This window comes from Lissotriton helveticus, chromosome 1_2 (assembly GCF_964261635.1).
Source record: "Lissotriton helveticus chromosome 1_2, aLisHel1.1, whole genome shotgun sequence".
NCBI lineage: Eukaryota > Metazoa > Chordata > Amphibia > Caudata > Salamandridae > Lissotriton > Lissotriton helveticus.
In genome coordinates this window covers 332,165,878-332,683,998 of record NC_136058.1, presented here as the reverse complement: position 1 = coordinate 332,683,998, position 518,121 = coordinate 332,165,878, and the positions used below count along the sequence as shown (strand labels likewise).

Sequence of the window (518,121 nt, the reverse complement as noted above, 5' to 3'; positions counted from 1 at the left end):
CGACATTTAAACGGTGGTCAAGGTGTAAGGGGGAGAGGTGTTCAACATGCCCCTAGAGGTAGAGGCCGTGGAAATTTCACTCAGAATAAAACTTCTTTTCCGCCTCAGAAGTCCATGAATAGCTTTGACCAACAGAATAATTCATCGTCTAAATCAGCTCAGTACTATGCTGACGACTATTACGCTGAACACGAAAATGAGGGTAACGATTGCTAGGACAGCCATGGACAAAGAGAGGGAGTTGTCTCAGTTCCGGTAGATCAGAATGGACCTTATGTCGAGGTAATAGCCTCAGGAGTGTCAGAGCCATTTCTGCTGGATACTGGTGCTACAAAAAGTTCTATCATGCACTCGAAACTTCCTGGCGCACCTTTGTCTGGCGAAATGAATGTTTCAGTAGGTTTCTCTGGCGCCCCTGATCTCCAGTCCTGTATCTCTTTCTATTGGCCCATGCGAATTAGAAGCACCCCTCATTTTGACAACAGGTTGTGGTGAAAATTTGCTAGGTTTGGACTTACTAAAAAGGTTATATGCGACCTTGTACTGTTCTCCCTCGGGAGTACGACTTACTTTAGGCAAGAAGGTCATTTCTTCGATGTATTTATCAAAGGAAAATATTCCAACTGAATTATTGTCACTTCCTGATATACTCTGGGCTAATGGTTCTAATGATGTAGGTCGTTTGGAGATAACACCATATGTCATAACGTTGAAAGCCGACGTTAGGTTGCCACGTATTCCCCAATACAAAATATCTAGCGAATGCGAAAAAGCGTTGTTGAAAATTGTTCATGATTTAATTGATAAAGACGTCATCGAAGAAACGACAGGAAATGTCTGTAACAGTCCGGTTTTGCCCGTCTTAAAACGTACTGATCCTTCACAACACCCTGTGTATAGGTTTGTGATCGACCTCAGAGAAGTAAACAAGATAGTTATCCCACAGTTTCCAGTCGTCCCCGACATTACTGCTTTATTGACAATGGTTCCAGCTTCAGCAAATTGGTTCTCGGTGATTGACCTGAAGAACGCTTTCTTCAGTATCCCGATTGCCGAGGAGAGTAGAGATATTTTCGGATTTAATTTAGGAGGACGAAGCTTCCGCTTCAAGTGCGCTCCTCAAGGCTACTGCGAAAGCCCATCCATATTCAGTCAGGCCCTGAAAACACAACTAGACACGATTGTTCTACAAAGTGGTTCAACTCTGATTCAGTACGTAGACGATCTGCTGATCGCTGCGGACACTGAAGAAATTTGCAAGAAAGCTACGTTATCATTATTGCATCACTTATGTGACATGAAGCACAAAGTCTCCCTTTCCAAACTACAATTTTGCCGACAAGAAGTAACCTACTTAGGTCACGTCTTGTCGAAGGAGGGAAGGAGACTGACACCAGAAAGAATACAGGCAATTGCAGAACTAAGTGCCCCAAGGACACAGAGAGAAGTTCGAGCTTTTTTGGGCATTACATCGTACTGTAGACAATGGATACCGAATTTCTCACTGCTAGCTAAACCCTTGCTGGCACTACTCCGTAAAGATACGCCCAATCCTATGCCCTGGTCTGAAGATTGTCAGACGAGTTTTCACAAGTTGCGTGATGCATTGTGTTCAGCCCCTGTGTTGGGAAACCCCAACTACAGTAAGCCTTTCACATTATATGTCCATGAGAAGGAAGGCTGTGCATTATCAGTCTTAACACAACATTTTGGGAACAGACAGCGCCCATGCGCGTATTTTTCGGCAACTCTGGATCCTGTGGCTAAGGCACTACCAAGTTGTCTGAGGGCTACCGCCGCAGCAGCTGTCTGCATTCGACAATCCGCTGGATTAGTCATGAATAATACTCTGATCGTTATGGTTCCGCACGCAGTAGACATTTTCCTAAACAGGACGAAGACACAACACCTTACTAGCGCTCGACTATCCAGTTACGAACTGACGTTGCTAGCAAGCCACATCCACATAAAGAGGTGTGATACACTGAATCCCGCAACGTTATTACCCATTCCGACAGGAACAGACAAGAGTGATAAACATGACTGCTGCTTTAGGACAGAAGAAGAGACAAAAGGGAGAGTAGACTTACAGGACACTCCCCTTCCTGAATGCAATGATACTTTATGGGTTGACGGTTCATGTTTCAAGTTACCGAATGGTGATACGACTGCCGCATATGCTGTAACAACATTACACACCATTATAGAGACCGCACGTATTTCCCACAACTCTGCACAAGCTGCGGAAATTATTGCACTTACCAGAGCATGCGTGTTAGCAAAAGGAAAGCGAGTGAATGTGTACACGGACAGCCAATACGCCTTTGGCGTGGCTCACAGTTTTGGGAGATTATGGCGTGAACGTGGTTTCCTTACCTCACATGGTGCAAAGATACAACATGGTCAGCTAGTTAATGAGCTCCTTGAGTCACTGACCATGCCACTACAAGTTGCCATTATGAAATGCAGTGCACACAAGAAAATTCAAGACGATATTGGCTGCGGGAATGCATTTGCAGACGAGGTTGCGAAAGAGACCGCAAGGGACACGATGAGTCGAATGTATGTTGCGGGTCCCGCTAGATGTACTGCTGATGTGGGAATGTGTGAGGACACCATTGAAAGCATAAAATGCATACAAGCTGAGGCAACTGAGAATGAGTTGAATGAATGGAGAGAAAGTAAGGGTAGATTGGATGCGAATGGTTGTTGGGTCGAATTATCGGAACACCAGCCATGGCTACTACCTAATGCATACGTACTTGCAGTAGTAACAATGGCTCATGGCATGGCACACATCAGTTCGAAAGGAATATGTAAGCTATTGGCCCCAGTATGGCAGAATAGCAATATCCCAAAATATGCAGAAAATGTGGTTAGAAACTGTATGATATGCCTAAAACACAATCCCGGTAAAGGAACTCCAACTCCAGCTGGTCACTTTGCGCCTCCTACGTATCCGTTTGAGGTTTTGCAGCTCGATTTCATTCACATGGAAAGGTGCAACAATCTAAAGTATGTGCTCGTTGTTGTTTGCGCTTTTTCAAGGTGGGTGGAAGCGTACCCCCTTAAAGACAATACTGCTATGACAACTGCCAAAGCCCTTGTCAAAGAGTTCTTCCCGAGATTCGGTATGCCTAGAATTGTCTGGAGTGATAATGGAAGTGAATTCATAGGACGAGTGATGAAGAGAGTGTGTGAGTATCTAGGCATACACCAGAAATTCCACGCTGCAAATCACCCCCAATCAGCTGGATTAGTAGAGTGCTACAATGGCACTTTGAAACTCAAGCTAGCCAAGATCCAAGCCAGTACAGGTCTTAAATGGCCTGACGCCTTGCCCCTAGCACTCTTGTCAACTAGGATGACTGTCCATTCCAGATTAGGTCTTAGCCCCCACGAGATCGTGTTTGGCCGCCCAGGCCAACGTCTGGGGCGTGCCAAGACCAAAGAAACTCCGTGAAATAGAACACCCCGTACTGCTTGATTATTTGTGCGAATTGACAGCTAAATTGCGTGTTTTACACCAACAGGTTCACAGTTCCTCTCCGCCAGCCTCTGACGATCCAGGTCATACCATCGAACCCGGCTCGTGGGTCCTGGTGCGGAACTTCCAGCGCACCAACAACGGACAGCGAGGTGGACCGGACCATACCTGGTACTTCTTTCCACGAGATCAGCGGTTCGGGTGGACGGCAAAAAGAACTGGGTGCATGGGACCCATTGCAAACGGGTCCCTCTGCCCCTTCCATACGACCGGTGGGTCGATAAAGGACTTGCCGACTCTAAGACTGAATCCGTACATCGTTTCATCCCTTTCAGCGATGCACGTTTAAAAGATACTGGCACCGAAAAGGAGAGTGATCGTATTCTGCAAGGACGTGTGTCACCATCTATGCAATTGGACACTACCGAACCTAAGACATTGTTTAAAGACCACACCGTACCTGAGAAGCGACGATATAACCTGAGATCCAGCCCCAGAGACTAATAAAACCTTGATCTAATGTGATTTCCCTTTTCCCCCAAGAACTATTTTTTATCTTCCAGCTCTCTCGCCCCAGGGAACTAGCTCATTTTTGATTTTCGAACCGCCATCCGGTTCCGCTGCTAGGGTCGCGGTTGAAGTGGAGGGAGTGCAACCAAGGAAGTTTTAGGTCCACGGTTCTGGTTGGTCCGAGGGAGTCACCCCGGACCGAACGGAGCGCGCTCCCTGGCAGAATCAACCTACCACCGCGGGCAGCAAGTAGAGGATGGAGTTTCCAAGGGTAGAGAGACCTGTCAAGCTTACGAACTTTGAAAAACAATTGTGTACTATACTGTCCAAGAAAAGATTTTTAATAATATGTGTTCTAATGCTGTGTAGCACTGTGATGCTTTTGATTGGTTATGCGCTATTCGTATTTCAAGTCTCCCTACTCTCAAATGACACTCTGCCGACGCCTTCTCCCACTCTCTCCCCACATTCTTTTCACCCTCTACCTGAACACGAGTCTGCCAGAAGGCTCGGATTTGTAAATAACTCTTTCATCCAACTCCTACACCAACACCAGTCTATAATGAACACATCAAACTGTTGGATATGCGGACTCATGCCGCACACGACGGATAAGGGTATCCCATACTTCATCCTGCCATTTAGTTATTATGGTTCTCTGTAGGCTTTCCAGACCATGTTCCTATTCGCCCTAGAACCATACCCGACCCGTTCCACTGAAAGCGATTCCAGTAACAAGGCACTAATAGCAGGGATAAGAAATATGAGTAGAGAGTTCGACACATATCTGACTATCCCCAAAGATGAACTGACTCCATACACTCGTTGGAACGTAACCAAACATGGCGTTTACCTGATCAAGAGCCAGGCAGCAAAGAAATCGCGCCCAGTTTGGATAGTGCCCCACCGAGGTCACCTATGTTTACAAGGTATTGGTAGAGATCCCACTGCACAGTTAGGAAAGAGCATCTGCACAGAAACATATGTGCTCGCCTCCCGAACTTCCCCTATACTCTTAGCAGCCAAAGGCACGTATTTCGTCTGCCACGACCAAGCCTATACATGGTTACCCCCTGACTTCTCAGGCACGTGCTTCATCTCATTTCTGCTGCCTCCTACCTACACGGCCCGAGCAGATTACCATCGGACAAGGACAGCTAGAGGTGTCGTGAGTAAAGACGACACCGCGGGTCAGGAATTCGCTGACTTCGCAAAAGGTTTTCTGCCATTTTGGGGGCGTATGGTGAACAGCAGGAATATTCGCCAGTTAGCAAGGATAGTTGAATCCGCCGTGACTACAACGGCCGGAGCACTTGGCAATTTGACAACCGAGCTTCAGTCGGATCGACTTATGACCCTTCAGAACCGAATTGCCCTTGATATCATACTCGCCGATCGTGGTGGTGTGTGTAGAGTCATCCAATCCAGTTGTTGCATATTCATCCCTGATAATGCACCGACAGTATACCAGGCCATCTCTAAACTACATGAAATATCTGGTTCCCTTCACATTGAGAAAGGGGATTGGTCCTTGCTAGGGTGGTTCTGGGGACTGATCGCTGCCTGGGGATGGAAAACGCTAATCTTCATTGGGATGATCTTAATACTTCTGTTTATGTTCTGCCTATGTGTCCAGTGCACTCCTGCACTCTGTGGCCTCTGTGCTACTTCATGTGTACGGAAGCCTGCGTCAAGGGACGAACTAAGCAACAGGATGATGTTACAGCAGCATCTCCACGAATTCCTTCATACAGATTTGGACTCGGATTAACATGAGTTATTGCCTTACATAAGGGCAAAAGGAGGGTCTGTGGTTCTGAAAATCTGGACCCTATTGTTATCCCAATATCGAGGTCCAATACCCGTGTCACAAAATATCAACGTACCATGACGAATTTCGTGTCCATGAACCGATAGTGATTAGGACATCATTCCTATGTATTTGCGTGACAATCGAGGGTAGCCAACACCCCTAAATCGTAGTTTCCGTCCCAATCCCTTAGACTCCATTTTGTGAACGGCATCCATCTTACGTCTTGCCCTCATGTTAAGTCAATTAAAGGTTGAGCTTGATCCAAAAGGACACGTCCACCTTCCCTGACTTCCCCCTGACCTGTCCAAACTGACTCCATTGCCTTAAGCCAAACCTGTTTGGGCGGCTCCCCGCCCAGTGGCCGAATACGATACTATCGACACATAACATTCCACAAACCATTCACCCCATACAGAACATGCTTTCTACAAACATGCACCTGTCCATACTTCTTCTTTATGGCCAGTTTTATGACTGGGTGGTACCTGCCTTTATTGGTGTTTCATCGATATCTGATGGAGTCCCGGATCTTGCTGGGTAATCTGTCACGAACTGGACATCTAAAATGTGGGTTTGCTTACGTGACGCCGCACTTTGTATTATTACAGAAATATGTTTACAGCCATATCATAAACCCAAGAATTCTTGCTTGAAGCCATTATTTCTGTATAAAAGGAGAAGACTGGTTCTGTAAAAACGAACACGTACAGTCTCCTGAGAATACATGACATGTGGTCTCTCAGGTGGGCTATTGCAACATCTTATACCTGGGCGCCTTCACGCTAGGATCAAAAAACTCCAGAGAGTTCAAAATTCGGCGGCTCGTTTGCTGCTTAAACTTCCCAAGCATGCACCTTATCTCACGGCACTCCAGAAACTGCAATGGCCCCCGGTGGAAAAGCCCTTCTCTTTTAAGGCCCTCTGCTACTTTTACAGGATCTATAGAAAGGATGGGGCTAAGTATCTCCATTCTCTTCTAACTCCTTACTTTCCGAGGAGAGGCCTTAAGTCCTCAGATGCACTTCTCATGCAAGTGCTCAGAATCAGGAAAGTTTGCGCTGGTGGAAGTTCCTTTCGCATCCTTGCTGCTAAACTTTGGAATTCCCTTCCACTGCAGCTGAGGCGATCTCCGTCAGAGCCTCATTTCTGCAAGAATCTCAAGACTTGGCTTTTTTAACCTCCTTTCTTCTACTGTTTCAGTTTGCTTCTGACCTCGTAGCGCTGAGACACTCATATTAGGAGAAGTTGTGTGCTTTATAAAATGCGTATTTATTCATTCAGAAGTCAGGTAAGGCCCGGTAGTCAAGCAGCTGTAGTTGACAGTGCATGGATGCCAAGCTCCATTAAAGAAGTACACCTGAACAGTACAAACAATGTGCCCAGTATGGTGTTTGTGAGGTCCAAACAGAGGTGGTGCACAGGTAGGGGCTTGTGAGGTACAAACAGAGGATGTGCACAGGTAGGCGTTTGTAAGGTACAGAGGGTGTGCACAGGTAGATGCTTTGGAGGTACAAACAGAGGATGTGCACAGGAAGGTGTTTGAGAGGTACAAACATAGGAGGTGCACAGTGCTCTTAATACCCATGGTATTTTTTATTAGGAGCTTACTTGTGGCCAGAGGTACAGTTTTGGGAAGGCCTCAAAGAGCTGCAGCACCTATTGGGCCACCCTTAAGGGCTCTGTATCTTAACACCCGCACCCATAGTAGGCTGCGCGTTTTGGTGCAGAGAATAGTGAAGAGTCACACACATCCCTGTGGGCCATACCTGCAATCCACGGCCTGTCGGCCAGGTAAGCCACCCCTCAAGCAGGGTGCACTCTTTATGGGTTTACTGCACTTACAATGTCAAAAAATAGACTCAGACACTGTACAGGTGAGGGTACAGTTGCATGATCACTGCACCCTACCGTGTCTAAGTCCATTTTTATACGGTGTAAGTGCAGTAAAGCCATAAAGAGTATATGGTCTGGGATTTGGTTATTACGAACTCCACAGCTCCATAACGGCTTTACTGAAAAATTTGAAATTTGGTAGCAAACATCTCAGCACATTCAAACCACAATGATGCCACTTTAATGTAAAATGCACACAGAGGGCATCTTTAAGTTGCCCCCTGAAAACGACCTGCCCTGCGGTGGATTTTGAATGGCTGCTAGCCATTTGCCACCACCAGACAGGTTTCTGGGCCCTGGGGTAGAAAGCCTCCGCTCTCTGGGTTCAGAAACAAAGCCCATCCTGGACAGAGTTGTCATGCCTCCGCCCCCAGGATTGGCGGGGTTTTTGAGAGGGGAAGCTTTAAACGCCTACCGCTTTGGGTGAGAAAATCAGTGGGAAAACCGAGCTTCCCTCAGGGTGGGGGAGGCAAGGTGAAGCACACATCTCAGTGTCCTCCATCTTGAAGATGAGGGGACCCAACTGATTAGGAAGATGCCCACTGGAGGGTGGCATAATAGGGGTGCATTCATTCACCCAAGGAAGGGACCCATTGGTCCCAACCTGCACACCCCTGCAACGTCCCTTAACTTAGCATTTAGGGGCAACCCTGAACATTGCCTCCTCGGATTCGAGGAAGAAAGGAGAAGTACCATATACCCATGCTGACCCAGGAAGAAGAGGGCACCAACTGTTTTGGCCCAGGCCCTACCAGCCTGTTCCAACTCTGACCTGACTACAGCAAGAACTCCGGCATGTCCATCAGCCCCCCAGAGGTCTTTTCCCTTCAAACATCTTAAAGACTCTGTCTCCCATGATCACCGGATTTGCTCAAGATCCAGGTGGCTCTATGGTTCTGTACCACTCTGCACCCGACGCCCATGGCCCGAGTTCAATTGGTCCAACACCATGAGGAGGTCTCCCCAGTAATCCTGACCTGGGATCTGGTGATTCCTGACCTCCCTTAAGGTTCAAGCCGACGCCTGCAGCCTCAACCAGAAGTGTCCCCCCGGACCGCGACCTGTGCTGGTAAGAAGAACCCAACGCCCAAAGACACCCCTGCACCCGATGCCCCACAGCCTTGGTTGGCCCGCTTGATGGTGCCCAGACATCCCCCAAGAACCTAACTTACATCTCCAGTCGATAGTCACCTTAAGGAAGCCTCTCTGCCCAAGCACGCAGCATCTTTGCCGAACCAGAGATCTCCATTGGAATCAACAAGGTCCCTGACATTGCATTGGCACCCTGCACGCGGCCACCCCTGTGCTGACGGTGGTGCAGCTCCTGTTTTGATTGTTGGCCCCTACAGTGCTGATCCTAACTCCAGGAGCTCTGCTTCCCCAGCCAAATGGCCGTCTCGTAAGTAGTCCTTGATCGCAGGCCCCCTCAGCCCAATTGGCTACCACTGGACCCCTGCATTCTGCACCTGGCCGCCCCAGTGATGCTGGTGGTGCAACTTGAGTGCCCAACTGGACCTTGGGGTACCTTGGTCCGAACCCCCAAAACTCCCAATCGTAAGTCATTTACTTGCCTGAGAACCGTTAATCCTTATTCTCTCCCATAGGAACCAATGTTGCTAGTTTTTTCATAAAAATGTTTTATGTCAAGCTGAACGTTTTGTAAGAAAAGAAAAGTAACTATATTGCAACACTGAAAAAGTCTTATTTACCTTGTATTGAAGGATCCACGGTGTGGTATCTTGTCATACCACCCTGACTAGTCGATGTAATCCAAAAGCAATGCAAAAATAATCAAAAGTATTTACTGTGTATTTGAAACTGTTTTCAAAGCATATAAAAACCTGTAACGATTTGAATGCATTCCCAATTGTATTAACCTGTAATATTTTACAATTGCAAGTACATTTTACCTACTTGTGCTAAGTCTTGCGTGGTTCTGGAAATAAAACATAAGTATACCTTTCTTACTTACCTAATTGGTCTGCATTCTGTCTCTGAGTATGTGAAATCTGTCCTTGATTGAGTGAATACAATAAATGCTTAGCACACCCTCTTGATAAGCCAAACTGCTTGCCCACACTACCACAAAGAGATACTTGGGGACCATGTCAAAAGAGGCACTTTACTTAAGCCGGTCATAGGGCTGTATGTTCCAGCGGGGTGGGGAGTAGTCTCTTGGGCTCTGGGACACCTATTTGGCAAAACTAGACCCGAAATCAGATAAACGTTCCCCATGAATGTAGAATTCACTGCCTGGTGGTTTGGAAATGGGGGGAAGCAAGTGAGTATTGCAGATAACCGACACTGGTGGGACATCAGAGAATGCAGTAACAGTTGTGGAATGCCTGAACAGATTGGCGAGAGTGATGATGCTACTGCAGAGAACATCCATTTAGATCTGGGATTGCACAGATCGATTGGGGTTGGGCGGGCGAAGCAGGAGATGCACGCATATCACAAACTAAAGTTTAAGTTACTAATATGGTTGTAATTGTTGCCTTTGCTCATTTTCTTTTAGACACAGCGCCATTATTTCTGACACCCACGCTAGAATAAGCTTGTATTGGGAGGGACTTGAATGTTGAATGTGAGGACCTCTTGTACCACCTTGATTCTTTTGTAGTTCATTTATGATACCAATATTGACATCTTCCCTATTGTTATGAGTTTACAGTCATGCAACACTGAAGCAAATGTTGTAAATATAAAAAAAAACTAATAAAAATACTTACAAAAAAGTCTATAAGGACTGGCCCATATCACTTGCAACTGTGCAATTTATATATGCTTCAGCTTCTCAAGTAATAATCTCTTCAGCTGTGTCTGGACCCCACAGGTCTTACCTTCTGCTTGCGGAGTAGTCTCATAGGGATGATATGAACAACCTCCACCCACCTGTCGTTGCAAGCCTCAGCTAGGCCCGCTAGTGCAAGAGGTTCGCCCTTCTCTGCACAAAAGTCCTCAGACAAGATGAAAGAAGTTGGCACGGAAACTGGAAATACAAAACATAACGTTTATTACACCTCATGAGGTGGTGCTACAATTCAAACAGCACCCTGCGGTATTGCAAGAAGTAGCACACAGGGCTACTGAACGCATGGTTTATTTATACCCACACAGGGGCTCAGAAGAAGGCGGTACAAAGCGTAAGAGCACATTTTATGTCCATATTAGGCAATATCGAGAAGCACAATCGATCAGTGGGAGGAGCTAACAGTCTTGGGGTCTCGGGTAACACATTCCAATCTAGGGCTAACCATTAACAGATGTGGACCCTAACGGTCAGCGGCAAGACAAGGGGATGCTAATAATAGCCTGTTGCTGGGCAGATTCAAGTGCCATGGGCAGGAAGATAGGACAAAGCACATGGTCGACACGAGGTAGCGTGTGGCAGACAAAATGGCTGTCATGAATCCAAAATGGATGCCGCTAAATGTCAAGACAACGGCCAAAACTAAGATGTCTTTTGCTAACGCTCAACTTAATCGCTGTTAAATTACAACAGACAACCCTTTTAGCGTTAGCTAAAGACATATGCTCTTTTAGGATAATCTGTGCATTCATCTCGTACATCTATGCACATTATACTCGTCACTTCTTTATCCAATATTTTTTGTGCTTTCATAGCATTTCGTTTAGGTGGTATACAGGCAGTTATGCACATAGAACATAGCATTGTGCCACAGTGGATGCACATACAACAGGTGAAAATCACTGCAATTGCAATACATAGAATAGTCAGCAACTTCCAACCCCAGGCGGAAACTAGAGCCCAAACCCATCCAACAAAAGTCCAGGTGCCGTTTTTTACATGAATATCAGCAGCAATTTTATGCAGTTTAAGAAACGCTTCATATACACAAGGCGAGTTGTCAGGGATAAAAACACAACAACTACTTCCGATGATTTTACATGCTCCTCCTCTATCTGCTAACATCACATCTAGAACCATCCTGTTCTGAAGAGTCACAATTCTAGCAACTTGCAGTTCTTCCGTAATGTTGCCAAGGGCTACTGCAGTTTCATTAGTGATAGCTTCCACAACTCTAGTCAATCGTCGTATTTTCCTGCTATTTAATGCAGCACCCACAAAGGAAACAGACCCAAATTAAAATCAACATATTGCTGCAGACTAGTGTCTGTTTGATCTATGTCATCAATTCGTATTGTCCTTTTATAACGGTTCATAGAAATGTTCTGAACAATTTAAAATCTTGGTGGTATGAAGCAGGTGCCAGAAAAACAGGGGGTAATAAGAAAGAAACATAACATACACCAGACCACCCTACAGGTAGTCTGTGATACCCATGACTTCCACATACTAGATATGTGTTATGTGAAGCCAGGAAAGTGCTCTCATTCATACCATCCATTTTTAATACAACAACACAATCGCTAGTTCCAACTGGAATTCATCCAGTACTTTGTACGGAAAGGTCGGCGTTTGTACCTGTTACAGTAATTACAGATTCATTACTTGTGGTAGAGTCTCTTGTATGGGTAAAAACATAAGGCGTAGAAGCATTGTCCGGTCGATATACTTCCCATTCCCATATAGTTCCATTCGCTTGAGGATACCCATGTTCATCTTGGTAACACTCTTTATTCAGACGGAAGAGAAGTCCACCTACTGCAGGTTTTCTGTTCGAAAAGAGAAGAGTGTACCAGGCTCGACAAGAACCTTTATGCGAAAAAGGAAGAGGAATAAACGGTGTTCCACCTTTCTTCTGATGAGCTGGAAGCATACCACATATCCAGCAATTTGTAGTGTTAGTTGCATTGTGAGTGTGGTGGAGCATTTGGACAAACGTATTATTCAAATAGGACTCTCGATGCTTATACTCATGATATGGAAGAGTGAAATGATGGTGCTCTTCCGGGATTGGAGTAGTAGGAACCACCAAAAACTCACGAGCAGGAATCATCATTTCAACAGACCAAGTGATCACCGCTATAATTGTCAAAACAACAAAAACACCTAACGCTCCAGATTCTTCAGATATGGTTATCATAGCAGCAGAGTCAACTCTCTCAAAGATACTACAAGAACAAAAACAAAAATAGTCAATGAGCTCTTTACCGTGGGTAGACGTTGTTTTCTTCGCCACAGATCAAGACGGGTGTCACTACACTACGCAGGGCTGATCCCCCCCCACTTGTCATATTGGCATTCCGTTTCCACTACCCAAGGCGGTTGCTCACCCAGTCTCTATAAAAAAAAAAACTGCAGATCACTTCCTCGATCTCAAGTTGTATCGCGCTACTCCAGAAGTCGTCTGGTCCGGGAAGAACTCCGCAGATCCGTCAGGTGATACAGCAGGGCCTTTCTCCGTGGTCAAGATCTCTCGATGATCGGTCAAACCAGCAGGTTCCACCAAGGTCGGCAATACCTTCCAGCAATGGGTGCTATGCACCCAATTCTTCTTGTTGGTGACCCGAACTGCCGTCCTCGTAGCAAGGAGCACTTGTTCTGGTCCACGCCACTTCGGCTCCAAACTGCTTGACCTCTCAAAGGCTTTGATCATCACGAAGTCACCAGAACGGAGTTCACCTTCGGATTTATCGGGGAGTGCTTCGCGAACCTGTTGATGAATGGAAACCAAACTGTCAGTTAATTGTGCCAAATAGTCACTCATTAAGACACAAGGTACATCATACACAGAACGTGGTTTCGGAATTCCCCAAATATTCATTGGCCGTCCGAATACCACTTCATATGGGGTGAGACCTGTCCTAGAATGCGGTACTGATCTGATGGACAACAATGCCAATGGCAACGCATCTGGCCAAGTCAAGCGCGTAGAAGCTTGAATTTTCGCAATTTTCAGCTTCAAAGTAGCATTATACCTTTCCACCAATCCAGCTGATTGTGGATGGAATACAGCATGGAACTTCTGCTTGATTCCTAATCCTTTCAAGACTTACTTGATAACTTCCCCAACAAAATGAGGTCCGTTATCATTCCATAGGAGTCTACAAACACCGAACCTCGGGAAGAATTCCTTCAGTAACACCTTAGGAGTAGTAATAGCAGTATTATCTTTTGTGGGGTATGCCTCAATCCATTTACTGAAAGCACAAACCACCACTAGAACATACTTCAGGTTATTACAACATCAAGCTGAATGTAGTCCATTTGCAGGACTTCGAAAGGTGCAACCGGTGTAGCAAAACCTCCAGATGGAACTCGCGTTCCTTTCCCAGGATTGTATTGTAAACAAATCAAGCAAGACTGTACTACTCTTTTAGCTGTGCTAGCAATTTCCGGATGCTCCCAAACTTGCATAAGCATTTTTGTTATTGCGGAAGCTCCAACATGTGCTAGCCCATGTGCCATCTGAACCATAGGTTGTACGAAAGCTATCGGCAGCTTCCATCTATCCATCTGTTTATTTCTCCAACAACCTTCGTCAAAAAAAGCACAAGGACGTTGCTTATCCCCATGTAACTGGACTAAAACTGACAATGCACATCCATCCTTCTCATGTACGTAAAGTGTAAAAAGCTTCGTATAATCTGGTGTGCATAACACTGGTGCTGAACAAAGAGCTTGTCGTAACTGTCGAAAAGCACTTTCACATTCATCTGTCCATGGAAGAGGTATGGGGGTATCTTTCATCAAAAGTGCTAATAAGGGCTTTACAATGTGTGAAAATCCCAAAATCCACTGCCTACAAAACGAAGTAAGACCCAAAAATGCACGTACTCCTTTCTGTGTAGTGGGAACTGGCGTATCTAAAATGGCTTGTATGCGATCTGATGTCAGTGCACGTCCCGCCTTAGACAAAAGGTGACCTAAGTAGGTTACCTTTGGTCTACAATATTGCAATTTCTTTCTAGACACTTTATGATGATGTAAAGCAAGAAAAGAAAGCAAAGATAGCGTACATTCTTCACATTGTTCTGGGGTGTCGGCTGCCAACAAGATGTCATCAACATATTGTATGAGAGCCACACCTTCAGGCAAAGCAAAAGAATCAAGTTCTCCCTTTAATGCTTGACTGTAAATACTCGGACTCTCAGTATAGCCTTGAGGAACTCTACAAAATCGATACGATCGATTATTCAAAGTGAAGCCGAACAGATATTGGCTGTCAGGATGAATAGGGATCGAAAAGAAAGCGTTCTTCAAGTCTATTACAGAAAATGTAGTAGCAGTTGGGGGAACCAAAGTAAGGAGTGTTGTGATGTCAGAAACCACAGGATACAGTGGTACGACAATCTTATTCACTTCCCTCAAATCTATAATGAACCTGTAAACTCTTGTATCAGTGTCTCTTTTCAGAATTGGAAAAATCGGACTGTTACAAACATTAAATGAGACTTCCTCAACAACCCCAACTTGGATGAGATCATGTACAATACGTATGAGTGCTTCCTCACCCTCCCGTGAAATCCTATATTGTGGCAAACGGGGTAACACAGCTCCCTCCTTGACACTAATCTGAACCGGTGGGATAACCATTTGACCCACATCAGTGTCTGAGGTAGGCCATAAAGTTTTGGGAAGTGAAGCCAATGCAATCTCTTCATTAACCACACAAACTCTTTCAGGTTCGGAGTAATTATCATTCAAAATGACACGCTCTCCTTCAGGGAAACATCGTATCGTGGCTCTAAAATACTTTAACATGTCAAGACCCATAATGTTATCTGGTGTATTTGGGGAAAGCAAAAATGGACATGGAGCACTAAATTTATCAACATAGAATGCAAGTGGTTGTGACAATGGGCTAAGGGAAGGTGTTCCATAGAAACCTATCAAATTAATAGTCGTGCCAGACAGGGGAGCCCTCGGAACCAATTGTTTAAATAAAGCGCTACGAGTAGCTCCTGTATCAACCAGAAACCGATCAGTAGAGCCCAAAACATGTGCTGTAACATAGGGACCCGTCTGATCTACCGGGACTTCAACTGGTTCCTTACCCCATCCTAGGCAATCCTATGCATGAGCGGGATCGTAAAGATCAGGCTGGACATAATCAGACACTTGATATTGATTTCGTCTATCAAAAGTATTTCGATTATCCTGCATTCGCACATTCGTATCAGATCGGGCACGATCATTCATAATTCTTCTAGGCCCCGAAAACCCTGAACGATTTCTCGTTTGTCCACGCCCTCGTGGATTCTGCTGGGCGCGTAACACTGGACAATCGGACATCCAATGGCCAAACTCCTTACAATACGCACATGATCAGTAGCCAAATTCGAACGGTTGTAGGAGGAATTATGAAATCGTCGTCCGCCTCTATCATAACTCCTATCATAACCTCTACCAGAGCCTCTAGAGGGCGGTCCATAAACCTGAGCCAACATAACCTTCGTTTTTAATTTTTTAGATTTCTTATCCTCACTACCCTTTGCTTCTAACTCTTGACGCTCATAATATTGAGCCATCGTTAAAACAGATGCTGGAGAGGAGGTAGTCCAAGAACTTTCACTAGCTTTTAAATGGCTGGCTATCTGTGGTAGCATATTCGTGACATATTTATCAACAAACAAATGCCTGCCAGTATCATCCGTTAAAGACTGACCGCTAAAGTCGTGATAGGTTTCCTCAAAATGTGTAAAGAAATCAGAAACCGATTCATCTACTTTTTGTTTGCATGATGCTAGAACAGTCCAATCAATCTTTTTAGGGGGAATAACAATTTTGAGTTTAGTTAAAATCGCTGCAGGAAGATCTAATGTTAACCGATGCGGCTTTTGGGCGGGCTCTCATTCCGCGTCTATTCGTTCCAACTCTTTCCATTCGGCCCCAAAAGTAACACGGTCATCAATTTTACGAACAGTCCACCACATATCTGGAGGCAAAATTAGGCCGAAAAATAAATCTATATAACATAGGGTCATAATACAAGAATATAAAGCGCCTTCAACTTCCTCATAAAAGGCGGCAGGATTTTTACGTGGATCAGGCAACGCTAATTTAAGTGCCATCACATCTGCCCATATTCCAAGGAGTGTACACCCAATTATAAATAAAATATCCATTAGAATCAACAGAAGTTTTATCGTCACTATCCCCCGTTCCTTTAGGAGGAACATACAAGGGTGCGGCTTCCCGCATAGGCCTCATTTCGGCTGGCGTTCTCTTATCTGTCACGAGGATGGGGGACTGCGTCTCTCCGGACGGGTTGGGCTGTGGAGCGGCGTCCGCATTCTTTCTCTGCTCCTTCAGATGGAACGCCTCGTTTCGTAATTTAACCAGTCGTCTAATCACGTCTTCTACCTGGGAAAAAACATAAGAGCCATCACGTAACTGTTTACGATCATTTGCTATATCATTAGGTTCTAACACTGAAGAATGTTTTCGAAACATTTCTACAACTTCGTCAGCAAATGTCACAGAAAAATATATCTGCTCCTTTTCCGACCAATCCTTTATCATAGCTAAAAGATCGGGAGCAGAATGAATATTACGTAATGCTTTATGAGCCGCTTGTCTGAGTTCAGACGAACGCTCAGCAGATAACATAGATCGAGTGTCCCGCGCTTTCCGTTGTTCTGTGTCAGAATCCTCCTCATGTTCGGCCGGAGCGGACGGAACGGCATACGGAGGTGGAGGTCGATCTAATAACAAAAAATCATCTTGCGGTTTATTAAGGACAGGATAGAGAGGCTGTCGGACAGGATATTGGCCAGATACCTGCAACCTATGTTCTTTCTCCTCTCACTCCTTTAACTCTTTCACTTCTTTCTTTCGTAATTCCAGCGCTTTCTCATACACATTCTTTCGCTCTTCTTTTTCAAGAAGCACTTGCTCACGTTTCTCTTGCTGTCGCACTTCTTTCTCCCACATACGCAAACATTCAAACATATCACGTCTAGACCTTCGCTCAAACATACATTGCTCCACATACTCAATCTTTCGTGCATCAAATGACCCATACAGTGGCCATCGCAACTCAGGATCCTTTTTGGTATATTTGTGCCACAACGTGCTGTACATTATGGCAGAAAGACCAAACTTCACATACATATCCCTATTAGGCGTCCCTTCCGGGGGATCCGGCTGTGATTCCTCAAGTCTCAAATTGGTACCCTTACAAAAGCAGCACATCCTTCGAAGTGCGCTGAAAACAGGTATGCCAAAAATATTGCAAAATATACAATATTATACGCAAAGTAGCGCTTAAGGTACTTTCTTAGTACGTTGCGCCGTTCAAGTCAAATAGTTTGAAGAAAAATCTTCTCATTGCCCGCCTATATGAGTTGCAACCCATATATCCATACAAGTACAAATACAAATTAGACTAGTCTATTCAAAGTACAAATATGCCACAGTAAGCGTTCCTAAAAACTACCTTACCATACAGGCATTCCAAAACCCTACAATAGGTGCCGCAACACGGCTCTTACCAATCATAGGCTGTCCAGATTCCAACTGCCAAGTTCTAAATTCGACCAAACGGTCACTGCACGGCAGACCAACAGAAGAGATCTCAGTCGAGGACCGGCGCCGCCTGGATGGTCGGATCGGAAAGGAGGGAAGAAACGCCTCGGGTGCTAAGACTCAGGTCTCCTTTGGCAGCGATCGCGTCCTTGGCGAGGTTCCAAACCTTCGTCACGACCAATCCTTCGGGCATCCGAGTCGCCGATGAGCCCCACGTGCCGGCGCCAATTTGTCGTTGCAAGCCTCAGCTAAGCCCGCTAGTGCAAGGGGTTCTCCTTTCTCTGCACAAAAGTCCTCAGACAAGATGAAAGAAGTTGGCACGGAAACTGGAAATACAAAACATAACGTTTATTAGACCTCATGAGGTGGTGCTACAATTCAAACAGCACCCTGCGGTATTGCAAGAAGTAGCACACAGGGCTACCGAACGCATGGTTTATTTATACCCACACAGGGGCTCAGAAGAAGGCGGTACAAAGCATAAGAGCACATTTTATGTCCATATTAGGCAATATCGAGAAGGACAATCGATCAGTGGGAGGAGCTAACAGTCTTGGGGTCTCGGCTAACACATTCCAATCTAGGGCTAACCATTAACAGATGTGGACCCTAACGGTCAGCGGCAAGACAAGGGGATGCTAATAATAGCCTGTTGCTGGGCAGATTCAAGTGCCATGGGCAGGAAGATAGGACAAAGCACATGGTCGACACGAGGTAGCGTGTGGCAGAAAAAATGGCTGTCATGAATCCAAAATGGATGCCGCTAAATGTCAAGACAACGGCCAAAACTAAGATGTCTTTTGCTAACGCTCAACTTAATCGCTGTTAAATTACAACACACCGTCTCCCACCTTTCCCTCGTGATAGAATATATACTGATCAGGGTGAAGATGGGTGCCCGGGGTAAGGAATCCTAAATGTGTAGAGTGTTGTGTGTAGACCTAGTTGGGTACGCCCACTGAAGATGAGGGAACCCCTCTAGGAACTACCGCCTGTAGCAATAAACCATATGGTTAGTTATCTCTGCACCCCTGAGTCACACTCATACAGGCTTTCATACAGACATTAAATACATTCTGGGGGAACATCTATATTCACCTGGGACGTGGAACATGGATAGGCTGGGACGTGAAATCTCCACACACAGAAAGGAAAACGGAAAGAAGCTGTAGGCGCTCCTGCGCATACGAGAAGGAAGTGGCAATACTCTGCTGCTCCCGCCTTAATCCGAATGAAAAGAAATGCACTCCTGCGCGTTTTATACATACCCAATGATACCAGTGCACCTGCGCCGATATCGGAAAGAGTGACTAGCGACAACGCGCTCCTGCGCGTGTCCCAGCTCAGACAATTTCACAAGCGCTCTTGCGTCAAAAAGCATGTCTCACGAAAACGCACTCCTGCGCGTGCTGCAACTCTGTACTTTGCACAAGCGCTCTTGCGCTTATGTCAAAAAGCATGTCTCACGAAAACGCACTACTGCTCGTGCTGCAACTCTGTACTTTGCACAAGCGCTCTTGCGCTTATGTCAAAAAGCATGTCTCACGACAACGCACTCCTGCGCATGCTGCAACTCTGTACTTTGCACAAGCGCTCTTGCGCTTATGTCAAAGAGCATGTCTCACGACAACGCACTCATGCGCGTGCTGCAACTCTGTACTTTGCACAAGCGCTCTTGCGCTTATGTCAAAAAGCATGTCTCACGAAAACGCACTACTGCGCGTGCTGCAACTCTGTACTTTGCACAAGCGCTCTTGCGCTTATGTCAAAAAGCATGTCTCACGACAACGCACTCCTGCGCATGCTGCAACTCTGTACTTTGCACAAGTGCTCTTGCGCTTATGTCAAAAAGCATGTCTCACGACAACGCACTCATGCGCGCGCTGCAACTCTGTACTTTGCACAAGCGCTCTTGCGCTTATGTCAAAAAGCATGTCTCACGACAACGGGCTCCTGCGTGTACTGCAACTCTGTACTTTGCACAAGCGCTCGTGCGCTTATGTAAAAAAGCATGTCTCACGCCAACGGGCTCCTGCGCGTGCTGCAACTCTGTACTTTGCACAAGCGCTCTTGCGCTTATGTCAAAAAGCATGTCTCACGACAACGGGCTCTTGCGCGTGCCACAACTCTGTACTTTGCCCAAGCGCTCCTGCACCTGTGCCACAGTGTAAATACCTGATTTGCTGAAGTTACAGATCCTCTACGAACACTCAAGATTGCAGAGCAGAAGCTCTCCCGAACAAATGCTGACTCCAGCTGGGGTGAGGTATCTGAATCTGAAGCAAAGCTGGGTTGAGCATCTCGGGTTCTTATGTGGTCTCATCTGGTAGTACAATCCATACTGACCTTCAAGACTACTTCCTGTTTAGAGGAAGCTAGACCGCCAACTGGTATACTCTGAAGTCTTAGATCTACGTAACTTCCGCAAGGAAGCGGACCATGCACTCTTGCAGTCATATGGCTTGCCAGACCCCCTCAGGTTTTTCCCAAGGTCCGGAACCATGACAACCTGTAGGAGAGCACCCCATGATCATAAAGTGACAAAGGGAAGAAACAACATTCGTCCCTCCTGAATGCAGACACACAGTGGGCCGATTCACAAAGGCAACCTGAGACAAAAGTCTATCTTTACGACTTTTGGTATTCACAGAGGTAATTTATGAATTGTATCTTTACGTCTGCCCTACTCTCCGGCTCGGTCCGTACTCTCTGGTTCTGGCCGGATGAAGTATTTTCAATGGGCCGGAATGCAATTTTTACAAAAACATTAGGAACATGTGGTAAATGGTAGAGGAGGTCATGAAAATCAGCTTGGGTAGGGTAAAAGGTGTGACAGGACACCACATCATGTCCAAGAAAGGTTTGCTCCTTTGCATCATAGCACTAGAGGGTTTCTACAGTCAACACTGAAGGGGGCCCAAATTTCCTTCCTGCAAGAGACGCACCTCCTACCAGGTAGTTCACACATGTTCGCTTCTAAGTTGGGGCCTCGCCGCTATTACTCATGCTATAGCATCTACTTGAGGGGTAAGGGTCTGCATATTAATCCACACAAACGTGCCATTTAGTCCCACAGCCTCCATACTTGGTGATGGTGGACTATTTGCACTGGTGATAGGGATCCTGTTGGGACATTTGACCCCACTGACCAATGTCTATGGGGAATCCCCCAAATTTTTTCAGACCCTACATTCTCAGATTGAGCGGCTCTACTTCAGCCACATTATTCTAGGGGGGACCTCAATCTACTCATGGACAACCCGGGACACAACAGCAGCCTCCGCCGCAGGCAAACTACGAGCACTCTGCGTCCTGGGCGATATTATCAATGCCTTCACACTGGTTTATGAGAGGCTCCTTTACATTGGCTTATACCCATTACTCCGCTCCCCACAACACCTGGGCTCGCATTGACTATTCTCTCATTTCCAAGACTCTGGGCCCATGGCTGGACATGGTCCTACACCAACTGCTCACACTATCAGAACATGCCTCAGTACGCATCACATTCCACTTACCGTTTGGAGGCTCAGAGGGGATAATATGGTAATAAGGAAGGCCCTGAAGACTCAAACATTAGTAGGCATGGTACTTGACAAGCAGGACATGTCGTAGCAGTGAAAAAAAAACAAAGTGTTTTTCACTGTTGCAAGGCTAGACTTCCCTATACTAACACTGGGTTACCTTATTACATTTAATATGTGATAACTTCAGTTTGGGGACAGCTACAGAAATATTACTTCCACTTGCTTGTAATTTAAAATCATCTTTAATAGTAAAGTTGTATTTTAAATTACTATTTTGAAAGTGCAACGTATCAAATGTAGAATAGAAACAATAGCCACACTAGCAATAGCTTAAACTAAACATACTCAACATACACAAGGAATTGAATCAATGTCCATACTTGCATTTCTTTCAGTACTGTTTAAGGATTAATTGATATTAAACACTGCACTTTAACCTTGAGCTTATACATGTTTGAAAAACATAACAAAGATAGTTAGGAAGCAAAAATATTCTAAAGAATATATATAAATAGCACAACTCAAAAAGCTAATATTTAAATAACTGTCAATATATATGTAATGAAGCGTGGCTCAGTGGTTAGAGGCGGCAGACCCGGATGCTGAGATCGGCCGTGGACCAGGGTTCGATTCCCCGCCTCGGCGGGTCTTGGGCTCAAAAATTCCACGGACTCGACAATTCTCGCTCCGGTGCCTACTTGACTCACGGGGTCACACTCTGCGACTCTGGGCAATAGCTTGCTTAATCTCCACTACGGCCCCTCGCGGCGGGATGCCTGGCTTTCACCTTGTGGATACCCTGCTGGGGTATCTCACAGGGGAATACCAGGACGGGTTCCCTAAGCAAGCGCCTTGATACCTTCGGGTGATACGTGCGCTATATAAGTCGCAATACATTTACATAAGGACAAACATGAAAAATCTGTGTCCTGCTTGTCAGCTGACCAGACCCAACTGGGCCTGACCTGGTTCCCTCTGCTGGCTTTGGTGGGAGTGCGTCCTGATCCCCCACAATGGCTGTCCTTTAGGACCTGACCCTTGGCTCGCGTCAGAGTGTACTCATCTATAGTCAACTGAAAGTTTCACCAAGTCTGGGGAAGGACAACACAGAGCTTTGCAGCGCAGCACCACCCAGCTCCTAGTCAAGGACTTTGCCAGATCAGATGCAGAGCAGCGCAGAGGCTCACATCGCATCACCTCGCAAGTCTCGATCTAGCGCTTCACCAGAGCAGACGCAAGTCAACACAGAGCCTCGCATAACAACACCGCGCAGATCTTCATCAGCGGCTTCACCGTACCCACAGCAAAGCAATGCATAGCAACACTACGCAGCTCCTGAGTGGTGGCTTCACTGGGTCCAACACAACATGGCACAGGATGACATAGAGCTCTGCAGAGCTGCGCAACACTGTCTTCACACTAAAGTCAGAAGGTAAATCTGTCATCTGGAAGAACCTGACCCTTCATCCAGCGAATGCTGCATTGCGGTCAGCCTGACCTTGTGACTTCGTTCCAGTCCGGCGCAACCAGATACCGACAGTTAGCGCTTTGTGCTGTTTCAGTGCTGCATTAAGTTAAGTTTGACTGCTTTTGTGCCAAGGTGCCAAAGGGTTAAGCACAGGTTTATTTAATGACTTTTGTGGTTCACCCAGACAAGGACTTTGCTTAGTATTTGAAGAGGGTTCTCACCCCTTCCACCAATAATCTACATTTTTACAGACACCATTGTAAATCTACAAATATCTCTGCTTTTCTTCATTCTGATTTGTCGGGTATCCTATCATCTGATTTTTATCATCTGGTATTTGAATGTCCAACATAGTTGTAATTTGCCCATTTACAGAAATTCCTATACCTAACAGTTACTGCATCTTTTTGCTGCTCTGTATAGCTACAGATGAATCAGTATTATTGTTGAAGTCGTGTGGAGTTTTCCGCACTTTGCAGAGCTAGCGGAGTTCCGAAAACAGAACAGAGTTTTTTCCTCGCTCACCAACGTTAAGTTAGCGAGCGCGAGTGAGGAAAACCCAACGCTAGACACCTCCCAGTGACTCCTCTCTCTAGGCACCTCCCAGTTAGATTTTTCAATGCAGGCGGTCTCGGTTGGTCGAGACCGCTAGCGTTGAGAAACCATCTGTTTGCGTTGAGAAAGCTGCTGTTCGAGTAGAAAATCTACTCGAGTAGCAGAAAGAAGCAGCATCCTCTTGCGCTGCTCATGGTGTGGTTTGTGTTGATTTTCCAATACGGAACAAACACCCAGCGCTAAAAATCAGAACGACGGCACGGCTTATCGGATTCGTCGCTTGCGGAACTTGGCATAGCGGTGAAGTTGTTTGGTCACTTTGTGGAGTTCCATGTAGCAGAAGTCAGCGAACTCCACCCAGGTCTAATTATTTCCATGTTTGTTCAGTGAGGGTGTGTGTTTGCTTATATCTTTAATGGTTTGATAATCAACGAAAGCTCTTCACGCATAAACTGAAATGGTATGTTTTCTCCCCTGTGTGTGTTCGCTGATGAATCTTTAATTTTGAAGATTTATTGAAGCTGCTTCCACATTCACAACGGTACGTTTTTTCCCCTGTGTGTATTCGCTGATGTCTTTGTAGGTTTGATAATCAATTAAAGCTCCTAGTACATTCACTGCTATGGTATGGTTTTTCCCGTGTGTGTTCGCTGAATAATTTTTAATGTTGAAGATACAATTAAGCTACTTCCACATTCACTGGAATGGTATGGGCTTTCTCCAGTGAGTTTTCCCTGATGTCTTTGCAGATTTGATAACTGGCTAAAGCTTTTCACACATTCACTGCAATGGTATGGGCTTTCTCCAGTGTGTGTTCGCTGATGCTGTTCTAGGACTGATAAAAAACTAAATCTCTTCACACATTCGCTACATTTGAATGGTTTTTCTCCTGTGTGTTCTCTGATGTTTATTTAAAGCAGAAGATTCACGAAATCTACTTCCACACTTAATGCACCTGAAATGCTTTCCTCTGTGTGTGTTTACTGATGCATTTTTAGGTATAATAAATTAATAAAGCTCTTCCCACATTCACTGCACTTAAATTGCTTTTTCCGTCTGTGTGTTCACTGATGTCTTTTTAGGTATAATACTAGACTAAAGCTCTTCCCATATTCACTGCACCTGAAAGGTTTTTCCACTGAGTTTGTTTGCTGATGCTCTTTTAGAAATGCTAAATGACTAAAGGTGTTCATACATTCAGTGCAATTGAGTGGTTTTTCATCTATGTCCCTTTGCTGATTGCCCTTTAGTAATGATGACAAATTCTTGCTGTGTGTGTCTGATACTTCTTTCTTGATTTGTGTCTCTGGGTTGGGTATATATTTGTCTACATCCCATGTAGATGTTTCCTGATGGGCCAACATGGTTGATTATGTACTTGTTAGTCTCACATTCCCTATATATGTGTGGTATTTTGGACATTTGATTGCTGATAACAATTACGTGCAATGATCACTTAATATTTGCCACACGTGTAATCCTTCTTTGTGGGTGATTGTGTCTTTAGATTGGATAATAGTTTTGCATGCTTATGGGTAAAGATTCATCCTCCATTAGGTCAGTGCAAATTGGGACAGTACTCTGTATTTTAGATGGCAGAACTCCTCTTTACTCTTTTGTCTGGCTCCACTCCGTTGTGCTTTTCTCTGGTTGCTGTAGTTTGGCCAGAAAGAGTTTACAATACACCTGGCGCATTGAATGGTGGTCTGATGTCATTTTAGGAAGCAGAGCCCTATTGTAACCACATCATACTGATACCATGATAAAAGCTGTCCAAGCTTTAATTTTCTAGAGGTCATTTCTTAGTCTTGTGATGTGAACGTGCTCAGACTCGTACATCCACTGTATTGTCCTTGACTGCTTATTCCAGGCTCTGTGTTTATATTCAGGATTCTCTGTTGACCACTGCACTGACGTTTTCCTGAATACTGGAGTTAATTATTTGTGATTGTGTTTTTTCAGATTTACTGTATTATCTTCAATATTCATAATAATTGTGTGCATTCGAGGTTTATTTTCTGTTGGATGCAAAGAAATGTACTTGTAGAAAAAGAGGTGATTTATTAGTGTTCACAGAGTAACTAAGGAAAGAAATAGTGCTCACAGAGCACCCAAATGCTTCAGTTGCAGCTTTAGGTAGATGCACACAGTCACAATTTCATTTGATTAAGAACAGATTTTGGAAAAAGAGATGGATCAGGATGTGCTGGTGTTACTTCAGTTTTAGAAAGTATGTAACACAGGTAATTTATCATAAAGTATACATCAAAGGTAACTCCATTCACACTCTTCTTCACAATGCTTTTCTGTTCACACTGGATCGGTTGAATTGCCAATTCTTGTCTTTACCTTGCTTTTCATGAAGTTATGCACTTTTCACAGCCCTTCTAGGTTAACCCTTTCCATGCGTCGGACGGCCCCCGGTCGTCCAACATCAACGTGGGCATGAGCGGAGGACGGCCAAGGGCAGTCCGAACCCCGCCCAGTCATTATTCCACCAGCACCACGGTGGAATATGCGCCGCAGTCAGGCAGTTAAAGGATTTTTTTCTTTCTTCTAACCTACTCACTTATTCACTCACACGACTGCTCACAGTGCTAGTCACTGACTCATATATGCTGTTACACCCCCATTCAGTCCTTTATACCACTATTTACATAGCCTGTGACTAATGTATACAGACACTTATCCACTCACCCACTCATTCCTACAGCCACTAACACACCCAGTCACATATACATGCACTAATACACACAGTATCTTATCTATGCAGCCACTCAAACAACCACTCACTCACACAACCATCCATTGACACATACACTACTCACATAGCTTGTCACCCACTCATACAGGCACTCAGTCACCCACATAGATACCCACACACTTAGTCACTCACTCATGCTGGCACTCACATACCCAGTCACTTATCCATACAGCCAGTCACACAGCTAGTTACTCACCTACACATCCACTCATACAACCAGTCACTCAATTACACAACCAGTGACATAAACACTCACTCTCCCATATAGACAGTCACACAAGCAGCCACTCAGTCATGCAGACACTTACGAACACAGTCACTTACCCATACAGTCTCTTACACAACCATTCACTCGCTAATGCAGCCATTCACATACCCACTATTTCACTCAGAGTGTGTCACAATGCGACTCATTGACTCAAGCAGCAGCAACTGACACAGTCACTTACTCATGCTGCCACTCACACATGGAGACCCTCAAAGAGCCACTTACACCCAGTCAGTCATCCCTAGAGCCACACACATAGATAGTCACTTATCTATGCAGACACTTACTCGCCTAATCAGTCTCATGCAACCACTCATTACCCTATACAGCTACTTACATAGCCATTCACTCACACATAGAGGCTCTCATGCATTCACTCACTCACTCACTGATCCATCCTCCCATGCACCCTCCACATCACTCATACAAACAGTAACTTACACACTCATACTGCAACTTACACAAATACAGGCAATCATCCACCCAATCACTCACCCATACAGCCGCTAACACACTCAGTCACACACGTATACAACCACTCCTCTTTAAATATACACAGACACACAATTTATCTTTTTTTTTCAACCATGAAAGGCGTTCAGATAATAGCCTTTCTTTTTCTTCTTTTTTTCTGGAACTGTGGTTTTTTAGTTTTTTTCTTTTTGTACTTTTTTGTATTTTTTCTCAAACAAAATGAAAACGAGAAAGACTACTCGGCAGCTGTCAGGGTGGCTTTGCAGTACAAGCAAAATGACCCAATGCATTTTAATTCAGGAGATATTGGTGCAGCCGCCTCTCAAATTTCGCAGGTACTCGCTCTCATAAACATACATACACAAATTCTTGAGTCACTGACATGCTGACTGATCTGACAGAGCTCATGCTGAGATCTGATTGCCAACACTTCAACCAGGAATACTGTATCCTGAACCCCTATGCCTGGTTGTGGAATCTCCCAGGAACCCAGTCTCGGCCAAAAAGCATTAAATAAGCTGCAATGCTTGTTTTTACTTCAGCCCCTAAATGGTCAGATCCCGGGGACAAACATCAATTTGTATTTTGGGGAGGGAGGTACACGTGCACTCTCCCACCCCATGGCCTATTTTGGCCCTGGGGACTGCCACCTCCCCCGGGCTAGGCCGTGGGAAATTAAAGGGAAAGGAGGGCTGCAGGGACCCCCTCTTTAGAACTTTTATGACCCTGGGGGCTTATGTTTTTAATGGGAGGGGGGCCATGTGGACCCTGCTCCCGGACTATTTTCGGCCCCAGGGCCAGACTGTGCAAATACAAAGGAGGGAGCTGCACGGCCCCCCTTCTGGAGCCATTGATGGCTGAGGGGTTCGCCACCCCCAGTGCTGGCTCACTATGTCCCGAGGTGCCCCCCCTCGGAATATAGATGTTTGCTTTCGTTTGGTGTGAGCTTTGACAGCTCCTGCCAAGTGAGATCAAACAGTAAGTCTCCTCCCAGGAGGCAGAAGCGGGAAAATTGCTCCCGCCCTCTATAAGTGAACTTGGTTTGTTGTGCTGTGCAAAACAAAAATTAGACACAGACAGCAAACGTTCATTCTTCAATGTTTTTTTTAACATTCTTCCTGTATGTGTAGAATTGAACTACTTCATGTAGACCCAGGTTTCTTAAACAAACACTACGATTGGGACAGTAAATGCCCATCATGTTAGTTTACACTATTTCTATGGCATTAGGGTCAAACTGAGCACAATGCTCAATCTCAGCAATCGCTTTCAACACTCATTCACATGTTGAAGTAAGGCCTACAATAATCAGAATTATGGATTTACCATATAAGCTTGGTTAGCTTATTCAATCACAGGCCTCAAAAGACCCAGTCTCCCTGTTTGAAAGCATCTTTAAACCAAAGTAATATAACTTTTTAGCTAAAGATTTCTCTGCTGACATCTCTTCCCATTTCATTTAATCCTTTTCAGACTTTGTAATGTATGAAATGACGTATAGAGCGACAGCAATGGAATTGTCTGCTACAAACTGAATATCCATGTTTGCATTCCAAATAGGCAAACTGTCAAGATAGTAGTCATTGATCAGTGTAGAAGCCTCAATTCTCTTAGGGGTCTATTTACAAGCCCCTTGCGCCACCCTTACATCACTTTTCCCATTTGAAAAATGAAGCAAAAGTGGCGAAAAGGTCTTGTAAATCTACCCCTTCGTTTTGTATATGTTATTAGGAGATTTGCCAGCAAGAGTATGTTTAACTGCACCCATAAAACTGCTCACTCTTTATGTAGAGATAACGGGCCTCGGAAATCCAAACTAACAGTTCAAGTATTATTTGCTTTTGGTTCTGTGTCTCTGACAACAGTATTTTCCACATTTGTCAGACTGAAATAGCAACACTTGGTCCTTGAGACTCATTTGGCAACTCACATGTGTCATTCTGCTCATTAGAAGTTAATGCTGATTCTTCAGTATCCAGACCAAACTGTGGTGCCCCTTCTACCCACAGTAACATGTGAATGTGTGGACCACCTCTAGCTTGATACTCTTTCCTCCAAAAGTCATCAATGACCTCACATATAGGATTTTTGTTTTGTTGCAGATAAGGTGAAGTATGGTTTAAATCAAAGCTTAAAGAGTCAAACAACATTTGCTAGACCCCTTGAGCAGAATTCCCCAGGGGTTTTAAAGCTAATTCCAGAAATGTTTGAATTAGCTTTCCTGAGAAATTCACACAGAGCATCCCAAACATGCTCAGCACAGCACGAAGTTATGAACCAGATGGGTGCACTCAGGTCATGCACATACACTTTAACTCATCACGATGACGGAACCAGTACTCATTTGTTCCACGTTTACACACCTTCAGATTTGTGAGATTGTACTTAAGAACTTCACCCTTACCATAAACCTTTTCGGCAAAATCTCTAGCAGTCTTATTACAAATCGTGCTCCCGTTTTGGCGTGTGCAACAGCACAAGAGAGCACAGAACCCTCACTTTAAAAAAAGAAGGTGAAAAGGAATGTTTTGTCTAAAGTGTGCATCTTCTCGGCTTGATCCACAAAGGACCTTCACCCTGTACACACATAGCCACAGATCCGCCCTTTCAAATTACACAGTGATTATATTTCCAGCTTATATATTCTCATGCAGATCACTACATCATTCAAATCACATCTGGGCCCTTCTGTCACTAATCATACAGGTAACATCTGTCTGTACTTTCCTAGCAAGTTTATTGCTTCGGATTTTTGATACATATAATATTGTTGCTTACAGTGAATGTTTTTATTGGTGTAGCTTCATGTTTTTGACTCTTGTGTTCGCATGCATAGCTTTTAATGCTTTTGAGAATTATTGCCTCAACACAATGGAATGTATTACACCTACATTTAGTATTGCTCTATGCTTTCATTTGGTGGCAAAAACTCTTTTCCTTTGGTTTTCTTCTCTCCTTTTTTGTTTTACTCTTTATTATTTTGTTAATTATCAGTTGACTCTCTACTTGAATCTCAGGCATTGACTTTGAAATGTCCTAATTATGATCCTTACATTTAATTAGGATCAACTCATCGCTGACTTTTCACACTGACCCTGTATTGTATATATCATTTGAAAGGGCTGACCTGTGCCTATATGTGTAGTGTGACGGAAATTTAATAATCTTTATATAGAACAACTATAATTGCCGGAGTATATTGTATTATTTTTAGTTTTTTTGACGGCACCCACTATTCTTGATTGTAATAAAATGCAGTTTTAAATTTCATACTGATGGAGCGAGATTTGGAAATAAATTTATTTCAGCTCGCAAAGTTAAACTTTCATAATAAATAATAATATTAACATGTGTGGAGTGAATTTTTATTAACCAACCTAGAGTAAAATTGCAAATCATTACACGCGGGAAACTAATATATGTGCTCATATTTGTGCTTTATGTTGCAAATGCATTTGTGTGTAAAATAATAAATTAATTTTGTCTATCGACTTTGTCAGAATTAAATGCGAATGTTTTATAATGGCATGTGCTTATTTCTGTGTGCTCATGTTTTGTTTTTCTGTTTTAAATATTGCATGAATCTGTTTATTGCTTCATTTGCCTCTGCTAGGTAACATAGATTAATGGGTAATAATTAGCAAAGGTGGGAGGGAAACAGAACGAACTTTATTTCTCACATTAATCGATGTTTTGTGTTTGTTTATTTATTAGTTTTGAGAGTGGGCCTAAAGAAGATGGCTGCCAGCACTGCAGCCTTCGAGACTTGACCAGAGCAAAACCTTTACCCCTGCGCAGAACATTTTGCTGAACTGACAATGTTTATGCAGAAGAAATCCTGGTTGTTTTTAATGTGCTCTTGGTGACATTTCCAAGGACAGGACGGATTCTGTTAGGCCTGCCAAGATTAGGAAGTAAATGTCCCCATCAAAAGTATCGTTTTGAGGAAGGAAAGAGGATGGTGAGACTAAGAACAATAAGGGCAAAGATGAAGCCCCGGACTTGGTCATGAGTGTGTGACCTCAGAGTGGATTGACGTGGCTTAACCAATGAGACGTTTGGATTGACAGAAAAAATATACGATACTGATACTTTAGTTAGTTAGAAAGGTATAAAAACTGTTCCCCTGGGAGGGAGGGCACGCTTGCTGCTCATCTTCTCCTGAGACCTGTTAGGTGTGACGTGCTGACGGACTTTCTTTGGAGCACGTAAGGATTAATAGGGCTAAATGACTTTTACTTTATTCTTTTAGGTGAAGTGAGTTTTAGACAGGGAAGTTAGGGTTTAGGTGATGGAAAACTGTTTATTCTTCTTTAATCATGCTAATTGATTTTGCTTGAAACTGTTTGTTCTATTTTGCCAATCCTCAAATAATGCTGCTATAATAAAAAGATTCTAATAAAATGCACTTTCCTTGAATAAATAGTTAATAAATAAGATTCTGAAAAGACAAGCTGGCCTTGTTATTTCACAGACGTTACCATCAGCAGATCCATTTGCCTAAGTGGCTTAATTAAATGCAAAGATTTACAAAAACCATGGTGAAAACATTATACTGCAGTTGTATTTAAATGTGTATATATTTTGTGAATAGGTTTTATTAATTAGGTCACATGATTCAGTTGCCCAAAAATATGTTCCGTTGGTTTATGGGCCTTGTGTGTGTTTTATGATTAATGGTGAGTATTGAAAAATTGGGTAGCGTTGCTTATGACATATTTTCTATAGCGGCGCTGGATCAATTCTCTGGTAGCAGAGTTCGGTTGCTATGGTAACCAACATGTTACATGGTAATTACATAGGATCGATGTTTAACATATGTTGAGTTTGTTCACTTGTTACATGTAGTCGAAAGGTTTTTGCCTGCAGTGTGAAAAATCCTAGTTGTGCCGGCATATGAGTGGTGTGACAAAGTGAAGTTGCACAGTGCATTTGTTCTGTTTCAAAAATAGTGGTATTATTATCACTAGTGTTGCGGACGTACAACACAAATTTAGGGATTTTAGGTGTGTTAGGTAGAATGTATAGTGAGGATTGTCTATGAAATTGTAGCTTTCGAGTACAGGGACTTAGAGCCTGTTATAAAACTCACTGCGAAAAGAGTAGTAGAATTTAATTCGAGCTTGTGTGAAGGGTAAGGTAGCATCATTTATTTTACTGGCAAATGTGGATTTCTATGGCTGGTTAAAGTCCTGCCAGGATTTCATGTATGTATGGTCAGGGAAACTTTCCGTTTGAAAGTGCGTAAATGATTTTGTAATTCCGTTCGAGTTAAAACTTTGAATTGTTACTTTATGTGCATTCAGAGGAAAACAAGTTCGTTATTACTTGTTTGAAGGGTACAGTAGTCATACTTTATCAACGATTGAATATTCTGTGAGAGTAGCGTCGTCTATTCCACGCAAAAGAATACTTGAATGATTGTAAAAGCTATCACTTTATTTTAGTGAAACAGACAAATGGTTTGTTTTTCTGTTGTTATTAATTGAAATTCATTTAAAAGGTTTTCTTAAAATGGCGCTGTGAAAAGTTTTTGTGAAGGAGGGTGAGCGCTTGGAGTGAGAGACGAGAAGCTGCAGCGGCTATGTACGTCACAGGGTCCGCACTGTGATTGGCTAGCATACGTCACAGCTTGCGCACTGATTGGCTCACGTGACTCTGACGAGCTGTTAGCTGATTGGCTCTTTGGGAAAGCAGCAATTCTGTTGGTCGAGCAAGGTGGTGACGTAGCTCAACCTGATTGGCTTGTTGGTGTGTTTCGCGCACGGATTGGCTGGTTTAGCGGAACAACTGGAAAACATTTACGATCATTTTAAATTAAGCGGATTTGATTAAAACATGAGTTATTATTACAAAAAAGAAGAGAAAAAGCTTACATGGCTTCAGAAATTGAAAAATTTACTTTCATCCGATAAGAAAATTGAAACGCGAGGTGGAAAGTTACTTCATAAGTACAAAACACCTGCAGCCTATATGGAAGGTGAATATGGTTATTATACTTGCCTTTGGTTTGACGTTTGGATGGATTATACTAAGGATGATGGTGTTTTGGCTTGGCCGGAGGATGGCTCATTTAATATGAGAATTTTTAAAAATTTAAGAGAAAAAATGATGGCTCTTGTGCCAAAGCCTAGACCAACACAATTTGAGGCTTTAGTTGAATGGGAGGATGAGATTTTTGAACTTCAACGGGAAGCAAGTGGTATAATAAGACCTCCAAAATCAAATTTTAAAAGAGAAACCCATGAGGATAGAATGCGTCGTTGGAGACAGGCAGACATGTGTGATGGTCTCTACCCAGTGAGAGTAATGATTACTGAAATACCAGGTCAAAAGAATACTCAAAAGAAAAATAATATTGGAGAAACTGATTTAGAAGACCCAGTCTTAGAAGAAATATATCTGACAAAGACAGACTCCTTTAAAACCAGCTTGTTCATGGTCTAACCCGATGGTTTCTACAGGAACCACACCAAGTGCACCTCCACTTAATGAGGAATCACCCAGATGTTACCCGAATAATACAGAAACTCCTGAAAGAATGGAAACAAGAACTAATTCTAGTGCATATGATGAAAGTAGAAATTTTCCAGAAACCCCAGTTTCAAGAAATGAGATTCCTCCCAGAAGCTTAATGGGTACTGGAAGGGATGAGGAAATTCCAAATACTTCAGAATACTTACGATCAAAGGAAGAATTAATTCGGCAATTGACTAAAGGTATGGAAGCAGTAAAAGTTCCAGTAACGATTGGTCCTGTTCAGCCTGTTTTCGATCAGGGAGAAATTAGACATCCAGGTTTGACTATTCCATTAAATGCAGAAATTCAGAAAGTGGCTGAAAAATTTTACTCAGAATTAACTGAAATACATCGAGAGAAAACAATGATGCCTGATTTAACTTTTAATCCAGGTTAATTATGCAGAACACCAATGGGTGCAGAGTCAGATACTGAATCTCCAGAAAAGAGTGTTGAAAAAACAGATTCATCCACAAAGCTTGATGTCGCAAAACTTAAAGCAGATTTGGAGGAATTAATCATTGGCACAATTGGTCCTGACAGTTTGAAGCATTATCAAGATGATGAATTAGTATTCATTTGTAAAAGTGTACAGTGGAAAACAAAAAATAAATATGATCAATTAGAAGAATTAGCTGCAGAATTAGAGATTGATTTGAGTAGACAGAAAAATTTGGGAAAACATTACAGATTGGATTTCACTGAAAAAGACATTGAAAATTTTAATACTATGGGAAGAATTGTGCATATAAAGGATTTGATTGTGTACATTAAGAAATTGGGTGACTTGAGCAAGTGGAGAGTGAAATGGACCAAGAAAAGAGAGGAAGAAAAAAGAGAAAGGTTGGCTAATCAGTATCCAATGAGAGAAATAGCAGGAGGTGGTTATGTGCATGTTCCTTGGACTAGACAAGACATTCTGTTGTTCACAAATGATTTTTCTCGGCTGAGAGAGAAGCCAGTGGAATGGTATCGTCAGATGGACAGGTTTATAAAGGACTCGAAAGTTTTGTGGATTGATTTGGATGGTTTCTTTGACATTGTTCTCCAGTCAGATCTTTGGACAGAGTGTAAAATTGCTGTAAGTTGGCCAAAAGTAGAACCAGCTCGAGATATAGCGACAGGTGCTCCATCATCAGAAGTCATGGGACTGTATGACAAAGTGATTTATTGGTTGAAAGGAAAAAGTGCCCCAAAAGAAGTAGATTGGGTTAAAATTGACAGAACGAATCAGGAGCCGAAAGAATCAGTTCATTCATTCTATGAAAGACTGTTGTTGGTTTATAAACAGTACAGTGGCTATGAAAAATTAAGTGAAAAGGACATGAGCCACTTTATATACAGATTTGTTTATGGCCTGAGACCTGAAATCGGTGATATGATCAAGAATGGTATTGTTGGATGGCAAGCACTCTCAGTTGATGACATATTAAGAAAGGCAAAATACTGCAGTGATGAGATAGATGCCAGGCAGAAAAAAATAAAAGAGAAGGCAATGTGGGCACAGGTGAAGGTAGCTGAACAGCAGATTGTAAATTTGTAGAATAAAAATGTACATTTTAATCAGAATCAGGGTCAAGGAAAATTTAAAGGCGGCTACAATAAACCAAAATTTAATGTTAATATTGAGGAATTGAAGCAAAAGTTGCCTTGTTTTAATTGCAGTGAAATTGGACACTGGAAGCGAGAATGTAAAAATCCGCCCAGAAATTTTAAAAATGCATCATTAAATCCACAGATGCAGAATGATGTAAATCTGCAGCAACAGCTACAGCGACAGTTAAACGATCTGAATCTTCAGCAACAGCTACAGCGACAGTTAGCAAATCAGCAGAGTCAGATTCCACAGCCTCCTCTTCCTAACTGTGGAAGTGGTCAGAGGTTTAATACGGAAACAGGATTCAGCGGAGGCGATCAGGTAATAAGAACACAAAGAGTGAATGTGCCAAATGTTTCTCGACAATTTTTAATGACAGAAAATGGTGGAAGTGATACTGAGGATTACTTATGACGGTGCCTGAGAGAGGGGGAAGAGTGTGTGCTTGGAGCCACTCTTGAGGTTGACCAGTCAGGTCCATTTGTAAATGGCAAAGTGAATGATGTAGAAATCACTTTTCTTGTGGACACTGGTGCTACCCGTTCTACTGTTAGATCAGTGGAAATAGAAAACCTCCCTCTCTCTGGTGAATCGATCCAAGTAGTTGGTGTAGCAAATCAGCAGATTAAAACAAGTTTGACAGAGCCTGTAAAGGTAGAAATTGGCAAATTCAAAGATAAACACAGATTTGTAGTCTGTAACAGCAGTCCTGTAAACTTGCTAGGAAGGGACATCCTTTGCAAGATGAATTGCAAAATATATTGCTCACCGGAGGGTATTGAGCTTCAGACACTAGAGGAAGATGGGCTTTCCAGATTAACAATGTTAATGGTTGAAGCAGAGGAAAGCAAATTATTTCCTGTATTTGACAAAGATAATCTTCCAGAGGAATTGAAAAAGACAGTCAAAGCTGAAATTTGGGATTTATCAGGAAATGAGATGGGCCTGATGAAAAATGTTGATCCAGTAAAAGTCACAGTGAAGCAGGGAATAGATTTTCCAAACATTCCACAGTACAAAATGAAAGCAGAGACAATTGAAGGTGTCATTCCTGTGATTGAAAAATTCATAAAACAAGGTGTTTTAAAAGAAATTGAGAGCAGTCCTTGTAATTCACCGATCATGGGGATCAAAAAGCCAAACGGATCGTACAGAATTGTTCAAGACCTGAGAAAGGTTAATCAGATAGTTGTTCCTTGTTGCCCAGTTTTTCCAAACCCAGCAGTGATCCTTTACCAGATTGCGCATGATGCAGAATGGTATACAGTCATTGACCTTTGCAATGCGTTCTTTATTGTTCCATTGCACCCAGACAGTCAGCAAATTTTTGCGTTCAGATTCCAAGGTCGGACACTAGCATGGTGTCGTATTCCTCAAGGGTATACAGAGAGTCCATCTATCTTTAATCAGTTGCTAAAGAAATCATTGGAGAATCTAAATTTACCTGGAAGATCAACATTAGTCCAGTATATTGATGACTTACTCGTAGCAGCAAAAACACGAGATAACTGTGTTACAGATACAATCACTCTTTTGAATCACCTGGCAGATGAGGGACATAAAGTGTCACCTGCAAAATTACAGTTTTGCAAACAAGAGGTAAAATATCTTGGTCACAGAATTGCAAAGGGAATCATACAAGTGACAATTGAAAGAATTAAAATGATACAGGGAATGCAACCTCCAAAAACACAGAGACAGGTCAGAATGTTTCTAGGAATGGTCGGCTATTGTCGTCAATGGATTAGTGGATTTTCAGTAATTGCGAAACCACAGCAGAGATTGACAAAATCAGATATAAAAGATCCAATTGTCCTGACAGAAATTGAGATGGAAGCTTTTAAAAAATTAAAAAGAAGCTTATGTGAAGCACCTGCTTTAGGTATGCCAGACTATGAAAAGGAGTTTGAGCTGTATTGCAGTGAGAGAGAAGGGTGTGCATTATCTGTGTTAATACAGAGGCATGGAAAACTGGGAAAACCAATTGCATATTTCTCAGCAGTACTTGATCCAGTTGCGAAAGCATTACCAGGCTGCTTAAAAGCAGTAGCTGCAACAAGTGTGAGCCTTGAGCAAAGTGAGGGAATTGTGATGGGATTTCCTGTAAAAGTCTATGTACCCCATTCAGTTGAAATTCTTCTTACCAGAAGCAAGACGCAACACCTGACAAGTAACAGACTTACAAAATACGAGAAAGTTACTCTGGGATCAGATAATGTCTCGATAGCGAGATGTGTGAATTTATATCCTTCCACATTATTGCCTGATGGTACTGTAACTGAAATAAGTAATGAAAATGACATTGATCATGAATGCTTGAATGTTTTGGAATATTGCACCAAGCCAAGGCAGGACATTAAAGATGTTCCTTTGCCTGAGTCAGATTTTGTTCACTTTGTTGATGGTTCTTGTCTAAGAACAGAGGAGGGTTTTTTGAGAGCAGCATATTCTGTCTGCACAGTTGCTGATGTTATTGAAGCATCATGTCTCGAAGGAATTTGTTCAGCTCAAGTAGCAGAATTGATTGCTTTGATTCGTGCATGTGAAAGAGCAGTAAATTTAAAAATAACCATAATAACTGACAGCCAATACGGATACGGAGTTGTGCATGATTATGGACAGCTCTGGTCTCAGAGAGGTTATTTAACCTCTGCAGGTTCCCCATCAGAAATGCAAAATTAATTAAAAGATTAATTGATGGCATCCAATTACCAGAAATGATTGCTGTCGTGAAAGGTGCAGCACACAAAAAGGGAGAGGATTTCATCACAAAGGGAAATGCCTATGCGGATGAAATTGCTAGGTATTGCGCTAAAAACAATTGTTCAATTAATCGGGTGAAAAATGATGAACAAGTTCCAAATTCACTAATACTAACATCAGTAGTTGAAACATGGCAGGGATTAAAAGATTTACAAGATGAAGCCAATGATGAAGAGAAAAACACATGGTTGAGAGCAGAATGTAGAGAGCGAGATGAGGATGGAATTTGGACTTACAAAGATGGCAGAGTAGTTTTACCAAATAGCATGATTGGTGACATGGCTAGGATGTATCATGGTCTGGGACATATAGGAAAAGATTCTATGAACAGGCTTTTTAGGCAAACTTGGTTCAATACAAAGTTTAGAACTATTGTCAAAGGTGTCTGACTTGCCAACAAATGAACCCAATCAGAAAAACAGTTGTGGGAATGGGAACCATAGGACGGGAGGGTGGTCGATTCACCAGATTGCAAATGGATTTTATTGAAATGCCACCACATAACAAATTGCGTTATGTCCTCGTAATAATCTGTTTGTTTTCAAGATGGGTTGAAGCGTTTCCTACGTGCCATAATGATGCAATTACTGTTGCAAAATTACTTTTAAGGGGAATTATACCTAGGTACGGTTTCCCGGTGACTCTGGAAAGTGATCGTGGAACACATTTTGAAAACAGATTGTTAAAATTGATTTGTGAAGCTTTACACATAGAACAGAAGTTATATTGTGCATACAGACCAGAAGCATCAGGTGTTGTTGAGCAAGTAAACGGAACCATTAAGAACAGATCTGGCAAAATGTGTCTAGCTACAGGTATGAAGTGGACTGATGCACTTCCACTTTTTCTGATGTCTTTGAGAAGTACCCCTGATAAAAAGACAGGATTAAGCCCACATTATATTCTTATGGGCAGGGTCATGAGACAAGCATTTATACCTGTGGGAAAGTTGATGACTATTAATGATAGCGTCATTTTAGAGTACTGCAGGAATCTATCTGATGTAGTGACTTCTGTGTCTAATCAGGTGTGAACGGAAGTGCAAACAAGAGAAAAAGAGCAAGCACATGATCTGTTACCAGGTGACTGGGTGAGGACAAAAATTCATCGAAGAAGAAATTGTCTGGTACCCAGGTGGCAGAAACCAAGACAAGTCATTCTTGTTACAACAAATGCAGTGAAGTGCAAGGGTCTGAAGAGGTGGATCCATGCAAGCCATACTATTCGTGTGCCTACACCTGAAAACACTGATGAAGAAAGTGACACCACAGCTGATTCAGATTCAGAAGAAGAACCTGAGAGAAATCCAGAACCTGAAGATCGACAAGTAGGTCGACATCTGGAAAAATCGACTGTAAATGGAAAATTGAGTGAAAAAGATTTAGAAATTGTGATTGTAGACTCTGAAAATGATGAAGATCTGCTAGAAAAAGAAGCAGAGGAGGAGTCTGATCAGATTGTGATTCAAGACCAGAAGAGTATTGAAAAGCAGAAAAGAAGCTCTGAAAGCAGGAACAAGAAATCTGAAACTGGGAAGTTGAAGGTAATTGAAGAAGAAGACGAATTACCAAGTACCAGCTATAAAGATAATGTTCCTAACGGAGTGAGGCTGCCAAGTAAAGAAGTACCTGAGTCAAGAATCCAAATTTCTGACAGCGAAACTGAAGTGAGTGATGAAGAATCACAGATAGGAAATTTCAGAAAAAGGGCTTGGAGAACAGAGTGTAATGTGACCGAGCCAAAGAGAAAATTACCGAGAAAAGGTGATAACTGGGCGAGTGAAAATGAAGGTCTGAAATTCAGATTGATAAAGAAATCAAAGGAGCAAGTCAATGAGATTTCAAGTCAAAAAGATCCTGAAAAGAAAAGTGAGGCAGGAAAGAAAATAGAAGTCATTAGCAGTAGGGCAAAGAGAGTTGTGAAGCCAAACCAAAAGTATAAGTCTCCTGAGTGGACTTATATCATTATTCCACCTGTAGTGGAGGTGAACAGCAGTAGTCAGGAAGATATTGAAGACAATAGTGACAAAGATTGAAATATTTTTCTGTTAAAATGTAGGGTTCTTGTTTTTGGCGTAAGGCTGAAGAAATTGTGTTAGGTGACACAAGGTCGAAGAAACTTTGTTAGTTGGAAAACAAATTGTGACGCAAGGTCGAAGAAAAGTTGTTAGAAGGTGGGTTTTGTTTTAAAAAAAAAATAATTTAAAAGGGGGTATTAGAAATTTAGACAATTTTAGACATTTTTAATTTTTAGTTTTTGTATTCTTTGCAAGGCTCTGTGAAAATGCCTTACGTTTTTGTTAATAACAGTTCAAGGTGTTCTATTCTTAAGAGATGTTGTAAGATGTCCTCAATTTGTGTGATTCTAATAATCTTCATTTGGTTAGTTGTAGCTGTCATTTTCCCTTTTGGATTTGACAAGGAAAAGTATAAGGTCAATATGACAAGCAAAGCTTCAGTTAATCAAGACAAACATAGTGCAACAAGCAAAACTAACAGAGTTATTGATCACAGACCAGAAATACATCAACATAGATCTGTTGGCGATTTTTCTAGCAATACTTTTTCCAGACTCCTGGCTGAATATGTGAAGGTCATGGAGGTCAAGGACTGTTATATTTGTGTAAAATTGCCTGCTTCTGTTTCAGAGGGAGTTACATATAGTATGCTTCCTCTTACTTATGGCATAACCTGCAGTGTAATAGCTAGCTTATTTTTATCAGACTGGCCGTTTGGAGTATTATTATTCCAATTATGATGAGATTTTTGCAAATCTGAAAATTGAAAACAGCTTAAATAAGCACAAACAAGCTAAACAGATGAGGGGATTTTTCATTGTGACTAATGAACTCACCTATGAGTATGCTTTTAGAAATAATTTGACATGCAAATTGAGAGCTGAAGAAAAGTCTTTCCTGAATCTAGTTGAGGAGAGAAGAGCGATTTACAAAAGAAATGAAATGATCAAACAGACTAAATCCAAGTTCTGGCAGTTAGAGGACGAAACGCTTAATGGCAAATCATTCGAGAATGTTGCTATACACATAGACAAACCAATTAGTGGTAAATTTTGTATTAGAAGAGATAACACTTTATTTGACAATTATTTTGTGGGAGCAAGCCATTGTGAGGACACTTATCAAATCATGGGGGGTTGGGGATTCAAGGGTGGCAAAGACCCAATTTTTCCTGGAATTTATTTTGTTTGTGGAGACAAAGCTTACTATAACCTCCCAGATCACTGGTATGGGACATGTTTTGTTGGACTTGTCTTTCCAAAGATATTTCATGTTGACAGAAATGCAGAAGGCTCATTTGAAATCAGCAGTCATGTAAATAGGTTTAAAAGAGAAAGTTTCTCAGAAATTATGGGAGACATCTTTGAGGCAGTGATACCTTTAGTGGGTATAACACTGAATGCTGGTAGAATCAGAAAATTGTCCACAATTGTTGACAGATTGTCAATTGACACAGCTAGTGGTTTCCAATTAGTGGATACTGAGCTTATTGCTATACGGTCCATGGTAATGCAGAATCGTCTTGCCCTTGACATTCTGCTAGCAAAAGAGGGAGGAGTTTGCGGCATTTTACATGTCCAACACTGCTGCACCTATATTCCAGATGAGAGTAGGAATATTGAAATGTATATCAAAAATATCACTGAGTTGCAATCAGAAACTGTTCCTCTAGAAGAGGATGATTTTTCAGAACGTTTATCCAAAAGATTTGCAGCAATCAAAACCTGGTTTCAAGAGATTGGTGGTTCAATTCATGGCAAGATACTGACACCTTTATTAGTTATAGTTTTTGTGATACTATTGTTGAAGATCAGTTGCATGTTACACAAGAGAAAGAAATACCTGAGGGAAAAGAAGAGAATTTACAAGATCAAAAAGGAACAGGAGAGAGAGATAGAACTGGAAGAGTTTCGTAGAACTCAATATGAGAGTTGCAGACAAACAGCTGAGACAAGTCTTTAGAAATACTAATACAGTGAAATTAAAACATGTTCATTTATGAGATAAAATTTGCTCCATTTTTGGGTATAGTTTGGTGATTTTGAAATCACCAGATGAGGGAGTTGATGGAGCGAGATTTGGAAATAAATTTATTTCAGCTCGCAAAGTTAAACTTCCATGATAAATAATAATATTAACATGTGTGGAGTGAATTTTTATTAACCAACCTAGAGTAAAATTGCAAATCATTACACGCGGAAAACTAATATATGTGCTCATATTTGTGCTTTATGTTGCAAATGCATGTGTGTGTAAAATAATAAATTAATTTTGTCTATCACTTTGTCAGAATTAAATGCGGCTTTTTTATAATGGCATGTGCTTATTTCTGTGTGCTCATGTTTTGTTTTTCTGTTTTAAATATTGCATGAATCTGTTTATTGCTTCATTTGCTTCTGCTAGGTAACATAGATTAATGGGTAATAATTAGCAAAGGTGGGTGGGAAACAGAACGAACTTTATTTCTCACATTAATCGATGTTTTGTGTTTGTTTATATATTAGTTTTGAGAGTGGGCCTAAAGAAGATGGCTGCCAGCACTGCAGCCTTCGAGACTTGACCAGAGCAAAACCTTTACCCATGCACAGAACATTTTGCTGAACTGACAATGTTTATGCAGAATAAATCCTGGTATTTTTAATGTGTTCTTGGTGACATTTCCAAGGACAGGACGGATTCTGTTAGGCCTGCCAAGATTAGGAAGTAAATGTCCCCGTCAAAAGTATCGTTTTGAGGAAGCAAAGGGGATGGTGAGACTAAGAACAATAAGGGCAAAGATGAAGCCCCGGACTTGGTCATGAGTGTGTGACCTCAGAGTGGACTGACGTGGCTTAACCAATGAGACGTTTGGATTGACAGAAAAAATATACGATACTGATACTTTAGTTAGTTAGAAAGGTATAAAAACTGTTCCCCTGGGAGGGAGTGCGCGCTTGCTGCTCATCTTCTCCTGAGACCTGTTAGGCGTGACGTGCTGACGGACTTTCTTTGGAGCACGTAAGGATTAATAGGGCTAAATGACTTTACTTTATTCTTTTAGGTGAAGTGAGTTTTAGACAGGGAAGTTAGGGTTTAGGTGATGGAAAACTGTTTATTCTTCTTTAATCATGCTAATTGATTTTGCTTGAAACTGTTTGTTCTGTTTTGCCAATACTCAAATAATGCTGCTATAATGAAAAGATTCTAATAAAATGCACTTTCCTTGAATAAATAGTTAATAAATAAGATTCTGAAAAGACAAGCTGGCCTTGTTATTTCACAGACGTTACCATCAGCAGATCCATTTGCCTAAGTGGCTTAATTAAATGCAAAGATTTACAAAAACCATGTTGAAAACATTATACTGCAGTTGTATATAAATGTGTATATATTTTGTGAATAGGTTTTATTAATTAGGTCACATGAATCAGTTGCCCAAAAATATGTTCCGTTGGTTTATGGGCCTTGTGTGTGTTTTATGATTAATGGTGAGTATTGTAGAGTTGGATAGCGTTGCTTATGACATATTTTCTATAGGGGCGCTGGATCAATACGAAGACATTGAGTCATACAATACAGTAAATCATGCAGGCAGTTTTTTTGGGCGTTCAGGTATGAGATATTACGTACCAAGTGGTGTCAGAGGGATTATTTTAATCGTCCCTACAAGGGTCATCTGATTTACAAATAATTTCACTGCAAAAGTGAATCTAAAAAGCAGCATGAGGAGTCATGCAGCACCACAAAACTTAAGGGGCTATATGCAAGCAAAGGAGACACCTGAAATGGGCTCTCCACCTCACATGAACCCAGTAAACGAATGCATCTTTAGAATCAGAACAACAACAGAAGGAAGAGCTAGTAGGTATTCCCACCATTAGTGTTCAGGTACACATTACTCTTACCGACTACTCTAGTTAGTAGTGTAATGGACTGGCTATGGGGGACGGGAGTCCCCTACAACAAGCACTTACTGTGCCATGGCTAAAAGAAATGGTCTCAATTTACTTCTGACTTTTTCCATTACACGTAAATATTGGTGGGGAGGTACTTAGAAATAGGATCAATCCAGCCTGCATGGAGATCATGCAAAGTGCACAAGATGGTTTGGCCGGCCGGAGACGGCCAACCAAAGCCTCATGCGCACTTGGAGTGGGCAAACCACTCCTCCCCTGCCCTGCTCTGCGAGCAGATCAGCACCGCCCCAACCAAGCTGAGCAAGGACGAAAAATAAATGATAATAACAATGAGTTAGCATCTTATTTTTTCCTTTTTCAACCTGCTCAGTGGGACGACGCTCCTCTGCCCTAGCGGATGACCCACCACTACAATCCAGCTAGCAAATGCTGTAAAACCTTGCCACAACCCCTAACGAGGTGGGCAATTCACTGGTTTGTGCAGACACCACCACTAGACATTACATCTAATCCCAGCTTTACCACTTTACCTAAATATGCTGGGAAGAAACACCAGGGGGTCGATTCCGATCCGGTAAAATCCCCGTCCGTACGAATCGTATCCGGAGCCGTTTCCGTATGACTCGTACGGACGCCGTACGACCGGACGATTCCGATCCCGATCTGCCGACCCGGACGCGATTCGTACGGTACACGTCGATTCGTACGGAAAAGCGCACGATCACCTACACACCGTACGGCGCGTACCCCCCATGATCGCAGGGGTACGCGCCGTACCCCTGTGATCATGTGGGGTACGTGCCGTACACCCAGCGTACATGGGGTATGTGCCGTACACCCACCGTACATGGGGTACGGTGCGTACCCCATGTACGCTGGGTGTACGGCACATACCCCGCATGATCACAGGGGTACGGCGCGTACCCCTGCGATCATGGGGGTACGTGCCGTACCCGGGGGGGGGGCGTTCCATACCGGTTTCGGCGCGAACTCTGCGTTTACGACTGTTTTAGGCTCCCGTAGGAAAAGGGTCGTACGGCGCGTACCCGACACGAATCGTACTTGCTGGGTCGTAAAAACCAGCCGCGAACCGTAGTGATGTCGCGTACAGCCGGTTCCGAGTGAGATTCGTACGGAGATTTGAGTCGTACAGAGTCCTGTACGACTCGTACGGAGTTTGACACCTGGTACGGATCGTACTTCGTCGTACGTACGGGACGTCTACGGGTATGATTCGTATGGGGAAAAAACTCTCCGTACGACCATTCGGAGCGCATTTTACCGGATCGGAATCGACCCCCAAATGTTACTTCTCGAAAGGGCCACTATACTGGTCATTATCCTGGTATTGTAGTCCTCGGCCTCTGTATTACATTCTCTGCCACCCAATGTGTGGTTTACTGCACTAGGAAACTGTACAACCAGAAGACTTTGTGTTTAACCCTGACGTACCAATTTGCCAAATAATGCACTTGGGGAATCACTGATTGCATTTATGCCACTCCCCTCATTTATGTCCAAGTTCGGGGAATTTACAATCATCCAAGGGTAGTAAGAAAAACTGTGCTTTAAGAAATGGCCTAGACTGCCGTGACGCGTCTTTAACTCAAGATTCTGTTCCTGGAGTGTTGATGATGGATTGCCCGGAGTGTTCCATCCAGTTATGTTCCAGGTGCAGTTGGGTGAGTGGTGACTAAATCTTACTTTTAACCTACTAATGAAGTGAGAGTTTGATTATCACAGAGACGTTGGCTCTGGGGAGGGTGGGTACACAGTGTCCACTCTCATGGGCTAATCACCAGAATGTAACATGGTCAAGTAATAACCTTTGGAACAAGTAGTTCTGCATTAATCGAATTGGTAACTAACCAAACTGTTTAGCACAGGGTGAATCCTACTTTTTTTCTGCCTCTGTCTACTGATCGGACAATGTGTGCGCCTCGATCGAGGCTGGATGGAATAAATAAACAGCAAAGGCTCATTCCCATCATATGCCCACAGCATGGATTTAATTCCAGAGGTTCACAGCTGTTTAACTGCAAGTTTCTGCACTCCATATTAGGATCTCTAAAAGCAATGGTGTCTCTGAGGATGCACTGTGTTGGATCCCTCCTGGCGCGCAGCACCAAACAAGCAGGACTTTTAAAGCTGCGATGTGTGTACTTTGCCAGGTAGTTCCAGTTGTACTGGCATCGAGAGCTGCACTAGATGAGTACAGGCAATGGGGCAGACTACCCAAAGGAGGGGCAAACCTGAAGGTTACCGGTAACAAAGAGCAACTCTTTTTAAAAAAAAAGAATGTAAGGGTGTTACAAGTACTTCTGGAAAGCATTCTTTTTTTTGTTGACATTTTTTTTATTGCATTTAGAATTATCATGCACTATGGGCCATATGTATCAAGCAAAACTGCATTTGCAAACGCAGCAATTCACAGAATTTGGGCGTTATGCGAATGCAATTTTGCCAAATGGTATGTATTAAGGCAAAATAAGGAATCGCAAAATTTGAGATTCCTTATTTTGTGAATGCATTTAAGGAATCGCAAATTTTGCGATTCCTTAAATGCAATGTAAGAAGCACCAAAAAAGTGCAATTTGGCCTTAAGGAATCGCAAATTAATTTGCGATTTTTTTGAAAAATGCACTTTTTTTTGCATTTTTCAAAGTGCAATGTGAAGCACATACATGGCCTTAGGGCATGTATGTGCGCCACATGTGTACCCATGCTTATTTCAGGGGTGCAACAGGGTGTCCTTTTGACACCCCTGCACCCTTGAAATTGCATTCTCAATTTGCGATTAGTAATTGCTAATCGCAAATTGAGAATGTCTTCCCAGTCATTCCTATGGGCCTCTAGGCCCATAGGAATAAATGGGGAGGTATTCCTTAATTGCGAATCGCAATTTGCGATTCGCAATTAAGGAATATGTAGGATTCGCAAAATGTATTGCAAATCCTACATACATAGCATTTTGCGATTCTCAAATAGCAATTCGCAAAAAATTACTATTTGAGAATCGCAAAATGACTTTTTGATACATATGGCCCATGTCACATTAAAAATTATTTGAGTATATATGACATTTGATGCCAGTCATATAACCAAACACACAAAAACATAACTTAAAATAATGTGTAGGGAGAAAAGACATATCAATCTACATTATACAGAGTAGGATCTGCTAGTTTATAAATTTAGGTCCATGGTGCACAGGTTGAGTTGCCGGCACATATTGCAATTCACAGCTACAATGGGTTGAAGTTGCATCCCTAAATATGGACAGCTACTCCTGACATTAGGTGATATTGAGTATTTAAGCTTTAACTGAGGGCACACCGGGTCTGCCCCATTTCATGGCTACTTTCCGTTTCACCAACAGCAGCAACATAGCAAGCAGCTAGCGGATTTCAATTGGGGCGTCTTTTACATAACCCAGTAACTTAAAAGGGAAGTGGGTTCCAGCTGTATCTCCAGAACTTTGCTTATTTTTAAGTGCATATTGGTTCTTGCCATTTAGACCAGTCTGGATGGACAGCATCATACCTGTCCTCCAATGCCTGTTTTGCGGAGAAGAATGCATGTTGGATATCTGTCTGACACTCCCATCATGTGTGCAACAGGACGTAGATGCTTTGTTGGATCCGAAACGGCCGAAATCGGCCCATGTTCTGCAGTTTCCCCAGTGTATCCCAATGTTGATGGTGGCATTCCTAGATTCACCACAGGTAGTATCTGCTGCTGTTGGTATGGACACCAGCTCCTCCTCTGACACCCAGGCCTTGGATGGTGCACAGGCTGCCCCAGCATCGGCTGTGGACGGTACGGAACATCATCTGTGCTCAACGGACATAATCTGCAAAGTGTTCCAGGGACCGCTGTCTGCGGAAGCAGGTCGCGAAAATGTTGCTTCTACCAGCCAAGACACAAACATTTGACTTATTTGGCTCTTCGTGTGCTGTAAGAAATTCTGCCTTTTTTGAACAAACTAAAATCGGAACTCAAATCAAAATTGACATTCTATTCCTTTTGAGCAAGCATGGCTTTTCAAATGCTTATAGTGGTTCGGACTATACCTACGGACACATCAGACCTATGACTTGAGTGACAATGTGCCATATATATATATATATATATATATATATATATATATATATATATATATATATATATATATATATATATATATATAAATATATATATATATATATATTCACTGAAAAAACCCATAGGTTATAGACCATATATAGTTAGGAATAAGCATTTACAAAACCTTATTTTACTCACACAAAACCATTGAAATTCGCATATATAGTTAGTTGCACTAACTATATATCGCGCACCCGCAATCCACTGCTGATCATGTCACATATTACATCATTCATGACATGGTCAGTGACATCACTGATGACATCACTGATGACATCTCAAATGACATCACTGGTGACATCACTGATGACATCTCAAATGACATCACTGATGACATCACTGATGACATCTCAAATTACATCACTGATGACATCACTGATGACATCTCAGATGACATCACTGATGACATCACTGATGACATCTCATTTGACATTACTGATCACATCACTGATGACATCATTCATGTGATAATACGATGAACCTCTTCAGACTCTAATATAACCTTAGATACACTCAGTGTAAACAGACACTCACAGACTGTCACTCATCCATGGAGTTACTCACACACCTAGTCAGTCATGCAAAGAATCAATCACACCTCCATTTCCTCAACTATACAGTTATACACACCTTACTTATTCAAACATATACTAACACATATTTACTCTCTTATACAATCCCTGATACAAGTTCACAATGATCCATACAGCCACTCACACATTCACTGGCTCTTATGCACAGTTATTTATATATGTCAACTCTCAGATGTACTGTGTTTTACATATGTACTTACTTTGACATGTAGCACTGAGATATCCATTCACTCACCAATACACTCATGCACACAGTCAACCGCCCATACAGCTGTTTCCACATGCACTTTTGAACCCATACATCTAGTGAATCAACTGCTCACACATCTATGCACAGAGTCATACACCTCCCAGCCACCCACACACACACTCAGTCTCCCATACAAATACTTGGGCAACCAATCAATAACCCATATACTTACTCATATAGCTACTGATCAACACATGCAGCAGTTTACAGAACAACAGACATAATGATGCACAAATTAAGACAGTTTAGTCACTAAACCATGCACTCAGTGAGACACATTTAATCACTCACTCATACAGTCAGTCATGCACCTACTAAATCCTTCATCCAGACACTTATACATCCACTCATTCTTCAATATGTAAGACATATTTTAACTTTACAGAAACATACAGTCACTGGATGTTTTCATCAGTGATGTCATTTGAGATGTCATTAGTGATGTCATCAGTGATGTCACTGACCATGTCATGAATGATGTAATATGTGACATGATCAGCAGTGGATTGCGGGTGCGCGATATATAGTTAGTGCAACTAACTATATATGCGAATTTCAATGGTTTTGTGTGAGTAAAATAAGGTTTTGTAAATGCTTATTCCTAACTATATATGGTCTATAACCTATGGTTTTTTCAGTGAATTTTCAAGGTTTTGTAAATGCTAATTCCTAACTATATATGGTCTATAACCTATGGTTTTTTCAGTGAATTTCAATGGTTTTTTAATAGCAAATATCAAAAGCTGTAAAATGTATTCTTCTATTGCCCTTTAATAGCCCCCACATCAATCCTAGGGGGTCAGGAGGGGTCTAAATTGCCCCCTTTCATTCTTTTCCCCCTTCGTTTATTTCCCCCTCTTGTCTCTCGATCCTACCGAGAGACAAGATGGCGGCCGCTCCGGACTGTTTAGAATGTTGACAGTCACCGGAGAGCCAATCCGCTTCTCCTCGTGAAGTTCCGTTACGCGTCTGGTACGCGAACCGGGGCGCTAACCGGGACGCTGTCACAGATATATATTTTTTTTTAACGTTAATTTCTCAAAATCCACTGGAGCACATATCTTGAGACCTAGCAAAGGCACATCGGGCAAACAGTCTCTACAATTTTGCCAAGTTTCATAGAAATCCATTCAGCCGTTCGAGCTAAAAGTGAGTCCAACCGCCCTATGGAAAACTCAATGTTAAAAACACGTTTTGGGACCCCCCTTTTTTCTCGGCCCCCGCTTGAAGAAACCCCCCCAAACTTTCAAGGGACGCTAAGAAACAAAATGTGCCATTTTCCTGAAAATTTCAGACAATTCCGTCCATCAACGCCAAAGTTATTCAACATAGAATTTTCAGAAATCCCTATTCAAAAAAATCCTAACTATATATACCTACTGGCGACCGCCAGTAGGTTATATATATATATATATATATATATATATATATATATATATATATATATATATATATATATATATATAACATTTCTATGGCAAAATGAAACCCCTTATTTTGTTCTTTTTCAAATTAAATGTATTAAGTGTTACCACTTTATTCCAATCAAGATGACTTCAGGTGTGCCATACTTTTGTCATAAGTAAGACTGTTAGCGTTCTAGTTGTTCTTTAGAACACTCTGGGACATTCTGGCATTGGGCTATAGTTGGGCTACATCTGGCTGATATTTGGGCTACATTTGGGCTCTTTTGTCTCTGGTGGCCATCTTGGGAGACTGCATATCAGAATTTTTTTAATGAAATATAAGAGGATTTGAGAAGTCACTCAAAATGTGCCCTAATTTTTCTTTCTTCAGCACTAATCATAATTTCTATGGCAATATGAACCCCCTCATTTTGTTCCTTTGCAAATTCAATGTTTTAAGTGTTAACACTTTATTCCAATCAAGATGACTTCAGGTGTGCCATACTTTTGTCATAAGTAAGACTGTTAGCGCTCTAGTTGTTCTTTAGAACACTCTGGGCCATTCTGTCACTGGGCTATAGTTGGGCTACATCTGGCTGATATTTGGGCTACATTTGGTTTTTTTTGTCTCTGGTGGCCATCTTTGGGCTACATTGGGCTTCATTGGGCTTCATTGGGCTACATTTGGGCTCTAACATATATATAGCCCAATGTAGCCCAATATATATTTTTCAAAGTTAATTTTCGTAAAAACCACTGGAGCATATATCTTGAGACATAGCAAAGACACATCGGGCTACCAGTCCCTACAATTTTGCCAAGTTTCGTGGAAATCCATTCAGCCGTTCGAGCTAAAAGTGAGTCCAACCGCCCTATGGAAAACTCAATGTTAAAAACACGTTTTGGGACCCCCCTTTTTTTCTCGGCCCCCGCTTGAAGAAACCCCCCCAAACTTTCAAGGGACGCTAAGAAACAAAATGTGCCATTTTCCTGAAAATTTCAGACAATTCCGTCCATCAACGCCAAAGTTATTCAACATAGAATTTTCAGAAATCCCTATTCAAAAAAATCCTAACTATATATACCTACTGGCGACCGCCAGTAGGTTATATATATATATATATATATACATATATATATATATATATATATATATATATATATATATATATATATATATATATATATATATATATATATATATATATATATATATATATATATATATATATATAACATTTCTATGGCAAAATGAAACCCCTTATTTTGTTCTTTTTCAAATTACATGTATTAAGTGTTACCACTTTATTCCAATCAAGATGACTTCAGGTGTGCCATACTTTTGTCATAAGTAAGACTGTTAGCGTTCTAGTTGTTCTTTAGAACACTCTGGGACATTCTGGCATTGGGCTATAGTTGGGCTACATCTGGCTGATATTTGGGCTACATTTGGGCTCTTTTGTCTCTGGTGGCCATCTTGGGAGACTGCATATCAGAATTTTTTTAATGAAATATAAGAGGATTTGAGAAGTCACTCAAAATGTGCCCTAATTTTTCTTTCTTCAGCACTAATCATAATTTCTATGGCAATATGAACCCCCTCATTTTGTTCCTTTGCAAATTCAATGTTTTAAGTGTTAACACTTTATTCCAATCAAGATGACTTCAGGTGTGCCATACTTTTGTCATAAGTAAGACTGTTAGCGCTCTAGTTGTTCTTTAGAACACTCTGGGCCATTCTGTCACTGGGCTATAGTTGGGCTACATCTGGCTGATATTTGGGCTACATTTGTTTTTTTTTGTCTCTGGTGGCCATCTTTGGGCTACATTGGGCTTCATTGGGCTTCATTGGGCTACATTTGGGCTCTAACATATATATAGCCCAATGTAGCCCAATATATATTTTTCAAAGTTAATTTTCGTAAAAACCACTGGAGCATATATCTTGAGACATAGCAAAGGCACATCGGGCTACCAGTCCCTACAATTTTGCCAAGTTTCGTGGAAATCCATTCAGCCGTTCGAGCTAAAAGTGAGTCCAACCGCCCTATGGAAAACTCAATGTTAAAAACACGTTTTGGGACCCCCCTTTTTTCTCGGCCCCCGCTTGACGAAACCCCCCCAAATTTTCAGGGGCTGCTCAGAAACAAAATGTTCCATTTTCCTGAAATTTTCAGCCAATTCCGTCCTCAAACGCCAAAGTTATTCGACATAGAATTTTCAAAAATCCCATAGGAAAAAAATCCTAACTATTTATACCTACTGGCGACCGCCAGTAGGTAATATATATATATACACATATATATATATATATATATATATATATATATATATATATATATATATATATATATATATATATACATATATATATATATATATATATATATCACCTCGCAACTTGCCTCGTCGCAGGGGGAGCACTCGAGAGCTGGTGCAATCGCCGGGATCAAGGCAGTATCCCGTTTCAATATCCCAACACAAGTTTTCAAAATTGACGGCACTCCACTCGGGGAAATTTTTGACAGAGTTTTATTTCACAACTGTGATCGCCTACGCGTTTCGAACGTAGCGTTCTTGATCACGGCAAATTTTCAGACGGTGAGTCCCTTTTCACTTTCTCATTATATACACATTTAACACACATTGCATTATGGGCATTGTAGTTAAATTGCTTTCATTCAAATAAACATATGTATTGGCCACATTTCTCTCATACGTTCTTATGGGCCTATTATTTAAGCACGGATGTGTCACTTTGCTTCAAGATCTATACCGATCAATGATTATCGGACTGAGTGCCATGCAAGCGGTGTCGTTGTCACAAGATTATGTGTTGGTGAGATAGGTCAGCTACTTCCAGTTTTGGTGTGGTAATGCGGTGGTGAGCGCTACCTATGCGGCTGTTTGTTCGTATGCAGTGTTTGAACTATGAATTGTAGTTCGGTGTTAGCAACATAACTATAGTAGCGTTGCCCTTGTGATAGGTATGGCTCTATGGTTCCTGGGCTGAGTGCCTTTGCCACCGCACTCAACTACCACAGATGGCTGGAAGTGTGTGTATCTGTACGTGCTTTCAGTCATATCATTAAGGCAGGCGATACATATTAATTAACAATCATTTCGCAATCATTTCTCGTTTCGATAGTCCAAAAAATTCAAAAAGTTCAATATTCATTATAGATGAACATGTAATTCAGCATCTGTATTCAATCCTATAGGTTGTATGGTTTTAAATCTCAATTGAGTTTGGACTCAAGCCGTCTCAGTTTCAATTTCCTGTCCCCGCCATGTTCATGTAGAGGTATGGCGGCTAGGCCTGAGTATGACATGTTCATCCATGTGTAATTGGAGTGGCTTGACATATGTTTTGCCATATCATAAGAGAAGTCTTTCTTTTGTATTGCACGTGTGTGTTCGAGGTCTTCACGCTACCCAACCATCCAGACACGAAGCCAGAGATGCTGGAAGAATGGGGGAGAAACAATATGGCATGCTCTAAAAACATGTTACTTATAATAATAAAATATGCCCGAATAGAAGTAAGTGAACTACATGCATCCATCACTGATATTGAAAAATCAATATTGGATTTGAAAGAAGACGCAGAGGTCGTTAAAAAATTGAGAGCAGACATGGAGAAAAACCTGGACAAACACGAAGAAGAAGTTCAAAATAGAAAACAACGGAAGTTCAGGAGGGACGAGGATGATTACGAATTTGGTACTATCCTAACATTCGCCAAAAAATATGACGTTTACAAAAAACAGTGGAACCAACCCCCAACAGGAACTAATGAAAAATTTGCCAGTGAAGAGGAATCAGACTGGAGTGAAGGTGAACAACAACAGCGACAACAAGGAGACCACAGGTTCAGTTTTTTAGACGAACTTCAGATGCTCCATATGGAGCAGCTAGCACCAAAAGCAACACCTCAAAGAGGGGGATGCCATCGGATCCGAGGAAGAGGGAGAGGCTTCCCCCAATCAAAAAAACAGGCCGCAAAACAAGGAGAAGCAGGAAACCAAAGCGGAGGATACAACCTGAGAAACAGGACAATAATGAGAAAATAACCTCCCCTAGGAAAAAGAAAAAGAAAAATAATAACAAAAGTAAGAAACCCCCGGATCTGGTAATCAATCTGTCTAGATACACCCTTACTAAAAGTGAAAATGATCTCCTAAACAAAGGTCTATCCTTTTTGCCCTGAAATACATCAAGATATTATCGATACCAAAATTGATCTGTATAAATATATACGGAAATTGAAATTAAAAAAGCATTTCAAGAGATACCCAAAACCGCAAGAAACATCAAAAGACGATAATAACAGGGAGAATCAGGCACAGTTCCATATTAAGGAAATTCCGCAACTACGTGTTGCATATGAACTAGCGAATGAGACCTCAAGTTCACAAATTGGGAACACACAAGTCCTACAAGAAATGGACATACCTACAAACAAGTCCTCAAAAACATCATTTAAGGCTCCATCCAAATTCTGCCCAACGCTATATCCGAGCAACAAAATAGACACCTTTCAAGATTTAGTACTGGGGGAATTAGACAAGATGACAAATGTCAATCGGAATGGCATGGAAAACTTAACCAAAAAAGAGCGACTGGCTATACAATCTTTGAAATCGAACAACACCATCGAGATCAAACCCGCCGACAAAGGGGGAAACATTGTCACTCTAGAAAAACAAGACTACATAGAAGAGGCATTGAGACAACTAGAGGATACTTCCAAATACACAGTGCTTGAAAGAAACCCTATAAAAGAATTAACATTGGATTTGAGAAACAAATTGGAAATCTGGAAAAAAGCGGGCCTTATTACAGAGCAGGAAAGAAGATACCTGACGGTGGACAATCCAACTGTACCAACTATATACTTTCTTCCGAAAGTACATAAGACACTAAACAAACCACCAGGGAGGCTGATAATCTCAAGTTGTGGCAGTCTGTATGAAAACTTGTCATTATATGTGGATAATATCATTGCTCCCATTGTGCCTACTCTAACATCCTTCATAAAAGATACTGGAGACTTTCTGCGAATTCTATCACACACTGAATGGCAACCCAACTATTTACTCATAACGATTGACGTTGTTTCATTGTACACCTCGATCAATCATGAAACTGGCTTGAAGGCAATCCAATACTTTCTCCAACAGAGGCCTGTCAACCAATACGAACACTCCAAGATTTTGATACAAATCATAACACTCTGTACAATAACATCTTCATCTTTAACAAAAAGATATATGCACAGCGCTGCGGCACGGCCATGGGAGTTTCCTTCTCCCCAAGCTACGCTAATCTCATGATGGGGTGGCGGGAGAGGTGCGTGGCTTGGGGAGAAGAAAACGACCAACATATGGCCAACGTAGCGCTGTGGCTTCGCTTCATAGATGACCTTTTTTTGCTTTGGAAGGGCACAGAACAGGAATTTTAAAAAAAATTGAAATTCTAAACAACAATATAGTGGGACTAAAATTCACTTATAACATTAGCCCGAGGGAAATTGAATTCTTGGACACTAAAATATATGTGAAAAATAACAAATTAGAAAAAACAGTCCATCGCAAAAAGACAGCAACGAACAGTCTGCTACACGGACAAAGTTTTCATCCAAAGAGTCTCAAGAAAAGCATACCCTATGGGGAGTTACTCAGGATGAAGAGAAATTGCTCAGAAGCAAGCGAAATGGAACGGAAGTTTGAAGACACTAAAACTCGTTTCCAACAGAGAGGATATAAAAATACAGACATAATGAGAGGGGAGAAAGCAGCCAGAGAAAGAAACAGAAATTAAATGTTAACTACAAACAAAAAATCTTTACTTGGCAAGAGAAAAAATACAAATGAACAAATGACTCCGAGCACAGGTGTGATGGAGGAAATAACAACGGAGGAACACCCCAGAATGATAATCAGATACACGAAGGAAAGCTACAAAATACAAAAAATAATGACGAGATACTGGCATATACTGAAAAAGGACATTGACATTGGAAATGACATAGGAGAACGACTATCAATCTCGTATAAGAGAGCTCCAAACTTGTCAGACCATCTGGTACATAGCCATTTTGAACTAAAACCCACTTTGGTTAGAAACAAAACAAGGAGGATTCACCAAATGCCTAGTGTGCAAGGCGTGTAAAATCGGCAAGAATCTGAAAAATATGCCTGATCCATCTGGGAAGAACTTTGAAGTAAAGCAACAAATAACGTGTGAAACCCAATTTGTCGTGTATTTACTTCAATGCCACTGTGGCAAAAGATACATTGGGAGCACAACGTGCCCGTTGAAAAAACGAACCCTCGAACACACACGTGCAATACAAAAGAAAGACTTCTCTTATGCTATGGCAAAACATATGTCAAGCCACTCATGGATGAACATGTCATACTCAGGCCTAGCCGCCATACCTCTACATGAACGTGGCGGGGACAGGAAATTGAAACTGAGACGGCTTGAGTCCAAACTAATTATGAGATTTAAAACCATACAACCTATAGGATTGAATACTGATGCTGAATTACATGTTCATCTATAATGAATATTGAACTTTTTGAATTTTTTGGACTATCGAAACTTGAGAAATGATTGCGAAATGATTGTTAATTAATATTTATCACCTGCCTTAATGATATGACTGAAAGCACGTACAGATACACACACTTCCAGCCATCTGTGGTAGTTGAGTGCGGTGGCAAGGGCACTCAGCCCAGGAACCATAGAGCCATACCTATCACAAGGGCAACGCTACTATAGTTATGTTGCTAACACCGAACTACAATTCATAGTTCAAACACTGCATACGAACAAACAGCCGCATAGGTAGCGCTCACCACCGCATTACCACACCAAAACTGGAATTAGATGACCTATCTCACCAACACATAATCTTGTGACAACGACACCGCTTGCATGGCACTCAGTCCGATAATCATTGATCGTTATAGATCTTGAAGCCAAGTGACACATCCGTGCTTAGATAATAGGCGCATAAGAACGTATGAGAGAAATGTGGCAAATACATATGTTTAGTTGAATGAAAGCAATTTAACTACAATGACCATAATGCAATGTGTGTCAAATGTGTATATAATGAGAAAGTGAAAAGGGACTCACCGTCTGAAAATTTGCCGTGATCAAGAACGCTATGTTCGAAACGCGTAGGCGATCACAGTTGTGAAATAAAACTCTCTCAAAAATTTCCCCGAGTGGAGTGCCGTCAATTTTGAAAACTTGTGTTGGGAAATATATATATATATATATATATATATATATATTTTTAAAGATTTTTAAAATGTTAAAATATTTTTGCAAAACGAATATTTCTATTATAGCTATGTGTGTACCAATATCTAGCCAGCCTAGTAGTACGTTAGTAATTTACATATGTCGTCCAGTCGGGAGAGAAGTGGGTGTTATATTTCCATATAGGTACCCTGATATGGGCCCAGGTAACATTGTAACCTTTCACTACATTACACTTATAACAGTTTACAGAGACTGACCTTTTACCTAGATACAACACTGCATTCAGAAGGCAGGTTTTCCCTAGTTGGAATCTCATTCATTATGCATGAGGTTTCTTGGAGGCACAGCAGGACTACCATCTCCTGTATAATATCGATGTATAAAGTTCATGCCCGACGTCATCTTTAGGCCGACACATTAACATCGCTAGGTAGGATCCCTGGGGAAACCTATGGTTATATATACATCACATCATGCTAAGATAGACAGAGGAGACCGAGACTTCCCGGCCAACACACTGACCAAAGACGCTGAGATTCCTGCATGCAGACACTCCAGCTCGCAGTGGTCAAAAAACATCCCTCGCGGGGTGTCCAACTCGATACAAGGACGGGGTCCCACAGTCTCTCACTTCAGGTGATAGGGTTGACTATGTCCTAGAGGGATTCTTGGCTTAACACCTACACACATGCTAGGTACACTTAGGTATATCTAGTTAGGGAGGCATCGTAGGAGTATGCATCTTTTTATTATCATGTATTTTATATACTTGTATGTATTCATGAGTAGTGCAAGATGGTAGTACTTTACTATCTGTACACTTTCATAGTGCCTATAATCATATATGTCTGCTACTGTCTAACGGTTGTTGCAGCTCATCTATTATACACCAGAATAACAACTGTTCAATAAATACTTATTGAAAACGCCAAGCGTGTTTATTCTGTGTATTTTTCTGAGACAGATTAAGTAAGCACGAGTGACTGAGAGAAAAGTAGTATATTGTTTCCACGGTCCTGAGAGATTTGGGTTGTCATGGCTGGTACAAAAGGCCAATATACCCGGTGGTGGTGTATAGAATCAGTCTGACACCAATCCTACAGTGTATGCTACTCGAACGCGCATATCCTGTATAGTTTTATAGGGACTACACAACAGCACACAAGAGTTCCTTCTGAATGCAAATGTTTGTAATGTGTTCAATACCTCTACACAGTTATGGTGCATTAGGAGCACTTGCGTTTTGTAAATAATTACACCCATTAGCTGGACCCAACCTGTACAAAATGTTGTGGAAACGTAATACGGTAGCCACCTGTCACTATCTAACCTGTAAAACAAACTAGCACACTCATTGGATGAGATCATCGGTGATGTCATCAATTATGTCATTTGAGACATCATCAGTAAAGTCATGAGTGATGCTATAGAACATGTCTTGAGTGATGTCAATTGTGAGGTCATAAGCAGAGCATGCGGGGGCGCAAGTTATAGTTAGTGTTGCTAACTAAATATAACGTTACTTTACCCTTTGTTTTTTTCAGTGAATATATACGAACATGTATTACATTCTATTGAATTTGTATGTATTTTTTAAAAAGGTTAAATGAAGTATTTTAATTTAACATTACTTCCTGTGAGGTTTTATTTTAAGTCTCTACCACCTTTTGTTTCTACGGGAAGGTGTAACAATAGGATTGGCGGAATGCCCGCATATAGCTTTTGGAGTAGCATTTTATTGTATTTTATTGTAGTAGCACTAAACATAGTATAAAATGCAATTTGTGGATCGGTCTGATTATTTATGAAAATTGAAGAAACTTTCAGGAGCAGATGGGAAGCATTTGTAGCAATAAAGAAAATAGAAAGAGGCAGCTCAAGTGAATCTTTATAATACTATGCTGTGTCCCCTCGGAATAGAAGTGTTTAGGACTATTTAGGATGGGACCAAGGTTGGTTTGCATATGGTTGGCCATGTCTTCAGTAGCACATAAACTAGATAATGATGGTATGGAATGTTGCCTAGATGAATTATCACTCCTTTCTGTAGTGCAGTTGCTATATTCCCAATAGGCTCTGCGCATTGGAATATTATATCCTGTAGATTAGACGTAGGACTGAGGTCGACTAGGTCTCTATCGAATATATTAAACTTAATAGTGAATGCCAGCTAGCTCAGAGGTCACTAGAAACTTTCTCGAATTCATAAGAAGGGATTAGTTTCTGACAACAGCATAAACATGACAACTTTGTTTCCCAAGGAACAATCTCAGAATTTTGAAGATCCCGGAAGGAGATGACATTAAAGCTTTTGTCTGTAAGCTCTTAAGGGATGGGGTCTTAAAAGATCGTCCGGATATCAATTTAGAGGCCGAGATTCAGAGGGTGCATAGGGACCCTTTTAAGCTTCACGCGGCCAGGAAGGCCCCAAGGAAGATTCTGGTGAACTTTCAGACGTATAGCATAAAAGAGCTAATTTTGGGAAGATGTTTATCTAAATCTGTCCTTCATCATCGGGCAATCCCATACCTTATCAGATCTGACCTAGGAGGAAGAACAGCCCAGAGACAGTGGGAAATGGGTTCTAGAATGCCAGAGCTGAGATCACTAGGAGCTCAAGTACAAATGAAGTTCCCCGCCCTACTAAAGATCATGTGGAGGAACAAAATGTTTAATTGTAGTCAGCCTGAGGAGGTGGCCGATCTACTTGTACAGTTGAGACAGAAATGATGCAATAAGTTTGCAGGGGGGTCGGTGTCGGGGTGAGTGATTGGAGGGAAGACAGGGGGATGAGAGAGGAGGGAGAGGGGATGGGAGGGAAAGACAGAAGAAGGGAAAGTGAGATAGCGGGAAGCGTAGGTGGAGAGAGAGGGAGGAATAAGAGGAAAAGGAGGAAAAGAGGAGGGATGAGAGAAGAAAGGAAGGAGGGGAGTGGAAGAGAGGAAGGGGAAGGAAAAAAAAAAGAAAAAGAGAAAAATATAAGTATGCATATATAAGAGTGTATCACTTGGATATGGTGAGGCATTCCACTTCAAGGTTTTTTTTTTGTAAAAACGGGTTTTGGGGGGGTGATGAGAAGTCTTAGTTATGAATGAATAAAAGGGAGGATAGAGATTGAATGTAACCTTTATTGAAACGTCATATTTATGGGAGCCATAGTACTACACCACTGCGCTACAGCATAATTCAGTCACGGGCAGCCCTCAGGGGGCTCCTAAGGGCGGTTTAACGCCAGGAAGGATGGGGGGGTTCCTCAGGGGTGGGTGTGGGCGGGGTCATGGGGTGATGGGAGAAAAGATTTTTAAAAAGTCCTCATACGTAGAAAAAAAAGATTTGTTATATTAATACTCGGGATAGGTAGAAGGGTGGAGCCGGGCCATGAGTAGGTCGATAACCATAAAATCCCTCTCTTGGAATTTGAATGGAATAGGAGAAGGGAAAAAACAATCCATGGTCTGTGATTTTTTAAAGAATTAAGATGCCTACATCATGTTACTTCAAGAAACACATTTAGAGTCTAGCGCCTGTAAGATGCTTTTTGGGAGGTTGGGGTGGGTTCAGGAGATATTGTGTTCCAGACAGAAGGGGGTCTCGAGGGGAGACGTTATGTTAGGTTATGTTATTATGGTTCTTCTATAGCGCAACAGCTACTCCAAAAGGAGTGTCCCGGCGCTTTGGCGAAGGAAACCCTCAAGGACGACAACACGACACAACAGCTAGGGAAAGCGGCAAGCCTATCTGGTGAAGAGCCACGTTTTTAAAGCCTTTCTAAAGGACAGAAGGCTAGGGGTCTGTCTAAGAGAAAGCGGAAGCTCATTCCAGGCACGAGGGGCCAAGTGATGAAAGGAACGGCCGCCCTGTCTAACGCGTTTAATGGCCGGGACTACCATTTTAGACAGAGAGGCAGACCGTAGAGCTCTGTTGGGTTTGTAAAGAGACAGACGTTTCCTGATGTAACTGGAGCCGATGGCATGAAGGGCTTTAAAAGTCAACGTCAGGCTCTTAAACTGAACTCTCTTGGCTATAGGAAGCCAATGCAGCTCTTTAAGCAGATCAGAGGCACTTGCGCGTCTAGGAAGCCCATAGATGGCACGGGCAGCTGAGTTTTGGACTACTTGAAGCCGCCTCACAAGATATTTAGGAAGTCCTAAATATAGGGCGTTCGCGTAGTCCAATCTGGACCCGACAAGTGCTTGAACAATGACCCTTCTGTGTTTGATGGAAATCAAGGGCAGAAATTTTCTAAGCATCCGGAGGATGCCGAAACATTTCCCCGAAAGGCTAGATATTTGGGGTTTGTAAGTTAGGTCATTATCAATAATGATTCCTAAATTCTTAGCTTTAACACTTGCCTTTGCAGGTGGAAACAAATCTTGCGGCCACCAGCTTTTCCAAACTGGCTCAGTAGCATAGCCAAAAAATAACAACTCCGATTTATCGGAGTTGCATTTTAGACCATGCCCCCTGAACCAGCCGAAAACCGCCTCTAGGCAACTTCTGATGCGGCTCCCGTCGAACACCTCGTTCTTGTTATGGGTAAACAAGAGTTGGGTGTCGTCAGCGTAAGACACGATCGGGCGCCAAAAGACGCATTAGTCATTAGGACAAATAGGGGGATAAGGTTGCTAAGGTGGAATACAGATCAGACAGGAAGGTGGCTTGTGGCAGCTCTTTCTATTTGTGGCATTCATTATACCTATGCCGTATATTACGGACCTAATGATGACAACCCGGGCCCCTTGTTGAAATTGGGGGCAGCTTTATTGGAGACTTCAGCTCCCGTGATTCTGGGGGGGGGGGGGATTTTAACTTGGTATTTGATCATATTCTAGATAGAACCTCAAAGGTGAAATATCAAGCTCCCACTAAATCCATCTCTGCCTTAGGATCCATCATGAAAGATCATAACTTGATGGATGTATGGAGATCAAAAAATGGCACCACTAGAGGTTATTCATTTTATAGTAAAAAGTACAAACAGTACTCGAGAATTGATTATTTTCTGATAGATCAACATCTGTTAGCGGATTTTATTTCTGTCTCCCATACCCCCGTCGGCATATCAGATCACTCTGTTGTAGAACTAGTTACTATACTGAGTTCAAGACCTGCGGATATTAGATGGACATTAGACAGGACGCTGCTTCTTGAAGACAGAGTTGTGGTAGAAGTGAAAGAAAAAGTTACTGAATTTTTTACTTTTAATATTGGTTCCTCTACCCCTCAGATTGTATTGGAGTCATTGAAAGCGTATTTACGTGGGTTGCTGAGTTCTTTAACGACGCATAAAAGGAAGTCTATAAAAAACAAAAGATCGGAGGATTTGAAAGCAATAACAGAAAAGGATTTGGAGTTACAGCGAGCGACGGTCTTAGACAGGGGTAGGATACTGGAGTTAGAGAAGGAACTCTCGGAGCTACAACTCATACGGATGAAAAGATTATTAGGGAGAGATGGGAGACTAGTAAGTTAAGAAATTCTGAGTACGGAGAAAAATGTGGGGCCTTATTGGCATGGAAGGCCAGACAAGAGAGGTCTAGGAACAATATTAAAGTTTTAATCCAGAGAGATTCAGGCATCTCAATCATGGAGGATGGGGCCATCAGGGAGGAAGCAAGGGGGTTTATGAAATGTTTACATCAAGAGGATATGAATTTTGAATTAGAGGAGGCCCAAGCTTGGTTGTCTCGGAGGAACCTACTTTAAATATCGGAGATAGACAAGAATTTTCTGGCAAGCAAGATTATGGAGGGGGAAGTTAGGGACCAACTTAAGAAAATGAGGAGGGGCAAAGTGGCTGGTCCTGACGGATTACCAATTGAGGTGTGTCCTGAAGGCTTAGAGCTATTGATACCGGTTCTTACTACTCTCTTTAACCATCTTTTGATTCAGGGCCATCGAATTCCCCCCTCATGGTCTGAAGCCACGATTACTTTGATAGGGAAGCCTAATAAAGATCTGAAGAAAATAGAGTCCTATAGGCCAATCTCTCTTCTGAATTGTGATCTGAAGATTTATTCCGGGATATTGGCTGCCCGACTCGCAAAAATTATCAAAACAATTATTCACCCTGATCAAAGAGGGTTTATCCCAGGCAGGCAGCCAAATGAATTAACATTCCAGGCAATAGGAGCAATTGATTTTGCGGCGGATAGGGAGCAGCCGCTAGCCATAATAGCGATTCATGCGGCCAAAGCCTTCGACCAGGTAAATTAGTCTTATCTATGGGCCGCAATGGCGGGGTTCAGTTTTCCTTCGGTCTTTATAGAAGGTATCAAGTCACTTTATCAGAACCCATAAGCAAAAGTCCTGGTCAATGGAGGCTTGTCTGATTGGTTTAAGTTCTCCCGTGGTACCAGACAAGGCTGTCCCCTGTCCCCTCTTTTGTTTGATATTATATTGAACCTTTTGTTTGTGCAATCCGGGAAGATCAGATAATTTTACCCTTTAAGATAGCGGACCTGGAACTTAAGACTGCTCTATACACAAACGATCTTCTTCTATATACTGCTAACCATGAGCAGGCGATTCCCAGACTATTAGATTTGGCTGAGGAATCTGGAAATTTTTCTGAATATCAAATTAAGAAGGTCAAGACAGAAATAATGGGGTGGAATAATATTTCGGTTATCCAGGGTGCTAAGCACAAAATGAGGTATTTGGGAATTCAGTTGACTCAGGAGCTGAAAGATGTCTCGAAATCTAGCTGGCAGATTGTCGCAAGAGAGATCTCCAAAACGTTAACCAAATGGGTGAATCTGCCACTAAATATATACGGACGTGTGAACCTCATTAAGATGTCAATACTTCCCAAACTAACCTTCCTATATAATACCATCCCGTTATCTTTTTCTCAGAAAGATATTATGAGTCTTCAAGGGAAGATTGGTTCTTTTATTTGGGCTTCCAAATCCCCCAGGATAGCCTGGAAGAAATTAAGGAGAGGGTTGAGAATAGGGGGTCTGGCACTACCAGACTTATTTTTGTATTGTCATGCCTTTCATTTTAAAAACTTTAGGTTATTGGCCAATAATTTGGATTCTTCATATAACGGCTGCCTTTTTCAGGCACTGTTGCATAATCAACCACTGGGCCAGGAGTTTTTCCTTTTTAAATTTGGAGACCAGAATTCATTTTTAAAAGTCCGAATAAAGGTCCTGCAGACAGCTTTGAAGAACTGGGTATATTTCGGGAGAACACTTGGGATTCCATATTATAACTATGATGCCCCAATTTGGGATTCCCCGGGTACTCCAGAGTGTTTGCAGGACCAATTATCTCTGCCTCTAAATAAGGGGTCCGTAGGTCGCACGCTACTCCACCATTCCAGCGTGTATACCCCAAGAGCATCATGGTTAATGCAGTTTTCTTGAAAGCGGGTGCGCTTTTCAAAAGAATCGAAGTGTAATTGCAAGGTTGCAGGCCAACTCTGGACACCGGTGTTTCAGGATTATTGTCCTTCATCAGCAGAGTGTAGGGCGGTTTTCAGGGGTTGCTGTGCAGGCTGCCAAAGTGTTCTCAGGTATGGTACCTCTCCAGGCGCGTAGGGCGTTACCTCAGCTCGTCAGCTGAAAGGCTCAAGGGAGCCGTGTTAAATAAGGGGTCCGTAGGTCGCACGCTACTCCACCATTCCAGCGTGTATACCCCAAGAGCATCATGGTTAATGCAGTTTTCTTGAAAGCGGGTGCGCTTTTCAAAAGAATCGAAGTGTAATTGCAAGGTTGCAGGCCAACTCTGGACACCGGTGTTTCAGGATTATTGTCCTTCATCAGCAGAGTGTAGGGCGGTTTTCAGGGGTTGCTGTGCAGGCTGCCAAAGTGTTCTCAGGTATGGTACCTCTCCAGGCGCGTAGGGCGTTACCTCAGCTCGTCAGCTGAAAGGCTCAAGGGAGCCGTGTTAAATAAGGGGTCCGTAGGTCGCACGCTACTCCACCATTCCAGCGTGTATACCCCAAGAGCATCATGGTTAATGCAGTTTTCTTGAAAGCGGGTGCGCTTTTCAAAAGAATTGAAGTGTAATTGCAAGGTTGCAGGCCAACTCTGGACACCGGTGTTTCAGGATTATTGTCCTTCATCAGCAGAGTGTAGGGCGGTTTTCAGGGGTTGCTGTGCAGGCTGCCAAAGTGTTCTCAGGTATGGTACCTCTCCAGGCGCGTAGGGCGTTACCTCAGCTCGTCAGCTGAAAGGCTCAAGGGAGCCGTGTTAAATAAGGGGTCCGTAGGTCGCACGCTACTCCACCATTCCAGCGTGTATACCCCAAGAGCATCATGGTTAATGCAGTTTTCTTGAAAGCGGGTGCGCTTTTCAAAAGAATCGAAGTGTAATTGCAAGGTTGCAGGCCAACTCTGGACACCGGTGTTTCAGGATTATTGTCCTTCATCAGCAGAGTGTAGGGCGGTTTTCAGGGGTTGCTGTGCAGGCTGCCAAAGTGTTCTCAGGTATGGTACCTCTCCAGGCGCGTAGGGCGTTACCTCAGCTCGTCAGCTGAAAGGCTCAAGGGAGCCGTGTTAAATAAGGGGTCCGTAGGTCGCACGCTACTCCACCATTCCAGCGTGTATACCCCAAGAGCATCATGGTTAATGCAGTTTTCTTGAAAGCGGGTGCGCTTTTCAAAAGAATCGAAGTGTAATTGCAAGGTTGCAGGCCAACTCTGGACACCGGTGTTTCAGGATTATTGTCTTTCATCAGCAGAGTGTAGGGCGGTTTTCAGGGGTTGCTGTGCAGGCTGCCAAAGTGTTCTCAGGTATGGTACCTCTCCAGGCGCGTAGGGCGTTACCTCAGCTCGTCAGCTGAAAGGCTCAAGGGAGCCGTGTTAAATAAGGGGTCCGTAGGTCGCACGCTACTCCACCATTCCAGCGTGTATACCCCAAGAGCATCATGGTTAATGCAGTTTTCTTGAAAGCGGGTGCGCTTTTCAAAAGAATCGAAGTGTAATTGCAAGGTTGCAGGCCAACTCTGGACACCGGTGTTTCAGGATTATTGTCCTTCATCAGCAGAGTGTAGGGCGGTTTTCAGGGGTTGCTGTGCAGGCTGCCAAAGTGTTCTCAGGTATGGTACCTCTCCAGGCGCGTAGGGCGTTACCGCAGCTCGTCAGCTGAAAGGCTCAAGGGAGCCGTGTTAAATAAGGGGTCCGTAGGTCGCACGCTACTCCACCATTCCAGCGTGTATACCCCAAGAGCATCATGGTTAATGCAGTTTTCTTGAAAGCGGGTGCGCTTTTCAAAAGAATCGAAGTGTAATTGCAAGGTTGCAGGCCAACTCTGGACACCGGTGTTTCAGGATTATTGTCCTTCATCAGCAGAGTGTAGGGCGGTTTTCAGGGGTTGCTGTGCAGGCTGCCAAAGTGTTCTCAGGTATGGTACCTCTCCAGGCGCGTAGGGCGTTACCTCAGCTCGTCAGCTGAAAGGCTCAAGGGAGCCATGTTAAATAAGGGGTCCGTAGGTCGCACGCTACTCCACCATTCCAGCGTGTATACCCCAAGAGCATCATGGTTAATGCAGTTTTCTTGAAAGCGGGTGCGCTTTTCAAAAGAATCGAAGTGTAATTGCAAGGTTGCAGGCCAACTCTGGACACCGGTGTTTCAGGATTATTGTCCTTCATCAGCAGAGTGTAGGGCGTTTTTCAGGGGTTGCTGTGCAGGCTGCCAAAGTGTTCTCAGGTATGGTACCTCTCCAGGCGCGTAGGGCGTTACCTCAGCTCGTCAGCTGAAAGGCTCAAGGGAGCCGTGTTAAATAAGGGGTCCGTAGGTCGCACGCTACTCCACCATTCCAGCGTGTATACCCCAAGAGCATCATGGTTAATGCAGTTTTCTTGAAAGCGGGTGCGCTTTTCAAAAGAATCGAAGTGTAATTGCAAGGTTGCAGGCCAACTCTGGACACCGGTGTTTCAGGATTATTGTCCTTCATCAGCAGAGTGTAGGGCGGTTTTCAGGGGTTGCTGTGCAGGCTGCCAAAGTGTTCTCAGGTATGGTACCTCTCCAGGCGCGTAGGGCATTACCTCAGCTCGTCAGCTGAAAGGCTCAAGAGATTCATCAGTCCAACAAGTACCGACTTGCACCCACCTGGGTGATCCACTATTGAACTACAAGTACCAGAGTCCCGAGGGGCGATTCGGAGGAGGGGCTAGCGGTGTGCGCTCCATTGCGGTGGTTTCTACTAATTGGCTCCCTTGAGCTTTGAGCCGACGGGCTCCTGGATGCTGCCCTGCGTGCCGGTTCAGGCATCGAGGCCATTGACGGTTGTTTGGCGGCCTTCTCCTCCACCCCTAACCATTTCTCTACTGATGAGGGAAGTTATCCCGAAACCCGAGCCATGTCTCGGGCGATACCCAAAAACCCGGGACATGTATCGGGTCTAGAGATTCATCAGTCCAACAAGTACCGACTTGCACCCACCTGGGTGATCCACTATTGAACTACAAGTACCAGAGTCCCGAGGGGCGATCCGGAGGAGGGGCTAGCGGTGTGCGCTCCATTGCGGTGGTTTCTACTAATTGGCTCCCTTGAGCTTTGAGCCGACGGGCTCCTGGATGCTGCCCTGCGTGCCGGTTCAGGCATCGAGGCCATTGACGGTTGTTTGGCGGCCTTCTCCTCCACCCCTAACCATTTCTCTACTGATGAGGGAAGTTATCCCGAAACCCGAGCCATGTCTCGGGCGATACCCAAAAACCCGGGACATGTATCGGGTCTAGAGATTCATCAGTCCAACAAGTACCGACTTGCACCCACCTGGGTGATCCACTATTGAACTACAAGTACCAGAGTCCCGAGGGGCGATCCGGAGGAGGGGCTAGCGGTATGCGCTCCATTGCGGTGGTTTCTACTAATTGGCTCCCTTGAGCTTTGAGCCGACGGACTCCTGGATGCTGCCCTGCGTGCCGGTTCAGGCATCGAGGCCATTGACGGTTGTTTGGCGGCCTTCTCCTCCACCCCTAACCATTTCTCTACTGATGAGGGAAGTTATCCCGAAACCCGAGCCATGTCTCGGGCGATACCCAAAAACCCGGGACATGTATCGGGTCTAGAGATTCATCAGTCCAACAAGTACCGACTTGCACCCACCTGGGTGATCCACTATTGAACTACAAGTACCAGAGTCCCGAGGGGCGATCCGGAGGAGGGACTAGCGGTGTGCGCTCCATTGCGGTGGTTTCTACTAATTGGCTCCCTTGAGCTTTGAGCCGACGGGCTCCTGGATGCTGCCCTGCGTGCCGGTTCAGGCATCGAGGCCATTGACGGTTGTTTGGCGGCCTTCTCCTCCACCCCTAACCATTTCTCTACTGATGAGGGAAGTTATCCCGAAACCCGAGCCATGTCTCGGGCGATACCCAAAAACCCGGGACATGTATCGGGTCTAGAGATTCATCAGTCCAACAAGTACCGACTTGCACCCACCTGGGTGATCCACTATTGAACTACAAGTACCAGAGTCCCGAGGGGCGATCCGGAGGAGGGGCTAGCGGTGTGCGCTCCATTGCGGTGGTTTCTATCTCTGCCTCTAAAAACTGCAGGATTGAAGAGGTGGGGAGATCTCTGGGGGATCTCGGGTCCTATGGATTGGGATTCTTTCTCATCTCTAACAAATGGATCTTTAACAAGATTTAAGTTCTACCAGCTCTCTGCCTGGTGGTAAAGGCAGGGGATGGAGCTGGAACTTGATACAGAGTTCCTGGATTCTGTCTGTAGAGAAGGAGTCTGTAAACGAGAGGTCTCGCTTTGGTATAGGGCACTTACAGATAGTACTGGATTGTTAAATTCTGAGTTGGCGAGCCTTTGGGGTACTGTGCTATCAGATAGCCACAAGGAAACTCAGAAGATCTGGTCAGTTTCATTCACCGTCTCTCAAAGGCTAATAAAACCGGAAAACCTGAGGAGGAATCATCTGTTCACAGCCTATAGGGTATACTGGACCCCTGCAAAATTATCCAAAATAACACCGGATCCATATCGGTGCCCTAGATGCAAACTACTGGCAGCGGATGACAGGCATATGTTCTTAGAATGCCCAGAGATTCTCGTTTATTGGAAGGAGGTGGTGGGGTTTCTGGAAAGGGTTTTATCCATCAATGTCACGTGCTCCCCCAGGCTAGTGTTTTTTGGTTTACCAACCGGATATAGTATTAATAACTTTTCAACACAATTTATATTCTATGTGATAGTCTTAGCAAGGAGAGAGATATGTAGAGAATGGAAGTCGGAGGCCCCGCCTAGGTTCGCTGACTGTTTGAGAAACATTATGTTGGTAAGCAAATTGGATATAGCATGTCAGGCGGAGAGCATAGAAAGGGTCTGGCCGGCACTGGTGGCCTGGTCGAAGAGCTACGGGCGGTCCAATGATTATGCCAGAGGTTTGCCGGTCCTGTCCTCCTAAGCCCAGGGCGTTACATCAGAGGGTATGGGAGTTAGATGAGGAGGCAGCCTACCTCTGGGAGTGGCCTTTTCGTTGCACACTGACTTCAGGGCGGCATCAAGATCAACAGTGTGAAAGGCATGAGGTGCTCCTATCTAGAGTTTTTCAACATCTGGTGCCATGTATGAGGACAACAAAACATTTTTATTTTTTTTTAACTTTGTTTTTCAAGAGTAAGAAATATATCTCTAGAGTCGCGGAAACAATAGATAAGTATTTCACTCAGTCAATTGTGCATGCTTCGTTTCAACAGAGTTGCAGAGAAATAGAGAAACGGGCGTTTTCAATCAAAAAAGTTTATTGAACAGTCTTCTTTCTCATGCAAGAGAAGTGAACTTCTACAATCGTTAAGCAGACTGCAAAGTATTATGCGTACAGCGAGAACAATATTCTAAAATAATACTGTAAGAGCATTGTATGGTTTCTATGCCATATAAAAATACATACATAAATAAAAATGACTAAAGATACTCAACTAGTGTTTTCTAAAATACGCCTACCCCAATGTACCTAACCTAAGTCTAGTACGCGGGAAGAAGTAAGTATTGTGTAGCATAGGCTTAGTATTCTTTTGCCAAGAATTTACCAAAGGTTTCTCTAGGTTCCAATCAGCTCCATACCTTAGTTAGAACGAAGGAGGTCTGGTATCTCCGTTTCAGGACTCGATTTCCCAACACCCCACAAGGGGAGCTTGGAAACACTGGAGCTGGATTCTCTGCGAGAGAAAGTGCTTCAGCTGGAGGGTTGGCTTGCTTCGGCACTTGCTGAAGTGAGCTGCGTCGGGCAAGTAGATAGTCGAACTGCTCTGAACCACCGTGTCTTGCTAGAGCAAGTGAAGGTATATTTATACCTTGAAGGTGTCTAGGAATGCCATAGTTTGACGTAAAGTCAGGCATAATAACGTCAGGAAAGAACCCCTAGGGAATAGTCATTCTTTGCAAATTACATGAGTTCTTGGACAAATCAATATTCAAGGAAGGGAAAGTTCCCTAACTGCTTAAGCCGATTTTCCAAGAAATCGTGTGACGTTTGGTACGGGTGGAAGTAGCCATGCCTGTATTTGGTCTGCATGGGCTATGTCTAAATAAGGGCTTGATTTCTATGCCTATATTTGGGCAATGTGAATTGTACCTAATAAGGGCATGAATCGGGACCATTCTCTCAGCGCTCACAACGCCACACAACACCCACTCCACTTTATTATGTACGACATTACTAAGTTCTAAACACATAAAACATATCTAAACATGATGTGTTAAAACCCGACCCAAAATACATAAAAATGGATAGGATTTAGTTGTACACGAAAAGAGCATTTGTGCTGTACGCATTTAAAAGCAATGTTTCATTCAAAGCATATAGATGACATTTGAAAACGCTATCCGAATGAATCATGAAAATACATTTATGAAATGGTTCTTAATTACAGAAGAAAAAGTCGAGACCATTCCATGGTAGAATATATAAACTGTTTGAGTGTGGGCAAGGTCAAATATTGTCTCTTGGAAGTTTTCAAATAATTCTAGTTCTCTATGAATAGTTCTACTTTAAGCAGATTTACTTTGTGCCAACAATTAGAGAAAAAAAAACATTTTTGAAAAACAAAGGCTTTACCATAGAAAAAATAGAGTTCCAATTTTAGAAACTTGTTTTGAAAAAATGAAGGTCGAATTCAGAGTCTCTCAGAACACTGTGTGCCAACTCAAAAGTCAGAGTTATTGTTGGGAGAAAACATCAAGGGCTAGATTGAGGTAGGAATTGGGGCCATCGCAGGTTGATGGGTTGTAAACGGAAGACCTATTAGTGGGTGTCGGAGCATGCAGTATAAGGGCACAGGATCACATAAATGCGCAGGTATTACCTAAAGTGATTCTGCACGATATACCAAGGTAGCTCGTTATCTACGGCATGAAGTGTTACCCGTTGGATTTAGTGTGCCAGAAGATGTACAGGACGGGGGGGGTGGAGAGGGGTGGGGGGGATCACGGGCTTAGTCTATTATACGATCAGCAATATACGGCTTGTGTATAACATGATGTGTTGCATAATGATGATTACCTAATTGATGCTTTCTCGCACATTTTATACAAAGACTATAAGACTCTTTTTTCCTGATTTCTTCAGACACTGTAATTGCCAAGCCGCGATTATTTAAGCCGGTTGGGGAATGTTAGGGGCGTAAATTAAAAAGACTGTATTTCGTAAACGATGAAAATGATAAGATGTAGAAAATATTATGCAGTCGCAAATAAAAAGTTAAATTTAAAAAAAAAAGGGCTAGATGTAGGTAAATCTTTTTACCGATTCTAAAATACCGAATTTTACAGATTCGGTATTTTAGAATCGGTAAATTAGATGTAGGTAATAATTCGGTATTTTTTTACCGAATCGGTAAGATTCGGTAATTACCGAATCGGTATTTACCGCTTCGGTAATTGCCATTCATTCCTATGTGCCTCCAGGCAAAATACGGTAAAATTGTGAAATGGTCAAGGGTGGCAGTGTGTCACTTTGACACCCTGTTGCACCCCTGATTAGTGCTTGGGTGCCATGTGGCACACATATATGCCCTAAGGGCATGTATGTCTGTCACATGGCACAGGTGTACATGCACAGATTTGCATATACACAGGCATTCGTTATTTACCACCAACTAATAGTTGGTGGTAAATAACGAATCCTTAAAGACCTGCCGACATCTCAAAATACAGATTCGGTAATTTTACCGAATCGGTAAATTTACAGATTCGGTAAAATGACCGAATCTGTATTTTGAGATGCCCTACATCTCAGTATCCAAATACCGGTCGGTAACGGCCAAAAATCGGTATTTTCGGCCGATACCGACCGGTATTTGGATACCTACATCTGGCCCTTAATCTACTAAGTCTGCAAAGAATTTGTCTACTATTGTAGGCAAAAGTTGGACTACCCCGTTAAGCAGATTAACCGCACATAGATGAGAAGCATCGCCGTCAGCGTCAGTCGCATTAGCAATGTTCGAAGTAGATGGTACCTGTGCGCATGTTGTTCCACGTATCTCACGTCTGTATTTTGCGTCTGTGAGATCTCAACGAATGCCGTCATCAGGATTGATAGCCGCTGGGGACAACACCGTGCATGAGCCGTTACTGGTTCAAGCAAAGTATCAACTTCAGTTGGCAGGACTGATGGGAGTGTCAGACAGATGTCTAGCACGCATTCTTCTCCACATAGCAGGCATCGTAGAACAGGTAGGATGCAATCTTGCCAGATTGGTCGGAATGACAGAAACCACATGGTATTCAAATCTCTTAAACAAGTCAACCCCAGTATTTGAATCATGCGCTCACGATCCTTAATTGCCAGGAGAGTGTTCTCCAAAGTGATCCGGGTGTCGATGGTGAGTTGGCTTGCCATATCGGAGCAGAAGTAGCAAAAATAGTATCCCTGCTACGAGTCCCAAAATGAGAGGCAGTCTACCAAACCAGTGCACCAAGTTTGGAAATATGCCTAGGACTGCTTCAAAGGGTGCTAACAGTCCTGAAAAAATAGTCTTAAATACATGTACAATACCACTCGTATCAGACATGTTTAAGATACGACCTAACATTTCTGAGAAATGTATAGGGCAGTTCGTTGATAAAAAGGTATGTATCTCTGCAGAAGTCCTTGCAACTTGCTGATCATACGTCTCTTTGACCGAGGTCAGTGGCAACGTTTTTTGTAAAAGAATGGCTTTCATTCTGCTTAAAGTATCAATTTGTGTAGAAGAGATGTTCAGTGAAGGCCATAATGGTGACTCCCCGTCTGTCTTGGTTTTAGGAAACAGTACTTGCATACAGCATGTGACCCTGGCTGACACAGTTACAAGATAGGCGGTTCCTGGCAACATGCCATAGCAGCTGTGATCATTCAACATAATGTAACTTCCATTAGAAAGGTGCCTAAAAATTGGATCAATAACTGCAGCTGGAGAACCTTGCAGGAGGCAGGATAAGTTGTTCGAAGAACCATCGCAGGCCCCGTGTAAATTAATACCCTGACATAGGAGTGAACCGCTTAGTGCATTTTCGCAATTTATACCACTAAGAAACACTTCTTTCCCCCACTCCAACATCTGTGTGAATGAATTGAATTGAAACAAGCTTTATTTCGATACTTTGCACATATCTTAAAAAGCATTACAGACAAGTAAAATTTAAGAAGATGGGTACATATAAAAACAATTCAAAATTCATACTTTATATCATTTGCATGGGGCTACTGAGAGCAATAAAACAGAATGTGCAATTTGCTAATTATGTACAGTTTTTAGTTTCAGGGACCTGATCCGCCAAGCCCATGCTAAGAATTTGGCTAAGCAGAAAGCAAACAAAGGGCGGGAGTCAGATCTTAGGATACGAAGAGCCTCGAAGTGGGATCTAGTTCCAAGACTCCTGCACAAGGGCTTTAGCCAGGAGCGACGCGGGGCAATATAGGCTGGGCACTCAAATAGAAGGTGGGGCACAGATTCTGGCCTGCTAGTGCAAAACGGGCAAAATAAGGATGAATGCAATGATGATCTCCAACTGGCAATCAATTTACCCACTGGCAACAAGCCCAACCTAAATTTGATGTAAAGTGCCCTGTCCCATGATTTGCTAATCTGGTCCAGATAAGATTCGTAACAAGGGACGTCCTTCAGCAAAAGAAATTCAACAGTGGTTCTGCAAAGGAGGGGATTGCAATTCCTGGCATTCGTCACCCATGACCAATACAATGACTTGAGTGTCTGTTTGGGCGGAGCTGATCTGCTATCCCATGCATCCTTAAGACCTAATGCAATGAGAAGACGCTTGATTTCTTTAAGCCAACGGATTTTGGTCCAGCCTGGTGTCAGGAGCATTTCTTTAAGCCCGTCGGCATAACTAGATAGTTCGGGTACCCTCCAGATGCGTGCCCAAAGGAGAAGGGGACGCAACCTTGCCTGATCACCTATCGAGCGAGTACCAGCATCAAGTAGGATTGGGGGGGCAGGAGTACTCTGCGGCAGTCCCATGAGGTGTCTGTGGAATTTATTTTCCACTCTAGTTAAGATGTCAGTGTTCTGGAAGCCCCATAGTTCTGATCCGTAAAGGGATGCACTCACCCCCCTTGCCCTGTAAATGTCCAAAACAGGACCAATAGGTTTGAGGATAGAGGCCCGTTGTTCTTTCATGAGTGCCCCTATCACCTTCCTATGGGCCAACTATGCCTTTTGTTGATGGGGTTGCCAGCTCATTGAGTCACTGAGACGGATGCCCAGGTAGTCGAATTCCTTTACTCTTTCGAGTGGAAGAGAATCCAGGAATGGTGGAGTAACAAATTTCTTCCGGGAATTCATTACTAGGAACTTGGTTTTGCTGACGTTAATAGAGAGACCCCTCACGTCGCAAAAGTCTTTAAAGCTGGTGAGTAGACGTTGCAGGCCTGCAGGTGTTTTTGAGATCAGGAGGGTGTCGTCTGCGAAGAGGAGAGTAGGGATTTTCCTACCAGCCAGGGTAGGTGCATCAGCCGGGTGTTTGAGAAGATGTTCCACCACTCCATTAACATATAAAGAAAATAGAGTGGGGGCAAGGACGCAACCCTGGCGGACTCCCCTATTCACAGGGATGCGCGATGTTTTTTGGCCCTGATCCCCCCACCTGATCTGAGCAAAGTTGTCCTCGTGTAGTTGGATAAGCATGTGTAGTAAGTACTGGGGAATACCCAACGTGTCCAGTACACGCCACAGTTGATCTTGTGGAACTAAGTCAAATGCGGTGCGTAGGTCTATAAACGCAAGGTACAGGCTACTTTTGCCCAGGACAACTACTTTCCAAAGTATCATGAGGAGCCGGAATGTTTGCTCAATTGTGCCAGTGCCAGTTCTGAATCCCGCCTGGAAATCCGAAAGGATTTTTTCATCCTCCAACCACTGCTGGATCCTTCCTAGGATTACTTTGCCAGCGATCTTCTGCGTAGTGTCGAGCAAGCTGATTGGGCAATAATTTGCGGGGTCGTCCCGGGACCCTTTCTTAAAGATAGGGACGACCTCCGCTCCCTTCCATGAGGCCGGGAATGCTCCACCCCTCAATACAGCATTCAGAAGTGCGGCAAGTAGGCTGCTCCATTCACGTGTATTGACCCTTAAGAGGTCACCTGGGATTCCATCGGGCCCTGCAGCTTTGTTTGGAACTAAGCATTTAATTGCCCCCTCGACTTACTTGGTGGTAAAAAGGTCAGCCTTAGTGTGAGCTATGCTGTTGGAATGGGAGCAAGGGCCAGGCAGTTGGATCGTGTGGTTCGGTGAAAACCCCCCAAATGAAGAGTAGAGCTGGGAGAAATGAGCAAACCACACCTCCCCAGTAATATTTCAGGTCAAGAGGGAGGCAATGGGTTTAGACTTTAATCTCACCAGATCCCAAAAGCCCTTTGAGTCTTTCTTGAAACTTGCCTCTTTTAGGGTAAACCAAAATTGAGTTTCGTGCTCGACCCTGGCCATAGATAGTGTCTTCCGGTATCTTTTCCTGGCTAATTTTATAGTGTTAGCATCCTTAGATTTCACTGCTCTGATGAGATCGGATTTTGCAGAGCGACAGGCAGGGGTGAACCAGGAGTCACCACTTTTATTAGTGCTTTTACCCTTCCGTCTCCCATCTGCTGGAGCGATAGTGAACAGATCACCCAAAGCTTTAGTTGTTTCAGTAAAAAGTTGCAAAGTGTCCGCATTACTAGGGCTCCTAGCGTCAAGCCCTGCTTTGGCTTTGGACATTATTAAGTTTGCTCTTGCCAATTTCACTTCATCCGTGGCAACTTTGCTCCATTTAAGCCTCCTACCACAGTTCGAAGGGCAAACTTCGTGGGTTGACTTCCATGCGTGGGGTGGAGAGTTTGTCTTCATGCCCCTCCAGGGGGAAGACAGTGATAATGCTAGGAGATTGTGGTCACTGTCAGCCGTTGTTATAACTTCCATGTCGAGCAGATAGACCCAAAGCTTAAAGTTCAAAAGAATGGAATCGATCCGAGAGGTGTGACCAGCCCTATTGTAGGTGTGGGCCCCATTGGGATCGGATTTGGATCTGCCATTAACTGCCCTTAGACCAAAATCCATGCAAAGGGCATTAAGATCTAAGGCCCCCTGTGTCCATTTTTTGATGGGATCGAGTGTTAATACAGGGATACCTCTCCTAGTGTCATCCTCCCAGGTGTCTAAAATGTCCTCGCTGGCAAGAGGCTCAAAAGAGCAATTGAAATCCCCAGCAAGAAGGACGAGAGAGTTGGCGCTGCAGGTACCGAGTTCTTCTTCTAGGCCTAATTGTGACAACATAGATGTGCCTCCCCTTCCCCCCCTAAGGTAGATGTTAAATATTTCCAAATTTCCCCCCCCCAGACCTTTAACTAATAATCTCTGCAGGTCAGGGGAGTTTGTGGGAAGGTGTCTGATGGAAAGGCCCAGAGAGATTCTGACCCAAATTAAAAGGCCGCCTGAGGGGCGACCTTTGGAACCAAAGGATTGGAGAGCTGGAACGAAATATGTGGTATAACCCACCTTATGGCGTGGTTCAACACACCAGGTTTCTTGCAGTACGCAAATACCGAAGGATTCTACAAAGAGATTCCAGTCGGGTATGGTAAGATTGCGTGCAAGGCCTGCTACGTTCCAGCTCAGGATCCGAAGCGCAGTGCCCAGAACAATTATCCCATTAGCCTTCAATCCTGGAGATGTACAAGGTGCTAATGTATTAGACACAGGCTGCCTGCCTGGAGGTAACAGGATAGCATCCCCTGTGGGGTTGTCCACTTTAGGGTGTACCCCCGCCCTAACTATAGATTTGGCTTCAGTGGGAGCTGATACAAGAGAAGCCGATACTGGAGCTACCCTGTCACTACAGATTAGGGATAGCGCAGGTAAAGGTGACCGTGGTGGTGAATCGAACAAGGTCAAGATTGTAAATCGCTGAGCTACCTCATGAATGACATTGCACGTCCGCCCAGCATGTACTGCGACATGTGAGTTGTGGTGATCAAAAGGGTGACTAATGGAGGGATGAAAAGATGTGGTGCTGGGTAGTGGCCTAACAAGTTTTCCCAGTTCATTCGGAGTAGAGCTACCCCGCGCTAGACTGCTCTCAGGAATTGCTAAATCCAAAGTTACTGGTGACGATTTATTCTTAACATCATGGGCTACACAGGAGGGCAGGGAGAGTCAATCAACCTCTTCTAAACAGCCGAATCTGTTTGAGGTTGTTACTCCCTGCCACCTCCTATTGGGATATTGCCGGCCCCCACTCTCCCCTCTATGGACCGAATAACGGGGATTGAACCACTCACCCACGTGGTTTTGGACTTGGCGGGCGGGATAAAAAAAGGTTAAAGGTCTAGCAACAATGGAAGAGTTGTCCTCAACAGAGTTCCAGGAACAAATATATTCTGCCGTCTGGGGTTCCTCGAAGGAGACTACTATGCAGTCACCTGGGGTAGATTTGCATGTAGGTCCTACCCAGGGGACTCTACGCACCATTAGGACTTTGCTTCTCAGGTGCCTTGGGGTCTGCCTATTGGTATTTAGCCAGTGGATGACCTTGTTTTTGAGGGACCAATAGTTCTCTTGCATGGATCTCCCCAGCACAGGAACACCCGTTAATACTACCACAAAGGGCCTTGCATCAGGGGGTAGGTCCATATACCCCCCGCGAAAATTTTCGGCGTTCCGTGATCCCTGTTTGGAAAGATGATTGTGATTGGTAGCATTAGCCCTTTGAACAACAGCCTCTTTAATAGGTTTGGGAGGCTGTTGTAAAGGCTGTGGAGGTGGTTTAATGGGGGGATTAATGAGTTTGGGATCAAAGCCTTTAGTACGTGGTTTAGGTAGTGGCTTAGGTATGGGCTTACAAGGGGACGGTATGACTGACATAATATGAGTTGAATCTTCCTGGACTATAGAAGGCCCGTTGTTGTTTTGAAGAGTGAGGCTTGCTAGATTTAAAATGCTCTTTTCCATCTCTAAAAGGTGGTTTTCAATTCGAGAAATTCTAAGATCTAACGGAGTAAGAAGCTTTTTTAGTGAGTTCCAGACTAATTCTAGGAACTCACCATCACTACCCCCAAGCGCGCTTGGATCCCCCCCAGTATTCGCCTGTGTGGTGGCGGTAGCAATTGAACACAGGCTTGGGCAATTCCCAGGAACATTTGGGGGGTCCGAGTCTAAGGCAAAAAAACTAGGTGTAGCTCGCTGGACAGATGAATTGACAATAGATGGGCAGTGTGTCCTAACAATTTTTGCCTTCTTCCGCGGAAAAGCAGACATTGTGGTGCGTTTCCTTTTTTGAATGGGGCCTTTCAGGTGGAGACCTTGTAGGGAAACATGCTCCTCGGTGGTAGTAGGAGTTGTCATATTGGGGGTTGTGTCTGTATCAATATCTACACTCCTGTCGCTAGCATACAGAAGGGAAGTGTCCCTGTTTTGTGGATGGCAGGAGCTGGGAAACAGGGAGAGCTTTGGAGATAAGAGAGGGATTTAGTGAACCTCGACCTGGGTTGTAATTAGTCGGGTATTAGGTAAATATTCAGGGCTCTTAGCTGTTGCTATGTGACCTAAGGAAGATTTCTTAGATGTTGCAAAGACTTCAGACAGTCTTCTAGCAGCTTCTAGGTCCAGGGATACACGTTTTTGCATTTTCGTAATTTCGTGGTCAATGGCTACATTTGTTCTGGTGATAAAGTCATCCAAGGTTCCATTGACCATCCTCCTGCCCTTAGTGGTTTTACTACGGGTAACCCGTGTGGACATGATGGTGGATTAATACTTTATGTGGCTTGCTAAACAGAAGAAAGTTATGAATGAAAAGTGCACTGACTAGGGAGGAAAAGAGCAAAGGGTTTAGGGTCCAGTCCAGTCTCTCCGGTCCTCGAACGGCCTCAAACGGCCCGCTCTTAGCCCGGTCTTCGCCCCGAGCTGCGTCCCGCGCTGCGGGAGATTTGGACTGATATATAGTTACTGTAGTGGGCGGGGGGCGGGACAACAGGGAGAGCGGACCGGAAGGTGTCGCACGGTCACGCAGGGACTCCTGGGATATGGAGTCCCTGCAACCCTCGCAGCCCCGCTGTCAGCCTCCGTCCAGTGCCCAGGCTGCTTCCTCCCAACGAAGATTCAGCCCCTCTCGGTCCTGGTGCTGCGGCACCCGCGAAGCGGGTGCGGCGAGGTTCGGGCTTGAAGGTCCGGTACTAGGGCAGCCAAGTCCTTACATCCACAGAGCCCCGCTAAGCTCCTCACGGTAAGAAACTTTAGAAAACTGGTCCCACAGGAAACAAGGGAGTAGAGGTTTAAAAAAGGTCCTCCAGAGGGCGGGGGGCGGGACAACAGGGAGAGCGGACCGGAAGGTGTTGCACGGTCACGCAGGGACTCCTGGGATATGGAGTCCCTGCAACGCTCGCAGCCCCGCTGTCAGCCTCCGTCCAGTGCCCAGGCTGCTTCCTCCCAACGAAGATTCAGCCCCTCTCGGTCCTGGCGCTGCGCGGCGAGGTTCGGGCTTGAAGGTCCGGTACTAGGGCAGCCAAGTCCTTACATCCACAGAGCCCCGCTAAGCTCCTCACGATAAGAAACTTTAGAAAACTGGTCCCACAGGAAACAAGGGAGTAGAGGTTTAAAAAAGGTCCTCCAGAGGGCGGGGGGCGGGACAACAGGGAGAGCGGACCGGAAGGTGTTGCACGGTCACGCAGGGACTCCTGGGATATGGAGTCCCTGCAACGCTCGCAGCCCCGCTGTCAGCCTCCGTCCAGTGCCCAGGCTCCTTCCTCCCAACGAAGATTCAACCCCTCTCGGTCCTGGCGCTGCGGCACCCGCGAAGCGGGTGCGGCGAGGTTCGGGCTTGAAGGTCCGGTACTAGGGCAGCCAAGTCCTTACATCCACAGAGCCCCGCTAAGCTCCTCATGGTAAGAAACTTTAGAAAACTGGTCCCACAGGAAACAAGGGAGAAGAGGTTTAAAAAAGGTCCTCCAGAGGGCGGGGGGCGCGACAACAGGGAGAGCGGACCGAAAGGTGTCGCACGGTCACGCAGGGACTCCTGGGATATGGAGTCCCTGCAACGCTCGCAGCCCCGCTGTCAGCCTCCGTCTCCGTCCAGTGCCCAGGCTGCTTCCTCCCAACGAAGATTCAGCCCCTCTCGGTCCTGGCGCTGTGGCACCCGCTTCGCGGGTGCGGCGAGGTTCGGGCTTGAAGGTCCGGTACTAGGGCAGCCAAGTCCTTACATCCACAGAGCCCCGCTAAGCTCCTCACGGTAAGAAACTTTAGAAAACTGGTCCCCACATCTGTGCGTACAAGGTAAATCTCAGGAGGTCTTTATGTATTCTTTACCCAATCTTTCATATACGCCTGCTGGTATACGTTTTAAGCAATACTGAAAGTGGAAAATTGTAACCGGCAGAGTGATTGTACCGTGTATTATCCATTCTGTTGCTGGTTTCTCAGAAACAGTTAATGGCAATCTTTCCAGTTTGTCCATGCTCAGCACCGTATAGTTTGCTACCCTCTGTGCCAGTGTGATTTGTTTATCTCTAAGGTTAAATTCAGAAAACAATGACGTGGTGCTGATTAGACGCCAAGGCACATAGCCTGAACAAAGGTTTTGTAACGTCCAGCCCAATAGCATTAAAGAACGCAATTGTGACTGACCCTGTTGTAACATGACCAAGTCCTGTTCCATTATGTCTATGGCAGAGGATACTATGCTGTCCAAAGAATATATTCTGGATGACAGAATCGTTAATCCATTGTCAACTACAGAGAGAGATTTCTCTAAATTAATACGATGAATTTCTTGTATACGTTCTGCAGTCTCTGCTTGCGTAATCTTCCACGCTTCATTATAAAGAGCATAGATACCGGCGTATATAAAACGTTTATAACGCTGCTTCTTTGGTCCTTGTAAGAAGTCCCTCAGGTCAGCGCCATCTTTAAGTAAAGATAAGTGTTGTTTCACTTCCTTCAGTGTGGACTTGTGTAGCCACTCAAGGCACAGTGTCCCTACACTGTATGATGCTACTATCCCTGGATTCTGTCTCTGAACATATCTTGGATCTGGCCTAGTGTATGTTAACCCTTGTGTCTTATTCAGGAATCGATCTTGACAGGTGATTGTGTCTGTGGGCCTGATTAACCATTTTTTCCAATCTGGATCTGTTCTGTTGTGAAGCAAACTAGTATGTACGTCGACCACCCCTTCTGTAGTGTTATTACTATCCGGTGTAGGTGTTGGTATGGATGGTTTATTTAAATCTTTTATCTTAGCTAATCCAAGACAAGATGTCTGTTGAACAGTGTCATTCAAAAACATTATTTGTTCTGGGATAATGCAGGCTCTAAATAAAGCTACTAATCCCTGCACCTGCCAGTCTTTTGTGCCCCAGATAGTTTTTGTCTCAATGTTGTCTTTCCAAAAGTCAATGCCTAAAGTAGACAGTTGAACATAAAAGGCCGCAGAATAAATTTGCTTAGTATTAGTCAGCATACTTTTCATACCTGTCTTATTACATTTTTAAAGTAAAATGTTTCTGGATTTGAAACATTAAAACCTGAAAAGTATGGAAATTTGTCATGAAAATGTATTTGAGCTACCCTTCGGTGGCGTAGGACAATGTTCCCATTGGTTAAATTTCAGTACATTCTGAGAATTTGCAGATTTATGAAAGAAATGATGACCATAGTGATTATAACAGTAAATTTGTTCATAATCTGATGAACCTTCTAAGTATTCATGATTTTAACATTTTGCAGACATTTCTAAGTCTGACATCATATTATTTATAGTCTCAAAGTCCCAATCATCAGAAAAGGTGCTGGATGAAACAAAACAAAGTCACTCAAGGAAACCTTGAATTGGTGTAGAATCTTCAACAGCTCTGCAGGACCAAAGATGTCATAATCAGTTCTGTCCCAAGCTGTACCACCAGGTATAGGAACGGCTGTGATGTTCACTGATGACAAGTCTCTTTGTTCACGATGGGATGATTTGTGTGGTTTGAGGAATAAGTCGATGTTCTTACTTGCTGTGTCCTTTTGACTATATCTCCCATTGATCAGCATTCCCAAGGTAAATACCAGAGTTAACCAAAGTAGAAGAAAATGTACACCCAACACAATCCATAGTTTAATCCATGGTGAAACCAGATATGTCTTTTCCAGTTGATGAAAAAGTTCTGTTACTTGTTCTTTAAAAGTTCTTTTAGCTGGCGTCGTTTCAGGTTCGCTGGGATCCTCGGAAAACGTATCAAAGTTAATGAAATAGCCGGAGGCAGTTCTGTCAATTGTAGGGATTGCTTCAGGATTTGATGAAATCGCTGGAACCACTTGATTACTGGTCATATTAGTATAGTCACATGCTATTTCATTGTAGACAGGCATTTCTAGACAAACTGTTATTTGGGGCTCAAGAGGCACAAGTTCTATGGCTTTGTTGCATAGTCCCTATTTTCGCTCTGCAGATTCTTCAAAGGTGATGAGTCTCTCAGTTTGAACCTCTTGGATTGTAGCCAGATTAGGGCGTCTGCTACATCTTTGGAGTCCACTTGGCCTACTACATATGATTGGCCACATGATGTGGTTAGACCAGGTCGATGGATACGAACCTGCTCTCTTTTTTACCAGCAAGGGGCGGAAGTATTACTGTTCTTGATCCTTGGAATGCTAGGACAGGTACTGGTTGTCTGTAAGAAGGCCCAAATTCCCTCTTGTCCGTGAACTTTTCTCTGACTAGATCCCAATCTTTGGAATCCAGGCAGGCCTTGCTGGGACGGGTGATTTCTCTTCAGTGGTCGTTGGCTTCAGGAACACATTGCTTTGGCTTTTTCTTATTTCATTTCAGCCCTGCAAAACAGCCAAACGGTCTTTGATATCAAAAGGTTTTTGTTCTACCACTGAAGTGTGACGATCAAGGTCCTGGACAATCATTCTATTTCCAAAAAGGATTTCATTCAGAGTGATTCCCCCTAGAGAACTTCTTGGCAGATTATTAAGACTACGTTGGATACTTATTAGATGTTTGACCTGTCCGTCACCCGAGCCTAGTACCCTTGCTGTTATAGATTTCTTTATGTCCCGTTTTTTTCTCTCCACTACCGTATTTCCCTCAGGATGGAATGGACTAGAATACCGCCATGCAACGCCCAATTTGGCCATGGCCTCCTTGTAAGCTCGAGAGCTAAACGCAGGACCCTGGTCAGAATGTAGCCTGCTGATTGAGTATGTGCCGATAAAGACTCGCAAGTCTATTAATAACAACTGTTCAATAAATACTTATCGAAAACGCCAAGCGTGTTTATTCTGTGTATTTTTCTGAGACAGACTAAGTAAGCACGAGTGACTGAGAGAAAAGTAGTATATTGTTTCCACGGTCCTGAGAGATTTGGGTTGTCATGGCTGGTACAAAAGGCCAATATACCCGGTGGGGGTGTATAGAATCAGTCTGACACCAATCCTACAGTGTATGCTACTCGAACGCTCATATCCTGTATAGTTTTATAGGAACTACACAACAGAACACAAGAGTTCCTTCTGAATGCAAATGTTTGTAATGTGTTCAATACCTCTACACAGTTATGGTGCATTAGGAGCACTTGCGTTTTGTAAATAATTACACCCATTAGCTGGACCCAACCTGTACAAAATGTTGTGGAAACGTAATACGGTAGCTACCTCTCACTATCTAACCTGTAAAACAAACTAGCACACTCATTGGATGAGATCATCAGTGATGTCATCAATTATGTCATTTGAGACATCATCAGTAAAGTCATGAGTGATGTTATAGAACATGTCTTGAGTGATGTCAATTGTGAGGTCATAAGCAGAGCATGCGGGGGCGCAAGTTATAGTTAGTGTTGCTAACTAAATATAACGTTACTTTACCCTTTGTTTTTTTCAGTTTATTTTTTACGAACATGTATTACATTCTATTGAATTTATATGTATTTTTTAAAAAGGTGAAATGAAGTATTTTAATTTAACATTACTTCCTGTGAGGTTTTATTTTAAGTCTCTACCACCTTTTGTTTCTACGGGAAGGTGTAACAATAGGATTGGCGGAATGCCCGCATATAGCTTTTGGAGTAGCATTTTATTGTATTTTATTGTAGTAGCACTAAACATAGTATAAAATGCAATTTGTGGATCGGCCTGATTATTTATGAAAACTGAAGAAACTTTCAGGAGCAGATGGGAAGCATTTGTAGCAATAAAGAAAATAGAAAGAGGCAGCTCAAGTGAATCTTTATAATACTATGCTGTATCCCCTCGGAATAGAAGTGTTTAGGACTATTTAGGATGGGACCAAGATTGGTTTGCATATGGTTGGCCATGTCTTCAGTAGCACATAAACTAGATAATGATGGTATGGAATGTTGCCGAGATGTACTATCAGTCCTTCCTGTAGTGCAGTTGCTATATTCCCAATAGGCTCTGCACATTGGAATAATATATCCTGTAGATTAGACGTAGGACTGAGGTCGACTAGGTCTCTATCGAATATATTAAACTTAATAGTGAATGCCAGCTAGCTCAGAGGTCACTAGAAACTTTCTCAAATTCATAAGAAGGGATTAGTTTCTGACAACCGCATAAACATGACAACTTTGTTTCCCAAAGAACAATCTCAGAATTTTGAAGATCCCGGAAGGAGAGGAGTCAGATGACATTAAAGCTTTTGTCTGTAAGCTCTTAAGGGATGGGGTCTTAAAAGACCGTCCCGATATCGATTTAGAGGCCGAGATTCAGAGGGTGCATAGGGACCCTTTTAAGCTTCACGTGGCCAGGAAGGCCCCAAGGAAGATTCTGGTGAACTTTCAGATGTTTAGCATAAAAGAGCTAATTTTGGGAAGATGTTTATCTAAATCTGTCCTTCATCATCGGGCAATCCCATACCTTATCAGATCTGACCTAGGAGGAAGAACAGCCCAGAGACAGTGGGAAATGGGTTCTAGAATGCCAGAGCTGAGATCACTAGGAGCTCAAGTACAAATGAAGTTCCCCGCCCTACTAAAGATCATGTGGAAGAACAAAATGTTTAATTGTAGTCAGCCTGAGGAGGTGGACGATCTACTTGTACAGTTGAGACAGAAATAATGCAATAAGTTTGCAGGGGGGTCGGTGTTGGGGTGAGTGATTGGAGGGAAGACAGGGGGATGAGGGAGGAGGGAGAGGGGATGGGAGGGAAAGAAAGAAGAAGGGAAAGTGAGATAGCGGGAAGCGAAGGGGGAGAGAGAGGGAGGAATAAGAGGATAAGGAGGAAAAGAGGAGGGATGAGAGAAGAAAGGAAGGAGGGGAAGAGAGGAAGGGGAAGGAAAAAAAAAAGAAAAAGGAAAAAAAAAAGAGAAAAATATAAGTATGCATATATAAGAGTGTATCACTTGGATATGGTGAGGCATTCCACTTCAAGGTTTTTTTTTGTTGTAAAAACGGGTTTTGGGGGGGTGATGAGAAGTCTTAGTTATGAATGAATAAAAGGGAGGATTGAGATTGAATGTAACCTTTATTGAAACGTCATATTTATGGGAGCCATAGTACTACACCACTGCGCTACAGCATAATTCAGTCACGGGCAGCCCTCCGGGGGCTCCTAAGGGCGGTTTAACGCCAGGAACGATGGGGGTGTTCCTCAGGGGTGGGTGTGGGCGGGGTCACAGGGTGGCGGGAGAAAAGATTAAAAAAAAGTCCTCATACGTAGAAAAAAAAGATTCGTTATATTAATACTCGGGATAGGTAGAAGGGTGGAGCCGGGCCATGAGTAGGTCGATAACCATAAAATCCCTCTCTTGGAATTTGAATGGAATAGGAGAAGGGAAAAAACAATCCATGGTCTGTGATTTTTTAAAGAATTAAGATGCCTACATCATGTTACTTCAAGAAACACATTTAGAATCTAGCGCCTATAAGATGCTTTTTGGGAGGTTGGGGTGGGTTCAGGAGATATTGTGTTCCAGACAGAAGGGGGTCGCGAGGGGAGTTGCATTAGTCATTAGGACAAATAGGGGGATAAGGTTGCTAAGGTGGAATACAGATCACACAGGAAAGTGGTTTGTGGCAGCTCTTTCTATTTGTGGCATTCATTATACCTATGCCGTATATTACGGACCTAATGATGACAACCCGGGCCCCTTGTTGAAATTGGGGGCAGCTTTATTGGAGACTTCAGCTCCTGTGATTCTGGGGGCGGGGGGGTTTAACTTGGTATTTGATCATATTCTAGATAGAACCTCAAAGGTGAAATATCAAGCTCCCACTAAATCCATCTCTGCCTTAGGATCCATCATGAAAGATCATAACTTGTTGGATGTATGGAGATCAAAAAATGGCACCACTAGAGGTTATTAATTTTATAGTAAAAAGTACAAACAGTACTCGAGAATTGATTATTTTCTGATAGATCAACATCTGTTAGCGGATTTTATTTCTGGCTCCCATACTCCCGTCGGCATATCAGATCACTCTGTTTTAGAACTAGTTACTATACTGAGTTCAAGACCTGCGGATATTAGATGGACATTAGACAGGACGCTGCTTCTTGAAGACAGAGTTTTGGTAGAAGTGAAAGAAAAAGTTACTGAATTTTTTACTTTTAATATTGGTTCCTCTACCCCTCAGATTGTATGGGAATCATTTAAAGCTTATTTACGTGGGTTGCTGAGTTCTTTAACGACTCATAAAAGGAAGTCTATAAAAAACAAAAAATCTGAGGATTTGAAAGCAATAACAGAAAAGGATTTGGAGTTTCAGCGAGCAACGGTCTTAGACAGGGGTAGGATATCGGAGTTAGAGAAGGAACTCTCGGAGCTACAACTCTTACTTAAAGTAGCGGATGAAAAGATTATTAGGGAGAGATGGGAGACTAGTAAGTTAAGAAATTTTGAGTACGGAGAAAAATGTGGGGCCTTATTGGCATGGAAGGCCAGAGAAGAGAGGTCTAGGAACAATATTAAAGTTTTAATCCAGAGAGATTCAGGCATCTCAACCATGGAGGATGGGGCCATCAGGGAGGAAGCAAGGGGGTTTATGAAAGGTTTATATCAAGAGGATATGAATTTTGAATTAGAGGAGGCCCAAGCTTGGTTGTCTCGGAGGAACCTACTTCAAATATCGGAGATAGACAAGAATTTTCTGACAAGCAAGATTATGGAGGGGGAAGTTAGGGACCAACTTAAGAAAATGAGGAGGGGCAAAGCGGCTGGTCCTGACGGATTACCAATTGAGGTGTATACTGAAGGCTTAGAGCTATTGATACCGGTTCTTACTACTCTCTTTAACCATCTTTTGATTCAGGGCCATCGAATTCCCCCCTCATGGTCTGAAGCCACGATTACTTTGATAGGGAAGCCTAATAAAGATCTGAAGAAAATAGAGTCCTATAGGCCTATCTCTCTTCTGAATTGTGATCTGAAGATTTATTCCGGGATATTGGCTGCCCGACTCGCAAAAATTATCAAAACAATTATTCACCCTGATCAAAGAGGGTTTATCCCAGGCAGGCAGCCAAATGAATTAACATTCCAGGCAATAGGAGCAATTGATTTTGCGGAGGATAGGGAGCAGCCGCTAGCCATAATAGCGATTGATGCGGCCAAAGCCTTCGACCAGGTAAATTAGTCTTATCTATGGGCCGCAATGGCGGGGTTTGGTTTTCCTTCGGTCTTTATAGAAGGTATCAAGTCACTTTATCAGAACCCACAAGCAAAAGTCCTGGTCAATGGAGGCTTGTCTGATTGGTTTAAGATCTCCCGTGGTACCAGACAAGGCTGTCCCCTGTCCCCTCTTTTGTTTGATATTTATATTGAACCTTTTGCTTGTGCAATCCGGGAAGATCAGATAATTTTACCCTTTAAGATAGCGGACCTGGAACTTAAGACTGCACTATACGCAGACGATCTTCTTCTATATACTGCTAACCATAAGCAGGCGATTCCCAGATTATTCCATTTGGCTGAGGAATTTGGAAAGTTTTCTGAATATCAAATTAATAAGGACAAGACAGAAATAATGGGGTGGAATAATATTTCGGTTATCCAGGGTGCTAAGCACAAAATGAGGTATTTGGGAATTCAGTTGACTCAGGAGCTGAAAGATATCTCGAAATCTAGCTGGCAGATTGTCGCAAGAGAGACCTCCAAAACGTTAACAAAATGGGTGAATCTGCCACTAAATATATACAGACGTGTGAAAATCATTAAGATGTCAATACTTCCCAAACTAACCTTCCTATATAATACCATCCCGTTATCTTTTTCTCAGAAAGATATTATGAGTCTTCAAGGGAAGATTGGTTCTTTTATTTGGGCTTCCAAATCCCCCAGGATAGCCTGGAAGAAATTAAGGAGAGGGTTGAGAATAGGTGGTCTGGCACTACCAGACTTATTTTTGTATTGTCATGCCTTTCATTTTAAAAACTTTAGGTTATTGGCCAATAATTTGGATTCTTCATCAAACGGCCGCCTTTTCCAGGCACTGTTGCATAATCAACCACTGGGCCTGGAGTTTTTCCTTTTTAAATTTGGAGACCAGAATTGTTTTTTAAAAGTCCGATTAAAGATCCTGCAGACAGCTTTGAAGAACTGGTATATTTCGGGAGAACCCTTGGGATTCCATATTATAACTATTATGCCCCAATTTGGGACTCCCCGGGCACTCCGGAGTGTTTGCAGGACCAATTATCTCTGCCTCTAAAAACTGCAGGATTGAAGAGGTGGGGAGATCTCTGGGGGATCTCGGGTCCTATGGATTGGGATTCTTTCTCATCTCTAACAAATGGATCTTTAACAAGATTTAAGTTCTACCAGCTCTCTGCCTGGTGGTAAAGGCAGAGGATGGAGCTGGAACTTGATACCGAGTTCCTGGATTCTGTCTGTAGAGAAGGAGTCTGTAAATGAGAGGTCTCGCTTTGGTATAGGGCACTTACGGATAGTACTGGATTGTTAAATTCTGAGTTGGCGAGCCTTTGGGGTACTGTGCTATCAGATAACCACAAGGAAACTCAGAAGATCTGGTCAGTTTCATTCACCGTCTCTCAAAGGCTAATAAAACCGGAAAACTTGAGGAGGAATCATCTGTTCACAGCCTATAGGGTATACTGGACCCCTGCAAAATTATCCAAAATAACACCGGATCCATATCGGTGCCCTAGATGCAAACTACTGGCAGCGGATGACAGGCATATGTTCTTAGAATGCCCAGAGATTCTCGTTTATTGGAAGGAGGTGGTGGGGTTTCTGGAAAGGCTTTTATCCACCAACGTCACGTGCTCCCCCAGGCTAGTGGTTTTTGGTTTACCAACCGGATACAATATTAATAACTTTTCAACACAATTTATATTCTATGTGATAGTCTTAGCAAGGAGAGAGATATGTAGAGAATGGAAGTCGGAGGCCCCGTCTAGGTTCGCTGACTGTTTGAGAAATATTATGTTGGTAAGCAAATTGGATATAGCTTGTCAGGCGGAGAGCACAGAAAGGGTCTGGTCGGCACTGGTGGCCTGGTCGAAGAGCTAAGGGCGGTCCAATGATTATGCCAGAGGTTTGCCGGTCCTGTCCTCCTAAGCCCAGGGCGTTACATCAGAGGGTATGGAAGTTAGATGAGGAGGCAGCCTACCTCTGGGAGTGGCCTTTTCGTCGCACACTGACTTCAGGGTGGCATCAAGATCAACAGTGTGAAAGGCATGAGGTGTTCCTATCTAGAGTTTTTCAACATCTGGTGGCATGTATGAGGACAACAAAAAAAAAAAGTTGTTTCCCAAGAATAAGAAATATATCTCTAGAGTCGCGGAAACAATAGATAAGTATTTCACTCAGTCAATTGTGCATGCTTCGTTTCAACAGAGTTGCAGAGAAATAGAGAAACGGTAGTTTTCAATAAAAAAAAGTTTATTGAACAGTCTTCTTTCTCATGCAAGAGAAGTGAACTTCTACAATCGTTAAGCAGACTGCAAAGTATTATGCGTACAGCGAGAACAATATTCTAAAATAATACTGTAAGAGCATTGTATGGTTTCTAAGCCATATAAAAATACATACATAAATAAAAATGACTAAAGATACTCAACTAGTGTTTTCTAAAATACGCCTACCCCAATGTACCTAACCTAAGTCTAGTACGCGGGAAGAAGTAAGTATTGTGTAGCATAGGATTAGTATTCTTTTGCCAAGAATCTACCAAAGGTTTCTCTAGGTTCTAATCAGCTCCATACCTTAGTTAGAACGAAGGAGGTCTGGTATCTCTGTCTCAGGACTCGATTTCCCAACACCCCGCAAGGAGAGCTTGGAAACACTGGAGCTGCATTCTCTGCGAGAGAAAGGTAGCCTCTTGATCAGTGCTTCAGCTGGAGGGTTGGCTTGCTTCGGCACTTGCTGAAGTGAGCTGCGTCGGGCAAGTAGATAGTCAAACTGCTCTGAACCACCGTGTCTTGCTAGAGCAAGTGAAGGTATATTTATACCTTGAAGGTGTCTAGGAAGGCCATAGATTGACGTAAAGTCAGGCATAATAACGTCAGGAAAGAACCCCTAGGGAATAGTCATTCTTTGCAAAGTACATGAGTTCTTGGACAAATCAATATTCAAGGAAGGGAAAGTTCCCTAACTGCTTAAGCCGATTTTCCAAGAAATCGTGTGACGTTTGGTACGGGTGGAAGTAGCCATGCCTGTATTTGGTCTGCATGGGCTATGTCTAAATAAGGGCTTGATTTGTATGCCTATATTTGGGCAATGTGAATTGTACCTAATAAGGACATGAATTGGGAACATTCTCTCAGCGCTCACAACGCCACACAACACCCACTCCACTTTATTATGTACGACATTACTAAGTTCTAAACACATAAAACATATCTAAACATGATGTGTTAAAACCCGACCCAAAATACATAAAAATGCATAGGATTTGGTTGTACACGAAAAGAGCATTTGTGCTGTACGCGTTTAAAAGCAATGTTTCATTCAAAGCATATAGATGACATTTGAAAACGCTATCCGGATGAATCATGAAAATACATTTATGAAATGGTTCTTAATTACAGAAGAAAAGGTCGAGACCATTCCATGGCAGGATATATAAACTGTTTGAGTGTGGACAAGGTCAAATATTGTCTCTTGGAAGTTTTCAAAGAATTCTAGTTCTCTATGAATAGTTCTACTTTAAGCAGATTTACTTTGTACCAAAAATTAGAGAAAAAAAAACATTTTTGAAAAACAAAGGCTTTACCATAGAAAAAATAGAGTTCCAATTTTAGAAACTTGTTTTGAAAAAATGAAGGTCGAATTCAGAGTCTCTCAGAACACTGTGTGCCAACTCAAAAGTCAGAGTTATTGTTGGGAGAAAACATCAAGGGCTAGATGGAGGTAGGAATTGGGGCCATCGCAGGTTGATGGGTTGTAAACGGAAGACCTATTAGTGGGTGTCGGAGCATGCAGTATAAGGGCACAGGATCACATAAATGCGCAGGTATTACCTAAAGTGATTCTGCACGATATACCAAGGTAGCTCGTTATCTACGGCATGAAGTGTTACCCGTTGGATTTGGTGTGCCAGAAGATGTACAGGACGGGGGGGGTGGAGAGGGGTGGGACGGATCACAGGCTCAGTCTATTATACGATCAGCAATATACGGCTTGTGTATAACATGATGTGTTGCATAATGATGATTACCTAATTGATGCTTTCTCGCACATTTTATACAAAGACTATAAGACTCTTTTTTCCTGATTTCTGAAGACGCTGTAATTGCCAAGCCGCGATCATTTAAGCCGGTTGGGGAATGTTAGGGGCGTAAATTAAAAAGACTGTATTTCGTAAACGATGAAAATGATAAGATGTAGGAAATATTATGCAGTCGCAAATAAAAAGTTAAATAAAAAAAAAAAAGGGCTAGATGTAGGTAAATCTTTTTTACCGATTCTAAAATACCGAATTTTACAGATTCGGTATTTTAGAATCTGTAAATTAGATGTAGGTAATAATTCGGTATTTTTTACCGAATCGGTAAGATTCGGTAATTACCGAATCGGTATTTACCGCTTCGATAATTGCCATTCGTTCCTATGGGCCTCCAGGCCCATAGGAACGAATGGCAATTACCGAAGCGGTAAATATAGATTTGGTAAAATTGTGAAATGGTCAAGGGTGGCAGTGTGTCACTTTGACACACTGTTGCACCCCTGATTAGTGCTTGGTTGCCATGTGACAGACATTAGGGCATGTATGTCTGCCACATGGCACAGGTGTACATGCACAGATTTGCATATACACAGGCATTCGTTATTTACCACCAACTAATAGTTGGTGGTAAATAACGAATCCTTAAAGCCCTGTGCCACTGTTTATAGTGCCACCGACATCTCAAAATACAGATTCGGTAATTTTACCAAATCGATAAATTTACAGATTCGGTAAAATTACCGAATCTGTATTTTGAGATGCCCTACATCTCAGTATCCAAATACCGGTCGGTAACGGCCGAAAATCGGTATTTTCGGCCGATACCGACCGGTATTTGGATATCTACATCTGGCCCTTAATCTTCTAAGTCTGTAAAGAATTTGTCTACTATTGTAGGCAAAAGTTGGACTACCTCGTTAAGCAGATTAACCGCACATAGATGAGAAGCATCGCCGTCAGCGTCAGTCGCATTAGCAATGTTCGAAGTAGATGGTACCTGTGCGCATGTTGTTCCACGTATCTTGCGTCTGTGAGATCTCAACGAATGCCGTCATCAGGATTGGTAGCCGCTGGGGACAACACAGTGTATGCCGTTACTGGTTCAAGCAAAGTATCAACTTCAGTTGGCAGGACTGATGGGAGTGTCAGACAGATGTCTAGCACGCATTCTTCTCCACATAGCAGGCATCGTAGAACAGGTAGGATGCAATCTTGCCAGATTGGTCGGAATGACAGAAACCACATGGTATTCAAATCTCTTAAACAAGTCAACCCCAGTATTTGAATCATGCGCTCACAATACTTAATTGCCAGGAGAGTGTTCTCCAAAGTGATCTGGGTGTCGATGGTGATTTGGCTTGCCATATCGGAGCAGAAGTAGTAAAAATAGTATCCCTGCTACGAGTCCCAAAATGAGAGGCAGTCTACCAAACCAGTGCACCAAGTTTGGAAATATGCCTAGGACTGCTTCAAAGGGTGCTAACAGTCCCGAAAAAATAGTCTTAAATACATGTACAATACCACTCGTATCAGACATGTTTAAGATACGACCTAACATTTCTGAGAAATGTATAGGGCAGTTTGTCGATAAAATAGCATGTATCTCTGCAGAAGTCCTTGCAACTTGCTGATCATACGTCTCTTTGACCGAGGTCAGTGGCAACGTTTTTTGTAAAAGAATGCCTTTCATTCTGCTTAAAGTATCAATTTGTATAGAAGAGATGTTCAGTGAAGGCCATAATGGTGAATCCCCGTCTGTCTTGGTTTTAGGAAACAGTACTTGCATACAGCATGTGACCCTGGCTGACACAGTTACAAGATAGGGGGTTCCTGGCAACATGCCATAGCAGCTGTGATCATTCAACATAATATAACTTCCATTAGAAAGGTGCCTAAAAATTGGATCAATAAATGCAGCTGGAGAACCTTGTAGGAGGCAGGATAAGTTGTTCTAAGAACCATCGCAGGCCCCGTGTAAATTAATACCCTGACATAGGAGTGAACCGCTTAGTGCATTTTCGCAATTTGTACCACTAAGAAACACTTCTTTCCCCCACTCCAACATCTGTGTGTATAAGGTAAATCTCAGAATGTCTTTATGTATTCTTTACCCAATCTTTCATATACGCCTGCTGGTATACGTTTTAAGCAATACTGAAAGTGGAAAATTGTAACCGGCAGAGTGATTGTACTGTGTATTATCCATTCTGTTGCTGGTTTCTCAGAAACAGTTAATTTCAATCTTTCCAGTTTTTCCATGCTCAGCACCGTATAGTTTGCTACCCTCTGTGCCAGTGTGATTTGTTTATCTCTAAGGTTAAATTCAGAAAACAATGACGTGGTGCTGATTAGACGCCAAGGCACATAGCCTGAACGAAGGTTTTGTAACGTCCAGCCCAATAGCATTAAAGAACACAATTGTGACTGACCCTGTTTTAACATGACCAAGTCCTGTTCCATTATGTCTATGGCAGAGGATACTATGCTGCCCAAAGAATATATTCTGGATGACAGAATCGTTAATCCATTGTCAACTACAGAGAGATATTTCTCTAAATTAATACGATGAATTTCTTGTATACGTTCTGCAGTCTCTGCTTGCGTAATCTTCCACGCTTCATTATAAAGAGCATAGATACCGGCGTATATACAACGTTTATGACGCTGCTTCTTTGGTCCTTGTAAGAAGTCCCTCAGGTCAGCGCCATCTTTAAGTAAAGATAAGTGTTGTTTCACTTCCTTCAGTGTGGACTTGTGTAGCCACTCAAGGCACAGTGTCCCTACACTGTATGATGCTACTATCCCTGGATTCTGTCTCTGAACATATCTTGGATCTGGCCTAGTGTATGTTAACCCTTGTGTTTTATTCAGGAATCTATCTTGACAGGTGTTTGTGTCTGTGGGCCTGATTAACAATTTTTTGCAATCAGGATCTGTTCTGTTGTGAAGCAAAATAGTATGTACGTCGACCACCCCTTCTGTAGTGTTATTACTATCCGGTGTAGGTGTTGGTATGGATGGTTTATTTAAATCTTTTATCTTAGCTAATCCAAGACAAGATGTCTGTTGAACAGTGTCATTCAAAAACATTATTTGTTCTGGGATAATGCAGGCTCTAAATAAAGCTTCTAATCCCTGCACCTGCCAGTCTTTTGTGCCCCAGATAGTTTTTGTCTCAATGTTGTCTTTCCAAAAGTCAATGCCTAAAGTAGACAGTTGAACATAAAAGGCCGCAGAATAAATTTGCTTAGTATTAGTCAGCATACTTTTCATACCTGTCTTATTTACATTTTTAAAGTAAAATGTTTCTGGATTTGAAACATTAAAACCTGAAAAGTATGGAAATTTGTCATGAAAATGTATTTGAGCTACCCTTCGGTGGCGTAGGACAATGTTCCCATTGGTTAAACTTCAGTACATTCCTAGGATTTGCAGATTTATGAAAGAAATGATGACCATAGTGATTATAACAGTAAATTTGTTCATAATTTGATGAACCTTCTAAGTATTCATGATTTTAAAATTTTGCAGACATTTCTAAGTCTGACATCATATTATTAATAGTCTCAAAGTCCCAATCATCAGAAAAGGTGCTGGATGAAACAAAACAAAGTCACTCAAGGACACCTTGAATTGGTGTAGAATCTTCAACAGCTCTGCAGGACCAAAGATGTCATAATCAGTTCTGTCCAAAGCTGTACCACCAGGTATAGGAACGGCTGTGATGTTCACTGATGACAAGTCTCTTTGTTCACGATGGGATGATTTGTGTGGTTTGAGGAATAAGTAGATGTTCTTACTTGCTGTGTCCTTTTGACTATATCTCCCATTGATCAGCATTCCCAAGGTAAATACCAGAGTCAACAAAAGTAGAAGAAAATGTACACCCAACACAATCCATAGTTTAATCCATGGTGAAACCAGATATGTCTTTTCCAGTTGATTAAAAAGTTCTGTTACTTGTTCTTTAAAAGTTCTTTGAGCTTGCGTCGTTTCAGGTTAACTGGGATCCTCGGAAAACGTATCAAAGTTAATGAAATAGCCGGGGGCAGTTCTGTCAATTGTAGGGATTGCTTCAGGATTTGATGAAATCGCTGGAACCACTTGATTACTTGTCATATTAGGATAGTCAGATGCTATTTCATTGTAGACAGGCGTTTCTAGACAAACTGTTATTTGGGGCTCAAGAGGCACAAGTTCTATGGCTTTGTTGCATAGTCCTTATTTTCGCTCTGCAGATTCTTCAAAGGTGATAAGTCCCTCAGTTTGAACCTCTTGGATTTTAGCCAGATTAGGGCGTCTGCTACATCTTTGGAGTCCACTTGGCCTGGTCGATGGATACGAACCTGCTCTCTTTTTTACCAGCAAGGGGCGGAAGTATTACTGTTCTTGATCCTTGGAATGCTAGGACAGGTACTGGTTGTCTGTAAGAAGGCCCAAATTCCCTCTTGTCCGTAAACTTTTCTCTGACTAGATCCCAATCTTTGGAATCCAGGCAGGCCTTGCTGGGACGGGTGATTTCTCTTCAGTGGTCGTTGGCTTCAGGAACACATTGCTTTGGCTTTTTCTTATTTCATTTCAGTCCTGCAAAACAGCCAAACGGTCTTTGATATCAAAAGGTTTTTGTTCTACCACTGAAGTGTGACGATCAAGGTCCTGGACAATCATTTCATTTCCAAAAAGGATTTCATTTAGAGTGATTCCCCCTAGAGAACTTCTCGGCAGATTATTAAGACCAGGTTGGATACTTATTAGATGTTTGACCCGTCCGTCACCCGAGCCTAGTACCCTTGCTGTTATAGATTTCTTTATGTCCCGTTTTTTTCTCTCCACTACCGTATTTCCCTCAGGATGGAATGGACTAGAATACCGCAATGCAACGCCCAATTTGGCCATGGCCTCCTTGTAAGCTCGAGAGCTAAACGCAGGACCCTGGTCAGAATGTAGCCTGCTGATTGAGTATGTGCCGATAAAGACTCGCAAGTCTATTATAACAGTTTGACAGTCAGCTGAGCGCTGAGGCCACATCCAAATAAATCTTGAGCACAAATCCACTGTGACCATGATATATTTATAGGTACCATCCCTCAGTAAGGGACCGCAGTGGTCCAGGTAAACGCAAGCCAATGGTTTGCCTGAAATCAATAGGGCCTTCTGCGCAGGACGTTTCACTGTAGAGACTTTCATCTTTTGGCAGATTTCACATTCCAAAACATAGTTTCTGGTATGTTTCCTCATGCGTGGCCACCAGTATCTCTGTTTTAATAACGATACTGTAGCGAAAACACCTGTGTGTGCAGAGGCAAGCCCTTCATGTGCTGCTAAGATCAGTCCTAATCTATGTTCCATGTTTGGAATTACTCTATCCGCCACTCCAGGAATTCGAGCAAACGGAACATTATTTGCATCTGTTATGTATGAGTATTTGAGTGGAAAGCCTTTTGGTAATGTTTTTCCACTGTCTTTGCTTGAAGCATTGTCAACTTGCATTACTTTGCTGTCTATTTTCGTTTTTGAACAAGTGATTGCAGCTACGGAACCCGTTGGCACAGCTGCCTTCGCAGCTTCATCAGCCAATAAATTCACTGTAACGTGAACGCCATCACGTTGATGACTCAGTGTATATATCACATGAGTCTTTTGTAGTTCTTGTCGTAACTGAACTACTTGTTCCCAAAGAAACTTATGCTTGATTGTGCCACCTGTTGCATCTTTGAAATCGTTTTCAATCCAGTTCTGCAAGTATTCATTGTAAGATTGAACGCAATAATAGGAATCGCACACTATGAGTGTGGGGAATTCACGATCAGTATTTTCAAGCGCCATCTTAAATGCTTGTAGTTCAGCTCGCTGAGCTGTACAATCTCCTAGAGATTGAGTTTTAGTGACCATTGCTCGGAATTTGCCATCTCACCAGTGACCGTTAACGATCGCGCACGCAGCACTATAAGCTTGTTTACCCCTAATAGCGGGTTGTGCTGATCCGTCTGTATATATTATACATTCGTACTGTTCTAGAGGCAGAATCTCAGTAGGCAGAGGCCATTCTTGTTCATATTGTAGAAATTCTTGCGTTTTCAAATAAGGGTCGAAAACGTATCAACGTCTGTTGCAGCAAGAGAATTAACCCATTGTATCCATCTCGGATGTAAAGCCTTAGCATTTGGAATGCTCGCTTTCGTCACTGCCTCTAAGGCAGGTACAGGAGTGACGACCATTATGCACTTACCCTGTGCGAGCGCTCTCTCTTTTGCTACTGCAGTTTGAACCGCTGTCAGAAATTTTTCTGTAGAAGTGAATTTCATTTCAGCTTCTGTGTACAAGTGTGATCTATAAGCTATTGGTACCTTTTCACCTTCATTAAAGGTTAGCTATGTGAATCCGCATCTCCCTTGGATGATTCGGATTACAAGGTTGTTTACGTTGTCGCTTGTCTGTAAATGTGTTGTCGCTAACAAGTCTGTTTGCAATGAACGCAAAATTTCTGTGTGTTTTTGAGTCCAACTAGTTGGTTTGAAATCAGGTTTGATTAGTTCGCAGAGAGGTTTAACCCTTTCTGCGTAATTTAGAATGTAAGTTCTTCCAAAATTCAGTAAACCTAGAATTGACTGTACATTTTTCAGTGCTTTTGGAGGTTGGAGCAGCGCACACTTTTCTAAAAAGTTGGCTGCCAGGCTCTTGCCTTCACTTGAAAGTTCGTATCCTAAGAGTAGGACGTTGGGGTGGGCAATTCGTGATTTCTTAAAATTGAATTTGTACCATTCAGAGGCGAACCCAAGTATGATGGTGTTCACCCTGTTCAAGTGCCTATCCAAGTCATCGTCTGTAAGATAAATGTCATCGACATAAGATAATGCCTCATCATCATACGTTTGTAGTAACTCTGTTACTCTGGCTGAAAATAACCCTGGACTATTCTTGAATCCCTGGGGGAGACGACAGAATTGATGCTGTGACCCCATGATTGAGAAAGAGGTCAAATACCTACTTTCCGGTGCAATGTTTTGACAGAAAAAAACGTTGGAAATATCTAATGTAGGTTTATATTTTTTGCGCACAATGTTATTCATTAGTGCTGCACTGGGTGCATTTTGTGCTTCAAAAGTTTTGCAACAAGAGTTTAGATGTCTGTTATCCAAAACTAGACGATATGTATTGTCTGGTTTGGAGACTGGAACCAAAGGATTGTTCATTGACGAGGTACATGTTTCAATCACCCCTTGGTATTCAAGTTGATCTAATATCTCCCTGACCCGTTTTTTAGCTTCTTGCTTAACTGGGTACTGCCTTTGTGCAGTTGGTTGAGTTTTTAACTGGATTTTATTTAGAGGAGAATCCTCATCCCATCCTACATGATTTTTAAATAATGCAGAAGCCTGGGCTAATGCCATTTCTTGGCATAAGTATATTTTTTATGAATTGGAATATGATTGGAGAAGGCTGGCATAATGATGTCTTCGCCATGTGTGCACTCCCTGACAAATTCAGGTGGCCAGTCTTGTTCAGCTAGAAGAATGTCATAACCCTTAGAGAGCTTCTCCCAAAAGAGTTATATCCCCCTCCATCCGGAGTGTTATTTCATATAACTTGTGTGGGACACTAACCCTGGTATCAGCAGTTTCAACTTGGATGTACTCATTCAAGTCCACTGTCTCCATATGATCCTTCAAGATCTTGCGAGCTACGGTTACTTCTGATGGGCTGTCTAACATTGTCTGAGCCCACTCCCCGTTCTTGAGGTGTGTCCTCAAGATCCTCTGCATGTCTGATTTTTAGACCTGCTACCTTCTTTTTGGTGAATTGAGTTTCTTATTTTGTGGAACGTGTTGATCGTCTTTGGACTTCACACGTTCTTCGTTTTGTTCTGACTGTCCTTTCTTTCGGATTTCTGTGATGAAGTCTGAAAGGTACGAGAGGAACGTGTATCAGTATCTTGATATCTATCAGGTTTTCTCAAATTATCCCTATTCATGAGGTTATACCTCCTTTCAGAGGGCTCCTTTTGAGGAGACCTACCCGGGATTGAGAACGCTTCTCTTTAGAAGTTTGTTTAGTGTTCTCCCACTTCTTTTTAGGAAGAGTGAGAGTGTTTTTAATAAAGGCCTTTGCAGGACTTTCAGTCAGCTGGGATTTCACTGGTTTACCACCCAAACTGTCTCTACCTAGTTCTTCATAGGATTTTTCTATTATTCTGGCCAGTTCGTATGGTTGCTCAGTTACATCAAATTATCTACGCTTTTGGCGGTTCCCCACGGATGCTCCTTCACCTTTAATATTAGCTAATATTATTGTAATTTCATACCTAGATTTAAAGCAAGCTCTGCCCGTATTCTTTTTTAATCTGTTTCAGAACGTCTGGTATTACCGCCATAGATGGAACACCATGTGTTTTGGTGTCGATTGCAGCAAAGACTGTACCCCAAGTGTTGCAGTCCTCCAGCTGTGGTGCGATCCCCATTGGTAAACAGATTGTTAAAATCCTGTGTTTCTCATGAGGAGTAGTATCAGGAAATACTGCCTTGATTTGAGTAATTTTTTGATCTACCCAGAATGGAATTTGTTCCCTTTTTGCGGGTAATTTACCAATGACTGATTGTATTGTCTGTGGTGTGATTTTATTTGTGTTCCCCTGGTAAGGGGTGTGTTGTAGAATCCTTATAGGTAATTGGACTGTTAGAGTCCGTATGACATTTTGAACCAATTGTCTATGGATTTTTATTAGTTGTTTTAGTTGGACTACTAGTTCCGCATCTAACATTTCTTCAATGGCAGGATGTTGTGTATAGCTATCCAATACCGGCAATGTTGCTCCTGGTCTACCTTGTGGACCGAGCCTGGTAACGTGATTTTGATGTTGTAGGGCGCCTTTAAACCAGAGCGCATGCTCTTGGTAAGTTAGTGGAATTTCAATATTCTCGTTTTATAGTGATGGCTTTCCTTAAATTTTCAGGGATGATTATAGCATCCGCATCGGTTTATTGGAAACTTGTAACGTCCAAGCCTGCTACTGCATTATTGCCTGTAGCTCCACCGTTCTCGGGGTCACTCATTTTGTTGACTGTAAGTTTGCAGAGCAAGTTTCAAGGAAAAAAAGATAAGGTGGACAATATTTTGGAACACTGTATACTTCAACGTTAAACAAACCAGAAACTAATACATAGGATTCTCGTCCTACTCAGTTATGGAGGATATTTTATCCTTTTACCCACTCCAGGCGTCTAGTGGATTATTTACGGGAAAAAGGGGTCTCTGAGAAAAGCACGACTGAGTTACTTTAGTATCTAGCATTAAATTAGTGCCTTACCAAACATTGGGCGCCATGTAGTGTAGTTCCTATATTCCCAATAGGCTCTGCGCATTGGAATAATATGTCATATAGATTAGACATAGGACTGAGGTCGACTAGGTCACTATCGAATGTATCAAACTTAATAGTGAATGCCAGCGGTCACTAGAAACCTTCTCGAATCCACAAGAAGGGATTCGTTTCTGACAACCGCATATACATGACAACTTTCTTTCCCAAGAATAAGACATATATCTCTAGAGTCGCGGAAACAATAGATAAGTATTTCAATCAGTCAATCGTGCATGCTTCGTTTCAACAGAGTTGCAGAGAAATAGAGACAGGATTTTTCAATAAAAAGGGTTTATTGAACAGTCTTCTTCCTCACGCAAGAGAAGTGAACTGCTGCAATTGTTAAGCAGACTGCAAAGTATAATGCGTACAGCGAGAACAATATTATAAAATAATACTGTAAGAGCATTGTATGGTTTCTAAGCCATATAAAAATACATACATAAATAAAAATGAGTAAAGATACTCAACTGCTGTTTTCTAAAATACACCTACCCCAATGTACCTAACCTAAGTCTAGTACACAGAAAGAAGTAAGTATTGGGTAGCATAGGTTTAGTATTCTTTTGCCAAGAATGTACCAAAGGTTTCCTAGGTTCTAATCAGCTCCATACCTTGGTTAGAATGAAGGAGGTCTGGTATCTCTGTCTCGGGACTCGATTTCCAAACACCCCGCAAGGGGAGCTTGGATACACTGGCGCTGGATTCTCGGCAAGAGAAAGGTAGCCTCTTGATCAGTGCGTCAGCTGGAGGGTCGGCTTCCTTCGGCACTTGCTGTAGCGAGCTGCATTGGGCAAGTAGATAGTCGAACTGCTCCGAACCACCGTGTCTCACTAGCGCAAGTGAATGTATTTTTACCTTGAAGGTGTCTAGTAAGGCCATAGTTTGATGTAATGTTGGGCATAATAACGTCAGGAAAGAACCCCTAGGGAATAGTCGTTCTTTGCAAAGTAAATGAGTTCTTGGACAAATCAATATTCAAGGAAGGGGAAGTTCCCTAACTGCTTAAGCCGATTTTCCAAGAAATCGTTGTGACGTTTGGTACGGGTGGAAGTAGCCATGCCTGTATTTGGTCTGCATGGGCTATGTCTAAATAAGGGCTTAATTTCTATGCCTATATTAGGGCAATGTAAATTGTACCTATATAAGGGCATGAATCGGGAACATTTACTCGGAGCTTAAAACGCCACACAACCTTCCTTCACCTTTAGTTTTTCTAAATGGTCTGCCCGAATTGGCACAGGCATGAACAGACATTGGTCCAATAGAGACCTACGACATACAGACTCCTGCCCCGCTCCCTGGTGAGGTACATTAAGGCTGGAAACAATTTGAGATTATTTGCCTCCCAGATCATAGGGGCATGGCCTGAAAGTTTAGGATCAACTCGAACTCGTGGGTCAGAGCCACGGCTTATTAACATACAGGGAACAAAACACACTGAATGGAATGAGGCCACAAATAGTTACAAAGGAATGAGATTAATTCAAGCATTTCCATTCCTTGCTGTGTGCTTTTCTCAGTACACAGTTAGTAGTACAGTCAATTGATGTCTTTGTGGCAAGTTCATGTGAAGGTTTTGCGATCCTGAAGCCTCCTCCCGAGGGTTGACAGTGAGCACCTTTTATTCTCCCACGTTGTCTCCCTCATGTAGAGATGTTACATTTACAACTGAAGTTTTTGTCACATTGAGAACGCAGATAATATTTTTTTCTGGTTGTGGGTTCTCTCCTGTTGAATAAAACTGAATCATTTACTGAAGCGTTCCATTTAGAACAAGGATTATGTTTTCCGCCATGTGTGAGTTCTCTCATGTTCAACAAGATCAGATTTCTGACTGAAGCTTGTCCAGAAATCAGATCACTGATGATGTTTTTGCCCAGTGTGACTTCTCTCATGGTGAGTGAGACCGGCTTTAAGACTGAAACCTTCCTGGCATTCAGAGCACTGATAACGCTTTTCACCAGTGTGGATCATCTTGTGTCGAATGACACTGGCCTTACAACTGAAGCTTTTTGGGCACTCTGAGCATTGATAAGGTTTGTACCCAGTGTGTGTTCTTATATGTTGACTGAGATTGTCTTTCTGACTGAAGCTTTTCTGGCATTCAGTGCACTGATAAGGTTTTAGTCCAGTGTGCGTTCTCTTATGTCGAGTGAGATTAACTATCTGACTGAAGCTTTTCTGGCATTCAGTGCATTGATATGGTTTTAGCCCAGTGTGTGTGTGCTCATGTTGAGTGAGACAAATTTTCCGTCTGAAGCTTTTCTGGCACTCAGAGCACTGATAAGGTTTTTCACCTGTGTGTATAAGCTCATGTTGAGTAAGACGGGTTTTCAGCCTGAACCTTTTATGGCATTCAGAGCACTGATAAGGTTTCTGGCCAGTGTGAGATCTCTCATGTACAGTGAGGCTGCGTTTATCGCTCAAACGTTTTTGGCATTCAGTGCACTGATATGGTTTTATCCCAGTGTGAGTTCTCTCATGTTGAGTGAGACCAGATTTCTGACTGAAGCTTTTCCAGCATTCAGAGCATTGATAAGGTTTCAGCCCGGTGTGAGCCCTCTGATGTTTAGTGAGACTTTGTTTCAATCTGAAATGTTTCTGGCATTCAGTGCACTTAAAAGGTTTGTGCCCAGTATGGACTGTTTCATGCTGAGTTAAACTGGCTTTTTCACGGTAGCTTTTTTGGCACTCAAAGCACTGATATGGTTTTAGCCCAGTGTGAGTTCTCTCATGACGAGCAAGAGCAGATTTCTGACTGAAGCTTTTCCAGCATTCAGAGCACCGATAAGGTTTCAGCCCAGTGTGAGTGCTCTCATGTATAGTGAGACTTCGTTTTGAACTGAAGCTTCTCTGGCACTCAGAACACTGATAGGGTTTGACCCCAGTATGAGTTCTCCCATGTTGAATTAAATGGGCTCTCTCACTAAAGCTTTTCAGGCATTCATTGCATTGATAAGGTTTTTCTCCAGTGTGACTTTTCAAATGTGAAATGAGAGAGGTTTGGTGCCCGAAGTCTTTCTGGCATTCAGAGCACTGATAAGGTTTTTGTCCAGTATGCATTCTCTTGTGTCGAGTAAGACTGGCTTTTTGACCGAAGTTTTTTTGACACTCAGAGCACTGATATGGTTTTTGCCCAGTATGGATTCTCACAGGTTGAATGAGATAGCCATTGTGACTGAAGTTCTTCTGGCATTCAGGACACTGATAAGGTGTTTGCCTTGTGTGTCTTCTCTCGTGTTTAGTGAAGTGGGCCTGACAACTACAGCAGTTCTCACATTTTTTACATTTATTCAAGTTGTGTGTATCTCCAAGTTGGGTTTGTTCCTGGATACATGCCATGTCAAGACTGAATTTAATACAAGAGTCTTTACTCATTTATGTTACACTCGACATTAACTTCTAAAATACACTGCAGATGGTCTTCTAAACATTTATATTTAACTAGTTATAGCCTTTATTTGGAGATCAATGTTCCTGTCTTTAAAGGCAGCCTATCTAACTTGTCTTTTAACTTTCAACTCAGAGCCCCTTATTTGTATTAAGATGTCCCTCATAGAGTCATTTCCTGCATGTTATGCCCACATTAGTTCCCTCAAGTAAAATTAAGCTCATTACGACTGCAGTTTCATTAAGGAGTTTTAAAAGCACTGATAAGGTCTTTGGGGTTTAGTACTTACATGTCATGTATATTTGTTCATACAAGTAATGACGGAGGAATAAAACATGCCAGTGTGATTTTATGAATTATCAAAAGCATAATACTGGCCTTTTGTAAGCTTCCTATTCCAGTGAGGCCCCAAAAGGTATACAATCAACTTTAGAGGTTTGACACACTTGGAAACAAATTAGATCAACCCAAAATACAGAGGTGGTAAGGAAAATCTTTTTATATTAGAAGCAGCGTCTTTGCTGTAATGACATCTGAGAAAGAGCATTTAGGATTACGTTCTTTAAAAAATGCTAGTTTTTTTAAATTCATGCATTTGTTAGGTTTTGTTTGAGAGGGTTTTGGGTCTCCAAAGCATTCCTCATAAACCATCAGACAGAATTTGCAACACTTATTATTCTCAAATACACCGAGTGAGTGTCAATTGTCACCAATGTTCTTAGTACCATCAATCTTGAAATGTTACCTTCCAGTGAAAATATTCTTACAATTAGTAGTTGCAGTAGCTTTTCAATTTACTTGCGTGTACAAGGAATATTTCAGAGGTTATTCAAAACCAAAAAGTGACACTTGGTAAATGTTTTTGGTCATTGTACATTAAGGATTTGAAAACAAATAATGAATGTAAGAAATTTGGGAAATCACTTTCACATTCAGAGGGTTCTTCCGCTCCAAATTCCTCACAATTCCTGACACATAGGATTTGTTTCTTCTTTAGTTATCTAGAATGTTTTGACTTTCTTCAAAATAATCCTTATGAGCATTTGTTCAATAAATTGGAACATTTCTATATCTGTTCGTGCTTCAGTAACCTGTAAAAATAGAGTTAGAAATTGTAAATGGACCCAAAAAAATAATATTTATGACCTACTTCTCTGCAGCAGAAAGAAAGCATTTACAGAAACAAGATAGGAAATCAGTTTGAGTTGCATTTCTGATAGAGGTGAAACAGCTCCTGGACACTATAGATCGGGAGCTTGAGACCACTGGAACTCCAGGTTGTGAGAGCAAAAGTTGTGAATACCGGAGAAAGAAACACAAGTTGAACATACATTAAGACACAAATTTTCAGAAGCAGCCAACACCATCAATGTACTCTTTCTGTGACAACAGCTAGCATCACAGTAAGGTAGTTGTAACATATTTAATGAATTGTCAGATGTTGTCTACTCCCCTTCCCACTTAGAGGTCTTGTAAACACTGCTTTAAATGCCACATTGACAGAGGCTGAGTCCACTTTGCTTAGTTGAATTCACCATTTCAAATTGTGGGTGAAGATAACGACTTACCTGGTGGCACAGAACTCGGCACACTCCTCCGACAGGATCCGGACACTGCAACACCAGAAAGAGAAAGAAAAAACATCACAACGGTAAAGGAAACCAAAAAAGAATAAGAAAAGACAAATACTAAAGAAAAAGAGGATTCAGAAAAGAGAGGCTATCCTCTAGTCTTCTTCAAAGAGACCCAGTGTGACACTGGAAGTGGCACATAGGAGAGGATGGGGCAGGATGGGAGGATACATAGAGGTGGAAATCAGACCCAGAGAGGAAGGACGTGAAGGAACAAACAGAGGGGAGGATAGTATCATGTGGTGTAGAGGAGGAGACAAATGCGTCAACAGTAAGGGGGCTTCTGGGGAACATGGGAGGCATGCGTGCTCATGGCCCAGTGTCTCCCGACCCAAAAAGGAACCAGACCGCACTAGGATCCCACTATATTCACATTCCTTGAGGAATAGGGCTGCATCAGGTGGGTTCCAGGGTTAGCAGGAACTAAAAGAATTCGAAGGGCGAGGTTTGCAGGAACATGGGGAGGCAGGACGCTGCTACAACACCCTGCTTGGTAACACGCTTTGCCAGATAAACCTTAGTATTCGGCAGAGCTCTAGAGTAAGAGAAAAGCATCACACATTTTATGAAAGTGAAGATAATTACCCTGACCCTGGAGTATACTTGCATTTGTAAGGAAACATGCTCAAAGCAGCAAGCATAAAAACAAAGAAGGAAGAGGACTACATAAAAGTCACCTATTTGTTATATTTTATTTCATTTTCTTTTATCATCACAAGCTATATAGTTAGAGAATAGTCTGGAAAGGCAGTTAAATTTAGTAAGCTAAAGAGATACAAAAATAACAGAGAGAGAGAGAGAGAGAGAGAGACAGAGAGAGAGAGAGAGAGAGAGACTAGATAAGAAATAGGAGAAAATGACTTAGGGTTTTAGTAAAGTTTACCTGACTTTTTTTTGTTCCTTTGAGGATGGCAGCCGCATTGCGTGGTCTGTCCCAGAGTACCTTGAAAGGAAGAAAAGAGATGCTTGAACCAAGAGCTTATTTACATAAAAAGTGAATCACAATTCATCGCAATTTATCACACCTTCCAAACAACCGTCCTTAACATACAAAACAAAAGGAACTTTTGTTCTCTGCACTACCATTGTAAAGCTCCTTTGCTTTATGAATTAAAAAAATGTTTTCTTAAAAGCTTTTTACTCTCCTGGTATCTATGTCCAAAAACACAACTTCCTGCAAATCCAAACCTTGCGCTACAAGGCCACAAAAAGAGCCATGATCCCTAGCTGAAAAAGGTCTGAGTGAACAGACAGCACACCCACATGCTAAACAAGGTCTGAGTGATCAGACAGCGTACGCACAGGCTTAAGAATGTCTGAGTGAACAGACAGCGCACCCACAGGATAAACAAGTTCTGAGTGAACAGACAGCGCACCCACAGGTTGAAAAAGATCTTAGTGAACACACAGTGCACGCACAGGATGAACAGGGTCGGAGTGAACATACAGAACACACACCGGCTGAACAAGTTCTGAGAGAACATATCGCACACCCACAGGCTGGATAAGGTCTGAGAGAACATACCACATACCCACAGGCTGAACAAGGTCTCAGAGAACATACAGCACACCCACCCTGGACAAGGTCTGAGAGAACATACAGCGCAGCCACAGACCGAACAAGGTCTGAGTCAAAATACAGAGCCCCATAGGCTGAACAATGTCTCAGTCAACAGACAGAGCACCCACAGGCTGAACAGGGTCTGAGTGAACATACAGTGCAACCACATGCTGAAAATGATCTGAGCGCACATACAGCTCACCCACAAACTGAACAACAGTGCATTCACAAGCTGAACAACATCTGAGTCAACATACAGCGCACTCACAAGCTGAACAACAGTGCATTCACAAGCTGAACAACATCTGAGTCAACATACAGCGCACTCACAAGCTGAACAACATCTAAGTTAATATACAGCTCACCCACAAGCTGAACAAGGTCTGAGTCAACATAAAGCACGCCCACAGGCTGAACAAGGTCTGAATCAACATACAGCGCACCCCCAGGCTGAACAAGGTCTATGTCAACATACAGCGCACCCACAGGATCAGAGAGCAGACCCTAACAGCCCAAGCCACTTCTTTATAAACCCCATCTTTCCAATTACAGGTAATGAAACATGCAAATTAAAACAATCTGGTTGATAAACAGCATGTTAAAGTCATTGTACATAATTCAGCTCACCCAGCATAAATCAGTCAAAAACTCTTAGATTTACAGTAATTCAAGTTCAAGCGGAAGCAGCTTGAGAATGAGGGCAGAGAAATGAAAGCAATGAGACATCAATGTAAACCTATTTTAAATTCTTAAAGGGAACCAGGAGTACAAAGGAGGCAACCCACCACAAAAGGGCACTAAACACAGGTGGAGGCAGCACAGGACACGTCACCTATAACATGTCAAACGGCTGCTTGGTGATGATGGGTTCAGCAAGACAGATGAAAGATATTCGAGATGGCAGGACCTGAAGGCACGCCATTGGGATGGGAACCAGGCGGCCCGTGAGCAAGTAAAAAGGGCGCAGTTTTAATTAGGATGTGCAATTAGTGATCATTACCCCGGAAGGGCAAGGTGCGAATTAATGACTTGTACGATGTGCGGTCACCCCTTCCATGGACGGCACCAGTGATGGAGGGCAGCAGGGCTTCCGAGCACAGGGCTACGCAGGTATATGAGCGGACAGGGAAGCTGAACAAGGGCACACCAGTCACGCCAATGTGTATGAATGCATAGATACATATGACATTATCATAGCAAAAACCCAGCCAGACGGCAATGGAGCACTGTACATGGTCAAAGACAAGCATGAAGTGAACAAGTGATAGGAGAGGTAGTTGGTTTGTGGAAGGTTAATGCACTTGTGTTGTATGGTTCTTTAAAGAGGTGCATCTTGACCTCATTCACAAATTGGAGCAGCTTTGTGGCAGTCATGATGAATATGGGGATGTTGTTTGAATGTAGTTGCCCAACTCTCATCATTTTGAGCCTCTGGTGAGGGGGCATAGATGAACCCGTTGAAACCAATGGAGATAAAACATATTTTTGAAGGAGAGAAGTTTGTTTGGAGGGTGATCTCATTGATGTGAGAGCTGCGTGTTGGGGTACTCCTCAGAAAAGGGGCCAGGGGTAAGAGGCTGACGGGGTAGATTAAAGCACTCCAGGGCAGTCATTTGGGATATGAGATCAGGGGTCCCCTGCCATTTCGACAGGTGAGATCTGGGAATGTGCCTGAGTGCATTGCTTCACTGCAGCCTCAGCACTGGGATTGCATCCCATGGAGTTACTGAAGGAAGTGTTTAGTATTCCACCAGAAGGTGTTATATTCCTGAGTCAAGTGAAGCAGCTTATTTCTTACATTCTCCTTACAAATAACATTTCCAGCTGTGATCTTTTGCACACATTTTCACGCATGACAATGCTGGATTAGTTTCTCTGAAATTAAACTTGTTTTTACATCTAGCTTCACACAACATTTTCTCAACACCTTTAAGGATTATTGTCAACAACAGGTCATGCAGACATATCCACCCTTGGGACCCAAAAAGGTGACGCTATAATATACTCTACAATACTTACCCAAGGTAGGAATAATAACACTATTTATAACTTAGCCCTTACTGAGAGGACTCACACACCATAACAATCCTCCTAGCGACAGGCACTGCGCGTGAGGCAATTAATCGGTCCTCTCCGCTACAGAATACTCACCTAGGAAGAACCACATTCACCGAACAAACACAATACCTCTCACAACAAGGCTGGGGGTGGAAGAATTAGAATTTACACTCCCTGGTTAGGAGTAGAAAAACTTCCCAATACACAATTACCTGCTAGAAGGGAAACTTACCATCCTTCTGAACATAAGTATTTGGATAGGAAGAATCCACACCTCCCGTCCCAGGAAAAACAGACAAATAATTATATTTTCTGGGGTATTTATTATATCATGATACACGGTAGGCCAAACTATACCACTTATGCAACCAACATCAAACTAACAATTATATGATCACTAAATGCAATCAGAAAAACATATATAGAACTTATATGTATATAAATGTATGGAACCTGAAAACAGAAGAAGATAGTTAGGCAAGAACAGCAGGAATATAAGAATTGGTGAAACACCTCATCAACTGTCTGTTCATCCCGCTTCCACTTTGCCAGAGGGGAGCCTGTTTCTCCGACCGAATCAGGAGACAGGGTGACACCATACGCCCCACCATCACAGCTGCACGTCTGCCCTGTATTAACAAAAACAATGGTCCCAGCCAAACACTTGAAAACCAACAAATGAATTCTTACAATCAATGCTTAATTATTTTTGAGCAATAAAATAATTCAGCTCCAAAGAGTCAATCAACTAATATTTCATGGGCAAAAAACACAACAACACCCTGACATGTCAAACCAAGTTGGACACAAGGAGTTTAATAAATCACTCCATCACACATGTTTATATACATTTCTACAAAATTTACATTAGCGGTACGAAGAAACAGAGTTGCTAGATGGTGCCAGAAAAAAGAGAAAGTGCAGTGGTAAGAAAGGGTGAAAAGACTGTTCAGAATTGGTGACACAGAAATGTTATATACAGTTATAATGGTTCAAAATATAAGCTGATAAACAAATATACAGCCCTCTTTTTCAGCAAACGGCCACTCTTAATAAATTCAATCTGGATTCATATATACAGTTTTTTATCACATGTATAATGCAGTTGAAACATAGTGGATCTGTTCGCAATATTAAAAAAGCGTCGACGTTTCGACCCGACTGTGGTCTTGTGGGTAATTGGGGGCCTCGACCTGCGGGTCTTCCTCAGGACTTAAAAAAGCACCACCTTCATACCGTAGAAGAGTCAACCCAGACAGCCTTCATGGGTGACCTGGTCCTCTGTAACTGATAACCAATCGGTATGTCTCTCCAGTAGTTAACAGTCCCTACTGCCGAGTTAGGGATATATGAGGCGTTTCCAAATGTGCACCTCATCAATGCAATGCGTACATCAAAGTTGGCCGCGCATGCAAAGGGCCAGAGAGAACCGAGTTATTTCGTCCTCAACGAAGCATTAAATGCCACTTAAATTTACGGGGTAAACTCTCAGCGTGCCTAACGGCGTTACACTCTGGAGCAGGCACGCTGAGAGTTTACCACGTAAATTTCAGTGGCATTTAATGCTCCGTTGAGGACGAAATAACTCGGTTCTCTCTGGCCCTTTGCATGCGCGGCCAACTTTGATGTATGCATTGCATTGATGAGGTGCACATTTGGAAACGCCTCATATATCCCTAACTCGGCAGTAGGGACTGTTAACTACTGGAGAGACATACCGATTGGTTATCAGTTACAGAGGACCAGGTCACCCATGAAGGCTGTCTGGGTTGACCCTTCTACGGTGTGAAGGTGGTGCTTTTTTAAGTCCTGAGGAAGACCCGCAGGTCGAGGCCCCCAATTACCCACAAGACCACAGTCGGGTCGAAACGTCGACGCTTTTTTAATATTGCAAACAGATCCACTATGTTTCAACTGCATTATACATGTGATAAAAAACTGTATATATGAATCCAGATTGAATTTATTAAGAGTGGCCGTTTGCTGAAAAAGAGTGCTGTATATTTGTTTATCAGCTTATATTTTGAACCATTATAACTGTATATAACATTTCTGTGTCACCAATTCTGAACAGTCTTTTCACCCTTTCTTATCACTGCACTTTCTCTTTTTTCTGGCACCATCAACAACTCTGTTTCTTCATACCGCTAATGTAAATTTTGTAGAAATGTATATAAACATGTGTGATGGAGTGATTTATTAAACTCCTTGTGTCCAACTTGGTTTGACATGTCAGGGTGTTGTTGTGTTTTTTGCCCATGAAATATTAGTTGATTGACTCTTTGGAGCTGAATTATTTTATTGCTCAAAAATAATTAAGCATTGATTGTAAGAATTCATTTGTTGGTTTTCAAGTGTTTGGCTGGGACCATTGTTTTTGTTAATATTAACCACCCAGGTCCTTGAACCATTCTGGGTTACCCCATTTTTTATAATGGCACGTCTGCCCTGAGCTGAACTTCCAACTAGCAGAACCCAGACACCTCCTTTAGTACCAGTGGAAACGTAGGATGAAGCTCCTGGTGAGCCTCGCCCCCTCGTTCTCATGAGAGCCAGCACAAGCCTGCTCCGAGGCCACAGCTTCAGCTGGCCAGGCGTCTGTTATGGCTTCAGAGCAGAGCGAGAACATACCTCTGGCAAGATTCAGTTCTTTATAGTTTAAGAAGGGTGTACAACAAGTGGAAAGGAAAACAAGGCCTCTCACCTAGTGAAGCTCAGAAAATGGCGACAGTTCAGAAAATGGAGTCGCTTAAGCATAGGCCACTATTCCCGCAAAAAGGCAAAATTAGTATGCAAGATGGCATAAAATTATGCCAAAGCCAATAGTAAGCCCTGTCATTAAGCAAGATAAAGTAAGAAACAGAAAGGGACATAATCAAACCCTACTTTGTAGCTTATTCTTACTAGGCAGGCCTACACATCACTATATTATGTGATAATATAAATTACAAAGCAAGATGACATGAGAGCATGTCAAAGGCAATAGTCAGCACTGCCGTTAAGCAAGACAAAGTCAGAAACAGGCCTACACATCACTATATTATGCTAAAATATGCTAAATAGGACTGAGATGGTGATTGGCGACGGTCATTACCAAGCCATTTATCATAAAAATAGAACATTCGTTGCAGTGGTGCCACCCTTGACAGGCAGTAAAGAGACGCATCAACCAAGAGCTTATTTGCAAAAGACAACAATCACACTTCATTCCATCTTCGAAATAACTGAACTGAACTTACAAAACAAAAAGAACTCTTGTTCTCTGGAAACCATTGTAAAGCACCTATGGTTTTAGAAAAAACAATGTACTCTCAGATGTGTTTTCTGCGACCAAACGCCAAACTTCCTCCAAATCCAAACCTTGAAGTACAAGAACACATCAAGGACCATGATCCTTTGCTGAACACTATTGTAAAGCGACTAAAGTTATAATTAAATAGACTTTTTTGGTATACCTAGACCGTAATCCCTTGCTAAAAAGGTCTTTGTTAATGTAGAGTGCACCCACGGTCTCAGAGAACAGACCCTAACAAGCCAGACTGCTACTTCATAAACCCCATCTTTACATTTACAGCCCATAAAACGTGCGAATCAAAACAATCTGGTTTACAAATAGCATGTTAAAGTCCTTATATATAATCCTTCCCACCCTTCATAAATCAGTCAACCACTCTTACAGTTGCAGAAACCATGCTCTCTGAGCAACAGCAATTTAAGTCACACTGGTACAGTGGGTGAATGTTGAGAAATGGAAACAACGATGCATCAATGTGTTGGCACCTTTTATTTATAAAATATCTTAAGGGATGATACGACAGATCGGAGTCTTTTTAGTCTCATAAGGTAGAGATCCAGCATCTAGGATTTTGAATAAAAACCTTCACAAGACAATGCTTAAAACACTGGAAGAACACAAAAAGAACCATGATCCCCTGCTGCAATAGGTCTGAGTGGACATGCAGTGCACTCACAGGCTGAACAAGGTCTGAGTCAGAATACAGCACACCCACAGGATAAACAAGGTCTGAGTGAACCAACAGCATGTTGAAGTCCTTGTACATAACTCAGACAAACCTCCATAAATCCATTAATCACTCTGAAAGTCTCAGAAACCATGCTCTCGGAGCAACAGCAATTCAAGTTCAAGCTGATACAGCGTGTGAATGAAGGCTGATAAATGGCAGCAACAAGGAATCAATGGAAATCCAATCTCAGTTCTTAAGGTGAATCAGGAGTGGAAGGGAGGCAACCACACCAAACGACACTGAAGACAGTTTGAGGCAGCATGGGACACGTCATCAATAACATGTCAGTCAATGGCTGGTTGGGGATGTTGGAGTCAGCAAGTCAGATGAAGGACATTCAAGGTAGCATGACCCAAAGGCACTCCACTGCGATGGGAACCAGATGGCCTGTGAGCAAGATTGAATGACGCAGATTAGATTACAATGTGCAGTTAGTGACCACTGCCCCGGAAGGGCAAGGAGTGAAGCAATGCCTTGTACGATTGGTGGTCACCCCTTCCATGGCTGGCATCAGTGAATGGAGGGCAGTAAAGCTTCCCAGCACAGGTACATAAGGGAACGGGGAAGTCTCTGGCTGATTATCGGGCCTGGAATTGAATAATATCCACGCATTTAACCTTGTTACCCCACGAAGCGGCATTTTTCGTGCTGTGGATACTTTACCTGTAAGAATTCTGTCCAGTTTTTCAATAAACACGCCGTGGGTGGAGGAGGAGCTACGCGCGCATCCAAAATGGCCGCGTGAGCCCAGGGCTCCCGAGACCCTCGCCACCTCCCGCAATTATCCTGAATGTTATCCTGCCAACATCGACGGGCTATTGAAGACGCAACCCAGCTGACATATGAGCTGTTTTCAGAAATCGATTTGGACCCCGGGAACCAAACTTATGATACTCTGAACCTTTGAGGCCTGGCCCATGGACACCTCCGGGCTTCGGGTGGTCTGAGTGCCCAGGCTGTAATTCAACAACGGCGGCGGAGTCTTGGTTGCTGCCCCTAGTTCACTTTCGGTTTCGTTTTTGGATCTTCACCCTCTCGCATCACTATCCGGACGCAGCAGCCCGTGTTGCGCCCGGACCCTGGATTTACTGTGAGCCCAAGGCGGCGTGTCTGTGGTCTACGCCGTGTGCCCACTAGCTTGCTCTCAGTAATATTGGTGGAAAACGCACGAATCATTTTCACCAGGTCACGGCGCTTCCTGGGGCTTGCCACCCGACATGGCGGGCAAACCCGACAGCGATAAACGCAAAACCAAGACCCCTCTCCGGGGTGGTCCCGTTCAAACGTACGTCATGGACCGCTACACCCAGCCTAAGGTGTCACCCAGAGGGGCGAATAGGAATCGGGGTGAAGTGACCGAAGACCCCGCCATGTTGGCTGATCTTACATTGCAAGACGTCATGGGCGCCATCACTGGTATGAAAACGTCTATGGACCAACAATATGAGGCCATCGCCCTCAAGCTAGACACAGTGGCCATCGACGTCAATATTATCAGGATGGATTTATCGAAGACCAACAAAAAGGTGAAATCTTTGGACTTAAAGACTTCCAGCCTCACTACGGATGTCGCTGACCTCCAAACGGAGGTGCGTAATCTCCAGACCTCTGATGACCTCTTCAATCGTCGACTGGAGGATTTTGAAAGCCGGGCGCGACGCAATAACGTGCGTATCATTGGTGTTCCAGAAAATTCCACAGGCTCTTCCACGGATCTCCTTGTTGAAGACCTCATCCTCACGCATCTTGCTCCTAAAGGCCTCAGCAAATTCTTTGCTGTTGAACGTGCGCATAGAGTCCCGGGTGATCAGCCTAAAACCGGTGCTCCACCACGTCCGATTATTGCTAGAATCTCCTGTTTCAGGGATAGAGACGCTATCCTGCAGGCATCGCGAACGGGTGGCGCGGTGAAGTTTGAGAATACCACTGTTAGCTTCTACCCGGACTTCACACAATCTGTTCAGAAACAGAGGATGGAGTTCCAAGGAGTGAAGCGGAGACTGAGGGACATGGGACTGAAATATGCGATGCTTTTCCCGACCCGACTACGGATTGAATATGAGGACGGGACATTTTTCTTTGATCGCCAGGACAGGAGTGAGTGACTGGCTTGAATCGTTGCCTGAGCGACGAGATCGCACGGAACATTCCGGCGGAGCCGAGGGTGGCCAACCTGACCAGGAATGAGCTGTGCTCCCGAGTTACTGACACTGCTTATGATATGTCACTGTGGTTAGAAGTCTCCCGTATCACTAAGACTTCTGTGTGTACCCTGAGGTGGCGGGGGGGGACTCTTTCCTCCTCTGGGTTTCTTCTTGTAGATTAGTTCCATGTTAGGGCGACAGGCACACTGCAAGTTGGGGTGGCTTTTGAGTCTAACGCAGGGGAGCAGGGTGGGGGGCTTTCGTTTTCTGGGACTGTGGGAGGAGGGTGGGGAGTGTTTGGGGTGTGTTTTGGTTCTTTTTCAAGGCAACGTAATGAGTTATTATTTGATTTGGGTGCTGCGCTGCGGTTTGGGAGGGCTCTGCTACCATTTCGAGTGTGGGGGGTAGGGGGTTGAGACTTCTAAGTTGGAATGTTAATGGATTGGGGGATAGGATAAAACGGGGTGTTGTATTGCAATACTTGAAACGTTACTCCCCTGATGTAGTGTTACTGCAGGAAACACATCTGATTGGGAACACTTGTCATGCTATGAATAGACGGGGATACCACCTTGCTCTCCATGCTGGTTTCACCTCTGGTTCCAGGGGGGTGGGTATTCTTGTTCGGAACTCCCTTCCCCTGGAGGTTAACAATGTAATGTGTGACGATAGAGGGCGTTACGCTGCCCTCACTGGTAGGTGGGAGGGGAAGACCATCACGCTGCTTTCTGTCTACGTCCCCCCTGGTTTGCAGTCCTCGACCTTTTCTGATCTGGGGGGGGGGGGTGGTTCTGGGACTCCCTGACTGTATGCTGATCGTGGGCGGAGACTTCAATTCTGTTGTTTCTGGTGTGGAAGACCGCCATCCCCCCGAGATCTTGCGAGGTCCCAATCATGGTTGAGTGGATTCCTGGAAACTCTGGGCTTGATTGACTGTTGGAGGGCGATGCACCCTGGTCGGACACAGTTTACCTTCCACTCAGGTGCCCATGGCAGCCTGTCCAGGTTGGACTATGTTTTGATGCCGGCAGCACAGGCCTCATTGATAAAGGAGATTAGGCACTTAGCTAGGGGGATTTCGGATCACTCTCCCGTATGGCTTCATATGGACATTAATCCGGGCACTGGGGGTCGAGTGGCTCCGATTAACCCCTGGTATCTTCAAAACCCTAAGACCCGTGCTGAACTTGTCAAGTCCCTTGATCACTACTTTCTTGAGAATGAGGGATCGGTGCCTGTTTCTGTCTCATTATGGGAAGCGTTTAAGACGGTCCTTCGTGGACATGCATTGTCATTGATTGCTGGTGCTAAAAAGAGCAGAAATGAGGCGGTGGTCCGACTGGAGGCTGATACTGGAAGGAGAGTTGGAGTTGGGGTCACTCGATGATGTATGATGTAGGGGACAAGGCTGGGAAATTGATCGCCTGGTTGGACAGAAAAGAGAGAGCGAGTCGTGTGGTTCCGGTGATTGAGAGGCCTGATGGAATGCATGTGACTGATCCGGTTGAGATAGTTGAGTGCTTCGCTGATAATTTTCGTGAGGTCTATTCTCCAGTTTCAGTTAGACCCGAAGAAGACTCTCACCAGTTGTTGAGAGATATTTCACTGCCCTGCCTGTCGGACTCAGACAGGGAGCTACTGGAAGCACCACTCTCGGTAGATGAGATAGCTACCGCTATGCGTTCTCTTCGTTCAGGGAAGGCTATGGGTCTCAATGGTCTCCCTATTGAGTTATACAAGTTGCGTCCGGACAGGATTGCACCATATCTCCGCGGTATGTTCATGGAATCGAGAGATACTGGCTCCCTTCCTTACGATCAGCGTCTTGCATCGATAGTAGTGATTCACAAGGAGGGGAAGCCAAGGGATCGTTGTACGTCCTACAGACCCATTTTGCTTCTTAACGCATAGCCAAAAATCCTTGCTAAGGTATTAGCTAACCGCCTTATCAATGTGATCAGTGACTTGATTCATCCGGACCAGTCCGGATTCATCCCGCGCCGTAACACAGCACTGAATTTGAGACGCTTACACGGAGGTCTCGCGAGAGCCCCATATCTTCTGGAGTCGGCCATCTTGGTCTCTCTTGACGCCACGATGGATTTTGACACCGTGGAGTGGTCATATTTGTGGGCCGCTTTGGTGAAATTCGGCTTTGGTCCTGGCTTTATTAGCTGGGTGAAACTTCTCTATGAGGCTCCGTTGGCACAGGTAGTGGTCAATGGTCGGGTATCCACTCCCTTCGCTCTGGGAAGGGGTACTCGGCAAGGCTGTCCGTTGTCTCCACTCCTCTTTGCACTCGCCCTGGAGCCTCTGGCTGAATGGTTGCGCTGGGAACCATCGATGAAAGGTATACAGTGGACCCCTGAGTTTGAAGATCGCATATCGCTCTATGCGGACAATATTCTGCTGTACCTCACTTCGCCCCAAAAGTTGCTAAATGTGCTGTTTGATGTGTTGATTTCAATGTCGTGATCAATTGGTCCAAGTCTTGTATATACGTACTCGCGGGTGGTGCCCCTGCATTGCCGCGTGGTTGTCCAATACAAGTTACACAAGAGGGTTTCAAATATTTGGGGATTTTTATCACTTTGGACCCCGTAGCCAGATATGAGTGTAATTTACTCCCTCCGCTACAACGGTTGCGTTCTGACGTGGTGGGCTGGCGCGGCCTTCCTCTGTCCCCCCTCGGGCGAGCAACCCTTTTCAAGATGATGTCTCTACCGCGGTTTTTATACGCGCTCCAGAATACGTTTGATGCAATTCCGGCAAAATACTTCCGGGAAGTGGAGAGTCTACAAAGACAGCTGATTTGGGATGGGCATGCCCGTATCACCCTCCCTAAACTTACTCTTCCCTGGTATGACGGCGGTATTGCTCTTCCCGATATCAGGCGTTATTATTGGGCCTCTCAATTGAGTGCAATTAATCACGGTATGTATGGTCTGGGTTTAGATCCCGCATTTGAGATGAATAGGTGGCTTTTACCGGGAGGGAACTATAATAGGGCGCTATACTCTAGATCTGCAATTCGGACGCTTACTGGTCCTACCAAGATCGCCGTGCAGGTGTGGAATTGTGCGAATGGGGCAATGGGGTGGAGCGGGAGACTGGCCCGGGCGACCCCCTTGTACGATTCTTGCAAGCTGGGAAGTTTATGGCGGACGAAAGGCTTTGGGAAATAAGATATGATTGGTATCAGTAGAGTGGGCGATCTCTGGGTTAAGGATAGGATTAAGACTTTCGAGGTCTTGAAGGCGGAATACGACTTGAGTGATCAGGAATTTTTTTTGCTATTTACAGATTCGTCACGCGTTGGGCTCTGTTTTTCCTGTGGGGAACGTTATTCCGGAATCTTCCCCGTTGGAGGATCGGATACTTGACGGATATGTGCCAGATAGCACGATTTCTTTAATTTATAAGAAATTAATTAATGATCGGTCTGACCTGTTAACGCATTTACGGGAGATCTGGACCAGAGACGGTTTACTATTAGATGACGAGGACTGGCAATCCGCGATTTCCTCACCCAAGGAGGTCGCGATACCGGCCCGTCTTCGACTAGTCCAACTCAAGATCTTCCACTGTGTGTATGTTACTGGCTCGAGACTGATTCAATTGGGGTATTCTGTTGATGGGTTATGTATTCGTGGTTGTGGTCAACTTGCTACTTTCCTTCACATCATTTGGGAATGTCCGGAGGTTGCTGTATTTTGGAATAGAGTGCATGCGGTCATGAAAGAGGTTACGGGAGTCGAGATACAACCGGAAGCTAGGCGGTGTCTGCTGAATGTATGGGAACCGAATGACTATGACGTGGCTCGGACCCGATGGACGACTCTGGCCAACATGATTGCTAAACGAGACATTGCACAGTTGTGGGGTGCTCCCCGCCCGCCGACGGTCTCGGTGTTGAAGGAAAATATGGATTGGTGTATGTTTCGGGAGAAGACGGTGTATGTGGCACGAGGGAGGCCCCAAAAATGGGGGGAAATTTGGAATCAATGGAACTCCTACAGAGGAGATATATGCACACCACCCCTTCCTGAGGTACCCGATGATTCACATTCTCCCTAATCCTGATGTTCCATGACTTGTTTTGATTCATATGTTTTAAAATCTTTAATCTTTTCACCCGACTCTGCCCCCCCCCATTGATTTTTTGTTGATTGACTTGCACTGTAATTCTATTGCCTTTTCCTTCCCGCTCAGAAAAAGCGCCCGTATTGTAATGTTCTTTTTGCCTTGATTGTTTGTTTTCTTTATATAATAAAAAGAGTTTAAAAAAAAAACGCTGTGGGTGACTTTTTGAACCTTGTGAGGCTCTCGGAGGCATACGCTCCATTACCCGAATATTTAAACAAGGATATATAATGTTTTAATGGGAATGAATATATTATTACTTTCCTGTAGAAGGTGTTGGCTGCTTACTGTATGGCCCACAGAAACACGTCGATGCTCAAGCAAGGGATAATTACTTTAAGTCCATTGAGACAATAATCCTGACGGAAAAATTGTGATATTGATCAGAATTGATCTCTTGTAGACTTCTGTATTTTCCCTTTACAATAGGAATTATTTTCCTTAGTGCTATTCCCATTTTTTAGTTTTGTGTTCATTGATATTGTTTTATTTGCACTGTATGTGTGATAGGTTTTTATAATGTATTTCCAGAAAACCCACAATGTTTTTAACTTTGTCTAAATAAATTGTATTCAAATTTGTATCTAAATATCTCTTTACATTTCCTCTTTGTTCAATATATTGTGTGAACCTAGTTTCTCTGATACTGTGGAGCGAATATATGTGTTTGTGAATTGTCCAAGGGGCATTTCATTTTCTGACATTTATTTTTAAGTGCATCTTGGTTCTTGTTATTTAGACCAGTCTGGATGGACAGCATCATACCTGTCCTCCAATGCCTGTTTTGCGGAGAAGAATGCGTGTTGGATATCTGTCTGACACTCCCATCATGTGTGCAACAGGACGTAGACGCTTTGTTGGATACGAAAACGGCTCATGTTCTGCAGTGTCCCCAGAGTATCCCAATGTTGATGGTGGCATTCCTAGATTCACCACAGGTAGTATCTGCTGCTGTTGGTATGGACACCAGCTCCTCCTCTGACACCCAGGCCTTGGATGGCGCACAGGCTGCCCAGCATCGGCTGTGGACAGTACGGAACATCATCTGTGCTCAACGGACATAATCTGCAAGGTGTTCCAGGGACCACTGTCTGCGGAAGCAGGTAGCGAACATATTGCGTCTACCAGCCAAGACACAAACATTTGACTTATTTGGCTCGTCGTGTGCTGTAAGAAATTCTGTCTTTTTTGAACAAACTAAAATTGGAACTCAACAACAAAATTTACATTCTTTTCCTTTTGAGCAAGCATGGCTTTTCAAATGCTTATAGTGGTTCGGACTATACCTACGGGCACATCAGACCTATGACTTGAGTGACAATGTGCCATATATATATATATATATATATATATATATATATATATATATATATATATATATATATATATATATATATATATATATATATATATATATATATATATATATATATATATATATATATATCCACTCGAAAATCCAGTATGCAAGTGAAAAGAACTCACTGGAGCCGTGGCCTCGTAATTCAAAAGACGCTTTATTGACAGCGGGTGCCCAACGCGTTTCGGAGTTACTTCGCTCCTTGATCACAGTTTTTATTAATTTTTTTAAAGATTTTTTAAATTTTTAAATATTTTTGCAAAACGAATATTTCTATTATAGCTATGTGTGTACCAATATCTAGCCAGCCTAGTAGTACGTTGGTAATTTACATATGTCGTCCAGTCGGGAGAGAAGTGGGTGTTATATTCCATATAGGTACCCTGATATGGGCTCAGGTAATATTGTAACCTTTCACTACATTACACTTATAACAGTTTACAGAGACTGACCTTTTACCTAGATACAACACTGCATTCAGAAGGCAGGTTTTCCCTAGTTTGAATCTCATTCATTATGCATGAGGTTTCTTGGAAGCACAGCATGACTACCATCTCCTGTATAATATCGATGTATAAAGTTCATGCCCGACGTCATCTTTAGGCCGACACAGTAACATCGCGAGGTAGGATCCCTGGGAAAACCTAAGGGTATCTATACATCACATCTTGCTAAGATAGACAGAGGAGACCGAGACTTCCCGGCCGACACACTGACCAGAGAAGCTGAGTTTCCTGCATGCAGACACTCCAGCTCGCAGTGGTCAAAAAACATCCCTCATGGGGTGTCCAACTCGATACCAAGATGGGGTCCCACAGTCTCTCACTTCAGGTGATAGGGTTGACTATGTCCTAGAGGGATTCTTGGCTTAACACCTACACACATGCTAGGTACACTTAGGTATATCTAGTTAGGGAGGCATGGTAGGAGTACGCATCTTTTTATTATCATGTATTTTAAATACTTGTATGTATTCATGATTAGTGTAAGATGGTAGAACTTTACTATCACTATACTTTCATAGTGCTTATAATCATATATGTCTGCTACTGTCTAACGGTTGTTGCAGCTCATCTATTATACCCAGAATAACAACTGTTCAATAAATACTTATTGAAAACGCCAAGCGTGTTTATTCTGTGTATTTTTCTGAGACAGACTAAGTAAGCACGAGTGACTGAGAGAAAAGTAGTATATTGTTTCCACGGTCCTGGGAGATTTGGGTTGTCATGGCTGGTACAAAAGGCCAATATACCCAGTGGGGGTGTATAGAATCAGTCTGACACCAATCCTACAGTGTATGCTGTTCAAACGCGCAGATCCTGTATAGTGAAGTGAAGTGAAGTGAAGTGAAAAAGGCTTTATTTCGATACCTAAATATCTTAAAAGCAATACATTACAAAATGCAATTTCAAGAATTAAAAAAATGACATACAGTTATAATTTCATAAAACAGTCAGATAAAAATACAATAAATAATTAAAATAAGATTAAATTGAGATGGAAAGCCTTTTTGCTCGAATCATCCAAGCCCATTGTAGGAATTTGGAGACAGCGCAGACAATAAAAGGGGAAGTATCAGTTAATAAAATGCGGAGAGCCACCAAATGATGTCCTGTATAGTTTTATAGGAACTACACAACAGCACACAAGAGTTCCTTGTGAATGCAAATGTTTGTAATGTGTTCAATACCTCTACACAGTTATGGTGCATTAGGAGCACTTGCGTTTGGTAAATAATTACACCCATTAGCTGGACCTAACCCGTACAAAATGTTGTAGAAACGTAATACAGTAGCTACCTGTCACTATCTAACCTGTAAAACACACTAGCACACTCATTTGATGAGATCATCAGTGATGTCATCAATGATGTCATTTGAGACATCATCAGTAAAGTCATGAGTGATGTCATAGAACATGTCTTGAGTGATGTCAATTATGAGGTCATAAGCAAGTGCATGCGGGGGCGCAAGTTATAGTTAGTGTTGCTAACTAAATATAACGTTACTTTAACCTTTGTTTTTTTCAGTGAATATATACGAACATGTATAACATTCTATTGAATTTATATGTATTTTTTAAAAAGGTGAAATAAAGTATTTTTATTTAACATTACTTCCTGTGAGGTTTTATTTTAAGTCTCTACCACCATTTGTTTCTATGGGAAGGTGTAACAATAGGATTGGCGGAATGCCCGCATATAGCTTTGGGAGTAGCATTTTATTGTACTTTAGTAGTACTATTGTAGTAGCACTAAACATAGTATAAAATGCAATTTGTGGATCGGCCTGATTATGAAAACTGAAGAAACTTTAATGAGCAGGTGGGAAGCATTTGTAGCAATAAAGAAAATAGAAAGAGGTTGCTCAAGTGAATCTTTATAATACTATGCTGTGTCCCCTCGGAATAGAAGTGTTTAGGACTATTTAGGATGGGACCAAGAATGGTTTGCATATGGTTGGCAATGTCTTCAGTAGCACATAAACTAGATAATGATGGTATGGAATGTTGCCGAGATGAACTATCAGTCCTTCCTGTAGTGTATTTCCTATATTCCCAATAGGCTCTGCGCATTGGAATAATATATCCTATAGATTAGACGTAGGACTGAGGCCGACTAGGTCTCTATCGAATATATTAAACGTAATAGTGCATGCCAGCTAGCTCAGAGGTCACTAGAAACTTTCTTGAATTCATAAGAAGGGATTAGTTTCTGACAACCGCATAAACATGGCAACTTTGTTTCCCAAGAATGAGAAATATATCTCTAGAGTCGTGGAAACAATAGATAAGTATTTCACTCGGTCAATCGTGCATGCTTCGTTTCAGCAGAGTTGCAGAGAAATAGAGTGTGAGAAGTTAGCCTGGTATATGGTGTCCACTATTCTAGTGGGCACCTTGCCCCAGTCTAAATGACCCTTATTGATGGGGGTTGTAAAATCAACGTTATAGACAAGCTATCCTAGTGGTAGCATGGACCAGCAGTCATAGGCTAAGACTTCAGAGAGCATGTGAAGCAAGCTGTTTTACCAATTATAATCCCTTGAATACCAAATGAAAGGACACCACACAAGGTATATATCAAATATATATGTATTTATTTCTAACACTACCCCTCTGCACTCTTTATGAGGTCAGATATCGAAGTACATCACAAGTTACTCAATTAGCATATGATAAGTTGCACAAATACAGTTATGCCCTAGGGGCCTCACAAACCATATACTAAGTAAGTGGTATAAGAACCACTTCAGAAATAGTGAATAGGCCTAGGGCCTAGGGAATCGCTGGGGCTACACTAACAACCAAAGGATAGGAAGTAGGAGACCCACGGGAGATGCGTGCAGTGTCTAAACACAGTTGCGAGTTACCATTGACTTATAATGGAGAACGAAGAAGTTACAAAGTTACTGTTTTAGGGCACTTCTGGATGGACTACGACAAAACCCCTTTAGACTAGGACACTTCGAGAGTCAAGACCCACGGGAGCACCGGAGTACTCGTGTTACCTCACCCAGGGAAGCCGGGTGCATAGGTGCCTTTTGGTGTCGGGTTTCATCGATGCTTTCAATGGAGATCTGCAAAAGAAGTGCTGCAGGCGGCCAGAGGAAGAGTGTCCGGGTGGATCCAAGGGTGGATCGCAGAACTGAAGAGCCTGAAAGCAGAGGGGACAGAGTCTGGGTCACTAGCCAGAGACCAGGAAGGAACCAGGCGATGTTGCGATGATCTCAGGTGAAGAGGTGAAGCTTGTCTCTGCAGCCACGAGGTCCAGGAGGTGTCAACGATGAACAGGAGCTGGATTCGAGCCGTCCCACGAAGGATCTAGTTGACTGCGGTGTCAGTATCTGGATTGGACCCAACAAGCCTTGGCAAACGCAATCCACACAGGAAATGAAGATTTGCTTCGGGTCAGACCAGCAAGGTCTGAGGAGCTTCTCCTTTGCAGGGAAGCTGGAGCAAGCCTGGAGCAACCAAGAAAGCAGTTTGGTTTCAAAGGTTTTGTCTTCAGGGGGCTCACTAACCAGCAGGCTAGCAACCGGGAAGACGCGTTGAGCTTTAATGCAAGAGCGGGCCCCACGCGGCACTCGTGGAGTGTGGAGGGCTGAGGTTCGGTGCAAATGGCGCTCGGGTCTGGGGCTTCTCGTACCCCAATGCAAAACTTCAAGTTACCTCAGGAGTCTATGCAGTTGGCAAAATGCAGGATGTCCAGGGTGTCCGGTCCCACGTCTCTCGTGTCCGTCACGGGTATCAGTTTTGCTGTGGATGTGGGTCGGAGTCAGAGAAGTCTGAGAGTCCAGTTCCTGTGTTGCTGAGTCTTCGGGGTCCATCGGGAGCGTCGACAAAGCAGACCGGCAAGTTAATCGTGGTGCCTGTTTGCACACGGTGGTCACTTCTTGACCACAAGGGAGATGTCTTCAGTCTTCTAGTCGGAATAGAACGTCGAAGGTCCAAGAGTTTTGTTTCAGAGTTTCGTTTCAGGATAATCTAAGGTCCTGGGGACACAGCACCTATCTTTATACTAAGAAAATGGGCTGGATTACCTGCTAGGTCCCTCCTATGGGTGGACCTGGGCAGGGGGTGGTTACACCCCTTTCCCTTTGTCCAGTTTCGCGCCAGAGCGGGGCTGGAGTGCCCTAGCAAATGGTTTGAACTGGGCTATGCATGGAGCACCTTGTGTGCCCCAGGCAGTGTCTGGAAAAGCATCTTTCCATTCAACCCACCCTGCCCCAATACAATACAGGCTGTCTGGGGAGGTGCTAGCACTTTCCTCGACAGGAAACCTATTGTCCAGGCCTCCCTTGCTGGGGTTTCCCCCAGCAGCAGGAGGTCAGACTTGTGTCTGTGGCAGCAGCATCCATTTTGTGATGCTAAGGCTCTGTTTAACTTTAACCGGGTAAAGCAGTAACATACATGTCTTTTTCCTCTAGAAGGGTGGAATGCTACACCGCCGCCAGAATTGGCAGGGGGGGGGGAGTAGTATTCCAAAGTGTTTGACACCTTACACGACATGTTTTGATAAAGCCAAACCAAAGTTAGCATTAATCGCGAGGATTATATTGCACTTAAGAGTATATGGTATGGCTATATCATAAAACAGCTATAAGGACATGGTTTCGAAAGCTGCAGAGGGGCTCCGCTCATGCTAGGGAACCCTCTCACATAAAACCAAGCACTCTGCCTCCAGGATTGTTAAGGCCTGCCATAGGAGTGACTTATAGGTTACTATGTGTCTATATAAGGTAGATATAGATATACTATATCTAAGTAAGTGGTGATTACACCACCTTACCCAAGCTGAGTGATCAGCCTGTGGTGTCAGTTTGGATGGCCAGCCAGGGGTTGGCATAATACATGCTGCAGCCCCTGGTAGGCCTTTGATGCACCTATGCCCTGGGTACCTATGGAACACTATACAGGGGCTCACAAAGGTGACCCAATACCCAATCAGGTATGTACCTAAAGTACATGGTATCAATTTAGAGAGCGAACAGCTGGGCTGTGGGTCTGATTAGCAGGCCCACAGCCACACTAAAGTCGAAAAACCAGAAAATCACAGCAAAAAGTGGGGGTGAACATAGGAAGCAGACCCTACTCTCCTACACTTCCCCCCCAAACGCAGGTAAATTAAACTAACCTTGACCCTACTCTTCTACATAGAGAGATGGGTGTTTTCAATAAAAAATGTTTATTGAACAGCCTTCTTTCTCATGCAAGAGAAGTGAACTGCTACAATCGTTAAGCAGAGTGCAAAGTATAATGCGTACAGCGAGAACAATATTATAAAATACTGTAAGAGCATTGTATGGTTTCCAAGCCATATAAATATACATACATAAATAAAAATGACTAAAGATACTCAACTAGTGATTTCTGAAATACGCCTACCCCAATGTACCTAACCTAAGTCTAGTACACGGGAAGAAGTAAGTATTGTGTAGCATAGGTTTAGTATTCTTTTGCCAAGAATCTACCAAAGGTTTCTTTAGGTTCTAATCAGCTACATACCTTAGCTAGAATGAAGGAGGTCTGGTATCCCTGTCTCGGGACTCGATTTCCCAACACCCCGCAAGGGGAGCTTGGAAACACTGGAGCTGGATTCTCTGCGAGAGAAAGGTAGCCTCTTGTGCGTCAGCAGGAGGGTCGGCTTCCTTCGGCACTTGCTGTAGTGAGCTGCGTCGGGCAAGTAGATAGTCGAACTGCTCCGAACCACCGTGTCTTGCTAGAGCAAGTGAAGGTATATTTATACCTTGAAGGCGTCTAGGAATGCCATAGTTTGACGTAAAGTTCGGCATAATAACGTCAGGAAGGAACCCATAGGGAATAGTCATTCTTTGCAAAGTACATGAGTTCTTGGACAAATCAATATTCAAGAAAGGGAAAGTTCCCTAACTGCTTAAGCCGATTTTCCAAGAAATCGTTGTGACTTTTGGTACGGGTGGAAGTAGCCATGCCTGTATTTGGTCTGCATGGGCTATGTCTAAATAAGGGCTTGATTTCTATGCCTGTATTAGGGCAATGGGCAGAAGAATGCAACATTTTATCTAAAGCACAATATGGCTTTAGGAAAGGTTTAGGAACCCTAGAACAGTGTGCCAACCTTGACCTCTTGATCAATAAATACACTGTTGTCAAGGAGGGAAACCTGTTTCTTTGCTTCGCTGACCTGAGCAGCGCGTTTGATCTCGTGGATCATGACATATTATGGCAGATTTTACTTGATCAGGGCGCGCCTTAGGAAATAGTACATTTTTTAGCGAGGCTTTATGAAAGATTATCTTGTAAAGTACGATATGGCTCATCCGGCGAGTGCACACCTTTTTTTAAGGTTACACGAGGCATACGCCAGGGTTGTGTCTTGGCACCACTTTTATTCTCATTATTTATCAACCAAATTGACTCAACCCGTGGACAGATTTCAGCAGATGCCCCGCTCATAGAAGGTGTAGCAGTCCCAATTATATTATATGCGGATGACACGTTTTAATTTCGCGCACTCAAAACGGTTTACAACGCCTTATAGATAACTTTTCAATATTCATAAAGAACAGGAAACTTAAAATCAACAAAACTAAGACTGTTGTCATGTCTTGTGGGAAAAAGGTTAAATTAGCCAGAGCTTTTTTTATAGATAATGAAAAGATGCAATCTGTTAAAACGTTTTGTTGTCTAGGGATAACTTTTGCCGGTGATGGTAAATGGACAAATGAGCATGACAATATAAACCTGAAAATGAGCAGAAATATAACTAGCATATTCAGTTTTTCAACCAAATTGGGGTCTAGAAGAATTAAAGACATGTTAACTATCTATAACACTAGATGTGTGTCATCTGCATTATACAGAGCTGGAATCTGGGGCCATCAATGTGGGAAACTATTACAACACGATGAAAATAAGTTTCTAAAGAGATTGTTGTGTGCCCCCCCCTTCAGCCTCAACTGAACTTGTACATGAGGAAGTAGGCATAAACTATATTGCGGATTTAGCAGCGTTACGCCCTCTGACACACTGGCGATCCATATGGTCAAAAACTGAAACGCTATTTACAGAAAAAATCATTAGAGACTGCCTGAGGCTTGATCATTTTTCCAAAATCCTATGGCAGAAATATATCCATTACTGGTATAACCTCCTATTTGATTGTAACATCCTTTCCGCACCTGAGCTAGTAGCTATAATTACTAAAAATGAATTAAAAGAAAGGTTCTTATCATACAAGAAGGAGGTCAGAGAAAGGCAGTCCAGGAAATTACCTACTGTCGTCTTTTATTTGGGATTAAATCTAAATAAAGGCCTCCAGGTTTACCTATCTATGGTTACACGTAAATCCCACCAATTTGTCCTAACTCATCTTAGGCTAGGAATTGAGCATCATTTAGTGGCTTTTCCACAAGTGAAAAACAGTACAAATTTGCCATGCCCATGCGACCATACCTCAAGACAAAGCTGTTGCCACTTTTTACTGTTCTGTAAATTTTTTCACTTTTTAAGGAAATTTTATTTAAAACCTATCTTTTTAAACTATAATGTCCAATCCACAAAATCAGCAATGAAACTAATGTCGTCATTAGAAAGTCAAGATATCTGTTTCTTTGTTGCAATGTATATCATGAAATGTATAGCCGCTAGAAAATCTATAACTCCTTGATGTAATTATCTACGGCAAATTGAATATATACTGTGCTATTGGAAAGATTTTTGTAATGAAGAAAGCATATTGTACTTTCCTAATATACTGTTTGTTTGCACTGAAATTACTCTGTATAAAATAATTGTACTTGTCTTTTGGCAGCACAAGGTATCATCTTAGTTGTATTTTGCACTATTGCAGATTTGCACAAATCATTTGCACTTGCCACTTTATAGGGAAGTTAGCATAATAGAAAAAATGGTATATTTTAATAAAATACTATAAAAGGTGCTTTAGCATCAGGGAAGGATGTACATCATATTCTATGCTAAGTATTTTTGGTTCTGTTCTGAGCTGTAATTGTGTAATTTGAAATTTTTATGTATTATTTTGTTTTAATGAATGTATGTTTTACTGTTTTGCTTATATGGCTTGTCTTGACAACCCGAATAAAAGCATTTTGAATTGAATTGTACCTATATAAGGGCATGAATCGGGAACATTATCTCGGAGCTCAAAATGCCACACAACACCCACTCCACTTTATTATGTACGACATTACTAAGTTCTAAACACATAAAACATATCTAAACATGATGTTTTAAAACCCGACCCAATATACATAAAAATGCATAAGATTTGGTTGTACACGAAAAGAGCATTTGTGCTGTACGCATTTAAAGCAATGTTTCATTCAAAGTATATAGATGACATTTGAAAACGCTATCCGAATGAATCATGAAAATACATTTATGAAATGGTCCTTAATTACAGAAGAAAAAGTCGAGACCATTCCATGGCAGAATAAATAAACTGTTTGAGTGTGGACAAGGTCAAATATTGTCTCTTGGAAGTTTTCAAAGAATTCTAGTTCTGTATGAATAATTTTACCTTAAGCAGATTTACTTTGTGCCAAAAATGAGAGGAAAAAAAAACATTTTTGAAAAACAAAGGCTTAACCATAGAAAAAATAGACTTCCAAAGTTAGAAACTTGTTTTGAAAAAATGAAGGTCGAATTCAGAGTCTCTCAGAACACTGAGTGCCAACTCAAAAGTCAGAGTTATTGTTGGGAGAAAACATCAAATCTTCTCTATCTGTAAAGAATTTGTCTACTATTGTAAGTGAAAGTTGGACTACCTCATTAAGCAGATTAACCGCACATAGATGAGAAGCATCGCCGTCAGCGTCAGTCGCATTAACAATGTTCAAAGTAGATGGTACCTGTGCGCCTGTTGTTCCACGTATCTCACCGTCTGCATTTTGCGTCTGTGAGATCTCAACGAATGCCGTCATCAGGATTGGTAGCCGCTGGGGACAACAGAGTGCATGAGCCGTTACTGGTTCAAGCAAAGTATCAACTTCAGTTGGCAGGACTGATGGGAGTGTCAGACAGCTGTCTAGCACGCATTCTTCTCCACATAGCAGGCATCGTAGAACAGGTAGGATGCAATCTTGCCATTTGGTCGGAATGACAGAAACCACGTGGTATTCAAATCTCTTAAACGAGAGGGGCGCTAGGTGGCGCACGAGCGGAATGGCCGCACTGCTGTGAGGCTCCCGCGGTCCGGCTGTAAATCCTTTATTTATCCTCATCGATTTATCCTTCTAATTGCTTTTTTCGAGAACTCCCCATGAGGTAACAGTGTGGGGTATCTGCTGGCGAACGTACGACAGGATTGAAGCAATCTCTGGCGACCAAACGCGGCGAGGACTGAACAGCGGTAGGTTGCAGAGTGCGTGCTGCTGCTGGAATCCTGAGGCGGTGGCTACGCAAGAACCGTGGCGCCCACGTGGCTGTTAGGCCTCTAGCGGAAGGACGGAGCGGAGAACTGGCGAGCCTCCTGTGACGGCCTGAGCACTTCAGCGGTGAGTCGCTCCGAGTGCATAGCCCCCAGCACGGCGTACCGACATATATCTTGTGGCCAAAGCGGTGGTGTCCGTTGTGGCTCTCGGCAACGGCAAAGCTGGGAAACTGATGAACTTTTGAGTGCTGGGAACGGGCCTTGGGAGTAACGGACAGGCATTGGCGGCTGCGCCTGGTAGGAGGACGGAGCAAAGGAGGGACTGGAGGCATAACCTGATCTATCCCAAAATTACACTGACGTGAAATAAGCGCCTATGTATTAAGCATTGCGGTGGGAGACGACCGTTGCTGCGCGCAGCTGGGCCCGAATTCCTGACCGCCCCCATACTGGCGGATCGGAGTACCGACGGAGTCTGTGGAACGTTTACTGTTTGAGATCGAGCTAACTTCTGATACTCTGGGTGAACAATACATGGTGTGAGTGTAGTGTTGGGTACTTCCATATCCTGCGATGTGGCATGAACTGTGCTCGGCGGACACAACCTGGTAAGAAGTGGCGGGACGGTTTGTGTGGAGTTAGTGGCGCCGCCATCCTACAACGAAGAGCCGTGCGGCACGGAGAGGGTGTTAGACTTGTGCAGAGACGGCCAGTGAATCGGTTGCTGGCATGGGGAGGCCGGATTCAAGACAACCTCGTCTCACGTTTGAGACCAAAAAGAATGCCTCGAAGAAGGCCCCGACAGACGAGGAGGTCGACGCAGCCGGAGAACTCGAAGATAGGCCGCAGACCATGGCCAACGAATTACACACCATCTTAACCAAAATGCGGCAAGGATTTGCAACGATCGCTGAGAAGGTCGACCATCTGACTACCCGCATGTATACCATTACACATAAACTGGATCAACATGATACCAGGTTGAAAGACTTCGAACAACGAATATCAAATTTGGAAGATGCCACGAACCAATTAAAGACGGCAATGGTACAAATGGATAAACTTATGCGAATAATCAATGCGAAGAACGGGGATATTGAAGCGCGTAGTAGACGGAATAACGTGCAAATTCTAGATGTGCCAGAAAGTACCAACACTGGGAGGCTCGAACTGTATGTTGAAAAAATTTTGACTGCGATAGCTGGAGAAGGTGCTCTATCAGCTCAATTTCTAGTAGAAAAGAGCGCACAGATCGCTCGGGCCCCGACCGAAGCCAGGTGCTCCTCCACGACCTATAATTGCACGCTTACTAAATTATCGTGACAGGGATGTGGTGTTAAGAGTCGCCAGGGAAAAACGGCAACTGCAGTACGATGGAGTGACGTTCACCATCTTCCCAGATTTCACGGTGAGGGTACAGGAGGAGAGAAGGAAGGTTCAGGAGGTGAAACAGAAACTGAGAAAGGAGCAGGTGGATTATGCGCTGCTGTACCCGGCGCGCCTACGTGTAACACACCAGGGACATCAGGTCATCCACCCTTCGCCGCAGTCCGTTGAAAAATGTCTCAAGACACTGAACAAAAGGAAAGCAGCCACTCAGGAGCAGGAGGAATCAGATGATGTATGAATGTCAGATGTAGAGTAACTGTGGGTCACCATGGACAGAACCATGCGACATGACAGACTGTCTTAATGGGGCCATTATGTCTATATAACATTTGTAAAATTCGGCCGTAAGTCCATCCAGCCTAGGGGCCTTCCCATTTTTTAATGACCTTATAGCATCTCGTACTTCTTCTAGCTCCAAGTGGGCACTGAGAAATTGTCTATGTGTGTCGCTTAACCAGCATATATATAGAAATAATGGCCCCAGGGTTGAAGGAGGTTTTTGAAGATGCGTTGGAGGTTGGGATACTGCCACGCTCCATGCGCGAGGTGGTGAAAACTTCCCTTTTAAAACCTGGGAAAGATCCCGCAGAGTGCGATTCCTAGCGGCCACTATCCCTCATAAATTGTGATGCAAACATATTAGCAAAAATACTAGCGACCCGAATGTCCCTCCTAATGACCATGATAGTGCTCCCAGATCAGGCTGGTTTTGTTCCTGGTAGATCCACCAATCATAATCTGCGTACCCTTTTCTGTATGATTCGCACTATAGTGCCGGAGTTTCCGGTAGCTGCCGTGTTCTTGGATGCTACGAAAGCATTCGATTCAGTGGAATGGGATTACCTATTTGCCGTACTGAATAGGATGGGGTTCCCTAAGTTATTTATTGCCTGGATCAAGTTGCTCTACACCAAACCTACGGCAAAAGTACTTATCAATGGTGGGCTCTGTGAACCAATCTATATCACCAGAGGCACCAGACAGGGGTGCCCGCTTTCCCCTTTGCTTTTTGCAATGTCCGTTGAGCCCATAGCATGTCGCATTCGACAATTACACAAACAAAGCGCATTTACATGTTTTCAAAGGCAAATTGACGTGTCTTTATATGCTGATGATTTGACACTGTATGTGACCGACCCTCAGTCTAACCTTAGTCCCCTGTTGAGAGAATTTATAGTATTCGGACGCATGTCTGGCGTACAAATTAATTGGAGAAAATCACAATTTTTCCCACTTACCCCTGCGGTATCCCACTTTCAGTTGGACTACCCGCTGGAATGGTGTAGCTCAGACCTCCGCTATTTAGGTATCCAGGTGGCCATAGAAAAGGAAGAAACGATAAGGTTGAATTATGGCACTGCAATTGCAGAACTAACTGACGACGTCACTCGCTGGGTGTTATTACCGTTATCCATGGCGGGTAGAGCTTCGCTTATTAAAATGGTTGTCCTGCCTATGTTTTTGTACCTTTTTCAAAACATTCCATACTACCCGGGCGCCTATTTTTTTAAAACACTGAGATTGGAATTGCTGAGGTTGTTCTGGGGAGGCAAGCAGCCACGGCTGGCATGGGCTATCATTACTCAGCCCTATGCAAGTGGGGGATTCGATGTCCCTGACTTTGTTGTATATTATCTGAGTGCGCAGGCACAATATGCATATCACTGGTTTGAACCTACACCTTGCATGCCGCAGCTGGCAGTAGAAGATTGGATAGCGAAACCCCTACCCCTGAAAGGAATCATACATGCTCCTGTTGAAGCTCTAGAGACGCCGTTTACTACGGTGACCTGTACGATAGACGCTTGGCGTCGGATCCTTAATATACTGCACCTCCCGGTGTTATATGCGCCAGGCATGCCACTCGTTTATCACCCACAACTGACACTGCTGCAGGGAGGTGGGTTTCAAAAAATGTGTCAGCGACTAAACATTGCTAAATGGGGGGATCTATTCCTGAACGGCCAGTTTAAAAGTAGGGACCAAATATTTCAGGGAACTCAACCCACACCTCTAGAAATATTCTACTATGTCAGATTGCGACAGGGCTTGAAGAGTGTATTGCCACTATTTCCTGCTGAGCCGGATACAGTGATGCCACTACATATTGTCCTGACATCTGCGGAAGGACGCCATATGGTTTCCCACATATACAGAAGCATCAGGACGCAACGCGAGGGCATAGTGTGTAAAGCTCGCAAACAATGGAGTGATGATTTAGGCATCGAAATTGATGATCAGCAATGGGTCTACTGTTGTGGTATTGCAGCCAATATCTCCTCTAGCTGCAGACTCAAGATTATACACTTAAAATTCCTACACAGGATATACTATACACCAGTCAAAAAAATGCGATTCCAAATAACAGACAATGACAGATGCGACAGATGTAGGGAAGAGGGTGCGGGATTTCTGCATCTGGCGTGGGAATGTCCAGGGGTATATGACTACTGGACCCAGGTTCATACAGCTTTGCAGGGGATGATAGGTGGGACATTGGCTAGAGATCCCCTCATTATGTTGTTGGGGTACACGCCGAAGGTAACTAAACCCAATAGGAAATTTGTTGACATAGCCTTATTGCTCGGGAAATGTAGGGTTGCATGTCGCTGGGGGAGGGGGAGAGCCCCAAAATTTAAGGATTGGTTGACTGATATTATTCATTGCCAAGACCAGAACACTATATATGCAGAAACGCAACCAATGTGAAATAGACCTAAGGATATATGGGACCCCCTGAGGAGCTATCTTTTAAATCACTCTACTGCATCGGATGCTTAGGATCAGGAAGGTGCGGGTAATGCTGCAGAGTTGTAGACACATGGTCCTAACGAAAGGGGTTACAGATGATACAGTCTCATGACACAGATGTTGAAACAATGCAGGATAAATGTACAAGAAGTATGGCTTTACGCTTATGTAATATTAAAACTTTATTGATGGCATGTTGCTGATATTGTAAAGATATGCATATAGAATCGGATCATAGAATGGTCCCACAGGCTGACGACGACACAACTGGCGAGATAGCCCGTTATATCGGACATTGCTGCTAAGACTTAATACCTCTTATAACTATCGTTATTGCGGTCATGATGTTAAGATATGTATGCTCTGCCAAGACTGATACCTATAAAAATGCACCTATATAACAATTTGAAAATCTCAATAAATAAAGTTTAAAAAAAAATCCCCAAAAAAATCTCTTAAACGAGTCAATCCCAGTATTTGAATCATGCGCTCACGACACTTCATTGCCAGGAGAGTGTTCTTCAAAGTGATCTGGGTGTCGATGGTGAGTTGGCTTGCCATATCGGAGCAGAAGGAGCAAAAATAGTATCCCTGTTACGAGTCCCAAAATGAGAGACAGTCTACCAAACACAGAGTGCACGAAGTTTGGAAATATGCCTAGGACTGCTTCAAAGGGTGCTAACAGTCCAGAAAAAATTGTCTTAAATGCATGTACAATACCACTCGTATGAGACATGTTTAAGATACGACCTAACATTTCTGAGAAATGTATTGGGCAGTTTGTCGATAAAATGGCATGTATCTCTGCAGAAGTCCTTGCAACTTGCAGATCATACGTCTCTTTGGCCGAGGTCAGTGGCACCGTTTTCTGTAAAAGAATGGTTTTCATTCAGCTTAAAGTATCAATTCGTATAGAAGAGATGTTCAGTGAAGGCCATAATGGCGACTCCCCGTCTGTCTTGGTTTTAGGAAACAGTACTTGCATACAGCAAGTGACCCTGGCTGACACAGTTACGAGATAGGGGGTTCCTCGCAACATGCCATAGCAGCTGTGATCATTCAACATAACGTAAATTCCGTTAGAAAGGTGCCTAAAAATTGGATCAATCACTGCAGCTGGAGAACCTTGCAGGTGGCAGGATAAGTTGTTCGAAGAACCATCGCAGGCCCCTGTAAATTAATACCCTGACATAGGAGTGAACCACTTAGAGCATTTTCGCAATTTGTACCACTAAGAAACACTTCTTTCCCCCACTCCAACATCTGTGTGTATAAGGTAAATATCAAGATGTCTTGATGTATTCTTTACCCATTCTTTCATATACGCCTGCTGGTATACGGTTTAAGCAATACTGAAAGTGGAAAATTGTAACCGGCAGAGTATTGTACCGTGTATTATCCATTCTGTTGCTGGTTTCTCAGAAACAGTTAATGGCAATCTTTCCAGTTTTTCAATGCTCATCACCGTATAGTCTGTTCCCTTCTGTGCCAGTGTGATTTGTTTATCTGTAAGGTTAAATTCAGAAAACAATGATGTGGTGCTGATTAGACGCCAAGGCACATAGCCTGAACGAAGGTTTTGTAACGTCCAGCCCAATAGCATTAAGGAACGCAATTGTGACTGACCATGTTGTAACATGACCAAGTCCTGTTCCATTATGTCTATGGCAGAGGATACTATGCTGTCCAAAGAATATATTCTGAATGACAGAGTCATTAATCCATTGTCAACTACACAGAGAGATTTCTCTAAATTAATACTATCAATTTCTTGTATACGTTCTGCAGTCTTGGCTTGCGTAATCTTTCACGCTTCATTATAAAGAGCATAGATACCGGCGTATATAAAACGTTTATGACGCGGCTTCTTTGGTCCTTGTAAGAAGTCCCTCAGGTCAGCGCCATCTTTAAGTAAAGATAAGTGTTGTTTCACTTCCTTCAGTGTGGACTTGTGTAGCCACTCAAGGCACAGTTTCCCTACACTGTATGATGCTACTACCCCTGGATGCTGTCTCTGAACATATCTTGTGTAGGAGAGTAGGGTCTGCAATCCTATGATCACCCAGATTTTTGCTTTTTGCTTCACTGGTTTACGACTTTCCCTGGCTGTGGGCCTGCTAATCAGACCCACAGCCTAGCTGTTCTCTCTATTCCAAATTGTACCCAGGTACTGAATTGGCACTGGGCCCTCTCTGAGTCCCTGTACCCAGGGCTGAGGTGCCCCCAGAAGTCTCCCAGGGGCTGCAGCATGTATTATGCCACCCCTGGGCTGACTAACTAAACAGACACAACTGGCTGCTTGACAGCTGGGAGCAAGGTGGTGTAATCACCCTTTGCTTTAGATATAGTATCCCTATATCTAAACCTAAATGGGCACACAGATCTCCTATCAGTCACTCCTATGGCAGGCCTTAACAATCCTGAAGGCAGAGTGCTTGGAATCGTGTGAGATAGTGCTGGCATGAGCTGAGCCTGTCTGCGGCTTTCGGGATCTATCCCTTAGCCGTTTCCATGATAGCGTCAGACCATATACTCTTAAGTGCCTTATAATCCTCGCGGTTATGGTAACTTTGGACTGACATTATCTAAACATGTCGTGTAAGGTGTAATACGCTTTGGAATACTACCCCCTCACCAGTTCTGGCGACGGGGGTAGCATTCCACCCTTCTAGAGGGAGAAGACATGTTGGTAACCTGTAACCCCGGTTAAAGTCAGACATAGCCTCAGCTCCACAAGATGGATGCTGCCACCGAGACACAAGTCTGCCCTCCTGTTGCTGGGAGTCCTCCCAGCGCAGGAGGCAAGGACAAAGGGTTTCCTGTCAGGGGCGGTGCCAGCACCGTCCCAGACAGGATTTTGTGTATCCTAGGTAGGCAGGGCTTTAGAGGAAGGTGACTGCAAGTGGCACCCCGGTGCTCACTATGCATAGGCCGGCTTGAACCAGTTCCAGGGGCACACCAGCCCCTGAGCTGGGGAAAAGCCCGCCAAAGGAGAGGGGTGTAACCACCCCCCTCCTAGTCCCACCCATAGGGCAGGACTTAGTCGCGTGCCAGCCCCCTTTTTCAGGATAAAGGTAGGAGCAGGCCCCCTTCCAAATTAGATCATCTTTGAATCCTGAACCGACTTTCCACGAAAGGAACTCAAGACTCTTCTCAAGATTTCTCCCTTGTGACTGAGGAGTAGTCACCCTGCAGCAGCAGGCACCATCCAAGCATCGCGGTCTGCTGTAAGTCTCTCCTCCGGATCAAGACTGCCCAGCTCGACGAGAACCGGCTTCCCTGGCACCTCTGACCTCTACCTGCATCTTCAGCCCAGCTGAGACCCGTGGGTGTGACGAGACCTCGAGGGACTGGCCATCTTCAAGACTGCACGACGCTTGCCCAGCACGACCACCGAGTGACCCTCGACCGAGTGCTTTGGGGTAAGAGAAGCCCCAACCCTGAGCAGCTCCAGCTCCGAAGTTCAGCCCCCTTGCATCCACGAGATCTGCGTGGGGCCCTTCTGCTTTTTGCTGCTCACCGCGTTGTCCAGGTCACTTGCCCGTTGGCTAGTGACCCTCTGACGACGAACTTCGACGACAAACCCCGCTGGTCTGGTTGCTCCAGACTGGCCCTTGCTCCCCTTCAACAGAGGAGCACCCCGGACCCTCCTGGTCCACTCCAGACTCCATTTTAAGTCCACCGCGTGGGCTTGCATTTGCCAAGACTTGTTGCCCCAATCCTGGGTCCAGCGACGTCGACAGCAGATATCTTCGTGGGACAGCTCGCACCTCCATCCTGGTCGCCGACAACGCCTCCTGGTCCGAGAGACTGCAGAGCCCAGCAGCGCCCACTCACCTGGTCGAGGTGACTTCACCCGGTGCCACTCTGGTGCCCACTTAATCACTGGCTAGTGATTCAGAACTTGGTCCCCTCTGCTTTCAGGTCTACCTCTTCACCGATCCAGGCTTGGATCCTCACGAACTTCTTCACTGGTCGCCTGCCAGCAACTTCTTTCTTCAGGCTCCTGGTTCATCAACGAAGAAACCCGACGACACTTGAACCCTATGCAGCCGCAGCCCCTGGGCTAGGTAAACCGAGTACTCCGGTGCTCCAGCGTAGGCCAACTTTCTAAGTGTCTAGATCCACTTTCGTTTTTGATCTACCTAGTCGGGTTCGCCCGAAAACACTAACTTTGCATTTCACTAGAATCAATAGACTTTGTTCCGCATTACGCGTGGGAGTTCCCACTCTGCACACGACGTCCCTAGGTCTCCTGCTAGTAATCTAAAGGTTCAGTAGTCCAGTCCTAGCGATCCCAAAGCCTATGAGAGTAGTACTTACCTGCTAGTAATTTCGCATTCCACTTGTACAGTATATGGTTTTTCGTGCCCCTCGGGCATTCGTGTAAATTGTGCGACTTTAAGTATTTCTTTAAGAGTTTTGTTGTGTGCTTAGCTCCCTGTCTCATAAAGAGCCAGGGTAGTCTTGTTATAAATAAATATCTGTTTATTTTCATAACAACTTGTGTGATGTCCTTTCACTTGGTGTTCAAGGGGTATATGTGATGGTAAAACAGCTGGCTTAACACGCCCTCTAGAGTCTTAGCCTTAGACTGCTCGTATCCATGCTACTAGGATAGCTGGTCTATAAGGTTGACTTACAACCAATCATCAATAAGGGCTGTTGGAATGATACATAGTGATCACTAGAATAGTGAGCACTGCATATCAGGCCAACTTCTCACATCTTGGATCTGGCCTAGTGTATGTTAACCCTTGTGTCTTATTCAGGAATCTATCTTGACAGGTGTTTGTGGCTGTGGGCCAGATTAACCATTTTTACCAATCAGGATCTGTTCTGTTGTGAAGCAAAATAGTATGTGCGTCGACCACCCCTTCTGTAGTCTTATTACTATCCGGTGTAGGTGTTGGTATTGACGGTTTATTTAAATCTTTTATCTTAGCTAATCCAAGACAAGATGTCTGTTGAACAGTGTCATTCAAAAACATTATTTGTTCTGGGATAATGCAGGCTCTAAATAAAGCTTCTAATCCATGCACCTGCCAGTCTTTTGTGCCCCAGACAGTTTTTGTCTCAATGTTGTCTTTCCAAAAGTCAATGCCTAAAGTAGACTGTTGAGCATAAAAGGCTGCAGAATACATTTGCTTAGTATTAGTCAGCATACTTTTCATACCTGTCTTATTTAAATTTTTAAAGTAAAATGTTTCTGGATTTGAAACATTAAAACCTGAAAAGTATGAAAATTTACTGCAAAGCTCCCCCCACTGGAAGGAGACTCCCGGTGCACAGCAATGAAAAGACACTCCGGTCTTATGTTTATATATTCAGTTCATCCAAAGTTCAATCAGGAATGCTGAACGAGTTCCTCAGTAATTTATTCCATAAATCATAATTTCCAAAACATAATTCGTCAATGCTTCAAAGTGCATGAAAACAACATCATCCATAAACGATATCATCCAGTCATCACAAGTCCCAATGCATTTCGGGTTGAATTAAAGCCCTTCCTCAGGGGATCGCTCTATAAACATAAAGGAAAACATAAAGGTATCAATGCCATTGCCACACAATAATTGCGCCGCAACCATGTCCTCGAAGTGGTGTTGAATACAACTTGCAATGTGTGTGAGAATTTAAAAACAAACCTCACCCTGTGTATTCACGGGTTCAAGAAAAGTGATAATCAATCCAAAACAAACGGGCGCCCACGGAAGACTGAGTGAAACACGCTGCTGTGCGTGACCATGCTCATTAGCCAAAGTGCCCTAAAATAACGCGCTGATGTCCAAACGTGCAGAGCGCATGAAATGTGCATGCAAAGTGCCCACTTAGTCAATGAATTAGAAACATTGCGGCGTCAGCCATGTGAAAAACTGGTAAAAGTGCGCGGCATACGCCACGTGGAAAATTCGTGATGGAGCGCGTCAAAGACCCGCCAGGGTCACATAGCCTACTACATCAGTAAACAACGTCCTCGGCAGAGGTACTCACATGATGCGGAGTCTACGAACTGTCTCGGTGTGTAAACAGCTCGCTACCTCGGGATACGAGAATGCATGCAAGTTAATAGACGCGGAAAGTGAGAAATAAAGGTAGGACTAAAAAAAGGATACTCGCGGCCATCTTAGAGTGGTGAAAAACGAAAATACACCAACCCAAACCAGAAAACAGTGCGCTGAGTATAAAACCCAAACCCAATGAAACATGCTTGCCCTATATTCATGCTGATATGAATAATATGGAGTGACTAAGAACTGTGAAACAGGAATAACGAGTGTCCATCTCTCAAGACACATGGTGTGCCAGGCATAAATGAAATCAAAAAGTTACATCAACAATGTACATTTCAGATATAACACAAAAATTCCATTCGATCATTCAATCCGTGTGGCTGCATCGTCGCCATGAAGCGGATCCAGAAGTTCTCTCTCTTAAGTAAAGTGTTCTTGTTGTTGTGTGTCAATTTCACTTGCTCCAATATGAGAAATTTCAACTGGGCTACAGTGTGTTTATGTTCAACAAAATGAGCTGCAACTGAAGACTTGATGTTACCAGTCCTAATGTTACTCTGGTGTTCCAGCAGCCGTGCTCTGATTTTCCTTTCTGTGTGACCCACATAACACTTCCCACAGGGGCATTTTAACATGTAGATCACGTTGGCAGAATTGCATGTGGCATTCACTCGTAATTTGATGGGGTGACCCTTCATGGGGTGGTTGGTGACACTGCCTGATATGCAATTGTTACAATTGCTACAGTTGTAGCAAGGTCTTAAGCCTTTGTATGTTGTCGCCTGGTTCTGCTTCCTGGGTTTCGACAAAATCTCCTTAATGTTGCGTCCCCTGGTGTACGCAAATAAAGGTGGCAATGTAAAGGCTCCTTGGAAGTCAGGTTCCAAACTCAGTAGAGACCAGTGGTTGGAAATGATTTTTCTGAACTGGCTGCTCATGACAGAATACTTGGAGACCACTACCATCCGGGTGTTCTCAGTTTTAGGTCGGACCTGTAAGAGGTCTTCTCTGTTCATGTTACCACACCGGGTAATCGCATTCTCCAATGTCTGTTGAGGGTACCCACGGCCCTTGAACCTGTCAAACATGTTTAGCATCTCTTGTTGGCACACATCGTCAGAGGATACTATGCGTTTGACACGCATCAATTGTGAGAGAGGCAAATTTTGTTTCAACCGGGGTTGGTGAAAGCTCTGATGATGTAAAATGGAGTTTCGATCAGTTGGTTTACGAAAGATGGTCGTGGTCACTCTACCAGCTTTTCGTTCAACTTTCACATCTAGAAAGTGAATGCATTCCCTGTCGTAGTTCCAAGTGAACTGTACTCGATCGTTCACACGATTCCAGGAATTGAGAAAATCTTAGAGCTCGCTTTCTGTTCCTGCCCAGAGCATGAAAATGTCATCTATAAATCTCAGATAGAGCTTCCCCTTGAGGAGCCAAGATGGTTGATTCAAAACGTGAGATTCTTCAAAGAATTTCATAAAAAGGTTCGCGTACGATGGAGCTGCGCAATTGCCCATGGCTGTCCCGCATAGCTGGTGAAACCATTCATCAAGTGCTGTGAAATAACTGTGGTACAAGGTAAATACCAATAGTTCTAAAAGAAAAACCTTTAAGTCAGCTTCCAGGTCGGAGTTGACCAGTTCATGTTCCACAGCCATTATTCCAAGATCATGAGGTATACAAGTGTACAGTGAACAAACATCCACTGTGCACAATATCAACTCCTGGTCTTTAAGCGGTTCAACAGCTTGTTGTAATTTGATGAGAAAGTCAGTGGTGTCCCTGACATGTGATCTTGTCTTCTGTACAAATGTCTGAAGATATCTGTCCAGGAACTTGCCTGTCGTTTCATGAATGCTCCCTTTGGTCGAGACTATGGGTCTCATCAGCGGTCTTGTGGGGTGCTTGTGCACCTTGGGCAGCATGTGCAATATAGGAGGTCTGGGATTCATGGGGGTGAGATAGCGTCTTGCTCGATCATTAATGGTCCCATTATCAAAGGCCTTACTGATCATATCAATGAGAATGGAGGCAAACTCATTGGTGGGATCCGTTGTTAAAGGAGCATAAGTGTTCAAATCCGAGGTGTGAGCACGAACCTGTTCAGTATAATATGTAGTGTCCATGATCGCAAGTGCGCCTCCCTTATCTGAAGTTAAACACACAATTGAAGTGTTGTTCGCTATTTTTTGCAGCGTGTTCTTTTCACTTTTAGTTAAATTGTCATGTTTGATCTTGGACTGAAAGGGAAGTCGTGCAATGTCCCTCTTGACTAAATTTTCGAAAATGTTGATAATCTTGTGACTCACAGGAGCCATAAAAGTACTGTGTGGCCGTAGTCCACGCAACATGTCTTCCTCATGCATGGGTGTAGTTGCCACGTTGTCAAAATAGTGTCTGAGACGGATGTTCCGAAGCAATTTGAAAGTGCTTACCTCTAAATCCAACGTGTTGGTGTTGGTTGTCGGCACAAAAGATTGTCCTTTCTGTAGAACCCGTGTTTCCTCCTCATCCAATCTGGTGGAAGAAATATTGATCACCAAGTTATCAAGCTTCGTCATTTCCGACGATTGCTCCTGGTGCCCTTTGCCTTTTCTTTTTCTGCCTCTGCGGGTCTTGCCCCGCCTGGGTCGGTGGATTGGTTCTGGCCCTGCTCTAAAAAATGAACCGCAGTGTTGGAGGTTGACGGTTGTTGCTGTTCAGCAGTTGGTTTGGTCTCTTTCTGTGTCCTTGTGTCCCTTTCGGAAGATGAAGTCTCATTCTCAGAATACGGATTGTATGGACGATTAGGGCATCGGCGGGCGTACACTTCTGCCCAAGTGTACACCTCGCCGAGCTTATAGTCTATGGTGTCCCTTTTGTATTTGCAGAACTTGCGTTCCTGAGTCTCCCGAGTGTGTTTATCAAGTTGTGCGTTGACATCCTCAAGCATCTTCGCCAGATCCGTGGGATCCATGGCATTATCCAGCTCAGTACGTACGGTTTTGATTTCCTGTGCTAAATCTTCAAGGGTTTTAGACAGTTCCTCCACTATCAGAAGGATTAAATCAAGCGAGCATTTGTTGAGGATGGCGTACCATCTCTCAACAAATCTCACATTGTTCTTGCATAATAAAGGTTTGAGGGGTACTCGAAGGCCCCTCGGGATCCGCTGGGCTCGGTGATACCGCACCAGTGTACAAGCGTGCAGTTTTTGGTTGGATTCCTTTTTGAGTAAATAGAGCAGTTGTTTAATGTTACTCTCTGCGCTGCGGGTGCTCGCAGCTGCAGCTACCTCTTCCTGGATCATACCATAAATTTTATCAGCATCCCCCGCCGTGAAGGCGAAGGTGTCGGCTTTAAGATCGGTCATGTTGGATATCGAATCGTAATTCATTGTGAAGGTCAATGGCGTGCCAAGTCTGGGGCACAGAAAATTGTGAACAAACAAAGAAGTGAGAACAGACTTGCACAGCTCGGTAAATCCAAGGTCTTTTTTTTTTGTATCTGTGGCACGCCACAGATACAAAAAAACAAACCTTGGATTTACCGAGCTGTGCAAGTCTGTTCTCACTTCTAAGTATGAAAATTTGTCATAAAAATGTTTTTGAGCTACCCTTCGGTGGCGTAGGACAATGTTCCCATTGGTTACATTTCAGTACATTTCTAGGGTTTGCAGATTTATGAAAGAAATGATGACCATAGTGATTATAACAGTAAATTTGTTCATAATCTGATGAACCTTCTAAGTATTCATGATTTGTAAATTTTGCAGACATTTCTAAGTCTGCCATCATATTATTAATAGTCTCAAAGTCCCAGGTTGGACTATGGAAATGCCCTCTACACAGGAGCCTCGGCCAAACTCCTGAGACGGCTACCACGCATCCAGAACGCCTCTGCATGCCTGATCCTCGACATCCCTCACCGCAGCCACATAACACCCCACCTGAGAGACCTGCACTGGCTCCCGGTCAACAAGAGGATAACCTTCAAGCTCCTCACCCACGCACACAAGGCACTCTGCAACATCGGACCAACGTACCTCAACAGACGACTCGGCTTCTACACCTCCACCCGCCAGCTCCGCTCCGCCGACCTCTCCCTCGCTACAGTGCCCCGCTTCCAAAGAGCGACCTCAGGCAGCAGATCGTTCTCCCACCTCGCCACCAAGACCTGGAACACCCTCCCCATCCACCTATGGCAGACCCAAGACCTGCTGACCTTCGGAAAACTCCTCAAGACCTGGCTTTTCGAGCAGTAGCAGCATTCCCCACCCCAGCGCTTTGAGACCCTCACGGGTGAGTAGTGCGCTTTACAAATGATATGATTGATTGATTGATTGAATCATCAGAAAAGGTGCTGGATGAAACAAAGTCACTAAAGGAAACCTTGAATTGGTGTGGAATCTTCAACAGCTCTGCAGGACCAAAGATGTCATAATCAGTTCTATCCCAAGCTATACCACCAGGTATAGGAACAGCTGTGATGTTCACTGATGATAAGTCTCTTTGTTCACGATGGGATGATTTGTGTGGTTTGAGGAGTAAGTAGTTGTTGTTACTTACTGTGTCCTTTTTACTATATCTCCAATTGATCAGTATTCCCAAGGTAAATACCAGAGTTAACCAAAGTAGAAGAAAAAGTACACCCAACACAATCCATAGTTCAATCCATGGTGAAACCAGATATGTCTTTTCCAGTTGATGAAAAAGTTCTGTTACTTGTTCTTTAAAAGTTCTTTTAACTGGCGTCGTTTCAGGTTCGCTGAACGAATCAAAGTTAATGAAATAGCCAGGGGCAGTTCTGTCAATTGTAGGGATTGCTTCAGGATCTGATGAAATCGCTGGAACCACTTGAGTACTTGTCATATTAGTATAGTCAGATGCTATTTCATTGTAGACAGGCGTTTCTAGGCAACCTGTTATTTGGGGCTCAAGAGGCACAAGTTCCATGGCTTTGTTGCATAGTCCTTCTTTTCGCTCTGCAGATTTTTCAAAGGTGATGAGTCTCTCAGTTTGAACCTCTTGGATTGTAGCCAGATTAGGGCGTCTGCTACATCTTTGAAGTCCACTTGGCCTACTACTTATGATTGGCCACATGATGTGGTTAGACTAGGTCGGTGGATACAAACCTGCTCTCTTTTTTACTAGCAAGGGGCAGCAGTATTACTGTTCTTGATCCTTGGAATGCTAGGACAGGTACTGGTTGTCTGTAAGAAGGCCCAAATTCCCTCTTGTCCGCGATCTTCTCTCTGACTAGATCCCAATCTTTGGAATCGAGGCAGGCCTTGCTGGGACGGGTGATTTCTCTTCAGTGGTCGTTGGCTTCAGGAGCACGTTGCTTTGGCTTTTTCTTATTTCATTTAAGTCCTGCAAAACAGCCAAACGGTCTTTGATATCAAAAGGTTTTTGTTTTACCACTTAAGTGTGACGATCAAGGTCTTGGACAATCATTCTAATTCCGAAAAGGATTTCATATGGAGTGATTCGCCATAGAGAACTTCTTGGCAGATTATTAAGACTACGTAGGACACTTACTAGATGTTTGACCCACCCGTCACCCGAGCCTAGTACCCTTGTTGTTATAGATTGCTATATGTCCTAGTTTTTTACTCTCCACTACCGAATTTCCCTCAGGATGGAATGGACTAGAATACCGCAATGCAATACCCAATTTGGCCATGGCCTCCTTATAAGCTCGAGAGCTTAACGCAGGACCCTGGTCAGAATGTAGCCTGCTGATTGCGTATGTGCCAATAAAGACTCGCAAATCTTTTATAACAGTTTGAGCGTCAGCTGAGCGCTGAGGCCACATCCAAATAAATCTTGAGCACAAATCCACTGCGACCATGATATATTTATAGTTACCATCCCTCTGTAAGGGACCGCAGTGGTCCAGGTAAACGCAAGCCAATGGGGGCTTCTGCACAGGACATTTAACTGTAGAGACTTTCATCTTTTGGCAGATTTCACATTCAAAAACATAGTTTCTGGTTTGTTTCCTCATGCGCGGCAACAGTATCTGTGTTTTAATAACGATACTGTAGCGGAAACAACTGCGTGTGCAGAGGCGAGCCCTTCATGTGCTGCTAAGATCGGTCCTAATCTATGTTCCATGTTTGGAATTACTCTATCCCCCACTCCAGAGATTCGAGCAAACGGAACATTATTTGCATCTGTTATGTATGAGTATTTGAGTGGAAAGCCTTTTGGTAATGTTTTACCACTGTCTTTGCTTGAAGCATTGACAGCTTGCATTATTTCGCTGTCTATTTTTGTTTTTGAACAAGTGATTGCAGCTACGGAACCCGTTTGCACAGCTGCCTTCGCAGCTTCATCTGCCAATAAATTCCCTGTAACGTGAACGCCATCACGTTGATGACTCAGTGTAAGTATCACATGAGTCTTTTGTAGTTCTTGTCGTAACTGAACTACTTGTTCCCAAAGAAACTTATGCTTGTTTGTGCCGCCTTTTGCATCTTTGAAACCGTTTTCAATCCAGTTCTGCAAGTATTCATTGTAAGATTGAACGCAATAATAGGAATCGCACACTATGAGTGTGGGGAAGTCACAATCAATATTTTCAAGCGCAATCTTCAATGCTTGTAGTTCAGCTCGCTGAGCTGTACAATCTCCTAGAGATTGAGTTTTAGTGACCATTGCTCGGAATTTGCCATCTCACCAGTGACTGTTAACGATCGCGCACGCACTATAAGCTTAGTTACCCCCAATAGCGGATGTAAATGTAAATGTAATGTAAATGTCATGGTACTTATGGAGCGCACTGTCACCAGACGGTCACCTTGCGGTGTCGCCTATTCGGCTTCCAGGCGCTGATACTCATACCACTGTGGAACCCCTCCTGGCTTTCCCTGTGAAGTGCCCACTCCTGGGCACCCCCAGGGTGAAGCCAGGCATCCTTAGCGCTGTTGGGGCCGGTGTGGAGGCTAAGCAAGCTATTGCCCAGAGTTGCAGCGTGGGGCCCGTGATTAGAATAGGCACCGAGGCAAGAATTAACAGGTCCAAGGAAATTGAGCCCGAGACCCCGCCGAGGCAGGAATCGAACCCTGGTCCCTGGCCAGAACTCTGCATCAGGGTCTGCCGCGCTAACCATTGAGCCACACTCCTCCACGCATGTGCTGATCCGTCTGTATATATTATACATCCATACTGTTCTAGAGGCAGAATCTCAGTAGGCAGAGGCCATTCTTGTTCATATTGTAGAAATTCTTGCGTTTTCAAATAAAGGTCGCAAACGTATTCAACGTCTGTTGCAGCAAGAGAATTAACCCATTCTATCCATCTAGGATGTAAAGCCTTAGCATTTGGAATGCTCGCTTTCATCACTGCCTCTAAGGCAGGTACAGGAGTGATGACCATTATGCGCTTACCCTGTGCGAGGGCTCACTCTTTTGCTACTACAGTTTGAACTGCTGTCAGAATTTTTTCTGTAGAAGTGAATTTCATTTCTGCTTGTGTGTACAAGTGTGATTTATACGCAATAGGTACTTTTTCTCCTTCATAAAAGGTTAAGTACGTTAATCCGCATCTTCCTGGAATAATTCGGATCACTAGGTTACGTACGTTTACTCGTGTTTGTAAATGTGTTGTTGCTAACATGCCTGTTGGCACTGAACGCAAAATTTCTGTGTGTTTTTGAGTCCAATTAATTGTTTTTAAATCAGGTTTGATTAATTCATACAGAGGTTTAACCCTTTCTGCGTAATTTAGAATGTAAGTTCTTCAGAAATTTAGGAAACCTAGAATTGACTGTAAGTTTTTCAGTGTTTTCGGAGGTTGGAGCAGCGCACATTTCTCTAGAAAGTTTGCTGCCAGGCTTCTGCCTTCATTTAATAATTCATATCCTAGAAACAGGACGTTGAGGTGGGCAATTCGTGATTTTTCTAAATTGAACTTATATCCCTCAGAGGCAAAGACCAATATTATGGTGTTCATCCTGTTCAAGTGCCTATCCAAGTCATCGTCTGTTAGACAGATATCATCGACATATGATAACGCTTCATCATCATACGTTTGTAGTAACTCTGTTACTCTGGCTGAAAATAACCCTGGACTATTCTTGTATCCCTGGGGGAGACGACAGATTTGACGCTATGACCCCATGATTGAGAAAGAGGTCAAATACCTACTTTCCGGTGCAATGTTTTGACAGAAGAAACTGTTGGAAATATCTAATGTAGGTTTATATTTTTTGCGCACAATGTTATTCATTGGTGCTGCACTGTGTGCATTTTGTACTTCAAAAGTTTTGCAACAAGAGTTTAGATGTCTGTAATCCAAAACTAGACGATATGTATTGTCTGGTTTGGAGACAGGAAACAAAGGATTGTTCTTTGACGAGGTGCATGTTTCAATCACCAGTTGGTATTCAAATTGATCTAATATCTCCCTGACCTGTTTTTTAGCTTCTTGCTTAACTGGGTACTGACTTTGTGCAGTTGGCTGAGTTTTTAACTGGATTTTATGTTGAGAATCCTCATCACATCCTACATGATTTTTAATTAATGCAGGAGCCTGGGCTAATGCCCATTTCTTGGCATAAGTATATTTTTTACGAATTGGAGTATGATTGGAGAAGGCTGGCATAATGATGTCTTCGCCATGTGTGTACTCCCTGACAAATTCAGGTGGCCAGTCTTGTTCAGCTAGAAGAATCTCATAACCGAGAGCTTCTCCCAAAAGAGTGGCCTTATTTTTCTAGATATATCCCCCTCCATCCGGAGTGCTATTTCGTATAACTTGTGTGGGACACTAACCCTGGTATCAGCAGTTTCAACTTGGATGTACTCATTCAAGTCCACTGTCTCCAGATGATCCTTCAAGATCTTGCGAGCTATGGTTACTTCTGCTGCGCTGTCCAACATTGTCTGAGCCAACTCCCCGTTCTTGAGTTGTGTCCTCAATATTCTCGGCATGTCTGATTTTTAGACCTGCTACCTTCTTTTTGGTAAATTGAGTTTTCTTATTTTTTGGAATGTGTTGATCATCTTTGGACTTCACGCGTTCTTCGTTTTGTTCTGACTGTCCTCTTCTTTCGGATTTCTGTGATGAAGTCTGAAAGGTACGAGAGGAACGTGTATCAGTATCTTGATATCTATCAGGTTTTCTCAAATTATCCCTATTCATGAGGTTATACCTCCTTTCAGAGGGCTCCTTTTGAGGAGACCTACCCCGGGATTGAGAACGCTTCTCTTTAGAAGTTTGTTTAGTGTTCTCCCACTTCTTTTTAGAAAGAGTGAGAGTGTTTTTAATAAAGGCCTTTCCAGGACTTTCAGTCAGCTGGTGTTTCACTGGTTTACCACTCAAACTGTCTCTACCTAGTTCTTCATAGGATTTTTCTATTATTCTGGCCAGTTCGTATGGTTGCTCATTTACATCAAATTCTCTTAGCTTTTGGCGGATCGCCACGGATGCTGCTTCACCTTTAATATTAGCTAATATTATTGTTGAGACCTGTTTGAAATCCTTCAATAATTTCATGCCTAGATTTAAAGCAGGCTCTGCCCCGTATTCATTTTGAATCTGTTTCAGAACGTCTGGTATTACCGCCATAGACGGAACACCTTGTTTTTTGGTGTAGACTGCAGCAAAGACTGAACCCCAAGTGTTGCAGTCCTCCAGGTGTGGTGCGATCCCCATTGGTAAACAGATTGTTAAAATCCTGTGTTTCTCATGAGGAGAAGTATCCGGAAATACTGCCTTGATTTGAGTAATTTTTAGATCTGTCCAGAATGGAATTTGTTCCCTTTTTGTGGGTAATTTACAAATGACTGATTGTATAGTCTGTGGTGTGATTTTATTTGTGTTCCCCTGGTAAGGGGTGTGTTGTGGAATCCTTAAAGGAGGTTGGACTGTTAGAGTCAGCATGACATATTGAACCAATTGTCAATGGATTTGTATTAGTTGTTTTAGTTGGACTAATAGTTCCGCATCTGATATTTCTTCAATGGCAGGATGTGGTGTATAGCTGGCCAATACCGGCCATGTTGCTCCTGGTCTACCTTGTGGACCGAGCCTGGTAATGTGATTTTGATGTTGTAGGGCGCATTTAAACCAGAGCGCATGCTCTTGGTAAGTTAGTGGAATTTTAATATCCTCGAAAGGAAGGTATTTCGTTGGATGTTCCTCTTCTTTGTAAAAGTGGAACACATGTGTTACTGGATTCGCTTCAGGGAAGATAATCCATGAATAGAATACCTCTGTCTGACGTTATTCATGTGCCTCTATTACAAAAATTACCCTATCACCTCTTGATGATAGGCCATTTGTTATAAATTTTATAGAGATGGCTTTCCTTAAATTTTCTGGGATGATTACAGCATCCGCATCAGTTTCTTAGAAACTTGTAACGTCAAAGCCTGCTACGGCATTATTGCCTGTAGCTCCACCGTTCTCGGGGTCACTCATTTTGTTGACTGTAAGTTTGCAGAGCAAGTTTCAAGGAAACAAAGATAAGGTGCACAATATTTTGGAACACTGTATACTTCAACGTTAAACAAACCAAAAACTAATACATAGGATTCTCGTCCTACTCAGTTATGGCGGATATTTTATCCGTTTACCCACTCCAGACATCTATTGGATTATTTACGGGAAAAAGGGGTCTCTGAGAAAAGCATGACTTAGTTACTTTAGTATCTAGCGTTAAATTAGTGCCTTACCAAATGTTGGGCGCCATGTGGTGTAGTTCCTATATTCCCAATAGGCTCTGCGCATTGGAATAATATATCCTATAGATTAGACATAGGACTGAGGTCGACTAGGTCTCTATTGAATATATTAAACTTAATAGTGAATGTCAGCGGTCACTAGAAACTTTCTCCAATTCACAAGAAGGGATTTGTTTCTGACAACCGCATAAACATGACAACTTTGTTTCCCAAGAATAAGACATATATCTCTAGAGTCGCGGAAACAATAGATAAGTATTTCAATCAGTCAATTGTGCATGCTTCGTTTCAACAGAGTTGCAGAGAAATAGAGAGACAGGCGTTTTCAATAAAAAAGGTTTATTGAACAGTCTTCATTCCCACGCAAGAGAAGTGAACTGCTACAATCGTTAAGCAGACTGCAAAGTATAATGCGTACAGCAAGAACAATATTATAAAATAATACTGTAAGAGCATTGTATGCTTTCTAAGCCATATAAAAATACATACATAAATTAAAGTGAGTAAAGATACTCAACTGGTGTTTTCTAAAATACGCCTACCTCAATGTACCTAACCTAAGTCTAGTACGCGGGAAGAAGTAAGTATTGTGTAGCATATGTTTAGTATTCTTTTGCCAAGAATCTACCAAAGGTTTCTAGGTTCTAATCAGCTCCATACCTTGGTTAGAATGAAGGAGGTCTGGTATCTCTGTCTCGGGACTCGATTTCCCAACACACCGCTAGGGGAGCTTGGAAACACTGGAGCTGGATTCTCGGCGAGAGAAAGGTAGCCTTTTGATCAGTGCGTCAGCTTGCGGGTCGGCTTCCTTCGGCACTTGCTGTAGCGAGCTGCGTCGGGCAAGTAGATAGTCGAACTGCTCCGAACCACCGTGCCTTGCTAGAGCAAGTAAAGGTCTATTTATACCCTGAAGGTGTCTAGTAATGCCATAGTTTGATGTAAAGTCGGGCATAATAACGTCAGGAAAGAACCCCTAGGGAATAGTCGTTCTTTGCAAAGTACAAGAGTTCTTGGACGAATCAATAATTAAGGAAGGGGAAGTTCCCTAACTGCTTAAGCCGATTTTCCAAGAAATCGTTGTGACGTTTGGTACGGGTCGAAGTAGCCATGCCTGTATTTGGTCTGCATGGACTATGTCTAAATAAGGGCTTGATTGCTATGCCTATATTAGGGCAATGTGAATTGTACCTATATAAGGGCATGAATGGGGAACATTCACTCGGAGCTTAAAACGCTACACAACCTTCCTTCACCTTTAGTTTTTCTAAATGGTCAGCCCGAATTGGCACAGGCATGAACAGACATTGGTCCAATAGAGACCTACGACATACAGACTCCTGCCCCGCTCCCTCGTGAGTTATAATAAGGCTGGAAACAATTTGAGATTACTTGCATCCCAGATAATAGGGGCGTGGCCTGAAAGTTTAGGATCAACTCGAACTCGTGGGTCAGAGCCATGGCTTATTAACATACAGGGAGCAAAACACACTGAATGGAATGAGGCCACAAATAGTTACAAAGGAATGAGATTAATTCAAGCATTTCCATTCCTTGCTGTGTGCGTTTCTCAGAACACAGTTAGTAGTACAGTCAATTGATTGATGGCTGTGTGGCAAGTTCATGTGAAGGTTTTGCGATCCTGAAACCTCCTCCTGCGGGTTGACAGTGAGCACCTTTTATTCTCCCACGTTGTCTCTCTCATGTAGAGATGTTACATTTACAACTGAAGTTTTTGTCACATTGACAACGCTGATAATATTTTTTCTGGTTGTGGGTTCTCTCCTGTTGAATTAAACTGAATCATTTACTGAAGCGTTCAGGCATTTAGAACAAGGATTATGTTTTCTACCATTTGTGAGTTCTCTCATGTTCAATAAGATCTGATTTTTTACTGAAGCTTGTCCAGAATTCAGATCACTGATGAGGTTTTTGACCAGTGTGAGTTCTCTCATGGTGAGTGAGACCGGCTTTAAGACTGAAACATTTCTGGCATTCTGAGCACAGATAACGCTATTCACCAGTGTGGATCATCTTGTGTCGGATGACACTGGCCTTACAACTGAAGCTTTTTGGTTACTCTGAGCACTGATAAAGTTTGTACCCAGTGTGTGTTCTCATATGTTGACTGAGATGGTCTTTCCGACTAAAGCTTTTCTGGCATTCTGTGCACTGATAAGGTTTTAGTCCAGTGTGTGTTCTCTGATGTCGAGTGAGATTATCTCTCTGACTGAAGCTTTTTTGGCATTCAGTGCATTGATATGGTTTTAGCCCGGTGTGTATGTGCTCATGTTGAGTGAGACAGATTTTCCGTCTGAAGCTTTTCTGGCACTCAGAGCACTGATAAGGTTTTTGCCCGGTGTGTATAAGCTCATGTTGAGTAAGACGGGCTTTCAGCTTGAACCTTTTATGGCATTCAGAGCAGTGATAAGGCTTCTGGCCAGTGTGGGATCTCTCGTGTACAGTGAGGCTGCCTTTATCGATGAAACGTTTTTGGCATTCAGTGCACTGATATGGTTTTATCCCAGTGTGAGTTCTCTCATGATGAGTGAGACCATATTTCTGACTGAAACATTTTTGGCATTCAGAGCACTGATAAGGTTTCAGCCCGGTGTGAGTCCTCTCGTGTTTAGTGAGACTATGTTTCAATCTGAAGTGTTTCTGGCATTCAGAGCACTGAAACGGTTTGTGCCCAGTATGGACTGTTTCATGCTGAGTTAAACTGGCTTTCACACAGAAGCTTTTTTGGCACTCAAATCACTGATATGGTTTTATCCCAGTGTGAGTTCTCTCATGATGAGCAAGACTAGATTTCTGACTGAAGCTTTTCAAGCATTCAGAGCACTGATAGGGTTTCTCCCCAGTATGAGTTCTCTCATGTTGAATTAATTGGGCTCTCTCACTAAAGCTTTTCTTGCATTCAATGCATTGATAAGGTTTTTCTCCAGTGTGACTTTTCAAATGTGAAATGAGAGACGTTTGGTGCCGGAAGTCTTTCTGGCATTCAGAGCACTGATAAGGTTTCTGTCCAGTGTGGATTCTCCTGTGTCGAGTAAGACTGGCTTTATGACTGAAGTTTTTTTGACACTCAGAGCACTGATAAGGTTTTTGTCCAGTATGGATTCTCACATGTTGAATGAGATAGCTATTGTGACTGAAGTATTTCTGGCATTCAGGACACTGATATGGTTTTTGTCCAGTATGGATTCTCACATGTTGAATGAGATAGCTATTGTGACTGAAGTATTTCTGGCATTCAGGACACTGATAAGGTTTTTGCTCTGTGTGTTTTCTCTCGTGTTCGGTGAAGTGGGACTGGTAACTACAACTGTTCTCACATTTATTACATTTATTCAAGTTTTGTGTATCCCCAAGTTTGGTTCGGTCCTGGATACATGTCATGTTAAGACTGAATTTAATACAAGAGACTTTACTTGTTTAAGTTACGCTCAGCATTAACTTCTAAAATACACTGCAGATGGTCTTCTTAACATTTGTATTCAACTAAATATAGCTTTTATTCGGAGATCAATGTTCTTGTCTTTCAAGGCAGCCTATCTAAATTGTCTTATAACTGTCACCTCGGTGCCCCATATTTTTATTAAGATGCCCCTCATAGAGTTATTTTCTGCACCTTATGTTCACATTAGTTCCCTCAAGTTAAATTAAGCTCATTGTGACTACAGTTTCATGTTGGAGTTTTAAAAGCACTGATAAGGTCTTTGTGGTTTAGTACTTACATGATAAGTATATTTGTTCATACAAGTAATGACGGAGGATTAAAACATGCCAGTGTGATTTTATGAATTATTGATAGCATAATGCTGGCCTTTTGTAAGCTTCATATTCCAGTGAGGCCCCAAAAGGTACACAATCAACTTTGGAGGTCTGACACACTTGGAAATACCTTAGATCAACCCAAAAGACAGAGGTGCTAAGGAAAATCTATTTATATTAGAAATGATAATGCAGTGTCTTTGTTGTAATGACTTCTGAGAAAGAGCATTTACAATTATGTTCTTTAAACAAGGCTTGTTGTTTTAAATTCTTGTATGAATTAGGTTTTGTTTGAGCGGGTTTTGGGTCTCCATAGCATTCCTCATAAACCATCAGACAGAATTTGCAACACTTATTATTGTCGAGTACACAGCGTGGGTATCAATCGTCACCAATGTTCTTCATACCATCAGTCTTGAAATGTTCCCTTCCAGTGAAAATAATCTTACAATTAGTAGTTGCGGTAGATTTCCAATTTACTTGTGTGTACAAAGAATATTTCAGAGGTTATTCAAAACCAAAAAGTGACACTTGGTAAATGCTTTTGGTCATTGCACATTAAGGATTTGACAAGAACTAATGAATGTAAGAAATTTGGGAAATCACTTTCACATTCAGAGGTTTCTTCCACATCGAATTCGTCACCATCCCTGCACATAGAATGTGTTTCTTCTTTAGTTATCTAAAATATTTTGACTTTCTTCAAAATAATCCTTTTTGGTATTTTTCCATAAATTGCAACGTTTCATTATCTGTTCGTGCTTCAGTAACCTGTAAAAATAGAGTTAGAAATTGTAAATGGACCCAAAGAAATGATACTTATGATCTCGTTCTCTGCAGCAGAAAGAAAGCATTTACAGAAACAAGATTGGAAATCAGTTTGAGTTGCAGTTCTGATAGAGGTGAAACAGCTTTTGGATACTGTGTAGATCAGGAGCTTGAGACCACTGGAACTCCAGGTTGTGAGATCAAAAGTAGTGAATACTGAAGAAAGAAACACAAGTTGAACATACATTGAGATACAGATTCTCAGAAGCGGCCAACTTCATCAATTTACTCTTTCTGTGACAAAGGCTAGCATCACAGTAAGGTATTAGTAACACATTCAATGAATTGTCAGATGTTGTCTACTCCCCTTCCCTTGTACAGGTCTTGTAAATACTGCTTTAAATGCCACAGTGACTGAGGTTATGTCCACTTAGCTTAGTTGAATTCACCATTTCAAATTGTGGGTGAAGCTAAAGACTTACCTGGTGGCAAAAAACTTGTCACACTCCTCCGACAGGATCCGGAAACTGCAACACCAGAAAGAGAACCAAAAAAAACATCACAAAGGTAAAGGAAACCAAAAAAGGATAAGAAAAGACAAATACTAAACAAATAAGAGGAATCAGAAAAGAGAGACTATCCTCCACTCTTATTCAAAGAGACCCAGTGTCGCCCTTGATGTGGCAAACATGAGAGGATAGGGCAGGATGGGAGGATACAGAGAGGTGCAAATCAGACCCAGACAGGAAGGACGTGAAAGAACAAACCAAGGGGATGATAGTATCATGTGGTGTAGAGGAGGAGACAAATGAGCCAACAGTCAAGGGGCTTCTGGGGAACATGGGAGGCACCCGGGCTCATGGTCCAGTGCCTCCCGGACCGCGAAGGGACCAGACCTGCTCTGGGACCCCACTATATTCACATTCCTTGAGGAATGTTGCTGCATCTGGTGGGTCCCAGGGTTAGCAGGAACTAAAAGAAATCGAAGGGCGAGGTTTGCCGAAACCTGGGGAGGCTGGACGCTGCTACAACACCCTGCTTGGTGACGCGCTTTGCCAGATAAACTTTAGTATTCGTCAGAGCCCTAAAGTAAGAGGCAGAAAGAAGAAAGCATCACACATTTTATGAAACTGAAGATACATAGCCTGACCCTGGAGTATACTTGCATTACTAAGGAAACATGCAAGCATAAAAACAAAGAAGGAAGAGGACTACATAAATGTCACCTATTTGTTATATGTTATTTCATTTTATTTAATCATCACAAGCTATATAGTTAGAGAATAGTCTGGAAAGGGAGTTACATTTTGTAAGCTGAAGAGATTTAAAATAACAGAGAGAGAGAGAAAGAGAGAGAGAGAGAGAGAGAGAGAGAGAGAAAAGAGAGAGAGAGAGAGACCAGAGAGGAAATAGGAGAAAAAGACTTAGGGTTTTGGTAAAGTTTACCTGACTCTTTTTTTTGTTCCTCTGAGGTTGGCAGCCGCATTGGGTGGTCTGTCCCAGAGTACCTTGAAAGGAAGTTCAGAGACGCTTCAACCAAGAGCTTATTCGCATCAAACGTGAATCACAGTTCATCACAGTTTATCACACTTTCCAAACAACCATCCTTAACATACAAAACAAAAGGAACTTTTGTTCTCTGCACAACCATTGTAAAGCTCCTTTGGTTTATGAACAAATACATTTTTTTCTAGAAAGCTTTTTACTCTCCTGGTATCTACGACCAAACTTACCACACACAACTTGTTGCAAATCCAAACCTTGCGCTACAAGATCACAAAAAGAGACATGATCCCTTGCTGAAAAAGTTGTACGTGAACAGACAGCGCACTCTTAGGCTAAATAAACAAGGGCTGATGAACAGACAGCGCACGCACAGGCTGAAAAAGGTCTGAATGAACAGACAACGCACGCACAGGCTGAAAAGGGTCTGAGTGAACATACAGAACACGCACAGCTGATAAAGTTCTGAGAGAACATACAGCGCACCCACAGACCGAACAAGGTCTGAGTCAAAATACAGAGCCCCACAGGCTGAACAAAGTCTCAGTCAACAGACAGCAAAGCCACAGGCTGAACAGGGTCTGAGTGAAAATACATTGCAACCACATGCTGAATATGATCTGAGCGCACATACAGTGTACCCACATGCTAAAAATGATCTGAGCGCATATACAGCTCACCCACAAGCTGAACCACATCTGAGTCAACATACAGCGCACCCACAAGCTGAACAAGGTCTAAGTCAACATACAGCGCAGCCACAGGATCAGAGAGCAGATCCTAACAGCCCAACCCACTTCTTTATAAATCCCAACTTTCCAATTACAGGTAATGAAACATGCAAATTAAAACAATCTGGTTGATAAACAGCATGTTACATAATTCTGCCAACCCTCCATAAATTTGTCAACAACTCTTGGATTTACAGCAATTCAAGTTCAAGCTACAGCAGCTTGCAAATTAGAGCTGAGAAATGGCAGTAACAAGGAATCAATGGAAATCTATTTTAAATTATTAAAGGGAACCAGGAGTAGAAAGGAGGCAACCCACCACAAAGGGCACTGAAGACAGGTGGAGGCAGAAGGGAACACGTCACCTTTAACATGTCAGTCGAATAGCTGGTTAGTGATGATGGGGTCAGTAAGTCAGATGAAGGACATTCGAGATGGCAGGACCTGAAGGCACTCCGTTGGGATGGGAACCAGGCGGCCCGTGAGCAAGTAAAGAGGACGCAGAATGAATGACAATGTGCATTTAGTGACCACTGCCCCGGAAGGGCAGAGAGTGAAGCAATGCCGGTCCCAGGATGCTTGTTTCCGGTCCAGGGAAGACATGGCTTGGCAGTTCGGGCTGAACTGTTCCCATGAGGCACAGGGTCAGACTGATTTGCATATGGCCATTTCTGAACTGCTATAGAATGATGATGGATTAAACCCAGATTAGTTGACTGGGGGTGAATGTTTGATTCGCTCAAACGCTCTGTCCATCATCCCCTTTGGTATCGCTTTGAACTATGGGTGGTCACCCATTCCATGGCCGGCAACAGTGAATGGAGGGCAGCACAACTTCCCAGCACAGGGCCAGGCAGGTATATGAGCGGACAGGGAAACTGAACAAGGGCACACCAGTCACTGCAATGTGTTTGAATGGATGTATGCATATGACTTTATCATAGCACGAACCTAGCCAAAAGGCAATGGAGCACTGTACATGGTCAAAGACAAGCATGAAGTGAACGAGTGATAGGAGAGGTAGCTGGTTTGTGGATGGTTAATGCACTTGTGATATAGGGTCCTTTAAAGAGATGCATCTTGACCTCATTCACAAATTGGAGCCGCTTTGTGGCAGTCCTGATGAATATGGGGATGTTGTTTGAATGTGGATTGCTCACCTATCATCATTTTAAGCCTCTGATGAGGGGGCATAGAAGAACCCATTGAAACCAATGGAGATTAAACATATTTTTGAAGGAGAGAAGTTTGTTTGGAGGGTGATCTCATTGATGTGAGAGCTGCATGTTGTGGTACTCCTCAGAAAAGGGGCAAGGGATAAGAGGCTGATGGCATTTTGACAGGTGAGATCTGGGAATGTGCCTGAGTGCATTGCTTCAGTGCAGCATCAGCACCGATGGGATTGCATCCCATGGAGTTACTGACAGGAAGTGTTTAGTATTCCACCAGCAGATGTTATATTCCATAGTTAAATTCCAGAGTTAACCCAATGTAATGAAGCAGCTTATTTCTTATACTTTTCTCACGAATAACATTTCCAGCTGTGATCTTTTGCACACATTTTCACGCATGACAATTTTGGATTAGTTTCTCTGAAACTAAACATGTTTCTTCATGTAGCTTCGCACAACATTATCACACCGCCCTGAACATCATGTACAAGGTCTCGTTTCGCGGGGGTGCTAGAGGGCGCACAAGCAGAACTAACGTGAGGCTCCTGCTGCCTGGAATAAAGATCCTTCATTTATCCTGTTAAAATATATCGCAAAGTTGCTGCAACTCTGCCAAACTGAAGAACTAAGTGAGCTTCCCCCTCGGAGTGAGGCTCGGAGGGATCGGACAATGCCTGCCCAAGTGCCGGACCGGGAAAGACCTGACCGTGTGTGTCGCAGGAGCTGAGCGGTGTCGCCGAGCCGCGAGGGGGATGAGGCAAGACCGTGGCTTCACACAAGGTGGCTAGGCCACAACTGCCGCGAGAAGGGAAAGACGAGTGCATCCTCGTGGGAGTTGCTGAGCGTCCCGGGAGGTCCTGAGACGCGACGGGAGGCTGAGAGCGGAGGTACGAGAGGAGGTGGCTGCTAGATTTGGCACCTGGATCGGAGGAGGAAAGGTCGGAGTGCTGTGGGAGTGAGACCAACGCTGAGGCGGCCGACGGCGGGACAGCGCGAACCTGCCGCCAGGGCCGGTGAGGGAATCGCAAGTGGGTAAAGGCCCGTACTATAGATAATTGTGCTCTGCACTACTGGCTGTGAGCAATAGGACTTTGATGTGGTATTTGTATGCTTCGGACCTCCCCACCCCCCGAGTCCTTAGGATGCTATATTGCACACAACGGCCCAGAATAAAGCATTGGGACAGTACCCCCACTCGATCACCAAAAGGAGGAACTAGAGGCACTTAGGAGGGGAACTCTTTAGCACCTACACACAGCGTGCAACGCTGAATCCCGCATAAAGACTCTCACACTCACTACGAGGCGCCATTTTGTGAAGGGAGCAGACGGGCCTTCATCTTGGGAACGACGTACATAACGGAGTCTTCATTAGGCACTGTTGTGGGTGCCCCGAGGAAGGCGCACCCCTCTTCTGGGAGATATTGGGCACCAAGAGCTGCCACGACTACACAGACTGTGCGGTGAAATAAAAAACCCGCCCCCATAATGCCTCCCTGGTTCCCAGAGACATCAGACTGACGCATTGGGGGGGACACCGCTGGTGACGGGGGGCTCCTGTAGTAAACAGGCCTTTGCCCTGAAACCAGCGGCAGTGAAACTTGAGAGAAGGGAGCAGGATACTGAGTCCAAGGGCTTGTGCAAACTATTTCTGTGTGGCTGAGGATCACAGTGCCGGGACGCCCCTGTCTCTCACGCCAGGAACAGCACCAGTCGCAGGAAGAGCGGGAGACTAACGGAGAAGTAACGCCTCATATACTTGGGATCCCGCGCTGGTGGCAACATGGGGAAACCTGATACTAGACAACCAAAACTACATTTTGAAACAGCGAGGAAGGTGCACAGGCCTACACAGGATGATCGGGACTCTGAAAGTAGGGACGAGACCAGCGAAGGCGCTACCTCGCAAACTGCACATATGCACAGTATCTTGCAAGAGGTACGGCAAGGATTTGCGACAGTAGTGGACAAAGTGGATCGAATGTCGTCGCGGATGGACGCTATAGCACATAAACTGGATGGACATGAGGAACGCATTAAAGAGACAGAGAGGGGCATATCCGATAACGACGATACCAACGCCAGTCATACAGCACACCTGACACGAATGGATAAACTCTTGAAAATAATTGCAGCTAAAAAGGAGGACTTAGAAGCCCGCAGTAGGCGCAATAACATCCGCGTGATTGCAATTCCAGAATCGACCAACACTGGCAGGATGGAAGAGTGTGTAGAAAAAATGCTACTAGCAGCTATTGGTACGGAATCATTTTCCACGCAGTTCAAAATTGAACGGGCCCATAGAACCCTTGGGCCACAGCCAACACCTGGTAATCCTCCGCGGCCCATGATCGCAAGGTTGCTAAATTATCGGGACCGCGACGTGGCCGTTCGTGCTGCGAGAAATAAGCGGACCCTGACCTATGACGAAAACACGTTCTCGATCTACCCGGACTTTACACTCTTAGTACAGGAGGAGAGGCGCAAGTTTATTGACGTAAAGAGAAAACTGAGAGCGGCACAAATGGATTATGCACTGTTGTACCCTGCGCGACTCAGGGTCACACATCAGGGGAAGCAGCGATTTTCTACTAGTCCGCAGCAAGTGGAGGACTTCCTCCGGACAATGAAGCGTATGAATCGGAGTGGCGGAGACCAGGGGTCTTCGCAGCGATCCAACTCCACAGGAGCTGAAGATGATTCGCAATGAGACTGCCGCGCAGACACAATCCCAATCTATAAGGTGACCACTATTGAACTGATGAGTAATAGTGAACTGTGTGGCCGAACATAGGTGAGACATTACAAGCTGAACCATTTGATCTAGTAGCAACGCATTCCAGGCTCCACTCCCCCCCTAAAGAGCCCACGTGTCACAACAACGGAGGTCTTGGGGGGTGAGGAGTGTCTGTGTTGCCGACCAGAAATGTCCCCCAATGGGTATTCCCCTATGGCTGAACACAGCCCAATTTGTGCAGGGGATATGGAGAAGTTTTTGACTCTGTTGGGGGTTGGGGAGGGGGAGGGTAACAGATTCTGGAAAGTTTGGGTTGCTTCAGTGGGTGGGGGGAGGGCTGGGCAGGGTTGAGTTGTTTGTTATGTGAGAACATTGGAGCTAAAGTTTTGCCCCCTGGGGCATAGGGTGAGGACGATGGGGAACTCTGAGCAGGATCAACAGTACGTTACATCAAATGTATATGGTTGTCTCCAGATTGGGGACATATTGCATGGGCAACATTCAGTACGCAGAGAGAGCTCCGAAGGCATGGCTGAGGCAAACTTAGGTACACTAAATATCATCACTTGGAATGTATGGGGACTGGGCGATCCCAGAAAGAGGAGACACATACTGTCATACTTAGATAGGCATAAGGTGCACATTGCTATGGTACTGGGGACTCACTTTGCATGACAAAAACCAAACACCTTCGCCAATAAATGGGCAGAACATACAATCTTTTCCTCTTATTCCACATACGCACGGGTTACTGCCATTTTGATAAGGAAACAGGTGCCATTTCAGTTGCTGGGAGCTTCATGGGACTCGGAGGGTAGATACTGTCTCGCGTGGGGACGGCTGGGATCCAAATCGGTTACGCTGGCCTGCTGCTATGGGCCGAACACAGATGAGCCGGGCTTTTTTGATTCATTGTGGGACAAGATATTCGAGGTGGATTCTACCCATGTCATTTGGGGAGGCGACTTCAATGTTACATATTGTCCCAGGTTGAACAGGTCAGAGCCGGCGCCGCACCATTACACTAAAGCGCAGGCGGTGGTAAGAAACATAATTTCTGCCTACCAGTTGACCGATGCTTGGAGGCATGCCCACCCGCATGCACAAGAGGGTTTACATTTAAGTCATGGGCTAGGTTAGATTACTATGTAGTGTCTAGAGGGATGGCCCCAGCGATAGCCGGAGTAAGGCACCTGGCTAGAACCTACTCGGATCACACACCAATGTTGCTGGTACTCTCTTCATCCGACTTCAACACACCGCACAGTCCTTGGCGGCTCCAAGCCTCTTATCTTGCTTGACACAGTGTTCCAAGAGGAGCTGTGGGAGGAGATAAGTGATTATTTTCAGCGGAATAAAGAATCTGTGAATAGTGTTGAGATTATATGGGAGGCATTTAAGGTAACAATACGAGGATACTGCATAGCGAAGGGGGCGGAAATTAGAAACTGACCTTAAAGCGCTAGAAACGGAACTTGCGGGGGACCCGAAGGGCTCGACACAAGCTACATTCAGAGATAAACTTACAGAGTATATGGAGGAGGAACAGAGGGAAGCACGGTTTAAGGGTAAATACTGGGTGGCCAGGCAATATGGAGAAGGAGATAGACCTGGGAAGATACTGGCGCAAAAGGGCAAACAACCCCGCTGCTCTAACTATGTAATGGAAGTGGAGGATCTGGAGGGAGTGGCTTGCCGAGATACAGCCACCATACTTAACGCCTTTTTGAGTCATTACAAAAAGCTTTATACCATGACTAGAATGAACGACCTAGACCTAGATGGCTTTCTTAGGGATGTGGCGTTGGGCCGGCTTAGCGATTTCCAAAGGGCCTTTTTATGTGCGCCATTCGAGCTAGACAAGGTGAGGGAGGCAATAATGAGTCTGCAATCCGGAAGGGCCACAGGAACGGATGGAATTCCTGCAGAATTCTATAAAACATACATAGACTTGATGGCCCCTATCCTTAGGGAAGTGGATGAGGACTCGCTGGAAGTAGGGCGCCTGCCTGCTACTATGAGGGAAGCTCTCATACTATCGCTGTTGAAGCCGGAAAATGTGCCCGAGCATTGCGATTGTGATGCCAAGATTTTGGCTAAATTGATTGCGACGCGGCTGAGCTTGCTGATGGAGAACTTGATCCTACCTGATCAATCAGGCTTTGTACTCGGGAGAGCAACCTCCCACAAACTGAGGACGCTTTTTGCCATTTTAAATAATGTCTTGCCAGATCTCCCTCTAGCTGCGATTATTTTAGAAGCCACCAAAGCGTTTGACCCCATAGAATGGGATTATATTTTTGAGGTGATACTACGCATGGGTTTCCCGTCACTGTTCCTATCGTGGATTAAGCTACTATATTGCTTGCCAGTAGCCAAGGTCCTCGTAAATGGTCATACCTCACAGTCGTTTAGCATCTCCTCATTACTTTTTGCTATCGCAGTGGAGCTGCTGGCAGCGAAACTGCGACAACACCACAATGACAAGGCCTTACGCTGTAACCTGCGCCAAATACTTATATCACTATATGCAGATGATATTACCCTCTACATTCGGGACCCATAGCTAAATTTGAATCCGAAATTTAGAGAATTCATAGTGTTTGGACAGCTTTCGGGGATCCAGATAAATTGGGGGAATTTGAGTATTTCTGGCTTACGGCGGCTATGACGCGCTTCTGGCTAGACTACCGCTTGGAGTGATGTGAGGAAGAACTGAAGAATCTGGGGATAAGAGTCACCAGAGATAGGGAGGAACTTATGAGGATGAATTATGGGAAGGCCATTACTCGGATAGCACACAGCGTCACACGCTGGGTGGCGTTGCCCCTCTCCATGGAAAGATGTGTGTCCTTGATAAAAATGGTGATACTCCCCCATTTGTTATACCTTTTTTTAAACATCCTGCGTTACCCGGTGTTGGACTTGGCCCTTTTCACGGAAATTTTTTGCTTTTTGCTTCCCCTAATTCAGGATGTCCCCCCATTGTAATAAAGTTGTATAGGCCCTGTGAGGTTGAAATGCCCTGTGTAATATCAAAATCAATGCTAGGTGCAGGTGCTCTCTACCTTCAACATGGCTCCCATAGACCCCTGTTACTGCAGCGTGGTCTGTTCAGGCGCATTCTAGTTGCCAGGAGCTGGCTGGGACCCCAAACATTTTTGCCATTCCAGCCTGCCTTGCCTGCCCACAGTTAGAGTAGGGAAGCTCCTGGCACATTCTAGAATAGGGGCGGAGCCTATTTTTGCCGCTTTAGAGGGTGGTCACCTGACCTGGGCCTATATAAGGAAAGGGAGGGAAACTTTCCAGTCAGTTGGGGCATCACTTACCTGGGGCACTCACGCAGGAGATTTAGGCGGTAGGGCCTAGTCAGGGGCCTATGCCACTGGGAGTGACAGGGCTTAGGTGCTGCCTTCCAAGTAGAGTGAGGAACCCTGTACTAGGCCAGTGATCTGGCCCGGCGGGAGGGGAACCCAGGGACCATCTACAGTGACCTGCTGAGGAATCCTGTCAGCAGCCCTCAACTCACCCCCCTTCAAGAAACAAGGAACTATCCACAAGGGCGCCAAAACCATCAAGCGCCAAGAAGAAGTCTAACTACGCTAACCAGGACCACTGGGGATCCACCAGGTATTGGGCTGTGCTCCTCCTGCCCCATTGTCCTGACCTGGGTCCCTGCGCAATCCTGCCACTGTCGTGTGGCCTGTCCTGCCTTATCTGATTTGCAAATCTGCCTGTCCTGCCTAATCAGCGCTCTTGTATGGTGCCCCTGAGAAGCGCTGTGGACTGCTGACCTGCATAAACTGCTGTTGCCCCCGAGGCGCTGTGTTACCAGCGGCGTTGCCTGAACTGCCTTCTTGGTTCGTAGCGTCGATGGGCCTTAGGCGCTGTATGACCCCGGAGAAGTGCTGAATTTTGCCCCTTACTGGAAAACAGAAACAATGCTGGCCCTCAAGGTAATTTTACCTCGCAATTTATGAGAATACAAACAAGGGAGAAACCTTTTGTTTGTATGGGTTATTTTATTTAAACCCTTTTTATCAATTTTTGATCATTTTGAGAAACATTTTTATGGGTGAGAAAAAACACTAGTTACAAACATTTACAATATTTACAACTATCATACATGCGAATATCATACAACAATCAATAACTAACATATATACAGATGAATCCACAATTATATACAAGCTTCTTTTACAAGAGAAAACAACAACAATTCGACCATCACAAATAATCAATCTTTGTGAAGATTCAAATCATTAGAATGCCCCACCAGGGTCAAAAAACAGAAAAAGGCAACAATAAATTGAATTAGAACTCTTCAATCAGTTAAAGTTGACAAATAACTTAAGGCTTTGCTACATCAAAAAATGCCTATTTGCCGTTTTGCCGACGCGTTTCGAATCTGGATACAATCTCAGATTCTCTTCAGGGCTCTGTCATTGTGGTATTCTACAAAAAGAAAGGAAGCTTGTTTTAACCACCATTTATAAATTTGGGTCCCCTATCAAGACAGAAAGTCGCAGGGTTTTACCTTTTCGTATGGATAACGCGGTCCCGCGGTCCAATTATTCAAATGAGATAGGGCTTTTGATTAGGCAGAAGTTCTGTTAAAAGAATATGTGAATGGGAATTGGTTACCAGACCATTCAGAGACACACCGTTCGAGTGGTTCCACAACTGAAAAGCACACAAGTCATACCTTAAGTTCTGAAACACGGGGACGCTACTGTTTCCCTTCGCAATATGAATTCTCCGCTGACAAATCAATAGCGCTGCCGCCTGGAATGCAACAGACAAGGGCTGTACTTAACACAAGTTGCTTTACTGTAAAGACTGTTTACGGAGTTACAATTAATTGCAATGGGACATACCTGGAGGTCTTAATAAGGAGCAAAAGATGATTGTTGCGCCGATCCCAAGGGTCCTTTGCTATCGGGCGGGGAACAGGCTGGAATTGCCTCCGCGGCGTGCCACAGGGCGTGCTTCAATCGCGCTAGTTTCTAAAAGAATTATCTTGAGTTATTAAGCGCAAAACCGCCGTGTTTTCTCTACTAAAGTCTAAGGACACGCTTGCACCCACCTCACTTTCCAACTGATGGGCCAGGAAATGCAAACTCATAGGTGGAAACCCACCATGTGAGGTTCCTACATCATAGCAAACCCGCCGCTCGGCATTGTGGTCCATGTAGTTTCTCAGGCATGCAAAAAGATATTACAGGCGAGAAATCTCTGATAAAGAGTTGAGCCCCGTTTGGGTACTGTTGAACTTGAGTATCAGATACGCTTCTTTCTTTAGTAACATTTGGTCACTATTTACACCCAAAGTAGGTTGATTCAGATTGAACAGCACAGTCCACTTGAACTCGTTTTCCCCATGATTGTGATCAATGAAATGTTGAACAAGGGGCGCTGTGAGCACTTTGTTCTTAATGCGTGACCTATGTTGCGTCATGCGTGTGTTGGCTTGTTGATTTGTCTTGCCTATATAGATTTTAGGACAAGGACAAATGATGGCATGAACCACATTTTTGGTTCTGCAGTTGGTGAAATTCAAGTGGGTCCACATTGTGGCAGTATGGCGGAAAATTTTCCCTTCAATGGTTGTGTCACATGCGACACAATTTCCACATCTGTGGTGACCCTCCATTGGTTTAAGACCCCATTTAGACAATAGGTCGCTTTTCGTTTTTGATGTTCTGATGTCTGCGCGGACTAATTGCTGGCCAATATTCTGGTTTTTTCTAAAAGCAAATATTGGACGGGGGAACGGCATTCCCAGATCTTCTAGCAAATGCCAGTGTTTCAGAACCATCTGTCTTATTTTATGGGTTTCTGCACAAAATGTGGTGACGCAGACTAAACTCTCAAGTTCACGTTTATTTTTTGTCTCAAAGAGGCATTCTCTAGGTGTATAACGCGCCCTCTTAAAAGAATGTTTCAATAATTTTTTGGGGTAACCCCGTTGCACCAATTCGTCACAGAAATGTTGGCCATGTTGCTCAAACTGTTCAACTTCTGAGCAATTTCTCCGGATCCGGAGGAGTTGCCCATATGGCAAGTTCGCCCTCAAATTTCTCGGATGCGAACTGCCATATCGAAGGATGGTGTTTTTATCCGTTGTCTTCTTAAATAGTGATGATTTCAAGGTACCTCCCACATTACTTATCTCTAAATCAAGAAAGGTCATTTTGACGTTACTTGAATCAAGTGAAACTTGTATGTCATGATGTCTTGAATTTAACCAGTGGTGAAAGTTACTCAAGTCGGAGTGGCTCCCCTGCCACAGGAGCCACACGTCGTCGATGTAACGATACCACTGCATTATGTTTTGTGAATAAGGGTTATTTGTCTCTATGAATCTTTTTTCGTATTCGGCCATATAGAGTAAGGCCATTTCCGGAGCATAAGGGCACCCCATCGCGGTGCCCTTAACCTGCATGAAGAAGTCGTCATTGAAGCGGAAATAATTCTTTTTCAGAGTTATTTCGGCCAGTCTCAGTATGAAGGATGTGGGGACTTTATGAGGTCTCTCTCTGGAGTCAAGGTAAAGTTCGATCACCTCTAACGCTTCCTCCTGCGGGATTTGCGTATAGAGGGACGTCACATCCATTGTCACCATTAGTTGTAATGTGTCATCAAACAAAGTGCCCTCTACTTTTGACAGAAAATCCGTGGTGTCCCGTAGGTAAGCCTTAACTTTAGTCACAAACGGCTTCAAAAAGAAATCCACAAATTTGGACAAAGGTTCAAGGCACGAATCACACCCTGAAACGATCGGTCGTCCAGGGGGATCGAACAAATTTTTATGAATCTTAGGCAAAAAGTATGCCACCGGAGTTCTGGGAAATTTTTTGATTAAGAAGTCCGTTTCCTTAGGGCCCAAGAAACCACTGTCTTTGCCATTTTGTACAACATCAGCAATCAGGGATTGAATTTGTTGTAAAGGGTCTTCCGTCAATTTACGGTACCATTCCTGATTATTTACATGTGAACATCCTTCAGCTAAATATTTGTCTCTTGGCCAAATGACAACGGCACCGCCCTTGTCGGCCTGCTTTATTACCAATGAGGGATCTTCCTTGAGATTTTTCAATGCTGTCCGTTGTCCCCTAGTGATATTAGGTTTTACAAATTTCTGCTGATGTTCTAATCTATTGATGGATGACAGAAGAATTTGTTCGAATGCAAGTACTTGCTTAGGTATGTTCTGAGTAGGTACAAAAGTGGATTTATTCCTGAGACCCGTAGTCTCCATGTTACTAGTTGGGGGCTGGTTGGCAAAAAAGACTTTGAGTCGGATCTTGCGACAGAATTCTAACGTTTCCAACTTTATTTTAGTAAAGTCTGTACGTCTGGTGGGAACAAATTTCAACCCCAAATTCAATACTGACTCTTCGTCTTTTGACAATATCCGAGCTGATAGATTAACTACGGTGGACGGGTTTTCTACGACTTGTAGAAATTCCTCCGGGTTCGCATTTCCCATTGTGGTTTGAATCTTACTTTTGGCTGCTGGCCTTTCTCTAAAAAAGGAGTTTGTTTTTTACTATTCCCACCTCTTGAGTCCGAACCAGATGACTCAGAGGACGAGGTTTCTGAAAAAGTTTTGTACCTGTTTCTAGATCTTCCTTGGAAGTTGGAAAGTGCTCCTCGAGATTCTGGTTGGGAGTAGAAATCGTCTTTAAGGAAGGGATAAGCCCTTTCTAATGTAAAGGATTTGGAGTCCCTTTCATACTGTGCTGTCTTACTATTGATTGTGTTATCTTTGAAAGATTGTATCTCTTTGTCAATTTTCTCTAAAAGAGCTTTAGAGTCTGTAACCACCTGGTTGTCTCTGATGGCCGTAGTAAGTTCCTCAATTTCTTCTAGTTCCTTAGCACATAGTCTCTGGGCAGTTTCTATAGTATGGACCATTAGGTCCCTGCTGCACTTAGTGTTTATGCAGCTAAAGCCCTTTTTGTAATCTGCATCATCAGTGAAAATGACTGGGACATTTTTCACCTGGAGGCCCCAAGGGATGGTCCCACCCCTTAGGTGTTTCAGGAGAAAATGGCCGTGAAGTTCCGTACGAATCTGTTTTTTACGGAGTCTGGTTAATTTCTCAGTTTCGTTCTGCTGCTGAGCTGAAGAGCTCAGAGTGACTTCTGCAAAGGGGGATGTGGCTAACAAATTCTTAATGTGGTTTTCAGAGAAAGACAAAGTGTCCTTCTCGCCCATTACTTTGGAGAGACAAAGATGTCTTTCCAGGCCGCGAGCCAGAAACAACTCACAACACGGAAAATTCAATGCCCTTAAAACTCTCGCGAGTGTGCACTCGCTCTAGAATTTGTAGAAAAGCGGAGTTTGGTCCTGGGACAGAGGGTCAGCTGGACCTTATAATACTGGAAAACAGAAACAATGCTGGCCCTCAAGGTAATTTTACCTCGCAATTTATGAGAATACAAACAAGGGAGAAACCTTTTGTTTGTATGGGTTATTTTATTTAAACCCTTTTTATCAATTTTTGATCATTTTGAGAAACATTTTTATGGGTGAGAAAAAACACTAGTTACAAACATTTACAATATTTACAACTATCATACATGCGAATATCATACAACAATCAATAACTAACATATATACAGATGAATCCACAATTATATACAAGCTTCTTTAACAAGAGAAAACAACAACAATTCGACCATCACAAATAATCAATCTTTGTGAAGATTCAAATCATTAGAATGCCCCACCAGGGTCAAAAAACAGAAAAAGGCAACAATAAATTGAATTAGAACTCTTCAATCAGTTAAAGTTGACAAATAACTTAAGGCTTTGCTACATCAAAAAATGCCTATTTGCCGTTTTGCCGAAGCGTTTCGAATCTGGATACAATCTCAGATTCTCTTCAGGGCTCTGTCATTGTGGTATTCTACAAAAAGAAAGGAAGCTTGTTTTAACCACCATTTATAAATTTGGGTCCCCTATCAAGACAGAAAGTCGCAGGGTTTTACCTTTTCGTATGGATAACGCGGTCCCGCGGTCCAATTATTCAAATGAGATAGGGCTTTTGATTAGGCAGAAGTTCTGTTAAAAGAATATGTGAATGGGAATTGGTTACCAGACCATTCAGAGACACACCGTTCGAGTGGTTCCACAACTGAAAAGCACACAAGTCATACCTTAAGTTCTGAAACACGGGGACGCTACTGTTTCCCTTCGCAATATGAATTCTCCGCTGACAAATCAATAGCGCTGCCGCCTGGAATGCAACAGACAAGGGCTGTACTTAACACAAGTTGCTTTACTGTAAAGACTGTTTACGGAGTTACAATTAATTGCAATGGGACATACCTGGAGGTCTTAATAAGGAGCAAAAGATGATTGTTGCGCCGATCCCAAGGGTCCTTTGCTATCGGGCGGGGAACAGGATGGAATTGCCTCCGCGGCGTGCCACAGGGCGTGCTTCAATCGCGCTAGTTTCTAAAAGAATTATCTTGAGTTATTAAGCGCAAAACCGCCGTGTTTTGCCCCTTAAGCGCTCACCTGCTGTGTCCTATAACTGCGCTGCCCTAACCGAGACACCGCTGCGCCCTGGACTGCCCGCTGTGCCCTGAGGAGCGCCATCACTGCGGACATCTCCCCCCCCCCCTCGGTGGCCCCCGGTACCAGGAGAGGGCCGCCGCCGGGTTGCTGAGGGTCGCGCCCGGCCTAGGAGAGTAACCGGGAGAGGCGCCGTCATCCGGTGCGCCTGGGGGGGGGGGCTGAGATCACCGCCGCAGCCCGGCCCAATAGCTAAGGATCCCCGCGGCGGCCTCCGGAGCATGAGGTAGGCCGTCGCGAATTCTAGTCAGGCCGCGCTGGGCCTTGAAGGTCGGACTAGGCCGAAGCCTGCCTCTACCATCACGTGACGGGGGCGCGTCTCCTGCCCCGCCCCCGCCGCAAGCCCATTGGGCTTTGAGGCCACGCCCCCGCAGGCCGCACTGCCATTGGCGGCTGCGGGCGCGCCTTTGCCTCGGCCCCCACTGATTGGTCTCCGGCCCCAGGAGCCTTCAGGAGGCCCGGGGACCGTTTCTTTCGCCAGAGCGGGGCCTCCACTGCTGCACCGGAGGCCCCGTGTCAGCCCTGCCATTACAGGCCCTACGCACGGGGCTGCCTCATCACGCGGGGTGGGCTCAGAGGAGTCCCGAGCCCCTCTCCGCCTACATCACCACCGCAAGGGGCCCGGAGAAGGCCCGAAGAGAGGTAAACCCCCGGGGAGGAGGGCGGAAGGCCGGAAGGCCGGAGAAGGCCTCAGAGTTCGCCCCTCCCCTGGGGAGAACTGGTAACTGGGCCTCATTGGCCCCCTCAAGCCCTGGAACTGGGACAGGGCTCCCAAAAGACAGAGTGGGGCCCTCAGCTAAGAAAAGTTACCCCTGGATGGGGCATAGTTCCTTCGAGGGTACTGCTAGGCCCGGTTCAATACCCAGGTTATTCTGGCCTAATGAACTGTTTGTGTTTGCCTAAGGAAAGGTTGATAGTTCCATAATGAGCGGGTTATTCTTGTCTGAGTAAATGCTCATTTTACCTGGATGCATTGTTTATTAATGCCTAAGGGAATATCTAGGGAGGAGCCATGAAATAGTTGGGAACCCGTGGAAATGGTTATTCCCAATGAAATGTCCTATTCTGGTTTAATGCCATGCTGATTTTTAATGTGATGAAATGCTCATGTTATTGTAGGCACTGTTTATTACTTGCCTCAAATGACCTAATGCCAGGATTATTCTGGCTGGATGAATTAGTTATTCTTGCCTAGTGAAAGTATTAATTTTACCTAATGAAATGCTTCTTCTCGCCGTAGGCATGGTTTATTCCAGATTAAAGAGATGCATATTTTAGCCTGAGGGATGATGATCTTGTCCTAATGGAATGGGGAATTTGCCTGTTCCTTAATAGAAAGCTCATTCCTGTTCAAGGAGATGGTTACTCCTATTTGAGGAGATGTTTATTCCTAATTAAGAAAAGGTGGTACCTATGCCTAGGAGGTGGTTCTTCCTAACTTTTGAATGGTTTATCTCTGGCTAATGAGTTTAAGGAAATGTTTTTATTCCTGCAGAAGGGATTTTATTCCTACCCAATGAGATGCTTTTCTCTTATAATGAGATGTTGGCAATTAATTAATTACCTATTCTTATTCGGGAAGGTTATTCCGGCTAAGGAGTTTTCCTACCTAATGGAAGGTTTATTTTTGTCTGATGCAAAGTTTCCTGAATGCCGTTTATTCCTCTAACGACATGGTTGCTGACCTACGGAAATGTTTATTCATGTCTAATGAAATGTTCACCCTTGCTGGGTGAGAAGTTAATTGTTTAGCCTACTGAACAGGTTACTTACCTGATGACATGTGGACTCTTGCTACATGACATGCTCATCCTCGCTTGATGAGCTGGTCGTCCATGTGTAATGAGAGGCTCACCTTCGCGGGGTGCCTTGGTATTTAAGGCCTAATGAAATGTTTTACCCTGGTTTATCGTGAAGAAATGAGATGCTAATCCTCTAATGAAATGTTCACTGCGGTGTGTTAAATTGGATATTGAACTGCTCCCTTTACTCCCCTCTGATGAAATGCTTTGATGAGTAATTGATACTGTGATTTTTGATTACCCTAACCTTGATCTTATATAAAAAGATATTGTTTTAAATCAAACTCACTGGTGAGGTCTTAGTCATTGCGTGTGCGTTTATTGTCTCAGTGGTTGTGTGTGCTGTGTAGTCACTTAACACCTAAGCTTTCGGGTGCCTACCTGCTCGTACCAGTTCCTACATTGGTGCCGAGCGGTGGGATTCAGGACCTGTGACTATACAGCACCCTCCAGTGAGACGGAGTGTGCCGCAATTAGACTGGCCACCTATCGTGCCTGCAAGCATAAATAATTGCCCCCCACTGTCTAGCCTGTGGAGTGTGTAGAGACCTGTTTAACCCAGTATTGTTACCTACGTCCTAGTTTCTTTCCTTGATTTTATCTGGGTCCCCACCTGGCAAAATGGAGTTCCAGCTAGCCGACCTGGAAGAGTACACAGGGGCACAGCCATGGGAATTTTGTCAGGGGATGGGGGTGCCGGTTGGGCGGAGAGCCGCAAAGGAGGAGCTCCGTACCGCTTTGAGGGCATGGGTAAGGGCCCACCCAGAGGGGAGAGGGGATGGGGAACAGGAGGGGCAGGTCAAACCAGGGGAGGCGGGCGCTCCAGAAGGACTAGACCTACTGAACACTGTGATGAGTGGAAATGTGTTGCCGGTAAGACGTTCCGGGGCAGGCAGTAGTGTATCTAGGAGGAGTGCGTCGTCAAAGGTGTATGAGGACAGGAGGAAGGAGAGGCGATTGAGATTGGAGCTTGCTAAGCTAGAGCACGAGAGGGAGAGAGAAAGGGAAGATAGGGAGTTCGCAATGGAAGAAGAGAGATTAGCATTGGAAGAGAAGAAGCTGGCGCACGAGATCCAACTTAAGGAGTTGGAGCTGAGAGCCTTACAATTAGGTGCGCCAAGAAGTTCTAATGGTGGCAGCGTAACCGAGGTTCGGGGGAGTGATCCTGAAGGGAGTGGTGCAGGGATCTTCCGACCCAGCGAGGCGGGAGAGGTGAGGAGTAGCCCAGCTAGGTCCCAGGATAGTGAGAGTGTTGTAGGGCCTCACATCCCATCTACAGGAGTGTCCCGAGGTGCCCCAACCGCAGTCACAGGGCCTGGAGAGTTCCATAAGGGGACCCTAGGTTGGGAGCCTAGGCTGTCCTGTTGTGCCTTCCAGTAAAAGGGATCCCCTTGTGTCAGGAGAACCCGGAGCATCAGTAATCGGAGCTCCAGTGGTTCGGGGTTCTGACCAGTCGCAGGGTTTAGAACCTGGACTGGGGGTTCAGGTTCAGGAGTTGCCTGACCTGGAGGGTGGGGTACCTGTAATTAAGGTCCCTACCAGTTTGACTTCCAGGGGTACTTCTCCCGGTGGGGGGGGTGCAGAACTCTGGGAGGGGGTGCGGAGGGAGGAAGGACTCTCCTCTGTCTCCGGCTCAGCCACAGGGCGCAGATCCCGGATTGGGTGGCCAGGTTGAGGGTTTGCCGGACCTGGCAGGTGGGACCTCTGTAACCAGAGTCCCCCCGGATTTGACTCTCAGGGGTACTACTCCGGTTAGGAGGGTGCGGAACTCTGAGAGGGGGTGTAGGGGGAGGGAGGACTCGCCCCTGTCACCGGTTCAACCTAAGGGTTTAGACTCTAGGTTGGGGAGAGAGTTGTGTTCTGAGGGTGTCCCGCTTAGGAGGAATGCGAGGAACCCCAGAAGGAGAGGTAGGGGGAGGAGAGCCTCGCCCCTGGTGGCTGGTCAGCCTGAGGGTTCGGACTCCAGGTGGAATGACCAGTGGCCGCTTGGAGCTGCAAGGAGGAGAAGGAGAGTAGTCAAATGGTACTACGGACCTGGGGCTACTGCCCCCACTCTGTGCGAGAGCTAGGGCCAGAGACTTTTGGACTGTCTAGAGGCCAGTCCTGGCCACATCCCACTAGGGAAAACCAGTGGGGTGGGTTGAATGGTGAAGAGCTGGCAGATGTCATTGAAGTTACGGGCCTGCGTCCACCTTTTTCCGCCCCAAGCAAGGAAGCCCATCAAGGTGATGATTGGTCTACCCTGGCTTTTGGCTGGGGGGAAGTTGTGTTGGACTTGGCCCTTTTCGCGGAAATTTTTTGCTTTTTGCTTCCCCTAATTCAGGATGTCCCCCCATTGTAATAAAGTTGTAGAGGCCCTGTGAGGTTGAAATTCCCTGTGTAATATCAAAATCAATGCTAGGTGCAGGTGCTCTCTACCTTCAACATGGCTGCCATAGGCCCCTGTTACTGCAGCGTGGTCTGTTCAGGCGCATTCTAGTTGCCAGGAGCTGGCTGGGACCCCAAACATTGTTTCCATTCCAGCCTGCCTTGCCTGCCCACAGTTAGAGTAGGGAAGCTCCTGGCACCTTCTAGAATAGGGGCGGAGCCTATTTTTGCCGCCTTAGAGGGTGGTCACCTGACCTGGGCTTATATAAGGAAAGGGAGAGAAACTTTTCAGTCAGTTGGGGCATCACTGATCTGGGGGACCCACGCAGGAGATTTAGGCGGTAGGGCTAGTCAGGGGCCTATGCCACTTGGAGTGACAGGGCTAAGGTGCTGCCTTCCAAGTAGAGTTCAGCCAACCACGCCCTCGCCGCCGTCCCCCGCATCCGAAGAGCGACTACAGGAGGAAGGTCCTTCTCCTACCTGGCCGCCAAGACCTGGAACTCCCTCCCGTCCGACCTGCGCCTGACCCAAGACCACCTCTCCTTCAGGAAGAAGCTGAAGACCTGGCTGTTCGAGCAGTAGCGCCCCCCCCCCCCCCCCCCCCCAGCGCCTTGAGACCCTACGGGTATGTAGCGCGCTTTATAAGTGTCACTGATTGATTGATTGATTGATTGAGGAACCCTGAACTAGCCCACTGATCTGGCCCGGCGGGAGGGGAAACCAGGGACCATCTACAGTGACCTGCTGAGGAATCCTGTCAGCAGCCCTCAACTCACCCCCCCTTCAAGAAACAAGGAACTATCCACAAGGGCCCCAAAACTATCAAGCACCAAGAAGAAGTCTAACTGCGCTAACCAGGACCACTGGGAATCCACCAGGTATTGGGCTGTGCTCCTCCTGCCCCTTTGTCCTGACCCGGGACCCTGCGCAATCCTGCCACTGTCGTGTGGCCTGTCCTGCCTAATCTGATCTGCAAATCTGCCTGTCCTGCCTAATCAGCGCTCTCCTATGGTGCCCCTGAGAAGCGCTGTGGACTGCTGACCTGCATAAACTGCTGTTGCCCCCGAGGCGCTGTGTTACCAGCGGTGTTGCCTGAACTGCCTTCTTGGTTCGTAGCGTCGATGGGCCTAAGGCGCTGTATGACCCCGGAGAAGTGCTTGCTGAATTTTGCCCCTCAAGCGCTCACCTGCTGTGTCCTGTAACTGCGCTGTCCTCACCGAGACACCGCTGTGCCCAGGACTGCCTGCTGTGCCCTGAGGAGGCCGACACTGCGGACATCTGCCGCCCCCTCCTCGGCAGCCCCCGGTATCAGGAGAGGGCCTCCGCCGGGTTGCTGAGGGTCGCGCCTAGCCTAGGAGAGTAACCGGGAGAGGCGCCGTCATCCGGTGCGCCTGGGGGGGGGGCAAGATCACCGCCGCAGCCCGGCCCAAGAGCTAAGGATCCCCGCAGCGGCCTCCGGAGCCAGAGGTAGGCCGCCGCAAATTCTAGTCAGGCCGCGCTGGGCCTAGAAGGTCGGACTAGGCCGAAGCCTGCCTCTACCCTCACGTGACGGGGGCGCGTCTCCTGCCCCGCCCCCCGCCGCATGCCCATTGGACCTTGAAGCCGCGCCCCCGCAGGCCGCACTGATTGCTGGCTGCGGGCGCGCCCTTGCCTCGGCCCCCTCTGTTTTTCCCCGGCCCCAGGAGCCTTCAGGAGGCCCGGGGACCATTTCTCGCCAGAGCGGGGCCCCCACTGCTGAAACCGGAGGCCCCGTGTCAGCCCTGCCATTACCGTCCCTACGCAGGGGGCTGCCTCATCACGCGGGGTGGGCTCAGAGGAGTCCCGAGCCCCTCCCCGCCTACATCACCACCGCAAGGGGCCCGGAGAAGGCCCGAAGAGAGGTAAACCCCCGGGGAGGAGGGCAGAAGGCAGGAGAAGGCCTCAGAGTTCGCCCCTCCCCTGGGGAAAACTGGTAACTGGGCCCCATTGGCCCTCATTGGCCCCCTCAAGCCCTGGAACTGGGCCAGTGCTCCCAAAAGACACAGTGGGGCCCTCAGCTAAGAACAGTTACTCCTGGATGGGGCATAGTTCCTTCGAGGCTACTGCTAGGCCCGGTTCAATACCCAGGTTATTCTGGCCTAATGAACTGTTTGTGTTTGCCTATGGAAAGGTTGATTAAATGCTTATAGTTCCATAATGAGCGGGTTATTCTTGTCTGAGTAAATGCTCATTTTACCTGGATGCATTGTTTATTAATGCCTAAGGGAATATCTAGGGCGGAGCCATGAAATAGTTGGGAACCTGTGGAAATGGTTATTCCCAATGAAATGTCCTATTCTGGTTTAATGCCATGCTGATTTCTAATGTGATGAAATGCTCATGTTACTGTAGGCACTGTTTATTACTTGCCTCAAATGACCTAATGCCAGGATTATTCTGGCTGGATGAATTGGTTATTCTTGCCTAGTGAAAGTATTAATTTTACCTAATGAAATGCTCCTTCTCACCGTAGGCATGGTTTATTCCAGATAAAAGAGATGCTTATTTTAGCCTGAGGGATGATGATCTTGTCCTAATGGAATGGGGAATTTGCCTGTTCCTAAATAGAAAGCTCATTCCTGTTCAAGGAGATGGTTACTCCTATTTGAGGAGATGTTTATTCCTAATTAAGAAAAGGTGGTACCTATGCCTAGGAGGTGGTTCTTCCTAACTGTTGAATGGTTTATATCTGCCAAATGAGTTTAAGGAAATGTTTTTATTCCTGCAGAAGGGATTTTATTCCTACCCAATGAGATGCTTGTCTCTTATAATGAGATGTTGCCAATGAATTAATTACCTATGCTTATTCTGGAAGGTTATTCCGGCTAAGGAGTTTTCCTACCTAATGGAAGGTTTATTTTCGTCTGATGCAAAGTTTCTTGAATGCCATTTATTCCTCTAACGACATGGTTGCTGACCTAAGGAAATGTTTATTCATGTCTAATGAAATGTTCATCCTTGCTTGGTGAGAAGTTAATTGTTTTGCCTACTGAACAGGTTACTTACCTGATGACATGTGGACTTTTGCTACATGACATGCTCATCCTCGCTTGATGAGCTGGTCGTCCATGTGTAATGAGAGGCTCACCTTCGCGGGGTGCCTTGGTATTTAAGGCCTAATGAAATGTTTTACCCTGGTTTATCGTGAAGAAATGAGATGCTAATCCTCTAATGAAATGTTCACTGCGGCGTGTTAAATTGAATATTGAACTGCTCCCTTTACTCCCCTCTGATGAAATGCTTTGATGAGTAATTGATACTGTGATTTTTGATTACCCTAACCTAGATCTTATATAAAACATATTGTTTTAAATCAAACTCACTGGTGTGGTCTCAGTCATTGCGTGTGCGTTTATTGTCTCAGTGGTTGTGTGTGCTGTGTAGTCACTTAACACCTAAGCTTTCGGGTGCCTACCTACTCGTACCAGGTTACCCCCGGGGAAATGGATGTGGAGTCCTTATACTCCAACATCCCCCACGATGGAGCTATTGAAGTTCTGCAGGAAATCCTTGCCTCGAATTCTGAGATTAGCAACTCCAGATTTATCATGGAATGTCTGGAAATTGTCCTACGAGAAAACTACTTTGAGTTTAACAATGATTTTTACCACCAAGTGGGTGGTGTCAGTATGGGTGCTGCCTGTGCCCCTAGCATTGCCTGCCTCTACATCAGTGCATTTGAGCGAACCCATATCTACAATGAGATGGCCCCCTTCCACGAAAACGGACGAGCTTGGTCTCGTTTTATTGAAGACGTTTTCTTCATCTGGGAGGGGGACCACACCACCTTGATGAAATATATAGCCTGGCTCAATGCAGCGGATCCCAATCTAAAATTCACTAGTCATTCTAGCAATGAAAAAATTTTACTTTTAGATATCTGGGTGGAACACGGCAACAATGAAATTTCGGTTTACTAAACCCACCGCCCGGAATACTCTCCTTCAATACAGCAGCTACCATCCGCGCTGCCAGAGGGATAGCATTCCCTTCAGCCAATTCCTCCGTATTAGGAGGAATTGCACTGAAATGAGAGACTTTCTGACTGAGGGAGATATCCTAAAGGACAAATTGATGCAACGGGGCTATCCCTACCGGCTGGTCAAGGATGCTTTTAAACGAGCCCGTTACTATAACCGAGACTCCATGTTTGAACCTAAGAAAAATGAGACCAAGGAAACGATTGTATGCATCACGAAGCACTCCAGCCTCAATAACAAACTCCGGCAGGCCATCAATTCCTGTTGGTTTCTACTCAACCTAAACCATGAACAAAGTCCCTTACCCAAACCCATCTTCGCATTTAGAAGAAATAGGAATTAAAAAAAACATCTGGTTAAGGGCAAACTACCTGAGAAGGGATCTCTCCATCAAAGCTTCATAACTGGACCCAATCCTGTGACGGGCAACCATAGATGTGGTAACTGCCAAGCCTGCCCAAACGCCATAATAGGTCCCACCATCACCACCCCGTCCCGTACCATCAATCTAACTAAAATGACGAATTGCCGCTCCTCCAACCTTGTATATATCATTATGTGCCCCTGTAAACTCCCATATGTTGGGGAGACAGGTAGGGAGGTCCGACTTCGCATTGGGGAACACAAATCCGATATCAGGATGGGTAGAACGGGTGCCCCCCTGATAGAGCATTGGCTGACCAAGGATCACTCTGAAGAAGACCTTAGATGGTCCATTTTAGAGAGAATACAGGCACAGCCTGGGGTGGATCCCACCCATTTAAGGAAAAAACGGGAAGTGTTTTGGATCTTTTATCTTGACAGTGTAACTATGGGCCTCAATGAGGAATGCCCCTGGGCCAACGCTCTTATGTAGATCCCTGGTTTGACCTGTCCCCTCCTCCCTCCCCTATTTCTTGACGGGGTATTTTTAGCATGATCATACACTGATGCCTATGCTCTCCCTACCCTGTTATTTACAGGATTTGATCCTTTCTTCCCTGCCAGCATAGGGAATCTGTGTGTTATTATAGTTTGATTGACCGATGCTTTCCCCCCCCCTCGCCCCCCTCGTGGAAAAAAATACGTATCCACCTTGTGGGAATCAGGCTACCTTCCCCTCCCCGCCCCCTTCCTAGGTAGTCTCGTGGAGGTCACGTAGATAACAGGGCTGATTGTCCCCCTTCCCGCCCTCTATCACCACTGATTAAATGGTTGTGAATATTATGCTCACATAATTTGCGTTTATTTATCTTTTAGGGTTCATCTCCTATTGTTATTTTTCCTTTTATAAATCCCCTTGTGCGTATCCTATGTTTATTTTTAACTATTGTTTTCTCAGTCCCGGGGCCCAAATCTTCCCCTGCTGGTACTCCAGCCCGCGCCCGGCCAACTTTCACGACGGTGACCCTTTGAAATCCCTCTCTTTAAATATGGCCGTTCCTTTCAAGCCAAGATGGTCTCTCTATTTTCATTGAGATTTGCACTGTTTTCTTCTCCGCTCGAAATCTCGCGATACTATACTCATGTTGTTCCCTTGAGGCTATCGTATAAATGGGTCCCCCGGCGCCGCCTTCTCTCTCCTGTTCTTCCGCGAATCCGGGATCCTTACGGCCGGCCGTTTTATGGTAAGAGAACCCTCACTGTGATCTTATCTCCCTTCACCCACAACTGGCCACATCTGACTGCTGCATTCTCATGGGATATAGTTACCTACGCTATATTTGTTCATCCTCTGGAGACATTGCTATCTCACCGCTATCTGTATTGGTTCCCGGTATCCTGCTTAGGTTAACCCCCCCCCCCCCCATCCCCCAATTTTTAATGAGTGCGAATGTCCTCTATTACAGCGTGAGTTCGGGACTCTACATCTTTACCCCATATCACCTTATCTTTTAGATGGTGTTTCATCCAACCGATGCCGCCCCCTCCATGATCGTATGAGGAAGCTAACAGTTACCGCACGGTACCAACTTAAACAGGTAGGTCCCTTTTGATTTCTATGTCTCCCTCGGTACCTAGCTAGCCTGTTATCTCGCTATGGAAGGCTCACTTGACAACTTTCGATGCGCAGCATTCCAATAGTGTTCCCACTTATCTTTCAGCCATCTCGTGGATACATCTGATGCAGATCAATTCCAGCTCCTAACTTCATAAAGAAGCTGAATCGTACCCCCGGAAACCTCCTACTTCTTCTTTGGTAGGTCCCCCCACTATTTATTAGATAGACACTTCATCTGTTCTATAAACCATACCCCACTCTGGGAGAATCTTTTTTATACATATTCCAAAGTCCCCTTCACTGTCCCCTTGTCTGTAGCAGTTCCCAAACCCGTGAGCATCGAATCTGGAACCAGATCCCTAATGACCTCACCCCGTTGGGCGGTTCTTCTTTTGAAGTCCATCAGGTATGTATTGATATTAGTTAGCCCCTGAGCAGCCAGATTCCAAACTTACCTTGTTGGAATTACCCCTTTAATCCCCTACCATCTATTCTCTGCCATTTAGCCAACCACTATGGAGAACTGGTATGACAACTATTCCCTGATGACTCCTTAGAGAGCAGAGAATCCCAGCCCACCTGACTCTCTATACCATTTTTTAAGGTATATATTTTTGTAAATTGGCATACTCACGCGCCAGGTTTGTGTGAGCTTAAATGTCTCAATTATGTTTATGTGTAGTCTGTGTTGTTATAATCTGTCTCTCTTGGCCTAACTAGCCCTTGGACCACCTGGATGTTTTTGCTATTTCTGCTCTTGTTAAAAGATGTAATGTGATTATCCTTGAAAAAACTCTGAACCCTGTTCTGGATGTCCTCTAAATAAAAGTTTTTGTAAATATGTCTCCCTTACAGATTATCTTCACTTCCGTGTGGCCCTCTCTCCCCTCCCACCTCACTCCCGCCCTGATGAAGGTGTAGCCCGTGTGGGCTATACACCGAAACGTGCGTCGGCGTTTGTTCCACCTTAGGAACTTACTGAACCATCTGGGACAATATGTCATCAGTCCCTACCCATCGTATGCATCTGTGACTATTGTGTGGAGTGTTGTATGATGTATGAATGATTGCTGTTGTTGTGTGTTTGTGGGAGTATGGGCGATGAATAGGATTTAATCCTCTTTATAATAATATTTTACCCACTTATATTTATAATTGTTTGTCTTAAAAGATGTTTTGCTCTTTGTGCTAAAATATAAATGAAAAAGAAATAAAATGAATTTCTAATAAAAATGTTTCTTACTATATACATGTTTATCCATTTATGAGATATCCACCAGGGTTCAGAGTGCAATACTAAGTGTTTTGGACCTCCCGTAGGCCTCCTTTTGAAGTTACAGGGCAGGTTCTCCTCCTTGTTTGATCTCTGTTTTCTTCCCCGTCAACCTGCCTATTAATGATGTGGCGTCCCCCGTTCTTTTGAAGACCCCAGTTTCTACACCCGGGAACACAATTTGTTAGATCACTCAAGTCGGAGCTGATACGCCTCGTCTGGGGAGGTAAGCAACCTAGTTTGCAATGGGAGGTAATGACGCGACCCTAATCGCAGGGGGGGGTTCGGCATACCAAACTTCGAGCTATACTTTACGTGCGCACAAGCCCATTATGCTTGGTTTTGGGTGAAACAACCGAGATATATGCCTCAAGTTGCAGCAGAACACTGGCTGGCACACCCCACTACAATAGAAGGGGCACTATATGTACCAATGTCTAACAGAGATAGAACACCCAGCGCACTCACATGAAAAATAGCAGCTTGGCAGCGCATAGGACGCATGCTGGATGTTCCCATGTTATACTCGCCACTGTTCCCTCTTACTTACCACCCTAGCATGCCATTGCTACAGGAGGCCGTTTTTCATAACTTTCAACAGCGGGCCCACATTTGCACCTGGGAGGATCTGTATCATAATTGCCAATTCCGCACTGTCGAACATATGTTTCAAAATTCCCAGAAGACACCACTTGATGTCTTTTTGTATATTAGACTGTGGCACGAGATTCGATCACTTACCCCTGAATTCCTGGCAGAACCACAAGCGTTGACCCCAGTACGCTAATGCTAGGAAGTGCTACAGCCAAACTGCTGGTTTCCCTGTTAAATAAAACAGTACACACGCAGAGGGAATTGTCAACCACATTGTCACGCACATGATGGGGTGAGGAACTTGGACTAGCCCTAACAGACGAGCAATGGAAGTATCGTTGTCTGCAAACTGAGCGAGTGTCGGCCAGCAGCAGGCTCCGGATAATACATTATAAATTCTTACACAGTTTATATTATACCCCGGCCAAGATGTGCTAATATAAGCTGAGAGAGGATGACAGGTGTGATAGGTGTTGCGCTGCAAGGGCCGATTTCCTACACCTAGCATGGGGTTGCCCCGAGGTGAAAGAATACTGGGATCAAGTGTTTCACGCTTTGCAATTAATGATTGATACATCCGTGGCACCTACTCCACTGATGGCCCTGCTGGGATATGTCAAGCCTCTACGAGCTGTACATCGTAAATTCGCTGCAACGGCACTTCTAATGGCCAAAAGGAGGGTGGCTTGCCGGTGGGGTAGGGGGTGAGCATCCAAATTCAAGGAGTGGATAGCTGACCTGGTAATTTGCCAAGAGCGCCTTGCGACTTATGCAGAACTGCTCCCCATAGCCTCCAGGCCCAGGGATATATGGGCCCGATTGCAGTGCTATTTGATTGCCCATCCGATGGATTTGAAATAATGTGTTAAAGTAACATGTGGTATGGAATGAAGTGGGAGTGAGATCTTAAGACCTAAGGGATGGCGAAGGGAGATGGAAATGATAAGATGTACGCCCTACTTTGCCACCTGTTGCAGGCTTGGACAGACAGTACCAGACATGTATGTATATAGATGGTCAGGTATATTCAGGTGGACGAGAAATAATATTGAGAAATTGTAAGAGGAAGTAGAAGTGGGGTGCCCAGGTACCCTATACTGCGTTTTGTCAATACTATTATGTTGTACCGCTGCCGAGACTTGTTTGAGAGTTCATGAGATGTATGTAATGTTGCAGAGAACCCGATCTGTATTTAACATGGTTGTAAGATGCTGACGTTGACCTTGCAAACCTGAAAATAATAAACAGAAGTGTTAAAAAAAAGGTCTTGTTTCGAAACTATGAACAAATGACATCACTATCTTCATCCACGGGTGACAGGCCTATCTATATATCCACAACATCACTAATCTATGCGCACCACGCAAGGCTGCTTTCTATTATAAAAGATGAGTATCCCGATAGATTAGCAGTGGAGGTACTTCCGCTGATACCGAGGGTCCTTGCATGCTGAGAAATCACCACGCAGCAGTTTGACATCTCGTGACCAAGACTGGGACCGTCAATCTATCCCATCAGGTAATGGGGTTGGATCCTCACTTGGGGGTATTCGGATTCTTGGCCCTACACCTACACATACTCTAGGTACACTTAAAGTAGGGTTCACGTAGGAGGAGTACGCTAGATTACTGCCTTGTTTACATGCCTGCATATATACATTGTTTAGCACCATGGTAGAACAATATCTACTATTTAGTGCTTGTAATCACGTGTATCTACTTCTGTCTACTAATCATTGCCGCACACGTATTTTATGCAAGAGTAACATTGATTCAATAAATATTATTGAAAAAAGTCCCACTGTGCATACCCTGTAAACTTCTCAGAGAATAAGTAAGCACGAGGGACTGAGCGAAAGGTTCTGTACTGTCGATCCTTGAGGGGTCAGGGCTGTCATGTTCAGTGGTTGCCAGAAAAACATTCACTCCTTGGTAGGTGAGGGGGGCTTACAGTGGCACGGTGAGCTAGCTGGTCTATAAGCCAACATATCCTGCGGGGGTGTCCAGAATCAGTCTTGACACTACGCCCTCATTTTAAGTTGTCCAAACAATGCGCAAGTCCTACGGATTTGTAGGAACTACACAACATGACGCCGTCAACGTTGGTTAGGCTCTTATTTATTGGTCAAACTTGAGTAGTTCAGTCGTGCTTTCTCAGACACCCCTACTCATAGTTTAACTGGAGACGTCCATAGCGGAAAGGGAAACAAATCTGCATCAGCTGAGTAGGCATACCCAATGTACTGGCTTTAGGTTAATCACGCTTGGAGGTTTAGAAGTTCTCACTTTGTGCATATCATCTATATATATAAAAACCAAAGTATGTCCGTTTGTCCTTTATGCATTACTACACCATTCATCCGATCTGCATGAAACTTTGGGATGTTGTTGAGTACACTCCTGCGAAGGTTTCTGGCTAAAAAAAAAATGTTTTAAAAATTATAAATGTAAAAAAAAATTGTTAAAAGTTGTTGAGTACACTCCCGCAAAGGTTTCTGGCAGAAAAAAAAATGTAAACATCGGCCCCCCAGGGCCCTCATAATCTTTCCAATACTGAACGTTTACACTTTCCGGTGCGACTCGCTTTTGCAATGACCATCAACAAAGCACAAGGACAATCACTGCAAGTGTGTGGACTAGATTTGGAGAATCCATGCTTCTCACATGGACAACTGTATGTGACCAGCTCACGCGTCTGAAAACTTTCTGATTTATTCGTCTACGCACCAGACGGAAAAACAAAAAAAATTGTGGATCCACAAGCACTCAAATAAAAAAACAGAATTAAAACAACACTTTGAAATGTTTTCCATATTAAAATGAATAAGTTTCAATAAAAATGGCACAATGTAAATTGAATGTTATCATAACAAGTTTCCTTAAATTTCCTTTCATCTGAGATCGCAGCAACGCGCGACGGGTAAGCTAGTATCTCTATAAAATGTTGGCTATAATACTACTACTCTAACACCAGCAGAGCAAGCCTGCCTTACAAAACATGTACAGACTGGGTAACAAATACCCAGGCATTCAGGGAAGGTGTTGATGTGCACCACTGCTAAGAGGCCCTTGGAAAAGCTGAACATTTTAACCTATCTTTGACTTTTACCAAAAATGCAGTGAAAGGCAGAATTTTTTATCCCATGCTCTTTATGGTAAAAAACATCACCACAATTTCCAGAATGAAAAGTAATGTTGGCTGAAAAGCTATGATTGGTGGCATGCTGAGTTACAAAGGGAATCAAGAACAAAAAGGATGGGCTAGGATGCGTCACAGAGTAATTATTAGTGCCTGAGATGAATTAAAACATTCCACCCATAATTTCCCATATTCCTCAATACGACAGGTATGCCCAGACGCAGGGCTGACAGGGAACCCAAACCGGTCCCCAGTAACAACAAGCATTTACAATGCAATGGTCTCGGCATTATTAAAGGTAGAGCTATTGGCATTGCTCATGACTTTTTTTTTTTAAATCATAAATAAATGGCATTGTCATTTACATTGCCAATAGCTTAATCGTTAAATAAATGTCATTATCATTTACAATGCCAATAGCTTAATCGCTCGCAAATGCATGACCGACTGCATTTACACCCACACAGAGCCACACACACAAAGCCACCCACACACACATACAGAGCCACCCACACAGAGCCACACACACACACACAGAGCCACACAGAGCCACACACACACAGAGCCCACACACATACACACAGAGCGCCACACACATACACACAGAGCGCCACACACACACACACAGAGCGCCACACACAGCATAGTTGGAAAAGTATTTTAGTGCTCATCTCTCGCCTACTTATAGCAGCAAAGAGAAAAGCTCAAACTACACCAAACGAAGCTTACAAGGTGGGCCTTATGGGGCAGCAGTCGCTTTCTTTGTACATTACATAGTATTGGAGTTGAAAGCCAAATGGAAATTATTTTTAAAGGACAAAACACAAGGCCAAACAAGTATGCCGTTAAACCCAAAGGAGAATGATGTTTAACACCACCGGCTGTGCAGCTCGAAGTATGAAATAAAACAAGCACTCAAACAGAAATCTGTTCAACCTCCTGGCTCACTCGGCTTATGTTCTTGAGGTCGATTAAACCAGCACAAACAAGTTAGTCAATAGCAACAGCTGCTATTTACAGCGCTTCGAATCGGAAAGTTGAAACACCAAGCACTATACAAAGGCATACCTTTCACGTGATCCACCTGCGGCCTCGGCGGTTCAACATAAAGTAGGAAACGAAATATGCTGCTAGTAAGGAAGGCCTCACTTTAAAATACCCAATTGCGAAATTGAGCTAGCTTGTAAAGTCAGAAATAAGGAAAACAAGTGTTTAAAACAGATGTCGGCCTTCAAGCTGTGCAGCCAAGCGGATTTAGAGGGGGACCCCGCAGAGGGAGTGACAGGGGACTGGTAGGGGATGCAGGGTGGAGTGGAGACCTATGTGCGGGATACAGGGGGTGAGGAACAGGAATGAGTGAAGACAGTCGTGGGAGCGGGGGCTGGAAAATGTGGTCCATCAACGGGTCTGGGGTTAGAAACAGTCGGGGGGGACAACGAAGGCGCCCTGTGCGAGGACTGTGGGGGCAGGAGCAAGATTCCCCGCACACTCCCACCTGCCCTCAGCATCGCTTACCTTGTCCCCGGCTTCCCCGCTGTGCAGCAGCAGCTCGGGGCTGGTGGCGGGGCACGGGCTGCCCTGGGTGGCTCCTCGGCCGCCACACCCCAGGAGGAGCTCCGGAAAGATGTGCGAGGACTGTGGGGGCAGGAGCAAGATTTACCGCACACTCCCACCCGCCTGCAGCATCGCTTACCTTGTCCCCGGCGCCCCCGCTAGCAATAACAATACCTTCAATGGGCAAGGCAGTGGGTAAGGGTTACCACGTGTAAAGGCAGACATTGCTTTGTGTTGCACAGAAGTGTTACTCCAATTTTATATAACGTTAAGGTGAACAAATGTGAGTTGTGTCTGTGGGTATAAACCTCAGGTATTGCTAGTATGTATTATACACATGTATGTACACATTCACAGTAAGTGTGTGTAATGCCTGCACAATAGCTCAATCGACATTTTACGTCTTCCAATGACGGAATCGAGTCCATTGCTAATGGAAAATTAGTCCATGACATTCATCTCACCTTCTGTTTATTTACAGAGAGCTACTTTCTTGGTCTGTAGTAGGAAAAGTTACACCGCACTGGAAAAAAGAAAAACAAGTAGTAGTAGAAGTAAGTGCTTACTACCACTCTTAGGTGAATATGGACTTTATCTGTTTATATATTTTATGCAATTCATGTACTCCGAAGTCCTTACGTAATGTAACTGGTTCAATTGTAAAGCGCTCCGCCTCCTTCCGGTAACGTTCGTGCTATATAAAAACTAATAAATAAGTTAACCAGGGTTTGATATTGGCTATGAGGACACTTGTGAGTTGTAGTCCTTCAAGCCTGAGGTCCACACGAGATCCTTACTCCTCAAACTATAGTTTGTAACTAATTACACAGGCCCTAACAACTCTATCGACACATTCAGTAGACATGATGCTAATAATGAGAGCGATGGAAGAAGGGCTGCTGACATTAACAGAGCAAATGCGGGAAGAAGTCAGTGTTGAACAAGCTGCATACTCTGAGACTACAGGCAGTGCACGAACTAGGGACCAGCATTGTAATTGGCTGCCAAGAATGCCCTGTAACTCGGTGAAGTCCCCAACATGCGACGGCTTGCAGAAACAGCAGAGCCTAACCACAGACCGATGTCCTAACTGGTTCCGGGGACCCCCGAGGTAAGCAGTTTCTTACCATGCCGGTCGGCCGGTTTCCATGCCCCGCTGCAAAGAGGACCCATGGAAGTGCTTCAGTGAAGAGCTGGCGTGTGCGTAGCCTTCTAGAAGCTGAGTCCCACGTGCCAAGGCATGAACAGATGTAGACTTCTACTCCCCGTAAGTGAAGGTGAATGTTTCTAAAGTACAAATAAAAAAAATATTGTGCAACTCCCCCTACAATGATTCAATGAAACTGCAATGAAACCGCCCACACACTGTACGTAAAGCGCATGGTGGGGGTATGATTATTCTGAAATGCACAGAGAGCAAGAATGCACGCGAACACAGAAGAAACAAGTTATAGTTACCTCCTCGGTAGACGCTGCTCTCCTGGTTTTACCGAGCAGCAAAATGGCGGCCGCAAAGCTCAGAAAATTTCGGATTCGGGGGCGTGTTTTTGGCGTTCTCTGAGTGACGGATGACTCACAGAGCGAAAGAACGCCAAAAATACGCCCCCGAATCCGAAAGAGACGGGGCTTGATTGGAGTGACGCCCCTCTCATCCAATGGCTGGCCTCCGTTTAGGGAGCCAGCCAATGGAAGAGAGAGGCGGGTTCAAGCCCCATACTACAAATCATTAAATCTCCCACCGGGTCCTCGACCTAAAAATGACCCACCCTTGGCAAAATCGCCCCCACCCTTCCAGCAGCCCGGGGAAATGCCCAATGCCCATGATGGCCAGTCCGACCCTGCCCAGACGTGGTTCCCGTGCTCGCTGCACCACTGGAATCAAGTTGCACCCTACAGTCAAGGTCCAGAGAGGCTGAAACCGGTTATGTGTTGCTTGTGTTCTGGTTCAGAAAGGATCAGACCCGGCACTTCAGGCTGGTCTGCTCCTATTGGAAGGAATCTAAGGCTTATTTGCATAAGTCTGCTTCCTGTCTGACGTGGCATGGTGGGCCACACAACGATGGACTGGGATGCAGCCGCAGGTAAATACCAATGGCTGAGATTGGGTCCTCAACAACCCTAAAAATAACTTCACGTCCCTTTAAGCCTAATGATGTCCATGACATCACAGGAAATGACATCACATTACAACGGACCCTGTGCTGCTACAGACGGATATGACATCAGAAAAACTACATGAGAAGACATAGATAGTAGAGTATTGAGGGTACGAAGGTAGTGAAGTGTTAGGAGCTCCAGTAGCTGCGGCGAGGCAGGCAAGGTATGACATGGCTTTTCACTCTCCATTGCAGAGCCAGGCAAGGACCAGGCTGCACAGCCTCCTCTTCCTTCAATGACATGGAAGAGATGACATTACAGCCAACTCCAGCTGCGCAGACATCTCTTCCACTCCCTTGAAAGGCCTGGTATGAACCAGGGCGCATATCTTGTTCTTTCTCTCTTGCATGGCCTGGGGAGGACCTCTGGGTTAACCCCACGAAAGATCGTGTCTAGAAGAGGGGTTATAACCAAGTGAAATGTGCAAAGTGTGTGTATCCCGGCTCTGGCTGTAGGACGTGAGGTCCCCTGAGGCGCCATCGGGCTTCTAAAAATGGCGGGCGCGAGACTTTGAAAACTGCCGTTCTTACTCCTGCGACCTGCAGCCTGAGCCCTGCGAGCAACACTCGTCCACTAAGCTGAGTGCCTTGTGTCTCGGCACCAGAGCTCACCTGACTGACGAGCTGCGCTCTGCTGGCTTTGTGGCGCCCGAAAGCCTACCGCCTCTGCTCCTGCTCCTGGGGGGGGTAGGGTCAGTCCGCACTGCACCCGTGGTTTGAACTCACCTGCGGACCGTGTGGCAATTTCGACCTTTCCTCTGCCGTGACACGAGTCCATCATCCGGACCCTAAAAATCACCTCTGTTAAGGTAAAATAACTTTTGCGGCAGTTCGAAAGATGCTTTAAGCTGCGAGGGAAGTTTTCGATGCAGCCTGACCCTAAGATGGCGGCTGTTTAACTGAATTCTGCGAACGCTTCAACCTTCGCCTAGAGAGTCTTGCCTTAGATCTAATCAACTCAACACTGACTTTTAAAGTGGCGACCGCTGGGGGACATGGAGCATTCTCATGGGCAACTACGTTTATCACCCGGTGTCTTCTCACTGCGTGTGGCCTGACCCTAATATGGCGCCCAAGTCCACTCGTAGCTGCAGCCTGCATTGTACTTTCAGTGCCCACTGCAACTTAATGCTACCCGAGTCAGTCACCAACCGTTGTGAACACAACTCAACCTTTCCACCAGATAGCCAGCATTGTCTGAGGATCTTTCTGCCATTCGTTTAGGTCACACAGCATTGTTGGTCATATGGGAGTGTACCGGGCTGTAACGGATCAGCGCTCCTAGCACTTGTGGTGGGTTGAGTGAGACGTGCATCATGATAATTAGCAAATGGACCAAGCTAGCAGATGACTGTGGAGAGTTATTATTGTGGTGCTACCCCCAAGAATAGTAGGGGAGCTGATCTCATTAATGTGGAGTCTGGTCATATTGTTTCAAATTGGCTGGGAGCATTGCGGGGCATGTAGGCAGATGGTACTGTGGTCTCCCTCAGTGACTGTTTGTGACATAGCTGCAGCTCCGGTTGCCAAGTGCTGGATTCAACGCTGGATTGATAGTGTGCATATTGAGCCCGTTAATTGTTGAGCGCCACAGGCGGGCGGAAAGGCTCACGCTCTCCTCAGCGCAGCAAGAAGTGGCAGCTGCACTGTTCAGGCCATTAACAGCTGTGTAGCAGGTAGTGCCAGCTGCATCGTTTAGGCCTTTTAGAGCGGCGCAGCAAGTAGTGCCAGCTGCACCGTTTAGGCCTGTTACAGCTGCGCAGCAAGTAGTGCCAGCTGCACCATTTAGGCCTTTTACAGCTGCGCAGCAAGTAGTGCCAGATGCACCGTTTAGGCCTTTATAGCTGCGCAGCAAGTAGTGCCAGTTGCACCGTTTAGGACACTTTATCCATGGGGACATTTCTGTTGGAGTTAGGACTCTCGCTGCAGTGGCAGCAACCTTGTCATTATGGTTTCAGTGCATTTGAGTCCCCCTTTGAGATGGCCAGTTGGCCAGGGAGACTGCGAGGTTTGTACAGAGGCAGGCCCTTTTTAAGTATATGTGGTGCTAGGAAATGCTTTTCATGTTGTATGATTTACGCACCCTGTTCTGAGCACCTCTAAAGGTGGCCTTATGCAGGCTGATGCTAAGTACAGTGATCACCAGTGGTCACGGGGTGTTCGTTTGTGATCTGTTCTACTTTGACTAACTGTGCTTCGTGATGGTTTTGACAGTGGTCCAGTTGGTCCTATCATATGTAAACATTTCCCTTGTAAATATTATCTTGTGCCAGTTGGCTTCATGTTTACCTAGTTGAAGGGCCCAACAAATACCCACCTCTCTTCCCGGACGGCGCATTAGTTCAGAATTCCTCATCCGACATCTGGAATATGTGCCCCCTTTTAGTCCTTATACTTCTGTAGGAGAGTAGGGTCTGCAATCCTATGATCACCCAGATTTTTTGCTTTTTGCTGCACTGGTTTACGACTTTCCCTGGCTGTGGGCCTGCTAATCAGACCCACAGCCTAGCTGTTCTCTCTATCCAAATTGTACTCAGGTACTGAATTGGCACTGGGCCCTCTCCAAGTCCCTGTACCCAGGGCTGAGGTGCACCCAGAAGTCTCCCAGGGGCTGAAGCATGTATTGTGCCACCCCTGGACTGACTAACTAAACTGACACAACTGGCTGCACGACAGCTGGGGCAAGGTGGTGTACTCACCCTTTGCTTTAGATATAGTATACCTATATCTAACCCTAAAATGGACACACAGATCTCCTATCAGTCACTCCTATGGCAGGCCTTAACAATCCTGAAGTCAGAGTGCTTGGAATCGTGTGAGATGGTGCTCTGGCATGAGCTGAGCCTGTCTGCGGCTTTCGGGATCTATCCCTTAGCCATTTCCATGATATCGCATACCATATACTCTTAAGTGCATTATAATCCTCGCGGTTATATGCCAACTCTGGTATCGCTTTATCAAAACATGTCGAGTAAGGTGTCATACGAATTGGAATACTAACCCCTCGCCAATTCTGGCGACGGGGTTAGCATTCCACCCTTCTAGAGGGACACGACATGTATGTAACCTCTAACCCCGGTTAAAGTCAAACAGGGCCTCAGCTCCACAAAATGGATGCTGCCACCGAGACACAAGTCTGCCCTCCTGCTGCTGGGAGTCCTCCCAGAGCAGGAGATAAGGACAAAGGGTTTCCTGCCAGGGGCGGTGCCAGCACCGTCCCAGACATGATTTTGTGTATCCTAGGTAGGCAGGGCTTCAGAGGAAGGTGACTGCAAGTGGCACCCCGGTGCTCACTGTGCATAGGCCGGCTGAAACCAGTTCCAGGGGCACTCCAGCCCCTGGCCTGGGGAAAGCCCACCAAAGGAGAGGGGTGTAACCACCCCCCTCCTGGTCCCACCCCTAGGGCAGGACTTGGTCGCGTGCTAGCCCCCTTTTCCCAGATAAAGGTAGGAGCAGGCCCCCTTCCAAATTAGATCATCTTTGGAATCAAGACACGACTTTCTACGAAAGGACATCAAGATTTCTTCTTCAAGATTCTCCCTTGTGACTAAGGAGTAGTCACCCTGCATCCGCAGGCACCATCCGAAGAACACTGCGGTCTGCTGTAAGTCCTTCCTCCGGAATCCGACTGCCCAGCTCGACAAGACCCGGCTTCCCTGGCACCTCCGACCTCTACTCACCTCTACAGCCAAGCTGAGAACCGTGAGTGCGACGAGACCTCAAGGGACCGACTATTGCCAAGACTGCACGACTTCTGCACAGCAAGCCCGCCGAGTAATCTCCTGGCGAGTGCTTTGGGGTCCGAGAAGCCCCAACCCTGAGCAGCTCCAGCACCGAAGAGCAGCCCCCCAGCATCTCCACGATCGGCGTGGGGCCCTTCTGCTTTTTGCTGCTCACCGCGTTCTTTGGCTACTAGCCCGCTGGCTTGTGGCCTTCTGAACGACGCCCGACGACATCACTGCTGCTGGTCTGGTTGCTCCAGACTGGCTCTTGCTCCCTTCCAGAAGAGGAGCACCCCGGACCCTCCTGGTCCACTCAAGACGCCATTTTGAGTCCACCGCGTGGGCTTGAATTAGCCAAGGCTTTGTTGCCCAATCCTGGGTTCTTCGACGCCGACAGCTTCATCAATCGTGGGACAGCTCGCCTCTCCATCCTGGTCGCCGACAACGCCTCCTGGTCCGTGAGATCTGCAGAGCCCAGCGTCGCCCACTCACCTAGTCGAGGTGACTACCATCCGGTGCCCTCCTGGTGCCCCCTGACTACTGGCTAGTAGTCACGAACTTGGTCCCCTCTGCTTTCAGGTATCATCCATCTTCCAGATCCAGGCTTGGATCACCTCGAACTCTCTTCACTGGTCGCCTGCCAGCATCTTTCTTCCAGGCTCCTGGTTCGTCTACGAGGATTCACGACGTCTTTTGAGACATATGCAGCTGCAGCCCCTGGGCTAGGTAACTTCGGCATTTCGGTGCCCCAGCATAGCCTCACTATCCAAGGGTCAGGATCCACTGTCGTTTTCTCCCTACCAGGTCGGGTTCGCCCGTGAACACTAACTTTAACTTTACTAGCTATCATAGACTTTGTCCCGCATCCCGCTTGAGAGTGCACACTCTGCACCCGAGTCTCCTGGGCCTCCTAGAATTAATCTAACGATTCTATAGTCAAGTCCTAGCGATTCCAAAGCCTATTAGTACTGTACTTACCTGCTAGTAATTTCGCATTCCACTTTCAGAGTATATGGTTTTTCGTGCCCCTCGGGCATTTGTGTATACTGTGCTAACTTAAGTATTTTTATAAGAGTTTTGTTGTGTGCCTAGCACCCTGTCCTCATAAAGAGTACAGGGCTGTTGTGATTCTAATAAATACACTGTTTATTTTCATAACACTTGTGTGGTGTCCTTTCACTGGGTGTTCAAGGGGTAATGTGATGGTAAAACAGCTGGCTTAACACGCCCTCTAGAGTCTTAGCCTTAGACTGCTCGTATCCATGCTACTAGGATAGCTGGTCTATAAGGTTGACTTACAACCAATCATCAATAAGGGTTGTTTGGACTGATATATAGTGATCACTAGAATAGTGAGCACTGCACATCAGGCCAACTTCTCACAACTTCTCCTCACCACCGCTTTCCTAGTAACACCCTTCTCATATCCCCCCGCACTGCTTCTCCTCATTTTCCCAACATGGCCACCACTTGAGTTAAGGCTGGAATTAACTGCTATAAAATCATTTATTCTCCCGGCCAGACTAAAGCTTCAGTAAAACGATTGAAGCATAACACTATTGAAAGTTTCCCGGATTACCTTTTTGTTGATCAATTTTACAATGGTCGTTTTGGGAAGCACAAAAACGATTTTATTTTCTTCACTCACAACACCCCCTCTTGGTCCCCCAGCTTATATAATTCCCTTAACGTCACCTCCTCCTCTATCCCTCATGGGAAACAACTAAAGATTTCCCCCTCTGCGTATTTCAACGGCTCCCTCACTATCTCACTCTATAACAACAGTACTGTCATGATCCAAGGCAAGACACCTGTCTCTCTCTCTTTGACCACCTCTTCCCCTCCCTACTCCCCTCCTCTGTGACTGTGTTTTCCCCTGACTCTCCATCTAGCTCCACCCATCCCTCCCCTGACCACCCACACTCCAATAGGCTGCACCCTCAGGAGGCACAGGTCGGCCCTCTTCCACCCCCCGCCCTTGTGTTCTCCTCTCCCTTTCCTCTCAATTCACAGTACGCCCCCCCTTTCATCACGTCAGCCCTACCACTAGCTAATATGCTCCTTGTCCAATCTGCACCGTCCCGGTACTCCAATCTCATCTCCTCCCCCCTATTCCTACCTCCTACTCCCTTTTTTAGTCCACCCCTCCTCCAACCTCCTCCCCCAGCTAACTTTACTTATGCTCCCCTTATTCCTCCCTCTCCCCCTCTTCTCTACCCGCTCCTCCCCTCGCTTCTTACCCCGATTTCTCCACATTCCCATTGCATCTCTCTCCTACCCCCCACTCTGCCAGCAATGCTGTGCTACCCCCTTTCCCCCCTTGGTAACTCTTTCCCTCTCCCCCCCACCGGGCCCAGCAGAACCATTTCCTTTCTTCAACTTCCCCCTCTCCCAACCCCCCTCACTCTGCCAGATGCCCGTTCCCTCACAGCCACCTCTCCTAGCCAACAGGACCTCTCCAACGACCTCCCCTCTTTTCCACCCAAACCTCCTACACTCCTATGACACCTCACAGTCCTCCCCTCTCCCTCTCCTCCACCGCCTTGATCTGCACCTATCTCCCCCTAAATATGTCCTTAATTCCTTTCCTTCGTGCAACGCCAACAAAGACAACTCTCCCTTCACCTCTGATACACCAACCCCCACTCTCAACCTCCACCTTTCCCCACCTATGAACCCTATACCCCAACTCTCCTCCTGTCCCCCCACCTCTCCTGCCTTCTACCACCAATTTTACCCCCTCCTTTTGCCATCGAGACACCCAACCTTCTGTGCTCTGCCCTACTCTCTCTTGAAAATAAGCTAGGCTCTCTTATCACCTCCATCTCCCAGCTTGTAGCTTCCATTTCACTTTTAAGCTCCAAGATTTCCACTTTCCCATTCACCTCAACTCCTTTGGAAAACTGTCATCTGCCCACGAGATGCACCTCGCCCCCTCACCCTATCATAGCCAAGCATAACCTGTCTGCAAACATCGTTCACTCACACAAGCCCTTGAATGCCAACCTTCCTCAACTTGCATCCCTGAGTAACCCAACTATCTACACTATTCCGACCATCTCTTCTGTCAGAACCAATTATCCACCCAAACCCTCCCATGCACCCCCATATAAGAACAATATCCCTATCACCCTTCTTAGCCCAAGCTCCCCCGTCACCAAAACAGTCTCGACAACTGCAGATCTGCAATAAAACACAAACTCGAAATCTCTGATATCATCACCCATCACAATATTGACATGTTCTTCCTAACAGAGACCTAGTTCAATGATACTTCTCACTCGATGTTTGATCTCCTATTACCCACAGGCTATTCTATTTTTAGGAATGACAGATCTATCAAAGTTGGGGGAGGTGTTGCAGTCATCTTTAGAAACTTCCTTCAACTTAAGGATTCTCCCATCAGTGCCTTCCGCATTTTTGAATGTCTATCTCTTGAGCTTCAACTACACCACAACTCACCCCTCAGATTCCATATCATTTACCACCCACCTGGCAGCGGCCCTACGGTTGGTTATGGAGGAACTCACTGACTTCATCAGCGACCAATACTCGCAAAGTGACAAACAGACCTTCGTGGGAGACTTCAATCTCCACTGGGGCTCTCTGCAAGACTCTTCTGCGAATTTTCTGGCCACCTTCCTCTCTACAAACGATCTTATCCAACACTGCACAGAATCAACACACTCTAAGGGCTCAATCCTAGATCTTGTTATTTCTAAGGCAGGCATGCTTTCTATCGCTACCCCTATTCACGTAGACTGGTCTGACCACCTCCTCATCCCATTCTCTCTTCACCTAGCACACTCTATAACTCTTGGCCAACCTAAGAGGGCTACCTCCTGGTTTCGTGACACTAAAAATATTGACACCGTCTCCCTCTGTGAATCAGCTTTGCTGTCACTTACAAGGCTAGACCCAAACCTAGATGTTGACGTTCTCACCTCCCAATGCCTCTCAGTCCTTGCAGTCGAAATGAATAACGTCGCTCCTCTCCAAAGCAAAAAGAAAAGGCCCATTCCCTCAGCACCTTGGTTCAACAAATCCCTCTATGAAGAAAGGAAGCACCTAAGACTCCTGGAGAAACAATGGAGGCAAGCGCCCTCCACCGATAATTTGGCCACGCTTCGCTCAGCAAGATCCAAGTACCACAAGCACATCTTCCTTGGGAAAGCATCACACTTCAGAACCCTCCTTGACTCAGCCAAAAATAGACCCAAAAAACTTTTTGATCTCATCAAGAATACTAACTGCTCTCCCCCAACCCACAAGTTGGAGGATTCTTCAAAGAAAGCTGCAGATTTCGCTGTATTCTTTGACGCAAAAGTGAAATCACTTGTGGATCAGGTCACTCATCCTACCCCTCCAGAGGAGCGCAAATCACTAACCATTTGGCAGAACTTCAACCCCATCTCTGAACATGTCCTCCTCAAGTGCATCCGCGAAACAAAGCCCTCCAACCATTCTCTTGACCCCATCCCCAGTGCCATTGCCATTGACTTCTATACCCATTCTCTTCCCTATTGGACCGCTATGGTCAACCTCTTCCTCTGTCAAGGCTCCCTTCCAGTTCCCTTAAAAACTGGGCAGGTCACCCCTCTGTTTAAAAAACCCACTGCTGATGCGAATGACCTCAACAACTTCTGCCCCATCACTAACCTACCCTTTCTAGCAAAGATCACAGAAAGATGTGTTGCGAAACAGCTCTCTCGTCATATCAAGGACAATGATCTTCTTGACAATTGTCAGTCCGGCTTCATCCAAAACTGCAGCACTGAAACAGCCCTGCTGCAAGTGATTGATGATGCGCTGCAGATACTCGATTCGGGGGAGGTCCTGTCTTCTAATTCTCCTTGACCTTTCTGCAGCCTTTGACACTGTCAATCACAACACCCTCCTCAACACTCTTCAAGAGAGAATGGGCATGGAGGGCACTGTGCTTAAATGGTTTGCTTCCTTCCTCTTTGATAGATCCCAAATGATCAAAATAGCGGACAGTCTTTCATCTCCTTTGGCGGTGGGTCAAGGTGTTTCTCAAGGCTCTATACTTACACCCACATTGTTCAATCTCTATTTGGAACCTCTGGGAAATCTCCTAAGTAAATCCGGGGTCCACTATCATCTCTACGCAGACGACACTCAAATCTACCTCAGGGTTGCCTCCACTCACGATCTCTCCGTCCTAAGCTCTACTCTGGACTCCATTCAAAACTGGATGTCAACACATCAACTGATTCTGAATCCCTCCAAAACGGAATTTCTCCTCCTCACTCTCTCTCCTCCCCCGGTTCAATCATGGATGGACCAGATGAATCTACTGAACAATAAACCCATCATTGTCGACAGCGCAAAATCCCTTGGTGTCATACTCGACACAAAACTCAATCTAATCTCCCACATTAATTCAAGTGCAAAGTCTGCTCGATACTAACTGCGCCTTCTTTGGGGGATTTGTCGCTTCTTTCCCGGAGCATGACCTTAAAACCCTGGTCCAATCGCTGGTCCTCTCCAGACTGGACTACTGCAATTCTCTTCTTACTGGCCTCCCCAAATCCCACTTGTCCCCCCTTAAGTCTGTTCTCCATTTAGCAGCTCGTTTTTATTTATGGGGCTAAAAGAAGCGACCACATCACACCCATGTTATCCACCCTCCGCTGGCTTCCCATCGAGGCAAGATCTATCTACAAGACTGCGTGCATCACCCACAAAGCCTTGCACTCCTCCTCTCCTCGCTATCTAGCTAATAAACTGAAACTTTCTGGAGGCTCTAGAGTCTAGACCATCACGAAATGCGGAAAATCTACTGCTTGAACCTCCCACTTTCAAGAAGGAATGATCGATGGCCCAATCCTTTTCAGGCAACGCAGTGAGAATCTGGAACTCACGTCCGCCTCAGCTCCGGACCACCACCTCCTCCCAGGCCTTCAAAACTGACCTCAAAGTTCTCCTCCTTCAAAGACACTTCCAAAGTTAATTCATGCCCTCTCTATTATCTGAAGGAAGACCTTTTAGTGTAGAAAATCTCTATTCTCCATGACTATGGAAGTGCCTTCCCAGTGTGTTCCTGTGGTTTGAGAGACTGCCATTTATTGCAGTACTACCCTTTTACCTGTGTTTGGTGCTCTTTTGCAACATGCACACGTCACTTTTCTCTTGTAACACACTGTTTGCTACCTCTTACTTTTTGTTTGCTTTCGATACTTGCACAAGTGCCACCATTGCCTAAGTAACGTTTTCTCTTGTGTTTGAGTGTCCTCCATTTATTGCAGTATTATACCTCTACTTGTACTTTGTATGCTTTTTGTAACCTGCACATGTCACTTTTTCCTCCTGTAATGGACTGTTTGCTACCTCTTGTATTAAGTTTGCTCACGATTGTCACTTTTGCCTTATGTAATGTAACTTTTGCTTTTGTAATTTGTTCACTTGTAATGTTCTCTTGTTTCAGTTCTGTTCCTATTGTGAAGCGCTCTGACATCTTCGGGTAAAGTCCGCGCTTATATAAAAACGCATAAAATAAATAAATAAATGAACAGCGGCTGAGGCAGCCCAGACACCTCACACCCAGAGGACATGTCAGGCCTCACCTCCTACCCACACAGGACAGGCTTCCCCTCCTACCCCTACAAAACAGGTATTTTCCTCAGCACAGGAGAGGCCTCACCTCCCCTGCAACCCTCATGTACTCTCATTGCCTCGGTACAGGGTGACCAGAATTTTAAAGCCAAAATACGGGACATTTCACAAAAATAGAAGAAGGACTACAATTTTACTTCCAGCTATGAGAGCACTCCTCAGCAGAGAATTACAGAACAGGCACTAAGAACATACATAAAATGCAATTTTTAAGCCCAGTAGCTTGCCTGTTAATTAAATTGCTTTCTTGAAACAACTGCTAACTACCTCTGCTTTGTAAAACATAAAAAACACCTCCCACCGTTTTCAGTCGACCCTCTCTAAAAACGGGGACATGAGCTAAATTTCTTGAAATTTGCTGGGACATCTGGTTAAAAACAGGGACCGTCCTGGCAAAACGGGGACGCCTGGTCACCCTACTCATGTAACTTAACGTTTGCTTTTGTAATTCGTTCACTTGTAATGTTCTCTTGTATCAGTTCTGGTCCTATTGTGAAGCGCTCTGACACCTTCGGGTAAAGTCCGCGCTATATTAAAACGCAATAATACCACACCCCAGATACGAGGCGCTACACAAGAGGCACGCATCAATCACCCCGAATAAGGGACATGACAGAAATGTCCTGCTCCATTTTGCATCTCTCAGCCCCGGTACCTGGTTCTGTTGATGCAGCGGCCCCTCAATTATCCGTCTCCAAAAGGGGCCTTTAAGCCAGTAAGTGCCTCTCATGGAAAGTGCAGACCGCGGGGGTATGTGTTACTTCTGTGGGTCCGATCATGTGTGGTGCCGGTGACACTGCCCCCACTGTGCCCTGGTACCCTCAGGGTCTTCTCCTGGGCATGCACAGTGAGCCAGGGCGGCACTTATCCGCTGCGCATGCGCAGTGGAGCGCCGGAGCATCGGGCGCTAAAGTGCTGCTGAGCAGGGCTCGGGTTTCACGGTCTCTGCGGCTCTTTCTTTGTGACAATCCTCGGGCCAGCGCCTTCACCCCGCCGGAGGTCTGTGAGGAGCCGCCCTCGGAGGGCCATGGAGGTGAGCTCGGCTGCTTTTAGGGGGTTCTGTGGGCGGCGCGGCTGGATGCTCCGTGCCCGGGGCTCCTCGGTGCCAGCTGCTGGCTGCCCTTCTCACCGCTCACCTCTGTTACCCCCGCCCGTGTCACTTCAGGTAGGGTTAACCCCACTTAAATGCACATAATGTGTAGGTTCCTGTTCCTCATCCGCCCCGCCTGTGATCCCACTTTCCACCCCAGTTATCCCAACACATACATTTTATTTTATGCGTTTTTATATAGCGCGGACTTTTCCCGAAGGCGTCAGAGCGCTTCACAATAGGAACAGAAATGAAACATAATGAGAAACATTACAAAAGAACAGATTGCAAAAGCAAACGTTAAGTTACATGAGACAAAAGTGACAATAATAATCAAACAGAATACAAGAGGTAGCAAAAGGTACATTACAGGAGGAAAAGGTGATATGTGTGCAGGTTACAAAAGCGTTCAAAGTACACGTAGAGGAATAATACTGCAATAAATGGCAGACACTCCAGCACAAACGTTACGTAGGGAATGGTGGCACTTGTGCAAGTATCTAAAACAAACAAAATGTGAGAGGTAGCAAACAGTGTGTTACAAGAGAAAAGTGACGTGTGCATGTTACAAACGAGTACCAAACATAGGTAGAAGGATAATACTGCAATAAATGGCAGAACACACTGGGAAGGCACTTCCATAGTCATGGAGAATAGAAGTTTCAATAATGGGAGGTCTTCCTTCAGATAATAGAGAGGGCGTGAATTAAATTTGGAGGTGTCTTTGGAGGAGGAGAACTTTGAGATCCGTTTTGAGGTCCGTTTTGAAGGCCTGGGAGGAGGTGGTGGTCCGGAGCTGCTGGGGAAGTGAGTTCCAGATTCTCACCGCACTAGGGTTTTAAGGTCTTGCTCCAGGAAAAAGCGACGAATTTCCCAAAGAAGGCGCAGTTGGTATCGAGCAGACTTTGCAATGGAATTGATGTGGGAGATTAGATTGAGTTTTTTGTCGAGTATGACACCAAGGGATTTTGCGCTGTCGGCAATGATGGGTTTATTGTTAAGTAGATTCATCTGATCCATCCATGATTGAACCGGGGGAGGAAAAAGTGAGGAGGAGAGGAGGAGGAATTCAGTTTTGGAGGGATTCAGAATCAGCGGATGCGTTGACATCCAGTTTTGAATAGAGTCGAGAGAAGAGCTTAGGATGGCGAAATCGTGAGTGGAAGCAACCTTGAGGTAAATTTGAGTGTCATCTGCATAGAGATGATAGTGGATCCCGGGTTTACTTAGGAGATTTCCAAGTAGTTCCAAGTAGAGATTGAACAAAGTGGGTTCAAGTATAGAGCCTTGAGGAACACCTTGACCTACCGCCAAAGGAGATGAAAGACTGTTCGCTATTTTGATGATTTGGGATCTATCAGAGAGGAAGGAAGCAAACCATTTAAGCACAGTGCCCTCCATGCCCATTCTCTGTTGAAGGATGTTGAGGAGGGTGTTGTGTTTGACAGTGTCAAAGGCTGCAGAAAGGTCAAGGAGCATTAGAAGACAGGACCCCCCCCCCCCCGAATCGAGTATCCGCAGCACGTCATCAATCACTTGCAGCAGGGCTGTTTTATTGCAGCAGTTTTGGATGAAGCCGGACTGACAATTGTCAAGAAGATCATTGTCCTTGATATGATGAGAGAGTTGTTTCGCTACACATCTTTCTGTGATCTTCGCAAGAAAGGGTAGGTTAGTGATGGGGCGGAAGTTGTTGAGGTCATTTGCATCAGCAGTGGGTTTGTTATGCAGAGGGGTGACCTGCCAGTTTTAAAGGAGACAGGAAGGGAGCCTTGACAGAGGGAGAGGTTGACCAGAGTTGTCCAATAGGAAAGAGAATGGGAATAAAAGTCAATGGCAATGGCACAGGGGATGGGGCAAAGAGAATGGTTGGAGGGCTTTGTTTCGAGGATGCAATTGAGGAGGGCATCTTCAGAGATGGGGTCAAAGTTCTGCCAAATGGCTAAGGATTTGCGCTCCTTTGGAGGGGTAGGATGAGCGACCTGATCCACAAGGGATTTCACTTTTTCGTCAAAGAATATAGTAAAATCCGCTGCTTTCTTTGTAGAATCCTCCAACTTGGAGGCTGGGGGAGAGCAGTTAGGAATCTTGATGAGATCGAATAGTTTTTTGGGGCTATTTTTGGCTGAGTCAAGGAGGGTCCTGAAGTGCGATGCTTTCCCAAGGAAGATGTGCTTGTGGTACTTGGATTTTGCTGAACGAAGCGTGGCCAAATTATCGGTGGAGGGCGCTTGCCTCCATTGTTTCTCCAGGAATCTTAGCTGTTTCCTTTCTTCATAGAGGGATTTTTTGAACCAAGGTGCTGAGGGAGTGGGCCTTATCTTTTTGCTTTGGAGAGGAGCGACGTTATTGATTTCGACTGCAAGGACTGTGAGGCTATGGGAGGTGAGTCCGTCAACATCTAGGTTTGGGTCTAACCTTGGAAGTGATAACAAAGCTGATTCACAGAGGGAAACGGTGTCAATATTTTTAGCATCACGGAACCAGGAGGTAGCCCTCTTAGGTTGGCCAAGAGTTATAGAGTGTGATAGGTGAAGAGAGAATGGGATGAGGAGATAGAAAGCATGCCTGCTTTAGAAATAACTCAAATTATCCTCCTCCACTCCCCTTTTTAGAACAGAGAGGGAGAGGCAGATCCAAAAGTCGAACACCACAATCCAACACACCGATACAACATTGGAATTTTCAATCAGGGGAGAGACAGACGCGCAGGAAGTTTTATCAGTGGGGACCCCCTCAATAATTGGACAGGACTGTCCTGCGACGAATGTCATTCCGATTTTCAATCTTTCTGAACATCTGTTGTCTTCCGCTGAGGCCTCACTTTTATCTAAGGGTTTAAGTTTTGTGCCCACGGAAAAATCTTGTTTGTTTGACATTCAGTTGGAACTTTTGCAATTTTTTAGGAAATTGCGCATTAAAGCCTATTTTTGGGGTAAAAATACTGATATGGTTGAGAGCTTCTCTGGATTGAGGCCTCCCTCGGTCTTTAATCCCCCCACTAATCAAGTTCCCATTGAACTGTTGGCTTTTGAAGATATGGTTTTGAAGGAAGTCCTTACTTTGAACAAAAACTTCGAATACATTCCATATAACATCTCTCTAGTTGAACACCAGGCACTAGCTAAATTAAAGCTCCATCAAGAAGTTATAATTAAGCCTGCCGACAACGGCGGGGGGATAGTGGTGCAGTCAAAGACTGACTATAAGACTGAAATAAAGCGTCAACTGAATAACATCAATCACTATCTGCCCTTAAAAACTAGTCCCTTGTCTGACATTCAACAGATAATTGCCACAGTCACTACAACAGCCAAAACCGACGGCTTTCTAACCCGGGAAGAATTTGCATTTCTCAATGCTAAAGCACCGTGCACACCAGTACTGTATACACTCCCGAAAGTACATAAGAGTGTTCTCAATCCTCCGGGCCGACCCATTGTCTCTGGATTTGGGTCGGCCCTGGAGCCATTATGTAAATACATTGACGTATTCATTAAGGAGTTTGCTTGTGCCACTAGCAGCTATGTGCGCGATAGCGGTGACATCATTTCCCAACTAGAGGGAATGCAATTCTGCCATGAGACTGAACTGTTGGTGTGTATGGACCTTGAGTCCTTATACACCAACGTCCCTCAACTGGTAGGGTTTGAGGTGATTCGTAAGGTCTTGGACACGCGGGTTGCTCCAATGCCAGTACCGACTGACTTTATTATTGATCTTTTGACGATATCATTGACCAAGAACTATTTTGAGTTTGACGGACAATATTATTTACAGATTAAGGGTACTTCAATGGGGGCTTCTTATGCCCCCAATTTTGCTATTTTGTTTGTGGACGATTTTGAAAGCCGTTTTATTTTTGACTGTAATAACAACCCTTTTTAGGTCTCGGCAACGAGAACTATTGTCACCGAGTAAGCGCGCAAGGGAGTACAGAGCGGTGCACGAGCCGACCAGGGTCTGTGGACGCGCACACACAAAGGCAGGCAGGCAGGCACACACCAGACACACACAGACAGACACACGCACGCACACACACACACACACACACCCTCCCTCTCTGCCCACTCCCTCTCTGCTGCCCCCCCCTCTACCCCCACTCACCGGGCTCATTCCCTCCACAGCGGGTCAGTCACGGCAGCAGGCAGACTCGGTGTCTTCTCCGGCGATCTTCAGCTGATGTGCACGCTCACGCTGCGTCTCCTGCGCGCCCACCACGCTGTTTTGCGCCCGTTGATGCTCAGTTTGTGATTACTACTCCTTCTAACCCGGATTCTAAATTACTATTTCTTGGTTCTCTAACTCCACTCTGTTGATTCGTAACAAACTGATATTCAGCTCATTTCACAGTCTCGCTTTTGCTTCTCATAAATACAATAAGATTATTTTAAGCAATGTCTACCCTTCTTTTGGTTCTGTGCCTATTATGCTTCGGACTATAGAGTTTTAGAAAGTGTGGTGGAAGATTCCATGATATCAGTGGTGTGCACAGTGCAGAGTGAGTGTGCAGAGTGCAGAGTAGTGAGTGCAGAGTAGTGAGTGCAGAGTAGTGAGTGCAGAGTAGTGAGTGCAGAGTAGTGAGTGCAGAGTAGTGAGTGCAGAGTAGTGAGTAGTGAGTGCAGAGTAGTGAGTAGTGACTGCAGAGTAGTGAGTGCAGAGTGCAGAGTAGTGAGTGCAGAGTGCAGAGTAGTGAGTAGTGAGTGCAGAGTAGTGAGTAGTGAGTGCAGAGTAGTGAGTAGTGAGTGCAGAGTAGTGAGTAGTGAGTGCAGATTAGTGAGTAGTGAGTGCAGAGTAGTGAATGCAGAGTAGTGAGTAGTGAGTGCAGAGTAGTGAGTGCAGAGTAGTGAGTGCAGAGTAGTGAGTGCAGAGTGCAGAGTAGTGAGTGCAGAGTGCAGAGTCGTGAGTGCAGAGTCGTGAGTGCAGAGTCGTGAGTGCAGAGTCGTGAGTGCAGAGTAGTGAGTGCAGAGTAGTGAGTGCAGAGTGCAGAGTAGTGAGTGCAGAGTGCAGAGTAGTGAGTGCAGAGTAGTGAGTGCAGAGTAGTGAGTGCAGAGTAGTGAGTAGTGAGTGCAGAGTAGTGAGTGCAGAGTAGTGAGTGCAGAGTAGTGAGTAGTGAGTGCAGAGTAGTGAGCGCAGAGTAGTGAGCGCAGAGTAGTGAGTGCAGAGTAGTGAGTAGTGAGTGCAGAGTAGTGAGTAGTGAGTGCAGAGTAGTGAGTAGTGAGTGCAGAGTAGTGAGTGCAGAGTAGTGAGTGCAGAGTAGTGAGTGCAGAGTAGTGAGTGCAGAGTAGTGAGTAGTGAGTGCAGAGTAGTGAGTAGTGAGTGCAGAGTAGTGAGTGCAGAGTAGTGAGTAGTGAGTGCAGAGTAGTGAGTAGTGAGTGCAGAGTAGTGAGTAGTGAGTGCAGAGTGCAGAGTAGTGAGTGCAGAGTGCAGAGTAGTGAGTGCAGAGTAGTGAGTAGTGAGTGCAGAGTAGTGAGTGCAGAGTGCAGAGTAGTGAGTGCAGAGTGCAGAGTGCAGAGTAGTGAGTGCAGAGTGCAGAGTAGTGAGTGCAGAGTAGTGAGTGCAGAGTAGTGAGTGTGCAGAGTAGTGAGTGCAGAGTAGTGAGTGCAGAGTGCAGAGTAGTGAGTGCAGAGTAGTGAGTGCAGAGTAGTGAGTGCAGAGTAGTGAGTGCAGAGTAGTGAGTGCAGAGTAGTGAGTAGTGAGTGCAGAGAAGTGAGTGCAGAGTAGTGAGTAGTGAGTGCAGAGTGCAGAGTAGTGAGTGCAGAGTGCAGAGTAGTGAGTGCAGAGTGCAGAGTAGTGAGTGCAGAGTGCAGAGTAGTGAGTGCAGAGTGCAGAGTAGTGAGTGCGCAGAGTAGTGAGTGCAGAGTAGTGAGTAGTGAGTGCAGAGTAGTGAGTGCAGAGTAGTGAGTAGTGAGTGCAGAGTAGTGAGTAGTGAGTGCAGAGTGCAGAGTAGTGAGTGCAGAGTGCAGAGTAGTGAGTGCAGAGTAGTGAGTAGTGAGTGCAGAGTAGTGAGTAGTGAGTGCAGAGCAGTGAGTGCAGAGTAGTGAGTGCAGAGTAGTGAGTGCGCAGAGTAGTGAGTGCAGAGTAGTGAGTAGTGAGTGCAGATTAGTGAGTAGTGAGTGCAGAGTAGTGAGTGCAGAGTAGTGAGTGCAGAGTGCAGAGTAGTGAGTGCAGAGTGCAGAGTAGTGAGTGCAGAGTGCAGAGTAGTGAGTGCAGAGTAGTGAGTGCAGAGTAGTGAGTGCAGAGTAGTGAGTCGTGAGTGCAGAGTCGTGAGTGCAGAGTCGTGAGTGCAGAGTCGTGAGTGCAGAGTAGTGAGTGCAGAGTAGTGAGTGCAGAGTGCAGAGTAGTGAGTGCAGAGTGCAGAGTAGTGAGTGCAGAGTGCAGAGTAGTGAGTGCAGAGTAGTGAGTGCAGAGTAGTGAGTAGTGAGTGCAGAGTAGTGAGTGCAGAGTAGTGAGTGCAGAGTAGTGAGTGCAGAGTAGTGAGTAGTGAGTGCAGAGTAGTGAGTGCAGAGTAGTGAGCGCAGAGTAGTGAGTGCAGAGTAGTGAGTAGTGAGTGCAGAGTAGTGAGTAGTGAGTGCAGAGTAGTGAGTAGTGAGTGCAGAGTAGTGAGTGCAGAGTAGTGAGTGCAGAGTAGTGAGTGCGCAGAGTAGTGAGTGCAGAGTAGTGAGTAGTGAGTGCAGAGTAGTGAGTAGTGAGTGCAGAGTAGTGAGTGCAGAGTAGTGAGTAGTGAGTGCAGAGTAGTGAGTAGTGAGTGCAGAGTAGTGAGTAGTGAGTGCAGAGTGCAGAGTAGTGAGTGCAGAGTGCAGAGTAGTGAGTGCAGAGTGCAGAGTGCAGAGTAGTGAGTGCAGAGTGCAGAGTAGTGAGTGCAGAGTAGTGAGTGCAGAGTAGTGAGTGCAGAGTGCAGAGTAGTGAGTGCAGAGTAGTGAGTGCAGAGTAGTGAGTGCAGAGTAGTGAGTGCAGAGTAGTGAGTGCAGAGTAGTGAGTGCAGAGTAGTGAGTAGTGAGTGCAGAGAAGTGAGTGCAGAGTAGTGAGTAGTGAGTGCAGAGTGCAGAGTAGTGAGTGCAGAGTGCAGAGTAGTGAGTGCAGAGTAGTGAGTGCAGAGTAGTGAGTGCGCAGAGTAGTGAGTGCAGAGTAGTGAGTAGTGAGTGCAGAGTAGTGAGTGCAGAGTAGTGAGTAGTGAGTGCAGAGTAGTGAGTAGTGAGTGCAGACTGCAGAGTAGTGAGTGCAGAGTGCAGAGTAGTGAGTGCAGAGTAGTGAGTAGTGAGTGCAGAGTAGTGAGTAGTGAGTGCAGAGTAGTGAGTGCAGAGTAGTGAGTGCAGAGTAGTGAGTGCGCAGAGTAGTGAGTGCAGAGTAGTGAGTAGTGAGTGCAGATTAGTGAGTAGTGAGTGCAGAGTAGTGAGTGCAGAGTAGTGAGTAGTGAGTGCAGAGTAGTGAGTGCAGAGTAGTGAGTGCAGAGTAGTGAGTGCAGAGTAGTGAGTGCAGAGTAGTGAGTAGTGAGTGCAGAGTGCAGAGTCGTGAGTGCAGAGTAGTGAGTAGTGAGTGCAGAGTAGTGAGTGCAGAGTAGTGATTAGTGAGTAGTGAGTGCAGAGTGCAGAGTAGTGAGTGCAGAGTAGTGAGTGCAGAGTGCAGAGTAGTGAGTGCAGAGTAGTGCAGAGTAGTGAGTGCAGAGTAGTGAGTGCAGAGTAGTGAGTGCAGAGTAGTGAGTGCAGAGTAGTGAGTGCAGAGTGCAGTGCAGGTATGTGCAGTGCAGTGCAGGTATGTGCAGTGCAGTGCAGGTATGTGCAGTGCAGTGCAGGTATGTGCAGTGCAGTGCAGGTGAGTGCAGTGCAGGTGAGTGCAGTGCAGTGCAGGTGAGTGCAGTGCAGGTGAGTGCAGTGCAGGTGAGTGCAGTGGAGTGCAGGTGAGTGCAGTGCAGTGCAGGTGAGTGCAGTGCAGGTGAGTGCAGTGCAGGTGAGTGCAGTGCAGGTGAGTGCAGTGCAGTGCAGGTGAGTGCAGTGAAGGTGAGTGCAGTGCAGTGCAGGTGAGTGCAGTGCAGGTGAGTGCAGTGCAGTGCAGGTGAGTGCAGTGCAGTGCAGGTGAGTGCAGTGCAGTGCAGGTGACTGCAGTGCAGGCGAGTGCAGTGCGTGCAGTGCAGTCGAGTGCAGTGCAGTGCAGGTGAGTGCAGTGCAGTGCAGGTGAGTGCAGTGCAGGTGAGTGCAGTGCAGTGCAGGTCAGTGCAGTGCAGTGCAGGTGAGTGCAGTGCAGTGCAGGTGAGTGCAGTGCAGGTGAGTGCAGTGCAGGTGAGTGCAGTGCAGGTGAGTGCAGTGCAGTGCAGGTGAGTGCAGTGCAGGTGAGTGCAGTGCAGGTGAGTGCAGTGCAGGTGAGTGCAGTGCAGTGCAGGTGAGTGCAGTGCAGTGCAGGTGAGTGCAGTGCAGGTGAGTTCAGTGCAGTGCAGGTGAGTGCAGTGCAGGTGAGTGCAGTGCAGTGCAGTGGAGTGCAGGTGAGTGCAGTGGAGTGCAGGTGAGTGCAGTGCAGTGCAGGTGAGTGCAGTGCAGTGCAGTGCAGGTCAGTGCAGTGCAGGTGAGTGCAATGCAGGTGAGTGCAGTGCAGGTGAGTGCTGTGCAGTGCAGGTGAGTGCAGTGCAGGTGAGTGCAGTGCAGTGCAGGTGAGTGCAGTGCAGGTGAGTGCAGTGCAGTGCAGTGGAGTGCAGGCGAGTGCAGTGCAGGTGAGTGCAGTGCAGTGCAGTGGAGTGCATGCGAGTACATTGGAGTACAGGTGAGTGCAGTACAGGTGAGTGCAGTGCAGGTGAGTGCAGTGTAGGTGAGTGCAGTGTAGGTGAGTGCAGTGTAGGTGAGTGCAGTGCAGGTGAGTGCAGTGCAGTGCAGGTGAGTGCAGTGCAGGTGAGTGCAGTGCAGGTGAGTGCAGTGCAGGCGAGTGCAGTGCAGGCGAGTGCAGTGGAGTGCAGGTGAGTGCAGTGCAGGTGAGTGCAGTGCAGGTGAGTGCAGTGCAGTGCAGGTGAGTGCAGTGCAGGTGAGTGCAGTGCAGGTGAGTGCAGTGCAGGTGAGTGCAGTGCAGGTGAGTGCAGTGCAGGTGTGTGCAGTGCAGGTGAGTGCAGGTGAGTGCAGTGCAGGTGAGTGTAGTGCAGTGCAGGTGAGTGTAGTGCAGTGCAGGTGAGTGTAGTGCAGGTGAGTGCAGTGCAGTGCAGGTGAGTGCAGTGCAGGTGAGTGCAGTGCAGTGCAGTGCAGGTGAGTGCAGTGCAGTGGAGTGCAGGTGAGTGCAGTGCAGGTGAGTGCAGTGCAGGTGAGTGCAGTGCAGTGCAGTGCAGGTGAGTGCAGTGCAGGTGAGTGCAGTGCAGTGCAGGTGAGTGCAGTGCAGGTGAGTGCAGTGCAGGTGAGTGCACTGCAGGTGAGTGCAGTGCAGTGCAGGCGAGTGCAGTGCAGGCGAGTGCAGTGCGTGCAGTGCAGGCGAGTGCAGTGCAGTGCAGGTGAGTGCAGTGCAGTGCAGGTGAGTGCAGTGCAGTGCAGGTGAGTGCAGTGCAGTGCAGGTGAGTGCAGTGCAGGTGAGTGCAGTGCAGGTGAGTGCAGTGCAGTGCAGGTGAGTGCAGTGCAGGTGAGTGCAGTGCAGGTGAGTGCAGTGCAGTGCAGGTGATTGCAGTGCAGGTGAGTGCAGTGCAGTGCATGTGAGTGCAGTGCAGGTGAGTGCAGTGCAGTGCAGGTGAGTGCAGTGCAGGTGAGTGCAGTGCAGTGCAGGTGAGTGCAGTGCAGGTGAATGCAGTGCAGGTAGTGCAGGGCAGGTGAGTGCAGTGCAGGTGAGTGCAGTGCAGTGCAGTGCAGGTGAGTGCAGTGCAGGTGAGTGCAGGTGAGTGCAGTGCAGGTGAGTGCAGTGCAGGTGAGTGCAGTGCAGGTAAGTGCAGGTGAGTGCAGTGCAGTGCAGGTGAGTGCAGTGCAGGTGAGTGCAGGTGAGTGCAGTGCAGGTGAGTGCAGTGCAGTGCAGGTGAGTGCAGTGCAGTGCAGGTGAGTGCAGTGCAGGTGAGTGCAGTGCAGGTGAGTGCAGTGCAGTGCAGGTGAGTGTAGTGCAGGTGAGTGCAGTGCAGTGCAGGTGAGTGCAGTGCAGTGCAGGTGAGTGCAGTTGAGTGCAGTGCAGTGCAGGTGAGTACAGTTGAGTGCAGTGCAGGTGAGTGCAGTGCTGGTGAGTGCAGTTGAGTGCAGTGCAGGTGAGTGCAGTTGAGTGCAGAGTGGTGTGTATTGACAATGTAAATGGCAATGCCATTTATTTATGATTTAAAGAAAAAAAAATGTCATGAGCAATGCCAATAGCTCTACCTTTAATGATGCCGAGACCATTGCATTGTAAATGCTTGTTTTGATAGCGTTCGCCATTGGCGACGCTATATCGATGACATTTTTTTCATTTGGACCGGGACGGTGGACTCTTTAGACAGGTTTCTGACTTGGCTGAATTAATGTTCCAATGATCTCAAATTTACGTTTAACTCAAGTAATAGTCATGTGGACTTTCTGGATCTTACCATCTTTCCTTATGAAGGGAAGATGTCCACTACACTGTTTACCAAACCTGTTGCCCGTAATACTCTCTTAGAATATTCTAGTAACCATCCGAGAGGGTTGAGGGACGGGCTCCCCTTCGGACAATTTCTACGTATTCGTAGAAATTGGTTTTTTAAAGATGACTATTTCCGTGAGGCAGAGATTCTATCTAAAAAATTACAGCAACGTGGTTATCCACGCAAATTGATCAAGCGCTCGATGAAACGAGCATGGTATAATCATCGTGACCTATTGCTGATTCCCAAAACTAGGAAACTAATGACGCGCATACCATGTGTGACGACATTTGGCACTCGCAGCAATCCAATTTCTGGAATCATTAAGAAACACTGGCCGTTAGTGATGGATACAGGGATTACACAGGAGCTACCGCTGTTTTCTTTTAAACGTTGCAAAAATCTTCGTGACCATTTGGTCCGAGCTGCTTTGCCCCGGCCCGAAAGTCCGAATCTAACATCTATATGGGCTTGAATAAAATTGTGGGACATTACAAATGTGGCGGCTGCCTCATGTGTGTGTCCAGTATGAACACTAAACAGTTTGTGCATGGCAACATTAAACATGATCTGCGCAATTTTTCGAATTGCAATACATCTAACGTCATATATGCAATTTGGTGTCCCTGTGACCTGATTTATATCGGTCAAACGACCCAAAAGATCAAGATACGACTTGGGCAACATAAAAGCAGAATACGTTGCCAAACTGAAAATGCCCCCTTGGTGGCACATTATTTACAGCTCAATCATGCCCCTGCAGATATGCGCTGGCAAGTCATCAAAGTAGTACAAACCCCTGAACGAGGTGGCAGTATTGCCAATATTTTGAATAGGACTGAATGCCGTTGGATGCTTCGCTGTAATAGCATTAACCTTGGTCTTAATTCTATGGAGGAGTGTCATTCTGTTATAACAAGCTAAGTCATAATCATGATATTTTGTTTTTGCTGGATTTCAACATTGTAATTTGGATGCTTCAAAGCATCCAATGGTTCACCTTTTGCTTATTTCAACTAGTGGTGTAACCTGTTTTGGACGATGTATACTGCATTTCGCGCATTGGGTATAATGATATCACAATATAATGATATGCTGACTTGTAAAACCATTTCCCCCTCCCCCGTTTTTGGTTGATGCATTATCCAAGCCATGTATTGGGTATAGTGATAGCATAACCTAACAATATGCTGTATCCAATTTGTTGACTATCTTGCTTGATTTCATCTATATGACACCTATAATAACTGTCTCCCTATGATGCACATTCTGCTTAATCAGATACTCATTGTACTTAGACCTGTATGATGTATATTTTGTTGTATCATATACCTACAATGCTCATTTGTAACTAGACTTGTTCAAAGGAAAACACTCCTATTGCACTTATTCTGTTCTTACAACTCATCTTAATGACTGTGGTCTGTGTGTGAATTCGAGAGTTGCACAAGTAATTGCCCCCTTTATGAGTATACATTTGCGCTGTGGTCTATAACCAAATGGAGGCCACCCAATTATCTTCTACCTCATTGAAGTTTTAATACACTTGTGGGACACCCCCGCGCCGCACGGCCACCAGCTGCTGCGTGTGCCCCCAGTGCCTGCCTCTGCCTCAGCGCCGGCCTCGCTGCCGCCCTGAGCGCTCTCCTTTGGTTTTCCCCGTTTTTTTCTTGAATTTGTGCTTGTTTCTTCCTGTGCCCCAGATCGTGTGTCACTGTCTTTTTCCCCCGTTTTTACCTGAATTTGTGCTTGTTTTCTTCCTGTGCCCCAGATCGTGTGTCACTGTCTTTTTCCCCCGTTTTTACCTGAATTTTGTGCTTGTTTTCTTCCTGTGCCCCAGATCGTGTGTCACTGTCTTTTTCCCCCGCTTTTACTTGAATTTGTGCTTGTTTTTTGTATTTGCCGTTTCTCGTCGTGTTTTGCCCACCTCGCCGCCCCCCGCTCCCGCTTCCCGCCACCGCCATTAGCCCCGCCCCTTTTTCTCTTCTGTTTCCCTCCCCGCTCCCGCCTCCCAGCTGCTCCGCCCACCCGCGCACTTGGCCTTAAATGGCGACCGTGCGAACGCGCAGCGGTCACGCGCAGCGGGCGCGCCGATTGTGCGCCGAAGGCGCGCCAAAGGTAAGCCCGTCTGCGCCCGTCCGCGCCTGGACCGCGCCCAGTGCCAGGACCCCTGGCCCCCGAAGAGCCCGACCGACCCGCCTGACGTACTCCGCCGCCACCCTCACCGCTCTCAACACCGACCGACTCCCAGATTGCCATCAAGCCACTCCACGACGTACCCACGGACCTTTCAGCTGCCACGCCTGCAAGTTCTCCTGCATCCGGACCAGCCTCGCACCAGCACCCGCCAAGTCGAACACCAGCAGTACCCACCTCAAGTGCATCCTGCTCAACACCCGCTCCGTCCACAGACACGCCATCGAACTCTGGAACCTCCTCGACACCACAGCCCCTGACGTTGCCTTCCTCACGGAGACCTGGATGAACGCCTCCTCAGCTCCCGACATCGCCATCGCTATCCCAGAGGGCTACAAGATCGTCCGGAGGGACCGAAACGCCAACCAGATGGGAGGAGGCATCGCCATCATCCACAGGAACACCATCCGTCTCACGACCAGCACCGACAACACCCTGACCAGCGCCGAACACCTGCATTTCCAGATCCACACCAACCCGAACACCACCCTCAGAGGCACCCTGATCTACCGACCCCCTGGACCACGCACACAATTCAGCGAGGACATCGCCGACTTCGTCAGCCCGCATGCCCTCCCCTCCGCTGACTACATCCTCCTGGGAGACCTCAACTTCCATCTGGAGAACAACAACGACCGCAACACCAGCACCCTGCTCGACAACCTCGCCAACCTGGGACTCAAGCAACTGGTGTCCACCCCCACCCACCTCGCCGGACACACACTCGACGCCGTCTTCTCCTCCAGCACAGACATCGACTTCAGCCACGCCACAGAGCTTCAATGGACGGACCACAGCTGCGTCCACTTCACCTTCAAGAGAACGACGACCCACCACCACCAACAACAGGCCGCCCGCAGAAGCTGGAACACGATCACAGCAGACCAGCTCGCCACCTCCCTGAGCCAGCACCCTCCTGCCAGCTCAGCGAACCCCAGCCAGGCCGCCGACTACCTAACGAAGTGGATCAGCAACTGCGCGGACGAACTCGCCCCACTGAGGACCCCGCCCAGCAGACCCGGCAGCAAGAAGGCCCCTTGGTTCACCGACGAACTCAAGAGCTCCAAGAAGAACTGCCGAGCCCTCGAGAAAGTCTGGAGAAGGGATCCGACACCGGACAACAGGACCTCCTTCAAGCTTGCCACCCGGAAACACCACCAGCTGATCCGCGCCGCCAAGAAAACAGCATTCAAGGACAGGCTGGACAACAACGCACACAACAGCAAGGAACTCTTCAACATCGTGAAAGAGCTATCCAACCCCAGCGCAGAAAACAACGACATCACCCCATCGCAAGACCTCTGCAACTCCCTCGCCTCATACTTCCACAACAAGATCGCGGACATACACAACAGCTTCAACAACCAACCAACGCACACCATGACCAAACAACCACCCCCCACCACCACCCTCCACGCCTGGACCCCGATCAGCACCGAAGACACCATCCGCACGATGAACTCCATCCACTCCGGATCTCCGACAGACCCCTGCCCTCACCACGTCTTCAACAAGGCCGACGCTGTCATCGCACCCCATCTGCGAGACATCATCAACACATCCTTCGACACCACCATCTTCCCTGAGAGCTGGAAACACGCCGAACTCAGCGCTCTACTCAAGAAACCAACAGCGGACCCCACCGACCTCAAGAACTACCGCCCCATCTCGCTCCTCCCGTTTCCAGCCAAAGTCATCGAGAAGACCGTCAACAAACAGATGGCCGCCTTCCTCGAGACAAACGGATCCCTCGACCCCTCACAGTCCGGCTTCCGAGCCAACCACAGCACCGAGACCGCCCTCATCGCCGCCACCGATGACATCCGAGCCCTGATGGACAATGGAGAAACAGCGGCCCTCATCCTCCTAGACCTCTCCGCGGCATTCGACACGGTCTGCCACCGCACCCTAGTACGGCGCCTAAGCAACATCGGAATCCAGGACAAGGCGCTGGAATGGATCATCTCCTTCCTCGACGGAAGAACACAGAGAGTCCACCTACCACCGTACAAGTCAGAGGCCTCCGAAGTCATCTGCGGCGTCCCTCAAGGATCATCTCTGAGCCCCACCCTCTTCAACGTCTACATGAGCCCCCTCGCGGCCATCGTACGCAAACACAACCTCAGCATAATCTCCTACGCCGACGACACCCAGCTGATCCTCTCCCTGACCAACGACCCCGCCGCCGCCAGAGCCAACCTGCACGAAGGGATGAAGGAGGTAGCCGAGTGGATGACGACCAGCCGCCTAAAACTGAACTCGGACAAGACGGAGGTCCTCATCCTGGGACCCTCACCCTCCGCCTGGGACGACTCCTGGTGGCCTCCCGCCCTGGGCTCCGCACCCAAACCAACAGACCATGCACGCAACCTGGGCTTCATCCTGGACTCCTCCCTCTCCATGACCAGGCAAGTCAACAACGTCTCCTCGGCGTGCTTCAACACCCTACGCATGCTACGGAAGATCTTCTGGTGGATCCCCACCGAGACCAGGAGGACCGTCACCCAGGCCCTCGTCACCAGCCGACTGGACTACGGCAACGCCCTCTACGCCGGTACCACCGCCAAGCTCCAGAAGAGACTCCAGCGGATCCAGAACGCCTCAGCCAGACTCATCCTCGACATCCCACGAACCAGTCACATCTCCGGACATCTCAGAGACCTTCACTGGCTCCCCGTCAGCAAAAGAATCACCTTCCGCCTCCTCACCCACGCACACAAAGCCCTACACGACCAAGGCCCGAGCTACCTCAACAGCCGAGTCAACTTCTACGCTCCCAAACGCCACCTTCGATCAGCCAACCACGCCCTCGCCGCCGTCCCCCGCATCCGAAGAGCGACTACAGGAGGAAGGTCCTTCTCCCACCTGGCTGCCAAGACCTGGAACTCCCTCCCGACCGACCTGCGCCTGACCCAAGACCACCTCTCCTTCAGGAGGAAGCTGAAGACCTGGCTGTTCGAGCAGTAGCGGCACCCCCCCCCCCCCCCAGCGCCTTGAGACCCTACGGGTAGGTAGCGCGCTTTACAAGTGTCATTGATTGATTGATTGATTGAGCTGCAATTGAATTATGTTCGCAGCTTATTGTAGTTAGCTTAGGTCTTGGCATCTATCGAAGGGATTGCACTAATATTTGTGTGCTCCTTTCCCTTTCCAACATGGCGTCCATGCACGCTAGGCACGTCGTTGTTGTGCCTTTTCTATTTCTAGTCCGATTTTTCAACCGGACGGTTAGCACTACGTTGAGGCAACCTCCGTGCCTGCACTCACCGCTGTATTTGGACTCTGGTAAGCTTTTTTTCTCATGGCCCTTTGAATTGTACACAACCTCTTTTATTATGAGGACATGTCCGCTGACTTTTTGACCGTAGCCCACGCACTCCATGCTTTTAAGCTGCATGTGGATGTGCGCGCTCGGTCTACCTCCCCGTGACCCTCACTTGTGTTGTTATGATTACCTCGGGGTTACTACCCGTGCTGTTACGATATTTAAACAGCCCTTGACACAGTTTCTTTTTATTGTTGTAACCCCCACTGGTTTATTTATGCTTTGGGCTGGCCGATTTTTATATCTGTGAGTAATTAGGTGGCAATTAGGGGTCATTCCTGATATGCCACTTCTGGATCAGTACTGTTCGCGGCGACTAGTGAGTCAAGGCCTTGGCGACACATGACTCCTTTTCGCCTTGTTAACGTTGTAGTCTGACCTATTCCATTGTAGGGTACGGTCGTCAACTGTTTGATATAATCATTGCCCCGATTTATGGCGGGAGATTACGTTTTCATTTTTGTATTTTTCCCCTTGTTTTGCAGCCGATTGACTGGGCGTACACGTGGGTGTAATCTACACGCCACACGTTGAATGTACCAATTTTGGATATTATGTGATGCTTTTGAAATTTTTTTGTAAGTTGATTTCATTGCCTTGTCACGGCATTTCCGCCCCATATGATTGGCGCAATATGACTGACTGTTATTTCTGTCTTTAACATAGAAGCTGGATTATTTGCGATAGCCATCAAACTTTGTGATTGGCCAGTCTTGTACAAAGGTGATTTTTTGCCTTGTCGGTTAATGTATCAACGATAGGTGTGGTGGCTATTTTTCGTTTTTCTTTTTTCAATTCTTTCTATGACTTGTCACTCGGTGCTTCATATTCCTCAGTCTTTTCCTTTGAAGAAGCCTTCTCTTGGAATGTAATTATTTATAATTTTTGCAATTTTTTATTGTACTGCAATATTACGCTCAAACGCTCCTGATGATGACCGCACAGTGACCCAGCGGTTGAAACGCCGTTGACGCTTTGTGCGGCCATAACTTTGGAAGGAGACATTATTTGTTCTCGTTGTTCTTTTGCATATGTAATGTCTGTTTGCTAGCCACATGTTTGGTCTGTTAGTTGCTTGTCTTTTGTTTACCAACATTCTTTTTTGAGCGCAATTGTTCTTTTTTGAACTTTTTAATATTTATAATAAAGTATAACTGTTTTTGGAATTGCTTTTGAATATATAGGCTTCTTCTTTTGCTTCTCTGTTTTGACTGTATGTATGCAGTTAGAATATCTATTTTGACTTTTTCACCTGAACCTTTTGTTAGGTGTCATAATTAGAAATAACAAGGTCCAGGATTGAGCCCTTAGAGTGTGTTGATTCTGTTCAGTGTTGGATAAGATCGTTTGCAGAGAGGAAGGTGGCCAGCGAGTTCGCAGAAGAGTCTTGCGGTAAGCCCCAGTGGAGATGGAAGTCACCCACATAGGTCTCATTGTCACTTTACGAGTATTGGTAGCTGATGAAGTCAGTGAGTTCTTCCATAAACGAAGGACCACTACAAGGCGGGCGGTAAATGACATGGAATCTGAGGGGTGAGCGGTGGTGCTCAAGAGAAAGGCATTCAAAAGTGTTGAAGGAGCTGGTAGGAAAAGCCTTCAGTTGAAGGGAGCTTCTAAAGAAGACTGCAACACATCCCCCAACGTTGTCAATTCTGTCATTCCTAACTATAGAATAGCATGTGGGTAATAGAAGATCAAACAGAGTGAGAGGTATCGTTGAACCAGGTCTCTGTGAGGAAGAGCATGTCAATATTGTGAAGGGTGATGGTATCGGAGATTTCAAGTTTGTGTTTTATTGCAGATCTGCAGTTGTCGAGACTGTTTTGGTGACGGGGGAGCTTGGGCTAAGAAGGGTGATAGGGATATTGTACTTATACGTGGGTGCTCGGGAGGGTTTAGGTGGATGCTTGGTTCTGACAGAGGAGATGGTCGGAATAGAGTAGATAGTAAGGTTACTAGGAGATGCAGGTTGAAGAAGGGTGGCGTTCAAGGGCTTGTGTGAGTTAACGAAGTTTGCAGACGACAGGTTGAGCTTGGCTATTGTGGGGTGAGAGGGCGAGGTGCATCTCGTGTGAAGGTGAGGGGTTTCCAAAGGAGTAGAGGTGTATGGAGCTTAAAAGTGAAATGGCAGCTACAAGCTGGGAGATGGAGGTGATAAGAGAGTCTAGCTTATTTTCCAGAGAGAGTAAGGCAGAGCACGGAAGGTTGGGTGGCTCGATGGAAACAGGAGGGGGTAAAATTGGTGGTGGAAGGCAAGGAGAGGTGGGGGGACAGGAGAACAGTTGGGGTATAGGGTTCAAAAGTGGGGAAAGGTGAAGGTTGAGAGCGGGAGTTGGTGAATCAGAGGTGAAGGGAGAGTTGTCTTTGTTTGTGTTGCAAGAAGGAAAGGAATTAAGGACATATTTAGGGGGAGATGGGTGAGGATCCAGGTGGTAGGGTAAAAGGAGAGGGGAGGACTGTGGAGTCATGGGAATGTAGGAGGTTTGGGAGGAAAAGAGGGGAGGTGGTTGAAAAGGTCCTGTCAGCTAGAAGAGGTGGCTGTGAGGGACCGGGCATCTCGCAGAGTGAGGGGGGTTGCGAGAAAGGGAAGTTGAGGAAAGGAAGTGGTTCTGCTGGGCCTGAGGGAGGGAAATGGAAAGGGTTACCCAGGAAGGAAAGGGGGTAGCACAGCATTGCTGGAGGCGTGGGGGGAAGGAGAGAGATGCAATGGGTTTGTGGAGAAATCGGGGTGAGTAACGAGGGTAGGAGGGGGTAGGGAAGGGGGAGGGAGGGAAGAATAAGGGGAGCGGAGGGAAAGTTAACTGGGGGAGAAGGTTGGAGGAGAGATGGACTAAAAAGGGGGGTGGCAGGTAGGAATAAGGGGGAGGAGAAGAGATTGGAGTACCGGGATGGTACCGGGATGGTGCAGATTGGACGAGGAGCGCATTAGCTATAGGTAAGGCTGAAGTGATGAAGGGGGGGGTGTACTGTGAGGGGAGAGGAAAAGGAGAGGAGGGCACAAGGAAAGGGGGAGGGAAGAGGGCTGACCTGTGCTTCTCGAGGGTGCAGCCTATTGGCCCATACAGCCACACAACATGTGCCTGGCGCACCGGGGCACCTGCACTGCACTCGCTTTTGTACTTAAGAAACGTGTTGTATGTAACGCGGACACAGTATCCTCCTATGACCTCTGGAGATGGCCCTGAAAGTTTGTGGATTGACTGACCTGGCACAGAGCCTCCTCTGACCCCTGAGAACTGGAGGAATGACTGACCTGGCACAGAGCTTCCTCTGACCCCTGAGAACTGCAGGAGTGACTGACCTGGCACAGAGCTTCCTCTGACCCCTGAGAGCTGGTGGAGTGACTGACCAGGCACAGAGCTTCCTCTGACCCCTGAGAGTTGGCAGAGTCCACTGACCTGGCACAGAGCTTCCTCTGACCCCTGAGAACTGGTGGAGTGACTGACCTGGCACAGAGCCTCCTCTGACCCCTGAGAGGTGGTGGAGTGACTGACCTGGCACAGAGCCTCCTCTGACCCCTGAGAGTTTGTGGAGTGACTGGCCTGGCACAGAGCCTCCTCTGACCCCTGAGAGTTGGTGGAGTGACTGGCCTGGCACAGAGCCTCCTCTGACCCCTGAGAGTTGTGGAGTGACTGACCTGGCACAGATCCTCATCTGACCCCTGAGAGTTGGTGGAGTGACTGACCTGGCACAGAGCCTACTCTGACCGGTGAGAGTTGGTGGAGTGACTTTCCTGGCACAGATCTTCCTCTCACTCCTGAGAGTTGGTGTAGTGACTGAACTGGCACCGAGCCTCGTCTGAGAGTTGGTGGAGTGACTGACCTGGCACAGATCCTCCTCTGACCCCTGAGAGTTGGTGGAGTGACTGACCTGGCACAGATCCTCCTCTGACCCCTGAGAGTTGGTGGAGTGACTGACCTGGCACAGATCCTCCTCTGACCCCTGAGAATTGGTGGAGTGACTGTCAGTGCAGTGCTGGGTCTCAGCTCCGATTGAGAGCAGGGTTTGGGGGGGGGGGAGGTAGGGGCAGGCACAGAAGGTGGTGGCGGTGGATGGCAGGAGACTGTTTTTTTACAAACATTTGAGGCAGGGAAGAGAGGCCATGTAATGGGTGGCTTCCCCATTACCTCTAGGTCCCTTGTCCATGACCCGCTCCTTAGCCTATGAGGTGGCTATCCAATTCCAGGACAGGAAACAAACCCGGAAATGCTACCCCACTCACTCTGCGCTAGAGACTACAATAAGGTACCATTCCCTCTGCACTTCCTGTTTTGTTTCCTATCCTGTGGACGCAAGGCAGGGAGTTTCTATAGTCCTTGCCGGGCATAGACTTCCACCAGTGTAGGTAGGGTGACCAAGTGGCATGGGGCGGTGAGTGTAAAAATTCAGGACAAAAATTCAAGACAGGAGGTCAAAATTCAGGACAAAAGGTACGTTTTACAGACACCTCAGAAGAGGTCGTGCAATAGTATGTAAGTAAGTAAATAGACAACCACTTAAGTAAGAAATTTATATTAGGTAGAGACAATTGTGCACTTCATGTTTTTTAGTTCTCTCGACCTGCATTGCACTGCGCAGCAGTGCACACGCAGGCGAGAGTCCTTTTGTCCGGGGTTCAGAAATGGACCCTGGAATCACACAAGCTCGTGCGTGTGTTTTTTGTCTGCTCTTCTGTGATTGGGCTTTGAGTGCGTGCATTTTGTTAACAGAGCACGCACGGCCTATTGGTGTCTGTTACGCGCACCAAAGCCCATATGTTTTCAATGTTATGTTATGTTATGTTATATTTACTTTTGTATAGCGCACGGCCACTCAAAAAGAGTGTCCCGGCGCTTTGAGTAAGGAGGACTACAGCACAATAACATAACACAGTTAAAAAAAGAAGGAGACAGCGAAAAAGAGGGCAAACCAAATATATGCAGCCTACTGGGTAAACAACCAGGTTTTAAGACCTTTTCTAAAGGCAAGTAGGCTGGTGGCTCCCCGAAGTGTGAGCGGCAGAGAGTTCCACAACTGTGGCGCCAGTAGTCCAAAGGAGCGACCTCCCAGGCGAGCTCTCTTCACTCGCGGGACCACCGCCAAGAACAGAAATTCCGATCTCAAGGAACGAACAGGGTGGTAGAATGCAAGTCTCTTTTGGAGGTACTTTGCTCCAACCGCATGGAGGGCCTTGTAGGCCAAAGTCAAAGCCTTGAAGGCGATCCGCTTGCGGATTGGAAGCCAGTGCAAAGTCTGCAGCAAGCCTGCTGCACTGGCACGTCTATTCAGGCCAAAGATAGCTCTCGCAGCAGCATTCTGCACCACTTGGAGCCGCTGTAGCAGGTACTCTGGCAGGCCCAAGTAGAGAGCGTTCGAATAATCTAGCCTAGAGCCGATCAGGGCCTGCACAGTCAGCTTTCTGTGCTCCTCAGACAAAAGAGGAAGAAACCTCCGCAGCATCCTAAGGAGGCCAAAGCACATCCCTGACACCCCGAGGATCTGGGATTTCAACGTAAGCCCCTTATCCATCTTGACCCCCAAGTTCTTCGCAATCTGGGATGAACAAGACGGAGGGAACATATTGATGGGCCACCAAGCCTGCCAGTCTGGCTCCGTGTCGCACCCAAAGAAGAGTACCTCGGACTTATCGGAATTGCACTTGAGGCTGTTCAGTTGGAACCATTGAAAAACAGCCCCAAGGCAATCCCGGATACTCTCCCCATCAAAGTCTCCTCCTCTCTTACACGAGAAGAGGAGCTGGGTGTCGTCTGCGTAGGATACGATCTGGGCCCCGAACGACTCCGCCAACGCCGCCAAAGGGGTCATGAAGATGTTAAAAAGGGTCGGGCTCAAAATAGAGCCCTGTGGGACCCCGACTCCCAAAGGCGGCATCACGGCGGAATCTGGCGAGGCCCAGACCGTTTGCCGGCGGCCAGCTAGAAAGGAGGAAAACCAGCTGAGCACCGTCCCCCGTAGTCCTATCTCATAGAGTCTTGCGAGAAGGCCATCATGGGGGACGGTGTCGAAAGCCGCCGACAAATCCAGCAACACCAGCATGGCTTTGCCTCCCGAGTCCAGAACCCCTTTAATGGTTTCTGATGCCTCAAGGAGCGCGGTCTCTGTGCTGAGGTTTGGACGGAAGCCAGGCTGAGTGGCATGCAGGATCTCATTTGTCTCCAGAAAATTGGAAAGCACCGTCTGAACGTGCTTTTCCACAATTTTCGTGAGAGCCGGCAGCAGAGAGATAGGCCTGTAGTTGACTGGGGCCTTCGGGTCCAGGCCAGGCTTCTTAAGCAGCGGGATGACCATTGCCTGCTTCCAGGCCTGCGGAACCACCCCCCGGCTCAGCGAGAGATTCAATAGCGGGTTCGCCAGGGGATTAATCACCTCTGCCATTTTCGCCAGAAACTTAGCGGGGCACGGGTCCAGCGGCGAGCCCGATTTGAGATTGCCCATGAATGCTAAAGAGGCAGGGGCAGAAATAGGTGGAAACACGCCCAACGTCAAACCTGGCGAGGCCAGAGGGGGCCGGTTAGCCTCAGGGTTAATCAGCCCCACGGGTACACCCGATGGAAAGGAATCCTGTATCAGTTGGATCTTGCTAGTAAAAAAGTTAGCAAGATCCGACGCCCAGGAATCAGCTGGCCTCTCCTCAGAGGTATTAGACCGCGGGGATGTAAATTCTCTCACAATGGAGAAAATCTCCTTACAGGAGTTGGAGGCGGCCTCTATCCTCCCTGCCAAATAGGCTTTTTCCCCAGGCGGATGTCCCGGTGATAGGCCTTAACCGCCGTCTTATAGGTCAGCTTGGCCACTGTGTCGTATTGTGCCCGCCACGCTCTTTCGGCCACCTTACACTGCTGCCGCGTAGCCGACAGTGCTGCGGTGAACCACGGAGCGGAGACCCGTTTCGGTGTCAAGCGGGGGGTCAGTTCCGGGGCGAGATCGTTAAGCCTGACTACAAGCCATGCATGCAATGACTCCAGATCCTTCTCTAGGTCGCCAGAGAGGGGGCAGGGGTGATCCAGGGCGACCTGGGCCAGCATCGCAGGGGTAACTCGATGGTAAGCCCTATGGACTCGACCCTGCTGCTGTGGCAGAGCAACAGCCGCTTTAACTGTGCCTTTGATTGAAAATTTAGCAAGCAGATGGTCTGACCATAGTACCGGGACGATCTCTATCACCTCAAGAGGGGATGACGAGAAAACCTGGTCAAGCGTATGCCCCTTGTCATGCGTAGGCCCCTGCAGATAAGGGATCAGTCCCAGCGGGGTCATAGCCTCTGAAAGTTTAGTAGCGGCAGGGTCCGCCGGATTATCCATCCGGAAGTTGAAATCCCCCGCCACAATGCAATGTTCCGCTTTCAGGGCCAGTCCCAGCAGAACGGAGTCGAGATCTTCGAAGAACGTACCCGATGGACCAGGCGGTCTATAGACCAGTAATCCCTTGACTGATTGGTGCGGTGCCAGAGTGATAGAGAAAGCAAGGGTCTCAGAGCCGCGGATGTCGTCCACTGGCAAGATAGCACAAGGCGTGCCTTTCTTCACCACCAGTGCCACTCCACCACCCCTTCCCTTAGCTCTATCCTTCCTGAAGATGTTATAATCAGGCGGGATTGCCATGGCGACATCTGGATTAGAGAATTCACCCCACCACGTCTCGGTGAGCATAAGACAAAGTGGCTTTAACGTATCAAGGAGCTCAAAAATATCCTGTGCATGTCTACACGCCGATCTCGTGTTTAATAACATGCAGAGATATCTAACGCTGGCGATGTTATTATTAGGAGACAATGACAAAGCGCGGGAGGGGCACCAGCCACAAGCAGGGCAGGTGGACTTACCTCGGTGGCGACCAGGGAAGACAGTGCAGCAGCCACTGGCTGGAGTAAAGAGAGCGCGAAGATCCCCAGAAGTATATCGCCGCACAGGTGACCCTGTATGGCACATGCCTGGTAGCAGAGCTCAGCCCGCCGCCCCGACCGCCTCCGGGACGCTGACGGGCAGGACTCTGGCTTGACTCCGGCGCGAGTCAGGCGCCACCGCTGCGCGTCTCCGCTGCGCGAAGGAAAGTGAGCTTTAAATGCAGCCTCACCTGGTCTCCCAAACGGAGCACTAGAGCGCTGGATCCGGTGGAGCGCTGGAAGAACAGCAGCCCCAATATGGCGGCCAGGCGCCACGAGTGAGCGACCAAAATCCAAATAACTCCGCTCTAAAAGCGGTGGGGGGCCCAATTAAGATGCAAGTGTGTGGGCGCGACGGCGATAATAAAAACAGGGGCTAAATAACATAAATCAACAAAGATAGAAAAAGCGGCAAGTTTAAAATGCAAAAGCGCTGCGCGCCTACTGCAGCATTAGACAAATAATGTAGCACGTTGGTAATGTCAATCCCTCCTTACTAGAGCTCAATGATCAGACACAGGCACGATAATTGAAAACATATGCCTCGCAGTGACGAGCGCGCACCACTCGCGGTGTTTTTTTTTTTTACATTTCACTGCCGCTTGTTTTCTTAGCATGTGCTGCTTCGTATTATGGTACCTGCAGATCTTTGCATTTGCAATTGGAAACTAAAATTACGTAATAAAAAGCAAAAGCACAGAGACTCTCTGAGTGAAAGTTTTGAACTGGACACAGGACTCTGGCCTGTTTTTATTTTGTAGCGGAGAAAGCCCTGCTGCCTGTCTTTACTTAAAGTTTTGCATACTGAGGGGCAGCCCTGGTCTGCAGAGAATGTTCCAGAGCTAAGTAACACGAGAGCTCTTCCCTCCACCTGTCCCCTCGGAAGTTACTATGAGCGATGTAGCGGTCATCACTCGTCTTATTACTGACAGATCTGTTTTGCAATAGGGTACTCTGCATCTGCACGGGTTATCAGCACAGTGCTTCACATACTTAACGAGACCCGAGGAGCTTCTTTGTGATTGGGTAAGGTTTGTGCATGCTTACATTACTGAGGTTGGTAGAACTGCAGATACAACAGTGCAGGAAAATGGATGGCTTTTTGTGGTGTCACATTTACAACTGGGGGCTAACACGAGCATTTTTAATATTGAGTGTGCTTTATTGCCTTCTAAACTCAAGCGGAGAACTTTTTAATGATTTAAGAGTTCGTAGCCTTTGTGATTTTTATATGATGACACATTCCTGAGCAACAGATAAAACAGTGTGTGATGGATCATTCTTGGCCCGGCCTACACAGGGATGAATTGTGGTTAGGCGATAGCTCGCAGCATCGCCAAAATACACACATACTCACACACACACACTTACAAATGCACACATGCACACACACACGTGCATGCACATACTCATACACACCTACACAGACACACTCATGCACACACACACACAAATGCACAGACACGCGCAAGTGCATGCACATGCATGCACAAACACAACTGCAGACGCGGACTGCAGAGGAGACTTGTTTATGTGGCATGAAATCTCTCCTCGTGGAGCGACTCTTAGGACCCCAGAGCAGGGGACCTGCATTACTGAGGTTGGTAGACCTGCAGATACAACAGTGCAGGAAAACGGATGGCTATTTGTTTTGTCTCATTTACAATTGGGGGCTAACACAAGCCTTTTTAATATTGAGTGTGCTTTATTGCCTTGTACACTCAAGCGGATTACTTTTTAATGATTTAAGGGTTCGTAGCCATTGTGATTTTTTTATGATTACACATTCCTGAGCAACAGATAAAACAGCGTGTGATGGATCATTCTTGGCCCGGCCTACAAAGGGATGAAGTGTGGTTAGGAGATAGCTCACGGCATCGCACACAATACACACATACACACACACACACATACAAATGCGCACACACACACATCCCCACACATACACCCATGCATGAACACACACATAGTCACGCACACACACATGTGCGCACACGTGCATGCACATACTCATACACACGCCTACACAGACACACTCACACGCACCCACACATGCACACACACTCATGCGCATGCACAGACACGCATAAGTGCATGCACATATATGCACACACACAAATGCGGACGCGGACTGCAGAGGAGACTCTTTTATGTGGCGTGAAATCTCTCCTTGTGGAGCGACTCTTGGGACCCGAGAGCAGAAGACCTGCATTACTGAGGTTGGTAGAACTGCAGATTCAACAGTGCAGGTAAACGGATGGCTATTTGTGGTGTCTCATTTTCAACTGGAGGCTAACACTAGCATTTTTAATATTGAGTGTGCTTTATTGCCTTGAAAACTCAAGCGGAATACTTTTTAATAATTTAAGGCTTCGTAGCCTTTGTGATTTGTTTAGGATGACACATTCCTGAGCAACAGATAAAACCATGTGTGATGGATCATTCTTGGCCCGGCCTACAAAGGGATGAACTGTGGTTAGGAGATAGCTCACGGCATCGCACACAATACACACATACACACACACACACATACAAATGCACACATGCGCACACACACACCCACACACATACACACAAGCATGAACACACACACACACACATGCACACACGTGCATGTACATACACACACCTACACAGACATACTCGCACACACACATTCACACACGCTCAAGCATGCACACACACAAATGCCAATGCGGACTGCAGAGGAGACTCGTTTATGTGGCGTGAAATCTCTTCTCGTGGAGCGACTCTTGGGACACCAGAGCAGGGGACCTGGATGAAACGGGGCACATTTCTGCATCTTAAATGTAGAGTCTTATTAACCCCACTCCGATTTATACAAGCTAAGTGACAGAACACGAGACATAGGGGGGCACGGGTGCTGGCAACTCTGGGGAAGAAAGGATGGGGAGGTTTAACAGGTAGCGGAAGGGGTGGGGGTAGACCAAACTAGTGTCTTGGTTGGTTTAATGCACTGGGATGCGCCCATCTATCCACAGACTGGAAGCTGCTGGCACATTCCTGATACATGGGTTATGTCAAAGGGGGAGGTGAAAGTAATTATCGCCCGTTTGTCTGCAGTCCACTCAATGACATATGAGAAACAAGCATTTGCAATGGAATAGGTCTCGCATTTATGAGAGTTTAAGCTATTGGCATTGTAAATAACAATGCATTTTATTTATGTTTTAAAAATCAACAAGTAAATAAAAGGCATTGTCATTTACAATGCCAATAGCTCAAACTCTAGTAAATGCGAGACCTATTGCATTGCAAATGCTTGTTCAGTATGCATGCAGCTTTGAGTAAATGTGCAGGTCTTTTTGTGGTACAAAACCGCCCTTCCCCCCGCCCGCCTTTCCAGCCTCCCAGGGAACAGCCCGATGCCTGGTCCAGTCAGTCCGACCTTGCTACCACCCTGCAGTGGTGACCTTCCTCTTCTCATAGACCCTCTCTTATGTGTATTTAATTTCTTTTATAGTGCTACTCATCCCAAGTAAGTAGGACAGGGTGTCGGAGTGCATTACATCACACACATATTATATAGAGACAATGACTCATATAAATGTGAAAGTCAATCTATAGGAAATGTACTTAAGATAATGGGGGTTGCAAGGTGTAATCATTCTTTCACCCATCATTCAGTCTTTCACCATTCATTCTGTCCTTCCATCTGTGTGTCCATTTGTATCAATATTCAACTATTTGCAAACCTATCCATCATCTATCCTTCCATCCATCCACCAATCCACTCATCAATCCCTCCATCCACCCTTTCACTCATCCATCCCTCCATTCATCCTTTCACCTTATCCATCCGTACACTCATCCATCCACTCTTCCTCTCATCCATCCATTCACTCATCCATCCAGCCATCTACCCTTTCACCCATCCAGCCATCCTTTCACTTACTCATTCACCCACCCAGTCACTCATCCTTCCATCCTTTCAGTTATCCATCCATCCATCCTCCCATTCTCTCTCCATCCCCCTTTCATTTAGCCATCCATCCTCCCATCCACCCATCCATCTACTCATCCCTTCATGAATCCATTCATTGACCATATCACTCATCCATCCTTTCACTCATTCATCCATCCTTTCTCTCATCCATCCACCCTTTCACTCATCCATCCACCCTTTTGCTCATCCATCCACCCTTTCGCTCACTCATCCAGCCTTACATTCACCCTTTCGCTCATCCATCCACCCATTCACTCACCTGTCATCCACCCTTTCACTCATCCATCCAGCCTTTTACCCCTCCATCTACCCTCCCACCCATCTATTTACATTTTCTCTCATCATCCTTCCACTCACCCATCCATCCATCATTTCTATCATTATTCATCCATTCCCCCTTTCATTCATCCATTCACCCTTTCACTAATCCATCCATCCACCCATCCCTTCACTTACAAACATTTTCACATTAATTATGAGCTGAGCCCTTGACTGCAGAGTTGCAGACAAAGAGGCCCATCAAGGACTTCACCCTTACTGTAGCTCCTAAAGAAAAGGGTGGGCTCAATATGCCCCTGTATATAGACAATCCAAAAAATTAGAAGTCATGAGTCATGCATGATGCCCAGATGGCATGATGATATTTCCAGGGCTTGAAGTGGGATGAAAAACGGGGAGGGGGGTCTCTCCAAAGGGGGTGTTCGCTGTAATTAAGTGCATGGCGTAAAACACCTAAGCTAAAAATCTGTGCTTAGCATAGTGTGCCGCCGTACTGCTAATTCGCTGCTTATGTCATTGCATTCAGATATATAATACAACAACTAGTGTTACACCTACAAGCCAGAACTATTGGCTCTGTCATTTGTTTCTAGTTGCATAAAACAAAAAAAGCAGCAACCATGGCTTTGTTGAATAAAACATTGAAAATGCTTCATTTTTAAGATGATGACCCTTTTTTTAAACTTGTTTAACCACCTCTTCATGAACTGGATTCTTACCTAGCAGCATGGGTGTTTTTGTTCATTTCTTTCACCTGACTGAATGTCCTTCCCTAGAGGTAGGCAGGAGGACGCCCACCACATGCAGTAAGAGCAAAGACTGGCCCAATCTCATTCTGTATGTGGCAATCAGCCGCAGACAGAATTGAATGTAAATGTATTTTTATATAGCGCAGCTATCACTCCATGGAGCATCTTGGCGCTAAGAGACAGCCAGGCAGCTGGACATGCACTGGATCAACTGCTCATCTAGGGACACCAGTCTTTTCATATTAGCCCTTTGCACATTGTGTCTGGTAAGCTAAAAATGCAAGTTTTCAGTGATTTCCTAATTCCTGATTCTGAGGTGATTTGGCGGAGGGGCGGGGGCAGTTGGTTCCAGGCCTTTGAACCCAAAACAGCCAGGGCCTTTCCTCCCTTGGTTTTTAATCTGAAGGTAGGGATGGTCAACAGATTGGCATTTGAGGATCTCAAATTACGTGAGGGGAGGTATCGTTCAAACATCCTCTGAAGATATTTGGGCCCTCGTGAGTAATAGGCCCTAAATGTGATCAGTAGGACTTTGAACAGTACTCTTTTGTGGATCGGTAGCCAGTGGAGGGCGTTCATCGCCGCTGTGGCCGAAGTTCTCCTACGCCATCTCAGCACTAGTCTGGCTGCGGCATGCTGGACCATCTGCAGTTTGTGCACCACCACTTTATTGGTTCCTGCATATAGACTGTTACAATAGTCCAGCCTGGATGTTATAAGTGCCACCACCACCATTTTTCGGGCTGAGAGTGGTAATAGATGGAAAAATGGTCTCAGGCCTTTTATGATGCTAAAACAGGTCCCCGCCACGGCCAAGGCCTGTTGTTTAAAAGATAAATTAGCATCAAACTTGATCCCTAGATTCCTAACTTCATTGATAGTGTTTGGAAGGACAGTGGCATCTTCAGGCCACCACTGCTTAGGACTGAAAGTGTTGTCTTGGCCAAGAGGAAGAATTTCGGTTTTCCCTACATTTCAGATGATTATTTCTCATCCATTCAAAGATGGCTGGGAGGCAGTTTTTTAGATTTTCTTCAGCCTCTGTTGTATCATCGTCCAGCACCAGGATGAGCTGCGTATCATCCGCATATGAAATGGTGTTTATCTTGAAGGATGATATCAGTGCAATCAGGGGGGCTATATATACATTAAAAAGCGTTGGGCTCAGGCAAGATCCCTGCGGAACCCCGGAGGTAAGCTGTTTTTCCACTGAACTGAAATGGCCTAGTGTGATCACTTGCCGCCTATGTTCCAAGAAGTTTTTAATCCAGGCCAATACATTTCCTGCTATACCAGCCGTGGCTAGACGGTCTACGAGGATGGTATGCGAGACCGTATCAAAAGCCGTGGACAGGTCTAATAGCAGCTCGCAGTGTTTCTGGGGTGAAAAGGAGGGCTGACTCTGTAGAATGTTGGGCTCTAAAACCTGCTTGATTAGGGTGCCATGCGTTGTTTTCTTCCAACAAGGAGGTTAACTGTCTATTCACGAATTTCTCTGGTAATTTGCAAAGGGCTGGCAGCAGCGAGATGGGTCGTAAGTTTGATAGCGTTGTAGGGTCCGCTAGCTGCTTTTTTTGTAGGGGCTTTACCGCCGCCAGTTTCCCTTCTACTGGAATTGAGGCCTGATCAAGTGAAGAATTTATAATATTATTTATGGTGGGGTTGACAATGCCCACCATAGACTGCAGGACCAAGGGCGGACACGGGTCAAACGGGGAACCTGATTTAATGGCCAGTATGGCTTTGCGTGTTTCCTCCAAATTAATCGGAGAGAACGCGTTCATGTTGGAGGTATCTAACCCTGCCTTGGTGTTCCCTTTTGAGTCTAGAGAAATTGGAGGGGGAAAGTCTTTAATTATGGTATGGATCTTTTCCTCGAAGAAATCAGCTATGGTGTTACAAAGCTTTTAGGAAGGGGGGATTTCTTTCAGGAGAGTTTTGGGATTCATAAAAGTGTTTACTATCTTTTTGTTTGTTCTTATTATTGTGTATGGCTTCCGTGTAGAAGTCGGTTTTTGCAGTTTTTATCAAGGCATGATACTGTCGCTATGCGGCTTTGTACGTATTAAGGTCATTCCTGTCATAGATTCGGCGCCATCTTCGCTCTAGAACCCTCACTTCCCCTTGCTTATTTTTTTAAAAGCAAAGAGAACCATGGTGCAGATATTTTCTTATTTCGTTCTTCCTCTCTGGGGGGGGGGGGGGGGCGGGGGGACCTGGCTCCTTACTGAGTTTGGTTATCCAGTCCCCGAAAGATTGGTTGTCCTTAATTGGGTGACAATGGGTGGGGTGGGGCTGCTCTTGTGCTCACAGGAGTGCGAGGAGGCCCCATCAGGAGGATGAGGCTTCTGGCAGGGCATCAGTGATGTTCCCCAATGCCCAAAATTACAGACAAAAGGCATCCGTAAAAGGGATCGTCACGGACAACGGACGTGAGATCCAAATTACGGACGGCCCGTGACATTTACGGACGGTTGGTCACCCTATGTGTAGGCATTATCATAGTATCTGGGCTCATAGTTCACTTCCTTACCTGTGTTGGAGCAATGCTGATTGGGAGAGTGAGAATTGATCCCCCAGCACCTGATGGTGTGAGTAAGCCCATAATTATAATAGGTCACTCTCCGATACAGCTTGTCTTCCCTCAGGTATGTGTTGCTGAAGGAGCACACTATACTCTTTGAGGAGCAGGTCTCTTTGTTCATCGCAACTTTCCCAGTTATGTTATGTAGATTTGTATAGCTCATCTAATTATCAATAATTGTATCAAGGTGCTGGAGCAGGCATGAGACTAAGGTGATGGGTGTCCGACCCTGCAGAAGTAGGTCGAAGAGTCAAGTCTTCAGCTTCTTGCGGAATTCAAGAAGTGAGGAGGCCCTGGTGTGTTGGGAGAGTTTGTTCCAGGTCTTGTGTGCAATGTAGGAGAATGCCCAACCTGCTCTTCTGCTCTTGTGAAAGCAAGGGGTGTGTGCTAGTGAGAGTGTGGCTGAGCGCAGGTTTCTGGCGGGTTGGTGGAAGTGCAGGCTTTTGTTCAGTATGTGGGTCTGATGTTGTGCATTGCTTTGTATTCGAGCTTGAGGATTTTAAACTGGCTACATTTGTGGATGGGGTGCCAGTGGTGCTCTCTGAGGTGTGGTAAGATGTGGGTGGGTCGTGGGAGGTCATTGATGCATCTCTCCATGGTGTACTGGATGATCTGGAGCCAGTTTAAGAGATGGTTAGAGATCCAGGAGTAGAGTGAGTTTCCGTAGTCTAATCAGCTAGTGATGGGGGCTTGAGCGATGGTACTTCTGATGTTCAGAGGTAGCCATTTGAATATCTTACGCGTATGTGGAGAATGTGGAAGCAAGAGGAGCTGACCACATTAACCTGCGCTGTCATATTGAGCTTGTCATCCAGGATAATTCCTGTTTCTGCCATCAGAGTGGGAGTTGGTCCAAGCTCCGAAGACCACCAGCTGGAGTTCTATGGAGAGTTCTTGTTCTCAAAGATCAGCAGTTCCAACTTATCAGAGTTGAGTTTCAGGCAGTTAGATCTCATCCAGTCTGCTACATTGATCGTGCAGTTGGAGAATTTGGTTCCAGTGGGGGTGGGATTGCCTGTCAGCCAGAGGATATGTTAGCTGTCATTGGGGAACAATCTGATGGTGATGCCTTTGGATCTGATGATTTTGGCAAGTGGGGTCGGGTACATGTTAAACAAGGTTGGGTTGTGTGAAAAATCCTAAGGAGCTCCACAGATCAACTCCTTGGACTCCGATGTGTACGGCGGTAGTCTGAATTGCTGTGTTCTTCTTGTGAGAAAGGAACCTATGCGGTTGAGGGCCAGTCCTTGGGTGCCTATCTTGTGGAGTGTTTTGACAATGGTGTGGTTGAAGACTGTATCGAAGACTTCAGAGAGTTCGAGTAGGATGAGGGCTGCAGCTTTTCCCCAGTCCAGTATAGCGCAGATGTCGTCTATGCCCAAGAAGAATGCTGTTTCTGTACTGTGATTGCTCCAAAATCCTGATTGGGTGTCAGCTAGTAGCTTTCAGTGTTCAACGTGGCTGGTAAGTTGTCTGTTGAGGGCCTTCTCCATCACTTTGGCTGCGTAAGGAAGCAGAGAGATAGGACGGAAGTTGCTCACCTCACAGAGGTCGGCCAATGGATTTTAGAGGAGAGCATTGACTGCTGCATGTTTCCAGACTTCTGGGAAGGTGGTAGATTTGATGGAGGTGTTGATAATGTGATTGAGGGCACTGCTGATTGGTGGTCCTCCCATGTTGTAGATGTGGTGGGGGCATGGGTCCATAGGTGCACTGGAGTGTACTGTTTTCATGATCCCTGCAGTGTCTTCTACAGTGAGAGTTTTCCATTCAGTTAGGTGTTCGTCATGGTTTGTGGTGGTCAGGTTGGTGATCCGATCTTTGGGGTCTGATTGTTGTTCGAAGTTGCTGTAGAACTTTTCTATTTCACTGTGGAGAAAGTTTGATACCTTGTTACAGAGTGGTGTTGGCTATGGCCTCGACAGTGGTGAACTTTTTGACGATTGTGAAGATCCCATTGCAGCAACTTGAGCTCGCCTCTATTTGTTAGATTAGTGGCCTTCTTTTGGTGACAGTTAGAAGTTGGTGGTAGCTTCCGATTGGGGACTTGTAGGTGTTTCTGGCGTTGGTGTTATGACTGGTTCTCCATTTTCCTTCTAGCTGCTTGCAGTAGCATTTAGATTCTCAGTGGTCCTTTGTATACCAGCTTGCTTGTTTCTTGGTTCTACTTTGTTTGTTGGTTTTGATTGACACAAGAGAGTCTGCGCTGTTTTTGATCCATTCGTTGACGTTGGTGATGCCCTTGTCGAGATTGTTGGTGTTGTTGTGTTGGTCTGTTTAGGGGGTACTGAGCCAGTCTGACTATGTTACTGTTGCTGCTTGTGGGTGCATTATCTTGCAGTGCAATGATTTCGAAGTTTATTATGGATTGGCCAGTCCATGTAGGTGGAGAGGCAAAGATGTTGGTGATTCTGTCATTGGTGGTCAAGATCCTCCACTCACTAAGCATGCTACAGAGATCTGGAACCTACTCCATGAACATTCCCTGGAGATACTTTTTTCTAAGGAAATTTGACTGAACCCCTCCCACTTTAGCACTAGATATTTCCACAGCAATTTACGATGACTATAAGATTATGCAGGACCTCCAGAACAAACCTGGAGGCAGCGTCTCCATCATTCTCAAGGACACCATCATCTGCTTCACCACCATGGACCCCACCACCAGCTACATGGAGCATCTCACTTTCAAGCTTCACGCCACAGTCAACTTCAGCCTATGAGGAACCCCTGTCTGCAGGTCTCCGGGATCCCGCTCCAACTGCAACTGAACAAACTTCATTGCGCCACTCATCATGGATGCCAGCACATTCCTACTCCTCCTCCTCGGAGATCACAACTTTCACCTAGAAGACCACGCTGACCCATACTCCACGGCTCTCCTAGAGACCTCTTAAAACCTAGGGCTTACCTAGCATGTTACCAGACTGACCCATGCCACTGATCATTTCCTGGACCCAATTTACACCGCCCTCAGCAACCTCACAGTCAACAGGACAGTACCATTGACCTGGACAGACAACGCATTCATCAGCTGCAGCATTCACGTCCCACAATACCCGAAACGTCACACCATCAAAATTGCCCACTGGAGCTTGAACAAAATCACAGAAACCGACTGGACCACAGTACTCAGCACGCCCGACCTTGCCAGCAGCCTACCTACTGCCATCAGAAACTTCAACAAATTGTTAACATCCTGGACCGACTTTCTGGGGTTCTTAAACAGAAAGGCACCACGGCAAATCTCAGACCTACACAGCTTAAAATCCGCGCTAAGACCCGACTGCTAGCTGATCTTGATAGAAAAAAGTACAACTATCACAGACCATATCGACGCCTGCACAAACAAGAGAGGAGATTTTCACCACTGTCAAGGAGTACACCGTTCTGCCAGCTGCTTCCAGCTGAAACCCCCTCACAAGACCTCGGCGACAAACTCCTTGACTTTTTATCAGCAAGAAAATTGCCCCCATCTATGGAAACTTATGGCTGGCAACCAGACTCCATCACGCAACTCCTCACTGAGACAAGGAAGTAGATACTGACCCACTGGACCACCATCACTCAGACGAAACAACTGCTACCATCAAGACAATGCAGTTGTGCTCCCGTCAACCCCTGCCCAGACCGCACCCTAACCAAATGACTCCTTCCTAACAGCGAAGCTCTAACTACCAACCTCAGTGCCTTCACCGGCTCAGCTGATATCCCCGATATCTGGAAACCATCACTCTCATGCTCAAGAAGTCACCCGCAGAACCAGCCACACTCTCCAACTATAGGCCCATCTCCCTCCTACCATAGCCAGCCAAGGTCTTACAGAAGCGAATCAATCTATTCCTCTCCGACCACCACAACAACCATCAACTCTTTGACATCACTCAATCTAGTTTTAGGCCCAACCACAAGATAGAAGCGGCACTCATCGCCGCCACAGACGACATCCGCATGATCGTAGCCAGAGGGGAATCTGCAACTCTCATCTTCCTGGATCTCTCTGCAGCTCTCAACACCACCTCACACCCTATTCTCATGAAGCACCTGCATGACATCAGCATCCAAGGACCCGTCCTGCACTAGATCAGCTCCTTTTAAACTGAGAAAACACAAGCAGTCTGCCTCACACAATATTCCTCGTAACTCTTGCCGCCAATATGGTACGTTATTCGTCTCTGGAGCTTCGGTCTCTGCAAAAGGTATCCTGCGCTTGTTACAAAGTTTTTCCCGGTCGATATAGGGGTAAGAGACGATGTCCTGGTTGTGGTTGGCTACCAGGCAATGCCCCGGCCACTATATCGAATAGGGAGGTGGACAGTGTGAAGCATCTTTGCCTGCTTTTAAACACCAGATCAGTGCGCAGACATGCTCAGGAGATCTTCGATCTCCTTGCCACTGAAAAGCCGTTATGTCTGATGTTGACAGAGACATGGTTAGGAGATTCGTCTAATCCCGACATCGCCACAGCAATTCCCCCAGAATACAATATCTTCAGGCAAGATAGATCGGAGGGGAGGGGAGGGGGTGTGGCTCAATGGTTAGAGCGGCAGACCCTGATGCAGAGGTCTAGCCTGGGACCAGGGTTCAATTCCCCTCCTCGGCGGGTCTTGGGCTCAAAATTCCACGGACCTGATAATTCTCGCCTCGGTGCCTATTCCAATCATAGAGTCCCACTCTGCAACTCTGGGCAATAGCTTGCTTAATCTCCACAACGGCCCCCACAACGCTAAGGATGCCTGGCCTCCACCCTGGGGGTGCCCAGGAGTGGACGCCTCACAGGGAAAGTCAGGATGGGTTCCACAGCGGTATTCGTACAAGCGCCTTGAGACCCTTGCGGGTGAGTAGTGCGCTATACAAGTATCAATTTACATTTACAATAAATTCGCCGCATGCTCCATTATTCCCATGGATGCCATCACAGGATCTGAATCCCTTGCTTTTTCTATAGCATTGGCGCCTCATCAAGCTCTTAAAGGGTTTTTAGTTTACAGGCCCCCTTGACCGGCCGGATCCTTTTTCGATGAGCTCCAGTCGGCAATTTCGGCGCTGGTTCTGAGAGCTGAGCACTGTGTATTGGCCGGAGATTTCAATTTCCATATGGATGAGGGATTGGACCCTGACACGATCAAATTGATTGACATCACGTCCCCCCTAGGCCTTGTCCCCTACCTCTCTGGACCAACACATGAAAAGGGCCATACCTTGGATCAGGTCTTTTCCACGTCCCCCATAGAGGTGATGGCACTTCTGCCGGTGCTCTGGTCTGATCATAGGCTGGCCAAATTCTATGTGTTGGGCACAAAGAAACCATCGAGCACTGCTCTTAGGCAGCAGGGACTAGCACCTAGGGCGTATCACCGGGTGACTCCAGAAATGCTGGCACAGGCATCTCTTGACCATCCCTGCCCTTTTACGGGAGACCTGGATAGGGATTTAGAGTCTCTGCAGGCGTGGCTGACGGACAGGCTGAATGATCTAGCCCCTGTGATGGCCCCCCGATTAACATCTAAACGGGTTTCTGCCCCTTGGTTTACTGAAGCACTGTCGGCTTCTCGACGGCAGTGCAAGGTGGCCGAAAGGGCTTGGTGTTCACAGTATGATTCCGCGGCCAGGCTTGTCTACAGAACAGCGGTTAAAGCTTACCATCGGGATATCCTCCTTGAAAAAAAAGGCTACTTCGCTAGGAGGATAGAGGCTGCCTCTAATTTTTGTAAGGAGATTTTTACCATTGTTAGGGAATTTACGGCCCCACGATCTAATTCGACCCAGGCCGTTCCTTCCGAGTCGTGGGTTTCTGCCCTTGCCAACTTTTTTACTACCAAGATAAAACTGATCCAGGACTCTTTTCCCTTGAGGATGGTGGAAGTACCTCCCAGCTTCGAGGGCGGGTCAGTTCCACCGCCCCTCTGGGTTCAGTCTTGGCAGACTTTCCGCCAATTTCAGCTTCTTCGTCATTGGCACTTATGGCCAACCTTAAATCTGGGTCGCCTCTTGACCCATTTCCGGCCAAATTCCTGGCGAAAATGGCGGTAGTTGTAAATCCGTTGGCGAACCCACTTTTGAATCTCTCCTTGAGTCGGGGGGTGGTCCCGCTGGCTTGGAAGCAGGCGATGGTCATTCCCCTTCTCAAGAAGCCTGGCCTAGACCCCGAGGCTTTGGCCAACTACAGGCCCATCTCTCTCCTCCCTGCGCTGGTTAAGATCTTGGAGAAGCATGTGCATATCGTGCTTTCCAATTTTTTGGAATCCCACGACTTGCTTCACTCCACTCAATCTGGCTTCCGCCCCAATCTAAGCACCGAGACGGCGCTTTTGGAGGTGTCTGAAGCCATTAAAGAGGCACTGGATTCGGAAGGCAAAGCTATGCTTGTAATGCTTGATCTGTCGGCGGCCTTTGGCACCGTCCCCACATCAAGGGTCATACGCTTGACCTAGTATGGACCACTGACCCAAATGTTTTTCTTAGGGATGTGGTTCCCTGTGTCTGGACTGACCATTAACTGGTGACCTGCAAGGTAAATGTTAAAGATTATTTAAAGCACCTACCCCGAGGTACCAGAAGAACCCGCAAATGGATCGAGGTTGATTTAAAAACCTTGACCTCGGTGCTCCCGGAAATGGCTTGTCTGACGAATACAGATGGAAGTCTGGATGTTGAATATGCGGATCTAATCCAGAACTTGAATAAAGCCATTGACCAGATAGCGCCGGAAAAAACTCAGTTAATCAAAGGACCTGGTAAAGAGGCTCCATGGTTCACTCCGTTGTTAAGGGAACAAAAAAGAAAACTCCGAGCCCGGGAGAGAATCTGGAGGAAAACTACGCAGGATTCAGCAAAGAACCAATATAAAGACTCACTCCACCTGTATAAAAAATGTATCTCTCAAGCTAAGGCGGAGTATTATGAGTCTCGCCTACAGAAGGCTAGGAATACCCAGAGGGAGACTTTTCAAATCCTATCGGAGTTAAGCAAAAAACAGGAGAATTCTGAGTCTCCGATAAACTGCGACACCTTCCAGGGGTACTTCTTAGATAAAGTAAAGACCATTATCCTGGAAATTAAGAATAGTATGGTGAATAGTGATACTATACACTCTGAGGTTCATAATCCTGCTCACTGTTCTATAGTACAGTTCCCTGAGATGGATGAGCTGAGCCTAGAGCAGCTAATGGGTAAAACCAAATCTGGCTCCCCAGCGGACCCATGTCCCCCGAGTGTCTTCCGTGTGGCACGGCCGCTATTGGAAGCTCGAATTATTTCTCTCCTTCATAGGTCTCTAGAAACAGGACATCTACCAAGTGATCTCAAGGAGGCGCGTGTCAGACCCCTGCTGAAGAAATCAGGCGCAGATCCGGCTGTCCTGAAGAACTACAGGCCGATCTCCCAGTTGCCCTTTCTTGCAAAGGTCCTAGAGCAACACGTGCTGAAGTCCCTGTCCCTGTACCTCGAATCCCATAGCTTACTGCATGAGCGACAGGCGGGGTTTCGAGCACACCATAGCACCGAGTTAGTGATGCTCTCGGTGCTAGACGAATTGAGAGGCATGGCTGACAGCAAAAAACCAAGCGCCCTGATTTTATTAGATCTGTCAGCGGCGTTCGATACCGTCAGCCATGACCTGCTCCTGGGAAGACTGGAGGCCTTTGGGATCAAAGGCTTGGCCTTTAAGTGGTTGCAATCTTTCCTTTCGGGAAGGACACAGAGGATACAATTGGGGGAGTTGATATCTGAGGTGGGGCTCTTAGAGTGCGGGGTACCACAGGGTTCCGCACTGTCCCCACTTCTGTTCAATCTCTATCTGCAGCCTCTGATTGCGTCCTTGGCCGAGATGGGCTGTAGAGTCTTCAATTATGCTGACGATACTCAGCTTATGCTGAGTATCGATAACACAGGGACAGCACAAATCCAAGCTCAAACATCTTGAGGTATACCGTGGGGTGGATGACGGAAAACCTACTAAAGATCAACCCGGATAAGACCGAGGTACTCGTAATCCCATCTACCACCTCACCATGGAGTGATCTGTATTGGCCTGCTGAGCTTGGATTAGCCCCAAAACCTAGTGCCAACGTAAAGAGTTTGGGGATTAAACTAGACTGTGATCTGTCAATGTGCAGCCAAATTTCCACCGTTGTTGGAATCTGCACGAACATCATTAGACAACTGAGAAAGCTAGCCCCCCTCCTCTCTCATTCTATGATGCGCTCAATTGTAGCAGCAACCGTCATTTCACGGATCGACTATGGGAATGCCCTGTATCTTGGCCTCCCAAAAACATTGACAAACAGACTCCAGGTCGTAATGAATGATCTTCGGATTACCCAGACGAACAAAGGCCTCCCCTCTACTTCAAAACCTTCATTGGCTCCCTGTTAAAGAGAGGGTTGAGTTTAAGAGCCTCTGTATAGCGCATAAGGCGATCTATGGCCATGCGCCGGCCTATATCAAAGCTCGTCTGGAAGTATATAGCCCGAAGAGAACACTTAGATCATCGGATGCTCAGCTACTGGTCTGCCCCCGCTACAAATTAGTGACTAAGGGAGGGAGAGCCTTCTCTGTTTTGGCCCCTCAGTTATGGAACAAGCTGCCTGAGGGGCTACGCAGGGAGGTGAATCTCCTACGGTTCAGGAAATCACTGAAAACACTGCTGTTCAGAAGAGCCCTGATCGCAATATAGTCCTGTAGCTGTGTCTCTTGGAGGAGTGAAGCTAAGTTATTGTAATAACATCTATTTCCAATGCGCTTAGAGACCTGTAGGTGATTGGGCGCGTTATAAATCTAAACTAACAATAACAATAACAAGCGTCTCCTCGCCAGACTCCATGAGATCGGTCTGAGGGGGACGGTGCTCAGCTGGTTTAGATCATTCTTGGCTGACCGTCGACAAACGGTCTGGGCCTCTCCTAGCTCTGCCGTGATGCCACCTTTGGGAGTCGGAGTCCCGCAGGGCTCTGTGTTGAGCCCGACTCTTTTCAACATCTTTATGACCCCTCTGGCGGCACTGGTGGAGTCTTTTGGGGCCCAGATCGTATCCTATGCCGACGATACCCAGCTCCTCTTTACGTGCGGGAAAGGAGAAGATTTTGATGGAGAGAGTATCCGTGAGTGCCTTGGGGCTGTTTTTAAATGGTTCCAGCTTAACAGCCTCAAATGCAACTCAGACAAGTCTGAGGTACTCTTCTTCGGCTGTCCATCCGACCCAGACTGGCAGGAATGGTGGCCTGCTAATATGTTTCCTCCAGCGTGCTCGTCCCAGCTAGCAAAGAATTTGGGGATCAAGATCGATAATGGTCTGACGTTAAGATCTCAGATCCTTGGTCTCACGGGAACATGCTTTGGCCTCCTTAGGATGCTCCGTAAGTTTCTTCCTTTGCTCTCAGAAGATCATAGGAAGACTACGGTGCAGGCCTTAATTGGTTCAAGACTGGACTATTCCAACGTCCTATACCTTGGCCTACCGGAGTATGTCCTGCAACGGCTGCAGGTGGTCCAGAACTCGGCCGCGCGGGCCATCTTTGGCCTTCATAGGCGAGCCAGAGTCTCCGGCCTTTTGCAGTCGCGCCACTGGCTGCCTATCCGGAAGCGGATAGTTTTTAAGGCCTTGACCTTGGCCCACAAGGCTCTCCACGCCTCGGGAGCAAAATATCTCCAAAGGAGGCTCGCCTTTTACCATCCGGCCCGATCTCTGAGATCTGAATCATTGTTCCTTGCTGTGGTCCCTCGAATAAAAAAGGCCCGCATTGGAGGTCGCTCTTTTAGGCTGATGGCACCACAGCTTTGGAATGCTCTGCCTTTGGCATTACGCAGCACCTCTAATTTGCTGACTTTTAGGAAGGGCCTTAAAACTTGGCTTTTTGCCTTTAGTGTGCTCTTCTTTCTTTTTGCGGGGTTCGTTTTTTATTTTACTGTGTTGTGTTTTATCTGCTACGAGCTGTCAATAAAAGCGGTGGGACACTCTATGGAGTAGCCGCGCGCTGTAAAAGACTAAATTAACATAACATAACATAACCTGCAAGCTAATCTGTGGAGTAGTGCAAGGCTGTGCTCTCAGCCCAAGCTTTTCCACACATACATGATCCAACTGGACAGCATCATCCGAGCACACATCAACATCCTCTCCTACGCCGGCGACATGCTACTGATAATCTCCTCTCAGACAGGAACCCCAAGAGAAGAAACAAGTTTACCATCTGCATGGCGAATGGATGAAGACCAACTATCTGAAGCTCAACACCGACAATACACATGTAGCAATCTTGAGCCGCAGCACCTCACCTTGGAATTCAAACTTGTGGCCAGCTGAACTAGACCTACATTCTCACCCAGCACCTTTGCCAGGAATCTCTGGTTCATCATAGACAACAAATTAGACATAAAGAGCCAAGTCAATTGTGTCACAGCAGTTTGCTTTCACACCCTGAAAAAGTTAATGAAGATCTTCAAGTGGCTCACATACCACACCCGCAAGACTGTCACCCACATCCTCGTCACTAGCAATCTGCACTGCAAAAACCTCCTCACTGCCGGAATCTCCAAACAATTAACCAGAAGGCTCCAATCCATCCAGAACTCAGCAGCGATACTCAAACTCCCACAAAGGACCCACACACACCACACTTCATGGAGCTCTACTGGCTCCCCACACACATATGACTCCTTACCCATACGTTCAATGCACTACTTAATTATGGGCCGCGTACTTGAAAAGTAGCATACCCTTCTGCCAGCAGCATAGAACCCTCCACTCTGCTAGACTCCTACTTAGTTATCGCACACATATACAGAAACAAATCCAGATGCCGGGACTTCTCGCACATTGCTACTATAGCCCGGAATGACTGAGCCTCTTTCTCGCTTCTTGAGTTCCATAATAGGCTGAAGACTTGTCTCTTCAAGTAACCCCCACTATAGACAGATTAGTGTCAGGCACCTGTATAAGGCTATGATACCCTCACTCTTGAGAGCACGCTCTACAAATACCTCATCAGGCTCATCTGATGGAATTACATTGGCTCCACTTGCCGGTCCACAACATCTCCAAACCGGATGCATCCTTTACAAAGCCATCATGAATAACACCCCTGCTTGTTTTGCAGACAAGCTCACCCTCTCTGGCGTTTCTTGGCACACACGCAGCCTGCACACCATCAGACTGGAGTCTAAGTTAAAGTTAAACCTAACCCGGCTCAACCAACCAAATCCAAAACCTGGAAAAGGGACATGAAGAATCTTAACACCTCTACTCTGCCTCCCCACATCGGCAATCTTCTCCTTCCCCCTTCAGGTGCCTCGGATGTTCATTCACTGACCGACCACTACCTTGTCTCTATGAATACAATAGTCAATGAAGTCGCCCCATTGCAACTGAAGAGAGTCTCCACCAAAATTTCTAATCCCTGATATGACGATAGACTCAATGACGACAGGCGTACTATGCGAATGGCAGAGCGCACCTGGAGATCTGACCCCTCATCACTGCGCCTCAAAAGGCTTAAGAACAATAGAAATGCCTACTTCAGGAAAATAAAGCGCACAAAGTCGGACTTCTTTAGCGGCCAGTTGGACCAAGCAAAAAACAGGCCAAGAAAGCTGTTCGAACTAATCAAGACTCAAACAAAGACACAACCCTTACAATCAAACAGCACAACAAGCGACACCCCACACCGTGAAGCCTTCTCTGCTTTCTTTAAGCTAAAGACTGACAACATAAGAAATGACCTCATCATAGATGTAAGCCGATTCCCCAACCACACCAGGATGTCTAACACTCAACCTAAAAACAAGGCATCTTGGCTGTACTTCGATACCTACTCGGAAGAAGCAATACACAAACTGCTCTGCACCTTGAAGCCCTCTAATCACCTCACAGACCCCCTACCTGCTAATGCTGTAAAAGACTTCATCCCCTTGCTCCTCCCTCTCTGGACCAAAATCATCAACAGCTCCCTTCAACAAGGTCTCATTCCAGACTCCCTCAAGGTGGGGCAAGTCACGCCTATACTCAAGAAACCTACAGCTGATCCGTCTGACCTAAACAATTACCGTCCCATCACCAATATCCCCACCCTGGCCAAACTGCTGGAGAAATGTGTCCAACTCCAACTAACTAAACACATTGACCAATTTGACCTCCTCAACCCTCATCAATCAGGCTTCCGAGCGAAACATAGCACGGAAACAGCTATGACACATATAATTGATGACGCCCTCCAAATCCTTGATCGCAATGAGTCTTGCCTCCTCATCCTTCTAGACCTCTCTTCAGCATTTGACACGGTCAAACATGAGAACTTGCTGGAGCTGCTAAGCACTAGAATGGGTCTATCGGGAACTGTTCTCAAATGGTTTTCGTCCTTCCTTCATAACCGGTCTCAGAAGTTCAAGATCGACAATGTGCTATCTACACCTGTGCCTGCAGATCTAGGTGTTCCACAAGGATCCTCCCTCTCCCCCACACTGTTCAACCTCGTCATGGAACCGCTCGCCACCTTGCTCCAAGCTTCCAATGTCTAATTCCATATGTACGCCGACGAAACACAACTTTACCTGAAGCTACAATCCCCGGAAGATATCAAACATCTGAATTCCACACTTATTAACACTCAATCTTGGCTGGCCGATAATCACCTCAAACTAAATGCTCTGAAAACTGAGTTCCTACTCATCTCACCCCCGGCGAAAATTTCCACCACCCAAACCTGGCTCAATAACCTAACAGCACTCAATGTCCAACCTACCATCGTGGATTCGGCGAAATCCCTAGGCATCACACTCGATGCCAAGCTCAACATGCAGCAGCACGTTAGCAAAGCCACAAAAGGAGCTAACTTCCAAATCAACACACTGAGGAAAATTAAACCCTTCCTCCCTGCCGAAGACTTCCAAACTGCTGTACAAGCTTTAGTCATCCCTCGAATAGACTACGGAATTGTGGCCCTCAGCGGACTCCCGCTATCCACAACAGCACCCCTAAGAGCCTCCCTGAACGCTGCCGCGAGACTCATTACTGGCTCAAGAAAACACTCGCATATATCCCCAGACTTAAAGTCTCTAAAATGGCTGCCTTTTGAAGCCAGAATACAGCTAAAAATTGCCGTTATGACACACGCGGCCGTGCACCACAATGCACCCAACTACCTCGCTCAAAAGTTGTCTATATCAGGAGGTTCGAGATCCAATAGAAGTACAACAAATCTACTCCTGAAACCTCGTAGATTGCGGAAAGAGAAAACATACAAGCGCTCCTTCTCAGGAATGGCACCCAGGATCTGGAATGCGCTCCCTCCTGAAACCAGGCTCATCTCCTCCACTGTACTCTTCAAGAAAGAGATGAAAACCATCCTTCTGGCCAAGATCTCCTGAACTTTATAGGTACTGGATCAGAGACTCTGCATCGCTTTGTATCACTGTTCACCTTGTCCTTTGGCACTATACTTCTACTTGATGGTGACACTACTACGCTACTCTCTTACTACCGACCAATATATGATACACTTTGGTACACTGTATCACCCTCCCGATGCCCACACTCAGTGTTTTCTCTATCCTAAGAAATTGGTATAAGCCATCCACACATCCAAGGTCTACCTGAACACTTCTGTAGTGGGATTGATGACTTGTGCCGTCTTATATTACTTGTTTACCTGATTGTATATTGATATGTTTTCTGTACGTTATTATTATCCTACTATGTTAGTGACTATTATACTGCTCCCATTATCCCTGTTCATTCCTGCTGCCCCTACCCCTGTCTCTGTGAAGCGCTCTGATATCTGTAAGGATCTTGTTCGCGCTATATAAAACTTTGAATAAATAAATAAAATAAATAAGTAGTGTAAAAACTGCAAAGCCAAGGAAGCAGGCCTTTGCCATCTCTGCATCAAGGATGTTGGACAACATTCATGTATCCATTAGGACCGGCCAAAGGCTGCCCCAATTCAGGAAAGAGTTGAAGACAAAACGTTTTAGAGAACACTACATCACAATACAGTAACAGGCCTCAAATAAGCTACAGCCCACTCGTTGGCTTTATGCTTGCCTTTGACCCTGTACAGCTCTTGGCTTCCTTTTGGTGCTGTACAAGTACCACATACATAAAAACTTACACACAACCAATAAAAAACACAGATACATAGCAGGACAGTTTCCCTATTACTTTCCTGCAGAGTTCATCTGCAAACTTTAACAGAGCAAAGCTTTATTTCCCCCTTTAATTGCAACATGCAATAAACATCTTATTGCTTATAGTTGCCATCCCTGTGCAAATAGGAGCTTGTGAAGGGGTTGTCCTTTAACAAACCACTTGTAATCAGGCACTGAGTCTTAACATTTATTATTTAATCTATTTCTTCTTGTTTAAAGGGGTCTTCAGCCCGTCTGTGTCAGTTTACTCATTGCACCTCTTTTACTTTCAGAAACTGAATCAAGTGCATCCATCACTGCTTTAATTAAATCAGAAGAGGACAGAATGTGGTGGAAAATTAACATGAAGTTCAGTGTATTTAAGATGAATTCAGGGCTGCCGTTTTCTAGAGTGTAGAAGCCAATAAAGCAACATAATGTGGTCTTTGTTGCAGGCACAGATTCCCTTCCGCGACGCTTCCGGCTGCTTCTCAGACGAGGACTGGGACCGTTTGCAAGAATGGCAGAGGGAGCTGTGTGGGAACCTGATGAACGACATTCACCGCGCGCTGATCTCTCTGGGTAAGGTTGCACCATTGATCTGTATCAGGGATCATTGCTGACTTAAGGATGCTGCATGTATGTATTGTAGGATTGTGAGAGCAGATGTTGTTTGGATGTTCTGTCTTTGTTCTATCTCTTTCCTTCTTCCAGGTGTATTGATCTGGGTAATTTTTTTTTGTGTGAAAATCTCTTCATTCAATTTTCAATGCAATACACACAACATCAAAAACAGTGAGGAAGGTGTTATCATGCATCATCTCGCGCTTTAGCGTGTAAGTCAATAAAAAATGTTGGTCTGGGGGTGAGATCCCAGGTGGAGGCCAGGGAACAAGAGACTCTGGCCAACATCAGACTGACACACTCACTCCAGTGCCTTAGAAAGATTACTGAGCAGAGGGAAACCATCTGTAACCACCTGTTGGTGGAGAGAGAGATGGAGAGCTTGGGAGGAGGGTGCCTGTTCATCAAGCTCTGTCACAGTTACGGATAACTCAGAGGAATAAGCATCGTCTGGCGTTGGTGCGTCCTGGTCTGAATAGTCACCCCGGTCCGTGCCCAGATTACCCAACCTGTCCAATATGTTTCCGCAGATCTCAAGGTCACGCTCTGCGTTGTTATCAATGTGGACCTTCCGAAACCTACAGTCTTCTGCTGCTGCTCATTCCAGGAAGTTTGCGAGCCATTTAGACACAGTCGGAGGTGTCTGGCTATCCCATTGAACAGCTATGCGCCGTCTCACCAGCACTAGTCCCAACTGGTCGAATCTGTTCTGCATTTATTTACCCTTCTTGGGTAGAGGTATCAGTCCCAACAAGCAGTGTCGAGCCATCAGTTCTACAGTTACCATTGTCACTCTATGCACCTCCTGTAGTGGGAAACATCCTTCACAATGCGGGCATTGCATCGCAATGCCTTTACATCGCGGGCATTACAACGCAAGTTGTTACAATGACTTGCGCTGGATGGCGCTCTAACCTAATTAATAGTATGATATACTATTCCAACACCTTCGCTCCTATATGTAGACTGGAGTTGGAATAGTAAATCATACTATTCCTAAGTCCAGCACCCTCCAGCGCAAGTCGTTGTAATGACTTGCGTTGTAACAAACGCATTGTAAAGTACCGCGTTGTAAATGTATGCGTAGTAACATCATACATTCCCTGTAGTACCTCACCTCAGACCTCCTGTATCTCCATGCAATCCCATGCAACTTGTCCAAAATCTGCCGGGAGTGACCCGCACCGAGTGCAGTTCGCCAAACGCATCGGATAGATCCTCTCTAGGCACCGTGGTGACAGGTAAGCTCTAGGTATGCACTAAAAATATACCAGTTTGAATCGGGCATTGCTGGTTATGTCACAGACTTGTGCCAGTGCCCTGTTCTATTCTCCGTCTGTGAGGGGGGTCTACAACTCCCTATTCCATGCAGCATGACTGGGTGCAACATTCTTCTGTCTATCGCTCTTGAGGGCAGCATTTAGCTGGGAGATAATACCTTTGGAGAAGCCAGGATCTAAGATCAGCTGCAGGACTTTGGGACTCACTGGGCTCATCCGGGAATGCGCCCAAATCTCACGGGTCCTGCAGGATATGCTCGCATACTGCAAAAATTGTCCCCAATCTATGCCGTAGTGAATTTCAACCTCCTCTGCCAGGAATGGAGATGCGTCGGTTCCTTGCTCCGGGGGAGACGATGCGTCATTCCTCAATGCTTGCGCAGAGTAGGGGATGCGTCTTGCTCCTTACCGGAGAGGAGGTGATGCGTAGATTCTCGTGATGCGTTCCGGTTGCGATGCGACAAGATGGCGCTTCGATGCCATACGACAATCCGGTGCGATTGCGATAAGATGTTCCCCTTGATGCGACGACGTGAAGACGATGCGTGCACACCCTGATGGCGTGCGGCGAACTCTGTACTTTGGAGCCGCGACAGGCCCTGAGACAGGCTTCTCCGGTGATGTGACGGTGACCCTCACGGTGGCAACAGGCTTCGGTGATACGACGGCAGACAGCTGCGACGAAGACACGCTTCTCGGGAGATGCGGCGGTGGCACGCTTCTCCGGCGGTGCGACAACAGCTGCGGCGGCGACACACTTCTTCTCGTTGCGTCGCACTTCCAGATCCCAGCGACACGCAGGCTTCTGCAGATAGAATTCCCAACAAGGAAATTCAGGGGGGAGCTGGTGGTAAAGTCTTGTAGCCCTGAGACGTCTGCAGGAGGCAAGCACAAGTTCAAGCCCTTGGAGAAATATTCTGCAAGATGATGAAGTTCTTTAAAAGTTCCTTCTCCTTTTCTTGGCAATACAGAAACCACTGCAGGCCAGCCCAGTAAACAGTACACTGGCAGAGGGGCAGTCCAAACTCCTGCAGCTTCCTTGGTTCTTCTCCTTGGCAAATGTTTGTCTTGTTTTTCCAGAAGTGATCTAAAGTCTTGAGGTTTGGGTCCCCATATTTTTACTACTTTTCTCTTTGTTCTCTGAAGGCAGAGAGGCCTCTGCCTAGTCCAAACCAGTTCTGGTCAGTACTGGGTCACTTTGTTGACAAGTCTCCTTCTTTCCTTTCACAGTGAAGGCCAGGGACATCAGACACACCACAGGAGGTGGAGCCAGCATTGTGGAGGGAAGGCACAACCCTATTCAGTTCCCAGCAACTCCTGTAGAAAAAGGGGTCAGGCAGATCAGGTCGATTACCCCTTTTCAAGGTTTGCCCGGCGTTAGCCGCCTCTCACCCAACTCACGGTTACCAAATAAAGAGGCAGGCGCTGGAGACTGGAAGGCAGGAAACAGGAGTTTATTTCCGACGGAGCAGAACACATCAGATCGGACAACGAGGTATCGTTTCGAGGTGCTCTAACCGCATCTCTGAGGCCTGGCCTCTTATACACAGGTTTATGGCTTTATTACATTTATGACATCCGTGGTATTGCTTTGAAGTTCAAAAAGGAATCTTTGGAATCCCCGGTTCAGGCCCGTTCTCACACATATCTACAGTAGAGGTCCCCACCCAAATCTCAGCATGATGGCTATCGCGCAGCTGGACATTCCGCTGGGAACAGGAATTTGGGCGATCGGTCGGATCTAGGGGTGTGAAGGCATTGATTAATCCCCGCTCCTTTGATGTGGGGCGAGGTCCTACTGTAGGGGGCAATAAACTGCATCTGTTGAGCTAGGTGATGGCCTGGGGTCACGCCGGACAATCGGGCAGGGAGGAAGAGGTTATCAAAAGGGGCTGTTCTATGAATGAGATGAAAGAGTGAGGGGGTTCAGCACGGGATGTGGCTCGGAGACAGGGTCGCGCTGGAGGTGCGTTTATGACCCAAGCAGGAGAGACCGGGGGCTGTCGGGGATGCTTGCGAGGCCGGGGAGTGAGGGGGAGAGAGAGACGCTGGCTATCGGGAGTGGGCAGAGAGGCCATGGCAATCAAAATGGTTGCTGCTTACGCACACGTATGGATCTGAAAAGGACAAGATAATGTTTACGCCACAATCCAGATTTTAACAGTCCTCCCTTTTCAACATATCTAGCCAGCTTGTCAATTTATGTCTATCCCCATTATATTACGTATTTCGATATCATACAAAGCTTTCATACGTTCAGCTTCGAAATTCGGAGTCTTAGGGCACATGCAGTTAGTAATGAGTGAACACAAAGGTGGCAAGCATTGAATACCTAGGCAACACCCACACAGTACCACGACCGGTATCAATATAAATGTAAACAACCTCCATCCCCAGTCCTTCAAAGTACCCCAAAACCAGCTCCCAAGCGACCATCCTTCTTGCTCCTGGTGAACCTCTGAGGAAAGTCTGTGGAGGTGCTCGATTGCTTTGTAGACTGAGGGCGAGTTATCTGGCACGTAGGTGCAACAGCTGGATCCGATGATGCGGCATGCTCCTCCACGGTCAGCTAGAACCACATCTAGAACAAGGCGGTTCTGAAGAGCCACCAGGCGGACTGCCTGAAGCTCGGCCGTATTGTTAGTGAGGATGCCAGCCGTGATGTTCATGGTCGTTTCTACTGCCTGGGTCAGGTGTCGGATGGCGCGGCTGTTTGCCATTGGGCCCCACAGAGGAACAAGTCCCTTCACTGCATCCAGGAACTGTGCTCCGGTGGAGTCGGCTTGTTCAATGTCTCTTGCGCGCTTCTGCCGGTGATGGTTTGCTGGGGCCACGTACGTTGGAGGGAGAATGAAGGCGATGTAGCAAGTACCCCCCCAACCTTTTGGAAGCCAAGTGTAAGCTTTGGTGCCACAAACAAAGTACATATTCGGAGAAGCAACAAAGGAGGGGGGATCAATTGAGTCCAATGTTCTGGTGATGTGGCAGGAACTGTGACCCACCAGCTGTGTTCCCAGGCCTTCGAGGCACACGAGGACCGTGACATTGATAACAGACAGAGCCACAGTCAGAGTGGCAGCAGGTCGTTTCCGTAGGTAGGAGAAGGTGGGTCTGGCTGGATTATGGAACACCTGCATTTCAACTCGTTCCTTGGCAGGGATGTCCATATGGAAGGAGGAATGAGAGGTCAAAGGACAAAAGGGAGCAGATGTCCTCCCGGTTTTGTTCAGCCAGAACCCATGGTAGAAGTGTGACACTGTTTGACCAGAAGTGGCGTTGTCCTTGTAGCTCTCTTGCAAGAGGATCAACCAGGCAAGGCAGGAGCCGTGAACTGAGAAAGGGGAAGGGATGAAAGGGATGGAGTGTCCGGTGGCATGCGGGAGCAACCCGCAGATCCAGCAGTTTGTGGCGTTGGCGGCAAGGTTGTGTTGGTGCAACAGTTGCACGAAGGAATTGTTCCAGAACTCCTTACGCCTTTCTCGGAGCTGAGGCGAAAGGGAGATCAGGTGATGCTCTTTCATAGTGGTTGGCTGTGCAGTGGTCAGCAATATCTGATGAGCGGGTGCGCTCTCTTCCACGATCCAGAAGGAAGTCATGAGGAGGAGGCAAAAGAGGAAGACAATGAAAAGGGCAATTGTCTTTTATTTGTGCATACTGTCAGTCTTTGGGTTCCTGTAGTGGGTATTTCCGGTTGCTTCCATCATCTTCTTATCTGGCGCTTCCATCATCTTCGAGGTGCTCGGTAGTGGGCAGAACCGCAGACTTCGTTTAGCTTCTCTCCGGGTAACCCTTGGTTGTGTTTAGGCTATCGTTCTGAGATTCAACTTAGTCCGTGGTCTACTTAGCCGAAGCTCCCTCCTTTCGACGCAGGAAATACCCTTCCCTGGATGGCACAGTGGGATCAGAGAATTTTGCAAGTTCGAGTGCCTCGGTATCAGGATAACAGTTCAGTGATGGCCGGTCTTTGTTCAGGAGCTCTTCTTGGGTGCTGACGTTTTCTGTCGTGGCCAGGGTCGAGGAGACCTTCTTACAGTGGTGTGCATGCAGCCAGTGCCGTTTCCCCTCCACTCGAAGAGCCGTCCGGGTGGTGATCAGTACTTGCCAGGGGCCCGTCCACCGGGGTTCCAGACTCTTTGCCCGTTGGAAATTTCGGATCAGCACATAATCCCCCGGTTGTATATCGTGACCCGGACCCCTGGAAGCATCGGGGATGGCCTGCTGCACCTGCTGATGAATGACAGACAACGTTTTTGTCAATTTGCACAAGTAATCAGACAGTAGGACATCCGTGACGTCGTGAATGGAGGTCGGTTTAGGGGCAGTCCAGAGGTTCATCGGTCGCCCAAATACAACCTCGTAGGGGGTCAAATGGTGCTTAGTGGGAGTGGAGCGCATCGATAGCAACGCCAGTGGGAGGGCATCTGGCCATTTAAGTCCTGTGGTGGCCACTATCTTCGACAGTTTTAGTTTCAGTGTGGCGTTGTGTCGCTCAACTAAGCCAGCAGATTGGGGGTGAAAGACTGCATGAAACCTCTGTTTTACACCCAACCCTTTCAAGATTAGTTGGATAACTTCAGCTATGAAGTGGGGGCCGTTGTCGCTCCATAGAATTCGACAAAGCCCGTAGCGAGGGAAAAACTCTTTCAGTAGTACCTTGGCAGTGGTCATGGCAGTGTTATCACGGGTTGGATAGGCTTCTACCCATTTGCTGAAGGCACACACAATGACTAATACATACTTCAGGCTTTGGCATCTTTCTAGTTGGATGTAGTCCATCTGGAGGACCTCAAAAGGATGGTCGGGGACCCCAAACCCTCCCCGGGGTACCACAGTTCCTTTCCCAGGGTTGTGTTGCAGGCAGATAAGGCATTGCTGGACCAGACGTCTGGCTGAGTCGGGGATTTTGTCGTTGTGCCAGACCTTGGAGATGAGTTCGATCATGGGGGCAGATCCTATGTGTGCAGGGGAGTGAGCCATAGTCAGTATGGGGATCAGGTACGAGTTGGGTAGCAACCATTTGTTAGTGTACTTTGTCCGCCAGCAGCCTTCATCGTCTTTCAATCCCACCCGTGCCCATTCAGTCAATTCGTGTGGTGAGCTGGCCATCTGGATGTCCCTAATCGTTTCCCTAGCGTCAGTCCATTTTTCTGCTTGTGACCTGGTCACATACATGCGTGTCGTCGTCCTATTCTCAGCTGCGGTTCGGCAGTGATGTCGGCCAGTGCGTTTCCCTGTCCGACTAAGTCTGTCACCTTCCTGTGTGCCTGGCATTTGATTACGGCTAATCGTTTGGGGAGGAGAACTGCTTCAATCAGGGCGGAGACTAGATCTCCGTGAAGGATGGGCGTGCCGTGGGACGTCAGGAATCCCCTTTCTCTCCACAAGAGTCCAAAATGATGAACCACTCCGAAGGCGTACTGGCTGTCCGTGTAAATGTTTGCCGTGGTCCCTGTCGCTATAATACATGCTCGTGTGAGGGCAATCAGTTCTGCCGCCTGTGCGGATCGTTGTGTGATGCGGGCTGTCTCAATTACTGTTCGGGCTGTCGTTACTGCATAGGCAGCTGAGGTGGTGCCGTCGGAGAGTTTGATGCAAGAGCCGTCTACCCATAGCTCTCCGTCAGGGTCTGTGAAGGCGGTGTCTCGGAGGTCAACTCTACTCCTAGTCTGTTCGTCTGTGAGGGTCACACAGTCATGTATAGGGGGGACATTTGGGTCGTTTTCGGGCAGAGGCAACAAGGTGGCTGGGTTCAGTGTGGTGCATCTTTTCAGCGTGATGTGGGGTGCAAGCAGAGTCAGTTCGTATCCAGTCAGTCGTGCGCTAGTCAGGTGTTGCGTCTTAGTCTGGTTCAGGAGGGTGTCAACAGCATGGGGCACTAATTCCGTGAGGGAATTCGATAGTACGATCCCCTCACTTTGTCGGATAGAGACAGCAGCGGCAGCTACGGCTCGAAGGCAGGCAGGCAAGGCTCTCGCTACGGGGTCAAGGGTGGCAGAGAAATAGGCACATGGTCGTTGCTTGGGGCCAATAGTTTGAGTCAGGACAGACAAAGCGCACCCCTCCCTTTCGTGAGTGTAGAGAGAGAAGGGCTTGGTGTAATCGGGGGTTCCTAGGACTGGTGCAGAACAAAGGGCGTCTCAAAGTTCTTTGAAGGAAGGTTGGCATTCGGGGGTCCAAGGGAGTGGGAAGGGGACATCTTTGGCTAGTAGGGAAAGTAGTGGCTTTACAATGAGGCTGAAATTTGGCAACCACTGCCGGCAGAAGGAGGTGAGGCCTACCAGGGAGCGGACTTGTTTCTGGGTCTTTGGTACAGGGGTTTCTAGAATGGCCTGAATTCGATTGGGTGTAAGCTTTCTCCCGTCTTTGGACAAGAGGTGGCCTAGGTAGGTGACCTGGGGTTGGCAGAATTGCAACTTTCTCTTGGAGACCTTGTGGCCATTTTCCGCAAGGAAGTGCAAGAGTTGGATGGTGGCTGTGACTGCAAGTGGAGTGGTGTCGGCCGCCAAAAGGATGTCATCGACGTACTGTATCAACACCACTCCCTCCAGTAGCTGAACGGCGTCCAGCTGTCTCTTGAGGGCCTGGCTATAGATGCTGGGACTTTCTGTGTAACCTTGGGGAGCTCTACAAAATCTATATGAGCGGGATTTTAACGTGGAGCCGAAAAGGTAGCGGCTGTCTGGGTGGATGGGGATGGAGAAGAAAGCGTTCTTGAGGTCTATTACAGTGAAGGTGGTGGCTGTGGAAGGAATCAGGGTCAGAATGGTGGCGATATCTGAGACTACGGGGTACTGAGGTACAACTACCTTGTTGACCTCTCGAAGGTCGATGATGAAGCGGTACGCTTTCTCATCTCCCTCGCCCTGCTTCTTCACAATGGGTAGGATAGGGCTGTTGCAAATATTGCTGACTACTTCCTCTACCACTCCTGCCTCTACCAGGGACTGGATTATCATTACCAATGCCTTCTCACCTTCGGGCGATATCCGATACTGTGGGAGTTTTGGGAGTATCGCATCTTGGCGAACAGTTATGTGCACGGGGTCGATCATCATTCGTCCTACGTCAGCGTCAGTTTTAGCCCACAGATACAGAGGTAGAGAGTCAAATAAGGATGCGTCAGCGTCAGAGATGGAGAACATGTGTCGTGCGGGATGAGGTCTGAGCAAAGTCGGGTTATCGTACAGAATGACTCGAACTCCGTCCTGTGAACACCTGATAGTAGCTCGGAAATGCTTCAGTAAGTCAAGTCCCATAATGGCATCGGGGGTGTTGGAGGAAAGCAGGAACGTCGTGTCAGTGGGGTTACTGTCCAAGTCGAAGGAAACCGGTGCGGATAAGGGGTTAGTGGAGGGCGTTCCATCAAAGCCTATTGATGTTATGTGTGAGCCAGACAAGGGTGCCCTTGGAATCAGTCGTTTAGATAACGCACTACGTGTCGCGCCAGTGTCTACCAGAAATGGAGACTTCGTACCTAGGACCTTAGCGGTGACATAAGGACCTTGCTGGTCAACATAGAGCTCGACTGGATCCCTCCCTTGCCCTAGGCAGTCCTATGCAAAGTCGCGGGCATCGTCACAGTCAGTCTGCTGGCATTGGTTCTGTCGGGGGTGGTCAAAAGTGTTTGGTCTGCCTGATCTGTCATTGCTGGCGTCGTTTGCGTGCCCTCGTCCCTGTCCTCTATTTTTTCGGCCCACCCGCTACGTCTTTTGCGTCCCTATTTTTGTACATTTCTAGCAGGACCGGGCACTGGGACTTCCAATGCACAAATCCTTTGTAAAACGCACACTGGTTCTCATCGAGGTCTGTTCGTGGAGCGCCGGTGCGGGTGTGCGGTCTCTAGGGGGTGGATTTCTAGGAGCATTCGACTGGTAGTTTCCTCTATACTGTTCCCTTCCTGTCGTCACTCCTTGCAATTGAGCAATCATCACTCGTTCTTTCAAGTCCTTTTTCTTTTTCTCAGTCGCCCTATCGTTCTCGTTCTTTTGCCGTTCGTAGTATTGAGCCATCTGAAGGATAGCCGCGGGTTTGGAGGCAGCCCAACTACTTTCACTAGTCTGCAGTTTTTGCGAGACTTCTGGTGTCAGGCCTTTTACAAAGTTCTGGACGAACAAGTGATGTCCGGTCGCAGAGGTCATGTCCTGGCCACTGTAATCGGAGAACACAGTTTCGAACCGGGAGAAATATTCTGAGGCGTCTTCCTGTGGTTTCTGGCAGCAAGCCGTTACTATCGACCAGTCCACCTTCTTTTCTGGTACTATGGTTTTCAGTTTTAGTACTATTTTGTCTGGCAGGTCTAGAATCGATTTCAAGGGTTTCTGTCCGGGCTCACGCTGTTTGTCTATGCCATCGAGTTGTGACCAGGTATGTCCGAACAGCTCAAGGTGGTCGACTTTCCGGATTTGCTTCCACACATCAGCTGGCAGACATAGCCCGAAAAACAAGTCGATGTCCGCTAGGGTCATTATCGTCGAACCCAAGGCGGTACCTAATTCTGTGTAGAAGGCAGTGGGGTTCTTTCGTAGATCGGGCAAGGACTTTCGGAAAGTCAGGATGTCTTGCCGATCCCAGGGTTGGTAGACCCAGTTGTACACTACCCTCCCTCTCGCATCTTGGTGGTTAATATCGTCGTGTGTTCCCTGTCCTCGTGAGGGGACCCAATAAGGTGCCGCTTCTCTTATTGGCATCATGGTGTCAGTTCTCTCGGTTTGAGGTTCAGTCGCTACAGGGGTCGTGGTGTCGGCTTCTAATTTTTGTTCAGTGAGGTGGCGGAAGACTTCAAGCGTGCACGAGAAGAGGTTCGTCACATCACCCTCGCCCTCGTCTCCAATGTCGACTTTTCTATACAGAGTCGTTAGGCTTTCAGGACCTTTGTTACGATACCGGTCTTCATAGGCGTTAAGGGTGTGGTAACAGAAACGTGCAACAAAGTGTCGTTTGTGGTTATCAGCATATGTATTGCATATATCTGTCACGTAATCTTCGTTTTCTTTCCGTTCTACTAGCATCTTTACGATCTTATCAATCCCTGCTCGTTCATTCTTACTCAATCGATTTAGCCTAGCAGAGTCTTTCTTCTCAGTTTCGGGCTCATCTAATGTTGCTGCTTGCGCTGCGCTGAGTACAAGGGGCTCGGCCGGCGCGGAGGCCGTGAGGACCGAGGCTCTGGCACTGCTCTCATCTGTGCTAGGGGGTTGCGTGCGTTGCACTAGAGGTTGGGAAGGGGCGTATGGAGGGGGCATGTATATGATCGGGGGACCTAGCAGTTGATCATCGTTCTCTCGCTGCTTCGAAGGTAGCTTAGGGTAAAGCGTAGAGGGTGTTCTAACGGGACATTGGCTCGATGTCTCGGATTCTTGCTTCAGTCTAGCTCCCTCTCTTTCCTTTATCTCTTCTTTCAACTTGCTCGCGGCTAAATGAGCTGCTTTTCGCAATTCTTTCTCTAGTCTGACTTCGTTTCTTTTTTTTCGTTGTTCCGTCTCCTTGCGCCACATGCCAAAACTATCAAGCATAGTGGGCGTTGTTTTATTGTTACAAAGAGCTGTTTCCAGCACGCTTATTTTTGCGTCATCAAAGGATCCTATCAGTGGCCACTGACTTTCCTGATCCTTTTTAGTATATTTATGCCATAACTTACTATAAGCTACGGCGACTAGTCCATACTTTAAAAACATATCCTTATTAGGGGTGCCCTCCAGAGGACCCGGATGATCCACCTCTAATAAGCGGTCCGGGCTGAACCAACTACTGAACAATGGGGAGAAGATAGGCATGACGGGTTACAATGGGGACAAAAGTCTGCACTACCTATCCTTCACTACTTTGCGAAGACTAGACAGAATATTTCTATTCTTCAGTATTTGCAAATAGGGAATACCCAAAGAGAGAACCAATTCCAAACAGTCAATGTTCGGACAAACAATCAATCAATCAAATGAGGAATCAAATAGGCGCGACGGGTTACAACGGGGGCAAAAGCCAGCGCTACCTACCCTTTCACTGCTTACAAAGACTAGACAGAATATCTCTATTCCACGTTATTTGTAAGCAGAGAATACCTCCAAAGAACCAATATCGAACAATTAATGTCCGCTCAATCAAACAATCAGTGGCGAGAAAGAAATAGGCACGACGGGTTACAACGGGGGCAAAGGCCTGCGTTACCTATTCTTCACTATCTGCAAAGGAGGACAGAATACTTTTATCCTTCCCCGTTTGTAGACAGAGAATTCTCGAGAAAACAATCCTCGAACAAACAATGTTCGGGCAAACAATCAATCAGTGGGGGAGAAAGATAGGCACGACGGATTACAACGGGGGCAAAGGCCTGCGTTACCTACCCTTCACTACCTGCAAAGGAAGAGAGAATACTTTCTATTCCTCTCCGTTTGCAGACAGAGAATCTCCAAGAGAACCAACAATTCGGAGAGTAATACTAGTATTTTCCAATCAATCAATCAAATATTTCACAGTTTGTCGTGTTACACGACCTTACCCGGACCGCATGGACAGTTTCCTGTCTTCCGATTCCAGCGCCCGATCGTCCTCTATCTTCTGTCGTGGCACTCCTGATGGTTCCCAGTCAGGACCGTAGATCACTCGAGAGAGGTCTGCTCGGAACCAGTGAAGTTCGGATGATCGGCTGCCAGACGAGGATCTATCGGGCAGGTGCACTTCCCGATCGTTGCAGTCGTTCACTCCGTCGTCAGGACCTCTCCCACTGGATCCACGTGTCGCTGATGGGCCCCACGTTTGGGACGCCAATTGTAGAAAAAGGGGTCAGGCAGATCAGGTCGATTACCCCTTTTCAAGGTTTGCCCGGCGTTAGCCGCCTCTCACCCAACTCACGGTTGAATGAATGAATGAATCAATGAATGAATGAAATTATTTGTAGAGCGCACGATGGCCAAACGGCTTCCTGGCGCTGAGAGGTCTGGGGGGCAGAACAAACGAGGCCAGGGAGAATTAACAGGGGTAGGCCAAGGCGAACAAGAATGTTTTGAGCGCTTTACGGAAGTGTGAAAAGATAGGAATAGAACGCATAGAAAGAGGGTGGGAATTCCAAAACCGGGGTGCAAGAACAGAAAATCTAGACCCACCAGTGCGAGTTTTGCGGAAGCGGGGGACCGTGAGAAAGGCAGAAGAAGATGAGCGGAGAGTGCTGACAGGGGTGTGGGAGGAGATAAGAGAGTTGATGAACGCCGGTGCGGAGCAATCAAGGGCCCAGTAAACAAGGCAACCTAGTTTGAACAAGCATCTCTGCAGAATGGGTAACCAGTGAAGGGATTTGAGGACAGGAGTGATATGATGAGTTTTGGGCAAGTGGAAGATGAGACGGGCCGCCTGGTTTTGGATTGCTTGGAGGCGGCGGGTTTCGTAGGCAGGAATGCCCACGAACAAGCTGTTACCAAATAAAGAGGCAGGCGCTGGAGACTGGAAGGCAGGAAACAGGAGTTTATTTCCGACGGAGCAGAACACATCAGATCGGACAACGAGGTATCGTTTCGAGGTGCTCTAACCGCATCTGTGAGGCCTGGCCTCTTATACACAGGTTTATGGCTTTATTACATTTATGACATCCGTGGTATTGCTTTGAAGTTCAAAAAGGCATCTTTGGAATCCCCGGTTCAGGCCCGTTCGCACACATATCTACAGTAGAGGTCCCCACCCAAGTCTCAGCATGATGGCTATCGCGCAGCTGGACATTCCGCTGGGAACAGGAATGTGGGCGATCGGTCGGATCTAGGGGTGTGAAGGCATTGATTAATCCCCGCTCCTTTGATGTGGGGCGAGGTCCTACTGTAGGGGGCAATAAACTGCATCTGTTGAGCTAGGTGATGGCCTGGGGTCAGGCCGGACAATCGGGCAGGGAGGAAGAGGTTATCAAAAGGGCCTGTTCTATGAATGAGATGAAAGAGTGAGGGGGTTCAGCACGGGATGTGGCTCGGAGACAGGGTCGCGCTGGAGGTGCGTTTATGACCCAAGCAGGAGAGACCAGGGGCTGTCGGGGATGCTTGCGAGGCCGGGGAGTGAGGGGGAGAGAGAGACGCTGGCTATCGGGAGTGGGCAGAGAGGCCATGGCAATCAAAATGGTTGCTGCTTACGCGCACGTATGGGTCTGAAAAGGACAAGATGGCGCCGATAATGTTTACGCCACAATCCAGATTTTAACACTCCTCCCACCCATCTAGATGCATATCTCTCTATTCAGCACTGGGCTGACTCACCCTGTCTCCTGGAATCCCCCAGCCCCTGTCACTCAAACTCCAGACAAGGAATACACAACCTAGCAGAGGCAGGCTGGGATAGCTAGGCAAGAAAATCCCTACTTTCTAAAAGTAGGTATTTTTTTAAACACAGAATGTTAAAGCCAACTTCACTAAAAGATGTATTTTATCATTCTGAGTTCAGGCATACTAAACTCGAATTTCTACCATGTTCCCTGAGTCAGTTAGGATTATAAGATGTAATAATCAAACTGCCTATTCTGGCCTATGGAGAACAAGTAACCTTGCAATAGTGAAAAAAATGGCTGTAATTCAATATTAGGACATGCTACACACGCCAGGCCATGTCCAACCTTATCCTTACAATGCACCCCGCCCTTGGGCCTACCATAGGGGTGTCTGATATGGGAAGTTTTAGGGACTGCAAAGTGGGTGCACTTGCCAAGTCGACATGGCAGTCACAGACTGCACACAGGCCCTGCAATGGCAGGCCTGAGGCACATTTACAAGCTGCTTCTGTGGGTGGCTCAACCAGTGCTGCAAGCCCACCAGCAGCATTTGATCTACAAGCCCTGGGCGCACATGGTGCATACTAGGGTCTGACAAGTAAATCAAATAACCCAATCATGGAGTCACAAATCAATACATCATTTTAACATAGGGAGCACTTGCACTGTGGCACTGAATAGCAGTGGCACAGTGCCCAAAGCATGTAACCAGCAAAAACATATAAAAAACAGAGGAGGTAATCAGACAAAATGGAAGGGAGACTCACGCCAATGATACCAGGTCTAAGAGTACCGTAGACGGAGGTCGTGCAAATAATGCATACCCAGAAAACGGAAACTCCTGGTCCCCCATGGTAGACCTACATTGGGGAGATCGGATGCGTCCACTTCAGCCAATACAGACAATGAGAATAGCACTATCTTATGGCAATTAATGCAGAGCCTACCAGTATATTTGACGTGATTCCTACACGTTGTAGTTCTTTGTCTTATAACATTTTCTATACACTGATTTAGTCACCTATGATTGATTGTCTCTGTATAGTCGTGTGTTTGATGAAAAGTGCTCTGACATCCTACACTGGTATGAGTGGTGACGGCGCTATAAAACGAATTAAAGGCATCTGAGAGAGAGCAGCTATGGAGACTTAAGGGGCACTGTTAAAGGGTGCTGGTGAGGGAATCCATGGCAGAGGTGGCCATTGCGGGGCACCAGAAAACATTGTCGTACTGGGCACCATCAGCGCTAAAGCATGTCCTGCGTGTACCCCTCTCAAAATAAAAGGAATTGGACACCTCACTACCCTTTAGCACCATCGCACTTGGCGCTGTATACAGCATTTGCGCCAATGTCAGGAATACCTCACCGAGTCCCATCCGGCGGAGGGCCTCCCAGAGATACGTCCAGGCAGGGCAGGCGCTAGGCATGGGAAGAGTGGGCAGCTGCCCAGGGCCTCGCCCTCTGGCTACCAGTGTGGGGCCCACACAATGGCAACACCCCACCAATCCTTGTGTACCCCTGCTGATCAAAGTGAAAGAAATGCGTCTATTTACAATTGGGCTCGAGGAGCCCCACTCCTAGGGCCACTAAGGGATGCTGTGGGAAGGTCTACGTGAGGGGGACACCTCTCCAGCTGCCTATTCAGAGACTCCGCAGAACGCGCATTGTCAGCACTTTAGCCCACACAGGTTTAACTCTCAGCTCCCAAGCAATTCTCACTCCTTCAGTCCGAAATGGGCTGTAAAAAATGTGCTTGAGGGTGGCTGAGAGAAGGAGCTGCGGCCCAGGTAGAGTCTGCACAAAGACGCTTCCCCAAGCCCAGAAGGTGTCACTTATGTAAATTTCAGGGGTCTCGCACATTCCCTTTTGCCCAGGGCCCCAAAAATCCTAGAACCGGCCGGCGTCCAGGATTGGGTTTTGTCTAAGGCTATTAGTGCATCTCGTATGCCTGTTGTATGAGTTTCGTGCACCCCTCTCAAAATAAAAGGAATTGGACACCTCACTACCCTTTAGCACCATCGCACTTGGCGCTGTATACAGGATTTGCACCAATGTCAGGAATACCTCACCGAGTCCCATCCGGCGGAGGGCCTCCCAGAGATACGTCCAGGCAGGGCCGGCGCTAGGCATGCGAAGAGTGGGCAGCTGCCCAGGGCCTCGCCCTCTGCCTACCAGTATGGGGCCCACACAATGGCAACACCCCACCAATCCTTGTGTACCCCTGCCGATCAAAGTGAAAGAAATGCATCTATTTACAATTGGGCTCGAGGAGCCCCACTCCTAGGGCCTCTAAGGGATGCTGTGGGAAGGTCTACGTGAGGGGGACACCTCTCCAGCTGCCCATTCAGAGACTCCGCAGAACGCGCATTGTCAGCACTTTAGCCCACACAGGTTTAACTCTCAGCTCCCAAGCAATTCTCACTCCTTCAGTCCGAAATGGGCTGTAAAAAATGTGCTTGAGGGTGGCTGAGAGAAGGAGCTGCGGCCCAGGTAGAGTCTGCACAAAGACGCTTCCCCAAGCCCAGAAGGTGTCACTTATGTAAATTTCAGGGGTCTCGCACATTCCCTTTTGCCCAGGGCCCCAAAAATCCTAGAACCGGCCGGCGTCCAGGATTGGGTTTTGTCTAAGGCTATTAGTGCATCTCGTATGCCTGTTGTACGAGTTTCGTGCATCACATAAGATAGAGTTCTCAGCTTCATGTATGTACCTTGTCCAGGCATAAAGCCACATTGATTCTTACAGACCAGATGCGTGACCACCCATCATAGACGCAGTGCTAGGATCTTGGCTAATAGTTTGCATTGATGTTAAGCATCGATAGTGGCCTATAAGACTCATGGTCAGAAGGGCCTTTGCCTGGTTTAGAGAGCATAATTATAAGGGCTTCCTGCATATGAGCCCGTAATTTACTGTCTTCCTGTTCCTCCTGTAAAGTTTTCAGGAAGTACAGAGAGACAGAGTATGCCTGGAAGTATTAAACGGGGAGACTTTCAGGTCCCGGACATTTCTCTCTGGCCATATCCCGAAGGGCCTCACCTCGTTCCTTCAGTGGGATAACTTCTCTGAGTCTGCCGCTTGGGCCTCCGTCAGCCGAGGAATGTCAATCTGAGCCAAAAAACCTCAACTGCATACACCTTCGTCAGGTGGTCATGCAGGAGCAGCTTAATTACTACTTGACCCATAGTTAGCACACCATCCGGTCTGCAAAGGGTTAGGATAATCGCCGGGGGATAATCGTGTTTGAGCAACAAGATCAACATGCAGCCTGATTTAGTGCCTTCTCTGTGAAGACGCTGCCTATAGTCCTTTCGGACATGACAGTCCAATCTGTCCCGGGGCCTCCACTCTCCTATGCGCCTCTTCCAGGGCCACATCTCCCGCCGCATGGCCCAACGTTCATCTCTATACCCCCACAAGGCACTCCTCCCCCTTGTTCTAGTTTCTTTCTGGTCCCATAGGTCTTGGCTTGACTTTCACCTCGAACTGCCACTTTAAGAGCCCCCATGTCTGGGGGGTCTTCCAGTTCGTTGAAGGGAAGCCTTGCAGGGCTTCCATCATGTTTATGCGGTATTCCGGGTCACCCAACATCTATGTCCCCGCACACCACACTCCAATAGTAGAGGGGGGTGGTAAGAGAGAAACCACTCCTGATAGCTTACCTTTACCACATTAAGGACACCCTCGTTTGTTAGGAAAAAAACGCCCAGATGACTTTGGGCCCATGAGTGGGGGAGTAACAAGAGAATTCTGTACTCATGGGGTGGAGCTCCCTCCATATGTCAACAAGCTGCTGACTAGTCTTGGTTTCCCACAATCCCGCCACCATACGAGGCTTTCTGCCCATCTGGGGCGGATGCAGCTCTCCTCGCCCATCTAAAATACAATTGAAGTCACCCACCCAAATAATAGGCAAACCAACGAATGTGAGTGACTCTGTTTCCAGAGCGCTGAAGAACCATTCCTCGTCCGCATTCGCTGCATATATATTAAGTAGGCAACGTTCTTGTCCATCTAGTACCCCATGTGGATGCATATAGTCCGGTCACATCAGCTACCCGTCTTTGCTACTGGATGGAACCCCCGGAGCCAACCACACAGACACCCCTCTGGCATATGAGGAATAAGTGGAAGAATATAATTGACGTCTCCACTTTTTGGGTAGCTTCTGGGCTTCAGGTGTGTCTCCTGAAGGAGTGAAATATGCACTTCTGTCCTCCTGAGATTGGTGTTGGTCCTATATCGCTTTACACAGGAGTTTAACTCACGCACATTCCATGTGAGTATGCGAACTGAGTCTGTCATGATAAAGTGTCATACATACTCCAACCATCATCCATGGCCTCCCCACGCCAACTACAACCCCCCCTCGATTCAGACACACAATTGTCACTGCACTAACTATAACTGTACCCCATGAACAAAGCCCGAACACCTTTCCTGGGTAAACACCCCAGAACTCAACCAGTACCTCCCGACGCATTGTGACGTACCCGCCCATCCTAACTAGCAACCCCAATAGAACTGCAGTGTGTGTTTAAGGTCAGTGTTGGGCGTGTAATTTAAGCTCTAACTAAAGGGTGAGAACGTGCAAGAAAACAGGGCCTGTGTGAGGTCCATTCGTCGCCCCACTCCTGTGTACCCTGTGATCCTCCCTTTAATAAGTTCGGAGTTATGCACACCACCTTAAAGGGGACAGGCGTAGGGGAGAAGTTTGGGTCAAGAAAAGAAACAAGTGTGTTTCAAAGTGCAGTGTACCGTACACATCTGCATGGCTCTGATGTTGCTGGGTCCATGCGTCTCGCCCCAGCCAAGGCCTTGGTGTAGCTGTGGGGCAACACAGTCAGTAGTGAAGCAGCCAGTCCACAGCGAGGCCTCCAGGACACTTCTCCGTCCCAGAAGGCATCTCCAACAGTCAGTACACCCCCACGAATACCCTCAGATCTCAGGTCGAATCAGTCAGGAACATGCTCCCTTTGCAGGCGATGATCCTACAGCCCGGGCCGGCCAGGATACACACAGCTGCCAAAGACTGGGGCAAATCAGGCAACAGGTCCACCCCGCAGATGCAGCACACCACTCCCCAGTGCCGCAAATCCACGGGCTCCCCTCCAGGCCACGCCTCAGAGGGGCCCCTGTCAGTCAATGAAGCACAGAGGGCGCTATTCTCACTTGATGCCTTACCCCCAGAGGGATTCCCAGGGCCGGTGCCACCCACTCAGCAGTAGGCGTACGTTGGGCAGTGAGGGACCTCTCTGGAGTACCAGCGGGGCAAGTTCCTAGTCGCCCCGAATTGGGAGCCCCTCAGCAGGTCACTTACAGGCCAGGGGATCATGCTGGAGATTTTCCCCTGAAGGGTCTGGGGGGTGATCCAGTCATCGGGGCTTCCCGTACGGTGAGGGTGCTAGTCCTCCCAGTTTTCTGTAGGCACATGCAGTGCACCACACAGTCCCCGAAGGCAAAGGGACCCGCCTGGTGGTGCGTACTGTGGAGGCCCCATCTGGCGACTTTACACGTCCCCTCACAGGCCGGGTAGTCTCGCAGGTGTGTCTCCCCTAGAGAGGAGCAATCAAGCCGGCAGGACACTCTGGAAGGCGTGGGGGCTAGTCTGCCCAGTACCCCATCGGTGCTGTCTGACTTTGTGTTGCACGGTCCCCGTAGGCAGCAGGATTACCCCAGCAGTAGATGTGTCCCGGGCTGTGGCAGCAGCCCTCATCAGGTAATTTTTAGGCTTTTAGGCCATGCCGGGGGCTCAGCCAGCGGCGGTTTCCCTGGTGGCCTTACCAGGATTCCTCAGCAGGCCACTTGCAGGTCTGCGGTCACACTGATGAGCTGACCGGTGGAGGAAAAGATTGGGCCGTCCGTGTGCTCGGTAGGGCGGATTTGTGGTCTCATTGGCCCAGCACCCCTCGGGCACCAGCTTCTGGTGTGCCGCGCGGTCTCCGGAGTCAGTAGGACCACGCCAGCTTTGTCTTTTTGCAGGCCGCAGCCACGACCCCTCTGCACCTTTTGACGAGGCAGGGGCAGCCACTCACACTTCCATCGCCTTCATGCTCCCCTCCGTGGCGACCAGCATTGTAGCCAGCTTTGTCAGCGGGTTGTGGCGGGGGGAGGATTAATGCAGGATTGTTCACAAGTCAGCGGTGGAGCTCCTTAGGGCATGCCGGATACAGCCTCCATCTTGGCCTGCCCCGAATATTGAAACTGTATCTGCCTAAATTTTGCCTTGTGGGGCACCAGTTTGCCTCTTCCATTCTGACACAGTCGATTTATCTGAACAGTCAGCACTCCCCCCGTCTTTAGCTCAGTCTGTCCTGCCATCTTTATCTGTCAATAAGGCTGCACGTAAATTTATTAATAAACATTGACATCCCGCCAGTCCCAGTATCTGTCGTACCACTGTGTGCTACTGGGGATGAATTCAAAATCCCTGCGGCTTTATGCGCTAATACTTTCCGATGAAGGTTTGGCTAAATAGAGTTCCTCTCATGAATGGGGGCATCTATGCCCCGAATACGAACCAGACACAGGTTTCCAGTCCCTGGCCTGCTGTTGTCACAGGACATGCAAATTGCAATGGTGCTAGGTGGCTGATGTCTGGAGACTAAGGAATATTCCATTTATTCACCAGTTTATGATCTATATGCCCAGCTGGATAGATTGAGGTTCTTCCCCAGAATTAGAGAGAACATTCTATATATAGAGTATTTAGCCTGCACATTATTGGACCACATCCCCTTAATTTCTGGAGTTGTGTGGGGATGGCAGCTCCCTGCAATCCCAACTTGGAGTCTCTTGTTCATATATTTGCACTAACAAATGTTTAAAGATCCCCTGGGTGATACAATTGGGAAAACTTTCCAAATCAATCATGCCACCACACGCCACATTAACATAGAGTGGAAAGTGTTTAAGGTTGTGGTATGGGGCTTCTGCGTTCGTCAAACAATAGAAGTTACAAAGCAGTTAGAAAATAAATTGACCAAAGTTGAAGGCAGCATCAATGCGCTGGAAGGGGGGTCCCAGTGGACCCTTTGATCCAACCAAGATTAGTGAGGGAAAATGAGATAGATGCAACTGTGGTGGAGCAGTTAAGGACCCTGAATTATCGGGAACATTTAGACTCCACACTTGCTGAGAGTGGAAGAGCAGGAAAACTGCTGTTCAGGTTGATGCAACCTGAAGGGAGACGTTTCAGTGACCTAGATTAAAAAATCACTAGGTGATGTTGTGTTCTGTGACTGCGACATGCACATGGTCTTTATTCAACATTCTCTGGAACTGTATGACAAGCAGCTCTCATTATCAGAGGAGGAAACAGAGACATTACTGGATTGGGCAACACTTGCACAGTTAGCGGCTGAGGATTGTGATACATTGGGCGGGCCAGTAATGGAGTCATAAATAAAGAGGCCGTCAAAAACTGGTGAGGGGTAAAATGATGTGAACGAATGGGCTATTGGTGGAATTCTATCACACATGTATGGCTCACTTAGCACCCCGGTTGGCCGCCATGTATGCTGGGTCACAGGAATGTGGTCCCTAACCAGACACCACTAGAGAAGCTCTGATTGTCTCTATTCCCAAACCCTAGAGTCATGCATTGGAGGTAGCCTCCGTCTGATCTCTCTCCATGATAAATCTGGACTACAAAATCCTCAGCAAATTATAGGCCATTAGCCTCCAGTCACACCTGCACGCATTGGTCCATCGGGATCAGAATGGCTTAATTCCTCAATGTAATACCTCCTTTAATCATTGTTGTTATTGTAATACTTTATTCGATATTATCATATCATAAAAGTACATACATTCAAGGTAAACAAGCATTTACAATGCAACGGTCTCGGCATTGCAAAAGTTAGAGCTATTAGCATTGTACATGAACGCGATGTGATGCAGCCATTAAGAACATGACACACGAGGCCTCAAGGACTAAAACAGGGGAGAGGATGACCACACTGAAACCACTACAGACAAACAGCCACGGCAGACCACACTGTACAAGAAAAGACACAGCAATAGACTGAAACCAGCGGAGAAAGAGACGCGGAAATGCTGAACAAACGCAGGACAGGGAGAGACACGCGGCGCGGACAGACGGAAACCGTGAAAATTCAGCAGACGAAGAGTCTGAAACTTAGCAGAACAAAAGAAACCCGCATAAAGAAAACACAGAAAGGCAAGAAACAAGAGAAATACCGAAACACCTCAGAGGAACAGGCACGAAAACAGGATGGAAGCACAACGGATGAAAAGACGAGCGAGTATAGAAAATACACATATTGAAAACGCAGAAGGGAAAGGGGCCCTTGATGAGGCTAAACACGCAATACATTTAGAGATAGGGTGAAACAAAAAACCTCAAGAGTTACATACTGAAAGAAAGCAGGGTTGGAATTCACAAAAGAACAGAATAAGGAATAACGAGAAGCCGGTCAAGACAGGCAAACGGGGGCAACTGCTATCGAGGAAATACTCTACTAAAGGAGAGGGCGAGCCTTCTTCATATCTGAGTGATGACTTTTAAAATTTTCTTGCTGAAAAGGTCGACGGTACTCTACCAACATTCATTCGAGCGAATTCCATAATTACAAAAGTGCAAATTCAGGAAGTGTGTTCTGTTAAATATATTCAGTTCAATAGTGTGACGAATATTCGAGGAAAGGGCAGTGAGTTTCAGAATTGGGGCGAGTGGGGTACTACTCATGAACTCATGGGAGAAGAAATTGCACGGCCACCGACTTCCCAAAATAAATTCATCTGCACCTGCAGAGGGCTTGTTAAACTAACCACTGTGCAATGTATTTCCTTGTCTCGTATTTAGAGACTATATTGAATTAAACAGAGACGCCTACTCGGCTGAATAACCGCAAATGTGATAGTTCTGTGCTCTTTGCAGCTCAGTAGAGGGGAGCGATGGCGACATCACGGGACGTGCTCTTCCTAGTGGCTGGCGGGGCCGGTGTCGAGTCATTCAGTGCCCTTGGAGGGAGTGGCTTGACGCGGCTCAGGGCACTGGCCAGTCACGGGAACCTCAAGCACCAATGTCCACGAATAGCCATGCGCTACTGCCTGCTCCGAAGAGCGGCCCTGATCACTGGTCAGTCTGAGAGACGCAAGCACCAAAGCCTCAGGTTTGTTTGGTGCCTGCTGCGGCTCCGACCTGTCAGCGCTGGTACAGTTCCCGGTTTTATTGACCAGGGATTGTTTTTCAAGTGAATTATTTGGCCCGCGCCTATGCGTTCAGTTTTTGTATTCTATTTTTTGTTGTTGTCAGGTGTTTCATATTTAAGGGTTTCTTATTAACTGTTTTCACAGAGTTTTATTCACGGTTTTACTAACTTTTTTTTTAGATTTCAGCTAGCAGCTGGTTGTTTTTACAATCGTGTAATTCCAATTTTACATCTACATGCATGTGTATATTTCCTCGGTGGTTTCGCCTCCCCGCATTTCCTGTACTTTCATTAGTTTACTGTCACTCTGAGCAATTAACCCACATTTATACCCAGATACATATATATTTGCATTTAACACTTTTGTACGCGTCTCGGTACTGCAGCCAGTGTTAAATTCGCAAGCCATCTCACCTGACATTGATTAGCGCGAGGGCAGCATTAAGAAAAAGGAGCGCCCACCCCGTAAGTGTCCCCCAGTGTACGCGCTCGTCTGCACCCTGGAATAGAACCTTTGATATGTGACGTGGCTGTTAACATCCCAGGTACACATACCCCGGTGGCCCTCGCTCTGGCACGAAGATAGTACTGCCAGCGTGTACCGACTGCCTCGTTGCTTCATGACGCACTCCTGCCGTCTCTAAATCCCCGATAGATCATATATCGCCAATACCCGATTTAATGGTAATTTACAGACCTGAGAAGAATTGAGCCCAGCAGCCTCACCGGAAGTCAGGCAAAGTCGCCTGTGACGGGGGCGGGGCTGCATCCGGACCGGAAGAGAAGGCGGAGTGAAAGCGTCTCGCGACGCCAGAAGGAGAGCGGAGTCCCTCAGAATTCACCTGGTAAGTTGAGGGGGGCTGGGGCTCGGTTCCCTCGTTGTGTGTGTGTGTGTGCGTGCGCGTGTGTGTGTATGCATGTGTGCGACGGTGGGGGACAGGGGGGGTGCACTCGTGCGTGTGTGCGCGCGTGTGTGTATGTGAGCTGGGGGGGGGTGTCTCTGTATGTATGTGCGTGCGTGCGTGGGCGCTTGTGTGTGTGTGTATGCGCATGCGTGTGTGCTTCTCGGGAGACAGCGCCTGGCCGCAGCACTCGTTCGCGTGCGCGTGTCACTTTGAAATCGCCTTCAGGGCGATGCGCGCGGCCAGGATTGTCTCCTGGGAAGCACACACGCCGACAAAAGAGCTTCGGCGGAGACGCGCTACCGCGCGTTCAGCCGAGCCCTAAAAAGGCATATATAATAAAATGTCCCATTCATAGGATAAAAGGCAATAAAAGTACTATTTACACTTTTAAAACAATCTAATAGCAGTACTAAAGTGCAACAGCAGTAGGATACATATGGGGTTTCAGTGCATGCAGGATCTATACTTTAATGGTGTTTAGCAACCTGGTGCGAGTAAGCCAGGCGCTTGATAGATACTTTGCAACTCCGCATACAGCAAAAAGAGATGTTGTGTCAGTTGAGAGGATGCGGAGGGCAACCCTGAAATCTCTGACCCCCAACTCCCTGCATACTGGTTTCAACCATCTCGATCTCACCCTCTTGTATGCTTTGCAACCAAACAGAAAGTGTGGTAAGGATTCCGTCTTACAAGGACAGCTTGGACAAGTACCATATGAGACCCGTGATCCCTTTTTTTTTTTTTGTGGGAGTTTTATATAGCGCGAACTAGAACCGAACCGAATCAGTTATCAGAGCGCTTTACATAGCACCAGTTACGTTACATGAGGACACACTTTCATTTTTTTAGGCACGGGGAGATTAAGTGATTTGCCCAGATTCACAGGGGGTTATTGGCGTCGTTACCGAGACTCGAACCCAGATCCCCAGGTCCGAGGTCGAGCGCCTTAGCCGTTAGGCCAACCCCTTCCATCCCTCAATACATTTATTAAGGGGTAGTGTCCCATACCTCATTTTTAGAAAAATCGATCTGTCCTTTGGTATTTGGATGAGGTCTAGGAATGGTTCAAACCTTCTGCTGGGCTTGTGTTCAAAAAATTGTGTGGTTAATTCTCCCCATTTTGTACTCTTCTGTTCCTCTGTATGTACCCACTCCCAATAGATTTTTTGGACAACTTGCTTTGGGGGAGGGGACTGTGAGGTCCAGGAGTCGACCAATCCCAGCTTCATAACCGTTTGCCTCAATTTGTTTAGCCACTGTATTTTATTTGTACTATTCAAGGTGATCAATTCATCCATCACCAGTGCATAGTTTGCTAGCTCAGGGGTCCTCCTCAGGCGCACCCAGAACAGCAAAGTGCGAAGGCGGACTATATCTAAAATAGAGCGTTTGCCCATGTCATGGAAAAGGGGCTTCAGCGGAGTTGAGATAGGGAGGGAAACAAGATCCCTTATGAACTTGTTCTCAGCTCTGACCAGATCGACTAAGTTTTCGCAGCCCCACAGTTCAGACCCATAAACTGCGAAGGACAACGCCCTCCCTTCATATACAGCGAGAGCCGGCGCTATAGGCCTACTAACTGACATACGCTGACTCCTCAGAATAGCTCCTGAGACTCTCTTGAGGTTTAGCAGCATCTTGGCTACATGGGAGTCCCACTTCATTCTATTGTTGATTCTGAGTCCCAGGTAGTCAAAAACCTCCACCACCTCGAGAGGCAACCCATTAAGGGTGATATTAATTTTCTTTGCTTTTTTTGAAGGGGGCAACACCATTAGCTTGGTTTTAGATGTATTAATGGTCAGCCCACGTTCATCGCAGAACAGACTAAATCTGTCCAGCAGTTTCTGCAGCCCAGATGGGATTTTGGACAACAGGAGGGTGTCTTCCACGAAAAGGAGAGTAGGTGTTTTCTTCCCAGCCAGGACCCGGGCATCGGCATTGTTCTCCCTCAAATGGTCTACCACCCCATTGATAAAGTGGGAGAACAATGTCGGGGCCATCATGCAGCCCTGGCGTACCCCCCTATTCACAGGCACCCTCCCTGTTAACTGCCCCTGGCTCCCCCATCTGATTCTAGCATAATGACCCTCAAGAAGTTTAACTATAAACTCCAGAAGGTATCGTGGGAACCCCATATCCAGCAGCACCTTCTAGAGCTTATGGCGGGGCACCACCAAGTCAAAGGCGCTCTTGAGGTCTATGAAGGCCAGATATAAGTTACCCTTCATAATGGTTACTACTTTACAGTAAATTGCCCAGAACCTGAAAACCTGGTCCATTGTGCCCACATTCTGGCGTAAACCCGCCTGGAAATGGGACAGTATATTCCCCTCCTCTAGCCACCTACCCATTCTATTTACAATGACCCTGCCAACTACTTTCTGCATAGCATCGATTAAACTAATCAGTTTCTAGTTGGCAGGGTCCTCCCTATCGCCTTTCTTATGGATAGTAACAACTTCAGCGCCCCTCCACGAGTCAGGAACAGGATATCCGCGGAGGATTAGATTCATTAGAGGAGCAATGAAGTCAGACCACAGCTTAGGGTCATGTATGTATAAATTGCCTGGTAACCCATCCGGGCCTGCCGCTTTAGAGGGGGTTATACTCCTAATGGCATCGAGAACTTCACGAGCTACAAAGAGTTCTGCTGGTGTAGGCTCCTCATCAATAAGATCATTTTGTGCCCTCCAGGATTGGCCTGACTCATGTTCACCACAATACAAGTTTGAGAAATGTGAATGCCACTGCTGCTCAGGTATGTGGTTAGAAAGGGGCTCAACTCCTCTCCTGTCAAGTTTATTAATCATGTTCCAGAACAGGGTAGAGTTCTTTGAGCTTGCAGCAATCTTAAGTTGTTGCCAGTATTCTTCCTCCCAATCCTTCTTGGCACTTTTAATGCAGCTATTGTAATCCCTTCTAGCCAACCGAACAGCTATAGCATCCTTTCTCCTGATGGCATTTGCTATAGCCCTTCTCCTTTCCCTACATCCTGCTGCGTACCATGAGTACCAGTTTTTGGTGAATTCTTCTTTTTTGGTCCACTAGTATCTCTTATAATAAAAAAGGAACCAATTTTCTCTATTAGACTCTTGTAGGAGTCCATAGGGTTAGAACTGTGTCCGGTACATTGGGCGCGATTATGGGATAGGAGTTCCCTCGTTTCTGCTTCTACTTGTTCTTTGATGCAGATCAAACTATCTTCTTGACACATCACCCTGTTCCACTTTAATCTGCGATTGCAGTTAGATGGGACTACTTCTTTTGTGATCATTAAAGGGTCATTTAATGCTTCCCTCTCACTCCCCCATCTTAGTTCCATGCAAAGTGGGTTATGATCGCTATCCTGCGACTGTCTGACTTCCATGTCAACTAATCTGTTCCAGGAGCCAGTATCGAGCAGAATATAATCAATCCGGGATGGATAACTAAGTCTATTGTAGGTCATCGCACCGTTTGGGTCTGAAGTTGTTCTACCATTCAGGGCACGTAGGTTGTATTCTAATGTTAGGGCATTTATTTGAATCGCTCTTGGCGTCCATTTTCTAATTGGCGCTAAAGTTAGAGGCGGGATACAATGTCTAGAATCCTCTTCGCTGAATCCCGGGATATCTTCTCCACTTAGGGGTTCATATGTACAGTTAAAATCTCCCCCTACAATAACACTGGACAGTGGGGGGATACCTTTCAGTGCCGCCTCAAGTGAGGCTATGGTAGGTGAAGTCTGTCCTCCCGGCATACACATTAAATAGCTCCATCAAGCTTCCCATAATTGGGCCCTTGACGGAAATATGTAGTATGTCCTGTGATGGTAAAGAGTGAGCAGTAATTGCCCAATTCAGAGCCACACTAATCCATACCTGCAGTCCTCTCGACGTGCGACCTCTCCCCGCACTCATTGCAGTATCCACATTTGTACAGGGGAGAAATACTCCATGTTTCCTGGAACATACAGATGTTGAACCTATCTATGAATTCGTTCCATTCTGGGTTTGCCATATTTTTCTGGAGCCCCGCTATGTTCCAGGAAAGCAGTTTGATAATTTTCCTGTTTGTATCCCTCTCTCTGATAACTGCTTCTGGAGCTATTCTTCCTACTGCTGTAGTTAGGGGATATTTGGCTTTGGGCAGTGTGAGAAGTTGGCCTGATGTGCAGTGTTCACTATTCTAGTGATCACTATATATCAGTCCAAACAACCCTTATTGATGATTGGTTGTAAGTCAACCTTATAGACCAGCTATCCTAGTAGCATGGATACGAGCAGTCTAAGGCTAAGACTCTAGAGGGCGTGTTAAGCCAGCTGTTTTACCATCACATTACCCCTTGAACACCCAGTGAAAGGACACCACACAAGTGTTATGAAAATAAACAGTGTATTTATTAGAATCACAACAACCCTGTACTCTTTATGAGGACAGGGTGCTAGGCACACAACAAAACTCTTACGAAAATACTTAAGTTAGCACAGTATTTACAAATGCCCGAGGGGCACGAAAAACCATATACTCTAAAGGTGGAATGCAAAATTACTAGCAGGTAAGTACAGTACTAATAGGCTTTGGAATCGCTAGGACTTGACTATGGAATCGTTAGATTACTTCTAGGAGGCCCAGGGGACTCGGGTGCAGAGTGTGCACTCTCACGCGGGATGCGGGACAAAGTCTATGATAGCTAGTAAAGTTAAAGTTAGTGTTCACGGGCGAACCCGACCTGGTAGGGAGAAAACGACAGTGGACCAGGAGGGCACCGGATGGTAGTCACCTCGACTAGGTGAGTGGGCGACGCTGGGCTCTGCAGATCTCACGGACCAGGAGGCGTTGTCGGCGACCAGGATGGAGAGGCGAGCTGTCCCACGATGGATGAAGCTGTCGGCGTCGAAGAACCCAGGATTGGGCAACAAAGCCTTGGCTAATTCAAGCCCACGCGGTGGACTCAAAATGGCGTCTTGAGTGGACCAGGAGGGTCCGGGGTGCTCCTCTTCTGGAAGGGAGCAAGAGCCAGTCTGGAGCAACCAGACCAGCAGCAGTGATGTCGTCGGGCGTCGTTCAGAAGGCCACAAGCCAGCGGGCTAGTAGCCAAACAACGCGGTGAGCAGCAAAAAGCAGAAGGGCCCCACGCCGATCGTGGAGATGCTGGGGGGCTGCTCTTCGGTGCTGGAGCTGCTCAGGGTTGGGGCTTCTCGGACCCCAAAGCACTCGCCAGGAGATTACTCGGCGGGCTTGCTGTGCAGAAGTCGTGCAGTCTTGGCAATAGTCGGTCCCTTGAGGTCTCGTCGCACTCACGGTTCTCAGCTTGGCTGTAGAGGTGAGTAGAGGTTGGAGGTGCCAGGGAAGCTGGGTCTTGTCGAGCTGGGCAGTCGGATTCCGGAGGAAGGACTTACAGCAGACCGCAGTGTTCTTGCGTTGGTGCCTGCGGATGCAGGGTGACTACTCCTTAGTCACAAGGGAGAATCTTGAAGAAGGAAATCTTGAAGTCCTTTCGCAGAAAGTCGTGTCTTGATTCCAAAGATGATCTAATCTGGAAGGGGGCCTGCTCCTACCTTTATCTGGGAAAAGGGGGCTGGCACGCGACTAAGTCCTGCCCTATGGGTGGGACCAGGAGGGGGGTGGTTACACCCCTCTCCTTTGGCGGGCTTTCCCCAGGCCAGGGGCTGGAGTGCCCCTGGAACTGGTTTCAGCCGGCCTATGCACAGTGAGCACCGGGGTGCCACTTGCAGTCACCTTCCTCTGTAGCCCTGCCTACCTGGAATACACAAAACCCTGTCTGGGACGGTGCTGGCACCGCCCCTGGCAGGAAACCCTTTGTCCTTGCCTCCTGCTCTGGGAGGACTCCCAGCAGCAGGAGGGCAGACTTGTGTCTTGGTGGCAGCATCCATTTTGTGGATGCTAAGGCTCTGTCTGACTTTAACCGGGGTTACAGGTTACATACATGTCGTGTCCCTCTAGAAGGGTGGAATGCTAACCCCGTCGCCAGAATTGGCGAGGGGTTAGTATTCCAATTCGTATGACACCTTACTCGACATGTTTTGATAAAGCGATACCAGAGTTGGCATATAACCGCGAGGATTATAATGCACTTAAGAGTATATGGTATGCGATATCATGGAAACGGCTAAGGGATAGATCCCGAAAGCCGCAGACAGGCTCAGCTCATGCCAGAGCACCATCTCACACGATTCCAAGCACTCTGCCTTCAGGATTGTTAAGGCCTGCCATAGGAGTGACTGATAGGAGATCTGTGTGTCCATTTTGGGGTTAGATATAGGTATACTATATCTAAAGCAAAGGGTGATTACACCACCTTGCCCCAGCTGTCAAGCAGCCAGTTGTGTCAGATTTGGATGGCCAGCCAGGGGTGGCATAATACATGCTTCAGCCCCTGGTAGGCCCTGGGTACACCTATGCCCTGGGCACCTAAGGTACTCTGTACAGGGACTGATAAGGTGACTCAGTATCCAATTAGATATGTACCTAAGGTACATGGAATCCATTTTACAGAGAGAGCAGTAGGCCTGGGGTCCTGAATAGCAGGGCCCCAGGTCAACTAAGTCAGAAAACCAGCAAAACACCAGGCAAAAAGTTGGGGGCAACCATAGTCAGGGATCTACCTTCCTACATAACCCCCCCCAAGCGAAAGGAGATAAGGCTATCCTTGCCAGGTAAGCCTATATTGCCTGAGTGGCCATATAAGGAAGTACCAGCACTGGCATGGTTACCCCCTATCTCATGGTCCACTAAGCAATCCCTCACCCTAAGGGTATCTGAGGGTCTCCACCATAGGGAATCTCTACCTGTGGTGTGTTTTGGCAAAGGAAAAGGCTGGTGCTGAAATGGAGTACTGAAGTGAGGCTCCACTAATTTTGGGCTCGGCTTCCTCCAATCATTTTCCACCTAGAGGCCTTTCTTTCCAAGACTGAGTTGTTTTGGGCTCTCAGGGTCAACCTCTGGCTACCTACAGCTGGAGGTTGGGTCCCTCTGTTTGGCTTACTGGAGGGACCGGTCAGGTTTGGGGCCCTTAGGTCCCAGGTCTGGCTGTGCCCAACAGTGTCCATCTGGGGGAGGTCCCTAATTAATTTTAAGGGGGATCCCTCAGGAGTATGTTTTATTTTCACTTGGCTAGTACTGCTAGCTTCAGTGCCCTTAATCTGCTGATTGGGGAATTCTTTTGGACAGGGGGCCCTTTGGGGTCCAACACTGGCCTCCCTGGCCTCTACAGCCCTGGGCTGACTGAGGCAGGGTAGAGAGGGGCAGGTTACCTGCTCCAGACTGGGTCCCATCTTGGAAGGGTCCACTGACATCAGGGGCTCTGCCAGGCTAGGCCTGACTACCTCTGGGGCAGTTCCTTCACAAGGGGTCAGATCAGTTCCCTGAGGAGGCTGATCCTTTCCTAAAGTCTGGTGGGAGGGAGATTTCTCTTCCTCCTCAATGCTCTCTGTCTGAGTGGAGTGATCCATAGTTTCAGGCTTCACAACACTATCATCTGTCTGAGTTTGAGCTGTGGCCATCACAACTCTCCCAACCTTTTCAGGAGGGGGCTCAGTGTGGGTGTGGGCTGTGACCATCACAGCCTTTACAACCTGTTCTGGGAAGGAAGTTGTCTGAGATTGGGCTGTGACTGGCACAGCCCTCCTGACCTGTTCAGGGAGGATATCTTGGACTGGGGCTGTGGCTATCACTGCCCCACTAACCTTACCATGGGTGTTTACCATTTTAGAATGGGTTTCTTGCTCTACTTCAGCCCAGGCTGAGAGCTCTAAATCATTCCCCAGTAGGCAATCTACAGGCAAGTTTGGTGATACTGCCACTCTCTTGTGGCCAGTGACACCTCCCCAGCTGAGATTGACCACTGCCATGGGATGATCTCTCTGTACTCCATCAATATTGGTCACCTGGTATGTGGCACCAGGTAAAAGTTGCCTTGAGGGGACTAGACTCTCAGTCACCATGGTGATGCTAGCCCCTGTGTCTCTATAGGCCTCAACTTTTATACCATTGATGAGGGGCTCCTGTCTGTACTTGCCCAAAGTGTTGGGACAAGTGGTGAAGTTGGCAAACCCCATGCCAGTCTCACAGACAAGAGTATCTAAGTTTGGGGACCTGGTTAGGCCAGAGTCCCCAGGAACTCCCAAAGTAAATGCACCCAAATTCTTGGGGGCACTCCCACCACCTGGGGGATTACTACTAGTAGTAACAGGAGGTTTGGGAATGTTACTTGGGGGTATGTTCTCCTTATTGTTATACTTTGGGCAACTGCTGTCAGTTTTCAAATGACCCACCTGTTTACAGGGATAACAATAAGGTTTCTTCTGGTTATTAGAAGGATTCTGGGACCCACCCCCCTCAGAGGATTTTTGGGGCCCTGATGTGGTTTGATCTGGAGATTTATTCCCACCCTTCTCTTGAGGCTTGGTTGATTCCTTTTTCTGGTCACCACCTTGGTTCTTGGGCCTAATCCTGGTTCTGACCCATTTGTCTGCCCTCTTACCCAATTCTTGTGGAGAGGTCAGATCAGAGTCTACCAGGTGCTGGTGCAATAACTGGTTCTGACAATTATTTAAGACTTGCTCTCTCATAATAAGATTATATAATCCTGTGAAGTCAGTAACCTTGCTACCCAGTAGCCAGCCTTCCAAAGCCTTAGTGGCACAATCAACAAAGTCAGACCAGTCCTGAGACTGAGTTTTCTGGGTGTCTCTGAACAGCAACCTGTACTGCTCAGTGGTTAAACCAAACCCATCAACCAGTGCATTTTTCAGGACCTGGTAATCATTAGCATCCTCCACTCTTGTAGTGAGGAGCTTATCTCTACCTTTACCATCAAAGGAGAGCCACAGTATAGCTGCCCACTGACTCTGGGGAATGCACTGCACAGTGCAGGCCCTCTCCAGAGCAGCCATCCATTTCTGGATGTCATCCCCTTGCTTAAAGGGGGGCACTATCTTTGTCAGGTGTTTAGTATCTAAACCCTTCTCTTTTTCTCTTGGGAGATTGCTGCCACCAGTGGGAGCTAACCCACTCATCTGCTGCTCTCTAGCAAATGCAAGCTTTTCTTTGGTCAGGGCAAGTTCTTCCCTTTCAATCCTCAGTCTAGCTTGTCTCATCCTTGCTTCATGCTCTCTTCTCTGAGGGGAAGTCAATCTCCTCTGGGGAGAGTTCCTTCTCCCTCGAGAAGAGGCATTAGAGTGCAGAGATCTAATGGAGTCCCTAGAAAGAGATCTATCTCTCCTAACTCCAAGGTTAGGCCTCATCAGGGTCAGTACTGGGGGTCCCCCAGATCCTTCCCCAAGTAGGTCTAAGTTGGCCCTAGTTAGCCTTCTGACTACCTCTAGACCTTTGTCTACCTCATCCCCAGAGAGTTCCTCAGGATCCTCCTCCTCAACTGCATTTACAGTGTTGTGGAGGTCTGGATCCCCAGTGGTACCCTCTAAGGCTGGCATATTCCCATCTAGCTGAGAAAGCTTTCTCGTATCATAGGCCTCTAAGAGTCCTATCAGAAAGGGAATGGTGGGGTTAGACCCCTGTTTCAGTTTCCTGGAGGTACACACCTGTCTCATCTCCTGGAAACTGAGAGCTGCATATCTTGAAGTGACCTGTGGAGGGTCAACATCCACAAGGGGAGTCTCAGTAGATTCTCCTTGGGTAGACATGCTTTTCTAGTGAGGTGTAAGTGGTGCACTTACCTACACTATATGTTTACCTACTGATCCCTTGCTAGAGTTGTAGTTTAGGGTGTGCTAGGCCCTAGGAGCTACAACAGCTGGTTCAGTAGAACTCAGAGTATTCTAAGCTAAGTTATATGTACCTTTAGTACTTATGTGATCTTTCACAAGATATTCTTAGGATATGTGTGGTAAAACAACAGCAAGCTCAAATCCCACCCGCTGCTCACCAATGTGAGAAGTTGACCTGATGTGCAGTGTTCACTATTCTAGTGATCACTATATATCAGTCCAAACAACCCTTATTGATGATTGGTTGTAAGTCAACCTTATAGACCAGCTATCCTAGTAGCATGGATACGAGCAGTCTAAGGCTAAGACTCTAGAGGGCGTGTTAAGCCAGCTGTTTTACCATCACATTACCCCTTGAACACCCAGTGAAAGAACACCACACAAGTGTTATGAAAATAAACAGTGTATTTATTAGAATCACAACAACCCTGTACTCTTTATGAGGACAGGGTGCTAGGCACACAACAAAACTCTTACGAAAATACTTAAGTTAGCACAGTATATACAAATGCCCGAGGGGCACGAAAAACCATATACTCTAAAGGTGGAATGCGAAATTACTAGCAGGTAAGTACAGTACTAATAGGCTTTGGAATCGCTAGGACTTGACTATGGAATCGTTAGATTACTTCTAGGAGGCCCAGGGGACTCGGGTGCAGAGTGTGCACTCTCACGCGGGATGCGGGACAAAGTCTATGATAGCTAGTAAAGTTAAAGTTAGTTTTCACGGGCGAACCCGACCAGGTAGGGAGAAAACGACAGTCGACCAGGAGGGCACCGGATGGTAGTCACCTCGACTAGGTGAGTGGGCGACGCTGGGCTCTGCAGATCTCACGGACCAGGAGGCGTTGTCGGCGACCAGGATGGAGAGGCGAGCTGTCCCACGATGGATGAAGCTGTCGGCGTCGAAGAACCCAGGATTGGGCAACAAAGCCTTGGCTAATTCAAGCCCACGCGGTGGACTCAAAATGGCGTCTTGAGTGGACCAGGAGGGTCCGGGGTGCTCCTCTTCTGGAAGGGAGCAAGAGCCAGTCTGGAGCAACCAGACCAGCAGCAGTGATGTCGTCGGGCGTCGTTCAGAAGGCCACAAGCCAGCGGGCTAGTAGCCAAACAACGCGGTGAGCAGCAAAAAGCAGAAGGGCCCCACGCCGATCGTGGAGATGCTGGGGGGCTGCTCTTCGGTGCTGGAGCTGCTCAGGGTTGGGGCTTCTCGGACCCCAAAGCACTCGCCAGGAGATTACTCGGCGGGCTTGCTGTGCAGAAGTCGTGCAGTCTTGGCAATAGTCGGTCCCTTGAGGTCTCGTCACACTCACGGTTCTCAGCTTGGCTGTAGAGGTGAGTAGAGGTCGGAGGTGCCAGGGAAGCCGGGTCTTGTCGAGCTGGGCAGTCGGATTCCGGAGGAAGGACTTACAGCAGACCGCAGTGTTCTTGCGTTGGTGCCTGCGGATTCAGGGTGACTACTCCTTAGTCACAAGGGAGAATCTTGAAGAAGGAAATCTTGAAGTCCTTTCGCAGAAAGTCGTGTCTTGATTCCAAAGATGATCTAATCTGGAAGGGGGCCTGCTCCTACCTTTATCTGGGAAAAGGGGGCTGGCACGCGACTAAGTCCTGCCCTATGGGTGGGACCAGGAGGGGGGTGGTTACACCCCTCTCCTTTGGCGGGCTTTCCCCAGGCCAGGGGCTGGAGTGCCCCTGGAACTGGTTTCAGCCGGCCTATGCACAGTGAGCACCGGGGTGCCACTTGCAGTCACCTTCCTCTGTAGCCCTGCCTACCTGGAATACACAAAACCCTGTCTGGGACGGTGCTGGCACCGCCCCTGGCAGGAAACCCTTTGTCCTTGCCTCCTGCTCTGGGAGGACTCCCAGCAGCAGGAGGGCAGACTTGTGTCTCGGTAGCCGCATTCATTTTGTGGATGCTAAGGCTCTGTCTGACTTTAACCGGGGTTACAGGTTACATACATGTCGTGTCCCTCTAGAAGGGTGGAATGCTAACCCCGTCGCCAGAATTGGCGAGGGGTTAGTATTCCAATTCGTATGACACCTTACTCGACATGTTTTGATAAAGCGATACCAGAGTTGGCATATAACCGCGAGGATCATAATGCACTTAAGAGTATATGGTATGCGATATCATGGAAACGGCTAAGGGATAGATCCCGAAAGCCGCAGACAGGCTCAGCTCATGCCAGAGCACCATCTCACACGATTCCAAGCACTCTGCCTTCAGGATTGTTAAGGCCTGCCATAGGAGTGACTGATAGGAGATCTGTGTGTCCATTTTGGGTTAGATATAGGTATACTATATCTAAAGCAAAGGGTGATTACACCACCTTGCCCCAGCTGTCAAGCAGCCAGTTGTGTCAGATTTGGATGGCCAGCCAGGGGTGGCATAATACATGCTTCAGCCCCTGGTAGGCCCTGGGTACACCTATGCCCTGGGCACCTAAGGTACTCTGTACAGGGACTGATAAGGTGACTCAGTATCCAATTAGATATGTACCTAAGGTACATGGAATCCATTTTACAGAGAGAGCAGTAGGCCTGGGGTCCTGAATAGCAGGGCCCCAGGTCAACTAAGTCAGAAAACCAGCAAAACACCAGGCAAAAAGTTGGGGGCAACCATAGTCAGGGATCTACCTTCCTACAGGCACTTCATTAGAACTTTCTTCCCTCTGAGGGGCAACCTCATCATTAATCTTCATGACCTCCATTTCTATAAAACTTGCAGAGCAGTTAGTCTGATTTTCGGGCTTACGTGTATTATGTGTTTGTATTACACTATACAGATAATCATTCTTTGATGGTCAATCTATATTGTTAAGACCCGATGCATCCTCGGGCCTCGGTTTAGACCATAGAGGTGCATGTCTGATTTGTATATTGGAGTTCTTAGGGGGGCATGTCCTATACTCTAAGGCCATTAAGTTCTCTGCAATTACTGTGTTGCCAAATTGAATCTCAATACAGTCTGTTGACGAGCTAGGCAAGGTAAGTCTTTTAACAGTAATCATATCCTCCCTAATGACTGATCTGCACCCTCTCACGTGGCGAAGCCAGTGGATGGCTTTATTGCATATGGATTCACTGCTCTCATAATTGCTAGTAGCTCCCAGCTTAGTGACCCCGGTCATGTAGACAGTACTACGAGGGGATCTCAATAGTGTGTTTCTCTGGGTGTTACTCCCATTAGTTTTTTCTGCTCTGTCACTATAATATTTGTTATACCCCTGCAGATCCCTATGTTGTGGTGTTGGGCCCCTCTGTTTTACTGCTGTGGCATATGAGTTCGGGATGTTATGCCTAGCAGGTGTTTTAGCTGAATGGTTTTGGGCTGGGATGTTAAGTCGTGGCTCTCCTACAGTTTTAGAGACACATAGTGGGGCTGATCGTGTGGAGGATTTAGATAATGCCACTCCTACAGTTTGGTTTAGTGGGACTGGTTGTAAAATAGGGGTTTTAACCGGGTTAAGAGCTAACGCTGAATGAGGAATATTCGCTATGTGTGAATCCTCCCGCTTTATAAGATCCATCATGATTTTCTTAATAAAAGCTATATCACTTTCCAAGCTTTCCATTTTCTTCATGATTGGATGATTTTAATTCGAACATCTGGTACATTCGCCTGAGCTATTCGCAGCCTCCACAATCTCCCTCGGCCTTCGAGATAAAACCTCACTTATTTCCCCTGATTCCCCTTCCAGCACTGCAAAGCGATTAGTGCAAGTGATACCCATTTCACATGCTGTCACCTGCGGGGCCGGAGGTTCGGCGTTGGCACTCATGATTACCCCTTTTGGTGCCTCTAAAATGTTGACCTCAATGTGGTTAGCAGATTTAGAATAAATTTCATCTACTGTGCCCTTGGGTTTCGATCTCTTAGAGAAAATAGCTGGGTTCACTTTACTCTTTCTCTGTAGTACACTTTCAACCAGGGGATCAGGATTGTCCACATTACTTAAAATAGGGGCAGTCAATAAGATGTCCTCACAGTCTTCGACAATGGATTCAATACTTGACATACCACAGTTAGTGGCGGCATGTAGCGACTTTTTAGACTTCTTCCTTTTTTTTGTAGTAATAACAAGAGTTCCCCCCCTCCATTGCCTTCCTCTTGCCAATTACTTTCTATAGATGTCCCTGGCAAGAGGGATGATATCCAACAACTCAAGGATGGCGCAGCACTATCTTATGTATCCGGAGGCAATCAACTTGTCAAGTGGGCACAATACCTTGACAGTATGGGGAGGTCAGGATCTCACACGTTAGGGGGGGCCCAGCCCTGTCTCGGTCTGCCTAGGAAGGTAGCAGACGGCGACGCCCGCGCGCGTCCCGCGACGCGGGGGCTGAGCAGGATTTTGAAGCGTCTCCGTGCGTGTGATTGGCGTGGCGGCTGCTGCCGCTAGGGAGTCTGGGGCAGGTAGTTCTACTCCTCCACACGGCGGCCGCTGAGGTGGTGTAGCAGCGGCGGGAGGGATGTCGGACGAGCCTAGCACTCCGTCAGCAACCAGGTGGGACGTTTATTTGGCCCAACAACTTGAAACAGCCCCCTTTAATATGAGGTGACTATACAGAATTATTAACAAAACACTGGTACAGTACAACCCTGCTCCACTGGTACTGTCCATAGACCTATCTAAAGTGTTTGCCACTCTGCCTTGGAGGGTACTTGCTCATTGTAATGCAACACATGAACCTGGCAATGGTTTAGGACATGTGAGTTGCACTCGTGTATGATGACACCCGAGCGAAGGCCCAGACTGGAAATGTATGTCTGAGACGTTTCTCAGTGTTGCTCCCTTTTGCTGAAGCTTTTTACCCTGGTTGAAGAGTGTTAGAAATGGAGGTCTCTAGTTGGCAGAGGTAGGTACCTTTGTCCAAGTAGGGACCCTTCTTCCTAGTCAGGATAAGGGAGTAACACTCCTAAAATAACCCCTACTCACCCCCTTGGTAGCTTGGCACGAGCAGTCAAGCTTATCTTAGAGGCAGTGTGTAAAGCATTTGCACATAACCAACAGTAATAACACGTGTTTAATAAAACATGTATACACACTACACGTTTAATAAAACGTGTATACACTCTACGCGTTTAGTAGCAGTTGACTAGGAAGTTCATAAAGCTTTTCACTTGCAAGTAGTTTGCCTGGTCACGTTTTTTCTGGGTTTTCCGCTGCTCGAGTTGCCGATTTTTAACATGGAAAGCAAAAGGAAAAACACAAACGGACTCGATGGGCTACTCAACATGTCTAATAATGTACAAGCGGATATCTCCGTGTCTAAAGTTAAAAAAATGGGTTTTGGCAACTTCCAACTGAGCGAACAGTGATGAGGGTTTGGGTGAATGACAGAATTAATTCTGAGAGTACTGTCACTTACCCACACATCATAAGTGTCATCTTCAGTCTGAATAGCAACCAATCTGCTGTTTGCTAAATAGCCAGAACTTTGTAGAGATGTCAGACAAAGTTAACGTAATACACACTACATAGAAGGGGGTCCAAGGGCTGGTTTAAAGACTCATAACTAGATACACGCCCCTACTTACAACAATTATACACCAAAAGTATCTAGGAGTCACAACAATGAAAGAGAAATTAGAAAGAAGAAGCTCCATTCATCGAAAACCCATAGGAAAACAGAAAAACAGAAAAAGGTTTTTACATTTTATAAATAGCACCACGTGAGATTTTATGATTGGAGTGCATGCGATGACAGGGAAAACCAAGACCAAGGGTAGGTGAAAATATTCCCAATCTATCTTGGGAATATTTTCACCTACCCTTGGTCTTGGTTTTCCCTGTCATCGCGTGCACTCCAATCATAAAATCTCACGTGGTGCTATTTATAAAATGTAAAAACCTTTTGGTGTATAATTAGACAAAGTTAACGGGCATTGGCAATTTAGGTTGAAGGATAAATCAGATGGGTGAATCACTTTGGTAAACACTGCAAAAGGTCGACATACAGATGGGACAGCTACCTACAGAGAGAGGAAGGTTGACGTCGGGGAAACCATCCTTGGGAGAGAGCATGAGTGAAGATGACGGGTAGTGGAAACCCCCCCTTGGAATTAAAATTACGTTGCACAGAAAAATAACGAAACATTACGTACCCAAACACGTTTCAACAACCATCCAATGTTGCTTTTGCCGTTTCTTCCGCCTTTGAAAGACACGTTATCCCATTGAATGTACACTATTGGAATCTGTTCTCTGATTGGTCGCTGTGCTCTAGTCCCAAGCATCCATCGATGTCAACATTATACAAACAAGCATTGGCTGCGAGCGGCCTCGAGACGCGATATGTGGTGGGGGAGGGGGAGAAGCAGGAGTTGTGTGCGCGCGCTAAAACAAAAAAAGGACGTGAGTGGTGCGCGCGCGATGGCGCCGCCGCTCGGGCATGTGCGCAAAACCGCACGCTCCATGCCAGCAAAAAGCATGTGGTAGGACGTTTCAAATCCCACTAATAAATGTCTCGCAGAACAGCGCATGCGCTGGCTCAGGCGAGACCTAAAAATCATGGCATTAATGCCATTAATCCAATGACTGTGTGTGTGGTCTTTTTTTAACCTGTTTACATCTGTGGAATGCTAAGGGCTGGTACCAACACCGATTAACAGCCTTGTCATCAAATGCCTGAAGCAACCTCGACCACAGTAGTCATTGGCAGAATGGAGCTCTCCAAAGGTCTGTATCTGTGTGTATATGTATGTGCATCTAACACAGCATCTCGCCTAAAGGGTGACCCCCAACTCTCACGTCCTCTCTCCTGAGGCAGGGAAGGACCTCTTTCACAGAGTGTCTTCTAACGGGGCCGGGCATGTCTCACGCTACCTTTCATGTGGAGGGAGAACATCTCTCACATTGTGTCTCCTGAAGAGTGAGGACATGTCTTACATTGGTTGTCCTGGAGTGGGGAGGACATAATTTAGTATCTGAAGAGCAAGTTCTTCACACAAATGTCTGGAGGTAATCTGGTACATGTAGGTTCTATAGTCCATGGTACAATCACAGGTAGGTTCTATAGTCCATGGTACAATCACAGGTAGGTTCTATAGTCCATGGTACAATCACAGGTAGGTTCTATAGTCCATGGTACAATCACAGTCTGGTACAAGTGGGTTCTATAGTTCATGGCACAATCACAATCTGGTTCCTTCTCTCAGAACTCCATCATCCCTCTAGCTGTCCAAACTCTGCCCATCCAGAATCAGCTCATAGACTCTGTCATTCCATGACATCATTCTAACCCCTCATGCATCAGCTCACCTCAAGAGGGAAAGGAAGCATGCAATGCACATCGCATGTCTCCCACAGTGTGTCTCCTGAGGGGGGCTTCTCTTACATACCCTGCTCAAGGTGTAAGCTGTACCTCTGACTGATTCTCTTGTTGGGGGAGGATGTATCTCACATTGTCTCTCTTGAAAAGGGATGACATCTCTCACCAGATCTCTCTTGAAGCACCTGCATAGCTCTCACTCTTTCTCTCCTGAAGAGAAGTACATCTCTCACACTGTGTTTTGTGAGGGGAGTGAGGACTCCCTCACATTGTCTCTCTTAAAGGGTGTACACGTCTTTCACTTTGTTTATTTTGGAGTTTCTGGACAGAGTCTGACGGGTGCTGTGCTCGATATTAGCACCACCGATGAATATGTGTTGTGTTAGACAAACAGCAGATAATTCTCAATATTGTATATTGCCTTCTTGTATTGTTATTAATTTGTGATTTCTTTATTTAACAGGCCCTCTAATTGCCAGTACTGTCTTTTCATTGAGAGCGAAAGAAGCACAACTGCTCCGCCCCACGGACAACAATGAGTCTGCGAGAAGAGACCGTCACACTAGTTTCCTAAGTAAGTTTAGCCTTGATGTGAGAGTGATGGCTTCATGCATATGGGATACATGTGCTCCCTAGACAAGGCACGCTTACCCATCACAGCAGTGACCACACGCCCATGGCGGCACACATAAGGTGCATGTCCTCACTAGGCAAGTCCCTGCTTACCCATCACAGCTGTACCACACGCTCATGGAGGCACACATAAGGTGTATGTCCTCACCAGACAAGGCACTGCTTATTGACTGCAGCAATGAACACACAGTCACAGAGGCACTAAAAAGGCATGTCTTCTCTACAGAAAACAAGTACCTACTTGCAGACTAATGCAGTGAAACCACTCACAATTGCACACACAGCATACATGGGCTTCACTGCTGCATATAAGGTACCAGTTGGAAGTGAGCAGTGAGTACACACTGGCACAGGCACACAAGGCATGTGTGCTCATCCAGAGTAGATAAGGCAGTGGTCACAGACTTCAGTAGTCAGCGCATACACACAGGGCACATGTATAAACCCGCAGCAGATAAAGCACTGTTACAGGCTGGCTGTACAAGTGAGCACAATCTCACATGCGCACACACCGGGCATATGCTTGTGGCACATGTGCTCTCCCAAGCGGATGAGACACCACATTCATGTATGGGCTTAATACATACTCACAAAAGCACACACATGTGGCACATGTGTTGAACTGCACCAAATAAGGTACTCATTGCAGGTTGTAACAAGGAGCACACTCTCTCAAAGGCACACACTGGGCATGCATGCTCATCCCCAGGAAATAAGGCGCAGCTTACAGATTGTGGCATTGAGCGAATACTCGCAGGGACAACAAAGGATATGTGTGCTCCCTCCCACCAGTAGTGCACGACTTACAGGCTCTATCACTAGACACAGACACACTCAAGCCATGTTTGCTGGGATGCAGCGATACGGCAGCACTCAATTCGATTCAATTCATCTTTATTTCGATACGCTGTATCATAAAAGTTACATAAAATGAAGTCACAACTTTAAAAAGGATATTTGGCATCTTAACACAATCATAAATTAGTACAATATGTACATTTCTATTGATGGGGGAACAGTCAATCAGGATTTAAGAACATGCATAAATTATTTTAAAAAGGCACAATAAAATCAAGTAAAAGTCATTGGGTTTTTTCAAGATATTGGTTCTCAAATTGATTTCAAAGTTTTTCACCAATTTTTTTCCTGTGGAAATACACTGCTAGCAGGAACCTACTAATACCGTAAATAAAAACCTGCCGCATATCAGTCAGCAGCACTCACATGAATTGCTATTTCATGCCCACATCAAAGATGCAGCAGAGTTTGTTGGAGATGGATGCACAGGCAGATTTAATCTTCCCTAAAAGCCCACATTTCCTCCTCGACATATAAACAGAGGCCACACAATGGGAATAAAAATTGAGGAGTGGCAGTGAAGCCAGGAAGTTAGAGACATCTTTGGTAGAACGAAATGACTAGCAACTCAAGTGAGCGATTAAGAAAGAAACAGAGGGTAAACAGAATGAATAAGACATTTGACAACAAAGTGAAAGATAGACGAAGGAATGGAGGTTAAACCGAATGAGGAAGACAGCCTCTGACAACCAACTGAGAGACTTAGTAAGGAACAGAGGGTAAACCGAATGAAGAAGACAACCTTGGACAACCAAGTGAGAGATTGACGAAGGAATGGAGGGTAGACCGAATGAAGAACACAACCTGGGACAACCAAGTGAGGGATTGATGAAGGAATGTAGGGTAGACCGAATGAAGAAGACAACTTTTGACAACCAAGTGAGAGATTGACGAAGTAATGGAGGGTAAACAGAATGAAGAAGACAACCTTGGATCAGGGAATATGGACAGACAGGAAACAAATTAAAGTATCTATGGTACAGGTTAGAAGTAGACATACACGGAAGATAGGGTGGGAGCAAGAAGAAACGGGGAAGAAGAACACAGATCGTGGGGCTGCTCATAGAAACAGGAACACGCAAGGCAGAAGGACACTTGGAATAAAGAGGAAGAAACTCGGACACCAAGGAGAGTGAGAGGACAAGTTAGACTTGAAGAGCAACAGGAGAATGAAGGATGTTGATGTAAGAGGACAAGACACAGAGGAAGAGAAACCAGAAATGCAGTGGAGAGAGCTTGTTATATATCTAGACTGGAAAAAAGGCGCTCATCAAAAGAAACAGGTACTCTCAGGTGAGAGGAGAATTCTATGGTGCGAGTGGTGTCAAGAGTTGACAATAATGATTGATTTACTAACACAAAAACCCCATTGAGAGAGGCACCCAAAGGGAGACGTACAATAAGTGAATCCCAGAGGAGCTTGAGAGTGTGAGTGAGAGAAGCTACCATATCTCAGGAGAAATAGAGCAAGAGAGAAACATGCAATAACAAAATATTGGATTAGATGAGGCAAGAGAGAGAGAGAGAGAAAGAGAGAGATAAGACTAGATTCTCAGGTGAGATAAACAAAGAGACACTGTTAGAAATCCTCTGGGGTAGACACTTACAGTACAGGAAAAATGACCAATTAGGGAGTTATAAAGGGAAAGTAGGAGAGAAAAGTTGCAACACAAGAATCTCGGGCAACTATAGAAACCTGAGTGAGAGAGAAAGATATAATAAGAAAATCTCATGTGAGCGAGATGAAAGAATAAGGCAACCATATGTGACATGACCCAGGAAAGGGGCTTCAGCACAAGCCACAGTGTCAAAGAGCACTAAGTGCACATCCATGCACTGTGTGCCATGCATCCTGTGGTGCATGGCACACAGTGCATGGATGTGAGTGGAGGCACTATGGGCCCGATTCACAGAATGAACTTAAGACTCAATCCTAAACTTACTACTATTTTGGTATTCACAGAATGCACTTACTACTTTTGGTATTCACAGAAGTTAGGATTTTGACAAACTTAAGACAAATTTAAGACAGACTTAAGTTAGGATTTTGTCTTAAGTCTGTCTTAAGACAAACTTAAGACAAACTTAAGACAAAATCCTAACTTCTGTGAATTCCAAAAGTAGTAAGTTCATTCTGTGAATGCCAAAAGTAGTAAGTGCATTCTGTGAATACCAAAATAGTAGTAAGTTTAGGATTGAGTCTTAAGTTCATTCTGTGAATCGGGCCCTATATGTGCCATGTGCCCCATGGGCCACTTTGCAATTGCCCACAAGGGAGGGAAGCCCTTGTTTGGGGCCGTTTCTAACATTGTTTTCATGGTGTTCGGCTGCCATGAAAAGGCTGTTGGAAAAGGACATCGTGATGTCAATGGTGGTGCCTGCCTCGGCATCGCTGCCATTCAAGGGATAGGATTCCGACCACCGCCCTGACGGGATCATAGATCCTGTTAGAGACGGCGGTCTTCCCCCCTGATGGTCTTGGCCCAGCCGCCTGCATCATAATGCAGCGTTCGGACTGAAGGGCTGTCTGTCGGTGGGGCTACCTTCAACGGCCTGTCGGTGGCAGTCCCACCGACATTGTAATGAGGCCCGTAGCGTAAGGGCCTCAAAGAAGAACTAACATATTTTTTTTAAATTGGACTCATGTTATATTTATACACTAGCTGACTCGAGTACCAGACAATGTGAGTTATTCATCATGAAAAGAGGAGAAAATATCTTACTGAGCATCCTCCAGGAAACAGACAAAATAAAAGATCGTCTTAGCAGAGATAAGAATATTGGAAATATTAAATACCTCCACACTTCTGAGTCCTTGTAATTGGAAATTACTCACTGTAGCCCACTCCAATTTCTAAAGCAAGATTACACAAATAATGTGGAATAGTGTTCATCACCAGTAAAATGCGTTTTATTGTCTTTATTGATTGTAAGTAGAAGTACAACAAAAGTACAACAGAATAAAATTAGAATTACTGCTTCACTTTCTCACCTCTGTGCCCCCCCACCCCCACACCCAAGCACAATAACCAAACACCAAATCAAGACATCATTTCCTATGTAGAGTTTGCTAGACCATAGTAGTTCCACCATTTCCCCCCATATCTTAGTTAATTTCTGTGGGCACACCTGTATTGTTATACTGTCACAAACCTTTGACTTTCAGGAACCTATCATATTCCCCCGAGTAGAAATTGTTGTGCCTCTGCAGGAAACTGGATTGGTAGACTATCAAGCCTTCAGTCTTAATGTGAACTGTGGCTGAACTCAAGCATGATGAAATCAATCTTGTGCCTAAACGTAAGAAACAGTTTTCTGTGAAGAATTCTAAGCTTACTTTTTGTAGCCTGAGACAAGCAATTGCATTTCTCAAAGAAAAGTGCATTTGGCATATGTAGTGTTGCTCCAAAACAACACTAAAGTTAGTCAGTCAGTCAGCCAAAATCTTTATTTCGGCACCAGGCCATAAAAGCAGGTGAAATAAAAAACATTATATCAATGCCTTATTAAACATTTGGTAACGAATTTTCAAACATTTAGTTTGCATTTATGGTCAAAAGACACATCCTTCTATGTGATATTCTTTCTGAGATCTGTATTTAATGAACAAATAAAAATGAGATAAAAACGCTAAGGGCCTTATTACGTCTTTGGCAGTAGTCAGCTGAAGGACCACCAAAGCTGTGGTGTGCCCGTCTGACGGATTACAATTGTAATCCTGGTCGGGCGGGCGGTGCCGCAGCGGTTTCACAGCATTGGGCAGTTAGGCTTATAGGAGAGGATGACATGCAGCCTGCCGCTGTGACAGTGCCTGCAGCACATTCCTGCATGCCACCCCGTGCAGGAACTGGGGTGGAATTACAGGGGGGACACAACATGTGCCGCCCCCCCACCTCCCCCATGCACTCCCAGGCCCAAATCTGGCAGGTGGCCCTGTTAGGGCTTCCTTAGTTGCCTCTCTGCCTCCCGTTTCTTGGGGGGCTCACCACCATGAAAAGGGCGGTGAAAAGGCAACTCAGAATATGCTTGGCATTGCCGGCAGTGGCACTACGAGCATATCTTGCCGGTTGCAGACCGTCGTCCAAGCAGGATCCTTGATCCTGGTGGAGTCGGCGGTCTCGTGGTGGTCCGACCGTCCACTAGTAATACTGCGGGCGGGCCCGCAATCTGGCTGTGGGCAGACCGCCACCATGAGTACGGCAGTCCTATGGACCTCTGTGCTCGTAATAAGGCCCTAAGTAAAATGTCATGAAAGATAAAATTCATTAGGCATGCTGACTGAAAATATCTAAGCTATTAAAAAAGTATTGCACATCAAGAAATAAAAGCACCTTTATCAAGGATAACAGGGTGGCACACATGTTTATTATGCCTCTAAAGCCTCCCAGGCAATTTTACCCCTTTATCTTTTTCATAATACAGTAACTAAAGCTTGGTGTTATATAAAGAGCAACTACAAGTAGTTTGTATCAAACAGAATCTGGCTCAAGGTGCTGGGCAAAATAATAATGACTTTACACATTAAATAACACACCGCTGTCAGAAGTTTCAGAGGCTATACACAGTTTTTCCTTAACCCTCCACATTCCCAACTCCCAACAGGTATCGAATGAGTGCAAATACCATCACTCTGCGATTATCATCCCTCAATATCCTAAGGACCTCTTTATGCTCCCTACTACCCTTATTCCGAAAAGGTGGAACTATTTATTGTCTCCTACTTCACAGGTAGGCCGCACAAAAAAATGACATGTTCCAAAGTTTCATTACACCACAGGCTAGGCTCCACGGGTTGCTGGCCCTCTGTACTCATTCCCACTTGGCAGTAAAAGATTGGAGAGGCAGAGTCCCATACCAAATTGCAAACACTGTGAATAAAGCGCTTGTAAGGGAACCACGGCTCATCTGAGAGTGTAAGAATGAGTCTCTATATTGCCAATAAGCAGCTTTGAGATGGGACTTGAAACTAAACCCGGCCTCATCGGGTGCTCCACATGCTGCGATCCCTCTGGAGGGTGGAGCACTGTGTCCTGCTCTCTTCTGCCCTGTCTCTAGAGGGCGTATGCTCTCTTCTGCTCCCTTCTGTCCTGTCCTGTCTCTGGAGTGCAGGGTGCCATGTCCTGGCCCTTTCTGTCCTGTCTTTAGAGGTTGGGGGTGCTGTGTCCTGCTCCTTTCTCTCTTGTCTATGGAGGGTGGGGGTGCTGTGCTAATAATTAAAAAATAATATCATCTGCATAGGCAGAGAGTTTCTAATGATTATCTTTATATTGAAAACATGAAATGAGGATATTACCTCAAATACGAGTTAAAAAGAGTTCTAAGGCAAGGCCATATAAAAAGGGAGATAAGACATAACCTTTTTTTATTTTTTTTTATTTTTCAAAAACCTTTATTGTTCTCATCAAAGTGTACATTGCTATTTAGCCAACAACCCGGAGGCAGGCAGCTTGGTTTCTCAGCATTTCTTCATTCACACGGATCCATGGTGTACACTTGCGTAGGCATATGACTTTTGTACATAACTTAGCAAACAATTTAACTAACTGTAAGCGAGTGTCGTAACAACAGTGCGCAGTACTACGCCTGAAAGTACATGTAAGGATCTACACGCGTCAGCTTTGCGGTATGGCAGGTCGAGCATCGGAATTCACACACACACATATCACAGTCTAACACCTTCCGAGCACCTCAATCACTATCATTCCCCTCCGCCCCAGCCAGCCAGGTCACCAACGGTTGCCACATGTCCGCCGGTCGCGAACGCAGCGGCATCATGTCCCAGTAGGCAGTCAATTGGTCTTTACAGTATATTGCAGATTTAACTCAATTAGACACTTTCGGCGGAGCCTTTTGTTTCCAATGAATCGCTATTTGCCGCTTGGCCAGCAACAGCAGTAGGGCCACCAGCCTCCGGGATGCCCTCGGCACCTGCATTACAAATCCCAGGAGTGCCATTGACGGGTCTGGGTCAATCGGGATTTCCACTATCTGCCCTATGCTACGGAAGACCATCTCCCAATACCTGTGTATGGGCCCGCACATCCAAGCCAGGTGATAGAACGTAGCCTCTGTATCGCCACATCTCCAACAAGACGCATCTGCCTGCAGACCCATCCTAAATAGCTGCTTGGGGATATGTTCTGTGTAAGTAGTTGAAGTGTATGAGTCGCAATCTGTAATTGGGTGAGAGGTGTTCAAGTTGTGTGCAGCAAAACGTCCATTGTTTTTCTGTGAGACTTATGCCTGCTTCTGCCTCCCATTGTAACCGTGAGTCAGTGTGTAGTGCAGGTGTTGCGTTCTGTGTAGCTCTATAGATGCGCGTTATCAACTTATGTGAGGATTTATTCGTGAGTATGTCCTCCAAAGCCGCCAGCGACGGTGGAGCCTCCGGGAACATAGGGTACCTGTGTTTGCAGGCCACCCTCAATTGATAGTAGAGTAGTAGCTCTGAGGCCGTCGGTTCTGTCGATGCTGACATATTTTGCAGGGCAATGAAAATGTCGTCCGGGTACAGGTCGCCCGCCACTTTCAGACCACATTCTTGCGCTCTACGTACGACCGCCGCGTCTGTCAGGGGCCCCAGGAGGGGATTATCCTCCAATGGCATGCTCGGGGCGTACAATTCAGGTACACCCGCTTTTTTTTGCGATACCCGCCCATGCCCATCGTACTACCTCCACAGTATCAATGTCCTCTTGTGACCGTTTGTATTTCTTGTACACCGCCGCCTTTAGGGGGCAGGGTGCTGCCACGTCAGTCTCTATTGCCACGTGCGGTTGGTAAGGGATCGGGTGTTGCCAGTAATGCAGGAATTGGGCTTGCGCACTATATGCATACAGCTCGAAGTCTGGGGCAGCCAGCCCACCCCGGTGGAATGGCAGAGTAAGAAGATTCCAGGCCACCCTGGGCTGTCTGCCTGCCCAGACCAGTTCGATTGCAGGTGACCGAAGGCGGTGGAAAAATGCCATAGTTAGGGGCAAGGGTATGTTCAAAAATAAATAAAGAAATTTTGGGACAACCACCATTTTAATGATGGCTATGCGGCACGTGAGTGACAGCGGCAGCGTCTTCCATTTCTTAACTTTGCTCTCAAGCCAGTCCATTGCCACCCCGAAATTCGACAACCAGATTTCCTGTATAGAGCGACTCATTTTAATTCCTAGGTATTTGACTTCGGTTTCAACCCATTCTATTGGGAATTCAGTGTGACACTTACTTGTACCCTCTGTTTTTTTTTTTTTTTGTTAAAAGTTTTTATTGTTGCATCATAAAACATGGGCATAAGACAGATCGTCTACTGGCGTGGCGTCAACATTCAGCCACGGTCAGTCATGTACGCAACATTTCTATATATAAACTGGTGCCAACAGGCTCCTCCTCCAGTAAACAGTACTGATCAATCCCATATGATTTCAGGCAGGAATACAGTGAACGTGTTTCTCAGGGGGGTACGAAGAATAACAGTGGGTGTGTGAATTCCCGCCTCTAGGGTAAAGGGTCGAGATCCGTACCGTTCGCTCAGCGGCGATACCGGGTAACAGGGGGGACAGAACTGTGGGGGGAAAGCATAAAGGCGTTAGCAGGAGCAGTGTGAGATTGAACAGGCTTCAGGGGTCGGAGGGCAGGGGGATCCCCAATATGCACTTACAGCGAGGTCGGGCAACCGGGAGGTGGGGGCCACCCATTCATGTGAGTTGCAGGTTGGATGATAAGGTAGCGGGGTGGCGATGAGGGAGTGTGGAGCACCGGTGTTCGATACTGGGACGGTGTACTTGTACCCTCTGTTAATGGTATCATCGTTGATTTCGACCAATTTATGTGGACTCCAGTGAGCCCACTGTATCGTACCACCTCTCTCATCAGCGGGTCAAAGTTTTCTGCAGGGTTCATCATGTATATGGTGACATCGTCGGCGTACATGGATACGAGTAGGCCGCGCAATGTAAACCCAATGCTCCGCTGCGTATGGTGTTGACGCAGGCGCGCCGCAAGTGGTTCAGTTGCTATAGCGAACAGCAATGGGAACAGTGGACACCCCTGTCTAGTCCCTCTGGTGATGGGGATAGGAGCAGATATTTGTCTATTTACCCGCACTCTAGCAGTCGGATTGTTGTATAGTATGCTTATACGTTTAGCGAACAGCGGACTGAATCCCATACGGGTGAAAAGTGTAAACAGGAACTTCCACTCTAGAGAATCAAATGCTTTTGTCGCATCCAATAGCGCAGCTACAGCCTGCACCTTGGGATCTAGGTAGTGAAGGAGTCCAAATAGAACTCTCAGATTATACGAGGTGGATCTCTCAAGTACAAATCCAGATTGGTCAGAGAGCTCTATTTGTGGCAGCATGTATTTAAGGCGGTCCGCTAGTAGCTTCGCATAAATTTTAGCATCTATGTTTATTAAAGAAAGTGGGCGATATGAATCTGGGTTGGTGGGGTCTTTATCAGGTTTCAGTAGTGTGATGATCATCGCCTCACGCATCGACTGTGGGAGAACGCCCTTTTCGACTGCTTCCTCAAATACCTTGTGCAGTCTTGGGACGAGGATGTCTGTGTATTCTTTATAGAAGTCTGCCGTTAGCCCGTCGGGGCCCGGCGCCTTGCCTGGTGGCATGCTAGCTATTATCGCTCTTGTGCAAATGGTAAGTCCATATACTGCCTGGCCCCGTTGTTAAACCACGGTAATGCTATTGTGTCCAGGTAATCTGTCAGGACCTGGTCGGCCGGCGTCACTCTGGAAGTGTATAGAGTCTTGTAGTAATCAGTCATGACCTTGAGTATAGCGTGAGGCTCCCTCACCGTGTCTCCACCCTCATCCCTGAGCTCTAAGACATAGTCCGACCCTCTCGGTGCGTGAAGCATGTTCGCAAGTGTCCGCCCTGCCCGGTCGCCCTCACCATATCGTCTAGCCTGGCCATCTTTGGCTAGAAACGACACTTCCCTGTCTGCCTCCTTTTGGTATTGTGTGAGTTTCGTTCTGAAGTCAGCCCGAGCCCTATCTGTTGGCGCCTCCGCTAGTGTAGATTCGAGTGCAGCTAGTTCCGACTCTAGTTTACCCAGTGTGTCTCTGATCGATCTGAGTACCCCTGTTTTCAGTGACATGCAGTGCCCTCTCGTCACCACCTTGCAGGCCTTCCATAGTGTGCCCGGGGAATCCACTGACCCCTCATTGAGCTCAAAGTATTCTTCCAATTTGTCTCTCAGTTCCTGCTGGAAGACCTGGTCTCGGAGCGCCCGGGAAGGGAATCTCCAACTAAATGGTTGGACAAATTGAGATGGAGTAGACAGTGTTAGACAGACAGGGGAGTGATCAGACAATGACCGTGGCAGGTGGGTCACCTCGATTGTTAGGGCGTGGATGTCCCTGGATAGAAGCCAATAGTCTAATCTGGACCATGCGGATCTATGTACTGTCAGGCATGTACCCTCCCGAGTCCCGGGTGTAATACTCTCCATGAATCTATCAACTGTGCATCGGTTATGATATCGCCCAGCGCTTCCGCTGCTCTAGGGTGGTGTTCCCTGGCTGCCCCTTGTCTATCCATGGTGTCCGACAGTACAACATTATAGTCCCCGCCCCACATAATCGCGGCAGGACCACGAGCCTGAATCTTATGCCATAAATCACAGTAGAAGTCAGGGTTGTCATCGTTAGGGCCGTAGACATTCACCAGCACAGTTCTCATACCACACAACGTTCCCACCAACAGCACGAATCTACCTTCATCATCCTTGACTTCCTCAAATGTTTTCCATTGGAGGCCCCGTTTTACCAGTACCGCCACCCCACGTGAGTAATTAGAATACGATGCATGCGCAATCTCCCCCATCTATTGTGTCTAAGCAAGTGTGCGGCATTCGCAGTTAGGTGAGTCTCCTGCAGGAAGCATATGTCAATCTCCTTTCTGAGTAAGAACGCTTGTACCAATCTAGTCTTTCTCCTATCATTCATGCCTCTCACATTCCAAGTTAGACATTTTATGTTTTTCACGGCTGCTTTGGTGAGATACATGTTCCCCGAGGCATGACAGCACTGTAAAGTTTCCTATCTTCTTGCGGCCTTGTGAATAGTGCGGCGCGTACCAACAGTCTCTCCGTCTGCGACATACCTGTCCAGCCATAACATACTGTATGATGCCGCTGCTGCCCAGTCAAAGCGGGCGCTCCTGCATCCCTCATAACGCAGTCACTCGCCACATACGACTCGTCCCTCATAAACAAACATACAACAACACAACTTCCCAAATTTAAGTCATCACAGTCCCCTCCCGCTCCAACCCCCCAATTAGGTTGTGAAAATCCCTCCCTACTTTCCTCCCCAACTTCCAAACCATCATCAAACGTCTCCTTCAATAACGAGGAAATGGGAATCATCCTCTGGGGTACGCAGTTTGGACTGCGTCTAGCCCTGTACTTTTGCCAGGGTGATCGAGCGCTGGCCTGGTTGTGAGCGCTCAAGGACCCCCCACCCCCCAACGCTTGGAAGAGCCTGTCAACTTATCTGCACTTGGCGAACATGTAGAACTCCAAACAGGCAGGCCGGTCGCCAGCCGGCGTGCACAGTGTGAGTCTCGGCGTAGGTACAGCACCTGTCCATCAGCAGCTACTCAACGTCACTTGCAGCCTGATTCATGAAAACCGGAATCTGCGATTTTCAAATTGCGATTAACTGCAATTTAGAAATCGCAGATCGGTATTCAAGAATTTTTCCGATAAAAAAAAATGCGATTCGCACGCGGCCGCAAAAAGCGTTAGCGAGTTTCGAAAATCGCAGATTAATCGCTATTTTCGGCAACATCCGTGTAGGATTTGCGATATATTGCAAATAGCGATATCGCTAATTGCGAGATCGCAAATACGCGGGATCGGGAAAACGGGAAGTCGCTTTTCGAGCACAGTGATGACATCACAACCAGGAAGCAGCCAGTTCCCACCCCCATTCACCACAGTGACGCAGACCTCGAGGCAGCAATTGAGTCAGCTCCTGCAAGGACACCTGCAAACTTGAAACACCACACCCAATCTCACTGCAGCAATGGCAGAGGAGGCTGTGCCAGGGCCCAGCAACACCGGGCGCAAGAGAAAACTGAAGTTCTCCAAACAGGAGTTGGAGCACCTCATCGAAGGGGTGGTAGAGAACCACTCTAAACTGTTTGGGAAAGAGTCAAGGAGGGTGCCTGAGCAGGAGAAGCGGAGAATCTGGGTCGGGATAGCGGCCACAGTGAACTCCGTGGGCGTGGCAGACAGGTCACTTGATGAACTAAAGAAGAGGTGGTACGACCTCCGAGGTCGTGCCAAGGAGAGGGTTGCCGAGAGGCTGGGAGAGTCCCTGGCCACTGGAGGGGGAGGACCTACAGTCCCTCCAAACACCACCATGGAGGACCGCGTCGAGGACACGTTGGAGTCCGAGGCGTGCATTGGAGTCATCAGATTGGACTCATCCCGCCCCAACCAAGAGAGCCAAGGTAAGTGGCATGCGACTGCGACCCTGTCCCCTATGAATGGCCATTACCCTATAGCCTCCCATAATGTTCCAAAGTCATGCCATCGGTGCACATTAGGTAATGCCCTAAAGCATTGTGGGACATGTAGTGTGGCCACAATGTACAAGTACCCCAATGCAGCCAGACAGGTTCCAAAGTACGCAATGCCACAGCCAGTCAGGGAATGTCATCCAGCATGCATGTAGCAACTGCACGTGTGACAGATACATGCAACAAATGGACGTCCACTTCCCCTCACAGGTGGCGCAGACAGCAGCGACAGTGACAGGCTGCTCATCGATGAGCAACCACAGGATGCGGAGGAGGTGCTGTCACAAACACATCCAGCACCAACAGGCGCTGCACCTACCCCTGCAACCAGGCCACAGCATCAGCGCCAGCACCAACAGGCGCTGCACCTACCCCTGCAGCCAGACCCACAGCATCAGTGCCAGCACCAACAGGCGCTGCACCAACCCCTGCAGCCAGGCCCACAGCATCAGCGCCAGCACCAACAGGCGCTGCACCAACCCCTGCAGCCAGGCCCACAGCATCAGCGCCAGCACCAACAGGCGCACCACCAACCCCTGCAGCCAGGCCCGCAGCAGCTGGAGCCTCCACATCTGCTCCAGCGACAGCGGTGACACAGCGCCCACCCACTGTGGGCAGCCAGCAGAGCAGGCATGGCAGGGCTCGCCTGCAGAACAATGCACGCAGCGGCAGGAGGGGGATGGAAGTGCGATTACCGAGCATGAGCATAGAGCGTAGAATGCTACGCATTCACCAGATGCAGGCACGCCGGCAAGGGGCCATACAGATGCAGCTGTATAATATTGGCCGCAATGTGGCAGGTGTGGGGGAGAGGATGGACCGCATGACGGCAGCCATGGCAGGTGTGGGGGAGAGGATGGACCGCATGACGGCAGCCATGGAGGCCAACACTGCTGCGCTAATATCACAGCGCAACACCGGGCGCCGCCACCACCGGCAGCTACTGACGCGGCTGTCGTCATACACCAGGTCAAACTACGTGATCGGCAATGCGACATCACAGCTATCGCGACGGTCCCTGGCGCAGCAGCAGCTAATCCAATGCTGCGAGGATGTCGCCAGAGTATTAGAGCACCTCACCACTGCCGTTATGGCACTCCACCCCCCTGTACCTGGCAATGTCGGGGGGGACGATGCCAGCGAGGGCACCTCAAGTGTGAGCAGCCAGTCTGCCTCACAGGTAGCGGTGTTACGACATAGCACCAGGCCCACTGCAGGGTCACATGCGGTGGCAGAGGAGGAGCCGGAGAGGCGCTTGGGTGATTCGCGCCGGAGGCGCACCTGACTAACATGTACTTTTACAGGCACAGGCTGACACTATAAGCCTGCCCTGTGTTTTGGACGCAGCAGTATGGGGCAATACTGATTGCATATGAAGGATGGCAACTTGCACTATTATTGTGAATCAAACAATAATAGTTATTCTTGCATCATACATTGGCGTCCTGTCATTATTTCCATTTGCATGCAATTGTGATTTGTTGGGTGAGGGGAGTGGGTGCACTAGAAACTGTTCATTGTGATGTGGTTGCGGTGTCTGTGGCCTTCAGCTGGGTTCTCCCCGCGTGCATGACGCCCATGTGCAGGTGGCCGGTCGTCCCCTTCCGACTCACTGCCAGAGATGTCTACAGGTATCCTGCGCTTGGTAGCAATGTTGTGTAGTATTGCACAGACAGCCACAATGCGGCAGCACACATCAGGACTGTAGTACATGGCCCCACCTGTCTTGTGCAGTATGCGGAATCTGTTCTTCAGTAGCCCAAAAGTCCTTTCAATGCAATTCCTTGTCTGTATGTGTGCAACATTGTAACGCCATTGCTGTGGTGTAGCAGGGTTGAGGTATGGGGTGAGGAGGTATTCACGAAGGGCGTAGCCACTGTCACCTGAATGAGAGGAGCAGAGGGTGAGTGCCTGTGCAGCGCAGCTACTTCATCGCAATGTGACATTGTGGACAAAGTGTACTTACCAAGTAGGTGTCCTTCCCCAAAGTCTCCCCTGGCCAGTCGTGTGTGGAGGCCGCTGTGCCGGAATATGAATGAGTCATGGGTACTCCCTCGGTACTGTGCCACTATGTCCGTGATGTATGTCTTAGCATTGCAGACCATCTGGATGTTGAGGGAGTGGTAGGACTTGCGATTGCGGTACATGTACTCCGTTGCAGCTGGTGGGCAGATGGCGATGTGGGTACAGTCAATGCATCCTATCACATGTGGGAAATGGGCAACATTGTAGAATTGTAGCTTGGTCGAATCCAAATCCTGTTGGCTGGTGGGAAATTTGATGTGTTGGTGTAGCTGGGTCAGCATTGCGTCAAGGAAACTCCTTAGGCAGCGGGACATGGTGGGCTGGGATATCCCCCCAGCAACCGCTACCATCCCCTGGAAGCTCCCAGAGGCCAGGAGGTGCAGGCTACACAATACCTGGACATGTGTAGGCACGGCATTGGTCCGCCTTGTTGGGTGCTGCATCAGGGGGTCAAGGTCCTGTATTAGCTGGATTATCATTTCCCCATGCAGGCGGTACTTTGCATATATTTGCTCTCTGGTTTGGCCCAGCAGGGTGACCCGCTGGCGGAATATCCTGTCCTGGATTCTGCGTCTCCTCCGTGCTGCTCGCTGTAGCCTTCGCCGCCTGACCACCATGTTCATTCCTGGCATTGTGAGACTCCAAATGCTGCTGCTGATTCTCCTTATGTGTGTTTGGTCAGGCCTGCACCTGTTACTGATTGGCCAACGGTTTTTCCAAAAAAAAATTCAATGGCTTTTATGGTTACCACCTGCTTTGGGTTGTCCTTAATTTGCGCCTCGCAAACAGCGATTTTGTTTTTTTTCGCTATTTGCGATTTTTCATGATTACCGATTGCGATTGTATAGCGAATTCGCAATTTTTTTCGCAGTATCCGTGGTTTGTCGCATTTTCCGATTCGCTAATGCTCTCCTGCGGGGATTCTGCGAATCTATTTGCGAATTCGCTATTATGTGTTTGCAACTTCGCTATTGTCGTGGTGAATGCCGATTGAGGAAATTGCGCCCGCAATAGCATTTTCGCAGCTATTGCGAGCGCAATTTTGCTTGATGAATCAGGCGGTTAGTCTCTCCTGTATTTCCGGTTCCTCGGAGTGTGCTTGATTTTTGTGATCTTTTGCCAGTTGTTTCGCATATTGAAAAGCCTCGTTAGCGTCCACAAAGAAAGATGGCCTGCCCGGGCCCTGCACCCTAAGTTTTGCCGGATATATTAGAGAGTATTTAGTGCCAATTTGCTGGAAAATCTTCTTCGCCGGTACAAACTCTCTTCTGGCAACCTGAACCTGCAAGGTGAAGTCCAGGTAAATTGCGAGTCTGTTGCCTTTATATTGCAGTTCTTTCATGTCTCTTGCCGTGCGCAATATCGCATCTCGATCTCTGTAGTTCAAGACTCGCGCAATGATGGGCCTGGGAGGCGCACCTGGTTTGGGCTTGGGCCCAAGAGATCTGTGAGCTCTTTCAACCAGGAACATCTGCGAAAGCCCCGACCCGAATAGTTCTTTCATCATCCCCTCGATATAAACTTTCATGCTGGTAATGTCCGTCGATTCTGCCACTCCTGTGATTCGGACGTTATTGAGCCTCGAGCACGCTTCCAAATCTTCGTTCTTCTGTTGGATTAGCGCCAGCACTTTGTCCATGCCACGTACCTTCTTGTCCAGGTCAGTTTGACTTTCTTCTGTTTCGGTCACTCGCGTTTCCAGCACCCCAACTCTTCCCTCCTGTTTGTCCATTCTGTTGGTGATACTGTCCATGCGTGCGGCTAGGTCATCCATCTTGTGATCTATGCTTTGCAGGCTGTTTTTCAGTTCCTGAAAACATTGATTTTATGTCCGCTGCCTGCGAGCCACTCCGGTCGTCCCTCAGCGGATCATCCTCCTGCTGTTCCGACCCAGTAGGTTTTTGTTTGGTCTTGTCGAATGTGAGTCTTGGCTGCCTCGTGTCCAGCTTGCCCATTGCCTCTCACCTTCGCAGCTGTGAGGCGGGTAGGGCTGTGTACCAGCGGTACAGGACCAGATGGGAGTCCCTGCAAAGTTCACATCGCAGTATGTTTCCAATCCGTTCCAACTGCAATGATCACCAAGTCTTCAGCGGGGCATCTCTCCGCTTCGCTCACCGAGCACGGCGCCGCCAGCTCCGCACCCAAAATGGCGGGGATCTCCGGGGCAGCTTCTCGGCGCAGCCGGGTCTCAAGTTAGGAGTTAGGGACTCTCTATAGTGCTGCCAAGGATGTAGACCCTTATTTTCTCAAACGGACCTCTCGAGTAGTGTCTTGCGCCTGAGCGGTTGAGAGACAAAATGGCCGTTTGCGCCCGTTGTCCGCTTCGTCCACAGGTGTCGTGATCAATTGGTCTGCTCTGTGTCCGATCACGCTCCTGGTCCCCCGAGGTTTCGGGAAACCCTGTGCGCTGTAGCCTCAGTGTGTGTGCTGTGGGCCCCAGGAGGTACACCTCTAGCAGTTCGCAGCCCTCGAGCACCCGCCGACAGCTCCACGGCCAACGCCAATATGGCCGCCCAGCCTGATTTCGCCGAGGAACCAGTACCGACGCGAAGCAGGACCTCACAGGACACCGCAGGGCTCTATACCAGCTCGGCCCTACCTGATGAGGTCCGGCCCCGTCCACACGCCAGCAGTTCCCCCAGTCCGCAGTCTGTGTTCCGCCGCTTATCTTCAATTACTCGCACTCGTTTCAGGAGCGCGATGCGGCACCGGGGTCTCACAGCTTATCCCAGGTCGTTCTTCACGGGTCAAGCGGAGCACTGCATGCGTCCCAGACCCCCGGTCTCTCCGATGCTTGGGCCGCGACGGTAGTCCAGTGTCGCAGGGTCCGCCCGACTAGCGAACCACCAGTCCGCGGCACAGCGCCGGTCCCCCTCGGGCTGTGGAAGTATGCCAGCCCCCGGCTTCCGCGCACTCGACAGGCCTCTCTGCCGCAAGCGGTCCGCTCGTTATTGCGGCTCGTCGGATCAAGTGACCGATCCCAAATTACCACCAGGCAGTCTCAGCGGTTTAGCGATCGCTTCTGGGGCTTAGGGTCCGAGACTCCACACCAGAATCGCCTATAAATGTCGGATTAATTGGCTCGATCGGCGGAGCTGCGGTTTCAGGCAGCCATTCCGCGTTGCAGCCAAGCCAAGCCCCCCAGATAAGACATAACCTTAACGAACTCCTCACTTTAGTGGAAAATAGTGGGATATATGTCCGTTAACTAGCACATGTATCGGGGATGTATAAAGTATAGAAATGAGCAATATAATCTTAGGACCAAATCGATGATTTTCTGCATCAACAGTAACAGCAGCTAATGAAGAAGAAAGGGAAGATGCTTTATTTAAAAAATAGTCTAGAATTGCCTGAAGTCAGTCGACCCCTAATGAATCTGGACTGTTCCTTTCCTATCAATTTGGGAAGGAAAGGTTTGAGGAGTAGAGCAAGTAATTTAGCAAAGATTTCTTAATCTTCTTTGACAAGGGACACAGGGCAATAATTTTTACACTGAGTTTGATCACGGCCATCTTTATGAATGAGGCAGATAGTAGCTTCCTGAAAGGTACCCCCAGTTGCACCAGTATGTTGGAAGAATTGAAAGAGTTGGAATAGTTTAGCCTGTAGCAAATTGGAGAAGTGTAAATAAAACTCTACCGTAAACCCATTCGGACCTAGAGTTTTACCTTTCTTAAGGGAATGAAGAGCTTTAAGTAATTCTGAGATCGAGAAATAATTATCCAGGGATGTAAAATTAAGGTCCTCATGAGAAGGAAGGAGAATGGCTTCGAGATAAGTGTTAATAAGAGAAGAATCTGTAGATGATCTGTAGATGACAATGTTTTTATAAATTCCTCTAGAATGTCTTGATCCTTGAGAAGATTGAACAGATTCAATGGAAGAGCGCTGCTTCTGAATATTTACATAATGAGCAAGGAGTTTCCCAGCATTGTTACGTCCCCATAATAACGGGCACTGCTTCGTAGTAAAAGAGACAGAGCATTATCCGTAGTTATTTTATTAAAATAACACACCAATTGATGCAAACTAGAATCAGAGGCCGAAGTATAGAATTGGTGTTCTAGACGCTTAATAGTCGTCAATAACGGTTTCTGTTGCTGAGCAAATGATTTCTGAGTCAATAACGTACCCACGAGATGCAGCTTTAAACATATGCCACAATAGTTTGGGAGATGTATTGGGGGCCACATTTAGTGTGAAAAATTCATCAGCAAAAGCTGTAATAGAAGTAGAAAAAATGGGGTCCAATAAAAGATAATTATTAAACCACCATCTATTCGATTTGGTATGTTTGTGGAGATTAATCGGAAATAACAATAGGTTCAATAGAAGAGGAAATAAGATTTTGTGCCAGAGGTTGACTAAGAAAAATACAATCTAAGTGGGTGAGGGAACCATCTGGAGGAGAATAGAAAGAGAACTCCCTTGCAATAGGGTTACATAAACACCATGCATCTAATAAATAATTCTGAGAGATAGTAGATTTAAACTGCTTATGTAATTTATGAAGAATGAAGCAAACTTGGCAGTGTCGATCTCTAAAGGGGTCTATAATCTGATTACAATCATCTCTTAAAAGAAAAAAGTAATCCTTGTTTTGAAGGCATTCCTTAGCTGTTGTAGGCCAGAATTGATAATCCGGTAATGTAGGACCATAAACATTAAACATCGTTAAGAATATATTATTAATCAACAATTTGTCAACCAGCCCACAACCTTCAGAATCTGTTTCTTGAGTAATAACAGAACATTTGAACTTCTTAAAACATAATATAATACCCCATTATTTTTATTAGACTTAGGAGAGACATCCACCAAACCCACCCAACGGAGCTTTAGTTTTAAAGGTTCTGACTCCGTAAGGTGAGACTCTTGTAAAAGAACCTGATCTGGAGTATAGGAAGCTAATTGAGATACAATTTTTTGCCTTTTGATGGGGTTAACAAAAACTTTTACATTCCTAAATAAAACTCAGAATGGAACAACCAACAATTAAATATAAAACTAAATGATCAACAATATAAAGAATATAGGAGGTAAAGAAAAGGGAGAAAAATGAATGGTCCAACAAAACGGAAATAGTGACCAAGAGAGGAAAAAAGGATGGACATTGAATAAGGGAGGGAAAAAGTAGAACTGACAAGTAAAACAATAAAAGACAGTACATGTGAAAAACTGACAACTAAAATGCATACCTTAAAAAGGAAGGAAAAGAAAATTGTTATGTTATGTTATGTTATGCTGTTTTGTAACGCGCTCAATTACTGCCGGAGTATCCTGGCGCGAAAAAAAGAAGGAAATTTTAACAGCCAACACTACACAGAAAAGAAAACTAAAAGGCCAATCTAAACAGGTGAGTTTTCAACGCTTTTTTAAAAGCACCAAAGTTAGAAGTAGCACGCAGAGAAAAAGGAAGCTCATTCCAAGCTAACGCGGCCTTCACCGCCACTGAGTGCCCTCCCAAGCGGACACGCCGAAAGCGGGGAACCAGCATCAGATGTTGAGCAGCAGAGCGCAGGTCTCGGTTGGGAGAGTAACGAATAAATCGTTTCTTCAAGTAGGCGGGACCCTGCCCGTTGATGGCTTTATGAGCCAGGGTCAGAATTTTAAAGGTAATCCTTTGGGGAACTGGCAACCAATGCAGGCTCTGCAGGTGATTCCTTACGCTGATCCGGCTGGAGATATTCCCCAACAATCTAGCGGTCGCGTTTTGGATTACCTGGAGCCGCCTTACCAGATATGCCGGGGAGCCACTCAGCAGAGCGTTGGCATAGTCCAGACGCGGGAGAATTAAAGCTCTCGCTACTGACTCTCTTGCCGAGGCAGGCAGATAGGGGAAAAACTTCCTGAGCGCCTTCAGGGTCCCGAAACAACCTCCGGTTAACTTCTTAATATGCCCCTCGAACCGGAGGTCTTCCCCAAACCAGACCCCCAGGTTCTTAGCAAGGACGTTCACTGCACAGGGCATGGGAAAACCAACCGGCCAAAGTAAGTCCCTAAAATCAGGGGGGAATTGACCATAGAGAAGAATTTCGGTCTTATCCTCATTACACTTCAGTTGTGATGAAGCTAACCAGTTGAAAACTGAGGACAGACAATTCTGAATCCGCTCTGTCTCTAAGACCGCACTCGGCCAGGTGAACAACAGCTGCGTATCATCAGCATAAGCTATAATTTTGGCTCCCAAATGTTCGGCTAAGTCTATCAGGGGGGTCAAATAAACATTAAAGAGCAGAGGGCTCAAGGTAGAGCCCTGGGGGACCCCTGTCATGAGAGGCCTAGCCGAGGATGGAAAAGGGGGTGGAGACACACAGATGAAGACAGCACAACTGCCAAGGGGCAATATACCACAGCGGAATACAACAAAGAACTGCCAGAAAACAAGCATGCGAAGGATCTCTGGAACCTGTAAAGAAGAAAAAAAATGTGAGCAGGAGCAAATTTACAAAATCACAGGCAACAGCAACCTATATAAGAAACAGGAAAATATAGGTAATACAATAAAGCATTTCAGAAAGTCATTTTAACAGTTCAACATGAAGAAGTGGGACCAGTGGTATCCATTGAGGTCGTTGAACGAGAAGTTATACATTTCTTAAGTTCAGCTGGATCTTCAAAGGTAGTACTGGTATTCTAGAAAGTAACTTTAAATATGCAAGGATGAAACAAACCAAAGCAAGCACTTGAGGCAAAAGTACAAGGAAGTACATTGTGCGTTTAGCAGTAGCTGTAGAAATATCTTGCAAGAGAAAAGGCTTTGCTCCAGACCACACAATTTGTTTTTTTGCTTCCGCTGCATTGAAAACTTTTAACAGGTCTGTAAATTCCAAAAATAAAATAATCACACCACGAGGTCTGGTAGGAGCAGCTGATGAAGACAAACGAGGCCCCAGTCTGTGAGCTTGTTGAATATTTAGGCTAGTTGATGGAGGTAAGTCTAGAAGTTTTGGTAGAAATCAGGTGAAGAAGGAGACAGGATCATCCCCTTTAATCCCTTCCAAAAGGCCATACAGACGTAAGTTATTGCATCTATTCCCATTTTCTAAGTCTTCTGCATGTTTCTTCAACAATAGAACATCTTTCTACAAGCCGGCAATTTTATGTTTAGGAATTTGTAAGTCACTAACCTGCTGCTCAACTAGTGTCATTCTAGTCTCTACATTCGACCACTTGTCATGAAGAGTTGGAATGCGACTATCCGTTTCCTCAATAAATGGACGTAAAACTCCTATTTCCCCCAACGCAGTGTCTAAAGAGACAGGAGAGGTTGACTTAGGCGGAGAAGGAGGTTCCTTTTTAAGCCTTCTATTTACAGAGGTGGGCGAATGTGATTTCAATGATGAAGATATGGAAGGTGTCAAACAAAAAACACCAGACTGAGCCATATCAAGAGTAACGCAGGGACCCACCATAAAGTGTGCAGGTGAAGACGGGCTAGAGACAGATATGGCACCAGATTGAAATCTAATTGAAGATAAGGGTTTCTAAATTCTGCCCAGATAAAGCTTGGTCAAAAACAGAAACGTATTAAGAAGTCTAGCAAATAATTCAGGTATATATTCAGGCTGAATGACTCCTCGGGACTATACTAGCAAGGCTTGAAAGTTTCAGAAACACTGTGAGGAAAAAGTATATAGGTTTGCGTTAAACAGCATTGATGGAACACAAGAAGTGTATAGGGCAGAACAAGCCAGCATGAGAGCACCAAATTATGAGGAGAAATATATAGAGCAGCAGACCAGGAGCTTATAATTGTTTTCAATTGTCCTGTGCACACGTCGCCGATGTATGCAGAGCAGTTTCTCTGTATTTACCCTTCTCATCAGTTGGTGTTACAGTAATTACACAGTAAATTGCACATGAAGAAGAACACTCAGAAATATAATTTGTTCTTCTTTTTAATAGTGATCGATTGCAGTGCCAACACGTGTTTCGTCTGGGGGGTAACCCAAGACTTCTTCAGGGCTGAAAGGATGTACAAAAAGACAAAATTAGACACTTAAAACCCAGTGGGTGATGGATGCACTAATGCAAGGTGACCGGTGACATGGTGAATAAGCACCCTGAGTGTCAAAAGCTATGTTTACAAGATCCTATGGATCCACTTTCAAAGTGCTGGAGCCCTAGTGACATGGCCCGTGGTACTTGTGAAAAAACGTATATATTCTTAGTTACAAGAGCAAAGTATTTGCTGATGCTAATATAGGACAACCAAGTGCAGGATCGTAGTGACAGACAAGTAAAGGAGAGAGCGAAAAGGAGGAAGAAAGTGAAAGAAAAGCAAGGAATGGTTCCAGACTCTACTACAGCAAAGTATTGAAGGAATGTTAGCGCACGAGGTGCGAGGTCCTACCTTCTAGGCAAGTGAAAGGTCGAGGTAGATCTAGGGAAATGACAATATGAAGGGATGAGAACATCAGAGGAGGTCAGTGGGGGAACAAAAGGAACAGAGCATGAGCACAGGTGAGGAAAAAGAGGTGGCTCTGCCGGTTGTACTTCCGCACTGGCTGGAATAGGAAAGTAAGATTTCTAAAATCGTGGCTGGTCCACATGTGTAGACCATGTGGTAGAGCCGGGAAAAGGCTTCACTGAAAATGGAGGAAAGAAGCATGGTAGGTGAATCGAGACAGAAGTACAATGAAGTCAGTGCACGAAATGGGAATATCAAATCAATAAGATGCAAAGCCCACGGAGGTGACTGAAATGAGCCGGCTCCAGGGCTGGAGCTAAATCTGTTGATTGCGGGGCATGTGGTAATCAGCACAACCCGCCCAACCCCATGGAACGAGGACCGCTTAGGAGAAAGAGAGTCCCTGAGTATCCTTTATAAACAAAATTAGGGCGAGAGAATTACCTCCTATGCAGAGCCCGTGGGTAACGAGGAGCTCAAGCCAAGAACCTGGATTTGTATGAGGCGGGTGGAGCCGAGGAGTGCTGAAAGGGGAATAATCGGACACCATTAGGTTCCTGAAGGGCAGTGTGTCTAGCAAATATGAGAGGGCGCTGCCGGGAAAATTAAACTTCACCTGTCAGTAGGTAGCTCTATGCAGCGAGTGCGCCGCACGTTGAAACGACCGCGGGGTGTTACCAGAAGTGCGGTCTCGACGTGACTCTGGTCTTTTAAAATACATCGACAGAAAAGGGCTGCACCGCTGACCGTGGTCAGAGTGCCACGTACCGGAAGTGAGTGAGCGAGTAGTACTCCGGGTATGTAAGCACCAGCAACGGATGGGACGGAACTGATGGGACTTAACCCCTTCCATGCATCGGACGGCCGGCGGCCATCCGACGTCACGGTGGGCGTGTGCGGAGGACGGCCGGGGGCCGTCCGAACCACGCCCACGTCGTAAATCACCCGCACAGCGGCAGAATTTTCGCCGCGGTCAAGGGGTTAATATGCATGCAGCACAATGGGTATATGACTGCACCAATATTTGCGGACCCCCCAAAGGTTCGGAGTGGGGAGAAGCAAAGTTTAGAAAGGGAAAATCATATTAGAGGAAAGACGGAAACAGTACAGTTAAGAGCAAGACTGACATAATACTGCCAATTAGGTATGTGATACATCGGCCCACCCTTCATTGCATCGGGGAGAAAACATACAGTTCACACAATAGTGGATGGAGAAACATTTTCGGAGTGGAAGGTGGAAGGAAGTGTGCTTAGCATTCTGTAAGATATGTAATGGGCATGTTTACATACATATGTATCACAATACACAAACACAATATTACTTCGAGGAGGCACAATCATTAGTCGCAACAGGGAGGCTGTTGCATACAGGTAAATTTCTATCTCATTGTGTGGTATGGGAATAACTCAGTGATACCTGCTCAGACATCTTACAAATACATGGCGTATTAATACAAAGAATATGTTGTGGTGTACGTTGTAATCACATTTCAAGTATTGGGTTTTCCACGCCGGTGATATGGTCACATGATTGTGTGTCAGATATGGAACATGTCTGTGTGGATCGACCCAGTAGGTATTCCCATTGCAAAGAGGATGTATTTGTATAACTGGGGATCAGGGCTGAGGCGTACCTGTGGTATAGGTCTAATGTGAATAGTTGCGGACCTATTGGATAGAAGCCACCAGCTGCATATCCCTGATTGCTATATCACATGATTCATTCGCCCAAAAAGTATTCCATCTCGTGGTTGGCGTTGAGACCACACTCTACTGCTTTTAATAGCATTATCCAGGTTGATTCTCTGTGATGCAGTTGGAGTTCTCTGTTTCCACCCCTCTGTTTAAGCGGGACTTGTTCAATGCCAGAGAACGAAAATTGTTTGTAGAGGCCTTGGGCCTTGCAATTCATGGCATGAACTGCCATGGGGTATTTATCATCACCTTGCTTCAGTGTGCTTACTGATGCATTCTTTTAACATTCTTATGGTTCTACCCAAGTATTGCTTCTTGCATTTACATACGATTATGTATATGACATATCTGGACATGCAGTTGATGTTCTGTCTGATCTTGTATTCACGCTCATCCGGGCCGTGGAACACTTTGATGTTGTTTGTCGCCCACCTGCATACACCACAACTCCCACATTTATGAAAACCTTGCATGTGTAGGGTTAAGCAGTTACTGTATTTGGTGACTGTGGGAACAGTGGGACTGAGAGTGGATATTAATGTTCTCCCTCTTCTGTAAGTGATCAGGGGTCTATGCGTGGTAAAACCTTCTAGAGATTTGTCAGCCCTCAGGATATTCCAGTTTTTATGCATACTCTTCGCTAGCATGTGTGTCAGTTCGTTGTGGTTAGTGATGAGTCTCACTAGTTGTGTAGTTGGTCTCTTTATCTTTGAGGGTCTCTACTCTGGGTAGTTTTAGAGCACGTCGTTCTGCCTTATCAAGGGATGGTTGATGGTAACCTCTGGCTCTGAACCTGGTTTTCATGGAATCAAGGCAGGAGAGGAACTCCATCTCCTCACTGCAGTTCCTCCTGGCTCTCGTGAATTTACCAATAGGGGGTGGCCCTGATTTGGTGGGAAGGGCGAGAACTTAATGCATGCAAGACAGCATTGCATGCTGTTGGTTTGCGGTGGAGTTTGCTGTGTAGTTTCCCGTTGCTGATGTACAGTTCCACATCTTAAAAAGACTATATTTGTCCTACTGTGATGGTGTGTGAACTTCACCCCTAATGTATTGGCGTTCAAGTATTCATGAAATTCCTGCAGTTTTGTTTCTGTCCCTGAACATAGTGAGAGGCAGTCATCGATATATCGTCCCCAGTACACTATGTGTTGGTTGAAGGAATTGCCCTTCTGATTCCATATCCATTGTGTTTCGAAGAAACTCATAAAGAGGTTGGCGAACGATGGGGAATATTTCGAGCCCATGGCCACCCCGTCATGAATGCATTGAAGCTTCATACTAACGCACACACGAGCAGGCACCATCGCATACCGCATACGCTAAACCCTTTCCTTTGTAGCATACACAATGTTTAGAGGAGAAAATACATCAGATTCATGTGCAGATGTTTAGAGGAGAAACATCCATCGTGGCGATAATTAAAAATGGCTGCCGCAACATTTCTGCTTAGAACAAACACCCCGAAATGACTGAAAAACACCAATGAGAAACATGAAAGTCAGCAATCCAGGCCAAGAGGCGTTCCGTTGGCAGGATATTAACTTTTCGTCTGCGTCACATCGTCAGATGCTCTTCAAAGATTATCGGCAACTCTGATGTAGTACGGGGCCCCTGAGTCTAGGCGGCGTCCAAGCCACTCCTGCTTCATCGTGCTTTCAGTAGCATGATTGTGCAGATTTCGCAGGTCATCTCTTGCCTTCCAGGAGCCACATGGAGGAACTCTACATCATGCGGGTGCATCTACCAAGGGTAGATACTGATAACCTGTCAGCATCTTTGGCTTCTCCATGAATGTGCTTTAAAATTAGCATGTCCTGATGTGCCTAATCTCTTAGAAAGAATATTATTGGTCTAAAATTGTATGCTTGTAATGGACAAAACTCCGTTTGTTTAAACCTGTAACTGTCAATAACTTGTTCTACTTGATTTTCTTTTTGCAATACTGCTATTTTATTAGGGAAAAAAGAAGAGCCAGCCTCAACTTTTATAGATTTTCCTCGTGAAGAAACCGAAGAAAGCAGTGTCGACCCTGACTTGGGTAAGTCCTTAATTGTTGCACAGATTGTGTTGGGCAATGTGCGGTTGTTTCAAAGTGACGCATTTTTGGGTGGTCACCCCCAGTTTTGCATTCTTTTGAGTACTCACTTGCTGGTAACCTTGAACTTTAACACTGGGACACTACTATTCAGTGCCCAGTGTACTCACTCTGAGCCCTAAAATATCTCAAAATTGCCTTAAAACCTGAATTGTACTTTTAACCCTCCTGAAAGATTATAGTATAGGGTGCAGAAATACACCTTAAATGAATGGAAACTTAAATGTCAGTTCTGAACTGCAGCACTTGCTCTGCCATCCACTACAGTAGCAGTGAAAACATGTCTTTAGGCGTACCCTGTGCAGATTGACTGCAGCATCACCCTTTCCCACAGACCTGTAAAAATCACTGTTTTGCTTAGGAAAACACCTGATTTTGAATAGAAAATACGTCACCTCTAAGCACACCTTGCTGCTCACAAGGTGGTGTGCAAGATATGTAAGAATCAAACACGTGTGACATTAGAAATGGCATGTCCACCCGGTGATTTGGCCCAAAACCAAATTATCACTGATCAGGCTATAACTGCTACATAGGAAAAGTCAAAGTATAAAATACATACATTAATTTATACCTTTTGACCTATACCAGCTACAGATGCCATAGAAGCACATATTTTGTGTTTAATACCTAATGGTAAGGTCCAATTTGTTATTAAATATATTGGAAATGTAATTTTAGGAAGTTGCCACTGGTCAGCGAGGTACTTCAAAGGAAAACACTCTTGCTGCCTGTTGTGTCCCTGTAGACACTCATGCCAGCCAACCAACCCTTGAAGTCCAACTCTTTGTCCTTGGTACAACAGAACCCCGAGCAGTCCTTCAGGGCTCCTCTCAGGTCACAGACAGCAGGTCCAGTCCTCTTCTCCAAATCTCCAAAGCCCCAGTGGGATCAACCTGCTTCAAGTACATGGCCTTTGGTTTCACATGAAGCTACAATTTCAGCTGCAGCCCATTCAAGGAGATTTTTTCTTCCCAAAAAGTGACAAAGTCCCTTTCTGCGTTAGGACCTAGAAATTTTTTTAAACTCTTTCATTTCCAGACTTTTACCAGCACCAGCCTACTTGTTATATCCGACCAGGGCTCCATCTCGGGCAGCCTAAAATTGTGTTCCCCCCTGTGTTGGACAGTGTGTCATTGAACCTCAGCCTCAGAGAGGGTTCAGGTCTACCCTTGTGTTGGACAGTGGGTGATTGCACCTTAGACTCACAGAGGGTTCAGGTCTACTCTTGTATTGGAAAGTTTGTGATTGCACCTCAGGCTCAGAGAGGGTTCAGGTCTATCCTTGTGTTGGACTGTGTGTGATTGAACCTCGGGGCCAGAGAAGGCTCAGGGTTACCCTTGTGTTGGACAGTTTGTGATTGCATCTCAGGCTCAGAGAGGGTTCAGGTCTACCCATGTGTTGGACAGTTTGTGATTGCATCTCGGGCTCAGAGAGGGTTCAGGTCTACCCTTGTGTTGGACAGTGTGTCATTGCACCTTTGGCTCAGAGAAGATTCAGGTGTACCCATGTGTTGGGCAGTGTATGATTGCATCTCATGCTCAGAGAGGGTTCAGGTCTACTCTTGTGTTGGACAGTGGGTGATTGCTTCTCAGGCTCGGAGAGGGATCAGGTCTGCCCGTATGTTAGACTGTGTCATTGCACCTTAGGCTCAGAGAGGGTTCAGGTCTACCCGTGTGTTGGACAGTGTGTGATTGCACCTTAGGCTCAGAGAGGGTTCAGGTCTCCCCCTGTGTTGGACTGTGTCATTGCACCTTAGGCTCAGAGAAGGTTCGGGTCTACCCATGTGTTGGACAGTGTGTGATTGCTTCTCAGGCTTGGAGAGGGATCAGGTCTCCCCCTGTGTTGGACTGTGTCATTGCACCTCAGGCTCGGAGAGGGATCAGGTCTCCCCCTGTGTTAGACTGTGTCATTGCACCTTAGGCTCAGAGAGGGTTCAGGTCTAGCCATGTGTTGGGCAGTTTGTGATTGCATCTCAGGCTCGGAGAGGGATCAGGTCTGCCCATGTGTTGGACTGTGTCATTTAACCTTAGGCTCAGAGAGGGTTCAGGTCTACCCTTGTGTTGGACAGTGTGTGATTGCACCTCAGGGTGAGAGAGGGTCAGGTCTACCCTTGTGTTGGACAGCGGGTGATTGCATCTCAGGGTCAGAGAGGGTTCAGGTATACCCTTGTGTTGGACAGCGTGGGATTGCACCTTAGGCTCAGAGAGGGTTCAGGTCTACCCTTGTGTTGGACAGTGTGTGATTGCATCTCAGGATCAGAGAGGGCTCAGGTATACCCTTGTGTTTGACAGCGTGTGATTGCACCTTAGGCTCATAGAGGGTTCAGGTCTACCCTTGTGTTGGACAGTGTGTGATTGAACCTTAGGCTCAGAGAGGGTTGAGGTGTACCCTTGTGTTGGACAGTGTCAAATTCAAAGTCAAAAAGGTTTATTGCATAATTAATTAAAAATTATTACAATTTCACGTGATAAATAATAATGCAAAATGTAATATATTTTACTAAAATTATATCTCCTCCTTAGTTAAAAAAATGTTTTTAATGTAGAACGATGTTTAAAAGTTTCTTCCAGAGATACTCCCCCTTTCTTGGATTATCAGAATGTTTCTACATATTCGTGCAAATTTTTTCAGTCTTTAAATTCAAGGCGGCCAAGATATCCCGCTTCTTGACCTTCCCCCTGTTCTAGTTGACGTTTTTTCACTTCTGCCAAGAATTTTGTTCCCCGGCACGCCATGATAATAGAACTCCCTCCCAACCAGCATGTTACAGCTTGTCTGCAGGAGTGGATATTTAGCTTGTTACAAATGCGTTTTAATAGTCGTTGCCGCTGTGCCGTAAGTGCCGGGCAGACACACAACAAATGTGCTAAAGATTCTGTTTTATAACCGCATAGTCTGCATTGCTCAGACTGATGGTTACCTTTCCAGGATGGTAATTGGTCCTTCGAGATGTGCATACCCATCCTGTAGTCTGTAAAAGCTCTTTTTAAGTACTCATTGAAGTGGGAGATTAAGTAAGCATGTGGTAATCCTGCTTTGAAGGAGTTGATGATGGTCCAGCCGTGTCGCCGTTTTATTAATGTCCCTTTATCTTCTTGAAAAGATTTCTTCCTTGCTGCCATGTTGGCCAATCTACTTATACTTGCTTTGTCCGTCGCGGATTCCCATGCTGCTTCCAACTCCAGCTCTTTCACACAGATTTTCAGGTACTTTCCCCAGGAGTACGGGGTTCCGGTCTCCCCTTGATTTTGTATTACTTCCCAGCTTAGCCAGTCCATGGATTCCGGATCTGCAGATCTAAGTTTGTAACACAGTTTTACGAAGCCGCTCATGCTCCTGTATTTCTGGTTTTGCAGACCAAATTCAAGCCTGACTTGCGAGGCTGAGGCACATCTTGGAAGATTAAAAACAGCTTTATAGATTTTGATTTGGAGATCATTTGGTAAATCTGATTCCTTGCCACACCAGGTGACCGGACCATAGGACAGAGAAGGTAAAATTTGGGCTGACATGACTTTCAACAGGTGCTTGTAATTTGGACAGTCCATTTTTGTTTTTACTAGACGGTAAGCGAAAATTAAGGTTTGGGCTTTTGCGCGTATTGCAATTTTATGATCCGTTTGTTTTGCGCCCTGACATATTGTGATTCCAAGGTACTTATAAGATCCTTGTTCTTCCACCTTTGTCCCATTCACCATCCATGTATACCTTAGTTTTTTTGGGTCTACTAGGCGGACCACTTTTGTTTTTTCTTTGTTTAGGTCCAGACCTTCCTGTTTTAAGTATGCTGCTATGCTAGTATATTTATTGCTCTTTGTAGACCAATTGGCGTTTTGCTCAGCAATAGTATATCGTCTGCGTATTGCAAGCAAGGAATTCGATGATTAGACAATGATGGTGGGTGAACTTCATCCGTCTCCAGCACAGTTGCAAGGTCGGAAAGGAAAAGATTAAAAAGAGTGGGTGCTAAAACACAACCTTGTTTTAGGCCTTGGTATGTTGGTATGCTCCTCGTTGTATAGGCTCCGTTTCCCAATTTCATTTTTGCCCAGGTGTTTTGATATAGAGCTTTTATTGCCTTTAACAGTTTGGTCGGCACACCCCAGGTCTGTAGTTTTCCCCATAAACGGTCTCTGTTAACTCGGTCGAATGCCGATTTAATGTCGAAAAAACAGGCGTACAACCATGCTCCCTTTGCTACCATTCTATCCATTAATAATGACAGGCAAGTCAAGTTGGTAGTTGTTCCCATTTTCCGCCTGAAGCCTGTCTGGAACCAGGGGATTCTGTTTGATTCTTCAATCCAGTCTTGCAGCTTTAAAAGAATGCAGGAGGCGTAGAGCTTTGCCTCCACATCAATCAAGGATATAAGCCTGTAGTTTGTTGGATTGCGATGATCACCGTGTTTAAATATTGGGTGAATAACATTACCCTTCCAGGATGCCGGGACCTGGTCTTCTTTATAAATATGATTGAAAAGTGTTTGAAGATGGCGTTGGGCAGCCCGTTCGGGCCTGCTGCACCTTCTGCCTTTAGTCTTGTTATGATTTTACACAGTTCCCCTCTGGTGATTAAATCCGGGAATACAGTCTCCTCTTTTAAGACCCCCTTCGTCCCTAAGCCTTCGGTACGTATGTTGTTAATTCCAATCAGTTCCTCCTCAATTATATTTGTTGCCCGTAAACCATTCGAGAGACCTGCTGTTGTTGTGCAATATAGGGTTTGTATGTGTAGGGACCAAGAGTCAGCTCCCACACCTGCTTCCTGATGAAGTTTTGATCCTTTATTTAGATCATTAATAATGCCCCAAAAGTCACGACTGTTAGGATGTTTTCCTGCACTTAGGAGTTTATTCCATAGCTTTTCCTTATAGGAAGACTTTGCGATGCATAGTGACTTTCTATAAGCGCTTCTGGCTTCAATCAGGGCTCCCTTGTTGAACTGTAACCCCAGTCTCGGACCTCTTTAGCCACCCTCCTTTTTTTTGTTCTTAATTCAATGTTAAACCAGGGCTCCTTTTTGAAGGTAAACTTGCTCTGTTTCCCTGATGTTGCTGGAAACTTATGCAGCATGTCCAAAATCAGGTGCTCCCAATTTTTTTACAAGGTCTTCCTTTTTTTGCAACCCTAACTCGAGTTTTCGAGCTATGACGGCGGACTGAATTTTTTCCAACCCTTCTCCTCGCCATTTTAATTTCTTTAGGTTGAATTTGGATGCGTGATGTAGTAGACAAGACATATTCGGTGCCAGAGTGGGTGCGGTGTTTAGACTAGTTATTTGGGGGAAATGATCGCTTTCTGGCCGTTGAGCAATTTGGAATGTCTCAATGCCTGGAACTAGCTCATCGCTTACTATTGTGTAATCTATTGTAGAGTGGGGTCTTCCACACAGAAATGTAATACCTGCCGGCCTTTCCCACTTGTGTTGCCTTTCAGAATCGTCAGACCTAGTTCTCTTAGGTCAGAAGCTAGCCTCGGACCACCACTGGGCGATGGCATGTTTCCTTTTGTCCTCTTTTTGCCAATTAGATCGCAGTTGAAATCCCCAGAGATGAATAATGAACATCCTGAATAAGTTTTTTGCATCAGTTTTATCAGTGACATTAGGCTTGTATGTTTTTCTTGGTGTGACTTCCGTTCCGGGTGGATATAGATGTTGAAAATTATGATTTGCCACTGTTCGGGCCCAACAGTCAGAGTTTCTGTGATTCTAGTCACTTGCACCCAATTAAGTCCTACGTCCAGTACTTCCGATACCCAGTTGTATTTTTGGGCTATGTAGGTTGATAGGCCTCCCCGGGGGTGCCCAAAGTTTGAGAGTCTTTCTGCTAAGATGTGGTGATCCTTGAATCCTGATATTACTGCGGGTGATAGTTTCCATGACTCCTGAATCAGGATTACATCCTGTTGGTGAAAGAAGGCTTGTGTGTCATTGTCCAGCTCCATTTCTTGGAAGCCATGTACATTCCATGAGCAAACAGAGAGAATTATTGGTTTTTTAAAGCTCTGCATTTCCTCCCTCCTACAAGATGTCATAGAAAATTTTTGCCCCGTATTAGGGACCCTTATTGCTCAAGACCGTGGGAACCCTGGACCAATCCGTTCTATCCCGGCCATGCTGACTAGTTGATTGCTTGTTTTCTTTCAGGGTTACCCCAACCATTGAACTTGGTGCAACAGGTGAGGTGGCACGTGCACCTAGTAGACAGGAGAAGGGAGAACCTTTTTTTCCATTCCCCTTTGTTTCGTTGCGAGAGCTGTTTTGTAACGGGTAGGGATATTTTGGACGTATGTGTCGTACGATCGATATACCCCATGTTTCAAAATGGTCTTTTGTAGAAAATATCTTATCTGCAATGGCCTTTGAGGCCCAAGTTGTGACGGTGTCTTCGGAGTCTGTATTATAACGTTTTTTTTTAAATTCAACAGCCAGAAGGTTCTGTGTGGTTATCTCGCTTAGTGCTGGTGTTTCGTGAAACAGTTTTAACAGGTTGCCTCGATTAAGGGTATCCTGTGGCCCCTTTGTTGGATATTCTGGAATAAAAGTTAGCTTGTGATATGGAGATTCAGGGTGATGAGGGAGTTCTTTAGACAATTGTGAAAAGCCTGTTTTGATCGATAGGGGCTTCATGGATTCGTTAAAATTGCTACTTTTGGGGGGGGGGGGGGGCTTCTCGTTCCTGATCCATTTTCACAGACTTCATTGAGTTTATTGTAATTTGATTTTGTCCAGAATTGTGTTGCTTGTTTGGCAATGAAATTGGCGCCATTTGAAATAGCGCGCCGCTGCGCTCATTTTCCGAAACTGTGACGCTCATGCGAGAAGGTACGTTGTTCGATTTTGGTCCTGATGTTCCTTCCGGTTTTTCATTTAAGGATATTCCCAATTTCACAGGGGTGTTCTGCATTCTGGTGGGAATCGGACCGTGATTGTTGACCGATTTGGACGGACATTGTGTACCAAAGTTTTCTCCCATAGCTCGTCTGGGCTTTATTTGCTCAGGGCCTCCATTATCAGTAATATAAGTAGGGTCGGTGATTCCTTGACTTGGGTTGTGGTCTTTCATTAAAACGGAACTTATTTCTCTTTGGTCGCTATGGGCTGTAGATGGTGAGGAATTTGTAGTACAGGGTTGTTTGGAGGGTATTGTTGTGACTCCCTGACTTGGTTCTCCGACCCTCAAGAGGATTTGGGTGTCCAGTTTATCTGGCAGCTGAATAGGTTCCTCCTTGCCGCCTTGCGGCATGATCAGCAAAGAGGTATTGGATTCCTGGGGGGTATTTGCTTTAAAAATCGGAAACAAGTTGCCTGGATCTGTGTTTTGTTGCTGTTTATACTTTAATCTGGCTTTCATGGCCTTTTTCTTTTGTCTCTTGGTTGATATTATTTCCTCCTTAATGGATTTTTGAGTGGGCTGTGTTATTTCCAGGTCTTGTGCTGACCTTTCTGGCCCCACTTCCCTTGGATTGTGTTCTGAATCCTTTTGCACATTGCTACTTGAGCGCTCCTTCCTGCTCGACATGTTGACTAAATGCGATTTTTCTGAAATAAGATCGGTTACTTTTTCGACCGGATTGCGGGAATGTTTTACCACCCCTAGGATGTCCGTCAGGATAGCCGGCAAACTTGCTAGTTTTTCAATTATAAGACCACATCCGCAATTACACTGTTGTTTGTTGAAGCCGGTGGAGGCATCTAGTTTCCCCTGGTTTGTTACTAGTGACGAAATTGCGTCCAATTTTGTGTTTATGCCCGCAATATGGCCCGCCACTAAGGTGATGAGGTCAATCTGCACCTCCATTTTATTCGATTAGTAGTTCAGGACTTTTATGGCTTGATCTCAGGAGCTTAATAAGGTCCTGATCTATGTGGACGACTGATCTCCTGGTGTCTTGTTTAAATCTTTGGGATCTGGGTCCATCGTGCTACCTGATGAAATAGTTATTGGTGCGGTTTGATTTGAGTGACGGTCATTTATTGACATGGTGTTACTGACATTTATTGTGAGGTTATGATGATTTCTTTTATCCGCTGGGCAGCGTCGGGTAGACATCGCCAAACCTAGACTCGAGTGATGATTTTTGGGACTCGGATCGGTTCGTAGTGCTCTGCCTTGAGTATCTAAGTACATAGATATTCTCTCCGTAAGTTCCTCCAATTCGGAGTCATTTGATAAAAACAGCGGTTTTAGCCATGGATCTCCGTCACGAGGGGATACTGAGAGTGAATTGCTGTGACTTGCCGGTCCCTCATTGGGACTTGTTGGACCTTTAGGATCCATTCCTTCAACCAGATCGGTGAGTGTTGTGCTGTTGTTTATATTCCGACTATTATCCTTTATGATGGGATCAACCGCGGTGTCCTTTGAGATTTCAGCATGGTCTTTTTCCCCTAAATAGGGGTTTGGGTGATGCACTTGTGCGATAACAAACGCTGAGTTTCCCTTGGGTAGAGGGCCCTTGGGTTGCGGTGGGGGATTTGGCCCTTGTAGATCATGATTGCTGGCCTCTGCTGTTGGTGCATAAATTGCCGCAATAGGGTCCTTTAGATAAAAGAATTTTAGAAGCCCCGTTTTTCTTGTGGGATTTGATGTAATTTCGTGGGTTGGTGCTGAGACCAGCCTCTCCCTTGGACTCGATTGGGCCCCTGTGGGTTTGTCTTCTGCGTTTGGCTTCTTCGTTTTTTTTGGGGGCTTTTTACTTTCCACCGGGTGTCGCATTTTCCCTGATCTCATTTCACCGGCTGGGACTAGGAGCCCGCTCCTTTCCCCTCCTTACCCCCTAAACCTTGATGAAGGGGTACTGGGGTCTTGGAGTCTTGGCGTGGTCCAGTGCAGACCAACACGGTAGTGTATGAAGGATGGGCGGCAGGGTTGTAAGTTTATGAGCCAGCTAATGAAAGAGCCTGGCTCCCTCTTCCTGCCGCAGATGGTCTTCGTCCTTAAGCCTGGTTCTTCAATTTCATTTCTTCGCTGACTATCTACCTGTCTTTGCTAGTTCGCTAAGCTGCGGGCTGCCTCCCGCTATTCGTTGCCCCTCTTTACACCTGTCCTCCTCGCGACACAAGGGCAGCGCAAGGGTAGCGACCACCTGCTGACTTGACCGACACCTTGCTCCCCCCTCTAAGCCCCACTTAGTCCTGGGCCATGCCGGGGGTGGCTACTATTGCCTGGGGGGTGCTAGAGGGGGCCACTGTAGCCAGTTGGCAGTGTTTTGTGGTGCTAGCAGTCCGGGGCGAATGCAGATGGGCACTGGTGAGTACAGGTGAGGCCGGACTGTTGCGCGGAGCTGCGCTCTCACCTTGCTCCTTTTGACACTTCCTGCCCGCTGCTTCGCTGCTTGCCACGGCTCACCTCTCTCCTCCCTCCGTCGGCTGGGAAGCGCTGTTGCCTGCTGAGAGCCGGTTGGCTGGATGTCTGGTTGCCTAGTTCACTAGGTGCCTGGGGGGCCAGAAGGTCCGTCACCCCCGCCGCTACTGCCACTCATCCTCCCCCAGCCTAGGAGGGCGGGGGGGGGCTCTAGGGTGTTTGTGTAGAGCCTGGTTCAGCTCAAGCCTGGTTCGGCTCAAGCGGGGTGCGGCGGTATTCGGGCTCGGAGTAGGTATGAAGCGCCGTCGTCTCCGGAATACTCCCAAATTTGCCTGGATTCCTCTCCCACGGCGCCTGCGGCTCCACGGCTCTCCCGCGACTCCCCTCTCTTCTTCTTCGCGGCCTTTTTTTGATTTTCGGTTCTGGGGCTTTTTTCAGGCTCGGCACTTGCTAGCTTGCCGCTGCCGCCGCCGCGCTCACTGCTGCTGCTGCATTCGCTCTGCTTGCTCTCTGGCGCCACCGGAAACTCAAAGTCTTTGTTGGACAGTGTGTGATTGCTTCTCAGGCTCAGAGAGGGTTCAGGTCCACCCTTGTGTTGGACAGTGTGTGATTGCACCTCAGGGTGAGAGAGGGTTCAGGTCTACCCTTGTGTTGGACAGTGTGTTATTGCATCTCGGGCTCAGAGAGGGATCAGGTCTACCCTTGGGTTGGAACGTGTGTGATTGCTTCTCAGGCTCGGAGAGGGATCAGGTCTGCCTGTATGTTGGACAGTGTGTGATTGCACCTCCTCAGGCTCAGAGAGGGTTCAGGTCAACCCATGTGTTGGACAGTGTATGATTGCATCTCAGGCTTGGAGAGGAATCAGGTCTACCCTTGTGTTGGACAGTGTGTGGTTGCATCCCAGGCTCAAATAGGGTTCAGGTCTACCCTTATGTTGGACAGTGTGTGATTGTACCACCTCAGGCTCAGAGAGGGTTCAGGTCTACCCTTGTGTCGGACAGTGTGTGATTGCACCTTAGGCTCAGAGAGGGTTCAGGTCTGTCCATCTGTTGGACAGTGTGTGATTGCACCTTAGGGGCAGAGAGGGTACAGGTCTACCCTTGTGTTGGACAGTGTCATTGCGCCTTTGGCTCAGAGAAGGTTCAGGTCTACCCATGTGTTGTACAGTGTGTGATTGCATCTCAGGCTCAAAGAGGGCTCAGGTCTACCATTGTGTTTGACAGTGTGATTGCTTCTCAGGCTCAGAGAGGGTTAAGGTCTGCCCATGTGTTTGACAGTGTTTGATCGCACCTCAGGGTCAGTGAGGGCTATGGTCTACCCATGTGTTGGACAGTGTGTGATTGCACCTCGGGGTCAGAGAGGGCTCATGTCTACCCTTGTGTTGAACAGTGTGTGGTTGCATCCCAGGTTCAAAGAGGGATCAGGTCTGTAGGAAGGTGGATATCTGACTATGGTTACCCCCAAACTTTTTGCCTGGTGTTTAGCTGGTTTTTTACTTTAGTTGGCCTGGGATCCTGCTATTCAGGGCCCCAGGCTAATTGCTCTCTCCTTAAAATGGACTCCATGTACCTTAGGTACATACACAATTGGAATTGGTTCACCTTATTGGCCCCTGTAACAGTGTACCCAGGTACCCAGGGCATAGGTGCTTCCAAGGCCTACCAGGGGCTGCAGCACGTATTGTGCCACCCCTGGCCTGGCCTCCATATTTGACACAACTGGCTGATCACTCAGCTGGGGTAAGTCAGTGTAACCACCCCTTACTTAGGTGTAGTATGCCTATACCTAACCTAAAATGGACAGAGTGCTTGGAAATATGTGAGATAGTGCTCTGGCATGAGCTGAGCCTGTCTGCAGCTTTCGGAACCATGTCCTTTAGCTGTTTCATGATACTGCCATACCATATACTCTTAAGTGCATTATAATCCTCGCGGTTAAATGCTATCTTGGGTTTGGCTTTATCAAAACTTGTCGAGTAAGGTGTCATACGAATTGGAATACTACCCCCTCGCCATTTCTGGCGACGGGGGTAGCATTCCACCCTTCTAGAGGGACACGACATGTACCTAACCTGAACCCCGGTTAAAGTTAAACAGAGCCTCAGCATCACAAAATGGATGCTGCCATCACAGACACAAGTCTGACCTCCTGTTGCTGGGAGTCCTTCCAGCGAGGGCAGCTTGGACAAAGGGTTTCCTGCCTTGGGAGGTGCTAGCACTACCCCAGACAGGATTTTGTGTATTGGGTAGGACAGGGCTGAATAGAATCAGACATGCCTGGGGCACACAAGGTGTCCCTGTGCATAGGCCAGTTCAAACCGGTGCTGGGGCCTTCCAGCCCCAGTCCTGGCGTGAAACTGGACAAAGGAAAGGGGGTGTAACCACCCCCCTTCCTGGTTCCACCCAGAGGAGGGACCTAGTAGGTGATCCGGCCCCCCAGATTCGAATAAGAGTGGGAGCTGTGTCCTGAGACTTCAGATCATCCTGAATCAACTTGAAACTAAGAAGACGACTGGACTTCGACATTCTGCTGCACAGAAGACTGAAGAGCATCTCCCTTGTGGTTTGCTGAGAGGCCTCCTGAATGAGGGTCCTCTCCTAGGATCGTACCGCAGAGTAATCACAACACTACAGATGGACACCACACAAGAAGTTAAGGTCTCAAGCTTTTATAGGGAATAAACGGTTGCTGGTTCTTGGCAGTATGTACAAGCAGATCGAGGGATCTGGAAAGTCTCGTAAAGGGGGGTAAGGTAGCGGGACAGTCTTACTCTGGGCGGAGGAAGGGATACCCTACGCACAGCTCTCAATCCTCGAGCTGGGGGGTTCCGCGATGTTCGGGCCGTGGCAGCGCCAGCAGGCTTGTAAGGTGGTTCAGCGAAGTAGGCCGCGGCAGCGCCAGCAGGCTCTTGGACGGTTCAGCAAGGTAGGCCGCGGCAGCGTCAGCAGGCTCTCGGAAGGTTCAGCAAGGTAGGCCGCGGCAGCGCCAGCAGGCTCTCGGATGGTTCAGCAAGGTAGGCCGCGGCAGCGCCAGCAGGCTCTCGGAAGGTTCAGCAAGGTAGGCCGCGGCAGCGCCAGCAGGCTCTAAGATGGTTCAGCAAGGTAGGCCGCGGCAGCGCCAGCAGGCTTGTAAGGTGGTTCAGCGAAGTAGGCCGCGGCAGCGCCAGCAGGCTCTCGGAAGGTTCAGCAAGGTAGGCCGCGGCAGCGCCAGCAGGCTCTCGGATGGTTCAGCAAGGTAGGCCGCGGCAGCGCCAGCAGGCTCTCGGGTGATCGTCGGGTTACGGATGAGTTCGTCTGGTGTCGGCCGTGACAGCGTCAGCAGGGCTTCCAGTCCAGGATACAACTGAAGTCTTAATCCAGGGCTGGCCCAGATATAGGTCTGGAGGTCTTTGAAGTCCGGACCCTCGCGCCTGGGGGTCCGAGGGGCCGGGATGATGGTGTCCAGACACCCAGCAGGGGGGTGGAGCCAGCGCCCAGGCAGGCCGGAGGGCGATCGATACCAGGCGTCCGGGGACGGCTGGAGGCCCATCGAAACTCCCCTTCCTCCGGGATCTGCCGAGTGGCTACTCGACCACCTGGGTGGATCTTGGTGCCTCAATGTCGGGGCTTCGCTGGGGCCTGGGCTGGGGCCGAGGCCACGTGGTTGTGACGTGGCGGGTCCAAGATGGAGTCGGGCACGGCCTCGTGCTGAGGCCGTGATGGGCCTACGCTGGGGTCAGGCCTGCGCTGGTGGACCGGGATGGTAGCCGGCCCTGTGGGGTTGGGGCGTGCAGGATCGGGCCGAAGGGGCCGCCCGAGGTCTGGTGGAGGGCGGATATCGTCCTGGGCCCGCCAGGCGGGAGGGGTAGGACCACGCCATGAGGCCGGGTCCAACACGCGTCCCCCCCAGCTGAAGGCAGGGGAGAGTCACCCATCTTCTTGGGGATTCTCCTCGCCAAGGCGGAAGAATCTGGACAGGCCGTCAGCATTGGCGTGGTCGTTGCCGGGGCGATGCTCCACGGTGAAATCCATTCCCTGCAGCGAGATGGACCAGCGCAGCAGCTTCGGGTTTTCTCCCCGCATCTGCATCAACCAACGCAGGGGCTGGTGGTCGGTCTGGACCCGGAAGTGGGTGCCGAAGAGGTAGGGTCGGAGCTTCTTGAGGGCCCACACCACGGCGAAGGCTTCCCTCTCGATGGTGCTCCCGCGTTGCTCTCTCGCCAGCAGGCGTCGGCTGATGAAGGCCACAGGTTGGTCGATTCCTTCGGGGTTGACTTGGGACAGGACCGGCCCGATGCCGTGCTCCGAGGCGTCGGTCTGGACTACAAACTCTCTGCTGTAGTCGGGGGCCTGGAGCACAGGGGCGGTGCACATGGCAGTCTTTAGAGTCTCAAAGGCCGTTTGGCACGCAGGGGTCCAGTGCACCCTCTTTGGTAGCTTCTTGGAGGTCAGTTCGGTCAGGGGCACCACAATGCTCCCGTAGTCTTTTATAAACCGCCGATAATATCCAGTGAGCCCCAGGAAGGCTCGGACGGCGGTCTGGGTGACTGGGGGCTCCCAGTCCCGGATGGCGTCTATCTTTGGTTGGAGGGGAGCCACGTGGCCGCTCCCCACTTGGTGTCCCAGATAGGTCACAGTCCCTTGGCCTATCTGGCAATTACTGGCTTTGATGGTGAGTCCGGCCTGCCGAAGGGCCGTCAGGACCGTCCAGAGGTGGGTCAGGTGCTCACCCCAGTGAAGGCTGTACACAGCAATGTCATCGAGATAGGCAGCGCTGTACTCCTCTAGTCTGGCCAGCACCTGGTTCACGAGTCTCTGGAAGGTTGCTGGTGCGTTCTTCATGCCGAAGGGCATCACCTTGAAGTGATAGTGGCCATCGGGGGTCGAGAAGGCTGATCGTTCTTGTGCACCCGGGGTGAGGCCGATCTGCCAATACCCCGCCGTGAGATCGAAGGTGCTGAGGAATTTGGCAGCTCCTAAGCGATCGATTAGTTCATCTGCCCTGGGGATAGGATGGGCGTCGGTTCTGGTGACTGCATTCAGTCCCCGGTAATCAACACAACACCGGAGCTCCGGAGTTGTCCCGGGGGCGGCGGCTTTAGGGACCAGGACAACGGGACTGGCCCAGGGACTGTTGGAGGGTTCGACTACCCCCAGAGCTAACATCTTGGCCACTTCTGTTTGGATGCAGGCCCGAACCCGGTCGGGTACTCGAAAAGCTCGGTGTTTCACAGGCGGGCTGTCTCCGGAGTCCACATCGTGGACACACCACCGGGTGACCCCCGGAGTGAGGGAAAACAGATCCGCAAACTGCCCCAGCAGCTTCCGGCAGTCTTGTTGCTGCTCTGGGGTCAGGGTAGAGGAGAGCCGGACCCCTTCGAAGGAGCCGTCTTTCTCGGTGGTGCTGAGGAGATCCGGTAGTGGCTCGGAGTCGTCTTCAGCTCCGTCATCGGTCGCCAGCAGCAGACTTAGTTCAGTGCGTGCAAAGTGCGGCTTGAGTAGGTTAGCGTGGAGAACCCAGAGGGGGTTCCTGGGGGATTCCATGTCCACTAAGTAGGTGACGGGGCTCTTGCGCTCCACCACCTTGAAGGGCCCCGTCCACTTGTCCTGGAGGGCACAAGGTTCGACCGGGGACATGACCCAGACCTGCTGGCCCGGCTCGAATTCGATGGACGAGGCGTTCTGGTCATACCAGCGTTTCATCTCCTCCTGACTAGCCTCCAGGTTGGCCTCGGCAAGTCCCCGAAACTTCCGAGTCTGATTGCGTAGGGTCAGGAGGTACCGGTAGACATCAGGTGGGGCATCTCGGACTGCCGTCTCCCAGCCTTCCTTGACCAGGCTGAGGGGGCCTCGGACCGGGTGCCCGTACAAGAGTTCGAAAGGGCTGAGCCCCAGGGACTTCTGGGGTACCTCTCGGTAGGCGAACAGGAGGCAAGGCAGTAGGACATCCCATTTGCGCCGGAGGGGCTCCTCTAGGCCCTTGATCATCCCCTTCAGTGTCCTGTTGAATCGTTCGACTAGTCCATTTCCTTGGGGATGATACGGAGTGGTGAACTTATAGGCGACCCCGCACTGCTGCCAGAGGGACCGCATATGCTTCGAGATAAAGTTGGAGCCCCGATCACTCACGACTTCCCGAGGGAAGCCGACTCGGGAGAAGATGCTCATGAGGGCTCGGCCCACCACGGGGGCCGTGATGGTTTGGAGGGGGATGGCCTCGGGATAGCGGGTAGCATGATCCACCAGGACGAGGATGAAGCGGTGCCCCTGCGAGGTGCGAGGATCCAGGGGCCCTACGATGTCGATCCCCACTCGCTCTAAGGGGGTGGTGACCACGGGGAAGGGATGGAGCGGGGCCTTCACCTTCCCCCCGCTCTTTCCGCTGGCTTGACAGGTCGGGCAGGTTCTGCAGTGGTTATGCACATCGTTCCGCATTTTCGGCCAGTAGAAATGGGTCACCAGGCGGCTGTAAGTTTTGTCCTGCCCCAGGTGCCCGGCGAGGGGCACATCATGTGCTAAGTTTAGGAGAAAGTCTCTGAATCGGAGGGGCACGACCAGCACCCGGCTGGCCCCTAGTTCGGCAATCTTCTGCTCACTGTAGAGAAAGTCGTTGTCCCAATAGACCCAATGGGACCCCGCAGGGTCTCCCGCGGCTTGAGTAGCGGCTTGCTGTCGGACCCCCTCAAGAGAGGGGCAGGTTTTCTGCTCCTGCCGGAACTGTTCGCGAGTGGGACCCCCTTCTTGGCGCCATTGCGCGAGTTCGGGGAGGTGTTGGAGTTCGGGGAGATTTTCTTGGTCGGGCTCTTGGGAGCCGTGTTCCAGGCCAGGGTCCTCGGGGATGACGGGTGGCGGCGGTGCGGGCCACCCCGGCTCTTCAGTCGAAGTTTCCCCCGCTGGGGTGGAGGCTCGGGCGGACATGGAACGGGTGGTCGCGCAGACCCACTCGGGAAGGCCTAGCATCCCTAGGTGCTCTCTTCTTTCGACGCCTGCCCAGGGAGAACTTTCCAGGTCGTTCCCAAGGAGGCAGTCCACGGGGGCATCGTCGCGGACAGTCACTTTTAGCATGCCCGACACTCCCCCCCACTCGAAGGGGATGCGGGCCATCTGGCACAAAGTCTCTGAGTTATCTGCGGACCGGACTGGGCACAGGACGTTAGGAAGGATCTGTTCGGAGGTCACCAAATGGCAGCGGACTGCTGTTACACTGGCTCCAGTGTCACGGAGGGCTTCGGTTCGGCGACCATTGATGGTGACCCACTGGCGGTACTTCTGGGTGTTGCCGGGGATCGGGCCTCGGGGGATTAGGTCGTGAGTCCCCAGGCAGGCTAAGGTCATGGCGGCGGGCTCCCACCCGGCCTGCTCGGGGCCGTTGTCCTCTTCCTCACTACCTTCTTCACCCAGGGCCGCGGCCATTATCTGGCGGGCTGGGGGCCCGGTGGTGCCGGGTCGCTGATTCATCGGGCAGAGGGGGTCATTCGCGTAATGACCCTGTCGCTGGCATTTGTGGCACGTAACATTCGGGCGGGGCCCGGGTCTGGCTGGGGGGCCCCCTCTCTGGCCCCAGGGTGGCGACGTGGAGGCAGGGGATGACCCCTGGGGGGCGTCTCGTCCCCGGCTCTGGCCTACTCTGCCGCCTCGGGGTCGGTGGTTTCCCGGAGATCCCCGGCCGGAGTCTTCCGTCGGACCCCGGGCGACTCGGGTGCTCGCCCATCTATCCGCCTCAACAGCGAGTTTTCGTGGCTCAGTCAGTTTGCTGTCGAGGAGGTGTTGCCGGAGTTCGATGAAGCAGTTATTGGATAGATGTTCCCACAGAATGAGGTCGACCAACTGCTGGTAGGTGGTGACCTGACAGCACAGAGTCCACCCCTCGAAGGCTCTGCTGTAATAGTTCACGTACTCCACCCACGTGGTACCGGGGATTTTTTTGCAGTCTCGAAATCGCTGCCGGTACATCTCGGGGGTGAGTCCGTAGCGAGTGAGGAGGGCGGTCTTCATGTGCTCGTACGAGGTCATCTCGGCGTCGGGGAGCTCTAGCAGGGCGTCTCTCCCTTCGTTGATAAACTTCCCCCACAGGCCGGCGCCCCAGTCCTTGAGGGGTACTCGATGGGCGGTCATGGCGACCTCGTAGGCTTTGAACCACTGTTGGATGTCGTCGTTCTTATAGTACTCTTTGACGACATCCTTAGGTATGTGCACCTTGGTGTCCCCCGGGGGAGGTGAGGTCTTCCCCCCGGAGCGATCAGTCTCGTTTGCCTTGGCTTTAAATTCCATTTCTTTGAGGACGCGCTCGTGCTCGAGCAGGAGTTTCTTCTCCTCGAGGTCTCTTTGTCTTCGCTTTTCTTCTGGGTCTCCTTCTAGCCGTAGCTGCTCGAGGGCTAACTTCCTTTCTGCCAGTTGGATCTCTCCTTCTTGTCTGAGTCGAACGAGCTCCAATTCGTGGAGCCGGTTCTTCTCTCGTTCTCTGGCATCTTCGTGGGAGAGGCCCGTGTCTGGGTTCGCGGGTCTCCCTCCCGCTGGGTTCGTCGCAGCCTCCGTGCCTCCGTTCGGGCCCGGGTTATCTTCCCTCGGGGGTGGCGCCTCGCCGGCGTCCACCCAGGCCTGCAGGGCCGATTTAAAGTCTTCTTTAGTACTTAAGCCAGTGGTAGCGATGCCTAAGTCCTTGCAGAATTGCTTTAGCTCCTTGTGACTGTAGTCTTCCATTTTCTCTTTCTGGAATTCTGTGCTCATGGTTGCAGTGTTTTTTTCTTGGTAGTGAGCTAATTACTCTCTGTACGATCTGTGTGGGCTCAGATCCCAGCGCTTGCCACCAATGTTAGAAAGGCGTCCCCGGGGGAGGCAGAAGATGTCTGACTGACCACCCCTAGGGCCACCTCTCCGTCGAGGAGTAGCCGAACGTTTGCTGAGAGGCCTCCTGAATGAGGGTCCTCTCCTAGGATCGTACCGCAGAGTAATCGCAACACTACAGATGGACACCACACAAGAAGTTAACGTCTCAAGCTTTTATAGGGAATAAACGGTTGCTGGTTCTTGGCAGTATGTACAAGCAGATCGAGGGATCTGGAAAGTCTCGTAAAGGGGGGTAAGGTAGCGGGACAGTCTTACTCTGGGCGGAGGAAGGGATACCCTACGCACAGCTCTCAATCCTCGAGCTGGGGGGTTCCGCGATGTTCGGGCCGTGGCAGCGCCAGCAGGCTTGTAAGGTGGTTCAGCGAAGTAGGCCGCGGCAGCGGCAGCAGGCTCTCGGACGGTTCAGCAAGGTAGGCCGCGGCAGCGCCAGCAGGCTCTCGGAAGGTTCAGCAAGGTAGGCCGCGGCAGCGCCAGCAGGCTCTTGGATGGTTCAGCAAGGTAGGCCGCGGCAGCGCCAGCAGGCTCTCGGAAGGTTCAGCAAGGTAGGCCGCGGCAGCGCCAGCAGGCTCTAAGATGGCTCAGCAAGGTAGGCCGCGGCAGCGCCAGCAGGCTTGTAAGGTGGTTCAGCAAAGTAGGCCGCAGCAGCGCCAGCAGGCTCTCGGAAGGTTCAGCAAGGTAGGCCGCGGCAGCGCCAGCAGGCTCTCGGATGGTTCAGCAAGGTAGGCCGCGGCAGCGCCAGCAGGCTCTCGGGTGATCGTCGGGTTACGGATGAGTTCGTCTGGTGTCGGCCGTGACAGCGTCAGCAGGGCTTCCAGTCCAGGATACAACTGAAGTCTTAATCCAGGGCTGGCCCAGATATAGGTCTGGAGGTCTTTGAAGTCCGGACCCTCGCGCCTGGGGGTCCGAGGGGCCGGGATGATGGTGTCCAGACACCCAGCAGGGGGGTGGAGCCAGCGCCCAGGGAGGCCGGAGGGCGATCGATACCAGGCGTCCGGGGACGGCTGGAGGCCCATCGAAACTCCCCTTCCTCCGGGATCTGTTGAGTGGCTACTCGACCACCTGGGTGGATCTTGGTGCCTCGATGTCGGGGCTTCGCTGGGGCCTGGGCAGGGGCCGAGGCCACGTGGTTGTGACGTGGCGGGTCCAAGATGGAGTCGGGCACGGCCTCGTGCTGAGGCCGTGATGGGCCTACGCTGGGGTCAGGCCTGCGCTGGTGGACCGGGATGGTAGCCGGCCCTGTGGGGTTGGGGCGTGCAGGATCGGGCCGAAGGGGCCGCCCGAGGTCTGGTGGAGGGCGGATATCGTCCTGGGCCCGCCAGGCGGGAGGGGTAGGACCACGCCATGAGGCCGGGTCCAACAGCTAGCGGCCATCTTGGCGACGAAAACGACAAACTACACCGCTGGTCTGATTGCTCCAGATTGGCCCTTGCTCCCGCTCTGACCGTGCTGGTCCGAGTGAAAAGCTTGAATCACTTCCTGCGTGGCTTGCTTTAGCCAAGGCCTGTTTGCTCCAATCAAGTTGCCGACACCGCCATCAGCGAGAGCCTTCGCGGGACAGCTCGTGACCAACGCCTGGACGTCCTTGACCTCTTCGTGTCCACGTGGCTGCAGAGACAATCTTTACGACATCACCTGTTTGCACCCGACATCGCCTGGTTCCTGCCTGGTTCCACGGTAGTCACTGGCTAGTGACTTTGAACATTGTCCCCTCTGCTTTCAGGTCTTCACCTCTTCAGATCCACCCTTGGATCCACCGGAACTCTTCACATCGAGCCGCCTGCAGCATCTTCAGCTCCAAGCACCATCGACCTGCGTGTCGAAACCCGACACTACTTCGACCCTGTGCACCCTGTTCCTGTGGGTGAGGTAACTCAGCAACGCCGGTGTTCCCACACTGGTATACACCTCTAGTGTCTGTGTCTAAAGTTTCATCCTGCTAGGTCACTCAGAAGGTTCCTTAATAACTAACTTTGTAACTTTTACGCACCATTGACATTGCAATGGTAATGCGTGCACTTTCCGCACTGCACCCGAGTCCCACGGGCCTTTCCCGACTTCTTCACTGCTAGTCCCGAACAGCTCCAGCGATTCCCCAGGCCCTAGGCCTCTTCACTTTCCCCATAGTGGTTCTTATACCACTATTTTAGCATATGGTTTAGGTGGCCCCTAGGGCTCATCCATAATTGTGCAACTTTTGTATATTTAAACTGTGTTTTGTTTTAACGCATTTGCTTCTGTGCTCATAAAGAGTATCAGGGTTATTTGTAGAAATAAATCTATATATTTTTTCAATATGTATCTGTGTGGTGTCCTTTCATTTGGTATTCAAGGGGATTGTGTATGGTAAAACAGCTTGCTTCACATGCCTTTACAGAGTTTAGCCTAAGACTGCTTAGTCCATGCTACCCCTAGGATAGCTTGTCTATAAGGTTGACTTTACAACCTGCACCATAAGGGTTGCTTAGCATGGTACAAGGTGATCACTAGAACTAGTGAGCATCATATACCAGGCCAACTTCTCACTTTGGTGGCAGCGGTGGGATTTGAGCTTGCTGTTGTTTTACCATTACAATCTTTTGAGAGTATCAATTGAAAGATCATACAGGTACCTGATAGGTACACTAAAATAAGACTAATATACTTAAGTTCTACTGAACTTAGTTGTTGTAGAGGATAGGGAGTAGCACACCCTGACTGCAACTACTAGATAGGTTTTGTAGGAAAACACAAGTGTAGGTAGATTGCAACACATCCACCACACTAGAGCAATGTCTGGAGCAGAGGGATCCACTGGACCCATCTCTGTTGAGAGTGACCCTCCAAGGGCACCATCCAAATTTACTATCTTTCCTTTTAAGGAACTGAGGCAACTGTGTTCCATGAGAGGAATCAAAACAGGTCCTACTCCTACAGCAGGACACCTCAGAGAGCTTTTAGACCAGTCTGAAGCTCTAAAGAACTCCAAGCCAGGCCCCTCAGGGACTGGTGATGGAGGTTCTCCTTCTGAAGAAGAAAACACTGATGCCCCTACCCCTGTTATCCACATAGATAAGGAAGACCAGGTCACTGGAGATACTCAGCCAGAGGATGAGGAAGAAGAGGAGGAGGAGGAGGAAAGTGGGTCTGATGATGAGAGAAATAGCCAGGTGTTAGTCAGCAGGCTTAACCAGGCTAACTTAAGCTTATTTGGGACTGAAGGTGGGTACAACCCATTCAGACCCCCAAATGGACTTAACCAGGAGCATAGGAGGAGGAGGAATCACTCAGGTGAATCCAATACTTCCCATGTTTCTAGAGGTTCTCATGGCAACTCCAGAAGGGAGTTGACTAGCCCTCAGAGAAGGGAACATGAGGCCAAAATGAGAGAGGCTGAACTTAGGATCCAGAAGCAAGAATTAGAAGTTGCCCTGGCCAAAGAGAAACTTGCTAGAGCAAGGCAGCCTAGACAGAGTGGATTAGGATCCACTGGTGGCAGCACTATCCCTAAGGATAAAGACAGGTCCTATGACAATAGAAACCTGAGTAAGATTGTGCCCCCCTACAAAGTTGGGGATGATATCCACAAATGGATGACTGCACTTGAGAGAGCTTGCAAAGTACAGCAGGTCCCTCAGGATCAGTGGGCAGCAATCTTGTGGCTCTCATTTGAAGGTAGAGGCCGAGACAGACTCCTCACAGTTAGTGATGGGGATTCTAGAAACTACCTGGTCCTGAAGAGTGCTCTGATTGATGGGTTAGGCTTAACCACTGAACAGTACAGGTTAATGTTCAGAGACACCCAGAAGACACAGACTCAGGACCGGTCTGAATTTGTTGAATGTGCCACTAAGGCTCTGGAGGGCTGGTTGCTGGGTAGTAAGGTTAAAGACTATACAGGATTGTATAATTTAATTATGAGAGAGCAAATCTTAAGTAATTGTCAAAATCAGCTTCTACATCAGCACCTGGTGGACTCTGATCTGACCTCTCCACAAGAATTGGGTAAGGGCAGACAAATGAGTCAGAACCAGGATCAGGCCTAAGAACCAGGGTGGTGACCAAAAGAAAGAGACTACCAAGCCTCAAGAGAAAGGTGGGGATAAAACCAAAGAGAAAACTTCTCCAGGGCCCCAAAACTCCAAGGATGGGGGTGGGTCCCAAGGCACTTCCTCTACACAGAAAAAGCCTTACTGCCATAACTGTAAACAGGTTGGCCATTGGAAAACAGACAGCTGTTGTCCAATGAATGGTAATAAGGAAAACATACCTCCAGGTAAAGATCCAACACCTCCTGTCACTGTTAGCAGTGGTCCCCCAGGTGGTGGGAGCACCCCCCAAGATTTTGGGTGGGTTTACCTATGGAACAGAGGTGGACTCTGGCCTAACCAGGTCCCCAACTGATCTTGTCTATGAGACTGGCATGGGGTTTGCCAATTTCACTGATTTCCCAAATACTTTGAGCAAGTATAGACAAGAACCCCTCATCAATGGTTTGAAAGTTGAGGCCTACAGAGACACAGGGGCTAGTATCACCATGATGGCTGAGAATCTAGTCCCCTCTAGGCAACTTTCACCTGGTGCCAGATACCAGGTGACAAACATTGATGGAGTTCAGAAAAATCATCCCATAGCAGTGGTAAATCTCAGCTGGGGAGGAGTCACTGGCCCAAAGAGAGTGGCAGTGTCCTCAAACTTGCCTGTAGATTGTCTACTGGGGAATGATTTGGAAATCTCAGCCTGGGCTGAGGTTGAACAGGAAACCCATTCTAGAATGGTAAATCTCCATGGAAAGGTTAGTGGGGCTGTGCTGGCCACAGCCCCAATACAAGATGTCCTTCCTGGAAAGGTTGGTAGGGCTGAGCAAACCTCAGCCCCATCTTCAGCTAACTTCCCTCCTGAAAAGATTAGCAGGGCTGTGATGGTAACAGCCCATACCCAAACTGGGTCTCCTCCTGAAAAGGTTGGTGGGGCTGTGATGGCCACAGCCCAAACTCAAACTGATACATGTGTTGTGAAGCCTGAAAAGATGGATCACTCCACACAAACAGAGAGCATTGAGGAGGAAGAGAAATCTGCCTCCCCCCAGACTTTAGGAAAGGATCAGCCTCCTCAGGGAACCAATCTTACCCCTGATGAAGGAACTGCCCCAGAGGTAGTCAGGCCTAGCCTGACAGAGCCTCTGATGTCAGTGGACCCTTCTCAGGTGGGACCCAGTCTGGAGCAGGTATCCTGCCCCTCTCTACCATGCCTTAGTCAGCCCAGGGCTGCAGAGGACAAGAAGGACAGTGAGCCCCAAAGGGCCCCCTGTCAAATAAAGCACCCACATCAACAGATTAGGGGCACCAAAGCTAGCAGCCCTAGCCAGGTGAAAACTTTAAAAACTCCTGAGGGATCCCCCTTAAAATTAGTTAGGGACCTCCCACAGATGGATTCTGTTGGGCACAGCCAAACCTGGGACCCAAAGGGCCCAAACCTGACCTGTCCCTCCAGTAAGCCAACAGAAGGGACCCAGCCTCCAGCTTTAGGTAGCCAGAGGTTGACCCTGAGAGCACAGTGCAACTCAGTCAAAGAAAGAAAGGCCTACATGGTGGAAAGTGATTGGAGGAAGCTGAGTCCTACAGAGGAATCTCACTTCAGTACTCCATCTCAACATCAGCCTTTAACTTTGCCAAGACACACCACAGGTAGAGATTCCCTATGGTGGAGACCCTCAGATACCCTTAGGGTGAGGGATTGCTTAGTGGACCATGAGACAGGGGGTAACCAAGCCAGAGCTGGTACTTCCTTATATGGCCACTTAGGCAATATAGGCTTACCTGGTCAAGGATAGCCTTATCTCCTTTCGTTTGGGGGGGGTTGTGTAGGAAGGTGGATATCTGACTATGGTTACCCCCAAACTTTTTGCCTGGTGTTTAGCTGGTTTTTTACTTTAGTTGGCCTGGGATCCTGCTATTCAGGGCCCCAGGCTAATTGCTCTCTCCTTAAAATGGACTCCATGTACCTTATGTACATACACAATTGGAATTGGTTCACCTTATTGGCCCCTGTAACAGTGTACCCAGGTACCCAGGGCATAGGTGCTTCCAAGGCCTACCAGGGGCTGCAGCACGTATTGTGCCACCCCTGGCCTGGCCTCCATACTTGACACAACTGGCTGATCACTCAGCTGGGGTAAGTCGGTGTAACCAACCCTTACTTAGGTGTAGTATGCCTATACCTAACCTAAAATGGACACATATGTTCCTATCAGCCACTCCTATGGAAGGCCTCATCAATCCTGGAGGCAGAGTGCTTGGAAATATGTGAGATAGTGCTCTGGCATGAGCTGAGCCTGTCTGCAGCTTTCGGAACCATGTCCTTTAGCTGTTTCATGATACTGCCATACCATATACTCTTAAGTGCATTATAATCCTCGCGGTTAAATGCTATCTTGGGTTTGGCTTTATCAAAACATGTCGAGTAAGGTGTCATACGAATTGGAATACTACCCCCTCGCCAGTTCTGGCGACGGGGTTAGCATTCCACCCTTCTAGAGGGACACGACATGTACCTAACCTGAACCCCGGTTAAAGTTAAACAGAGCCTCAGCATCACAAAATGGATGCTGCCACCACAGACACAAGTCTGACCTCCTGTTGCTGGGAGTCCTTCCAGCGAGGGCAGCTTGGACAAAGGGTTTCCTGCCTTGGGAGGTGCTAGCACCACCCCAGACAGGATTTTGTGTATTGGGTAGGACAGGGCTGAATAGAATCAAACATGCCTGGGGCACACAAGGTGTCCCTGTGCATAGGCCAGTTCAAACCGGTGCTGAGTCCTTCCAGCCCCAGTCCTGGCGCGAAACTGGACAAAGGAAAGGGGGTGTAACCACCCCCCTTCCTGGTTCCACCCAGAGGAGGGACCTAGTAGGTGATCCGGCCCCCCAGATTCGAATAAGAGTGGGAGCTGTGTCCTGAGACTTCAGATCATCCTGAATCAACTTGAAACTAAGAAGACGACTGGACTTCGACATTCTGCTGCACAGAAGACTGAAGAGCATCTCCCTTGTGGCCTAGGAGTGGCCACCCTGTGAACACAGGCACCATCCAGCAACTCGACGTCTGCTTTGCCGCCGCCTCCCGCCGGAGCCCGAGCCCAGAGCCTGACAAGACCCAGACTCCCAGACTTCTCACAGTCCGATCCACAGTCCCTGCAAAGAAGGGACCCGTGGAGGCACCGAGAGATGTGGGACCGGACCTCTTGAAAGACCCCCGAGAAGCTGACTGCGCAGTATCCGAGGCACCCTCGATGCTGTGCTTTGGGGTTTGAGAAGCCCCAACCTCGAGCAGCCCTTGCACCGAAGATCAGCCCCCCAGCATCTCCACGATCTGCGTGGGGCCCTTTTGCACAGTGCCACTCGAGGCGCCATCCCGGGAGATGCTCTTCAGTCTTCTGTGCAGCAGAATGTCGAAGTCCAGTCGTCTTCTTAGTTTCAAGTTGATTCAGGATGATCTGAAGTCTCAGGACACAGCTCCCACTCTTATTCGAATCTAGGGGGCCGGATCACCTACTAGGTCCCTCCTCTGGGTGGAACCAGGAAGGGGGGTGGTTACTCCCCCTTTCCTTTGTCCAGTTTCGCGCCAGGACTGGGGCTGGAAGGCCCCAGCACCGGTTTGAACTGGCCTATGCACAGGGACACCTTGTGTGCCCCAGGCATGTCTGATTCTATTCAGCCCTGTCCTACCCAATACACAAAATCCTGTCTGGGGTGGTGCTAGCACCTCCCAAGGCAGGAAACCCTTTGTCCAAGCTGCCCTCGCTGGAAGGACTCCCAGCAACAGGAGGTCAGACTTGTGTCTGTGGTGGCAGCATCCATTTTGTGATGCTGAGGCTCTGTTTAACTTTAACCGGGGTTCAGGTTAGGTACATGTCGTGTCCCTCTAGAAGGGTGGAATGCTACCCCCGTCGCCAGAACTGGCGAAAGGGTAGTATTCCAATTCGTATGACACCTTACTCGACATGTTTTGATAAAGCCAAACCCAAGATAGCATTTAACCGCGAGGATTATAATGCACTTAAGAGTATATGGTATGGCAGTATCATGAAACAGCTAAAGGACATGGTTCCGAAAGCTGCAGACAGGCTCAGCTCATGCCAGAGCACTATCTCACATATTTCCAAGCACTCTGCCTCCAGGATTGATGAGGCCTTCCATAGGAGTGGCTGATAGGAACATATGTGTCCATTTTAGGTTAGGTATAGGCATACTACACCTAAGTAAGGGGTGGTTACACCGACTTACCCCAGCTGAGTGATTAGCCAGTTGTGTCAAAAATGGAGGCCAGGCCAGAGGTGGCACAATACGTGCTGCAGCCCCTGGTAGGCCTTGGAAGCACCTATGCCCTGGGTACCTGGGTGCACTGTTACAGGGGCCAATAAGGTGAACCAATTCCAATTGTGTATGTACCTAAGGTACATGGAGTCCATTTTAAGGAGAGAGCAATTAGCCTGGGGCCCTGAATAGCAGGATCCCAGGCCAACTAAAGTCAAAAACCAGCTAAACACCAGGCAAAAAGTTTGGGGATTAACCATAGTCAGATATCCACCTTCCTACAAGGTCTACCCTTGTGTTGGACTGTGTCATTGCACCTTAGGCTCAGAGAGGATTCAGGTCTACCCGTGTGTTGGACTGTCATTGCACCTTAGGCTCAGAGAGGATTCAGGTCTACACGTGTGTTGGACTGTGTCATTGCACCTTAGGCTCAGAGAGGGTTCAGGCCTACCCTTGTGTTGGACAGTGTGTGATTGCACCTTAGGCTCAGAGAGGGTTCAGATCTACCCTTGTGTTGGACAGTGTGTGATTGCACCTTAGGCTCAGAGAGGATTCAGGTCTACCCTTGTGTTGGACTGTGTGCGATTGCATATAAGGTTCAGGTCTACCCATGTGTTGGACTGTGTGAGAAGTTGGCCTGATATATGATGTTTCCAAATCTGGAACCACCTTGTATCAGTCCAAGCTAACCCTTATGGTGTCTGGTTGTAAGTCAACCTTGTAGACAAGCTATCTTAATGGTAGCATAGACTAAGCAGCCTTGAAGGCTTAACTCAAGAGGTCGTGTTAAGCGAGCTGTTTTACCAATAACAGTCCTGTAATATCAAATGAAAGGACACCACACAAGTATATATTATAAAATATATGTATTTATTACTTAAAATAATCCCCAGTATTCTTTATGAACAAAGGGGCACAAGCGTTAAATCAAAAGCACAGTATAACATACAAAGTTGCACAATTATGGATGAGGGCGAGGGGCCACTCAGACCATATACTAAAAAAGTGGTATAAGAGATACCAATCGAACAGTGGTTAGGCCTAGGGCCTAGGGAATCGCTGGGAGCAGTCGGGACAAGCAATGCTGAAGTATGGAAAAGCCCGCGGAATTCGGGTGCAGTGCTTAAAGCACACGCATGCACCAATGCAAGTCAATGGTGCGTAAAAGTTACACAAGCAGTGTTTAAGGATACTTCCGCTGAACCTAGAAGGACAAAACTTTAGTTACAGACCCTAGAGGTGTGTACCAGTGTGGGAACACCGGCGTTGCAATGTTACCTCACCCACAGGAAGCGGGTGCATAGGGTCGAAGTGGCGTCGGGTTTCGTCACGCAGGTTCTGGGTGCTTGAAGCTGAAGATGCTGCAGGTGATGGGAAGGAGAAGTGTCCGGTGGGATCCAAGGGTGGATCCGGATAGAAAAGTACCTGAAAGCAGAGGGGACAGAGTCTGGGTCACTCAGCAGTGACCAGGGTGGAATCAGGACGGAACCAGGCAATGTCGGGCGCAATCAGGTGGTTGTCGAGGAGCTTCTCTCCGCTGTCACGTGGGCTCTGGGGCATCTACGACGTCCAGGAGCGGGTCACGATCTGTCCCACGAAGGCTCTCGCCGTCGGCGCTGTCGGCTTCAAGATTGGAGCAAACAACACTTGGCAAAAGCAATCCACGCGGAACTGGAAGATTGCTTCTCACTCGGACCAGGAGGGTCAGAGTGGGTGCTCCTTTTCAGGGGAGCTGGTGTAAATCTGGAGCAACCAGAATCACAAGTCGTATTTCGGTTTTCGCCGGCACAGGGGCCACAAGCCAGCTGGCAAGTGACCGGGCCAACGCGTTGAGCCAAAAGAAGCAGAAGGGCCCCACGCAGCACTCGTCGAGTGTGGAGGGCTGAACTTCGGTGCAAGCGTGGCTCAGGGTTGGGGCTTCTCAAACCCCGGTGTACAGCTTCGAGGGTCACTCGTGGGCTGCACGGTCAGCGTCTCGTGGTCTTTCCAAGATGGCGTGCCCCACGCTTCCGGTCGCCTCCACGGGTCTCAGCTCTGCAGGGACTGTGGATCGGGCTGTTAGAAGGCAGGCAAGCTTGATCTCGTCGATCTCTGTCGCTCGAGTTCCGGCGGGAACTGCAACAAAGCAGACGTCGATATGCTGGATGGTGCCTGTTTGCACAGGGTGGTCACTCCTTGACCACAAGGGAGATTCTTCAGTCTTCTACGTTGAGTAGGATGTCGAAGGGTCCAGAGTTTTGTTTCTTATGTTTCATCAGGATATTCTCAAGTGCATTGGCACTGCTCCCATTCTTATACCAATCTAGGGGGCTGGATTACCTGCTAGGTCCCCTCCTATGGGTGGGACCCAGGAAGGGGGTGGGTACACCCCTTTCCTTTGATCCAGGCCGCGCTGGGACTGGGGCTAGTGTGCCCCAGGACCGGTTTGACCGGATTATGCAAGGGGCAGCCTTGTGCTCCCCATGCAGTGTCTGGTTTCTTTCAAACCTCCCTGCTACAATCCACTATCTCCTGTCTGGGGTGGTGTGACACCTCCCTGTGACAGGAAACCCTTTGTCCAGGCCCCCTTGGCTGAGTTTCGGTCAGCTGCAGGGGGTCAGACTCGTGTCTGTGGCAGAAGCATCCATTTTGTGGATCTGAGGCCCTTTTAGAAATTAACCGCATTTCAGTAAAGTAACATGTCTTCTCCCTCTAGAGGGGTGGAATGCTATCCCCGTCGCCAGAACTGGCGAGGGGATAGTATTCCAAATCGTATGACACCTTACACGACATGTTTTGATAAAGCCAAACCAAAGTTGCTATATAACCGCGAGCATTATAAGGCACTTAATAGTATATGGTATGGCATTATCCCGGAACAGCTTAGGGAGTTGTTCCCGACAGCTGCAGACAGGCTCAGCTCATGCTTGAGCTCCATCTCACATTAAACCACGCACTCTGCCTCCAGGATTGATGAGGCCTTCCATAGGAGTGGCTCACAGGTTTATATGTGTCCAGATATAGGTTTAGATATAGGTATACTATACCTAAGCAGGAGGTGATTACACCAACTTGCCCCAGCTGAGTGATCAGCCAGTTGTGTCAATTTAAGAACCAGCATGGGGTGGCAAAATATATGCTGCAGCCCCTGGTAGGCCTTGGTGGCACCTATGTCCTGAGCACCTATAGTGCATGGTACAGGGGCTGACAAGGAGTCCATTTCCAATTGTGGTATGTACCTATAGCACATGTATTATAATTTAGAGAGAGACCAGCAGGCTGGGGGTCTGATTAGCAGGCCCACAGCCTCAGTAGTCGAAAACCAGTGAAGCAAAAAGCAAAAATTTGGGGTGACCATAGGATAGCAGACCCTGCTCTCCTACACAACCCCCCCCCCAAACGCAGGGACATTAAACTAACCTTGACCAGATAAGTCTTCATGTTCTAAGTGGAAGTACCTGGAGAGACCATCTACATTACCATGGTCAGTCCCTGGGCGATGCTCCACTGTAAAGTCCATCCCCTGTAGGGAAATGGACCACCTGAGCAGTTTGGGATTTTCACCCTTCATCTGATTTTGCCACAAGACGGGCTTATGGTCTGTCTGAACTAGGAAGTGAGTACCAAACAAGTATGGCCTCAACTTCTTCAGGGCCCAAACCACAGCAAAGGCCTCCCTCTCAATAGCTGACCGACGTTTCTCCCTGGGGGTCAGCCTTCTGCTAATAAAAGCATTGGGCTGGTCTTGACCATCTTGATTAAGTTGTGAAAGCACAGCTCCCACCCCCAACTCAGAAGCATCTGTCTGTACAATGAACTGTTTGGAGTAGTCAGGACTCTTCAGGATAGGTGCAGAGCACATGGCCTTCTTCGGGTCATCAAATGCCTTTTGACAGCTAACTGTCCACTGAACCTTTTTTGGCATCTTCTTGGATGTCAAGTCATTTAATGGTGTCACAATGGACCCATAGTTTTTCACAAACTTTCTGTAATACCCAGTCAGGCCCAAGAAGGCTCTGACTTGTGTCTGGGTAGTTGAAGGAGCCCAGTCCTGTATGGTCTGGATCTTGCTCTCCAGTGGCTGAACCTGACCCCCACCTACTAGGTGGCCCAGGTATACAACCTTGCTCTGCCCTATCTGGCACTTGGTAGCCTTGATAGTCAGGCCTGCCTTTTGCAGGGCCTCCAGAACTTTCTTCAGGTGGATCAGGTGATCCTCCCAGGTGGAGCTAAAGACAGCAATATCATCTAGATATGCTGCACAAAAGTCATCCAACCCAGCAAGGACTTGGTTCACCAACCTTTGGAAAGTGGCAGGTGCATTCTTCAAACCAAAGGGCATTACCACAACTGATAATGTCCACTAGGGGTAGAGAATGCTGTCTTGGCTTTTGACTCTTCAGCTAGTCTGATCTGCCAGTAGCCATCTGTCAAATCAAATGTGCTCAGAAACTTGGCAGAAGCCAATTTATCAATGAGCTCATTTGCTCTTGGAATGGGATGTGCATCTGTCCTAGTGACAGCATTGAGACCTCTGTAGTCCACACACAATCTCATTTCTCTCTTATGAGGTTTTGGCACAAGGACCACTGGGCTAGCCCATGGGCTCTCTGATGGCTCAATCACTCCAAGCTCCAACATCTTTTGCACCTCAGCCTGTATACAATCCCTGACATGGTCAGGTTGCCTGTAGATCTTATTATTCACAGGCAGACTGTCACCAGTGTCCACCTCATGGGTGCTCCAGTTAGTTTGACTGGGTGTGAGTGAAAACAAGTGTCTGTGGGCTTGCAAAACTTGTCTGCAGTCCATCTGTTGCTGGTCAGTGAGGCTGCCTGCCAAGGCTACTCCATCAACTGAACCATCATCAGGGTTCTGGGAAAGTAGATCTGGGAGAGGGTCACTCTCTTCCTCCTGTTCCCCATCTGTGGCCATGAGCAAGCTCATGTCCTCCCTGTCCACAAATGCTTTCAAACGATTCACATGGAGCACCCTGTGGGGGCTCCTAGGGGTTCCAAAGTCAACCAGGTAGGTGACTTCTCCCTTTTTCTCAATGATAGGGTAGGGTCCAGTCCATTTGTCCTGGAGTGCGGCTGGGGCCACTGGCTCCAACACCCACACCTTCTGTCCTGGCTGGAACGCAACCAGAACAGCCTTTTGGTCATGCCAAGCTTTTTGTAATTCTTGGCTGGCCTCCAGGTTTTTGGATGCTCTCTCCATATACTCAGCCATCCGGGAGCGGAGACCAAGTACATAGTCCACAACATTTAGCTTAGGCTTTTTGAGAGGTAACTCCCATCCTTCCTTCACCAAACATAGTGGACCCCTCACAGGGTGGCCAAACAAAAGTTCAAAAGGGCTGTAGCCAACCCCCTTCTGTGGGACCTCTCTGTAAGCAAAGAGCAAGCAGGGTAAAAGGATGTCCCATTTCCGCCTGAGCTTCTCTGGTAAACCTTTTATCATTCCCTTGAGGGTCTTGTTGAATCTCGCCACAAGCCCATTGCACTGTGGGTGGTAGGGTGTGGTAAACTTGTAGTTTACTCCACACTCCTTCCACATTGCTTTTAGATATCCAGACATGAAGTTAGTGCCTCTATCTGAAAGTACCTCCTTTGGAAAGCCCACTCTTGAGAAAACTGCAATGAGGGCTTTTGCCACCATAGGTGCTGTGGTGGTCCTTAGGGGAATTGCCTCTGGGTACCTGGTGGCATGATCCACTACCACCAGTATAAATCTGTGCCCAGATGCTGTTTGAGGATCCATGGGACCCACAATATCTATTCCAACTCTTTCAAAGGGTACCCCCACCACAGGTAGTGGTATGAGGGGGGCCTTTGTTGTGCCACCTGACTTACCACTGGCTTGGCAAGTGACACAGGAGCGACAAAACTCCTTGACATTTTCTGACATATGAGGCCAGTGAAAGTGTGGAACAAGCCTGTCCCAAGTCTTGTTCTGGCCTAAGTGTCCTGCAAGGGGAATATCATGGGCCAAGGTGAGAAGGAAACCCCTAAACTTCAAAGGTATAACCAACCTCCTGGTAGTACCAGGCTTGGGGTCTCTAGCCTCTGAGTAAAGGAGTCCATCATCCCAATAAACTTTATGGGCACCTTGAGCATTCCCTGCAGCCTCAGCAGCAGCTTGCTGTCTGAGGGGTTCAAGTGAAGGGCAATCTAATTGAGCCTGCCCCAGGTCTGCCCTTGAGGGTCCCCCTGTCCCCAGAAACTCAACCTGATCATGCTACAGTTCCTCTGAGACAGTCTCCTCTTGGACTACAGAATCAGTTTCCTGTGAAATCTGATCCTCAACCTGGGGCAAGGGGGAAGACATAGCCTTAACCCTCTTGCTCCTCCTCTTGGGTTGTGGTTGGTCTATTGTTCCAAGATCCACCACTGGTTCAGGAAGGCACTTCTTAGCCTGAGTCCTTGTCACTGCAAGAACATGTGCTGAAATCCCTAGCATTTCTGCATGAGTCCTGTACTCCACTTCTGACCAAACTGAGCTTTCAAGATCATTGCCTAACAGACAGTCTACTGGGAGGTCTGCACTCACAACAACTTTCTTTAGGCCATCTACCCCTCCCCAGGAGAAGTTCACAACAGCCACACTATGTGAAGTAGTGGAGTTGCTTGCATTGGTCACTAGGTACCTTTCACCTAGTACAATCTGTCCAGGGTCCACAAAGTCAGGTGTCACCATAGTGACACTGGCACATGTGTCCCTGTAGGCCTGAGCCAGTTTCTCATTTATCAAAGGCGTCTGCCTATATTTGCCCAGGTTACTGGGACTCACTGTAGTGGACAAAGCTAAGTCCACATCATATAGGAGAACTGCCTGAGTAGGGACTCTGACTAGGCCAGATTCCATCTCAGTACCCAAGGTTAACCCCACTATACCCTTAGGTTGTGTACCACCACTGTTAACTGTACTAGGGGGTGCAGGTGCTTTAGGAGCTACAGTGGTGGGGACTGGATTTTTCTTGGTGCATTCACTGCCCCAGTGTGAAACTGATTTGCAGGTATTACACCAAGGTTTCTTTGGGCCATCATTCTTCTTTTTCTTGTTTCCATTTTGGGAACCACCCTCCTTATTACTAGTTTGGGGGCCTGAAGACTTCTGGTCCTTTTCTTTATCTTTCTGATTCCCACCCTTCTGGTCTGTTTTCTTCTGGTCACCACCTTGGTTCTGGGGTTTCTGCTTAATCCTTGTTCTGACCCATTTGTCTGCCTTCTTTCCCAATTCTTGGGGAGAGGTCAGATCAGAGTCAATAAGGTATTGATGCAACAGCTGGTTCTGACAGTTATTAAGGATCGGCTCTCTCATTATAAGATTGTACAATCCTGTATAGTCTGAGACTTTACTTCCCTGCAGGCAACCCTCCAGAGCCTTAGTGGCACAATCAACAAAATCAGTCCAGTCCTGAGTCTGTGCTTTTTGGGTGTCTCTGAACAACAACCTGTATTGCTCAGTGGTTAGGCCAAACCCTTCAATAAGAGCACTCTTCAGGACAGAGTAGTTTTTGGCATCCTCAGGTCTAACTGTGAGGAGCCTATCCCTCCCTTTCTCTGAAAAGGAGTACCATAAAATTGCAGCCCACTGATCCTGAGGAAACTGCTGTACCATGCAGGCTCTCTCAAGAGCAGTCATCCATTTGTGGATGTCATCCCCTTCCTTGTAGGTGGGCACAATTGTTGTCAGGTTTCAATTATCATAGCTCCTGTCTTTCTCTCTAGGAATATTGCTGCCACCAGTGGCATCTAAGCCACACAACTTTTGTTCTCTTGCCAAAGCAAGTCTAGCTTGAGCCAGGGCTACCTCCTCCCTCTCTATCTGGAGTTTGACAGCCCTCATCCTGGCCCTATGCTCTATCTTCTGAGAAGAAGTCATTCCTCTCTGAGATTCTCTTGAGGCACTAGAAATATGAGAGTCCACTGACGGAGATCTCACTCTTCTGTTGCCTGGGAGAATGATATGTTGGGTTCTGGGGAGGTGCTGGCCCTCTCCATTCCCCAGTAGGTCTAAGTTGGCCTGGTTAAGCCTGGCAACTACAACCTGGTTACCCCTCTGGTCCTGATTTTCTGGGTCCTCTACATCTGAGTCATCCTCCTCCTCTTCCTCCTCTTCTTCTTCCTCTTCTGGAGTGGTATCAGTTACAGGGGGGTTCACTCCATCTCCTGAATCTAGGGGAGCTGCACTCGCCTTAGCTAAGTCATCCTGTTCTAGAATGGCTATCAGGGTAGGAATGGTGGGACCTCTGCCCCTTTTTAGCCCTCTTGATATGCGCAAGGCACACAAGTTTTGTGGCTAAGTTTGTCATAGCTGGAAGTTGCCTTGGTAAGGTCAACTGTCACAGGCAGAGAGATTGGAGCTTCACCTGTGCCAGACATGACTGCTAGTGAGGTGTAAGTGATGCACCTACCTACACTAAGTGTTTTCCTACTGTACCTTGCTAGTGAGTTATAGTCAGGGTGTGCTAATCCCTTTAATCTACAACTACTAAGTTCAGTAGAACTTAATATGCTAAGCTTTTGATTTATATGTACCTAAGGTACTTGATGTGATCTTTCAATTTGATAAAAAGATTGCAATGGTAAAACAACAGCAAGCTCAAATCCGCACCGCTGCGTACCAATGTGAGAAGTTGGCCTGATATATGATGTTTCCAAATCTGGAACCACCTTGTATCAGTCCAAGCTAACCCTTATGGTGTCTGGTTGTAAGTCAACCTTGTAGACAAGCTATCTTTATGGTAGCATAGACTAAGCAGCCTTGAAGGCTTAACTCAAGAGGTCGTGTTAAGCGAGCTGTTTTACCAATCACAGTCCTGTAATATCAAATGAAAGGACACCACACAAGTATATATTATAAAATATATGTATTTATTACTTAAAATAATCCCCAGTATTCTTTATGAACAAAGGGGCACAAGCGTTAAATCAAAAGCACAGTATAACATACAAAGTTGCACAATTATGGATGAGGGCGAGGGGCCACTCAGACCATATACTAAAAAAAGTGGTATAAGAGATACCAATCGAACAGTGGTTAGGCCTAGGGCCTAGGGAATCGCTGGGAGCAGTCGGGACAAGCAATGCTGAAGTCGGGAAAAGCCCGCGGGATTTGGGTGCAGTGCTTAAAGCACACGCATGCACCAATGCAAGTCAATGGTGCGTAAAAGTTACACAAGCAGTGTTTAAGGATACGTCCGCTGAACCTAGAAGGACAAAACTTTAGTCACAGACCCTAGAGGTGTGTACCAGTGTGGGAACACTGGCAGGAAGCGGGTGCATAGGGTCGAAGTGGCGTCGGGTTTCGTCACGCAGGTTCTGGGTGCTTGAAGCTGAAGATGCTGCAGGCGATGGGAAAGAGAAGTGTCCGGTGGGATCCAAGGGTGGATCCGGATAGAAAAGTACCTGAAAGCAGAGGGGACAGAGTCTGGGTCACTCAGCAGTGACCAGGGTGGAACCAGGACGGAACCAGGCAATGTCGGGCGCAATCAGGTGGTTGTCGAGGAGCTTCTCTCCGCTGTCACGTGGGCTCTGGGGCATCTACGACGTCCAGGAGCGGGTCACGATCTGTCCCACGAAGGCTCTCGCCGTCGGCGCTGTCGGCTTCAAGATTGGAGCAAACAACACTTGGCAAAAGCAATCCACGCGGAACTGGAAGATTGCTTCTCACTCGGACCAGGAGGGTCAGAGTGGGTGCTCCTTTTCAGGGGAGCTGGTGTAAATCTGGAGCAACCAAAATCACAAGTCGTATTTCGGTTTTCGCCGGCACAGGGGCCACAAGCCAGCTGGCAAGTGACCGGGCCAACGCGTTGAGCCAAAAGAAGCAGAAGGGCCCCACGCAGCACTCGTCGAGTGTGGAGGGCTGAACTTCGGTGCAAGACTGGCTCAGGGTTGGGGCTTCTCAAACCCCGGTGTACAGCTTCGAGGGTCACTCGTGGGCTGCACGGTCAGCGTCTCGTGGTCTTTCCAAGATGGCGTGCCCCACGCTTCCGGTCGCCTCCACGGGTCTCAGCTCTGCAGGGACTGTGGATCGGGCCGTTATAAGGCAGGCAAGCTTGATCTCGTCGATCTCTGTCGCTCGAGTTCCGGCGGGAACTGCAACAAAGCAGACGTCGATATGCTGGATGGTGCCTGTTTGCACAGGGTGGTCACTCCTTGACCACAAGGGAGATTCTTCAGTCTTCTACGTTGAGTAGGATGTCGAAGGGTCAAGAGTTTTGTTTCTTATGTTTCATCAGGATAATCTCAAGTGCATTGGCACTGCTCCCATTCTTATACCAATCTAGGGGGCTGGATTACCTGCTAGGTCCCCTCCTATGGGTGGGACCCAGGAAGGGGGTGGGTACACCCCTTTCCTTTGATCCAGGCTGCCCTGGGACTGGGGCTGGTGTGCCCCAGGACCGGTTTGACCGGATTATGCAAGGGGCAGCCTTGTGCTCCCCATGCAGTGTCTGGTTTCTTTCAAACCTCCCTGCTACAATCCACTATCTCCTGTCTGGGGTGGTGTGACACCTCCCTGCGACAGGAAACCCTTTCTCCAGGCCCCCTTGGCTGAGTTTCGGTCAGCTGCAGGGGGTCAGACTCGTGTCTGTGGCAGAAGCATCCATTTTGTGGATCTGAGGCCCTTTTAGAAATTAACCGCATTTCAGTAAAGTAACATGTCTTCTCCCTCTAGAGGGGTGGAATGTTATCCCCGTCGCCAGAACTGGCGAGGGGATAGTATTCCAAATCGCATGACACCTTACACGACATGTTTTGATAAAGCCAAACCAAAGTTGCTATATAACCGCGAGCATTGTAGTGCACTTAATAGTATATGATATGGCATTATCCCGGAACAGCTTAGGGAGTTGTTCCCGACAGCTGCAGACAGGCTCAGCTCATGCTAGAGCTCCATCTCACATTAAACCACGCACTCTGCCTCCAGGATTGATGAGGCCTTCCATAGGAGTGGCTCACAGGTTTATATGTGTCCAGATATAGGTTTAGATATAGGTATACTATACCTAAGCAAGAGGTGATTACACCAACTTGCCCCAGCTGAGTGATCAGCCAGTTGTGTCAATTTAAGAACCAGCCAGGGGTGGCAAAAGATATGCTGCAGCCCCTGGTAGGCCTTGGTGGCACCTATGCCCTGAGCACCTATAGTGCATGGTACAGGGGCTGACAAGGAGTCAATTTCCAATTGTGGTATGTACCTATAGCACATATATTATAATTTAGAGAGAGAACAGCAGGCTGGGGGTCTGATTAGCAGGCCCACAGCCTCAGTAGTCGAAAACCAGTGAAGCAAAAAGCAAAAATTTGGGGTGACCATAGGATAGCAGACCCTACTCTCCTACAGACTGTGTCATTGCACCTATGGCTCAGAGAAGATTCAGGTCTACCCATGTGTTGGGCAGTGTATGATTGCATCTCAGGCTCAGAGAGGGTTTAGGTCTACCCATGTGTTTGGACAGTGTGTGATTGCATCTTAGGCTCAGAGAGGGTCCAGGTCTACCCGTGTGTTGGACAGTGTGTGATTGCACCTTAGGCTCAGAGAGGGTTCAGGTCTACCTTTGTGTTGGACAGTGTGTTATTGCACCTTAGGCTCAGAGAGGGTTCAGGTCTACCCTTGTGTTGGACAGTGTGTGGTTGCATCCCAGGCTCAAAGAGGGATCAGGTCTACCCTTGTGTTGGACAGTTTGTGATTGCACCACCTCAGGCTCAGAGAGGGTTCAGGTCTGCCCTTGTGTTGGACAGTGTGTGATTGTACCTCAGACTCAGAGAGGGATCAGGTCTGCCCTTGTATTGGACAGTGTGTAGTCTCATCTCGGGCTCAGATAGGGTTCAGGTCTACCCTTCTGTTGGACCGTGTGTGATTGTACCTCAGGGTCAGAGAGGGTTCAGGTCTACCCTCGCGTTCGATAGTGTGTGATTGCACCTCAGGGTAAGAGAAGGTTCAGGTCTACCATTGTTTTGGACAGTGTGTCATTGCACCTTAGGCTCAGAGAAGGTTCAGGTCTACCCATGTGTTGGCCTGTGTCATTGCACCTCAGGGTCAGAGAGGGTTCAGGTCTACCCTTGTGTTGGACAGTGTGTGATTGCATCTCAGGCTCAGAGAGGGTTCAGGTCTACCCTTGTGTTCGACAATGTGTCATTACACCTTAGGCTCGGAGAGGGTTCAGGTCTACCCATGTGTTGGACAGTGTGTGATTGAACCTCGGGGTCAGAGAGGGTTCGGGTCTACCTTTGTGTTGGACAGTGTCATTGCACCTTAGGCTCAGAGAGGGTTCAGGTCTACCAGTGTGTTGGACTGTGTCATTGCACCTTAGGTTCAGAGAGGGTAAAGGTCTACCCATGTGTTGGGCAGTGTATGATTGCATCTCAGGCTCAGAGAGGGATCAGGTCTACCCTTGCATTGGACAGTGTTTGATTGCATCTTAGGCTCAGAGAGGGTTCAGGTCTACGTGTGTGCTGGACAGTGTGTGATTGCACCTTAGGCTCAGAGAGGGTTCAGATCTACCTTTGTGTTAGACGGTGTGTGATTGCATCTCAGGTTCAGAGAGGGTTCGGGTCTACCCATGTGTTGGACAGTGTGTGATTGCACCTCAGGCTCAGAGAGGGTTCAGGTCTAGCCATGTGTTGGGCAGTTTGTGATTGCATCTCAGGCTCGGAGAGGGATCAGGTCTACCCGTGTTTTGCACTGTGTCATTGCATCTCAGGCTCAGAGAGCGTTCAGGTCTACCATTGTGTTGGACATTGTGTGATTGCTTCTGAGACTCGGAGAGGGATCAGGTCTGCCCTTGTGTTGGACAGTGTGTGATTGCATCTCAGGCTCAGAGAGGGTTCGGGTCTACCTTTGTTTTGGACATTGTGTGATTGCAACTTAGGCGCAGAGAGGGTGCAGGTCTACCCTTGTGTTGGATAGTGTGTGATTGCATCTCAGGCTCAGAGAGGATTCAGGTCTACACTTGTGTTGGACACTGTGTGATTCCATCTCCGGTTCAGAGAGGATTCAGGTCTACCCTTGTGTTGGACAGTGTGTGATTGCACCTCAGGGTCAGAGAGGGTTCAGGTCTACCCATGTGTTAAACAGTTTGTGATTGCATCTCAGGGTGAGGGAGGGTTCAGGTCTACCCATGTGTTGGACAGTGTGTCATTGCACCTTAGGCTCAGAGAGGGTTCAGGTCTACCAGTGTGTTGGACTGTGTCATTGCACCTTAGGTTCAGAGAGGGTAAAGGTCTACCCATGTGTTGGGCAGTGTATGATTGCATCTCAGGCTCAGAGAGGGATCAGGTCTACCCTTGCATTGGACAGTGTTTGATTGCATCTTAGGCTCAGAGAGGGTTCAGGTCTACGTGTGTGCTGGACAGTGTGTGATTGCACCTTAGGCTCAGAGAGGGTTCAGATCTACCTTTGTGTTAGACGGTGTGTGATTGCATCTCAGGTTCAGAGAGGGTTCGGGTCTACCCATGTGTTGGACAGTGTGTGATTGCACCTCAGGCTCAGAGAGGGTTCAGGTCTAGCCATGTGTTGGGCAGTTTGTGATTGCATCTCAGGCTCGGAGAGGGATCAGGTCTACCCGTGTTTTGCACTGTGTCATTGCATCTCAGGCTCAGAGAGCGTTCAGGTCTACCATTGTGTTGGACATTGTGTGATTGCTTCTGAGACTCGGAGAGGGATCAGGTCTGCCCTTGTGTTGGACAGTGTGTGATTGCATCTCAGGCTCAGAGAGGGTTCGGGTCTACCTTTGTTTTGGACATTGTGTGATTGCAACTTAGGCGCAGAGAGGGTGCAGGTCTACCCTTGTGTTGGATAGTGTGTGATTGCATCTCAGGCTCAGAGAGGATTCAGGTCTACACTTGTGTTGGACACTGTGTGATTCCATCTCCGGTTCAGAGAGGATTCAGGTCTACCCTTGTGTTGGACAGTGTGTGATTGCACCTCAGGGTCAGAGAGGGTTCAGGTCTACCCATGTGTTAAACAGTTTGTGATTGCATCTCAGGGTGAGGGAGGGTTCAGGTCTACCCATGTGTTGGACAGTGTGTGATTGCACCTTAGACTCAGAGAGGGTTCAGGTCTACCCTTGTGTTGGACAGTGTGTTATTTTATCTCAGGGTCAGAGAGGGTTCAGGTCTACCCTTGTGTTGGACAGTGTGTGATTGCATCTCAGGCTCAGAGAGGGTTCAGGTCTACCCATGTGTTGGACAGTGTGTGATTGCACCTCAGGGTGAGAGAGGGTTCAGGTCTACCCATGTGTTGGACAGTGTGTGATTGCACCTCAGGGTCAGAGAGGGTTCAGGTCTACCCTTGTGTTAGGCAGTGTATGATTGCACCTCAGGGTCAGAGAGGGTTCAGGCCTACCCATGTGTTAAACAGTTTGTGATTGCATCTCAGGCTCAGAGAGGGTTCAGGTCTACCCTGGTGTTGGACTTTGTGTGATTGCATCTCAGGCTCAGAGAGGGATCAGGTCTACCATTGTGCTGGACAGTGTGTGATTGCATCTCAGGCTCAGAGAGGGTTCAGGTCTACCCATGTGTTGGACAGTGTGTGGTTGTACCTCAGGCTCAGAGAGGGTTCAGGTCTACCCTTGTGTTGGACAGTGTGTTATTGAATCTCGGGCTCGGAGAGGGATCATGTCTTTCCGGTCGTTGAACTGTGTCATTGCACCTTAGGCTCAGAGAGGGTTCAGGTCTACCCTTTGTGGGACAGTGTATGATTGCATCTCAGGCTCAGAGAGGGTTTGGGTCTACCTTTGTTTTGGACAGTGTATGATTGCACCTTAGGCGCAGAGAGGGTACAGGTCTACCCTTGTGTTGGACAGTGTGTGATTGCATCTCAGGCTCAGAGAGGATTCAGGTCTACCCTTGTGTTGGACAGTGTGTGATTCCATCTCAGGCTCAGAGAGGATTCAGGTCTACCCTTGTGTTGGACAGTGTGTGATTGCATCTCAGGCTCAGAGAGGTATCAGGTCTACCCTTGTGTTGGACAGTTTGTGATGCATCTCAGGCTCAGAGAGGGTTCAAGTCTACCCTTGTTTTGGACAATGTGTCATTGCAACTTAGGCTCAGGGAGGGTTCAGGTCTACTCATGTGTTGGACAGTGTGTGATTGCTTCTCAGGCTCAGAGAGGGATCTGGTCTACCCGTGTGTTGGACTGTGTCATTGCACCTTAGGCTCAGAGAGGGTTCAGGTCTACCCGTGTGTTGGACTGTGTCATTGCACCTTAGGCTCAGAGAGGGTTCAGGTCTACCCTTGTGTTGCACAGTGTGTGATTGCATCTCAGGCTCAGAGAGGTTTCAGGTATAACCCTTGTGTTGGACTGTGTCATTGCACCTTAGACTCACAGAGGGTTCAGGTCTACTCTTGTGTTGGACAGTGTGTTATTGCATCTCAGGCTCAGAGAGGGATCAGGTTTACCCTTGGGTTGGTACGTGTGTGATTGCTTCTCAGGCTCGGAGAGGGATCAGGTCTGCCTGTGTGTTGGACTGTGTCATTGCACCTTAGGCTCAGAGAAGATTCAGGTGTACCCTTGTGTTGGACAGTGTATGATTGCATCTCAGGCTCAGAGAGGTTTCAGGTATAACCCTTGTGTTGGACTGTGTCATTGCACCTTAGACTCACAGAGGGTTCAGGTCTACCCTTCTGTTGGACAGTGTGTTATTGCATCTCAGGCTCAGAGAGGGACCAGGTCTACCCTTGGGTTGGAACATGTGTGATTGCTTCTCAGGCTCGGAGAGGGATCAGGTCTGCCTGTGTGTTGGACTGTGTCAGAAGGTTCAGTTCTACCCATGTGTTGGACAGTGTGTGATTGCACCACCTCAGGCTCAAATAGGGTTCAGGTTTAGCCTTGTGTTGGACAGTGTGTGATTGCACCTCAGGCTCAGAGAGAGGGATCAGGTCTACCCTTGTGTTGGACAGTGTGTGGTTGCATCCCAGGCTCAAATAGGGTTCAGGTCTACCCTTGTGTTGGACAGTGTGTGATTGCACCTCAGGCTCAGAGAGGGTTCAGGTCTACCCTTGTGTTGCACAGTGTGTGATTGCATCTCACGCTCAGAGTGGTTTCAGGTGTAACCCTTGTGTTGGACTGTGTCATTGCACCTTAGGCTCAGAGAGGGTTCAGGTCTACCCTTGTGTTGGACAGCGTGTGATTGCACCTTAGGCTCAGAGAGGGTTCAGGTCTACCCTTGTGTTGGACTGTGTCATTGCACCGTAGACTCACAGAGGGTTCAGGTCTACTCTTGTGTTGGACAGTGTGTTATTGCATCTCAGGCTCAGAGAGGGATCAGGTTTACCCTTGGGTTGGAACGTGTGTGATTGCTTCTCAGGTTCGGAGAGGGATCAGGTCTGCCTGTGTGTTGGACTGTGTCATTGCACCTTAGGCTCAGAGAAGGTTCAGGTGTACCCTTGTGTTGGACAGTGTATGATTGCACCTTAGACTCACAGAGGGTTCAGGTCTACCCTTGTGTTGGACAGTGTATTATTGCATCTCAGGCTCAGAGAGGGATCATGTCTACCCTTGGGTTGGAACTTGTGTGATTGCTTCTCAGGCTCGGAGAGGGATCAGGTCTGCCTGTGTGTTGGACTGTGTCAGAAGGTTCAGTTCTACCCATGTGTTGGACAGTGTGTGATTGCACCACCTCAGGCTCAAATAGGGTTCAGGTCTGCCCTTGTATTGGACAGTGTGTTATTGCATCTCAGGCTCATAGAGGATTCAGGTCTACCCTTGTGTTGGACAGTGTGTGATTGCACCTCAGGGTCAGAGAGGGTTCAGGTCTGCCCGTGTGTTGGACTGTGTGTGATTGCATCTCAGGCTCAGAGAGGGTTCAGGTCTGCCCTTGTGTTGGACAGTGTGTAGTCTCATCTCGGGCTCAGATAGGGTTCAGGTCTACCCTTCTGTTGGACCGTGTGTGATTGTACCTCAGGGTCAGAGATGGTTCAGGTCTACCCTCGCGTTGGATAGTGTGTGATTGCACCTCAGGGTAAGAGAAGGTTCAGGTCTACCATTGTTTTGGACAGTGTGTCATTGCACCTTAGGCTCAGAGAAGGTTCAGGTCTACCCATGTGTTGGCCTGTGTCATTGCACCTCAGGGTCAGAGAGGGTTCAGGTCTACCCTTGTGTTGGACAGTGTGTGATTGGACCTTAGGCTCAGAGAGGGTTCAGGTCTACCCATGTGTTGGACAGTGTGTGATTGCATCTCAGGCTCAGAGAGGGTTCAGGTCTACCCTTGTGTTCGACAATGTGTCATTACACCTTAGGCTCGGAGAGGGTTCAGGTCTACCCATGTGTTGGACAGTGTGTGATTGAACCTCGGAGTCAGAGAGGGTTCGGGTCTACCCTTGTGTTGGACAGTGTCATTGCACCTTAGGCTCAGAGAGGGTTCAGGTCTACCAGTGTGTTGGACTGTGTCATTGCACCTTAGGTTCAGAGAGGGTTCAGGTCTACCCATGTGTTGGGCAGTGTATGATTGCATCTCAGGCTCAGAGAGGGATCAGGTCTACCCTTGCGTTGGACAGTGTTTGATTGCATCTTAGGCTCAGAGAGGGTTCAGGTCTACGTGTGTGCTGGACAGTGTCTGATTGCACCTTAGGCTCAGAGAGGGTTCAGATCTACCTTTGTGTTAGACGGTGTGTGATTGCATCTCAGGTTCAGAGAGGGTTCGGGTCTACCCATGTGTTGGACAGTGTGTGATTGCACCTCAGGCTCAGAGAGGGTTCAGGTCTAGCCATGTGTTGGGCAGTTTGTGATTGCCTCTCAGGCTCGGAGAGGGATCAGGTCTACCCGTGTTTTGTACTGTGTCATTGCATCTCAGGCTCAGAGAGCGTTCAGGTCTACCATTGTGTTGGACATTGTGTGATTGCTTCTGAGGCTCGGAGAGGGATCAGGTCTGCCCTTGTGTTGGACAGTGTGTGATTGCATCTCAGGCTCAGAGAGGGTTCGGGTCTACCTTTGTTTTGGACAGTGTGTGATTGCACTTTAGGCGCAGAGAGGGTGCAGGTCTACCCTTGTGTTGGACAGTGTGTGATTGCATCTCAGGCTCAGAGGGGATTCAGGTCTACACTTGTGTTGGACACTGTGTGATTCCATCTCAGGTTCAGAGAGGATTCAGGTCTACCCTTGTGTTGGACTGTGTGTGATTGCACCTCAGGCTCAGAGAGGGATCAGGTCTGCCCAAATGTTAGACTCTGTCATTGCACCTAAGGCTCAGAGAGGGTTCAGGTCTACCCATGTGTTGGACTGAGTCATTGCACCTTAGGCTCAGAGAGGGTTCTGGTCTACCCTTGTGTTGCACAGTGTGTGATTGCATCTCAGGCTCAGAGAGGATTCAGGTCTACCCTTGTGTTGGACAGTGTGTGATTGCATCTCATGGTCAGAGAGGGATCAGCTCTACCCTTCTGTTGGAAAGTTTGTGATTGCACCTCAGGCTCAGAGAGGGTTCAGGTCTGCCCCTGTGTTGGACAGGTTGTGATTGCACCTTTGGCTCAGAGAGGGTTCAGGTCTACCCTTGTGTTGGTCTGTGTCATTGCACATCAGGCTCAGAGAGGGTTCAGGTCTACCCATGTGTTGGACTGTGTCATTGCACTTCAGGGTCAAAGAGGGTTCAGGTCTAGCCATGTGTTGGGCAGTGTGTGATTGCATCTCAGGCTCAGAGAGGGTTTGGGTCTACCTTTGTTTTGGACAGTGTATGATTGCACCTTAGGCGCAGAGAGGGTACAGGTCTACCCTTGTGTTGGACAGTGTGTGATTGCATCTCAGGCTCAGAGAGGATTCAGGTCTACCCTTGTGTTGGACAGTGTGTGATTCCATCTCAGGCTCAGAGAGGATTCAGGTCTACCCTTGTGTTGGACAGTGTGTGATTGCATCTCAGGCTCAGAGAGGTATCAGGTCTACCCTTGTGTTGGACAGTTTGTGATGCATCTCAGGCTCAGAGAGGGTTCAAGTCTACCCTTGTTTTGGACAATGTGTCATTGCAACTTAGGCTCAGGGAGGGTTCAGGTCTACTCATGTGTTGGACAGTGTGTGATTGCTTCTCAGGCTCAGAGAGGGATCAGGTTTACCCTTGCGTTGGTACGTGTGTGATTGCTTCTCAGGCTCGAAGAGGGATCAGGTCTGCCTGTGTGTTGGACTGTGTCAGAAGGTTCAGTTCTACCCATGTGTTGGACAGTGTGTGATTGCACCACCTCAGGCTCAAATAGGGTTCAGGTCTACCCATGTGTTAGACAGTGTGTTATTGCATCTCAGGCTCATAGAGGATTCAGGTCTACCCTTGTGCTGGACAGTGTGTGATTGCACCTCAGGGTCAGAGAGGGTTCAGGTCTGCCCGTGTGTTGGACTGTGTGTGATTGCATCTCAGGCTCAGAGAGGGTTCAGGTCTGCCCTTGTGTTGGACAGTGTGTAGTCTCATCTCGGGCTCAGATAGGGTTCAGGTCTACCCTTCTGTTGGACCGTGTGTGATTGTACCTCAGGGTCAGAGAGGGTTCAGGTCTACCCTCGCGTTGGATAGTGTGTGATTGCACCTCAGGGTAAGAGAAGGTTCAGGTCTACCATTGTTTTGGACAGTGTGTCATTGCACCTTAGGCTCAGAGAAGGTTCAGGTCTACCCATGTGTTGGCCTGTGTCATTGCACCTCAGGGTCAGAGAGGGTTTAGGTCTACCCTTGTGTTGGACAGTGTGTGATTGTACCTTAGGCTCAGAGAGGGTTCAGGTCTACCCATGTGTTGGACAGTGTGTGATTGCATCTCAGGCTCGGAGAGGGTTCAGGTCTACGCATGTGTTGGACAGTGTGTGATTGAACCTCGGGGTCAGAGAGGGTTCGGGTCTACCCTTGTGTTGGACAGTGTCATTGCACCTTAGGCTCAGAGGGTTCAGGTCTACCAGTGTGTTGGACTGTGTCATTGCACCTTAGGTTCAGAGAGGGTTCAGGTCTACCCATGTGTTGGGCAGTGTATGATTGCATCTCAGGCTCAGAGAGGGATCAGGTCTACCCTTGCGTTGGACAGTGTTTGATTGCATCTTAGGCTCAGAGAGGGTTCAGGTCTATGTGTGTGCTGGACAGTGTGTGATTGCACCTTAGGCTCAGAGAGGGTTCAGATCTACCTTTGTGTTGGACAGTGTGTGATTGCATCTCAGGTTCAGAGAGGGTTCGGGTCTACCCATGTGTTGGACAGTGTGTGATTGCACCTCAGGCTCAGAGAGGGTTCAGGTCTAGCCATGTGTTGGGCAGTTTGTGATTGCATCTCAGGCTCGGAGAGGGATCAGGTCTACCCGTGTTTTGCACTGTGTCATTGCATCTCAGGCTCAGAGAGCGTTCAGGTCTACCATTGTGTTGGACATTGTGTGATTGCTTCTGAGGCTCGGAGAGGGATCAGGTCTGCCCTTGTGTTGGACAGTGTGTGATTGCATCTCAGGCTCAGAGAGGGTACGGGTCTACCTTTGTTTTGGACAGTGTGTGATTGCACCTTAGGCGCAGAGAGGGTGCAGGTCTACCCTTGTGTTGGACAGTGTTTGATTGCATCTCAGGCTCAGAGAGGATTCAGGTCTACACTTGTGTTGGACTGTGTGTGATTGCACCTCAGGCTCAGAGAGGGATCAGGTCTACCCATGTGTTGGACAGTTTGTGATTGCACCTCAGGCTCAGAGAGGGTTCAGGTCTACACTTGTGTTGGACTGTGTGTGATTGCACCTATGGCTCAGAGAAGATTCAGGTCTACCCATGTGTTGGGCAGTGTGTGATTGCACCTCAGGCTCAGAGAGGGTTCAGGTCTACCCTTGTGTTGGACAGTGTGTGATTGCACCTCAGGGTCAGAGAGGGTTCAGGTCTTCCCTTGTGTTGGACAGCGTGTGATTGCACCTTAGGCTCAGAGAGGGTTCAGGTCTACCCTTGTGTTGCACAGTGTGTGATTGCATCTCAGGCTCAGAGTGGTTTCAGGTGTAACCCTTGTTTTGGACTGTGTCATTGCACCTTAGGCTCAGAGAGGGTTCAGGTCTACCCTTGTGTTGGACTGTGTCATTGCACCTTAGACTTACAGAGGGTTCAGGTCTACTCTTGTGTTGGGCAGTATGTTATTGCATCTCAGGCTCAGAGAGGGATCAGGTTTACCCTTGGGTTGGAACGTGTGTGATTGCTTCTCAGGCTCGGAGAGGGATCAGGTCTGTCTGTGTGTTGGACTGTGTCATTGCACCTTAGGCTCAGAGAAGGTTCAGGTGTACCCTTGTGTTGGACAGTGTATGATTGCACCTTAGACTCACAGAGGGTTCAGGTCTACCCTTGTGTTGGACAGTGTGTTATTGCATCTCAAGCTCAGAGAGGGATCATGTCTACCCTTGGGTTGGAACTTGTGTGATTGCTTCTCAGGCTCGGAGAGGGATCAGGTCTGCCTGTGTGTTGGACTGTGTCAGAAGGTTCAGTTCTACCCATGTGTTGGACAGTGTGTGATTGCACCACCTCAGGCTCAAATAGGGTTCAGGTCTGCCCTTGTGTTGGACTGTGTCATTGCACATTAGGCTCAGAGAGGGTTCAGGTCTACCCATGTGTTAGACAGTGTGTTATTGCATCTCAGGCTCATAGAGGATTCAGGTCTACCCTTGCGTTGGACAGTGTGTGATTGCACCTCAGGGTCAGAGAGGGTTCAGGTCTACCCGTGTGTTGGACTGTGTGTGATTGCATCTCAGGCTCAGAGAGGGTTCAGGTCTACCTTGTTTTGGACAGTGTATGATTGCACCTCAGGGTCAGTGAGGGCTCTGGTCTACCCTTGTGTTGGACAGTGTGTGATTGCTTCTCAGGCTCAGAGAGGGTTCAGGTCTACCCTTGTGTTGGACAGTGTGTTATTGCATCTCAGGCTCAGAGAGGGTTCAGGTCTACCCTTGTGCTGGACAGTGTGTTATTGCATCTCAGGCTCAGAGAGGGTTCAGGTCTACCCTTGTGTTGGACTGTGTGTGATTGCATCTCAGGCTCAGAGAGGGTCAGGTTTACCCATGTGTTAAGCAGTTTGTGATTGCATCTCAGGCTCAGAGAGGGTTCAAGTCTACCCTTGTATTGGACAGTGTGTTATTGCATCTCAGGCTCATAGAGGGTTCAGGTCTACCATTGTTTTGGACAGTGTGTGATTGCATCTCAGGCTCGGAGAGGGATCAGGTGTGCCCGTGTGTTGGACAGTGTGTGATTGCACCTTAGACTCAGAGAGGGTTCAGGTCTACCCTTGTGTTGGACAGTGTGTTATTTCATCTCAGGGTCAGAGAGGGTTCAGGTCTACCCTTGTGTTGGACAGTGTGTGATTGCATCTCAGGCTCAGAGAGGGTTCAGGTGTACCCTGGTGTTGGACTTTGTGTGATTGCATCCCAGGCTCAGAGAGGGATCAGGTATACCATTGTGCTGGACAGTGTGTGATTGCATCTCAGGCTCAGAGAGGGTTCAGGTCTACCCATGTGTTGGACAGTGTGTGATTGCACCTCAGGCTCAGAGAGGGTTCAGGTCTACCCTGGTGTTGGACTTTGTGTGATTGCATCTCAGGCTCAGAGAGGGATCAGGTATACCATGTGCTGGACAGTGTGTGATTGCATCTCAGGCTCAGAGAGGGTTCAGGTCTACCCTTGTGTTGGACAGTGTGTTATCGAATCTCGGGCTCGGAGAGGGATCATGTCTTTCCGGTCGTTGGACTGTGTCATTGCACCTTAGGCTCAGAGAGGGTTCAGGTCTACCCTTTGTTGGACAGTGTGTGATTGCATCTCAGGCTCAGAGAGGGTTTGGGTCTACCCATGTGTTGGACAGTGTGTGATTGCATCTCAGGCTCAGAGAGGGTTCAGGTCTACCTTTATGTTAGACTGTGTGTGATTGCACCTCAGGCTCAGAGAGGGCTCAGGTCTACCCTTGTGTTGGACAGTGTGTGATTGCATCTCAGCCTCAGAGAGGGTTCAGGTCTACCCTTGTGTTGGACAGTGTGTGATTGCATCTCAGGCTCAGAGAGGGTTCAGGTCTACCCATGTGTTGGACAGTGTGTGATTGCACCTTAGGCTCAGAGAGCGTTCAGGTCTACCCATGTGTTGGACAGTGCGTGATTGCAACTCGGGCTCAGAGAGAATTCAGGTCTTCTGAAGTGTGAGGTAAACAGTTTTACTGCTGTGATTGTTGTACAAGCAGATCATCTTTTAACCCTTTAATTTCTTTAGTCATTTTTTAAAGAGTCTGAGATTTTGTGCTTTACTTGTATAAAAATATTGGAAGATAAAAGCCGCATGCTTTTCCACATCATTCGAAACTGGCAATAATAACAGCAAGTGAGTCCTCTTTAATTGGACTCACCATGTTCAGATGTTCAGATGTTGAGGTTCTCCTAATGTTTTCCACACAGTTCATGTTTCCCTTTCTCCCCTGGCCTAAATGTCACATAACCAATGACTTGTCTCTGACAAAGGTCTTCATAGATTACCAAAGAGAAATATAGTCTTCCTTCATTTATGACAAAATAAGTTTAGTTGAATAGTTTCTGTTAATTGGTTTTGCAAATAGACTCCTAAGAAACTGATACCTCTCTGATGTTGTTTCCTCCTTGGCTGCCTGTGATGTAGATGTCGTTTATACAGTTGTGCCCAGAGAGTTATTGATTGTTTCTGTTCTGCCCAATGTGACGTCATTCGCATGTATTTTCTGTTTATAGCTCATGGTATCAGGTCTTCTTTCAGATAGTTGCTTTTTAGTTATACTACAAGGATTTCTCAATTCTGTGTTTAATCTGTCATGCTATAACGCAATTATATGTGGTCCGTCTCTTCTTTTCAGGGGTTCCACGTATAACAGCAGTGTTTTCACTGAGCACAAGTACAGAGGAGGAATCAGGTGATCAGGAGACAACACAACCTGAGATAGGGATATCAGGTGAGCATGAGAACATGTGGTTAGATCCAAGATAGTGGACAATATAACACGTTTTGTGAATTTGAGAAATAATGCTTCATTGTACATAACCATAGGAACTTTTGAAGATGATTTAAGGGAGCATTTTTACAGCAATTATTATAGCAGATTTTGGGAAGATTTTAGATAAATTTCAATGAAGGAAAATTAATGTTCGAGGCATGTGGGGCTTAGTAACACATGTTTTGCATACTCCTGCCATTTAGTGTTGGGTCTGGATTTGTGCAAGTTGTTCCACAAAGTCTTCCAAGTCATGAGCTATAGTGACTCCTTCTATTGCTGATGATGCACATGGGCATCGACTCCATTGTTATATTGTTTTCTTTCTGCTGTCTCGGTTCGGACGTGTGTGCCTGTGCTCTGGGTCGAGAAAGTTACGGTGCTCTTTTTGGTTCATGCTCCACTTTCACCCTCGTCTGTATTGTTTTTGATCTCGCTATTCTATTCTGCGTATCCTAGGTATAGAAAAATATATCGCTCATTGAGTTGACACGCTTGGACCACGGCCCCTATATGGTCTTGCCTTTCAGGGCCTTTATTACAGCCTTCTTCAGGTTTTCCAAAGAATGCATTGCTGGTGATGGAACGGACCCCCTTCCGTAACTGCCCTTGCTGCCACATGAAATATTCTCAGAACGATCAACATCAGGTCTGTAATGTGCATTTGTCACCATAAAACAGAGAGGAAGATTGGAAGGCCTTTAGTTCATTCTATTTCAAGAAGACACTACAAGTTCATTGCGCACATCAGTTCGCAATGCAGTGGAGCAACATCAAGGACACTCCCGATATCTTTGGACATGAAAGCATCGAAGCAGAAGATGAAGAACGTCCTGAACATCTGTTGCCTAGGGACAGGAGTTCCTAGTTGAGTGCAGTTCCGGCTCCGACCTCAAGGTCGATTTAGAGATCCAGGTTGTTATGCTGGTTCAACCACCTGTGAGTATGGTATCTTACCCTCAACACTGAGTAGAACACTCAGAAAGATACACAGTCCCTACTGATCAAGAGACCCTCGGTCCACCACTACCTTCTGGCCATGGTTGACACTGACCCCCACGCGCCCTCCGGCTTGGCACCAAAACACCAGCTGAAGCCTTCAACATCCAGCTACGCTGTGCCAAGCCGACTATCGCTGCAAACCCAATCGACCATATCTGCCACTTTGACTCCGAGTGGCACTTCGGTACCGAAACAGAAACACGGCTTGTTTCTGAAAGACTCAAAAGTCCACTCAACCAGATTCTGGAAAGCCCGTGGAGCCCATCCTCCATAAACTGCAAGAGAAACTGGATGCTCGTCAGAATCATATCCACATCCAACCTCACACATGGTATCCTTATTAAGCCTGCTGCGCCAATTCCTTCACCACTGAAAGGAACAGTTGTCTTCCCAGCAATCTCTTAATACATCTATACCGCTCAAACAAAGGAAGAATTCAGACAAATCCACTAGCCCTTTGCCACCACCTCCTCCACCACCACCTCCACAAGACTCCCCTTCTCCACCACAGTCTGTTGAAGATCTCCTAGAAATAACATCTCAGGAGTAGCAACAAGATACCACAGGTGGGTACAGTGCAGGAGACGGCACATATTGTTCTGACCCATGGAACGCCTATGTTGACCCTCCAGGGGACACAAACTCTGATTTATATTCCAGTCAATGCTCTCCTCCTAACGATTCCACAGAGTACCAGGAGTTAATAGGCAGGAATGCTGCTTTTCATGAGGTACAGCTACATAAGGTGCCTCTAGAATAGTATTTCCTTTTTGAAACATTTTCATCTACCCATAGAGACGCTCAGTATTTACCCATGATAAAAGGCATGTTACGCCACACTGAGGATATTTTTAAGGGCCCTGTTAGAGCTAGGGTTATAAAACCTACGGTAGATAAAAAAGAAACGGCCTCTCCCTCAGATCCCATACAAATACCACCAGACTCGTTGGTCATTACCAAGGCACACAAACGTGCAAATTCACAGGCTACAGGAGATGCCCCACCACCTGATAGAGAGGAAAAAGGTTTGTGGCATAATCTGCCAATCATTGGCGCATTGCCAACTCAATTGGATTGCTGGCTCGATGTGATCGTGTCCACTGGGATGAAATGGAGGAGCTACTTCAATATCTCCCCGAGAAGCACAAAAAGAGAGGACAGGAACTTGTCTCAGAGGTCACACAAATCTCAATCCACTCCATACACTGTGCCCTGGACTCTGCCGATATCGCAGCTAGAGGCATCAATACAGACATTTTGCTGTGACGACAAGCATGGCTTTGCATTTGAGGGTGTACATTTTGATAAGGAACATCTTTTCGGTTCCCATGTTGATCTGGCCCTCGAAAAGATTAAAAAAACATACTGAGATGCAAAATCAATAGGGGCCCTTCAAACACCTACTCCTCGTGGCTTTTATCGCAGCTCCATCTATTATGGTTGTTCATACCTCTGAGCTAGCTGACCTCTTTGATGCCTCCATCTCCTACCAACGTAGTCAAAGCCAACACTCTTCTCCAAGAGGTTACTACAAAGGCTCCTACAGGGGCAACAATGCCAAAGGTAGAGGCAATGGTGATTCCCCACGCAGTGGTACTGTTGTATAGCATTTTAGGACCCTAGTGTAATTTTCCCGATTCATGCCCTTATATAGGTATAAAGCACCTTATCCTTATATAGGCATAGAAATCATAACCATATTTAGACTTAGCCTATGCAGTCCAAATACAGCATGGCTACTTCCACTAGTTCCAAAAATCCACAACGATTTCTTGGAAAAACTCGCCTTCAGCAGTCAGGGACTTCCCCTTGCTTGAATATTAATTTGTCCAAGAACTAATGGAGTTTTCAACGAACTGCGAGTCTTTGATGACGTTATTATGTCCAACCTTACGTCAAACTCGGCACCATCAAGGTATAAATATGCCCACACTTGCCCTAGCAAACACACGGTGGTTTGGAGCAGTTCGACTATCTACTTGTCCGACACAGCTCGCTCGCTGCAACAAGTGCCGAAGGAAGCCGACCCTCCAGCAGACACACTGAGAAAGACGTTGTCTTTTCTCATGCCGAGAAATCCAGCTCCAGTGTTTCTGAGCTCCCCTTGCGGGGTGTTGGGAAATCGAGTCCTGAGACCAAGAGATACCAGACCTCCTCCATTCTAAACCAAGGTACGGAGCTGATAATTGAGAAATCTTGGATAGATTCTTGGCAAAAGAACACTTAACCTATGCTACACCTCACTTACTTCTTCCCTCGTACTAGACTTAGTTTAGGTACATTGGGGTAGGCGTATTTTAGAAGCACCAGTTGAGTACTTTTAGTATTTATTATTTATGTATGTATTCTATGGCTTAGAAACCATACCATGCTTTTACAGTATTATTTTATACTACTCTTCTTGCTGTACGCATTATACTTTACAGCCAGTATTACGATTGTAGCAGTTCATTTCCTCTGCATGAGAAAGAAGACTGTTCAATAAATCCTTTTATTGAAAATGCCCGTCTCTCTATTTCTCTGCACCTCTGGTGAAACGAAGCATGCACGATTGACTGAGTGAAATATCTATCTATTGTTTCCACGACTCTAGAGATACGTTCTATCTTGGGGAAGCAAAGTTGTCATGTTTATGCGGTTGTCCGAGACTAATCCCTTATTGTGAATTCGAGAAAGTTTCTAGTGCCCTCTGAGCTAGCTGACACTCACAATTAAGTTTAATATATTCGATAGAGACCTAGTCAACCTAAGTCCTACGTCAATTCTATAGTATATATTATTCCAATGCGCAGAGCCTATTGGGAATATAGGAACTACACTACATGGCGCCCAACGTTTGCTAAGGCACTAATTTAATGCTAGATACTAGAGTAACTCAGTCGTGCTTTTCAAAGAGACCCCCTTTTCCCTTAAAATACTCCAATAGACGTCTGGGTGGGTGAAAGGATAAAATATCCGCCATGACTGAGTAGGACGAGAATCCTATGTATTAGTTTTGGTTTCTTCAATGTTGAAGGATACAGTGTTCCAAAAATATTGTGCACCTTATCTTTGTTTCCTTGAAACTTGCTCTGCAAACTTTCATTAAACAAAATGTCAGATAGCGACACCGAGAACAGTGGACCTACAAGAAACAACACAACCGGTGGAGCTGCAACAGCAGACCGACCGGGTTTAGATACTACAGGCTTTAATGAAGCCGACCCGGATGCTATAATCATCCCGGTAAATTTAAGAAAAACAATCACCTTAAAGCTTATAACAAATGGCGTATCATCGAGAGGTGGTAAGGTAATATCTGTTATAGAGGCACATGAATATCGGCAGACTGAGGTATTCTATTCATGGATTCTGTTTCCCACAGCAGATCCAGTAACACATGAGTTCCACTACTACAAAGTAGAGGAACCTCCAGTGGAATACACTCCTTTTGAGGACATTGAAATTCCACTAACTTACCAAGAGCATCAGCTTTGGTTTAAAGGCGCCCTACAATATCAAAATCACATTACCAGGCTCGGTCCACTAGGTAGACCAGGAGCAACATGGCCGGTACTAGCCAGCTATACACATTCTGACATTGAAAGAATGACCAGGGCCGGACTGGGAACCAAAACAGGCCCTGGCAAAGTGCTCAGCCGTACCCCCCACCCCCGGGGGTTGTGGGTGCCGCCGAGCTCTTTGCCAGGGCCGGTTTTCGGGCGATTTTGTTACAGGGCTGATTTTGCATCTATGCTGCAAAAACGGCCCTGTAAAAAAAATGCCCCCCAGGTGCCCAAAACGAGCCCCCACCCGTGCGGCCCACCGGGGTATTGCCTGGTGCCCGCTACGGCCAGTCCGGCCCTGAGAATGACAGGTCCAGAACTATTAGTTCAGCTAAAACAGTTAATAAAAATACATAGACAATTGGTTCAATATGTCATGCGGAGTTTAACAGTCCAACCTGCTATAAGGATTCCACAGCACACCCCTCACCAGCGGAACACAAACAAAATTACACCACAGACTATACAATCAGTCATTGGTAAATTACCAGCAAAAACTGAACAAATTCCATTCTGGTTAGCTCAAAAAACTACTCAAATAGATAGTACACCTCATGGGAAACACAGGATTCTAACAATCTGTTTACTAATGGGGATCGCACCACACCTGGAGGACTGTGACACTTGGGGTACAGTCTTTGCTGCAATCTACACAAAAACACATGGTGTTCCGTCTATGGCGGTGATACCAGACGTCCTGAAACAGATTCAAAATGAATACGGAACAGAACCTGTCTTAAATCTTGGTATGAAATTACTAAAAGATTTCAAACAGCTCTCGGCTATATTATTAGCTAACATTAAAGGTGAAGCAGCATCCGCGGCAATCCGCCAAAAACTAAAAGAACTTGATATTACTGAGCAACCGTATGAACTTGCAAGAATCATTGAAAAATCCTATGAAGAATTAGGCAGAGACAGTTTGGGTGGTAAACCAGTAAAACCGGAACTGACTGAAAATCCTGAAAAAGTCTTTATTAAAAATAATCTCACTACTCCTAAAAAGAAGTGGGAAAACACTAAACAGACACTTCCTAAAGAGAAGCGTTCTCAGTCCCGAGGTAGGTCTCCTCAAAAGGAGCCCTCTGAAAAGAGGTATAACCTCAGGAATAGGGATAATTTGAGAAGACCTGATCGATATCAAGATACTGATACACGTTCCTCTCGTACCTTTCAGACTTCCTCGCAGAAATCCGAAAGAAGAGGACAGTCAGAACACAAAGAAGAACGCGTAAAGTCCAAAGACGATCAACACGTTCCGAAAAATAAGAAAACTCAAATCACCAAAAAGAAGGTAGCAAGTCCAAAAATCAGAAATGCCGAGGATCTTGAGGACACAACTCAAGAACGGGGAGTGGGCTCAAACAATGCAAGACAGCGCAGCAGAAGTCACCATAGCTCGCAAGATCCTGAAGGATCATCTGGATACAGTGGACTTGAATGAATGCATTCAGGTTGAAACTGCCGACACCAAGGTTAGTGTACCCCATAAGTTATATGAAATACCGCTCCGGATGGAGGGGGACATACCAAGAAAATACGACCTCTCGTTTGGGAGAAGCTATCCAAGGGTTATGACATTTTCTAGCTGAAAGAGACTGGCCACCTGAATTTGTCAGGGAGTGCCCCCATGGTGAAGAGATCATTATGCCAGCCTTCTCAAACCATATTCCAATTTATAAAAAATACACTTATGCCAGAAAATGGGCTGTAGCCCAGGCACCAGCATTATATAATAATCATGTAGGATGGGATGATGATTCTCCTCAATATAAGATCCAGTTAAAAACTCAACCAACTGCTCAGAGGCAGTATCCGGTTACGCAAGAAGCTAAAAAACAGGTCAGGGAGATCTTAAATCAACTTGAATACCAAGGGGTGATTGAAACATGCACCTCGTCCATGAACAATCCTTTGTTTCCTGTCTCCAAACCAGACAATACATATCGTCTAGTTTTGGACTACAGACATTTAAACTCTTGTTGGAAAACATTTGCAGCACAAAATGCACACAGTGCTGCACTAATAAATAACATTGTGCATAAAAAATATAAAACAACATTAGATATTTCTAACGGTTTCATCTGTCAAAACATTGCTTCTGAAAGCAGGTACTTGACCGCTTTCACAATAATGGGGACACATCGTCAATTTTGTCGTCTCCCCCAGGGATTCAAGAATAGTCCAGGGTTATTTTCAGACAGAGTAACAGAGTTACTACAAACGTATGATGATGAGGCATTATCTTATGTCGATGACATCTATCTTACAGACGATAACTTGGATAGGCACTTGAACGGGATGAACACCATCATACTTGGGTTCGCCTCTGAAGGGTACAAATTCAATTTTAAGAAATCACGAATTGCCCACCTCAACATCCTATTCTTAGGATATGAACTTTCAAGTGAAGTCAAGAGCCTGGCAGCCAACTTTTTAGAAAAGTGTGCGCTGCTCCAACCTCCAAAAACGCAGAAAAACTTACAGTCAATTCTAGGTTTCCTGAATTTCGGAAGAACTTACATTCTAAATTACTCAGAAAGGGTTAAACCTTTCTACGAACTAATCAAACCTGATTTCAAACCAACTAGTTGGACTCAAAAACACACAGAAATTTTGCGTTCAGTGCAAACAGACATGTTAGCGACAACACATTTACAGACACGCGACAACGTAGGCAACCTTGTAATCCGAATCATCCCAGGGAGATGCGGATTCACATACCTAACCTTTAATGAAGGTAAAAAGGTACCAATAGCTTATAAATCACACTTGTACACACAAGCTGAAAAGAAATTCACTTCTACAGAAAAAATTCTGAAAGCGGTTCAAACTGCAGTAGTAAAAGAGAGAGCCCTTGCACAGGGAAAACGCATAATGGTCGTTACGCCTGTACCTGCCCTTGAAGCAGTAACAAAAGTGAGCATTCCAAATGCAAAGGCTTTACATCCGAGATGGATACACTGGGTTAATTCTCTTGATGCAACTGACGTTGAATACGTTTTAGACCCATACTTGAAAACACAAGAATGTCTACAATACGAACAAGGATGCCCTCTGTCTATTGAGATTCTGCTTCTAGAACAGTACGAATGTATAATTTATACAGATGGATCAGCCCAGCCCGCAATTGGGGGTAAACAAGCTTATAGTGCTGCGTGTGCGATTGTTAAAGGTCGCTGGTGCGATTGTAAATTCCGACCTATGGTCAATAAAACACAATCTCTAGGAGAAAGTACAGCTCAGCGAGCTGAACTACAGGCCTTCAAGATGGCGCTTGAAAATACTGATCGCAAATTCCCCACACTCATAGTGTGCGACTCGTATTAATGCGTCCAATCTTTCAATAAATACTTGCAGAACTGGGTTCAAAACGGTTTCAAAGATGCAAAAGGTGGCACAATCAAGCATAAATTGCTTTGGGAACAACTAGCTCTATTACAAAAAGAACTACAAAAGACTCACGTGATACATACACTGAGTCATCAGCGTGATGGCGTTCACGTTGCAGGGAATTCATTGGCTGATGAAGCCGCGAAGGCAGCTGTGCGAACGGCTTCCTTAGCTGCAATCACTCATTCAAAAACGAAAATTGATGGCAAAACAATGTTAGCTGTCAACGCCACAAGCAAAGACAGCGGTGCAGAATGACCTCAAAACTATCCACTCAAATTCAGATACATAATTGATGCACACTCTGTTCCTTTTGCTCGAATTCATGGAGTGGGGGAGATAGTAATTCCAAACAGGAGGCGGAGAGGTGCTTTGATATAAGAAGCCCATATGGGAGAGGATCTGGTACATCAAGGGATCTCTAAATCTATACTACAATTAAAAGAGAAGTACTGGTGGCCAGGGATGAATGGTCACATTCACGAATTTGCAATTAATTGCCCTGACTGTAACAGAGATCGCAGCAGAGAACGCCCCCAGATACCTGACTACAGTGTAGCCAGCCCAGTACAGACACCATTGTTAGACAGCATTAGACCATCTAGATGCGGATGTCCGAATGGACAGATGCAGTCCTACAACTATTAGGACAAGATTCATTTGGATGTGGCCCCAGCGCTCGGCTGATGGCAGAATTGTTATAAAAGATTTGCGAGTCTTTTTCTGCACATACGCAATCGGCACGCTACATTCTGACCAGGGTCCTGTGTTTAGCTCTCGAGCTTACAAGAAGCCCATGGCCAGTCTGGTCATTGCATTGCGGTATTCTAGTCCCTTCCATCCTGAGGGAAATGTGGTTGTGGAAAGAAAAAACCGAGACATAAAGCAATCTATAACAGCTAGGGTATTCGGCTCGGGTGACGGGTGGGGCAAACAACTAATAAGTGTCCAATGTAGTTTAAACAATCTGCCAAGAAATTCTCTTTGTGTAATCTCATCATATGAAATCCTTTTTGGTACTAGAATGCTTGTCCAGGATCTTGATCGTCACACTTCAGTTTTTAGAACAAAAACCCTTTGATATCAAAGACCGTTTGGCTGTTTTGCAGGACTTAAATGAAACAAGAAAAGTCTGAGCAACACAATACAGAAGCCAATGACCACTGAAGAAAAAAACACCTGTAACAGCAAGGCCTGTCTGGATTCCAAAGATTGGGGATTTAGTCAGAGAAAAGATCGTGGACAAGAAGGAATTTGGGCCTTCTTACAGAAAACCTAGCAATCTACAGATCAAGAACAGTACTGCTGCCGCCCCTTGCTGGAAGAAAGGAGAACAGGGCCGTGTCAATCGACCTGGTAAAACCACATCATGTGGCCGATAATAAGTAGTAGGCCAAGTGGACTCCAAAGATGCAGCAGATGACCAAATCTTGCTACTATTCAAGAGGTTCAAAATGAGAGACTCATCACCTTTGATAAACCTGCAGTAAGAAAAGAAGGACTATGCAATAAAGCCATGGAACTTGTGCCCCAAATAACAGTTCGTCAAGACACTCCTGTCTGCAATGAGATAGCACCTGACTATACTGATATGACAAGGAATGAAGCAGCTCCAGCGATTTCAAGTAATCCGGATGCAATTCCAACAATTGACAAAACTGCCTCTGGCTATTTCATCAACTTTGATACGTTTTCTGAGGATCCCAGTGAGCCCGAAACAATGCCAGCAAATAAAACTTTCAAAGAAAAAGTTACAGAACTCTTTCATCAACTTGAAAATACATATCTGGTTTCACCATGGGTTGAATTTTGGATTGTGTTTGGTGTACTTTTTCTCCTACTTTGTCTCGTTCTTGTTTTAAGTTTGGGAAAGCTGATAGATGGAAAATATAGTAAAATGGACACAGCAACTAAGAACAACAACTTGCTCCTGAAGCCACACAAATCATCTCATTGTAAACAAAGAGACCTGTCATCAGTGAACATCACAGCCGTTCCTATACCTGGTGGTACAGCATGGGACAGAACTGATTGTGACATCTATGGTCCTGTAGCGCTATTGAAGATTCCACATCAATTTAAGGTTTCTTTGAGTGACTTTGTTTCAGCCAGCACATTTTCTGATGATTGGGACTTTGAGACTGTTAATAACATGATAACAGACTTAGAAATGTCAGCAACATTTACAAAACATGAATACTTAGAAGGTTCATCAGACTATGAACAAATGTATTGTTTTAATCATTATGGTCATCATTATTTGCACAAATCTGCAAACCCTAGAAATGTTTATACTTACAATCAATGGGTACATTGTCCAACGCCACCGAAGGGTAGCTCAAAAACATTCAATGAAAATTTTCCATACTTCTCAGGTTTTAATGTCACAAATCTAGAAACTTTTTACTTTAAAAATGTTAATAAGACAGGAATGAAAAGTATGCCTTATATGCTTAGCTGTCTACATTAGGTTTTGACTTTTGGAAAGACAACATTGAGACAAAAACTGTCTGGGGCACAAAAGACTGGCAGGTGCAAGGTTTAGAAACCTTATTCAGAGCCTGCATCATCCCAGAACAAATAATGTTTTTAAATGACACTGTTCAACAGACATCTTGTCTTGGCTTAGCTAAGATAAAAGATTTAAACAAACCGTCCACACGTAAGCCCACAACTGATAGTAACAGCACTACAGATGAGGAGGTAGACATGAAATATATTTTAGAACAAAACAGAACCAATCCTGATTGGACAACATTGTTAATCTGGCCCACAGACACGAATAACTGGCAAGATAGATTCCTGAAAAAGACACAAGGATTTACAGTAACCAGGCCAGATCCAAGATATGTCCAGAGACAACATCCAGGGATAATAACAACCTACAGTGTAGGAAAACTATGCCTTGAGTGGCTACAGAAATCCACACTTCCAGATATAAAACAACACTTAACTTTACTTAAAGATGGCGCTGATTTGAGAGACTTCTTACTAGGACCTCGTAAACCACATCATAAAAGCTTCATATACGCCGGTATATACGCTGCTTATAATCAAGCATGGAAAATCATGCAAATAGAAACCGCAGAACGAATACGAGAAATTGATCGTATTCATTTAGAGAAAGCAGTCTCTGTAGTTGACAATGGGTTAACGACTCTGTCATCCAGAATGTATTCTTTGGACAGTATTGTATCCTCTGCTATAGACATAATGGAACAGGACTTGCTCATGTTGCAACTTGGCCAGTCTCAGTTACGGTCTATAATGCTGCTAGGCTGGACGTTACAAAACCTTCGTTCAGGCTACGTGCCTTGGCGTCTAATCAACACCACGTCATTGTTTACTGGATTTAAACTTACAGATAAACAAATCTCTTTGGCACAGAGGGGAGCAGACTATACGGTGCTGAGCATGGAAAGATTACCAGTATGTTTCTGAGAAACCAGCCATTGAATGGATAATACATGGATAATACATGGCTAATACATGGCACCATCAGCTTGCCAGTGACGATTTTCCAGTTTCAGTATTGCTTGAAACATATACCAGCAGGCCTGTATGAAAGGTTGGGTAAAGAATACATTAAGTCGACCTGGGATTTACCATACACACACAAATGTTGGAGTGGGGGAAAAGAGGTATTTCTTAGTGGTGAAAATTGCAAAATCGCACTAAGTGGTACAATTTTATGTCAAGGTATTAATTTACACCGAGCCTCAGATGGTTCTTCAAACAACTTATCTTGTTACCTGCAAGGTTCTCCAGCAGCAGTGATAGATCCAGTTTTTAGGCAGCTATCCAACAGCAGCTACATAATGTTGAATGATCACAGCTGTTGTGGCATGTTGCCAGGAAAAGCCTATCTCGTAACTGTGTCAGCCAGGGTCACTTGTTGTATGCAAGTATTGTTTCCTAAAAGTAAGTCCGACGGGGAGTCGCCGCTATGGCCTTCACTGAATATCTCTTCTATACGAATTGATACTTTAAGCAGAATTATTATTATTATTATTATTATTATTATTAAAGTATACTTTTATAGCGCAGACCTGTCACCCCAAGGGCATCCTGGCGCTTGAAATCGACAGAATCACTACATACCCTGCTCAAGCAGCCCTGGGGAAGAGGTGGGTTTTCAGGGCTTTTCTAAACGGTAAAAAGTCCCTTTGGCCTCTCAGAGATGGTGGCAGCGAGTTCCAGAGTTTGGCCGCCGCGACACTGAACGAGCGGCCCCCCCATCCGCACTCTCTGGAATCTCGGTACCACCACCAGATGATCCGAAGAGGACCGTAGAGGGCGCGCCGGAGAATACCAGACAAACATGTTCTGTAGAGGAACCGGTCCTTGACCATGCACTGCCCTGAATACTAAACAGGCTGCTTTGTAGCATACCCGTAAGTGCACTGGCAGCCAGTGTAGGTCACGAAGGGCTGCTGATGAAGAACTGTAAGCAGGGCGGGAGAGAGCCAGCTTAGCAGCCAAGTTCTGTACCCGCTGCAACTTCCCCAGCAGTGTTTTTGGAGCCTCCAGAAGTAGCGCGTTACAATAGTCAAGACGACTCAAGATGGTACCACGCACTACTTCGGGCCTAGCCTGCTCGGGAAGGAGGGGCAGAACTTTGCGCAGCATACGAAGCAGCATCATGCACGTGGATACAACGACATCACCCCATCGCAAGACCTCTGCAACTCCCTCGCATCCTACTTCCACAACAAGATCACGGACATACACAACAGCTTCAACAACCAACCAACGCAAGCCACAACCGCAACGACGCCACCCACCACCACCCTCCGCACCTGGACCCCGATCAGCACCGAAGACACCATCCGCACCATGAACTCCATCCATTCCGGATCTCCGACTGACCCCTGCCCTCACCACATCTTCAACAAGGCCGACGCTGTCCTCGCACCCCACCTGCGGGACATCATCAACACCTCCTTCGACTCCGCCACCTTCCCTGAGAGCTGGAAGCACGCCGAACTCAGCGCTCTCCTCAAGAAACCAACAGCAAACCCCACCGACCTCAAGAACTACCGTCCCATCTCGCTCCTCCCGTTCCCGGCCAAAGTCATCGAGAAGACCGTCAACAAACAGCTGGCCGCCTTCCTCGAGACGAATGGATCCCTCGACCCCTCACAGTCCGGCTTCCGAGCGAACCACAGCACCGAGACCGCCCTCATCGCCGCCACCGACGACCTTCGTACCCTAATGGACAACGGAGAAACAGCGGCCCTCATCCTCCTGGACCTCTCCGCGGCTTTCGACACGGTCTGCCACCGCACCCTAGTACAGCGCCTCAGCAACATCGGAATCCAGGAGAAGGCACTGGAATGGATCACCTCCTTCCTCGACGGAAGAACACAAAGAGTCCGCCTACCACCGTACAAGTCAGAGGCCACCAAAGTCATCTGCGGCGTCCCTCAAGGATCCTCACTGAGCCCCACCCTCTTCAACGTCTACATGAGCCCCCTCGCGACCATCGCACGCCAACATAACCTCAACATCATCTCCTACGCTGACGACACCCAGCTGATCCTCTCCCTGACCAACGACCCCGACACCGCCAGAGCCAACCTGCACGAAGGGATGAGAGACGTAGCCGAATGGATGACGACCAGCCGCCTGAAACTGAACTCAGACAAGACGGAGGTCCTCATCCTGGGCTCCACGCCCTCCGCCTGGGACGACTCCTGGTGGCCCCCCGCCCTGGGCACCGCACCCAAACCGACGGACCACGCACGCAACCTGGGCTTCATCCTGGACTCCTCCCTCTCCATGACCAGACAAGTCAACGCCGTCTCCTCGTCATGCTTCAACATCCTGCGCATGCTACGTAAGATCTTCCGGTGGATCCCCACCGAGACGAGGAAGACGGTCACCCAAGCCCTCGTCACCAGCCGACTGGACTACGGCAACGCCCTCTACGCCGGAACCACCGCCAAACTCCAGAAGAGACTCCAGCGGATCCAGAACGCCTCGGCGAGACTCATCCTCGACATCCCCCGACGCAGCCACATCTCCGGACACCTGAGAGATCTGCACTGGCTCCCGGTCAACAAGAGAATCACCTTCCGGCTCCTCACCCACGCGCACAAAGCCCTACACGACCAAGGCCCGAGCTACCTCAACAACCGGATCAACTTCTACACTCCCAAGCGCCTCCTCAGATCAACCAACCACGCCCTCGCCGCCGTCCCCCGCATCCGAAGAGCGACAACAGGAGGAAGATCCTTCTCCTACCTGGCCGCCAAGACCTGGAACTCACTTCCGACCAATCTGCGCCTGACCCAAGACCACCTCTCCTTCAGGAAGAAGCTCAAGACCTGGCTGTTCGAGCAGTAGCGGCACCCCCCCCCCTCCCAGCGCCTTGAGACCCTACGGGTGAGTAGTGCGCTCTACAAATGACCTGATTGATTGATTGATTGATACGGTCTTGTTCACGTGCATATCTAGCTGCAAGTTGGGGCCAAAGATCACCCCTAGGTTACGTGCCGACTCAGCCGCAGCAACCGTCTCAGGGAAGGTTGGGGGCCAGAAATGCTCCGGGAGTGCCTGCGGAATCCGGTCTGTAGAGCAGTACAGCACCTCGGTCTTAGTGCTGTTGAACTGCAAAGAGTTAGACCGGAGCCATTCAGCTGTAGCCGACATACATCGGTGAAAGACCTCCAACGGAATTGCGTCCTTTCCTTCCAGTGAGAAGACCAACTGGGTATCGTCCGCATAGTTGCATGCTGAGATACCAAAGGATTTAATTAGTTGGACCAAAGGACGGAGGTAGAGATTAAAGAGTATCGGGCTGATGGCCGAGCCCTGTGGTACTCCCTGCCCCACTCTCCGCGCCTCCGAGCTGAATGGAGGCAGCTCCACCACCTGCTGCCGATCGTTCAGATAGGAAATCAGCCAGTCCCTTGCACCCGCCGTGATCCCGCACTCCTCCAGTCTCCTAACGAGGGTACGATGGCAGACCGTGTCGAACGCGGCCGACATGTCGAGCAGCACCAAAAAGGCTGCTCGCCCACTGTCGACCCGCGAACGTAGGTTGTCAAGCACGGTCACCAGCGCCGATTCCGTCCCGTGCGCTGGGCGGAAGCCAAACTGTGCCTCGTCGAACCAGGTGTTCTCTTCCAGGAAGCCAGAAAGAGAGCGGGTCACTAGCTTCTCCATGATCTTAATAGGGTACGGGAGCAGGGAAATCGGTCTGTAATTGGACAGGCAGGCGGGGTCCAAGGTGGATTTCTTCAGAAGAGGGGACACCACCGCCAGTTTCCAACACTCCGGAACCGTTGCTGAGTCAAACGACTAGAGGCAGATGGCATACAGAGGCTGAAAGAGTTCACCTTGGAATAATTTCCAAAATTTTGGTGGCAAAGGGTCAAGAGGCGAGCCAGATGAAACCGTTTGTGCCACTCTACAAAACTCCTCAAAGGAGGGGATAGGGAACCGACTCAGCAGGGGTCGACTGGGCGCAGCGTCCGGAGCTCCCAGACTGAGGGGGCACCCACTCAGCTGGGGTCGACTGGGCGCAGCGTCCGGAGCTCCCAGACTGAGGGGGCACCCACTCAGCTGGGGTCGACTGGGCGGAGTGGCCGGAGCTCCCAGACCAGAGATCGGCCCATTCCTTCGGGGTCGACTAGGTGACTCATCCGGAGCTCCCAAACCAAAGGCAGCACCATTCAGCTGGGGTCGACTGGACAGGCTGTCCGGAGCTCCCAGACTGAGTGCAGTATCACTCAGCTGTGGTCGACGTATGATCTGCAAGTCCTCTGCAGAGATACATGCCCTATTATCAAGGAACTGCCCTATACATTTCGTAGGAAATGTTAGGTCGTATCTTAAACATGTCTGATACCAGTGGTATTGTACATGTATTTAAGACAATTAAGACAATTTTTTCGGGACTGTTAGTACCCTTTAAAGCAGACCTAGGCATTTTTCCAAACTTCGTGCACTCTGTGTTCGGCGGCCTGCCTCTCATTTTGGGACTCGTAGCAGGAATTCTATTTTTATTCCTTCTGCTCCGATATGGCAAGTCCAGTCACCAGCGATAACCAGATTACCATGGAGAACACACTCCTGGCCATGCAGTATTGTGACCGAATTACACAGATTCTTGGCTTGGCTCGTTTGAGAGATATGAATACCACATGGTTCCTTTTGTTCAGACCAATCTGGCAAGATTGCATCTTACCTGTTCTACGATGCTAGCTTTGTGGAGAGGAATGCGTGTTGGATATCTGTCTAACACTTCCATCAGCACTTCCAACGGATGTTGACGCTTTGCTTGGTTCAGTAACGGCTCATGCATTGTGTTGTCCCCAGCGGCTACCAATCCTGATGACGACATTCAATGAGGTCTCACCGGCAATTCCAGCTGAGGGTGAGACATGTGGACCAACAGGCACACAGGTACCATCTACTGTGAACATTGCTAATGCGATGACGCTGACGGCGATGCTTCTCATCTGTGTACAATTGATCTACTTAATGAAGTGGTTCAACTTTCACCTACTGTGGTAAACGATTTCTTTGCCAGTTTAGAAGATTTAATGTTTTCTCCTGACAACGAGAATAACTTTTGAAATTAGCACACAGCGTTCTCTGAACTCTGAATTCGACCTTCGCTTTGCAAAACAAAACTTCTAAATTTGGAACTCTATTTTTTCTCCTCTCTACGATTTGACTTTTTCCAAAATTGAAAAAAAAATTGGGGCACAAAGTAATGTGCTTAAAGTAGAACTATTCTTAGAGAACAAGAATTCTTTGAATTGCTTCCAAGAGACAATATTTTACCTTGTCCTTAAACCAAAACAGTTTATATATTCTGCTATGAAATGGTCTCAACCTTTTCTCCTGTATTTAAGAGCCATTTTCATGAAATGTCATTTAATGATTCATTCAGTAGCATTGTCAATATCAAACTATATGCTTTTAATGTGACCATTGCCTTTACAAAAGCGTGCAGCACATATGCTACTTTTTTGTGTGCAACCATTTCAAGTACATTTTTATGTATTTTGGGTGGGATTATAAACACATGCTTTAGATATGTTGTAAATGCTTATAATTTAGTAATGTTTAACATATTAAAGTGGAGTGGGTGTTGTATAGCATTTTAGGACCCTAGTGTAATTTTCCCGATTCATGCCCTTATATAGGTATAAATCACCTTATCGTTATATAGCCATAGAAATCATAACCATATTTAGACTTAGCCCATGCACTCCAAATACGGCATGGCTACTTCCACTGGTTCTGAAAATCCAGAAAGATTTCTTGGAAAAACTCGCCTTCAGCAGTCAGCGACGTTCCCTTGCTTGAATATTGATTTGTCCAAGAACTCATGGAGTTTTCAAAGAACTGTGAGTCTTTGATGACGTTATTATGTCCAACCTTACGTCAAACTCGGCACCTTCAAATATGCCCAAACTTGCCCTAGCAAACACACGGTGGTTTGGAGCAGTTCGACTATCTACTTGCCCGACACAGCTCGCCGCAGCAAGTGCCGAAGGAAGCCGACCCTCCAGCAGACGCACTGAGAAAGACGCTGTCTTTTGTCTTGCCGAGAAATCCAGCTCCAGTGTTTCCGAGCTCCCCTTGCGGGGTGTCGGGAAATCGAGTCCTGAGACCGAGCGATACCAGACCTCCTCCATTCTAAACCAAGGTACGGAGCTGATTAGACCCTAAGAGAAATCTTGCATAGATTCTTGGCAAAAGAATACTAAATGTATGCTACACCTCACTTACTTCTTCCCTCGTACTAGACTTAGCTTAGGTACATTGGGGTAGGCGTATTTTAGAAGCACCAGTTGAGTACTTTTAGCATTTATTATTTATGTATGTATTCTATGACTTAGAAACCATACCATGCTTTTACAGTATTATTTTATAATACGCTTCTTTCTGTATGCATTATACTTTACAGCCAGTATTACGATTGTAGCAGTTCATTTCCTCTACATGAGAAAGAAGACTGTTCAATAAATCCTTTTATTGAAAACGCCTGTCTCCTCTATTTCTCTGCACCTCTGGTGAAACGAAGCATGCATGATTGACTGAGTGAAATATCTAACTATTGTTTCCACGACTCTAGAGATATGTGTTATCTTGGAGAAACAAAGTTGTCATGTTTATGCGGTTGTCAGAGACTAATCCCTTGTGAATTCGAGAAAGTTTCTAGTGACCTCTGAGCTAGCTGGCACTCACAATTAAGTTTAATATATTCAATAGAGACCTAGTCGACCTAAGTCCTACGTCAATTCTATAGTATATATTATTCCAATGTGCAGAGACTATTGGGAATATAGGAACTACACTACAGTACACCCACCAGCAAACAGTGACTTCCCTCTCCTTCCCCCCACCAACCATTTAAAAGTCTGTCGGGGTGCGCTTACTGGATTTTGTACCCACATGGCACTCAAAAACATCAGACCATTGGATGTTGGACATTATCCAACGTGGCTAATGTCTGGAGCTCATCACCCCTCCTCCAAACAGTCCACCTCGCACTCACAGGCTATCTCTGGAACATCAACCTCTGTTCAAACAGGAAGTTCAAGCTCTTTTACTCAAAGGCGGTACGGAATCCGTCCCAATACACCATCAAAGTTCAGTAGTATATTCCATATACTTCCTAATCCCCCAAAAGAACGGGTCTTTACAGCCAATTTCAAACCTTAACCACTACACCCTGTCAGAGCTCTTCCATAAGGTCATTCTCCAAGACGTGATCCCACTTCTCAAACAGGGTGACATTCTAGCAGCAATTGACTTAAATGACGCTTACTTTCACATTCCAATGCACCAGCATATCGCAAATACCTAAGATTTGTGATAGCTGGAATATATTACCAATTTAAAGTCCTCCCATTGGAGTGACTACTGCACCTCGGGTATTTACCAAATGCCTAGCAGCGGTGACAGCACATCTACGCAGACAAAACATCCATATCTTCCCGTATCTGGGCGACTGGCTTTTCAAAGACAGTACTGATCATCTGTGCCAGCAACATACTCCACCTACCATAGATGTCAAATGTCAAAGGTTCTTATATAGCGCCTTATCACCGAAAGGTCTCAAGGCGCTTGCTTTGGGAACCCGTCCTGGCTTTTTCCCTGTGAGATAACCCCTACTGGGCATCCCCAAGGTGAAAGCCAGGCATCCCGCCGCGGGGGGCCGTAGTGGAGATTAAGCAAGCTATTGCCCAGAGTTGCAGAGTGTGAACCCGTGATTCGAGTAGGCACCGAAGCGAGAATTATCGAGTCCGTGGACATTTGGGCTCCAGACCCTGCCGCGTCGGGAATTAAACCCTGGTCCCGGGTCTGACCTCTGCTTCAGGGTCTGCCTCCTCTAACCAGTGAGCCACATTTCTCCACCTCTGCTCCATCCTTTAGGCTTCACCATCAATGTCCCCAAATCTCACCTTCATCCGATACATGTTCAACCCTATCTAGGCGCTATTCTAAACACACAAGTGGGATTAGACTATGCCAATACTCCGAGAATCCAACATTTTCAAGCATTGATACCCCATTTCTAAACAAATCAATAACTTACAGTGCAAACAGTCATGCGCCTTCTAGGAATTATCGCTGCCTGCATTACCATAATGCATGCACGACTACACATGTGTCTGTTACAGGAATGCCTAGAACAACAGTGGTCTCAATCACAGGGTCAATTAGAGAATCTAGTGTTGATAAACAGCTGTACTCGTCGCTTTCTGCAGTGGTGGAACTTGTTAAAAGAGCAGCCTTTCCTCGACCCTGTTTCACACATCACACTGACAACGGAGGTGTCACTCACAGGCTGGGGTGCACATTTACAGCTTCTCACAGTACAGGGTCTCTGGTACACCAAACACCAGGGTCTCCACATCAACTAGCTAGAGCTTCTAGCTGTTTACTTACCATTGGAAGCGTTCCTACCTCACCTGTTTGGCAAGATTGACCTAGTCTGGACGGCTTATGTAACAGCCATGTACTATTTACAAAAACAGGGGGGATACTCTCTCCAGTTATTACACATACCTCAGACCATTTGGTGCTGGGCTCTACATCACAACATTTATCTGTTAGCGGAAGACCTTCCGGTAAACAGACGACGATTTTCGCAACATTATCAGCAGGATTGGGCAACTAATCCACGAGAGGTACCTATACCCCCAAGTCATCCTTCCTTACTTTCACAAGTGGGGATTTCCTCAAATAGGTCTATTTGTAACCGCAGACAACTCCAAATGCCCAAACTTCGCCACATGTTCCCACACCCACTATCCAAGGGCAATGCTCTGTGGATGAATTGGTCAGGGAAATTTGCCTACGCTTTTCCACCTCTCCCTCTCCTTCCGTTTCTGGTTCAGAAACTCATGCAAATATCTCTCACACTGATACTAGTGGATCCCAAATGGGCCCGACAGCCATGGTTCATCCTTTAGGCTTCACCATCAATGTCCCCAAATCTCACCTTCATCCGCTACATGTTCAACCCTATCTAGGCGCTATTCTAAACACACAAGTGGGATTAGACTATGCCAATACTCTGAGAATCCAACATTTTCAAGCATTGATACCCCATTTCTAAACAAATCAATAACTTACAGTGCAAACAGTCATGCGCCTTCTAGGAATTATGGCTTCCTGCATTACCATAATGCATGCACGACTACACATGTGTCTGTTACAGGAATGCCTAGAACAACAGTGGTCTCAATCACAGGGTCAATTAGAGAATCTAGTGTTGATAAACCGCTGTACTCGTCGCTTTCTGCAGTGGTGGAACTTGTTAAAAGAGCAGCCTTTCCTCGACCCTGTTTCACACATCACACTGACAACGGAGGTGTCACTCACAGGCTGGGGTGCACATTTGCAGCTTCTCACAGTACAGGGTCTCTGGTACATCAAACACCAGGGTCTCCACATCAACTAGCTAGAGTTTCTAGCTGTTTACTTACCATTGGAAGCGTTCCTACCTCACCTGTTTGGCAAGATTGCCCTAGTCTGGACGGCTTATGTAACAGCCATGTACTATTTACAAAAACAGGGGGGGATACTCTCTCCAGTTATTACACATATCTCAGACCATTTGGCGCTGGGCTCTACATCACAACATTTATCTGTTAGCGGCAGACCTTCCGGTAACAGACGACGATTTTCGCAACATTATCAGTAGGATGGGGCAACTAATCCACGAGAGGGACCTATACCCCCAAGTCATCCTTCCTTACTTTCACAAGTGGGGATTTCCTCAAATAGGTCTATTTGCAACCGCAGACAACTCCAAATGCCCAAACTTCGCCCCATGTTCCCACACCCACTATCCAAGGGCAATGCTCTGTGGATGAATTGGTCAGGGAAATTTGCCTACACTTTTCCACCTCTCCCGTTTCTGGTTCGGAAACTCATGCAGATATCTCTCACACTGATACTAGTGGATCCCAAATGGGCCCGACAGCCATGGTTCACAACACTACTAGATCTCTCAGTAGTTCCACACGAGAAACTTCCCCTCAGGCCGGACCTCCTCACTCAGAACCATGGCGAAATCAGGCAATCGGACTCCAACCTTGTGACCTCAATCTACCACCTGAATGTATGAACATTCCCAAAGAAGCTCGTAGGCCTAACACTAGAGCTTGCTACGCAGCTAAATTGAAAATATTCCTTGTTAGTGCCATACTAACACATTCATCTATTCAATGCCTCTGTAGAAAACATTGTTTCTTACCTCCTGCATCTACAGCCCTCTGGCCTTGCATTCACATCCTTAAGGTTTCTCTTATATTTCCACTTTATCTATTTTCATATTCATGTTACTGATTTATAAAGTTGAAATTGTATCATAAGTTGGTTTGCTCCTTATGCTTCCCCTGTCAGTCTCAGGACAATGGATGAACCAAAGAATTCTCTGGGAGTGCATTTAGAATGCTGATCGTGCTCTAGTCAGACGTGGTATCTTGACTGTTGAGGGAGCTGTGTCGGCAGTTGGTAACACAATTGAAGATAACTTACCTTCTTCACCTGTCGCATCCTTTCTACTTCGCTTCGTTGGCGACGATGAACGAACCGCTGTGCAGGCCGCACCCTAGCGTTACGAGCCTATGGTATAGCAAGCTTGCTTTAATTAGCTCACAGTTGCCATCTTCGTTGAACATTGGATGGAACTGAGTTGTTTGTTGAAAGAAGCTATTTTGATCTGCTGGAGGGTGCAATTTTCTGTTCTGTTCTTGTGACTGCTGATCTTTGAGAGACATTGTGGATCAGCTGATTTCCTTGGCAGTTCCCATTATCCTTGAGCGCTAGATAGCTGTGTGAGACGCCAGCCTGTGTACTGCCGATGTTGCCCTATTAGCACCTTGAGAGTTCTTGTCGGGATCTACTCTTACACGGTCTTGATTGACCTTTTGCTGACACATCCTGACAGGAACTGCTTTCTGTTGCAGGGTAAATTACTTTTCCAGCAGTAATTCAGCCAATCCTCGCTTGACCCTTAAATATCACTGACAGGCACAGCTTTGTGGTGTTCGCTCTGTATTTGTGGCTATTATATCATTCGTTGACTGGCACAGCTGCAATTGCCGGTTTGCCCTCAGTGCAGCACGGTTTCCTATTTCGAGTTGTCTATTTTCACTGACGGGCACAGTTTCAAATGCATTTGACTTGGTGGCAGACTTCCTAGCACCCTATGGTGACAGCACAGCCTTGGATCTTACGTCGGCTCCACATTGTGGCACCAGGATATATTGGGGTTTGAGAACGACATCTTTCGCTTGTGGAAGAAAGGAAGCTTTTGAGGGATAATCGTCTATGTTTCCGCTGACAGGCACAGCGTTCCAGAATTTCATGCCTGTCTGGTGGCTGTTGCATTGACGCTAATAGGCACAGCACACGTTTCTGACAGGCACAGCGTTAATTTAGCTTTTCACTAGTGCCATTTTATCGGTGTTATTTATTGGTGAATTATTTTTGTTCTACCGACAAGCACAGCCATTTTATGGGCTCTGTGTTAGTTGCAGTGGTTAGAAACCTTTTTTCGAGACAACTTTAGCAGCTGGATCCTTTCTAGTTTTACAAGCTCACATCCTTTTGTTTTTAGCTTCTGAGGTAGTTCCTTGTTTTTCTTAAAGGTAAAGTTGTTTATTTCTTAAACGGATAGTCCTCATTTTCAAAGGGAATAGTTTTACAATTGGTAAAGACTATTATATTAAGCATGCCTTTTTATTTTTGCAGTTCCCCTGTCATCAAATTATTGTCATATTTAGCGATGGAGTAAAAGTGACTTATAATGAGAGTATTTTGTATTTACTGTTGTTTACATATATTATTGTTAATCCTCTTCCTGCACATGTATAGTGTTGCAAGCATTACCAGGGGGCTGTCAAGTACACTATTATATTTAGAATGTTATAAAATATTATCTATATTTTACATTCCTATATATCCTCCTCAACATGGCTGTAGCAAACATGAGTCAGCATCCACCATTTTTATTAGGTCTCGGCAGCGAGACCTATTGTTGTTGAAATGCCTCCCAAGGGAGACAGGCCGGTGCACGAGCCGACCAGAGTCTGTGGACGTGCTTACGCAGGCCGGCCGAAGACACGCGCATACACAGACAGACACACACACACAGACAGACAGACGCACGCACACACACACTGACACACATACACACACACCGCCCCCCCCTATGCCCCACTTACCTCATCAGCGGCCTCAGCCGCCACTACTGATTTCTCCTGCCACCGCTCCCGCCTCACTACAGCCGTGAGCGTGCACATCCCGAAACCGGAAGTTCGGGAGCGTGCACGCTCACGGCTTGTTAATTGTAGCGATGTATATGTTTTTTAAAGAAATCCACAACAAGCAATTCTTTTGTATACTAGATGCTCGGGGTGGGCAGAATATTTTTTAAAGTGTTTTATCGTTGTTTTGGGTAAGTCAATAACCATTCAACCAACAAACCTTGGTTTTCCGAAGATCTTAAACGCATGAGATCGAGCTGTAAAACCCTGGAGAGAAAATGGAGACGCTCTTATTCCGCTTCCCGTAAAACAGCCTATAAGGAAGCCCTTAGGGACTACCACCACCATTGTAAAGTGGCCAGAGCCGCACACGTCTCGAACACAGTCACTAATGCCCAAAACTGTCCCCGTACTCTCTTCTTGGTCGTGAAGAAACTTACTGGAGCAGATGTAGTCCCTGCCCCTCTCGCCCTGGATGAGGTTCAATGCAACTCGGTTGCAGAATTTTTTATATCTAAAATAGAACGTATCTACGACTCATTAAGTCCCTCTACATCTGATGATACGCTTCAGCTGGACCTCACCCAGACTCCAGTTGCCCCGTTCATTACGAGGACGAAATTGGCAAATTGGTCACCTTTTAATGATGTCTCCTTTTCCCTCTGCCTTAACAGTATTAAGTCCGGATCCCCCCGGGATCCGTTACCTGCCAAAATTCTAAAACTACTTGAATTCAGCTCACGTCAAGTATTAATAAAACTTCTTAACTCTTCATTAACTGAGTCATTTGTCCCTCAGGAATGGAAGCATGCAATGATAATGCCCTTATTGAAAAAGGCTGGAGCAGACACTGCCAACTTGTCTAACTTTAGACCAATTTCTCTGCTTCCTATCCTATCAAAGATCCTGGAAAGGCATATCAATATACAACTCACACATCTAGTGGAGAGCACTGGCTTTTTACATCCGTCCCAGTCAGGCTTTAGAGCCCATCATTCGACTGAAACCACACTCCTAGGAGTTACCGAGAGCATACGACACAGTGTCGATCGCGGAGAAACATCCGCTCTTATCCTTCTCGATCTAAGTGCGGCGTTCGACACTGTGTCTCACTCCATCCTCCTTGCGACTCTTCGGTCCCTAGGAGTAGAAGGTGCGGCTCTTGCCTGGATAGCCTCTTTTCTAAGAGACCGCACTTTCCAGGGGTTTTCTGCCTCTGCTTCTTCTATAACCTATCCTGCGTACAGTGTGCCTCAGGGGTCAATACTCAGCCCCGTATTATTTAACATTTATGTAAGACCTCTGGCCACTATTGTGGAGGAGGCAGGTCTAACACTGTACTCTTACGCCGACGACTCACAGATAATTTTTTCTCTCTCTAACAAAGAGTGCAATAACACCTCTGCTCTGAAAGAAGGTCTGATCCGTGTCTCGAAATGGATGAAGAGTAATTTTTTGAAGCTCAACGGTGACAAAACCGAGGTTGTGATACTGGGCAGAAATAAAGACCTCTGGGGCCCCCACCATTGGCCCTGTGACATGGGACCCACCCCGCAACCGGTAACCGTAGTCCGCAACCTCGGGTTTCTCATTGATGAGAAACTCACAATGAGACAGCAGGCGGTAAAGGTGGCATCCATCTGTTTCGCCACCTTAAGATGGCTACAGAAGATCCTGTGGATGTTGCCCCTTACCACACGAAGAACGGTAGTCCAGGCGTTGGTTGTTTCCCGCCTGGACTATGGCAATGTCCTATATTTGGGATCCGATCAAACAACCATAAAAAAACTTCAGGTTGTACAAAACGCTGCTGCCCGTCTTCTCTGCAATGCCCCCAGAAGATCTTCTGCTTCTACAGCGCTTCGTGACCTGCATTGGTTAAAAATTCCTAACAGAATTAAATTCAAAGCTTTGTGCCATGTTTTCAAAATCAAACACGGCTCAGCCCCTAAATACCTCCAGAATTTTATCCAGGCCTATAAGCCCAGTCGAACTTTAAGATCAGCACTTCATGGTGACTTTTCCATTCCCAGATTTAGACTGGCTAAAATGGTAGGTCGTTCCTTTTCTCATTTAGGCCCAAAATTCTGGAATACTCTTCCTGTCTCTTTAAAGACAGAAACTAATCTTTTTCATTTCCGCAAAGGACTTAAAACCTGGCTTTAACAGCAGTAAATAATGTATAGCCTTGTAAATATCAGCTCGCAAGTCTTTCTTCTTTAGTCTATCCCTGAGCGCCGGGAAACCCACTGCGGGTAGCTGCGCGCTTTAGAAGTTTAAATAAATAAATAAATAAATTCTAGCGTCATAATTATGATTGTGTACGACTTTTGAACAAAGTGACATTTAACCTTAAATACAATTGGGGGCAAGTCTGTTGCTGCAGACACTTGCAGGTTGACTTTGCCTTCACGCCGCTTTGTTTGCAGCACCGGTGCCGCCCTGTGGCAGGCGCTTTTGCGCGCATTATTAAAACATGGCTATGGGTGGGTCTGCTTGTGCACTGCTGTAACGGGCCACTCTTGGGTTGTGCACCTGTAACACTAGCTTTGGTGCGCGTTGCCAAAAGATGTCTGAGGACAGGTCCAGTTTATATACAGCCTACGAGCTAACCACTGAGTTTTCCTGGAAAGAGCACAATGCACCCCCGAAGGAAGGACTTCATCGTGCACTACCACACGCGCTTCCTCGGCCTCTGCAGCCCGTGTTTGAGGGGACTCAGAATAACAACCGCCCAATCCTTCTGCACGGTGGAGGGGGGCTTTCCCGGCTCATGAAGGAACCCCGCCTGCTTTGTGTGTTTTGGGCTTCGTAGAGCTATCTAGAGATTCCCCCAGACTCCCGCACGCCCTTTGTTCCTGGCCTGACCCTTGCAGAGGCGCCTCCCGGGCAGCCTGTCTCGCGTCTACTTGCGTGGAGCGCTTAACGTATAACCAGACCCTGGTGTATTTAATCCACCCCGTGACGCACACACCCTGCGTGGGTCACTTGTGAACAATGAGGCGCCTTGAACGCCCGCTTCACTCTCTCGGCGGTTTATTATCGCTCGGCTCTCGGATGACGCTCCATTGGTCTCCCACACCCACTATCCAAGGGCAATGCTCTGTGGATGAATTGGTCAGGGAAATTTGCCTACGCTTTTCCACCTCTCCCTCTCCTTCCGTTTCTGGTTCAGAAACTCATGCAAATATCTCTCACACTGATACTAGTGGATCCCAAATGGGCCCGACAGCCATGGTTCATCCTTTAGGCTTCACCATCAATGTCCCCAAATCTCACCTTCATCCGCTACATGTTCAACCCTATCTAGGCGCTATTCTAAACACACAAGTGGGATTAGACTATGCCAATACTCTGAGAATCCAACATTTTCAAGCATTGATACCCCATTTCTAAACAAATCAATAACTTACAGTGCAAACAGTCATGCGCCTTCTAGGAATTATGGCTTCCTGCATTACCATAATGCATGCACGACTACACATGTGTCTGTTACAGGAATGCCTAGAACAACAGTGGTCTCAATCACAGGGTCAATTAGAGAATCTAGTGTTGATAAACAGCTGTACTCGTCGCTTTCTGCAGTGGTGGAACTTGTTAACCACTTGGGAGCTAGTAAACAAACCTCCCCAGTGCTGCGCTGTCCATTATCCGGTGCTGAACTGGACGTCCAGCGGTCGCACGCAGCACTGGGGAGGTAGTGCCCGTGACGACCGTTGGCCGACGGCAGCACTTAAGGGGTTAAAAGAGCAGCCTTTCCTCGACCCTGTTTCACACATCACACTGACAACGGAGGTGTCACTCACAGGCTGGGGTGCACATTTGCAGCTTCTCACAGTACAGGGTCTCTGGTACATCAAACACCAGGGTCTCCACATCAACTAGCTAGAGCTTCTAGCTGTTTACTTACCATTGGAAGCGTTCCTACCTCACCTGTTTGGCAAGATTGCCCTAGTCTGGACGGCTTATGTAACAGCCATGTACTATTTACAAAAACAGGGGGGGATACTCTCTCCAGTTATTACACATATCTCAGACCATTTGGCGCTGGGCTCTACATCACAACATTTATCTGTTAGCGGAAGACCTTCCTGTAACAGACGACGATTTTCGCAACATTATCAGTAGGATGGGGCAACTAATCCACGAGAGGGACCTATACCCCCAAGTCATCCTTCCTTACTTTCACAAGTGGGGATTTCCTCAAATAGGTCTATTTGCAACCGCAGACAACTCCAAATGCCCAAACTTCGCCCCATGTTCCCACACCCACTATCCAAGGGCAATGCTCTGTGGATGAATTGGTCAGGGAAATTTGCCTACACTTTTCCACCTCTCCCGTTTCTGGTTCGGAAACTCATGCAGATATCTCTCACACTGATACTAGTGGATCCCAAATGGGCCCGACAGCCATGGTTCACAACACTACTAGATCTCTCAGTAGTTCCACACGAGAAACTTCCCCTCAGGCCGGACCTCCTCACTCAGAACCATGGCGAAATCAGGCAATCGGACTCCAACCTTGTGACCTCAATCTACCACCTGAATGTATGAACATTCCCAAAGAAGCTCGTAGGCCTAACACTAGAGCTTGCTACGCAGCTAAATTGAAAATATTCCTTGTTAGTGCCATACTAACACATTCATCTATTCAATGCCTCTGTAGAAAACATTGTTTCTTACCTCCTGCATCTACAGCCCTCTGGCCTTGCATTCACATCCTTAAGGTTTCTCTTATATTTCCCCTTTATCTATTTTCATATTCATGTTACTGATTTATAAAGTTGAAATTGTATCATAAGTTGGTTTGCTCCTTATGCTTCCCCTGTCAGTCTCAGGACAATGGATGAACCAAAGAATTCTCTGGGAGTGCATTTAGAATGCTGATCGTGCTCTAGTCAGACGTGGTATCTTGACTGTTGAGGGAGCTGTGTCGGCAGTTGGTAACACAATTGAAGATAACTTACCTTCTTCACCTGTCGCATCCTTTCTACTTCGCTTCGTTGGCGACAATGAACGAACCGCTGTGCAGGCCGCACCCTAGTGTTACAAGCCTATGGTATAGCAAGCTTGCTTTAATTAGCTCACAGTTGCCATCTTCGTTGAACATTGGATGGAACTGAGTTGTTTGTTGAAAGAAGCTATTTTGATCTGCTGGAGGGTGCAATTTTCTGTTCTGTTCTTGTGACTGCTGATCTTTGAGAGACATTGTGGATCAGCTGATTTCCTTGGCAGTTCCCATTATCCTTGAGCGCTAGATAGCTGTGTGAGACGCCAGCCTGTGTACTGCCGATGTTGCCCTATTAGCACCTTGAGAGTTCTTGTCGGGATCTACTCTTACAAGGTCTTGATTGACCTTTTGCTGACACATCCTGACAGGAACTGCTTTCTGTTGCAGGGTAAATTACTTTTCCAGCAGTAATTCAGCCAATCCTCGCTTGACCCTTAAATATCACTGACAGGCACAGCTTTGTGGTGTTCGCTCTGTATTTGTGGCTATTATATCATTCGTTGACTGGCACAGCTGCAATTGCCGGTTTGCCCTCAGTGCAGCACGGTTTCCTATTTCGAGTTGTCTATTTTCACTGACGGGCACAGTTTCAAATGCATTTGACTTGGTGGCAGACTTCCTAGCACCCTATGGTGACAGCACAGCCTTGGATCTTACGCCGGCTCCACATTGTGGCACCAGGATATATTGGGGTTTGAGAACGACATCTTTCGCTTGTGGAAGAAAGGAAGCTTTTGAGGGATAATCGTCTATGTTTCCACTGACAGGCACAGCGTTCCAGAATTTCATGCCTGTCTGGTGGCTGTTGCATTGTCGCTAATAGGCACAGCACACGTTTCTGACAGGCACAGCGTTAATTTAGCTTTTCACTAGTGCCATTTTATCGGTGTTATTTATTGGTGAATTATTTTTGTTCTACCGACAAGCACAGCCATTTTATGGGCTCTGTGTTAGTTGCAGTGGTTAGAAACCTTTTTTCGAGACAACTTTAGCAGCTGGATCCTTTCTAGTTTTACAAGCTCACATCCTTTTGTTTTTAGCTTCTGAGGTAGTTCCTTGTTTTTCTTAAAGGTAAAGTTGTTTATTTCTTAAACGGATAGTCCTCATTTTCAAAGGGAATAGTTTTACAATTGGTAAAGACTATTATATTAAGCATGCCTTTTTATTTTTGCAGTTCCCCTGTCATCAAATTATTGTCATATTTAGCGATGGAGTAAAAGTGACTTATAATGAGAGTATTTTGTATTTACTGTTGTTTACATATATTATTGTTAATCCTCTTCCTGCACATGTATAGTGTTGCAAGCATTACCAGGGGGCTGTCAAGTACACTATTATATTTAGAATGTTATAAAATATTATCTATATTTTACATTCCTATATATCCTCCTCAACATGGCTGTAGCAAACATGAGTCAGCATCCACCATTTTTATTAGGTCTCGGCAGCGAGACCTATTGTTGTTGAAATGCCTCCCAAGGGAGACAGGCCGGTGCACGAGCCGACCAGAGTCTGTGGACGTGCTTACGCAGGCCGGCCGAAGACATGCGCATACACAGACAGACACACACACACAGACAGACAGATGCACGCACACACACGCACACACACACAGTCACACTGACACACATACACACACACCGCCCCCCCCCCTATGCCCCACTTACCTCATCAGCGGCCTCAGCCGCCACTACTGATTTCTCCTGCCACCGCTCCCGCCTCACTACAGCCGTGAGCGTGCACATCCCGAAACCGGAAGTTCGGGAGCGTGCACGCTCACGGCTTGTTAATTGTAGCGATGTATATGTTTTTTAAAGAAATCCACAACAAGCAATTCTTTTGTATACTAGATGCTCGGGGTTGGCAGAATATTTTTTAAAGTGTTTTATCGTTGTTTTGCGTAAGTCAATAACCATTCAACCAACAAACCTTGGTTTTCCGAAGATCTTAAACGCATGAGATCGAGCTGTAAAACCCTGGAGAGAAAATGGAGACGCTCTTATTCCGCTTCCCGTAAAACAGCCTATAAGGAAGCCCTTAGGGACTACCACCACCATTGTAAAGTGGCCAGAGCCGCACACGTCTCGAACACAGTCACTAATGCCCAAAACTGTCCCGTACTCTCTTCTTGGTCGTGAAGAAACTTACTGGAGCAGATGTAGTCCCTGCCCCTCTCGCCCTGGATGAGGTTCAATGCAACTCGGTTGCAGAATTTTTTATATCTAAAATAGAACGTATCTACGACTCATTAAGTCCCTCTACATCTGATGATACGCTTCAGCTGGACCTCACCCAGACTCCAGTTGCCCCGTTCATTACGAGGACGAAATTGGCAAATTGGTCACCTTTTAATGATGTCTCCTTTTCCCTCTGCCTTAACAGTATTAAGTCCGGATCCCCCCGGGATCCGTTACCTGCCAAAATTCTAAAACTACTTGAATTCAGCTCACGTCAAGTATTAATAAAACTTCTTAACTCTTCAATAACTGAGTCATTTGTCCCTCAGGAATGGAAGCATGCAATGATAATGCCCTTATTGAAAAAGGCTGGAGCAGACACTGCCAACTTGTCTAACTTTAGACCAATTTCTCTGCTTCCTATCCTATCAAAGATCCTGGAAAGGCATATCAATATACAACTCACACATCTAGTGGAGAGCACTGGCTTTTTACATCCGTCCCAGTCAGGCTTTAGAGCCCATCATTTGACTGAAACCACACTCCTAGGAGTTACCGAGAGCATACGACACAGTGTCGATCGCGGAGAAACATCCGCTCTTATCCTTCTCGATCTAAGTGCGGCGTTCGACACTGTGTCTCACTCCATCCTCCTTGCGACTCTTCGGTCCCTAGGAGTAGAAGGTGCGGCTCTTGCCTGGATAGCCTCTTTTCTAAGAGACCGCACTTTCCAGGGGTTTTCTGCCTCTGCTTCTTCTATAACCTATCCTGCGTACGGTGTGCCTCAGGGGTCAATACTCAGCCCCGTATTATTTAACATTTATGTAAGACCTCTGGCCACTATTGTGGAGGAGGCAGGTCTAACACTGTACTCTTACGCCGACGACTCACAGATAATTTTTTCTCTCTCTAACAAAGAGTGCAATAACACCTCTGCTCTGAAAGAAGATCTGATCCGTGTCTCGAAATGAATGAAGAGTAATTTTTTGAAGCTCAACGGTGACAAAACCGAGGTTGTGATACTGGGCAGAAATAAAGACCTCTGGGGCCCCCACCATTGGCCCTGTGACATGGGACCCACCCCGCAACCGGTAACCGTAGTCCGCAACCTCGGGTTTCTCATTGATGAGAAACTCACAATGAGACAGCAGGCGGTAAAGGTGGCATCCATCTGTTTCGCCACCTTAAGATGGCTACAGAAGATCCTGTGGATGTTGCCCCTTACCACACGAAAAACGGTAGTCCAGGCGTTGGTTGTTTCCCGCCTGGACTATGGCAATGTCCTATATTTGGGATCCGATCAAACAACCATAAAAAAACTTCAGGTTGTACAAAACGCTGCTGCCCGTCATCTCTGCAATGCCCCCAGAAGATCTTCTGCTTCTACAGCGCTTCGTGACCTGCATTGGTTAAAAATTCCTAACAGAATTAAATTCAAAGCTTTGTGCCATGTTTTCAAAATCAAACACGGCTCAGCCCCTAAATACCTCCAGAATTTTATCCAGGCCTATAAGCCCAGTCGAACTTTAAGATCAGCACTTCATGGTGACTTTTCCATTCCCAGATTTAGACTGGCTAAAATGGTAGGTCGTTCCTTTTCTCATTTAGGCCCAAAATTCTGGAATACTCTTCCTGTCTCTTTAAAGACAGAAACTAATCTTTTTCATTTCCGCAAAGGACTTAAAACCTGGCTTTTCCAGCAGTAAATAATGTATAGCCTTGTAAATATCAGCTCGCAAGTCTTTCTTCTTTAGTCTATCCCTGAGCGCCGGGAAACCCACTGCGGGTAGCTGCGCGCTTTAGAAGTTTAAATAAATAAATAAATAAATTCTAGCGTCATAATTATGATTGTGTACGACTTTTGAACAAAGTGACATTTAACCTTAAATACAATTGGGGGCAAGTCTGTTGCTGCAGACACTTGCAGGTTGACTTTGCCTTCACGCCGCTTTGTTTGCAGCACCGGTGCCGCCCTGTGGCAGGCGCTTTTGCGCGCATTATTAAAACATGGCTATGGGTGGGTCTGCTTGTGCACTGCTGTAACGGGCCACTCTTGGGTTGTACACCTGTAACACTAGCTTTGGTGCGCGTTGCCAAAAGATGTCTGAGGACAGGTCCAGTTTATATACAGCCTACGAGCTAACCACTGAGTTTTCCTGGAAAGAGCACAATGCTCCCCCGAAGGAAGGACTTCATCGTGCACTACCACACGCGCTTCCTCGGCCTCTGCAGCCCGTGTTTGAGGGGACTCAGAATAACAACCGCCCAATCCTTCTGCACGGTGGAGGGGGGCTTTCCCGGCTCATGAAGGAAACCCGCCTGCTTTGTGTGTTTTGGGCTTCGTAGAGCTATCTAGAGATTCCCCCAGACTCCCGCACGCCCTTTGTTCCTGGCCTGACCCTTGCAGAGGCGCCTCCCGGGCAGCCTGTCTCGCGTCTACTTGCGTGGAGCGCTTAACGTATAACCAGACCCTGGTGTATTTAATCCACCCCGTGACGCACACACCCTGCGTGGGTCACTTGTGAACAATGAGGCGCCTTGAACGCCCGCTTCACTCTCTCGGCGGTTTATTATCGCTCGGCTCTCGGATGACGCTCCATTGGTCTCTTCTGCCGCCTATCCACGTTTAATTTGCTGCATAGCGCCTAGTGACTTGTATTTTCGGTGCACACTCTGTGAACTATTTGAGGAGAGGCGTCTTGTGTTCCCAGCGAGATGAAGAACCAGAATGTGCCAATGAGATCGCGAGCGGACGGTGAAACTGTGTGTGTTTGGGCGGCCACCCGGACCAGTATGCTGGTTTCTAAAAAAGGAAGGTTACCCGATGTTTCTCACCTCGACAATACTGCAGCAAAATGTGTTTTACTAAGTTATTTTATGATTTGACACCAATGTGAGATGAAGGTGGCGAAGGCTGGATTGTTAGTTATACCAGGCAGTTTGACAAGCACAGGTAGGCAGGGTGTAAAGGGATTCACAGGTTTGCAAAAAACAAACAAACTACAAACGCATGTATAGATGGATAAGTGGATAGAGGTATACAGAGAAAACACAGGTGGAGATATGCCAGGAGAAACAGGTGAAATGATACATAACACAGGCACAAACTCACGTGGATAAAGTAAAATGCAGGCAGAAACAGGATGGGTGGACTGATAGATACACAGACAAAACACAAGCAGAACTGAGATAATGAGTGTGGATAGTTAGTTACACAGCCACAACGACAAGTGTAACAAGTGAATGATATAAAGGCCAAAAACACACCTATAGATGCATGCATGGCTAGATGCACAGACAGCCCCATAGAAGTACAGCTTGGTGGGTAAGCAGATGGATAAATACACAGGCCGAAGCACTAAGACAGTACACAGGTATATAATCCCAAGAATGTCCACACAGTCATAAAATTTGTCAGGTGTGTAGGCTGGCTTGGTATGTAATGAACGCAGCAGTTTGTCACTTTATCAACGTCAACTTCAAAGCGCACTGAGGTGTCTAGCGAAGGCAGCACTTTGCACAATCTGTACCAAAAGAAGGCAGCTGCAGAAATGGTCTACAAGTGGAACCGGTAACAAATGTGCATCCCACAACCCTATTTGCATATTCAAAGCAGTATAAAAGAACGAAAAGAAGCCATGTTTTCATTGGGTGTCACATGTTGGTGTTTACTTTGGGCTAAGTGGCACGCCCGGTAAGAGGACGCTTTATTCCGTGGACTTGACGTCTACTGTTCAGAGAAATGAGTTTGCCGAAAATAATGTCCCTGCACGAATAAACGTGGTTCTGTGAGAGCGTGCAGAGTAACAGGCCAGACAATCTAAGTAGATGCGCAGTGTCTCGCTCCTCTCAGACTCCCTCCCTGTCCTTCCATTCAGCGTCTCTCTGCCCCTCCCGCTCTCCTCTCTTCTCGGTTGTATTTATCACACGGATCCTTACCATGTTTTCTGTCCCTCCTCACTCAAAAAACACTTGCTCGATTTTTGGTGTGGCAGACTGAGTTTTGAGCCATGGCCCACACCGCGATGATGCTATACGGTAAATACATTCCTCGTGGTCTGCAGAATGTGGCCTCGCACCAGAGGTGTTATTCCAGTCCTGGTGATCTGGGCAGTCATCAATAGATGCTCCCTAATCTCTGATCTCTTTAGAACGTGTCACTTCTCATTCAGCCACGTGATGGATGTGATCGACCCTCTATCTGCTGGAGTTTGGGTTACACCCTCATTTACTTACATGTTTGGGGGTGGGGCCAGTTCCTCTCAACCACTCATGAAATGTTGGATCTTACCCTTTCTTCCTAAAGTAGTGGATCTGGCCGTGATCTCGAGAGATTGTTGGAATGACCCCAAGCCCATAGAATGTGTGGCCTATGAACCACCATACCTTCCACCTATAAACAATCACCTCTTATCAACAGCATGGCCAGAGATGCTAATCTTCTCAGGTGTGTCTGTGGAATCAAACCCAGACGCTATATAAAGCACACCAAAAATTAAAACACTACACAAACTCTAATGTAGTGGATAGATCTAGGCACCTGTGCAACAGAGCTGTGCACATTCACAACAAAAGGTAACAATTTGACGCCAGACCATTTGACAGTCTGTACCGCGGGCCCCACCTCGCCCATACTCCCTAAAACTGCCTCACCAGTTGTGTGGTGCAGCAACTTGCTTGGTGTACTGTGCATGCCAGGGGGAGGCAAGAAACAGCGGGCAGGGTACTGCTCTGGCAAACGAGACTGGTGGGGCCTGCTTTCACCACCCTTCGTTCCACATTCCTCTTACGCAATATTCCTACTCACCCTAAGCTTCTGTTTTGATCCCAGAAGCCATTGATGTATCTTAGGTAAATAGGATGTCATCCTTCGAGCCCTCCCGACGTTTAGCTTTAGTTTCAGACACGAAAGGATATTTTAGGGAAAGAACGCATGAACGTTTTAAGAGAGAACCTGCACTCGAGGTATAGGGTAAGGGCTGGGAGGGCAGTGGTACGGCATGTGCTTGACAGGAGAGACAGGCGTAGAATGTGGTTTTAGCTACCACCTGACCCTCTCCTGTCATGTCACCATCTGCCTTCATTCTTTTTGTGCATACCTCAGTCTGAGCTGATGGTTCTCCCCTCAGTTGGCCCCGTTTTCCCTCACCCCGTGACCTGGCAAGAGAGGGGAATCCTCAGCTTTTGTTCTGCAAGGGAGGTGGATTAGAATTACATTTCTTCATATGGTCCTAATTCCCCACGTTAATCACATGTCCTTAAGCCTGCAAGCAGTAGCCACATCAGTAACACATCCAAATGCAAAGGCTTTACATCCGAGATGGATACACTGGGTTAATTCTCTTGATGTAACAGACGTTGAATACGTTTTAGACCCATACTTGAAAACACAAGAATTTCTACAATACGAACAAGGATGCCCTCTGTCTATTGAGATTCTGCTTCTAAAACAGTACGAATGTATAATTTATACAGATGGATCAGCCCAGCCCGCAATTGGGGGTAAACAAGCTTATAGTGCTGCGTGTGCGATTGTTAAAGGTCGCTGGTGCGATTGTAAATTCCGACCTATGGTCAATAAAACACAATCTCTAGGAGAAAGTACAGCTCAGCGAGCTGAACTACAGGCATTCAAGATGGCGCTTGAAAATACTGATCGCAAATTCCCCACACTCATAGTGTGCGACTCGTATTAATGCGTCCAATCTTACAATAAATACTTGCAGAACCGGGTTCAAAACGGTTTCAAAGATGCAAAAGGTGGCACAATCAAGCATAAATTGCTTTGGGAACAAGTAGTTCTATTACAAAAAGAACTACAAAAGACTCATGTGATACATACACTGAGTCATCAGCGTGATGGCGTTCACGTTGCAGGGAATTCATTGGCTGATGAAGCTGCGAAGGCAGCTGTGCGAACGGCTTCCTTAGCTGCAATCACTCATTCAAAAACTAAAATAGATGGCGAAACAATGTTAGCTGTCAACGCCACAAGCAAAGACAGCGGTGCAGAATTACCTCAAAACTATCCACTCAAATTCAGGTACATAATTGATGCACACTCTGTTCCTTTTGCTCGAATTCATGGAGTGGGGGAGATAGTAATTCCTAACAGGAGGCGGAGAAGTGCTTTGATACAAGAAGCCCATATGGGAGAGGATCTGGTACATCAAGGGGTCTCTAAATCTATACTAGAATTAAAAGAGAAGTACTGGTGGCCAGGGATGAATGGTCACATTCACGAATTTGCAATTAATTGCCCTGACTGTAACAGAGATCGCAGCAGAGAACGCCCCCAGATACCTGACTACAGCGTAGCCAGCCCAGTACAGACACCATTGTTAGACAGCATTAGACTATCTACATGCGGACGTCCGAATGGACAGATGCAGTCCTACAACTATTAGGACAAGATTCATTTGGATGTGGCCCCAGTGCTCGGCTGATGCCAGAATTGTTATAAAAGATTTGCGAATCTTTATCTGCACATACGCAATCGGCACGCTACATTCTGACCAGGGTCCTGTGTTTAGCTCTCGAGCTTACAAGGAGCCCATGGCCAGTCTGGGCATTGCATTGCGGTATTCTAGTCCCTTCCATCCTGAGGGAAATGTGGTTGTGGAAAGAAAAAACCGAGACATAAAGCAATCTATAACAGCTAGGGTATTCGGCTCGGGTGACGGGTGGGGCAAACAACTAATAAGTTTCCAATGTAGTTTAAACAATCTGCCAAGAAATTCTCTTTGTGTAATCTCATCATATGAAATCCTTTTTGGTACTAGAATGCTTGTCCAGGATCTTGATCGTCACACTTCAGTTTTTAGAACAAAAACCCTTTGATATCAAAGACCGTTTGGCCGTTTTGCAGGACTTAAATGAAACAAGAAAAAGTCTGAGCAACACAATACAGAAGCCAACGACCACTGAAGAAAAAAACACCTGTAACAGCAAGGCCTGTCTGGATTCCAAAGATTGGGGATCTAGTCAGAGAAAAGATCGTGGACAAGAAGGAATTTGGGCCTTCTTACAGAAAACCAGTACCTGTACTAGCAATCCACAGATCAAGAACAGTACTGCTGCCGCCCCTTGCTGGAAGAAAGGAGAACAGGGCCGTGTCATTCGACCTGGTAAAACCACATCATGTGGCCGATAATAAGTAGTAGGCCAAGTGGACTCCAAAGATGCAGCAGATGACCAAATCTTGCTACTATTCAAGAGGTTCAAAATGAGAGACTCATCACCTTTGATAAAGCTGCAGTAAGAAAAGAAGGACTATGCAATAAAGCCATGGAACTTGTGCCTCTTGAGACCCAAATAACAGTTCGTCAAGACACTCCTGTCTGCAATGAGATAGCACCTGACTATACTGATATGACAAGGAATGAAGCAGCTCCAGCGATTTCAAGTAATCCGGATGCAATTCCAACAATTGACAAAACTGCCTCTGGCTATTTCATCAACTTTGATACGTTTTCTGAGGATCCCAGTGCGCCCGAAACAATGCCAGCAAATAAAACTTTCAAAGAAAAAGTAACAAAACTCTTTCATCAACTTGAAAATACATATCTGGTTTCACCATGGGTGGAATTTTGGATTGTGTTAAGTGTACTTTTTCTCCTACTTTGGCTCGTTCTTGTTTTAAGTTTGGGAAAGCTGATAGATGGAAAATATAGTAAAATGGACACAGCAAGTAAGAACATCAACTTTCTCCTGAAGCCACACAAATCATCTCATTGTGATCAAAGAGACCTGTCATCAGTGAACATCACAGCCGTTGCTATACCTGGTGGTACAGCATGGGACAGAACTGATTGTGACATCTATGGTCCTGTGCAAAAAACAACAAGTGATGGACTGAATGTGGATCAATGTCACACACTCCCCCAGTCAAAAGATCTGGGCCCAAATCCATTGTTTTTTTGCACTCCACACCACCCTGGGTCAGATAATGGCTTTATGCAAATCAGCTCTGACCCTGTTGCCCCATGGGAACAGTCCAGTCCGAACTACAACAGCCATATCTTTCCCAGACCGGAATCAAGCATCCGAGGACCGGACCGGTTTCGAGGTAACACCTCTCTTCAGCCCGGCTAGCTTGACTCCAAGTGGTGTGGAGTGCCTGGGACCCACGTCTGGGCATCCCCAGCGCACTTAGGGCGGCAATTGCAAAAAACAACAAGTGATGGACTGAATGTGGATCAATGTCACACACTCCCCCAGTCAAAAGATCTGGGCCCAAATCCATTGTTTTTTTGCACTCCACACCACCCTGGGTCAGATAATGGCTTTATGCAAATCAGCTCTGACCCTGTTGCCCCATGGGAACAGTCCAGTCCGAACTACAACAGCCATATCTTTCCCAGACCGGAATCAAGCATCCGAGGACCGGACCGGTTTCGAGGTAACACCTCTCTTCAGCCCGGCTAGCTTGACTCCAAGTGGTGTGGAGTGCCTGGGACCCACGTCTGGGCATCCCCAGCGCACTTAGGGCGGCAATTGCAAAAAACAACAAGTGATGGACTGAATGTGGATCAATGTCACACACTCCCCCAGTCAAAAGATCTGGGCCCAAATCCATTGTTTTTTTGCACTCCACACCACCCTGGGTCAGATAATGGCTTTATGCAAATCAGCTCTGACCCTGTTGCCCCATGGGAACAGTCCAGTCCGAACTACAACAGCCATATCTTTCCCAGACCGGAATCAAGCATCCGAGGACCGGACCGGTTTCGAGGTAACACCTCTCTTCAGCCCGGCTAGCTTGACTCCAAGTGGTGTGGAGTGCCTGGGACCCACGTCTGGGCATCCCCAGCGCACTTAGGGCGGCAATTGCAAAAAACAACAAGTGATGGACTGAATGTGGATCAATGTCACACACTCCCCCAGTCAAAAGATCTGGGCCCAAATCCATTGTTTTTTTGCACTCCACACCACCCTGGGTCAGATAATGGCTTTATGCAAATCAGCTCTGACCCTGTTGCCCCATGGGAACAGTCCAGTCCGAACTACAACAGCCATATCTTTCCCAGACCGGAATCAAGCATCCGAGGACCGGACCGGTTTCGAGGTAACACCTCTCTTCAGCCCGGCTAGCTTGACTCCAAGTGGTGTGGAGTGCCTGGGACCCACGTCTGGGCATCCCCAGCGCACTTAGGGCGGCAATTGCAAAAAACAACAAGTGATGGACTGAATGTGGATCAATGTCACACACTCCCCCAGTCAAAAGATCTGGGCCCAAATCCATTGTTTTTTTGCACTCCACACCACCCTGGGTCAGATAATGGCTTTATGCAAATCAGCTCTGACCCTGTTGCCCCATGGGAACAGTCCAGTCCGAACTACAACAGCCATATCTTTCCCAGACCGGAATCAAGCATCCGAGGACCGGACCGGTTTCGAGGTAACACCTCTCTTCAGCCCGGCTAGCTTGACTCCAAGTGGTGTGGAGTGCCTGGGACCCACGTCTGGGCATCCCCAGCGCACTTAGGGCGGCAATTGCAAAAAACAACAAGTGATGGACTGAATGTGGATCAATGTCACACACTCCCCCAGTCAAAAGATCTGGGCCCAAATCCATTGTTTTTTTGCACTCCACACCACCCTGGGTCAGATAATGGCTTTATGCAAATCAGCTCTGACCCTGTTGCCCCATGGGAACAGTCCAGTCCGAACTACAACAGCCATATCTTTCCCAGACCGGAATCAAGCATCCGAGGACCGGACCGGTTTCGAGGTAACACCTCTCTTCAGCCCGGCTAGCTTGACTCCAAGTGGTGTGGAGTGCCTGGGACCCACGTCTGGGCATCCCCAGCGCACTTAGGGCGGCAATTGCAAAAAACAACAAGTGATGGACTGAATGTGGATCAATGTCACACACTCCCCCAGTCAAAAGATCTGGGCCCAAATCCATTGTTTTTTTGCACTCCACACCACCCTGGGTCAGATAATGGCTTTATGCAAATCAGCTCTGACCCTGTTGCCCCATGGGAACAGTCCAGTCCGAACTACAACAGCCATATCTTTCCCAGACCGGAATCAAGCATCCGAGGACCGGACCGGTTTCGAGGTAACACCTCTCTTCAGCCCGGCTAGCTTGACTCCAAGTGGTGTGGAGTGCCTGGGACCCACGTCTGGGCATCCCCAGCGCACTTAGGGCGGCAATTGCAAAAAACAACAAGTGATGGACTGAATGTGGATCAATGTCACACACTCCCCCAGTCAAAAGATCTGGGCCCAAATCCATTGTTTTTTTGCACTCCACACCACCCTGGGTCAGATAATGGCTTTATGCAAATCAGCTCTGACCCTGTTGCCCCATGGGAACAGTCCAGTCCGAACTACAACAGCCATATCTTTCCCAGACCGGAATCAAGCATCCGAGGACCGGACCGGTTTCGAGGTAACACCTCTCTTCAGCCCGGCTAGCTTGACTCCAAGTGGTGTGGAGTGCCTGGGACCCACGTCTGGGCATCCCCAGCGCACTTAGGGCGGCAATTGCAAAAAACAACAAGTGATGGACTGAATGTGGATCAATGTCACACACTCCCCCAGTCAAAAGATCTGGGCCCAAATCCATTGTTTTTTTGCACTCCACACCACCCTGGGTCAGATAATGGCTTTATGCAAATCAGCTCTGACCCTGTTGCCCCATGGGAACAGTCCAGTCCGAACTACAACAGCCATATCTTTCCCAGACCGGAATCAAGCATCCGAGGACCGGACCGGTTTCGAGGTAACACCTCTCTTCAGCCCGGCTAGCTTGACTCCAAGTGGTGTGGAGTGCCTGGGACCCACGTCTGGGCATCCCCAGCGCACTTAGGGCGGCAATTGCAAAAAACAACAAGTGATGGACTGAATGTGGATCAATGTCACACACTCCCCCAGTCAAAAGATCTGGGCCCAAATCCATTGTTTTTTTGCACTCCACACCACCCTGGGTCAGATAATGGCTTTATGCAAATCAGCTCTGACCCTGTTGCCCCATGGGAACAGTCCAGTCCGAACTACAACAGCCATATCTTTCCCAGACCGGAATCAAGCATCCGAGGACCGGACCGGTTTCGAGGTAACACCTCTCTTCAGCCCGGCTAGCTTGACTCCAAGTGGTGTCTATGGTCCTGTAGCGCTATTGAAGATTCCACATCAATTTAAGGTTTCTTTGAGTGACTTTGTTTCAGCCAGCACATTTTCTGATGATTGGGACTTTGAGACTGTTAATAACATGATAACAGACTTAGAAATGTCAGCAACATTTACAAAACATGAATACTTAGAAGGTTCATCAGACTATGAACAAATGTATTGTTTTAATCATTATGATCATCATTATTTGCACAAATCTGCAAACCCTAGAAATGTTTATACTTACAATCAATGGGTACATTGTCCAACGCCACCGAAGGGTAGCTCAAAAACATTCTATGAAAATTTTCCATACTTCTCAGGTTTTAATGTTACAAATCTAGAAACGTTTTACTTTAAAAATGTTAATAAGACAGGAATGAAAAGTATGCCTTTTATGCTTAGCTGTCTACATTAGGTTTTGACTTTTGGAAAGACAACATTGAGACAAAAACTGTCTGGGGCACAAAAGACTGGCAGGTGCAAGGTTTAGAAACCTTATTCAGAGCCTGCATCATCCCAGAACAAATAATGTTTTTAAATTACACTGTTCAACAGACATCTTGTTTTGGCTTAGCTAAGATAAAAGATTTAAACAAACCGTCCACACGTAAGCCCACAACTGATAGTAACAGCACTACAGATGAGGAGGTAGACGTGAAATATATTTTAGAACAAAACAGAACCAATCCTGATTGGAAAAAATTGTTAATCTGGCCCACAGACACGAATAACTGGCAAGATAGATTCCTGAAAAAGACACAAGGATTTACAGTAACCAGGCCAGATCCAAGATATGTCCAGAGACAACATCCAGGGATAATAATAACTTACAGTGTAGGAAATATAAAACAGCACTTAACTTTACTTAAAGATGGCGCTGATTTGAGAGACTTCTTACTAGGACCTTGTAAACCACGTCATAAACGTTTCATATATGCCGGTATATATGCTGCTTATAATCAAGCATGGAAAATCATGCAAATAGAAACTACAGAACGAATACGAGAAATTGATCGTATTCATTTAGAGAAAGCAGTCTATGTAGTTGACAATGGGTTAACGACTCTGTCATCCAGAATGTATTCTTTGGACAGTATTGTATCCTCTGCTATAGACATAATGGAACAGGACTTGCTCATGTTGCAACTTGGCCAGTCTCAGTTACGTTCTATAATGCTGCTAGGCTGGACGTTACAAAACCTTCGTTCAGGCTACGTGCCTTGGCGTCTAATCAACACCACGTCATTGTTTACTGGATTTAACCTTACAGATAAACAAATCTCTTTGGCACAGAGGGGAGCAGACTATACGGTGCTGAGCATGGAAAGATTACCAGTATGTTTCTGAGAAACCAGCCATTGAATGGATAATACATGGCACCATCAGCTTGCCAGTGACGATTTTCCAGTATCAGTATTGCTTGAAACATATACCAGCAGGCCTGTATGAAAGGTTGGGTAAAGAATACATTAAGTCGACCTGGGATTTACCATACACACACAAATGTTGGAGTGGGGGAAAAGAGGTATTTCTTAGTGGTGAAAATTGCAAAATCGCACTAAGTGGTACACTTTTATGTCAAGGTATTAATTTACACCGAGCCTCAGATGGTTCTTCAAACAATTTATCTTGTTACCTGCAAGGTTCTCCAGCAGCAGTGATAGATCCAGTTTTTAGGCAGCTATCCAACAGCAGCTACATAATGTTGAATGATCACAGCTGTTGTGGCATGTTTCCAGGAAAAGCATATCTCGTAACTGTGTCAGCCAGGGTCACTTGTTGTAGCAAGTATTGTTTCCTAAAAGTAAGTCCGACGGGGAGTCGCCGCTATGGCCTTCACTGAATATCTCTTCTATACGAATTGATACTTTAAGCAGAATGAAAGCCATTCTTTCACAAAAAACTGTGCCACTGACCTCGTCCAAAGAGACGTATGATCTGCAAGTTGCAAAGTCCTCTGCAGAGATACATGCTCTATTATCAAGGAACTGCCCTATACATTTCGTAGGAAATGTTAGGTCGTATCTTAAACATGTCTGATACCAGTGGTATTGTACATGTATTTAAGACAATTTTTTCGGGACTGTTAGTACCCTTTAAAGCAGACCTAGGCATTTTTCCAAACTTCGTGCACTCTGTGTTCGGCGGACTGCCTCTCATTTTGGGACTCGTAGCAGGAATTCTATTTTTATTCCTTCTGCTCCGATATGGCAAGTCCAGTCACCAGCGATACCCAGATTACCATGGAGAACACACTCCTGGCCATGCAGTATTGTGACCGAATTACACAGATTCTTGGCTTGGCTCGTTTGAGAGATATGAATACCACATGGTTCCTTTTGTTCAGACCAATCTGGCAAGATTGCATCTTACCTGTTCTACGATGCCAGCTTTGTGGAGAGGAATGCGTGTTGGATATCTGTCTAACACTTCCATCAGCACTTCCAACGGCTGTTGACGCTTTGCTTGGTTCAGTAACGGCTCATGCATTGTGTTGTCCCCAGCGGCTACCAATCCTGATGACGGCATTCAATGAGGTCTCACCGGCAATTCCAGCTGAGGGTGAGACATGTGGACCAACAGGCACACAGGTACCATCTACTGTGAACATTGCTAATGCGATGACGCTGACGGCGATGCTTCTCATCTGTGTACAATTGATCTACTTAATGAAGTGGTTCAACTTTCACCTACTGTGGTAAACGATTTCTTTGCCAGTTTAGAAGATTTAATGTTTTCTCCTGACAATGAGAATAACTTTTGAAATTAGCACACAGCGTTCTCTGAACTCTGAATTCGACCTTCGCTTTGCAAAACAAAACTTCTAACTTTGGAACTCTATTTTTTCTCCTCTCTACGATTTGACTTTTTCCAAAATTGAACAATTTTTTTGGGCACAAAGTAATCTGCTTAAAGTAGAACTATTCTTAGAGAACAAGAATTCTTTGAATTGCTTCCAAGAGACAATATTTTACCTTGTCCTTAAACCAAAACAGTTTATATATTCTGCTATGAAATGGTCTCAACCTTTTCTCCTGTATTTAAGAGCCATTTTCATGAAATGTCATTTAATGATTCATTCAGTAGCATTGTCAATATCAAACTATATGCTTTTAATGTGACCATTGCCTTTACAAATGCGTGCAGCACATATGCTAATTTTTTGTGTGCAACCATTTCAAGTACATTTTTATGTATTTTGGGTGGGATTATAAACACATGCTTTAGATATGTTGTAAATGCTTATAATTTAGTAATGTTGAACATATTAAAGTGGAGTGAGTGTTGTATAGCATTTTAGGACCCTAGTGTAATGTTCCCGATTCATGCCCTTATATAGGTATAAATCACCTTATCCTTATATAGCCATAGAAATCATAACCATATTTAGACTTAGCCCGTGCACTCCAAATACGGCATGGCTACTTCCACTGGTCCTGAAAATCCAGAAAGATTTCTTGGAAAAACTCGCCTTCAGCAGTCAGCGACGTTCCCTTGCTTGAATATTGATTTGTCCAAGAACTCATGGAGTTTTCAAAGAACTGTGAGGCTTCGATGACGTTATTATGTCCAACCTTACGTCAAACTCGGCACCTTCAAATATGCCCAAACTTGCCCTAGCCAACACACGGTGGTTTGGAGCAGTTCGACTATCTACTTGCCCGACACAGCTCGCCGCAGCAAGTGCCGAAGGAAGCCGACCCTCCAGCAGACGCACTGAGAAAGACGCTGTCTTTTCTCTTGCCGAGAAATCCAGCTCCAGTGTTTCCTTGCGGGGTGTTGGGAAATCGAGTCCTGAGACCGAGCGATACCAGACCTCCTCCATTCTAAACCAAGGTACAGAGCTGATTAGACCCTAAGAGAAATCTTGCATAGATTCTTGGCAAAAGAATACTAAATGTATGCTACACCTCACTTACTTCTTCCCTCGTACTAGACTTAGCTTAGGTACATTGGGGTAGGTGAATTTTAGAAGCACCAGTTGAGTACTTTTAGCATTTATTATTTATGTATGTATTCTATGACTTAGAAACCATACCATGCTTTTACAGTATTATTTTATAATACGCTTCTTTCTGTATGCATTATACTTTACAGCCAGTATTACGATTGTAGCAGTTCATTTCCTCTACATGAGAAAGAAGACTGTTCAATAAATCCTTTTATTGAAAACGCCTGTCTCTCTATTTCTCTGCACCTCTGGTGAAACGAAGCATGCATGATTGACTGAGTGAAATATCTAACTATTGTTTCCACGACTCTAGAGATATGTGTTATCTTGGGGAAACAAAGTTGTCATGTTTATGCGGTTGTCAGAGACTAATCCCTTGTGAATTCGAGAAAGTTTCTAGTGACCTCTGAGCTAGCTGGCACTCACAATTAAGTTTAATATATTCAATAGAGACCTAGTCGACCTAAGTCATACGTCAATTCTATAGTATATATTATTCCAATGTGCAGAGCCTATTGGGAATATAGGAACTACACTACAGTACACCCACCAGCAAACAGTGACTTCCCTCTCCTTCCCCCCACCAACCATTTAAAAGTCTGTCGGGTGCGCTTACTGGATTTTGTACCCACATGGCACTCAAAAACATCAGACCATTGGATGTTGGACATTATCCAACGTGGCTAATGTCTGGAGCTCATCACCCCTCCTCCAAACAGTCCACCTCGCACTCACAGGCTATCTCTGGAACATCAACCTCTGTTCAAACAGGAAGTTCAAGCTCTTTTACTCAAAGGCGGTACGGAACCCGTCCCAATACACCATCAAAGTTCAGTAGTATATTCCATATACTTCCTAATCCCCCAAAAGAACGGGTCTTTACAGCCAATTTCAAACCTTAACCACTACACCCTGTCAGAGCTCTTCCATAAGGTCATTCTCCAAGACGTGATCCCACTTCAAACAGGGTGACATTCTAGCAGCAACAGACTTAAATGACGCTTACTTTCACATTCCAATGCACCAGCATATCGCAAATACCTAAGATTTGTGATAGCTGGCATATATTACCAATTTAAAGTCCTCCCATTGGAGTGACTACTGCACCTCGGGTATTTACCAAATGCCTAGCAGTGGTGACAGGACATCTACGCAGACAAAACATCCATATCTTCCCGTATCTGGGCGACTGGCTTTTCAAAGACAGTACTGATCATCTGTGCCAGCAACATACTCCAGCTACCATAGATGTCAAATGTCAAAGGTTCTTATATAGCGCCTTATCAACGAAAGGTCTCAAGGCGCTTGCTTTGGGAACCCGTCCTGGCTTTTTCCCTGTGAGATAACCCCTACTGGGCATCCCCAAGGTGAAAGCCAGGCATCCCGCCGCGGGGGGGCCGTAGTGGAGATTAAGCAAGCTATTGCCCAGAGTTGCAGAGTGTGAACCCGTGATTCAAGTAGGCACCGAAGCGAGAATTATCGAGACTGTGGACATTTGTGCTCCAGACCCTGCTGCGTTGGGAATTGAACTCTGGTCCCGGGTCTGACCTCTGCTTCAGGGTCTGCCTCTTCTAACCAGTGACCCACACTTCTCCACCTCTGCTCCATCCTTTAGGCTTCACCATCAATGTCCAAATCTCACCTTCATCCGCTACATGTTCAACCCTATCTAGGCGCTATTCTAAACACACAAGTGGGATTAGACTATGCCAATACTCCGAGAATCCAACATTTTCAAGCATTGATACCCCATTTCTAAACAAATCAATAACTTACAGTGCAAACAGTCATGCGCCTTCTAGGAATTATCGGTGCCTGCATTACCATAATGCATGCACGACTACACATGTGTCTGTTACAGGAATGCCTAGAACAACAGTTGTCTCAATCACAGGGACAATTAGAGAATCTAGTGTTGATAAACAGCTGTACTCGTCGCTTTCTGCAGTGGTGGAACTTGTTAAAAGAGCAGCCTTTCCTTGACCCTGTTTCCCACATCACACTGACAACGGAGGTGTCACTCACAGGCTGGGGTGCACATTTACAGCTTCTCACTGTACAGGGTCTCTGGTACACCAAACACCAGGGTCTCCACATCAACTAGCTAGAGCTTCTAGCTGTTTACTTACCATTGGAAGCGTTCCTACCTCACCTGTTTGGCAAGATTGCCCTAGTCTGGACGGCTTATGTAACAGCCATGTACTATTTACAAAAACAGGGGGGGATACTCTCTCCAGTTATTACACATACCTCAGACCATTTGGTGCTGGGCTCTACATCACAGCATTTATCTGTTAGCGGAAGACCTTCCGGTAAACAGACGACGATTTTCGCAACATTATCAGCAGGATGGGGCAACTAATCCACGAGAGGGACCTATACCCCCAAGTCATCCTTCCTTACTTTCACAAGTGGGGATTTCCTCAAATAGGTCTATTTGCAACCGCAGACAACTCCAAATGCCCAAACTTCGCCCCATGTTCCCACACCCACTATCCAAGGGCAATGCTCTGTGGATGAATTGGTCAGGGAAATTTGCCTACGCTTTTCCACCTCTCCCGTTTCTGGTTCGGAAACTCATGCAAATATCTCTCACACTGATACTAGTGGATCCCAAATGGGCCCGACAGCCATGGTTCACAACACTACTAGATCTCTCAGTAGTTCCACACGAGAAACTTCCCCTCAGGCCGGACCTCCTCACTCAGAACCATGGCGAAATCAGGCAATCGGACTCCAACCTTGTGACCTCAATCTACCACCTGAATGTATGAACATTCCCAAAGAAGCTCGTAGACCTAACACTAGAGCTTGCTACGCAGCTAAATTGAAAATATTCCTTGTTAGTGCCATACTAACACATTCATCTATTCAATGCCTCTGTAGAAAACATTGTTTCTTACCTCCTGCATCTACAGCCCTCTGGCCTTGCATTCACACCCCTAAGGTTTCTCTTATATTTCCCCTTTATCTATTTTCATATTCATGTTACTGATTTATAAAGTTGAAATTGTATCATAAGTTGGTTTGCTCCTTATGCCTCCCCTGTCAGTCTCAGGACAATGGATGAACCAAAGAATTCTCTGGGAGTGCATTTAGAATGCTGATCGTGCTCTAGTCAGACGTGGTATCTTGACTGTTGAGGGAGCTGTGTCGGCAGTTGGTAACACAATTGAAGATAACTTACCTTCTTCACCTGTCGCATCCTTTCTACTTCGCTTCATTGGCGACGATGAATGGACCGCTGTGCAGGCCGCACCCTAGTGTTACGAGCCTATGGTATAGCAAGCTTGCTTTAATTAGCTCACAGTTGCCATCTTCGTTGAACATTGGATGGAACTGAGTTGTTTGTTGAAAGAAGCTATTTTGATCTGCTGGAGGGTGCAATTTTCTGTTCTGTTCTTGTGACTGCTGATCTTTGAGAGACATTGTGGATCTGTGGTATATAAATAAATAATACCGGATCTATTTTTGGATGAATGAATGAATAACAGATAGCTCAATAAAATAAGAGTCAAGATTCGAGGTAGTAGGAGTTTCTGCAGGTTTATTACAGCATAAGGACAGGATCAGGACAACCTGCATAGGATGACCCAGCAGCTGCTGGGGCCGGGTCTGGGATGAGCGCGCTAACATTCAATAACAAAACACAGGCATATATACATAGCGCGAACACATAGCATTACATTGCAGTAGGCGTAGCAGTGGGTGGAGCAGAAGGCGTGACGCGTAGCAGTCGCGAAAGATGACAGTAAAAAGAGGTGTAACTGGGAGTATACTTAGACATGTGATGCAAACGTAACAGAATATGTCATGAATGGGCGGAAACATTGGAGGGGGCTACCTAAGGAGCCGGGACCTCTAACCTAATGGTGCGCGAAAACTGGCAATGACGTATCACTAGGAGAAGCTGGGGGCTATGAACTCTGTGCTAGGAGCAGAGACTAGAGTCTGGAGGGTCGGAGCGACATGTACCTAAACCCTATCTGGTATCTAATGTTTAGGGAACATGTTGATATAAACTAGAAGTCATGAGGGGAAAAGCTAACTTGACTCTAAGACTGGACCATGCATTATTCTACATGAAGTGCGTGATGAAGAATACTAAATGACCATTAATACAGTATTTCTCTAACGTGGAGACGAGAAGGCTAGACAATGACGGAAACTATGGATGCAGTTCAGTAGCTTAGGAATGCAGAAGAGGAGGACTGAACTGATAACTGGAATTATAACATACTTTTGGCAGACTCAGAGGCAGAGCCAAGCTACACCGGGCACTGCGAGGCAGGAAGTAAGTGAAGGGTCGAGGATACAGGTGGGGGCTGTATCGCTCCTCAGCGAGGCTTTCAGGAGACAGGAGCTGAATCTGTGGTCCGGGCCCTTTTGAGGCCTGGAAACGGGGACTTTATAATGGAATAACGTGCACACTGAGAAACGTGGCAACATTACTTTACATAGGCCTGATATTCGTAGTATTCACGAGGACTGGAAAATGACATATCAGAGGTGGACACAACTGTAATTGCGTCATTAATCGGACATGGGGAATAACATATGCATATTGGTCATGCACACATAACATATGATGGATGAGGCGTAGGGACACAGAACATGGCAAAATTTACTTTTCCACATTCCCTCCTTGTCACTACGTTTCCATCAGGAAACATCAATTTTCATGATACCATCTATCATTTCATACAGTACCATTTGCTCGTCTCGAATTGTCTTGGAACGGGATTTGGAACGGGGCTTGGGACTAGGAATACAAGAGGTAGCACACATGCTGCAAATCGCAGGGCCACATTGTATACAGAGGCAGCAGCTAAATATGATCGCTACTGCAATACCTAGAAAGGACAGGACTTTCCATCCCCAGGCGGAAATTATATTCCAGAACCAACCGGACCATGTCCAGGTGCCTGGATCTTGATGTAACAGATGGGCAATTTTATGGAGTCTGGTTATAGCTGAATAAACGGACGGCGCGTTATTTGGAATGAAAATGCAGCAACTAGATCCGATGACTCTACAGGCCCCGCCCCTATCGGCCAGTATGACGTCAAGGACGAGACGATTTTGCAAAACGACAAATCTCATAGCAGATTGTTCTTCGGTTAGGTTACCTAGAGCAGAGGCAGTCTCATTAACTACAGCTTCAAGGGTTCTTGTTAACCTACGGATCAGTTTACTATTCTGGACAGGTCCTACAAAGAAGAAGAAACCTTTATTGAAATCTGTATACTGTTCTAGAGTAGTTTCAGTATAATCGACAATTGGGGACTCCCTTCTATGTCTAATGTGTACTAGATGTGTGTTTCTGTGATAATCAGATGGGGCTAGGAAAACAGGTGGCAGTAGGAAAGCAATATAACAGGTTCCCTCCCAATCGAGGGGCAGACGGACATATGCAGTTTGACCACAAATAAAATACGAATGACGTGAAGCTTTGAAAATAGATTTCCCACTGTCACTATACTTGATAACAGTAGTACATTCACTATGACCTACGTGTACAGAACCATAACTATGGACACATAATTCGCCTTTGACTGGTAGTACTGAAATAGCAGGTAAGTCTGGAGTAGTATCAGACTGAACATTCAGGACCATGAAATTCGACGAATAATTACCTAAATTATATACTTCGTTTTCTAGATCTAAACCTGTTCTGTGGGAGAAACCTTTCTTGTCTGGAAAACATGTACTGTTAAGAAAAGACATATCTGTTGAGGATGACGTTAACGTGGACCATGCTCCACACGAACCATTATGTGAGAATGGATAAGGGAAAAGTGGCAGAACTCCCTTCGGTGTCTGGAAAGGGGGGAGTCGACCACACACCCAACAATTAGTGGCATTGTTGGTCTGGTGTGAGTAATGTAACATACGGATAAATGTGTTGTTGCGCATAGCGAGGCGGTATGAATATTCGTGAGGAGGCAGATCACTAAACGTGTGCTCTACTGTAGCATTAGTAGACATATTTACATGAGGAACTGGTAAATACAGGAAAAATGCGTAGCTGGTGCAGGAAATCATTATGCTGAGAAACAATATGAAACTTAGAAAAACGATACATTGAAGTGAACTTCGACTGACTCTCTCACTATGGGGGTCTATTTTATACATGTCAGAAACAGTCTAACCGTTTCACCTAGGGGAGGACTTATACAATCAAACTGACTGACTTATTTTACTAGACCTTAATTTGAGCTTATACTCCTGTTGCAGAGTTTTCTCTAACAAGGGAGGGGTTGTAATAATGTCTTGTGCGGGACAGTCCTTTAAAACAATGTTCTGGCAGTCTTTCGAATCCTGGAAATCCTTGGAAATGTTTTTGGAGACTGATTTCAATCCATTGAAAAGTTTTACATGAGAAAGATGGACCCACCCCTTCCTGCCTTCCAACTTGACGGCAGTTCGGGTGGTCAAGAGGACCTGGCGTGGCTCCTTCCAACGTGGTTCCAGCGGACTTGATCTGTCAAAATTTCGGACCATCACAAGGGAGCCTGGAACGATCTCGTGCGGTGCCACCTCGGTATTGTCTGGAAATGCGGCGGCAACCTGTGAACGACATGAGTTGAGGGCAGACATCAAGGAAGCTAGGTAATCTGTCAGCATATTACATGAAACATCGGTAATACTTCGGGGTCTAGGAGTGCCCCACATGTTAGGGGGGCGGCCGAATACGACCTCGTACGGGGACAGACCTGATCTGGAATGTGCGACCATGCGCATATAAAACAAAGCGACTGGCAGAGCTACTAACCAGTCCACACCTTTGTCCTTACAGACTTTTGCAATGCGGATTTTCAGAGTCTGATTATGTCTCTCTACGAGACCGGCTGCTTCAGGATGGCGTACACAATGGAACTTCCACTGGTACCCTAACAAAAGGGAAACGTGCTTCATTAACTCTGAGGAGAATGGCTGACCGTTATCAGAATATACGACTCTAGGGAGTCCGTATCTAGGGAAAAATTCACGAACCAACTGCTTGGCAGTGGTCGCGGCTGTGTAATCTGGGACTGGATATGCTTCTGTCCACCTGGACAAAGCGCATACTACTACAAGGACATACTTGAAACCTCGACATCGCTCCATTTGAATATAATCCATCTGGAGGACCTCAAAAGGGTGGTCAGGGGGCTGGAAACCACCTTGTTCCACCGGGACACTTTTACCTGGATTAAACTGACAACATATCATACAGGTACGGACTTTCTGCTTGGCTGCAGCTCGTAAATGCTTGTTGAACCAAATGTTCTGGATACTATCTAACATAGCTTTTTCTCCTAAATGTGCTGGGCTATGTGCGGTATTGATAATGACTTGAACCATAGAATCGGGGAGAAACCATGTGGCTCTACCCTTCGTTAACCATCCTTGATCTGTCTGGACCCCTCCTTGTTCAGACCATTTCTTGATTTCATCGGGAGTAGCATGTAACTGGATATCTATGACATCTTGTGTAGGGTCCTTAACTGTCATGCATGTAGTCGGATCTGGGGTATGTGTCATGTTAACTGGAATGTCTGGAGTCTGTGCTGTAAGCTTGGCTGTGCGGTCTGCTAGATCATTACCCTGGGAAATAATGTCAGTGACTTTCGTATGTGCTTTGCATTTCATGATAGCAATAGATGTCGGTAAATGTATGGCATCTAACAGGGCTTGAATAAGGAGACCATGCTGAATCTTGGTTCCATGAGAAGTCATGAAACCTCTCTCCTGCCAGAGCACTCCGAAGTCGTGTACAACTCCGAATGCGTAACGTGAATCTGTGTAAACATTAACCTTCAGGTTCTTGGCATGTATACAGGCTTGTGTCAGAGCGACTAGCTCTGCTGCTTGAGCGGACAGGGTGTCAATACGGTGTGTTTCAATAACTTCAGTGTCAGTAGTCACTGCATACGCGGCGACTAGTTCTCCTGTACTAGTTCTCATACATGAACCATCCACATAAAGTGTCAGGTCAGGATCTGGTAACGGAATGTCTGTCAGGTCTTGTCTTGGCTTTGTCGTAATGTTAACTACTTCCACACAATCATGTGGGTCTGGATTTGAATTAACTGATGGTAACAGTGTGGCAGGATTCAGAACGTTGCAGCGTCTAATTTCTATGTGTGGCTGGAACAGTGTCAATTCATAACCTGTTAAACGTGCAATTGTCAAGTGCTGAGTTTGTGTTCGGTTTAAAAGAACTTCTACTGAATGTGGAACTTGTACGGTCAGGGAATGTCCTAAAACTATGGAATCACTTTGTCTGATAGCTAGTGCTGTGGCTGCAACTGACTTGAGGCACGCAGGCAACGCCTGGGCGACTGGATCTAATGTGCTCGAAAAATAAGCACAGGGCTTGTATTGTCCTGCTTGATCTTGTGTGAGAACAGACAATGCTGTACCTTCGCGTTCAGTAACAAAAAGTGTAAAAGGCTTACTATAGTTCGGTGTGGCTAGAACTGGAGCTTGACATAGGGCTTTCTTTAACTCGTTAAAACTAAGTGTATGTTCAGATGTCCAAGGGAGGACAGTCGATACGGCTGCCTCCTGTGTCGTTAACTGTATCAGTGGCTTGGCTAGAAATGCATACTGGGGAATCCATTGTCTACAATAAGAAGTAAGGCCGATAAAGGCACGTACCTCCTTCTGGGTTCTGGGCTGGGGAAGACTCGCTATTAACTGGATACGGTCGGGTGTCAACTGCCTACCCCTCTTGGACAGCAAGTGTCCTAAGTATACCACTTGCTGAACACAGAATTGAAGCTTCGAAGGTGACACCTTGTGCCCCATCTCGGCTAGAAAATACAGAACTGTAAGGGATGCTCGCTCGCAGTCACGTTCAGAACGGGCTGTGATCAGTAGATCATCGACATACTGGAGCAGGGCAGTGTCAGTTGGCATGTGAATGTTGTCTAGCTGTCTCTTGAGTGCTTGACTGTAAATACTAGGGCTTTCTGTGAAACCTTGAGGAGCGCGTGTAAACATATAGCTCCTTCCATTTAAACAAAATCCGAAAAGAAACTGGCTGTCTGGATGAATTGGAACACTAAAAAATGCATTCTTGAGGTCGATAACAGTGAAAAACGTGGCTTCGGAATCAATGGCTGTTAACAGGGAAGAAATATCTGGAACAACTGGGTACTGAGGAATAATACATTTATTAAGCTCTCGTAAATCAATCACTAATCGATATACTGGGGGTGCATTTGGATCAGTACGTTTCATGACTGGAATGATCGGAGAATTACATACATTGGAGTCAGTTTCTACAACTACTCCTTGAGCCATGAGCTCGTCAATAATTTTGGATAAGGCTGCTACAGCCTCAGGTGGCAATCTGTACTGTCTGATTCGTGGTAACACTACACCTGGCTTGAGAGTCACACGATGGGGTGTGATTTGCATGTAACCTACATCAGTTGGACCTTGCGCCCATAAATGCTGCGGTACTTTAGACAATCTTGAATCAAAATCTCGTAATACATAGTGACCCTTAAAGTCACGTAGGAACAGACGTATTCCCTCTGGGGAACAGCAAATAACTGCACCTAATTCTTTCAGTGTCTTAATGCCTAATAGATTTTCTGGACATGACTTAGTAAGTAACAGGTCAGTAGTACGGGACAATGGACCTACCTCTAGAGTGACTGGCTTTGATATCTCGTTAACTATTGGTTTTCCTGAAAATCCAAGGGAAACATTTCTTGAGCCTGAGAGCGGAGCCCCTGGAACTTCGGCGTGACTAATTGTGGTCCTACTTGCCCCTGTATCGATCAAAAACTTTCTGTCTTTCCCTAATACTTGACTGTGAACATAGGGACCTTCTTGATCTACAGGTATCTCGATGAGAGGCAAGCCTACCTCCCTCTCTAGGCTGTTTCATGAATATGACTGATACTCTGGATACTCGGACTGTGCATACTGGTACATCTGTGACGTAACATGCTGTGTTGCAGCTATAGGCTGCGGTGCGGAAACTGTCTGTTGTGCATTCTGTGGCTGAGGAATCTGTGAAACTTGTTCTTGTCTTGGCGGACGTGGTCTTTCTTTAGTCTTACCAGTAGCTATGTTGTGTTTCAGAACTGCACACTCGTTTATAAAATGACCTGGCTGTTTACAATAATTGCAGTTCCCTTTAACGGGAGCTGCAGGATGACTGGCTTGATTCGGACCCCTCTTCTGACTGTCTTGAGGAACAGATTGTGCAACTAGCACTTTCATTTTTGTGTCTTTCATACGTTTTCTCTCGTGTTCTTGCTCTTCCCTGATTCTATTCTGGTGATACTGGAGCATCTGGAGCATCTGGGACGGAGTATTTGCTTGCCAGGTGCTTTCAACTTTCAAAACTCGATTTTTAATTTGCGGACTTGAATTCTCGACTAATTTGGTGACGAAAAGATGAGGGTATGACTCACTACTTGTCTTGAGACCACTATTAATACTAAAACATTTTTCAAACCTAGAATAAAAATCACTAATATCTTCATCTTGTTTCTGTTTACAGGCTGAGATTGCATCCCAGTCTTCCTTCCTAGTTGTCAATAATCTGGGTAAAACTTGAATCAATAATTCTGGTAATTCTTTACATTTATCTCCAAGACCGGTACCTGGTACTCGTGCCTTGTCTTCAGCTTCTAGAGCTGCCCAATCGATCTTTTTCTCTCCCACCTCCCATTCTTTTTCCTTTAACTTTTCATACACCCCTGCGGGTAACAGGACCTTTAACATTTTAATGATGTCTGGGTAAGTGTATTCTCCCATACGGAGCATGTCTTTTAATTCTCTATGGAACCCTGCTGGATCTTTGTCATGACAGGGAATTAATTTCTTCATTTCAAGAAGTTCCATCTTTGAAATCGGAGTGTATACAAACACTCGTTGCATTACGCCACCCGCCCCTTGGACTGGGTGGACTTCTCGTAACGGATTCTGTCTGTCTATGTAAAACGATTTACTTTCTGGAGGTGAGACATGAACAAAATGCGGGTTCAGGAACGTTCTATACTTGTGGCGCTGTTCTAGAATGACACTAATTAAATCAGTACCTAAACCTCTCCATCTATACTGGAGTAACTCGTTCAGAATATCATGCAACGGACCTGGATCAGAATGTTGACCCTCATACAGAGTAATGAGGTGCTGGATCATATACATACCCACCAGTCGTTGCTCGGCTGGGGGCAATTTCAGAAACATTTGTGCCACTATTTCGTCTGGAAAAGTGGTAGAATCAGTAATCCATCGGACTGCTGATCGGGCTAGTTCTTGTTCATGCATAGTACTTAATTCACTGTAACCGACTCGTGATTTCAGAATGTGATCGGTAGCTTGAAATACTTGTTCTAGAGAACCTAGTTCTGGCGCTGTATGATGAAAAATAGACTTGTGTTCTAGGCGTAAATGGCGATCTGGAAATCTAGATTTTCCTACATACGCTATTCTGGCGGGATTCTCGTCTTCCTCTTCAGGATCAGAGATACTTTCTTTCTCACTTACTTGTGCTGCTTTACGCTGGTCGTGTAACCTTATTATTTCTTTACGAATTTTCTTGTACATACTCTCCATGGCACTGACGGTCTTGTGCTTACCCTCGGCTATATTATCACTCCACCTTGTCAGGATTCTCATTTCGGCGGGATCTTTAGACGGGTAATCTTGTTCTCTTATTAGACAATTGATCAGGAATTTTAATATCATGAGCTGAATCTCGGCTTTCCTTTGAGACATAATCTCGCCAATACTTTCTGGATCATCCCCTGTACGGATGAAACGATATATTCTGTCTAGATCTTCTTTCATATTCGGCAAGGTGACTAGATACTCGGTCACTCTCCTTACACGTAAGGAATATAAAACCATAGTATATTCGCCTGGAACTGGATCATAGACACATTCGTTAAGGGCTTGCCTGATTTCTGTGACAGACTTATTACTTTTAGGAGTACGCTGTGATGCTTGAGCATGTAATTCGAGTGCTGATAAACGTTTGTGTGGCGGCGGGGTTTGAGGAGTAGCTCCTCCTGCGGCCCCTAAACTGGAGTCGTCTACTGAGGCTCTACGTCCTGGCAGAGTGGGAAATGGAACTGTAGGCTGGACCGGGGGTACCGTAACAGGTACTCCGGTGTCTGGAGGAACATGAATTACCTGGTTTACAGGGACTGGCGGAGCGCGAACAGGATTGGCATATTCGGGGACTGTGTCGTCCAAATAGGACGAAATAAAAATATCAGCTGCGGTCGGTTTGTGACGTAGCTTGGTCGGAACTAATGGTGGCGGGAAATTACTGGATGCCTCTGGGGTCGCTTTTGGCAAACCTTCGGCAAGGAGAGGATACATACCCTTAATAAGGGCATGCCTCTGTCTGTCTGACTGTTCGGTTTTGACTTGTTCACCTATCTCGATTAATTCTCTTTCCTGGGCTCGTTCCTGGGATTCTCTACTTAACTCTGACTTTCTGACTTCTTTTTCCGTTCTTTTATGCGCTTCTTTACGCCATAACTCGATGGCATCTTTCTGTGACTGTCTGGCTTTCTTTTTCCATAATGCTTCTTCTACTCGCATGATACATTCGGCATCCCATGTACCCGATACGGGCCATCTGTACTTTTCTTCTAACTGTTTGGTATACTCTACCCATAAATCTAGATACAGTATGGCGCTTATGCCATGTTTCTGGTACATAAAATGACCTGGACTGTCCCTAGGTGGGACAGGAACCGCTTCCTCTAACAGACCCTTTCTAGTTTTTAACTGACGTAACTTGGAAAATATGGGCATGACTGAACTGTAATCTGGACACAATACAATACACAATAAAAACACGAAATCACATCGCACTCATACCACAACAGTAAATTACATGAAGAACATTATAAATAACAGTTCGAACAGAATATTACCTGGAATACTGAGAACAGAAATAGAACAGATTTTCTCGAGAACGGAACAGACTAGAGTTACTGGATGCACTGCTGTAACAGTACGGAACATACCGGTCCCATAAAGGGACACATCAAGACCCGTATCCACCTAGGTGAACACTTCGTTTGTGAGTCTGGGCACCACCAACCCACGGACCAGGAGTCAATTTAAATTGGTCCTGTCTAGATACTACCCCAGCAATGGTACTCACCGGGCAGCACGGAACGGAAGGCCTCGGACTGGACTGGACGACGGACGACGAACTTCGGACTTCGGACTTCAGTTACAGGTGGGCCTCCGGATACCTCGGACCTTGGACTCTCGGCTTGGGCTCTGGTCGGGACTCGCCGCGTTCCTCCACCGTCTCGTTCGGATGCTGGACCGCCTCCTCCGTCTCCTCCGTGGGCCTGAGGGATACTTGAGCAGAAATATCTGCCACTGCGCAGAAGAGTTCCGTCACGACTGCAGAGGGTCAGGGGGTCGGCGTGGCTTCACCGACGCGTGGGGAAAGGGCAAGTCCCTATTCGGGCGCCATTATGTGGTATATAAATAAATAATACCGGATCTATTTTTGAATGAATGAATGAATAACAGATAGCTCAATAAAATAAGAGTCAAGATTCGAGGTAGTAGGAGTTTCTGCAGGTTTATTACAGCATAAGGACAGGATCAGGACAACCTGCATAGGATGACCCAGCAGCTGCTGGGGCCGGGTCTGGGATGAGCGCGCTAACATTCAATAACAAAACACAGGCATATATACATAGCGCGAACACATAGCATTACATTGCAGTAGGCGTAGCAGTGGGTGGAGCAGAAGGCGTGACGCGTAGCAGTCGCGAAAGATGACAGTAAAAAGAGGTGTAACTGGGAGTATACTTAGACATGTGATGCAAACGTAACAGAATATGTCATGAATGGGCGGAAACATTGGAGGGGGCTACCTAAGGAGCCGGGACCTCTAACCTAATGGTGCGCGAAAACTGGCAATGACGTATCACTAGGAGAAGCTGGGGGCTATGAACTCTGTGCTAGGAGCAGAGACTAGAGTCTGGAGGGTCGGAGCGACATGTACCTAAACCCTATCTGGTATCTAATGTTTAGGGAACATGTTGATATAAACTAGAAGTCATGAGGGGAAAAGCTAACTTGACTCTAAGACTGGACCATGCATTATTCTACATGAAGTGCGTGATGAAGAATACTAAATGACCATTAATACAGTATTTCTCTAACGTGGAGACGAGAAGGCTAGACAATGACGGAAACTATGGATGCAGTTCAGTAGCTTAGGAATGCAGAAGAGGAGGACTGAACTGATAACTGGAATTATAACATACTTTTGGCAGACTCAGAGGCAGAGCCAAGCTACACCGGGCACTGCGAGGCAGGAAGTAAGTGAAGGGTCGAGGATACAGGTGGGGGCTGTATCGCTCCTCAGCGAGGCTTTCAGGAGACAGGAGCTGAATCTGTGGTCCGGGCCCTTTTGAGGCCTGGAAACGGGGACTTTATAATGGAATAACGTGCACACTGAGAAACGTGGCAACATTACTTTACATAGGCCTGATATTCGTAGTATTCACGAGGACTGGAAAATGACATATCAGAGGTGGACACAACTGTAATTGCGTCATTAATCGGACATGGGGAATAACATATGCATATTGGTCATGCACACATAACATATGATGGATGAGGCGTAGGGACACAGAACATGGCAAAATTTACTTTTCCACAGATCAGCTGATTTCCTTGGCAGTACCCATTATCCTTGCGCGCTAGATAGCTGTGTGAGACGCCAGCCTGTGTACTGCCGATGTTGCCCTATTAGCACCTTGAGAGTTCTTGTCGGGATCTACTCTTACAAGGTCTTGATTGACCTTTTGCTGACACATCCTGACAGGAACTGCTTTCTGTTGCAGGGTAAATTACTTTTCCAGCAGTAATTCAGCCAATCCTCGCTTGACCCTTAAATATCACTGACATGCACAGCTTTGTGGTGTTCGCTCATTATTTGTGCTATTATATCATTCGTTGACTGGCACAGCTGCAATTGCCAATTTGCCCTCAGTGCAGCACGGTTTCCTATTTCGAGTTGTCTATTTTCACTGACGGGCACAGTTTCAAATGCATTTGACTTGGTGGCAGACTTCCTAGCACCCTATGGTGACGGCACAGCCTTGGATCTTACGCCGGCTCCACATTGTGGCACCAGGATATATTGGGGTTTGAGAACGACATCTTTCGCTTGTGGAAGAAAGGAAGCTTTTGAGGGATAATCGTCTATGTTTCCGCTGACAGGCACAGCGTTCCAGAATTTCATGCCTGTCTGGTGGCTGTTACATTGTCGCTAATAGGCACAGCACACGTTTCTGACAGGCACAGCGTTAATTTAGCTTTTCACTAGTGCCATTTTATCGGTGAATTATTTTTGTTCTACCGACAAGCACAGCCATTTTATGGGCTCTGTGTTAGTTGCAGTGGTTAGAAACCTTTTTTCGAGACAACTTTAGCAGCTGGATCCTTTCTAGTTTTACAAGCTCACATCCTTTTGTTTTTAGCTTCTGAGGTAGTTCCTAATTTTTCTTAAAGGTAAAGTTGTTTATTTCTTAAACGGATAGTCCTCATTTTCAAAGGGAATAGTTTTACAATTGGTAAAGACTATTATATTAAGCATGCCTTTTTATTTTTGCAGTTCCCCTGTCATCAAATTATTGTCATATTTAGCGATAGAGTAAAAGTGACTTATAATGAGAGTATTTTGTATTTACTGTTGTTTACATATATTATTGTTAATCCTCTTCCTGCACATATATAGTGTTGCAAGCATTACCAGGGGGCTGTCAAGTACACTATTATATTTAGAGCGTGCACGCTCACGGCTTGTTAATTGTAGCGATGTATATGTTTTTTAAAGAAATCCACAACAAGCAATTCTCTTGTATACTAGATGCTCGGGGTGGGCAGAATATTTTTTAAAGTGTTTTATCGTTGTTTTGGGTAAGTCATTAACCATTCTAGCGTCATAATTATGATTGTGTACGACTTTTGAACAAAGTGACATTTAACCTTAAATACAATTGGGGGCGGCCACTCTTGGGTTGTGCACCTGTAACAGTAGCTTTGGTGCGCGTTGCCAAAAGATGTCTGAGGACAGGTCCAGTTTATATACAGCCTACGAGCTAACCACTGAGTTTTCCTGGAAAGAGCACAATGCACCCCCGAAGGAAGGACTTCATCGTGCACTACCACACGCGCTTCCTCGGCCTCTGCAGCCCGTGTTTGAGGGGACTCAGAATAACAACCGCCCAATCCTTCTGCACGGTGGAGGGGGGCTTTCCCGGCTCATGAAGGAAACCCGCCTGCTTTGTGTGTTTTGGGCTTCGTAGAGCTATCTAGAGATTCCCCCAGACTCCCGCACGCCTTTGTTCCTGGCCTGACCCTTGCAGAGGCGCCTCCCGGGCAGCCTGTCTCGCGTCTACTTGCGTGGAGCGCTTAACGTATAACCAGACCCTGGTGTATTTAATCCACCCCGTGACGCACACACCCTGCGTGGGGCACTTGTGAACAATGAGGCGCCTTGAACGCCCGCTTCACTCTCTCGGCGGTTTATTATCGCTCGGCTCTCGGATGACGCTCCATTGGTCTCTTCTGCCGCCTATCCACGTTTAATTTGCTGCATAGCGCCTAGTGACTTGTATTTTCGGTGCACACTCTGTGAACTATTTGAGGAGAGGCGTCTTGTGTTCCCAGTGAGATGAAGAACCAGAATGTGCCAATGAGATCGCGAGCGGACGGTGAAACTGCGCGTGTTTGGGCGGCCACCCGGACCAGTATGCTGGTTTCTAAAAAAGGAAGGTTACCCGATGTTTCTCACCTCGACAATACTGCCGCAAAATGTGTTTTACTAAGTTATTTTATGATTTGACACCAATGTGAGATGAAGGTGGCGAAGGCTGGATTGTTAGTTATACCAGGCAGTTTGACAAGCACAGGTAGGCAGGGTGTAAAGGGATTCACAGGTTTGCAAAAAACAAACAAACTACAAACGCGTGTATAGATGGATAAGTGGATAGAGGTATACAGAGAAAACACAGGTGGAGATATGCCAGGAGAAACAGGTGAAATGATACATAACGCAGGCACAAACTCACGTGGATAAAGTAAAATGCAGGCAGAAACAGGATGGGTGGACTGATAGATACACAGACAAAACACAAGCAGAACTGAGATAATGAGTGTGGATAGTTAGTTACACAGCCACAACGACAAGTGTAACAAGTGAATGATATAAAGGCCAAAAACACACCTATAGATGCATGCATGGCTAGATGCACAGACAGCCCCATAGAAGTACAGCTTGGTGGGTAAGCAGATGGATAAATACACAGGCCGAAGCACTAAGACAGTACACAGGTATATAATCCCAAGAATTTGCACACAGTCATAAAATTTGGCAGGTGTGTAGGCTGGCTGGGTATGTAATGAACGCAGCAGTTTGTCACTTTCTCAAGGTCAACTTCAAAGCGCACTGAGGTGTCTAGCGAAGGCAGCACTTTGCACAATCTGTACCAAAAGAAGGCAGCTGCAGAAATGGTCTACAAGTGGAACCGGTAACAAATGTGCATCCCACAACCCTATTTGCATATTCAAAGCAGTATAAAAGAACGAAAAGAAGCCATGTTTTCATTGGGTGTCACATGTTGGTGTTTACTTTGGGCTAAGTGGCACGCCCGGTAAGAGGACGCTTTATTCCGTGGACTTGACGTCTACTGTTCAGAGAAATGAGTTTGCCGAAAATAATGTCCCTGCACGAGTAAACGTGGTTCTGTGAGAGCGTGCAGAGTAACAGGCCAGACAATCTAAGTAGATGCGCAGTGTCTCGCTCCTCTCAGACTCCCTCCCTGTCCTTCCATTCAGCGTCTCTCTGCCCCTCCCGCTCTCCTCTCTTCTCGGTTGTATTTATCACACGGATCCTTACCATGTTTTCTGTCCCTCCTCACTCAAAAAACACTTGCTCGATTTTTGGTGTGGCAGACTGAGTTTTGAGCCATGGCCCACACCGCGATGATGCTATACGGTAAACACATTCCTCGTGGTCTGCAGAATGTGGCCTCGCACCAGAGGTGTTATTCCAGTCCTGGTGATCTGGGCAGTCATCAATAGATGCTCCCTAATCTCTGATCTCTTTAGAACGTGTCACTTCACATTCAGCCACGTGATGGATGTGATCGACCCTCTATCTGCTGGAGTTTGGGTGACACCCTCATTTACTTACATGTTTGGGGGTGGGGCCAGTTCCTCTCAACCACTCATGAAATGTTGGATCTTACCCTTTCTTCCTAAAGTAGTGGATCTGGCCGTGATCTCGAGAGATTGTTGGAATGACCCCAAGCCCATAGAATGTGGGGCCTATGAACCACCATACCTTCCACCTATAAACAATCACCTCTTACCAACAGCATGGCCAGAGATGCTAATCTTCTCAGGTGTGTCTGTGGAATCAAACCCAGACGCTATATAAAGCACAGCAAAAATTAAAACACTACACAAACTCTAATGTAGTGGATAGATCTAGGCACCTGTGCAACAGAGCTATGCACATTCACAACAAAAGGTAACAATTTGATGCCAGACCATTTGACAGTCTGTACCGCGGGCCCCACCTCGCCCATACTCCCTAAAACTGCCTCACCAGTTGTGTGGTGCAGCAGCTTGCTTGGTGTACTGTGCATGCCAGGGGGAGGCAAGAAACAGCGGGCAGGGTACTGCTCTGGCAAACGAGACTGGTGGGGCCTGCTTTCACCACCCTTCGTTCCACATTCCTCTTACGCAATATTCCTACTCACCCTAAGCTTCTGTTTTGATCCCAGAAGCCATTGATGTATCTTAGGTAAATAGGAGGTCATCCTTCGAGCCCTCCCGACGTTTAGCTTTAGTTTCAGACACGAAAGGATATTTTAGGGAAAGAACGCATGAACGTTTTAAGAGAGAACCTGCACTCGAGGTATAAGGTAAGGGCTGGGAGGGCAGTGGTACGGCATGTGCTTGACAGGAGAGACAGGCGTAGAATGTGGTTTTAGTTACCACCTGACCCTCTCCTGTCATGTCACCATCTGCCTTCATTCTTTTTGTGCATACCTCAGTCTGAGCTGATGGTTCTCCCCTCAGTTGGCCCCGTTTTCCCTCACCCCGTGACCTGGCAAGAGAGGGGAATCCTCAGCTTTTGTTCTGCAAGGGAGGTGGATTAGAATTACATTTCTTCATATGGTCCTAATTCCCCACGTTAATCACATGTCCTTAAGCCTGCAAGCAGTAGCCACATCAGTAACACATCCAAATGCAAAGGCTTTACATCCGAGATGGATACACTGGGTTAATTCTCTTGATGTAACAGACGTTGAATATGTTTTAGACCCATACTTGAAAACACAAGAATTTCTACAATACGAACAAGGATGCCCTCTGTCTATTGAGATTCTGCTTCTAAAACAGTACGAATGTATAATTTATACAGATGGATCAGCCCAGCCCGCAATTGGGGGTAAACAAGCTTATAGTGCTGCGTGTGCGATTGTTAAAGGTCGCTGGTGCGATTGTAAATTCCGACCTATGGTCAATAAAACACAATCTCTAGGAGAAAGTACAGCTCAGCGAGCTGAACTACAGGCATTCAAGATGGCGCTTGAAAATACTGATCGCAAATTCCCCACACTCATAGTGTGCGACTCGTATTAATGCGTCCAATCTTACAATAAATACTTGCAGAACCGGGTTCAAAACGGTTTCAAAGATGCAAAAGGTGGCACAATCAAGCATAAATTGCTTTGGGAACAAGTAGTTCTATTACAAAAAGAACTACAAAAGACTCATGTGATACATACACTGAGTCATCAGCGTGATGGCGTTCACGTTGCAGGGAATTCATTGGCTGATGAAGCCGCGAAGGCAGCTGTGCGAACGGCTTCCTTAGCTGCAATCACTCATTCAAAAACTAAAATAGATGGCGAAACAATGTTAGCTGTCAACGCCACAAGCAAAGACAGCGGTGCAGAATTACCTCAAAACTATCCACTCAAATTCAGGTACATAATTGATGCACACTCTGTTCCTTTTGCTCGAATTCATGGAGTGGGGGAGATAGTAATTCCTAACAGGAGGCGGAGAAGTGCTTTGATACAAGAAGCCCATATGGGAGAGGATCTGGTACATCAAGGGATCTCTAAATCTATACTAGAATTAAAAGAGAAGTACTGGTGGCCAGGGATGAATGGTCACATTCACGAATTTGCAATTAATTGCCCTGACTGTAACAGAGATCGCAGCAGAGAACGCCCCCAGATACCTGACTACAGCGTAGCCAGCCCAGTACAGACACCATTGTTAGACAGCATTAGACTATCTACATGCGGACGTCCGAATGGACAGATGCAGTCCTACAACTATTAGGACAAGATTCATTTGGATGTGGCCCCAGTGCTCGGCTGATGCCAGAATTGTTATAAAAGATTTGCGATTCTTTATCTGCACATACGCAATCGGCACGCTACATTCTGACCAGGGTCCTGTGTTTAGCTCTCGAGCTTACAAGGAGCCCATGGCCAGTCTGGGCATTGCATTGCGGTATTCTAGTCCCTTCCATCCTGAGGGAAATGTGGTTGTGGAAAGAAAAAACCGAGACATAAAGCAATCTATAACAGCTAGGGTATTCGGCTCGGGTGACGGGTGGGGCAAACAACTAATAAGTGTCCAATGTAGTTTAAACAATCTGCCAAGAAATTCTCTTTGTGTAATCTCATCATATGAAATCCTTTTTGGTACTAGAATGTTTGTCCAGGATCTTGATCGTCACACTTCAGTTTTTAGAACAAAAACCCTTTGATATCAAAGACCGTTTGGCCGTTTTGCAGGACTTAAATGAAACAAGAAAAAGTCTGAGCAACACAATACAGAAGCCAACGACCACTGAAGAAAAAAACACCTGTAACAGCAAGGCCTGTCTGGATTCCAAAGATTGGGGATCTAGTCAGAGAAAAGATCGTGGACAAGAAGGAATTTGGGCCTTCTTACAGAAAACCAGTACCTGTACTAGCAATCCACAGATCAAGAACAGTACTGCTGCCGCCCCTTGCTGGAAGAAAGGAGAACAGGGCCGTGTCAATCGACCTGGTAAAACCACATCATGTGGCCGATAATAAATAGTAGGCCAAGTGGACTCCAAAGATGTAGCAGATGACCAAATCTTGCTACTATTCAAGAGGTTCAAAATGAGAGACTCATCACCTTTGATAAACCTGCAGTAAGAAAAGAAGGACTATGCAATAAAGCCATGGAACTTGTGCCTCTTGAGACCCAAATAACAGTTCGTCAAGACACTCCTGTCTGCAATGAGATAGCACCTGACTATACTGACATGACAAGGAATGAAGCAGCTCCAGCGATTTCAAGTAATCCGGATGCAATTCCAACAATTGACAAAACTGCCTCTGGCTATTTCATCAACTTTGATACGTTTTCTGAGGATCCCAGTGCGCCCGAAACAATGCCAGCAAATAAAACTTTCAAAGAAAAAGTAACGAAACTCTTTCATCAACTTGAAAATACATATCTGGTTTCACCATGGGTTGAATTTTGGATTGTGTTAGGTGTACTTTTTCTCCTACTTTGGCTCGTTCTTGTTTTAAGTTTGGGAAAGCTGATAGATGGAAAATATAGTAAAATGGACACAGCAAGTAAGAATATCAACTTGCTCCTGAAGCCACACAAATCATCTCATTGTGATCAAAGAGACCTGTCATCAGTGAACATCACAGCCGTTCCTATACCTGGTGGTACAGCATGGGACAGAACTGATTGTGACATCTATGGTCCTGTAGCGCTATTGAAGATTCCACATCAATTTAAGGTTTCTTTGAGTGACTTTGTTTCAGCCAGCACATTTTCTGATGATTGGGACTTTGAGACTGTTAATAACATGATAACAGACTTAGAAATGCCAGCAACATTTACAAAACATGAATACTTAGAAGGTTCATCAGACTATGAACAAATGTATTGTTTTAATCATTATGGTCATCATTATTTGCACAAATCTGCAAACCCTAGAAATGTTTATACTTACAATCAATGGGTACATTGTCCAACGCCACCGAAGGGTAGCTCAAAAACATTCTATGAAAATTTTCCATACTTCTCAGGTTTTAATGTCACAAATCTAGAAACTTTTTACTTTAAAAATGTTAATAAGACAGGAATGAAAAGTATGCCTTTTATGCTTAGCTGTCTACATTAGGTTTTGACTTTTGGAAAGACAACATTGAGACGAAAACTGTCTGGGGCACAAAAGACTGGCAGGTGCAAGGTTTAGAAACCTTATTCAGAGCCTGCATCATCCCAGAACAAATAATGTTTTTAAATTACACTGTTCAACAGACATCTTGTTTTGGCTTAGCTAAGATAAAAGATATAAACAAACCGTCCACACGTAAGCCCACAACTGATAGTAACAGCACCACAGATGAGGAGGTAGACGTGAAATATATTTTAGAACAAAACAGAACCAATCCTGATTGGAAAAATTTGTTAATCTGGCCCACAGACACGAATAACTGGCAAGATAGATTCCTGAAAAAGACACAAGGATTTACAGTAACCAGGCCAGATCCAAGATATGTCCAGAGACAACATCCAGGGATAATAATAACTTACAGTGTAGGAAAACTATGCCTTGAGTGGCTACGGAAATCCACACTTCCAAATATAAAACAGCACTTAACTTTACTTAAAGATGGCGCTGATTTGAGAGACTTCTTACTAGGACCTTGTAAACCACGTCATAAACGTTTCATATATGCCGGTATATATGCTGCTTATAATCAAGCATGGAAAACCATGCAAATAGAAACTACAGAACGAATACGAGAAATTGATCGTATTCATTTAGAGAAAGCAGTCTATGTAGTTGACAATGGGTTAACGACTCTGTCATCCAGAATGTATTCTTTGGACAGTATTGTATCCTCTGCTATAGACATAATGGAACAGGACTTGCTCATGTTGCAACTTGGCCAGTCTCAGTTACGTTCTATAATGCTGCTAGGCTGGACGTTACAAAACCTTCGTTCAGGCTACGTGCCTTGGCGTCTAATCAACACCACGTCATTGTTTAACCTTACAGATAAACAAATCTCTTTGGCACAGAGGGGAGCAGACTATACGGTGCTGAGCATGGAAAGATTACCAGTATGTTTCTGAGAAACCAGCCATTGAATGGATAATACATGGCACCATCAGCTTGCCAGTGACGATTTTCCAGTATCAGTATTGCTTGAAACATATATCAGCAGGCCTGTATGAAAGGTTGGGTAAAGAATACATTAAGTCGACCTGGGATTTACCATACACACACAAATGTTGGAGTGGGGGAAAAGAGGTATTTCTTAGTGGTGAAAATTGCAAAATCGCACTAAGTGGTACACTTTTATGTCAAGGTATTAATTTACACCGAGCCTCAGATGGTTCTTCAAACAACTTATCTTGTTACCTGCAAGGTTCTCCAGCAGCAGTGATAGATCCAGTTTTTAGGCAGCTATCCAACAGCAGCTACATAATGTTGAATGATCACAGCTGTTGTGGCATGTTGCCAGGAAAAGCATATCTCGTAACTGTGTCAGCCAGGGTCACTTGTTGTAGCAAGTATTGTTTCCTAAAAGTAAGTCCGACGGGGAGTCGCCGCTATGGCCTTCACTGAATATCTCTTCTATACGAATTGATACTTTAAGCAGAATGAAAGCCATTCTTTCACAAAAAACTGTGCCACTGACCTCGTCCAAAGAGACGTATGATCTGCAAGTTGCAAAGTCCTCTGCAGAGATACATGCTCTATTATCAAGGAACTGCCCTATACATTTCGTAGGAAATGTTAGGTCGTATCTTAAACATGTCTGATACCAGTGGTATTGTACATGTATTTAAGACAATTTTTTCGGGACTGTTAGTACCCTTTAAAGCAGACCTAGGCATTTTTCCAAACTTCGTGCACTCTGTGTTCGGCGGACTGCCTCTCATTTTGGGACTCGTAGCAGGAATTCTATTTTTATTCCTTCTGCTCCGATATGGCAAGTCCAGTCACCAGCGATACCCAGATTACCATGGAGAACACACTCCTGGCCATGCAGTATTGTGACCGAATTACACAGATTCTTGGCTTGGCTCGTTTGAGAGATATGAATACCACATGGTTCCTTTTGTTCAGACCAATCTGGCAAGATTGCATCTTACCTGTTCTACGATGCCAGCTTTGTGGAGAGGAATGCGTGTTGGATATCTGTCTAACACTTCCATCAGCACTTCCAACGGCTGTTGACGCTTTGCTTGGTTCAGTAACGGCTCATGCATTGTGTTGTCCCCAGCGGCTACCAATCCTGATGACGGCATTCAATGAGGTCTCACCGGCAATTCCAGCTGAGGGTGAGACATGTGGACCAACAGGCACACAGGTACCATCTACTGTGAACATTGCTAATGCGATGACGCTGACGGCGATGCTTCTCATCTGTGTACAATTGATCTACTTAATGAAGTGGTTCAACTTTCACCTACTGTGGTAAACGATTTCTTTGCCAGTTTAGAAGATTTAATGTTTTCTCCTGACAATGAGAATAACTTTTGAAATTAGCACACAGCGTTCTCTGAACTCTGAATTCGACCTTCGCTTTGCAAAACAAAACTTCTAACTTTGGAACTCTATTTTTTCTCCTCTCTACGATTTGACTTTTTCCAAAATTGAACAATTTTTTTGGGCACAAAGTAATCTGCTTAAAGTAGAACTATTCTTAGAGAACAAGAATTCTTTGAATTGCTTCCAAGAGACAATATTTTACCTTGTCCTTAAACCAAAACAGTTTATATATTCTGCTATGAAATGGTCTCAACCTTTTCTCCTGTATTTAAGAGCCATTTTCATGAAATGTCATTTAATGATTCATTCAGTAGCATTGTCAATATCAAACTATATGCTTTTAATGTGACCATTGCCTTTACAAATGCGTGCAGCACATATGCTAATTTTTTGTGTGCAACCATTTCAAGTACATTTTTATGTATTTTGGGTGGGATTATAAACACATGCTTTAGATATGTTGTAAATGCTTATAATTTAGTAATGTTGAACATATTAAAGTGGAGTGAGTGTTGTATAGCATTTTAGGACCCTAGTGTAATGTTCCGATTCATGCCCTTATATAGGTATAAATCACCTTATCCTTATATAGCCATAGAAATCATAACCATATTTAGACTTAGCCCATGCACTCCAAATACGGCATGGCTACTTCCACTGGTTCTGAAAATCCAGAAAGATTTCTTGGAAAAACTCGCCTTCAGCAGTCAGCGACGTTCCCTTGCTTGAATATTGATTTGTCCAAGAACTCATGGAGTTTTCAAAGAACTGTGAGGCTTCGATGACGTTATTATGTCCAACCTTACGTCAAACTCGGCACCTTCAAATATGCCCAAACTTGCCCTAGCCAACACACGGTGGTTTGGAGCACGTCGACTATCTACTTGCCCGACACAGCTCGCCGCAGCAAGTGCCGAAGGAAGCCGACCCTCCAGCAGACGCACTGAAAAAGACGCTGTCTTTTCTCTTGCCGAGAAATCCAGCTCCAGTGTTTCCTTGCGGGGTGTTGGGAAATCGAGTCCTGAGACCGAGCGATACCAGACCTCCTCCATTCTAAACCAAGGTACAGAGCTGATTAGACCCTAAGAGAAATCTTGCATAGATTCTTGGCAAAAGAATACTAAATGTATGCTACACCTCACTTACTTCTTCCCTCGTACTAGACTTAGCTTAGGTACATTGGGGTAGGCGAATTTTAGAAGCACCAGTTGAGTACTTTTAGCATTTATTATTTATGTATGTATTCTATGACTTAGAAACCATACCATGCTTTTACAGTATTATTTTATAATACGCTTCTTTCTGTATGCATTATACTTTACAGCCAGTATTACGATTGTAGCAGTTCATTTCCTCTACATGAGAAAGAAGACTGTTCAATAAATACTTTTATTGAAAACGCCTGTCTCTCTATTTCTCTGCACCTCTGGTGAAACGAAGCATGCATGATTGACTGAGTGAAATATCTAACTATTGTTTCCACGACTCTAGAGATATGTGTTATCTTGGGGAAACAAAGTTGTCATGTTTATGCGGTTGTCAGAGACTAATCCCTTGTGAATTCGAGAAAGTTTCTAGTGACCTCTGAGCTAGCTGGCACTCACAATTAAGTTTAATATATTCAATAGAGACCTAGTCGACCTAAGTCCTACGTCAATTCTATAGTATATATTATTCCAATGTGCAGAGCCTATTGGGAATATAGGAACTACACTACAGTACACCCACCAGCAAACAGTGACTTCCCTCTCCTTCCCCCCACCAACCATTTAAAAGTCTGTCGGGGTGCGCTTACTGGATTTTGTACCCACATGGCACTCAAAAACATCAGACCATTGGATGTTGGACATTATCCAACGTGGCTAATGTCTGGAGCTCATCACCCCTCCTCCAAACAGTCCACCTCGCACTCACAGGCTATCTCTGGAACATCAACCTCTGTTCAAACAGGAAGTTCAAGCTCTTTTACTCAAAGGCGGTACGGAACCCGTCCCAATACACCATCAAAGTTCAGTAGTATATTGCATATACTTCCTAATCCCCCAAAAGAACGGGTCTTTACAGCCAATTTCAAACCTTAACCACTACACCCTGTCAGAGCTCTTCCATAAGGTCATTCTCCAAGACGTGATCCCACTTCAAACAGGGTGACATTCTAGCAGCAACAGACTTAAATGACGCTTACTTTCACATTCCAATGCACCAGCATATCGCAAATACCTAAGATTTGTGATAGCTGGCATATATTACCAATGTAAAGTCCTCCCATTGGAGTGACTACTGCACCTCGGGTATTTACCAAATGCCTAGCAATGGTGACAGCACATCTACGCAGACAAAACATCCATATCTTCCCGTATCTGGGCGACTGGCTTTTCAAAGACAGTACTGATTATCTGTGCCAGCAACATACTCCAGCTACCATAGATGTCAAATGTCAAAGGTTCTTATATAGCGCCTTATCAACGAAAGGTCTCAAGGCGCTTGCTTTGGGAACCCGTCCCGGCTTTTTCCCTGTGAGATAACCCCTACTGGGCATCCCCAAGGTGAAAGCCAGGCATCCCGCCGCGGGGGGGCCGTAGTGGAGATTAAGCAAGCTATTGCCCAGAGTTGCAGAGTGTGAACCCGTGATTCAAGTAGGCACCGAAGCGAGAATTATCGAGACTGTGGACATTTGGGCTCCAGACCCTGCTGCGTCGGGAATTGAACCCTGGTCCCGGGTCTGACCTCTGCTTCAGGGTCTGCCTCTTCTAACCAGTGACCCACACTTCTCCACCTCTGCTCCATCCTTTAGGCTTCACCATCAATGTCCAAATCTCACCTTCATCCGCTAAATGTTCAACCCTATCTAGGCGCTATTCTAAACACACAAGTGGGATTAGACTATGCCAATACTCCGAGAATCCAACATTTTCAAGCATTGATACCCCATTTCTAAACAAATCAATAACTTACAGTGCAAACAGTCATGCGCCTTCTAGGAATTATCGGTGCCTGCATTACCATAATGCATGCACGACTACACATGTGTCTGTTACAGGAATGCCTAGAACAACAGTTGTCTCAATCACAGGGACAATTAGAGAATCTAGTGTTGATAAACAGCTGTACTCGTCGCTTTCTGCAGTGGTGGAACTTGTTAAAAGAGCAGCCTTTCCTTGACCCTGTTTCCCACATCACACTGACAACGGAGGTGTCACTCACAGGCTGGGGTGCACATTTACAGCTTCTCACTGTACAGGGTCTCTGGTACACCAAACACCAGGGTCTCCACATCAACTAGCTAGAGCTTCTAGCTGTTTACTTACCATTGGAAGCGTTCCTACCTCACCTGTTTGGCAAGATTGCCCTAGTCTGGACGGCTTATGTAACAGCCATGTACTATTTACAAAAACAGGGGGGATACTCTCTCCAGTTATTACACATACCTCAGACCATTTGGTGCTGGGCTCTACATCACAACATTTATCTGTTAGCGGAAGACCTTCCAGTAACAGACGACGATTTTCGCAACATTATCAGTAGGATGGGGCAACTAATCCACGAGAGGGACCTATACCCCCAAGTCATCCTTCCTTACTTTCACAAGAGGGGATTTCCTCAAATAGGTCTATTTGCAACCGCAGACAACTCCAAATGCCCAAACTTCGCCCCATGTTCCCACACCCACTATCCAAGGGCAATGCTCTGTGGATGAATTGGTCAGGGAAATTTGCCTACGCTTTTCCACCTCTCCCGTTTCTGGTTCGGAAACTCATGCAGATATCTCTCACACTGATACTAGTGGATCCCAAATGGGCCCGACAGCCATGGTTCACAACACTACTAGATCTCTCAGTAGTTCCACACGAGAAACTTCCCCTCAGGCCGGACCTCCTCACTCAGAACCATGGCGAAATTAGGCAATCGGACTCCAACCTTGTGACCTCAATCTACCACCTGAATGTATGAACATTCCCAAAGAAGCTCGTAGACCTAACACTAGAGCTTGCTACGCAGCTAAATTGAAAATATTCCTTGTTAGTGCCATACTAACACATTCATCTATTCAATGCCTCTGTAGAAAACATTGTTTCTTACCTCCTGCATCTACAGCCCTCTGGCCTTGCATTCACATCCCTAAGGTTTCTCTTATATTTCCCCTTTATCTATTTTCATATTCATGTTACTGATTTATAAAGTTGAAATTGTATCATAAGTTGGTTTGCTCCTTATGCTTCCCCTGTCAGTCTCAGGACAATGGATGAACCAAAGAATTCTCTGGGAGTGCATTTAGAATGCTGATCGTGCTCTAGTCAGACGTGGTATCTTGACTGTTGAGGGAGCTGTGTCGGCAGTTGGTAACACAATTGAAGATAACTTACCTTCTTCACCTGTCGCATCCTTTCTACTTCGCTTTGTTGGCGACGATGAACGAACCGCTGTGCAGGCCGCACCCTAGTGTTACGAGCCTATGGTATAGCAAGCTTGCTTTAATTAGCTCACAGTTGCCATCTTCGTTGAACATTGGATGGAACTGAGTTGTTTGTTGAAAGAAGCTATTTTGATCTGCTGGAGGGTGCAATTTTATGTTCTGTTCTTGTGACTGCTGATCTTTGAGAGACATTGTGGATCAGCTGATTTCCTTGGCAGTTCCCATTATCCTTGCGCGCTAGATAGCTGTGTGAGACGCCAGCCTGTGTACTGCCGATGTTGCCCTATTAGCACCTTGAGAGTTCTTGTCGGGATCTACTCTTACAAGGTCTTGATTGACCTTTTGCTGACACATCCTGACAGGAACTGCTTTCTGTTGCAGGGTAAATTACTTTTCCAGCAGTAATTCAGCCAATCCTCGCTTGACCCTTAAATATCACTGACAGGCACAGCTTTGTGGTGTTCGCTCTGTATTTGTGGCTATTATATCATTCGTTGACTGGCACAGCTGCAATTGCCGGTTTGCCCTCAGTGCAGCACGGTTTCCTATTTCGAGTTGTCTATTTTCACTGACGGGCACAGTTTCAAATGCATTTGACTTGGTGGCAGACTTCCTAGCACCCTATGGTGACAGCACAGCCTTGGATCTTACGCCGGCTCCACATTGTGGCACCAGGATATATTGGGGTTTGAGAACGACATCTTTCGCTTGTGGAAGAAAGGAAGCTTTTAAGGGATAATCGTCTATGTTTCCGCTGACAGGCACAGCGTTCCAGAATTTCATGCCTGTCTGGTGGTTGTTGCATTGTCGCTAATAGGCACAGCACACGTTTCTGACAGGCACAGCGTTAATTTAGCTTTTCACTAGTGCCATTTTATCGGTGTTATTTATTGGTGAATTATTTTTGTTCTACCGACAAGCACAGCCATTTTATGGGCTCTGTGTTAGTTGCAGTGGTTAGAAACCTTTTTTCGAGACAACTTTAGCAGCTGGATCCTTTCTAGTTTTACAAGCTCACATCCTTTTGTTTTTAGCTTCTGAGGTAGTTCCTTGTTTTTCTTAAAGGTAAAGTTGTTTATTTCTTAAACGGATAGTCCTCATTTTCAAAGGGAATAGTTGTACAATTGGTAAAGACTATTATATTAAGCATGCCTTTTTATTTTTGCAGTTCCCCTGTCATCAAATTATTGTCATATTTAGCGATGGAGTAAAAGTGACTTATAATGAGAGTATTTTGTATTTACTGTTGTTTACATATATTATTGTTAATCCTCTTCCTGCACATCAGGCCCGGCTCCAGGAATTTTTAATTGGGTGGGCCAAGGACGCATTTGGGTGGGCCACTGCGGGCTCGATTTGTCGCATATATGTCTAGGCAGGCCTGCTTCAGGGCCCTCCTTTACCTCTTCTTAGTCTTACAAGGCCCAGTAAAACTCGCTCTTTTCCAAATCTCTTTTTAATGTTATCACTCACAAAAAGTGTTTTTTCTATGTAATGTTCCTTTGATGGGAAAAGGAGGTTTCTGAGGTGGGAGTATCAGGCAAGTGACACTTCTCGGGCTCCCTCTGTGTGAGCCTTCAGGGAGAATCCCTCTTCATTACTACCTACACCTGACCACGGACTCTTCAACGCACTCCCTTACAAGCTTGATTAGCCACAATTCCTCTCCAGTGCACCTTATCTCACAGATGACCTTGGGCACCGCCCCATGTCAGGCACCATCTCCCGGTAAAAACATTAGTAAAATCCCCTTCATACTTAAAACATTGAATAGAGCAATAAATATAATTAGCACGCACTTTAAAGTATGTTCCACAGTGGCCCTTATGGCCCGACTGCTAATTAAATAAACAAAAACAGAAAGGCCATGACAGGGCCGGCTTCAGCTCTGATGCAAAAGTCTTTTTTGGCGCTGCACCAAAAACCTCTTTCTCCATAAATACCTTTACTACCACCTTCCAACAGTGTACCTCATCCATCCATGCCCCCCCCTATTGACCTCTTCCTCGGATTCCCTCACTGCCACAAGTGCCCCTCATCTCCCCATAGCCCCTCCCCTTTATGACCTCCTCCTCGGATTCCCTCACTGCCACCCTCTCCCAGTGCCCCTCGTCTCTCTGTAGCCCCTCCCCTCATGACCTCCTCATCAGACTCCCTCAATACCACCATCCACCGGTGCCCCTCATCTCTCCCTAGCTCCCCCTACACCCCATGACCTCCTCTTCGGATTCCCTCACTGCCACCCTCCACCAGCGCACCTCATCTCTCTGTAGCCCATCCCCCTCATGACCTCCTCCTTAGACTCCCTCACTACCACCCTCTACCAGTGCCCCTCATCTCTCCCTAGCTTCCCCCTCCACCCCATGACCTCTTCCTCGGATTCCCTCACTGCCACACGCCACAAGTGCCCCTCCTCTCCCCATAGCCCCTCCCCTTTATGACCTCCTCCTCGGATTCCCTCACTGCCACCCTTCCCCAGTGCCCCTTGTCTCTCTGTAGCCCCTCCCCCTCATGACCTCCTCATCAGACTCCCTCAATACCACCATCCACCGGTGCCCCTCATCTCTCCCTAGCTCCCCCTCCACCCCATGACCACCTCTTCGGATTCCCTCACTGCCACCCTCCACCAGCGCCCCTCATCTCTCTGTAGCCCATCCCCCTCATGACCTCCTCCTTAGACTCCCTCACTCACTACCACCCTCTACCAGTGCCCCTCATCTCTCCCTAGCTTCCCCCTCCACCCCATGACCTCTTCCTCGGATTCCCTCACTGTCATCCTCCAACAGTGTCCCTCATCGCTCCATAGCCCCTCCCACTACCTCCTCCTCGGATTCCCTCACTGGCACCCTCCACCAGCGCCCCTCATGTTTACGTATCCCCTCTCTCATATGCATTTAATTTGTTGTATAACGCTGCTCATATCAATGTAGTGTGTGTCAGTAGTTTACACCACGCACACACTTACAGAGACAATGAATCATGCAAGTATGTAAATCAGTCTACAGGGAATGTCACATAAGCCAATGAGGATTACAAGGTGTAGGAATCATAGGTCATCCATTCTGGTGGGTAGTATATTTTAAGAGGGTTTGGTCTGGGGAAACACAACCTTAGGATTTAAAGAGTATTCCATGGGGGTCAGCTTTACTGATAAAAATGTATATCTGCCCAAACATACTCATTTTAGCAACATTAGAATAATGAAAAGACTAGGGAAGTTCTAACTATATCACAAAACAAAAAAAGCGAAGTTCTAATTATACCATTCATGTTTGTTTGCAGCTCTTTGGTGGCAGTTCATTGTTCACTGCCTTTTGTTAGGATTGTAACTTCTGAAGTAACACAAGGATCTCTGTGACAAAGGCAGTAACCCACTGAGCTATCCACATAAAATACAGTGCGTCTGCATTTAAAAAATACTAACAGACAAACGATTGCTCTAAAGCAGGATCATTAATCACCAACTTTATCTGGGCATTGCCATTTTGTATTGTTTTATTGTTGACCAGCATCAGCTATGATGAAACGATAAAAACTGTTTAAATGAAGCACATACGAAGTATGTGTCCTGCTGGGCCTGTGCAGATTTTAAAAAGAATTTTTTTGGTAACACATTCTCTTACCTACTCCATTAGTCATACTTTGTGTCACAGCCTTATGTGATAAGCAGCTGCAGGGGTCAGGGGGTGACTAGGAATAAACAGACCACTTTTCCCCTGCACTGCAAAGAAAAAGAAATATCAACGCAGCAGGACGTAGGCAAAGGTTACCTTTGTCAAAGAAAGGATTTGTCCCCTTTCACCATGCAGAGATGAAGGGGTGAAAAAAGTAAACAAAGCCTAGTTAACATGTTAATGGTCTTTTAAAGACCTGTTAAGTACTTTGGTGCGGCTGCGATAATCTTAAACTGTCTGTGTCTGTGTGTGCACCTGGGAAGCTGTCTCCCTGGGCTGACACGCAGACCTGTGCGTCGCACGCCTGCCTTCAAGCCCTCACTGCGAGGGCCAAGGTTCCTGTTTGGGTGGGCCAGGCTCATCTTTGTGTGGGCCAGGCCCACCCGGCCCACCCGCTAGAACCGGGCCTGCTGCACATATATAGTGTTGCAAGCATTACCAGGGGGCTGTCAAGTACACTATTATATTTAGAGCGTGCACGCTCACGGCTTGTTAATTGTAGCGATGTATATGTTTTTTAAAGAAATCCACAACAAGCAATTCTTTTGTATACTAGATGCTCGGGGTGGGCAGAATATTTTTTAAAGTGTTTTATCGTTGTTTTGGGTAAGTCAATAACCATTCTAGCGTCATAATTATGATTGTGTACGACTTTTGAACAAAGTGACATTTAACCTTAAATACAATTGGGGGCGGCCACTCTTGGGTTGTGCACCTGTAACAGTAGCTTTGGTGCGCGTTGCCAAAAGATGTCTGAGGACAGGTCCAGTTTATATACAGCCTACGAGCTAACCACTGAGTTTTCCTGGAAAGAGCACAATGCACCCCCGAAGGAAGGACTTCATCGTGCACTACCACACGCGCTTCCTCGGCCTCTGCAGCCCGTGTTTGAGGGGACTCAGAATAACAACCGCCCAATCCTTCTGCACGGTGGAGGGGGGGCTTTCCCGGCTCATGAAGGAAACCCGCCTGCTTTGTGTGTTGTGGGCTTCGTAGAGCTATCTAGAGATTCCCCCAGACTCCCGCACGCCCTTTGTTCCTGGCCTGACCCTTGCAGAGGCGCCTCCCGGGCAGCCTGTCTCGCGTCTACTTGGTGGAGCGCTTAACGTATAACCAGACCCTGGTGTATTTAATCCACCCCGTGACGCACACACCCTGCGTGGGGCACTTGTGAACAATGAGGCGCCTTGAACGCCCGCTTCACTCTCTCGGCGGTTTATTATCGCTCGGCTCTCGGATGACGCTCCATTGGTCTCTTCTGCCGCCTATCCACGTTTAATTTGCTGCATAGCGCCTAGTGACTTGTATTTTCGGTGCACACTCTGTGAACTATTTGAGGAGAGGCGTCTTGTGTTCCCAGTGAGATGAAGAACCAGAATGTGCCAATGAGATCGCGAGCGGACGGTGAAACTGCGCGTGTTTGGGCGGCCACCCGGACCAGTATGCTGGTTTCTAAAAAAGGAAGGTTACCCGATGTTTCTCACCTCGACAATACTGCCGCAAAATGTGTTTTACTAAGTTATTTTATGATTTGACACCAATGTGAGATGAAGGTGGCGAAGGCTGGATTGTTAGTTATACCAGGCAGTTTGACAAGCACAGGTAGGCAGGGTGTAAAGGGATTCACAGGTTTGCAAAAAACAAACAAACTACAAACGCGTGTATAGATGGATAAGTGGATAGAGGTATACAGAGAAAACACAGGTGGAGATATGCCAGGAGAAACAGGTGAAATGATACATAACACAGGCACAAACTCACGTGGATAAAGTAAAATGCAGGCAGAAACAGGATGGGTGGACTGATAGATACACAGACAAAACACAAGCAGAACTGAGATAATGAGTGTGGATAGTTAGTTACACAGCCACAACGACAAGTGTAACAAGTGAATGATATAAAGGCCAAAAACACACCTATGGATGCATGCATGGCTAGATGCACAGACAGCCCCATAGAAGTACAGCTTGGTGGGTAAGCAGATGGATAAATACACAGGCCGAAGCACTAAGACAGTACACAGGTATATAATCCCAAGAATTTGCACACAGTCATAAAATTTGGCAGGTGTGTAGGCTGGCTGGGTATGTAATGAACGCAGCAGTTTGTCACTTTCTCAAGGTCAACTTCAAAGCGCACTGAGGTGTCTAGCGAAGGCAGCACTTTGCACAATCTGTACCAAAAGAAGGCAGCTGCAGAAATGGTCTACAAGTGGAACCGGTAACAAATGTGCATCCCACAACCCTATTTGCATATTCAAAGCAGTATAAAAGAACGAAAAGAAGCCATGTTTTCATTGGGTGTCACATGTTGGTGTTTACTTTGGGCTAAGTGGCACGCCCGGTAAGAGGACGCTTTATTCCGTGGACTTGACGTCTACTGTTCAGAGAAATGAGTTTGCCGAAAATAATGTCCCTGCACGAGTAAACGTGGTTCTGTGAGAGCGTGCAGAGTAACAGGCCAGACAATCTAAGTAGATGCGCAGTGTCTCGCTCCTCTCAGACTCCCTCCCTGTCCTTCCATTCAGCGTCTCTCTGCCCCTCCCGCTCTCCTCTCTTCTCGGTTGTATTTATCACACGGATCCTTACCATGTTTTCTGTCCCTCCTCACTCAAAAAACACTTGCTCGATTTTTGGTGTGGCAGACTGAGTTTTGAGCCATGGCCCACACCGCGATGATGCTATACGGTAAATACATTCCTCGTGGTCTGCAGAATGTGGCCTCGCACCAGAGGTGTTATTCCAGTCCTGGTGATCTGGGCAGTCATCAATAGATGCTCCCTAATCTCTGATCTCTTTAGAACGTGTCACTTCACATTCAGCCACGTGATGGATGTGATCGACCCTCTATCTGCTGGAGTTTGGGTGACACCCTCATTTACTTACATGTTTGGGGGTGGGGCCAGTTCCTCTCAACCACTCATGAAATGTTGGATCTTACCCTTTCTTCCTAAAGTAGTGGATCTGGCCGTGATCTCGAGAGATTGTTGGAATGACCCCAAGCCCATAGAATGTGGGGCCTATGAACCACCATACCTTCCACCTATAAACAATCACCTCTTACCAACAGCATGGCCAGAGATGCTAATCTTCTCAGGTGTGTCTGTGGAATCAAACCCAGACGCTATATAAAGCACAGCAAAAATTAAAACACTACACAAACTCTAATGTAGTGGATAGATCTAGGCACCTGTGCAACAGAGCTATGCACATTCACAACAAAAGGTAACAATTTGACGCCAGACCATTTGACAGTCTGTACCGCGGGCCCCACCTCGCCCATACTCCCTAAAACTGCCTCACCAGTTGTGTGGTGCAGCAGCTTGCTTGGTGTACTGTGCATGCCAGGGGGAGGCAAGAAACAGCGGGCAGGGTACTGCTCTGGCAAACGAGACTGGTGGGGCCTGCTTTCACCACCCTTCGTTCCACATTCCTCTTACGCAATATTCCTACTCACCCTAAGCTTCTGTTTTGATCCCAGAAGCCATTGATGTATCTTAGGTAAATAGGAGGTCATCCTTCGAGCCCTCCCGACGTTTAGCTTTAGTTTCAGACACGAAAGGATATTTTAGGGAAAGAACGCATGAACGTTTTAAGAGAGAACCTGCACTCGAGGTATAAGGTAAGGGCTGGGAGGGCAGTGGTACGGCATGTGCTTGACAGGAGAGACAGGCGTAGAATGTGGTTTTAGTTACCACCTGACCCTCTCCTGTCATGTCACCATCTGCCTTCATTCTTTTTGTGCATACCTCAGTCTGAGCTGATGGTTCTCCCCTCAGTTGGCCCCGTTTTCCCTCACCCCGTGACCTGGCAAGAGAGGGGAATCCTCAGCTTTTGTTCTGCAAGGGAGGTGGATTAGAATTACATTTCTTCATATGGTCCTAATTCCCCACGTTAATCACATGTCCTTAAGCCTGCAAGCAGTAGCCACATCAGTAACACATCCAAATGCAAAGGCTTTACATCCGAGATGGATACACTGGGTTAATTCTCTTGATGTAACAGACGTTGAATATGTTTTAGACCCATACTTGAAAACACAAGAATTTCTACAATACGAACAAGGATGCCCTCTGTCTATTGAGATTCTGCTTCTAAAACAGTACGAATGTATAATTTATACAGATGGATCAGCCCAGCCCGCAATTGGGGGTAAACAAGCTTATAGTGCTGTGTGTGCGATTGTTAAAGGTCGCTGGTGCGATTGTAAATTCCGACCTATGGTCAATAAAACACAATCTCTAGGAGAAAGTACAGCTCAGCGAGCTGAACTACAGGCATTCAAGATGGCGCTTGAAAATACTGATCGCAAATTCCCCACACTCATAGTGTGCGACTCGTATTAATGCGTCCAATCTTACAATAAATACTTGCAGAACCGGGTTCAAAACGGTTTCAAAGATGCAAAAGGTGGCACAATCAAGCATAAATTGCTTTGGGAACAAGTAGTTCTATTACAAAAAGAACTACAAAAGACTCATGTGATACATACACTGAGTCATCAGCGTGATGGCGTTCACGTTGCAGGGAATTCATTGGCTGATGAAGCCGCGAAGGCAGCTGTGCGAACGGCTTCCTTAGCTGCAATCACTCATTCAAAAACTAAAATAGATGGCGAAACAATGTTAGCTGTCAACGCCACAAGCAAAGACAGCGGTGCAGAATTACCTCAAAACTATCCACTCAAATTCAGGTACATAATTGATGCACACTCTGTTCCTTTTGCTCGAATTCATGGAGTGGGGGAGATAGTAATTCCTAACAGGAGGCGGAGAAGTGCTTTGATACAAGAAGCCCATATGAGAGAGGATCTGGTACATCAAGGGATCTCTAAATCTATACTAGAATTAAAAGAGAAGTACTGGTGGCCAGGGATGAATGGTCACATTCACGAATTTGCAATTAATTGCCCTGACTGTAACAGAGATCGCAGCAGAGAACGCCCCCAGATACCTGACTACAGCGTAGCCAGCCCAGTACAGACACCATTGTTAGACAGCATTAGACTATCTACATGCGGACGTCCGAATGGACAGATGCAGTCCTACAACTATTAGGACAAGATTCATTTGGATGTGGCCCCAGTGCTCGGCTGATGCCAGAATTGTTATAAAAGATTTGCGAATCTTTATCTGCACATACGCAATCGGCACGCTACATTCTGACCAGGGTCCTGTGTTTAGCTCTCGAGCTTACAAGGAGCCCATGGCCAGTCTGGGCATTGCATTGCGGTATTCTAGTCCCTTCCATCCTGAGGGAAATGTGGTTGTGGAAAGAAAAAACCGAGACATAAAGCAATCTATAACAGCTAGGGTATTCGGCTCGGGTGACGGGTGGGGCAAACAACTAATAAGTGTCCAATGTAGTTTAAACAATCTGCCAAGAAATTCTCTTTGTGTAATCTCATCATATGAAATCCTTTTTGGTACTAGAATGTTTGTCCAGGATCTTGATCGTCACACTTCAGTTTTTAGAACAAAAACCCTTTGATATCAAAGACCGTTTGGCCGTTTTGCAGGACTTAAATGAAACAAGAAAAAGTCTGAGCAACACAATACAGAAGCCAACGACCACTGAAGAAAAAAACACCTGTAACAGCAAGGCCTGTCTGGATTCCAAAGATTGGGGATCTAGTCAGAGAAAAGATCGTGGACAAGAAGGAATTTGGGCCTTCTTACAGAAAACCAGTACCTGTACTAGCAATCCACAGATCAAGAACAGTACTGCTGCCGCCCCTTGCTGGAAGAAAGGAGAACAGGGCCGTGTCAATCGACCTGGTAAAACCACATCATGTGGCCGATAATAAATAGTAGGCCAAGTGGACTCCAAAGATGTAGCAGATGACCAAATCTTGCTACTATTCAAGAGGTTCAAAATGAGAGACTCATCACCTTTGATAAACCTGCAGTAAGAAAAGAAGGACTATGCAATAAAGCCATGGAACTTGTGCCTCTTGAGACCCAAATAACAGTTCGTCAAGACACTCCTGTCTGCAATGAGATAGCACCTGACTATACTGACATGACAAGGAATGAAGCAGCTCCAGCGATTTCAAGTAATCCGGATGCAATTCCAACAATTGACAAAACTGCCTCTGGCTATTTCATCAACTTTGATACGTTTTCTGAGGATCCCAGTGCGCCCGAAACAATGCCAGCAAATAAAACTTTCAAAGAAAAAGTAACGAAACTCTTTCATCAACTTGAAAATACATATCTGGTTTCACCATGGGTTGAATTTTGGATTGTGTTAGGTGTACTTTTTCTCCTACTTTGGCTCGTTCTTGTTTTAAGTTTGGGAAAGCTGATAGATGGAAAATATAGTAAAATGGACACAGCAAGTAAGAATATCAACTTGCTCCTGAAGCCACACAAATCATCTCATTGTGATCAAAGAGACCTGTCATCAGTGAACATCACAGCCGTTCCTATACCTGGTGGTACAGCATGGGACAGAACTGATTGTGACATCTATGGTCCTGTAGCGCTATTGAAGATTCCACATCAATTTAAGGTTTCTTTGAGTGACTTTGTTTCAGCCAGCACATTTTCTGATGATTGGGACTTTGAGACTGTTAATAACATGATAACAGACTTAGAAATGCCAGCAACATTTACAAAACATGAATACTTAGAAGGTTCATCAGACTATGAACAAATGTATTGTTTTAATCATTATGGTCATCATTATTTGCACAAATCTGCAAACCCTAGAAATGTTTATACTTACAATCAATGGGTACATTGTCCAACGCCACCGAAGGGTAGCTCAAAAACATTCTATGAACATTTTCCATACTTCTCAGGTTTTAATGTCACAAATCTAGAAACTTTTTACTTTAAAAATGTTAATAAGACAGGAATGAAAAGTATGCCTTTTATGCTTAGCTGTCTACATTAGGTTTTGACTTTTGGAAAGACAACATTGAGACGAAAACTGTCTGGGGCACAAAAGACTGGCAGGTGCAAGGTTTAGAAACCTTATTCAGAGCCTGCATCATCCCAGAACAAATAATGTTTTTAAATTACACTGTTCAACAGACATCTTGTTTTGGCTTAGCTAAGATAAAAGATATAAACAAACCGTCCACACGTAAGCCCACAACTGATAGTAACAGCACTACAGATGAGGAGGTAGACGTGAAATATATTTTAGAACAAAACAGAACCAATCCTGATTGGAAAAATTTGTTAATCTGGCCCACAGACACGAATAACTGGCAAGATAGATTCCTGAAAAAGACACAAGGATTTACAGTAACCAGGCCAGATCCAAGATATGTCCAGAGACAACATCCAGGGATAATAATAACTTACAGTGTAGGAAAACTATGCCTTGAGTGGCTACGGAAATCCACACTTCCAAATATAAAACAGCACTTAACTTTACTTAAAGATGGCGCTGATTTGAGAGACTTCTTACTAGGACCTTGTAAACCACGTCATAAACGTTTCATATATGCCGGTATATATGCTGCTTATAATCAAGCATGGAAAACCATGCAAATAGAAACTACAGAACGAATACGAGAAATTGATCGTATTCATTTAGAGAAAGCAGTCTATGTAGTTGACAATGGGTTAACGACTCTGTCATCCAGAATGTATTCTTTGGACAGTATTGTATCCTCTGCTATAGACATAATGGAACAGGACTTGCTCATGTTGCAACTTGGCCAGTCTCAGTTACGTTCTATAATGCTGCTAGGCTGGACGTTACAAAACCTTCGTTCAGGCTACGTGCCTTGGCGTCTAATCAACACCACGTCATTGTTTAACCTTACAGATAAACAAATCTCTTTGGCACAGAGGGGAGCAGACTATACGGTGCTGAGCATGGAAAGATTACCAGTATGTTTCTGAGAAACCAGCCATTGAATGGATAATACATGGCACCATCAGCTTGCCAGTGACGATTTTCCAGTATCAGTATTGCTTGAAACATATATCAGCAGGCCTGTATGAAAGGTTGGGTAAAGAATACATTAAGTCGACCTGGGATTTACCATACACACACAAATGTTGGAGTGGGGGAAAAGAGGTATTTCTTAGTGGTGAAAATTGCAAAATCGCACTAAGTGGTACACTTTTATGTCAAGGTATTAATTTACACCGAGCCTCAGATGGTTCTTCAAACAACTTATCTTGTTACCTGCAAGGTTCTCCAGCAGCAGTGATAGATCCAGTTTTTAGGCAGCTATCCAACAGCAGCTACATAATGTTGAATGATCACAGCTGTTGTGGCATGTTTCCAGGAAAAGCATATCTCGTAACTGTGTCAGCCAGGGTCACTTGTTGTAGCAAGTATTGTTTCCTAAAAGTAAGTCCGACGGGGAGTCGCCGCTATGGCCTTCACTGAATATCTCTTCTATACGAATTGATACTTTAAGCAGAATGAAAGCCATTCTTTCACAAAAAACTGTGCCACTGACCTCGTCCAAAGAGACGTATGATCTGCAAGTTGCAAAGTCCTCTGCAGAGATACATGCTCTATTATCAAGGAACTGCCCTATACATTTCGTAGGAAATGTTAGGTCGTATCTTAAACATGTCTGATACCAGTGGTATTGTACATGTATTTAAGACAATTTTTTCGGGACTGTTAGTACCCTTTAAAGCAGACCTAGGCATTTTTCCAAACTTCGTGCACTCTGTGTTCGGCGGACTGCCTCTCATTTTGGGACTCGTAGCAGGAATTCTATTTTTATTCCTTCTGCTCCGATATGGCAAGTCCAGTCACCAGCGATACCCAGATTACCATGGAGAACACACTCCTGGCCATGCAGTATTGTGACCGAATTACACAGATTCTTGGCTTGGCTCGTTTGAGAGATATGAATACCACATGGTTCCTTTTGTTCAGACCAATCTGGCAAGATTGCATCTTACCTGTTCTACGATGCCAGCTTTGTGGAGAGGAATGCGTGTTGGATATCTGTCTAACACTTCCATCAGCACTTCCAACGGCTGTTGACGCTTTGCTTGGTTCAGTAACGGCTCATGCATTGTGTTGTCCCCAGCGGCTACCAATCCTGATGACGGCATTCAATGAGGTCTCACCGGCAATTCCAGCTGAGGGTGAGACATGTGGACCAACAGGCACACAGGTACCATCTACTGTGAACATTGCTAATGCGATGACGCTGACGGCGATGCTTCTCATCTGTGTACAATTGATCTACTTAATGAAGTGGTTCAACTTTCACCTACTGTGGTAAACGATTTCTTTGCCAGTTTAGAAGATTTAATGTTTTCTCCTGACAATGAGAATAACTTTTGAAATTTGCACACAGCGTTCTCTGAACTCTGAATTCGACCTTCGCTTTGCAAAACAAAACTTCTAACTTTGGAACTCTATTTTTTCTCCTCTCTACGATTTGACTTTTTCCAAAATTGAACAATTTTTTTGGGCACAAAGTAATCTGCTTAAAGTAGAACTATTCTTAGAGAACAAGAATTCTTTGAATTGCTTCCAAGAGACAATATTTTACCTTGTCCTTAAACCAAAACAGTTTATATATTCTGCTATGAAATGGTCTCAACCTTTTCTCCTGTATTTAAGAGCCATTTTCATGAAATGTCATTTAATGATTCATTCAGTAGCATTGTCAATATCAAACTATATGCTTTTAATGTGACCATTGCCTTTACAAATGCGTGCAGCACATATGCTAATTTTTTGTGTGCAACCATTTCAAGTACATTTTTATGTATTTTGGGTGGGATTATAAACACATGCTTTAGATATGTTGTAAATGCTTATAATTTAGTAATGTTGAACATATTAAAGTGGAGTGAGTGTTGTATAGCATTTTAGGACCCTAGTGTAATGTTCCCGATTCATGCCCTTATATAGGTATAAATCACCTTATCCTTATATAGCCATAGAAATCATAACCATATTTAGACTTAGCCCATGCACTCCAAATACGGCATGGCTACTTCCACTGGTTCTGAAAATCCAGAAAGATTTCTTGGAAAAACTCGCCTTCAGCAGTCAGCGACGTTCCCTTGCTTGAATATTGATTTGTCCAAGAACTCATGGAGTTTTCAAAGAACTGTGAGGCTTCGATGACGTTATTATGTCCAACCTTACGTCAAACTCGGCACCTTCAAATATGCCCAAACTTGCCCTAGCCAACACACGGTGGTTTGGAGCACGTCGACTATCTACTTGCCCGACACAGCTCGCCGCAGCAAGTGCCGAAGAAAGCCGACCCTCCAGCAGACGCACTGAAAAAGACGCTGTCTTTTCTCTTGCCGAGAAATCCAGCTCCAGTGTTTCCTTGCGGGGTGTTGGGAAATCGAGTCCTGAGACCGAGCGATACCAGACCTCCTCCATTCTAAACCAAGGTACAGAGCTGATTAGACCCTAAGAGAAATCTTGCATAGATTCTTGGCAAAAGAATACTAAATGTATGCTACACCTCACTTACTTCTTCCCTCGTACTAGACTTAGCTTAGGTACATTGGGGTAGGCGAATTTTAGAAGCACCAGTTGAGTACTTTTAGCATTTATTATTTATGTATGTATTCTATGACTTAGAAACCATACCATGCTTTTACAGTATTATTTTATAATACGCTTCTTTCTGTATGCATTATACTTTACAGCCAGTATTACGATTGTAGCAGTTCATTTCCTCTACATGAGAAAGAAGACTGTTCAATAAATACTTTTATTGAAAACGCCTGTCTCTCTATTCCTCTGCACCTCTGGTGAAACGAAGCATGCATGATTGACTGAGTGAAATATCTAACTATTGTTTCCACGACTCTAGAGATATGTGTTATCTTGGGGAAACAAAGTTGTCATGTTTATGCGGTTGTCAGAGACTAATCCCTTGTGAATTCGAGAAAGTTTCTAGTGACCTCTGAGCTAGCTGGCACTCACAATTAAGTTTAATATATTCAATAGAGACCTAGTCGACCTAAGTCCTACGTCAATTCTATAGTATATATTATTCCAATGTGCAGAGCCTATTGGGAATATAGGAACTACACTACAGTACACCCACCAGCAAACAGTGACTTCCCTCTCCTTCCCCCCACCAACCATTTAAAAGTCTGTCGGGGTGCGCTTACTGGATTTTGTACCCACATGGCACTCAAAAACATCAGACCATTGGATGTTGGACATTATCCAACGTGGCTAATGTCTGGAGCTCATCACCCCTCCTCCAAACAGTCCACCTCGCACTCACAGGCTATCTCTGGAACATCAACCTCTGTTCAAACAGGAAGTTCAAGCTCTTTTACTCAAAGGCGGTACGGAACCCGTCCCAATACACCATCAAAGTTCAGTAGTATATTCCATATACTTCCTAATCCCCCAAAAGAACGGGTCTTTACAGCCAATTTCAAACCTTAACCACTACACCCTGTCAGAGCTCTTCCATAAGGTCATTCTCCAAGACGTGATCCCACTTCAAACAGGGTGACATTCTAGCAGCAACAGACTTAAATGACGCTTACTTTCACATTCCAATGCACCAGCATATCGCAAATACCTAAGATTTGTGATAGCTGGCATATATTACCAATTTAAAGTCCTCCCATTGGAGTGACTACTGCACCTCGGGTATTTACCAAATGCCTAGCAATGGTGACAGCACATCTACGCAGACAAAACATCCATATCTTCCCGTATCTGGGCGACTGGCTTTTCAAAGACAGTACTGATTATCTGTGCCAGCAACATACTCCAGCTACCATAGATGTCAAATGTCAAAGGTTCATATATAGCGCCTTATCAATGAAAGGTCTCAAGGCGCTTGCTTTGGGAACCCGTCCCGGCTTTTTCCCTGTGAGATAACCCCTACTGGGCATCCCCAAGGTGAAAGCCAGGCATCCCGCCGCGGGGGGGCCGTAGTGGAGATTAAGCAAGCTATTGCCCAGAGTTGCAGAGTGTGAACCCGTGATTCAAGTAGGCACCGAAGCGAGAATTATCGAGACTGTGGACATTTGGGCTCCAGACCCTGCTGCGTCGGGAATTGAACCCTGGTCCCGGGTCTGACCTCTGCTTCAGGGTCTGCCTCTTCTAACCAGTGACCCACACTTCTCCACCTCTGCTCCATCCTTTAGGCTTCACCATCAATGTCCAAATCTCACCTTCATCCGCTAAATGTTCAACCCTATCTAGGCGCTATTCTAAACACACAAGTGGGATTAGACTATGCCAATACTCCGAGAATCCAACATTTTCAAGCATTGATACCCCATTTCTAAACAAATCAATAACTTACAGTGCAAACAGTCATGCGCCTTCTAGGAATTATCGGTGCCTGCATTACCATAATGCATGCACGACTACACATGTGTCTGTTACAGGAATGCCTAGAACAACAGTTGTCTCAATCACAGGGACAATTAGAGAATCTAGTGTTGATAAACAGCTGTACTCGTCGCTTTCTGCAGTGGTGGAACTTGTTAAAAGAGCAGCCTTTCCTTGACCCTGTTTCCCCCATCACACTGACAACGGAGGTGTCACTCACAGGCTGGGGTGCACATTTACAGCTTCTCACTGTACAGGGTCTCTGGTACACCAAACACCAGGGTCTCCACATCAACTAGCTAGAGCTTCTAGCTGTTTACTTACCATTGGAAGCGTTCCTACCTCACCTGTTTGGCAAGATTGCCCTAGTCTGGACGGCTTATGTAACAGCCATGTACTATTTACAAAAACAGGGGGGATACTCTCTCCAGTTATTACACATACCTCAGACCATTTGGTGCTGGGCTCTACATCACAACATTTATCTGTTAGCGGAAGACCTTCCAGTAACAGACGACGATTTTCGCAACATTATCAGTAGGATGGGGCAACTAATCCACGAGAGGGACCTATACCCCCAAGTCATCCTTCCTTACTTTCACAAGAGGGGATTTCCTCAAATAGGTCTATTTGCAACCGCAGACAACTCCAAATGCCCAAACTTCGCCCCATGTTCCCACACCCACTATCCAAGGGCAATGCTCTGTGGATGAATTGGTCAGGGAAATTTGTCTACGCTTTTCCACCTCTCCCGTTTCTGGTTCGGAAACTCATGCAGATATCTCTCACACTGATACTAGTGGATCCCAAATGGGCCCGACAGCCATGGTTCACAACACTACTAGATCTCTCAGTAGTTCCACACGAGAAACTTCCCCTCAGGCCGGACCTCCTCACTCAGAACCATGGCGAAATTAGGCAATCGGACTCCAACCTTGTGACCTCAATCTACCACCTGAATGTATGAACATTCCCAAAGAAGCTCGTAGACCTAACACTAGAGCTTGCTACGCAGCTAAATTGAAAATATTCCTTGTTAGTGCCATACTAACACATTCATCTATTCAATGCCTCTGTAGAAAACATTGTTTCTTACCTCCTGCATCTACAGCCCTCTGGCCTTGCATTCACATCCCTAAGGTTTCTCTTATATTTCCCCTTTATCTATTTTCATATTCATGTTACTGATTTATAAAGTTGAAATTGTATCATAAGTTGGTTTGCTCCTTATGCTTCCCCTGTCAGTCTCAGGACAATGGATGAACCAAAGAATTCTCTGGGAGTGCATTTAGAATGCTGATCGTGCTCTAGTCAGACGTGGTATCTTGACTGTTGAGGGAGCTGTGTCGGCAGTTGGTAACACAATTGAAGATAACTTACCTTCTTCACCTGTCGCATCCTTTCTACTTCGCTTCGTTGGCGACGATGAACGAACCGCTGTGCAGGCCGCACCCTAGTGTTACGAGCCTATGGTATAGCAAGCTTGCTTTAATTAGCTCACAGTTGCCATCTTCGTTGAACATTGGATGGAACTGAGTTGTTTGTTGAAAGAAGCTATTTTGATCTGCTGGAGGGTGCAATTTTATGTTCTGTTCTTGTGACTGCTGATCTTTGAGAGACATTGTGGATCAGCTGATTTCCTTGGCAGTTCCCATTATCCTTGCGCGCTAGATAGCTGTGTGAGACGCCAGCCTGTGTACTGCCGATGTTGCCCTATTAGCACCTTGAGAGTTCTTGTCGGGATCTACTCTTACAAGGTCTTGATTGACCTTTTGCTGACACATCCTGACAGGAACTGCTTTCTGTTGCAGGGTAAATTACTTTTCCAGCAGTAATTCAGCCAATCCTCGCTTGACCCTTAAATATCACTGACAGGCACAGCTTTGTGGTGTTCGCTCTGTATTTGTGGCTATTATATCATTCGTTGACTGGCACAGCTGCAATTGCCGGTTTGCCCTCAGTGCAGCACGGTTTCCTATTTCGAGTTGTCTATTTTCACTGACGGGCACAGTTTCAAATGCATTTGACTTGGTGGCAGACTTCCTAGCACCCTATGGTGACAGCACAGCCTTGGATCTTACGCCGGCTCCACATTGTGGCACCAGGATATATTGGGGTTTGAGAACGACATCTTTCGCTTGTGGAAGAAAGGAAGCTTTTGAGGGATAATCGTCTATGTTTCCGCTGACAGGCACAGCGTTCCAGAATTTCATGCCTGTCTGGTGGTTGTTGCATTGTCGCTAATAGGCACAGCACACGTTTCTGACAGGCACAGCGTTAATTTAGCTTTTCACTAGTGCCATTTTATCGGTGTTATTTATTGGTGAATTATTTTTGTTCTACCGACAAGCACAGCCATTTTATGGGCTCTGTGTTAGTTGCAGTGGTTAGAAACCTTTTTTCGAGACAACTTTAGCAGCTGGATCCTTTCTAGTTTTACAAGCTCACATCCTTTTGTTTTTAGCTTCTGAGGTAGTTCCTTGTTTTTCTTAAAGGTAAAGTTGTTTATTTCTTAAACGGATAGTCCTCATTTTCAAAGGGAATAGTTGTACAATTGGTAAAGACTATTATATTAAGCATGCCTTTTTATTTTTGCAGTTCCCCTGTCATCAAATTATTGTCATATTTAGCGATGGAGTAAAAGTGACTTATAATGAGAGTATTTTGTATTTACTGTTGTTTACATATATTATTGTTAATCCTCTTCCTGCACATCAGGCCCGGCTCCAGGAATTTTTAATTGGGTGGGCCAAGGACGCATTTGGGTGGGCCACTGCGGGCTCGATTTGTCGCATATATGTCTAGGCAGGCCTGCTTCAGGGCCCTCCTTTACCTCTTCTTAGTCTTACAAGGCCCAGTAAAACTCGCTCTTTTCCAAATCTCTTTTTAATGTTATCACTCACAAAAAGTGTTTTTTCTATGTAATGTTCCTTTGATGGGAAAAGGAGGTTTCTGAGGTGGGAGTATCAGGCAAGTGACACTTCTCGGGCTCCCTCTGTGTGAGCCTTCAGGGAGAATCCCTCTTCATTACTACCTCCACCTGACCACGGACTCTTCCACGTACTCCCTTACAAGCTTGATTAGCCACTATTCCTCTCCAGTGCACCTTATCTCACAGATGACCTTGGGCACCGCCCCATGTCAGGCACCATCTCCCGGTAAAAACATTAGTAAAATCCCCTTCATACTTAAAACATTGAATAGAGCAATAAATATAATTAGCACGCACTTTAAAGTATGTTCCACAGTGGCCCTTATGGCCCGACTGCTAATTAAATAAACAAAAACAGAAAGGCCATGACAGGGCCGGCTTCAGCTCTGATGCAAAAGTCTTTTTTGGCGCTGCACCAAAAACCTCTTTCTCCATAAATACCTTTACTACCACCTTCCAACAGTGTACCTCATCCATCCATGCCCCCCCCTATTGACTTCCTCGGATTCCCTCACTGCCACAAGTGCCCCTCATCTCCCCATAGCCCCTCCCCTTTATGACCTCCTCCTCGGATTCCCTCACTGCCACCCTCTCCCAGTGCCCCTCGTCTCTCTGTAGCCCCTCCCCTCATGACCTCCTCATCAGACTCCCTCAATACCACCATCCACCGGTGCCCCTCATCTCTCCCTAGCTCCCCCTACACCCCATGACCTCCTCTTCGGATTCCCTCACTGCCACCCTCCACCAGCGCACCTCATCTCTCTGTAGCCCATCCCCCTCATGACCTCCTCCTTAGACTCCCTCACTCACTACCACCCTCTACCAGTGCCCCTCATCTCTCTCTAGCTTCCCCCTCCACCCCATGACCTCTTCCTCGGATTCCCTCACTGTCATCCTCCAACAGTGTCCCTCATCGCTCCATAGCCCCTCCCACTACCTCCTCCTCGGATTCCCTCACTGGCACCCTCCACCAGCGCCCCTCATGTTTACGTATCCCCTCTCTCATATGCATTTAATTTGTTGTATAACGCTGCTCATATCAATGTAGTGTGTGTCAGTAGTTTACACCACGCACACACTTACAGAGACAATGAATCATGCAAGTATGTAAATCAGTCTACAGGGAATGTCACATAAGCCAATGAGGATTACAAGGTGTAGGAATCATAGGTCATCCATTCTGGTGGGTAGTATATTTTAAGAGGGTTTGGTCTGGGGAAACACAACCTTAGGATTTAAAGAGTATTCCATGGGGGTCAGCTTTACTGATAAAAATGTATATCTGCCCAAACATACTCATTTTAGCAACATTAGAATAATGAAAAGACTAGGGAAGTTCTAACTATATCACAAAACAAAAAAAGCGAAGTTCTAATTATACCATTCATGTTTGTTTGCAGCTCTTTGGTGGCAGTTCATTGTTCACTGCCTTTTGTTAGGATTGTAACTTCTGAAGTAACACAAGGATCTCTGTGACAAAGGCAGTAACCCACTGAGCTATCCACATAAAATACAGTGCGTCTGCATTTAAAAAATACTAACAGACAAACGATTGCTCTAAAGCAGGATCATTAATCACCAACTTTATCTGGGCTTTGCCATTTTGTATTGTTTTATTGTTGACCAGCATCAGCTATGATGAAACGATAAAAACTGTTTAAATGAAGCACATACGAAGTATGTGTCCTGCTGGGCCTGTGCAGATTTTAAAAAGAATTTTTTTGGTAACACATTCTCTTACCTACTCCATTAGTCATACTTTGTGTCACAGCCTTATGTGATAAGCAGCTGCAGGGGTCAGGGGGTGACTAGGAATAAACAGACCACTTTTCCCCTGCACTGCAAAGAAAAAGAAATATCAACGCAGCAGGACGTAGGCAAAGGTTACCTTTGTCAAAGAAAGGATTTGTCCCCTTTCACCATGCAGAGATGAAGGGGTGAAAAAAGTAAACAAAGCCTAGTTAACATGTTAATGGTCTTTTAAAGACCTGTTAAGTACTTTGGTGCGGCTGCGATAATCTTAAACTGTCTGTGTCTGTGTGTGCACCTGGGAAGCTGTCTCCCTGGGCTGACACGCAGACCTGTGCGTCGCACGCCTGCCTTCAAGCCCTCACTGCGAGGGCCAAGGTTCCTGTTTGGGTGGGCCAGGCTCATCTTTGTGTGGGCCAGGCCCACCCGGCCCACCCGCTAGAACCGGGCCTGCTGCACATATATAGTGTTGCAAGCATTACCAGGGGGCTGTCAAGTACACTATTATATTAGAGCGTGCACGCTCACGGCTTGTTAATTGTAGCGATGTATATGTTTTTTAAAGAAATCCACAACAAGCAATTCTTTTGTATACTAGATGCTCGGGGTGGGCAGAATATTTTTTAAAGTGTTTTATCGTTGTTTTGGGTAAGTCAATAACCATTCTAGCGTCATAATTATGATTGTGTACGACTTTTGAACAAAGTGACATTTAACCTTAAATACAATAGGGGGCGGCCACTCTTGGGTTGTGCACCTGTAACACTAGCTTTGGTGCGCGTTGCCAAAAGATGTCTGAGGACAGGTCCAGTTTATATACAGCCTACGAGCTAACCACTGAGTTTTCCTGGAAAGAGCACAATGCACCCCCGAAGGAAGGACTTCATCGTGCACTACCACACGCGCTTCCTCGGCCTCTGCAGCCCGTGTTTGAGGGGACTCAGAATAACAACCGCCCAATCCTTCTGCACGGTGGAGGAGGGCTTTCCCGGCTCATGAAGGAAACCCGCCTGCTTTGTGTGTTTTGGGCTTCGTAGAGCTATCTAGAGATTCCCCCAGACTCCCGCACGCCTTTGTTCCTGGCCTGACCCTTGCAGAGGCGCCTCCCGGGCAGCCTGTCTCGCGTCTACTTGCGTGGAGCGCTTAACGTATAACCAGACCCTGGTGTATTTAATCCACCCCGTGACGCACACACCCTGCGTGGGGCACTTGTGAACAATGAGGCGCCTTGAACGCCCGCTTCACTCTCTCGGCGGTTTATTATCGCTCGGCTCTCGGATGACGCTCCATTGGTCTCTTCTGCCGCCTATCCACGTTTAATTTGCTGCATAGCGCCTAGTGACTTGTATTTTCGGTGCACACTCTGTGAACTATTTGAGGAGAGGCGTCTTGTGTTCCCAGTGAGATGAAGAACCAGAATGTGCCAATGAGATCGCGAGCGGACGGTGAAACTGCGCGTGTTTGGGCGGCCACACGGACCAGTATGCTGGTTTCTAAAAAAGGAAGGTTACCCGATGTTTCTCACCTCGACAATACTGCCGCAAAATGTGTTTTACTAAGTTATTTTACGATTTGACACCAATGTGAGATGAAGGTGGCGAAGGCTGGATTGTTAGTTATACCAGGCAGTTTGACAAGCACAGGTAGGCAGGGTGTAAAGGGATTCACAGGTTTGCAAAAAACAAACAAACTACAAACGCGTGTATAGATGGATAAGTGGATAGAGGTATACAGAGAAAACACAGGTGGAGATATGCCAGGAGAAACAGGTGAAATGATACATAACGCAGGCACAAACTCACGTGGATAAAGTAAAATGCAGGCAGAAACAGGATGGGTGGACTGATAGATACACAGACAAAACACAAGCAGAACTGAGATAATGAGTGTGGATAGTTAGTTACACAGCCACAACGACAAGTGTAACAAGTGAATGATATAAAGGCCAAAAACACACCTATGGATGCATGCATGGCTAGATGCACAGACAGCCCCATAGAAGTACAGCTTGGTGGGTAAGCAGATGGATAAATACACAGGCCGAAGCACTAAGACAGTACACAGGTATATAATCCCAAGAATTTGCACACAGTCATAAAATTTGGCAGGTGTGTAGGCTGGCTGGGTATGTAATGAACGCAGCAGTTTGTCACTTTCTCAAGGTCAACTTCAAAGCGCACTGAGGTGTCTAGCGAAGGCAGCACTTTGCACAATCTGTACCAAAAGAAGGCAGCTGCAGAAATGGTCTACAAGTGGAACCGGTAACAAATGTGCATCCCACAACCCTATTTGCATATTCAAAGCAGTATAAAAGAACGAAAAGAAGCCATGTTTTCATTGGGTGTCACATGTTGGTGTTTACTTTGGGCTAAGTGGCACGCCCGGTAAGAGGACGCTTTATTCCGTGGACTTGACGTCTACTGTTCAGAGAAATGAGTTTGCCGAAAATAATGTCCCTGCACGAGTAAACGTGGTTCTGTGAGAGCGTGCAGAGTAACAGGCCAGACAATCTAAGTAGATGCGCAGTGTCTCGCTCCTCTCAGACTCCCTCCCTGTCCTTCCATTCAGCGTCTCTCTGCCCCTCCCGCTCTCCTCTCTTCTCGGTTGTATTTATCACACGGATCCTTACCATGTTTTCTGTCCCTCCTCACTCAAAAAACACTTGCTCGATTTTTGGTGTGGCAGACTGAGTTTTGAGCCATGGCCCACACCGCGATGATGCTATACGGTAAACACATTCCTCGTGGTCTGCAGAATGTGGCCTCGCACCAGAGGTGTTATTCCAGTCCTGGTGATCTGGGCAGTCATCAATAGATGCTCCCTAATCTCTGATCTCTTTAGAACGTGTCACTTCACATTCAGCCACGTGATGGATGTGATCGACCCTCTATCTGCTGGAGTTTGGGTGACACCCTCATTTACTTACATGTTTGGGGGTGGGGCCAGTTCCTCTCAACCACTCATGAAATGTTGGATCTTACCCTTTCTTCCTAAAGTAGTGGATCTGGCCGTGATCTCGAGAGATTGTTGGAATGACCCCAAGCCCATAGAATGTGGGGCCTATGAACCACCATACCTTCCACCTATAAACAATCACCTCTTACCAACAGCATGGCCAGAGATGCTAATCTTCTCAGGTGTGTCTGTGGAATCAAACCCAGACGCTATATAAAGCACAGCAAAAATTAAAACACTACACAAACTCTAATGTAGTGGATAGATCTAGGCACCTGTGCAACAGAGCTGTGCACATTCACAACAAAAGGTAACAATTTGACGCCAGACCATTTGACAGTCTGTACCGCGGGCCCCACCTCGCCCATACTCCCTAAAACTGCCTCACCAGTTGTGTGGTGCAGCAGCTTGCTTGGTGTACTGTGCATGCCAGGGGGAGGCAAGAAACAGCGGGCAGGGTACTGCTCTGGCAAACGAGACTGGTGGGGCCTGCTTTCACCACCCTTCGTTCCACATTCCTCTTACGCAATATTCCTACTCACCCTAAGCTTCTGTTTTGATCCCAGAAGCCATTGATGTATCTTAGGTAAATAGGAGGTCATCCTTCGAGCCCTCCCGACGTTTAGCTTTAGTTTCAGACACGAAAGGATATTTTAGGGAAAGAACGCATGAACGTTTTAAGAGAGAACCTGCACTCGAGGTATAAGGTAAGGGCTGGGAGGGCAGTGGTACGGCATGTGCTTGACAGGAGAGACAGGCGTAGAATGTGGTTTTAGCTACCACCTGACCCTCTCCTGTCATGTCACCATCTGCCTTCATTCTTTTTGTGCATACCTCAGTCTGAGCTGATGGTTCTCCCCTCAGTTGGCCCCGTTTTCCCTCACCCCGTGACCTGACAAGAGAGGGGAATCCTCAGCTTTTGTTCTGCAAGGGAGGTGGATTAGAATTACATTTCTTCATATGGTCCTAATTCCCCACGTTAATCACATGTCCTCAAGCCTGCAAGCAGTAGCCAGGCAACATAGATGTTACTCTGAACCGAGGAGTCTCAGGGTAGAAATTAAATAGACCAGGAGAATATTCACAAGCTCGTCTGTGTTATCCTCTTTTAATAACAATTTCTTCCAATGTAAAGGTAAGGGTTTGGGCCGACACTCCCATTCTAGAATGTTGGTCCTGGCCATCTTAGCTGTCAAGTGTTGGTCTTGGCCCCTCTATATTTTGAATTTCGGACACACAACCCCGATCCGTAGAAAGTTGGGCCTGACCCACTTTCCATAGAATGTTCAGTGTGAATAATGAATATGGGCTGTCTCCCCTCTGTCGAATGTTAGCCCAGACCCCTCTACCCTTTAAATTTTGGACCTCACACATGGCATAGAATGTTGGGCCAGATCCAACTACCCTGAGAACTTTGGGCCTCACCCTCTTCACCACAAGATGGTGGATCATTGTACGTTTTGCTCACTCCACCCTGCGACAGGAGTAGTAAAACGCCTGCTTTTATTTTGTGAGAGAACTATAACCTTGCTTCAGTGTCTTTCTTTCAAATTGAATATTGGGAGGTAGCCGCAGTGGCGGGCTATTGGCCCTATATTCAGTCGAAATGAATCCACCTGCAATGTAGCCACTCCACCGCAACCCCAGCCAAAACAATAAGAAAGATGCACATAATGGCTAAGTTACCCGTTTATGAACAACAAGAACTTGGTTATATGCTGTTCGAGGCATGTGGGCTGCTAAATTCATATCTATAGCATAGATCGCCGCCTAGGGTTGGGTCCGAATGATTGCACATTGTTGTCCTGGAAGATTCTTCGAAGTATCACGAGATAGGTGGCTCCTCCCCTGGACTACAGTGCGCATGGGCATCGACTCCATCCCCAGATTGTTTTTTTCCGTCATTGGGTTCGGATGTGATTTCGCCGTCTCCTGTTCGGAATCGTGATAAAACTTTTTCAAGGCCAAAAGGCCTTCTTTGCACCGTCGGTATTGTTCGCGTTCGGTCCCGTATCTCTTCCAGCTCGTGCAGTCGGATATCCGGGGGGTCGTGTGACTCTTCGGTGATCGGGGCCTAGTCGACGCAGCAAGACTTCGACGCATTGGAACGGAGTCCGTTCAAGAAATGTCCCGTGTGTGGATCCAAGTACCCACACATTGACGTCCATCCTGTGTGCACAAGTGCCTGTTGCCGGACCACGACGAGGCCAACTGTATGGCCTGTTCCAGATTCCGATCGAAGAAGACGATCAAGCTTCGGCGCGTGGCGCGCCTTGAGGCCCAGCGATCGGCTCTGGCACCGGTGGACATCTTTGACGACCCAGACGCTGACGAGTAAGCGCGTCACCTGCAGATTTCCCCGACGACGGAGCGGACGTCCACAGTCAAACCATTGACGAACTCGCCGAAAAGGTAGGGGACGACGACGAAGCATATGGGGCCATGGAAGATAGCTCGGAGGAAGAGCTATGCCCCGTTCGTACTCTTACAAAGGCTCAGGTCACCGGATCGCCACACGGCCTTACCCACGACCTCCCACCTCGATCCACTGCCCCGCCTTCCGGCCCGGCTACGGACACGTCCGCGGAGCCGCGATTACTGAAATCGAAACAGAAACTGAAACCCTCGGTATCGATGAAAACAAAGATGGCCGACACGCCATCGAAACCGAAGACGTCTGCTCTACAACCGACGCCGTCGTCTTCGGGAGCCTCCAAATCGATGAAAGCTGCCGACCAGGCAAAGGTGCCGAAGGTGGTCAAGGAGCCAAGCTCGAAAACAGCCGTCGGGCCGGTGTCCTCCAAGGCGGACAAGCCGACCTCCAAGAAGGCTGTCGAGCCTACATCTGGACAGTCTGTCGTGACGACGACCAGGGGGCCCGTGGAAGCAAAGTCAGTGAAGGGTGCAGAGCCAAGGTCTGGGGTCATTACTCCTAAAGGAAAACCTGTCGATCCGAAGTCGTCGGCATCAACGTCTGTGCCCGTGAAAGGTGATCGAAGCGCACCAGTCCAACGTGCTCCTGCGCCTCGACCAGACAAACACAAATCATCCACGCTCGGGTCTTCCCCTGGGGGCGGACCGAGGACATCAGTCGGGTCGACGAAACCGTCCGCTTCCTTTACGAAGCAGGTCTCGGACTCCCTCAAGCGACTTAAGGACAAGGCTTTGGCATCGGACCCGAAGACTCCTTCCGCACCAAAGACGCCGGACACACCGAAACACACCTCGGCGCCGATCCACTACACGTTACCGCCTAAAGTGGCGCCAAAGGCTTTTGCACCGCGGTCGGTGCCCAAGGACACTGTGTCGAAGTCGACTCCCCCGGCTGGAACTTTGGGTCATCGACACCCGTTGGTTGAAGATCGGTTGGAGCATTTCATCGATGCCGACACCGGGAAACTCACGCTATACAAGAGGAAAATAACTTCACAGCCTTTGGAGTCGTTTACAATTCCTCTAAAACGAAAGAAGCCTGCACCAGAAACACCAGTTCTGGTTGAGCAAATTATTCCTCAGCCTAGGAGGAGTGCAACACCTTCACCCACATACTCTGATGGGGATGAAGGAGAGCAGGATGAGGAGTACAATTTTCCTGCTCATACAGAGCCTGATGAGCAACAGGACTCATGGATGGACACAGGTGATCAAGGGGACCAGCAGACGGTCCAGGATCCTCAGGTCTATAACGTCAAGCCGTCTCCCACTGAAGATTCTGCGGCATTTAATGCCTTAATTGAAAGGGCAGCTACAAACCATAAAGTGGAAATGCATGCTGACCCCGTGGAGGTGGACTTCCTTTTTGACACTTTCTCTACTGCTGAAAAAACTGTCAAGACTCTCCCAATGTTAAAAGGGGTCCTTAAGCATGCAGCAGACATTTTCAAGGAACCCACGAGAGCGAGGGTTGTCAACCCACGCATTGAGAAGAAATACAGACCGGCACCTGGCGACCCGACCTACATAAGGGGCCAGTTGCCTTTGGACTCTTTGGTGGTCTCTAATGCCCGCAAGAGGGCGAACTCCCAAACCACGGGTGAAGCTCCTCCCCCAGACAAAGAGTCAAAAGTGCTGGAGGCATCTGGGAAGAGGGTGGCGGCTCAGGCGGCCAACATATGGCGCATCTCAAACACGCAGGCTCTGTTGGCCAGATACGATAGGGCACACTATGACACCCTAGAGCAGCTGTTACAACACCTCCCAGACCAGTTTAAAGAGGGAGCTGAAATGCTTATCTAGGAGGGGAAGCTCATCTCCAACGCTGCTATAAAGTGTGCGCTGGATGTTGCGGACACGGCAGCGAGAGCGATCAACACTAGTGTGATGTTGAGGCGTCAGGCATGGCTCCGCATCTCAGGATTCAAGCCAGAGATACAGACTACTATCCTCAACCAGCCCGTTAATCCAGACAGGTTGTTTGGTCCAGAGGTGGACACCCCCCTGGAGAAGATCAAAAAAGATACCGAGACTGCCAAGTCCATGGGGGCTCTCCAGTCACAACAATTTAGAGGGAACACTTTTCGTCGCTCAGGCAATCGAGGTGTTATCAGAGGGCACATGTCGCAGCAGACGCCATTCAATAAAATTGGTGCGCAATCCTCCTACAGCAAGTAGGGCAGAGGTGGATACAGAGGAAACAGTGCCAAAGGTAGAGGCAGAGGCAACAACAGCTCCCGTTCCTCTGCCGCCAACAAACAGTGACTCCTTGTCACTGCCCCCCGACCATCCAACACCTGTCGGGGGGAGACTCCAACAGTTCCTGCCGGTCTGGAAGTCCATCACCACAGACAGGTGGGTCAGGAAACTTATCCAGTTAGGCTATTGTTTGGAGCTGACATCCACCCCACCAAACATACCCCCAAAACACCGTCCTATGTCAGCAGAGCATTTGCACTTATTGCAGCAGGAGGTTCTAGTGATGCTGCAAAAAGGCGCAATAGAGCTCGTGCCAGTGGAGGAAGAAGGCACAGGGGTTTATTCCCTGTACTTCTTAATCCCAAAAAAGGACGGCTCACTTAGACCGATTCTAGACCTACGCCCCTTGAACCAGTACATTCTTTCAGAACACTTCCACATGTTGACACTGCAGCAGGTTCTTCCCTTGTTACAACAGGGAGACTTCCTCGCAACCTTGGACCTCAAGGATGCTTACTTTCACATACCACTCCACCCATCCCACAGAAAATACCTCCGGTTCACCATCCAAAACCGGCATTACCAGTTCAAGGTTCTCCCCTTCGGAGTGACCACTGCCCCCAGGGTGTTCACGAAATGTCTGGCGACAGTGGCGGCGCACCTCCGGAGACAGGGTATACATGTCTACCCCTACCTGGACGACTGGTTCATTCAGGCAAAGTCAGCCCAGCAGTGCGCCGCAGATATGTCCCACACCATTCACCTCCTTCACAGTCTAGGATTTTCACTAAACTACCCAAAGTCGCACCTTCAGCCAGCCCATGTGCGGCAGTATTTGGGCGCGACGATAAATACTCTGGCTGCCACAGCTCAGCCAAACCCAGCGAGGATCGACAACATCCAGTCGCTACTCCAGAGGTTCAGACCGCAACACTCACTCCCAGCGAGAGTGTTCATGCAGTTGATAGGCATGATGGCCTCCTGCATCTTCATAGTCCCGCACGCCAGGTTGCATATGCGTCCGCTCCAAGAATGCTTAGCGCATCAATGGACTCAGGCTCAAGGACAGTTGAACGACCTAGTGTTGGTGACCGGTCGGGCATACAGCTCTCTGCATTGGTGGAATCCACACAACCTTTGCAAGGGCTGACCGTTCCAAGAGCCTGTGCCACAGATTATCCTAACTACGGACGCATCTCTCCAGGGATGGGGAGCTCATGTGCTCCACTACACGGTGCAGGTACTATGGACAACACAGCAAAAGAAGATGCACATCAACTACCTAGAACTGATGGCAATCTTCATGGCACTCAAGTCCTTCAAAGTACATCTGTGCAACAAAGTCGTGTTGATCCGGACGGACAACATGACGGCCATGTACTACATACAGAAGCAGGGAGGTACACACTCTCCACAGTTGTCTCATCTGGCTCAGAGCATGTGGAAGTGGGCCATTCAGAGGAACATCTTCCTCATGGCGGAATACCTCCCGGGCAAGGACAATCTGATGGCGGATCGGCTCAGCAGGTACAGCCACCAGATGCACGAGTGGGAGATACATCCATCAGTACTCCGCCCGTACTTCCAGCAGTGGGGTCATCCAGAGATAGACCTGTTTGCCACAAGGGAAAACGCAAAATGCCAAAGCTTTGCCGCCAGGTTCCCTCACCCACAGTCGCAAGGCAATGCGATATGGATGAACTGGTCAGGCAAATTTGCGTACGCTTTTCCCCCAGCACCTCTCATACCGCTGGTGGCAAGAAAGCTAAAGCAGCACTCGATGACACTCATCCTGGTTGCTCCAACGTGGGCACGCCAACCATGGTACACCATGTTTCTAGAACTCTCCGTGGTACCGCATCAAAGGCTGCACCTCACACCGAGGCTCTTGACGCAGAACCATGGCGACATTCAGCATCCAGATCCGCAGCAGCTACATCTGGCGATCTGGCTCCTGAAGTCTTAGAGTTTGGCTACCTTAATTTGCCCCCGGAATGTATGGACATCATCCGGGAGGCAAGAAAGCCCACTACCAGAGCTTGCTATGCAGCGAAATGGAAGCGGTTTGTCATCTACTGTACAGAGCACGCTATCGACCCGCTCGATGCGTCCATTCCTAATATCATTTGCTATTTGTTGCATCTTTACAAATGCAATCTAGCATACGCTTCCATTCGGATACACTTATCCGCCATAGCGGCGTATCTCCAAAACAGACAGCATCTCTCTGTCTTCAGGGTGCCTGCCATTAAAGCATTCCTGGAAGGGCTGAAGCGGGTCATCCCTCCCAGGACCCCGCCAGCTCCTGTGTGGAACCTCAATGTGGTGCTCACCAGATTGATGGGTCCCCCATTTGAACCTCTGCATTCATGTGAGATTCAGTTCCTCACATGGAAAGTGGTTTTTCTCATTGCCATAACGTCTCTAAGGCGTGTTAGTGAGCTACAGGCGCTCACAATTCAAGAGCCATTTATACAAATTCATTCAAACAGGGTGGTGCTGCGCACTGACCCCAAATTTCTCCCGAAAGTGGTGTCGCAGTTTCATGTCAATCAAACCATCGAACTGCCCGCATTCTTTCCAAACCCGGAAACGGTGGCAGAAAGGATGCTCCATACGCTTTATGTCAAACGAGCGCTTATGTACTATATTGACAGGACACAACCTTTTAGGAAGACACAGCAACTCTTTGTTGCCTTCGCAGCCCCGCATAAAGGCAACCCCATTTCCAAAGCAGGAATAGCCAGGTGGATCGTTAAGAGTATTCAGATTTGCTATCAGAAGGCTAAGCGCACTTTAACGGTCCCCCCCAAGGCACGCTCCACACGCAAATTGGGGGCCTCCATGGCATTCCTAGGTAACATTCCTTTGGAAGACATTTGTAGGGCAGCCACATGGTCTACACCACATAGGTTTACCAAACATTACTGTGTAGATGTGCATTCCAAACAGCAGGCAGCTGTAGGACAGGCTGTTCTTAAAACACTTTTTCAGACTTCTGCAGCTGGCACGGGCGGCCGCCGTTAATGGAGGGACTGCTATGTATTCTATGCTATAGATATGAATTTAGCAGCCCACATGCCTCGAACTGAATATGCTACTTACCAGTATGCATCTGTTCTTGGCATGTAGGGCTGCTAACATTCATATCGCCCGCCCTCCTCCCCGGCGCCCGTAGCGGCTGCAAACTTTTCTTGCATTTACTCTCTAGCATGGCCATCGCTTACACGGTTACACTCCATCTCTGCCACAATGGCTAAAAACAATCTGGGGATGGAGTCGATGCCCATGCGCACTGTAGTCCAGGGGAGGAGCCACCTATCTCGTGATACTTCGAAGACTCTTCCAGGACAACAATGTGCAATCATCCGGACCCAACACTAGGCGGCGATCTATACTATAGATATGAATGTTAGCAGCCCTACATGCCAAGAACAGATGCATACTGGTAAGTAGCATATTCATTAATGCCTCACATCAACAAACTGTGTGATCCTGAGCAAGTCACCCATCTCACTCTGCCCCCTCCCACCCACTGTCATAGTTTCCTCATCTGTCAGAGTTGTGAGCACTAAGAAACAGATTCATTCTCTATTCCTACTGATATATAATATGGGTATTTGTTACCTTTCCGTGAGAGCCTATGGCCTTTCAAACCTAAAGGGCTCAATAGGATTAAATGTCAATGTATATGGCTGTATTATCACCGCCCAGCAGCTCTAGTTTTTTCTCTGTCAATTGATGGGGCACAAAGTCTCTTGAGGTGTTTTTCAAAAGACTTTACTGTCTAATAATTTGGGTACGTTCATATTTGTGGGGCGGAGACCACGGGCTGTAGCATTCAGCTTTAATTTAACATGACTGCTATCCTGGTTGTATTTTCAATTCCAAAGAGGCAGGGCTGCTTCCTGGCTGTACCCAATCATGTGCATATATTGCAGCAGGGTGGCTAAGTACATATTCTATGGACAAGACATGTCTGTGGACAGTGTGCATACACAGTCGGCCTGGCCTTTAGGGCCACCTGGTAGTGTCAGGAGGGCTGGCCTAACAGGTCACTGTGTGTGCTGGTTTCTTGGATGTTGTGAGCCTGTTTTATTGTCCGCTGGGCATATTTTTACTGTTGATTTCCCGCATATTGCCATAACATTGCCTGCAGCAGCCGCAAAAAGCATGCAGCCTCCTACACCTTGCAAATCACCTAGGCAGCATGGAAGGTTGAGAGTCCAGGTCGAAAGATATATTTTTGGGGGATTTTATCTATGTACAGATTTTTTTTGTTTTGTTTTTTATTCATGTCTGCTCATGTCTGATTGGTGTCTAGAAACTAGGCCCTATCCTGGTATAAGTTTGCACATAGTAAGAAATTAAGACAGGAGCTGGCTTTCCACGGAGAGGAGAGGGAAGAGGCAAAGTGTCAACTGTCTGTACACGAATTACCGGAGATCCTGACGAAACCCGCGTATGCTATTCACGGGGACTGAATCGGACTGCATGAATGTGTACATTGTGCATACAGTGTGGAGGTGTCATGCACTCAATTGCATGGAGCGTGTGTAGGAGAGTAACCGGCTTGTATGTGTATAGAAGTAATATAGTGAGTGTGAGAGAGTCCTGGGGTAGCAAACTGCACGCACACTTGACGTAAGAAGGAGCCAGGCAATTTTGAGTCGGATAAGTACAACGCTCGGCGTCTATATCTACATAGATGCACGTTCGTGCGAAGTGTGGAGGTTGCGTAGGGGTCAGGGAAGAGAGCGAAAGGACGTCAGGAAGGCCCATTCACACCGTCACTGGATTGCACGTGAGCCAGGAAGCTGCGTGCACGCGGTGCTTTAAGATGGCAGCCTCTCCAACTGACCAGCGAGCCACGGGCCGCGCCTGGCCTTCCAGGTGAGACCACCCGAGCTGTGTGAGTATTTTGGGAGATGCCTTCGGGTCATCATATGATCTGGAATACAATATCAGCTGTTGTGGGAGATGGTTAGTAGTTCGAGTTAATTCCAGCATACCTTGAGTGAGGCTTGTGCTTGTTGTTAGACTGTAGATGTGACATGACCTATAGCTTGCAATTGAGGAGCCACTGTGTGGTCTGAAGTTGATTACACATGCTGACAACTTGACATCTTAACTGGAGATTTTAGTCTGTTACAAAAACAATGCATTATTACCAAATTTCTGAGGTTGTTTTTTTTTCTTCTTTGCAGCCACAGTAACATGTTGTTGTTTTACTGCTGTTATTTTTCCCGGAAAGTATAGACATGAATACATATCGGCTATGCTAAAGATACATTGGAAAATCTAAAAGTTCTTGGTTATAATTGGAAAAGCAAGCCAGATGTATTGGCTTTGCATTTCTTGTTTTCAGTGGGAAGGTGATATTAAGTGTTCAGGGATCAACTCCCATTAACTGGGATATCACAAGCAGAGCATCAGCTTCTGGTCACCTGCTTGTGGTGCTGTTCTCAGATAACTGCAGTCTCCCAGTGTAGACCAATGTTGTGGAGGATCATGTCTTTGGAAATAGCCTGCAGTAGACTGCGGACTTACTTTGATAAGCCAGAAATCCAAGGAGAATTCATAAAGTACCTGGCACCATACAGAGCTCTGCATCACTTAAATAGGGATCTTATGGTTCAAGCCATCCTACTGTATGATGAGCCAACATAAAGTTTGAGTGTAAGTACCTGACACTTTTTAGGTCTCATGCCTAGCGTTGCAATTAAGTATTGTAGCAATCACAGTATTGCGCACTTTACATTTAAACATAGTCATCTAAAGCCCAGCATGCCACCATTGCTACAATTTCAATCCAACCCACATAATTCCACTACACACCACATGCGTACACTCCATAACACATGGCTTAAAGACATTGCCATTTACAATGCCATTTGCTCTAACTCAAATAAATCCGAGACCTATTGCATTTCCAATGCTTGTTTAAATGATGAAGGGGAGCCAGACATTCCTTGGGTTACATGGATTAAACTATTCCATTCATGTCTAATACTAAAGGGGGAGACAAATGTTCTTCTATAAGGATACAACATATTTTATTACACAATCTGGTTTTTATATTATATCTGTGAACCACAGTGCTTACTTTGTAAAAAATTAAGTGCCTGGGCTCTGACAAGGAGGCCACAGCAGCTTGCACCACCCATCGCCCTTGTCATCGCTGCCAAAACAACTACTAACCATCTCTCTCGCAAGTAATGCAACCGTTAAGATTGTTCCAGGTCCCAAAGCTAAAGGAATGGCTGGGGAGGAAGAAATTAGCAATTTTAATGTATATTGTATTCCTGAACTACCCTTGGTCTGCTCATCTCTAAATTAGATCAGAAGCGTCACCATGGGGTAGACTGTTGTATGTATGGTGTTGACAATTAGGTGCCGGTGCCAAGCACCGGAAACCAATTAAGTGCTGGTGCTTAGCACCGAAAAGCCCCGGCTCAAATTAAGCACTGGTGAAACATAGGGCCCTGTTCAACGATCTTTGAGGGGCCTGGGCTCAACTGGTTCACATATAGCTTTGGATAAAAGAGTGATATGATGGGAGTGATAAGATCTTTGCCAAAGAGCCCCCTAAAGTGTGTGAGGGCTCTTAATCCAAAAAGGAACCAACCCTTTGGTTCCAGAATACGTGGCTTGTTAGGACATCTTCTCCCTCACCTCTATAGGAACTGCATACCCATTTACCTACACATACCATTGCTTTATCACCTCCTGGCTCGCTTCTAATTTCCCACAGAACCTCTGTATTTGGTTGCGGGGGGCTACCATGTAGCTTATCACATCCTGAAAAGGCGTCTTGGGAGCTTGCCCCAACCCCTTCACTAAACCGAGAGGTTCCCTTACAAAGTAACCATAGAGGATTTCAAGAGGTCTGAATCCTTCTCCTTTCTGTGCTACCTCCCTGTATGCATAGAGTGACAAGGGCAAAAGATCTCCCACTTCAGCCTCCTGGGCTCTGGTAGCCCATAATCATGCCCTTGAGGATCTTGTTGAATCTCTCAACAAGCCTATTAGCCTGGGAGTGACAGGGTGTGGAGCACATAAAGGTTACCCCTCATTCCTTCCACATGGGCTTCATGTACGTGAGCATGAAGTTGATGCTCCTGTCTGACACAACTTCCTTGTGGAAACCAACTCTGGTAAAAATCCTCATCAAAGACCTTGCCACTTCAGGTGTAGTTATGGTTCTCAGAGGGATGGCCTCTGTAGCGTGTGGCATGGTCCACCAAACCCATAGTAAACCTGTTGCCCAAGCCAGTTTCCGGGCCCAAGGACCCAACAGTGTTGATGCCCACCTTCTAAAAAGAGGGTGCCAACAGGTTTGTTAGTGAGGGGAGCTTTAAACTGCTTCCCTGTCTTCCTTCTGGCTTGGTAGGTTAGACAAGTCTGACAGAAAGCATCTGAGGCTGTTCTAATCCAGGGCCAATAAAAGTACTTGACAAGCTTGTCAAAGGTCTTGTCATTCTCCATATGTCCTCTGAGGGGTATCTTGTGAGAAAAACCCAGTAAGATGGCCCTGCAACATTGGGGAACCACCAACACACGTGCTGCCCTAGACATAGGTGCCTTAGGCTCACTGTAAAGGAAGCTGTTCTCCTAGTAAATAAGGTGATTTACAGAGGTGTCATCAGGTGCCTGGGCTTCAGTCTGCTGTCTCAGCCCCTCTAGGGTTTGCAAGTCTCTCTGAACCTTGCAGAATTCCTCCCTGGTCCGCCCAAACACAGCTTGCCACCCAGCAAGCTCAGACAGGTCTCCTACATAGGCAATGTCCTCCCAGGTTGGATCCAGGGCCACCTCCTCCAGTGACCCATCCACCGATATCGCGGGAGATTCAGAGGCTGATTAGCCATGCCTCCTGCCCTTCCTCTCTTGACTCTCCTCCTGGACAGCCTTACAACACTTCTTGGTGGCCATCTAGGAGTTGGGCCATCCCGATCACCAACTATTTTAAATCTCAGCGTAACGTCTATCTTAAGGTTAGGCTTGCACTGCACCTAACACATACATTAAAGAAAAACCCACTTACCCTGCCACTCTCCTGCAGCACCTAACTGGTAGGGTTGCAGACTGGTGATGTGGGGACACTGTTTCTTATCTGGGAGACAGATTTCTTTCTCAATCACCACTGAAAAACTTGAACTTGCACAATGCCTCTACGTATAAATTATATTTTCCACAAGCTATGGCTACAGGTGACTGGTGCAAAGCATCCAACAGCTGATGAGGCCGAATTAAAGTCCTCTATTTTTTATTGATAATATGTTCTTAGACAGAAGACAGACAGCTGTCTGTGTCCAAACTTAAAAAGTACAGGTGATCCTGTTTTAAAACATTCAAATGTCTCCTGACTAACAGAACATATTAACTACAAAATGGTTTCCCCATAACTACCAGGCTGTCATCTACTCAGAAGAATCTGATGGATCGAAGTTCTTTGTTTTCTTGTAAAACATTGGCTGTAATTGAGCTATAGCCTGCTTAAAATCATGCCGATTTTACACCGCTGGGCATTCTCCAGTCATTGCACGGACTGATGCATGTTTGTCATTCAAGGTATCTAACACTTGCTCACGGTTGGACTTCTTGGCTGTTGCCAGTAATAGGGCAGATTAACCTTTGTCATTCAGTGCACATGGTGGAACCTACCTATCAAGGACCAAAGGGATATCTTTCTCGTACTTGACTGTCATAGATTGCTTGTCTGTAATATGACTGCCCCACTTTCACAAGTGGCAACTGTGATCTTTTTTGTTTAACTCAGAAAATAATATTTTCCGTAATATATTTCTTTTCATTCTATGTCAGGTATGTCAGACTCGGGAAATAAACGCGTGAAAGAGTCCACTACATGCAGTGAAAACAGGACCTTTAATCCAAAGGCTGTGCTTAACCAACACCAAATACTCCAAACTGATGACAAGCACACCCTCTTCACTGATAGTAAAAAGGCATTTAAAAGAATTGGGAATCGTCGATATCGTCAGAAATACCATATAGAAAAGAAGCGCTTACCTTGTACCTATTGTGGGAAGAGTTTTACTGAGAAGTCCTCTCTTCTTCGCCACCAGAAAACCCATAATGGTGAGAAGCCCTTTTCCTGCACCGAATGTCAGAAGAGTTTTGCCAACCAGGCAGGGCTTACACGCCACCTGAAAATACACAAAGGTGAGATTGAGAAACCCTTTCCCTGCTCTGAATGTGGGAAATGCTTTGTGTACAGTTCAGATCTTCAGCGTCACCAAAAAAGCCATATTAGAAAAAGATTTGTGTTTAAATTGGGCTTAAAAAAAGACCAAAGGATTCAAAATGATGAGAAGCCCTTTCCCTGCACTGAATGTGGGAAGAGATTTACTCACCAGATAGGACTTAAACGCCACCTGATAATCCACAAGGGTGCAAGTGAGAAACCCTTCCTCTGCCGCGAGTGTGGGAAGAGATTTGTGTACAAGTCTTATTTTCAGCGTCACCAAAGAACCCATATTAAGAAAAACTTTGTGTTTAAATTAGACTTTCAACAAGACCAGAGCATCCAAATTGATGGGAAGCCCTTTCGCTGTACTCAATGTGGGAAGGGCTGCTTTAACTTACGGGCACTTAAACGCCACCTGGGAATCCACAAGCGTGCAATCGAGAGACCCTTTGTCTGCAGCGAGTGTGGGAGGAGCTTTGAGTATAAATCAGATCTTGCACGTCACCTGAGAATCCACACTGGTGAGAGGCCCTATGTTTGCACTGTATGTGGAAAAAGGTTTATTCAAAGTTCAACCCTTCGAGATCACATAAAACGAAAACACAAAGAAGCCACTTTCATGCAATCAGTCTGAAAAGAGTTTTAATCTGTGTACACGGTTTAAACATCACCAGATAATCCACAGGTGAGAAACAATTTTCATGCATTGAATGTGTTAAGAGTTTTATGCATGAGACAGACCTTCAGTATCATCGGCGTGTTCACACAGATAAGAAGCCATTTTCTTGCACTTAGTATAAGAAGAGCTTAATGAATGAGTGATCGTCACTGTCACCAGATGTTCCACACGAGTGAGAAGCCATTTGTATACACAGAATGCGATGGGAAACAGCCATTGCAACGTGGCTGTTATCACACAGAGCATTTACCAAGCATGTGTTACCGCACATGCACTGTTACCATGCATCGCCTTTACCATGCAGTTTTTTTTACAACATATCCCTTTACCACAAATTAGCGTTGCAACGGTATGAATGGTCAGGGCATATGTGTTGTACTGGTGGTAAGAGCATATGCATGGTGGTAAAGGCACCTGTGTGATAAAGGCTATCGGCGTTGTTAGAGGAAACGGGGCAACCCTTCCGCTTCCTCTTTACGACCTGCGGTGCCTGAGAAGAGATTCCTCCTCAGCGTGGTGAGGTAAGGGGGATAGGGCAGGTGGGGTGGGGTGAAAAATGGGCCGGGGTGGGGTGTAGCACAGGAGTCCGGTTTTACAGCTCAGGGTAGGGGACGGGTATTTTCAACTAGGGCTGGGGACCAGCGGGGTGTCACCCTGGGGTCTAGTTTTAGGGCTCAGGGCAGGGGTTGGGTATTTTTAACAAGGGCTGGGGACCAGTGGGGTCGCACTGGGGAATAGTTTTAGGGCGCAGGGCAGGGGTCGGGTACTTTTTAAAAGGCCTGGGGGTGCCAGGGACCAGTTTGAAGGCAAAGGGCAAGGGTCAGAGAAAACCTTTGCCACGTAAATGCCTTTAACATACGTGCCTTTACAATGAAATTCGTTGTAATGGCATATTTGTTGTAGAAAATTGTGTGGTAAATGTTTCGTGTTGTTAAGGCATTCGCCTGGTAACACATGCGTGGTAGAGGCATGCATTGCAATGGAGTGCGTTGTTCCATCATACATCCGAATGCAACAAAAGGTTTATTAAAAGGACCCATCTACGGCACCATACTGTCAACACTGGATTGGAACCCTAAAAGCACAGATAGTTTCACAAAAGACAATTTCAACATCACAAGAGAATTCTCACAAGGGACTGGACCTTTTAAACAGATCATCAACGTCAAATGAGAATTCATATGGGTTAATCGCTTCATCTCCACACTAATGATGGGTTCATTCACAGCATTGCTAGAGAATTTCCCAAGAAGGTTGCGGCTCTCAGAGCACTGTTGTAAAAAGAGATTTCTGAAGCACGTCAAATGTGACATTCAAGCATGTTCTCTCTATGCAATAGGTGTAAGAAAAGCTTCATTCCAAGCACGCGTGCTCAAACACGGAGGAATTCAGAAAGGAATGAAGCACTTCTACTGCGCTGTTAGTGTGAGAGCAACACGGATCGCTCCCCATACACAGATTTCCATTATGTGGTTTTGGCCATTTGTCTATCGTTATAGACATATTTTGACCATTCCTAACTGGCTGTCATCAGTTTCACATTCTGATACATCATTGTTCTCTCAGTGGATCAAAAGCTAAACATATATTTGAGTGTCCTAGTATACAGCAAAAGGCAGCAGAGTGCTGTAAAGTGTGAAAGGCAAAGACAGTGATTGAAGTGGACTGTCACAACATCATGATGTAGTGCTCTTTGAAGAGGCTTGTCTTCAGCTGTTCCCTAAATTGGACTAGAATTGGGGCATAGGGGGGATGGGGCACCTCAGGCTGTCCTGAAAGTGGTTGTTACAATTGTCTAATGTGGTTGCACTTTCAATGATGTTTCATAGCTGTTGATGACTTATGTGAGTGATAGGATTGTGCTCGCCCTACGAATTTCTGGATTTCAATATGGACATGTTCTTAAGCGGGTGATTGTAAAGGATATAATATTCAGTTGTCCTTTGCGTAGCATAGCTTGGTTGATATATGTGGTGGTTGTTGTCCTCACATTCAAGGTTGGGGGGTAGTATATAGTATAGTCTCCTGGACTCTCCAAGGAAAGTTGCGCGTTAGGCTGAAGGGAGGTGTCCATCCATAAGTAAACTTTGATCAGAGCTCATCTCCCATTAAAAGACTTCTAGGATGCAGAGAAATTTCTGCTGCTTGTGAAGGACTATTGTAATTGCCTACGCATATAGCACCCTATCCCATGAGAAAGTTGGGGCCTGGATCGATGTATCCTTGTACCCCATTAGAGAATCTCAGTGAAACCACTTTCTTTTCATAAATTCCTGCCCCTTTTTTTTAGAACCAATTAAATAAAGATCTTACTATTGATGTAATCGTTGGTTTTATGTAATGTCCCGCCTTTGTTTCTCAAATCACTGTATGACCTATCGGCTGGTTTCGCAATGGAATTGTTTTCTGAAAGGCCTTAACCCATTGCATGGTCGGGACGGCCCCCGGCCGTCATGCGTCACTGAGGGCGTGTGCGGAGGACGGCCGGGGGCAGTCCGAATACCGGCCACTATTCAAAACGCCCGCACAGCGCAAAATGTGCGCCGCATGCAAGGGGTTAAATGGGCTCAATGTCATAGCATTGTATACGAAGCTATCGGCCTTCACCAAGCATGATTGAAAGATCTATAACTGCACAATACCGTTGAAGATAGCATACATACTGGGGTGCAGATATACTGTCATTACATCTACTTATCTTAACAATATTGTGCAAGTTAAAATATTGTGTGATCATCAAAGCTGCAGATCGATATTTTAAATTTAATATGGTTATACCACACTTTTAGATGTAGATTTACATTTTAACTATATTTTCATTTATTGTACTATGGAGGGCATGGGTGTTATTCTTTATTTTGAGATGACATTGATTTTTATACAAAAGGTAGAAAGAGTACTAATATGGGTATTATGCGGTGTATGTATGGTATATGTTGTAATGCATCTGCTTTTTTTCTGTACATGTTTAATTTTCTAATATTGTAAATAAACAATGTCTCTTCCAGTGATACTTTCAAATGTAATAAATCACATAATGTTGGTGGGTAAATAACAAGTCTGATTTCTAGAAATCCATGGGGCTCTTCCAGGGAGTTACTGGGACCGGAATGAACAATTCTGGGCAACATCTCATAGTGAGTGGGGGACAACCTGAAAAGGGTATTCCCTCGCGACTGAATCAAGCGCATCCTCTAGATGTATTTCGAGGCAGGCTGTATGCTGGAAACGTCCTTGTACCTGATCTTGAATATGAAACAGGCGCCAGATATTTTGGGAGGTACTGCATCCTGGACAAAGCCATATTGATCTCGATGAATGAACTTGGGGAGGACTTTCACCTATCTGCCGGAGAGGGCTTCCCTAAGATCTTGGAGTGTACTCCCAAAATAGTGATCAGTCAACATGATGACACGTTGGTGAGTTCCCTATGGAGACCATACAGGATTGCCCAAGTGGCTGCTGGAGTTCCCTGGTTCGTAGGGCTTCATTGAACATCTCTGCCCGCCGAGGCACTAGACTGGTGAAAAATGTTTTATAATATTCTGTTGGCAGTCCGTCAAGGCCCAGTGTTTTGCTTCTTGCAAGATCATCAATAGCCTACTTGACAACTTCTGATGAGATCACAGTATCTCAGGGGTCTCTGGTTGTGGCAGGGATTTGAGTGAGGTTAAGGTTAGATTGGAAACAATCTAGGGACCTTCCCGTATGGGGGATGGGGCCTCATATGGGCGAGTAGTAGCTGAGGAAGGCTTGGAGTATTTTGCTTTGGGCAAAGAGGAGAGCACCTCCATTGGAAGCGATTTCTAATATAGGACTCGGCAGGAGTCCTGTCAGATCAGCCAAGCTAGGAGGCAACAAGATTTGTCCCCTTCCTTGTGCGTCTTTGCCGCATATGCAGCAATGTTGAACCAGCGCAGGTGCTCCAGGAGGAAGGTGTGTCGTGTCTTAGCCTCTGCGAGCCCAGGTCCTTTAGTGACATTGCGACCTACAGCTCTTTCCAGGCATGGCAGGAGCTGGTCCATCTGTGTAATTTCTTTATCTAATATCCTATGGAGTCCTATTATCTCCTGCAAGCAAAACCCCTGTGTGACTACTTCAACGGCACCTCAGTCAGTTGTCCTTGTAGATGTCGCACTGCGTTTTTCGGCAAAGTAACTCAGAATGTGTGATTCTTGTGTTTCGCGGTAGCCTGAATCTTCCAGACGAACTCGTTGGAGCTGTCATGTGGGCATTGGGGGAGGTGGAGCGTTCCACTGCAGCTTTGTGAATTGGGCATCGTGATCTGAGATGATGTAGCCTAAGTAGTCAGTGTGGCAGACTGAGGGAAGCAAGGGGAGGGAGCATAAAATGCGATCCAAGTGCACATATAGGTTGTGAGGTGCAGAGTAGAAGGAGAAGAGTCTAGTGTAGGATAGGTGGTTCTCCATATATCCGTAAGTGCCCAGTAACATACCCACTCTGTGACCCACTTCGATTGCGCATATGGTGGGGAGTACTATAAAGGAGCGTGGGATCTGTTTAAATGGAGATCTAGCACACAGTTATAATCCTCGCCTCCATAGATTTTGAGTTTTTGTGCGCTAGCACCCCAGAGATCGCTTTCCAAAAGGCTTGATGTTCGATGTTCGGGGCATTTATAAGGGAATACGTGAACCATCAAATCGGCCCTCGAGTAGTTCGTATCTTCAATCCTTGTCTATGACTGTGCTGAGCACATGAAAAGGAACCCCAGGTCTGACCCAACCATGGCATGTCATATTTAGCAATGGAGTAAAAGTGACTTATAATGAGAGTACTATGTATTTACTATTGTTTACATATATTATTGTTAATCCTCTTCCTGCACATATATAATATTGCAAGCATTACCAGGGGGCTGTCAAGTACACTATTATATTTAGAATGTTATAAAATCTTATCTATATTTTACATTCATATATATCATCCTCAACATGGCTGTAGCAAACATGAGCCAGCCTCCACCATTTTTAAATGATGAAGGGCAGCCAGGCATTCCTTGGGATAGATGGATTAAACTATTCCATTCATGTCTAATACTATGGGGGAGAAAAATGATCTTCTATAAGGATACAACATATTTTATTACACAATCTGGTTTTGATATTATATCTGTGAACCAAACATAGGGCCCTGTTCAACGATCTTTGAGGGGCCTGGGATCAACGAGCTCACATATAGCTTTGGATAAAAGAGTGATATGATGGAAGTGATAAGATCTTTGCCAAAAAGCCCCCTACAGTGTGTGAGGGCTCTTAATCCAAAAAGGAACCAACCCTTTGGTTCCAAAATACGTGGCCTGTTAGGACATCTTCTCCCTCACCTCTATAGGAACTGCATACCCATTTACCTACACATACCATTGCTTAATCATCTCCTGGCTCGCTTCTAATTTCCCACAGAACTTCTTTATTTGGTTGCGGGGGACCCCCATGTAGCTTACCACATCCTGAGAGGGCGTCTTGGGAGCTTGCCCCCCCTTCACTAAACCGAGAGGTTCCCTTACAAAGTAACAATAGAGGTGTTCAAGAGGTCTGAATCATTCTCCTTTCTGTGCTACCTCCCTGTATGCATAGAGAAGCAAGGGCAAAAGATGGTAGCCCATAATCATGCCCCTTGAGGTTGAATCTCTCAACCAGCCTATTAGCCTGGGAGTGATAGGGTGTGGAGCACATAAAGGTTACCCCTCATTCCTTCCACATGGGCTTCATGTACGTGAACATGAAGTTGATGCCCCTGTCTGACACTACTTCCTTGTGGAAACCAACTTTGGTAAAAATCCTCATCAAGGCCCTGGCCACTTCAGGTGTAGTTATGGTTCTCAGAGGGTTGACCTCTAGCGTGTGGCATGGTCCACCAAACCCATAGTAAACCTGTTGCCCAAGGCAGTTACGGGCCCAAGGACCCAACAGTGTTGATGCCCACCTTCTAAAAGGGGGTGCTGACAGGTTTGTGAGTGAGGGGAGCTTTGAACCTCTTCCCTGTCTTCCTTCTGGCTTGGTAGGTTAGACAAGTCTGACAGAAAGCATCTGAGGCTGTTCTAATCCGGGACCAATAAAAGTGCTTGACATGCTTGTCAGAGGTCTTGTCCTTCCCCATAAGTCCTGTGATGGGTATCTAGTGAGCAAATCCAGTAGGAAGGCTCTGCAACATTTGGGAACCACAAATACACGTGCTGCCCTATGCATAGGTGCCCTGGGCTCACTGTAAAGGAAGCTGTTCTCCTAGTAAATAAGGTGATCTCCAGAGGTTTCATCAGGTGCCTGGGCTTCAGCTTGCTGTCTCAGCCCCTCTAGGGTTTGCCACTTTCTCTGCACCTTGCAGAATTCCTCCCTGGTCGGCCCAATCACAACTTGCCAACTAGCAAGCTCAGACAGGTCTCCTACATAGGCAATATCCTGTCAGGTTGGATTCAGGGCCACCTCTTCCAGTGCCCCATCCCCCGGTATCGGAGGAGCTTCAGAGGCTGGTTTCCCATGCCTCCTGCGCTTCCTCTCTTGACTCTCCTCCTGGACAGCCTTGCAACACTTCTTAGTGGCCATCTAGGAGTTAGGCCATCCCGATCACCACTTAATTTAAATCTCAGCGTAATGTGTTTCTTAAGGTTAGGCTTGCACTGCACCTAACACATACATTAAAGAAAAACCCACTGTTTGAAGCATATGAACTGCAGATCTCACACTGAGCATTAGATCACCACCTGGTGTTGGGCTCGGATGATTGCATGTTGTTCTCTTCTTGGAAGAGGTTTGTGTAGTCACGAGATAGGTGACTCCTCCCTTGGACAATAGTGAGCATGGGCATCAACTCCATCCTTAGATTGTTTTTTTCCGCCACTGGGTTCGGATGAAACTTTTCCGCTCCGGTTGGAAACCTACTTCTCAAGTAATTTGATGCGTAAAAATGTATTCAAACTTCACCACACAACTTCCGATATCAACAAACATCGACTCGACTTCATCAGCTCGATTCCAGTCGTCGACGCAGGCCGTTGGGCCTATCCACGCCGTGAGGTCTACAACTCATGGAAAGGACGCCATTCAAAAGATGCCCGGAATGTGGAGCATAATTTCCACACAGTGACCATCACGTGTCTGTAAATTGTGCCTATCGCCTGATCACGACAAATCCAGCTGTATAGCCTGTGCATCTTTTCGATCCAAGAAGACCATTCGGGATCGGAGGGCCCGTCGACACGACAAGCAGAGATCAGCTCCGGAACCAGTGGATATCTTCGACGAAGAACCATGCGTTCCAGAGGAGGATTCAGATGATCTCCAAAACATATCCGAGGCAGACGACTCCGATGACTCCAACCCTTGGGTCAGTGCGTGAGTACCACTGCCCCTGTCCCAGCCCCAACACCCAAATCGAAGGCTATGGTCAACACTACACCTCCGGGGTCCAGTCGAGAACAAAAAACTACTTCGAAAGCCCCGCCATCGAGCCTGGCTCCGAAGACAATAATTAAGCCTTCCGGTAGCTCCATACCAAGCAAACATCACGTGCCGATACTACCAGCTCCCTCGGCACTGAAACTGAAAGAAGTCACGGTTCCGAAAGACACTCGCAAACCGTCGACTCCGAGAGACAAGATGGCTCCGAAAGCAGTAAAGCATGCTTCTGATGCCTCGAAGCCGACAAAGACAGCTTCGACTCCGAAAACAATACATTCGGTACCGAAGCCCACAAAGCCTGCTTCCGACGATACCGAGTCCGAAAACAGGCTTCGGCCCCAAAGACAACACCTCCTGTGCCGAAATCTACGCCAATGGACTCTACACCGACTCCTAAAGCGAAAAACAAGTAGAAACCATGCCCGGAACCGAAAAATCAGCACCGAAAGTGGTTCTTCAACAAGAAGAGCTTTTTACACCAGATCCTTTACAAAAAAGGCTCCACATTGATCCAAAAACAGGACATATCTCCACTTTACCCTACAGGAAGAGGAAATCCGACACAGCACCTCCACCTCAAGTGCCTGTCAAGAAGAAAGATTGTGCCACATCTCAGATGCACCCTTCTTCTCCTATACCTCCTTCTTCTTCATCTCCTATTCCTTCAGACATCTCACCTCAAACTTCTCCTCCTCATTCTTCACCACATACACCTCCTCAGAATGAGGACGAGTATAGCCTAGGGGGAGGGGGAGGCACAGATGAGCCTTTTCCATACCCAAGCGGCATACCAGACTGGGAATACCCAAATCCACAAGATGTACCAGATATTCCTGACCCACATACATATCCATCCAAACCTTCCCCTCCAGAAGACAACATTGGGTTTGGACACTTACTTAATAGGGCTGCCATCTATCACAATGCATTCAGATGAGGCAGAGGAAGATTTTTTATTAGACACTTTTGAACAATCCCAAAAATCTGTGCAAATACTACCAATGATTAAGGGAGTCATTAAGCACGCACCAGAAGTGTTTAAAGATCCTGTAAGAGCTAGAATCATAAACCCAAAGATAGAGAAAAAATACAGGTTGCTCCTGGGGACCCTGCCTATATAAAGGGACAGCTACCCTTAGACTCCCTAGTCGTTTCCAACGCTAGGAAAAGAGAACATTCCCAAACATCAGGCGAAGCACCACCCCCTGATAAGGTATCGAAGATAATAGATGCTTCAGGCAAAAGAATAGCTGCCCAAGCGAGCAACACATGGAGAATAGCCAACACACAAGCCCTACTTGCAAGATGTGACAGGGCTCACTATGATCAGTTAGAGACAATCTTACAGCATCTACCTGACCAATATAAGGCACAAGCAAATTACCTTATACAAGAGGGTAAGCTTATCTCAAACGCTTCTATTAAATGCGCACTTGATGTGGCAGACACTGCATCCAGGGCAATAAACCCCAGTGTCCTCCTGAGACGTCATGCGTGGCTACACATCTCAGGTTTTAAGCAAGAAGTGCAGACTACAATCTTAAACCAACCATTCAACCAACAGCAGTTGTTTGGACCAGAGGTAGACACAACACTCGAGAAAATGAAAAAGGACACTGATAGCGCCAAATCTATGGGTTCTCTGCAATCCACCCAAGCACGAGGCTCTTTTCGTCGCTCCTTTTATAGAGGAGGCTCCAAACAAGCTGGAGTGGACAATTCAACGTCCTTTAAAATAAATATACAAACATCCTCCAATAAAGGATATTTTAGAGGAGGTTATAGAGGCAACAACAATAAGGGAAGAGATAGAGGAAACAACAATAATCGATCCTCTCTCACCACAAGACAGTGACTTCCTTCTGCTTCCCAAACAGCATTCCACTTCTCTAGGGGGCAGAGTAACTCTGTTAATACCTGTTTGGAATTCCATCACAACAGACAAGTGGGTAAGACAAATTATCCAATATGGTTACTGCCTAGAACTTACAGCTACCCCTCCACACATACCACCCAGACAGCGTCCAATGTCTGTAGAACATATTAGGCTGCTCACAAAAGAGGTTATAGCATTGCTTCAAAATGACGCAAAAGAGATAGTTCCACTACAACATCAAGGAACAGGGGTTTACTCGCTGTATTTCCTAATAAACAAGAAGGACGGACACTAAGACCAATTCCTAGATCTCAGGCCCCTCAATCTGTACATACACTCAGATCATTTTCATATGATCACTCTACAACAAGTACTCCCGTTGTTGCAAAAAGGCGACTTTCTTACTACACTGGATCTAAAAGACGCCTACTTCCACATTCCCATACATCCTGCTCACAGGAAGTATCTAAGGATCGTGCTAGAAGGACAACACTATCAGTTCAAAGTCCTTCCATTCGGGGTCACAACTGCACCAAGAGTGTTTACAAAGTGCCTAGCAGTAGTAGCAGCACATCTCAGAAGACAACATATACATGTCTTCCCATACTTAGACGATTGGCTCATAAAAGCCAAATCATTCGATCAGTGTGTACAACACACATCTCAAACAATTCAAACACTACATGACTTAGGGTTCACAATCAACTACACCAAGTCGCATCTTCAGCCCTCTCATGTACATCAATACCTAGGGGCTACAATAAGAACGTCCACAGCTCTAGCGTATCCCAGTCCAACAAGGACACAGAGCATTCAAACTTTCAAACTTTCATGACCAACACTCTCTCCCAGCCAGAGTGTTCATGCATCTAACAGGCATGATGGCGTCTTGCATTTTTACTGTACCATATTCAAGACTGCAAATGCGCCCATTACAAGAATGCCTAGTACAACAGTGGAACCAGGCTCAAGAGAAACTTACAGACCTGGTGTTGGTCAACAGCCGCACAGATAGCTCTCTGCAGTGGTGAAACACAAAATAATTGTCCAAAGAGTGGCAGTTCCTAGAGCCTGTTCCACAAATAGTACTTACAACAGACACATCCCTAACAGGATGGGGAGCCCATCTTCTACACCATACAACTCAGGGAAAGTGGACCACTCAGCAAAAACTGCTCCACATCAATCACTTAGAGCTGCTAGCAATATTCTTAGCACTCAAGTCTTTTCAAGTACATGTACAAAACAAAGCTGTATTAATCCGGACGGACAACATGACAGCCATGTACTATATACAAAAACAAGGGGGGGCTCACTCTCTACAACTGTCCCAGCTTGAACAAGACATCTGGAGATGGGCCATTCCACAAAAAATATATCTATTGGCAGAACACCTTCCAGGGGTTCACAATCAGATAGCAGATCTGTTAAGTTGGCAGACACAACAGATTCACGAATGGGAACTACATCCACAAGTTCTCCTACCGTTCTTTCAGAAGTGGGGTCAACCAGACATAGATCTGTTCGCCACACACGAAAACGCAAAATGCCCAGCATTCGCCGCCAGGTTTCCACACCCGCTGTCCAAGGGCAATGCGATATGGATGAACTGGTCAGGCAGATTTGCGTACGCTTTTCCGCCAACCCCACTAAAACCACTAGTAGTGCGCAAACTAAGACAACAATCTCTCAAAATGATCTTAGTAGCTCACACATGGGCACGGCAACCGTGGTTCACAACACTGCTGGCACTCTCGCTAGTTCCGCACCAAAAACTGTGTCTGACACCATCAATGCTAATGCAGAACCATGGAGACATCAGACATCCAGATCCAAATCATCTGAATCTAGCAATCTGGCTCCTGAAGTTTTAGAGTTTGGTTATCTTAAGCTACCTCCAGACTGTATGAATATCATTAAAGAAGCCAGAAGACCTACTGGAGAAGTGTGGCTCACTGGTTAGAGGAGGCAGACCTGAAAGCAGAGGTCAGCCCGGGACCAGTGTTCAATTCCCGGCTCGGCGGGGTCTTGAGTCCTAAAATGTCCATGGACTCGACAATTCTCGCTCCGGTGCCTACTTGATTCACGGGTTCACACTCTGCGACTCTGGGCAATAGCTTGCTTAATCTCCACAACGGCCCCTCGCGGCGGGATGCCTGGCTTTCACCTTGCGGATACCCTGCCGGGGTTATCTCACAGGGGAATACCAGGACGGGTTCCCTAAGCAAGCGCTTAGAAACCGCTTGGTGATTTGCGCTATATAAATTCCTGTACATTTACATTTACATTTACTACTAGAGCTTGTTATGCAGAAAAATGGAAATGATTTGTCATTTACTGCACTAATAACCAAATTGATCCCCTGGATGCTTCTATCCAGAATATCATTTGCTACCTTCTACATTTACAAAGATGTAACCGAGCGGATTCATCTATAAGGCTTCATCTTGCAGCCATTGCTGCGTACCTACAAAATAGACAACACCTATCATTATTTAGAGTACCTGCAATAAAAGCATTTATGGAAAGCTTAAAAATAATAATTCCCCCTAGGTTACCACCCTCTCCAGTGTGGAACCTAAACATTGTTCTTACCAGGCTCATGGGACCCCCCTTTGAACCTTTACACAAATGTGAGCTGCAATTCCTCACATGGAAAACAACATTCCTTATTGCTATCACCTCTCTCAGGAGAGTTAGTGAAATTCAAGCCTTCACTATAGAAGAACCAATCCTGCAGTTACACCGTAGCAAAGTGGTCCTGAGAACAAATAAAAAAAACTTCCTAAAGTCATTATGTCTTTTCATCTAAACCAATCAGTAGAGTTACCAGTGTTTTTTCAAAACCCAGACTCTGTAGCAGAAAGAGCTCTACACACCCTAGATGTCAAAAGAGCCCTTCTCCATTACATTGACAGAACCAAAGCTTTTCGAAAGCAAAACAACTATTTGTAGCTTTCTCACCACCACATAAAGGCAACCCCATCTCCAAAGCTGGAATTGCTAGGTGGATTGTAAAATGTATACAAATATACTATCAGAAAGAAAAACGTACACTAACAGTTCCTCCTAGAGCGCACTCCACACGCAAACTAGGAGCCTCTAAGGCTTTCCTAGGAAACATTCCTCTAGAAGACATATGTAGAGCAGCAACATGGTCTACCATACACACATTCACAAAACACTATTGTGTTGATGTACCAGCAAAGCAGCAAGCTGCTGTAGGCCAAGCTGTCCTCAAAACTCTATTTCAAACTATTGCAACAGATACAGGCGACCACCGCTAGGGGAGATACTGCTGTATAGTCAATGCTCAGATTGAGATCTGCAGCTCATATGCCTCGAACGGAAAATGCTACTTACCAATATGCATCTGTTCTAGGCTTGTAGAGCTGCAGAGTCTCACACGCCCACCCGCCTCCCCAGGACCTGTATGTGTTCCAGTTTTTTATCTTAATTAGATATACACACATGGACATCACTTTTCTATTTCTACTAACTCCATCATTTCCCAACATGGCGAAAAACAATCTAAGGATGGAGTTGATGCCCATGCGCACTATTATCCAAGGGAGGAGTCACCTATCTTGTGACTACAAAGACTTCTTCCAATAAGACAACAACATGCAATCATCCGAGCCCAACACCAGGTGGCGATCTAATGCTCAGTGTGAGACTCTGCAGCTCTACATGCCAAGAACAGATGCATACTGGTGAGTAGCATTTTCCTACCCTGCCACTCTCCTGCAGCACCTAACTGGTGGGGCTGCAGACTGGTGATGTGGGGACACTGTTTCTTATCTGGGAGACAGATTTCTTTGTCAAACACCACCGAAAAACGTCAACTTGCAAAATGCCTCTACGTATAAAAAAAAAATTCCACAAGCTATGGCTAAAGGTGACTGGTGCAAAGCATCCAACAGCTGATGAGGCCCAACTAAAGTCCTCTATTTTTTTATTGATAATATGTTCTCAGGCAGAGGACTAAAGCTGTCTGTGTCCAAACTTAAAAAGTGCAGGTGATCCTGTTTTAAAACATTCAAAAGTCTCCTGACTAACAGAACATATTAACTACAAAATGGTTTCCCCATAACTACCATCTACTCAGAAGAATCTGATGGATCGAAGTTCTTAGTTTTTTTGTAAAACATTTGCTGTAATTGAGCTATAGCCTGCTTAAAATCATGCCGATTTTACACCGCTGGGCATTCTCCAGTCATTGCACAGACTGATGCATGTTTGTCATTCAAGGTATCTAACACTTGCTCACGGTTGGACTTCTTGGCAGTTGCCGGTAATAGGGCAGATTAACCTTTGTCATTCAGTGCACATGGTGGAACCTACCTATCAGGGACCAAAGGGATATCTTTCTCGTACTTGACTGTCATAGAATGCTTGTCTGTAATATGACTGCCCCACTTTCACAAGTGGCAACTGTGATCTTTTTTGTTTAACTCAGAAAATAATATTGTCCTTAATATATTTTTTTTCATTCTATGTCAGGTATGTCAGACTCAGGAAGTAAACTTGTGAAAGAGTCCACTACGTGCTGTGAAAACACGACCTTCAATCCAAAGGCTGTGCCGAACCAACCCCAAATACTCCAAACTGATGACAAGCACACCCTCTTCACTGATAGTAAAAAGGCATTTAAAAGAATTGGGAATCGTCTCTATCATCAGAAATACCATATAGAAAGGAAGCGCATACCTTGTACCTATTGTGGGAAGAGTTTTACTCAGAAGACCTCGCTGCTTCGTCACCAGAAAACCCACAATGGTGAGAATCCCTTTTCCTGCACTGAATGTCAGAAGAGTTTTGCCAACCAGGCAGAGCTTAAACGCCACCTGAAAATACACAAGGGTGAGATTGAGAAACCCTTTCCCTGCTCTGAATGTGAGAAATTTTTTGTGTACAGGTCAGATCTTCAGCGTCACCAAAAAAGCCATATTAGAAAGAGATTTTTGTTTAAATTAGGCTTAAAAAAAGACCAAGGAATTCAAAATGATGAGAAGCCCTTTCCCTGCACTGAATGTGGGAAGAGATTCACTCACCAGCTAGGACTTAAACACCACCTGATAATCCACAAGCGTGCAAGTGAGAAACCCTTCCTCTGCCGCGAGTGTGGGAAGAGATTTGTGTACAAGGCTTATTTTCAGCGTCACCAAAGAATCCATATTAAAAAAAGCTTTGAGTTAAAATTAGACTTTCAACAAGACCAGAGCATCCAAATTGGTCGGAAGCCCTTTAGCTGTACTCAATGTGGGAAGAGATGCCTTAACCTACGGGCACTTAAACGCCACCTGGGAATCCACAAGCGTGCAATCGAGAGACCCTTTGTCTGCAGCGAGTGTGGGAGGAGCTTTGAGTATAAATCAGATCTCGCACGTCACCTGAGCATCCACACTGGTGAGAGGCCCTTTGTTTGCACTGTATGTGGAAAAAGGTTTATTCAAAGGTCAACCCTTCGAAATCACCTAAAAAAAACCCACAAAGAAGCCACTTTGATACAATCAGTCTGAAAAGAGTTTTAATGAGTGCACAAGTTTTAAACATCACCAGATAATCCACACAGGTGAGAAACAATTTTCATGCATTGAATGTGTTAAGAGTTTTATGCATGAGACAGACCTTCAGTATCATCGGCGTGTTAACACAGATAGGAAGCAATTTTCTTGCACTTAGTATAAGAAGAGCTTAATGAATGAGTGATCGTCACTGTCACCAGATGTTCCACACGAGTGAGAAGCCATTTGTATACACAGAATGCGATGGGAAACAGCCATTGCAACGTGGCTGTTATCACACAGAGCATTTACCACGCATGTGTTACCGCACATGCACTGTTACCATGTGTCGCCTTTACCATGCAGTTTTTTTTACAACATATCCCTTTACCACAAATTAGCGTTGCAACTGTATGAATGGTCAGGGCATATGTGTACTAGTGGTAAGAGCATATGCATGGTGGAAAAGGCACCCGTGTGGTAAAGGCTATCGGCGTCGTTAGAGGAAACAGAGAGACCCTTCCGCTTCCTCTTTACGACCTGTGGTGCCTGAGAAGAGATTCCTCCTCGGCGTAGTGAGGTAAGGGGGATAGGGCAGGTGGGGTGGGGTGGGGTGAAAAATGGGCCCTGGTGGGGGGTAGCACAGGAGTCCGGTTTTACAGCTCAGGGCATAGGTCGGGTGGATTTAACTAGGGCTGGGGGGAGGTGCTGGGGTCTAATGTTAGGATTCAGGACAAGGTTTGGGTATTTTTAACAAGGGCTGGGGCCAGCGGGATATAGTTTTAGGGCGCAGGGCAGGGGTCGGGTACTTTTTAAAAGGCCTGGGGGTGGGGGTGCCAGGGACCAGTTTGATGGCAAAAGGCAAGGGTCAGAGAAAACCTTTACCACGTAAATGCCTCCAACATACGTGCCTTTACAATGAAATTCGTTGTAAAGGCATGCATGGTAATGGCATATTTGTTGTAGAAAATTGTGTGGTAAATGTTACGTGTTGTTAAGGCATTTTTGTGATAACACATGTGTGGTAAAGGCTTGAATTGCAATGGAGTGTGTTGTTCCATCATACATCCGAATGCAACAAGAGGGTTATTAAAAGGACCCATCTATGGCACCATATTGTCAACCCTGGATTGGAACCCTAAAAGCACAAAGATAGTTTCACAAAAGACAATTTCAACATCACAAGAGAATTCTCACAAGGGACTGGACCTTTTAAACAGATCATCAACGTCAAATGAGAATTCATATGGGTTAATCGCTTCATCTCCACACTAATGATGGGAAAAGATTTTTACAAAAGGTTGATTCGCAACATCACTAGAGAATTTCCCGAGAAGGTTGCGGCTCTCAGAGCACTGTTGTAAAAAGAGATTTCTGAAGCACGAGAAATGTGACATTCAAGCATGTTCTTTCTATGCAATAGGTGTAAGAAAAGCTTCATTCAAAGCACGTGTGCTCAAACACGGAGGAATTCAGACAGGAAAGAAGCCCTTCTCCTGCGCTGTTAGTGTGAGAGCAACACGGATCGCTCCCCATACACAGATTTGCAATATGTGGTTTTGGCTATTTTTCTTTCGTTATAGACATATTTTGATCATTCCTAACCGGCTGTCATCAGTTTCACATTCTGATACATCATTGTTCTCTCAGTGGATCAAAAGCTAAACATACATTTGAGTGTCCTTGTATACAGCAAAAGGCAGCCGAGTGCTGTAAAGTGCGAAAGGCAAAGACAGTGATTGAAGTGGACTGTCACAACATCATGATGTAGTGCTCTTTGAAGAGGCTTGTCTTCAGCTGTTCCCTAAATTGGACTGGAATTGGGGCACAGGGGGGGATGGGGCACCTCAGGCTGTCCTGCAAGTGGTTGTTACAATTGTCTAATGTGGTTGCACTTTCAATGATGTTTCATAGCTGTTGATGACTTATGTGAGTGATAGGATTGTGCTCGCCCTACGAATTTTCGGATTTCAATATGGACATGTTCTTAAGCGGGTGATTGTAAAGAATATAATATTCAGTTTTCCTTTGCATAGCATAGCTTGGTTGATATATGTGGTGGTCGTTGTCCTCACATTGAAGGTTGGGGGGTAGTATATAGTATAGTCTCCTGGACTCTCCAAGCAAAGTTGCGCGTTAGGCTGAAGGAAGGTGTCCATCCATAAGTAAACTCTGATCAGAGCTCATCTCCCATTAAAACTCTTCTAGGATGCAGAGAAATCGCTGCTGCTTGTGAAGGACTATTGTAATTGCCTACGCATATAGTGCCCTATCCCATGAGAAAGTTGGGGCCTGGATCGATGTATCCTTGTACCCCATTAGAGAATCTCAGTGAAACTACTTTTTTAAAATAAATTCCTGCCCCTTTTTTTTAGAACCAATTAAATAAAGATCTCACTATTGATGTAATCGTTGGTTTTATGTAATGTCCCGCCTTTGTTTCTCAAATCACTGTATGACCAATCGGCTGGTTTCACAATGGAATTGTTTTCTGAAAGGCCTTAACCCATTGCACGGTCGGGACGGCCCCCGGTCGTCATGCGTCACTGAGGGCGTGTGCGGAGGACGGCCGGGGGCAGTCCGAATCCCGGCCACTATTCAAAATGCCCGCACAGCGCACAGTGTGCCCCGCATGCAAGGGCTCAATGTCATAGCATTGTATACAAAGCTATCGGCCTTCACCAAGCATGATTGAAAGGTCTATAACTGCACAATACCGTTGAAGATAGCATACATACTGGGGTGCAGATATACTGTCATTACATCTACTTATCTTAACAATATTGTACAAGTTACAATATTGTGTGATCATCAAAGCTGCAGGTCGATATTTTAAATTTAATATTGTTATACCACACTTTTAGATGTAGGTTTACATTTTAACTATATTTTCATTTATTGTACTATGGAGGCCATGGGTGTTATTCTTTATTTTGAGATGACATTGATTTTTATACAAAATGTAGAAAGAGTACTAATATGGGTATTATGCGGTTTATGTATGGTATATGTTGTAATGCATCTGCTTTTTTTCTGTACATGTTTAATTTTCTAATATTGTAAATAAACAATGTCTCTTCCAGTGATACTTTCAAATGTAATAAATCACATAATGGTGGTGCGTAAATAACAAGTATGATTTCTAGAAATCCATGGGGCTCTTTCAGGGAGTTACTGGGACCGGAATTAACAATTCTGGCCAAAGTCTCATAGTGAGTGGGGGACAACCCGAAAAAGGTATTCCCGTGCGACTGAATCAAGCGCCTTCTCTAGATGTATTTCGAGGCAGGCTGTATGCTGGAAACGTCCTTGTACCTGATCTTGAATAGGAGACAGGCGCCAGATATTTTGGGAGGTACTGCATCCTGGACAAAGCCATATTGATCTCGATGAATGAACTTGGGGAGGACTTTCACCTATCTGCTCGAGAGGGTTTTCCCTAAGATCTTGGAGTCTACTCCCAAAATAGCGATCATTCAATATGATGACACGTTGGTGGGTTCCCTATGGAGACCATACAGGATTGCCCGAGTGGATGCTGGAGTTCCTCAGTTCGCAGGGCTTCATTGAACATCTCTGCCGGCCGAGGCACTAGTCTGGTGGAAAAGGTGTTATAATATTGTGTTGGCAGTCCGTCAAGGCCCAGTGTTTTGCTTCTTGCAAGATCATCGATAGCCTACTTGACAACAGCTGATGAGATCACAGTATCTCAGGGGTCTCTGGTTGTGGCAGGGATTTGAGGGAGGTTAAGGTTAGATTGGAAATAATCTAGGGACCTTCCAGTATGGGGGATGGGGCCTCATATGGGGGAGTAGTAGCTGTGGAAGGCTTGGAGTATGTCGCATTTGGCAAAGAGGAGATCATCTCCATTGGAGGTGATTTCTAATATAGGACTCGCGCAGGAGTCCTGTCAGATCAGCCAAGCTGGGAGGCGACCAGATTTGTCTCCTTCCCTGTGCGTCTTTGTCGCATATGCCGCAAAGTTGAACCAGCGCAGACGCTCCAGGAGGAAGTCGTGTCATGTCTTAGCCTCTGCGAGCCCAGGTCCTTTAGTGACATTGCTACCTGCAGCTCTTTCCAGGCATGGCAGGAGCTGTTTCATATGTGTAATTTCTTTATCTAATATCCTATGGAGTCCCTTTTTCTCCTGCAAGCAAATCCCCTGTGTGACTACTTCAAAGGCACCTCAGTCAGTTGTCCTCGTAGAAGCCGTACTGCGGTTTTCAGCAAAGTAATGCAGAATGTAGGATTCTTGTGTTTCGCGTTAGCAAACTCGTTGGAGCTGTCATGTTGGCATTGGGGGAGGTGGAGCGTTCCAATGCAGCTTTCTGAAATGGGCATCGTGATCTGAGATGATGCAGCCTAAGTAGTCAGTGTGGCAGACTGAGGGAAGCAAGGGGAGGGAGCATAAAATGCGATCCAAGTGCACATATAGGTTGTGAGGCGCAGAATAGAAGGAGAAGAGTCTAGTGTAGGATGGGTGGCTCTCCATACATCCGTAAGTGCCCAGTGACATACCCACTCTGTGACCCACTTCGATTGCGCATATGGTGGGGAGTACTATAATGGAGCGTGGGACCTGTCTTAATGGAGATCTAGCACACAGTTATAATCCTCGCCCAGTACCCATGGAATTTGAGTTTTGGGCTCTAGTACCCTGGAGAGCGCTTTCCAAAAGGCTTGATGTTCGGGGCTTATATAACAGAATACGTGAACCATCAAATCGACCCTCGAGTAGTACGTATCTTCCATCCTTGTCTATGACTGTGCTGAGCACATGAAAAGGAACCCCAGGTCTGACCCAACATGGCCTCTCACCTATGCTGAGTAGTGGTAGCATGAATGGTTCCCCTCCATCCAGTCGCTGCATCTCCCCTGCTGTGGTATGAGCTTCCTGGAGAAATATTGTGTGCCTGCTGACGCTAAATATATGAGTAGATCGAATAACGCTTCCTCACTGTGCACATTCCCCATATGTTTAAGGTGAGGAATCTTTTTTTACTGGGTGCATCCATAACAGGTAAACGGGTGGGTGTATGTCCTGCATGACTCTCCTTCTCTCCTTCTTACTTTGTGCATTTTTAGTATATTGTGCATTTTAAACTTTGCATTTATTTGAGGCTTGATTTAATAGGCTTGGAGACTTCCTTGTGCCCCCTTGTGCTTTGTGTCCCCTCCCCCCCTCCCTTTGCCACCGGACTGCTCTCGGCCGAGCATCGACGCCGAGGGTTGGTTCCTGGGTTTGGTGGCCATATTTGGGTGTGGGCGGGTGGGTGACGCGCTCTAGTAGCGCTTAAAAGGGGCTTAGTGAGCCCGTGCGAGTGAATTTGACAGAAGAACTTTTCCCCCTCCTGAGGCAGAAGCCGGGAGGTCTCTCCTTACTTTGTGCATTTTTAGTATATTGTGCATTTTAAACTTTGCATTTATTTGAGGCTTGATTTAATAAGCTTGGAGACTTCCTTGTGCTCCCTTGTGCTTTGTGTCCCCTCCCCCCCTCCCTTTGCCACCGGACCGCTCTCGGCCGAGCATCGACGCCGAGGGTTGGTTCCTGGGTTTGGCGGCCATATTGGGTGTGGGCCGGGCGGGTGACGCGCTCTAGTAGCGCTTAAAAGGAGACGGCCATGCCTCCGCGCAGCGGACGCGTACAGCGTACGCGCCGGACCTGCGCCGGATTCGTACCAGAGTCCTGCCCGTCCGCGCACAACCGGGCATTAGGGCCTATTCCCCTGTTTGTCGTCTGACCTACACCTCTGGTGAGTTACACCAGCTAGACTCTAATTCTGTCACTTTACCTTCAACCACTTTAACTAAGCTAAAAGAGACTGGTATGCTGGGGACGCTCTGCTGATTGTGTTTTACTCGAGGATTTGAATTGACCTCCCTGCTCCCTGCTACTACTCGCGGTACCCGCTCCGCGGGTCCCGCTTCGCAGGGGGTCCAACGTTGAACTCTGGGATCCACCCTGAGAGCTGGTGGGTCATTTGCTCTGGGGAGAAGGTTTTGGAGGCAGGGCTGCGAGCGCGCAGCGAGCGTGGGACTTCATCTCCCAGGAGCGCTCGCTGACAAGCCCAAATCAACATCACCTGGGCTGCTCTCCCCGCCTACGCCTTCCCCTCGCTGCCTGTTATTTAAACAACTACAGCCACCTACCAACTTGGGACGCTCTGCTGACTGTGTTTTACTCGAGGACTTGAATTGACCTCCCTGCTCCCTGCTACTGCTCGCGGTACCCGCTCCGCGGGTCCCGCTTCGCAGGGGGTCCAACGTTGAACTCTGGGATCCACCCTGAGAGCTGGTGGGTCATTTGCTCTGGGGAGAAGGTTTTGGAGGCAGGGCTGCGAGCGCGCAGCGAGCGTGGGACTTCATCTCCCAGGAGCGCTCGCTGACAAGCCCAAATCAACATCACCTGGGCTGCTCTCCCCGCCTACGCCTTCCCTACGCCTTCCCCTCGCCTTAAAAGTCTCAGTTTGGCCCGCTGCGTGGGAGCGACCGGGAGAAGCCCGGGACAAGGGCGGGACCGTCCAAGGCCGTCATAGGCCGGAGCAGGCTGGGCTGGGCCTACCCTCTTGTGTTATATATTTAAATTGGAAGTCTTAATACCTGACTTAGCTCTCATAGTCCATTAGCTATCCCAGGCACAAATGCCTTCCCCGGTAAGGGAGGGTACCCCCATGAAGCAGGGAGGGGCAAAAAACAGGACCATAGACAACTATTTTCCCCGGGCTGCGGGTGATGGGGATAAGGAGAGCACCTTAATCAGGCTCAGGGCGGAGCGGAGACGTGTACAGCGGACGCGCCGGACCTGCGCCGGATTCGTACCAGAGTCCTGCCCGTCCGCGCACAACCGGGCATTAGGGCCTATTCCCCTGTTTGTCGTCTGACCTACACCTCTGGTGAGTTACACCAGCTAGACTCTAATACTGTCACTTTACCTTCAACCACTTTAACTAAGCTAAAAGAGACTGGTATACTGGGGACGCTCTGCTGACTGTGTTTTACTCGAGGATTTGAATTGACCTCCCTGCTCCCTGCTACTACTCGCGGTACCCGCTCCGCGGGTCCCGTTTCGCAGGGGGTCCAACGTTGAACTCTGGGATCCACCCTGAGAGCTGGTGGGTCATTTGCTCTGGGGAGAAGGTTTTGGAGGCAGGGCTGCGAGCGCGCAGCGAGCGTGGGACTTCATCTCCCAGGAGCGCTCGCTGACAAGCCCAAATCAACATCACCTGGGCTGCTCTCCCCGCCTACGCCTTCCCCTCGCTGCCTGTTATTTAAACAACTACAGCCACCTACCAACTTGGGACGCTCTGCTGACTGTGTTTTACTCGAGGATTTGAATTGACCTCCCTGCTCCCTGCTACTGCTCGCGGTACCCGCTCCGCGGGTCCCGCTTCGCAGGGGGTCCAACGTTGAACTCTGGGATCCACCCTGAGAGCTGGTGGGTCATTTGCTCTGGGGAGAAGGTTTTGGAGGCAGGGCTGCGAGCGCGCAGCGAGCGTGGGACTTCATCTCCCAGGAGCGCTCGCTGACAAGCCCAAATCAACATCACCTGGGCTGCTCTCCCCGCCTACGCCTTCCCTACGCCTTCCCCTCGCCTTAAAAGTCTCCGTTTGGCCCGCTGCGTGGGAGCGACCGGGAGAAGCCCGGGACAAGGGCGGGACCGTCCAAGGCCGTCATAGGCCCGAGCAGGCTGGGCTGGGCCTACCCTCTTGTGTTATATATTTAAATTGGAAGTCTTAATACCTGACTTAGCTCTCATAGTCCATTAGCTATCCCAGGCACAAATGCCTTCCCCGGTAAGGGAGGGTACCCCCATGAAGCAGGGAGGGGCAAAAAACAGGACCATAGACAACTATTTTCCCCGGGCTGCGGGTGATGGGGATAAGGAGAGCACCTTAATCAGGCTCAGGGCGGAGCGGAGACGCGTACAGCGGACGCGCCGGACCTGCGCCGGATTCGTACCAGAGTCCTGCCCGTCCGCGCACAACCGGGCATTAGGGCCTATTCCCCTGTTTGTCGCCTGACCTACACCTCTGGTGAGTTACACCAGCTAGACTCTAATACTGTCACTTTACCTTCAACCACTTTAACTAAGCTAAAAGAGACTGGTATACTGGGGACGCTCTGCTGACTGTGTTTTACTCGAGGATTTGAATTGACCTCCCTGCTCCCTGCTACTACTCGCGGTACCCGCTCCGCGGGTCCCGCTTCGCAGGGGGTCCAACGTTGAACTCTGGGATCCACCCTGAGAGCTGGTGGGTCATTTGCTCTGGGGAGAAGGTTTTGGAGGCAGGGCTGCGAGCGCGCAGCGAGAGTGGGACTTCATCTCCCAGGAGCGCTCGCTGACAAGCCCAAATCAACATCACCTGGGCTGCTCTCCCCGCCTACGCCTTCCCCTCGCTGCCTGTTATTTAAACAACTACAGCCACCTACCAACTTGGGACGCTCTGCTGACTGTGTTTTACTCGAGGATTTGAATTGACCTCCCTGCTCCCTGCTACTGCTCGCGGTACCCGCTCCGCGGGTCCCGCTTCGCAGGGGGTCCAACGTTGAACTCTGGGATCCACCCTGAGAGCTGGTGGGTCATTTGCTCTGGGGAGAAGGTTTTGGAGGCAGGGCTGCGAGCGCGCAGCGAGCGTGGGACTTCATCTCCCAGGAGCGCTCGCTGACAAGCCCAAATCAACATCACCTGGGCTGCTCTCCCCGCCTACGCCTTCCCTACGCCTTCCCCTCGCCTTAAAAGTCTCAGTTTGGCCCGCTGCGTGGGAGCGCGCGGGAGCGACCGGGAGAAGCCCGGGACAAGGGCGGGACCGTCCAAGGCCGTCATAGGCCGGAGTAGGCTGGGCTGGGCCTACCCTCTTGTGTTATATATTTAAATTGGAAGTCTTAATACCTGACTTAGCTCTCATAGTCCATTAGCTATCCCAGGCACAAATGCCTTCCCCGGTAAGGGAGGGTACCCCCATGAAGCAGGGAGGGGCAAAAAACAGGACCCTAGACAACTATTTTCCCCGGGCTGCGGGTGATGGGGATAAGGAGAGCACCTTAATCAGGCTCAGGGCGGAGCGGATACGCTCTATAGATAATTTGAAACATAGGCCTTCGGTGAAAATTCTACCTCACCAAGTGAGGAGCCAACTTCTATAGACGATGTCCCCCTCCTGTTGAGGGACTGTCCTAATTTTACACCGGCCCCAAGTATGAGCATAACCTCCGCTAAAACCCCAAGCCCAAGCAGGGTGACCATTGACCTAATTTCCCAACCCCCTCCTGCCCTTATAGCTAGGAAAGCTAAATCCAAGCTAACCTTTGTGCAAGGAGCATTTGGGCCCCCTCAAAAAAAACGTAGGAGAAAGTCGAGGGGTGCCCAGAGTAAAAACACACCCAAAATCCCTCACTCCGAGTTTGGGAAAACATCAAAACTTACCCTACCTACTGAGAGATTAGTGGACGAATTACCCCCCAAACCCATTGTACAGGTGGCCATGACTCCCGCTTTGATAAATGACACAGGAAATAACATTGCTAGTGTTCCCCTTTCCGTTGTCCCGTTAGGCAATTTGGAATTTATGCTCAGGTCGCTATTACTACCAATTAGCGAGTGCATCAAAAAGGTCGAGATTAGACTTACTATTCTGGAGGCCGCTTTAAATTGCATAAAAACCGCGGCTGGTTGTCAGGGAAGATCTCCTGAGCTCATTCCCACTTCCATGGCTTCCCAGCAGCCCCCAAATCTAGAAGTGACCTCTGCCCCACCACAGGCTGTGAATGCCAAGGCCCCCCCAGAACCGCCCAGGACTAATCCCGCACCAGTCAAGTTACCCAATTCCAATAGGTCATCTCCCACTGAAGACCCAGGCCTTTTAACACAACCTGTAGACAGCATTGCCCCAACACTTTTAATGAAGCCCCCCCCCCAGGCCACGTAGGCCTTATCTACCTCCAGAGGCTAATGATTACACGGTAGTCATGGCGGGCGTCCCTCCACTTGAAGTGGGCGAGTCTGAGGATTTCTGCTCACTAAAAAGTAGGGGAATCAAGTGGCTGAATGTGAATAGACCGCTCCCGGTACATCTAAATAACGAAATCATAATGGTTAGAAGGGTGCCTTGGGTGGGCAAAACATATAAATCCATAATAGGGGATTGCATATTGGTGAGTCTCAGGGATGCTGGAACTGTCTCCCATATATGTCAAGGAAAGAATAGATCACGGGAATCAACTATTCAAACTCTCCGTGTGTCTTTCTTTTTTCCCCCCTATCCATACCCCTGTGCACATGACTCAAACCCATGACAGTTGGATGAGGGTTGGCAGGCGGGGAAGACATCAGAAATTTAACCCCAGGCCACTACACAGCCGCTTAGAGTTACCCCTTCATACCTCTAACCGGTTCAGTTGCTTGAATGGCCTGGAGGGGGTTGATTGACAAAGGGGCAGGCTGTCTAACCCGGTGGGTACTGCCCCTTTAGGAGAAGGGGAAAGAGGGGCCTTAGCAGGGGAGACGGTGCAGCTAAGCCCCCTTGTACAGCAAATTTCACCTAGCGGTGTTGGGAGGTTAATGTCAGATGTGTCCACGGCCATAGATATCGAAAGTACAGGAGGAAGAGACGGGTTGGATACACAAGGGTTATTTATTTATTTATTTTATTTTAGCGATTTCTAAAGCGCCTGGTGACCCAAAGGCATCCCCGCGCTATGAAACTTGAAATCCTAATGAGGGGGAGAGAGGATGGAAGGCGACCAAAGGGTGTTATTTAGGAAACAGATGGGTCTTTAGTTTTTTGCGAAAGGCAAAGTAGTTGGATTCTAGTCTGAGGGCGCGAGGGAGTGCGTTCCAGCCCTTAGCCGCTTGAACGGAGAATTGTCGACCTCCTGTGCGGGTTCTTTTGAATCCGGGGGTGCTGACTAAATTCTCATTTTGAGATCGTAGTGATCTGGTTGCTGTGTAAGGTGTGATCATTTTACTGAGGATCGCTGGACCAGATCCGTTGTAAAGCTTGTGTGAGACAGAGACACAAATGGGGTCCCAAGGGGGAATAGTGCAGAGCTATGAGGCATTGAAAATTATTTCCTGGAACATAGCTGGTTTGGCAGCTAAATTCAATAACAAGGAGTGGCTCGATTACATTAGAAAATTCCATGTAATCAGCCTACAGGAGACATGGGCCCCAGAAAACAATTTCCACTTGCAGGGGTATAAGTGCTTCTTTGTACCTGCGCAAAAATCCAGTTCAGGGAGAGCCATGGGAGGACTATCCATCTATGTAGACTTAGACCTCCCGGGCAGTTGGTCTATCCCAGATTGGAATTCCCATGTGATTCAAGCAGTTCGGTTTTCAGGGAAGGGGCTAAGAACCACCGTTCTGAACATCTATAACAACGAGGTTGCGGGAGACCGTACATCATTTGTAGCAGAACTGGAACATAGGTTGACCCAGGAAATAACAGTCCAGAAAAAGGGGCAGTCATTTGCGCTGTTGGTCATGGGAGATTTTAATTGCCACCTTTGTACGGCACTGGTCACAACAAACACAGACTGGTCTCAATCTCATGTTGAGAAGGGGCCGCACTTCTCCCACACGCCGACAGGGTTAGCTCTCAGCATGCTCCGGCATAAGTATGACCTTGAGCACACTATTAGTATGATGGGCACACAGAAGGATGGTACACTACCACCCACTTTTAAGGGCAGAGGATGCTCATCTGTTATAGATTATATCTTGGTCTCAAGGTCCCTGCTAAATAGAATTATCAGCGTAGGGATCGCTTGGAGCAGTTTCAGCGACCATAACCCACTTGTACTGGAGTTGATGTACCGGGTGGGCTCAAAAAGCAGAGATCAGCGTACAACCACGGAGAAGGTAACTGATCAGGGTAGGAGATTAAGATGGTCTAAAATAGACGGGGAAAGGTTTTATAAGACCCTTGCGGACGTTGGTAAATCCGCTTTGAATGACTGTTTAGATGCAGAGGTTCACGGACTTAGGCTACTTGAAGCATTCGATCAGATTGCCAACCTGATTGACGGCTTACTAAAAACTAGTGCGCCCACAAGGATTCATGATAACCCTCGATGGTTCGACAGAGATTGCTCTCAAGCACTGAGGGAGCTCAAAAGCAGCCTTAAATCCAAACCCAGGGACCCCCAAAAAATTAGGGTGTGTAGGGAGAATTACAAGAAAGAGACTAAGAGGAGAAAACTTGCTCTACAGGGAGAAGCGTGGGCAGACTTAAGAGAAGCTGGGGAAAAAAAGGATATAGCCGGATTCTGGAAAATCATTAATAAACCTACTTTCCAGGAGAACGACACCCCGGAGATAGGGTCTAACATCCTCCCAGAACAGTGGGTCACCCATTATAGGGGCTTGTATAATTACGAGTCCAGCACCCCCGTGGAGCTACCTGAAGCCCCAATTCAGGTTTCAACGGCCGTATTCACTATTAAGGAGATCACCGCTGGGATAGAGGGTTTGTCTAAAAACAAAGCCCCCGGCCCGGACGGAATCCCCCCCGATCTGTTCCTGAGCTGCATAGAACTCTGGGCCCCCTTAATGACCAGGGTTATAAACACTGCCATTACCTGCGGCCTGCCATCGTCCTGGTCCAAAGCCATAATTGTGCCGATTTTTAAAAAGGGTCACAGGGACGACCCCAAGTGTTATCGCCCTATCTCCCTGATTGATGTATCGGCGAAACTCCTGGGTAGGGCGATCCTCAATAGACTGTCCGAGTGGACCGAAGAAAATAACACCTTCTCGGACACTCAATACGGATTTAGGACCGGGAGGTCCACCAGTGATCAATGCCTGAATCTTTACATGCTGACTGCCAAATACACTAAGGCCAGTGATGAACCAATTTACATGGGATTCATGGACCTGGCAGCGGCATTTGATCACGTCAACAGGGAGAAACTCTGGGACATGATGTCTCGTATGGGGATAGAGGGTGGCTTAATTAACATACTAAGGGAACTTCATAGTGACACCTCGGCCAGGGTTCGATTTAACAGGGAGGGGGGGCTGACCGATTCCTTTCCCTGTATGAGCGGAGTTCGGCAAGGTTGCATTCTTGCCCCTTTTTTGTTTTCCCTTTATATAAACAACCTGGAACAGTTTCTGTTGGATTTAAAGGCTCACTGCCCAAGGGTGGGGTCGCGTCACATTCCTGTTCTGCTCTACGCAGACGACGCGGTCCTGCTCGCACGCACACCAAGGAGCTTACAAATCCTGATTGACGGATTTGTTAAGTTCATGGGCGCCTTAGATCTCACTGTCAACCTGGGCAAATCCTATGTGCTCCTGGCTGGTAAAAAATCCTCCACTAAATTTACTTACACAATTGGAAGTCACATAGTAGAAGAGGTTAGAACGTTTCCTTACCTAGGTGTAACTTTTGATGGTGCCTTACAGTTTAATTCCTTGGTTGAGGAGCGGTGTAGCAAAATGATCGCTTCCAATGGGGCTATAGCAAGTTTTGGCAGGAGGTTAGGTAGATGGAGTCCGGAACAGATGATGAACCTGTACAGCTCCATATCCTGCTCTAGAGTAATTTATGGGGCTGAAGTTTGGGGCTTCGTTAACACCACAAGTATCCAACGGGAGGAAAACAAATACCTAAAAACCATCCTGAGGGTACCCTCAAGTACTGCTGGCTACATAGCACACAGGGAATTAGGGAGGCCGCACATAGATGATCTGGTTAAACTCCGGCCAATTGTGGCCTGGTTAAAGATCTGGGTTAACCCCGACGCGAGTCTGAGCAGAGAAATTTTAAAGGACTGTTTAGAGAGGGACAAATGTATGCGTATACCATGGCTCAACTATGTGAAGAATGCTCTAGAGGAACTAGGCTATGGAAACCTCTTCACTAACCCTGCAACAATTTTAACCCAGCACAAGATGCAAGTAAAGAAAGTTTTTCTCGAACTGAAAAGCCAACGTAGAGCTGAGGCGGAAGGGTTTAAAAAGACAGTGAGGGCCCATAATCTGGTCAAGAGCATTGAGGGAATGGAGCCATACTTGTATCTTATGCATAATGCACAGGACAGATTTTTGTTGTGCCGTTTTAGACTTAACCTACTCCCATTTATATTGGCATCCCCAGCAGGGTTTTCTACCTCAATTGAACAGAAGGGATCCTGCGGCTGCGACAATAGGTCTCCGCAGGATTCCCTTCATCTAGTCTTACTGTGCCCTTTTTTCACAATGCCCAGGTGTAGATTTCTAGTTAAAGTTCTAAAACAAGCCAAATTGGAACACGCTAGTGAGGCACTAGTCTTTTTACAAAAAGCTTCGGACCCTTTTACACTGTGTTGTATAATGAATTTTATTAAAGTGGCGGTCAGTTTAAGGGTAACTAGGGGGGACGAATGACGTGTTCTTGATTTTCTTTTTTAGCAATGTGCTGTACTTTTCTCCTGCTTTGTGTCCCATGTTAACACCAATATTTTAGCAACAGGATCTTGAAAATGTTTAATGACTTTTTATTCATGTAAATATGTTTGTGCTTTTATGGTGATTTTTAATCACCGAATAAAGATTCTTTGAATTGAATTGAATTGACTGGTATACTGACCTCTGATAGGAGTATGCCGGAGCGTCACCCTAGCCTGAGGTTAACTAGTCTGAATACCAGATCGCTACAAAAACACCATCTTGAAATTTTCACTCTTCTTCAGGATGAAGATATTGATATTTTAACTCTTACGGAAACGTGGCTGGGTGACAGCTCTCTACCTGATATTATTGCTTCCCTCCCTAACGAATATGATGCGATCTGGCATAATCGTGCAGACAATGCCCGTGGCGTCGGGGTGGCATTTCTTTACAAAAAACACTTAACAGTTACCAAATTAATGGCCGAAGCAGTGGATTTAGCGGATATACTTGGGGTGAAGATTACACTGAGAAACTCCTGCTTTGTCATCCTTACAGTTTACCGTCCCCCAAAATCTACCGCTCTGTTTAATGACCTACTGACTGTGGTTCTGAAAATCCTGGACTCCTGTAATAATTCTGGACTCGAGAATAAAACTTCATCGTAACAGGACGTATTTAGTATCAAAAGACCGAGAATGACGAGTACACCATGTACAAGCATTTTCATCATATTCGAGTGACGATTTCACCTCGAAATCGTCATTATCGTTCTGAACCCTCGGCTTCCATTTTATGCACGGCAGCCATTTTGTGAGTTGCCCTTTACATAGGCTTATAATCCAGCTAAATTCGATTCCAAAAGGACACGTACACCTTAATCGACTTTCCTATGACCTGTGCAAGTTGGAACCATTGCCCCAGGCTGAACCTGTTTGGTCAGTTCCTCTCCCAGTGGCCGAATGAGATAGCATCAAGGCTCAACAGGCCATAAACCCTCTCATCGCACACATACCCTGCCGAATCTTGCTCACACCTGTCCCTGCTCTTTTCTCTCTCACTTGCTTTATGATGGGGAGGTACCCGTTTTTATTAGGGGTCCACCGATATCTGATGGAAATACTGGGCCTTGCCGGGTAATTTATTGTGGGCTGGACGAAGTGAAATATGGGCTTGTCACCATGACTCTGCTCTTTCTTTGTAAACTAAGATATGTGAATAGTATACTGTAAATTCAAGAATGTTTGCCTGAAGCTGAATATTTTGTATAAAAAGAGAAGCCTGGCTTTGTGAATTCGAGCAGTCTCCTGAGAATATACTTCCCGTGTGTTGTACTTCTAGGACGCCTGTTACCTTGGTTGCAGCCAATAAAATCGATCCTTGACTTCACCTAGAAGACTCTGAGTTTCTGTGGTCTGAATCAGGAAAGGACTCGAGGTCTTTAGGTGTACCCCGACACCGCTGGGTTACCGGTTCGGTACCGGTTCTGAAAAACCCAGTACCTGAGCTGGCGCCCAACACGGAGCGATACCAGCGGTACCAGTCCAGGCAGAGGTTCGTGAGGAGCTTCGTGTGAAAATTCTGGAAGACGACCAACCACTTCATCGACCCCTGCATGTTGACGTGGTCCGAAGGTCTTTGCTGCGAGGTTCCCCGCTTCCCGACGGCTACAAAGGTCTGCTGCCCTGGCTATCGCCCTGATTCGGACCCTTGAAGTTTGGTAAAGCGAAACACTAAGACGAGTCTTCTGGTGACGTCATCGATATATCAGTTAAGTATAAGTGGAGCGTCTCCCAGTCCTTAGTTGGTCTTAGTCTTGGGTATCCTTTGGGATCCTTTAATTTGGAACTTGCAAGTGCCAAAGCCGAAGGACTCGTGTATTCACGAGAAATATCGTAATCGATAATCCTTTGAAGTTTGGAGCTAGACTAGAGAGCGAAGATGCCTGGTCTTAGACTTGGAAATTTGTTTTGTCTTGGTTGTAATAATAGGGACTCCCGATTGGAGGACTCATGTCCGGTTCCTCCGGTTGGAACTCCAACCTACGAGTTATATGTGAAACATGGAGTAGGTCCCATCAGATACAATGAAGTGTGGATCAAATACACCAGAAAAGATGGTGTTCTAAAATGGCCCCAATATGGTAGCTTTGACACGGAAATCCTAGATAACCTTGAAGTTAAACTTTTCAAAAAGAAAGCCCGGCCGGCGATGTTTGACTCTTTCCGCCTAGGGCGTAAAGAGGCCAAACAAAAGGAAATTAAATTAGAGAAGAAAAATAAGAGAGAAAGAGGTATTTCGGTAATACAAGCTGCTATGCAGTTTAAAGACAATGAAGAAGAACAGATGAGTGAGCAGTTGCACAGGCAACGTAAAATGGTAATAGATAAATGCTATCCAGTTTTGCCGCCTCTTAAGCAAGATGCAGCAAAAGACCTTGGAAAAGATCCGTTAATGACGCATTTTTTAAGTTCGTCACCACCCTATGCGCAGAATGCTACAGCACCTCCGCAACCCTTAGTTGCTCAACCTGTGATTGCATTGCCTCCTGCTCCTCTACAGCAACCACCAGCTGTTCTTCAGCTGGCTCCTGCTCCTTCGGTGCAGCCTCCTCAAGGCCCACCGATCACATCTGTTTCACCTGTGCTCTCTACGATTTTGCCTAGTGCACCTTCTACTTCTCCTGTTGCTCCCTCTGCTATGGTTTCTGCTTCTGCCTTATCTCACCCTGTTTTTCTGCCCGTTCTTCCGTCAGTTTCTCCTTCCGTTCGACAGAGAATGGCCAACATTGTTACTAACCTTCTCTCACCCTTTCTCGGGTCGCCTAACACGACCCCTAATACGGAACGAAGACAGTTGCGGAGTCAACTGCCTGACTATCGAGAGAGAGATTTACTTAATCGTTTAGCGCATAAATGGGTTATCGACACTGTAAGGTATGATGTAGAGTCTGTCATGGAAGTCTTCCGTCAATGGGAGGCACCGAAGCAGAGATACGTTTTTGAACAAATGTGTGTTTTCCTCTGTGAGGATTTGGAAGACAACGATCTGGAATGCAACCCGCCCGAGTTGTGTCGTGTGCGGTTCAATTTCGCAGAGGGCATGATTGTAGGTCCCGATGTCGAAAGAGCAGTTGAGATATTGTTGTCATATCGGAGTAAGGGGGGGCACGTCTCGATCGCTATGTGAGCGTGGCGCACCCGGTAGGAAAAAGGCACGACAGTACCCCATGAGAGAAGTTCCCCCACAGTGGAGGGAAGGGGACCTACAAGCTAACCCACCTATTCAGCCTCATTTTCAGCGTGTGTGGGTACATGTGCCATGGAAGCGAGCTGAAGTTTTGGTCCTTAAACAGACATTACCTGATCCCCGTAAAAATCCTGCGGGGTATTACAAAGAGTTATCACAGACTGCTGGGTCATGTATAATGAATTTAGCCGATATCGATATGTTGTTTGGGAACGTTGTTCCACAACCTTTGTGGGGAAAGATTCGTCATACAGATCATGATCAAGAGTTAGGTGACTCATGGGCTAATATTACTGCTGCAGATGCCCTACAAATTGGTGGTGCTAAACCTGAGCCTTTAGTAGCAGAACTTCCCGGTAAAATCATTGATTATATGAAAAGGATCATGCCTGCGATGCGTGTAAACTGGGATAAATTGTCTGCATGTAAGCAGAAGAAAGATGAAACGGTCTCAGATTTCTTCAACAGGTTTGAAGAAACTTTTGTCGACCACAGTGGTCAAGATATGACCACAGAAGGTGGTCAGCATTTGTTCGTCGATAAATTTGTGCACAATCTGCTTCCAGAGTTGTGTAAAAAGTTAAAAGATTCAGAAAGTTCTTGGGCAGTTTCCTCTTCAGCACAGATATTGGCTACTGCACAATATTACGAAATTAGAGACAAAGACGAGAAAGATAGAGCAGAAAAGAAAACTAAAGAGCTGAAAACGAAGGTTTTGTTACAGCAAGCATATCCGCCACGTGGTGGTGGTGGTCAGAACAATGGTGGTCAGAATAACTATCAGAATAATTATCAGCAGCCTCAACAGTATCAGAGGAACTCGCAAAGAGTCGAGTATACTCAACCACGTGTCCCTGTAGGCCCCAATCAGTGTTCGTATTGCAAGGGAGAGGGTCATTTTAAGTATAGTTGCCCTATCTTGTTACAGCGCACAAATGGTGCTTCTGGTGTAAGAGGTCGAGGTGTTCAGCAAGCGCCTAGAGGCAGAGGCGTGGACATTTTCCCCCGAACGCTCGTCCCCTTCCACCTCAAAATTCTATGAATAGGTTCGATCAGCAGAATAATGCATCTGGTAGGACAGCTCAGTACTATGCTGATGATTACTATACAGAAGATGAGCATTGGGAAGGTAATGATTGCTAGGACAGCCATAGACAAAGAGAGGGAGTTGTTTCAGTTCCAGTAGATCAGAGTGGACCATACCTTTGAGGTGATTACATCAGGTGTGTCAGAACCTTTTCTGTTGGATACTGGTGCTACAAAGAGTTCTATTATGCACTCCAAACTCCCTGGCGCACCTTTCTCTGGCAAAATGAATGTTTCTGTAGGTTTTTCTGGCGCCCCAGTTAGAAATCCAATTTCTGACCCTTTGTCTCTTTCTGTTGGTCCTTGCGAATTCGAAGCACCCCTTATTCTGACAACAGGTTGTGGTGAAAACTTGTTGGGATTGGATCTGTTAAAAAGATTGTATGCAACTTTGTACTGTTCTCCTTCAGGAGTACAACTTACCTTAGGTAAGAAAGTGGTTTCTCCAATGTATTTGTCAAGTTATAAACTTCCAACAGAATTGTCGTTTCTTCCCGATAGTCTTTGGGCTACTGGTCCTAATGATGTGGGTCTTTTAGAAATACCACCATATGTTGTAACATTGAAAGCCAATGTTAAAATGCCACGAATTCCCCAATATAGAATTTCTAGTGAAGGTGAGAAAGCTTTGTTAGCGATCGTTTACGAGCTAATTGAAAAGGATGTAATTGAAGAGACAAGAGGCAACGTTTGCAATAGTCCTGTTCTGCCTGTTTTAAAACAAACTGTGTACAGATTTGTGATTGATCTTAGAGAGGTGAATAAAATAGTTGTGCCACAATTTCCAGTTGTCCCCGACATTACTGCACTACTGACTATGATTCCAGCTTCTGCCACCTGGTTTTCGGTGATCGACTTGAAAAATGCTTTCTTCAGCATCCCGATTGCTGAGGAAAGCAGGGATATTTTTGCCTTCAGTTTAGGAGGACGCAGCTTCCGCTTTAAACGCGCTCCCCAGGGCTACTGTGAAAGTCCATCAATATATAGTCAAGCTCTAAAAACACAGCTTGATACGATTGTTTTACCTGATGGTGCTACTCTCATTCAGTATGTTGATGATTTGCTTGTTGCTGCAGATACTGAGGAAATATATAAGAAAGCCACGTTGTCAGTGTTGCATCACTTGTGTGATTTGCATCACAAGGTGTCACTTTCCAAATTACAATATTGTCGACAAGAAGTGACCTACTTAGGTCACCTCTTATCGAAGGAAGGAAGGAACCTGACCCCAGAAAGAATACAGGCAATAGCGAAATTGAGTGTGCCAAGGAGACAGAGAGAAGTGCGTGCTTTCTTGGGCATTACATCGTACTGTAGACAGTGGATTCCAAATTTTTCGTTATTAGCCAAACCTTTGGTGGCATTAACGTGTAAAGATACACCCAACCCCGTTCCTTGGTCAGAAGAGTGTCAGAAAAGTTTTTCTGAATTGCGCACAGCATTATGTTCGGCTCCTGTGTTAGGTACCCCCAACTACAGTAAGCCCTTTACATTGTATGTCCATGAGAAGGAAGGTTATGCATTGTCAGTGTTGACTCAGTTGTTTGGGGACAAACAACGTCCATGCGCGTATTTTTCATCGACTTTGGATCCAGTAGCTAGAGCATTGCCAAGTTGTTTAAGAGCCACAGCGGCAGCAGCTGTTTCTATTCGACAGTCTGCTGGTCTAGTAATGAATAATACGCTAGTCGTGATGGTCCCACATGCAGTAGACACGTTGTTAAATAGAACCAAGACACAGCACTTAACTAGTGCTCGATTGTCAGGTTACGAATTAGCATTGTTAGCGAGTCATGTGCACATAAAAAGGTGCAACACTTTAAACCTAGCTACGTTGTTGCCAATTGTAGAGGAATTAGATGCTTCAGAACAGCATGATGGTTTTCTTAGAACAGAAGAAGAAACGAAAGGGAGAATAGATCTTAGGGACACTCCTCTTGCTGAATGTGATGGTACATTATGGGTGGATGGTTCATGCTTCAAGCTCCCGAATGGTGACACGACTGCAGCATATGCTGTTACGACCGTGCATACAATTGTTGAAGCTGCACGTGTCCCACATAGTTCAGCTCAAGCAGCAAAATTGATTGCACTTACAAGAGCATGTGTGTTGTCGAAAGGAATGAAAGTGACTGTCTATACCGACAGTCAGTATGCATTCGGAGTGGCTCACAGTTTTGGACGATTGTGGAAAGAACGTGGGTTCCTGACTTCGCATGGAGCTAAGATTCAGCATGGTCAGAATGGTGAATGAGCTTCTTGAATCACTGACCTTGCCTCTGCAAATGGCGGTTGTGAAATGTAGTGCTCACAAGAAGGTGACTGATGATGTTGGTCGTGGAAATGCGTTTGCTGACGAAATCGCGAAAGAAACCGCAAGGAATGTGATGAGCCGAATGTATGTTGCAGGCCCTGCAAGATGGGTTGGTGATGTTGGGATGTGTGAAGACACGATAGAGAGTGTGAAGTCCATTCAAGCTGAGGCCACAGAGAAAGAATTGAGCACGTGGAGAGAAAGTACGGGTAGAATGGAAGCAAATGGTTGCTGGATTGAATTATCAGAGCATCAGAGATGGTTGTTACCCGATGCGTATGTGCTTGCAGTAGTTACAATGGCTCACGGAATGGCTCACATCAGCATGAAAGGGATTTGCAAGTTGTTGGCTCCAGTATGGCAAAATTCAGGAATTCCCAAGTGTGCGGAGAATGTGGTCAAGAATTGCATGGTGTGTCTGAAACACAATCCTGGTAGGGGAACCCCAACTCCAGCTGGTCATTTTGCACCTCCTACGTATCCGTTTGAGGTTTTGCAGCTAGATTTCATTCACATGGAGAGGTGCAACAATTTAAAATACGTACTCGTTTTTGTGTGTGCCTTCTCAAGATGGGTGGAAGCCTATCCCCTAAAAGACAACATTGCCTTATCCACAGCTAAAGCCCTTGTGAAAGAGTTCTTCCCCAGTTTTGGAATGCCTAGAATGGTCTGGAGTGATAATGGGAGTGAATTTGTGGGTCGAGTGATGAAGAGAGTGTGTGAAGGGCTAGGCATTCAACAGAAGTTCCACGCTGCAAATCACCCCCAATCAGCTGGATTAGTAAAATGTTATAATGGCACGCTTAAGTTAAAACTGGCCAAAATTCAAGCGAGCACAGGTCTTAAATGGCCTGACGCTCTGCCCTTAGCACTCCTGTCCACCAGAATGACTGTGCATTCACGAGTGAAACTTAGCCCCTACGAGATAGTCTATAGCCGCCCGGCCAACATATGGGGAGTGCCAAGGCCCACTAAGTTCAGCGAAATTGAACACCCTGTTTTGCTTGATTATCTGTACGAATTGACGGCTAAATTGAGTGTTTTGCATCAACAGGTACATGACACCCTGCCTCCGGTCTCTGAGACTCCAGGTCACGCAATCGACCCTGGATCCTGG

General features: G+C 46.4%; 4 protein-coding genes across 6 annotated transcripts; 1 reads left to right on the top strand and 3 right to left on the bottom strand.

Annotated features, from left to right (window-relative positions):
• Window positions 1–102,330: 102,330 nt before the first annotated feature.
• LOC144803374 (uncharacterized) lies at window positions 102,331–203,440 on the bottom strand. Of its 2 annotated transcripts, XM_078671862.1 has the most exons (6): window positions 203,230–203,432; window positions 159,070–159,131; window positions 158,106–158,150; window positions 107,965–108,024; window positions 107,019–107,063; window positions 102,331–106,541 (listed from the first exon to the last, which is right to left on the bottom strand). In XM_078671862.1, exons 1-6 carry the CDS (start codon window positions 203,302–203,304, stop codon window positions 106,517–106,519), a joined length of 312 nt encoding a protein of 103 aa, XP_078527988.1. In that variant the 5' UTR covers window positions 203,305–203,432; the 3' UTR covers window positions 102,331–106,516. The 2 variants fall into 2 exon arrangements, with proteins under 2 accessions (XP_078527988.1, XP_078527989.1); XM_078671863.1 differs by lacking the exons at window positions 102,331–106,541; window positions 107,019–107,063; window positions 107,965–108,024 and adding an exon at window positions 153,404–157,626 and having other exon boundaries at window positions 203,230–203,440.
• On the bottom strand, window positions 103,917–105,437 carry LOC144803315 (uncharacterized). Its single transcript, XM_078671858.1, has one exon. The coding sequence runs from the start codon at window positions 105,435–105,437 to the stop codon at window positions 103,917–103,919; it is 1,521 nt and encodes a 506-aa protein (XP_078527984.1).
• On the bottom strand, window positions 153,404–156,480 carry LOC144803358 (uncharacterized). Its single transcript, XM_078671861.1, has one exon. The coding sequence runs from the start codon at window positions 156,478–156,480 to the stop codon at window positions 155,836–155,838; it is 645 nt and encodes a 214-aa protein (XP_078527987.1). The 3' UTR covers window positions 153,404–155,835.
• A 4-nt stretch (window positions 203,441–203,444) lies between the features above and the next one.
• Window positions 203,445–496,884, top strand: LOC144803331 (uncharacterized). Of its 2 annotated transcripts, none has more exons than XM_078671860.1 (6): window positions 203,445–203,607; window positions 249,763–249,889; window positions 290,999–291,109; window positions 317,661–317,741; window positions 367,967–368,062; window positions 480,113–484,183. In XM_078671860.1, exons 1-6 carry the CDS (start codon window positions 203,602–203,604, stop codon window positions 481,129–481,131), a joined length of 1,440 nt encoding a protein of 479 aa, XP_078527986.1. In that variant the 5' UTR covers window positions 203,445–203,601; the 3' UTR covers window positions 481,132–484,183. The 2 variants fall into 2 exon arrangements, with proteins under 2 accessions (XP_078527986.1, XP_078527985.1); XM_078671859.1 differs by lacking the exon at window positions 480,113–484,183 and adding an exon at window positions 494,974–496,884 and having other exon boundaries at window positions 203,459–203,607.
• Window positions 496,885–518,121: the final 21,237 nt, after the last annotated feature.

Excerpts from the sequence above, each read along its gene's own strand:
- LOC144803358 (XM_078671861.1), bottom strand. The coding sequence starts at position 156,480 with ATGACATGTATCCAGGACCGAACCAAACTTGGGGATACACAAAACTTG.
- LOC144803374 (XM_078671862.1), bottom strand. The coding sequence starts at position 203,304 with ATGAGAGGCACTTACTGGCTTAAAGGCCCCTTTTGGAGACGGATAATT. Across the intron at positions 159,132-203,229 it reads CGCTGCATCAACAGAACCAG|GTACTCTGGGACAGACCACC; the intron begins GTACCGGGGCTG and ends CTTCCTTTCAAG. Across the intron at positions 108,025-158,105 it reads GACAAGTTTTTTGCCACCAG|GTACTCTGGGACAGACCACG; the intron begins GTAAGTCTTTAG and ends CTTCCTTTCAAG.
- LOC144803331 (XM_078671859.1), top strand. Across the intron at positions 291,110-317,660 it reads CCGTCACACTAGTTTCCTAA|GGAAAAAAGAAGAGCCAGCC; the intron begins GTAAGTTTAGCC and ends CTATTTTATTAG. Across the intron at positions 317,742-367,966 it reads CAGTGTCGACCCTGACTTGG|GGGTTCCACGTATAACAGCA; the intron begins GTAAGTCCTTAA and ends TCTTCTTTTCAG.
- LOC144803315 (XM_078671858.1), bottom strand. The coding sequence starts at position 105,437 with ATGAGTAAAGACTCTTGTATTAAATTCAGTCTTGACATGGCATGTATC.